The sequence below is a fragment of the Tiliqua scincoides genome, chromosome 8, assembly GCF_035046505.1.
Source record: "Tiliqua scincoides isolate rTilSci1 chromosome 8, rTilSci1.hap2, whole genome shotgun sequence".
Classification (NCBI taxonomy): Eukaryota; Metazoa; Chordata; class Lepidosauria; order Squamata; family Scincidae; genus Tiliqua; species Tiliqua scincoides.
Window position 1 is genome coordinate 4,287,407 of NC_089828.1, and position 430,486 is coordinate 4,717,892.

The 430,486-nt window shown below is 45.4% G+C and overlaps 4 protein-coding genes, 1 long non-coding RNA gene and 1 pseudogene across 7 annotated transcripts; 3 read left to right on the forward strand and 3 right to left on the reverse strand.

Annotated features, from left to right (window-relative positions):
• Positions 1-17,822: 17,822 nt before the first annotated feature.
• SYNM (synemin) lies at positions 17,823-38,303 on the reverse strand. Its single transcript, XM_066635801.1, has 4 exons — positions 37,507-38,303; positions 31,147-31,271; positions 27,632-27,705; positions 17,823-25,209 (listed from the first exon to the last, which is right to left on the reverse strand). Exons 1-4 carry the CDS (start codon positions 38,236-38,238, stop codon positions 21,248-21,250), a joined length of 4,893 nt encoding a protein of 1,630 aa, XP_066491898.1. The 5' UTR covers positions 38,239-38,303; the 3' UTR covers positions 17,823-21,247.
• Positions 38,304-86,404: 48,101 nt separating this feature from the next.
• On the forward strand, positions 86,405-258,208 carry IGF1R (insulin like growth factor 1 receptor). Its single transcript, XM_066635975.1, has 21 exons — positions 86,405-86,958; positions 114,951-115,496; positions 217,795-218,110; positions 222,102-222,244; positions 224,791-224,935; positions 228,564-228,778; positions 230,728-230,854; positions 233,074-233,312; positions 234,545-234,712; positions 236,000-236,204; positions 238,003-238,289; positions 239,977-240,113; positions 240,622-240,781; positions 242,238-242,343; positions 243,216-243,286; positions 243,880-244,109; positions 244,780-244,890; positions 247,411-247,570; positions 248,250-248,379; positions 248,863-248,997; positions 254,022-258,208. Exons 1-21 carry the CDS (start codon positions 86,868-86,870, stop codon positions 254,386-254,388), a joined length of 4,089 nt encoding a protein of 1,362 aa, XP_066492072.1. The 5' UTR covers positions 86,405-86,867; the 3' UTR covers positions 254,389-258,208.
• Positions 258,209-263,132: 4,924 nt separating this feature from the next.
• PGPEP1L (pyroglutamyl-peptidase I like) lies at positions 263,133-276,761 on the reverse strand. The gene is made up of 5 exons (XM_066635976.1): positions 276,571-276,761; positions 274,424-274,476; positions 269,193-269,309; positions 265,993-266,222; positions 263,133-264,399 (listed from the first exon to the last, which is right to left on the reverse strand). The coding sequence occupies exons 1-5, from the start codon at positions 276,602-276,604 to the stop codon at positions 264,234-264,236; spliced, it is 600 nt and encodes a 199-aa protein (XP_066492073.1). The 5' UTR covers positions 276,605-276,761; the 3' UTR covers positions 263,133-264,233.
• A 1,614-nt stretch (positions 276,762-278,375) lies between these two features.
• On the reverse strand, positions 278,376-279,831 carry LOC136658911 (uncharacterized). Its single transcript, XR_010794813.1, has 2 exons — positions 279,582-279,831; positions 278,376-278,518 (listed from the first exon to the last, which is right to left on the reverse strand). It is a non-coding gene; the product is annotated as an uncharacterized lncRNA (long non-coding RNA).
• LOC136658909 (protein FAM169B-like) lies at positions 279,622-326,685 on the forward strand. 3 transcript variants are annotated; one of them, XM_066635864.1, is made up of 10 exons: positions 279,622-279,768; positions 294,176-294,309; positions 298,400-298,499; positions 304,798-304,883; positions 309,428-309,602; positions 315,208-315,255; positions 316,484-316,666; positions 319,090-319,218; positions 322,687-322,763; positions 325,381-326,685. In XM_066635864.1, exons 1-10 carry the CDS (start codon positions 279,741-279,743, stop codon positions 325,594-325,596), a joined length of 1,176 nt encoding a protein of 391 aa, XP_066491961.1. In that variant the 5' UTR covers positions 279,622-279,740; the 3' UTR covers positions 325,597-326,685. The 3 variants fall into 3 exon arrangements, with proteins under 3 accessions (XP_066491961.1, XP_066491962.1, XP_066491963.1); XM_066635865.1 differs by having other exon boundaries at positions 309,434-309,602; XM_066635866.1 differs by lacking the exon at positions 315,208-315,255.
• LOC136659866 (5S ribosomal RNA) lies at positions 300,844-300,960 on the forward strand (annotated as a pseudogene).
• Positions 326,686-430,486: the final 103,801 nt, after the last annotated feature.

Below are 430,486 nucleotides of genomic sequence, written 5' to 3' on the forward strand. Positions count from 1 at the left end.
CAAGCCCAAGCCTAAGTGGGTCTACTCAAAAGTAAGCCCCATTATGTTCAATGGGGCTTGCTCCGAGGAAAGTGTGCATAGAATTGTAGCCTCAGAGTCTAACAAGACAAGGCATCATTGGTAGTTCTCTCTCTATACAATAAGGTTGACCAATTCAGTCTCAAAAGCCCAAAACATATGTAAAGTTATAGGAGCAAAAAATAGGCTGTGAATGTCTTTCAGGACCTAGGGCACATATAGACAAAATGTATAAGAATTACGCTTATGTGATACGAACAAATAGCTGTCTAGATACACAAATGACTAATTCAACATCATTTTGGAGTTTGATTTTCAAACTTTAAAATAGCAGTTGCATTGGGACAGCAGTGTCAAGTTAGGAGTGCTGAGCCCTTTCCAGGTGTGCTATCATCACCTGCCAAAAATCCCCCCACCAGTGGCTGTGGGGTCTGAATATGCCATTGTATCAAACAGTGCCTATGCAGGTCCACAGAGATTTTCAGTAGGAAAATGGTGTAAAGGACACAGCTTTAACACCCCCACCTCCATATTCTGATCTGAATTTGGCCCCTGCACTAGATTTAGGCAAAAAAAACACAACAGATTTATCAAAGTTGAAAGTTACTCTGTTCCACATTGTTCCTCAAGCAGTAATAAAAGAATATTGCAGGTCTAGCTGGTCTCATGGCAGTTCTTCTGAGCTTGCTTTAACTTCATAATCTGAATACTGTACTCTGATGCCAAGTATATGTTTGTTAAATACTTTTCCATCATTAATTTTCCATTACTAATTGCTGTTGTGGTTACCAAGCAAAGGAAGGAAGTGGAAGAGAACTACATTTTGGATCAAGGGAAAATTATAATTTCCGCTTAATCGAACTTCCTTACTTTTAAGATGCGGGGGGGGGGGTGTCTGATGACGACTCTTGAGAGCCTCTGCTGTACATTTTTTAAATTCTGTATTCAGGAAGCACCTGCATTTAGCAAGGGCTTACTTAAAAATCACACACATGCTTCCATATAGTGACTGATGTCAGCTCAATCCAAGCATTCAGGCTGCATATACAGCTTCAAGGCCAGTGCTTTCTGCTTACTTTGAGCTGTGGCTTGCTGGCTTACTCACTGTCAGTAAAACATTTTTGTTTCCTTTTGTTTTTGGGTGGTCTGCCTCTAAAGCAGTTCCTTGAGTTATTTTTGTCCTCCTCCACTTGATGTTTCCCTGCCCCCCTTGTATTTCCTTTATCTTTTGTTGTATTTTCTATTTTTTTCCTCCTCTGTATTTTTTTTTAATGTATAAATTGTTAGCCTCCTTGGGCATCTACTTTCAGCAGAGGAAACGTGGGGTAGAAATCTTTTAAATACATACATACATACATACATACATACATACATACATACATACATACATACATACAATGTGCAGGTGTTGGGAGAGAGGCTGGGAGGGGGTGGAACAGGACAAAGGGTGGGCGGAAGAGGGAGGCAATGGGGACAAAAAGGAGGGCAGCAGCAGCACCAGAACCTGCCAAATCCTCACCCCCTTCCCAGTTTCAATCCACCTTCACCAGTCAATGCAGACTTGTGCAAGCACAAGATCATTGTTTCAGGTCCGAGTTGACCCATGGCGGCAGCAGGGGCTTACCCCAAGGGAAAGGGGCTCAGAATGGGGACATTTTTATTTACCATGCTTTCTGCTGAATTTCTTTTTCCACATTTTCTTAAAAGCAATTTACACTGTTTTAAAAATGAAGAATTTTGCCATTCTTTTTAGCTCTCGCGCTCTCTCTCTCTCTCTCTCTCTCTCTCTCTCTCTCTCTCTCTCTCTCTCTCTCTCTGATACATAATAGGCCAAGAAAGCAGATCATTTATCATTTTGTACTGGTAATAGTGTCCTATTTCCCTTTTTCTGATCCTTTTTTGTAGCATAACACATTGTGCTATTATTGTACTTTTCAGGCACTTGGACACATTATGTAACTGAACAGCATTCTCTGTTTATCTTCCTGATGGTCGGATGATCTTATTAGTAAATTGTGTTGGCACAGCAATGCTTAACTGAGCCTTAATGGTGACCCATCAGTGTTGTTTACACTGACGACTCCCACTTTCAGCACTACACTGCACTGAAGAGCAGGTGGCGTACTTGCATACCTAATAGCCAGTGTTCAGTGCCTGGAAGTTCAGCAGGAAGGCATGGAACACTCTGGTATAATGCACCTTAGGGTGCGCAACTGGCCGTGACACAGGAGATCTCTGCTTAGAATTGCCTGTGGGATTTTGTTTTCAATTAAGCGTCCGGGGGGGGGGGGGTGCATGTGTGCTAAATCCAATTGCAACTGCAAAGCCAGGAGAAAGGAGAATTAGCTCTCCCATCCTGCACCATTCGCTCAATTAAAATTGCCTCCCCTAAGATGATTTGACCTGCAGGGTCAGTGTCGGCCTGTGACAACTGATTGGACCCTATTCTGACACGCATTCAATCCATATTGTAATGGTGTCTGCCCATAATGGCCTGGTAACTTCCAATTTAATTTTAAATGTAGCTGCCTATTTTTGATTTGTGTAGTTCAAAACACTGTAAAGGAGAAAGGAAGGGAAAATCCCAAAATGGTCAGAAACTTTCTTCCTTTGTCAATTAGCAACTCTCTCTCTCTCTCTCTCTCTCTCTCTCTCTCTCGGGGCACCTGCATTGGGACCATGGAGACAAAAAGTTAAAGCTCCCTTCCCCCCCCCACTGCAGTTTGTCTTGGGGCCCCATTATAATTCAAAAACTAAGGTAATGGAATGGGCCTGTGGGGGGTAAGGGGGGCTGCTTCAGTATTTGAATAGTGTCCCCTGTATCCATGGGGTGTGTGTAAGTAGTTAGCCTTGCATAGGGCACAGAACAGCTTGGCACCAGCCCTGAGTGTGCCTCAATGATGCCTGGAGGCTGGACAAATGGCAGATCTGCTTTTCCCAGGAGTCTGACTTGGGGGTTGGGCACTCCCACAATCCTTTGAAATGTTTCTTCTAGTATTCAATTTGAAGATGTGGTGGGTCCTGACTTCATGGCAAATCTTCTTTAGCCCAGCTCTAGGGGGTCCGGGAAGGTGCCTCAGACATCCAGCAGCATTTTCCGTTGGGGCATCAGGTGGTGGAGATGGTGGGCTTCCTGACAGGCTTGGGATTTCATCGCCTACCAAAAACTAAGTGCTGCTTAAAGAGCAGAGCGAGTCCAAGGATGTTTCTGACAAACAAAATTGTCACCTGGTGGACATAAAGATACACCAGGCATTAGAACTCCAACTCACTGATGAGCAGAAATGAAGCAGAGCTGAGTAGTGCAGAGAGGTGTCTTCCAGGCACAGAGGCACTCCCGAAGAACCCATAATCTATGCCATGAGATGTGAAATGGGGCTCATCCCTCCAGATATAGGAAGTGATGCCAGGGCTGATGTAGCCACAGAAGGACCCATTACATGGCAGGCATAATGCTTCTATGATGTCATATCACCCCACACCTACAACGAAAGCTGTGGGTTTAAGGTTGGTGTTGTGGAATAGTGGCTCTCTGTGAATGCAACAAAAGGGGACAACGGCTGCCACTTACTACTCTCTCACAGCTTCTTCCTCCTGCACTATATCTTGCAGAACATGTTGCTGTCGTTTATGATGGAGTAGATCAGTGGTATTCAGACTGGGGCGTTGTGACACCCCAGCCTAAGGGCCCTGGCCTCTGCCCCCTTAAGGGGTGGGGGCAGGTGGAAGGCAGCGATCCTCAGGATTGTGCCGCTCAGGGGGGCTGCAGGGACTGGTGAGTACATCCCAGTCCCTGCAGCCCCCCTGAGCAGCGCGATCCTTGGGATCGCGTCGCTGCCTTCCCCCGCCCCTGCTGCCTCCCCCGCAGAGACTTAGTGGCTCTCAAACTCTCCCAGATCAACAGCAGATCAAGAATGCTGCAAAGACGAAATGAAGGACCATGTGAACTGATGTAAGAAAGCAAAGAAGCCGGAGGACCCTCCACTTCCAGTGAGGTCTCTGACAAAGAGAGAGGCTGCTCACCAGTCCATATCTTTTAAAGCCCTTTACGGTTCGGGTCCAGGGTATTTGAGGGACCGCCTCCTTCCCTATAATCCTGCCCATGCTCTTAGATCATCTGGGGGGGGCCCTTTTGACTGTGCCGCCACTAAGAGATGTGAGAGGGGTGGCAGCCAGGAAGAGGGCCTTCTCGGTGGTGGCCCCCGAACTGTGGAATACCCTCCCCTTAGAACTGAGAACTGCTCCCTTGTTGCTAACGTTTCGGCATGGACTGAATACCTTTTTATTTCAAAAAGCTTTTAATTGTTGACAGGCTGGCTGGCATTCTTGCTTCTTGCTTTTTATATGAAAATCCACGGGGTTTGTTTGTTTTTAGATTTTTTAATTATTGTAAATTGTTTTTAATGATTGTTTTTAATGTTGTATTTTTAAATTGTTTGTAAGCCGCCTTGTATGCCTGTTGGGCAAAAAGGCGGGGTATAAATTTAAAAAAAAAATCTTATTTTTCGTTGAGCTCCTGGTTGTGGGGCCATGAGCCTGTTATAGAAATGAGAAAAGAATAAAACGTTGCGGATGTGTGGGGAGGCAGGATATCTGGTCTTCATTTCTTTTGAATTCATATGTTATTTATCAGTTACAGACTGCCACACACATTCCTCTGCTGCTCGATTCTTAGGGGATTCCCCAGATTTGGGGGCTACTTTTCATTTGGGGAGGTTTTCTCAAGGAGGCTTCTTCCATGTAGACTCTTTAACTTTGGGTAGTGGCAGTATATTTGTATTGGCAACCTTCAGTCTCGAAAGACTCTGGTATCGCGCTCTGAAAGGTGGTTCTGGCACAGCGTCTAGTGTGGCTGAAAAAGCCAATCCGGGAGTGACAATCCCTTCCACACTGGGAGCAAGTGCAGTCTGTCCCTGGTCTGTCTCCCTGGCTATGGGCCTTCCTTCTTTGCCTCTTTGCCTCAGTCTGTTGGCAAAGTGTCTCTTCAAACTGGGAAAGGCCATGCTGCACAGCCTGCCTCCAAGCGGGCCGCTCAGAGGCCAGGGTTTCCCACTTGTTGAGGTCCATTCCTAAGGCCTTCAGATCCCTCTTGCAGATGTCCTTGTATCACAGCTGTGGTCTACCTGTAGGGCGCTTTCCTTGCACAAGTTCTCCATAGAGGAGATCCTTCGGGATCCGGCCATCATCCATTCTCACAACATGACCGAGCCAACGCAGGCGTCTCTGTTTCAGCAGTGAATTCATGCTAGGGATTCCAGCACGTTCCAGGACTGTGTTGTTTGGAACTTTGTCCTGCCAGGTGATGCCGAAGATGCGTCGGAGGCAGCGCATGTGGAAAGCGCTCAGTTTCCTCTCCTGTGGTGAGCGAAGAGTCCATGACTCGCTGCAGTACAGAAGTGTACTCAGGACGCAAGCTCTGTAGACCTGGATCTTGGTATGAATCCAAGATCCAACAAGATCCAACAAGAAGCTGAAGTAGTGGCAGTATGAGCTACCTTTTCCCCTTTCACTCCTAATTAAAAGGGTGAAGCAGGGAGATAGGAGTTAGTCATTGACTTGCCTGCCAGGCCCTTCTCCATTCGCCTGCCAGGCCCTTCTCCATTCGCTTATGTGTGTGAACAGTCCTAGAGTCTGAACCTGAGGAGTTCTGACAACCCTCCTTCCTGGTCCTCAGGTCTAGGACACAAAGCTAGTTCTTACACTCAGAAGAGAACACCAGTGAACAGGTTCAGTTCCTTCTCCTTGGGTGAGGTATTGACAAACCCCTGCAGGTATTGACAAACCCCTAAGTCACACCAGGACTCATATTTCCACATTGAGGCTTCTCCCTTACCCAAGAGTGGCAAACCAACCTGAAACCCCAGATGATGAAGAGAAACAGAAGCAAGAGCTGCTCCAACCCTGCAATGAAGTCATGGTAGGGCATGTCCATCATGAGCACAAACATGGTGCTGCCTTGTGATGGACCAAAGAGCTGCTCAGGCAGCTTCTAGACCAGACCAAGACTGTTCTTGGCAAAAACCTCTAATATCACAGAGAGCCTAGCCCTAATTGGCTCAAGGGACCTTTGTGATGAAAACACAGCAGACTTCACAATTAGGCAGGAGCATCATATCATAGCTATCTCCTCCAGGTTTTCAATAATGATTCACAAGGACTTGTTTATTCCCCCCCCCCCCCACAGAACTCTGTTTCTCTGGAGCATAAAAAGAAAAAAAACAACAACTATGTTGATAAAAGAATGGGAACTGAAGGTTTAAAAATCATCCAAGATCAAACAACAGGATTTCAAATAAGAAGAAATTGATGTGAATTAAAAGTTTAAAGCACATTATCCAAGAATGAATCACATAACTTTAAATATAAAGTGAATGGAGTATGAAGTTTCTGTTTTATTGGCTGCAGTGCACTAGTCCATACCTTGACTGTCCTTTGCAAGCAGATCAGTTACACACCGAATGAAATGTGGGGCTGATAATGTTTCCAGAGAGAAATATGCTCGGCTCTCACTCTCTTCTGTGGTTATATACCTGGCTCTTTAATATCTGTTGCTTCTGGTGCTCTGTTTTCTCAATTCCATTTTTTAAAAAGGCAATTGAAAACTGGTGGAAGTTCCATCATTCCTTAGCTGACCATTTCTTACTTCCAATTCTACACAAGCAAATCTTCTTTATGCCAGCTCTTTGCACAGGGATAGCTATATGAATTCTGATGTCTGCATATATTATGTAGGTGCAAGTGTGCATTAAAAAAATTATCTTTATTGAACAAACTTTCTCATTCCAAAAACAAGAGAAGAGATGAAAAAGAGAAAAATGGACCATGAAAAAATAACTGAAATTTAGAAAAACAGCAATACAAAAATTACTTTGTATTATTGCATAATCAGAAAGTTTTTGAATTATCATCAGACAAGTCTGCAGGTTGGGGAATAAGGAAAGAGAGAAGTACATTCACTGCAACAGATTAAAAAGGTAAACATTCTGTATTGAGGAAGTACATGCTTACTTATGGGAAGAGCTCAATGCATAGAAGAGAACCAGATTGCCATTGTACTGGTATTCAGAGCTGGGTTCCTACATACCCTGCCCAAATAAAATGCAAAGGTGGCAATCCTATTCCCAGTACACTTCCCTGGGAGTAAGTCCCACTGAAGACAGTGGAACTTGCATTCGAGTAAGCAAGCCTAGGATGCAGCTGTGAGAGTCTCCCTCCTATTACTTTCAGTTCACTTGGTTGCTGTCTGAAAATAATCCGCACTTGGCAAGCCAGCAAGGACAACCAGTGTCCAACTTTATACTAACACTTCTCCTCAGCACAGAAAAAGCATCCAAGACATTTCTCCTTTGTTTACAGGTTTCACATAAATGATATTTGATGAAATATCTTGACGGGAGGCAAAGTGCACTTCAGTAGAAACCTTTAAAGGCCACATGTAAAATGGAGGTGGATATGGGCAGCCTTGTTAGGAATTGTTTTGCTCTCTGAGCCTCTCCCCGGTTGTGTGCTTTTAAAAGTATTCAGATGTGGACTTTACATGTCACACAGTAGGCATCAGAAAGACCTTTATTTAGCTCCTACCAGTCAGTGGTTACAACAAGAGAGCTTAGGGAAAGTAGTGGCTTCTAAGTGCGGTGAACCCACAATTATTTTCTAGGTAGAATCTATCCAACAACATTCTAGAACAGTAGTCATTTATTTTTCATTTTTCACATTTTTATACCACCCTTCCTCCAGGGTGGAGGTCCTTCTCTCCTTTTGTTCTCACAGCAACCCTGGAGGTAGGTGAAGCTGAGAGAGACTGGCCAAAGTCACCCAAGAAGCTTCATGGCTGAACAGGGATTTGAACTTGGATCTTGCAAGTTAAGTCCTAATCCCAAACCACTACACCATCCTGGCTTTCAACCAGTCTTCAAGCTTATCAGAACTTATTTGGTTGCAACCTGCTGCATGGGGCCCAGCCTAATTATTTTGTGCATATGGTCATCTTTCTCATCTTTCTCTTGGATGTACGAGTAGCTAGAGACTAAAGTTGATTCCACTGCTCACAAGCTTAATTCATAAACACTAAAGCTGATTTATAATTATTAGACATCAAATTGCATTTTGTCCTCACAAACACACTGCTTTCTTTATAACAGTGTTCACCTTATCCCAAACTGTGGGTTGGGGCCCACTAGGTGGGTTACGAGCCAATTTCAGGTAGGTCCCCATTCATTTCAATATGTATTTTATTTTTAATATATTAGATTTGATGCTATCATGGTATGTGCCTGCATTTGGGTAAATGTGAGAGATCTGTACTTTGAATAGGCTACTATTATATGCTTTAACAATGATAGTCAATGGGACTTACTCCCAGGTAAGTGTGGATAGGATTGCAGCCTTTTGGATATTTGGGGAATTAAAAAAACAAAAAACAGATTAGCAACTGCTTGGGAAGGTTAGGAGAGTTCTTTATTTTAATTAAACCTTTAAACTTATACTTATTGTAAACTTTTAATTTACTTAATTGATTTGAGTTTTGTTGTATGGGGTGTGTTAAAAATTTCCTGCTTGATTTTCTCACTTCTGGCTATTACATCTCTTCCAGGTTAATGACATCACTTCTGGTGAGTCCTGACAGATTGTCATTCTAAAAAGTGGGTCCTGGCGCTAAAAAGTTTGAGAACCACTGCTCTATACAATAACCTCAGAGTACAACCCATTGAGCAAAATGAGACTTACTTCTGAGTAGACATACGTAGGATTGCATTGGAAGTGACCAGGCTACTTTGTGAGCTTCCTTGATGACTGAAAATCTGAACCTGTGACTCCACAACAATGAACATCTAGCTGTGATATCATGCTGGTTCTCCATAATATTGCTTGCCTCTGATGGTCCTTGGGATAAATAAAGAGTGCCGGGGCAGGTCCTTGGATCTTGAGAGATATCACTGTGCAATATCAGGTTTGCCAGCAGAGGGTTCAATTTGGCCCCTGGCCGTTGTTGCAACAGGTATGATTACAGTGTACTACCCCCATACAATCCTATTTTGAGGGTGGTGCTTTCCATTGGACATTAAATGGGATACTCTGCATGTACTATATGAAATGTGTTAATTGACCTTGCCTGGATCTTCCTGATACTAAATTAACCTGTGACCTTTTCAGAAGCTCTGGGACAACAGATGCAAGCTTCTTAAATGAAACGCCCCAAGGACTGGGCCTAAATGTAGTACTTGCTTTGCACAAACCCACAAGCTAAAGATGATGACTCAGTGGACCAATTTTATCAGAATTGAGCTACAAAGGAACCAGGCAAGCTGCAGGTGCCACCTCTCTGTTTCTGTACATTGTGACAGCGTACTGGGAGCCAATATGGTTTAGTGCAGTAGTATGAGTACCACCAGTGGTACTTGAGGTAGTGTCTGGTGGCACACAGGGGACCTCTGGACGCCTACCGCCAGTGAGACCAGTGATGCAACATGACAGGCGGTGGTAGAAGCCTTGGCTTGGCAGGCAGAGCTGCAAAGTGTGCTTTCCACATTCACAAAAAAGCACTCCTATTTATCCTAAGCCTCTTACTGGTGATGTCACCTTACATCTGGCCTCCCAATCAGGAAGAAACTGGTGATGACATCATCACCAGTTACTTCCAGCGGTACTTCCAAAAGGTGGACCAAGCGAAGTGGTATGTTGACAAACATTGGTGAAGTGGTTAAAACAACAATTTTCAACCACTGCGCCATAGCACATTGGTGTGCTGAGGATGGTCCACAGGTATGCCACGGGAGTTTGAGGGATGGTCTTTTTTTAGTAGGGCCATTGGGAAATGTGAGCCCCGCACTGGCAGTACAGTGTGCTTTGTTAATTGTCAAAAATTTGATGGTGTGCCTTAAGAATTTTAGTGTCTTGTTAGTTTGCCATGATGTGGAAAGGTTGAAAATCACTGGGTTACAGTGTTGAACTTAGACCTGAAAAATCTCCACTCAGCCAAGAAGTTCAATGACCTTAGACTAGTCACTCTTTCTCAGCCTAATCTATCTCACAGTATCATTATGAGGATAAATGATCAGGTATGCCACCCTGAATTCTTTCAAGAAAGGGTGGAGTAAAATACTGTCAGTCTTACAGGTTCAATTCAGACTGCTGGGATCTGGCTTTTGAAGCTCTTACCTTGGATACCAAAAGGACAGTCTCCTCCTCCTCCTCCAGCACTGGGGACAATAGGTCTTCTTGTGTATTGCTCCACCAGCAAGGTATGAGGTATGGCCTGCTTGAATCCAGACCTTCTTGATTACAGCACCCGTACTGCACAATTCATGGCTCAAGAGATGAAGCTCACTCTCTCAGTGTATTCATATGGCAGGGGTGAAAATGAAAACACTGCTCTTTGAGCATTTTCATTGCTATGTTTTATGGGTGGAAAGCTGCTCAGCATGCCCTATTTGGGTGGAAGAGGCAAGGTAAACATAATTTAATACATAATTCCACCCTCAACCATCTCAAGGTCTCCTGCTCTGTACAGTCACTCTGTCTTTCTCCTTTGCTGCTCCACATGCCTAAAACTACCTGCCAGGTTGCTCCTAAGCTGCCACCTTTCATAGTTCTTTCAATTCCTTCCTTAACACCCATCTTTTCCATGAAAACTTTGGTCCAGTCCCTGAGCCCAGTGATTTTCAGCTGGTGTGTCTTGGCACATTGGTGTGCCACAAAAGGTCCACTGGTGAGCCACAGAAGTTTGGAGCACAGCAATTGAAAATTACTGAAAAACTCTTCTGGGTTCTATGGCTCTATTTCTAGGGCAACTATCTATAGTAACAGTACAAATTGTTTGTCCCTCTTCCTCTGCTGGTGGAAGAAGAGAGATTTACAATTTGTTGTTGCAGACAGTTGCCCTAAAAACAGAGCCCCTGGATGTGGAAGAGTCTCCTGGAAGCCAGAAGTGGCATCACAAGAGGTAAAGATCATAGAGGTCAGTGTGCCATAAAAAGGAAAATGTTGGAAATCACTACCTTAGGGCACAAGCCTAACCAGATCTACTCAGAAGTAAGTCCTATTATGTTCAAAGGGACTTGCTCCCAGGAAAGTGAGGTTAGGATTGCAGCCTTGGTCCCTTTACCATACTTTAACTAAGTCCAAGTACATGACAAATGGCATATTACCCCTTCCCTTTTTAGGTTGTGAGTTCTGTTGGGTTAACGACCTGTCCTTACATTCTTAGTAACACGATATGTGCAAAGGTGGCACCAACTAAAGACAATTCTATTCATATTTTCTCAGAAGTAAGTCCCATTTTGATCAACAGCACTTACTTCCAGGTAAGGTGTGCTCAGGCTTGCAGCCTAAATACATACATAAATATAATTGACAATAATAGTGTACCAAAATGGTTGAGGTTTGAACCAGGTAACTCTTGGGTCCTGTCTTGCTTCTGCCACAGATTTCAGCAGAGGCCTTGGGCAAGTCACTCCTTTTCTCCTTCACCCTGCTAATTCAGGCAAAACAAAGTGGACCTGCTTTAAAGCATTGTTCTAAAGATTTATGAGATGCAAAGCACTTTGAGCACCCAAAAGCGCAATACAAATTCTAGAGAGCAGAAGCAGTCGTAGCAATTGGTTTTTGGCTGCCCCTCTTTTCATATCTCATGACTAACTCCACTGGCTCCTTTCAGGATGAATACTGGCTGTTCCGGAGAGTGGAATCAATTACACTCTGCTGCTTAAAAACAAGCAGGGTCTATTGTGAATGGCTTAAACAGCTGGCACTTTCACGCCCTTGTTTTGGATACAAGATGCTTCGCAGAGAGCTGGCGAATGATGCCGGAATAATTGGCCGTGAAAACCTTAGTGCCAAGGAAACTTGGGCTCCACTGTGGCAGAGACATTTTGACTCCAGGATGGGAATGGCAGAACAGGCAGAGAAGTACATATTTTGGCATACAAGACATTTAGGAAGTTAAACTCTCTCTACTATGCCTAAGAACAGAGCTGGGGAGTTGATGTTGTTTGTACGTAAGTTACACTCAGGGAGAATTGGGCTTGCCAGGCTGGAATTTAACTTTGGTAATATGATAGAATGGATCATCAGAGCACTGATCTGCAGGAGAGCTACTGAACTGCCAAGGTGATACAAATGAGATGGTTAGCACTCCCTGAACCTGAAATTCCCCTGCTTTCCACTCCTGCCGCCACAGTGTGCCACTTGACCCAGATTCAAATGCTCTCTGCGCCAGCAGTTTTTCTCTTGTCGTTCCTGAACGTATATTACCAACAGTCTGTGCAGGCTGCCACATCTCATGGCAAGACCTCCTGATCCCAGTTTGGCATCTGCTTCCAGAATCTCTGTTTCTCCCCTTGATAATCAGTATTTGAAAAGATGCACTTTCTCGGCACCCCTCACAATTACTTGAACAAACAACAGTCAAAGCAGTTTGCCTTGTCATTCTCCACAGTGCTCAAATAATGGAGTAAAAGGGGGGGGCTTATTTAGCCACTTCCTGCCCTCAACTTCCCAAATTTTAGCTCAGCCATTTTCAACCACTGTGCTGTGGCACACTGGTGTGCCGTGAGTGGTCCACAGGATTTTGGGGGAAGGTCATTTATTAATAGGACCAATGGGAGATGTGAGTCCCCACTGGCAGCATGGTGTGCCTTGTCAATTGTCAAAAACCTGGTGGTGTGCCTTGACCATTTTAGTACCTTGTCAGTGTGCCGTGAGATGAAAAAGGTTGAAAATCACTGTTTTAGCCAAATAACCTCCATTTTGCCTCCTAAAAAGAGCAGCTAAGGGGAGGTGAGCCACCTCTATGAGTCGACCTTTAATATTATACCTTCAATTCCTTTAATACTATTTCTCCCCCACTAAAGCTGCAGCCTTCCCAAAGGCAGCACATTTTTGCACACTGACCTAGGAGTAAGCCCCATTGAGAACAGCAGAACTTACCTCTGAGCAAAACTGCGTCGGATTAGGGTTCCGATTTCTGAGCATAGACCCACCTTGGCAGAAATCTCCTGTGCTGTTTTTGTTTCTTTTTGGTTACTTGTCTCCTGTGTGTAATTCCAGTTTCTTCTTTCCAATTTACTTTACTTTTGTGTGCACGTACACACACATTCCTGCTGCACTCACAGCTTGGCAGGCTGCTCAACCTGGCTGTGCAGTTGTTCAGAGTTTAATTTTAATCCAGTAGCCCAACAGCAGTACATTCCTGGAATAAGGAAGCACCTAATTGTACCAGACACCTAAAGAGTAATATTAGTGTTTAAATGGAACCTCCAGAGCTGTACAATGATGACAACTACAACCAGCAGCCCCTCATCACTTGTTCTCTTATTTTATTTTGGTCCTCCCAACTTTTATTGTGCTATTCAAATGTCATCTGATCAAAGGAGCCCTACTTCCTCATTAATCTGGTGCCTTTTTTTTGGCATGTAACTAAATCTGCATATTACCAAAAACACCCTAAAACTTTTGAGATATTTTTGAGGCCGTGTGTGGCTTACTGAAACCCAGCAAGTCTTCTTAGGGCACAATCCTATGCATGACTACTCAGAAATAAGTCCCATTGTGTTCAGTAGGGCTTACTCCTAGGAAAGGGTGCACAGGATTTCAGTCTTAGAGTATTCTGCCGTCAGCAACTGCTCCATAAATCAAGAGATTCATTTGCTGCTTTGCTCTCCGAATTACTTCTCGTGATAAACAAGATCACGGCACTTTGCCCAAAGCAGGCAAACTCTCTTCCCCAGGAAGCCTTTTTAAGTATTACAGCTGTCCCCTGGACCGCCCTATCAGAGTCTGTTGTCCTACGATCAGTGTGTCTATTTTTACATTCCCCTCCTGGGCTCGTATCCTGCAAACTCTCTGCACAAATCTGGTCCATGGAGATGATTAGTGGCATTTTACACTTTCAGGGTTTTAATATGAAGACGAATACGCCAACTTGCAAAAAACCTGTTATGCAGCTTGATTATCATATCAGGATAAACCATCCTAGATGGCACTTTCTTTCCCTTTGACCATTGTGACCAGGCAATGGTGAGCTGGCTGATCTTTCCTGTTGTATGGAGGGTTGCTGCTTAATAGCCTAGAATGATTCCTTTCCATTTCCTGGAATTTCAGAATGTTAGAGAAGGGATCTTGGAGGTCATCTAGTCCAATCCCCAGCTCAGTAGAGGCAACTGCTACTGCAGGTAGTCCAGCCTCTGCTTGCAAAAGCCCGTGCAATCTGTTGGTTCACACCCCTGCAAGGTCGGCTGCTCTGAGAGAAGCTTTATTTCTTGTATCTGTGCCCCTTATTAGCTAGCACTGCCAAATGTTCTTGAAGGAATTTACAAGGACTCCTATTTTTAAAAGCCCCACTGCATTATCTTCCAAAGGCATGAAGCAGTGGCGACATTTTTCCAAGGCAGCTTTGATTGGGCGGGACATCTCAGAATTTCCAATGCTTCAGAGTTCTGACTCTGATACACCCAAAGCAATAGCAAAAAACCAAGCCGCATTCTTTCTGCATTACTGTTCTGTGTGGAAAGGTGATATGCTGAGAAGTACAAGATGTTTATTTTTACAATACACCTCCTCCTGATTAAATAACAGCTACCCAGGGCAAGGCCAAGCCCTCCTGGTGCCTGAGGCTGCATGCCAAATGCTGCCCCCTTACCCAATGATGTGCCAGCCTCCACTTCTCCCACTTGTCAGTATTCCAAGCTCTGCACTCACTTCCCTCCACATTCCTCTCCCTCTTCTAATCCAGGGAGGTGGAGAGGGAGGGGCAGTGGAAGCAGGTAGGTAGACAAGGATGGCCATCTACGATCAACCTGCTGTCTAAGGTTGGCCTCATGACCTAAGACTGGCCATCCTGCAATTAACAAAATGTCAATTTACAGGGACAGATGGAGGAAGTGAGTGGCTCCTGCATTACAGCACCCTCAGGGAAGAGGCACAACCCATGCATTGCACCACCCAACATGGTCCAATGTTTCACAGCTGACAATGAAGACCTGCTCACCACACACCTCTTTCCATACTAGGAATACAATCCTGTGCACATTTATGTCCCACAGAACCTGGTGGAATAATGCTGGCAGTACAGGAAGCTCTAAAATGTTGGTAACACCGTATGCTTTAGAGTCAATAATAGGGCCATTGCTGATCAGTAAGTGGGTGCTTGCTTTGCAAGACAGTCATAGTTGTATCCTTTACTGCAACCCCAGGTAGGGCTGCGGAAGACCCTTTCCTGAAACTCTTCAGAGCTACTGCCACTTCAGTGTAGACCAGTGTTCCTCAAACTGTGGGCAGGGACCCAGTAGGTGGGCCACAAACCAATTTCAGGTGGGTCCCTATTAATTTCAATGTGCATTTTATTTTCAATAAAATTAGATTTGATGCTATCATGTGATTGTATTTGGGGAAATCAATCAACAGTATTTATATACCGCTTTCCACTAAAAGTTCACAAAGCGGTTTACAGAGAAAAATCAAATAACTAAATGGCTCCCTGTCCCAAAAGGGCTCACAATCTAAAAAGATGCAAATGAATACCAGCAGACAGCCACTAGAACAGACAGTGCTGGGGTGAGGTGGGCCAGTTACTCTCCCCCTGCTAAAAAGAGGAGCACCCACTTGAAAAAGTGCCTCTTACCCAATTAGCAGGGGTTACATTTGTAGAAATGCTACAAATTTGTACTTTTAATAGCCTACTATGTATAGCTTTTAAAAATGCTAGTCAATGGGGCTTACTCCAGGCTAAGAGTGGATAGGATTGAACACTTGGGGAATTTGGGGGGGAATTTTTTTCAAACAGATGTTTGGGGAATTTTTTTTCAAACAGATCAGCAACAGCTTGGGAGGGTTAATAGGGTTGTTCTTTATTTTAAATAAACTTTTTAACATTGTAAACTTTTAATTACTTACTTAGGCTGCAATCCTATACACACTTACCTGGGAGTTAGTCCTTCTGAACTCTATAGGACTGACTTCTGAGTAGACATGTATGTGTGCACTATTAATTGGATTGTATGGGGGGGTGTTAAAAATTTTCCTGCTTGATGATGTCACGGCTATGACATCACTTCCAGATAAATGACATCACTTCTGGTGGGTTCCAACAAATTGTCATTCCAAAAAGTGGGTCCTGGTGCTAAAATGTCTTTTAATTATGTCTAAATTACGTCTTTTACTGCATGCTTTTAATCTGCTGCTATGTATTTTATCTTGTTTTAATTGTTTTTAAGTGTTTTGTATTTTTAATCTTTCCTTGTATTTTAACTTGATTATTAGCTGCCTTTGGTGCCCTTCGGGGAAAAAGGTGGAATAAAAATCTAATAAATAAATAAATAACTAAAAAGTTTGAGAACCACTGGTATAGAACGTACTCAGTAAAGCTGGCAGTTCTGTGCTGCACTAGACACAACACAAATGTCAGTTCATGTGGCTGTTAATGTGTTAGCCAAGTAAGTTTTCATCCAGAGCTCTTTGTACAGCTGCTTTGTTATTTTAAGATGCGTGTCTCCATAGCAAGGGTGGGCAATGCCTCTAGTCACCTTGTGCAAAGACCAATGAGTCATCATGTCAAAAAGCTCCCAAGGTCACTAGTTTATAGAGCAGCACACTAGTAACACAAGGGGAAAAAAAACACCTTTAGGCTTGTCCCTTTTTTTTGGAGAAGGACAACTCTTTGTGGGAGGCTGCTGGAGGCATTCTGGAGTGCACTGTCATTACCAAAAAAGGTGCCTGAAACCCTTGTGGATGCTCCTTTCCCTCCCATCTCACAGCAATGTGCCACACCATGGAAATGGAACAGAGTTTTGCAAAAATCCAGCTTCCTCCACAAGCCCTGAAGCTCCTTAAAAGGGAAAGGACGATAGGAGGCTGGCAGAATCAGGCCTCTCTTTTATCTGTTCTGCTGCTGCATTGCAATTTGCCGGCACAGACAATGACAAGTCACCATTCATTCCAGAGGAGTGAGGGACCTTTGCAAAAAGACAGGGTTGGAGCAGATGCTCTGCAGGCAGAAGGACCTTCAGGCTGAACCCCCAGTTGGAGGAGCCCAGCTAGCAAGGTAACAAAAGCACCTCTACCTGAAGTCCCTGACAGAGAGGGTGCCTCAATGTGGTCCCGGCCCAGGCAGACTTCAGGTTTTCCACTGGAACCCAGAGGTCCACTAGCTGGAGCTGGGGACAAAATAATGGCTCTGGGGACTGAACCAATTTCTTACTACCCCATTGAAGTGGGTGCATATGAGCTGCAAATACCAGTAAACATCTATGGCTGATTTGTGGCATTCCAATTTAAGCGGGGGGGGGGGGAGGTTTATTGTTCCTAATGGAAGTGCCAGCAACAGGCTGCTGAGGAGGCTGGGGCAAAGTCCTGCAGTGAGCCCCCACAGCACCCCAGGTGGTGTATTCAATCCTGCCAGCAGTACTGACGATACAGGAGTTGGCCTAGGTAGGTAGGACCTCTGACGGGACTGGGCCCTTGGCTAGTACCCACACTCTGAGACCAGCCTGCCTGAGAATCAGAAACCTTTGGTGATCTGTCACAAATCATTCACTGATCTACCAGTAGATCCTAATTACTTTTTGCCCATCCCTTATGTTGAGATCACTGCGCAAGGTGAGCCAATAGTCTGACTTGGTCTAAACCAACTTCCTTTTCCTGCTTCCCACTGTGGTCCTTTGTCTAATACTGAAAATGAAAGCTCACACTCATTGAGAAGGTGCATGTGCCTCAACTACAGGCAAAGCGCACACTGCCCCCACAGGTGGAGAAAGACGCCAACATTACAAATACCGCAAAACAGAAAGCCGAGGCTGTCACTCATGACCTTTGACTTGAAGATATTTTATAAAGAGAGAACCATGTTCATTTCCAATGTTTAATACTTCATGGAGGAAAAAGTGCAAAATCACAATTGCTTAAACCAGAGGTGTCAAATGTATGGCCTGTGGAAACTCTTTATCTGGCCCCCTGTGATAATTAGCCGATCCCTGCACCCCCGTTTCAGCAGTGCCACTTTGGCTGAAGCTCTGGGAGGGATAGACTGAAGGAGACCTCAGAAGGCAAGGAATGCTACAGGGGATGAGACAGACCCAGGAGAGTGAGAAAGGGAGATGCTGGGAGATCCCAATTACCAGACAGGCTGTACTTTCAGCAGTATTGCTTTGGCCAAGGTGAGCACCTCTCATCTACTGAGCTGCAAAGCGATGTCTCAGCAGAAGCAGTGCTGCTGAAAGGGCTCTCTCGTTTCTTGAAAATTTTCTATGAAACCCTATTTTCTCATCTGGCATTTGCAGCTAATGTGTTCCTATGTGAGGAGATGGTCATCAGCTGCTCGATGATGTCACTCCCTGCTTAATGATGTCATTTGCAGCCCTCAGCAGGCATTATGGATGCTTTCTGACCCACTGTATGAAATGAGTTCGACACCCCTGGCTTAAACCATCACAAGAAACACACACCGCATTATAAACTGACCAGAACAAAAACAGTCAATAAAATCCTACCTGACCTGAAATGCACTCTGTTTCAACTTATCTACAGCCTCTGAATATCACCTACGACGGCAATCTTTCGTTTATAAAGAGTTGCAGCTCTCACACTGGAACTCTCATTAATTCCCTAACTCTTTCACCCGCAGGGCTCCAAACCAGCTAAAGTTATCTGAGACCAACTCCTGCTGAAATCAACAGATAAAGTTGCAAGCAGCTCAAGTGCTATGGCTTTCAATGCAACAGTCTTGACTAACCTTAGCTACATTGGGGCAGTGTATTAAACAGCATTCCCTTGGAAGAAAGTTTCCTTTGAAATAGAAATAACTTCTACTGTGTGGTTAGAATTGCAGCATTAGAGAAGGGAAAAAGTGCCTTGTTTCGAGGTAAAATACCTCAAGCATATAAATATTCTACAGATAAAATACCCCCCTTCTGATTCTCCACTATTCATTACTAAATAAAGAAAAAAGCACTACCCATAAGTAGCACTGACTGAGACAATGTCATGAATCTTTCTAGCTCTCAGCAATTATCACACAACTTCTGAGTAGGCTATATTAGCATGTATAAGACAGACTACAGTTTTTTTCATTTTTTTTAAAGTCCCCCCCCCCCGCTTTAAAAACCCCTTAAGGGTTAAAAAAGCAATAGCTCATTTATACAAAAGCAGATTCAGTTGTAGGTGCAGGAAATCTATACTGAAATATGCCTAAACTCAGAAGTTTAAATCCTCAAGTAAATATCCAACTTTTAACACCCAAGTGTAAAATTCCCCAAGGAAGGCACATAGGTTGGTGATGGAACTTTGCAAACACAAGGTCCAAGATCTCAGGTATCTTCAGGTAGTAGTGAGGCTGGGAAAGACCCCACCAGAGAAGACAATATTGGGTAAGACATGCTGCTAGCCTGATTGGGTATAAGGCAGTTTGCTCAGTTTATATAACTGGCTCCTTCCTCAGGATGTTCAGTTAGAAAGTTTACCTGCTTGTTGACTTCAAAAGATTATAAACATATAAGATCATAAACATACAGAGTTATGGAGGCTAGATCTATCAATGGTTTTTAGCTGTGAGTTAATGGAACCCCCATGATCAGAGGCAGTACCCCACTGAATATCAGATGGGGGAGACAATGTGGAAGGGAGGGTATTGCCTTCATCTCCTGCTAGAGGCCTCCTGGAGACATTGCTCAGCCACTGATGGGAGCTGGATGCAGGACATGACGGATCCTTGCTCTGATATAGCAGGACTCTTTTGGGGGCCTTCCTTTACACTCAAACCACAGCCTTATGTTAGATTTTAATTTTGCCTCCAATTATAAGTGGCTGTGATCCTATGCACACTTACCTGGAAGTAAGTTGTATTGAACTCAGTAGGGCTTGCTTCTGAGTAGAAATGCATAGGACTGTAGTCAGCTACATCGCTTAGCAAAGCTGAAATTTTGTGAAGAGTACATCTCAATACTTCTTGCATATATTAATGCAACTGGAAAATATATATAAAAAACAAGAAAGCATTCACACTTGGGGAGCGCCTTCTCTAATTTGTTTGCTAGTACTAACTACAGCTGCTTTTGTGGATTTCTTCTTCTTTTTTTAAAGTGCCAAAACATGCTCTAAATTCTTACCATAATGGTGTGGTTTACTGGATACACAACACTCCAGCATCAATTACTGGCAAATCTGCTAAGTGGCTGCTACACCACAGCTCCACTGCAACAAATGGGAGTTGTGTGGACATAGAGTTCAACTGAAAAGTGTACTCCAATGTGTATCCATCTTTTTTTTTTTTTTTTTTACTGACCCTTTCCTGTCTAAACAGCAGCAGCCAGATACACTCGTTTAGCAGGTGAAGCTTTTCCAGCTCTTAAGTTTTTCTAGAACACTCCAATCCAATCTGTGTGTTAAAAGCACAGGAAAATGGGCCAGGATAAAGGTGACAAGCTGGATCTTAATAAAACTGCAGTCTCTGTGTTGATGGTGTGTGTGTGTGTGTGTTGCATGCACACATGCTTTTGTGTGTCACAAAATAAGGCATTTAATCTCTATCAAGTCACCAAATCTTCACCCCACCACTCTGGCACTGATTTGGACATTTCTTTCTGAAATGTATGTCTGACACAAGGCACAAGGGTGGCCCGGTTGCTTAGAAACACTAAACCACCTATTTTTGCTACCTATGTCTAATTTGGGCTTTGCGTTCATATTATCCCAAAATGGAGTATATTATCCATTGCTTAATCAACTTGTCTCCATGGCTCAGGCTGTAACACCTGACCCATTTTGCTTAGATCACTTCCAACCAAGCTAAAAACCGGACTACAGTAAATGGGTTTTGAACCACAGCTGTAGTATAAATAATTCCTAGCTTCCTCTAGCCACTGGAATTTTTCAGCTTAGCTTGGAATTTATGGTTTTTTCCTCAGACTCTCATTTCCAAAAATGGGAAGGGGGCGCACATTTTTTAAAGAAGGCCAATCTTTCAGACTCCATGGCATTTGCCAAGAGATCTAAAGCTAAAATCTGACGAGTGAACACACTTGCATTCAAGGGAACCTGCTAAAAAACTTCAAAACCCATCAGTTTTGGGTTTAACAAATGGCTAAATTATGGAGCAAACCCCTAAACCATTTTTGCCCAATGTTGCATATATGCAACAGGGATCAAATGTGTACACCTGTGGGCCGGGCGAAAATGGGTTTTAAAAATTAGTTAAATGGCAGACAAGCTCCCAGGTAAAAATTTGATAAAAATCTTCTTTTCAGAACCAAGGTCCATCCTCCTCCTCTTCCTCTTCTTCCTCATTCAGGTAGACAAGGGCAATTTTCTTCTCATCAGAAACCACTGATCTTTTGTCGACCAATCTTTGCAGTTGAACAGTTTGATCAAATGTCAACTCCTCTGATCTTGGTTCACTTTCTGTACCTTTCAGGCCACTGGTCACCTGGCCCTCAAGCTGATAAGCTTCTCCTTTCCTGTCTGGAACAACAATTGTAGCTTCTTGTCCACCCCCTGCCACACTGGTTACGTCCATCTGAAAGGTGAAGGATGTTTCCTTCGGCCCTATCTTTATATGCCCAACAGATTTGTTGCTTTCCGATGGCCCGTCGGTTGGAGAAAGATCTGCAACACCATGTCTCAATGTTTCGGAAACAGGGCCTTGGAATACAATCTGCTCAGCGTGAGTTTCAACAGGGCTCAGCCTGATGTGCCTGAAGGATCGACTGATCTCCACAGGTCCTTCTGTTTCTAGAATGTCTTCTCCTGCGGAACTGATGCCTGAGGATTCTGAACCTTGGTACACAACATGCTTACTGCTGAGAACTTCCTTCTGCCCTAATGTTATGCGCCTTACTGACCCTTCAGAAGAAAACATCGTTCCCGATTCCCCAAACTCCAGGTGTTCAGAAATGGGTCCCGCAAACACCACTTGCTCAGTTGTTGTCAGCGATTCCTTGGGACTTAACTTAATTTGTCTGACAGTCGTATTAGTGTCCAAAGTTCCCTCCTTGAAAAGTCTGTCTGGATCATGACGGGGTTGAGCTGTCCAGGAAGGGGATTCTTCATATATAATTTGGTCAGTTATTTGGGTGTCCTTTTGTCCTAGCCTAATATGTCTTACTGACTCTTTGGTCGCAATATGTTCTCCAGCACCGCTGACCTCCACAAACCCAGAAAGGGGGCCTTCAAATATGACTTGCTCAGTACGCACTTCCTGTGGATGTATTCGAATGTGCCTTATGGATCTGCTGGTTTCCACTGGCCCTTGCATCTGGGAAAGAGCCTCACTGCCATCTTTGGATGACTTATCTGAAGTTGACCCCTCAAAAGCAATTTCTTCAATGATCTGCTTTGGACCAAGTGTGATGTGCTTAGTGGATCTAATATCAGTTGAATACTGCACATGACTAGGGCCTTCAGGACCACTCACGTCCACAGTTTTACTAACAGGACCTCGATAAATTATTTCTTCAGTGGTCTCAGTTCCTTCAGGGCCAAGTTTGAATTCCTTCACAGATTGGCTGACATCTGCCGATGCTCCTGTCCTAAACTCCAGAGTTTCAGAAACGGGATGTTCATATAGGACCTGCTCAGTTCTGATGATTTCTGTGGGGCTGATTCTAATTTGTCGCACAGATCTATCAACTGACTCTTGCGAATGAAAGGCATCTGCTCTGCTATCAGGTCCCACACTTTGGAAAACTGGGCCTTGATGGATGACTTGTTCTTTGGTGTGATATTGCACACTATCACTGCCACTTAGTTTGGGTAACCAAGATGCATCTTCTGCAGTCCAAGATGTGGAAGCAACATCTTCTCCAACTTTATTTCTATGGTCACTGAATATTTCCGATTCCTGCTTTCTGTATTTGTCAAAACCATCTATATCTGGGGACTGGGTTGGTGATTTTATCTCATCTGTAACACCGCCACCAAAGTATCCTGTATCAAACTGGTCAGAATCCAGAGTCTGCGACAGGTTGACTTCAGCAACTATGGTAACCAACCCCTCTTTTTCAGTATGCTTCACTTTTTTAATATCCACTTCCAGGCTACTTGAATCAGCTTGGTCCTCTTTTGTTAATGCAGAGAGTTCCTGTTTTACACTTTCTGGAAAGGTGTCTTCCAGTTTTTCCAGTGCCTTTTTCAGTTGCTGTTTAGGGTCCTTTGTCTCCTCTGAAAAAATATCCTTTAGTGACTCCTGAAATTCATGTGGGATTTTAATCTCTCTCTCTATCACGATGGATTCAGCACGTGCCACCTGCTCTTTTGGCATTTCCCCCTTGGAAGTGAAGGCACCTCCTGCCTCTTCCCCCATCACATGGTAAGTCCATTCTGGTGAATCCATGCCTTCACTCATCCTTGCCTGAGAGCCTTGCAGAAATTCATCTTGCCAGGAATATTTAATTGTGGACTCTTCTTCTATGTGGATCTGACCATAAACGGAGCTTTCATCTTGCTCGTGCTTCAAGGGCTGTTCATCTGGAGTAGAAACAAAATACTTCTCTTCGTCCACTACATCATCGCCCTCAGATACTTCTTCCACGTGGGACACAACCACAGTGGGCTGTTTTTGCTTAAAGTCCTGGGCAGAGCTTGTGGTGGCCCTCTCTTCATCACCATAGTAAACATGAGTGGCCACCCCAGGCAATGTGTCTTCTGCTTCCTCTACTTCAAATGGTGTTGAAAACTCCACTTTTACATCAGCTGTACTACCTAGTGGTTCCTCCACTATCTCAACTTTAACACCCTTTTTTCTTTGGTCTGATCCTGCTTCCAAGCCAGCACCAATGATATCTTTAATGATACCTTCAGCCAGAGTTCCTTTACTATCTTCTAGTACCTTTTTCGCATCTTTCTTTAAGAAGCTTACTAGGTCAAACTCATCACAAGCATCCAGGTCTTCTTGGACTGTAGACTGTATGTTGACCTCAGTCTTCGTTTTTCCATCCTCAAAAACTTCTTTCTTTTCAAAGGTGATTTTGCTGTCAGGAAGAGGTCCTGCATCAGAAGATTTCTGCACAACACCCTTAAGAATGTCAGACACTATATTTTCTGCTATGCTCTCTGTAAGTAAGTTACTAATTTTTGATCTTCCTTCTTTACTCTCTTTAGTTTGATAAGATTCTCTAGAAAGTTTAGCTGGAAGTTCATCCTTTGTTTTCACCCCAGGTTTTGAGTCTTGTAACGTTATTTCTATGTTTCTGTTCTCCAGTGTTTGACCAAAGATGGGCACTTCAGAACGGATGGGAATCTCAAAAACTTCTTTGCTTTGTGTTGATGTACTCACATTTTGCTCCTTGTGGAATGAATGACTTTCTTCCATCTTTTTATCAGCTGAAAAATCTTTCTCGGATGTATCCACTCTAATCCGTTCTTCCCATCTTCCGTATTTTTCATCCTTTTTATCTCCCAGAAACCTGCCTTCCTTTCTATTATCTTTGATCATCGGCTCTTCCATTGTAGGTTTTCTCTCATCTGTTCCTCGCTTAATTTCAATCTTCTTTTCAAAGATAACACTGCTTTCCACTCCAGTAGGTTTCTTGGGTAGCTTCTCAAGACCAGAATTGGTTACGTCCTTGGCAAAACTGTCTTTTCTCTCTCTTTCGTCTATGAACGCAGATTTCTGCTCTTTCACTGGTTTACTGTCTTTGATTTCTTCATTTGCTCTGGTATGAGTTTCTTCTATGGTTCTCTCATAGTTAGTTTCTTTAGAACCAGAGTTTAGGCTGTGAGATGGAAATGAAGTAGGAACAGCTACTTTTGTTCTTAGGTTTCCAGAAATATTTGAAGTTGTCACAACTTTCTGGACAGATGCTGATTCTTTAACAAGTGATGCAGTACTTGTGGCTTCAATGCCTTTTCTTTCAGGTAACATTCTTCGTTGAACATTGCTTTCTTGGCTGGCAACATAAGGTCGAGTGAAGCTCTTGAACTCTTTCTGGTCTGTCACAGTTCTCCCAAGAGTCACATCCTTTTTGATAGCTGCCAAAGGACGGTATTCTGGCCCGGGGGCATCTTTTCTTACTGTTTTCCAAGGAGCAGCTACCTGCGTCCCATCAATTTTTGTTCGAGATGAATAAATTGAAGAGCTGCCAATGCTTGGTACAGGCTTTCTATATCTTATGTCAATATTCTGGATTGCTGGAACAGATTGCTTTCCTTTTTCTCGCTGATAAGCGGAGTGGTGGTTGCAGTACTCATAAAGCATGTTTCGGACACCTGCCAGGAACCAAAATAAACAAAAATCATGGTGCTTAACGCAATATGCTTAAGTACTGTGCAAACACAGTAAATCAAAGAATAGCATGAACACATCTGTGAAAAAAGAAAGGTATTATGTATCTTCACAAAACACGGATAACAAATATGAACAACTACATAATCTCTGATGATTGAATTTCCGTATGCTTTTATTACAAGGCCCTTTTCTCAGGCACTTGCCGATCAAACAGGAAATGATATTTGCAGGCATAGAGACTGAAACGACTCCATAATAATTAACAGCATATTCCTAGAAAGTCCTGGTATGGACTACCAATTGCTCAGCCCCCTCCACAGGATTGATTACATAGGCCTACAAACTTGAGGGTCAGAAAAGTTTTTCCCAAAATTTATGGTGGTTTGATATGAATTTGGGGTGCCAATTTCAAAAACAGCATCCGATTTGCCCTATGGTGTAGGCTTCCTAATGAGGAAGCTTCTTGAACCACTCACTAATGAAACTATGCCGTATCTCCTAAACCAGACGAGAAAGGGCAAAATGGGTGCCAGTTTTGGAAACAGCACCCCAAATATACCCAGGAATTGGTGTAATGTTTAAGGAAGCAAAATGTGTGTTGGCCTGTGTTATCTGTTCATCATCTGTAGCTCTGCTCTGTGTTTCCCCACTGTTGGTGGTTTGCTTGGGCATGGCAGAGGACAAGACAGGTTTGGTTCCAGTCCCAAAGCTACGGAACTCTCTATCCTTGGATGTCCATCTGACCTCTCACTATTAGTTTTTTGGCAACTGGCAAAGATGTTTATGTTGGTTAGGAGTCATGGTAACTATATAGTATGGGAGCAACAATGGCAAAAGATATTTGTTTGCATCTCCTGCTTATGAGTGCCTCGGAAACATTAGCCACTGCAGACACAGGGTGCCAGATTTTGTGAACTTTCTGTCTGTTCCAGCAGGACTGTTCTTATGTTCTAAAGTTCTGCGATAAGAAAAACTGGATTCTGCGAGCATGCGTGACATCTTTTATCCTGAATCATTGACGCTGGAATGCTGATTAGTTTTAAGTGTTTCCGGATGGATGGGCTTCTGCAAGGCACCTAGGCTGCCCCTTCAATTCCTCTGTGATCTCATGAACAGGGCTCTGCTGGTCCCACCAACCCCCCGCCCCAGTGCCTGACTGGCACGGGCCCAGCGACAGAGCTCCCTACTCTCCGGGTGCCATAAAAGTGCACCTGGTGCTAGGGCTCAGCACTAGGTACGTATAGGATTGGGCCCTTAAGGCTGCAGCCTATACACATTTTCCAGGGAGTAAGCCCCATTTAACTCAATGAGACATGCTTCTGAGTAGACATGCATAGGCGGAGGGAAGGCATGATGGGGGAGGGAGCGGAGCAGGAGGGGGGCATATATGATAACCCTCTCCTGGCCTGGGAGACCTCACACAGGTCTCCTTGAATCTGTACCTGCTCAATAGCTGTCGCAGGAGACCCATTAGGCCACCTGGGGTTTACATGGTGTAAGGGAGTATAAGCCCTGGTGCTGCTTCCCAGTGCAGCTGGATGCAGCGGTAGCTATTTCAGCACCACTGCAGCACTGGGCACTGGAAAGCATAGGAATGAGCTGCTAATCCCTCAAACGACTCAACGCTTTTTCCTTTGCTACCCCTTATACCTGAAGTTCTATACCAAAACAGTGATGTGGTATTACTGCTTATAAGAACATAAGAACATAAGGACATAAAAACAGCCCCACTGGATCAGGCCATAGGTCCATCTAGTCCAGCTTCCTGTATCTCACAGCGGTCCACCAAATGCCCCAGGGAGCACACCAGATAACAAGAGACCTCATTCTCCCTTGCATCTGGCATTCTGACATAGCCCATTTCTAAAGTCAGGAAGTTGCACATCATGGCTTGTAACCCGTAATGGATTTTTCCTCCAGAAACTTGTCCAATCCCCTTTTAAAGGCGTCCAGGCCAGACGCCATCACCACATCCTATGGCAAGGAGTTCCACAGACCAACCACACGCCGAGTAAAGAAATATTTTCTTTTGTCTGTTCTAACTCTCCCAACACTCAATTTTAGTGGATGTCCCCTAGTTCTGGTGTTATGTGAGAGTGTAAAGAGCATCTCTCTATCCACTCTGTCCATCCCCTGCATAATTTTGTATTTCTCAATCATGTCCCCCCTCAGGCGCCCCTTTTCTAGGCTGAAGAGGCCCAAATGCCGTAGCCTTTCCTCATAAGGAAGGTGCCCCAGCCCAGTAATCATCTTAGTTGCTCTCTTTTGCACCTTTTCCAGAAATCTGAAGCAAGAGCTTTCAAATTTATCAAAGAAAAAAGAAAAAGATTGAATGACATGCACAATGGTGGCGATTCAGACACACCGCTTTCTCCTCCAAATCCACCAAAGCATAATTTATACCTTGTGGCAATTTCCTTCCATGTTGTTCTTCCCACATAAGGATCCACTGACTGCTCTCTCCTTCCAATAAAGCTCTGCAATGCACAAAAACAGGTTTTATCAGGAAAAAAACAACAGTGAAACTATGGGCCCAGCACACATAAGATTTTTCTGATTCAGTTCTGCCTGAGAAGTGGGATTCTAAATGTGGGAATATTTATAAATATAGATATAATGGCAATCTCCCCCTTTTAAAAAAATCCCTAAATCAGTGTTTTTCAAACTGTGGGTCGGGACCCACTAGGTGGGTCACGAGCCAATTTCAGGTGGGTCCCCATTCATTTCAATATTTGATGTTTAATATTTTAGACTTGATGCTGCCATGGTATGAGAATGCATTTGGGGAAATGTTATAGATCTTTACTTTGAACAGGCTATTATGTATATGCTTTTAACAAAGAGAGTCAATGGGATTTACTGCTGGGTAAGTGTGGGTAGGATTACAACCTAGGATTGTTAAAAATTTCCCTGCCTGATGCCGCCACTTCTGGTCATGACATCACTTCCAGTGGGTCCTGACAGATTCTCATTCTAAAAAGTGGGTCCCAGTGCTTGAGAACCAGTGCCCAAATTCATTAAAAGTACAATATTTATAAGAAAGATTCACTTGTTAATACTTTAATACAATTAGCAATTTATTTGTCATTTTGCACTCGTGACTTTTGTACTGCTTTCTCCCAGTTTAGGAGTACAGAAACTACCGCACAAAACTACTTTGAACACCCTGACGGTGAACCAAAAAGGATAATTAAGAGGGTTTGGGGCAATAAATCTTCCCCAAAGTGATAGTGTGAACATCCTGACAAGTTGATCTCCCACAAGTGAAAGTGAAGAACTGTAGCAATGTGGAAATTCTTCATCAGTTTTATTTTAAATGCAGAGTTCATTAAAGGCAACTAGTGTTCTAAGTCTCTCCCTAACATTCTACTGAAACCACATTTTCAGTTTCATTATACCAGCTGTTTTGAAGAGATAACATAGGATGGCAGCTGTAAGTGATTAAGTTCTAAGAATCCGATAGCTGAAACTTCCAGCTCCTGGAAAGTATTTTGAAATTCTAACAATCTAAATTCTAAGGTTTTTCTTCAACTCCCCCAAAAAACAAACAGCTAATAATGATATTTCACAGCATCATCCTTAGATTTCAGATTAAACAGCCTACTGAGACAGGGGTAAGAATCTCACTGACAAAACACTGCAAGCACTGCCTAATGCAAATTCAGAATGATTTGTAAACCCATGAAGACTAAAAAGTTAGGGCCCAATCCTATCCAACTTTGCAGCACCAGTGCTGCTGTATTGCAGCCCCAAGGGAATAAATGTTTCCTTACCTTGTGGAGGCCTCTGTGACTGTTCCTCCACCACAGGATGCAGTGCATGCCCCATTGGCATAGCTGCACCACCACTGGAAAATTGGATAGGATTGGGCCCTTACTAGCTTTTTCAAATAAAAATAACTGCTGATTCAGCCAGTTATTGCAGAAGCAAGGGAGTATGTATCTGAGTTGCTTCATAATCTAGGAACTGACTTGGAACCCAATCTTATTCATTCCCCCCCCCTCCAATGCAACAGTGCCAAAATGGCTACTGCTGCATCCTGCAGGTTGCAGAGGTCACCCTTGGGACCTCTTGGGAACAATTGTTCTCTTACCCAGGGGAAGACTCTACAGTGTGTGTGTGGGGGGTCTATTTGGACTTGCGCTAAATAGTTGGCACAGCTTTGTGTGGACCTACACTGCAAGATCAGGTCCAGGGAGGGGTTTAAGATTCAGCAGTCAGGGCTGCCACCGAACTCTCCCCTTCCCAGATCCGATCCACCCATCCCAGGCCTCTGTTGCAGCCTGTTCTGTCCTCCCCTCCGTCACCGCATCATTTCATCCTACCACACCCGCCCCTCTCACCACCCTTGCCTTCTTGCTTCTGTCAGTGCCAGTTGCCAATGGGCTCCAACCTTCCTGCTGGCAATAAACTGGCAGTTTCAGGCACTGCTGGAGTGCCTTTTACGAGTGCCACTGACTGCTTTACGACAGTCAGTGCCAGATGGAAAAGGTGTGCCACCATCACCTGGCCAAGGTACTATTGGGCCATTTGAGTTGTTCCAAGCATGTGATACATCTTATTTGGTTAGCCTGTTCACCATTCAGGGTTTCAATTATTCACAAGGGCTTGTTTATTTTTCCAAAAACTCTGGTTCTCTAGAGTATAATTACTGGTTTGGCAGCTGAGGCTGATAGAGAATTAAGACCCCAGGTAGCCAACACCCACCAGGAAAGGACAGCTGGTACAGGTTCTTAGAAAAGTGTTACCCATACAAATCTGTGACTTCTTGATCTCCAAAAAAAGCCCGGCACTACAAGGCAGAGTCTCACTATTTCTGCCTATCTAAGCTGAAGACTTGTATGGGCTGCTCCAGAAAAATATTAAGTGGGATTCTTTAGAACACTCCAAGAGGATGTCCCCGAAAGTGTTAACTGTGATGATGGAAAGCAGGAATGCAGGAAGTTTGAGTAAGGATTTTTGGCGGCCGATTAAACAACAGTTTGCTCAGTTGCTGGAGCAACGAGTGAAGTCACTAAAAATAAGTTCCAAGCAAGGCACTCTATATGGCAAAGGGCAGCAGCACACAGCAGCAAGTTGGACCCCGAAGCATGACTGCCGAAAACAAGCTGCGCAGGAACTCAAGGCTGGCCACTACTTTAAAGACTTCCAAAAAGAAACCACTGAAGTGTGTGTACTTTTGGGCTGGCTTGCAAGGTCATTGAATGCCCTGGGTTCAGGAAAAAAATGCAGCCAGTCAGCTATACCTGGGCATGCTCTGAAGCCACTTCAGTGGTGGCAGTGCTTTCTGGACGCACTGAAACTGCTGCAAAATGAAACCTGCGTGCTGTCTGTTCACACAAATACATTACATGATAGCTCGGAGGATAAAAGCAAAAAGATGTGTGTGAATGGATCCTTGGATGTGAATAGATACATGGAGATGGGGCTGTAGCTCTGTGACAAAGCACCTGCTCTACATGCAGAAGGTCCCAGGTTCAGTTCCTAAAGAGCTGCTGCCAGTCAGTATGGATATTATGATTGTCTTCTACAGACCTGGGCAAACCATGTCCTGAGAGCTGAATCTGGTCCCCACGGGCCCCCACCCAAGTCCATCCATTTGCTATAGCGTTGCCCCCAAACCGACCCTCTGAATCAATCAGGGCAACAGAGCTGAGAGCCCCTATTCAGATAGTGTGTGTGTGTGTGTGTGTGTGTGTGTGTGTGTGTGTAGAGACTCCATTGCAGCCCCTCCCTTTCCCCTCAATGCACCATTTTTCTTTCCTCTAAATTCGTCAGATCTTTTGTCCAAGCACAAACCTCTAGAACTGTCATGAGCTTTTGCTTCATATGAAATGAGGCTGCAACTTTATTTACAACTCTCTGCCATTTAAGGCAAATTTCTTACTGCATCGATCTACTGCATTTACGATCCTTACCTATAAGTTGCAATTTCCAGACTGAGGCCTGCTTTCACCTGCAGGAGTTCATGGTAGTCCTTCAGAAACTCTGCAATGGACACGGTCAGAAATTCCTTTTCTTGTGTAAGGGCTTCGATGATCATCTAAACAAAAAAAATATGAAAACGACCATTTTCAAAATGACCAACTGTAATCTAAGAAATGCCTGCTCCCAGGTCAACGTAGGGGGCATTTTCCAGTGTTCTGTAATCGATGACTGGCCTTAGCCACCAAGCCAGTATTGTGTGACTCGTCCTTGTGCCTCGGTTAAACATGATCTCGAACCCCAACCTTTTCGTTTCTTGGTCTGAGGTACTTTGTGGTTAGCCACAGCTTGGCAACGCTGTTGTATGCCCCACAGTGGAGCAGAGGCCAAGGAAGAACCCCCATGCATCCCTTTCCTCTTCCAAAGAAGGGGAAACCAACAAACTGGGCTTGCTGCTTGAAGCCTTCATGCCAAAGTGTGTACTATGCCTACACAGCTTCCAGCGTCCCTTGCAATCCTGGAGGGCACAGGATTGAGGCCAACTGCTGAGGTGATCCCAGCTCCCCTCTCCAAGGAGCTCCAAGGAATTGGGGGAGTCTGGGCTTAATAACCATATTCACCAGAGGAATGCAGCCTGCTTGACAGTGAAGGCAGCCACAAAGATCTGCCATCTTCCAGGTGCCTCTGCCACTTGAGAAGGTGAGTGATGACTGAAGCATCCCATTTGTTGGGTAATTGGCCCATCCAGTGCTCTCTACACTGACATGCACCAGCTCTCCTAGTTTTCACATAGGGGTCTTCCCAGCTAATGGTGTTCTGGGGAATGGGGGTCAATGTAAGTGTGTGTGCTTTATTTCTTAGGCTGTGTTGGTGCTTGGAGACATCCTGGACATTTGAGCCCATTCGTTCATTCATTTCAGTCATTCATCTAAGTTCCATCTCTAATGTATTTAAATTTTATATTAATTTTTTTTTCCGGCCCTCGACACTGTGCCAGATATTCGATACAGCCCTTCGGCCAAAAAGTTTAGAGACCCCTGCGCTAAAGGATATGGGAAGGTGATGGATGGACCAGAGGGGAGACAACAGGAAGTAAGCAATGGAAAGCTGAAGAAGTTTTGCAAAAAGAACTGTGCTCAGTGTGTACACTCATCCACTTGCCCTCCCCTTATGCTATTCAAAAACCTGCAGCACCTATTTAGCAAGAAAGAGACACAGGACCAAAGTAGTGTGTGTAAACACCATGGGAAGCAAGACTATTTTCAGCACTTTCAGAAGATCTGGTTTCTTGCTGCATGCCCTGCGTTTGAAATGAAGGAACGTGAAGCAAGTCTTCCTTGCTGAGACTAAGCAGGCTTCATCCAGTGAGTGCCTGGACAGGATATCACCTTGTAACCATCTATACCTTGCCTTGAGTTCCATTGTAAAAGGCAGGTGCATTATAAATGTAAAAACATTAAAAAGATGCCCACCTGATATGTCTACAGCAGGGGTCTCCAAACCCCGGCCCAGGGGCCAGATGCGACCCGTGGTAAGCCTCTATCCGGCCCACAGCCAGCCTCTTGTCCCCTGAAAGCCTCTGGCTCACTTGGCCAAACATGACTGGAACTATGCTCTGGTTGCGTCTGGAGGGTGTTCAAGGGCCAAAGAGATTGAGTGAATGAGCCCATTCATTTATTCACTCATCTAAGTTCCATCTCTAATTTATTTAAATAAATTTTATATTTAAACTTTTTTTCGGGCCCTCAACACTGTGCCAGATGTTTGATGCGGCCCTCTGGTCAAAAAGTTTGGGGACCCCTGGTCTACAGCATCACAATCCTCTTTCATTCAACAGAAAAAATAAGTTCAATTCTGTAGGAAGAAATAAAGTTATTATTAAACTGGCCTACAGAATTACCATCACAGGTGAGGATCCTCAGGACAATGCACGGAAGAGAGAAAAACCCTGCAGTTCACACATATACACACAGCACTATAATTACTAAATATAATTCAAAGGAGAATGGCTCTGAAATAAACCTCAGACAAAACTGCTTTAATTTCCTCTCCTTCCCCCTAAAATCTGTATTTTTGGACTAAGCCACCACTGCAAAAAACAGCATTTACAGCCTGTTGTCCCCTTATGTGGGTGTTGCTGGTTCAGCAAGATTCAAAATAAACATAACCTCCTGGCCATTTAATAAAATTCCCTTTCCTCCCTTGTCTTTAGGACAATAAAGAGAGATTAAATTTCATGAAACTGCTGCTTCCGAAAATTTGGAAGAAAAAGAGAAGTGGTCACATCCTGGAAATTCTTAACCCCCCCCCTTCAAGCCACACTGATAGTGATGGTTATTTCAGCCAACAGCAGCGCAATCCTATGCATGTCTATCCATCAGTAAGCTATTAAATTTAATAGCGCTTACTCCCAAGGAAGGATGTACAGCAGGGGTGGGCAAACTTCCACCTTTAGGGATCTTGGACCTTTAACAATTGTATAGAAGAGGGAATTTCACCTGCTGAAATTCCAGATGAAATTCCCTCTTCTATACAATTGTTAAAGGTCCAGGATCCCTAAAGTTGACAGTTTGCCCACCCCGACGTACAGGATTGCAGCCGTTATCCCAATCCTAGCCCCGGTGGCAGCACCAAAATGGCTACCACTAAATCCAGTGGCATCGCCAGGGCTGCCAGGGGTCCCCTTGGGAGAAGGGGACTTTCATCCCCTTCCCCTGAGGAAAGCCCCACAATGGGGCTTCTCAAGTCTGCACCAGCTATTTTGCTGGCACAGACTCAAGAACCTCCATGTTGAGCTTTGAAGCCTGACACGCAGGATAGGATACGGCAGGGCAGGGCTCCGCCATAAACATGTGATTGTCTGGTTCCAACTATTTGCAGCCTCTGCAAACAAGTGGCATTTGGAAAATTCAGGCATACAAAATCCTGACCCTTTGAAATACGCAGAGTCCCTGTAATCTCCGATGGCCTTTTGCACACAATGCAGCTATTAACAAGATGAGCACAGACAATAAGAATCTATCAGGGTGTGAATAAAGGGGCTGATATATGGAAAAAAATGTTGTACACTGTAATCTGCAGGCTGGATTAATGAACTTTACTCTGATAAGTCCACCATGCCCACATATACTAATCTAATGATACATACACCATGGACTCAACACTTTTTACCATCCTAAGTAGGGTGGGTCACCTTGGTAAGTGTGTTTAGGAAATTTATATTTCCTAAAATAGAATCCATGCAGAAGTTCAAGGCAGCTGCCAACAAGGATTAAAAAGGAGGCTTTCTGAGGCCCGGGAGGTTGCATGCAGCCTCTCCAGACCTCAGAACACCTCCGGACACAACTGGAAGTAGCTTCTGGAGGTCCTATTGGACCCCACCTGAGGTTTCCATTATCAATGGGTTTCTGTATCCACGAGGCTCCAGGAATGAATCCCCTGCGGATACCAAGTTCCAACCTGTACAAAATGTAGAACAAAAATCAAGGTGAATAGCAGCAAAAACAATCTTAAGACAAAGAGCAGCAGACACAATGGAAAAGTAGCAAAAAAACCCTGATCTTCGGTGACCACTGAAAAATAGCTGGGTGGATCTCTCAGGCCACGGAGTTTCACAATTTGGCTGCTACCACAGACAAGGCCCTGCCACACATCACCACCACCTGAGCCTCAGAAGACGAGGGGACATATAAGAGGCTTTCCCTGCCTGATCCCAATGGGTGGGGAGGTTCATACGGAGGTAGATCCTTTAGATATCCTTGGCATTGCAAAACACACACCACAAAGGATCCTATGACACATTCTCAGTTCCTGCAGGGAGAAAGCTATGCTAAGAGCAGCACCAGAGTAGAGAATTGCATTCTGCATTCTGTTTTTTTTCTGCACAAAAAAAGATCAAACAAACCCTTTTACCAGTGCCACCCTGGGCTGAGCTGGTCTGCAGAGCATACCAGGGGTTTACCACCCCCCCCCCCAAAAAGGTGCATTTTTCTAAATATTTTAAGGAAAACAGAGGTAGCTTTTCCTTTGTGCTGTTGCAGAGATGTGGAAACAGGAGATCCCCCAGGGTTACATTCACACAACCGTGTTCTTCACTTATGACTGCAGTTCCACAGACTGTGTTTTTATCACATGTCAGTTGCAAGTCTGTCCACACACTCAGCTGACAGTGATCAAACACAGATCAGTTCAGTAATGGAAATGCAGGCGCGAGCCAATCCTCAGAAAGTAGCCTTTTGAAACAAGGCACCACACATTCATAGTGCAGGTTACTACCTACAAAGACCTTACCCTCTTGGAACCTGGTGAACTGAAAGCCCACCTTGTAGCAGTCGAGCCTGTCTAAACCCTGGGTTCATCAACAGAAGCATTTCCATCCTCCTCCTCCTCCTGGTTCTATACTTTCATCCTAGTCAAATGCCGCAAAGGAACAACATGGCAGGCTGCCCTTATGTGAAATCTAGACCTGGCAAAGTTATTTGGAGCATCCTCAGGGACAGGGCGTGAAAAGGAGTGGGGCTCAGCCCTGTCTTAGTTTCCCCTCTGGAAGGAACACTGTGTCCTGTGCTCAGCCTGCAGGAGCCAACTCTGAACTATTTTGTTCGATCCTTTGATCTTGCTTTGCTCTTCGGTTACCGGGACATCTTGAACAGTGAAGTAAAAAGGCAAGTTTCCTGCTTAAATCAGAAGCCTGTGACTGGCTTACATTGTCATGTTCCCCTCCCCCCCACCCGAAACAGCAAGGGAAGGGGGGGGAAGCACAGCTGCCTACAGGACTGCCCAAAATACAGAGTTCTAGAGTTGCAATTGTCATGGTTGCTCAAAAATTGGAGAGGTGGATGAGATTATTTAAAAGAAATGTCCAGCTCTTCTCTGCCTGCTCTGGGCCATGCTACACTGGGAGTATTTGAAACAGAAGCATCGCCAAACCTAAACAGGAATGGACCAGGACAACAATTCTAAATTGCCCCACCCCAGAGGCAAAAAAAGGGCCACTCCCCATCTCTTTATGGGCTTCTGTGAAAAAACCTAGACAAGTATGAGATGTTCATATTCTCTGACAAGCAAAAACTCCACATACTAACTGAATGGGTATCCAGGGGAAATTCTGTTCAAGAAAGAGGAACTGTCAGGTTTGCAGACTGTTCGTTACTGAGAAGTAAGTTCCACTATGTTCAGTGGGGCTTACTCCCAGGTAAGCGTGGATGGGATTGCCGCCGGCAGCTCCTGCATAAGTACATTTTAGAGTACAATCCCATGCACTGGACTGAGAAGTAAGTCTCATGGTATCATATGGGGCTTGCTCCCCAGATAACCGTGAACTGGTCTCAGCAGCCAATGATTAAGCATTCAGGAGTGTCTGTTGCCCACAGCCTGGAGCTGCATGCGACAGATTATGTTTCGCTCTTCAACGGGCTCTTATGCTGGGGGAAAACGCACCTGTTGAAGGTGGTGCAGCAGAGGGGCTTGGAATGATAAAGCACGAGCTGGGGAAGCGACTGATCAAAATGTCATCTTGGACAAAAATTCACTAGACGGTCTTTTGCAAGTTACTCTCCAAACCTCAAGCTCCCCTGCTTCAATTTGGGGATAACACTGCTAGCAGCCCAATCCTAAAGGTGACAATGGCGCTGGGTGCAGAGGTGCCAAACTAGCTACCCCTGCATCCTGTGGCCCTGCAGCAGCCACTAGAGGTCTCCTCAGGGAAAGGGGCTTCTCAAGTCTGCACTGGCTATTTTTTCCTGGCTCAACACGGAGTTCAGGATCTGGTGGAACACAGTTCCGCCACACCTCCCCCTCCTCCCCTAGTTCCTTCCCCTGCCCCACCCCACCCCACCCCACAATGCCTCCCTCCCACCCTGGAGGCCCTCACCACTGCTGCCTGAAGCTCTTACCTAGTTCTGGGCAGATGCTGGGCTCAGCGCCGGTACTGACTTGGCGCAGGCATGCCTTATGGCATGTTTGTGACACCCAGCGCCAGCAATACGCTCATAGGTGCTAAAGAGCCCAATCCTATGCATGTCTACTCAGAAGTTAGTCCCTTTATAGTCAATGGGGCTTACTCCCAGGAAAGTGTGGACCCATCCTATGCTTGTCTACACAGAAGTAAATCCCACTACAGTCAACAGGACTTACTCCCAGGAAAGTGTAAATAGCAATGTGGTCTTACAGCCCCATCCTATGCATGTCAGAAATCCCATTACAGTCAATGAGACTTCCTCCCAGGAAAGTGTGGATAGCACTGTGGTCCTAGAGCCCCATCCTATGCGTGCCTACTCAGAAGCAAGCCCCACTGGAGCGAGTGGGGCTCCTCCCAGGAGAGAGGGGCTGGGAGCGGCCTTCCGCGTGCGCACCTGGCAGCGGGCGAGCTGCGCGCCCTGACGCTCCCCCTGCGCGCGGCGCTCGGCTTCCAGGCGCTCGGCGACGGCGCTCAGCTCGCGGCAGCGGCGCTGCAGCTCGTGCAGGCGGCGGCGGCTGTGCTGGTTCTGCGCGCGCAGCTCCTGCAGGTCCTGCCGCCCGAGGCGCCCCTCCAGCTCCCGCAGCGCGCGCAGCTCCTGCTCGTAGCGCGCCAGGCTCTCGGCGCCGCCGCTCCAGCGCAGCTCCAGCGCCCAGCTCTGCTCCTGCGGCGGGGGCGCGGCGGCGCACGGCTTGGCCGGGGGGCGCCTCTCGCGCTGCTCCTGCAGGCGCCTCCGCTCGGCCTCCAGGCGCGCCCGCAGCGCCTCCAGCGCGGCGCAGTCCCCGCGCAGGCCCTCCAGGCGCGCGCGCTGCTCGTCCAGCGCGGGCCGCAGGCGGCGGCGCAGCTCCAGGCTCTCCGCGCCCAGCCGCTCCAGGCGCGCCAGCTCCGCGCGCAGCGCCTCCCGCTCCAGCTCCGCCGCGCCCGCCGCGCGCCGCAGCTCGGCCACGGCCAGGCGCAGCTCGGCCACCTCCTGCTCGCGGGGCTCCGGGCGCGCCCGCCCGCGCAGCGCCGCCAGCTCCGCCGCCAGCCGCCCGTTCTCGCGCTCCAGGCTGCGCACGCCGGACACGTACAGGCGCAGCCGCGCGTTCAGCTCCCGCAGCTCGGCCTCCTCGTCCCCGCAGCCCTCCATCGCGCCCGCCCGCCCGCCAGCCAAGCAGCGCCCGCTCTTGTGCTGCCTGCCTGCCGGCCGGGCCGGGCCGGGCTGGGCAGGGCTGCGCGGGGCGGGGGCGTGGAGGCGGCCGCACGGACGGCCCAAGCCGGCCACGCTGCGTCCCCTGCCGGCGCTAGCCCGGGCCGCACTTCCCTGGCGGGGAGGTTGGTGGCTGGGGAGGCAGCAGTCCTTTCTGGGAGCTGGAAAGCACCGCAACCCACCTGCACAGGAAGGCAGGTGAGGCAGAGCCTCCCCACCAGGGTCCTTTGAAAAGCCGTGGGAGGCCTGCAGGCACACACAAACCAGGCGCACAGTGCGTGGCTCGGGGAGGCGCACACAGTGCAGTGGTTGGGGAGGTAGGTGAGGCACAGCCTCCCTGCCAGAGTCCTTCGTGGGAGTTGCACAAGCACTCATACACACACAATGCAGTGGGTGGGGAGGCACAGCCTTCCCACCAGAGTCCTTCCACGCTTTCACAATCATCGAAAAGCATGCATTGCTGTGCATGGGGGCTGTGAGTACTTGCACACTTCCCATGGCCATGGCACTTTTTGAAGGACTGCCTCAGCAGCTTCCCCCACCACTACACATCCCTGTTGAACATAATGGACTTACTTCTGAGCAGACAAGCTCAGATTGTTCTGTGAGGCACTTCCAGGCCAGGTGTGGAATCTGGGATCACCCGCTTGGTTCACTGGACATCAGGGTCCATGACAGGGGAGCACAGGAGGTCATCTGTGCCTGGGCCCAGGGTCCAAAGGGGGGGCCCAGTAGCCAAAGGAGGGAGCCCAGAAATGTCCTGTGATCTAACATTTTCTGCTCTCACGCAGGCATTTTTGGTCCATAGAGGACACTTTCCATTCTAGTGGGAGCCTCAATTAGAGGGTGCTAATTTTCTGCAACAATTTTCTACAGGTAATTAAGCAGTGGTTCCCAAACTGTGGGTCGGGACCCACTGGTGGGTCATAACCTGATTTTTGGTGGGTCACCAAGGGTGATGGAAAGATCAGATAACTGATTGCCTCAAGCCCTAAGGCTATTCAAAAATCAGATACTGTATCTGCTAATTACCCTGCAAAGAACTCAGCTCCTGCAGTTTGCAAGTATGTGTAAATAAAGGGAGATAAATGGTCTTTTTATGGTTATTATTACTTATAAATAAATACATAAATAAAATATTTCTTTCTAGATCTCTTTTTTAAAAAATCTGGTAAACTTATCTGGGTCCCAATAGAGTCTCATTTTAAAAAGTGGGTCCTGGTGCTAAAATGTTTGGCAACCACCGTTTTAGAGAGGTTTAGGAGTACATTTGGTTTTCCGTATGACTGTATCTAACGCCCAGTTGCCACGCTGCAGGTAGATCTGGGCCTGCATTAGGAAGTCTTTGCAGCCTAGGTTTACCAGACTTTTCTGGCTGTCGCCACCCTCCCCCTGCCTTTTTTGCCCCCTCCCATCCCCCTTTGGGAAGGGGCCCAGAGGAAACTTTGTAGCCCCTGATAAAATTCACCTCAGAGACCCTGAAGTGTGTCAAATGCACCACTGAGCAGTTGGTAGATCTGGCCTTCCCTGGGGATCTCAAGGTGGAGGCAGGTCTACCCTTCACTTAGAGCAGTCATTAAACCTCGCCTCCAGAGGAATCTCGAGGCAGAGGCTAGATCTACTCGTGGCTTTGAGTGGCCTCACTGGGTGCCAAATACCCTAGGTATGCCACTGCACTTATGAGAGAATGTGGAAATATAAATTGAGCCAGTTGCTGGCTCTCTCTCTGTCTCTATCATCTAGAGAGGGAAGCCTAGGGAGGCCTCAGCAATCTTCACCATTCCAACTGTCATGATGATGGGCTGGTGCCACAAGAGTTGGAGCAGAGACAGCCACTGAATTCCTTTGCTCCGAGGGATTGCTTCTCCCAAAAGTCACAATTTGTACTTTTCCTTCTCTACTATGAAAATTTGCTTTGCTGACCTTTACTTTTGCCTGCCATCAAGTTTCAGTGTTTTTTTTAACAGTTCCCTGCAAATTCTCCAGTCAGCTCTAGATGGTGTGTGGTGCTCATTCTAGTTTCACAATAAGCGCATTTATTACATAACCTTCTGGAGGGTTAAGTGGCACCAGAAGCCCTCTGAGGGGGGAAGAACTGCCAGGGTTGAGTGCAACATATTTCTGGAAATGTTTCCTTTGGAATAAGGACAGACTTAGCAATAACACCATGCCAAAGAATTAAGAGTGATTCTTTTGTAGTTTTCTGTCTCAAGTGAGATTTTTAAGCATGGAACGTGAATTATTCTCTGTTCATTTCCAAGGATACCAGTTCAGGAGCCTGGATGAGAGAGTCGGGCCCAATCCTATCAGCTGCTGTGCTGTTGGAACTTGCATTCCGATAATTCAGTGGCCTTTCCAGTGGTGCAGATTGCAATGCATGATTGTATGCGATCAGACCACCATCCGAAAGAGTGAGTGGTGGTATCTGCATGATAGCAGAACCACAATGATGCCCCTGCTCCTGTTGGTGGGCACAAGTGGGTAAAATGGGTCAAAGAGGGGAAAGAACAGGGCAGGGACCAGGGCAGGGATAGGGGTGTGTCAGGCGTTGGAAGGGGGTAGTTATCAGCCACCAGCATCCTGTCCCACTTCCCGGCCTTGATCCACTTCCCTAGGTCCAATCAGAGTTGCACCTGCAAAAGACATGCCACAAATCCAGGTAGATCTATTGGGGAAGTAGAGGTTTACCTCGAGGAGGCCTCTGGGATTGCCTCCCTCCACAGGATACAGCACACACCCCAATCCACCTAATGCCTTTCACGGGCATTAAAATGTCACTTCTGATTTTCAGCCCAAAATGGCCTAGGTCACGGGCCGGACATCTGCAGCCTCTGGAGGCAAGGGGAGTGCGGGGGGGCACCCATATCTGCAGATTTGTAAATCCGTGGACATGGGAGGCCCCCTTGTATTGCCCCAGGGAAGGCCATTTCCAGCTTGCAGGATATCCTTTGCTTCTTAATAATTTGCAACAGGTGTGCCACAGAAGGTCTGCAGGTGTTCTGAGGGAATTTGGAGCACAGTGGTTGAAAATAGCTGAAAACTACTTCTGGGTTCTGCAGCTCTGTTTTGAGCAGCTGTCTGTAGTAACGAACTGTCTGTCCTACTTCTTTAGCCAACAGAGGAAAGAAAAAAAAATTAGGCTGCAATCCTATACACACCTGGGAATAAGTCCTATTGAACTCAATGAGACTTACTTCTGAGTAAACATGCATTGGATTGCACTGTATGAGCACAAAACTGACTGTCCAGTTGAGCTATGGTGGGGTTGAAATCAGTGGGGTTTAAAAAAACCTAATCCTTTTTGCTTCCATGATCCTGACGCACTAGGTAGCCCTTGTAACTCACACAGCAGCTCCAGAGAATTGTGGTGCAAGCAAAGTCTGTACAAAGGAGGTCAGTGGCCACTCAAAGCTGGGAACGGCAATGCTACATCTAAAGCCGGCAATCTTTAGGTCCCAGGTGCACGAAATGCTCCTAGCTATAAACAGCCTTGTTATGTGTACTGAAATATCTTGCTTGTTTGAACAGAGCAGCTGGACAGAAGAGTCAGGTGGGTGCCATGAGGGGCGCTTCACTGCCACGTGTGATATTTCACATCCCTGTCCTATGCACAGGACAGAAAGGCCGGCCCTGATGATTGGCCTTTCATGTGGCTTTCTCAGGCTGTTGGCAAAAGCTTTGATACTGCTTTCCAGTGTTTTCCCCCACACCCAAAACATCTAAAATGTAGGGATCCCTCAAGGTTGAGGTTCCTGTAAAGGCAACAAGAATGCTTTCAACTGCACATGGGGAAAGTCAGCTTTGTTAGAAAACACATTCACATCAAGCTCAGTTGAACCTGTGCTGTTGCCTTCTCTTGAGTCATCACTGGGTGCATGCCTACAGTAGCTTAGTCTTGAATATAGTAGCTGGCAGTGTCTCTCCAGCACTTAGGGCAGGCGTCTTTCCCTTTCCTAGGGGGAGATGCTGCCAGGAATTGAAGTTTGGACCATTTGCTTAAAAAGTAGGGGGCTCTATGTAAATCATTCCCGGAGAAGGAAGCCATTGTAATTACAGGTCACTGACCTTATTCTCAGCAGTCTTCGTACCACTGACACCCTCACCTCAACCCCACACCTTGACATGATTCTAAAAGTAGTGGTTCCCAAACTGAGAGTCAGGGCCCACTGGTGAGTCGCGACCTGATTTTTGGTGGGTCACCAAGGGGGAAAGATCAGATTGCCTCAAGCCTATTCAAAAATAGATACTATTTTTCTATAGTAAAGGGGCTATTAAAATAGCCCCTATAAATAAGGGGCTATTCAAAAATCAGATACTGTAGCTGCTCATTATCCTGTAAAGAGCTCAGCTCCTGCAGTTTGCAAGATAGCTGCTAACCGACCTGCAAGAAGCTGAGCTCCTGTAGTTTGTAAGCATTTGTAAATCTAGAGAGATAAAGCTTGAGGGGGTTTTTATTGATTGATTTATTTTTAAGTAATAACCCCTCAAATATTTGTTTGTTTGTTTGTTTGTTTCTAGAACTCCTTTTTTAAAGTCTGGTAAACCTAGGTGGATTCCAATAGAGTGTTCTTTTAAAAAGTGGGTCCTGGTGCTCAAAGGTTTGGGAACCACTGTACTAAAGGGAAGTGGTGGGGGCCACAGGGTCCTGAATTCTGCCTGTGTGGACAGTTTACTGCATTGTACAGTATGCATTTTGGAACTAACCTGTAACAAACAGCTGTGTCCATTTAGCAGGTATGCTGTTGTTCCGAAAGCTTCCATTTGCATCCTGGACACAGAATCTGTTGTCTGCCTTGACTGTGGAATGCCAGACATCAGATAGGAAGGTGGTCGGACACCTCTCTTGATGTATGTCTGTAAAGAAAAGGAAGTACATTTTGAATGTCAGGGGTGGAAGAACCCTCTTTTGCTCTCTTCCTCCCTGTGGTTACCCATATGCTCTATCACCAAATAACAGTCCCATCCGCTAACACAGAAAGGCATTGCTTCACCAGTCATATTACTGTCTGCTGTACTATTTCTCCTGCCATTTGGGTCCATGGTCTTTTGCCACCAGTCTGCACATGAAAGGCTGGCACTGTGATTGGTGTGAAAGTTGGGGAAATGACCACAAACCAGTACCTAAAAAGGAAGAAGCTAGGTTGTAATAAAATGGCAGTGATAGCAATGGGCTTCTATGTAATAATTTGGTAAAGAAATTATGTCAATTTCAGAGGAAAACAGTCAGTGCAGAAGCATTTAATTGTTCACCAGAAAAATGTGTATTTCTTAAGAATCTTCATATTGGAACAAATTCATCTTTTAACCAAGAGGTGGCGCTACCTGTTAAGAGCTCAGCAAACACTGAACCTCTTTCCTAATGCTCCAAGGGGAGGGGGAGAGAAGGAAGGACTCCAAATTTATTTTTAAATGCAAAAACACACCTCGATTCTTGCTAATCACGTAGTTGGCACCAGCTAGGATGTTTTCAAGCACGACAGTGAGAACACCTTAGAACTTCTCTCCAACTTGTCATGTCCTTGTGTGCATGTTGTTGATGCAGGATGCAAAGTGGGGGAGTGCCCCAGGGGTTGTGACTGTCCATCCACCCACTCACACCCCGAGTGCTTGAACACAGATTAATATACCCACAAAAGTTAGTAGTCCATGAAAAAAAAAAATTCTAGCTTCAGAGAAGGGACTGGAACTCAGTGGCAAGAGCACATATACTGCATTTAAGAAATCCCAGGTACCCGAAAGTCCTCAGAATCCTCATCTAAGAGGGTCTTGCAGTAGTGAGGTAAGGCAAGCAGGCCCTGTTTAAGAGACTCTGGGACTGTCTCACCCCTCCCCCCCACAGGACACAGTGCACACTTGGGTTGTGATCAGATAGGACTGTTAGTGCCATCTTGTGGCAGTGAGTTCCATAAACTGAAAACACATATGCCTCTTCACTTGATGTATTGTCAGTTGGTTGCATTCATACTTATCTGGTGTGCTCCCTGGGGCATTTGGTGGGCCGCTGTGAGATACAGGAAGCTGGACTAGATGGGCCTATGGCCTGATCCAGTGGGGCTGTTCTTATGTTCTTATGTTCTTAATGTATTGGTTGCATTCATACTTAATTTTTCTTTTTTTACATATGGCAAAGGGGCAAAGAAGGAAGGCCCTTAGCCAGGGAGACAGACCAGGGATAGACTGCACTTGCTCCTGGTGTGGAAGGGATTGTCACTCCCGAATTGGCCTTTTCAGCCACACTGGACTAGTCAATCCTTTAGTTTTCAACTTCTTTCCAAAGATCAGTGATTTAGTTCTTTGTGGCTGGAGAAAATTCTTTCATCCCAGAAACTCCAAGCAAACTATGCCCGAGGTGTGTCCCTGCCACATTCTTCAGTCTATACATCTTTGTTCTTCTCTTCAAATACGCCCCTTATCAGAGTTCCCACAATAATACCAGGTGCACGACCACTTCTGGAACTTCTTGGGCTAAGCAGTCAAAACAATGCTGAAGCCAGCTGGCCTCCCAGGCTGCAATACTCACAAGGTGCTTCTGCAAATTAGCCTGACCTCAAGCATTTCTTCCCTTTGGAATATAATTTTTGCAAAAATTTCCCTTTAAAATTAAGGAAATCCCAACACACATTTTCCCATTTGCGACTTCGGCTTATTCTCAAGGATAGGCTTAAAGATATCTCACAATGATTCTGTCAGCCCTTAAACAAGTTTAAAAAAAAAAAATTTCTGCATCCCATCAGTATAAATGGACCCCAATGGCCTTGTGCACCATTTGTAGTGGCAGAATGCAATCATTTTAAAAAACTGGTTCTATGGTGCACTAAATGTGTATTTCAAACAGGATCAAGAGGAAATAGGTCACAAAGATGGTACCTAGCTGTGACAGCTGAATGGAATCTCCATGTTTTGCCTTTATGCTCTGCCTATAAACTTCCTAGAATTATCTGCTGTCCCCTGTTGGAAACAGAATACTTGACTTGATGGGCCTCTGATCTGACAAAGCAGGGCTTTTCTTATACTGCATTGTTATGCAGACAAAGCTAGGAATGCTCAGCACCCTGCAACACAGCATAGAAGGCAAGGAAGGCAGCAGGTTGCTAGAGGCCCAGGGGTGAAGGCTTGCACTGCCCCCCCAAAGCTTACCAGTGGTGAGTGATGGCAGCTCCTTCCACCCTCTCCACTACTCTCCCTCCCCCATTAGAGGAATCTGTGGCATTTGACTGGTTTGGGGGTTGGTCCAGCTAGCTGGACCTTCTGATGTTCATGGGCCTTTGGCCAGTGCCCAGACTGGTTGACCTTTGATGCCACCCATCAGCTTGAGTCCCAGACCACCCTCTCTCCAGCTTTGTTGCTGCAACCTAAAAGTACAAGTAGGTGTGTGTTAAACAGATTACAGTCCAGTTTGGATTTTATTTTGGCTTTAAAATAGCAGCTTTGCAGGGCCCCAGCCTGGATCAGAACCAGATACAGAGGTTGGAGGGGAGGGGGGTCTTTAACTAGGTACAAAGTGCCTATACCTTTAATCATTATAGGAACAGGAATTTCAGCAGGAGCAGTTTTTTAAACCCTTCCATGTTGAGCTCCACCTTCCAAAGTTCCCTCTTCTATATAGTTGGCATCCTTCAGTCTCAGAAGACTATGGTATCGCGCTCTGAATAGTGGTTCTGGAACAGTGTCCTCTCCAGTGCATGAAGCCTGGGTAAGGTAGATTGAGATATAGGAAGCTGGACTAGATGGGCCTATGGCCTGATCCAGTGGGGCTGTTCTTATGTTCTTATGGAGGATAGACTGTTACCCATGCAGCAAATCCCCCCTCTCCACGTTGCTGAAATGGTCCAATGGAAAGGCAGAAGCCAATACCGTCGCAGGAGTTGCCAGAACGTGACTGTGTTCAGCCATGAACTGCCTCAGGGACTCCGGCTCCCGATTTTGCCTCGAGGTTGACTCCTGAAGCCTTTTCCATAACTGGATGTAGCCACAAGGCAGTGGAGGTTTGGGATCAGAGTTTTCCTTCTCTCAGATGAGCTGCCTTCCCAGGCTAAGGAGTCCCATCTACCCAGTGGCTGTTTAGTCGCCTCTTACGACAAGTACAGCCAAACTGAGGGCCTATTCTTATCCCCAGCCCCCAGGGGAATTGGCTCTAGGGGTCTCTAGGTAGTCTCCAGGGGATTGCAGAATCTAAGGCTGTTGAATGTGGCCTAAAATCCCACAGGAATTCTCACAGTGAACAACTGAAAAGCTAGATGTGCAAGTGCACATTGAGTTAAGCAAATCTAGATTCACTCAAGACTAAATTTTCTATGACTGCCATGACACAGGAGAGGCAGGAGAGGAAACTGAACGCTTTCCACATGCGCTGCCTCCGACGCATTCTCGGCATCACCTGGCAGGACAAAGTTCCAAACAACACAGTCCTGGAACGAGCTGGAATCCCTAGCAGGTATGCACTGCTGAAACAGAGACACCTGCGTTGGCTTGGTCGTGTCGTGAGAATGGATGATGGCCAGATCCCAAAGGATCTCCTCTATGGAGAACTCGTGCAAGGAAAGCGCCCTACAGGTAGACCACAGCTGCGATACAAGGACATCTGCAAGAGGGATCTTGAAGGCCTTAGGAGTGGACCTCAACAGGTGGGAAACCCTGGCCTCTGAGTGGCCCGCTTGGAGGCAGGCTGTGCAACATGGCCTTTCCCAGTTTGAAGAGACACTTGGCCAACAGACTGAGGCTAAGAAGGAAGGCCCATAGCCAGGGAGACAGACCAGAGACAGAATGCACTTGCTCCCAGTGTGGAAGGGATTGTTGCTCCCGAATCGGCCTTTTCAGCCACACTAGACGCTGTTCCAGAACCACCTTTCAGAGCGCGATACCAGAGTCTTTCGAGACTGAAGGTTGCCAACAACCATGACACAGGGCAGACTGTATGGGCAGGGGGGGAAGCGATGGCTCCCAAGGGGAGGGGGAGGAGCCGCTTGCCCGCTGCCGGCAGGCTCCCTGCGAAACGTAGTGCCCGCCCCCCCTCCAGCTACGCCAGTGGACCCTGGCAATGTGCTGTGCCTGGCCAGCACTCTCTACACCTGAGACCGGGCAGGGGACAACACTCGGAACGCTCCCTAAGTGGGTGTCCCGCCCAGCACTGTTGTGCGGTATATAAATACTGTTGTTGTTGTTGCTGTTGCCGGCTGGAGTTAGCTCGTGCAGTAAGCACCCTGGAGCATGTGGCCCGAGGGTGTGGCTCCCCCAGGAAGCGTGGTCGAGACCCAGCACGGTCGCCCGTTCCCCACGGAGGGGGAGGGGCCCTGGCAGCTTTGCAGTGGTCATACGGCTAGAGTAGCCCTCTCAGGTGTGATGGCGAAAAGCGGCCCGCGGGCCACCAGGTTTTTTGGCCCTGGTGCCTCTGCAGCCAGCCAGCCGCCACCTCCCTTCCCTTCCCAGCCCTCCAGCTTGTGCTGACTCCAAAGGGGGGGCATCCTGCTGTCGGTCTTCCAGGTCCGGTGGTTTGAAACCGCGCTGTGAGCCCCGCAGGGAGTGGAGCCTCCAGGAGCTGATGCAGGAGGTTGAGATGGTTCCTGGAGCGCCTTGGTGCTGCATTGGGAGGCGCCCTGTTCTTTGGACCACTGCGAATTGACATGTATAGAGTCCAGTGGCGTAGCTGGAGGGGGGCGGAGCACCCAAGCTCCCTCTTCTATATAACGGTTAAAGGTATTGGCACTCTGTCCCAGTTTGTATCTTGTAACCCTATCTTTAGCCTGAAGAAAACACAGGTCATGGTTCAGGATGTGGACTCACCTCCCTGCATTACAATCTCTGCGCATGAACTGGAGGTTGTCCATGACTTTGTGTACCTTGGCTCAACGATCTCCGACACTCTTTCTCTCGATACCGAGCTAAACAAGTGCATCGGTAAAGCAGCTACCACGTTTTCCAGACTCACAAAGAGAGTCTGGTCCAACAAGAAGCTGACGGAACATGCCAAGATCCAGGTCTACAGAGCTTGCGTCCTGAGTACACTTCTGTACTGCAGCGAGTCATGGACTCTCCGCTCACAACAGGAGAGGAAACTGAACGCTTTCCACGTGCGCTGTCTCCGACGCATCCTCGGCATCACCTGGCAGGACAAAGTTCCAAACAACACAGTCCTGGAACGTGCTGGAATCCCTAGCATGTATCCACTGCTGAAACAGAGACGCCTGCATTGGCTCAGTCATGTCGTGAGAATGGATGATGGCCGGATCCCAAAGGATCTCCTCTATGGAGAACTCGTGCAAGGAAAGCACCCTACAGGTAGACCACAGCTGCAATACAAGGACATCTGCAAGAGGGATCTGAAGGCCTTAGGAGTGGACCTCAACAGGTGGGAAACCCTGGCCTCTGAGTGGCCTGCTTGGAGGCAGGCTGTGCAGCATGGCCTTTCCCAGTTTGAAGAGACACTTGGCCAACAGTCTGAGGCAAAGAAAGAAGGCCCATCACCAGGGAGACAGACCAGGGACAGACTGCACTTGCTCCCGGTGTGGAAGGGATTGTCACTCCCGAATCGGCCTTTTCAGCCACACTAGACGCTATGCCAGAACCACCTTTCAGAGCGCGATACCATAGTCTTTCGAGACTGAAGGTTGCCAATGATGATTATCTTTAGCCCTTTATATCCATGAAATTTTACTACCAAAAATTCCTCCTGAACAGTGGACCCCCCCCCCCCCAAGTCACCTTTTGCTGAAGCTCTGAAGACCCAAACCAGCTTGGGGAGGAATTTTCAGCAGAAAAATGGTGCATAGATAAAGGTTAGGCACCCCTTTCCCCTGCACTATGTTATAAATTCAGATTGGAGCACCTGTATGGCTGCTCTATTAAAGTAAAAATAAGACATAATTATCTCCTAGGCTCCCCTAGATACACTACTGATCCTGTCACTGGGATGGAGGCCATGCATGAGTGAGCAGGAATCCTCTTTCAACCCCATCTCTAACTGGGCCATAGCTGGGAATTCTCTATCCTAGCATTTTTCAACTGGTGTGCTGTGGCACCTTAGTGAACTGTGAAGGGTCCACCAGTGTGTTGCGGGGGGGGGGGGGAGGTTTGGAGCACATCGGTTGAAAATAGCTGAAAAACCCGTCCTGGTTGTGTAGCTCTGTTTCTCCGGCTACTGTTTGTAGTAACAAATTGTTTGAACAGAGAGTTGTCTGGGGAGGGGAGTGGGGATGGTGGCACACTCTGTTGTCGAATCCTGTGCCCCCTCCCAAGCTGGAAAGCCTGACATGGCCATCTTTGGTTCTGTGCCCTCTAAATAGCAGGTGAAGATCTGAGGAGACCCATTGCTGGCTGCAGAGCTCAACACGGGGTAAGAGAATGTTTGTTCCCTTACTCCAAGGAGACTCCAGCGGCTGCCCTGGAACCACAGGATGCAGTGGTGGTCATTTTGGCAGCACTGCTCCTCGTGGTGGCTTTGAGGCTTAGGATTGGGCTGTGAGGGCTGGCAACCCTACACTTGAAGTCCTACAGTCCTCAGGTCATCTCATTGTAGGGGTGGTCCTGTGAATGTGTCTGTGTGAATCAGCTTGAAACCACTCACCTCTAGACCAGGGGTCTCCAAACTTTTTGGCCAGAGGGCCACATCAAATATCTGGTGTGGTGTGGAGGGCCAGAAAAAAAAATTAGAGATGGAACATAGATGAGTGAATAAATGAATGAATGGGCTCATTTATTCAACCACTCTGGCCCTCAGAAGACCCTCCAGACACAATCAGAGCACAGTTCTGGTCATGTTCAGTTGAGTGGGCCAGAGGCTTTCAGGGGACAAGAAGTTGGCAGCGGGCCGGAAAGAGGCTTGCTGTGGGCCGCATCTGGCCCCCGGGCTGGGGTTTGGCGACACATTGCCCTTTCCGGAAGCCCCAGATCAAGCAAGGCTACAAAACGGATTCCATGGAAAGCCATCAAAAGGTCAGCAGAAGCAAAAGAGGACCATCATAGTAGGAGGTTTGGCACCAGGCATCGATGGGAAATGCTGAACCATAAATAAGTTTTCTCTTCCCCCCCCCTCGAGTTCAGCAGTACACAAATTACTCGTCATTGTGGCAAAACAAATAAGGCTTCATTACCATTAACATTTGGACGGCTGTAAACAAGCCTGTTTATGCCTGAGCACTGCCGAAGAAACAAGTCCCTGAGAGAGAGGGGAGTTCATGGTAGGTGGTCCCGGTGCTTCTCTTGTGGAGTTGTGCTCTGTGTTTTGTTTTGTTCTTCACATGGTGGAATGGCTTTTACAAAATCACTCTGAACTCGGAGAGACAGCCTGCTATTCAAGCCGCTGGTCCTGGTTAATGGAAGTACGGGGTGTGCTTGTCAAAAGGAAGGACTTGGACACCAGCAGCTCATGGGTGGCCACATTTTTCTGTGATGATACACAGTGTATGCTCCTTCCAGCATTTTTGCTCTTAACCCTTTCCTTCCCAATAGCTCCCCCTCCCCAAACTGCAACTAATAACTCTCCTGTTCAGACACAGTGAAGTCTGGCACTCGGTTCAAGACCAACAACCAAACACACAGGGTCTAGTTGACACTGCAGACTCATAACTGCCAAACTCACACACTGTGCCCAGTTACAGGCTCAACTCTGGACACCATTTTGGGTCTCCCCTAAAGTGAAAATGACAGCTGCCCAGAGGAAATAATGGAGCAATCCCAGACTCCAATATCCAGTCCTACCTGGATGCCTGGAACCGAATCTGGGACATTCTACTGTAGGCAAAGCAACTGCTCTAACACTAAGCAGCAGCTCTCTTGAACAGCCTGTTCTTTCCCTTCCCACAGGGCTGGCCTGTCCATGAGGGTCCCTGATGACCCAATCCTATTGAGCTGGTGCACCAGTGGAGCATGCACAGTGCTGGTGCACACTGTTGTAAAAGTGTAAAAGAGTTTTGCAGCAGTGCTTCTAGCCTATGCAGCATTTGGAAAGCCAGAGCCTTCCTGAGGGCTTGCAGGGATGCCCACCGGAGCAAGTAAGTCTGGTACAGGGGTGGGGGAAAGGTAGAAGAAGGGCAGGGAGGTGGTAGAATGAGGAGGGGGCAGTGACAGGGGTGGGATGGGCGGATTGGGCCTGGGAGTGGGGCAGGATTGGCAGCAATAGCCTATCCCCCTTCCTGGGCATAGTCTGCTGACATGATCAGCTCAGATTTGCCCCAGCGATACGGCTGGTGCAGGTCTGAGTTGACCCATAGCAGTGGCTACTAGGGCTTACCCAGAGGCAAGGGGACAAAGGAGGTAAGGCTGCCTCCAGCAGCCGGAATGCCCTTGTGGGATGCAGTGGAGCCCACTGCCAGCGCTGCTGCATCACCGTGCAGGAATTCAGTTAGGATTGGGCTGCAAGGCAGTGGCAGCTTCTCAGGGGGCACCTCTCTATTTCTTCCTCCTGCTCTTCCTTCCTAGCTTTGAAAAGAAAGAGAGGAATGGAGTGGAAGAACAAGTGTGGGGGAAGGGAGAAGAGCTGAAGCCTCCCCTTCTTCTCTACCTGCTTTTTTGGCTCTGTTCCCCTCATTATTTTCAAAGCCAGGGAGCTGGAGGAAGAGGAGGAAGAAGAAGGGTGAGGGGGTGGCATCTGGTGTGCAGCCTCGGGCACCGAGAGAGCTTAGGCTGAGCTGCCTCGCCCTGCCCTGGCCTGGCCTGGCCTGGCCTCCCCTTTGAGGAAAGAGAGGAAGAAGTGTGTCTGTGCCAGAACCTCAGCGGAGGGAGGCCCCACTTTTCCTGTTCCGTGTGCCACCAGCAACAAAGAGGCCCTGCGTCAGCCTCTCCTCTCCAAACCATTGTTGTTCTTCCCCAGGCTCCAGCAATGTACAATAAGCACTCGACTGACAGACTTCTTGGCCTTTGCCTCGGCCCATTAGAGGCTCCAGCGAGGAAAAATGAGGTAAGCAAAAGGTATTATTCAGCTAAGCGGTGCTGTCACGCAGTCTGTGTGAATGAACTCCTGCAATGTTCCCATGCTTCGCAAGGAGGAAAGTTCTGACTAAGCCAAGCCGGAGATATTCATAACTGTGCCATAGTCACAACATTGGATAATTGCCTCCCTGCCTTCCAGCCCTGTGCCTGCCCCCCTCCGGCACAGATGGGTTGCATCTCACAGGCAGAGCACCTGCCTTGCATGAGGAAGACCCAGGTTTGGGCCCTGGCACCCCTGCCAGGTAGGGCTGGGGAAAAAACCTGCAGTCTAAAACTCTAGAGAGCTGCTGCTGGTCCCTGCAGATGAGATGGAGGTAGATGGACCAACAGACCGAGAGCCCAAGCCTATGCACATCTACTCAGAAGTAAGTCCCATTAGTCAATGGGGGTCACTCCCAGGAAAGTGTGGATAGGATTGGGCTGTGACTCAATAGAAGGCTGTTTGGAAGATACCTGCACTCACACACACTATGACTCCCCAGTGCATTTGCATGAAAATATTTAGTGGGAATTGGTTACCTGCATCAGGTACTATCAGAAGGTGGACTGGAATCTTTGAGAGAACTTGGATGATTTGGAGTAGACTAGCAAGCATTGGAAGCAAGGACAGGAAGCCTGGAATTCAGCCAAGCTTACAAGCCTGATGTCATGATTACAGCGCTGGACCACAAGGACAAGGGAAAACAGGCTCAACCTCCCATTAAGCACACTGGGCGACTTTGGGCCAGTCACCATCTCTCAGCCTAAACCTGAATGTTTGTGCAGGTAAAAGGGGGCGGGGCGAGAAACATATGCTATCCCAGAGTTCCATGGAGGAAGGGTGGGATAAAACTATAATAGGGCGGGAAGGAGTGTGCTTGTGATCACAAGACTGTTTGCAATCCAACAAAGTATTTAGTTGTCACAGTTTCACGGTACTTGATTCCTCCCTCCTCCCACAACATTAATTCCCACAACAACCCTGCAGGGTAGGTTAGGCTATGAGGTCACGCTAGGCCAGGGGTGTCAAACTCATGTCATACAGAGGGCCACAGAGCATTCATGATGCCTGCTGAGGGCCGGAAGTGATGTCATTAGGCAAGAAGTGATGCCATTAAACAGGTCATAACCAAAAATAAACACTTTTTTCTCACTTAGGAACTCATTAGCTGCAAATGACAAAAGAGAAATTATACAAATCCTGATCATATTTCAAGATATGGGAGAACCCAATTTTCACATGAGCTGCTCTTTCAGCAGTAACACCTCAGCACTACACAGCAACTGAAAGCCTGAGGGCTGTATAGAAAGCTTCCGTGGGCCGCATCTGGCCCCCGGGCCTTACGTTTGACACTCCTGGGCTAGGCTATAAGTGACCCAGCAATGTTCCGGGCCGAGTGGGGATTTCAACTAAAGAACATATGAAAAACCCTGCCGGATCAGGCCAAAGGCCCATGCAGTCCTGTTTCCCATAGTGTCCCACCAGTCGTCTCAAGCGAACCCACCAACAGGAGCGGAAAGCATATCCCCCTCCCACCATTGCTCCCTTGCATCTGGTATGTAGAAGCATACTGCTGCGGGACACAATAGACCTGTCCTCCGTGAATGTGTCCTCCATGAATTTGAAAGCCATCCAAGCTATTGTCCACCAACACATCTTGTGGCAAAGAACTACTTATGCCTAATGTGAAGAACTGCTTCCGTTTGCCCATCCTGAGTATCTTGCTGATTAGTTTCATTGGATGACCCCTGGTTCTGGTATTAATGGGGGAGGGACAAATACTTCTCTCTATCCACAATCTCTACTCCACCCATGAATGTCTTCCTTCCTGGTCCAGTTCCAACCACTACACAGTAGGGGGGGGGGTGTGATGCGGTAAGTATTGTAAGTGTCCCAATGCACCATGTAAGTGATCCCTACCACTCGCTGTTGGAGCCAGTTTGGGCAGCAATGGCAATGCACAGCTTCTCCCACTCACAGCTGGAGCACAGCATTGCCACAGCACAGCGTTGTCTGTGGACAACGCTGTGCTGTGGCAATGCTGTGTTTCTCAGACTGTGGGTCAGGACCCACTAGGTGAGTCACAAGCCAATTTCAGGTGCGTCCCCATTCATTTCAATATTTTATTTTTAATATATTAGACTGGTATGTGACTGCTTTTGGGGAAATGTTACAGACCTATACTTTTAACAAGCTACTATGTATATGCTTTTAACAATGATAGTCAATGGGACTTACTCCTGGGTAGGTGTGGGTAGGATTACAGCCTGGGATTGTTAAAAAAATTTTCCTGCTTGATGATGTTACTTCCGTTCATGACATCACTTCTGGTGGGTTCAGTCAGATTCTTCTTCTAAAAAGTGAGTCCTGGTGCTAAACATTTGAGAACCACTGCCACACACAGTGTTATCATCACTGCCCAGAATGGCTCTGATGGTGCGGGGCAAGGGCCACTTACATGGTGCATATTGGTGCCTGCAGTTGGCATTGGCAGCCTTCAGTCTCGAAAGACTCTGGTATCGCGCTCTGAAAGGTGGTTCTGGAACAGCGTCTAGTGTGGCTGAAAAGGCCGACTCGGGAGTGACAATCCCTTCCATACCGGGAGCAAGTGCAGTCTGTCCCTGGTCTGTCTCCCTGGCTGTGGGCCTTCCTTCTTTGTCTCTTTGCCTCAGACTGTTGGCCAAGTGTCTCTTCAAAGTGCCTGCAGTACTTACAAGTCAACCACCCCCCACCGTAACTACACTTCTGCCACTACACTACACTGGATCATCAGAACCTTATGAGTGGTATAAACCATGGAATGATCACAGGCACTCCTGTGGAAAGAAAAGTGCACACATGGTGCTTGGTGCATTCAGGATGCAGGCAAAAAGAGCAAGAAACATCTGTTCAATTGGCCTGGATACTGGAGGGTGGGCGTGAGAGAATGGCAGGATTCAAATATCTCACCTCTGCCACTCTTTCTTCACCAGCCTCTCTGCCCCGGGGCGAGTTTCTTCACCTCATTTTGTAGCTCTGACTTCTCCCCTCAGTAACAAAGAGATAAGAATAGCTGTGTGCAGGGGAGTGTTGCAAGGATTCATTCCTTCAAAGTTTTGTTCCATTGCCTTGGAGATGGAAAGTGCTGCTGGTCTTATTATTCTTCTCCAGTGCTGGCAAGCCGATCTGTCAAGAAGGCATCAATGAAATGAGTGTCTGTTGCTTTGGGGGATCACCAAAGCTCCTGCAAAGTGGTGGGATTTCATGATTTGCAAGAGATAATTCTGATGGCATCTCCTGTATCATCTCATGCTTTGCAGGGCAAAAGCACTTAAATTAGCTGTTCTTCATCCAGGCTTGGCCCACCTCTTCAGCATACCTGAACTGAAGCAATTCCTTGCTCAGAATGTGCATATATGCTTACAATTCCCAACATCACGGTGATGCATTGCTGGGTCCCTGTGAAGTACTTGTATTGTGTGCACTACAGGCCATTTCTGGATGTATGAAGATATTGACCAAGGAGGAACCTTTCCCCAGAACTTCTAAAGAATCTCCCTTTTGGATACCCCTTGGCACACAAAGGATGTCTCTCCCAAGGTGACACCACTTGATTGACACTTCCAATTCCCCTGACCCAGCAACAAGTGAAACCAAAGCTAGTCTCAAATGCCCCAGACATTTAACCATCATTTATGTATCCCTCCTTGTTATTACTAGCTCAGAAGCCTCTCAGATGTCACTTGGAGGTGACTAAAAGTCAAATCTGATTAAGATCACCTGACCTTATTGCCAAGTAAATGGTGTAAACTTTGTATGCCATCAAATGTCAAGTCATGTGAGTCAATTAAAAGACACACACACCTTGTATAATTCTGTTTGAAGGGCATCCCTCACATGACCATCACAGAAGTTCTCGTCAACAGAGAAGACACACTTTGGACCACAAAGGAAATACAAGATCATTGTTTCCAGAGTTTTTTTGAGGAAGCCTCCATGACCCCAGGATGCAGCACACACCCCATTGGCACAGCTGCATCAGTGCTAGAAAGTTGCATAGGATTGGACCCTATGTTTTCTAGGTAAACGAGATGCTTCTGGAATTCTGGCAAGCACTGAAATAAATATAAATCTGATATGACTTTCTATACCTGACTTTCTATACCTGCTCCCTTTTATAAAACTCATTTGTGCTCTACTATGGAGCTTTGTAAACCTCCTTGGGCATTTGCTTTGGTGTGGGGAAGGTGGAATATAAATCTCTCAAATAAAATGAATAAATCTTACTTGCTCTGGAGAGTGGTTTCTGTTCACCTCTCTCTCCAAGATATAGATGGGATACAGGCACTTTACTAGTCAGTTGGCATCAGGGTCAAGAGAGCATCCTTTGTTTTGTATGGGGGGGCCATGTTCTAGAAGAAATAATGTACTCACTGTTTATTGCAATCAAAACAAGCATATTTATTGCAGTACAGCACAGAAGGAAGCCAGGAACTAAAAGGAACAACAAAGAAAAGGGTGGGATCTAACTGTCCCATAATCTAAGGTTTAACTGTTTAGTGGCCATGTTGCTACACTTTCGAATAACCTTATATGCCTCTGTGTGATGGTGTCAGATGACCACAACATTGAAGTAGAATGTTGACACGTTGGATAGAATTGGGCCCTAAATCCCCTAAACCAGTGGTTCCCAAACTGTGGGTCGCGACCCATCAGTGAGTAGCAACCTGATTTTTGGGGGGGGGGTCCCAAAAAGTTTTCAGGTTCCAACTGGAGCCACATGCAAGGTGTGTGGGAGGGGAGGGAGGAACAGGGAAGAGGAGATCAAACCTGTCCCTAACCCCCTCCGCAAACCTCACAGCATCCACACAATAGCAATGTTAGGGGGGAAAAAACAGGAAAAATTTACATTCTAATTTCTCAAACATGTGAATTCAAAGTATTTGCTTTTGATACCCACCTCCCCTCTTTTTATTTAGACAAGCCTATTGGGGTCAATGTCATGATGAGCAAATGTATGACAAGATAACCTACACAAACCTTTAAATATCCAAGTTATATTGATGAAGTCGTAACATGGTTCTTAAGCAAAGACTCTTATGGCTGAAGGAGGTGGAGCATTACTGGCAGGGCTGGTTTTTGCGCATATGTGTTTCCATCTCAGTCAAAAAGACTGGAAGTTAGAGCCTAAACATGACTCTGAGAAAGTCAGCAGGGCTCAGAGGTCAGTGTTAATTGTGCAAGAAGGCCGTAACTGCATTGTTCTTGACCACAAGAGGTAGCTGAAAGGGATGCTCAGGGAGGGAGGGAACCACAGGAAGGAAGAAAAAATGAACCAGTGAGTGTAACTGCTTCTGTACCAGTGTTTCATCCTGAGTTCAAAAGTGCTTTTTAAGAACATAAGAAGAGCCCTGCTGGATCAGGCCAAAGGCTTCCTGGATCTAGTCCAGCTTCCTGTATCTCACAGTGGCCCACCAGATGCCTCAGAGCACACAAGACAACCAGAGACCTTTATCCTAGTGCTACTGCCTTAAAAGAAAAGAAGAAAAGCTCATATTGGCAGCCCAATCTGCTCCTGATCCTATCTCTGAAACTAGTGTGATTCAGGGTGCAATCCTAACCCCTTATGTCAGCGCTTTCCAGCACTGGCATAGCGGTGCCAAAGGGACGTGTGCTGCATCCTGCAGTTGGGTGTCACTCACGGAGGCCTCCTCAAAGCAAGGGAATGTTTGTTCCCTTTCCTCAGAGCTGCATTACCCTTATGTCAGTGCTGGAAAGCACTGACATAAGGGGTTAGGATTGCACCCTCATTTATTTATAAATCTTTATGTTGCCATTTCTCCAAGGAGCTCAGGGTGTTATACAAAAGTTCCTCCTTCAAATTTGTCCTCACTGTGCAGTAGTCTCAAAGATAGTGACTGGCCAAGTCCATCCAGTAAGCTTCACGCCTGAGCAGGGATTGGAACCTGGATCTTCCAGGTCTGAGTCCAGCTGTAGGATTCCAGTCATTCTGATGTTTTCTCAGAAGACATGGAATATAAAGCTCAGCTGGCCTCTCTCCTTCAGTTTTGAATGTATTCTTTTTACACTCATTATCTTTGCTGATGTTGAAACTTCCCTTAATAACTCCAGATAGTATTGATGTTTTCTTAGTGGACAGGTAATCACATGTTTCCTGAAGTCAAGGGCATTGAAGAACAACATATGAGTTTTTTGTGTTGCGGGTAAAATAATAATTTTCTTTCTCATCTGGGAGGAAAGATGTTTTGGTGACTGAAGAATGGCTTCATCACTTTAATTCCTCTTTTGGATTCATCCCCTTGTAGTGAAGCAAAGACTGTGTGTAGCCATAAGTGAACCCAGACTTGAAATGTATGTTCTTCAGCTCTGGGTCCCCAAGGTCAGTTGGGGCAGGGCTGCAGTTTACTGGTATAGCACCTGCTTTGCAGGCAGAAAATCCCAGATTCACTCCTGGCATCTGCAGCTAAGACAGGTCCTTGCTTGAAGCCCTGAAAACCTGCTCCTGCTACTATGAGTCACTGCTGACAATACTGGGCTAGATGCACCAATGTTCTGATTTCGTAACACGGCAGTTTCATAATGCCCAAGTACCAGTGTGAGACAGGAGGAATGGCAATGGAAATGGCCCTCTCCAGGGGATAAGAAGGCCTGGTCCATTACTGCCCCCATCTCCCCAAAATGGTCTTCTTGCAAAACCAGTTATAATCCTAGCTGCCATCAGTAGTGTAGCTAGAGGGGGTGCAAAGCACTAAGTTTTGCAGGGATCCTCACCACAGCGTGCAAATATCCCCTCCCCCCCTTCGGAGCCGTTCCAGACAGTGGGAGCAAAACGGAGACACAGGAGAGGGGCGGCTTGCATGCTGCGGTGAGGCTCCCTACAAAACTTAGTGCCTTGCACCCCCTCTAGCTAAGCCCCTGGCTGCCATTTCTGTGGTTTCAGAGGAATTCTGGGACATCTTTCAGGAACATGGAATGCAGAGCATATAGGGCAGACCAGCACAATCTTACTGCCAGGTTATGGGAATATCAGAATGATTATTTTTATGAAGGAAAAACAGATGACGAGTGGCTATTTCTTCCACATTCCTAATGATAACAATTTGCCAGCATCTTCCTATGTCCTACGTCATCTTCCTGTTTTTGCACTTCAGCAGAGTTTGCCCATTTGTTAGATGCTGAGGAGCAGGTCTAACTACACATTCCTTTACCAGTTTGGACGATTACACTTAGAAATGCTTAATGATCTTGTAACTCTCTGCTGATCACAGACTAAACATGTGAGAAAAAATTGTTTCAACTTCTACTGTCAGTTCTTTCTTGTATTCTTTATGTGCTCCCTCCCCCAAGTACCTAGAACTCTTAAAAGTCTCCATTCATGAACCGACCTGTTCCTTGATCCTTAACTATCTGTTCCCAAGGTTGAAAACTGACTATGAGAGAGCTGCAGCTCTGTATGTGGGGGCCTGTGGCTGAATGGAGCATGACATGCCCGGCAATAAATGTGCACTCCAATTAGACTGCTTCTTCAGCAACCACAATGAAGTTGATTGGAGCATTATTAAATGATCTTTTCATTAGCCGGAGTGCTGTGAAGGAAGCCATGTCCAACTCCTCTTCTGGATTAGTTAAGCGTCATTTGTGAGAAGTCTGGCAGAGGATAATCTGATGATTATCTGACCACCTTCAGTAGGTTGCTCCTAGGCCTGGCCACCCACTGTGTAGATGCCGCATAAACATCTCATTCACATAAGGATTAGGATTTGGAAGTCTTTGTATGCTGTATTATTTGTGCATTCAGGGCCATATTACTGTTCTGGGGGCAGCTCTGGGAAATAATAGTTGGGAGCAATGGCTTGGTATGACAGCATCCCCTCTTTTGAATACAGCACTATGGAACAAGTTCTCTGGTTAAAAGAGCTCTAATTTGGCTCCTCTCTCTCTCTCTCTCTCTCTCTCTGGACCCAATCCTCACTAATGCAGCCCCAAAGTAAGGGAACAAATGTTCCCTGACCTTGTGGAGGTCTCCATGACTGCTCTTCCACTGCAGACTGTAGCACAAACCCCATTGGCAGAGCTGCATCAATGCTAGAAAGTTGTGATCGGTTTGTCCACACACTCCCATACAGTGGTTTGCGCAACAGCCCATTAAGACTCCTCCAAAAAAAACACTTTTCTACCTTGCTCACAGCTCTTATTCCTTCATGGAAGATCAACAGAGTTAAGTGTTTATTTCATTCTAGCTGGAGAAAAGTTGCTTGACTTTGTTTCAATGCCCAGCCCACAATGAACACATTTGGTCCCTGTTGTACATATGCAACATTGGGCAGAAATGGCTTACAGAAGAGTCTGGTGAAAAAAGGGTGACAACCCTAGTGAGGCGTCCTAAAGTGAAATGGGCCAGGAGTGCTTTGTGGAGCAAGTGAATTTCTTATGCTGTACTAAGTCAGGCCATCGGTCCATTTGGCTCAGTATTGTCAGCTGGCACCAACTGGCCAGGATTTCGGGCAGAGGTCTTCCACTTCCCTACTTGGAGATAAAACCTGGGAACCTGCACATGCAAGCTGTGCACTTAAGCACCAAACTCCTCCACCATGGTGAGGTGTTCAAGAGTGCAGGGCTGTCTGGTTTGAGTTTCCTTTGCATGCAAGTATACATTAGAGCAGTGCTTTTCAAAGTGTACTCCTACTCGTTAGCCTGGGAAGGCAGCTCATCTGAGAGAAGGAAAACTCTGATCCCAAACCTCCACTGTCTTGTGGCTACATCCAGTTATGGAAAAGGCTTCAGGAGTCAACCTCGAGGCAAAATCCGGAGCCGGAGTCCCTGAGGCAGTTCGTGGCTGAACACAGTCACGTTCTGGCAACTCCTGCGACGCCACTGGAACCAACCGTATTGGCTTCTGCCTTTCCATTGGACCATTTCAGCGACGTGGAGAGAGGGGATTTGCTGCATGGGAAACAGTCTATCCTCCATATCTACTTTACCCAGGCTTCGCGCACTGGAGAGGACACTCTGTTCCAGAACCACTATTCAGAGCGCAATACAATAGTCTTAAGAGATTGAAGGGTGCCAACAAGCACTCCTAGGAGTTCTGGGCCCCTCCAGGCGCTCCACGAACGCACCACAAGTGGCCACCATCTGCTTGGTGCTGTGCCATTTCGTGCATAGGCCAATACTGTGGGGCTCCCCAAAACTCCATTTGGGAGATGAAAGGGCTCCAGAGACCAAAAAGTTTGAGTACCACTGCTGGTGATCAGGGCCAGCCAGACCCCTACTTTAAAGAGCAGGTAGCTTTCCAATCTAAATTTCAGCAGTGGGGAAAATGATAATGATAAAGGAGGTCTGGCTCAATTGGTAGAGCTGCTGCCTTGTATGCCTGAAGATCTGAGGCTGCCAGTTTGAAACAACCGGAAGTACCCGAGAACTGATGACACACTGATATACGGATGAGCTGACCCTTGGTGGCAGAGAGGAGTTGCCCTCAAGTGGAGCGTGGGAGGCGAAGGGCCAGAGAGAGGCCAGACCGGGAAGGAATCCAGCTGGAAGGAGGAGTTCTATGAAAGACAAGAACTATTCAATTGTAAAAAGCCCTATGGGGGTTTAGAACAGCCTGCCTATGTAAACCGCCTTGGATTAAAGTCTGAGGAGAAATCTGACCACCAAAGAAAGGCGGTATATAAATACCTGTATAAATAAATAAAATAAAATAAAAAGAGGGAAAAGCATGAATGAGCCTTGAAAGAGCGAACAACCACTCAATGCAATTTTCAAAATACTGGCTTTGCTAATTTGAATAACCCAGTCCTAATACTTGCAGCACTGCTAAGAATTAAGTTAGGGATCTACACCCACATCTGTATGAATCAGACATATGTTTTGCTATTTATCATCTAATTAGTCCACAAAGGGGGAAATATATGTGTTTATATAATAACTGTCTCTAGCAGACATCTTTTATTATAAGCTCTGCAACAGTAAAGGTTTAAAAGAAAACAAGTCAAAGCCAAGGAAAAATTGTATGTATGCACTCAAGAGAAAATGAGGAACCAATGACTAAGGGCCAAATCCAGCACTGATTTACCCGTGCCAATGGGGTGAGCACTGCATCCAGTGGTGAGGAGGACAGTCACCTTCTCAGTATAAAGGAATGTTTGTTCACTTACCTTGTTGCTGCATCGGCGCTGGAAAGTTGAATAGGATTGGGCCCTTAAACTGGGGAATTATGGTCCAAGGAAGGGAGCTAGGGAACTCCAGAAACTTTCTACACTATTGGCTCCTCATTTCAATATCTGGTGTCATTTGTATGAGCTCTTCCAAGCATTAAGATCTATTGAAGAAGCCTTGCTTCAGATATGATAAGTTGTGGGCACTAGCCTGTCCTTTGAAAGGAGAAGGAGTTTCTTCCGTGATAGCCCCAGGTCTTTGGAACTCCCTTCCACTGGAGGTCCAATAGTCACAGTCTCTCCTTTCCTTCTGAAGGGGAGTGAGAACTTATCTTTTCCCACTCTGCTTTCATAAGTTAGATTAAGCAAGTTATTTTTGCTGCACTCTATTTATTACTTCTTCTGACACATCTATTTTGATTGTCCTGCTACTGTCCTGCTACTGCTATTGTCCTTGCTACTGAGTCAGACATTTTTCCTGTTCGTGTCTGGATTGATTTTCAGACTTGAATTTTAACTGTGACTTTCAGAATTGTTGTTGTTGTTGTTGTTGTTGTTGTTATAAGCCACTGTGGGAGCTGTTATTTTTGTCTACCTATAAATACAGGGTTAGGGTTATCTATTAAGCCATAAGCTATCTATAAGCACAGTTGTGAGTAAATAAATAAAGCAGACAGTCCATGTAGGGTGGTCACTTGGGGCTGATTTATCGATTGGTTAAATTTATGTCACCTTTTTGCTGAAGCTCACAAAGAGGGTTACAGGTGAAAATAATGGCTTGTAGTCAAACATTCACAAACCTGCTCACCACAGGTGAGTGCTCCCAGCCCTCTTCTAAGCCAAACACTCACACCACACAGATCCCCTTCCCAGAGGTCTTGTTTCTGCAATTTTTAAGACGGAACACCAGGCATTCCTTCTGAGCAGCTGGAGATACAACATTTGTGGATTCCTGTTTGCAGTCTCAAAGGAAATGATAAAAAAGTAAAAAAAAAAAGGAACATAGAGGGAAGAGAACAACTTGAATTCAGCTATCCGCTCTTTCATACCATAGTAGAGTGAAACTGCACAATGATGAGGTAGAAGAGGTAGAATGGCGACTGGTGCAGTGACATAGCTAGAGGGGGTGCAAAGCACTAAGTTTTGCAGATGCCTGAACATGCTATGAAAGTTTTGCCTCCCCCTCCCCTTCGGAGCCAGGTATTCGCCTCTGTTTAGCTCCCACTGCCTGGAATGGCTCCAAAGTGGAGGTGGAGGGACTGCTTGCATAGTGCCTTCAGACACCTGCAAAACTTAGTGCTTTGCACCCCCTCTAGCTCCACCACTGCAATGGTGGAAGCAGTTCTGGGACAAAGGAGTCTTGTTGCTTCACCTCCCCCTGTTTTGCACATTCATGTTCATTGCTTGATGACTGCAACATCCAGCCATGGGCAGCATGTGTGAATGGGCCATCAGAGATCTAACACCCCTAGACTTATCAGGGTCATCCTGACACAGTGCTTGTTCAAAGGAGTCAGTTCGCACTTTCAGCTGCCAGTCATCATGTGAGGTGCAATTTAACTGCCAGAAATCAAGCCATGTACCTGCATGTGTGAATCCGTTCTTACTTTTCACAGGTACAATCTGCAGTGCTGACACAGATATTTTCTAGGACAGAGATGAGGAGGATCAAGGTTTTGATATCTTGACAGCAGGTGTTGGAGATGTTGGAAAAATACCAGTGAAATTTAACGGACCTGAATGAATCAAAGAGGGATTAGGGTTCGATGGCTTATTCTATTTTTCTCTTCCTTTCAGTGCTTGAGTGAGCACCTGCTTTTGTCTAATCTTGTTGTTCCCCATTCTAAGAAATAAAGTGGCACAGAGTTATGTTTAGTCATTTCGTTGTTTGTCACCAAGATATGGTGCAGAATCAGCCATTTGCTTATTTTGACAATGTATTTTCAGGTAAGTGTCCACCTCCATCAACTCTAGTGACCCCAATACACAGGCATGTCCAACAATAAACCTCATGCTGTAGCAGGTCAAAAGAGGACAAATGTTGAAGCTCCATCTCTCTGTTTTTACTGTCAGCCCAAAGATATTTTTGCTGGTCTAGGTATATTAAAATTGTCCTGGTGTCTTATCTAAATGCTGAAACAATAGCACATGAAATTGTCAAGGACGCTGTGATCTCAGTTTAATTGTTCATATTTCCCTTATCAGTTTCCACCCATGTACTATTTGTTCTGTGCCCTGGGCGGCTAGGAGGCCATCAGCTGGGTCACTGAAGATTCAGGAAACATCACCCAGCCCATGAGATGCAAAGTGTGAACTTTCTCTAAAAGTATAGGATGTAGCTCTTTCTATATATATTTACACAGCACAGGCCTGTGCCCCTAGACTTTTGGTACCCCAGACAGCAGCCAATTTTGCCTCTGTGGTTAGCCAGTCCTATTCTAACTAGTCTCTTTTCGGATGCCTTGAGTCTGCTGCCATTCATTGGGTGCCTCCAAGTTCTAATAAAATGAGACTACTATTAAATCTCCCTTGTTTGTTCTATTCTTCACTGGGGTGCATCAATTCTAAAATTGGGGACGAGGAAGAGCGATACTTATACGTCAAAGGAACAAGTGGGGAAACAAGAGGCTTGTGAAATACTCGAGCTGTGTCAGGCCTCTTTTGGGTTCAGAGACAAACAGCAAAGTCCAGGTCAGGTCCAAGAGTGGGCAGGCAGGGGTTAGAGAGGCTGGAGTCAGGTCAGATAGAAACCGAGGTTGTGCACTTCTGTGGCGAGGAGGCAGAGGCAACTACATAGTCAAGGTCCGGCAGGCAGTGAAGTTCCTAAAGGCGGCTGCTGAGGCAAAGTGTAGCAATGACTGAGAAGTCAAGCCTGAAGCAATGACTTGATATAACTCTTGCTTCAGACTTGGCTCCTCAGTGGACCTTCATGGTCTTTATCTGGATGACACTGCAGTGCAGCAAAGACCAGGCCAACAGCCAAAGAACCACGTTGGTGGTTACAGGGGAGTAACAGCCCAATCCTACTCACACTTTCCAGAGAGTAAGCCCCATTGAATCTAATGGGACTTACTTCTGAGTAGACACATATAGGATTGGGCTGTAAGCCACTTGGTCCTGGCCACTGAAGGCCCTGGTTCAAGACCCCCCTCCTATGCCACCCCACAAACCCTGACCATCACTCCTCCTCTTCCCAGTCAAACAAGTGCTTATCATTAATTCATGCATCAATTCATAATCAATCATGTGCTTTTAAATTTAGAAAATTTCACTTGCTATCAGCTGAAATGGTTACCCAGTCATTTAAAGAGCAACTTTTAAAATTTATAATAAATTCTTATTGTATTTGGTGCTTTTCCAATAAGTGGGAGAGGCTGCTGCAAAAACTGGAAGTCCTAAGGCAACTGGGAGGCTTCTGAGTAGCCCCCTTGGGTGCCCTTCGGGGAGAAAGGCGGAATACAAATCTAATAAATAAATAATTTCCTTCCCATATTGGCTTTTGTTCCCTGAAACACCAGCACCAACACACTAAGGGTCCAATCCTTTTGAACGTTTCTAGTGCTGATGCAGCGGCAATGTAGCCCCAAGGTAAGGGAACAAATGTTCCCTTACCTTGAGGTGGCCTCTGTGCTACCCCACCACCTCTGGTTGCAGCACGTGGCCAGTTGGTTGGCATGGCTGCATCAGTGCTGGAAAGTTGGATAGGATAGGGCCCTTTAAAATCTCGCTTCTCACTACAGGTCTGTTCTTTCTTTAGGAAATAAAAAGTGTTACCAATAAAATTTATATTGCACACAGGACATTTTCAAACTGTTGCACGCATCTGAAGAACTGTTTCAATATTATTTACTGGTAAAAAAAAATTGTTATCAAATCTCCTAGATCAAGGGATGACACCTGACAGAGCAAGTGGTGGTGGCACGTACTGGTGTCAGGCAAGGGTTTATACCCAGCAGCTCAGGGGGCAAGAGTCTTGCCTCTGCAGCAAGTCAGGTGTGGAGCACAACTCCCAAGAAGTCAGAGACAACAGCAAAAACTCAGGCCAAAGAAAGCCATCCACATGTATTCTCTCTCACATTTTTCATTGCATTGTGTGTTGTGCATCGTGTGTTTGTGTAAGAAAACAGGAGAAAGCACAGAGGTAAGGTCATGGGTGCATAACCTGCTCCCTTGTGCCTGAGTCTTCACTCACCTGAAACATCTCTCTTTTGCCTAGAGCAGGGGTGTCCAGAGTTTTTGGCAAGAGGGCCACATCATCTCTCTGACACTGTGTCAGGGGCCAGGGGAAAAAAGAATTAATTTACATTTAAAATTTGAATAAATTTACATAAGTTTACATAAATGAATATATTAAAGATGAACTTATATGAATGAATCAAGGTCTTGCGATTGTTCAAGGCCTATAAAAGGCCTTGCACAAAGCAAGGCTGGCCTTTCGTTTGCTGCTGCTACTGCATCACAGATGTGAAATAGCAAGCAGTGGAGGGAGCCCTCATCCCACAGCTCACACGAGAGGTCAAACAGTCGCCCTCACACTGAGATCAGTTGCGTTGGGCCAGAGCGGGCTCCAACAAATCTCCAGAGGGCCAGAGGTTCATTGGAGACTGGGGACTCCCTGAGGGCCGCATTGAGAGGCCTAAAAGGCCACAAGTGGCCCCAGGGCCGGGGTTTGGGCACCCCTGACCTAGAGAGCCAAAGGAGGAGATTAAAAACTGAAAATGATGGGTCAACTCAGATACTTTCATTCAACCTTCACTCAAAATTGTTCTGGGAAGTAGCCACCTATGGCTTTTAAATGAATACCTTTGCTCATGAGCAGCTTGTTTTTACAGTTTTTAATGCAGTTTCCATCTAGGCTGCCAGTGCTATGGTAACTATCCTACTTCCATTCTTCCTCCTTTGTAAAGGAGATACTCCCACGCATTCTCTTCTATACAACATCTATACAAGATGTTGTCTTGCCTTGCAAAGTGTGGCCATGGCATTTCACTGGGGTCAGGTGATTTCACTGACATGAACCTTTTAAGTTTCCAGCTCCAAACTCTGTCACTAGTTAGTCCTGGCTTCAGTACTTCCAAGGGAAGAAATCAGTGCTGCTTCACCACACACGGCTCTGAGCGACAGGACTGAAGAGCAGAATGGAGACAAGTGATGTGTGGCTTGTAATAACTCAGGGTTTGATCTTATCCAGCTTTCCAGCACTGGTGCAGCCACAATGGAGCTCTGAGGTGATGGAACAGATGTTTCCACACCTTGAGGAGGCCTCTGTGACTGCCTCTCCACCACAGGATACAGGGCATGCCCCTTTAGTACAGTTGCACCGGCACTGGAAACTTGGATAGGATTTAGCCCTCAGCATGCCCCTAAGTCAATACGGCCTGAAATGGGCCTTCCGGAAGCAGTTGGCAGTGATGTCATCATGTCACTGACAACTGTGCCTGAGTGCTGTGCTTTGTGTTCAGCACCATCAGCCCTGGGATGGTGGGATGCGGTTGCTCCACACCGCAGCTACTCGGTGAGGGGTGTGTGTGGGCCCCTTGCAAAAATGCTTCACATTCGGCCCTTCTGCTTCTTGGGTTGGCCCTACATACAATGTAAAGTCTGGCTGGCAACCTTCAGTCTCAAAAGACTATGGTATAAGCCTACAGCACCCAGTATTCCCAGGTGGTCTCCCATCCAAGTACCAACCAGGCCTGAGCCTGCTTAGCTTCTAAGATCAGACAGGTTCAGGCATGTGCAAGGCATGTGCAAGGTAATACTGGACTATACATAGCAACTGATTTAGCGGCTGTAGTCAAGAGTAGAACACCTCCTTTATATGGAGAAGCTTCCAGTTTTAATTCCTAACCTCTCCAGGTAGGGCTGAGAAAAGACTTCTGGCTGAAACCCTGGAGAGATGCTGTCTGCCAGTGTAGACAACACCAAGCTTGATGGATCGATGGTCTGACTCCACAGAGAACAGTTTCCAACATTCTCCTTGCCATGATCCTTCCTCCCATTCTAGAAAAGTAGATCTTCATGGGCATTAGACATGTGCACACATTGTCAAATGCCGAGGTTGTGTTAACATGAACAGAATTGCTTTCCTGGATCAGACCAAGAGTCCAGCCAGTCTAGCAACTTGCCTCCAATAACAGCCAGCTGGATGCTTCTTAAAAATTACAAGTAGTATAAAAAGGAGATAAGCTCAAGGTCAACAGAACAGCAGAAGGTGCACATGATTGTTGGATTTCTGACACTTGATTTACTTATCAGTATGGGCCAAATGTCTGTACTAATCAATTCCTGCCCACTCTTACCATTGACACTGTATTTTTTTTTTCATGTACATTAATTCCACCCATCCCCAATTCCCAGTGGCCTATAAATGGCAAGAGAGCATTTGGGCACTTAAAATATACACACACTTGCATAAACAACTGATGAGTAATATGAAAGTCAGTTTGCACACACACACACACACACACACAACAATCATTTCCACATTTCCTGGGCCCTCCATGCAATACATTGTTGAAAACCTCACTAGCTTTCCAATTTATTTCTTTCCAGAGTAAGAGGGGGAAAGAAATGTGATGTTTGCCAAGTGGTCACTTAAAAAAAAAAAATCACATTTTAAAAGGCAGTTAAAATGTTCTAATATGGTTACATTTGCCATTAATTGGCAGAAGAGCCAATTTTTGGGAAGCCTATCAGAGAAATTTACACTGGTTTTACTGGAAGTCACAGGAAGCCGGATTTCAGCAACCAAACATATGTCTAAAAAGCATGCAATAAATTTAGTGTGGAGGCACTTTTTTTTTCAAGTAATGACATTTTCAGGCCCCTTATCTAAGAGAAGATAGGTTTTTACAGGATGGGGGGGGGAACTCAAAAACTTCCAGATTAATTTTATGTACAAGATACTCCGCAAAATTGATGCCACGGCTCTCCCTTTCACTTCGCAATTGTGTTTATGTTGCTATTGGACTGCAGCCTTGGCTACTATGTTGGTTCTGAATGCATTAGTCAATGGTTGTATTTATCAAAGCAAAATAAATGGAGTCATGTGTATTAAACTATCATTAATTTAAGTGGAGGCAACGTCACAGCATATACAGTATACATATGATGGGGTGGGGGGGCAATCTGTTTCAAGACTTGCTGGCACAGCCCAGCGAAATTCATGTAGAATAAACAGTGCCTATTTATAGCCTAGCTCAGGTCGCCTGTAGGCTTTTGTGCGGCTGTTTTGTTCTGTTTGCTCTGGATGAATGGGGGTTTTCAATCAAATGCCAGGTTTGGATGGAAGGAGAATCTAGCCCGGGTTTTCTGCACAACCGAGAGAGTAGCTCATATGTCATGAGCAAAATATGTGACACCACGAAATATGGCGTGGAGTTTAACTTGGGCAGGATCAGGATCCCTGCTGCAGCTTGAAGAGCATTGGACTCAAGTGCATGTAGATTATTAAAGCAGATGTTTGGCAGAAGAGAAGACTGGAGCTGGCTCCCCAGTTCTTGCTGGGTTGTCATACAATAAATTAAAGTCAGTGAGGCAGTCAGGCAACTGACTGATCTTTTGTAATATCTCTGAGACGGTGAGAACTTGCAGGAGATATTCATGTCTGGAAGAACCCAGTCATTACAAGTACCTATCTTGCTATTTAAAATTCAGGCTGGAGCCTGCGAGATTAAAAGATTGTCCCTAAATTTAAGACAGAGACACATCTCTGCGCGTGCAGACATTACTTCAGGGGGCAAAACCCTCCAAAAACTTACATTGCCACCTTTTTTTCTGACCTGGAGCCTGTTCATTTTAAACATCTGAAAGTTTGAAAAAATATCATCCATTGTAGGTTTTCTCAGCATGAAGCTAATGAGACAGGGGAACTTTGGCTGTTGAATTTCTGTTCACTCTGCAGCTTTTAAAAGTATAGGAGCCTTATGAAGATAAATTGGTGGCAACTTACAAAGAACTTCTAACTTACTGGAGAGCCGTCTTTGTGCACGAGGCTCTACAAAGAGAAAGAAAAGACATCTCTGTTTTGAGCAGCTCACAAACCAAAAGAGAAACAGAGGAAGGAGTACAATAAATTGAGAATGTGATAATTTCATGTTCATGTTCTTAACTCAGTAGTAAGTTGCAATATTACTGAGTTCTTCTAGTAACCCAATGATTTTCAGTGTTGTTCTTCTCATGGCACACTGATGTCACTTGTGATGTCACTTCCAAGTTCCAGGAGACTCTTCCGGGTTCTGTGGCTCTGTTTCTAGGGCAGCTGTCTGTAGTAACAAATTGTCTGTCCCTCTTTATCCACTGGCAGAGCAGAGCGTCAGACAATTCATTACTATATGCAGTTGCCCTAGAAACAGAACTGCAGAACCTGGGAGAATATTTCAGCAATTTTCAGCCACTGTGCTCCAAACTCCCGCAGCATGCATCTGAGACCCTTTAGTGGCACATTCATGTACGGCAATGCACTGGTTGAAAATCTCTGTCCATATATTACTGGGAAATATCCTCAGATTTTATTTTATATTTGATTTGCAGAGAGAAAAAGAGAGAAATCAATGTGTAATTATTTTACCATGCTTTATAGTGAAGGATTCAGTCCAAAACATACTTTATAGAAAGCAAATCTAATTGAACTCCTCTGAGTAAAGAGGCTGAAAGTAAGCAATATAAATTATTTTGAGGACTCAGGGGCACAAGTGTTACTTAAAACTGTTCCAGGTGTTTACTAGTACTGAATCTAGTCTTTGGTCCATCTAATTCAGTATTGTCTACATCAGGGGTGCTCACACTTTTTTGGCTCGAGAGCTACTTTGAAACCCAGCAAGGCCCGGAGATCTACCAGAGTTTTTTTTACAATGTTCGCGCCATCATAACATATAACATTTATGTGTACAATGTATGTTGGTGTACCTTGAGCCCCACTGAGTATAACAGGACTTATTCCTGCGTAGACATGCCTAGGATTAGACTGTGAGGCTGCAATCCTAGCCACACTTACCTGTGAGTAAGCCCCATTGAGTACAATGGGCCTTACTCCTGGCATTTCCTCCCAGAGGCACCTGAAGGGGGGGGTCGGCACTCCGCGATCTACTCATTTTGCGATCGCGATCCACCTATTGAGCACCCCTGGTCTACATTAATTGACAGCAGTGCTCCAGGGTTTCAGATGGGGGTGTGTGTGTCTTTCCCTGCCCTACCTAGAGTTGGAAGGGACTGAAGATGGGAGCTTCTACATTCAAAGTACCACTAACCCTAACAAAGCCTTGTTACAACAGGCTTATTTCTGTGTGTCTCATTCATGCGTCTGCAACTTTCTGTATATGGTCAAACAAGTCCACTCTGGGTTGCTGATTCATTCCACAGAAACGTAGAAGTAATCCTCTGAGATTGAACAAACAATGAATGCTGGCATCTAAACAGCAACATAAATACAACCAAACCCAGGTCAGGAGTGTATGTTTTTATTTTGCTCTCAGGATTTCAATTAGTAATAATTCCAGTTGTCTTGCTATGTGTCTGTTTTCCTTAGGTAGTATCTAGAAACATACTTCTGTGAGATTTTTAGACAAAAAATGATATGCTGTTACTAGGGCTGAAATTCATTGTTCGATGAACCTGACGGTAGACTCAGAGAATTAATTACAGATTTAAAAGAGGTTTTTTTTTGTATTTTTAATGAAAGCTAAGCCTAGAAAAAAAATTAATTATTGACAGCATTTTAACAAACAAATTTGTGTACATTCTTTCATGGATGGACTTTTGAAAGGACAACTGATTTTCTGTATGCACTTCCCTTGCAAAACAATCATTATTGTTATTAAATATTTCTCCATTATCATCTATCTATCTACAAAGAGAGGAGAAAGAAAGGGATTGATATTTTAAGAGGAGTTAACTGGTGTAAAAATGTGCCATCACTACAGAATCCTAATTGTTGAAAATGAAGTTTATTCAGGAAAATTAGAAGATCTAGAAAAAAATTTGGTACTCATTTAATTTCAGTGTATTGATTTGGATTCTATATGACTATTGGAGGCTGCAAACTTTGGAGTGAGTCCCTTTGAACTTAGTAGGGCTTACTTCTGAGTAAACATTCATTGATCGGCCTACATAATTTTCACATTTGTGAATAGAGCCAATATTATTGTCTGACTAAAACCATTTTTAATAAAACTGCTCATAAGAGTTCGACAAGCATTTTAAATTAGCCTGCTAGTCTAATGGGTATATTTCTACTGGACCTGCATGGTTTTGGGTGGATGAATCAACTACTACTCTATAGCTTTATTTAATTAATTGGCAGAGCAAATTCTGAATCAATGGGAACACCTTTGAATTAATGGGAATGAAGGTGAAACACTTTTTAAAAAAGAAAAGCTATTTTACTCTGGTGTGTTGCTGTAAGAACAAACAAACAAAATCTCAGATATCGCCATCTTCTATCAGTCCCAGAAACAATTCTTTATTAAACTGCAACTGTCCTTGAAAAAGCATCTACACTGAGGTTTGGGAAATACAAAAATTAATTTAAAATTTAATTAATTAGTTAAAATGCAAAGGATTAATCAAGTAAAAATGCACTGATGTGTAACCTAATTTTTTGGGTTTAAAATTCTCACCTTTTCTTTAGAAGGAATCAATCCATGTTTAACAATCTTCTCTTCATCTCAATTTTTCCCCTTCTTCCTTCCTTCCTTCCATTTGTCACTCCTCTTTTATTCTCTACGTTGTCTCAGTTTATTGTTTCCTTAAAATCAAAATTGCTTATATCAAAGGTACATGGAGCAACTCACATATCAGAAGAAAAAGCAGAATACCATCTAGTGGGTACAAAATATAAGCATTAACTTGGTTACATTAGAAAGAAATGTTTGGTTTCAAAAATTGCTGAAAGGAGACAAATACAGAATTTGGACTTGCTTGAACTGCCTTGCTTGGAACTGGAAATTAGGCTTTTAAAGTATGTCGTTTTATATGTTTTAAATCAATGTAGTGAAAATTGAATTTATAATAAAGGATGTGGAGGAGTAGACAGCAATATGATGGGAAACATCCTCATATTGTTTTCATTACATAGCGTCCAATCATTTTCAAAAAGCTGATTCTCAGCTCCACACCCAACTTCTCTCTCTTCCTGTTTTTAAAATTTTTATATTTAAGACAGGTTCCAAATAACATTTGTCATTTTAATATTTTTCCTCCACTGTTAGCAGTTCAGAGCCTTGGAAACAGAGAATTAACAAAATAGGACTTGCGCAATCAAGGATGTTAACATGGTGCAGTCTGAAAATATTAATGTTTTGGTTTTAAGAAGAAAAATGTACAGTACAGTTCTACATTTCAACAGGCTTCTTTCCATTTGCACCACCTCCATTTCCCTTCCCTTCCTCCGTTGTCTCCCTTGAGTTGCTTTCTAGATTGTAAGCTCCTTGAGGCAGAGACCTGCATCGTTCTTTGCAAACTGCTACACACATGGATGGTACTACACCTTTCAAATAGAAGCATATGGGATCAGATGGGAATTAGGAGGATATCACTTCATTAATTTGTGGGTTCGAGAGCATGGAAGAAGATTGGGGAAGAAAAAAACTCAAAAATCTACAGTAACTGAACGTCCAACATGCAGGTGCCAACGTGTGAAAGAAAAGTTTGTAAGTTGTGTTCTTCCCAGAGGTGTTATTTCTGGGCTGTTCCACACACGCAAAATAATGGGTGGTGGTGGCAGAAAACTGATGATGAGGAAAACACATTTGTCAGTATTTCCCCTTGCACAAAACTTCTGTGTAAATTAAAAAAAAAAAAATCAGTGCATTAGGAGGAACTGTTTCAGCCCAACTCCCTCCCTGCTGTGCTAGTTTTCTACTTGCATGGAATGGATTTTTTTTCTAACATGGGGAAAGAACACACAGACACACAGACACACACACACGCATGCAACTGAAACAATATGTATTGGCATTTTCAAGTCTGTTGGAAAATACATTGCTGTTTCCTCCAGCTGAGTGTGCCACTACCAACTAAGCACTCTCACTGGGAAGGAGCTCTTGAGTGTGTGCTATAGTTTTATTTTTCACTTACAGCTTGGTTCCTCGAAAGGTGCCGGGTTCAGTCCTTGGCATCACCATTTAGGGCTGGGAAAGACCTCTGAAGAGTCATTGCCTGCCAGTCTGTGTAGACACTGCTGATCTAGACCAAGATGGCTGCATCATAGACATCTGCCAGGACTGTACTCTTAATTGCTGTAGTGAAAAAAGCACCAACAAAATCGATTTGTTATATACTCAGGGAAGTTATTGTTTCACTATTGTAGAGTTTTCTTCACTAAAAAAAATGCAGCAAGATATTAATAATTTATTGTGATGTTATTTTTCCTAAGACTTTTAAAATATCTTGGATGTCCTTGTTCAAGGCAGATGATATATAAATGTCATTGCATTATTGCGATTATTGTCAGAAAATATGTTCATTTATATAGAAACGTGCACACCCAACTTCTCCCATAATTTACAGCGCAAAGCGCCTTACAAGCATATTAAAAACAAAACATTTAAAATAAATACATTACCAGCTCCAAAGACACCTAAGTAGTTTGTAAAAGAGGTTCGTATTTCCATGTCATTTCATAGAAGGATTTGGAAGAATATATTAAGGATATAAGAAAACACCAAATTGTCAACGTAATTTTATATTGTGCATTTCACCTCCATTATTTTGGTAGTACTTACAACACCCTACAAGGTATTCAGTGGCACAGTCCTATGCACATTCACTTCGAAGTAAGCTCACTGAATTCAATGGTACTTACTCTCACATAAGTGTGTACAGTAGCATTTCCCAAAGGTGGGTTGGAACCTACGAGCAAGCCCCTTCCAGGTGGGTCACATAGCACGTAGCTCAGCCACAAAGCTGAAAATACAGGGAACAGAACAGCTGGGCAGGGCAGGCACTTGGTGGGAAAGAGGCATGGCTTTGCCCTGAATAGGTGGGAAGATGGGATGCTGGGAAGGGGGAAGAATTGTGTGGTTGGAGAAGGATCCAAGTCTGAGTTCTGCTTTAACTTCCAAGCTGAAATGTTTGAATTTGAAGCTATGCAAAATAACAGCCTGAGTGCTCTGTGTAATGGGACCTCTGCCTGAGCGCGGTTTAGGTTTGGATGGTGTCACATTCGGCCATGACATTACTCCCAGGTTAATGACATCTCATCTGGTGGGTCCTGACAGATTGTCATTCTAAAAAGTGGGTCCTGGTGCAAAAAGGTTTGAGAACCACTACTGTATAGAACTGTAGTCCAAGAGCCCAATCCCATGCATGCCTATTCAGAAGTAAGTCCCGTTAGAGTCAATGAAGCTTGCTCCCAGGTAAGTGGGGATAGGATTGGGCTGTGAGTCTTACTTTCCTAGTCACTGGATAGGAGACCCAGATTTTTCACTTTTCCCTGAAGTTTATAACAGAGTTTGCTTGCCTGAAGCCATGTGGGATGATCTCTTATGCAATGTGGAATCTTTGATCCATTGCCTATATCACCCATGTACTAGTGACAGCCAAATGAAAGAATTTTTCTTTAAAAAAAAGAAAGAAAAAGAATGGCACCTTTAATTAAAAATCTTGTTTGCAGTCATCCATGCATGTGTAACCATTGTGTTTGAGGAACCAGACTTCCTAGAGCAAACATTGATTGCATACACGCACCGTATTTTACATTTGCCCATGGACTGTAAAGTTTTGAGTACTGTGTAAACACAGATAATTGGTGACAAATATGAAATGAATTGTGCAGTATGTCTGCTTCTCAAGCAAAAGTATTGTCCATTCCTATAGCCAGGCCTCCTGTCAACAGTACATGGTCACATTTTCTCACTGTGCAGCTCTATGGCAGCATGTGAGGCTGGTGCAACACCTGTAGTAACCAAGATTGTACCGTTTTTCTTCCTGGTTGTTTCTTCCTTTTCCTAAACTAAGGAAGAGGGATCACACCCAATCAGCGATCGTGTAGAGGACAGGGTGATGTCATGAAGCCCACCTGATGTAGGGACATCACAAGATGTCAGTAAACATAAAATAATAACCAGATCACTTGGGTTGCATGTTGATAACACCGAGGGCAAATTAAGGCACCCGATAGACTGCTAGTTTTATTCTGCTTTTTACTACGTGTAAAAAAAGTGATCAGATATATGCATCTCTAATAGCAGAATTGCAAAGGAATTGTAGCATTCATTATCCACCACTAACAGTATAATTCGGAAACCGCTACTTCAGTATTATTTGGATTCGGATGTTATATAGCACCATAAGCTTGTAAGTACATAAAAACATAGTACCCATTAAGTTCTTGACTATCTCCATTTTATTGTCTCTTCCTGAGACAATTACACTGTGTAACACAAAAATTGTTTACGTTGCATTTTTAACGTTTCTTATACAATTCAGAGGTGCTGATTCCAACAGTAATCTTTTTTTTTGTATCGTCAAAACTTCTTTAGTTATCTTAGATTTTGTGTTTTTATCTATCCACATTGTCTAATGCAACCGTTCTCAGAGTGGTGGATTGCGACCCACCATATAAATGGAAGAGGGTCATTCCTCCTTAAGGCGAGTGGCCTAGAAATGGGTGCCCAAACAGTGGGACCCAGGGTCTTGTATTCCGATTTAGGGGTCATGCTGGGGAGGGTCTAGGAGGCCTGCAGCCCGGATGCTTGAAATGGCTCCAATTTGGAATCACTTCCAGTTTTCTATTGAAAGCCAAAAGCTGGGAAGCTGCTGGAGAATGAATGAGGGAGGAGGCAGTAGCCACATTGTGAAGCTGCCACTGTCCTCCTCCAAACCCAGAAGTGACACTTGGCTAGAATCCTTTTTCTTTGACATGCTAGTTTTCTACATGCAAGAATTTTTTTTTTTTTTTTTATGGAGGAACATTCTGTCTCCCACTTACTTTCTTAAGTGGTACACCCTGGACTGAAGTTTAGTCCTAAAGGTGGGTTTATCCATGTCGCAGAATGAGAAGCTAATGAGGTAATAACCATTGAGGTGATAAAGTGAACTGTACCTTTCTGGATTACAGGTTAGGGATATAAAATGTGAATAATGCCATATGTAAGAAAAAAAACTCCCTGCAAACAGAAAACTAGCACATCAGAGAGAAAAGTCATTGCCTACTTCTGTGCTGGTTTTCTACTAGCATGGAATTTTTAACCTGCCGGACTTCTGAAAAATCGAGTCTGTCATCTTTGATCTGAAGTAACGCAGTCCTGGTATGTGTCAACCAGGCCTGTCAGTCATACCAGAGCACGACAGGATGTTAGAAGGTGGCTTGAAGAGAGAAAGAGCAAGAGAAATACAGTAGAACCTCCAAAGCTGACCACCTCTCTATAATGACCACCTCCTTAAGTTGACCTAATTTTCTAGAGCCTTGGGTCTTTCTAGACCCAATTTTCTATAGTCTTTTCCCCCCCGTATGTTGACCACCCCCCTATGTTGACCAATTCCTCCAGTCCCTTGGGTGGTCAACTTAAAGAGGTTCTACTGTACTCTCTTGGTGGCCTGTATTCCATTACACAGTAGCAGAATGAGCTTTCCAGAACAGAGCTTTTGGCATATCTGCAAGAGAAGCCATTTGCAGGCTTTGTTTCCCCTCTCCCGCTATGGTTTCTCAGGAGGGAGGCAGGAGAATACCTTCCTTGGACACTACTCTGACGTTTACTAGGCTATAGTTCATTCATGGTATTCATCAGAGAGAATGGCTGGGAAGGCTGCCCAGATGTAGCGTAGATGGATTTCAGCTCCAGAGAAAACAAGAAGAGGAAGAGGGAATGCTTCCTGGGAAGCTGGTGGCAGTTACACCTGCTGATGTGTGGGTCAGAAAGAATACCCTGACACCAGGCTGCAGGGCTCTCCCTTTTGCCTTGTTTCAAGGCAGAATTCAAGGGAATTCAAAGGCTATGGCCGGGAAAGATGGAGTCCAGTGTCAGCCCTGGGTGAGGAGGGAGAATGCTCCTGTTTAGAATACATACTTTCTAACATGCATTACTTATGTGCTTTCTTTATACAGCACATTCACGCACACAGACAGACAGGCACACAGCCACAAATACACACACAGGACTTATGCAAGGAAAACTTATGTCGCCTTGGTGACTATGAAGCCTGAAGTGCCATTCACAGCAACCTTTCACAATGTGCTAGTATTTATCCAGTTCCCCCAGCAAATGGAAATTGGCTAAAATGGTATTATAAATACCACTAAAAGTATTATAAGCAGTCCTCCCCAGAGAATTAAAATGTATTGATTTTTTTTTTTAATGTACAAAATAAAGATAGCCTGGTCTGTTTGGAGAACTCAGAGACACCTCCCAGTTGTGCTGTTATTAAACCAGCAAAATTAGGTTGGAATGGTTAAATCAGATTGCCCTTTGCAATGTAGACCTGGCATGGCAGCGGAAGCAGACTCTGGGGGGGGGGTTCTGCCGCCCCCACACCACATGTCCGTGACAGAAAATGGACGGAGAGAAATAATTTCAGGCTAAAGTTGAGGAAACATGGGAAGAAGGAAATAAACAGCAATCAATGAGGATGGGAAGGGAATGGGGAGATTAGTGGTTAGGAGGCAGGCAATGTTGGTAAGTTGTGAAAGCCCCTGATTTTGTAGGAAGTGGTACCACAGAAAAGAAAGCAGGCTAAGTTCCACTCAGTCCAGTAGGGCTTTCCATAGAACTGAAACTTTGATGCCTTGAGTTTGATGTCCCGAGTTTGCCAAGTTGCTCTGCTATGGAGACAAAGGGAGACTGACTGTGAATACTCTCTCATGCCAAGAGCTGTCCATAGGTGCTCAGAAAATGCCCGTAACCATAAACTGCCTCCATCATTCTCCTGCTTGCATTTTTCTATCTATCCTGTCTATCAGCCTTTCTGACCAAAGATGTGGGTCACTGGTTGTGCTTAGCCTGGGAATACCGGGTGCTGTAGGCTTATACCAGGGGTGCCCAAACCCCGGCCCGGGGGCCACTTGTGGCCCTCGAGGCCTCTCAATGCGGCCCTCAGAGAGCCCCACTCTCCAATGAGCCTCTGGCCCTCTGCAGATTTGTTGAAGCACATACTGGCCCAACGCAACTTCTCTCAGCATGAGGGTGACTGTTTGACCTCTCACGTGAGCTGTGGGATGAGAGCTCCCTCCACTGCTTGCTTTTTCACATCTGTGATGCAGCAGCGGCAGCAAAGGAAAGGCCAGCCTTGCTTTGTGCAAGGCCTTTTATAGGCATTGAGCTATTGCAAGACCTTCATTCATTCATATAAGTTCATCTTTAATATATTCATTTATGTAAACTTATGTAAATTTATTCAAATTTTAAATGTAAATTAATTATTTTCCCCCCCTGGCCCCCAACACAGTGTCAGAGAGCTGATGTGGCCCTCCTGCCAAAAACTTTGGACACCCCTGGCTTATACCATGATCTCGGAAGCTAAGCAGGGTCAGGCCTGGTTAGTACTTGGATGGGAGACCGCCTGGGAATACCGGGTGCTGTAGGCTTATACCACAGTCTTTTGAGACTGAAAGTTGCCAACCAACCATGGTTGTGCTTACTAGTGAAGAGGCCCTTCCACTTGTGCCAGTCAACCAGAGTCCCTGGCTAAAGAACAAGTGGGGCACCAGGTCCCATCATCCCAGCCAGTTCCAGGGCCAAAGGCCCAGGAGCTGCAGAATATTTCTGCAGAATATTCCAGGTTGCTTGAATTCTTAGCTTTTTTTTTTTTTTTTTAAATAAATATTGTAAAAGAGAAAGGTTGTAATCTTGTGCATACTCACTTGGGAAAGAGCCTTTGAACTCAGAGGGACATATTCCTCAGTAAACTAGCCTCAGAGCAGGCTGTGCCTCTCTGGCCTTTGGAGTTAGAAAGATATAGTATAAGGAAAACCTGCAGGCATTATTCTCTGCAGTCTTTCATAGGATTGTTGGCTTCTTTTAGCTTTCAGATTGAAGAGTGCAAGGACTGTGGGATGATTGGGACTTGCCACATTTTTAACAGTGCAAACCTATGCATGTTTTGTAGAAGCAAGCCCCACTATGCACCCTTAACTGGATGTAAGGCCCGCTGAACTCATTTGGGACTTATTTCTAAGTGTGCATGCACAGATTTGTACTACTGTATTACTCCCCAGTAAATGTGCATGTGATTATAACCCAGATGTTATTTCTATTTATACTGTATGGTAAACATAGTGGAATAGACATGTATCTGTACTTAGGCTTTTGCTGTTATGAAATCACTTGTGCTCCCAACCTACTCTCACGGGACACAACATTTCTGGGTATGGATCTATGATTAGCCAAACTGGTTGGCCCATCCATGAGGACTACTGAGGCCAGTTGGCAGGACTGCTCACCTTCACTTGCTTCCACTGTTCCTCCTTCCACACTCTAGCCCATCACCCTTCTCTCCCTCCATGCTTCCTCTTCATCTCCATTCCCTTTCCCAAAAGGTTTTTTTTTTTGTAAACCTGTGTAATTACTTGGAAATAAGGCCTGCAGAGTTCCGTGGGGTTTACTCACAAGTAAGCGTGCATTAAACTTGCTGCCTCACAGCCCAATCCTATCCACACTTTCCTGTGAGTTAGCCCCATTGACTCTAATAGGACTTACTTCTGAGTAGACATGCATAGGATTGGGCTGTTAATTAGTGGAGAAGGAATGTTGGTGGGTGCAGAGCAGTCTGTAAATGCAGGATTCCTCCCCCAAATGCTTTTCTTCTATGCCCTGAGCCTGTGTTTTTAACTAAGGACTGCCTGACAACAAAAAACAGAGACAGTAACATTTTCCTCATCACTTGTGTCTGTGAGAAAAGCTGCACATTTCAGAATACTTCCTAGAAAACAACGGATACCACAACCCTTGTTTCCTGCTTTACATGTGATTATTATTTTGCCAATGCTTGCTTTGGTTTTCTTTGTGCAGTTTGATCCCACACATGTTTACTGTGGAGTAAGTCCCCTGTATTTAGTGAGATTTACTCCAAGTAAATGGACACAAGATTGCCACACGACAGCCTCAAAATATAAATGTTTATTTGAAAGTAAACCTCATGGAACTCAGTGGGAATTTGCTCCCGAGTCCATAGGCAGAATGGAGCTTTAGGATTCAAGTAAAGAGTATTTACTTGGAAGCAAGCCCCACTGCACAAAACTGCTTACTTCTGAGTAACTGTATCCAGGACAGGGTGCACAGCTATAGTTCTACACATGCTTACTCAAAAGTAAATGCTATTGTGTGTTTAATGAGGCTTATGCCCAGGTACATATGGGTAGGATTGCAGCCTTTGATATTCCACTGAACTAATATGGATTTATTTGCAAATAAATAAATAAGGATTTCATAAGGAGTGCATAAGGATTTCAGCCTTCATAGCCTAAAGTGGCAATCCTATACATAAGAACATAAGAACAGCCCCACTGGATCAGGCCATAGGCCCATCTAGTCCAGCTTCCTGTATCTCACAGCGGCCCACCAAATGCCCCAGGGAGCACACCAGATAACAAGAGACCTCATCCTGGTGCCCTCCCTTGCATCTGGCATTCTGATACATAGCCCATTTCTAAAATTAGGAGGTTGCGCATACACATCATGGCTTGTACCCCGTAATGGATTTTTCCTCCAGAAACTTGTCCAATCCCCTTTTAAAGGTGTCCAGGCTAGACGCCATCACCACATCCTGTGGCAAGGAGTTCCACGGACCAACCACACGCTGAGTAAAGAAATATTTTCTTTTCTCTGTTCTAACTCTCCCAACACTCAATTTTAGTGGATGTCCCTTGGTTCTGGTGTTATTTGAGTGTAAAGAGCATCTCCCTATCCACTCTGTCCATCCTCTGCATAATTTTGTATGTCTCAATCATGTCCCCCCTCAGGCGTCTCTTTTCTAGGCTGAAGAGGCCCAAATGCCTTTCCTCATAAGGAAGGTGCCCCAGCCCCGTAATCATCTTAGTCGCTCTCTTTTGCACCTTTTCCATTTCCACTATGTCTTTTTTGAGATGCGGTGACCAGAAATGGACACAATACTCCAGGTGTGGCCTTACCATAGATTTGTACAACGGCATTATAATATTAGCCGTTTTGTTCTCAATACCCTTCCTAATGATCCCAAGCATAGAATTGGCCTTCTTCACTGCCGCCACACATTGGGTCGACACTTTCATCGACCTGTCCACCACCACCCCAAGATCTCTCTCCCGATCTGTCACAGACAGCTCAGAACCCATCAGCCTATATCTAAAGTTTTGATTTTTTGCCCCAATGTGCATGACTTTACACTTACTGACATTGTAAGTGTACAGTACAGTATACAGTATACAGTACACACTTATGTGGGAATACATCACGCTGAACTCAATGGGGCTTACTTCAGATTAGACATGCCTAGGATTGTGCTGGAGCAGTGGCATAGCTAAGGGGTGCAGGGGGTAGCAACTGCACCAGGCAACAAGCTTTTGGAGGGCAAGAAGCTGAGCTTGACAGGAGTGGCCAAAATTGTGAAAACCTTGGTATGTACGAATGAAACCATCATGTTATATATCATTGGAAAGGTAATTTAATGCTGAATGCAATGAAACAAACTACACTGGAATATCTGTATTCTTCTTAAAGTAATAGCCAATTAACCCAAAAACTTTTTGTTTAGTTACTTAATATTTAATAAATTAAATTTGATATCACTGTGGAGGGGAGGCTACAAAATCTTCTTTGACCCCGAGTAGCAGATATCTCATCTATACCACTGCCCCATTTTTCACTTTTTAAAAAGTCTGGGTGTGACATTACTTGCCAGGCATCATTTTGCACTTGGCACTGGGTTATAATTTCATTAGCCACGTCACTGTGCTGGAAGTCTATTTGTGTTTATTCCCAACTTTGAGCCCAGTCCTATGCATGTTTATCCAGAACTAAGTCCTATTATAGTCAGTGGGGTTTACTCCCAGGTAAGTGTGGCTAGAATCAAGGCCACAAGTTCCTTCGAATGGGATCCCCTTGTGAGCCCACAAGATTGGTTCTGCACTTCCATACTGATGGTGTTCCTGGGCGTGGTAAGGCTGCAAGCCTCCTCTGCGCACTTGGCTGGGGATCAGCCCTCCTGAAAATCAAGGAAGTGGCTCTCTACTTCAAAGCAAACTTGCATTAGGGGGGGGGGAAGACGATGACCCACCAAATTGAACACAACATACATTTCGTGCCTTCCTACATGGACTGGGGTTTGCATTCCTACAGATCAGCACACCCTGATTTTGCAGCAGGCCTGGTCTTGCGGTGGGCATAGCCAGTGGCGTAGCTAGAGGGAGGTGAAGTACTTGGAAGGGAGGCTCCCTGCGGTGTACAATGGCTCCCCTTCGGAACCATTCCAGGTGGTCTTATGATAGACATAGCCAGTGGCGTAGCCAGAGGGGGGGCGAATCACTTGGAAGGGAACCTCCTCGTGGCGTGCAAGGGGCCCCTCCCCCTCAGAGCCATTCCAGGCGGTCTTGGGGTGGGCATAACCAGTGGCGTAGCCGGGGGGGCGAAGAGGCATTCGCCTCCGTTTTGCCCCCCCCGCCTGGAATGGCTCCGAAGGGGAGGGGCACCTTGCACGCCTCTTGCTTCGCCCTCCTTTGGCTACGCCACCGGGCATCTCCAGACAAGGCGGCGTGACCCGCATCAGCAGCGTCGGAGCTCCGAGAAGGAGCAGAACAACAGCCGCCGCCCCCACTTCACGCCTGCGCTCCGTTCCTCCTGGGCGGACTTATATGGCTACGTGGGCTGCTACTGGGGCGCCCTCCCGGCTGGGCGAGAAGCGCCCGACGCCGCTGCTCGCGCGTGCTCCCTTTCCCCCGGCAGCTCCGGGGCGCACTCCTGCCCGCCTGCAGGCTGGGCTGCCGCAGCTGCGGCGTCGCCCGCTACTCCCCTCCCCCGGCGCGCTCCGTGTCGGGCTGGCGCTCGGAGAGCTCGCGTGCGCCCTGCCTGCGCGCCGGGGCGCCTCGTCACGCGCGCCTTTCGGGCTCGCGCGGGGCGTTTGGAGAGGGCGCGCGTGCGCTGTGCTGTGCGCGCGCCACAGAAGCCACCCGGCTGCGGGTGCGCGTCCCAGAACCAGCGCCGCCGGCCACAGCAGCAGCGCCCGCTGCCCCCTCTCTGTCTCCAGGCTGGGCTGCTGCGGCTTCGCCCGCTCCTCTCCTCCCCCTCCCGCCGCGGGCCACCCCGGGAGCGCCTCCGTGTTGGGCTGGCGTGGCGCGTTTGGAGAGAGGGCCTGTGCGCGCCTCATTACGCGCGACTGCAGGTGCCCGCGCCAGAACCGCCACCCGCAGCAGCAGCAGCGCCGGCTGCCCCCTCTCCAGGCTGGGCTGCGGCTTCGCCCCTTCCTCCGCGTTGGGCTGGTGTGGTGCGCTTGGAGAGGGGCCTGTGCGCGCCTCGTAGCGCGCGCCAGAGAAGCCGCCCGACTGCGGGTGCCCGCGCCAGAACCACCACAGCCCGCGCCCCTCTCCGTCTCCAGGCTGGGCTACGGCTTCGCCCGCTCCTCTCGCCCTGACGCGCCTCCGTGCCGGGCTCCCGTGAGAGCTCGCGTGCGCCTGTTGTGCGCGCGGGGCGCCTCGTGACGCGCGCCTTTCGGGCTGTGTGTGGAGAAGGTGCCAGTGCGCGCGCCAGAGCAGCCGCCCGACTGCGGTGCCCGGGCCAGAGCCACCCCCAGCAGCCGCCGCCTCTCGCCTTCTCCTCTCCTCCTTGGAGAGCGGGCAGCGCCCGTGAAGAGGAGGCGCGGAAGGGAGAAGGCTCCCTCTTGGCAACTCCGCACCAGGAGGACCAGCAGGAGCAGGCGGCGCGCAGAGGCCGGGCTTGGCTGTGGCGAGGAGGAGGAGTGAGGGGCGGAGGAGGCGGCGGCTTCCTGCGGTGAAGGAGAGCGGAGGCGAGGCCCGCCCCCTCCCTCGCCAGCCCCAGGAAAGGCGCCTCGGAGGAGGAGGAGGCGAGCGGGCCGGCCGGCTGGCTTTGTTTGTGGTCTCGCGGGCTCCCCAGCGTTGACCTTCAGAGCCGCGGAGTGGCTGCTTCCCCCCTCCCCGCCTGGCGCATCCCGGGGCCGGCTCTGCTTTCCGCCGCCCCCTGCGCATCCCTGCGGCTGCCTGGCCTGGCCTGGGCTGGAAGGAGCGCAGCGGCTGCAGAAGACGCCGGCTGAGCCAGGCTTATTGGAGAGGAAGGGAGGAAAGGCCTGCAGCGGGGCCGGCGCTCCTCTGAGCATCCCTGCCGAAGCGCCCTCTCTCTCTTGCCGAAGCGCCCTCTCCACGCGGCTGGCAAGAAGTGGAGGCCGGCGCTGCTGAGGGTCTGCTGGGCTGGGCATCTGCGGTCTCCTGCTCGAGAGATCCGTCCATCTATCCATCCACACATATATCCCCCCCTCTCGGAAAGAGCCTGGGAAAAGGGGAGGAGAGGAGTGGAGGGGAAGCCTCTCTCTCTCCCTCCCTCCTCCTCCATTCATTCGGATTCCGCATTTTGTGACTCTCCAGCTCCCAGGCACCCAAAAGAGCCAGGGCTGGGGGATCTTGGGAGATCCCTTTAAGGCAGCCTCTGGTTTTTTCCTTGGCAAAAAGAAATCAGTGTGGATCTCTTAAACCTGCTTCTTTGGGAAACCTCATTTCCGCTGCCTGGCTTTGGGGAAAAAGAAGCCAGCAATTTTTTTTGGACGGGGGTCTTGCCATTTCTCTCCTCCTCCTCCTCCTGGATTTTGTTTCCAGCCTGTGGGTTTCTTGCAGAACAACCCTCCACGTCTCTGTCTTGCAAAAGAAATCAACGTTGATCTCTTAAACCTGCTTCTTTGGGAAGTCTCATTTCCTCTGCCTGGCTTTGGGGAAAGAGAAGACATCGATTGGGGGGGGGGGAGGTTGCAATTTTCCTACTTCCCCTCCTGGATTTTCCTTCCAGCCTGTGGATTTCTTGCTAAACAATCCTCCACGTCTCTGCCTCTGTTTTTGTTTTTGTTTTGGGGGGGGGGGGCAAAGAAAAGATGGAGGTCGAAGATGCGGACTGTCTGCTCCGACATATTACATGTTTGCTACTACTGGATGACTGCAGGCGACGCTGAGCGCAGAACCCTCGACCTTTCTCCAGCCTCTCCCGGCGTTGTAGTAGTTGAAGGAGGCGGAGGTGGCTCTGGAGACCGGGGTGGGGGGGAGAAGACGCGCTTGTTTTGCAAGCACCAGCACAGCTTGTGCTCCCCCCTCCCAGTTTTTTTTTGCTTCATCCACAAGGGGGGGTCAGGAAAAAAAATTGGCCTTCTCCAAAGGCAAAAGAAAAACAATTGCAACAATTTTCTACTGGAAAGAGCCCCCCCCACCCATTTTGTTTTGGTGAATTCTTGGAGAGGGGGTTAGGTTTTTCCCCCTCCCTCGCCAAAATATTTTTATTGAAGTGGGGAAAAGAATCGAGAGTGGACAGCTGGATATTTATATTGTGTATTTTTTATTTTTTTAAAAAGGCAGTTTTGTTCCATATTAAGAATCACCAAACAGAGGAATGAAGTCTGGCTCTGGAGGAGGGTCCCTGACCTTATTTTGGGGGCTCTGGATCTTGACCACCTTCTGCTTGTGGCCAGCAAATGGAAAAAGTGAGTATTGTTTTTTGGGTGGGTGGGTTTCCTTCAATCTAGTGGGAGTTTAGCGGGGCGGGGGAGGGTGCAGACCTGCGCCTTGCATTGTGGTGGCTGGAGGGGGGGCTTCAGAGGCTTGTTTTAAAGTGTGGTGTTGTTGCAAATAGTCCTTGAATAGATTTCGAACCCCCCTTTCTTAGCTCCTTTTTCCTCTTTTTTTGGGGGGTGGTGCTGGTGGGGGAAGGATGGAATTCCGATGTAATTCCATTTAGGAGCACTTTTCTCACCCTTTTGGGGAGGGGGAGGATTCCTCTCTGCGGGCACTCCAGCCCTGTTCGAGGCTTCTGCAAACTTTCCAGCTTTCTTGCCCCCTCTTTGGGTTCCCCCTTTTGGGTCTCCTGTCTTTCCCCCCTTTGGTTCCCCCCCTTTGGGTCTCCTGTGTCTCGTCCCCCTTTTGGGTCTCCTGTCTGTCTTCCCCCGCCTTTTGGCTCTCCCCTTTTGGGGCTCCTGTCTGTCTCCCCCCCCCCTTTGGGTCTCCTTCCGCCAGATCTGTAGGCAGCCGACCTTCCAGACTGCGTAGTAAACAGATCTTAGTAGTAAACAGATTTTTCCTGGCGAGGGGCAGACAGTGGAGTCGTGTGAACCCTCTCCAGCCATTTGGAGAGAGATGGGGGGGGGGGGGTTTCAAATGGAGGCGTGGACGGGGGAAGGCAGAATGATGCTTTCCAGAAAAAGGACTAGATCTAGAGGGGATCTTCCCATGATCAGGTGCCCCGCACAGGCATCCATCCTCATGAATGGTTCCAACCAAGGACGCGTTGCGCAAGCCAGAAGGCAGGTTTGGAGAGGAAAACAGCAATGCCTCTGTGCGTGGCTGGTTCCTCTGCAAGATCCGAGCCCTGGCGGAGATTGGGAGGCGCTTCTCCGGCTGCTCCCCCCCCCCCGCCTTGGCATTTGTTTTTCTTTTGTGTCTCAACGTGTGTAAGTTTCCCTGCGCTGCGAAAACGTGGCTCGGGGTATGTGCGCGCGCGCCTCTGTCGGTACGCATCGCTCTGCATAGGAGCGAACTACTGTGGTCTCTCCTGGGTGGACAAAGCTGCCTGGGGGAGCCTCCTTTTCTTGGCCCCGGGTTATGACTTCGGGGTTTCACAAGTATCCAGGGTCACCAGATGCCGTAACCCCAAAAGAAGACAAGGCACCCCAAAGTGTAGGATATCCAAGAAAAATGTAGGACATGACAAAATGAAAGCTAAAAACACTTATATGGATTTCATGTGGTTATTTTAAACACGATATTACTTATTAAATTTAAATTTTGTGCCTAATGAAGGTTTGTGGTTGTTGTTGTTAAATTTAAAATTACATTAAATATAATTTATTACATCTAATTTATTGATTACAAGAAGGCTATGCGGTGCTTGCTCACATGTAAAAGGAGGACATTTAAGTTCTTTTCCAGGACACAAGGCTAAAAAAAGAGAACATGTCCTGGAAAAAGAGGACACCTGGTCACCCTCCCCCCAGCTCAATCCTCCAATCCAGATTCCCCAGTCCTCTGCCCTTTCTGGAGAGATTAAATGGGGAGGCTCTTCCCAGATTGTGAGCATACATAGAAAGGCAACAACAATTTTGCCATTAAATGGATCCCTACCTTGTCTGTCTGGAGAGTTTAGACTGAGGGAAGGAGGCTCTTCCATCATCTCCCTAATCTGACCCAGCACCCCAGTCTACCTTATTCATGGGGACTATGGGGTTTGTGGTGTCCACAGTGCAACCATTTTAACTCAGCCTCTGTGTTTGTCTCCAAATGCCTGGGGTGCTGCGCTGTGTGTGTGTGTGTGTGTGTGTGTGTTCTGCTATTGTACAATCACAGTTTGCATGTCTGTGCAATGGAGAAGAAATGGAGAACGGACAGCCCCAAATCTCAGCTAACCAGAGGGTATTTACCCAAATAATTGTAGAAGCAAATGACCTTGTATGTAGGAGAAAGGAACTAACCCCCTTTGCCTTAAAATGTGTATTCTTCATTGTCAGGAACTATTCTTTTTTTTTTTTTTTTAAATTAAGGGTGAAGAAGGTATCTGCATTTGCCCATGTAGTTGCAAAAGTCTGGAGTCAAGGTTACTAGGTGCAGGGATCTGGTCTTTTAAGATGAGTAGATAAAAATTTTGGGAATGTAGTGATTAAAAAAAAATCATTCTGTTTGACACCCTCCAGAGTATATTGAGGTTTCGGGAAAGCCCTGAAATGTCTTATTCTAATATAAAACTTTAAACTTGCCAACATTTTGTTTGGGGATTGGTGGTAGAGCGAAAGCAATTCTCAATTTAAAAATGATCTCTATTTTGTTTACGCGGTTTCAAGTGGGATGGTAGTTGGAGTGTAGACAGTTGAATTCACTATTTTTAAAGATCCATTTTCTGCCAGGTATATTTTTATAATTTTGGTATAGAAGCATACATTTGATTTATCTTTGTTAGTCCTGCAGTTGTCTAACGCAGCCTGCAAAGAGGAAAATATCATTTTTTTTAGAAGTTTGGTTTCCTCTTTAAAATGGTGCCTTTTGGACTGTTGAACTAAAAAATGAATCATTTTTAGAGGGAGCACTCCTTAAGTGAAGTGTGTGAGATGTAAACATGATGAAAGCATAACTGTAGTCTGTCTGGGAAAAATTATAGTCTGCGGCTCAATTTTTTAAAAAAAAACCCTCTTCTCTTAGTTGCTTTTGTTCGCATTAAGAAAAATTGTTTTCTGGACATATATCTGTTTTTCCTGCTGCTTTGTGTTATTGCCCCTCCCTGTAGTGGTGGAAGGAACATTTACTCTTAATTTTTGTGAATTTTTTTTCACAATGTGTCATAGTCTAACGGGCTCTTCCATTTTCGGTCATAAAAAGCCTTGCATTCCTAAATAGGAATACACAAGCATTGGGAACTGAGATACAAGGGGAAGGGGGGAGATGTTGAGGAGACTTCATTGATATACTTAATTTTAAAGTTGCTAAAATGTGTAATTTAAGTATACAGTAGTTTGAAAAGGAAGGTCTAGTGTTTGAACATGGAAAGAAAAAGCCCTTGCTGCAGCATCTTGACTTGACAAGAAAATGTTTGTGTACAAGTCTGTTAGTACAAATGGCATATTATGTGGACCCTAAACTTGTGTTCTTATCTAGCCTTTGTGTATCTACTGTGGAGAGTCTTACTTGTCCCTTCCAATTTCCTATTGACAATATGAAACTAGTTTGAAATCAAAGGAAGTTTCACCAGTATCTCATTAATATGAATGACCAGGATGGGAAAACTATTACAACTGTGAATTATATTTGCTACACTAAAATTGGGTTGGTGGTTACAGCAAATTTCAGTTCTTTTAGATTTCTATCTTGGAATATGTAGTAAAAAAACTCTTAACTGTGTAATTACTTCTGTGTATAGTATCAACATCAATATCTCTTAATGTGCTTGCTGATAAAGAAAATAAGGCTAGCATGAGAGAGCAGGTTGAGTAATTCTCTGTGTAATTTCGATACTTGAGCATAAAATGCTTTCACTGCTAAAGAAATTAGTGTGCCTTTTTGGTACCCAGGCAGCTAGAGGTTGCATATTGCTTTGGAAACTAAGGGGTTGTGTCCAGGGTTGGTCGTTAATTAGGAATGCCATTCTTGAACTGTGAATTTGGTTCCAGCTGCTTGCATTATTCCTAAACTGGTTAAGCCATAAGTTTTGGTTTGAATTATGGATGCTGCAAAGTATGTTGCCTATAGCTTGGGAATTACTGGGGTAAACATCTTTGCCCTGTAACAGAACTGGTGTGGCAGCTAACTGGTCAATTTTCTGCCTTTGTGTATGGTACTGTATACACAGTCTTTGCTATTTAGAAAGTTGGATCTCTTGCAGTTCTTACATTTGCTTCTGATTGCATTCACAAGAGGGATGAAAATCTGCATGGTAGATTCAGGTGCAGTAAATGGGACTTGCTTCTACGTAAATGTCTGTCAGAATCAGAGGGATAGTGAACAGCTGGATTTAAGGGTGTTTGGGTATCCTGATGTTCAACCTGATAATTCTGTCCTAAGCAGGTTTTAGAAGCTTTATTGAGGTTTTAAGAAAAGGTACATGCCCCTTAGAAGATATTTGCTCTCATGTACTTATTTTATATTTTTGTGTCCTAGAAGGAGAAAGAGAGAACAGTATTTTGTACCTTGTTGTCTGGAGGCAATTAATTGTCCCAGGCTGTGAAGTGGGCATAGCTTGAAAACCTTGCCATGAATCTAGTTGAACATTTACTGAATGTGTTAGTTTGTGAATATGCGTCAATGGGCGATTTTCACAATGGAGAGAGGTGAAAAGCAGTGTGCCCCAAGGATCTGTCCTGGGACCTGCGCTCTTCAGCCTCTTCGTAAATGACCTGGCGACAGGGTTGAGCAGTGAGGTGGTTAAGTTTGCAGACGACACCAAACTTTTCCGAGTGGTGAAGACCAGAAGTGATTGTGAGGAGCTCCAGAAGGATCTCTCCAAACTGGCAGAATGGGCAGCAAAATGGCAGATGCGCTTCAATGTCAGTAAGTGTAAAGTCATGCACATTGGGGCAAAAAAAATCAAAACTTTAGATATAGGCTGATGGGTTCTGAGCTGTCTGAGAGATCAGGAGATCTTGGGGTGGTGGTGGTCGATGAAAGTGTTGACCCAATGTGCGGCGGCAGTAAAGAAGGCCAATTCTATGCTTGGGATCATTAGAAAAGGTATTGAGAACAAAATGGCTAATATTATAATGCCGGTGTACAAATAGATGGTAAGGCCACACCTGGAGTTTTGTGTCCAGTTCTGGTCGCCGCATCTCAAAAAGGATACAGTGGAAATGGAAAAGGTGCAAAAGAGGGCAACTAAGATGATTGCTGGGCTGGGGCACCTTCCTTATGAGGAAAGGCTATGGCGTTTGGGCCTCTTCAGCCTAGAAAAGAGACGCCTGAGGGGGGACATGATTGAGACATACAAAATGATGCAAGGGAAGGATAAAGTGGATAGAGAGATGCTCTTTACGCTCTCACATAACACCAGAACCAAGGGACATTCACTAAAATTGAGTGTTGGGAGAGTTAGGACAGACAAAAGAAAATATTTCTTTACTCAGCGTGTGGTTGGTCTGTGGAACTCCTTGCCGCAAGGTGTGGTCACGGTATCTTGCTTGGATGCCTTTAAAAGGGGATTGGACAAGTTTTTGGAGGCAAAATCCATTATGGGTTACAAGCCATGATGTGTATGTGCAACCTCCTGATTTTAGAAATGGGCTATGTCAGAATGCCAGATGCAAGGGAGGGCACCAGGATGCAGGGCTCTTGTTATCTGTTGTGCTCCCTGGGGCATTTGGTGGGCCGCTGTGAGATATAGGAAGCTGGACTAGATGGGCCTGTGGCCTGATCCAGTGGGGCTGTTCTTATGTGGGCTTAAGTTCCATTTCTTCTGATTTAGCTAGCTGTAGATAAGTTTAAAACAGCCTTTCACGCTTTAACACATGGTTGAACTTTCTGTACTGCACTAATTTAGATCACTTCTGTTGTGCGGAATGGCTCTTGCATTGATTTGAAATTGACATCATGAAGGAAGCCATAATTTATGTTCTGATTTAAGCCCTTGCGTTTATGCCACTCCCTGTTTTCACTCTCAGTGATCAAGGCACTGGGTTCTGGTTATAATGGTTGGAAAGAAACTAATCTTATTCTCAAGCTAGCAACTTTTTTTTTCTCAGGCACTTACAGATATGTTCTGGTTTTGGTTGAGTGTCTGGCAATTGCCTCACAATCTCCAGCTAAGCATATTATGTGAAGGTATGTACATGTAAAATCAGTGGACTGAGTTCACAGCAATATGCTTAATGCTCAAAGTGGGTGGGTGTTAGAAGCAGAGTTACTTCAAATCAATCAGTCTTGTCTCCATTCAGTCCTTTATGGAATAGTTCAGCTAATCTATAGGCAGGTTGGGCATCCCTTATCCAGAATTTGGAAATATGGAGTATTCTAAAATACTTTTTAACGTCCCAAAATGACTTTTTTTTTACTTTTTTGCCTGAAGAAATAAAATCACAAACTGTGTTTCCTGCACAAACCATGTTCCATGCACAAAATTATTAAAGGTATTGTATAAAAATATCTTTAGGGTATACATTTAAGGGATATATGAAACATAAATGAATTTTGAATGAATTTTGTGTTTAGACTTTGGCCCCATCCCCAAGATCCTTCATGTACATGTAAGTATTCTGAAATATGGAAAAATTTGGTATCCAAAATGATTTTGGTCCCAAACACTTTGGATAAGGGATGCCCAAATGTTGCAGGCACTGCAGTCTTTATTTTCCTCTTGAGCAGTCCTTCATCATCATTTTATGAACTGGAGAGAAAAACTTTTTCACGCTATATCTTATGTTTAGCTAATTATATCTGTGTTGATGGATTCTAAGAGAAGCATGTAAGGTCATTGTAAAGTTAACGCATGTTGTCCAAAACACTTGTAGTAGATTTGGTAAGTGGAGGAAAACACTGGTTTGCATTTACTTCCTTCATCTGTTACTCTTAAAAATGAATTACATCATCAAGATCTTAGATTGAAGCTTGTACGCCATTTCCTATTTCTCCTTATTAAGACACTTCCTTAAAATAACAGTAGTATTGCAGCCTGCTTAAAATATTCTTGTGGTTTTTGAGGTAATCTTAACTCAAACGTACTAAAACTTAATTTGGAAGCATTTTGCAGACTTATTCAGCAGCAGAGCTGTAGTCAACAGTAGGAAGTAAGTCCTGTCAACCTCAATGGGACTCACAACAGAGTTTGCACATGCCACTTAAACAGCTTGAAAATGCATGTGTGATTTTGACCTACACTGCTCTAAAGTTGCAGACCACATAGTACCTTAAACAAAAAAACATATATGCAGACTATGATTCAAGGTGCTCAGCTTCTAGTAAATGTACTCTATTGTGAAATAGATCATACCAGAACTTCCCAAGCACTTTGGGTGTATTTAAAGTTGTTGCATACTTTGAGTGGTCTGTAAAACTTTCATAAGTTGAAAGTTTCATCAGGTTTCCTATGGCTGAGTGATGGGAAGCTATTGCAGTAGTTTGTGTTTGAAAGAACTATCCCAGTTGCTCTTAAAGGCAGAAATAGTGTTCTGCACTTGTAATCTATACTTCTGCTTAACTAGTTTTTTCCCCCCCTAAGTCTGCGGTTTTCAAACTCTCTGGGAGTTTGAAACCCGCAGTAAGTCTTTGCGGGAGGGGGGAAGGCAGCAGGGGCAGGAGGAAGGCAGCGACGTGATCCCCAGGATGGCGTCGCTCGGGGCTGCAGGGACTGGGGTGCACCCTCCAGTCCCTGCAGCAGCCGTGGGGCGCTATCGCTCCGCTTTTGCTTTTCCTGATCTGGGGAGCCCTGATGAAGGTTACACAGGGCTCCCTGCACCCCAGGGAGGCTGCAGGAGGCTTGGACAAGTGCACCCAAGCCCCTGCAGCCCCCCTGAGCGGTGCGATCCACAGGATCGTGCTGCTGCCTTCCCCCTGTCTCCTGGCTGCTCCCGCCCCTTAAGGGGACAGAGGCCAGGACCCACAGGCTGGGGCGTCGCGACGCTCCAGTTTGAATACCACTGCCTTAGGTGAAGAGATTTTTGTGAATTCTTTCATGCTAGTTCTCTGTGTGTGGCTGATGCTTTGTCAATCTCTCTGTGTGTAGTCGGTAGTTTACCTCATTGGTGGTACTTCTTGAAGGCAGTTGTGTTTGGAACTAGAGCCTTAATTGCATAAGATTGCTCAACAGTAACTGGTCTACAGGTGACACAGTTTGTAAGTCTTGGTTAATTTCTGGAAAAGAACTGAGAATTTTTAGACTGTATGCTGCAGACTGACTTTGTTGGTAGCTCTATAGACACAGAAAAGGTAATTTATGTTTAAAAAGTGAGGACCAAATTTTCTAGGGCAAAATGAGCAAACACTTTTATCAAAATATGGAATGAAACAAAGCAGGTGTAAATTCAAATCCGCTGATTTTGAAATTTTGCAGTGTTTGCATGCTGAACAATAATGAATGGATTGTGAAAAAACATAATTCAGTCTTCCCCCTTTTTAGATTTTAGAAACTAGGAGCAGAGTGTTGGTTGCCTTAACAGCAAAGAGTACAGCAGACATATATACCTTGTGACCTATTGAGCCAGATATTGTCTGTCTGCATGTTTAGGGATGGTGAGGCCCATCCGTGTTGGATAAGTCTTCTGTTTTTTGCTGCCAGATTAGTGCTGACACACATGATGGGCCTTGGTAAATGGCTGGTAGGTTGCAGTTGGAATGGTGGGTCACTCACAACAACATAACAACTGCATCTCAAGTGTTTGGAGTGTAGTTAAATGGAGAAGGTACTCTAAGGTACTTTGCTGTAGTTCATTTAAGACTTCAGTTCATCTCCTTAATAGAGATCACTACATAATCTTAACGCTTGTAGTGTCTGTCTTTTAAAACACGGGTGTCCACTTGGCTGCTTTTCTTAATTGAGCAAAATCTTGGATAATGATGCAGTTTTGTATAAGAAAGCAAAACCTTCAAGGTCATGGTTGGTCTTATAAATGCCAGACTTAAGGATGGGATTGGTGGAGCTCAGTGACTTGTTGATTTTTTTTTTTTAAAGTTGGAAAACGACTGATAGCTTGCAGTGGACTGAAGGTTTTTAGATTCTTTATTTTTTTGTTGGAAGTACAGTATGGGTAGAATAAAACTAATGCTGGAAGCATGTAGCCTTGGGCTATCACAGGGTAGCTATATTTACCTGTTGTAGATAAATGGCAAGTCTTGTGGCAATTTAAAGACTGATAAACGTATTGTAACTTAAGCTGTTGAACCTTATAGTCAATTTCATCAGATGCATGAAGCATTACCCAAAGTACACACATAAAGAAGATGCAAATGATGGAGGAAAAATGTAAATGATGGAGGCAAAAGCTTAGACTAGAATTCTAGACACACTTGGGTTACTTGGAAGAAAGGTCCATCCAAGTCATTGAGGCCAAATTCCACATGTATGTTTTTAGTAGGGTGAGGCTGATAATATTTTTTCCTGGTGGTTGTAAGAGATGCTGCTGCTAATAGTGTTAAGTCATGAGTCTTGCTGAATCTGACTTGGGGCCCAATCCTATCCAGCTGTCCAACGTAGATGCAGCCATGCCAACGAGACGTGCACTGCATCCTGTAGTGGGGAGGCAGTCACAGGGGATCCTCAAGGTAAGGGAATACTTGTTCCCTTGCCTCAAGGCTACATTGGCTCTGGAAAGTTGGATAGGATTGGGCCCTTAATCTTCTCTATGATGCTGACAAATTAAGGCTGCTTCCTGAGAGTAAGCCCCATTGAACAAAATAGGACTTACTTCTGTGTAGACCTGGTTAGGATTGTGCCCTTAGTTTCAGAAAGTTAGGTTAACTGGTCAGGGAAGGTAGCGTCATGTGAAGTTCTACTATTGATGCCACCGCTCATCCTAAGTGATAGTCTCTTGTGTACGTAGGAGTATGCACAGTGTTTATGGCCCAAGCGGCTGGGCTCTTCTGTGCCATGTGAGAAAGCTTGCTTTTAAAAAACAAAATGCATTTTGAAAGGGGAGAGAGAGATACAGCAAGTACAGAATCTGTACGGTGGAATGCAGCGGTGTTGGTGTGAAATGTGGAAGGCCATGCTATGACTGCAGCTGCTGTTCAGCAAACAGAATTGTGACCTTCCTGACTCTTTCCTATCTTCACTGTTTGCATTGCGTTTTAATGGCAGGATTGTTCAATCTTGTTCTCTAAGCTTCCTAGATATGAGTTGCCTTACAGCAATGGAGGTTTGTGAAGCCCAGTAACATCTGCTATAATTGTCTGAGATCCTAGAGAGAGCTGAGTCTTTTCCCAGCTTTGCCACCTGAGCTCTGGAACAGGAGAAGCCAAGGAATGAACTGGGTCCTTAGGCACCAGGTGTGGTAGGCTGCTGAATTGCTGTAGTCCTTGACCCTTGATTGTGGTTAGGACAGGTGTGAGGAATGAGTTGTGTAGAGAACTGGATATTCCTGCTGTCCAAGTGGAGTGGGCAGTACAGTTTTCTCATTTCTTCCCGAGAGCTTGCCCTCTTTTCTTTTTTGAACAGTGGTTAAGGCAGTGGTGTTCAACTGGTGTGCCGCACGGGTTTGGAGCACAACAGTTAAAAATAGCTAAAAAAAAAAAAACTCTTCCAGGTTCTGTGACTCTGTTTCTAGGACAGTTGCCTGTCCTCTTTCCTCCACTGGCTCTGTCCGCTGTGCCGGCGGAGGAAGGAAGACAAGCAGTTTGTCACAGACAGTTGCCCTAGAATCAAAGCAGCAGAACCCAGAAGAGCCCTGGAAGCCAGAAATGACATTGCAAGAAGTGAAGAACGTGGAAGTCAGTGTGAGACCATGGAGGTCTCAGAGCGAGAAGAAAAACATTGTGAACCACTGGGTTAAGGGTTACATTGGCCCTAGCACCAAAAATGGTCCCTTGCTGGAGTAGGATTTGTAAACAGCTTGTCATGGTAGTGGGGTGTCCCTTAACTATAGTTAGGAGGAAACATGCAATTCCGCTGCCTAGTCCCATAACTGTTAAGAGATGGGATGGATTATAGGCCTGATTTGCCTCTGGACAAGGGAAGGTTTTGGGTGTTTCGGTAGTATTTGTGTGTGCATTTATTTATAGGCCAGCTATCACCTCGGTTTCTCATGGTTGGTTGTCAAAGTGTGGTCAGGGCACACACTGTCAGAACTTCAGTTCAGTTTGAAAGCCAGATATGTGAACGTTTTTAATTAAATATGCAATTTGTATTGGATGTAACAAATCGCTTTCAAATGGAAGGTATATATGAGAATATTCCTTGAGTGAGTTCTGGTATAATGCCTTTTTCTTCCTGTTTCTCTTTAGTTTCATAACTTCTTGATGGTTGGAAGGAATTCAGCTCAAATATATAATATTTGGGTGTACAGTTTGGAAGTACAGTACTGAGTCTGTTGGTTAACCAATGAGACTCTCAGGTTGCACAACCCCCTCATAGAAATTAAGTCTTCATAAAGTGGAAGTTTATCTCCAGTCTTCGCTTATGATGAACAGTAATGGTGGCAGTCAAACTGTGAAGGGAAGATCCTTCAGTGACAATACACATTTAAACGCATTATTTTAATATGGACCATGGTGACTCCCTACTTTTCTGTAGCATCAATATGCCATGAGTATAAGCACGCATACGTTTATCATATTGCCCAGCCATTTTGCATGAAAACATTCTGGGAAACACGTTTACTCAAATTTACCTATGGGAAACATGGAGGCTGAGTATTTCTTAAAGTTAAATCTTGACATTTTGTCTTGGGCTCTGAATATGCAGCCAAAAGTAGGATTAAAAACCCAGCTGGTGTGGTTTTTTTCTTGGGGGGGGGGGAGAGCATGCAGCTCAGAGCAAGGAAGGGGTGCAATTGTGCTTAGGAGGTTGTTTAAACACACACACACACACACACACACACACACACACAAATATCCTTCCTAAAGCATTTATACTTTAGCCTTTTTCTTAGTTGTAGGTAATTGTCTGGCAATTTGGGCTGCATCATAAGCACACTTGGGTGAAAACTGAGGGAGAGAGAAAGATAAATGGGGGTGAAAGCAATGGGAAAGATCTAAATTAGAGGAGACGGGAATTGAGAAAGCAAGCTCAGAAGCAGAGGACACGGACCGTTGGAGACAGTAGTCATCTTCAATGTACTTCGGAGTAAGCCTTGCTGAACAAGAGAACTTACTTCCAAGCAGCTGCATGAAGGAGAGAGAAGTGAAGATGAGACATAAAGCTAAGGGAGAAAGGAGAGGGGAAAGGGTGAAGAAGTAAATGTGTCTGCTTCTCTGGGTCAGTGAGAGAAGCTGTGGTGCTGTACTTTTAGTAGGCAGTTGGGAACACTGGGCTGGGCCCCTCCTTTTTTTTTCTCACTCATGTCAGATGCACCTCCCCATCTGCCCCATGTTCTTGCTCTGCCATGCTTCAGTTTCAGCAGTTCCCCAGCTTGTTCTCGGAGGGTGCACCGGAGCTCGCAGGCAAGCAGGGCTAGGGCCTCGGGTTACTGTGTTGGCTGCCGCTTTGCAGCCGTTGCCACCCACACAGAGAGAGGAGTTGGCTGCAGCCCAGAGCCAGAGACTCCTGTGCACTCGCGATTTGCTGTGCCTGCCTTGCCAGAGAGTAGGCAATAGAAAGCAGTGACGGTCTGTGGGCACAGACAGATTTTGCAGACCAAGGAAAAAAAATAGCTGCTGGACACACTTGTTTCATCTGCTCCCCCCTATGGCTTTGTCTGTTTCTTCTTAAGCTTTCTGGGGGTGCCTCTCCCCACCTTGGCCTACTCCAGCCCAGCCTTATAACAAGCCTGATTAGGGCCCAACAACTGTGAACGCTCTGGACTCAGGAGGTAGATTATGGTGGTGGCAGCTCACATTCCTCTCTTTTGGGCATCTCCTTTCCTGCGAAAGTTGGGCTAAGTGGCAGGGATGCCATTCTTGTGCTGATGATAGATTAACGTTGTTAGAGCAAAGATCACCAGGAACGGCAGATGCCACATGGAGCCAAAATGCCCAGCAGGGTGCGTGATTACTTGTCATTTTCATATTGTTTTAAAATAACAGAAGTTCACTCTTTGGCTGTTTTCTTGGCTTATTGACCGTGTTCTAAAGCTTCTTATGAATTGCTGAGATGAACTTTGTGTGTCTTCATGGTGGTGGCTACATTTGCAGGTTGACTCAGTTGAGAGCATGAGTGCATTGTCTTGTAGAGGTCCAGCCTCTAATAAGTGGCACACTTCACAGGTAGTAGCTTGCCAAGATCTGAACCAGGTCATGTGTGTTGCATTGATCAGAAGAGTTCGCTTCTATTTATTTATCTTTCACATTTTTATACTGTCTTTCCTCCAAGGAGCTCAGGCTGGTGTACCTAATTCCTCCCTTCCTTTTGTCTTTACAACAACCCTCTGAGGTAGGTGAGGCTGAGAGAGAGTGACTGGCCCAAGGTCACCCTGGAAGCTTCATGACTGAGCAGGGATTTTGAACCTGGATCTTCCAGGTCTTAACTCCTGGACCTCTGCAGCGTCCTGGCTCTCTATGGCAAAGTTCCACGCCAGCTTTGTCTGGAGTATGTTCTTTACCACAGGTGACTTGCAGCTTCATACTTTGAGTACTGTGAGCCAGGCATCACCTAGGTGGGTTTGGAACCCATGGAACATAATTATTAATTATTAACAGTATTTATATACCGCTTTTCAACTAAAAGTTCACAAAGCGGTTTACAGAGAAAAATGAAATAACTAAATGGCTCCCTGTCCCAAAAGGGCTCACAATCTAAAAAGATGCAAAAGAATGCCAGCAGACAGCCACTAGAACAGACACTGCTGGGGTGAGATGGCCCAGTTACTCTAGGTTTGTATTGGCATCCTTCAACATCACTGAATCTCTGTCAATCAATCTCTTTGATATTTTGCAATCACTGGAGGACCTGGATCTCGGTTTGTACGTACTATGTCGTCATACTTATTATGGCATCGCAAAACTGCTGGCCGTGGGGTAACCAGTGCAAACCAAACTGAGCGCATGTAGCTGTCTTCTACTGAATTGGTCAATCTAGCTCAGTACTGACTGCTCCCTGTGGTAGTGACTCTCAAGGGTTTCACACTAGGCCCTTCCCAGCCTTACTAGATATGCCAGGAGTTGAATCTGTGATCTTCAAGATGCAAAGGATCTGCTCTACTGCTGAGCTAGGTTCTTCCCCAGGAAATATGCTAGCTGGTCGCATGTTGAAACAGCTGTATGCTTGCTTGGTAATGAGTCATAGTCTTCACAGAGTTGCTTGCACAACCCAGTATGCGCATTTTGCTCATGTAGGCTTATTCTTGGAGAAGCCTATGTATAAGCTCTTGGCTTGAGGTATGTCGTAGTATGGATGGCCTCTTGATCTTTTAGTTTCATAACTCAGTGCATGATCCCTTCCATCTTTTCCAGGATGGTGGGCAGAGAGCGAGTCCCTTGAGGCATGCTGTCCCACAATAGAAGCCACTTATGAGAGCTTGAGCAGCTCTGCCTGCAGCCACTTCTGGTTCCTTGAAAGCATTTTGCAATGTGCGTGCATGAGTTAATTTCACAACTAGGGATTGGAAAGGGGAAGTGGAGGAGGGTAGTGAGGTGTGAATAAGATTAAAGCGCTTCTGACATTTTAGAACTTTTTCTTGTGCTGATTTGAGTGGAATTTCCCCATGTATGATTCTTAGAAATGCTTGCAAAACTGATAGCCAGGGTTGGTAATGGTTATGGTTGGTTGTTTATTTTATTACAGTACACCACTATCCTTTGTTTTTAGAAAGTCGAGGGTTACATCATTCAGATGCTCATCAGATGCGTGATAATGGCTAAGACTAGAACAGCGTCATGCCCCTCGATCAAAACATAACTTGCCCAAGAGCCACATTTGTATTGGCAACCTTCAGTCTCGAAAGACTATGGTATCGCGCTCTGAAAGGTGGTTCTGGCACAGCGTCTAGTGTGGCTGAAAAGGCCAATCCGGGAGTGACAATCCCTTCCACACCGGGAGCAAGTGCAGTCTGTCCCTGGTCTGTCTCCCTGGCTATGGGCCTTCCTTCTTTGCCTCTTAGCCTCAGACTGTTGGCAAAGTGTCTCTTCAAACTGGGAAAGGCCATGCTGCACAGCCTGCCTCCAAGCGGGCCGCTCAGAGGCCAGGGTTTCCCACTTGTTGAGGTCCATCCCTAAGGCCTTCAGATCCCTCTTGCAGATGTCCTTGTATCGCTGCTCACACTTTTTAAAAATACGAAGCCACTGAATTCCTGTTCTTTGTTTGAGGTGCGGTAGTGCAAAAGTCTTCAACAGGTTGCGTTCTGGAAGTGCTGTTGACATCATTTTATTTAGCAGTTCAGGTCTGCCCCATTTGAACAGTAGCCAGGGCCCGGGTGACCTAGGTGAAGTAGAAACTTTGGTGTTGGTGGAGGTGTTTTAACCAGATCGTCGGTTAAACAGCACTCCTCATTCTTCCATTCACCTACCCGCTCTTGCCAATGTGTCACTACTTCTTCTTTCTTTCTCCCCCACTTCCATTCAAAATTGAGTGCATGCCACCCTCTGTCTGGAAGGAACAGAGGGAAGAACAACACAGGATCAGTGCATTCTGATTGCCTGCCATTGGGCAGGAGAAGGAGCAACAGGAACCACAGCTGTGTGGCTGCCCACTCACCCACCCAGCCATCCTGCACACTTGCTCTAGGAGATTAGGAGATTTGAGGTGGGTTCCATCTCATTACAAGCTGAAGACCACTATGGTGGTATTGCGTCTAAAACAGCAGGCACCAAACCCCAACCTACAGGCAAGATCCGACGCATGTTGCAATCCTTCTCCCCAGGTTAACAGAGCTTGCTGTTCTGCCGCGGAGCTTCCTCTTTGTGCCACAGATCGCCCCCAAATTTCACACTGGCCAGCTTCTTCCAGGTCCCATTGCCTCAGCAGGCTTTGTGCCCAGATTTCCAGGCATATGTGTCTAGCTGATGCGAAGTTTGGTGTTGATTGGCAATGTGGAGAGTTTGTTCCCCAGCAGACCGGTAAGCTCCGTTCGCAGTGGGGAAGGATTTTCCGGTGTGCAGAAGTCTCCAGTTTGGAAACCACTGGTCTAAAGGATGGATCTGTACCTTTACAGTAAACTTGCTATCTGCTGGCTGAGAACTGGAGCTTTTTAGCTTCACTTGACTAGGGGTAGACTAATGTAGTCGGGATTCACAGGCTATCTTAGCGTAGGTACTGTACTTCGTTTAAACCAGTGATTCCTAACCTTTAGGGGCCCCCAAGCACCACTGAAGCAAAAATTGGAATCATCGTGGACCACACGCAACCCCCCACCCCGCCCTGCTGCACACAAAAATACAATTAAATTCATAATTGGAGAGGATTTATTAGGTTTATTATTTATAGAGAAGATTTGTGGGTTGCCATTTTGGTGGCTGCTGCAGCTGCAGAGGGTCTGCTCTCCACCCTCTCAGGTGGTCTGTGGGGGAGCCCTCTCTTGGAAAGATGCTGGAAGTGACAGAAGGCAATCTTTTTTTCCCCTCGAACCTCGTGGGACACTTAGGGTCTCGTGGGCCACCTGTGGTCTGTGGACCACAGATTGGGATCCAGTGGTTTAAAAACAGATAAGGAGTTTTAGGGTATGTTCAGCTGTGTCCTTTTGCACATCACTGCCTATGGCCTATTGACCTACCAGATATCCTTTCACTTCTTGAACAGGTTATATATTCCAGGCAAAAAGTGTTTTCATCATCAAAAGAGTTGTCTGTGGCTTATACTTTCTGTTTCTTAGTGCTGCAGACAAATGGAAATTGAAGTGAATTATCCTGGGATAGCCAGGTTACTGTATCATGAATGAGCTGGCACCTGCTTGGTACTGTTGGGTGGCTCAGATTAATGCATTCAAGGGAGTTGTCTCCATTCAGGTATGTGCTAGTTTTTAGTTTTGCCCTTGGGGGCTGGGGGATAAGAATAGGCCCTCAGTTTGGCTGTACTTGTAAGAGGCGACTAAACAGCCACCGGGTAGATGGGGCTCATCAGCCTGGGAAGGCAGCTCATCTGAGAGAAGAAAAACTCTGATCCCAAACCTCAACTGACTTGTGGCTACGTCCAGTTATGGAAAAGGCTTCAGGAGTCAAACTCGAGGCAAAATCCAAGAGCCGGAGTCCCTGAGGCAGTTCATGGCTGAACACAGTCACGTTCTGGCAACTCCTGCAATGCCGCTGGAACCAACCGTATTGGCTTCTGCCTTTCCATTGGCCAATTCAGCGACATGAAGAGGGGGAATTTGCTGCATGGGTAACAGTCTGTCCTCCATATCTACTTTACCCAGGCTTCACACACTGGAGAGGACAATGTTCCAGAACCACTATTCAGAGCGTGATCCCGTAGTCTTCCGAGACTGAAGGATGCCAACAACACACACACACGCAGTTTATTTATTATTTATCTGCAGAATTTATATCCCTCCTTTCCACTCCAGAAAAGAGCACTCAAGGTGGTTTCTTAGTTTAGCATTTCTCAGACTGTGGTTTGGGACCCACTAGGTGGGTCGCAAGCCAATTTCGGGTGGGTTATGGAGCTGAAAATGCAGGGTCGGCTTCTGGTGGGAGTGAGTCATGGTACTTTTCTCTGAATAGGTGGGAAGATTGCACACGGGAGAGGGGGAGGGTTGCGTTGTTGAAGGATCTAAGTCTGCATTCTGCTTTTATTCTGAGCCAAAATGTTTGAATTCCAAGCTATGCAAAATAACAGCATGAGCAAGCTACATAATGGGACCTTTGGCTGGTCGTGGCTTAGGTTTGAAGCCTAAATGGATGATGCCACTTCTGGCCATATCATCACTTCAAGGTTAATCGTATCACTTCTGGTGGGTCCTAACAGATTGCCATTCTAAAAATTTTGTTGCTAAGAGGTTTGAGAATCACTGTGCTAGTTCATAAGGAGTTGCATGGGAGGCGATGGTTCAGTTGCACCACTGCTCGAATCTTTGCCCCAGAAAGTTCTATGAGCTCCTTCCACAAGTGGGAGTTGTGGGTTTGTAGTGTCACCTTCATGCACCTTGGCTGTATGAAAGGGATACTGAGTGTGACCTGGTTTTCTTGTTCATGCTCCATCACTTGCTGACTTAGAGCTGAGTGTGTTCACTGCCTCATATTAACCAAAGAGTCTTCTGTTTGCCCCTGTGTCCTTTCCCCTCTTCCTGGCAACAATGGAATTTCAATAAGAAATAGACCTTTTAAAACATGCACATTTTAAAGTGCTCTTTGGTATGTAATATGGAAAGTCTGTGATGCATAATCTGGTTGGTCGTTGTTCCTGGTTAGATTGCTGGAGTAAAATGTACAGACAATTCCTTGAGGACTTTGTTTGTGCCTGCGAGTGTATATTCTTTGTAAGGTCATTGCAAGCCTCTTGCTAGAGAGAGAAATCTCCCTGTAGCAGAAGGATTAGCTAAGATTCCACCCTGCAGCTTGCTGGGGGGGGGGGAATGCAAAATGCTTTGAATTTCTGAAATTCCTGACCCTTGAGGCCCACTGAATGAAGGAGCTGGTTTATTCATGGGAGGCTCCCTCTTAGATCCTTCAGACCTCCCTTCCCTCAACTTCCTGATGTGCTGATTTTTGGGGGTTTTCTTTCCTTTCCTATTGAAAGGCGTCCTTCAGAAAGGGCAAAGCTGGGCTGCTTCCTGTTGCATGGCTGCCAAGGGAATAGATCTCTAGTTACTTGATTGTGCCTTTTGGGGAGGAATTCATATGGGAGCACGCCTGTCTATCCTTTTCAGAATGCCATTCTATGCATTGCACAGAATGAGGCTGTTAATGGTATAGTGTGGCAGTACACTTCTGAACTGTAGGTGGGGAGAGTTCTATTCCTGAATACAACATGCAGGCAGCTTATAATGTGGGGAAATGGAACCAAAACATCCAAGAAAGAACTAGGCGGTTTCTCCTGGTATTTTGTGCCCGGAGCTTGGCTAAAAGGGGAGAAGACAACCCTATGAAATGTTTAAGAAAGTGCAGGTTATTAATAGAAAAATAAAGGACTATCAACGCAAAAGCCTGAGAAATAAAAAAGACATGCAGTTGTAAATCATATGTGCAGTGCTGCTAGCGTGCAGTGTCTTGCATTATTACAAGACTGAGGGCCCAATCCTGTCCATATTTGCAGCCACAGTGTAACCTTGAGGACAAAGCCTCCATGGCTACTTCCCCATCTCAGGAAGGTAGCATGTGCCCTGTTGGCATGACTGCATTGACGCTGGAAAGTTAGATAGGATTGGACCTTTAAGATGTAAAATACAGTGGTGCCTCGCATAACAAAATTAATTCGTTCCGCGAGTCCTTTCGTTATGCGAGTTTTTCGTTTTGCGAAGCGCGTTTTCCCATAGGAATGCATTGAAATTTAATTAATGCGTTCCTATGGGCAAGAAAAGTCAGAACAAAGTCAAATTTGGTTTACAAAGTGTTTATTAAGTGCTCTTTAAAGGCTTACATACTTTATTGAGGATTTCAAAAACGGGGGGGGGGATGCTGAGTGGGGAGCTTGAAGGCTGTAATCCTGTGCACACTTTCCTGGGAGCAAGCACAATGGGACTTACTTACATAAACTGACATGAAGATCCGCCCCTTACTAGGATGAATGGGGTCATAAACTGACATGAAGATCTGCCCCTTACTAGAATGAACGGGGTCATAAACTGACATGAAGATCCCCCGCTCCCTAGGGTGAATGTGAGCATAAACCGACAAGAAGATCCCCTGCTCCCTAGGGTGAATGTGAGCATAAACCGACATGAAGATTCCCCGCTCCCTAGGGTGAATGTGAGCATAAACTGACATGAAGATCCCCTGCTCCCTAGGGTGGACGGGATCATAAACTGACATGAAGATCCGCCCCTTACCAGGATGAACGGGATCATAAACTGACATGAAGATCCTCCCCTTACTAGGGTGGACAGGATCATAAACTGACATGAAGATCTTCCCCTTAAAACAAACCAAAGCAAAACAAACAAAAAATTCGTCTTGCGAAGCATGGGTCATAAAAATTTGTTGTGCGAGTTACCAAACTTCGCAAAACGCTTTCGTTCTGCGAGTTTTCCGCTGTGCGGGGCATTCGTTATGCGAGGTACCACTGTATAAGGGTAATAAACTGCACAGACTTTGGAAGGAGTGAGAATTGAGCTTCAGTTTTACTTACCGTTGTGATACATGGTACAGCTATGGAGCTTTGTAAGCCATCTTCGGTATACATTTTTCAAATAAAATAAATAGAATAAAGAAGATCTGGAATAGGGAAAGACATTTGTTGTACTCTAGGCTATTTTCTTTCTTGCCTGGAGATTGAATGCATGAGATTGAATCTATGCATTGAGCGAGGGTGGTGACCATCTTTGGGGAACTTCTAGTATATGAGAGCGTAGTTGTGACTGTGTGTTTTGCAAGTGCAGGTTATCACTTAGTAGTACAGCTGAAGAATGGGAAACTTAAAAGTGTAAATGTAAAATAGTGCAGGTTGAGTGCAAAAAGCGCAAGTTCACAGACATGTGACTGGCCATGTACATGTTTTCTTTAAAAACCTCCTATGTCGATGTGGTGCTCTCACCATTCCTGAGCTGGGACCCCCACCTGTCTGCTGCCCCCAGGCCCTGTTCTCTGTGAAACCTTGAGGGAAGAGGGCTGCTTCTCTTTTGGGTTCTCAGCCCCTGTGTTCTGCTCACCCATCAGTAAAAGTGGAGGAAACTATGACAAGGAAATAAAAACACATAACGCCGCTTTCTGCACTTCTACCTTTTGGAAAACATGGAAATCCTGAGGATGGACAGGTGATCCAGGGGATGGACAGAGTGGGTAGGGAGATGCTCTTTACACTCTCACACAACACCAGAACCAGGGGACATCCACTAAAATTGAGTGTTGGGAGAGTTAGAACAGACAAAAGAAAATATTTCTTTACCCAGCGTGTGGTTGGTCTGTGGAACTCCTTGCCACAGGATGTGGTGATGGCGACTGGCCTGGATGCCTTTAAAAGGGGATTGGACAAGTTTCTGGAGGCAAAATCCATTATGGGTTACAAGCCATGAAGTGCATGTGCAACCTCCTAATTTTAGAAATGGGCTATGTCAGAATGCCAGATGCAAGGGAGGGCACCAGGATGAGGTCTCTTGTTATCTGGAGTGCTCCTGGTGGGCCGCTGTGAGATACAGGAAGCTGGACTAGATGGGCCTATGGCCTGATCCAGTGGGGCTGTTCTTATGTTCTTATGTTCTTAAATCTGCAAAAAAAAAACCTATTTTCTTTCACCTCTGCCCATAAGTATCACTGCGCTCTGTCGAAACGTAAGAATGAAAGCCAAATCAACACAACTCTTTGAACAAAGCTAGGTTTATTTACAAAGACAACTTTGATGGCAGAATTTTTTCTCTCTAGTAGTTCAACGATGTGATGTAACTCTTCTCTTCTGACTCCAGCTTCCCATATAGGAGTGGTTAGGAGCTGGCAACCCTTTAGGGCTGCTTAACTCCTCTCCCTTTCAGTTAATCCTTTGGGAGGGACTCACTTTGTCCTTCCAGTTTTTTTTCAGTGCTTGGCAAGGTGGTCAGTTGACCAGTTATCTGTCTCCCAAAGTCAAGAATACCATGGGGTAGGTGGTGGCTTCCGCTTTTGTGTTTCACAGTGGTGTGAATTTTTACCAGTGGTTGCTTGCTTATAACCGGGCCACAAAGCTTCCCTTACTGGCCACCTACTCTAACTGCAAGTGTCCTTAAACAAGAATGCAAGCAGTTGGGGGGCAAAGGTAGCTGTAGTTACCTTTCCTTAGAAGTTTAGTGACTGTAAGCTGGCTCTCACTGTCCAGGATGAAAGACTAAAAACCATCATTGGCATGTAAGGAGAAGTTGCCTAATGTCATCAAGTTAGCAGAATTCACATCACTGTTTTTAAAGTTATGGCCAAACTAAGTGTGATGATTATGGTGTTAGCTCTGGTGGATTTAGGTTGCAGTGCTACATGCACTTACCTGGGAGTAAGCCCCATTGAACTTATGGGACTTACTTCTGAGTAAACATGCACAGAATTTCATTGTTCAGTCAGTAGTAGCAGAATTGAGACCATAGCCGGTGTGTGTGTGTGTGGGGGGGGGAGGTTAGGTTAAACATACCCTACTGCTGATTCACAACCCTGATTCTCCCTGATTCTGCTGTTATTAACTTACTTTTTTTTTTAAGCCCATTAGGGCTAATAACATTTTAAATGTCATGTGTGTTTTGGCTCTTAACTGTTGTTGTGAAACAGGTTTTTAACAGGTTTTTGTAATTGGCTTAAGTATCCAACCTGCTGCTGCTGATTAGAACAGAGAAAAAGATATTTTTAAAAAGTTAGTTGCCTTAAAAGTGCTTGCCTGTTCTTTGACGGTCCTTCCCCAAGTTCATTGACCACATTTTTGTTGATGGGTCAAGTGACCAGCTCTAACCCCAGTAAATATTTTGCTAAATTCATTGATGGAAGCTCTTGCCTCCATGAAGGTTTGAGGTGAATAATACCTGAAGTTCAGTTTGTTCAAACATTACCATAGAAGGTCAAGGCGAGAATCAGTTTTTTTCTTGGGCAAGGGCTAAGTGGTGAAGCTCATGCAAGTGTCTTGAGTACTATTAGAAAAGTTTGCCTGGTGGTGAGATCCTTCTGTTTCTTGAGTGAGAAGTGGAAACACTGTCTTCTCTCCCTCTTGGACTCCTTTCCACTTCAATTCCCACCGCACTCCAGATCATATCAAGATCTTTGTTGTATGTAAGTTGCTGGCTCAGAAACCTTTTAATGAAGCAAGAATGATTATGTTACCTGGCTTGGATGTGGCTTTTGGATTAGGGGAATAGAATGCCGATTTATTTATTACACAGTTCAGAAAGTATAGATAGTGATCTCACATCTGTGAGTTTTTCTTTGTTCATGTTAAAATCGTCTGGTTCATGTTAAAAACGGTCTGCTTCAAACATAATGGAAAATCATGGTTTTGAGACTTGCTGTGCTCACATGCTTTTCCCCCCTCCTTCCCTGCCCCCTTTCTCTTCACTTGCACTCTGAAGTAAACCATAGTTACACAGCCAGACCTCATCATTCACTAGGTTTAGGTTCCTGGAAAACCTAGTGGATACCAAATTAGTGGATACTGAATCATTGAACCTATGGGGAAAATGGGGTTAGGTTCCAGGGGACCTTTTTCACCATGCACTCTATGAACTTTATGAAACTGAATTTTAATTTGAAGCCTTTGGGGCTGGGTGATAGCAAGATCTCATCAACATCTCCAGCCTCTGTTGCTTCTCCTCCATGCTGGATATTTGTCAGTGCACTGAAGGTTGTGCAATGGTGATTTATCCATGCTGGCTATCCCTCAACTCTTTGAAGGTTGCTGGCCCAACAGCGAGGCCTCAGAGTTCAGCTCTGAGGAGGGGTTCTTCATCCTTCTTCCTCCACAACCAGTCTCTTGCTTGCCCCAATCCCAGAGCAGCCCCAGGGACCTCTCATCATCACCTGGGTTGTGAAGGTTCAGCTGGTGTCCCCGAGATGGTACTCAAGATGGTGGGGCAAGTCTGGAAATGAACACAAATGGGGCAATACCAGTGCCTGTTTGGTGTGTAAAATTGACCAAAACTTTCTAAAAAATGAGTATAATTAGCTGAACGCGATTATCACAGCCCCCTACCCCATTGGCTTATACAGTATAGGCATCTCTTCCCCTTCCTCCCTGCCCACACAGCACCAGCAATGTCTTCTGTTTGCAAGGAGGCCACTGACTCTTCTCCTCCTCCTGCAACTTCTCTCACCCCACTTGCCCACCTGCTCATTGGTCACCAAACCCCCCCCCCAAAAGTGTACCAGCACAGTATTCACAGAGAACAAGAGGTAGGTAGTATTTTTGCCCCTTGCAGATAACCAATTTCACATATGAAGGCAACTAAATGTTTATTGCATCAGAACCTGGGAACTGTGGTTTGCATCAAACCAGGATCAAGCTGTGGTTTCAGAGAGAGGAAGGGTGGGGAGCCTGTCAGTCCTTGGCTTATTAATGTAGCAGGAATCATGGTTGCCTCTTGGATTTCATCTGAGTTTGTATCCTTTGGGTCCTCTAAACTGGAGAAAGGTGAGTATAAGTGGAAGAAGTCTCTTCCTGCCACCCCCAAAACACAGCTGAAAGGCAGTATTCTTGGAGGTGGCGTAGCTGCAAATCATGAAACTCTGCTTGGTCGGGAGCTTGTTCTGAATGTTTGTCCCAATTGCTATTTAGTTTCCTGGCAGGAGGTAGAAACTCTTAGAAGTGTTAACCTGTTAATTATAGCTAAAAGAAATGGAGAGAAATAATTATGTTCTGGGTTATATCCTTGCTCTTTCCAAGACGCTCAGGGCAGGTAGCAGTACGTTGTTTATGTTAGTTGATGTGTTGCAATTTCTGATTTCTTCTGGCCTTTGAATGCTTTTCCAAATGAAAAAATTATAAAGCTGCTACTGGAATGTGTTCACACCAAATGAAAAGTGATTTAAATATGGAGAAATAGAGCAAGACAACACTTTGGTATTTGAATAGGGAGGGCTTGAGCATATTTTGGGACTTGTAATGGGATTGTTGCAAAGCCACCTTCAGTACGATGTATTTACAATTGCACTGATATGTAATACATTTGAACTGTTCCCTTACCATGAGGGTTGAGGATTGTTTAGATATTGGTATCCCAGTGGTAGCCTGTGGTAGCCTGATCTCTTTGCACGTTTTAGCTTGTTGAGTAGGCCACTTTTGGACATATTTCAGCATTGCCCTGAGCAAGGAAAGAGTGTGTGTGTGTGGGGGGGGGGGGGGAATCAGAGCTTTGAAAGCATGTTTGGAGAGCTTTGGGAACTGGGTGTGGCAGCATTGCTTCAGCTGATATCAATGAGCCGGAAGAAAAGCTTGTGCTCCTGTTAAACAATTTAAGCATCATTATATAAATTTTCTGAATTATGTTGTGAGAATGGAAGGAAACAAACAATGCCCATGCTTGAAATGTTGAACGCAGGACATTGTAGTGTTTGGTTTTGTGCTTTGGGAAGATGTATTGTGGAACTTGCTGTTGTACTCTTATGTGTGTGTTTTGTGTAAACCTTTTATGGTGCAAAGAAAACACATGGCAGTCAAAAAAGTAATAGTAGTACTCTTTGAATTAGGACCAGTTTGTCTTTTCCATGTGTTAATTTTAGGGTGAAATTAAGAGAAGAACCTACATTTTAAGTTGTCATCAGTGGGAGTTAAACAGAAAAAATCCGCCATTTAAAAAAACAAAACACTAAGATGTAACAAAAAGCAAAGACCAGGTACAAAACAGAAGAAGGCAATGATAAAGTTGGAAGAGACCTCCAAGATCATTAACCTTCTGCCCTTGCCAATGCAGGCAGTCAGCCATGACAACACCCCCTGATATATGGCTATCCAACCTCCGCTTATCATCAGTGTGCCCTTTAAACTAGGGGTTTAATCATCCCAAAGGCTGCAATCCTATGCACGCTTACCCTGGAGTAAGCCCCATTGGCTATCATTGTTGAAAGCATATACATAGTAGCTCAGTGTTTATCAAACTGTGGGTCGGGACCCACTAGGTGGGTCGTGAGCCAATTTCAGGTGGGTCCCCATTCATTTCAATATTTTATTTTTAATATATTAACTTGATGCTACCGTGGTATGTGACTGCATTTGGGGAAATGTTACAGACCTGTACTTTTACCAGGCTACTCTTTATATGCTTTTAACAATTATAGTCAACGGGGCTTACTCTTGGGTAGGATTGCAGCCTAGGATAGTTAAAAATGTTTCTGCTTGATGACATCAGTTATGTTGGGTCCTGATAGATTCTCATTCTAAAAAGTGGGTCCCGGTGCTAAATGTGTGAGAACCACTGTAGTAGCCTGTTAAAAGTACAGATCTAACATTTCTCCAAATGCCGTTCCATACCATGGTAGCATGAAATTTAATATATTAAAAATAAAATATTAACATGAATGGGGACCCACCTGAAATTGTCTTGCGATCCACCCAGTGGGTCCTGTCCCACAGTTTGAGAAACACTGCCCTTGCTCAAAGCTCGCACTTAACACACTCTGCTGTACCCCACTAACATCTGTTAAAGCAAATTTCTTCCTATGTTGCTTTCCCTGAAGTTTGAGGGAGCTGCTTGGGTGGGATGGCATTTCCAATGCCCTGCAGATGCCTTTCTGGTATTGACACAGGCCTCATTTAGCACTGCAAATCCTGCTTCCCAGTGCTGGTTTGGGTAACATCTTTTGAAAACACCTGGTGGGTCCTTTTCACCCCACCCTCCTCCATATGCATGGTACACACCTCTCAACAAAATGTACAAAACCAATTCTATTGTAACCAGTCAGTTGCTGGGCCTTTTTCAGTCTTCGTTGATATTGGAGTTGCTAAGGTTTTTTAGTGTGTTTAAGTTCCAGAGCCCTTGTTAATCCAAGGGCTTAACTGCTGTGTGAGAGAGATGATGGGTGGCCCTGCAGAGGACATATTTACAGCTCTGCAAAGGGAAGCTGAGGTTGAGATTAAGTCTGTGGCTCAGTGTGTCTCTTGTCTTTGAAAAGACCCTTTAATACTGGAATCGGGAAAGAGAGAGTAGGTGGGCTGTGAGAATAGATGCTGTAGTACTGGGTGCTTTGTCTGTTGGAGTGAGTAGAAGGCAGCACAGCTCTGTGATAGCTCTTGGCTGTAACCCTGAAGCCTGTTTGGGTTGGTAAGAGGTTACATTGATTGATGGGTCAAAGTAGTCCCTGATGTCCAAAACTCCCAAATGTAGGAAGCAACTTGGCTTTAAAAATATTGTTGTTGTCCTTTGTAAGAAATGGCTAGTGTGTGTGTGTGTGTGTTTGTGTGTGCTTTTCTATCTAACTTTTTAGTGGTCAAGGACAATGGGAGCCCTTGTGGTGTAATGGTTAGTGCAGCTATTTTCAACCAGTGTGCTGTAGCACATTGGTGTACGCCTAAAGGTCCACAAATGTGCCACAGGACTTTGTTAAAATTGTCAAAAAACTTCAAGATTCTGTGGCTGTTTCTAGGGCAACTGTCTGTAGTAAGAGTTCACCTTACTCCTGCTGGTGGAAGTAAGAGGACAGACCATTCATTACTATAGGCAGTACAGCCCTACAGGCAACCCTAGAAACGGAGCTGCAGAATCTGGAAGAGTCTCCTAGAAGCTGGAAGTAACATCACAAGAGGGGCGAAGACCGCAGAAGTCAGGAAGCCTTTAGAAGAAAAATAACATTGAAAATCACTGGACTATATGTTGGAATAGTCCTGGAGAATCCTGGTTTCTTCATTCCCCATTCAACCTTGAGGTTCAGTATATGAACTTGAGTTCTTCTCAAGCCTGCCTCATAGGGTTGTTGTGAGGATAAAGTGTATGTGATGGAGGGAATTCTGCATGTTCCACTGAATTCTTTGGAGAAAGGGCAGGGTGGAAATGTAAGTAGTGTAAAGCAGATAAAGGTTGAAGTAGATGGTGCTTGAAGAATTGGTCTTTTGGCTACCTGGCACAATGGCCTTTCAGAAATTTTCTAATCTCCATTTTCAAATAAAGTCAACTTTCCTTATCTGTGGGTTTGGCACCCAGTTTTGACTCAACGCAGGTAGTAAGCCTGCGTCTGGAGGGTCTCGCAGGACCTCCCAGATGTGATTGGAAGTCACTTTTGGTTGCATCCGGGAGGTCCTGTGAGACCTTTCCAAAGATTTCATTATTTGCAGAAATTGTGGGGGGATCTGGAATGGGTCCATTGCGGATTCCAAGGCACTGTATGTCTTCTAAACATAACTCTAGATGGGTCCTGCTGTTTCAAGATAAAAACCAAAAAACTTTTCGGGATTGTTTACACATATAAGAATCTTGCACTATGTAGTTGCACTATTCATTACAATGGTTTAGAAAAGCCGGTGGCATTGTTTCACAATAGCGTCAGGTTACACTATTTCGGCAATTGACATAATCAAACCTATTGATCCTTCTGTTCTAGTGAAGATGAAGCTTTGGTGATATCTGACTGGGCGGTGTACTGATTGCCTGAATGCTCAGTCTTTTGGGAGGACGGTGATAGTGGCGTTTAGCTGGATGGGCAATGTGTTCTTGAGGCTCACGAGTCATGGCCCAGTGTTGAATTGAGCCAGGGTTGGTTGGCCTAAGGAAGGAAGGGATCTTGGAACATGGGGCGGAATGCAGCTCTTAATCAGTCTAGGAGAACGTACTGCATTTGGAAAAAAGTACCTTTTTTTACCTATCAATAATGTGTAGTATTGAACCCTTTCTTTAAACAAACAAAAAAACTAATTATATTTTTTGTTCTCTCCACCAAACCCCCTTTCCTTTCTTTCTGATTCTTTTTCCAGTTTGTGGGCCGAACCTCGACATTCGCAACAGTATAGAAGAACTGAAGCAGTTGGAGAATTGCACGGTGGTTGAGGGTTTTCTCCAGATATTGTTGATCCCTCAGGGCGGTGACTTTAGCAATTATCGCTTCCCATCACTCACGATGGTCACAGATTATTTGCTGCTGTTCCGTGTCGCAGGCCTGGAGACCCTCGGAGATCTCTTCCCCAACCTTACGGTGATTCGTGGCAGGAACCTTTTCTATAATTATGCGTTGGTCATCTTTGAGATGACCAACCTTAAAGAAATTGGGCTGTACAACTTGAGGAACATCACCCGGGGGGCCATCAGGATTGAGAAGAATTCAGACCTGTGTTACCTCTCCACTGTGGACTGGTCCCTTATCCTGGACGCTGTCTCCAACAACTACATTGTAGGGAATAAACCATCAAAGGAATGCGGAGACCTGTGTCCAGGGACAGCTGAGGAACAGCCAGTTTGTGAGAAGACAACCATCAACAAAGAGTACAGCTACCGCTGTTGGACTTCCAGCCACTGCCAGAAAAGTAAGAATGATCGATGGTTGAATTTAAAAATGCTCAAAAAATTCTCTCCTATCTTTAAGTTAGTAAACAAAAACATGTCACACTCTTTCAGTAGCTCTTAATGAATGAGATTGCAAATAGTTCATGGTGATTTGAGACTTGTGTGTCATAAAGCACAATTTAAGCTGTTCTAGTTGAAGAAATCTGCTTGGCTACAAATTAATCTGTGTTTTTACTGATTTTTCTTCTTAAATGGGCATTCTAAGAAAAAGGGATTTGGGTATTTTTATCCCAAATGTACTGAGTGGTAAAGCTTTTCATGAACTATGCTGTTGTAGGGTTCAGGTGGAAGACTCGGTGTTAGAATGCTTCACAAAAAATGAACAAATTTTGGGAAGAGCTAGACTGAGCTCTAGTGTACTAGTGTTTTTTAGTGACCTGGAAATGGTTTGCATCATGGGGAGGCATGCAAGAGTTGAACCAGCTCCTGGCAGCCTGAATTGATGTAGTCCAGGAAAACTGAACTGCTTCAGCAAGTTGAGTATATAAAGTAAGAGTGGTTTACTGCTTGTGAAGATGCTGTCTTTGAGCTTTGGCGGTTGTAGCTTGTACTAGGTGTGTGCTGGTTCAGAGAAAATTTCAGGTGTGCCCTCAACTAATACTGCAAGGTAGAGCAAATTCTCACAGAGTTCCTCGTTGTAGTGTTAATGTTTCGGCCTTTGGAGAACTTGATTTTGGAAGTCTAAAGTCCTATTGACTGACACCTCCACACCCCCATATTCTAGCTACCTAATCAGTGAGCAGTTCTCTACCTTTCTCTCTGTTTGGGTGTGGTTACACCCACTCAAACTGGAGGTAGGAGCAGGCAAGGCTGCTTATACCAGTGAGTTGGGAGAAGCTACTCCAGAGCAATAACCATCTGCCTGGTTACTGCAGAGTCCGGGGTGTGCTTCCATGTTCTCTCTAGTGCAGGTGGGTACAGAGTGTCACCTGAGTTCCTTTTTGTAGCTGCAAGTGTGCTTATTTTGTTTGATGAGTTGGGAGTTTTCACCACATGATGATGCAATAGAAAACATTGCTGGAGGAAGGCTTATGTGCATGTAGAACAGTAGTGGGAGCAAAGGGGTGTAAGCAAATGCACAGCTGTAAAAGCCTTAGCAAACATGAGGATTAAAATTTTGAAGATCCAAGTTTTATTATAAATCTCACTTGAATAGCAAAATTGCATTCTGGACACAAAATGGTTAAAAATGGTGATGGATCATGATGGGAAGTTGGGGTTAAGATACTGTAGTGCAGTGGACAAAAGAAAAGGAAATATTGCAACAGTGTGCACTTTATTGAAGTTAAAAAAGGGGAAATAATTCTTAGATCTGTGTTGGAAAGTAAAAAAGTGATTACTGTATTTTGGCGTTGGGAAGGACGACTTAGTCTTGGCTTGGGGGAGAACCTCTGTCCTCTGCAGGCAACACAAGGGAAGGATAACTATTGAATTGTTTAAAGGGGAACTTCCTGTTTACTCTGCTTGAGAACATTAGCAAAGAAGAATCACTGCGTGAGCACATCAGCAAGGGAACTTGGAGTGCAGGGTGGCAGGGAGGAAGAGTGCTTGGCATTCGGGTAGTAATTACTGTGGGTATTTGTGCCTGCTGCTCATAAACAATGTAAGTTCAGTCTTGCTGTGTGGTGAAGCCAGGATAATGCGTTTCTAGTGCTGGTGTGTTTGATGAGACCTGCTTAGTGGGATCAGTCTGTCAACTCTAGCTGTGTTGGAAAAGTACAATGCAATGTTTCTTTTGCCTCTACAGAATGCCCCATGATATCTAACTGGAGCCTCTGTGTTTTGAGGCAGGATATTGCTAAAAATCAGCTGCTCAGGACAAGCAACTTGGTGGGCAGACATTTGTTGGATTAGGTGGCTGACCAGCCTTTGCCCAGAGCAGTGCCTACCTGATGCCATTTTCCCCCTTGTTCCAACTGCATGGCTAACAACGTTTGCACTTTTCTGAATGTCAGTGTTGAAGTAGGTGTGATAATGGTGTTCAGGAAGCTTTTATGGGAGGCAGAATTTGAACCCGCATCTTCCAGGTTAAACGCATTTTCCATGAGGATAGTTGTGAGAGAGTAGCATTGATCAGTGGAAGGTTCGGTCCACATAGTAAAGTAACCTCTTGGTTGCAAAGTGCTTTTCTTCGGCCACCCTTGCTTCCAAATAACACCTGTGAGTGTTTAAACCAGTGATTTTCAACCTTCTTCATCACACGGCTCACTGACAAGGTACTAAAATTGTCAAGGCACATGGTCAGTTTTTTGACAATTGCCAAGGCACACCAAGCTGTTGGTGGGGGGGGGGTTAAAATCTCCCAATGGTCCTCCTAATAAATGACGCTGTCCCAAACTCCCATGGCACACCTGCAGACCATTCACGGCACATCAGTGTGCCATGGCACAGTGGTTGAAAATGGCTGGTTTAAACTGTTGAATTCTGCCACAATCTCCATTTCTGTCCTTGGAACGTCCACTGAAAACATCAGTCTGATGCCAGCTCTTCAGCATTGAGCTTTTCTGTACAACATTTGAACATAAGAAGACTTAAGAACATACTGGATCAGGCCAAAGGCCCATCTAGTCTGCCTTCCTTCCTGTATCCCAGTGGCCCACCAAGTGCTTCAGGAAACACACAAAACAAGACACATCCCTGGTGCCCTCCCTTACATTGGCTTCACTGCTTAGTCTGTGCCTCCAGGCTTCACATTGCCTAAGAATGTGAACCTGTCTTTGCTTTTCTTCATCTCCTGTTACTGTTGTCCCCCTTGCTTCCGCCGCCCCAATTTTCAAAACTGCACAAGCTCCATGGGGCAGGGACCTTGCCTTGCTAGTCTGTAAAACACCAGGTTCCTGCTGCATGCATGTAAATGCATGCATGTATGACTGGAACAGCTGCCTGGTGTTTGGACTGACTTGGTTTCAGGGGTGGGAAAAATAATATTATAATAATAAAACTTTATTTTTATCCCACCCTTCTCCCCAAAGGGACCCAGGGACCCAAAGGGACCCAGGGAAAAACCTTCACCTGGAACACTGAAGGGCTTCTGCCAGTCAGTGCAGACTAGAGATACTACTGCTAGGATTCAGTAAAGGCAGCTTCCTACGTTCACTGCTTGGTAGCAGGTTGCAAGCTTTCCTATTTATTGGCGTGGGTGGTGGTTCCTGCTTCTCTCCCCTCTCCTCTGTCCTCAAATCCCTTTCCTCTTCTTGAGACCTTCCACTAACTAAAAGATATCAAGTGGGTGGGTGAACGCTGTGTCGGAACATTTAGTTTTTTTGAGCAGGCTGGCTTGTTTAATTTTGTGGGGCAGACATTGGTTATTGCAAACAAAGGAGAAGGCTTTGCTTTCTATGAGAATAACTCTCTCATAGACACAATGTCCAGCAGCCATGAAAACTCCCTGACATTTTTTATAGCGATAAACTTGATGGGAAAATAGGCTTGGAAAAAAAGTGAAATTTCAATGTCTTCTTCCCCCCATGGCTTTTTAAACAGCCTCTTCCTTTAAAAAACTTTAAAACAATGGCATATGCACTTCAGTTCCCACGGGCATCTCCAGTGTTGATCCTGCAATATTTACTCTTTGCTTTCTTCTGGAGCTGTCGGGAGGATGCCAACTGGGCTCTGCTTACATCTTCTCTTGGCAGCAGAACTGGGGAATGATGTTGCCTTTCCGGAAAAGTGAAGTCTTTTGGGTTGTTGCCAGGAGCTCCTAGGATGAGTTCTTCATCTTTTTTTTTTTTTTAAAGGAAAACTAGGAATTGGAGGAAAGCTAAGGCTAGAGTAAATTCTCCTGGAGAAAAAATACTAAGTTTTTTTTTTGTTTGAATGGGAGAAAAAAAGCTTTGAATAGGAGGGAAAAATTGATGGAATCGTCTCACACACACAAAAAAACAAACTGAAGCTTTTTGTTATGTGATGGAGTTGTTTTTTCTAATCTACTTTTTTTTTAAACGGATGACGTTTGTACTTTTGTCAGTACAAAAGTACTGACAGGAGGTCAGGAGGTCTGGTCTAGAGGGTAGAGCCTCCGTCTGCCTGAAGATAATATCCACAAGGTCGCCAGTTTGAGGCCACCGGAACCGTGCGACCTTGGAGCAGCTGACAAGCTGAAGCCGAGCAATTCCATCTGCTCTGAGCGTGGGAGGATGGAGGCCAGAATGTGAAGCCAGATCGGAATGAAACACCTTGAATGTAGTGGTTCTTGAAAGAAAGAACCTTCTTTGAAATTGTAAAAATCCCTATTTAATAAGGGATTTAATAAAAGCCTGCCTATGTAAACCGCCTTGAATAAAGGCTTGAATAAAGACCAAGAAAGGCGGTATATAAATACCTGTTGTTGTTGTTGTTGTTTGTCTTTAATTACTTGGCCACTGGAAGGATGTTGGAATTCGGCAACTGATGTTGAGCTGGTCCCCTTAGGCAGTGGTTCGCAAACTTCTTAGCATCAGGACCCACGTTTTAAAACAACACTCTTTCGTCACACACCTAGGTTTACCAGACTTCAAAAAAGGAAATTTAAGAAAGAAATAATGTTTTACTTATTTTAAGTAGCAAGAACCAGGAAAAAAAACAACACTCTCAGACTTTATCTCTCTATATTTACCCATGGTTGGAAACTGCAGGAGCTCAACTCCTTGCTGGTCAGCTGGCCACTTTCTTGCAAATTGTATGAGCTGAATTCTTTGTAGGGTAATTAGCAGCTACGGTATCTGATTTTTCAGTAGCCTCAGGGCTTGAGGCAGTTACCTGACTTTTCCATCCCCCTTTGGCGACCCACCAAAATCAGGTTGCAGTCCACCAGTGGCTCCTGACCCACATTTTGGAAACCACTGCTCTGGAGATGGGTGACTAGTGCAACATAGGGGTGATTATTTGGGCCCTTCGAGTCTCTAGTGTTACTTCTGGCAACTGCCTGTATCGTGCCTCTTTGACCTTTGTGCCCCTCAGCAGGGGTCATAGAACCGCCCTGTAAGGAGAAGAAGGAAGTTAAATAACCTCTTGGCCTCTTCCATTTTTTTCTCCCTACCATCCTTCCCCTGTTCATTATGCATTGGTTCGTGTTTAGATTGTAAGCTTGCATGCTGGATATTTCTACTGTCGTATGCAAGTACCATATCTAGGGTGCCTTAGTGTGTGGGGAGCTCCTACTCTTGGTGGCAGGCAGGGTCACAAGCTCTGAAGAACTGCAAAGTGGGGGTCTCTGTCTCCTTCCCTAGACTGACCTAGCTATCGGGCAACAGGGTTCCTGCTCAGCTCTAGCCAAGCATTCGTATGTTAGTAATTAGCAGCAGTAGACCCAAGTGCGGAGTCGGGAGTGCTCTCAGCTTCCTTCATAAGTTTGGATAGACTTTGCAGTGGGAGAAGTCTCTTTGGAGCCAAGGCCAGAAGGGATGTGAAGCAATGCCTGAACCTTCCCCAGGGAATTTCCCAGGAAGGACAAAATGGATGGACCTTGCTCTGCCCACTTTGTGTGGTCCTTCCCCTCTCCCCTCTTGCAGATGGGAAGGCCACTGAGCTGTAAGGAGTGGGGCTACAAACCACACAGCCCTTGCACGGGCTCATTTTTCGTCCCTGTTGTGCCGGGGAAATAGCTGACTTGCTCTTCAAGTGAGGCAGAAGCAGCCCAAAGCCAGAGAGGAGATCGCAGCAGTATCTCAAACGGCCTGGCTCTCTTTGGCCCCCAACCAGTAGGTGTCATGTCTCTTTTCCAGGCTAAGATGTCCCAGCTCTGCTCCTCCAGCTCTAAGACCAGAGCGGGGTAGCCATCCCGTGCCATGGAGATGATGAGTGCCCCAGAAACTAAACCTGCTTGGGGTTGGCTTTGAGCAGCAGGAAGCATGTGGAGTATCCCCTTCCCTGTAAAGACGTTTTGCAGGATTTCCTGGCTGATGGCCCTGTGTGGAGGGGTTCCAGATGCTTGGTCCTGTCTGAGGAAGCAGACTTCCTCTTGGAAGATTTTGGATCATCTGATCCTGCATGCTGGCAAGAGGAGGAACAACCCACATGCGGAGCCTGAGGCACCGTGGAACCACTGACAAGGCTCAACAAGGTTAAGATCACACTTCTATTTCTTAGGAAAAATGAGTCTGTGTAAAGGGCAGGAGGTCTGGTCTAGAGGGTAGAGCCTCCGTTTGCCTGAAGATTAACATCCACAAGGTTGCCAGTTCGAGGCCACCGGCACCGTGCGACCTTGAAGCAGCTGGCAAGCTGCAGCTGAGCTGTTCCATGTGCTCGGAGCGGGGGAGGATGGAGGCCAGAATGTTAAACCAGATCGGAGTGTAACACCTTGAATGTAGTGGTTCTTGAAAGAAAGAACCTTCTTTCAATTTGTAAAAATCCCTGCGTGGATTTAATAAGCCTGCCTATGTAAACCGCCTTGAATAAAGTCTTGAATAAAGACCAAGAAAGTCGGTATATAAATACTGTATATATGTGTGTGTGTGTGTGTGTGTGTGTGTGTGTGTGTGTGTGTGTGTGTGTGTGTGTGTGTGTGTGTGTAAATCGGATGTCCAATATTAATTTAAGCATCGCATTAAAAAAAAACAACAAGCAAATTAAGACTGCGTTAATGGAGATTATCTTCTGCTCACCTGCCTCTCATAGCAAGGAAAATGTCTGGCTTGTGCTGTCAGTGCTGGAAAAAAAAAGTGCTTTATTCGCCGTTGCAATTTGCAACTTTACAAATGTTTAACTCAATGGATGGGCTGATGTCACATTCACTTTCCTAGTGAGGAGTTCTGGGTGTGGCCCCAAGTAATTGCTGGGTGGCTGTTTGACTTTCCTACCTGTTTACATTTGAGGATCTTGCCCTCGGGGTTAGCATCTGGTCCCTGAGTTTGCTGTCCTAGAACCTGTGGAGCAAACTGCTGTTGAGGCTTGCTGGAACGTGTCGTCAACTTCACCATACAGTTAAACGCTTACGTGGTATTGTTTTCCTAGAAGGGGATCATCAACTTATGATGCAGTCAGTTCTGGGCAGCGTTGGCCCCAGTTCAGCAGCTGACAAAATGGGCAGAGAAATGTTGATGACCCAACCTCTGCTGGCTGTTCCGCTGCATTGAATGGGCATTGTCTGAAGCTGGCTGTGTGGCAGTGCTCCTACGTCAGCCAGAGTCCTTGCGCTGTCTGCTTTGCAGGAACTGCAGTGCGCCCCTGGTCTGTTGTTTCCTTTGGCCATCAGACCCTGTTCTTTGTCCTTTAGAAAATATTGAATCTATGTGAAGTATGCAGGCATGACTCGAAAAGGGAGGGGAGCCTTGGGTCTTGAATTGGTTCCTTCTGTTTTATTTATAAGCTGTGTCTTGCACATGTCCTGTGCCCCCTGGAATGCAAGAGAGCTCGGAGCGGAAGCTTCATAGAGAATTGGTTCTTTTAAAAAATGTTGTATAAAAAGCAGCTTTTTTTTTGGACATTCTGTCGTACTTCAATGTGACCCGAAAACAGAAACAGGGCTGGGCCTTCCTACATAAGAGCAGGATTGATTTTCAGTGGCTGGGGGGAGAACCAGGCCAAGGTTGAGGATACCATTGACGTGAGAAGCTACTGTGTCCCTGCTTGCATTCTTTTAGAAAAATGAATGAATGAAGGTGATGGGGGGGGGGAGAGAAGAGAGGCAGTCATCCAGTGCTTTTGGCGCAAGTCATGCAGACCTGTGTTGCTCCTCAAACCTGCTTTGTTATCTACCTTGGATAGCCAGTGGTTACAATGGCCAGAAGTAGTTTTTCTGTTGCAGAGGAATTGCCCTCAGCACCACACTGGTTTGTATCGTGTCACCCTCTTGACTACTGTTAACATGTGGCTTCCTTGAAGATGAGTTGGAAGTTTACAGCTAGCACAAAATGTCTCTGTTGTCCTCTAGATCAGGGGTGCCCAAACCCCAGCCCTGGGGCCACTTGCAACCCTCGAGGCCTCTCAATGCGACCCTCAGAGAGCTCCCAATCTCCAATGAGCCTCTGGCCCTCCGGTGATTTGTTGGAGCCCACACTGGCCGGATGCAACCGCTCTCAGCGTGAGGGTGACTGTTTGACCTCTCGCGTGAGCTGTGGGATGAGGGCTCCCTCCACTGCTTGCTGTTTCACATCTGTGATACAGTAGTAGCAGCAAAGGAAAGGCCAGCCTTGCTTTGTGCAAGGCCTTTTATAGGCCTTGAGCTATTGCAAGACCTTCATTCATTCATATAAGTTCATCTTTCATATATTCATTTATGTAAATGTATGTAAATTTATTCAAATTTTAAATGTAAATTCTTTTTTCCCTCTGGCCCCCGACACAGTGTCAGAGAGGCGATGTGGCCCTCCTGCCAAAAACTTTGGATTCCGCTGCTCTAGATGGCTATTGAGAGGTGGGAGCATCTTGTCTGATTCTGTGGCCACTCCACTGATTGTGTGCTTCTGAAGATTAAGAATGCTGTGGCTTACATATCAGTCCATATTGGCCTGATTTTCATGATCCTGGAGACTTCCTTTCACCTAGACAAGTCCCTAACTGTGGTGGTGAGTAGGTCAGACTTGGCTCCAAGTACATTTTGCTGCAGAAGGTAGAGCATTATCTGTGAGGAGCAGCACATTTACCCATGGCATTTTCTGTTCTCCCAGTTGGGAGAGATGCTACTTTCCAGAAAGGGTGTGAAACATTTTTATTGAGTGGGGCATTTTGTGATGTGCAGAATGTGTTTTGCTGTTACAAATGGGTGGCTTGTTGATCCATGGATTTTTTTAATGTTGTAAACTACCTTGAGATGAACAAAGGCTATACAAAAATCTGACTTGAGTCTGGAGATGCTGATGCACAAATGGAGATGCTGGGATGGGAATGGGAAGGAGTTGATGATCTAGTGACCCATCCTGCAACCTTTGTGTCTTTCCACTGTCTGCAGAGGGACTGAAGAACTCTTAATGTGAATTTCTGAGACAGGGGTTAGGGACTGTAGATTTTGGGGGTGGTGTAAATTAGGAACTTCTGCCTTCTGTACAAGTATCCTTCTGTTAAAAGCAGAATCTCTTGATCCATGTCATTATTGCCATATGAAAATGAAGCTTGTGGCAAATGTGAGATCAAAACAAAAGCCTTCCTGACTTGAAGCTGTTTCTTAGCAACTGTCTGTCCTATACCAGCTCTTTCTGTTCTTTTCTTCCTTAACAGATTTCCCTTTCTGTGTGGGCATGCACTGTAGCAAAAGGTTTCCCGTAATGTTTATGCGCTTACATGCATATAGAGTCAGGATAGTATAGTGGTTTGGAAGTCGAACTTGAGCTTGGAAAATTCAGGTTAAAATATCCGCTCAGCCGTGAAGCTACCTGTGTCCAGTTCCAGACTTGCCCCAGTATCTTGGGCACTATCTCGGGGACTTGAGCTGAACCTTCGCAACCCTGGCAATGATGAGAGGTCTCTGGAAGGCTACTTGAGAGCTGCTTTGGGGCTGGGGCAAGCCCATAGACGAAACCAAGAAACAGGTGGAGGAGGAGGACAGGTGAAGCAAACCCCCCGCCCTACGAACTGAGGCCTTGTATTTGGGCTAGCAACCTTCAGTGAGTTGCGGACTAGCCAGCATGAAGAAATCTTTGTTGCTGCACCCTTCAGTGCTTTAAGGAACATCCAGTGCTGACGAGGAAGCATCAGATATTGGAGATGTAGATGAGCCCTTATCACCCAGCCCCATATACTTTAAATTAAGATCCAGGTTCAAAAATTATATGGTGAAAAGTGTCCCCTGGAATTTAACCCCATTTTTCCCATAGGTTCAATTATTCAGAATCTGCTCATTTGGTATCCACTAGGTTTTCCAGGAACTTAACCCTAGCGGATAATGAGAACCGACGGTAAATTCCTTTATTCAAGAGCAGAAGCACTTTTAAGGTCAGCAGGGAGGACCACTGTGTGTGCCATAACTATAGTATAAACCTTCTGCTATAGCAGCTGCATTGACTTTTCTGGTTAAATGGGTATGCCTATTAACCCAAAGCACTGACTTGCCAGGGAAAACCTCTCTCTGAAGCTTGGCAGAGTTGCTGCTAGTCAGCGTATAGATGATACTGAAATAGATGGAGCAGCAGTATGGCTCTGTAGAAGGCAGTTCTCTGTGTTTGCCTGTGAAGGAGCCAAGGGGTGGCATCACCGAGGCAGTCCCAAGCATAAAGGAGAAAGAGCAGAGAAAGTAGATCTTTGGGTGACTGTGGGTGATGGAACCGAAAGCTCAGAGAGATGGAAGGGGAGCGAGTTTGGTCATGAAGGGGCTTTGATCAGAGCTGGCCCTGTGTAGCTTGACAGATAGTCCACACATATATCTGGGCCCTTCATTACAAAGCGTTGTAGCTGATGGTTTTGTAAGTATCACTTAATATATGTGCAATGTGCGCAAAATTTTTGATTGGCATTGTTGTATGCCTCATAATGAAGGGGCTTGGAACAGGAGAAAACGAAGCTGAAACTTCTGCAGCTCTTACCTGCTAATTGACGTGCATCTGGAAAGGCAAAATGGGATTTTCCTTGCTTTTTGAGTTTAAGCATGTTGTGTGTGCGTATGTTGGAGAAGAAAAAGATGCTGTAATGGAAGGTTGGGCCTAGAACGCTTACTGTAATACAGCAGGAGCCTTCAGCTCAGTACTGGGTCTGTGCGTCATTATGGCAAGCCTTTGCTTCAGGAATTAAGAATAGAGAAATGATGCAACGCTTCGCTTCCTCTAAGCAATTTAGGGCGCAATCCTAACCACTTTCCAGCACCAACATTAGGGCTATGCAGCTCTGAGGTAAGGCAACAAACATTCCCTTTTTTTGAGGAGGCCTCTGTGAGTGCCACCCAACTGAAGGATGCAGCACATGGCCCACTGCAACAGCTATGCCAGTGCTGAAAAGTTGGTTAGGATTTGGGCCTTAGAAAAACAACTTGGAAAAATAACTCCTCAACTGTTTCTTTCTCTTTCAAGGAGACTCAGGCCCAAATCCTAACTAACTTTCCAGCACTGGCATAGCACTGCCGGTGGGGCATGTGTGCATCCTGCATGTGATGCATCTTGGTAAGGCCACACCTGGAATATTGTGTCCAGTTCTGGTCGCCACATCTCAAAAAGGATATAGTGGAAATGGAAAAGGTGCAAAAGAGGGCAACTAAGATGATTGCTGGGCTGGGGCACCTTCCTTAGGAGGAAAGGCTACGGCGTTTGGGCCTCTTCAGCCTCGAAAAGAGAGGCCTGAGGAGGGACATGATTGAGACATACAAAATGATGCATGGGAAGGACAAAGTGGATAGAGGGATGCTCTTTACACTCTCACATAACACCAGAACCAGGGGACATCCACTAAAATTGAGTGTTGGGAGGGTTAGGACAGACAAAATAAAATATTTCTTTACTCAGTGTGTGGTTGGTCTGTGGAACCCCTTGCCACAGGATGTGGTGATGTATCTTGCCTGGATTCCTTTAAAAGGGGATTGGACAAGTTTCTGGAGGAAAAATCCATTATGGGTTACAAGCCACGATGTGTATGTGCAACCTCCTGATTTTAGAAATGGGCTATGTCAAACGCAAGGGAGGGCACCAGGATGCAGGGCTCTTGTTATCTGGTGTGCTCCCTGGGGCATTTGGTGGGCCGCTGTGAGATACAGGAAGCTGGACTAGATGGGTCTATGGCCTGATTCAGTGGGGCTGTTCTTATGTTCTTATGCACTTGAGTGGCACTCATGGAGGCTACATCAAAGCAAGGGAATGTTTATTCCCATACCTCGGAGCTGCGTTGCCCTTATGTCTGTGCTGGAAAGTGGTTTAGGATTGCGCCCTAGGTTTGCTCTAAAGAAGGTCATGAGGTTAGATCCAACTTATACCAGGATTTCCAAACTGTGAGTTGGGACCCACCAGTGGGTTGGGACCTGTTTATTGGTGGGTTGTGAAACTGTAGCTGATAGCTGAAGAGGAAAGTGTATTGAGCCCTATGGAAGGTGTGTGAGTTTACTCATGAGTAGATGAACGTGTGTTGGTCCACTCCGAAGGACAGGCTGAGAGGAATGCAGCATCACCAGAATTGTCCCTATCTAGTGAGTGCGGGCCCCGAAAACACTCGAGAAGGTAGTCTTCTCCCCCCCCCCCCCCGATGACCAGGAGAATGTATTGAGCCTTATGGAAAGTAAAACTGAGCCACAAATGCATGCTTAATTGCAAATCGGCACACATACCTCAGCTCTTATCAAAGGTGAGGCAAAGGAGAATGCAAGGCCACCAGAATTGTCCTGATCCGATGAACATGGTGCTCAACAAATGCACCAGAAGTTGACTTGCCACCATAGTAAAAGATATAAACAGAAGCTTGAGCACCTGGTAAGGCAAAACTTATTTTTTAGTCTTTTAAAGCTATATGGGTCCCAACAGAGTGTTTTAAAAAGTGGGTCCCAGTGCTAAAACGTTTGGGAACCACTGAACTACGCAATTGTGGAACCATCCAGTAGAACTCAGATTTTGGGGGTGAGGACTGCATATCTGAAAGGCTTATTTAAAACAACTTCTTGAACATGGAATGTTCATGTGCAAGGAACTCTTAAAAATAATGGTGGAGCAATACCGCCTGGATTTGTACAGCCCAGCAATCGTTGCAGCCTGAAATTGTGATGGTCATATATCCCAATACCTGGAGACAGACCAGGGACAGACTGCACTTGCTCCCAGTGTGGAAGGGATTGTCACTCCCGGATTGGCCTTTTCAGCCACACTAGACGCTGTGCCAGAACCACCTTTCAGAGCGCGATACCATAGTCTTTCGAGACTGAAGGTTGCCAATACAATACAATGTAGTCTGTGGGGCAGATAAGTATCAGATGTAAGATTGAGTCAAATTCTTTCTCTTTCTCCCCCCCCCCCCATTGACCTAAGGTTCGCCTTGGAGAACTTGGAGCCCAAGGGTGCAATCCTATCCCCTTACGTCAGTAATAATAATAATAATAATAATAATAATAATAATAATAAATAACAACAGGTATTTATATACCGCCTTTCTTGGTCTTTATTCAAGACTTTATTCAAGGCGGTTTACGTAGGCAGGCTTTATCTAAATCCCTATTTAAATAGGGATTTTTACAATTTCAAAGAAGGTTCTTTCTTTCAAGAACGACTACATTCAAGGTGTTTCATTCCGATGTGGCTTCACATCCTGGCCTCCATCCTCCCACGCTCAGAGCAGATGGAATTGCTGGGCTTCAGCTTGTCAGCTGCTCCAAGGTCGCACGGTGCCGGTAGCCTCGAACTGGCGACCTTGTGGATGTTATCTTCAGGCAGACGGAGGCTCTACCCTCTAGACGAGACCTCCTGCCCAGCACTTTCCAGCACTGGCATAGCAGTGCCAATGGGTGTCACTCACGGAGGCCTCCTCAAAGTAAGGGAATGTTCCCTTACCTCAGAGCTGCATTGCCCTTATGTCAGTGCTCTCCAGCACTGACATAAGGGGTTAGGATTGCACCCCAACTCAGTGTAGGGCTGAGGAAGGAAAGAAAATGTGTACACCTTAATAAACTTAACAGTGCAGCTTCAGAAGCAAAAAGGAATGGTCTTTTTCCTCAGTTACTATTGTCTGGAATTAATGTTGACATGCCTACAATTGTGCATTGCCTTGAGTGATTGTCGTTCTGAGGTTTCTTGAACAGTTGACTTGATCCTGCACAATAGTAGTTTCACATGTATTTAAGGGACTGAGAAAGTTGGCTCACATTTGAGTAAACAGCTGACTTATTTATAATGGGGAGTGGGCTTGAGTCTGGCTCATTTGCCTATCCTAAATGACACAAGATGGAAATGCCAGAAATGGTTTGTTACAGGGTGTCTGTGGGCGAATGGGGAATAGAGGAAAAATGTCAAGTGTGAAACCAGATGAATTCTTGTCTTGCAAACGTGTGGGTGATAAAAACTTAGTTTAGGGTTGGCGTGTGTGTGTGTGTTGTGTGTGATTTTTTATTTTTTTTGCTATAACTGTTCCTTCTTGAATTAACAGAAAAGAAAAGCAAGACACTTCTAAATTCTGCTTTGGAATGAATCTACCCGCTCTGGAGTCTTGTTTTTGGCCAGCCTTTTGGTGGTGTTTCGGTTCAGGTTCACTCTCGTGGTTCACACAGGCTTTGTGACGATGTTCAGTTGCTTAAAACAGCAGCAAAACAACTGTTTGGCTTCGGTTAATAGTGAGACATCCTCTTTGTTGAAGCTTTTGTTTAACGGCTGTGGAATGAATCTTGTTAATGGGTACATTCTCCAGTAATAGACCATTAACTGATGTGACCGAATTTTTTTTCATCTTGGTTGGAAGTGCAGCTACAGATAGAGCCTGTTTTTAATATGGGGCCTCTTCCTGTGCGTTTGAATGTTGGGTTGTAGGTGGAACTGTACATGTTGTTCCAGAAGTTATTCACCCAACTGGGAGTTTGGAATGCAGCACCTTGTTTTTGCTCTTTTGAGAGTAGAGAACAATGTGTGTGGCGGAAGCCATGCTTTATTTCAAAACTCTGACATCATGTCTTGTTCTGTGGGAAAGCAACAGGGGTGACAAAAGGCATTGTAAAAATTGAAGTCAGATATGCTAACTTGGTTCCTTCTGTCCCTGTTTTTAAGCTAAGGGCAAGTTTAATGCTGTTCATCTTGGCCTTTCTCTTGGTAGAAGTTCACTTGGTGGAAGTTTTAAGAGATAAATCTGGGAAGGGCTGGCTTACACAATCAAGAGAACTGTGTGGGCGCAAACAGGTTGCCTTCCTGTTGTTGATCTTTGAGCAATCCCACAGTCTTGTCTGAAAGCATGTGAGGCAGTGACCGAACTGAAGCCAAGCAGACCTGGGTCTCCTGGTGTCTGGATCAAGGCTGCCCAGGGAATCTGCATGCACTGCTTTGAGTTTCAGCATGAAAGAGAGGAGCACTGTAAATGCCCTGTACAGTTAGAGGATACCCTCTCCATCCCTGCTGCTTACTCCATAGCAGTGTTCCATGCTGGTGGTAAGGAAGTGAGTGAGAAGGTGCTCACTCTGTTCTTTAGGGTACATGTATGCATATAACTTATCGCAGAGGTAGGAGTGAACACAAGTTCCCCTACTAAAGATTTAGAATTTTCCACTGCTAATTCTGTGCAACTGTGGATTATCATTAAGAATATCAGTTATGGAATTGTTCTGTTCTAGTTCAGGGTTTTTACCACTTCTGTCAGCAAGTGATCTTGCATGTAGGAAGCTAGCTTGTCAGGGAGATGACTGGAATTCTCCCATATGTTCAAGTTTTCTATAAGCAGAGTTTATTGTGGCAGAGCATTCACAATGGCACAGTCTAAAAGGAGACAGTACCATGTGGCTCTGTTTGTGTGTAGCAGACCCTGTAATAGTTTAGGTGTTTGTCTGAACAGGTCTCTCAGTGGGTTCTCCCTTTTCTCATAGCAGAATTCAATCAAAAGTGGGAGAAAATGTGCCTGGTTGTCCCAGGCTGGTTGCTGCCAGCCTGAAGACTCCAGTCTCCTAGTAAACATGCATTGTGCGCTCCCCCCCCCCCGTGAATTCTTGGTACCTTACAATCATCTTGTGTTTAAAGTTCAGTGTGTATTTCTCAGGTACCTTGTCCTTTTGCTAAAAGCTTGAGCAAACCGTTATTGAAGCAAAATGATCTCTTCGGTTTGAACCCTGCTTCTGCTCAGTGCAGAATATTTAATTTGCAAAAGGCTTTCAAGGAGAACCAGGCACATTTTCTCCTACTTTTGATTGAATTCTACTATGTTCAGGGTCTCTTCCCCCTCCCCCCAGTCTTAAATTACTGACATAAACAGAGATTAACAGTTTTTTATTTGCTGGTTTACTGTAAAATGACTAATCTCTCACCTTTCCTAGTTAAGCAAATTAGTGTGAATATTTTTTTTTAATTTAATTTAGATTTTGGAGAAACAATACATCATCAAAAGTGTTGGTAGTGTATGCAGAAAAGGCATTGTGTGTGTCTGCTGAGAGAGCAACACCTCAAATTGGTGGAGCTGGATTCCTCCCCCCCTTTGGCGGATAGACGCTTCCAATATAGGATGGTAAAGGATTGGTTGTGTGTGTTGGGGGGTGGGGTGGGGGGTTGCCTGTCTCTTTAAGTGGGTTTATAATTGGCTAGAAATTTTTGTCAGCTTAGTCACTCCAGTATTGGGCGGATGAAGGGGGGGAGGGAGAGAGAAGCCACAAGCCCCAACTGTTGGAGGCCCTTGGATAAGGATGTGTCATCCTAAAGGAATGCATGTGAACTAAACATGCTGTAATGGTTGGCCTGAACAGCATTGCATTCTTAGAGCAAGACTCTGAGTCGGATGGAGCAGATGGGTTGCTGAGCTAAAATGGAAGCTTGTTGTTTTTTTGTGGGGTGGTAATCCTGGCTCTGGGAAGATCGGCTGGATGTAGTTCAGATGGATTGGGGTATGGGTGTGTCTTACATACTGGGGACTAATGGTAATGGGTTGGGTGTTGAAGTAGTAGACCACAGGATGCTTCCTTCTACAGAGTTGTATCCTTGGTTCATCACTCTACATCAGGGGTGTCAAACTCATTTCATCCTGGGGGCCACATTGGATTTATGGCACCTGCTGAGGGCCGAACTCCAAATGTAGCACCCAGAAATGTAGCACTTGCAACATCACCTCCTGTTTCTTTTAAAAAGCTGAGGCTTCCCCCTTGCTCTGCGACCTACCCCCACCCCTTTCTACCACAAAGCACCCCCCACCTCCCCCCACCCCACACAGCATGCTGCCTCAAAACAGCCCCTGCCTACCCCCACCCCATGGTGCCTCCTGCTCTTGGCCCCCCACTGGCCGTGGCCAGAGCCCGGGTGAGCTCTGGCTGCGGCCGGAGCGCGTTGTAGGGCTGGGGGCGCTGCACACGGTGCCTCCTGCCCTCAGACCCCCTCTGGCCGCAGCAGGAGCCCGGGTGAGCTTCAGCCACAGCCAGGGGGAGTTGCAGGGCTAGGGACGCCGCACACAGCGCTACATCATTCTGAAGGTTGGGGATGCTGCGTGCGGCGTTCCCAGCCCTCAGAATTTTCTTCCGGCCGTGACCGGAGGTGGGGCAGCCCCAAAGCTCCCCCCAGATCACGGGGGCCGCCCCAAATGGCTCTGAGGGCTGGATTCAGCCCGCGGGCCGTATCTCTGACACCCCTGCTCTACATGGACTGTCAGCCTCTTTAGGGTTTCAGACAGAGATACTTCCCAGCCCTACCTGAAGATACTGTCTGAGGTTGAACCTGGGACCTTTTGTCGCTGAGCTTTGTCCCCTCTCACTGTTAATAAAAATCAATTTGCTGTCTAGAGCTGCAGTTTTAAGCCTTTTTTTATCTCGTGGCGTGCTGAAAAGGCATTGTCATGGCATATTGAAAAGACAATAAAATTGTCAAGCCACACCATCCGTTTTTTGACAATTGACAAGGTCCATGGCATTGCTGGGGGGGGGCTCACATCCCCCAATGGCCCTACTGATAAATGACCCTTGCCCAAACTTCTGCAGCACACCTGTGAATCATTCATGGCGTAATTCACTGGTTGACATTAGCTGGTCTAGAGGCTTAGACCTTTCCACACATGGCCTATTTGCATCCATAAACGCACAGCTGGAAAAAGAGGCATTGGAGTAAAAGCAGGCAAGTCGGACAGAATTTGTGTCTTTTGAAAACTATTGCTCAGCCACATGCTATGCTTGTTAAACCTTCGTTGGAGCACTCATCCCCTTCTTCCTCAGCTATCAGTCTTTCAAGTAGGTGAGTAGGCTATGAAGAAGGAAAATTGGCCTCATCAAGAGGATATCCGTTTCAAAGTTTCATGATCCAAGAGAAATAATGGAGATTTCTTAGCTCAGTGGTAGAGTACATGCCTTGTGTGAATAAATTACAATCCCTTGCATCTCAAGATAGGACTGGGAAGGCCCAAGTCTGAAAATTGAAGAGCCATTCCAGGTTAATGCAGAGCAGCATTTCTCCATGTTTGTCCCTGTCATGAATATGTGCAGTTCAGGTCTAGTAGCATTGCAAAGCCTGAACCAAAGTAACCCAGTAACACAGAAGGGGCTTGCAGTCCTAGCTGCTAGGAATTTACAACATTATCCATTAAGGTGATAATGTAGCACCTAGGCAGCCAGAAAGACGCCCATCAAGGATGGAATGCAGCTGTAGATCTCCAGGGGGGAGGGAAGAGCTGAGAGGGTGAGCTTCCAGCCCCACTTCCGGAGGACAGGGTCTTTTGGTCTTTGTCTCTTGGTGAGAGGGGAGGTGGGTGCACATCCTGCCCCGCCAGGACCATGTGGCCTTATAGGTAACTGGCCTGAGGATCTACAAAAGAAGCTGACCCAGGTGAGATTTAGAGAATAATAGAGTTAGCTAGTTAGCTTTGTTGTTTTATGTTGATATGTTTCCTAGAAGTTTTTATGCCTCTAGCATTTGCTGCCTTTTGTAACTTTTTGTGACCCTATGTACTTAATAAAGTAAAAATCCTTTTACCATGTTGGTTCATTGTCTGTTGGGGACAAAGGTTCAGAATCCTGACTAGCCGTTCAGCAAGCTACCAAAAATCCTCATTGTGGACTAGTAACTTGAGGACATCTGCGATACAAGGACATCTGCAAGAGGGATCTGAAGGCCTTAGGGATGGACCTCAACAAGTGGGAAACCCTGGCCTCTGAGCGGCCCGCTTGGAGGCAGGCTGTGCAGCATGGTCTTTCCCAGTTGAAGAGACACTTTGCCAACAGTCTGAGGCTAAGAGGCAAAGAAGGAAGGCCCATAGCCAGGGAGACAGACCAGGGACAGACTGCACTTGCTCCCAGTGTGGAAGGGATTGTCACTCCCGGATTGGCCTTTTTGGCCTTTTCAGCCACACTAGACGCTGTGCCAGAACCACCTTTCAGAGCGCGATACCATAGTCTTTCGAGACTGAAGGTTGCCAATACTAACTTGAGGACTGAGACTTTAAGTAAAGAAAGTGCTCAGTGCCTACAAGGGATATAGTTAAGCCTAGAGGGTCTCAGTTTCCCTGGACTGAGACACTGGCTCTTACAGGGTGGTGGCAGTACTACCGAACAGGGATCTTTGAGGGCTCTAGGGTTCAGAATCAACAACTCTGAGCACCCAAAACCCTGGGAGTATGAGACCAAGTTTACGACAGTCCCTCACTGTATGACTCCACATGGTTCAGCTATTGGAAGTACCACTGGCAATGAAATGTTATTGCCAATTACTTCTGGATTGGGAGGCCAGGTGCAACGTGACGAACACTTGTAAGAGGTGCAGGGCAGATGGGAAGGTATTTTTGAACATGCAAAAAGCATATGGAGCTCTGCCCACTGAGCCAAGCCGCTTAGTGATACTTATTGCATTGCACTGCTGTTTTTACTGCCAGGCTGTGGGGGTTGGGGGTCCTTCGAGTGCCACCAAATACCACCTCAAGTACTACTGGTGGTACAAGTACTTCTGATTGAGAAACACTGATGTAGAGACAATACCGTGCTAGGTGGATCAGTGGGTCTGATGGTATAAGGTAGTTTCAGGCATTCATAAATTCTTGGCATAAAACTAAAGTAACAAGACATTTTAAATCTGTCAGTGTTCCCGTGAGTCAGGAGGAAGAAAAAAGTGGAGCAAAGTTATTTCAAATTATGAAAACTGAAGATTGTACAAGCATTTTCAACAGTGGAGTCTGCAACAGGATTCTGCTTGGGGTATCCTTTTTGAGTCATCTCCAGATTGGGTTTTGCAAGCACTGGAGAGATTTAGGGGTTTAATTTGTAATGAAAATGCCCTTTCTATAGGACTAATTTAATTTTTTTTAAAAACGTATCTGTCCTAAGGCCTTGATTCTTTCAATATTGAAAGTAAGACACTTCATTAATAATGTGTTAGCATTGAGTCTAGGGAAATGACAGTTTGGGAGTGGAATATTAACTGAGGCAGGCAAAGGCAGGATTTCTACTTGGTTATATCCTGTTTTATTGGAAATGAGTCAAAATGAGGATAGCGGACTAAACAGTAGCATAGAGCACTTGGTAAAAGAGTTGATGGCTTTGTTTTGGCAAATAGGGGCATCCCTTCTCACCATCTATTCAGTTCAGTGTTGCACTGTATAAATGTGCTGTACGATATGTTTTGCAATGTAGCATCATTCCAAAATTTACTCATTGTAATAACTGGAAGACCAGTTGCAACTCCTGACTTCAGGCTCTGTGCAATGTGCAAAAGTTACCTGACCAGTCCCAGAGTCAAACAGGGAACCAGTTAGACGGGGATTTAGTACTCTGTTGCAGCTGACCGAATTGGATGCCACTGATGAAAATCTCATAACTCCACAGGATGGATACAAATGCTGGCAAACCTGTTGGTTTGGTAAGAAGCAACTCTTCTCTCCATGGCGTCAGAATTATCTGTCTTACTTATGCAGGAAAATGTCTGCTTCTGACAGGAGGTATAGACTGGTGTGTGTGTGTGTGTGTGTGTGTGTGTGTTATGTGCCAAGCTTGCCAAAGTGCTTCTCCAGTTCCCCTCTTCAGTATAATCTTGTCTTCGTTTGTTTCCCTACTTAGCTTCTTGTGTTCGACCTAATTGCATTTTCAGTCCTTGTAGGTAGCAACATGCAGGAGAACAGCCATCCTATAGAAAATACATATGAGTCACTCAGCCAGATGACCTTGTTGTACACTGTGTGTAGATGAACTTGATGTATTAAATCAGTCTGTTTTGGGTTGTTTACAGCTTTAGCATGGTTGAATTGAACCGTTTGGGGCTTGGCGGGCTGCTGTTTACAACAAATTCACATTACCTTCTGCAGAAACTGTAAATGGAGATCACCTGTTGGCTCTCATTTTCTGCAACCCATACTTTGTACCTGAATAGTTATACCTGAAGGCAGAAGCCAGGAACTAAAGAGCTTTACCTGTGGCCTAGCGGGCACCTGATGAGATTCTTGGTATGCTTTACTCAACCGCACATGACTGTTCATAGTGAAAACTGCTTTCAAAGATAATCGAATTTACTTGCCGAAATTTCAGAAGGTTTGCTTTGTGTTTCCCGGACAAGCCCTGTTTGTTTTTATCCCCTGGGAGCTGGGGATAAGAATAGGCCCTCAGTTTGGCTGTACTTGTCGTAAGAGGTGACTAAACAGCCATCGGGTGGATGGGACATGTTAGCCTGGGAAGGCAGCTCATCTGAGAGAAGGAAAACTCTGATCCCAAACCTCCACTGCCTTGTGGCTACATCCAGTTATGGAAAAGGCTTCAGGAGTCAACCTCGAGGCAAAATCCGGAGCCGGAGTCCCTGAGGCAGTTCATGGCTGAACACACTCACTTTCTGGCAGCTCGTGCGATGCCGCTGGAACCAACCATATTGGCCTCTGCCTTTCCATTGGACCATTTCAGCGACGTGGAGAGGGGGGATTTGCTGCATGGGTAACAGTCTATCCTCCATATCTACTTTACCCAGGCTTCGTGTACTGGAGAGGTCACTCTGTTCCAGAACCACTGTTCAGAGTGTGATACCATAGTCTTCCAAGACTGAAGGATGCCAAAATGCTTTGTGTTTAAAGAAGACTGCTATAGCAGCATTTCTCAAACAGTGGGTTGGGATCCAGTGGGTTGCAATCCAATTTGAGGTGGGTTCCCATTCATTTCAATGTGTCTTTTATTCTTAAGACAGTAGAACCTCTTTAAGCTGACCACCCAAGGGACTGGAAGAAATTGGTCAACATAGGGCGGTAGTCAACCTACAGGGAAAAAAGGCATTTAAATATTATCATGTTTAGCTCCCAGGACAACAAATGCAAGGCCAAGTTATTATTTAAATTGGATTTTTAAAAAGTTTTATTGCAAATATCAATGAGAATTGATCCTCTTGTGATGCTTACTATTTATATCATCTATATCTATATCAAGAGACAGAGAATAAACAGCCCACAATCAGTGTTTTAAAAAACCCCTGAAAATTCATGCTTAAAAAAATTGTAAGTTAAAAAAATACTTGGTTTCATAGCAGACAGGCAGACCAATGCTATCCCTTGCCAGCCTTTAGCATGAAGCTTGTAACATAGCCCCAACAGCTTAAAAATAACCCACTTTTTTACTTAGGCTGCCTGGCCTCCATTGGGTCTCCTCAGATTCACTAAATGCTAGAAGGTGTTTGATACGGTCCCTCACTAAAAGCTGTTGAGAACTCCACAGTCAGGGAATAAGAGGACAGGTCCTCTCATGAATTGGGAACTGGTTGAGGACCAGGAAACAGAGAGTGGATGTCAATGGGCAGTTGATAAAAAAAAGTGGAGAGAGTTGGAAAGTGGAGTGCCTCAAGGATCTGTCCTGGGACTGGTGCTTTTCAACATCTTCATAAATGACCTGGAAACAGGGATAAGCAGGGAGGAGGACAAGTTTGTGGATGACACTAAACTTTTCTGAGTGGTGAAGACCGGAAGAGATTGTGAAGTGCTCTAGAAGGATCTCTCCAAACTGGGAGAATAGGCAGCAAAATAGCAGTTGTGTTTCAATGTAAGTGTAAAATAATGCACCAGTGATGGGAACCAAGGTGAAAGGACAGTGGTTTCACTATGCACAAGCAGCCTCATGTCCCTCACAACTTGTTACATGTCCAGGTACATTCGGCAGTTGGTGCTGGTCTGTCGGCTATGTGCAGTGTGCCCACCTATAAAAACCCTTTCACACACGTGCTAGCAGGCGTAGGGGAGGGATCGCGTTCAGTGGGCAACTTACGGAGGGTAAATTAATACTCTGTGCAGTGGTCGAAGTGGTCAAGATACAACTTACGGAGGTGGTCAGTATAGTGAAGTTGGTCTCCCGTAGTGTGTATGCAGTGTCTGTCCATACTGTGAAAATTAGGTCAACTTAAGGAGATGGTCAATACAGAGAGGTGGTCAGCTTTGGAGGTTCTACTGTATATTGATGCTGCCGTGGTATGTGACTGAATTTGAGGAAATATGACAGATTTGTGCTTTGAACAGGCGTCTGTGCTTTTAACAATGATAGTCAATGGGGCTTACTCTCCGGTAAGTATGGATAACCTTTGGGATGTTTGGGGAATTTAAAAAAAAAGCACAGATCTGCAACTGCTTGGGAGGGTTAGAAGGGTCCTTTATTTTAAATTTAAAAGCTGTACTTATTGTAAATTTTCAATTTACTTAATTACATCTGATTTTGTGGTATAGGGAAGGTGTTAACATTTTTCCTGCTTGATGCTACTTCCAGCCATGACATCACTTCCATGACATCACTCCTGGTGGGTTCCAACAGATTTCTTTCTAAAAAGTTGACCCCAGTGCTAAAAAGTTTGAGACCCTGTGCTGTAGGGAAGAGGCCATATTTAATGGTTACAGCACATTTCTTGAATGCAGAAGTTTCCAGCTTTAGTGTCTGGCAATGGCTGCAGGTAGGATTTGGAGAGACAGTTACCTGAAATCCTAGGGAACAACTACCAGTATTAGTGAAGACAATACTTATCTAGATAGATCATGGATTTGACTCTTGTGTAGGATAGGCACAGTTGAATCCTGCCATCTTTGGGCTTTTGACTCTGTTCAGGATCATGTACGTGGGATTGGCTATGGTTATGAGATACTGTTGCTCGGTGGTAGGGCATGCAGAAGGTTTTGGGTTCTAAAACCCCCGATATCTCCAGGGAGGCGAAGAAATCAAACCTTGTCAAATATTAAAATCCTGGCCCCTCTCTGGCTTTAACGCTTGGATCATTGGCAGACTTATTGCGTGATCACATGCATTGCCATGTAGTTTTTGTTTTTTTGAAAGCAAACTCAAACTTGAACTTCACAGTGTGGCCATTTCCTTGTAGCATCAGCAGGAAAACACTAATTTCCACTCGCCCACAATTCCTTCTTGTAGTGGCTTATTAACTTTCTTTGAGTGAGTGAGAGTGATTTAGATGTTGTGTCATCTGTTTCAAGTGAAGCAGCAGCAGACATGCGAGAGCACTGCACACTGGTGGGTCTGTAGGAGATGTGCTGTATTTAGATGATATTCTGACTACATTAATCTGTATCCCGTTATTTATATATTTCTCAGTCACAACTGCTGGCTAAGTAATTAATTGCATTTGCTTTGGGAGACCAATTTTTCTTTTAATGCATTTTGTCAGGAGTAGTTAGTATTACCAACTTAACTGGGTGAGTGGAATTCTGCACATACAGTACCCAACTGTCCTCCATAACTGATAACAGTGAAACTTTCAGGGTTTTAAAATAGAAGAAAATAATTCAAATATCAGTTACGATAGTAAATTTTTTAACTTGGATGCTGCACTTCAGCGTCTGATAGCAGATTCTTAGAATTTTGTGCTTGAGGGACAAAAAGTATATGGTCCAACTCTAGTACCAGAACAGTGGTTTTCAAAGTTTTTTTGCACTGGGACCCACTTTTTAGAATGGCAGTTTGTCAGGACCTACAAGAAGTGGTGTCATGACCAGAAGTGTGGTCATCAAGCAGGAAAACTTTTAACACACCCCCATATGACAAATCAAATCAATCCAATCAATTAAGCAAATTAAAAGTTTCCAATAAGTATAAGTTTAAACATTTATTTAAAATAAAGAACCCTGCTAACCCCCAGCTGCTGAGTGTCTGTTTACACAAGAAAGAGGCAGTCTATCTCCAATAGCCTGTGCAACCAGCAGGTGTCCGGCAGGGAATGTCTATTTACACAACAAAGACACTAGAGTTGTCTGAATGTTTGCTTAATGACCTAATTGCATAACAACGGGGTTATGAGAAGGTATCCACATCTTTAAGTGAGACACACCTGTATGAGTTAATATTTGTAAGCGTTTATGATGGATTTTTAACACTGAAATACATTATCACAGTTCTTGATTTTGTATGTGCTTGCGAAGAAGAGGGAATCTCGAAGCTGCGCTACACATAAGAAGAGCTCCGCTGGATCAGGCCATAGGCCCGTCAAGTCTAGCTCACAGCGGCCCATCAAATGCCCCAAGGAGCACACCAGATAACAAGAGACCTACATCCTGGTGCTAGTGGACCACATTTTACTTCGCTAACTGATCACTTGTTTAGGTGTCACAGTTGAGCCATGTGCTGGGCCAACCTATTGGTGTTTCTCCTTGTTGGTGGATGACTGTGAGAATTTAAAATCATTGTTGAAATGAGGCTCTCGGGCAAGGTTCAGTTGGCACTGAGTGGCCCCTGGGATCTAGCACTTCCTCTTAGTTCATCCCTGATTACATAGTATGCTTGAGTGAACACTGTGTTCTGTCTGCTGGACCCGTGTGAATGGGTAGTTGTAAGTCCTTAGAGAAACTTGGACCAGTGTCACGGCTGGAATTGACACAGTTTGAACTGGGGTGCAGTAACTCACTCTGAGTCAAATGCCTAAATTTTAACTTGGTTATGAGAAGCAGTGTGCATATGGTATCCTTTGGTGACTATCTTTGGGGTGATTGGGAGTCTAATCTTCTGCAACCTGGATAGAACCAGCCGGTTATTGTCCCAGCATAGCTTGTATCTATTGTGCCTCACCATTTTGAATAACTTAATAGGTGGATCACAATTGCAGGGTAATCTGATGTGCTTGTATTCTAGGATTGTTCTGCTGGAAGGAAAGCAGCATTCTGAGAGCTCCTCAAGCAGAGGCTGGACAAGCACCTGTTGGAGATGCTCTTTGACGATTTCCTGCTACAGGCAGGGGGTTGGACTGGATGACCTATTAGGCCTGTTTCAACTACATGATTCTATGATTTCTTGGGCATCAACTTACAGAACAGCCATGTGGGCCTCTCCTGCTAGACAGGGAAGTGGGTTGGGTGAAGGTGAAGGTAATATCTTACTTTACTGTGTCCAGAGACTGAGATGCAAGCCACTACTCCAAAGAATTGCTGCACATGCCTGGTTACGATAGATTCTAATTTATGCAAAGTAGGATGGATTAGAATTGGCAGTGGTTTAGAAAAGTTGGCGAGATGTTGGTAAAGTCACAAACTTGAAATTACTTGCGTTGGCAGATGTCCTTCCCTTCCCTAGTCATGACCATCACAAAATAAGGTGTCTGAATTCCGTACAGTATTGCAGCATAATTGAAGCACAACATGCTAGAGTTTCTCTCCCTTCCTCATGACACACCTGTGCAAATCAGTAGTGGAGAGGGCTCCAATTAGAAAATTTCTGCCACCTGGAGAGAGCTTGTCAAAAGTTATGCAACAGGAACATGTTGCCACAGCTGTGTGTGTGCTCCCTTCCTTGTTTCCCCCTCATTTTCAAAATGTGAAACACGTGGGTGTGAGCTTCTGGATGGTGGGAGACAGTATTTAAAAAAGAGTTGTGTTTCTATATTAATTCTGAATTTGTCCTTCTAACTTGTAACTCAAAATCAATTGGTATACTGACTCTTAAAGCTAAATAATTGGTGTGATGTTCCTTAAAACTAACACTCTGCTTTTGACTCTGTTGCTACTTTCTTTGCAAAGGATAGGGAGTTGTTATTGTTATTGTTATTAACAGTATATACTGCTTTTCAACTAAAAGTTCACAAAGCGGTTTACAGAGAAAAGTCAAATAACTAATGGCTCCCTGTCCCAAAAGGGCTCACAATCTAAAAAGATGCAAATGAAGTTGCATCTTGAAGAAATGAGTTGAAGAATTACTTTAAGTCCGTAATTCCTAAAGAGCAATAGCAGTCCTGACACCAGCCTGAAAGCCATCTTTCTGGCTTGGCAGGTTTGGTCATAACTCCATGCCTGTAGTTCATGGTCTACGAAGACAGTTACTAGTGACTTCTGTGAACCTAATTCTGGTGGACACTCCTTCCCTGGATGCATGATGTTGGAATAGGCTCTCCAAAGTCTCTCTGGTTTGGAAATGGAATCTCAAAGCATTTGCATGCCCTCTGTGTACTCCATTGCTGAACTGTGAATCCCTCCCAGTCTTGATGCAAAGATATATTGTAAAGGTGGTTGCTTCAGTTTGGTTATTGCTACTACTTAGATCTTTCTAACATCCTCCAGAATGCCAGTGCATCATATAATCCTTTGTGTTGCGCAGGTTTTCCATACTCGTTTGGAACTCCAGCTGGCACACCAAACCACCTGCTTGGGCATGTAAGCTCTGAGTCACAGGTAGTTGTGATTCGTCTCTAAAGAATTGACACGTGTTCTAGGTGAGTGGTGAATTATCAGGGTGCCTGAACTCCTGCCCAGTTTCCTGGATCTCTTATGACCCAAGTTTTGGCATGGGCAGAGCTGAACATCTGGGGACCTACACCACTTCAGATCTTATTCTAGAGCTCAGGAATTGATTTGGATATATGTGCACGTATGAGATCTAATACACTTTCTTCATTTCAGGGGTAAAAAGTGGTTACATCTGTACCAGTCAGTCCCTATCCAGTCTTTTTCCTGTCCTAACTCAGTTCCCCAGGAGATTTGACTTCAGAGTTGGATTTAATCAGATGTGCTGATTGGAAGGGTCTTTTCCTTAACCTTCTGTTGTCATGGAGGTCAAGTCAGTTGATGGTCATTTGGTCTTACAGTGGAACTTCCATATTCAGAAGCAATATCTCTCTGTTTACCAAATGTTCCAAGGACAGGAGGTGTGAATGGCTTTGGCTTGTGAACTTCTACTGACATCTGTGACTAGCCATAGTTCAAGGCAGAATGCTGAACTCGGTGGAGTCTCTCAGTGCAAATAAATCCACCGATTACAAACCTATGCATGTGTATAGTATCCTATCTGGGTTTGGGTGTTCTGAAAAGACAAGAGCCAACTGTTTGCTAGAATTCCAGCCAAAGTTTGATCCTGGTTTGCAATCCTGATGCACCAGGGACATATGGTTTTCCAGTTGATAATCATTTATTTTTATAGTCTGATGGACCTTCACGCTCCACCACCAGTGGAATTGTGTTAATGATTGTGGTGTAGTGGTTGTGATCGAGATAGAGAACTACTGATAGTATCTCTACCATTCTAAGGAGAATGGGACAAGATACTCATAGTGGGGCTCTGCAGAGGTAAGTAGTTGGAGTAAAGTTGCATTACTAGGCAAGCTTCACATCATTTGTAGGGTACAAAGTGTGAACTGTGGGGTAGCACTTAAAGTAATCTGGGAGGGTTGGCATGCAGCCATGAAAACACTTTTACGATGCACTATTTACTGATGTCATAGAAGATGAGAGACTCCAACTTTCTAGCACGGATGGAGCTGCAATGCAGCCCCCAAGGTAAGGGAACAAATATTCCCTTACCTTGAGGGAAGCCTCCATGACTGCCTCCCCGCCCTCGCAGAATGCACCACACAACGCATTGGCACAGCTGCATCAGCATTGGGAAACTGAATAGAATTTGAACCTAAATTTTAATGGAACGATGGAGTTTCACAGGGCTTGAATTTGAAACACTTATTTCATAAGCCAAAAAACTTTGTTTCACCTCTTTCCTTTCCTCCCACTTTAACATTTTAATGTATTGTAATCTTGACAATACTCTTTACAACAGACTGTTCTCCGTCCAAGAAACATTCTAAAGTCTGAGAGCTCACAAGAGCAATGTTTAATAATGTTTGAAATATCTGCCTTTAGTTAAATCGTTTTTGTAAACAGTCTGAGTTTTAAGCACTTTTTAAAAAGACATAAGACTCAGAGTACAGTATTTTTTTGGTGGAGCATGAGCAAGAACCAACTGTATTCTGCAGGTTTGGTTCTCATCTTAATTCTTCAGCCTTTTAATTTGATTGTAGCTTGTGAACTTTTTCATCACCTTGCAGTTAGGCGCTTACAATTTGCTAAAGCATCTTCATCCAGTCTTGGTTACTAGAAATTTAGGGGTTTAGTATAATTTTTTTTTAAAAAAATCAAACATCTGAATTGCTCTTGTGTTGAGTAAATGTCTTTTGGCGACAATTTAGCCATTTTTGAAATATACACTAAAGGGCAAGAGCTGGATTAGCCAAATCTCCAAAATAGACAAAGGTTCGGTTCAGATGCCTCTTCCGTAGTCTGAGAACCATGCATGGTTTGCTTAAACTGGGAGTGTGCCATTAAGCCCCACTTGGGTCCTCTCCTTACATGATTCTAACTGAATTGAAAACATTTCTTTTGATGTTCCAGCCAGATATGGTGGTTGGAAAGCTCTCTTAAAGACTTGAGAATTTTTTTTTTTGCTTAAGACAGTGTGCCATTTTGGATGGCTCTAATAAAAGTAATTGAATCATGGCCTTTTGCTTTTTACTAATGGGTCAATGTGCCCACCAAAAATTTTATACTAGAGGCACTCATCTGATTCATAATCTCCCTATCTAAAGTCTTGACGTTAGTGTTTGGACAAGCCGTTTCAACAGACAGTTTAATCTCAGACTCCTAGTTGTCAACACCTACAGTCTCAGGGCCCATGTTGTGCGTTCCTTTCTGGCACACGATGGAACACTAGAAAAAGGCATGGTGTCTGTACGGGGAGCCTATTAGTCCCGAGTGGAATGCTGTACTATTTAGAGTTGCTGAAAGACTGAGGCTCTTAATAAGTTGCAGTCCACCTGCTAGTTGCTTGGCAGGGGGTCATTCCTTGACCAGTTAACCTATCTGATCTTCAGAGTTATTCGGTGGCCTTTTGGGCAGCTCTTTCTGCCCCTTCCTTCTCACAATGCTTTGTCTGCTATTGGCCAGGTATGCATCTAAATATTATGGGGAAAAAAGTAGCAATGCAACATTGCTAGTAGCATTCTTAAAGAAAACAGAATGTGTTGCTAGCTGGCAAGATGCATAGTGAACATGCAGTTCATCTCTCTGTCTTGTGCATATGCTCTTTCATGTTCAGTAGATAGGAAGGGAATTGCATGAAAAGAAGGGTTCGTGCTGGTGTGCTTTTGCTTCTTTTTAATCAGCAAACTCTTCCCAAAATATATTGGTGCAGGGTTTCCATTATCCTGGTTATTTTTAGCAGCTGCTCCTCTGCCTTCTTTCCTGTTGCTCAGGAATTAAGGTCTAATGTAGAGTGTGTGTTTGTACCTGGGCTGCTTGTGCTCTTGCAGTGCCAGTGTTTTGTCAACCATTTGCTCTTTGGTGTTCAACCTTCTAGTCTTTATCTTTGCCCCTCCCCACCCAACAAGGATGATCCTGGAAAGCATTTGGCTGGCAAAGTTGGCATAGTGTGTCCTAATCTTTGATAGCTGTTTTGTGCTGCCACATGAGCCAGTGTTTTGAGTGAGGTCCCCCGATTGTAGGGGCAGGTACCCAGCAGTCACTGCCTTCTGATGGCACACAGTTCTGATGCATTGGAAGCCACTGAATGACCCACTCATGCCTGATGCCAAAACATAAGAAGAGTCCTGCTGGATGAGGCCAAAGACCCACCTAGTACAGCTTCCTGCATCCTATAGTGGCCCACCAGATGCCTCAGGGAGCACCCAAGAGACCTGCATCCTGGTGCCACTCCCTTGCACCTGGCATATTTCTAAAACCAGGCGGTTACACATGCCCATGATGGTTTGTAACCTGTGATTACAAAACGTGGCAGAATTTTCTTCTTCCCAGTGGAAGGAGGCTAATTCAGGGCCATGAACCATGCAGGAAGGCAGCGGGCATACTCCAAAGTAGATAAATGCTCTAGGCTTATAGGAGACTTATTTAATTTATTTCTCTTGCATGCTTGCTGTTGCCTTGTGGCAGGTGAGTGTATCCTGAAACTTGGTTTGGGAATGACTGCATTACCAGCTCCCCATGGGAACAGGATATGTAGTATTGTGTTCTTGGGGGCTGAATGCATCAAGACAAGCAGGACCTTTTTAAAAATAAATCCTCTTTTTGTATGCTTTGCTTTGAATGCATTTTGTGTTCCAGGGTGCATGTGTGTTGTCATTTTGGTTGATGACTGCTGCGTGTATCTTGTTTTTTACCTCCCTGCGTTCAGATTTTGTTGCTTTTGTTGGATGCATGCTCGGTGAGCCATGTCTTTCTGCTTCTCTGCAGTGTGTGTGTGTGTGTGTGTGTGTGTGCCGTGTGTGAACGTGCTGGCTGCCTGACTGCGTGCATGCATACACACCAGTACAGCTGCAATGCCGCCGGCAGCCAGACACCCAAACAAAGATGTAGTGGTAGCTAGCCTGGAGGATGATGGTAAACATAAAAGGTGATGGTGCTGATGTGTTCTGAGCAAAGCTTACTGTAATTTCAGGTCCTTCTGTCATTTTATGTCAAGTAAATAAAGCACTCTCCATTGAGGAGTGTTCAGCAGCGTAACAGTAGGAGGGGTTTTTTGCCAGGTCCTTTCTCTCCTAATTGTGTATCAGTGAAAAGCTCTCCCAGCTGTTGATCTATTTGCGTTGGAAGCTATTGAGGCCACTTTATTCTAACAGGATGTGTTCTCATTAAAAATAAAGTGCATAAAAGCTCCAAATCTTCTGTTTTAATTGAGCCCCCAAGTGCTACTTTGCTCTAAGAATACAATGTATGCACCTGTTGATCTTTATTTCCTTCCTTCCCCTCCCAGCTCTTCAAGTCCAACCATCTCATGGTTAAGCACCAAAAACAGCCAGCTTTTGTATCCTGACAGGTTTTTTGTAACTCTGTCATATGCTGCCAACCCTCTCCATCTACAATGCTGCACCGAAAAAACTGCCCAGATTTCATCTGAGTTCTGCAGCTTGTATGCATTTTATTTACCTCCCAAAGTTCTGTATACATTGCTTTTAATGTATCTGTTTGAGAAGGGGAGTGTGGAATAGTGAAGATTCCCTTCCCCATTATTAGAAATCCAACTTCTGGGGTTTTTCTATGCCAGTATTTCTCACATTTTTAGGACCCACTTTTTAGAATTACATTCTGTTGGGACCCACTGGCAGTGATGTCATGGCTGGAAGTGACATCCTCACGCAGGGAAATTTTTAGCACCCCAATATGACAAAACCAAATCTAATTAATTAGTTAAGTAAACTAAAAGTTTACAATAAGTATAAATTTTAAAATGTATTTAAAATAAAGAACCCTCTTAATCCTCCCAAGCAGTTGCTGATCTGTTTTTTAAAAAAATTCTCCAAACCTCCCCAAGGCTGCAGCAACTGTCACCCTGCACATGCCTGATCTCGTCAGCTAAGCAGGGTCAGGCCTGGTTAGTACTTGGATGGGAGACCGCCTGGGATGGGAGACCACCTGGGAATGACCGCATGGGTGCTGTAGGCTTATACCATAGTCTTTCGAGACTGAAGGTTGCCAACCAACCCCAAGGCTGCAATCCCATCCATACTTACCAAGCCCCATTGGCTATTGTTGTTAAAAGCACAGACATAAGTAGCCTGTTCAAAGTACAGATCTGTCACATTTCCCCAAATGCAGTCACATACCATGGTAGCATCAAGTCGAATATAATAAAACAAAATACAGATTGAAATGAAATGAAATGGGGATCCACGTGAAATTGACATGACCCACCTAGTGGGTCCCAACCCACAGTTTGAGAAATGCTGTTCTGTGCAATAAACCTGTTGCATGTCTTGAGGGATGGAACTGCTATGTGTGTAATAATGAAAACTGAAAGCAACCATCTTCTAATCCAGGGGTGCCCAAACCCCGGCCCTGGGGCCACTTGCGGCCCTCGAGGCCTCTCAATGCGGCCCTCAGCGAGTCTCCAATGAGCTTCTGGCCCTCCGGAGATTTGTTGGAGCCCACACTGGCCCGACACAACTGCTGTCAGCGTGAGGGCAACTGTTCAACGTCTCACGTGAGCTGTGGATGAGGTTTCCCTCCACTGCTTGTTGTTTCACATCTATGCTGCAGTAGCAGCAAAGGAAAGGCCAGCCTTGCTTTGTGTAAGGCCTTTTATAGGCATTGAGCTATTGCAAGACCTTCATTCATTCACATAAGTTCCGTCTTTAATATATTCATTTATGTAAACTTATGTAAATTTTTAAATGTAAATTAGTTTTTTCCCCCAGCCATCCTGCCAAAAACTTTGGACGCCCCTGTTCTAATCCCTTCATTAGGACCAAACAAATAAATATGCAAAATATTTCTCAAGCTTTTGAGTTTACATCCAGTCTGATGAGGAACAAAGCAAAAAAAGGGGGGGCAGTGGGTGAGTAGCAGAACATGGCATTGAAGCCCTCAAAGTATGCTATTGCAACGGTCTTAAGGTGGAGTACAGATGGAATTAAGCAGACTGGATGTGGGCTGGCCTCACTAGGCACTGTATACACTATCAGTTTGCTCCAGGGCTTTTAGGAAGGCTGAAAGGAAATGGTGGCATGCAGTCACCCCCCAGAATATAAAGCCCCCTGGTTTCTCATTTCCGTTCTGGAAACTATGCACCCAGTGCATGGATAAGTATGGATAATGGGTAAGTATGCAATTGTGGAAATACACACATGAAAAATACCCCAGTTTGGGTGTGGGTTGAAGGGGCATGGTCCAGGGCAGTCCAGAGATGCTCCCTGTTTATCCTTTTGCTTTGAATGGCACAAATAAAGATACACTGTTGGTTGTGAGTCTTCTTGCATTTAAAACCTTATTTCTCCTGTTTTGTGTTCCTAGGAACCTCCTTCTTCAGTTGCCCCTCTAATCTATCAGCATCAAGCATTAAAAAAGGGGGGGGTGAGGCTTTGAAGGTGGGTGTTGGCTGTTCTCAGGCCTGCCTTGAAGTATGCCCTTGGCTTCCTTTCTCATTTAATGGGAGACAGGTCCATTGTGAAGGTACAGACCTCCCTCCCTCTTTCGAATAAGTTGGCAGATAAGACCACCTTGTCCACAGTTAATGTGTAACTTCACCTCCTTGTTACCCTGTAGGTGCCTTCTTGCCTCTAGAATCCAGGTTGACTGCAACTCCCCTCAAATTCTTTATCATGAAAAGGGCCTCTATTTTCAACTTGCTTACTTGTGTTAAGAGATCATTTTCTCAAAGACCAAGAATTCTGGCATTCAGTGATCTGGGCATCCTGTACAGGTATGGGTGTCTGTGGCATAGGTAGCCTGGGCGCCCCTGGGGTGCACTGTGTAGCAGCCCTGGGGAGTTGCAGAAGTGCCCATAAGCCTAGTTGCAATCTTAATCATATTATTAATAAATAATGGGCTGATATTTTGCGTTGCTAACCAGAGGAAACGGAAACCATTACAGATTTAGATACAATTCCAGTGAAGATCCTTTGAATTGCTTTAGGTGCATTTCATGCAGGCTAATATCCAAAACTTCTTATTGACAATCTGTTGGCAACCTTCAGTCTCGAAAGACTATGGTATCGCGCTCTGAATGGTGGTTCTGGAATAGCGTCTAGTGTGGCTGAAAAGGCCGATTCTGGAGTGACAATCCCTTCCACACTGGGAGCAAGTGCAGTCTGTCCTTGGTCTGTCTCCCTGGCTATGGGCCTTCCTTCTTTGCCTCAGACTGTTGGCCAAGTGTTTCTTCAAACTGGGAAAGGCCATGCTGCACAGCCTGCCTCCAAGCGGGCCGCTCAGAGGCCAGGGTTTCCCACCTGTTGAGGTCCACTCCTAAGGCCTTCAGATCCCTCTTGCAGATGTCCTTGTATCGCAGCTGTGGTCTACCTGTAGGGCGCTTTCCTTGCACGAATTCTCCATAGAGGAGATCCTTTGGGATTTGGCCATCATCTATTCTCATGACATGACCGAGCCAACGCAGGCGTCTCTGTTTCAGCAGTGCATTCATGCTAGGGATTCCAGCTCGTTCCAGGACTGTGTTGTTTGGAACTTTGTCCTGCCAGGTGATGCTGAGGATGCATCGGAGGCAGCGCATGTAGAAAGCATTCAGTTTCCTCTCCTGTTGTGAGCGAAGAGTCCATGACTCGCTGCAGTACAGAAGTGTACTCAGGACGCAAGCTCTGTAGACCTGGATCTTGGTATGTTCCGCTCAAAGAATGAATATTTCTTTGCAAGTTAAATGTTTATTTGCTTATGTTTATAAACTGCTTTAGAACAGTCATCTCCAAACCCTGGCCTGGGGGTCAGATGCGGCCCGCAGTGAGCCTATATCTGGCCCATGGCCAGCTTCTTGTCCCCTGAAAGCCTCTGACCCACTCGACTGAACATGACCAGAGCTGTGCTCTGATTGCTTCTGGAGGGTGTTCTGAGGGCCGGAGAGGCTGAGTGAATGAGCCCACTCATTCATTTATTCATTCATCTAAGTTCCATCTCTTATTTATTTAAGTTTTATATTTAATTTTTTTTCCGGCCCTCAGCACTACGCCAGATATTTCATGCGGCCCTCTGGCCAAAAAGTTTGGAGGCACCTGCTTTAGAACACTGGTTCTCAGCCCATGATCTGCGAGATCCTGAGAAGTAGTCCATGATACCTCAAGGAAAAAAATCACTTTTGATCATTTCCAGCATTTTGCTGAGTTGAGCGCTCCTCCACAGACCACCAGAGAGAACAGAGAATGGACTGCCCAAAGTTGCAACCAGTACTGAAGTGTTTCCTGCAGCTCTTGGTGGTCCATTCTCTGCCCTCTCTAGTAGTCTGTGGGGGACGGGGGCGGCGGCGCTTGCTTAGGGCATGGATGGAGAATGAACCATCTGTACCCAGCAACAAAATCAGCAACTCAAATCTTCTCTCTAATTATTACAAATTTATTCTCTAACTATTACAAATTTAATTGTACTTTTGTGTGTGCAAAGGAGTGGTAGTGGGAGGGTTGCATGTGGTCCACAATGATTCCAATTTTTGTCTCCACAAAGCTTGTGATCCGCAAGCTCCCAAGGTTGGAAACCACTGAATTAGAAGATCCTCAACAAGTGGGAAACCCTGGCCTCTGAGCGGCCCGCTTGGAGGCAGGCTGTGCAGCATGGCCTTTCCCAGTTTGAAGAGACACTTGGCCAACAGTCTGAGGCTAAGAGGCAAAGAAGGAAGGCCCATAGCCAGGGAGACAGACCAGGGACAGACTGCACTTGCTCCCAGTGTGGAAGGGATTGTCACTCCCGAATCGGCCTTTTCAGCCACACTAGATGCTGTTCCAGAACCACCTTTCAGAGTGCGATACCATAGTCTTTCGAGACTGAAGGTTGCCAACATCAGAAGATCCTTTAAGAAAAGAAAAATTATTAAAGAAGGAAAATAAAAATTTGAGTATGCAGTTGCAAGTGGAGTAACTGATTTCTGGACTGACTACTACTTATGTTTATGGGTTCAGTTCGCTCAAGGCAACCAAGCAACTGTCTGTTCAATTTCAGTTTACTGAAAATTTTGCTAAATTGGTTCTAGGTCCACATTTGGTTTGACACCGCTCCCTAGTCCTGCACTGTGCCTACTCCCTGGCTCAGTAGACTTTTCAACCAACCCAAGAACATGTGTTCCATCACTGTGTGGTACTGTCTGATAGTTTAGATGGGGCCTGGGACACACTTGCAAAAAAAAAAAAATTGACCACCAATAAACCACCTTAACACATTGCTTTGTGGTAACCAACAGAAGTAATGACTGTGCCTTGCCTTCCATCAATGTTTCTTTCCTGGTTTATGCAGGAGTCAAGGCTTTCAATGTTAGTTTCATGGTGGTAATTGTATTTCGAGATGGGCAGCTGGTTCTGTGTGTTTGGGTAGGGAATTGAGGTGACCAGAACTTGACTTTGGCTGGCCTCATTCATTTTTGATAAAGTGAATATAGTGGGGAAAAGGCCACCAGTATCTTTTTGTTATGGAATAATATAGGCTAGCATTGGCATCCTTCAGTCTTGGAAGACTATGGTATGGCTCTGAATGGTGGTTCTGGAACAGAGTGCCCTCTCCAGTGCGCAAAGCCTGGGTAAAGTAGATATGGAGGATAGACTGTTTCCCAAGCAGCAAATCCCCCCTCTCCACATCGCTGAAATGGTCCAATGGAAAGGCAGAGGCCAATACGGTTGGTTCCAGCAACGTCGCAGGAGTTGCCAGAACGTGGCTGTGTTCAGCCATGAACTGCCTCAGGGACTCTGGCTCTAGATTTTGCTTCGAGGTTGACTCCTGAAGCCTTTTCCATAACTGGATGTAGCCACAAGGCAGTGGAGGTTTGGGATCAGAGTTTTCCTTCTCTTAGATGAGCTGCCTTCCCAGGCTGACGAGTCCCATCTACCCGGTGGCTGTTTAGTCGCCTCTTGCAACAATTACAGCCAAACTGAGGGCCTATTCTTATCCCCAGCCCCCAGGGGAAAGGCTAGCATTAATATCCAAATTATAACCATGCTGGCCCAGTGGAAAAAAATCCCAAAGGCATAATAGGGCAGTATTTTGTTATAATCCACTAAAATGTCACAGTGCAAGTTTTTGAGGTTCTCAGAACTCTTCAGGCTGGATGTGAAGTAAGATATACAGGGAGGGAGGCATTATGCTGAAACCTTAATAAAACCTCCACTTTATGTTGGTTTGAAAATGGAATGCGTGAGGTGTTAGGAAAGATAAGGGTGTGTGTGTGTGGGTTGCAGGAGCAAAGTGACCATCTTGGCAAGTTGATGCTCAGGTGCTTGTGTGGCAAAGAGGCTTGTTGACTGTGGAGCAGAGCAGTGGAAGGGCTTTTGCTGGCAGTTTGATTTTCCTGGCTCTTAATAAAGCATTAAAGTTAGTTTACATAGTGATAAATATAATGGAGCCTGGCATTGTGCCCAGGTTGCCTCTGGAGGAAAAATTGGACATGAAATTTTACAAATGGCATCCTAAGGTTTAGAAATACTACAGATTTTTGGGGGTAATGTTATGTGCATTACCCTTGTGTTATGCATGTGTTATGTTCCCTTTGTTTTACAAGGGAACACCTGGTACACAGCTAGTGTACCTAACAAAAAAAATTCAAAATGAGTTAGCCTGTCTTCCTATGAAATTTAATGGGATTTATTCTCCGGCAGGTCCAGAATAAGAAAAGGTTTGGGAACTTTTTCATGCTGGAAGAAGTTTGTTAGAAGTTTTAGGATCTTGTAACACCAGCAGACTTTTACAGAGGAACTATTTGCTTAGTGAACTACTGGCATCCTCCATGGATCAAGAGAGTTTGCTACTTAGAGTCTGTGGGCCCAATCCTATTCAGCGTAGGAGCTGCAGCTCCTAAGGGCTACCACTGCATCCTATGCTGGATGCAAGCAGGCTGGAGGTCTCCTTGGAGGAAGGGGACGTTCATCCCCTCTCTCGCCAAATTCATCCGCTCTGTTTTGCTGGCTTGGTCTCGAGAAGTCCCATGTTGAATTTTCATGTCCAACATGGTGTAGGATTTCGCGAAGGAGGCCTCTGCCAGTCCCACCCCACTACCAGACACGTCCCACCCACCCCTGCTCCCTGTTGCCGCTTGGTGCTTACCTGTGCCCCACTGATGGCCAGGGCTCCCGTAGCAATGTCTATGGGGCGGTGCAGGCCTTACAATACGTTTGACACCTTGCCAAGGCTCTGAGGCCCCGTTGGATTGGGCTGTAAGAGTGGTCAACTTAGGCACCCTGCTATCTCTTATTGAAAGGAGGGGAAAAGGGTTTTGTGACCTTTTTACCAGTTGACTATATTTTTAAGGCAAGTGGTAGAACTAACCATATAAAAAGTTTTGGATTCAAGATATAAGAACAGATATAATGGATGATGAGTGGATACAAATACACAAGGATATTTCCATTTCTGTTGCTTTGGCTTATTTGAGGGAAGTGCCATTTAAAATGCTTTACAGATGGTACTAAATGCAGCAGATGCTAAATAGAATGTGGAAGGTTAATGCATTTAAATGTGGAGTTTGATGTAGGTACAGTGGTACCTCGCATAACGAATGCCCCGAGCAGCGAAAAACTCGCAGAACGAAAGCGTTTTGCGAAGTTTGCTAACTCGCACAATGAATTTTTATGACCCGTGCTTCGCAAGATGAATTTTTGTTTTGTTTTGTTTTGGTTAGACTTAAGGGGGGTGATCTTCATGCCAGTTTATGATCCTGTTCACCCTAGTAAGGGGCGGATCTTCATGTCAGTTTATGATCCCATTCACCCTAGTAAGGGGCGGATCTTCATGTCAGTTTATGATCCCGTCCACCCTAGTAAGGGGAGGATCTTTATGTAAGTAAGTCCCATTGTGCTTGCTCCCACGAAAGTTTGCACAGGATTACAGCCTTCAAACTCCCCACTCAGCATCCCCCCATCGCTCATTCACCCTCTCACTGCCCAATTTCCTTCACGTTTCCCCCCATGATCACGGCAAAAGCAAGCAATTGAGTGCAGCTGCTCTGTCCTCCCCAGCTTAGAGCACAATCCTGTGCGTGTCTCCTCAGAAGTAAGTCCCATTGTGCTTACTCCCAGGAAAGTGTGCACAGGATTACAGCCTTCAAGCTCCCCACTCAGCATACCCCCCGTTTTTGAAATCCTCTGTACAATATGTATGCCTTTAAAGAGCACTTAATAAACACTTTGTAAACCAAATTTGACTTTGTTCTGACTTTTCTTGCCCATAGGAACGCATTAATTAAATTTCAATGCATTCCTATGGGAAAATGCGCTTCGCAAAACGAAAAACTCGCATAATGAAAGGACTCGCAGAACGGATTAATTTCGTTATGCGAGGCACCACTGTACTTGACTTGTACAAAAACCCAACAATCCTGGAAAATAGTTAGACAGTCTGATCTTTGTATTACTGGACAGAATTTGAACCTTGATATATTCATATTTCTGTTTGGTTATATTCAGGGGAATTTGGATAGAGATAGTTAATGAGTCTTTTGACCACCTCAAGACTGGCATGGACCAGAAATTGAAAAACATCTGTATGCCTGAATAAAAACAATTGGTTGATTAGAAATTTGCCCTTATGTATACATTAATGCACTGTTTCTCAAGCTGTGGGTCATGACCCACTAGGTGGGTCCCCGTTCAGTTTAATGTGTATTTTATTTTTGACAGATTACTCGATGCTACCATGGTATGTGACTGCATTTGAGGAAATGTTACAGAGCTGTACTTTGAACAGGCTAATATGTACAGCCCCCCCATATTTGCATATCCCTTGTCTGCTGCTTCAGGTATCCGTGGATCAGGTCTGCCCTGCGCCCCCTCAGCACTCCTTTCTATGGTTCAGAAGCCTCGGGAGCAACAAGTGCTAACTGTAGTGAATCAATGCAGGCATTGCACAAACTTGCTTCCAACTAAGCTTTCTGAATCTGGTTTGGTAGCTGATTTTCAAGCAGAGTTTGTAGTTTCAGATGTTGCAAGCAAACCGTTCATCTTTTGCAGTGGTTTGCTGTGGTCTCTGAGGGTTGCTGTGTGTTGGGATTCACACTTTTCTTCCCTATTGCACCTCATGGGCAGCTGTGTGTGGGAACTGGGAAGGGAGAATGCACAGCATGATGAGGGAATCATGACAAGGTATTGCTGTTCTTGGCAATAACCCCGTGGTCTTTCTCTAACATGCAGTTCTGCCCTGACCGTTGCATGGAGCTCATGCTGAGTGTCTGCATATCAAATGAAACAACCAGGCTACTGTTCACATGATTTCTTAATGTTATCGTGAAAAGGAAGCAAATGCCAGAGTCTTTGATTTGGGCATGACTGCTCTGATTGATTTCATTAACTCGGAGGCTCTTGTGGTTCCAAGGCTGTTATCTATTTTAGGGTAACTGTATGGAAAGGTCAGAGGAGGAAAAACCAAAGTGTTCTTGAGCATGATGTTCTTTTGTTGAGAACTCGTAGCAAATCAGTTTAGTGAGAATATAGAGAAGCTGAAAACTATTGCAGCACTTCCTGGGAAATAGTCTTTAGAGCGGTAGTTGAAGCACATAGATCAAATTGCTTATGAAAGAACCTTTGCTGACCAAAATACCCTCCAAAAGTGGGTGGGGTGGGCTAAGGGGCTAAGATGTACCCCACCATCTTCCAAATGGTAGATCATATAAGAGTTTCTCATGCTTTGTAAACTACCTCTGGTAAAACTTCCTATGTAGAAGAATTAAGATTGACAAAAGACTGTGTATAGGACCTGTTTTAAAAGTAAGTTTGATCTTAGCCAGTCTCAGGGACGTCTGTTTTGTCTTTCTGCACAGTGTTTTTGAGTAGGATTTTTTTTTACTAGTCTTTATGGAAGCTCAGCTTAGTGCTAATGTCACAGCCAGCAGCATGATCTAGTTGGTGCTCTCCATGCTGATTCTGTAAATGCAGGTATCCTGTCTCTTTTTGAAATTCAGAAAACATGGATACAACCTCAGAAATATAACGTGGGAGAAAATGAGCAAGTGTTTCCTAGAGGCAAGATGGATTTTGTCAGCATGTGTCTCCAGCCAATTGCCAAAACCATCCCACTTTTGCTTGTTCCAGAATATCAGTGGTGAGCAAACCTTATTTGAAATTAATGGACAAGAAGGTGTGGTTTAATTGTCTTATTCTGGCTGCAGCATGTGCATCATTTTGTAACTGTATTATTCAGTGTCCTGCTGCAACAGGAATCCATGTAGGAATATAGTTCAGCCTAGGCTGTCTCTGATTGCCAGATGCAGGGGAGGACACCAGCACGCAGGTTGTGTCTGTTGTCTTGTGTGCTCCCTGAAGCATTTGTTGGGCCACTGTGAGATACAGGAAGCTGGACTAGATGGGCCTTTGGCTTGATCCAGCGGAGCTCTTCTATTTTCTTTACATTGTGGAAATATTTTAGCTGTGCTATAGAAATGTGTTCACACGTGTGCTGAAAACTACATGTATAGATCATTTCAGTGGGTGGGTTTTCATTTTGTAACTCAGCTTTTGCAATCATCATAGAAACTAGTACTTAATTTGAATAGCTGTTACCTTCTTCCTCCCTGCCATTCCCTTCTAGTTCTGCCCTCTTTGCCCCCCAAGAGATGATGCATTCAGCATAGCAGAAGATAAAATCAGCCAAATGTGGAATTTTGCCATTAAGGGCAATTATATTGATTAGAGGACCAGGAAGAAGAAAAACATGGCTCTAGTCTTTTTAATTTAACTTGGCTTAATTGAGCTTCTGGAGGTGGGAAGTGACAACTCAATCTGGCCCTTGGTCGGTGAACAGCAGCCGCCAAATGAACTGTATGACATTTCCAAAGTTTGTTTGGAACCTGAGCTGCCTTCTGCCAAATCAGATAATTAGTTCATCTAGTTGTCTGTGCTGATGGGAGGTGTCCTTCCCAGATTTCCCACAGGTGTTTTTCTAGCCTGGAGATGCCAGGAATTGAACCTGGTAGATTTGCACCTGAAGCAGCTCAGTGTTCCATCATTGAACCATGTAGAGCACCTCACTGAAAAAAGCATCATTCCTTGCTTGACCTCTTACTTAAAGATGGCAACCTTAAACCCTTATGCTACAGCTCCCCACCATCTTCAGTTTTCTCAATTCTTTAGTGGTCCTGGGATGGTTCAGTCCAGTAGCATAGCTCTGGGGGTAGGGACGCAGTAATTTTTGCAAGGGCCACAATGTGTCATGTAATGGCCCCTCCCACTTGTGCCATTGCTGTCCGAAATGACTCCAGTGGCAAGTGGGAGAAGCTAGTTACATGGTGCATTGTGGCCCCTGCAAAACTTACTGTGTTGCTGCCCCTGTAGCTGTGTTACTGGTTAAGTCTTTCCTTGCGGGTTGATCCTGCTTTTAGTAGCCAGGTAGGGTCACATGCTTTGATTGCCAAGGGGAGGGGCTCCCCCTTTATTGCCTGGCTAGTGGCCAACATGCTTGGCTTGGCTTGGCTCCTGCTGACCTTCAGTGTGGTGGCAGATTTTTAGTTCTCCTTTTTTTCTTGACTCCCCTCCCCCAAATCTTGGGTAGAGTTGAGGGGTGGGAGCAAGAAGTGCCAGCAGTTCACGACACACTTCCTTCTCCCCTTTTGGGTAGCAAACTCCTGCTGCCATCTTTCTGGCCACAAAGAATCTGCTTCAGAGCATTCTTGACATGCCCCTGCTCTGCCTCTCTGACTTTGAACCCACAGTGGGACAGGATTGTCCATTGCAGAGATAGTGTGTCGTTGTCCCCAGTTCGTGCTCTTTGCTCACTGTGTCACACCCAGGAGTAAGACAAAGGTGAGACATGGCATCCTGCTGTCCGTCAAACTTGGGTGCCATTGATCTAGAGGTGGATGTGCAGGGAAGGTATATCTTCCTTCCCTCCAAGGAGTTTTGATGACTCTGTGCCCTCTAGCAGGCTGGCCCCCCACTGTGAAACATACCTGGGGTCCAAGTCTTTTCTGATCATGCTGATGTGGACTTCTTCCTAGCCTGGGTCCAACAGCTAGTCACTGAGGAGGTACAGGAAACCCTGCTTAACCCATTAGGATGGACTTTTGAAATGAGGTGGTTTTTAGCTGTTTGTAGTGGTGAGGGATTAGTGGAGAAAAGCATCACAGATTTTTTTCCCTGTGAAGTTAGTACTGTACTTTAAATTCTTCTTTTTGTACTTATATTTGAGGGCTTTAGGAAGGATTAAGAATAGGAACAGAAATTGTGCCTTCTGGCTAGTTTGTTAGGAAGGTTGAAAATTAGCAACTATCTAAAAGCCCAAGATGGAAAAGCTAAGCAGACATTGTCTACCTTGAAACTGCGGTGCAGAAATCATCCCTTTTCCCAAGAAAAATGAGTTGGTTGCTTTTGCTGACGAGATTAAACAAAACAGAGAGTCAGAATCTGATTTGAAACTGATGTATACAGACCTGTTCTTTGTTCATATAGCGCGTTGTGGCATTTGGTACCTTTATAGGCAAAATAGGGTGTGTTCTTGTGTGTCACAATTTCCTAAGAATTTCAGAGAAGTGCAGAATTTGGGAGGGGGCAGATTCAGTTTAAGAGTTGCTTTTAAAAAAAAAAAGTTTCTAGATCTCATGCTTTCTCACATGCTATTGGTGCCTGAAATTTTTCTTGCCATAAGTATTGCTCAAGAGGACGATAACTGCTATGGAAACTGGTCTTCATTGGGTTTATGTTCTGCTATACCCAGTTCTCCGGGGTGCAGCGTGTGTTTGGGTGCACATTAATTATTTATGTATATTCATTGTTGTTTTCCTGAAGGCTCTTGGTGCTGGTTTGGGGATAATGAAGGGGGAAGAGGATTTGGAATTAAAATTAATTGCCGCTTGGTATGTACTATATATAGCCATGAAATAGCGCGGTTTGTTCAGGGACAGCTTTGCTACCTGAAAATAGAAAATAATCTGGGAGCAAAGCTGTCCTGCCATGCAAATGTTGTAAATAAAGGAGACTTGTCTGGAGATTGCAGGTGAATCGCTGAAGTATTAAGCAAGGCTGGAAAGAAAAGTGGGTAGGGGGAGTAACTCCTTTCCATGATACATTTCGAAGAGCCTTTTTAAAAAATCCATTTTTGCCCTGTCCCCAGAGGTGTACATTTGGTCCCTGTTGCATATATGCAGTGTTGGTCAGAAATGGCTCAAGAGACAAGAATTGCTGATTTCAGACCAGTATTTTACTACTGTGTGTGTTCTGATTTTAGCAGCTAGCAGTGAAAAATAAAATTACATTGGTAATGGAACGGTTGCAGTGACTTTTTCATGCCGTTTTGCATAGGCTTGTGTGTTGAAAAGTTACAACACAGTGTGTTTTTCTGCAGTACCTCAGGCATACCCTGTCTGTGTTAAGGAAGCAGAATGGGGCAGGTAGGTTATGCGGACTCTGGATCGGTGATTTCAATCACTGTGCCATGTCACTTAGGTGTGCCGTGAATGGTCCGCAGGTGTGTTGTGGGAGTTTGGGGCAGTGTCATTTATTAGTAGGGCCACTGGGGGATGCAAGCAACCCCCCACTGGCACTGCTCTGTGCGTTGTCAATTGTGTAAAAAAAAAAAAAAAAAAAAAAAGGATGGTGTGCCTTGACAATTTTAGCACCTTGTCAGTGTGCCATGAGATGAAAAAAGGTTGAAAAATCACTACTCTAGATCAGGGGTGTCTAAACATTTTGGCAGGTGGGCCACATCATCTCTCTGACACTGTATCGGGGGCCGCAGAAAAAATAATTAATTTACATTTAAAATTGGAATAAATTTACATAAATGAATATATTAGAGATGGAACTTATACGAATGAATGAAGGTCTTGCTGTAGCTCAAGGCCTATAAAAGGCCTTGCACAAAGCAAGGCCTGCCTGTCCTTCACTGCCACTACTGCATCACAGACGTGAAACAGCAAGTAGTGGAGGGAGCCCTCGTCCCACAGCTCAAGTGAGAGGTTGAACAGTCATACTCACACTGAGAGTAGTTGCATTGGGCCAGCATGGGCTCCAGAAAGTTTCTGGAGGGCCAGAGGCTCATTGGAGACTGGGGACTCCCAGTGAGCCAGATTGGGAGCCCCCGAGGGCCGCAAGTGGCCCCCGGGCCGGGGTTTGGGCACTCCTGCTCTAGATTAATGCACAAGCAACATGTTTGAAGATTCAAATCTGCCTCTAACTCCACTTCTCTGTGTATGCAAATCTCTTCTCCCTCAAACTTCTCCTCAAACTGGCTTTTCCTCAAACTGGTTTAGCAGAGTTTTGAAACAATACAAAAAGCTACTCAAACCTTCTTGACACTAGAAGTGTAGGGAGTGTTTGAAAACAAGGTGTGTCAATACTAAACGTCCTGTCACCTATTCTAGCATCGCCTTAGCCTGCAATTCATATCTGAATGTGTTCTGTTGACTTTCCATTTCTGCCACAAGAGTTAATACTTCCTAAATTACTGTTGTGGTGGCTGTAATTTTTTTTTTAAGACCCAGTCCTGACAAGAGTTAATAACACTGGGTATAAAATAAGTATCAGCTGCTATGGTCAAAATATGGTGGTATGAAGCTTTAAAGGGATGTATAAAAAGCTAATGGCATGCTTGGTCATCTGCAGTTAGGCTGAACACACCAGAATTAGAGACACTTTAGACTTTAAGTCATGGGCTTTTAAACATTTGTCAGAAATGAAGGAAGGCCAAATCAACCCTCAATTCTTTCAATTTTGGTACTTATTGACATCTCTGAGCCCTTTAACCTTCCAAGTAATTATGTTAAACATTTCAAAATAATAACATATTTTAGGAAGAACAATGAAATAGCTAGGAAGAAGTAATGCCCCATTCCATACATATAAACCAAATAAGTATAAAGCATATAGGAGTTTCCAAAGCTCATCATATCCAAAGATATGCACCCAAAATACAACCTGTGTATCCATACCTTATGAATTACTTACATTTTGTGAGTTTTCCAGACTCACAAAGAGAGTCTGGTCCAACAAGAAGCTGACGGAACATACCAAGATCCAGGTCTACAGAGCTTGCGTCCTGAGTACACTTCTGTACTGCAGCGAGTCATTGACTCTTCACTCACAACAGGAGAGGAAACTGAATGCTTTCTACATGCGCTGCCTCCGACGCATTCTCGGCATCACCTGGCAGGACAGAGTTCCAAACAACACAGTTCTGGAACGAGCTGGAATCTCTAGCATGTATGCACTGCTGAAACAGAGACGCCTGCGTTGGCTCGGTCATGTCGTGAGAATAGATGATGGCCGAATCCCAAAGGATCTCATCTATGGAGAACTTGTGCAAGGAAAGCACCCTACAGGTAGACCACAGCTGCGATACAAGGACATCTGCAAGAGGGATCTGAAGGCCTTAGGAGTGGACCTCAACAGGTGGGAAACCCTGGCCTCTGAGCAGCCCGCTTGGAGGCAGGCTGTGCAGCATGGCCTTTCCCAGTTTGAAGAGACACTTGGCCAACAGTCTGAGGCAAAGAGGCAAAGAAGGAAGGCCCATAGCCAGGGAGACAGAGCAGGGACAGACTGCACTTGCTCCCAGTGTGGAAGGGATTGTCACTCCCGAATTGGCCTTTTCAGCCACACTAGACGCTGTTCCAGAACCACCTTTCAGAGCGCGATACCAGAGTCTTTCGAGACTGAAGGTTGCCAACAGATTACATTTTGCTAATATGAGGGGTACAATTTATGGAAATGGCTGCCAAGGGGTATGCAAGTGAAAAAATGTTGGGAACCCCTGCTCTGTCTATACTCTCCCAGGAAGACATATGCAAAGTATTTTTTTTAAAAGATATGTTTTATTTTTGAAGTTAAGCAGTTGTATACAGTGGAAAGGGGAAAAACTTGAAGAAAAACAGGAGACTAAGAAAATCCCTTTGTGATTTAAATTCCAGTAGCTAAGACCCTGTTAACTGGCCAAATCCAATAATATATGCATCTTATATCACTTTCTGTCTGTCACATTCCCACAGTGAGCAGCAGTATACTTATTTACCATGAACCGCATGTGTCCATTCATCCAGTTTGGAAAGGTCCTTTTAGAGCTCCTTGTAATTCTGTTCTGGTTTTCAACGCCCAGAGTAGTTTGAATGATCTGCAAAGGCTGTGTGTTTCATTTTTTTCTTTTTGCACAACGTAGATGTTAAATCCTGTGGCCAGATCTTTTCCTTGTCCCTAGGTAAGCTGTTAGTCATACTTCCTGGGCCACTGAAGGTTTAATAGTGAGACTCTGCACTCGAAAGATGCTTGTGCACAGCAAGGCTGTGTTGCATGTTCAGGGCCAGACATTTGGTTGCCTATGTCGGAATTCTTTCAAAAGAAACCTAATATGTTGTTTACCAAAACAGCTTGGTTCCTGCCTGGGAGAACAGGTTTCTGTTACATCAGCCTTTAGCTTGCAAGCACCATATGTGGCTGCAAAGTGCCTTCAGCTTTTTTCTGTTTAAAAAATCTTGTTGAGATTTGGGGGTGAATTAGTTGCAGTAACTACTACTCAGGGTTTAACTGAGTAGGGTCCCTCCCCTTATTAACATGGGGATTCTTAAGCAGGGGTATTCATACCCCTTGAGGGAATGGGAACCAAATGATGGGGATATGGGACTGAACAGTTTTAAAACACGGTTGGATTAGATCAGCGATTCCCAAACATTTCAGTATCAGGGCTCACCTAAAAAAGTTTCTGCCACCCACTCAAGCCTCTGTGGCTATAATGGGCAGCAAAGCTCCCCCCCCCCAAGTAGCAGGTTGTTTAACCTTTGATGCACAAAGCCGCATCTGCCCCATCAGTTTTGCAAACCACTAAAAATTGAGTTGTGGCCCGCTGTTGGGTAATGGATCCACAGTTTGGAAACTGCTGGATTAGATTAACTATTGCTATTATCAATACTGTTTGAGGTGTTCTGTTTCTAGCTATCCATATGTAAACTAAAACCAAGCTACTGACATCTTTTGAAGTCAAAAGTGCCATCTAAAAGTGATCATTGATGATAAGGATCTAATGGTGAGCATTTTGATAGTGAAGGGGGTATTGGGACATAGCGGGCAATCAATTGGGGGTTCTGTAGTCATAAAAATGTTAAGAACCCCTGCCTTTACACTAAGGTGTGCTTATTTCAGCTCTAGTTAAAAGGCTGGAGTATCTTTAATACTTCCTATTAAATTTCTGTGTAGAAATATGTGTGTTTTGTAACACCCAGAGCGTGCCTTGAATGCATTGTTTTTAGCTGTGGGCACATGGACCTTCTGTGTCAGAGGAGAGTGGGGCTCAGTGGTGGAACACATGCTTTGCCTCCAGAAGGTCCCACATTTAATCCAAACCATCTCCTCAGGGGGTTCACTGAAACTCCAGTGAGCCCCTGCCTGTTAATATAGATCAGGAGTGCCCAAACCCCGGTCCTGGGACCACTTGTGGCCCTCGAGGACTCCTAATGCGGCCCTCAGGGAGCCCCCAGTCTCCAATGAGCCTCTGGCCCTCCAGAGATTTGCTGGAGCCCACACTGGCTGGACACAACTGCTCTCACCCTGAGGGTGACTGTTTGACCTCTTGCATGAGCTGTGGGATGAGGGCTTCCTCCACTGCTTGCTGTTTCACATCTGTGATGCAGTAGCAGCAGCAAAGGAAAGGCCGGCCTTGCTCTGTGCAAGGCCATTTGTAGACCTTGAGCTATTGCAAGGCCTTCATTCATTCATATAAGTCCATCTTTAATATATACATTTAAGTAAATGTATGTAAATTCAAATTTTAAATGTAAATTAATTCTCCCCCCCGGCCCCCAACACAGTGTCAGAGAGATGATGTGGCCCTCCTGCCAAAGAGTTTGGACACCCCTGATATAGATAATACAAAACTAGATGGACCAATGCCTTGACGTGTTGTATAAGCAACTTCATTTGTTCAGTGGCAGAAGCTGTGCCCACTGCAAAACATACTTGACTTATATTGCCAGTACATATGCTCAGGTTGGCCCTGGCATCCGCGGATCTAAGGATACCGAGGGGGGAGGGTTGCCCTTTAAAAAGCTAAATAAAGGGAAGGAAAAAAAAGGCCAAAATAACTTTTCTTATTGGTGTGCAATGAAATGGCTACATTTCACTTCCTAGCCACTCCAAGGATGCTCTCCTCTCCCAATGTAGTTCCAGATCGCAGCGCGACCAGGAAGACTTTTCTAGGACTACATTGGGGGACGGGAGCAACCTCTGCTTGTCCAGGAAGAGGGTGTAGCAGTTCGGAAGACCATCTGCGGCTTTGAAAATGCAGCAGTTTTGCTGCTCGCTGATAAGAGAGTCTATTTCTACCTTGTTTTCTTAACTTAATGGTCATCCCCAGGATCTGTGGATCCCTGGCATCCGCGCTGGTGTGGGTCCAGAACAGAACCCTCGTGGATACCGGGGTATGCCTGAATGTCTCGTCCTCTTTAATTGGTGGTTTGTGTTATGGAACGGGAAGTACGAAGGCTAGAGGGTCCATACCTTTTAGGTGTGGACTTTGCTCATTTGTCCCAGGTGTGTGGCTGCTGCATAGTAAGTGAAAGGCGCTCCGCCTGTACGCGGAGGTTTTTCTGTTTAGTAATTTCACTTCTTTCCAGAACCTTGAAAAACAGCTGCAGGAGCTGAGCCTAATTTGTGAACGTGAGCGACGGAGCGTTTGTGCAACTGTGGAATCATTCTTCTTTGTGTTACCGACTTTTAAATTGTTGAAGTTTTGCTCTTTTTTTTTTAGTGGTGTTAAGTGTCCAGAGGATGACAACTAGAAAAGAAAGGAAATGGGGCGTCCTGTGAACAAGAGAAGCAGTGGAGAAGGCTGAAGCGATGAGCTCTGAGTTGAGATCAGCGATGGTCAAACGAGTGCCTCTTTTCTCTCCCCCCCTTTCCCCTTCCACCCTTTCAGTGAGGCCCTGTGCTTGTTCAGGCCGCTCCAGGCACTGGATGGCTGAATCTCAGCGAGCGCGTCAGTGAGGCACCTCGAAAGGGGTGGTGGTGGAGACGAGGGTGGTCTGTTTTTCTGTCCTTTGTGTATGCAGGGAGGAGGCAAGGCTCTGGAGCACTGCTTTAAAACTACCCTGGAGAAGCTGGAATCTGCACCACTGTGAACATTCGGTTCCTCTTGTTTTCCAACCCTGGGCTAGCCATTTCAAAGCCTTCCTGATCATTCATCACGTGACTTTTATTTGGTACCAGCAGTTCCATTCATGCACTACATAACATGCTTTTTTGTGAAAGCAGACGGAGGGGGAGGCACTGCATATAGCTTCTATCCCAGCACATGCTCTTTGTTTTGCTCTAGGTATGGGACTGTAGTCCAGAAGGTTCAATCCCTGGCAGCATCTCCAGGTGTTCTGGGAAGGACCCTTCTCTGTCTGCAACTCTGGAGTGATGCTGCCAATCAGGGTGGACAAATGATCTAGGTGAACCCATAGTCTGAGTCGGGCAGTTTTTTTATGTTGGGAAAAAGTCCTTCTCTTGGTTGCACATAATGGAAGCTGTTACATGTGTGTATTCTTCAAATGAAAGTGATCTGTCTCTGTGTTAATGTGAATGGTAAGCTACTTCTGCGTAGCTTGTGTAACCAACTCTGGTGGTGAGAGAAAGTGCTTTATTTCTCTCCCGAGAGTAAAGTAGTTCTGCTTGGGAGAGCAAAGCCAGTAATTTTCATTATGATAGGAAGAGTCATTTCAGGAGGTGGTGAACAGTCCTTGGCTTTAAAGCCATCAGCACCATCCTTTCCCTCACTGAAACCTTTGTGGCCTTCCTTGTCCACTTGGACAGTCCCCCCAGGCCAGCAGGCACCGAACTCCGGCCCACAGGCTGAATCTGTCACCTGCAAGAACCCTTCCTTGTTGTGTGCGGTGCTTATCTTTCTGTGGGGCTGCTGCGGAAGTGGCTGGCTGGAGTGATTTTCTGTGATGGTTGGAGGGGACGATAAGCAGCAGCATTGCGGGATGGTAAATGTCACATGGAATGGGGAAGGGAATGGGGCAGTTTGGAGTCTGCTGCCCCAGGCTGATGTGGTGAACCATGATGGGCAATGGTCACATAGGCATGCATACAGCTGTACCCACCCCAGAATCCTGTGTGTGTCCTCAGTCTAAACAAGGTGAAAAGAATCCATAATGCTTGGAAAAATGGTTGCAAATGGGACCCTGATTGGACTTGGTAACTTGGTGTCCACATTGCAGGTTAAATGGCTCACATTTGTCACCAGGTGCCTAGCCAACTGGTCATCACAAGTAGTGATTGTGATAAAAAGATGAATGAGGGTGCTGTGGGCTGGCTTTTTCCCATCTCCTTTTGCATTCAGGTTCCTTCCTTTCTGTTTCGTTTTTCAGGGTGAGTCTTGAGTCTGAACCATCAGCTACAATTAGCTTCAAACCATGTATGTAGTGAATAGGCACACACTAACCCTGTTCATGCGTCATGGCTAAATGATAGTTTAATCTTTTGTGGATTGATTTTAGGACTGACGCCATTCTCTACCCTATACTTTCTGGACCACAGGTGAAAGCTAACCATAGTTAGTGTTGATGTTGATTGGAGATGCAGTTCTGCGCTATGGTCAGCTATGAAAGGTGAAGGAAAGGGTGATTTGAATTTTCATATATTAATGTTTTAGAAAATCTGTAATTTGCTCCCAGTCCTGTAATTAATTGGGAATACTGTATCTGTAGTAGACCAGAGCCATCCTATCTTTAGGTCTGAGCAAAAATGAATAGCAGCGATTGTGCTTCCATGTTCAGCCTTGCAGAGATCCAGTTATACCCCCCCCCCCAAAAAAAGCTCAGATCAGTAATTCAGTGTGGCTGTGCTTAATAAGTTGGAAGTCAATACAAACCATGGTCAGTGGCATTGCTAGGGGTGTGTGGGCTGCACTGAGTGACGCGAGTGCTGGGGGGGGGGTTGACACCACTACCGGCCAAAGCTTTTGAATGATACCATCATGTTATATATTTTGATGCGTATTTTCATGAAGAATGCAATTGAACAAACCACGCTGAAATAGCTCTATCAAAAGTTATAGCCGAAAAATCAGTGGGGGATGGAGTATCGCCACGCCCACTGCCCAGGGAATTGCCCCACCTACTACATGGGAGGAGGTCCATCATGCAGGGGGGGGGGACGCTGACCTCCTGCACAGGTGATAAAAACTGTAGTGATGCCAAAGAAAGTTTCTTTCTTTGGGCAGTGTTTCTTCTCAAGGACCTCAACTCTTGGAAAATTTGTTAAATGCTGAATTGAGACACAAAAAGAACATGCATGTATTTTTTTTTGGGGGGGGGGGGAGAAGTTCTCTGGGTAGTATTTTAAGGAAATGAAAGCTCCTGAGAAACACAAACCCAGATATGGAATTTGTCAGCCGCCCAGCCACTGCAGCTAGTGGAAATTTCCCCAACAAACATGTTGATTTATTTTGAAGAGAAAAAAAAAAATCCATGTCTCCGGTGAGTCTGGTTCATTGATAAGCTGCTGAATTTAGAGGCCTGGGTTTTCCATATTGGAGTGTTCCTTGGTGTGTTTGACACAGTTCTTATATTTATAAAAGAAGCTGCAAGATTTGGAGGTGCAGTCAAGAGAAGACTGAATCCTCCTGCCTAATCGAGACAAGTCGTGCTTTTCATTTCACTGTGCTCAAGATCTGATGGTTGCATAAGATTTTTTTTGGTAAAACGATATAAAATGCGCATCTCTTTTGTTCATTTAAGCAGCATGAAGTGCTCTTTCCAACTTGACAACGAGGGTACAGTAGTTAACGATCGTATACAGGTTGAGTATCCCTTATCCGAACTGCTTGGTATGGGAAGGTGTCTGAATTTCAGAATAATTGCATAAATATGAGAACTGCTTACTCTTTTCGCTGTTACCCATAAGGGTACCTGCTGGCTTCCTTGACATTTTTCAACATTGTTTGTGCAGGTACACAGCAGATAATAGAACTTAGGGCCTGCGCTGATAAGAGGGAATGAGCACAAGACACAAGACCCACTGGGAGCTTGCCCAGCAACTCTGCACCATGTATTTTCAGCTCTGTATTTTCAATGGCGGCTGAGCTAGGTGGTACGCACCCCACCTGAAATTGGCTTGTGACCCATCTAGTGGGCCCTGACCCACAGTTTGAGAAGTGCTGGTGCATCTTCTTGATAAGATGTACTCTTCTTCACCCTTAATAGGTTCTCTAAATGAAAAAAAGAACTTTAATGTTCTATAATCAAATCTCATGATTTCTCAAGCCCATTTCGGGCTTATGTGTGTTTTGAAAAACTGACCAGCCTGTTCACACTCCTTCTCTCTTGCTATATTCCTCTCCTATCTCACGTTGTGCATTTATGACTGTTTTTGAATGTTGAATGCTTTTCAGGAAGCTAGCCTTGGCTGAAAGGTAGGATATTAATAGCCCAAGTCATTTATGACCTAAACAGAATATGGCAAACAGCTTTTGTGAACTTCCTTTGCCTGGTTACTAGGAGGTGGTGGCTGCTTGCCAAGTCAACCCAAGGCAAGTGGGTATTTACAACTATTTCTTTGCTTATTACCCTGAGATGTGTGTTGTTTATGCACTTGAATCAACCTTGTCCTTGCGACAATCCTCCAGTACATGCAGACCACCAGGAGTGACACTGCTGCTAAGATAGATGGCTTGGGTGAGGTAGCCATTGTACTAAACTCTCTATAACTGGGAGGAACCTGGGAATGAGTGACAAGGAATAGGCAAGGACTAAAGAACCCAGAGGACAAGTGGGAAAGATCCTAGTGTTCTATTTAAAGAAGCAGAACAAGATAATATCCAGAAGACGCCATATAACATCAATTACCTGTTTCAACACCTGTCTCTGTCTCCGTTTCCCTTTATCTCTTCACTCCCAGCTGCCAACCTCCAACTGCGTTTCCCTCTCAGGTCCAACTACCAATTAACTCTTGCAACTCTGAAACCTTCTAAAACTTTTCCAGCAGTACTCAGTTATAAGCCATGTCCAGGCTCTCGGCAAAAAAAAAAAAGATTTTAACTGTTAACTTTATTTGAAATGCTTTGGAAGGAAAACTACAAAGTGGTTCAACTCAATGTACTTGCTTGAGGCCTGATATTTTCCCCCACTGTTTTAACGATGAGATGCTTTTTTTTGAAAACCAGGAGTGGGTGGACTTCAGGTTTGCAAAATCGACCTGTGGGAGTCGGGTACAAAAGGAATGGCTTAGATAATTGGCAGAGGCAATTACCTGCTGCACTTCATGAACCGTACATTGGGATTACCTGCAAGTACAAGTTCAAATCTACTTCTCAGTTAACTACAGATCAAGGATTCTGACAAAAAGCTCCAAACTGTCCAGCAGAGCAGCACCAAGACCTGGTCACAGAACCACTGGGTGCTCCTGTTTTGCAGGAGAGGAACACTGGGACAGAGTGAAGCAATTGGCACAAGGCCAATCATGAGAGAGAGGGGGGTGTTTTTACTTGCTGCTGCGACATGGTTGAAAATCAGAAACTTGTTGATCTACTGAAAAATCCCTGTAAGATCTACCAGTAGATCCACATCTAACTTTAGCCCACCCTTGCATTAAAACTGTCAGGTGAAGGAGACAGGATGGAAACCAGGTTTGTCCAGTGAGCCCAGTGGTGTTTCTGTGCTGCTGTTGAAGCCAAGTGATGACATCCTACAAAGCGGCAGGGTTTTCTGACCAGGCTTCATGCTGTGCCTGCTTATCTGATCCTTTCAAGGTGCAACTTTTCCCCTTTCCATATGCAATGGTGATCCTGATTTTTTGCAGTGTATATTGATTGGAAGGGGCCTGATGACACCTATGGCTTTTGTTGGAGTGAGGGTAGGTAGATTTACCCACAGGCGGCCTGCATTACCCATGGATTTGGAACCAGTGGATTTGAACATCAGTGGGTTCTGAACTCGTGGGTGGGTCCAACCTGTCCGTCCCCCTCAGAGGCGACGGGAGCTGCACTCATTCCCCACAGTTACCAAGGGCCTGGACTTCAGAATAATAATGTGGTGCTCTTTCTCTCTTCTTCCTTCTCTCCCATCCAACCACACTGTTAGTTGCAACCCCTCTCTCTTTAATTCTTGAGTAAATCAGTTGGAAGGCCTTTGGGCATCTCTCTTAAGATTGTGAAAACTTGATCTTCCCTACTCTCTGCTCACCCACTTTGACCTTTCGATCAGTTCTACTTAATAGTCTGTAGCCATGACTTTAGGAAATGGTCCAAGGATATTTTGTGTGTGTGTGTGTGTGTGTGTGTGTGTGTTAAAGCAGACTAGATGATGCTTTGTAAATCCCCCTCCCCAAAATTCCTCTTGAATGATGTACAGGTCCCTCCGGTTGCAGAGCTAGCCTTCCCACCCTCATTGTGGCCCCTTGTCTCCACCTCCCATAGGTCTCTCCATAACAATTCTCAGCTTTCTTGAAATTCCCAAGTCAAGCCATGCATGGTTCTCTCCCCCTGCCCCATTTGCTTTCTCTTATTAAACAAAACAGAACTCATAAAAACTGGACTGTACTCTTCAGTTTTCTTCCCCCTCCCCTTGCCCTCTAATGTCCGCCTCTTGGTTTCTACAGCTGAATCTCGAGAGCAGTCATTTATGAATGAGGCGCAATAAGAGGAGGAAGGGAATTTTCTGATACAATAACAGCCGGGCACTTGGTTTCATTTAGTGATCTGTAAACTGGAGAATAAACGTCTGACTGTGTGTGTGTGTGTGTGTGTGTGTGTGTGTGTGTGTGTGTGTTTAAAATACAACAACAGAATCGGGGTTGCTTTTTCTGCTGAGTTTTCTCCTGTACCCTTTTGCATTCAAAGTGACTTCCTTATGGTGGTGTTTTTTTAGGGCAAGAAAATTGTTGCACCTGCTGTTATTCTTGTCTCCCAGTTTAAAAAGCATAGCATCAACTTGCATTGCTCCCCTCCATGTACTCTGCCAGAGAGTAGGACCTTGATATCTCTCCTGCAGGTTTCTCCCAGTGGTCTCTCCATATCTGTGGATTCTGTATCCCTTGGACCCACGCTGAGTCAGGCTTGGCCGAACCAGAGCCCTCTGGAGGTGACTGGACCTGTGTTCCAATTGCCTCTGGAGGGCTTTCTGAAGCCTGCAGAGGCCACGCGTGTCTGTCCACAGTCTCTGTAAGCTTCAGAATGACTTTTGGGGGGGGGGGAGAGACAATGCACACAACTTCCAGAAACGTTGCTTCTGGTTTTCCTTGGGAAACTGGAAGTTGTGTTTTTTGGCTGAAATGGCCATTCTGAAGCCTGCAATGGTTGCAGGTCTACTCGTGCAGCCTCTGCCGGCTTTGGAAAGCCCTCTGGAGGTGACCGTGGCACATCTCTGGTTGCCTCTGGAGGAATTTAAAGGATCAGAAACGGTGAATTTCATTATCTGCAGTTTTCGATATCTGCGGGGGTCCAAGAATGGATCCCTCTGGGGATACCAGCACCCCACATGTTTATGTGTGTGCCACGATTCCATGAGAGTGCAAAGTAGGTGAAGTGATAAGGGTCACCGCTATCCAACTCTCTAATTGGAGTTTCAAAGTACGCTTCTGGCCCTTGATGTGACTGTGAAAGGTGTGGGTGGTGATTACCGAAATATCAGAAGCCGGAGGATGAATCATTTTTCCCCCTTGGGGGCTGAGGCTCTTCTCCCTCCCCTTTTCAAAACCAGAATAAATTTTGCAAAGCAGAAAAGCCAAAATAACTTATGCAGACTTCTTAGATTTGACGGTGTTTGCAGGTAGCCGTTTCTGGATTTGCTGTGTACAGGTTCTTTTACAGTGTTTGAGTGGATTATGCAAAGTCCCAGACATGGGCCTCTAAAGTTCAGGCTCCCTTTTGATGTTGAGAAAGGCCCAGGAGGGGAGGAATGCAGCGGCCCACTGGCAAAAACTCCTTCCCCAGCTCCTTTCCTGTCCTAATGAGATACAGAAAGCAGCCAGCATTTCTGTTACTTCAACCTCCTTTCCATTGTTTGTTGTTGAATTGAAGCTTCCTGACAATGGCACCCTCACTTCCTATTCAGCCACAGAATGAAGAGACCCGTCATTGTTTTCTGGGCATAATTGAGCCTCTATCAAAACAAAAAAACAAAGAGATGGACAACCCCGTTTAAAGCTGCTTGTTTGAGCCTTCTAACAGTGGTGACTGCATAGGGTGAGAAACCTAATTACCAACAATAAACTCTTTGAAGCTGGTTCTGCATCCCCTTTTCAGATAAGGACCTGCATGGCAATTGTTGAAAACACACACTCTCACTCCCTCTTGCTCTCACTTGGTTGCCTTTGTGCAAAGAGGCTTTTTTGGGGACTTCCTTGTTGTTGGAAAAAGGGGATTGGTTCTAGTAAGCAGACTAATCTGCAGAAAACCCCTTTTCCTATAGGGAATTTCCACCACCCAGCTAGTTTGCTGCTGTTATTTAACACACAGGAACCAAGGCAGTGAAGGTAAACTTTTGCTTACAACTGATTCTCAAACATGCACATCTTCTAACATATCAGGAGCTTGTATAACTTAACAGAGTTAACAGCATACAGAGAGCCAGGGTGGTGTAGAGGTTTGGGAGGTAGACTCAGACCTGGAAGATCCAGGTTCAAATCCCCCCCTCAGCCATGAGGCACCCTGGGTGACCTTGGGCCAGTCACTTTCTCTCAGCCTCACCTACCTTGCAGGGTTGTTGTGAGGAAAAAAGGGAGCAGCCCTGAGCTCTTTGGAGGAAGGGTGGTATAAAAATGTGATAAATAAAAATAAATCCTGTAGCTGTTCTCTTTGTGTGGAAGTAAAGGAGCTGGTGCTCTTCAGCTATGACTGCCTGCCATTGAGGACAGAGCTCAGCAGCCTAACTGCTTCTCATTGGGAGATCGAGAGGTAGGAACCTGTGAGAAGGAAGTTACTCAGTGGTTTCACCTCCTACACACAAAGGGGTGTGATGACAACCTTGTGAGGTAGAAGAAGTGGCACATCTTTTCTGGCTCTGACCATGGGATAGATGCCCATAGCATACCTGCTGCTCCATTGGAAATTAGGAGACTTTTCTAAATTATTGTATGGAGTGGTCTAGTGTCACCAGTGGTGTCAGCCGTGGCCTAAGTAGTCATTATTTCTGTTTTCCTACTTCTGCCATTGGATTCAAATTTGACTCCTTGGGGCAAAGCTTTGGATTTCTCCCTTTCTTGGTCACTGACCACTAGAGGCAGGGGTCCATTCAGTGATGGCACTGATTTTTCAGAACACGCTGCTAATGCTCTATGTTTCTCCTTGAATGTGTGTGGCACTTCCGGATGATTGCAGCTTGCTGGATTTGATATGTTTAGTTTGGTGGGTTTGGATTGTTTTAAAGGGCTGTTTGTGAACCATTCTGGGGTTCCACTTCGCATGAGAAATGGTACAAATACCTTTTATTATTTAAAAAATTGCCTTTTGAAGTTGTTGAGCTATACAGCTCAAGCACTAGTAAAATTTCACTTTAGCCTCAAACTTGCCAGCTGGTCTAAGGCAAACTGCTGGTACCTTGACCTCCCCATCTGCAATAGGGGGGCAGTACTGTTGCTGGTGGAGGCAGGTTGCTGTTGGAGGGAGGTTAGAGGCAGGTGAAGACCATAGAGCCATTCTGTTAGGCCGACCTTGCTACTTCCCCTTCAACATTCAGTGGGAAGATTGAACAACTTGCTCTTATCTCCTCCTTGTTGTCGTCCCTTTTAAGGCTTGTTTTTATATTTGGAGTGTAAGTAGAATTTATCTGATTTTTCTCTGTTGGTTGTCACTGTTTTTGTCTTGATGCAAAAGTCATCTGGCAATTGTCTTCACTTGCTGTTATCTCCCTGCTCCATTTTTATCTGACTCTTGTTGTCTAATGAAACTATAATGGCATCTGATAGCTTTGTTGGAGTTTTAGGTTGAGACTGAGCTGTTCTAACCAGTTTCTTCCTTTGCTGGGAACCAGTTTTCTCCTTTGCGAACAGCCCTCCTGTGCTGGGAAGCTGAGGATTTCCTCAAATACTGAAAAATTATTACATTTCATGTCCACGTCACTTCATTGGCTCAGGTGAAAATGTAACGGGGGTTGGCTGGCCTACACTGGCAACTTGGTCCTTATTAAGAAATGGGGGCATAACCTTGGGAATCAGAGATCCAGTTCTGAGCTGTACTCTGCTAATACAGGCCTTCAACTCTGTCTTGCTTTTCTATTTAAATGAGGTGCCTGCAATTTATTCACACCTTCAGGGAAGGTGCTAATTTTACATATTCCCACGTGTTTTGAGATTAACTTGTGTTTTTGTTAGTGTGTTACCATGATGGGGGCTGCCAGGACTTTACCTTAAAAAATGAAATAAAACAAAGGCAATTATGTTTTGATTACTTTTGATGTAGTTGTTTCTCTTCAACTTTGAACACTCAACTTTTTATATGTAAAGCTTCCCCTAACCTCATGGTTCTGTCATTTCAGAGAATAGCTGAGCACTTGTATGTAAAAGTGGCAAACACAGAAAGCCTAAAAGATGAAAGAGAAAGTGGATTGTATCTGTGGGCTAATTGGAAGTGTTGGACAAGGAGGAGTTGACCTATTTTGGTCTTGCACATTACCTAGTAGGATTGGATTGCAAAGATCTAGCTTCCATTGTAGCCACTGGGTGTTTTGGGACAGTTTGTCTCTTAGCCTTGGTATCAGTTCACCCATTACATTGCTAAGGGTATGGCCAACCATATCATGCAGTTATCAACATGAGAATGTTTCCTAGGTGCACTTGTTTGGGAAATTGATCAGCTGTAGGATGTACTTGGAGACGAACTCAGTTTCCTTTTCGCATGCTATGTGAAAGAACCTTTGCTGTTCTCATATAATCGCACTGGTAGTATCAGTTTGTGCAGCGTAATTGCTATGAATTGAGGACTCCACAATTAAACTTTTTTTAAAAGCAATTCATTGTAATCTTGTTCTTTGTAACTTGGGACAACACGCTGAAGGTTCTTTTGTGAAGAGAAGAGGGTCAAGCTGCCCCACTCAAAAGACATGGCCGTTTGCAGAAGAACCCAAGCGAATCCGTGGGCTCGCTTGTTTATAAATGGCTACTCTTCAGATGGCTCTGATAGAACCAAGAATAACTTGTATGAGGCTTTCTGCACCTCAGCTGTTTTGTTTCCAAGTCGATGTAAGTTCTAGGACAGCAGTCTCCAAACCGTGGACTGCTGCTTAAACAAAAAGCCATCCCTTTTGTAAGTGGAGCTTACTTTCCGCACTGCCCCGTCTTATCTTGCCAGCCACTCTTCTCACAGAGTTGCACTAGGCAGTTGATTCCACCTAGAAATCTGGGCACAGAACTTGCTGGGGCAGCGGAAGCGGCTGCCCGGCATGACTTTGTGAGAAGATTGACTGGCAAGATAAGATGGAGCAGTGTGGAATGGTAAGCTCTACTGGCAACTGGGAAGGTTTTCTGCAGGCACCCGATCCAGCCCATGTGCTGGAAATAATGAAACCATGAAAATGGAGTGGACGGTTGTAGGTGGAAGGGGGTTGAAGAACACCTTGAGGCACCAGTGTCTGGGGAAAAAGGGGCCATGAAGACAGAATGGCGTACAACTAGTTGGTGGTGGTGACTAAGTGTGGACAGCCTCTAGTTTTAGACAAGTGTAATTATTTTTCCATTGGTATGCATGTGTAGTCTTCCTCTAGCTGTCATCAGTTTCAGGGAAAACTATCATCTCTCTGACCCTGCACATCCTCGTAGATCTCATACACACCACAAGTAAACATCGGGGCAAAGAAAGAGCACTTGGGTTTATCTTCTAGTGTGTTCAGGAAAGTAAATAAGGTCAGAACTAGTCAAAGGTCAGAACTAGTCAAAACTGGGTCTACTTCATGCTTTTTAAAAATGCAGTTTTGTGCCATGGAAAGCTTTTAATTTTTTATTTTTGTGCAAATTAGATGACTGAATTCCAAGTGTCTTGATTGTTTGAAATCATAGTTTTTCCTGGCTTTGGAGAGTTTGCCACCCGTTCCCAACCCACTTCCAGGCCCGTGTTTGCAATCGAGACTAAAGGCCTGCTTAAAAGCAGATATCCCAATACCAAATTTTCCGCCAGAGAGAATTTTGTGTTCATGGAATTGTGGAACAAACACAGACCAAGTTATGATTGTAGTTGAGGCTCCCTCTTCAGTTGCTGTTGGTATTATCACAGTAATGATAAGGGCTTGAACTTGTTTGTTTTCCATACAGGAATGCAGCAAGTGCTGGAGATACCCTGAATGCCAGAAGCATTACTAGCAACACTTGCTGAGCAGATTGGCATAGCTACAGGGGGTGGCGTCACAGTAATGACTGCAGGCGCTTCGGTGGGCCATGTAAGCAATGCGCTGCCTGTGGGAGCCATTTCGAGCATTGATGGCAACACGCAGGCACTCACTAAACCAAGCAGCATCTTCTGTGCATTGCTGTTGCAGCCTGGAATGGCTCCGATGGCGCGTAGGAGGGGCCATTTACCCAGTGTGTTGTGGGCACCTGCAGTCCTTACTATGCCCCCCTCCAGTAGCCTGAGCAACTGAGATCTGCACCAGTAACGAGCTCACTGGCGCACCTTTGGAGTAAATTGGCTAAGAAATGTCTTATCGTTGTTTTTTCCAATAAAGAATTCATTTGCTGAAAAAATGTGGAATTGATACTACTGGGATACGTACAGTTATCTCCTACCCCTGTCAACTTGTGTGCATCTTTCCCCCTGTTTGTTGCTGTATTATATAGATCAGGGGTGTCCAAACCCCGGCCCGGGGGCCACTTGCGGCACTCGGGGGCTCCCAATCCGGCCCTCAGGGAGCCCCCAGTCTCCAATGAGCCTCTGGCCCTCCAGAGACTTGCTGGAGCCTCTGCTGGCCTGATGCAACTGCTCTCAGCATGAGGATGACTGTTCGAGCTCTCACCTGAGCTGTGGGACGAGGGCTCCCTCCACTACTTGCTGCTTCATGTCTGTGATGCAGCAGTGGCAGTGAAGGAAAGGTTGGCCTTGCTTTGTGCAAGGCCTTTTATAGGCCTTGAGCTACTGCAAGATCTTCATTCATTCATATAAGTTCCATCTCGAATAAATTCATTTATGTAAATTTATTCAGATTTTAAATGTAAATTAATTCTTTTTTTTTTCCCCCTGGCCCCTGACACAGTGTCAGAGAGATGATGTGGCCCTCCTGCTGTTTGGACACCCCTGATATAGATCTATTGACCCTGTCTTTCTCCTAATAGGCAACTCAGAGAAAGATAGTAAAGATCATAATGCAATATAACTGAGGATGGTTTGGTGCTACCTCTCGTGTGTCCTGTTTTTCTTGCAGCATCCTTGGGCAGTACTTGCTGCCCTTACTCAGATCCTGTGCCCTGGATCAGGATCAATCAATCGCTACCATTGATGCTGTGCTCCCATCTCTTGTTCTGTTGTGGTGTTGTGCTAGAGTTGTATGGCTTTACAATTCTGTACCGATTCCACATCAGGAGTGAATTGTAAAAAATGGGAAAATGTTTGGTAAGGTTTTGGAGAAGTGAGCCTGTGCAGGCACGAGGGAAGCCTAATTTGAACAGCCACATAAAGTAGCATAGAGAATTGCAAAGTTTAGACAAATATTTGTCTTGGAGGCTTACAGGGCATCAAGGAAGAGAGCAACAGATAAAGATCTGAACACTTGCGTTGCTTATCTAAAGCTTTTAAGTATAGAAACTTGGATTTTTTTGGGGGGGGGAGAGGCTTTTCTCATAAGAAGTTACTTGTAACTCTACATTTTACAAATCTGCTTTACTGCTTCTGGAGATTGAATGTAAAGCCGAAATGGTAGAGGAAACGAAAAAACACCCATGGATGGACTGCATTTATTTGCCGGCATTCAAGTCTTGCATGGAATTTGGAATGCGTTAGAAAGAGACTTTTCAAACTGTGTGCTGGGTAGCATTGAGGTTCGTCAATAACAGGTGGACCATCTCTCCTGCCTCTGCCAGTCTTCCTCTCTGTGTACAACTACCTGTGGAATATTGGTTGTATCATCTGTTCTCTCCCTGAATCATGTGTGCTTTAGGAGTCTTCAAGTTTTTCAGACCCAAGACCCACCTTTAGTCACCCATCTGCACCAGGGTAAACAGCTCTAATTTTCTGGATTTTACATGTCCGTCTTTCTCCAGTGGTTCTGGGGTGGCCCAGTCTTTGCATGTGGGAAGCTCGTCCTCTTGGTAACCAGGTTGGATGGCATAACCTGAAAGATGCCAGGGGAGGGGTTCATACCCCCAGATTTCTCTGGTCTGGCTAGCAAGCAATAGGATCTTTGCTCAGCTGCTGCCAGATTTCAGTGCAGCAGGTTCACTTACTTTCTCTTTATTCCACCCCCCCCCCCGCCTTTCCCATCTTAGATAGGGTTGTGGGGAGGGTGCTCCTTGGGTGGCACTTCGTGGCTGTCAGAGTGGATGTGGAAAGTGTTCTTTAAAGGCACACCATTTCTGAAAATTGTGTGTTAAAGGCGTGCAGTCCTCTGGATTTGTGACTGAGAAGGTTCCCCTGGTGTATGCTTTGATGTCCGGTGGTCATCCTTGAGAAATCAAGTCTTGCACTTGCTCTTTGTGGCTTAATGCAACTTTTGTTAATAAACTTCTTTCTGCCCCTGCATGCCTTTTTGTTGTTACCCACGTGGATGTGATCAAGGGCCTGCCAAGTTGGGCTCCGACTGAGGGGCCCAGCTGAGGGCCCCTGAAGCCCCCAGCTGCTTGCTTCCATCCTCCAGGTCTGCAATTGGGCTTTGACAGAGTGAGGGAGGCAACTCCTGCTCACAGACACTCTTCCTTCTGTGCTACGTGTCACATCAATTTGATCCACTTCCAGCTGATTACAGGAAAGCATTGCCTTGTCAGGAGCAATGAAAACTTCTGTGCCTTGCCCAAGACTGCGCATTGAGTGAGGCCAAGGTAGAACTTGAACCCATGGCACCTCTCTGTCCATTCAACCCACATTCACTTATTTCTCTGCTTTTGATTAAGCTGCATAGGGTTACATTTTGTTGGTGCAAGATTTTTTGGTGGTGTTTTTGCCAGGTTCTCACTCATACTGCAACAAAATGAGTGCTTTTTTCCGAGTGCCGAAAATTTATCAGGTTGCAAAACAGGACCATGGCGAGGTGGGTAGGTGTTGTGGTTTCAATATCAATTACGTCAGGGGTGCTCAATAGGTGGATCGCGATCTACTGGTAGATTGCGAGGCAAAATGAGTAGATCGCGGAGTGCCGACCCCCCCCCTTCAGGTGCCTCTGGGAGGAAACGCCGGGAGTAAGGCCCATTGTACTCAATGGGGCTTACTCCCAGGTAAGTGTGGCTAGGATTGCAGCCTCACAGCCTAATCCTAGGCATGTCTACTCAGGAGTAAGTCCTGTTATACTCAGTGGGGCTCAAGGTACACCAACATACGTTGTACACATAAATGTTATATGTTATGATGGCGCGAACATTGTAAAAAAAACTCTGGTAGATCTCCGGGCCTTGCTGGGTTTCATAGTAGCTCTCGAGCCAAAAAAGTGTGAGCACCCCTGAATTACGTAGTATTTAAAGCAAAGTCATCCATGGTTTGTTTTCCAAGGGAAAAAAGCCCTCTTCTGGTGAAACTTAATAAAAAAAGGCAACTGTAAGAAAAGATCTGAGATGTCTTCCTTTTAAAGTGTTTGTATGCAAACCTTCCCTTTGCTCCTTCTAAAACTGGGGGGGGGGAGTTACAGCTGGAGCTGGAGGTGGGGAGGGGGAGTAGACTCTTGAAGGGGGAAAAATTTCAGTAGTGAGAGAAGCAGAGTTCTGAAAGCCATCCTTTGTGTGTGTCCCCTTCCCTCTTCTCTTCTCCCCCCTTTGGCATTGCCCATGGCAAAACATCACACAATCAAACTATTGTTTGTTCCTGAAAAGCTGCAGCATCCTATTGCAATTATTTATGGAACAAAATATTTGATGTTTTTCTAGGGGGTGGGGAAGCTCAGTTTCCCTCTTGTCCTTTTTTCAAAACTTCTTAAAGAACCTTTTGTGGATCCTGAAGGAAACTTGGTTCACAAGTTCCGTAGTAAGAGTGCTGCTGTTGTGAGGCAGGACAACCTTACAGACAAGTCTTCTCAAAATTGAGTGGCCCTTTAAAAACATGTTCACCTGCCTGCTTGCCAACATACAGCTGAGCTAACCCACTTGTGGGGCACATCACTGGTCTGAAAGGGGTGCGGACAACCTTGAACTTCTCTACCTGGCCAATGACTTTTATAAGCCTCATTCAGTCTTGTATTGCAGAGTTTCATTTGTTCCTTCATTTTACTAATAGGGCATTTAAAGTAAGAATCTGTGAAGGGGGGGGAGGAGGGGTCTTGCAGTTTGGCATGCACTAGCTCAGCCCTATAAGGAACCCCAGTGATACCTCCTGGATGATCAGGCAGAGTGTGTCCTGCGGTACAGCTACCATATCATGCAAACACATGTGCAGTGTGTGTTTTTGATCTAGGCTCCTTGAGGAGTTTGCAAATGCAAAGAGGAACTTTGACTTTTTTTTTTTTCAAAAATTAGAAACTGGATGGAGAATCACAGAAGGCTTTTATTTAAAAATATTAATATCCTGCCATTCCCTTGTGTGACCAAAAGCCCAAGGCAGCTAACAATGCCAAGGTTTTGCAGGTGAAAGAGGAGGGTCAGACAATTTCTTGCTACGGACAGTTGCGCCTCGAAACAGAGCCACATAACTTGGAAGAGTTTTTCAGCCATTCTCAAACACTGTGATCTGAACAGTCTGTGGCACACCTATGGACTGTTTGCAACACCCCAATGTACCATGACACACTGGTTGCAAATTGCTGCCTTCGAAGCTCTTTTTGTGTGTGTGTTGCATTTCTCTTCTATGTGACTCAACTGTAGATTCCATGGGTTGGCAATGAGTTCATTTAAATAGACTTATGGAAGAAAACTTCTCACTACGATTGATCTCTGCCTCTTAAGGAGCCGGTTCAGTTGCTGCAGTTTGTCATTCCAGTACCGTCTTGTCTGATTTCCCTAAGGCTCTTTCTTTTTTATGTGTATGTCTCGTTTCTAGTCAAATGAGCTCTTAGGATACTTTGGCAAATGCATCTGGAGACTTTTCCAATGTAATTGTCACCTCTAATCGATCTAAATCAGTGTTTCTCAAACAGTGTGTTGGGACCCACAAGGTGGGTTGTGAGCCAATTTCAAATTATTATTAGTTATTATTAACATTATTTATATACCGCTTTTCAGCTAAAAGTTCACAAAGCGGTTTACAGAGAAAAATCAAATAACTAATGGCTCCCTGTCCCAAAGGGGCTTGCAATCTAAAAAGATGCAAAAGAACACCAGCAGACAGCCACTAGAAAAGACACTGCTGGGGTGAGGTGGGCTAGTTACTCTTCCCCTGCTAAAAAGAGGAGCACCCACTTGAAAGAGTGCCTCTTACACTTTGCATAGCACCAAATGGGTTGCATAGCACCAAGCTCAGCTGCCCTTCAAAATACAGAGCTGAAAATACAGAGTACAGAGTTGCTGGGCAGGGCAGGCTTCTGGTGGGAGAGAGGCTTTGTGCTTTGCCCTGGATAGGTGGGAAGATGGGTTGCTGGGAAGACGGGAGGGCTGTGTGGTTGGAGAAGGATCCAAGCCTGCATTCTGCTTTTGAGTTGTGCAAAACAGCATAGGCACACTAAGTAATGGAACGTTTGGCTGATTACAAATTAGGCTTGAAGTCTGAATGGATGATGTCACTTCTAGCCATGACGTCACTTCCAGTGGGTCCCAGTAGATTGTCACTCTAAAAAGTGGGTGCTGGTGCTAAAAGGTTTGAGAACTGTGCTAGTTGAAATAGGCTGTGTCAAGAAACTCATTACACTTTCCACATGCGCTGCCTCCAACGCATTCTCGGCATCACCTGGCAGGACAAAGTTCCAAACAACACAGTCCTGGAACGTGCTGGAATCCCTAGCATGTATGCACTGCTGAAACAGAGACGCCTGCGTTGGCTCGGTCATGTTGTGAGAATGGATGATGGCCGGATCCCAAAGGATCTCCTCTATGGAGAACTCGTGCAGGGAAAGTGCCCTACAGGTAGACCACAGCTGCGATACAAGGACATCTACAAGAGGGATCTGAAGGCCTTAGGAGTGGCCCTCAACAGGTGGGAAACCCTGGCCTCTGAGCAGCCTGCTTGGAGGCAGGCTGTGCAGCATGGCCTCTTCCAGTTTGAAGAGACACTTGGCCAACAGTCTGAGGCTAAGAGGCAAAGAAGGAAGGCCCATAGCCAGGGAGACAGACCAGGGACAGACTGCACTTGCTCCTGGTGTGGAAGGGATTGTCACTCCCGAGTCGGCCTTTTCAGCCACACTAGATGCTGTTCCAGAACCACCATTCAGAGCGCAATACCAGAATCTTTCGAGACTGAAGGTTGCCAACAACAATATTATCTTGCTGCACTATATTGTTCTGAAAGCATTCTCTGTCCATTGTTAGCAGTCTGTTTGCAAAGGTAAAATGGCAGGACAGATATCATTGTAGACATTCAACATGAATAGACGTTTAACATTATTGTCAATTTTCAATAGTAGCCTGTATCATTGCCCTACATGTTTAATAAACCGTTTGGGGAAATAAGGTGTGTTTATTCATTAGGGCATGTGGTGCTCTTCAGAGCTTCCTTAGATTCGCCTGCAGGGTAAGTCTTTCCTGCTTACTACCATTTTTCACAGTCCATGTTCTGGGAGCCACAGAACAGTTTAGTGGCCTTAGATGTGGGTGTAGCCAGTCTCCCAGAACATCAACATCTCTGAGCAGCAAGCTTCAAAATGCCTAATTCTTTACACCTAGTTCAGTGGACAAATGTATGACAACTTTAGCCCCCCTCTAAGGGCATATGCAGCATGTCTCAGCAAGAAAACCAATTCTGGCTTTCCCAATTGGCTGGCCATGATATCATTTATTATAAAGCCGTCTCTTGTTTTTATCTTCAGTCCCACCCTCCCCTCCCAGAACTTTGTCAAGACCTCACACAGCTTGCCTGCCCAAACCCATGCAGCTGAAAGGAGGACGAGGCAGGCATTTCTCAACTGAAAAGGCATCACCAGGTGTAGGGGGTTTCCCCAGTTTCCTGCGCTGGGATTCTTAAGGCGACATACAGCCTGCAGAAATTCTTGCTTCCACCCCAAACTGCCAAAATCCAAGAAGATGGTTGGAAAGTCACACTGCAAAACCCAAGACAACAAGGAGTGAAGAAAAACATCATTGCATGCAGACACGGAAGAGCCACTTAATTGATTTTTTGCGCTTGCAAAATCAAGTTCAGCACTGGATACTTTTTTTAGATCAACATGCGCACGCTTAATGTATACAAAGCAGCTCGCATTCTTTCAACCCATACATCATGCCAAATAGCCAAGAATAGTTGTGTTTTTGTTGGGGAAGCCGAAAATAGATTAAACATATGATCTTACAGTTTCTAGTTTTCTCCTCGAAGACTTTCCCTTGCTGTTCTAATACTGCCAGATGCTGTTCTGTCCTCTCCCAGCACCTCCAAGTCACATGCTAAGCTGTGTGTGTTCTTGGGCTTTTGCTTTCTTCTTTGGAAGCAGCCTGCACTTGTGCTTTTTGTGCTGAGTTCCACCAAAAAAAGTTTTCTACAGGGAATACCTTTTGCACACACACAAGGAAAATACCAACCTGAGTTCCAAGCCAAATATTTTACCTTCATTGTTTCTTTCGACAAGTGCTTAATGCCGATCAAAGACTTGGCAAGGCAAGTGAGGAAGCTAGGTGAGGCACTGGATGGCAAGGCTCAGTAACAAAGTCCTAAGAGGTTACCAGCACAGCATTTGGACCAGGCAAAGTGACTGTGCTGAGGGATTCCCACCCTTAAATTCTGAAAGGCCAAATTCCTGCAAAATCAAGGCAATCCTCATCCACAAATATCCCCCCCCCCTTTGAGATCACAATGTTTCTTGCAGAGCAAACTGGTTTTTAAAAGTTTCTGCAAAATGAAAACAAAATAAGACTGGTTGCTCTGAACTGTAATAAACTCATGCTAAAGAAGAAAACATAAGATGATCTCAGGAAGGTGGAAGGGCATTCATGAGGGTCTGCACTTAGCAGCAGTGACACACAAGACCAAGTGAAAAGAAGGAGGTTGCGGATACACTCACCAAGCTTAAATCGATAGGACTAGACACAGCAAGCCTGGGTATGATTGGTTTAAGTGACGCCTACAGGACTATCAAAGAAAGATTGCTTGATATTGAGCGTCAAGAGCTATTCTGTGCAGCTAACACCATTTGCTCCCCTCTCCATCTGCACATCCCAATCAGTTTTGGGAAGCCAGCTTCTTTCTTTTATCATCTGCAGTACCCGCAGGCTCGCAGAGCATTCTCCCTTGCGAGATGCAATGCCTTTCCATCAGCTCTGCTAGCGGGCAGGTTTTGTGGCATTCCCTACTCAGAAAGAAGATGGACTTGTGACAGGAATTGTGTGGAGACATTACATCATATATTATTGACCACTGCATGACACCCTTCGTAAGAACTATCTGGCTCCACTGCTGAACAAAATGCAGGGCTGGGAGGATTCATTTAAATTACAAACTCTTCTTTCTATAGAGGAAACTGACTCTCTTGACAAGGTTGCCAACTTTGTTTCTGGGATTCTGGCAGGACGGAATTCTGGGTCTTCTGCTATATTATGGTGAATGGGGGAAGGGGGCATTAGAATTTTTTTTTTTTTAAAGAAGGAGCTAAAGGCAATGTTTGCTTTTTTCCAGCAGGGGCCAAATTAGGACTAGAACAGTGTTTTCAAAACTTTTTACCACTGGGACCCACTTTTAAAAATGACCATCTATCGTGGCACACTAGACAAAAAAGGGATCTAGAAAGTCACCTAGATTTGAAACTTCATATCTGTTTCCTTGGCTGAGTGGGTTGGCCCTGTGAAGCAACTTGTGTGTGTGCAAATATATGTATGTGTCCAGATGCTGCTGCGACTCTGGTGACTTGGCAATGGAATCTTCTGGGTATAAGTACCATGTACAGACTACCACCATTCAGTTCTCTGTATTGATAAGGTACAACGTTTAATTTTGTATCCTACAGAGTGCCACTTCTTAGGTGGAAGAAGTAGCAAGAAGCACCAGTCACCAGTAAAAGTGTGTATTCTGTGGGCACAATCCTGACCAGAAGTAAGTCCTATTTTGTTCAATGGTGCTTACTCTGAGGAAAGTGTGGTTAGGATTGCAGCCCAAGTCAATTAGAGTTTTCAGCTGTATGTATCCTGATTTCATCTGCACAGAAATCTCATATTCCTTTGTTAGAATATATGAATGCCTTTGAATAAAGTATTTAAAAATTATTCTAGTTGACTGATGCTGAAAGATTTTTCTGTTTTTTATGCCGTGCTGTTTCGGAACATCTTGTGACTAAATTTTTTAACATGTACCAATTTTGACCTTGAAGGAACATCATGTTACTGCATTTATACACCTCCTCCTTCACAAATAATTATCTAAGTATATAGAATAGATGGTAAAATGGTCCCAGTTAGATACTGGTGATCGACAACTGTTCTCTTAAGAAATGCAGATGTGTTTTTTTTCCCCCCTGCTGTTTGGACTCTGTTCTCATTTTCTGGTTTTTAAAAAACTATTATTTAGCTTTTCATTAGTTTAAACAATAAAAAAATACAGGACCTGCATACCCCATGATCCACCCACTCCCTCCTATACCCCATGAATTTAATGTGTAATACATGCAATTTAACAAACTGTAGAGGCAGACTGCCCCTCCCATGTTTTCTTTTGCTCCCCCTCCCTCTGATCTTCATTGTGAAGTCCTCCATAGGTGTGGGTGCATAGTTCTGTGAGGATCTTACTGTGGACCATTGTGTTCTTGATATACATTTCCATTAGGAAGCTCATTGTTTTTCTGATACAAGAGTCATAGCAATAAGATGATGTTAGTAATGACAAGGTGGCTGGTGAGTGCCCCTCTGAAGAGGAGATGCATTGCCTCAAGGTAGAAAAGCCTTTTCCAGCAAGGGCAGGATTTCAAAGGTTGTGGTTGTGCAGCAAGGACTTTGTGCCAGAAAACATAACCTGTTTTTCATAAGCATAGTGGCCAGTGGCAGCCAAAACAAACAATTGGGGTCCTTAAGTGAACCTGAGTGAAGAATGGATTGCTGTGGTGGGTGGCTTGAAATTATAATGCCTGATCAGGGGTGGAAGGCAGGAGGGAAAAGAACATTCACTGAAGGCTGTGGAAGTGAGCAAGTGCTTCAGGAGTTCGGCCTCACATGGTATGCATTGTAGGGTGGTGCTGGGCTCAAGGTAGACATCAGGCCAGAGTCCAAAGGGGCGTTCTTGCCTCATATTTGGGGTCCAGGCAGTTCTTTGGGGCTTCCCTGCTTGCTAGCCTGAAGAACTTGGTCTCTGTGCTCAGAAGCAGTGCTTCCGGGTTCCGGGTGTAGGAAAGAAAAAACGAAAACGGGTAGTAATGTGCTAGTTTGCTCAACAGAAAGTGGAAAAAGCCAGGAGTTTGTCACTACAGCGCCAGTAGGACTCCCCCTCCACAGGACTTGTGAGCCAGCAAGAAAATTCATTCCACAGTGTCTTGTTTCTTGCTTGACTGGGAATGGTAGCTGTGAAATAGAAGCCTGTGCCTTCTCCCCCAGGTAGCCAGCACCTGAAAAGGCAGGGATGGTTTGGTTAAAATCTCTGGACTGCAACCCAGTCCCAGTGACCAACCCTATCCCTTCCTGCCCTTTGGAGGGGGGAGCTGTGGAGCTGTAGGTATTTTCTGAAGACTGATGGTGAGTCTCTTTTAGGCTGGCACATAATGAGCACACAGGAACTGGTTCAGGTCTGTCTTGGAGGTAAACTTGCTTGGAACAGCACTGGCTGTTTCCTTGGGACTGGGGACAGTGGTGGAGTGCACCACTACAATAGCTTGCATGATTCAACATGTAAGGGAAGTAGCTGAAAATTAGGGGATAGCTTAATATTGGGGGCAGGCATCTCTGAGAATAAAAGAGGTCTAAATCTTTGCCCAGGGCATATAGCCAGGCAAATACTGAACCATCTATACTTGTGAGCCAGAGTTCTGTTTACCTTTTTGCCAGTGGTACTCAAACCTTTCCGTCCAGTGGCTCCCTTGACCCCTGTGGCTGTTGGCCATGACTCCCCATCATGTTCCTGAGGCCTGGAAGTGACATCATTAACCAGGAAGTGGCCAGAAATATTAACTATATTAATATTTATATTAATCATATTAATTAAATGCAGATCTTAAAAATATATTAATACACAGCAATATACATGCTTTGTAAATGATCAGCTGCTGATCACTGTTGGAGACAGGATGCTGGAGTAGGTAGATTTTGTCTGGTCCAGGAAGATTCATTTTTTTAACTTTGTAAGCATACCAATAGAATTGTTTTATCAAATGAACTTTGTGAACACCCAGTCTGACCAACATTACACACACGTACCCCTGTGGACCCCAGTCCAACTAGTCATTTCTCCCATTCTCCTTGGATAGGATTGAACCCTTTATTAATTTAATTTAATTTAATTTTTCTAGCAGCTGGTGGGAAAACAAAAGTACGAGACCATGAAAATATATTGGAGCTGATAAGGGTTTGGTTAGGAAGCTGATTTGTCTCCTATACTAGGAGATGCACAGCTCAAGCCTATGCATGTCTACTCAGAAGTAAGTCCCATTAGAGTCAATGGGGCTTACTCCCAGGAAAGTGTGGATAGGATTGGGCTAGCAATCACTTAATCAATGGCTGTTAAGTATTCCCTTCAAATAGCAAGAATCATCACTTTAAAATAAAACCTTTCCTCTTCAGTCAAACAACAAGGTTAATAAATCACTTTAAAAACAGTACCCTTTTTCTGCTCTTGGCCAAGTAAAGTGTGTGCTTGTCTCTCCCCTCCCCCTTTGCCCACTGCATGGAAACAACTTTAAGGGGAGGGGGAGGAAAGCAGGAAGGTTTGGAGATCAAAAGGGGGGGAAGAGGGAGGGGGTTGAAAAGAGAGATTTCACTTTGATTAGAAGCGATCCCAGACTGGGAACTAGGAAACAACCAGACAAGGATCAAGGAGGGTTTCTTTCTGATGGTCAGCAAGGGCAAGGACTGCAAAATGAGCATATTTGGTACTTGCCAGAGGGGGGTTGCTTTGGAAACAAGCAGCGAGCACCGAAGGCGGAGTGGAGGGAGAAGAGGGCGGGGTGGCAGCAGCCACTCTCGCAGCTGAGCAACTCCCGTTTCTTCTGCTTTAAAAAAAAGTGCAGAGACGGGCAGAAGATGGGCTCAGGTATTCTGCCAGAGGTGTGACTGTATCGCTGCGAGAGGACATCCTGCGCCTCCCCTTTGAGTTCCTGGCACCTCCCTAAGGAGCTGCACCTCACAGTTTGAATAACACTGCTTTTTGCAATAGAAATTGGCTTATCTTAACCTTCACACGCTACAGACTTAGCCCCTCTGCTCATATCCAAGCAAGTTATCACTTTGTTTTGCACGCAGTAGGGTGATGCAAACACGGTCATCTGCAACCTCCAGAAAAAGGCACCAGCATGGTTAGCTGCCACATATAGAACATGCTGTTTAAAAATGACAGGTCATTTGGCAGTCAATGTCTGTGTGCATTTTTGAATCATGACGTTGGTGTCCATCCACAGAGCAAGGCTAGGAATGTTGCTCTTGGACAAGCAGGTCTTAGGAAAAGTGATTTTAAGCATGTGTGAAGGAACAAATATCGCCCTTCAGAGTATTTATGAGCTGTCGCAGATATTGGGCTCCCGCATGACGACTTAGCCTCATAAATGCCTCATCAAGGAAATAGAAATGGTTGACTTCTTTTGGAATCTGCCATGGTTGGGGTTCTTGCAGTTGCCTCCTGTTTATCTAACTTTACCGTGAAGCGTCTCTTTGGCAGCCAGAAGGGAGAATCTCTTTTTCTATTGCTCTGCTCTGGGAAGCGTTGTGAAGCCTCATCAGTTTGGCTGGGATGCTTGGTTGACTCAAGGAAAACAACGTAATATCCAAGCACATGAAGGATGAAATGCAACAAGTGCAGAGAAGAGGGCCGTCACTTTGATGGGGCACTTGTTTAGAACATGCAGGTATTCCTTAAGGTAGGCAGCCTCAGATTTCCTGTCATGTATCAATGACTTCTGGAATCACAAATTCCTGTTTGTTGTACTTATTAAAAAAAAAATCAGGCTTTTTGTCTCATTCCTGAAATTTTCCCCTAAAGATTAGGAATTTTTCTGCTTTATTTCTGAATTCTGAAGATTTGGATTCATAAAGAACAGGACAGTCCAGATATATCAAGACCATAATTACCCTAGTGATCCTGCATGGTTTTCCTCTAAATAGGCAGCTGTCTCTTCCCTCCCCACCATGGGGGTTATATGTAGTGTCATAGCTTTGTGGCAGAAAAAGGTCTGGCATTCAGAAGGTCTGCATTTCACCTTGGGCATCTCCAAGTAGGACTGGGGAAGACTGCTGTCTTAGAATCCGGCCATTGGCTAGTGGTTCTCAAGAGACCTACAAACAGATCCGTTTAACTATGTTCTGCTCTTTGAAGAGAGACAGAAAAAAGTCCTGGGCTCTGATGCAAGAAATTCTGCAACCTGCAATGAATAGTAAGATATATCTTAATGCTTTATTTACCACACTTAACACCGGCATCCACTTATTATAAAATGACTATTGGGAACCACCTAGGTTTACAAGACCTTTTTTAAAAAAAAGATCTAGAAAGAAATATTTTTATTTATTTACAAGTAGTAATAATCAGAAAAGAGGCGCTCAAAGATTTATTTCCCTGTATTTACACATACTTGCAAACTGTAGGAGCTGAGCTGTTTGCAGGGCTGTTAGCAGCTATTTTGCAAACTGCAGGAGCTGAACTCTTCGCAGGGCAGGCTCTGCTCAGAGCTACATGGTGGGTCCTAAAGTCTCCTTATTGCTGGAAATTTGGTCTACGTGCAGTTCTGGCTTCTGAGACATCACCAGATACCTTCATCTTCAGGTTGCTTCAAGGTCAGATTTGCTTTTTGAGAAAACTGAGCCAGGTATATGTTTGAGAAGCTGAATTCAGCATGAGTAGCAATTTCTGTGCAATTCTGCCTGCCAGCATCTAAGTTACCTTTTTGCTGTAAAAGCCTAGCAAGATGTTCCCTGCTTAAATACTTTCTTGCAGTGGTGTTAGTAAGAGTAATCTAGTAAATACTACTCTTTAACACAAGATAATAACTCCCAAGCAATCTAGCAAATGGGGCAGTCAATCCTTTCATTGATACACTGTTAGAAATTTTAGAGATCACAGCACGTCAATACAAAAAAATCTTTCTTTTTGGAAAAGAGTGTGGTATCCTTTCTGTCAGTGTATGCAATCCCCTCAGTTGAATGCTTGCTTTCTTAAATATGAACTGATGTTATGCTTAATGGGTTTCAATTAGTGGCTTCTTTCTCAGCATGGATAACTGTGTGCAAAGGCCATTTCAGGGCATGCATCAGGTTTATTCTCCGTGCTCCTACTGTTTGGTGGGGTAGGTGAGACTTCTTAAATAGGGAGCACCATAGTGCAGGCACTGAAATGCCTTTTGTGCCAGGGTGCATACCTTTGTGCTGAACTCTTCCTCAACGGGGGAGGGGCCGCGGGTGCGAGGAGTAGTTTTGAAAAACCGAAACACCAATCCTCCTAGGCAGAGGTTGCTCAAACTCGGGGGGGGGGCTTTTCTATGTTTCCTCCCTAATTGCAAGCAATGAAAACTGTTTTACTGTTTAATTTTAGTTTGGGTGGAAGGAAGGGAAAAAAGGAGATCATTGTATTCATAGGTGCCAAGTCCTTAGACAACAATTGAGCTATTGTAGGACTGTGTTTCCAGTTGCTAGAAAGTAACTAGATAGCAAAATATGCATGCCAGACTTCACCCAAAGAGAACAGTATTTCTTTACCTGCAAGACACTCTTTCCTAACAATGGCATGGAGTCTTGCAAATTCAGAGGGAAAAAGTTGCACACATTTTAAACATAGATGAAGTTGCTGGTTTCTGTTTTTTTTTAATCCTGCGCTACATGTTTGGCTTCTTCTTATGACTTAAACAAACGGTTGGGGTTCTTGCGATAAGAACCGAGAAGCCTTTGCTCCTCAAAGACCCAACTTCTGGAGTTAAAATTAATATAGTTATACTGTTGAAGAATGTCGTGGACAAAATGAGAGGAAAGAAGTGGCAGTTTAGACCACACCTATATAGGGTTGCTGCAGTAATGTCTCTCTCTTTGAATTATTTTGGGGAAGGGGGAGAGAAAGGAAACATTTGCTGTAGGGCTTTTCTCCTTGTCCCCACTCTTTCATTGGAAATGTGAAATCGTTGCCTTTTAACTTTCTTGAGGAATTGTTTGAGGAGATAAAACAAATTCATTAGTTATTTGATTTTCTCTGAAAACTGCTTTGTGAACTTTGTTGAAAAGTGGTATATAAGTACTGTTGATGATAATGATAAATTTCAAACCTGTGTTGAAGAGGCTCAATTGAGAACAGGGGTGTCAACATAAGGTCCACAGGGGCCGAATGCGGCTCCTGGAAGCAATTTATCCCCCTCCCCTGTTAATGGTGATTGGACTCTCTTATCTTGAAATTATGAATAAGATTTGCCCATTTTTTCTTCTATCATTTGCAGCTGAGGATTCTACAAGTATGTGAGAACAAAGTGCTTATTTCCAGCCATCATCTGCTTAATGATATCACTTCTGGCCCACACCGGACACCATGAATGCTCTCTGGTCCACTGTATGAAAAGGGTTTGACACCCCTGACGCTCAACCTCAATCGCTTTGGAGGTGATGACTTTGGGCTGAAAGATAGCCCAAGAATAAGTGAGCAGAACCAGTTTGGAAACAGTTTTGAAGGTTCTTCTCTCATTAGAGTAAATTTGTTTGGTATTTCTTGTCATTAAGCAGTATTTTTTAATTACCGCTTTGTCCCATAATAGCTTTCAAAATATTGTTTCATTTCAGTTTTCAGGTTGCAGTTCAAGATGGTGGTAAAATGAATTCTTAGTACTTGAAGCTCAGGTTGTGGGGAAGTGGTCGTCAGCACCCACTGAAGTGCTGTGAAAATGAACTACTGAAGCAGTAGAGGGCATTTGCTTTCATGCAGAAGACAATACTGTCTTTCAAAAGGGGCGAAAGTAGAGTTGACCCAGAAAAGTAGAAAAAGTTGTTTTCCATAATTTGGAATCTGCATAACTTTAAAGCAGGGGTGCCCAAACCCCGGCCCTGGGGCCACATGCGGCCCTCGAGGCTTCTCAATGCAGCCCTCAGGGAGCCCCCAGTCTCCAATGAGCCTCTGGCCCTCGGGAGATTTGCTGGAGCCCGCACTGGCCCGACACAACTGCTCTCAGCGTGAGGGCGACTGTTTGACATCTCGCGTGAGCTGTGGGATGAGGGCTCCCTCCACTGCTTGCTGTTTCACGTCTGTGATGCAGTAGCGGCAGCAAAGGAAAGGCCAGCCTTGTTTTGTGCAAAGCCTTTTATAGGCCTTGAGCTATTGCAAGACCTTCATTCATTCATATAAGTTCATCTTTAATACACTCATTTATGTAAACATATGCAAATTTATTCAAATTTTAAATGTAAATTAATTCTTTTTTTCCCCCGGCCCCCGACACAGTGTCAGAGACATGATGTGGCCCTCCAGCCAAAAACTTTGGACACCCCTGCTTTAAAGCAATCTCCTTTTTAAATCTGTGATTTCCTGGGAGAGCCAACTCTTGCTACCACTGAATGTTTGTCAACAGTGTTAAAGAATCATCATGGGCCGTGGGAAACAGGGGAGGAGACTCAATTATCTATAGCTAGTGAAATGCCTATGAACACTACTGCAAGTGGCTTTTTTTCCACAGGTGAGTTTGTTGGTTTGATTTTTGGTTAAACATTAAAGAAAACAATCTGTTTATGGCATGCATTAAGAAGATAGTCCGTCGTTCTCTCTCTCTGATCTGTCATAAATAAGCAACAATTCTCAGGTGCTAACATGCAGTTACCTTTGACCGTGAGGTTCATTTCGGAGTGAATATATTTTGGAGGCATGGTAGTATATATATGAAATTAAATATAGTATAACTTTTCAAAGCATACAGATTTTTGTGTTCCAGTGCAAGACGGAGAGTGTTAGGGAATGTGCTATGGTGTGATAATTGCCCAAGTTAGAAGCTCCTTAGGAATTCTAGAGGAATTGGGATTCTTTTTGCACACTTCTATTGTTGTACTCCTCTGTGAGAGAGGCAAGCAATGATGGACAAGTTCCCTGCAAGGCAGCTTGACTGTACACTACCACTCATCTCCTAAAATGCAGACATTGGGGTTGTGCTGTGATTGGTTCGGGCACGTCTATCAGGCCCTTGTGAATAATTATGCTCTAGGATAGGGATGGGCAGATCTCAGGCTTGTGGAACCTACTTTGTGTTTTATTGAAGCCCTGAGGCCTGCCACATTTAACATGGTAGCTTGGGGCAGAGCCAGTTACCTGCTGTACTCTTATGACCTGAATGCACAAGTACAAACATAGAGCTGAATTACTGCAGTTCAGGAATTCTAACACACAACTCTGCAACTGGCCTTCGAAGAGAATGAAGACTTGGCCAGAGGCAGCCGCTTAATACTCCTATTTCACAGATGAGGAGCACTGAGGCAATGATGAACAATGTGTATGTGGCCAGCTCTGGCATTTTTGACTAGCTATTTTACTTGCTCCTGTGAAACTATTTGAAGGCGTATACCCTTGCTTGAACCATACAAAGTACCCAGAGACGTGTCAGTAGGTCCTCATCTATTTTCTGCCCTGGGTTACTCTATAGAATCCTTTGACTTGCAGGGATATTGTGGTTGATGTTGTATTGTTTTCTCAGCAAGCAAATCGAAGAGGGTTCTTTAAGATAGACCATCTTCTTATGGTGCCGAGCTTTGGTTCAGTTGAAGGATTTGAACTGAAAAGATTTCATGTCTGCTACTATCACAGAATTTTGAACTTGGAGAGAGCCAAGATATGTGACATCATGGTCTTGGTTTTAATATTTTTTTTGAGATTGAGATGGAGTTAGCAAAACACTTTGGCTTGTCCTAGACACTTACTTTGGATGTATCGTGGCAGTGAAAAGGCTCTCAAGTGGATTGTGGCTTAATGCTCGGAGCAATGTGATAAAAGGCATTCAGCCATTGTGCGGAGACCAATCTGTGAAACTTCCAAGAATAGTAAGTGGGGAGTGTCAAGCGTAACTTTCACAAGCTTTTTCCAAATCATAGAGAGAGAAGCATGCTTGGTGTACATGAATTTCACTTGTTATGCTGGTTCACAAGAAAGGAAAAATGTTATTTTTCTTCTTTGGGATTTTGATACTAATTTTATTTTTGTCTGACTGGTGTCTGCAAAGTATAGCAGTACAGTATGGTGCAAGATGCAACTTCCTTCACCCACTTCAGCGTTTAAGGCAGTGGTCCCCAAACTACAGCCTGTGGGCTACATCTGACCCACCAACAGATTTTGATTGGTCAGTATAACTACATATACCCCCCCAGTCCTTTTTTCCCACCCACCACCATACCTTTGTCTCCCTCCTCCTGGATGAGGCATCCCAGTGGAGACAGACAGACACACACACACACAGCACACCAGCAGCCCCAGAGTTGCTTACACTACAAATGTTTTTGTTATTTTGTGAAAATTCTTAAGTGTGTACAAAAATGTTTCGATCTACAGTTGACCTCTTCTCACCCTCCATAAGAACAAGACTAAACGATGTGGCCCAGGAAGTTTGGGGACTCCTGGTTTAAGGATTGGTTAAACCATTTGCAAGTTTAAAGTGTGTGTGTGAGTGTGAGTGTGAGTGAGAGAGAGAGAGAGAGAGAGAGAGAGAGAGACTCTTGCTTGATGATATGATGGTGTCACTGCTGAAGAACAGTAAGTAGGAAGCATATGTAGAAGTGGTAGCAGGAATGGGAGGGTGAAGGTCCCAGAGTGATGAGGATGATGCAAAAATTGGTTTGTTGAGGATCCACGAGAACTGTTGCATATATATATGTATAGGAAGGAAGTGGTCCTTTTCTAAATCAGACCATTGATCCACCTGAGCTATTTAATCCACAGCGACTTGCAACAGTTTGGTTTGCTTTGTGTACAGAAATCTCTAGTTTATAACCCTGGCATCTTGAGTTAGCAGGACTGGGAGAGAATTGCTGCCAGGCAGAGTAGACAATACTGAACTAGACCAACTGGTGGTCTGACTCCATACAAGACTTTCAAAATGTCTGTAGTTTACAAAATACAGTTGCATTTTTCTTCTCTGTGGGATCCTATTGTATGTTTTAAGATGTGAGGAGAGTCTGTACTTTTACACTCAGATTGTGACTTGGGGGAAGACCCTCAAAGTGTTAATTTCTGTGCTGTATAATTTGCACAAATTATACTTTTGTTCTCTTATTGTGTCCTCAGTGTTGTTGTAGGTCCATTGTTTCCCTTGCTTTGGCCCAAGAATGTTCGTTTTACCCTCTATATCTGACATTTTGGATTGGGGTATGGGGGCGGGGAGAGAGAAAGAGGGAGTGTGTGTTTCATAGTGCGAGCTGTTAGGCAGCATGTTTGGCAGTATAATTTATACAGACCTACCTTACAGGGCTGTTGATAAGTTTGAGGCAGTACATGTGAGACACTTTGCAAGCTTGAAATGTGCTGAATAAATGTTTTTGATGGTGGTTCAGTGTGGAGGAGGTGCAGATTTCTGGAGCACAATAGCTTTTAATACTACAAGCATTTCTCTGTAATATAAATATATTTACTTTTTACCTATTTTTCACATTTTTATACTGCCTTTCCTCCAAGGAGCTCAGGGTGATGCATGTGGCTACTTTCCTCCTTTTGTCCTTCACAGCAACTCTGCGAGGTAGGCAATGCTGGTAGATGAGATGACAGTTTAAAGTATGCAAGACAGACTAGGTAGGAAACTTGGAAACTCTGTCGTAAGATAGGAGTTAGACACTAGTTGAACTCTAGGGTGTGAATGCAGTATATATTCTCTAGTATTTGAGGTTACACTTTGTTGCATCTTCCTGGAGTACAAGACATGGTGTCCTGAATTTTTCTTTAAATTCCAGTAAGTGCAGTTCCTACAGAAGGCAGAATACAGAATTTTAATCTGCGGATTTGTCTGAACGCGAATAGGGTGGGGGTACTGAAAGTCACACACACCTTTGCCTCCTTTGCCCTGCGCTGGCATCTGGTTCCGTTTCCAGGCTCCGTTTCCAGGCAGCCCAAAACACTGCAAAAAGGCTCCATCTCGCCCAGGCAGGGAAATAGCCCTGGAGCCCTGGAAGAGGTTCCCCTTGCAACGAACAGTAACATTTCTGGGGCCCCTGAGCCAGCAAAGAGGCTGAAGAGGGGAAGGGGGGGCGGAAAACCTCTGTAGCCAGAACACCTACAGCAAGGTGGAGCACTCTCTCTCTCTCTCTTGCTCTCTCTCTCACTCACACACAGGGGCAGGTGTGGTAGCAACAGAGGGGATTGCTTTAAAAAACCCAGGGAGTGTTTGCCGAATTCCCCCCCCCATGGTGCAGGCAATCACTGACACAAGCAAACCCCCCCCCCCACTGAGATGGTGCAGGCAATCACAGATACAAGCAAACCCCCCCCCCACTGAGATGGTGCAGGCAATCACAGATACAAGCAACCCCCCCCCCGCCCCACTGAGATGTTGCAGGCTATCACTGACACAAGCAAGCCTTCCCAGTAGGCAAAGCATGTGATTTAGCCTACATTTCTCTCCACACTTTCCTGGGAGTAAGCCCCATTGACTACAATGGGGCTTACTTCTGAGTAGAAACGCATAGGGCTGGACTCTTAAAAGCTCAGCGGGTCAGCTGGCAATGGGAGGGCTGAGTACGAAGGGGAGGGGATTGATAACAGCTGCCTTAGTTTCCTTCCATCCGGAAGTGTCAGGCTGCAGTGTATTTGCGTAACTCTGTGGAATTCCCCTGAGGGCTGGGGATAAGAATAGACCCTCAGTTTGGCTGTACTTGTCGTAAGAGGCGATTAAACAGCCACCGGGTAGATGGGACTCGTTAGCCTGGGAAGACAGCTCATCTGAGAGAAGGAAAACTCTGATCCCAAACTTCCACTGCCTTGTGTCTACATCCAGTTATGGAAAAGGCTTCAAGAGTCAACCTCGAGGCAAAATCCAGAGCCAGAGTCGGTGAGGCAGTTCATGGCTGAACACAGTCATGTTCTGGCAACTCCTGCGACGCCACTGGAACCAACCGCATTGGCCTCTGCCTTTCCATTGGACCATTTCAGCGACGTGGAGAGGGGGGATTTGCTGCAGGGGTAACAGTCTATCCTCCATGTCTACTTTACCCAGGCTTCGCGCACTGGAGAGGACACTCTGTTCCAGAACACTATTCAGAGCATGATACCATAGTCTTCCAAGACTGAAGGATGCCAACAAGAATGGAATTTAGCACAACACATTTTTTGCTAATCACGCCAAGTCACGGAACTGAACTAACACGGATAAATAGACTTCACCTTTATAAGCAAACTTATTTGCTTGGTTAATTTTAATCATCTGGGAACCCCATGGATACCATCTTGAGTTCCATCACATCTGGGATGATGTTGGGACCCACAGTCCAGATTGATCCTATTGGTCTTGCAGTGGTCCTGTTAGTCTTCCAGCTTATCATACCGTATAGTTCAGCACACATAGCGGGGAAGTTAGCATTTGCCCTTGGTGACTCACTGAGTGGCAAGTTAAAGAGGTGTTCTGACTCTTCCCCCACCTGCTTCCATAGTGCTTGCCTTGCTACCTCCACTTTGTTTCTGAAATCACACCAACAGTGTCCATTTTTATGTCCCTTTGTGGCATTTCATTCATGGGGGTGGAACAACGCTTCCTACTTTCCAATTTTGAGCAAGTCTCTGTTGCTGAGTGCAGGAGGATGAAAAGAGAAGTCATAAGTGGCTCCAGTGCCATAAGACTCTTTTTTTCTAATTCAGCCATTTTGTTGATAGTTGGCTGCTTTAATCTGTGAGCAACAGATGGCATGTATTTGCATGCATTTCCTCCTACCTTGCCATAACCATTTTGCATATAAAAATAATTTGGAAGACCATTTTTTCTAAAGTACGGAGTAATTACATGTGAACCTACATGCACATGCAACAGAAAATGAACTGAATGAGGGAGCTTGCTCCACCAAAGGGTCTTGCGGCACCTTAAATAGAGATCACATATATTCTAGCATCAGTTTTTGTCTTTAAGGAACCCTGAGACACTGTTGTTCTTGCCTACTGCAAGGATTAACACAGATACCCCCCATATGTGCTTGAAACCCAGTTAACTTGACCCAAAGGTTTTGTGTTACAGAAAATATTCAGTATGTAAAGAAGAAATATTTAAAGCAGCTTCTGGAAAGTCTCTGGGGGAGGAGGTTTTGCTCTGGAAAGGGTTCTTCCATTGACATGTGCCTGCCCTCCCTCATTTCTTGTGTCTTTAGCTGCACCTCGAAATGGCTCCCGCATCTCCTCTGTCTTGCAGCACACTACTCCGAGAGGCAGAGGTTAAAGGGGGAGTGTAGCAGGCAGTGTGTCTTGTGCCTACCTCCATCTCCAGCAGGGAGAGAAAGAGAGAGGTTGTTTACTGCTTTCTACTTGAAATAACATGCCAGTCATCTGGAACCGCCCTCCCTGCCATCCAATTGGTTCTTTAGTAAATTCCACCTTTGCGGCTGGGCTGTATGAAGCCGTCTGGCTGCTGGGACTCAGCAAAATGGTTCACTGGGGCAGTGTGTGTACGTGCTGATGCAGCCATGATAACAATAGGAGGACAGCCACTGGCTGGGCAGGTAGCAAAATAATTGTAAACAGGAGGATGTCAACGTGTGCAACACAATTAAAATGGTCTTCCAAGAGTGAGATGTAGTTTTTGCTTTTGCCTCCCAGAAAAAAAAATCCTCTGGAAAACAATTTTCAAAAGATATTACCACGGAACAGCTTCTAAAATACACATTGCAAATGAAAATTCTGTAAATTCTGTCTTGCATCCTTCGCCGGTTTAATTTTTCCTTATTGCACTTTATTTCTCAGGGTAGCACTCGGATTCTGAGCTGTTTATGACAGAGAAGCCACAGACTCACTTGCTCTTAAAGGCTTAAGATTTATTTTTGGGAGGGGGTGCCGGACTCAGAGGAAGGCATTTGGTCCCGATTGTGGTTCTGTCTTTCTAGCCTCTTATCTGTTCACCTTCAGTTTATTAATTAGAATAGGCTAGACGGTGAAACATGGTTATTAATAAAGCCAGTGAAAAGGGCATGGCAGCTAAAAATGTCCACGAAACCATTTTGGGTTGAAGGCGGCAGAAGAAAAACAAAGCCCTGAGCTCCTCGCTTTTCTCTTTCTCTGTCTGATGCGGTATTAGGTTTCACTGCTTTCCACTAAAGGTTTGCGTTTGCGGTTAGCAATAGGAAAGTCAGGTGGCATTATGTTCAAATCGTTGTTGGGTGTGTGTTGTGTTTAAAAAAACACACATGCAGCCTTTTCCTATGGCTTGAGTGAGGTTTCCGATTTCCAGCCTGCACAATGCCCCTGTGCTTAGCCTGACAGAGGAGTAGTAGACATGAATTATTTCTGACACGGCTGCCTGGAACATGTGGAATGGAGCCGGCGTGCAGAAAGATGATTACTCTGGTATTACGTGGCTGGCTTGGGTGTGTGTGTGTCTCACGGGAAGTGCAGCGTAAACTTGTACTTTGCTGTGTTGTTTTCACAGTTAGGTGCTGTAACTGGCTTGTTATGTAGACTAAATTTCCAAATGTGTCTTATCTGTATTGACTGTAGTAATACAGCAAAGAGGAACCCAAGTAAACTCCCAGCAGTATATTTATTACAACATAAACCAGGAAATTAATATAGTCTGTTTTGGAGGATCAATGAAGCTTGATTTTTTTTTTCTTTTTTTAAAAAGAAACAATCTCTTACACGGTGGGGTTTGTTTTCTGGACTTCAGTTTAAATACAAAAAGTGTTGTTTTTGTTGACATTTTCAATAACTTCACCACCATGATACCCCGTTACTTACTTCTTTCTAACCCCTCCTTGAAACCTGCCTTTTCTGTGAAGCTTCTGGCACTGCCTCTTAGTAACTTACTACAAGTCCAAATGCATGTAATAGTTGTGCTTCTTTTGCTGTTGTGATTCTTTTTCTATAGATTGGGTTGCCCAGCTACAGCCTGCAGGCTGCATCTGACCCACTGAACCCCAGTGGAATCATAACAACGTACAATGTCCTGTATTTCCTCTTGTCTCATCCACTCACCACTGTTGTCATCTTCCTCCTGGGCAGTTCTTCCTGAGAGCAAAAGGCAGAAAGGGGTCCACGTTTGTAACAGCCTGTTACCTTCTTCCTCTTCTCTCCTGACCACCCTGTCCACCACCATTGTCCAATTGCAAAAGTTCTTAGAGTGGTTTGCAAAATGTCTGTTTTCTAACACTGACCAACTCGAACCCATTATAAAGGGTGAGACTAAGGGATGTCCTAGCAGCTGGATGAAGCTGGGACCTGTTCTCTCATCCTTTAAGCACTTTGCACATGGATGGTGTTCTGTATAAATGTTGGGGTGAAACGAATGCGTGGCAATTCAGAGCAGTGACTGTGTGTCATAAGATTCAGATGTCTGAATTACCCCACAATTTATGGGTGCCCCTAAGGAAATGATGATTTTTTTTTAGCTGCTGTCCTTAAAACACTAGAGTTCTATCCCTGTTTACTCAGAAGTAAGTCCCACTTGTTCCGTGCGCCTTATTCCCAGGTTAAGCATTCATAGGATTTCAGCTTTAAATTGTCTGACACAACAGTGGCATTCTAAAGAAAGCATTGAGGAGGAGAGGGGAGAGGAACTCCTTAGGAGAAGGGGGCAGAGTGAAGAGGGAGGAAAATGTAGGGAGAAGGTGTATGCGCAGACTGGCTGGGCTTCCCAGGGGAGCCTGCAGGAAGGAAGGAAAGGCTTTGGGGTTCAGAAAGGAGGAATGAGGGGGAAGATCTGGGAACCAAGGTGGGCCCGCTCCCCTTGGAGCCAAAAGCTCCATGTGACCCTGTGAGGTGAACAAAAGGAGGAGCTTTCCAGAGGGACCCACACTGGAATCACAGAGAAGGGCATTCACAAGTATGCTCAAATTCCCCCATATTCTGCAGGACTTCCAACTCCCTTGTCGTAAAGAAATAAAGCATTTTTTTTTCCAAAATAAGTTAATCTTATGATCAAACAATTTAAAACAATATCAATTTCCTAAAAAAATAGCCATCATAAAGAAAACCCTGGTTAAGTAAGAACGATTGAAGTGTTGGGAGAAAGAAAAGTGTTTTAATGCTTAACCACAGGTGTTGGGTCCGCATGGAAATGCTTGGGGAAAGAGAGAGTTCAGCATCTGTGAGGCCACAACCAAAAAGGCCCTGCCCCTTTACTCATGAGCTGGATCTTAGTACCAGAGAGGACAACCTCGTATATGGATCTCTGAGACTGGGCAATTGGGTATGGGAGAAGATGACTGATCTCCGATAAAGGACTTTAAAGGCCAAGACTAGCACTCTGCATTTAGGTTGGACCCAAACTGTAGCCACTGTAGATGCCGCTAACCAGATTTTGGGTGCTTCCATCTCCTTGCTCCCATCTGTTGTATGTCAGTGGCATTCTGAACCACTTTTCTAAAATATTTGCAGAGGTAATCTTGCTTATCATTGATGAAATCAGTGCATGGGTAACTGAAGCTAGGTAAAAGTTTTCCAGGAACGGGGCCACGACTCAGACTAAAGTCGCAAAAACACACATTTTTCGCAACACATACAGCCTCAAGTCATGTGTCAAGCTTGGGCAATGACTTGGGGGTTTTATCCTAAAAACGAAAAAGACTCTAATAGACTCAAGACTTGCTTTTGTGTGTGCTTGTTTTTTTCCCCCCAAGTAAGACCAAAGCTGGTAAAAAACACTTCTGATGGTTGCCACTTGACCACCCGAGGACTGTTAAATTGCGATGTAATAGAATGGCAGGATAACAGTCTATAGATAAAACAGAATGAAACAGCTAACTTTGAAGACATAAACCTTTCAAAATTTTTGATGGCTGAAAACAATACCATCTAGGTTAAAAAAAAAAAAAAAACAACCCTCCTTCACTGCATTTTTTCATACTTCCCCCCAAAAGTTTGCCTTTGCCAGATATTACGATAGGGCTGTGAATGGCAATACGTAGTAGGCTAATGGAACTTTTTGTTCTGTCTAGACTTTTAAGAACAATGTTGACAATAAAAGAGGCAAGAAAATCTGCGGATTAAGGAAGCACTTCGATACCACATGTAACAATAGCAGTGAGTGAGAGAGGTGGGGAGGAAGACTGCAGTGATTTCTACTGTGGCTGCTTTGTGTGTTCCAGGCAGTTCAAGGTTGTTTATGGGGTCTGCTGCTGTGTTCTGCTTCTTGTCACCGAGAACTTTTATGAATATGGAACAAAAATTGGCTGGAAAATTAACCTTTTTGCAATCCGAATACAATATGCGTTTGAATGGATTATGAAAGCAAAAAAAAAAAAAAAAAAAAATCTGCAAGGATTTCCTTTTTAGAAAGCATTCATTTGGGTCTCTGAAATTCTTTAGGGTTTTTAAAAGAGAAACAAAAACATTGATTTAAAATAGAACCTGAAAACCACACAGTTAACCTGGCATTTAATATCTGTTAAACATTGCAATATGGTTTTCCTTGCGTGTGAATTAAAGGGGGAAAGGCAGAATCTCTGGATTAATAGTTCAAAAATAGAAATTCTTCATTCAGTGCATGGAAGTAGCACGCACTAGGAATGATTATATGTGGCAGAATTTTGTTACAGTAGAGCAGTGGTTCCCAAACTTGGTCAACGGATGGCTCCCTTGACCTACTGGACGTTGGCTGTGGCTCCCCATAGGGCTACAATCTTATACATTGTATAGGGCAGCAGGTTTCGGATTTGCGAAATGTTTGGTTTCCGTGGCTCCCCTGGCAACTACAGCTCACAGTTTGGGAACCTCTGCATTAGAGTCTTTGTTCCCTTACCTCATAACAAATAGCTTAACAAAGTTTAGCATATCTTCACATGCAAATTACTAAATTGTTACACATATAAATAGTTGTCCTGCCATAACTTTACCTACATGGGCCCATAAATTTTTGCTGTGCTTCATAGCTGACTATAGTTTCTAAGCTAATCTTATTTCCTGCACTGCAAAGGTGAGAAGTGTGGGGTTCTTGCATTCACAGCCTGGTGAAGAGGCTTTTTACAGGAAAGGAGACTATTGTGTGTGTTGGGGAGGGGGGGTGGATTGCTACCTCTCTTCTATCCAGCCCATGACAATGAATTTGCAATCCCTGCAGAAGGCTTGGTTTTGCTTCACTTAAAATAATTGAACTCTCCCCTTCTCCCCACGTGACAAATTGATTTCTAAAAACTTGTTGCTGCTCTGACTGTCTAGGCTAGAGACTTCCATACTGATTCCAAGAGTTAATGGATCTGTTTTTATCTGCGGCAAACCTATCTTTGTCTCAGTTGCAGGAACCCTGCAGCAAAGGTTGCTCCAGTGCCCGTTTCACAGATGTGCTGTCTGGTTCAGCCTGTAGAGGGGAGCCTCTTCCAATGATGCATCTTGCACCTGGACCCCCCTGACCACAACCCAAAGTCCAAAGCACTGGACTAACACCTGTTTTCTTTACCACCTACTTCTGTTTTTCTGATTTTATTGCCAAGAATCAGTTAGAAACCAGCACTGTGCTCCACCTGCCAACTTGCAGTTGGGGGTCTTTTGTCTATCCCCACTTGGAATAGGATGGGAATTACCACTGTCTTCTTTGTTTACATGTCATTCGCCACCCTCATTGTAAATTAGGTTGTGTTGTGCTTAACTTGCTCGCCCTCACCCCCATTGCTGATTACAGCTAGGAATGTATAAATGTTCCCAGCCAAAGGTAACAAACCTGTGAGGATTGACCTGGCCCTGTTAGATTTTTATGTCTCGAGGAATCATTTATATTCTGGAAAAAGTCCAACCACTGGAATAAGAATTTGCTTTATGGGATTACTTGTCTGCTGTCTGCAGATCTAAAGGTAGCCACCCCTTCTGTAGTCATGCTAATGACTAAAGCAGCATGTATGTCACAAAAAACCTCCCTTCACTATCTCGCATTCTCCTGTGCAGCATTTCTCAACCAGTGCTACTCGTATCACCTGTGGTACTTGAGTTGGTGTCTGGTGGTACACGCAGGACCCAGAGTCTCCCTATTGTCTGGCAGTGAGACCAGTAAAGCGGTGTGACAAACAGCAGTAGGAGGCTTGGCTTGGAGGGGCAGAGCTTCAGCGTGCACCTTTTGCATGCTTGAAAAGCCCCTCCCGTCCACCCTGAGCCCCTCTTACTCATTATGTTGCATCCGGCCTCCCAATCCAGAAGAAACTGGTGATGACATCATCACCAGTTACTTCCAGCGCTACTTCCAATTGATGGACCATGCAGAGTGGTACGGAAGGGGACAAGTGTTGAGAAATGATGCTCTAAAGTGTTTATCAAGATTCTTGTTTTGTTCCCTTTTCACTGTCTTACACAAAGTATTCCTTGTTCCCCCTCTTAAAGCCCTTTCCTCAAGCAGTTTGGAAATCCCCCCCCCCCTTTTGGCATCTTGTATGCAATAAACAGCTTTTGGAATCCAACAATTTAGCATATCTGGGTGGGAAGACCATCGTTGTGTCAAAGAATTAAAATCCATGTTGTTCAAAAGGTCCAATGTTTTGTTCTGTAACTTTTCCAGAACTTTGCCAGGGAGCGGGCCTCTACAGAACACATTGCTGGAGAGAAGGTCAGAAACAGCAGTTAAGAAGCAACACCCTCTAGGTGCCTAATGAGGAGTTAATTGCTTGGCTGTGGAGTTCCATTTTGCTGACTCTTAAAGCAAACTCAGTCTAATCACAGTATTCCGTCTCTGCTGGGAATCTCTTCCTTATAAGGTTTTTTAATATCTGTTCTTTTTAGGACTGGAAACCAGGTATTGCTAATATGTGGAGCCTTTTGTTTTCTGTTGATATTTTGGGAATTACAGCTTTTGGAATATGGCTAGACCCAGTTGAAATTTTTATTAAAAAAAACAACCTACAAGTATAGTATGTGCCTATAGCAGCAATTTTCAACTTTTTTCATCTGATGGCACACTGTCAAGGCATTAAAACTGTCAAGCCACACCATCAGGTTTTTGATAATTGCCAAGGCACACCATGCTGCCAGTTGGGGCTTCACATCCCTATTGGCCCTACTAATAAATGACCTTCTCTCAAATTCCTGTGGCACACCTGTGGACCACTCGCAGCACATCAGTGTGCCACGGCACAGTGGTTGAAAATGGCTGGCCTATAGGTTGGATAGCGGTGTGTGTGTGTGCGTGCAGGCATGGCACACGCACATGTAAAAAGCCATTGCATGTACTCGGCTTCTAGCGTTAAACTTTCCTTTGGAAAATGCTCTGATTCATGAAAACGTAAGGCGAGGCCGTGCAGGTTTGTCCTTTTTCTTTCTGCACCTTTTGAAGCTTGATGCAACCTGGTGTCAGAATTGGTTCAGAATTCTGTACATTGATAGGCAAATTTTTGGTGTGTGATCTGGTTGAGAAAAGAGAAAACACGAGCAAGTAGGTGAAAGGTCTTCATTCCTTTAACATTTTGGTGTCCTTGGCTTGCAGCGGAGTCTCCCTGCAGTGCGCTGCAAGGGCTGCGTTGAGACAGCGCTGTTGTCCCTAGATTTCCTCCGCATCTCTTTATATGCAGGTCATTGCTGTTTATGTTGGCAGAGCTTAAAGCCTTTTGTAGTGGAGGGGAGGAGGATGTGGCAGCAGTACAATCATGTGACTCTGCTGCAGATTCAAAACAAGTGTGTCATGTGGTTCATCCAGGCTCTCGGAGCTTCAGTGCAAAGGGATAAAGAGAAAAGCCAACTGCATCTTTAAACGTCTTTAAGAGAATGCTTAGTTTCACACCATGGGACCAATTTATGAACAGCAAACAGCTGTCTCCACTCCCTAGTTATGCTTATTTCCCCCCCTTGTTTTAGCCACGGAAGCCCTCACTGGATGCAAACTGGCAGATTATTTCCATCCTGCGTGTAGAGAAGAACCTTTTCGGTAATCCCCAAAATTGCACAGGATAGTAGGCACAAAATAGTCATCTACCCCCATTTTGTATCCTCTTCCGCCCCCCCCCCCCCGGTTTTTCCCACCACCAACTGGCTTTCAGCAAGGATGGAACCAAAACAGAGAAGCTGGTGCTTATGAGCATTTTGGTACCCATTTCAAACTGGCCTCTTTTTGGGTGATACCTGAGAAATGGGGGGTTTGGAAGGACAGTATTTCATTGCTTTAAAATTCTTTCCCTCAACTATTCCATGATACCAGTGCTAATCATTAAATTACGCCCTGTTGCATGTATCTTTCTCCTGGTCTTGTTCAGCAAGGGAACGGCGCATGTTCTTCGGTCTTGCCTTCCACCTTCCATTGCCTCCAGCGCAACCTCAGTCCCCCACCCTTCTTTCGGCCTGTTGCTGCCTGGTTGGTTGCCACCCAGCCCTCACATGAGTATCTCCACTACTCATCTCTAGTTGGAACAATTGCCTTAATCCAAGGATGAAAGGGAGGGTGCATGGGTGTGGTCAGCTCTGTCTGTAGAATGGCGAACTGAAGTTACAAGCAGAAAAGGACCGGTATGACTCTAGCGGTTATTATCCATCTGACTTCAGCCTGTGGGAGGTTTGCGTGTGTGTATTTTGTTTCAGGGGTTCATAATTGTTTTGCAGAACATGTTCTGAGGTTGCTGGTACTTGCTCTGAGTTGTGTTTCTCAAAACCCGCAGGAGTTCACGTTGCTTGGTAAGAGTTTGTATATGTGGGGTTTCCTCTTGGTTTGGAGAGAGAACTCCTGGTTTAGAGTGTGCATTAATTGCACGCTGTTTGGTTTCCTCTGAAGCAGAGCCTTCAAGAATCATACTGGGGCTCTCATAAGGTCCAGTGACAGAAGCAAATAACATAGGTGCATGAATGATTGCAGCAAATAACTGCATTCTGTAGGATCTGATAGACTTATTTTTGAAAGGAGACAGATCAGAATGAAGCAAGCATTGAAGAGGAATACCTCTTTGTCCTGCTTCCAAATAATGCAAGACATAGGAACATTGGAGAAACACCTCTTCTCCCACCCAGGCCCATCTGCTGACCATCTTTGTTCCTTGTCAGAAGTAATGCACTGTTCTTCCTTGTGATCAAAATTTTGGCTGGTGGGGGTATAGGGCAGGGTCTTAAGCTGTGGCACCCAGGTTGTATAACTCTCTGCCTTGTGACCTCTGTCTGATCTCATCACTGCCGAACTTCTGATACATGGTGAAGAACTTTTCATTTTGTTGGTTTGTACTTGCTCTAGAGCAGGGGTGTCCAAAGTTTTTGGCAGGAGGGCCACATCATCTCTCCGACACTGTGTCGGGGGCCGGGGGAAAAAATAATTAATTTACATTTAAAATTTGAATAAATTTACATAATTTTACATAAATGAATATATTAAAGATGAACTTATATGAATGAATGAAGGTCTTGCAATAGCTCAAGGCCTATAAGAGGCCTTGCACAAAGCAAGGCCGGCCTTTCCTTCGCTGCTGCTACTGCATCACAGACGTGAAACAGCAAGCAGTGGAGGGAGCCCTCATCCCACAGCTCATGCGAGAGCTGTGAAAGGTTAAACAGTCGCCCTCACTCTGAGAGCAGTTGCGGGCCACTGAGAGGGCCAGTGCAGGCTCCAACAAATCTCCAGAGGGCCAGAGACTCACTGGAGACTGGGAGCTCCCTGAGGGCCGCATTGACAGACCTCAAGGGCTGCAAGTGGCCTCAGGGCCGGGGTTTGGGCACCCTTGCTCTAGAGCAGCGGTTCTCAAAGCAGTCTGGGACCCACCAGCGTTATGACCCATCACTGCACATAGCCAAACCAGATTAGGCTATGTGTATCAAACCAGGGCAGATTAGGCTGTGTGCATCAAGTGTTAATCAAAGCTTGGAGAGAACACTGCTGCTCAATTGCCATTATAGCCACAATCCATGGGATTTATTATTATTAACATTATTAACAGTATTTATATACCGCTTTTCAACTAAAAGTTCACAAAGCGGTTTACAGAGAAAAATCAAATAACTAAATGGGTCCCTGTCCCAAAAGGGCTCACAATCTAAAAAGATGCAAAAGAATACCAGCAGACAGCCACTAGAACAGACACTGTTGGGGTGAGGTGGGCCAGTTACTCTCCCCCTGCTAAAAAAAGGAGCACCCACTTGAAAAAGTGCCTCTTGCCCAATTAGCAGGGGTTTATAGATCAGGCAGCAGCCTTTTAGGGCCTCTAAAAAGTTCGGGAACCACTGCTATAGAGCAACAGGCTCCGAACTGTGGCCTGCAGGCCGGATCTGGTGTCAGGAAAAAGCCACCCCGGTGGAGTACTTTCCATTCCAGTCTCTTATCTTTCTAGCCGATCTGCTCCAAAACTTGTGCCAGGCAGCCACTTCTGCCTAGAAATTGGGGCGCAGAGCCTGCTGGGGTGCGGGCAGCTGGGTGCCCAGTGCATGATTATGAGCAGATCAGCTGGAAAGATAAGAGATTGCAGGTGCAATCCTAATCAACTTTGCAGCATGGCATAGCTGTGCCAGTGGAGCATGTGCTGCATGCTGCCAGTGGGGGGGGGAAGTCATGGAGGCCTTCTCAAGGTTAAGGCAATATTTGTTCCCTTACCTTGGAGTTGCATTGCCCTTATGTCAGTGCTGGAAAGTGCGTTAGGATTGCGCCCAGCATCGCAGAACTGAAAGCACCACACGAGGATGATTTTTTTCTGAACACAACAGTTCGCAGTTTAGAGATAACTGCTCTAATGTGATGGATTTTTACTCTGTATTGGGCTACAGGGAGATGCCCTTCAAGGTCAGCCAAGGACCCAGTGAGAAAGTATGGTGGCAAGACTGAGTGTCTGAGTTGTTGGCTATATATTCCTCATGGCACAGGGGCATATTAAACGGACAATAGGTGGTGATGAACTTCTGCCGTCACCACCACCACTTCTGTGCCTTATTTAAGTCTCTGTAACAAGTTGCGCAAAAAATGTTTAAAAACACAATCCTGACCTGAAATATTGCACTTTAAATGATAAAAATGAGAGGAAAAGCTTAAGTAGGAAAATATGGAAAGCTGTAAAGGAATTATTTATTAGAGACATTGATGTGGAATTCTCTATGACGCATGCAGTTTGCACACAAATGGTCTCTGGGACCAGGTTTAAAAGCCACAGCCAAGAGTCGCTCTGTTTAAGTTCAGAGCTGCTGCCTCTGAATTTGTCTTCCGTGCAGACAAAACAGCCCCCAGTTTGTTCCTCTCAGGACACAAGCCTGCCTTCTTAGGAAATCAGCAAAGTTTGGGAGTCCACAATACCTCGCATAGCTCTGTGTACAGTAACAGAGTGGAAATGGGGCCCTGAGTGCAAACAACCAGATGAGCGATAAATATAGAATACTCTCTCAATTCCACTTTCGTTAGTCATGGGAGGACAGTGAGAGTTTATTAAACTTATAAGGAATATTCCGACAGCTCTCAATTTAAAATAACTCGAATCCTCTTTTAAAAACAAGTTTAAAATAAGCACATACCCTCCAAAAAGAATGTATGTACATGTATCACCACAAGAAACTAGAGTAAATTTGTCCATATGAAATAATTCTTTCCCCCACCCCAACCAAAAGCATTTATGTAGTTCAAATTAAGCATTTATGTACTTCAAATCAAGGCAAACTAAATGCAAAAGCTGTTTCAAATATGCATTTCTTTGCCTTCACACTGATACCTAATGTTGTCTTCTCCTCCCAACTGCTTTTGGTAAACACCAAATGGTGGTTTGTTTCCAAAGAAAATTAGTCATGATTAAATATCCTTGAAATCCGCTGAGACAAACTAGTTGTGACTCAGGTCCTGTTAATTTCACTGGAACATAGTCATGAGTGGTACTCTTTAGATACAACCTGATTTGTCTGTCAGCTCTGTGACAATATTCTATGTGCCATTTGGCAGAATAATCTTTGTTAGGCTTACTGCATGTAATCCACCACAGCTAATCTTAATGTTCATTTCCCTAAGTGAAGGCATCTCTATCTTGACTTGTTGACTAACGAGAGAAACTCCCTCCAGTGTAGGAGAGTATTTTAAGGTGCATAGTACAGTCACTTGCTCTGTAGTTGCTACTTGAATGTTTCTTGTGGAGGGCTTTTCAGTGCATGGGGAACTGGGGTGCTCTAGACCCCAGCCGTGTGGCACACCAACAGTTGTGGAATTTTGCTCTGAAGTGGGTCTGGTTGTTACCTTTTGCTCATCATATAGCCAAGGTCACTGGCTCTTCACACAATTAGTGTCTGTATGGGATTATTTTAATTGGAGGATGGCCATGTCACAAGTATATAGAGTTCGCCCCCACCCCTGTTCCCAATATATGAGTTTGGGAAATGGTAACCTATTTATGAATGAAATAATCAAAGGAACAGCTCCATGGTAGCTGCAACACATTGCCAAGAGAATTGTTTACTTTCTAATGATCAGTGGAGGACTGGTCTGTAACCAGATTATACCATCTTTTTGTGCCCGCTTCAGAAAAGGGGGGGGGGAAGGCACAATTATCATAGTACTTTGTGGTAGACTATTTCACTCTTTTCTGAAATGCCAGTCTGGGTACTCTGGGCATCCCAGCAAAATGTAGCCTGGAGGGCCCCCCCCCCCCGGCCCCAAACGAGCAAGCAAGCTTGATGCGGTTTGTGGCAAGGAAGCTTATAGAGTTGGCTTGGGCGAGTTAAACCAGACTGAGGCCCTCCTTACACTAATGCATGCTTCTGATATTTTTTATTGAGGAAAGGGGGGAAAAAAGCTAGCTTCTGGTTTGTGTGTGTGTGAGAGAGATTGAAAATGGCTTGCCCCTGTAACTTTAAGTAGCATCATAGATGCTGCCAACCCTCATTCATTCTCCTGCGTCCTTCTCCCCCACCCAAGCAGCTGCAAAGGCAAAAGATAGGTTTTGTTTTTAAAACTTTGATGGGTATCCATGCTAAGCAACATATGTGGGTCTGTGGCTTGTTCAAATCAGAATGAAAATTCTTAAACCAATGTGAGGAGGAATTCATCTGTGCAAATATCTGTGGTCATTTATGTTTTGAAAAACAGTCACCCAAAGTGTGTTGCTTTTGGGTTAGCTTTTCAGCTTGATGAGGTGTGGCTCTTTCTAAGTTTCTAAAATAAAAGCTGTGTGAAATTCTGAAATGGCACATCACGAAGACCTTTTGGTCCAGCGTAGTGATGGTGGTTTGTGTTGGGAGTTAAGGCTCCTGGGGCAACTCTTGGCCAGACTCGGCAAGCCTTTTTGTGATGTCCAATTACAAGACATTAGGTAGCTTTTGTGGGGCGGTAACCATGCAGTATTTTCAGTAGTGTTTAATCAGTCATGCTAATTGGGGAATTAATTGGGAAGCCTCCCTTAAAAGTATTATTCAGTTTAGGAATTTAGGACCTATATATGGTGTTATGATCTAAACATAGATCATATCGCTCGGTCATGTCGTGAGAATGGATGATGGCCGGATCCCAAAGGATCTCCTCTATGGAGGACTCGTGCAAGGAAAGCGCCCTACAGGTAGACCACAGCTGCGATACAAGGACATCTGCAAGAGGGATCTGAAGGCCTTAGGAGTGGACCTCAACAAGTGGGAAACCCTGGCCTCTGAGCGGCCCGCTTGGAGGCAGGCTGTGCAGCATGGCCTTTCCCAGTTTGAAGAGACACTTGGCCAACAGTCTGAGGCCAAGAGGCAAAGAAGGAAGGCCCACAGCCAGGGAGACAGACCAGGGACAGACTGCACTTGCTCCCAGTGTGGAAGGGATTGTCACTCCAGAATTGGCCTTTTTAGCCACACTAGACGCTGTTCCAGAACCACCATTCAGAGCGCGATACCATAGTCTTTCGAGACTGAAGGTTGCCAACAAGAACAAGAAGATCTAAACAGTAACCCCACCAAATAACACTGCCAGCAGAAGCTAACCAGATGTTAATTCTGGAAATGTAAGTAGTAGCAGGAGGGACCAGTAGCCTAACAGAGCCTCAGAATAGCCTGGCAATACCCATTGACTAGGAGAGGGTATGATAGTCAGTAAACGGGGAACATATGGTGGGTTCCTGAGATGAATTTGGGTCTGGTTGAACTCTGGGGCTATAGGTGTTTTGCCCTCTGCCACTTGGTGTTGCAAGTCTTCCAGAACCTGTCCCGATACTTCTCAAGTAGAGACCACTGTATGCAAGCCAAGGAACTTAAAAGCAAGGGAGAGAATGACTTGCAATTCTTACCACCGGAAAATGGCGGTGAAAAGAAAAAGCTTTAAATAAGGTGATTTCTCTCCCCCCTCCCTGCTTCTAATTTTGGTTTAATTATCAGAGAGAAAAAGAAGTAATTCAGCATCTTTCTGTTTGGTGTGATGACACTTCCCTTTCCTTGGGTTCTTCCGCACATAACGTGTGCTTGCTGTCGCTCCCCTCCCTTAATTGTTGCTCCCAGTGAAGCAGCAGAGAATTTTCTGGTGAGGTGTAGCAGTGAGAGAAGTAAGTTGGCAGAGCTGTTTGAAAACAGTCTCTGCTATGGATTTAAGAATGACAGGCTAGAACTGGAGGCACCTTACCACTAAAGTTAAATGGTGCAAGCTAGATTTACAGTCAAATGAATAAAACTTTTGCAAGACTTCAATAAATAAATGGCCATAAATTGTCGGGAAAATGAGGTCCAAGTTTTATGTTTTTGCTGAAAATGTGCCTCAGATTTACTCTTTGCTTTGGAGTGTTTTGACCAGCAAGTGAAGAGATTGGGCTAGGAATCAGAAAGTTCATGATTCAAATCCTATGTTAGTCTAGATGCTTGGTGGTTCACCAGACAGACTGCTGGGTTTTAACCTCAACACCCCATGCATAAGAGCAGGGGTGCCCAAACCCCGGCCCTGGGCCATTTGCGGCCCTCAAGGACTCTCAGTGCGGCCCTCAGGGAGCCCCCATTCTCCAATGAGCCTCTGGCCCTCTGGAGATTTGTTAGAGCCCACACTGGCACAACGCAACTGCTTTCAGCATTTTGACCTCTCGCGTGAGCTGTGGGATGAGGGCTCCCTCCCCTGCTTGCTGTTTCACGTCTGTGATGCAGTAGCGGCAGCAAAGGAAAGGCTGGCCTTGCATTGTGCAAGGCCTTTTATAGGTCTTGAGCTATTGCAAGACCTTCATTCATTCATTCATTCATATAAGTTCATCTTTAATAGATTCATTTATGTAAACTTATGCAAATTTATTCAAATTTTAAATGTAAATTAATTTTCCCCCCCCGGCCCCTGACACAGCATCAGAGAGATGATGTGGCCCTCCTGCCAAAAACTTTGGACACCCCTGCGTAAGAGCAAGCAGGGGGCTGACACTGACCTATTTTATTGGGTAGTTGTCAGCTTCACTGAGGTCATGTACATAAAGTACTGTGAAAGTTAGTGTGCTCTCTGAGGTATTTGCTTAAAAAGACAATTTCTGTAAAATGTGCCAGCACTGAGTTGTAAAAGACTTAAAAGATAAGGCACCCTCTTCCATAACTTGTAGGAGTTCCTGTGCCAAAACGTTTGCCTTGTTGTTCCTATTGAAGTCTTGCAAGTTTGTCTTCTCCCCCAGAGTCTTGCTTTCAGAACTAAATTTGTGTTGGGTATTTTGGAAGGGGGTGTGAGGAACTGGAAGGAAAAGAGGAAGGCTTGAATATCATTTTACAAGAAAGGAAAGGATCTTGGTAAAAATATTCACCCCACACTTGGCAACCCTCTTTCTGCCCGAGTGCAGCTGGCACATGGCCAGCCTTGGCAAAGGCTGTGGCCTCTGCTTGCCAGGAGTCTTACCCGTCTGGCTGTGTTCTCTCCCCCCCCTCCCTTTGCATTCTCTCCAGCTGACTGTTTGCTCACCTGATTGTTCCATTTCAACCTTGCTGAAGTCATGGCGTTTTTGGAAACGATGAAAACAATTAGTCTGTCCAAACTGTAAAGCAATCCAGCAAAGTGAGGCAAGCCTCAAAAAGGAGTGGAGAAGACCCGTGGAGCATTCTGGCAAACTGTTGCTATGCTCCCGTTGTTGTGTTTCAGTAAACAGTCTAATCTGCACCTTTCACGAGGCTGGCCTTTCTTTGGGGCCAGTTTCTTGGGTGGAATTCGATGCTGTTCTCTCTCTTCCCCCTCCCCCCCAACTGTAATGTACTTATGAAGTGGAACTTGTGGCCTGCCTTTGCATCAAGTGGTTTTACTATCAAATTCTGCCACAGGGGCCAGCCTGTACTTGCAAGAGAATACCAATGTGATTTAAATGCATCTCCTACCCCCCCACACACAGTTTGTTGGGGGGTTGTGGTCTAGCCTTCATCCTGACATTCCAATTTTCTAGATCAATGGTTCCCAAACTGTGTGTCAGGACCCACTGGTGAGTTGCCAAAGGGTGATGGAAAGATGAGATAATTAATTGCCTCAAGCCCTGAAGCTATTCAGAAACTGTGGCTGCTAACTTCCCTGCAAATAGCTGAGCTCCTGCAGTTTGCAAGCATGTGTAAATATAGGGAGATAAATGTTTGTGGGTCTTTCTGTCTGGTTATAGATAGAAAGAAAGAAAGAAAGAAAGAAAGATATTATTTTGTCCCTTAGATCTCCTTTTTTAAAAGTCTGGTAAATCTAGGTTGGTCTGGATAGAGTGTTTTAAAAATGGGTTCTGGTGCTAAAACGTTTGGGAACCACTGTTCTAAATGGAGGGGTTTTGAGTTGGGGGTGGGGATATGAATCGCAGGGTGCTATCTGAGGTGGTGTAGTTGAAACACAGGTTTACCATTGAGTTGAAAGAGAATTGAAGGGAGTAAGACATGGCAGCCAACATTCCCCCTCCCAAAAAAGTGTTTGCATTATCCAGCTGCATAGCCACAGATAGTATTTCATCTCTGCCCCTTTAAAATCTGCAGTTGGCAACTAATGTTCCAGGTGGAAATGAGTGCAGGAGTGTGTGAATTTGGCTGTTGGATGCCAACAGCCAAATTTGGAATTTGGATGTCAGTTGGTGACCTGTATGCTGGGGGCCAGTATTTGTACAGGTACAGAAAACAGGGGATGGAGATAACCAAGGCTCGTAACCCGATACTTGAGTATTGACTGTTGTGTGTAAAATGTAACTTGTACTGGAAACCACTGTTTTTCCATTTGATTGTAACACTAACTCTGTGAAACACAGGAGATGCTGAAGAATTCATGTGTGGTTAAAGGGCATGTGCTTGCTCTTCACTGGTACCTGAAGGTTTGGGGGTTGCTGGAGTAGATTGATGTGTGGCATTAATGCTGTGTTCTCTGTCTTGCGAAGCAGTTGTCCTCGTAAGTACCCATTGTGGCACATAATGCTCAAGGTATCATGAGCCGAGCACTTCAGAAGCATGGGATGAGTGTGTATCTACTGTGGCTTTGCTTGATATCCTTGTATAAACAGGAAATCTTGTTACCCTACTAAATCTTAAGTTTTGGCAGTCTTGGGGAGCGGCAGTCCATCTGCTCCCAAGAGTCGCTGTCTGGAGTTGCTAAAGAAATCCCTTAATAGCCTTGGAGATTTCTAATATTTATGTGCGTTGAGAATGAGGCAGGCTAACAAGTCTGGCATCTCGGCAGAAAGCTTTCGTGATGTCAAGTTCGTGTCCGTTCACTAGTCCGACCACTTGTTCAAGGCAGTACTGGGAATGGTCATTGGGTATATTGAAAAATAAAAACCAGTTGCCACCTGTGCTGCTGTGATGTCACACTGTGGTCACAGACATGCCAAATGCTTGAGGGCAGAGTGTCAGCCAAGGAAATGTTGACACGCTGTGCGATTCCTGAGAGAAAACGAGAGATTGAATGGTCATCTGCGTCACTACGGGCAGCGAATGCTGAGGAAGCCATCAACTGCTCTGTTTAGACCATGTACAGAAGACTGAGATGCCTGCTGAGTTTAAGACTGAAGTGCAATTTTTTTATACCTCCCTTCACACCTTACAGCGCATGCCACTTCTGATGCTATACTTGCTGCTTAAACATGAAATCCTGATAATCAGTTGCGAGTACTTATGATATTGAAGCAGAATTTTTGTGTACTGTTCAGAGACAGTATACAAAATCCTGGGGTTATACAGGATGGCAAGTGCCTTTGTCCCTGGCCTGTGAGCTTTATGTGGGCAGTTGGGTAGTTAGAGTGGCACTTCTCCACCCTAACTTCTCCACCCAGCGTTTTCAGGATTTGACTCCTGTTGTCTGCCAACTCAGCAAGAACTCCAGTTCATGCCCGGGTCCAGGAGTCCTTTGGCAAACTGCAACCCCTCCCTTGCCATGCTTCGGCTGGTTCATTTTGATCCCCTTACATGCACCCAATACTCTGCTAAGGTCATTCAGTCCTTTTTTGCTGCCATAACCATGTCACGCCCTTCACCAATATCTTTCCCTTGTTCCCTCTTCTCTCTTGTCCTTGCCTTCAGAACCCTCCATGGTTGTGTGTGCACACAGACACCCACCTATTGGCTTTCGCACTTCTTCCTGTGACCTTTACACTTCAAGCTTCAACCAGCTGAGAAACTTGGACCCCTTCACAAAACCTGCCCCGTCTCCCTGCTGCTCCTTATGCTTGACACTACATCCTTGGGCACCTGTGGAATATGTCCTCTGACTTTTTCTCCAAATCCCTTCTTAAAAAACTCCAGTGAAAACTTTGGCACCCAACCGTACACCCTCTTTACTGTAAATACAAATATGCATAGCCGAACCAGTTGTGCATGTTTCCTCTGTTCTCTCCAGCTTCTGTTCCCTTCCACCTCTATAATTTTCATTGTGTTGGTATCTACATAGTAAACTCCTTGGGACACAGAATGTACCTTCCAACTTGCTGTACAGTTCTGTGTATCTTGACGGCAATATAAAATAAGAGGAATAAGATTTAAAAAAAAAAAAATCTGTCTTTGTTTTTACAGCGTGTCCCAGCTCTTGTGGGAAAAATGCTTGCACCGATCAGAGCGAATGTTGCCACTCGGAGTGCTTGGGAAGCTGCATGGCACCAAACAATGCCTCTGCATGCGTAACTTGTCGCAACTACTACCACGATGGGACCTGCGTCCCCACTTGCCCGCCCAACACCTACAAGTTCGAGGGCTGGCGCTGCATCACGAAAGAGAACTGCTCCAAGACGCTTTCCACGGTGGATTTGACGGAGAACGAGACCTTTGTGATTCACAACGATGAATGCGTGCATGACTGCCCTCCGGGATTTGTCCGCAATGAGACTCAAAGGTAATAATTTGGATCGGAATGAATTGCAAGTGCTGCATGCTGTGTGCTACTGGTTGGAAGCAAATGCAGGCAGCCCTCAGTGTCCACAGATTTGAATATCTGTGGGTTCTGAGCCCACGGCGTGGGCTGTTGGACCTGTGCTCTGATAGGGTTTGGAGGGCTTGGGGGCCCCAAAATCCACAGTTTCGAGCATCTGCAGATTTTGGTATCTGTAGGGATTCTGGGAACAGATACCAAAGTCCACCCTGTCTGCAGTCGATTTGCTGAAGCGGAGCAGCAGCGCCTGGATGACACTGTGCTTGGGAACCCAGTGTATGCTATGTTTAGTTGTACTGTGGGAGAAAGGTGGGTATACATGCTAAATAAATAAATGGCAGGGTTCATACTCTTTTGCAGGATATTAAATTGCCTTCTATTGAGCCGGTCCATTGGTCCACGTAGCCCAAAGATGTCCACTCTGATGAGAACCCTCTCTCCAAGGTCTAGGGCAGCTCCTTACACCTGCTGAGTGAAATCCTAGAACTGAATATGTTGAGAATTGGACCTCCTGCTTGCAAAGTGTAGTGGTTGCTACCACTGAACTACAACTCCTCCCTTGACGCAAAATCATATGTGTAAATTGGAATCGGTCCACACAAACAGCGGCTCATGTGTTGATGCTGTTTGTGGTCTGTGCCACTTCATACTGATGGGATTGCTAGTTTGAATGCTTCTGTGTTTTAAAATCCTTACACATAGAAGATGGATATGTCCACCTGAAGGTTAGGCTGAAACGCTTGTCCTTGACATGTGCATGCAGAGGAGGCATTCTGTCATTATGTCATCTGTACTTGGACCGAAGCTGTACAGTCCAGGAGCAGCTTTCCCCACATAACCCTCTGTTTTAAGTAGATAGTGTTGTAGTCGCTGAGTAATGGAACACATTGCTTTGTGTGTGAATTTGCCCCCAAGTTGCTTTAGTATGGCAGCACTGGCTCGTATTTTCAGAAATGTCCCGTTGAATATATGGCCACCCAAACCTTGGACAGTAGGCTTAGCACACCGTTTCATCAGGCCAATAATTCCATGGTGAAGGTTACCCTTTATGGTAGCATCCTCTGTTAGCAAAGGTCAAAATGATGGCTGATTCAACAGTTGTAGGCAAAATGTTTCCTACTAGCTCCTTGCTAGAACAGCTTATTATCTACAAATAAATGCAAGCAGTTCTTGGTGATCAAGTTACTTGCATGGCGCGAGACTCTCATCTTGCTTGCTCCAAGGACTAGGGTATACCTGCTCCATGTGGTCTTGGCTGCCTGCCAGATCGCTGGAAGGGATTGGACCTCAGTCCAGAAACTTCTTAAAAATTGACTCCATTTGTTGCACAGTAATAGTTAACAAATTGGTAATTAGCATAAAGATAAATGTTGATGAATTAAGTTGCTCTATTTTCTATTAAAGTTAATGTTTTAAAAATACCTGACAATCGTTGATAGGTCAGTTGACCAAATCTTTTTATGGACAGATCAAATGGATGATGCATTCTAGTGGGATGGTCATTTTAGCCCATTGAAGTAAGAACAAGATTTTGCAGCACCTTAACTTCTAACCAGTTAATTGTGTCAGAAGCTTTGGCCTTCTCAAAAGTTAAAACTAGTGTGGTGGTGGAAGGACACAAATATAAACCCCCCCCCCCAACCTGTGCTTTTATTTGGACAAGTGCATTGCATTCCTGGCAACACCTGGCCTTTTGTGTGTGAAGCTCTCCAGGCCTTCCTTCCTTGAACATCTAGTTTGCATACAGGTGCAGAGTAGTGATCTCTGTTCCTCTCTGAAAGCCTAATGTTTACTGGGAAGTGTTTTCCCTTGCTGCTATCTGACCACTTGTGTGTTCAAGCGATTAAAAACATCATAAAAAGAAAGCATAGCATGCTTATCTCATCTGAGTTCTAGCATGTTAAGGGGAAGGATGGGCAGGAAGTGGTGAATCAAAAGCCAAAGCGCAATGCATGTCATTTTCCCTTTTGCTCCCACTGCTTGTCTGTGGTGAGTACCAAGAGCCGCAAGCACACGGTTGGAAATTCTTGATGTTCTGCGTTGAATGGTTCCTGGCTTGTGTCAACAATGCCTTGTGCTGAAACAGGAGCTTGTTAATTCATGCAATATCCCCATGTGGGCAGCTGACTTTCAGAATTGCCATGTGACTTGGCTGGCATAAAGGAGAAAGTGACAGTCCCCTGCCCCAAAGAGCTTGTGCTCTCAATGTTGAGAGTAGGGGAAGACTAAAGAGAAGAGAGGAAAGGGTTACACAGAACAAATAGGAAAACCCAGTTAGGTGCACTCCAGTCTTGTTTCAGTTGGTGTGGAGGTCTGACTGCCCAATCTTATGCAAAGTTTGGTGAGCCAGTAGGCTTGTGTGCCTTTGTCACTACATAGCCACACCAAGTATATATGGAGTGTCAGAGCAGTGGTTCTCGAAGTTTTGGCAGTGGGACCCACTTCTTAGAATGAAAATCTATTGGGACCCACTGGAAATGATGTTATGGCTGGAAGTTACATAATCAGACAGGAAAATTAATGCCCCCCATACGACCAAATCATATTAAGTAAATTAATAGTTTACAATCAGTATAAGTTTAAAAATGTATTTAAAATAAAGAAGAACCTTCCCAAGCAGATCCTGATCTGTTTAAAAAAAAATTCCCCAAACATCCCAAAGGCTGTAGTCCTGTCCACACTTATCTAGGAGTCAGCCCTATTGACTATCATTGTTAAAAGCATAGACATAGTAGCCTGTTCAAAGTACAGATCTGTAACATTTCCCCACATGCAACCACATACCATGGTAGCATCAGGACTAATATGTTAAAAATAAAATACACGTTGAAATGAATGAGGAGCCACCTGAACTTGTCTGGTAACCCACCGAGTAGGTCCTGACCCACAGTTTGAGAAACACAAGGGAGACCTTGATTCCTGTTCCCACACAATCCATAAACATCCCTGGACAGTGTTTGACTGTTTCTGCACTCTCAGGCCAACCTGCCTTCGTAAGGTGATGGTTGAGGATAAACTGGGATAGCCCGTATTCACTACCATGAGTTCCTTGGAAGAAAAAGCAGGATACTTTAATAAATGTGAGCATTAAGCTGCAAGTGACCAAACTAAACACTACATGGTAAAACTGTTTTAGTTTGGTTTTGAGAGGAACGACTTGAAAGACAAGGCAAAAATAGCACAAGGTAGGTGTTCTGGGGGAAGTTGGAAACAAAAGAAGCATCAATGGAGAATGGGTAAAACTATTTGGAAAAGGAACTTTGAGGTGACTGAGGACGTTATTTCTGAAGATGCAGAAGGTCATGAATTAGGTGAAGCCAAAAATAAAGGGAGAAAGGTAGTATGAGTTGAAGCTGCAGAGGGCATCAAGGAGTAAGAAGTTTGTGGAGGATGTAGAAGGGTGTGAGAAAGTGATGCAGCAATTGGAGAACTGGCATTGTGTTCCTGGAGGTAAGTCATTGGTGTGTTCTAATTTTTTGCAATTTTTTTTTGTTTTACAAGGAGAAAAGTACAGAAAGTGGTGTTACGTGTTTTCATTCCAAGGGTGCATTTTATTAACAATAATTAGAAATTATATTAGCTTTAAAGGTGTACTAGGTAGGTGAAATAGGTGGTATAGTGTCAGCAGATGCAGCCACAGTCATTACATAGTCAAAATGCAGAGAGCAGCGTTATGTGTTTTTATTTCGTTAACACTGAAAAATCACACCTCTAGTCATTCGTCTCATTGGAAATTCTGGGTATAAAATTAGGGGCCTCCGTATGTAAGTTGATCTTCTACCTGAGAACATAGTTCTGTTGTCTTCCCCTGCCACCAATTTAAAAAAGGCATGGGAAATTGTTGAGGGGCCTTACTGGATTTCATTTCTGTTTACTTGGCTTGGTAAGGATGGAGGTAAATTGCCATTTTTAAGAATGACAAAACTGAACATTGGTATTGTTTTCCTCTCGCCAGCATTTTCTGCAGTCCTTGTGAAGGGCCCTGCCCCAAGGTGTGCTCCGGGAAGACGATGACCATTGACTCTGTCACATCTGCACAGTATTTGCAAGGGTGCACTGAAATCAGAGGGAACCTGCTTATCAACATCCGTCGGGGGAGTAAGTAGACATAGGCTGCAATTCTAAACACGCTTTCCTAAGAGTAAGCCGCATTGAACAAAATAGGACTTACTTCTGAGTAGACCTGGTTAGGATTGTGCCCATAGTGTGGTAAGTTTTTTTTTTTTTTTTAGTAGACTGGCAGCCTGCTGCAGTGACTTGTTTTTTTCTGCTCTGTGCATTCAGGTCTGTACTGCTGTTTGGGAAATAACTTCCCCACTCTGGCTGTCTTACAAATTATGTTGACTTTTGTCTTCTAATAAGATGGGCCACTTTATGACCACTGATCTCATCATTCCCACTTACTACTTAGCCAGCCATTGGGAGGCAAGAAAAGGATGCACTTTCTGCCTCTGCTCAAAGAAGCTGAACTGCCCGCAATTCTAACCTCCTGCTCTCCCAGTTTGACATTCCCATTTGTCTATTCCCATTGACATTCCCACTTCCTGGCTCTCCAATAGTTATTGGGGTTTCCCATCTATGTCAGTGAGCAAATGGAGAAGATTCTTCTTGTCTGGAAAAACTTACCCAAAGGTCAGGGCCATGTGTCTTCCACAGTTCTATGAGGAATTATCGTGGGGGCTCAGAATCCATCTTGGGGTGTTTTGTATCAGGTTTCTAGCCTTCATGAGTGACAGAAAAGTTGCAAAAATATATCTCTCCTCACTTCTGTGGCTCTATTTGGGACATGGCGAAAGCCAAACAAAAATGCTAGAAAGTAAAATAGTTGAAACAGAATAAAACGTGAGTATTTGGGAGAAGCTGATATAGGCACATGACTTAATTTGCACAATGCTTACAGATGAATTTTGTGTTTACTTTTTGGAGGGGAAAATTAAAATATATACCATCATCACTATGAAGAGCTCTTCCTTAAGCAGCAGAGTAGAAAAAAGTATCTCTTTGTTCCAAGTAGCAATTATAGGCTCTTCTCAGATAAGAGAAACTAATTCCCAGCCCAACATTGGAGGCAGATCCTGAGATAAGGGCTTAAGATGCAAATTTTGGAAGAAGAGAGAGAAGCAGCTTTTGTTGTTTTTTTGCAAGACTGCATTTTGAATTTGGCACCTCTTATTAGACAGACATTTGGGTGGCACATCTGTTGATTAAGGTATTTGCCCATTGGCAAAGTTTTTCCTGCCACATACATGGTGCCCTCTTTAAATGCTGGCGCCAAACCTCCCATGCCTGCACTCCTTGGTGCCAGGCTGGCCTCGTCTAGAACATGTCTAAACAGAAAACAAGCATTTAGTTAACTATTTGTCAGGTTGTGATTCATCCCCTGAGAAGGTTCCAGTCAAAGCTAGTCTTTAAAAGTGGTGTTCCTTTTTCTCTCTTTCTATATTCTAGGGTAGGGGTTTTTGGAAATGCATGCCTCGCTTCTGTTTTAAAAAGAACCCAGGGTGGAGTGCTGCAAGTTCACATGTGTTGCAGTGAGTGGAATGGCTGAGTGGGAAACTGCTGTATCTGTGTCAGTGGCTGACTCAGTCCTAAACAGTTGTTTCACACATTCAAGCTGAGCGTGTCTTCAGTTGTCTTAAATTGGCTCATCCTTTGCCTTAACTGGTGCTGCTAGAACAAAATGTCTAAGATAAGGGACATTGTTAAAAGCTGTGATATACTTGGGAGCTGGGAAGACATTCTTTCTGGCATGAGTCATCTGACAATACACAATTCATTTCTCTTTAAGTTGTTCTATAGCAAAGCTTGTTAGAAACTTTTAAATCTGTTCTTCAAGGAACTGATCGCTCATCAGAAACTGCTGCAGAGAACTTTTGCTCCGGTCCAACCTTCCATTGCAAACATTCCCACTTGAACAGTCACTGTCCCCTCACATTTGTGCAACGCAGAAGGTAGTTACTAAGAATGACTACCTTGGTGAAATCTTATTTAATGGGTTGTGAATATATCTCTGCCTTATCCAAAGGGCTGATACAATGGGAAAAAGGATACTGGAATTCTGGGTCACCACAAAGCTGATGAGCAGTACTGGTAAAAAATCAGTGCTGTTTGATGTAATGTGTAACTAACCTTTAGAATTCACTGCTGCAAGATGTCGCTTGGATGGTCTTAAAAGGGAGTAAACTGATTCATGGAGGAGGATGGACCAGTTAATGATTAGTGGCCAGGATGGTGTAGTGGTTTGGAATATGGTCTTAGACCTGGAAGAGCCAGATTCAAGAACCATGAAGCTTTCTGGGTGACCTTGGGGCAGTTATTATCTCATAGCCTTACCTACCTCACAGGTTTGTTGTGAGCTAAAGGAGGGGAGGAACTATGTAACCCCCCTGAGCTCCTTGGAGAAAGTGTGGTATAAAAATGTGTTAAGGTGTACATTTGTAGTGCATCTAGTTTTGCATTCTGTCAGCCTCACTTTCATAGGTAAGTACCACCTGTTGGGTTGCTGAAAAAGAAGACACAGACTTTTCTTTCAGTAATAAGAGGAGACAATAAATGGAGAAAGTTTTTAAATTAATCCTGCATAAAGGAAGGTGTATTTGAGTGCATGTATTTGAGTTTTTCATTCGTTTATCTTTTTGTTCCAGACAACATAGCTTTGGAACTGGAGAACTTCATGGGCCTGATAGAAACCGTGACTGGCTATGTGAAGATCCGTCACTCACATGCATTGGTGTCCCTTTCCTTTTTAAAGAACCTGCGGTATATTAATGGAGAGGAACAGTTGGAAGGGTAAGGGTTAAGTTGCCATATATGATTATCTGTTTCTGCCGTTGTGAACATAGTGTCATTGAATGCAAGTCTTCTGGCAAATATTACGTTTTTAGGATGCATTATACAACAGGGGTCCTCCCGTTCTTTCAGAGCCTGATCTGGTAGTAGGATATCCTAAACTATGCAGACAAAGCCCAGATGAAGGGGCAGGACCAGGTTATCTGTCTCTTCACAAGGAGGCAAGCAAGCTGTTGTGCAGGAAGGCACATCCATTCCATCAGACTGGAACACATTCTACAAGAGATTAACACCATTGTATACTGGATCAGCATGGAAGTTTTTGATCAGTCTGAGTGGAATCTGAATTCAGCGGAATTCCAGATCGTCAGCTATTTCAGACTGATGCAGGTGGACCTATTTGTGTCACCCACCAACTATCTGGTTGGATGCTGCTTTTCGAAAAGCAGCGTGGTCCAGTACTTGAGCCTTGATGTGCTGCACCAACCATGGTTTCCAGGTTTGAAGATGTTGGTTTGTCTTCGTTTTGCCCCAACCTGGTTCACATCGTGAAATGAGAACAACATTCCCTAGATTAGCGGGCACCATGGGCCAGATCCAGCACCTGTGAAACAGTCCCCATTATGTTGAGAGCTTACCATTCTGCACCATCATATCGTCCCGATCTTGTCATGAAGTCGCTCAGGCCAGCTGCTTCCTCATTCCGTCACCCCAGCAGACTCTGCGCCTGGATTTCTGGGCGGGCCAGCCAGAGCAACTTCCTGACAACATCAGAAAGAAAGATATGACAGTGCTGTGTAGAACAGTAAGTTCTGGACATGACGGCGAAGGCTTTCCCCCTACACAGTGGTCTCATGGTTTGGAGACTGCTGCCCAAGATGTTTGCCAAGCCCTCAGCTTTTGCCTTTACTTTTACCACACTGAGAAGTTTAGGAAATCGGAGGTGGTGGTTGTTCTTCAGTCCAACCAAGATGAGTTTAAGAATCCTTCAGGTGTCATATTCTGCTTTCAGACATGTATACCCATAACCCCAATTTAGGGCCCAGTCCTGTCCAATTTTCTAGCCCCGGTGCAACCACAATGCAGCCCCATGGTAAGGAAACAAATGTTCCCATACCTGAAGGAGACCTCTGTGACTGCTGCCCCACTACAAGATGCAGTGCACGCTCCATTAGTACAGTTGCACCAGCACTGGAAAATTGGATAGGATTGGGCCCTTAGTCTGTCTGAAGGTAACAACCACCACTTGGGGGGGAGGGAATTCCACAGAGATGAAGCTTGTGCCCACAGCCTTTACTTTTTTCTGGGATTGTATCTGGCTGTGGCATTCACCGCCTTAGTCATTACTTTACATGTTAGGCATTGGGAGTAATGGAGCTTCAGAATATTTTTGTTTCTGAGCTTTCTTTATGTACTCCCAAGCTAGGGGGCTAAACTTCTTGCCGGAACAGACCACGAGATTATGATCTGCTTTCATACCTTATACGTGTATAAGTGATGTTGGTGATGGAGGGAAGGGCAGAGCTTGTCTGGATTAAGCAGGTTTGAACTGCGTACTTGGGGTGAAATGCGTACTTGTCTGGGAAATCGCTGCTGTTGAGGCCCCCAAGTGTAACCATTCCATTCAGATATAAGCTGTGACAGCAATTATAACAAGAATTTGGGAAAAAGCGCTTGTGGACAAGGTGGTAACAAGGTCATGGGAAAGGCGCTTGTGTGTGTCTGATTTATCTGGCCCGAAAGGATTATGTTACGGGCATGAGAGTTTCTTCCCAAACCTCCCTTTTTTCTCAGGCTATGCTTTGGCCAGCTTTAAATTCTTAAAATTCCACAATGTGATGGAACAAGCGGTAGAGGGTAGCTCTTGATTCCACAGTTAAAACACACACATCAAAAACCCAGTCTCTTTCAATAAAGACAGGACCATGTTTGTTGTACAGGTGAGGCTCTTATGGTAAACTGAAACAGAATAGCTTCTTTTTCCCCCTCCTCAGGCTTGCCCAGATGCAAATCCAGGTTTCAGTTGATTTGCTTATGACTTTGCATGTTAGATGCTAATAGGAGCACTCCGTGTGTGTTTGCATGTAAGTACATACGTGTGTACGTCAGTGGCAGGCAGAATACATCATGAATGGCCTCTGTGGCTATTTTTAGAACTTAAAGACCTACTTCTGGGTTGTGGGGTGGTTCCTTGTTTCTCCCAGCCTTGCTCTAGAACAGTGTTGTCCAAACTTTTTTGGCAGGAGAGCCGCATCACATCTCTCAGACACTTGAGTTGCGGGCCAGGAAAAAAAGAATTAATTTACATTTGAATTTTGAATAAATTTACATAAATGAATATATTGGAGATGGAACTTATATGAATGAGGGAAGGTCTTGCAATAACTCAAGGCCTATAAAAGGCTTTGCACAAAGCAAGGCCAGCATTTCCTTCACTGCTGCTGCAGCATCACAGATGTGAAACAGTCCCACAGCTCACGTGAGAGGTAGAACAGTTGTCCTCACGCTGAGAGCAGTTGTGTCGGGCCAGTGTGGGCTCCAGCAAGTCTCCTGAGGGCCAGAGGCTCATTGGAGACCGTGGGCTCCCTGCGAGCCAGATTGGGAGTCCCCGAGGGCCGCAAGTGGCCCCCGGGCTGGGGTTTGGGCACCCCTGCTCTAGAATGGCTCCCGATGCATTCTGAGGCAAAGCTGGGAGCTGCAAGGAATCTCTTCGCACCCCAAAAGTGAATCCTAAAAATAGCCACAGAGGCTTGGAAACGGCACAGCTTGACTGTGCAAAGTAGGAAATCTGATTTTGGCATGCTTTCCTTGTGTTTAAAGGGCTTTAAAATTGAACCTTGGCTCCGCAGACACTGATATTTGTAGGGGGTTCCAGAATGGAATCCTTGCAGGTACCAGGGTCTGACCTGTACTGACCTGACTTGGTAAAAGGCAACACCATATGTCTGTGTTACTGCCAACCTTTTGGCAGAGCCTTCCAGTGCACACATTCAGATCTGTGACATTAAGTATTTGCTCATCCGAAGGTGCCGTCTGCCCTGCCCAGACCACTCGTCCTTCTAGCTCAGCGCTGTTTTCATTGACTGGCAAGGGCCCTATAGGGTTTCATAGGGGGCCCCTGGGCCTGCTTCCTTGTGTCTTTTTTAACTGATGATGCCATTTAACTTGGAGCACTTTGCAAACTCTATAGGCCACTGTATGTGCTTGCAAGCGTCTTGCCAGTCTATTTCACATTACTTGAACGGTTGAGAATTTTCTGTTCTTGGTTCGTCAGAAGAGGCAGGCAAAAGCGCCAATAACTGATTGTCAAGAGGTGTCAGAATCCAGCGGTATGCGGCACTGCGGGCGGGGTGAGGAGGCTGGTGTAAAACCCAATCTTCCATTGCAACTTTTTGGGGAAAAATCCATTGTTCCCTTCAAGTATTTCACATAAACCTCTTTTTATACAAGCAAAAATTTCAATCCTTCTCCCCCCCCCCCCACTTCTGTATACGTGGCCATCCCTGTAAGTGACTCCATCCGCAGGAGTTTTTATTATTTTGCAGGGAAGCAGTGAATCTGCAAATAAGACACTGAAATGTGCAAATTTAACTCAACTTTGCTTCAACTCTACTCCCCTTCTTTGTAGGAATTATTCATTCTACGTGCTCGACAACCAAAATCTGCAGCAGCTTTGGGATTGGGACCATCATAACCTGACTATCAAAGAAGGGAAAATGTACTTCGCATTTAATCCCAGGCTCTGCATTTCTGAGATTTACCATATGGAGGAGGTCACCGGAACAAAAGATCGGCAGAGTAAAGGAGATGTAAATCCTAGGAACAACGGAGAAAGAGTCTCTTGTACGTAAGAAGTTTAGCAAACTGGCACAGTAGAGCTTTGAAATGAAAACCTGTTCTGCCGTTAGAAACCAGAGCAGATCTTGCATCACTGTGTTAATTTAATAAATGGGTTTTGCAATATTTGTGTGCTGTTCCTGTCATAGCGGTTCACAAAAGCTGTTTACATTAAATTAATGGGTGACTGGCATTGCTCATATAATGACAAAATATCAATTCTGTGGATGTTATTGTGAGGTTCCTTTCTGTTCTGCTCTGAAAAATACTAGCATTGGCAAAGAGGGATACTTTTGGTGGCGAAGGTGGGGAAATGTTGAAGGTTCTCTCTACAGTCCACCAGGTGTTCCTGTGGCTAATATTGCTGTCCTTTATTATCTCTGAATCTGTGACTGTGCAGGAAGTTGTATCCAAGTCCTTGGCAGGTATAACTGCCTCACTAGATCAGCAGCATTGTCCACAGAGGAGCCCACCCCCACAGTTATTCTCTCCTCCACCTGCCTGTGCACGATCTTGGTTGAAATATGCGAATTAAAGGCACCCCCCCTTTTTAAAAATAGTTTCCCTTTTCTGAATTTGATGTATACAGAACTAGGGGGCCCTCTTTGCACAGTGCATAACCATGGGTAGAGGTGTTCGTTCCCAGTGAGTAAGATGTGATCCTTGTAAGGGCCCAATCCTATCCAATTTTCCAGCACCGTGCAGCCACAAGGCAAGCCGAAGGTAAGGGAACAAATGTTCCCATACCTTGAGGAAGCCTCTGTGACTGCCTCCCCCACTACAGGATGCAGTGCACGCCCCATTGGCACAGCTGACCCGGCGCTGGAAAACTGGATAGGCTTGGGCCCTCAGGCTGTAATCCTAGGTCTTAGTGAACACAGTGGGCTTACTTCTGAGTGAAATAACATTGTTTTCAAACACCTCTAGCCATGAGCTATGGGGTCTGTGAATTCTGAAGAAGTGATGCCTGGGCATATTATTATTATTATTATATTATTATTCTTGCCACCAAGTCTGGTGCCAGACTATGCTTGTTTCTTTAAAACTCTTACAAAAAAGGTTTTCTGACTTCCCATTTCTTCCCTAGAAAAAGAACCTGTTCAGAACTGTTTAATGGGCTTTGCTGTGCCAGCAGAGTGCGTGCCAGCATACAGGATGCTCATTTATTTTCAAGGAGCCTGTGAACAAATTTGAAACAGAAAAGCAACCAGAACTCTTCTGTGTATGCTGGGTTCTCAGTTAAAGAATCTGCCGCTGTCACCAGCCTTTGTCTCTTGTAGGAATTGCTAATTCCGTGTTCTGGACGACCAAATTTCGAAGCGGCTGTGTGACTGCAGCTATCGTAACCATTATGGTTCTTTTTGTGAAAGAAGAAAGTCCCTTCTCTGCCATTCTGTTGCAAACTGGATGGCTCTCAGAAATTGTGAAACGAGGCTTGCCCACTCTGTGCTTTGAGGAACGCTCAGCCCTGCTGTGTGTCCAGTTGATATGGAATGGCTGTGAAATGCACTTGGTGAACTTGTTTGTGCACATGATACAGCTGTCGCACACAGCTTGTGTGGCTCACACTGGTAGAGGAAACAAACTTGTATGTGTTGTGTTGCAAGAGTGTCACCTGAAGCATCTACTTTGCCTTGCCTAATTGGCCTAATTATTATAGTTAAAGGCAAAGGCAGAAGCACTTCCCTCCCTGGCCCCCCCCCCATCTCTAGCAGTTTTGCAGAGACGAACATCCTTTCATTAAGGATGTTCATCCTTAACACCTTAAAAATATGAGCTGTCAGGCTCTCTGTAGCCAGCAGAATGTAGGCAAAGGTTTTCTCCATCACATTGTGAGATCTGAAAAAATAAAGCCATAGTGCATTTTGTGATGAAAATTAGAGCAGGTTTTGCACTGGGTGCACCTCATTTTTTTTTTGGTAGCGCTTTGGCTAACAGGCTGTCTGGTGTTGCAGGTGAAAGTGATGTTTTGAGGTTTGTTTCGAACACTACTATGAAGAATCGGATCAAGCTAACATGGGAGCAGTATCACCCCAAAGACTACAGAGATCTCATTAGCTTCACAGTATATTACAAAGAAGCGTGAGTATCCTGAGTTCTGACATTTCAGGCTGTGTGGGTTGGGGGAGAGGGTGCCAGGTGGTGGGAAGGATGGAGAATCTTCTTTTTTTTTTTTTTTTTGAGGTATAAACTGTTTTTATTCCATAAATGGTGCAAAATTTTCTGGTCCAAGATTTCTAGACTACAACAAAAAGGGCCGTCTTGATGAGGAATCAGTGAGTGTAACAGTCTACTTCTTTTGTGGAACTTCTTCATTTTGGCAGCTTTCTGTCAACGGGCCAACACAATTGTAGCTCCAACCAGGAACCCAGGAAGTTGCCTTATAGCGATTCAGACCCTTGGTCCATTTAGCCAGTTGGTCCATCTACACTAACTGGCAGGTGTTTGCCTGCATTTCAGATTTTTCCACCCTTACCTGCAGATAACTGGAGCCATGGTCACTATCCTAAGGAGATAACCTAGGGATGTTAATGGTTTAATTTTGCTTTTACAATGCTTTGTTATAAGTTCTGTATAGATATTACTGTTGTCACTTCCCAAACTTTTTAAAGATGATGTGTCCAAAATAGCAGTTAATGTTGGGCGAAAGCTGTCCTGACTTAGTGTGAACTAAAAGAAGCAAGAATGAATGAGGTTATGTAATTGAGCCCCTGTGTTGTCTAAACAAGCTTCTTTGCCCTCATGTCAGCAAGAACCTGCCACAGTATTGACAAACGTTGATGCATCTCCTCATTAAGCATTCACTAAATACAATTATTGCCTGTATATTTGTTTGCATTAATAATACAATGACCCTGAATCTGTAAGGGCTACAATGGGAGGTTACAGGCATGTCCTCAATTTGCTCCTTGATATCAGACGTGGTTTTGGCCTAACTGTTTCTTTCTCTTTCTTTCTCCCCAACCCCAGCAAAACTTGCTGGATTATGATGTGGTCAGCAAACTTCTTAAAGAAGCAAAGAAGAATAAAATTAGCACCTGTGATATAGGTAGAGGGATGGGAGGCAGGCAGGCAACTCTAGGAGGCAGAGCAGGTGGGAAGATAGGCAGATGCCTGCACAGCTTTGTCCTAGAGAACAGGAAAAAGGCCCCTCTGGAGCACTTTGATTTCTATGATTTTACATGCTGTCTTTCTGTGATTAAAAAGTACGTGCAAGGTAGTTTGTGCTGCATATGTTAAGCCAGTGTAAAAAGCTAAGAAAACACAACTATTACAAGACCAGCAGTTTAAACCAATTTAAATGGAAGGCTAAAGCTAATTAAAAACATGCTGAAATATCTTTGTTGTACTGCTAAGAGGCATGTGGTATTAGGGCCATGGATACTGCTCAGGGAGGGACCTTGTCATCTTGACAGGAAGGACACAGTGGGGCCTGCGTGCCACGGAGTTTAGAGGCCGTACTGTTGCTAGATTGAGAGCCTTGATTAGAGGTTCCCAGACTGGGGCATTGTGGCACCCCAGCCAGGGAAGCTCTGTTGCAGCCTCAGGAAGCAACAAGGAGCAAGAAATTATGTGAGGGGGGCCGAATTTCGTACACGGATTTGAGGGAGCCTATTTTCATACACTGATTTGAAGTAGCCGAATTTCATACACTGATTTGAACTAACAGGCCAGTTCCTTGACTGTGGGCTTTGAATGTGCACTGGTGTTGCCAAAGAGAGAGCGGAACTCCTCTCCTTGCTTTGTGTCTGTTTTCATGAAGCATGCAGTTTCCTTTGGGGTATGCACAGCAACCTGCAGTTTATACGAAAGAAAAGTAAGCATATGGGTTGCCTCTGTTGGAGATCCTTTGTGAGTTCAGTAACTGCAGAGGCTCTGTGTCCTGAATTATTTTGTGTATTATTTTAATTGAACTTCAGTAAAGCAAAAGCCTAAGAATCTGGATTGTCTGCTTTTTAAAAATATCTTCTATAACAGGGGTGCTCAAACTTTCAACTTTAGGGATGCTGGACCTTTAACAAGTGTACAGAAGAGAGAATTGCAGCAGGTGCAACTTGTCATCCCACAGATGACAAGCTGCACATGCTGAAATTCTCTCTTCTATACACTTGTTAAAGGTCCAGCATCCCTAAAGTTGAAAGTTTGAGCACCCCTGTTCTGTAAGTTCTGTTATTCAAAATTCTATTATTATTAGTTTCATTGGGCAAAAACCTGGCATAAAACTTCTGGCTTAAAAGTTTTAAGAGCAGTTTTCTAAGATGGAAGAAAAAGTCACAGCCTATTCATTTTGCCTGCTCCAGCCCCTTCAAGAACGTGACTGAGTACGATGGGCAAGATGCTTGTGGCTCTAACAGCTGGAACATGGTGGATGTTGACCTGCCTTCCAATAAAGACGATCATCCAGGGATTTTGCTGCAGGCTCTTAAGCCGTGGACTCAATACGCCATTTACGTCAAGGCCGTCATGCTGACCATGACGGAGAACCACCATTCCCATGGAGCAAAGAGTGAAATTGTCTACATCCGCACCAAAGCTGCAGGTAACAATGTGGGGATGACTTGATGGAGCGATGAGAGGAACAGTGTCAAGGTGGGTGTGGAATTGTGGTAGTCAGGGGAAGGTACACTTAGAATCAAGACACCTGATGCTTCTGAGCCAATTCTCAACCTAGGTCTTTGTTTTCAGTTTCAAAACAAAGACTTTCATCTTTTCACGCACGAATCTACTATTGGTCTCTTTCCTCCTTCCACCTCCACTTGTCGCCTTGCATTTCAGCAGCCTGATTTTTTGGGCAGAGCCCAAGTTGAGTCGAGTTAAGTTGTTGAGTCAAACTTTTACCCATGCACTGCAAATCATTCAGAGATCTACTTTGTGGTCTCCCTTGATAAGATTTTGATAAGATAAGATTATGATAAGATTTTGGTTCATATTGGAGCTGGCCCGGGGCTTCTTGATCTCATGGTTGCTCTTTGTGAGCTGAGAACACGTACTCTCTCTAGTGCCGTCTGCAGTAGTTCGGAGTGTTGGGCAAGTTATCTCTGTGAAGCCACCATGGCCCTTCTTTTCCTTGAGGAATGACTGTTGAGCTTCTGAGTAGCCTTGATCTTGGGAACAGCTTGAAAACCATAACCCTTCATATTGGAAATTTGTTTTCAGGTTTTAGATGGAGTATTTTGTTTTCAGTGTACCTTAACGGTGGTGAATGAGCAGGAGTCTCATTAGTGGAGAACAGAACCAGTGATTTTCTTTATAAAAGTGGTGTATTTGTTCCTGAGCTTCAGCACATCAGAGACTCTTTGAAGTCACATCAGAGACTCTAGCCTAGACGCCTTTAAAAGGGGATTGGACAAGTTTCTGGAGGAAAAATCCATTATGGGGTACAAGCCATGATGTGTATGCGCAACCTCCTGATTTTAGAAATGGGTTATGTCAGAATGCCAGATGCAAGGGAGGGCACCAGGATGAGGTCTCTTGTTATCTGGTGTGCTCCCTGGGGCATTTGGTGGGCCACTGTGAGGTACAGGAAGCTGGACTAGATGGGCCTGTGGCCTGATCCAGTGGGGCTCTTCTTATGTTCTTAATTACAATTCCCAGAATGCCTTGCAGGTCTCTTGTTGTCTTGTGTGCTCCCTGGGGCATTTGGTGGGCCGCTGTGAGATACAGGAAGCTGGACTAGATGGGCCTATGGCCTGATCCAGTGGGGCTCTTCTTATGTTCTTATGTTATGAAGAAGTGCGTTATGTTCCCTTTATTTACTTTTTCACATTTTAGTACCATCCACTCCTTTGGATGTCATCTCAGCCTCCAACTCCTCCTCTCAGCTGATTGTGAAGTGGAACCCTCCCACATCCCCCAACGGCAACCTGTTGTACTACATTGTACGGTGGCAGCAACAGCCCCAGGACAGCTACCTTTATAAGCACAACTACTGCTCCAAAGGTGAGACCCAGCTTGGAAGGCACCAGTATGCCCAGGGGGCTCCTTCTCAACTTAGTACTTACAATGCCCATGCTTTCATGGGGCAAGTGTGCTTTTCACATGTCCAGCTGCAAGCCTTCAAGACCTGGTCTGCATATGCAGCAGAAAGAAGGGCTAGAATACACTGGACCACCTCATTCTGCAAGTGGGGGGACACAACTCTCTGCAAGTAAAGCAAACAAAAAAACAGACTATAGCACCTTAGGAATTGTGTGAGTTTCTCTAGTTTTACATACATGAATTTCTACTAGTTTCTCTAGTTTTCTACATGCACAGAGTTTGCAAAAAAAAAAAGTTTTGCATTCAGATCTGTGGCTTCATTTTGCAAGACAAAATGACTTTCATTCAACTGCTCTTTCAAACCATCTCATTCTCCCTACTTGTCCTCATCCAGTGCTCCAGACACTGTGGTGTTCTCCCTCTCCGACTGGGAGGCAGAATGTTTTCCCTTGGTTGGGAGCTACACTAAGAAGCACCTCACACTTCTGCCCTAGGTCTAGGGTGGTGTGATGTCACTGCAGTCAGTGGGTGCAGCTTCATGGCTTAATCCTTCTCTCTTCAACCAGGCAAGGAAAAAAGGAGAAGGATTGGCTGGGATGTGGAGACCAGGCCTTAATCTTGAGTTGTGATGGCAACTGATGTGCTTGAACTAGTTATTGTAGTTGAAAAACTGGGTAATGTTGGAGGTTAGAGCATATAGCTATTTTATGGAGAGCATGGGGTGTGTCCATTGGATGTTTGATTTTCTCTGTAAACCGCTTTGTGAACTTTTTGTTGAAAAGCGGTATATAACTACTGTTGTTTGTTTGTTGTTGTATGTCATGCTCTCTCTCTTTTCTTGCTCTCTCTCCCCTTTATCCTGTGTCATGCTATCACATTGCTGTTCTAGTTTCATTGGTCAGCCCAGGCCATTAGAGCTAAGAGACTTGCGGGTGGGGGGGGCAGTCTGGATAATCCTGCACCATTTTTGGTATCTTGGGAAATAGCAGCACAAACTGAAGCATCTCATGAATTTGCTGCTCCTTCCTGGCTCTGAAAAGTGGCTTCCTGATTCCTGGCTTTCCTGCTCACTCATCCTCCATAGGTCCTTGTCAGAAAATAAGCTCTCTTGTCTGACTTTTCCTACCTTGGGAGAGAGAGAAGTGACAAAAGTTTTGTCTCTCTGGATTAAAATGGGATTTTGGTGTCATCGTTGTGCCTGCAGGTTTCTGATTTTGTTTTCTTGCCGATTCTGCCCCTCCCAAATAGATAAGGTTCCCATTCGGAGATATGCCGATGGAATAATTGATGCAGAAGAAGCCACAGAACCTACCAAACCTGAGGGTTCTGGAGGAGAAAAGGGTCCCTGCTGTGCATGCCCGAAGACAGAGGCAGAAAAGCAAGCCGAAAAGGAGGAGGCTGAGTACCGGAAAGTCTTTGAGAACTTCCTCCATAATGCAATCTTTTTGCCCAGGTGAGGTGGTTGCTTTTCAGCACGTTGTGTCGTAAGAAATGGGTTTTGGGGTTGCACTGTTTGTTTTCAGGGTTCAAAAGTATGCAGCCAGAGAGAGAGAGAGAGTCTCTGATTTTTTTTTTTTCCTATCGAGCGGTCATACTTTTTGCCATCTCTCCTCTTCCTCCACCAAAAGATCACCTGCTGGTTATTACCAGATACGTTCAGTGGCATTTTGGGCTATTGTACCTTCACAGAATTGCCAGGTTGAGGACAATTGAATCTCTTCATCTGCAAAAATTTTATAAAATGAGCGCCCGTGAGTGGAGTAGTCTGTCTAATGCTTAAATGACTCTCAGCCCAATCCTATCCACGCTTTCCTGGGAGTAAGCCCCATTGACTGCAATGGGACTTACTTCTGAGTAGACATGCATTGGATTGGGTTCTCAACTCATATTCTCTCTAGCATTCTGAAAATGCGATTTGCCCGATTAATATTACTGCTGAAGAAGAGGACTTCTTCACTGAATAGCAAGAAATTTTATACTGCAAGAATGACTTACCAAAAACGTGGAATCACATGAGAGCAAATAATAGTAGTTTGCTTTTCCTGATAGTTTGCAGTTTTACTTCTCCCACAGTTTTCCTTCCCTCTCAAGATCACTTGCTCTGCCTCTCCATTCCTATCCCTGCTCTTCTCTAGAAGCAGAAAAGAAGCCCAACGAACGGTGTTTAGAGAATTCTGCATTCTTTGCACTCTACTGACATCAGGGCAATGCAGCCAATCACTGCCAGCCGTGATTCGTGTCCACCACTAAAACCTTCCACTTATTAAAAAGTGGATTTCTTATTTCTTCAGGTTCTTCATTTAGAAACTGTATGTTACGAGCAAGGTTTCCTTTTTGAATTTTATTGGTGAGGAAAAGTAAGTGAGCTTGGTGATTATCTAGTCCTGAGGAGGTGGTAACAAATAATTAACTGTCTTCATGTTCTGTGGAATGCAGTTTGAGAAGAAATGTGAGTGGGAACTACTTGATAATGTGAGTCTTGGAAGCTTCAGCTTATGTCTACCTACCTCAGTTTACATTCAAAATTGGTCCATTTTTCTTTCATTGTTGTAAGCTACAGCAGCTGAGATTCAGGGCTTGCAACTTGCTGGGCAGTTAGGAACTTTTAAGAACTTTCAGTGTCAGGGAAATGTTAGATTATGATCTGGGTGAAATTTCTCTATGGTACGTATCGAAGCAAGGACTCTGTGACTTGCAGATTTGTGTGCCTCTTTTCCCTTAAGGGGCGGGGCAGCCAGGAGGCAGGGAGGAGGCGGAGCCAGAGCCTCCTGCAGCTTCCTGGGGGTGCAGGGATCCCTGGGCGACTGTCTGCAGAGCTCCCCGATGCTTTAGAAGTGAAAGTGGAGCAATTGCACCCTGCCTCCTTTAAACCAGAAGTGGAGCACAGTCAACTCCGCTTTCATTTCTGCTGACCTGGGGAGCCCTGCAGACAGTCGCGCAGGGCTTCCCGCACCCCAGGACGGCTGCTGCAGGATCTGGTGAACGCACCCCAATCCCTGAAGCCCCCCCTGAGCGGCGCGATCCTGGGGATCGCGTTGCTGCCTTGCCCCCCCCCCCCCCGGAATGACTTACTGCAGGTTTCAAACTCCGGGAGAGTTTGAAAACCGCAGTTCTAATGGCTCACTACTGTTTTCTCGTTGACTCTCAAGGGTTTGGCTGCAAGCTTCGGTTTCTGGGGCTTTGAAATAATTACCTTTAAAGCCATGTATGTGTTCCCAGTTTGCTGGACCTTGTGTTGTTTCCTTGTCTAGGCCTGACCGGAAGCGAAGGGACTTGTCCCAAACGGCAAACATGACTCTTGCAAGTAAGAATAGAACTGCAGCAGTACCAGAACACTTTGGCAATGTGTCGGACACAGAGGAGAGCGAGACTGAGTACCCATTCTTTGAAACCAAAGTGGAGGGCAGGGAACGGACTGTCATCTCCAATGTCTTGCCTTTTACGCTCTATCGTATTGACATCCACAGCTGTAATCATGAAGCTGCGTCACTCGGGTGCAGTGCCTCGAATTTTATCTTTGCGAGAACCATGCCTGCAGGTAAAATCCTGAAACTTTACTAGAAACTAAGTAGACAGCAACTTAAACACTCTGCTTTGCTGTTTTTATCTCTCTCCCTTTAAAACATCTTGCAAATAAAGTGTCATATAACAAATAATAAATCCCCCTAATATTAAATTGCAGAGTCAGTTAGGAAAAAGGAGTAACTGAAAAAGACTAGAAAAGATCATAAGGCAGGGGTAGAGCTGAGCATTGTCAGCAAATATCCGCAAATCTGGATTGCCTCAGTGTGTGCATTTTGCCTTCTTGCCAAAATAGTTTATCCCCATTCTTGGAGTTACAGAGGACAAAGAATTCATCCTTTCTTTTACATAGTGCTTTCAGTTACTTTAGAGCAGGGGTATCCAAAGTTTTTGGCAGGAGGGCCACATCATCTCTCTGATGCTGCGTGGGGGAGGGGGGAATTAATTTACATTTAAAATTTGAATAAATTTGCATAAGTTTACATAAATGAATCTATTAAAGATGAACTTATATGAATGAATGAAGGTCTTGCAATAGCTCAAGGCCTATAAAAGGCCTTGCACAATGCAAGGCCAGCCTTTCCTTTGCTGCTGCTACGGCATCACAGACGTGAAACAGCAAGCAGTGGAGGGAGCCCTCATCCCACAGCTCACGTGAGAGGTCAAACAGTCACCCTCATGCTGAAAGCAGTTGCGTTGTGCCAGTGTGGGCTCTAACAAATCTCCAGAGGGCCAGAGACTCATTGGAGACTGGGGGCTCCCTGAGGGCCGCATTGAGAGTCCTTGAGGGCCACAAGTGGCCCCAGGGCCGGGGTTTGGGCACCCCTGCTTTAGAGCAGTGCTGAAGCACAATGCAATGGAATCAAGCCTTGCTGACTTCCTAGGTTGGGGAGAATGTGAATGGGAGTTGTACTGTAATCTGCTGGTTCCCACACACCTACTCATCCCATTCTGGAATTGGTGTGGGCTTGTGTGGCCTGCTTCCTAGAGGGAGTATGGGAGTCTTACAGAAAATAATGAACCTCCTGTTTCCTACCATGCTTCTGAATCATGTACTGAAGTATCCATCATAGAGGCCAGACCATTCCACACTCCCAACCTCATAAATGTTCATAGATCTAATATTCTGATCTGGTTTTCGGCCTCTCAGCCAGGCCCTCGTGGCAGACTTTAGGTGAATTGAGAACCCTGATTCTTTTAAAGGAACCTATGTAAGATTGGGGTCCTTTTTTCATAAATGTGATTTTTTTTAACCTGATTTTTTTTTAACCTTACTTGGAGTCTGCAAAGTGAAACCATCTGGTTAGACTTGAATAGGGACAATGGCTTTTACTTCACTACCTGTGTTAATTAAGCATACTTCTTTACTGCTGTTGTGAATTTTCATTGTACTCATTTGACACAGAAATGGTCACACACTGCACCTTCTAATATCATAGTCGCTGGTTCATGATTTGCATTCTTTCCCCTCCTCCCTCTCTACCTCGTCTTTGTGTACGTGTGCATGGACACATCCCCACTCCACCTTCCTAGGATAACACTTCATATATCTGATGAAATGGACTGCCATCCATGAAAGCTTTGGCTGCAATCAGTCTGTTTAGTCTTTAAAGTGCAACAGGACTTTCTTGTCTTTGGCTAAAGCAGATTAACCCAGCTGCCCCTCTAGTGATTTGTGTCAACTCTTGCATGTGTGTCCACAGAAGGAGCAGACAACATTCCAGCATCAGTAACTTGGGAAGGAAAGGAAGAAAACACCATCTACCTGAAGTGGCCAGAACCTGATAACCCCAATGGGTTGATTCTGATGTATGAAATAAAGTACGGGCAAAATGGGGAGGTAAGGAGGACTTGGGTGTCTCTGCATTTTGCAAACTTTGTTACCTTTTTGTGTGTGGTCATGGCCATAATTTTACTGGCATAAGCAGATAGGCACCTGGGAATAGCACCTGTTTTTGAACAAAACAAGAATCAAGCTTTTTGCTCTCATGGTTAAAGACCAAGACTTTGATCATTTGCTCTCACATAGATGGAGTAAAGTTGTCCTTGATAACCTGATGCTGTCTTGGCCTTTACCTTTTTATAAATGACTTTGTGTACTGCAAGCATGTGTTTTCTTTTTCTCCTTATTGGCCTTTTTCTTTCTTGTAACTGCAAACATTTTGCCAGTTTTCCTAAACAGGATATTTTTTTAAACTGTTGATGCTAGTACAGCAAGAAAGAGAGACAAGCACAGGAATTTGGGTAGTGTCTGGAGAAGGTAGAACATGGGCTGCTTTGTTTTCAGTGCTCTGCAAGCACATGGTACTTGTCAATGTGAATATAAATCCATTTAACCCCTTTTGCAGGAGAAACGGGAATGTATTTCCCGACAGGAATACAAAAAACTGGGAGGAGCCAAACTGACACACCTCAATCCTGGAAATTACTCTGTTAGAGTCCAGGCCACTTCTCTGGCTGGGAATGGATCCTGGACAGAGCCAATCTCTTTCTATGTCCAACCCAAACGTAAGCATGTTCTACTTTTTGTCGGATGGGCAGAGATGAGATGGGAAGGGTGTTGCTTGTTCTTCCCTGAGTTCTTTGGACTTGAGGTTGTCAGGTGGTGAGGGTTCTGTGCAGCCCTGGAGGATGGGGTCAGTCATTGGAACTTTGGAGCTCGGAGTTCAAATCTGGTTACTAGATGCCGGAGATGGAGATGACTCTTGTCACCTTCTCCTACCTGCGAGCTTCTGTGGGGCATCTGACAAACCACTGTGTGGAAAAATAATGCTGTGAGAGATGGCGCTCTTTCCAAATCTGTGGTTGGCACAGTATTGCTTTTCTGTTTCCCCAGTTCTCTGTGTAGTCCCTTGTAGTGGAGTTGGGCACTTGTGCAGACTTCACCTTGGAGGTTTTCAGGGCCCTGTCAAGTATTTTACTCCAGCATCTGAGTGGGGAAATCCTGTGTACAACTGTGTGCTTCGTGCATGGGAAGAAAATCCAGTTCCTTGGTTCCTTCTGACTGCTTCTGAAGCAGCACTGGGAGGTTTAAAAAAAAAAAAAGATTTAAAAATTGTTAAGGAGGCCAGCTTGCTAACTCTGCTATGTCATATATTGAGCAAGTCACGTTTGAAAAGTGTCACTGCTATGGGGCAAGACCTCCCTCCCCTGACATGCAGGAAGCCTGTTTCCTCTGCCTGGGAGACTGCCACCTCATAGACACCTGTGGCCATTTCAAACAGTTCTCCAGGCAGATGAGGAAGAACAAGGGAGCTTCTCCTCAAGACCATACTTTGTGAGATTACCCGAAGGAGTGGCCAGCTTTGCTCTGAATCAGGGATGTCCAAAGTTTTTGGCAGGAGGACCACATTGTCTCTCTGACACTCTGTCGGGGGACGGCAAAAAAGAAATTAATTTAAGTTTCAAATTTGAATAAATTTACATAAATGAATATATTAAAGATGAACTTACATGAATGAATGAAGGTCTTGCAATAGCTCAAGGCCTATAAAAGGCCTTGCACAAAGCAAGGCTGGCCTTTCCTTTTCTGCTGCTACTCCCATCGCAGCCGTGGAACAGCAAGCAGTGGAGGGAGCCCTCATCCCACAGCTCACGCGAGAGGTCAAACAGTCACCCTCATGCTGAGAGCGGTTGCATCCGGCCAGTGTGGGCTCCAACAAATCACTGGAGGGCCAGAGGCTCATTGGAGACTGGGAGCTCCCTGAGGGCCGCATTGAGAGGCCTGGAGGGCCGCAAGTGGCTCCAGGGCCGGGGTTTGGGCGCCCCTACTCTGAATGATTGTGGTTCAACTGCGAGCAGGGGAAGGGGGGGGCAGGACCGCTGCGACTGGATCATCGCAGCGAGGGCAGCATTGCCGCCCAGGGTCCTGTGACACCCCCTGAGCTACGCAACTAGTCGGACTGCCAAATCCAAATGTTATCATCCTATTAATCACTATTTATTCTGTATTTGATTGTTGCAGCAGCAGAATATGGGAATTTTCTTCATTTGATCATCGTTCTCCCCATCGCAGTCTTGCTGGTTGTTGGAGGGCTCCTCATCATGCTGTATGTCTGTAACAAAAAGAGGTGAGACTACGGGTGGCCCTGCTTAGAGGCAGAACTGGTTTTGGTGGAAACTGACAATTTGGACTGGAGGCTGACTTGGTGTGTTGGGTCACATGAGAAAGGCTATGCTGCTTCTTACTGATTCAGAGCCCCATCCTAGGCATGTCTACTCAGAAGTAAGTCCCATTATAGTCAGTGGGGCTTACTCCCAGGAAAGTGTGGATAGGATTGCAGCCTCAGACCTTTGGTCTACCTAGCACAATATTGTATAACCTGCCTGGCAGCAGTTTTCCAGAGTTTCGAACAGGAATCTTTCCCAGCTGTACTTGCAGATGCCAGGATTTGGCTCTTGAACTTCTTGTTGACAGAGGAGGTGCTGACCCTGAGTTGCAGCCCACTTGAATCTGTTACTGCAGATTTTGTGTCTGGATGATGATTGGGGGGGGGGGCAAAACTTTAAACAACTTTACTACAAAATATGAGGGACAGATCTCCTGATGTAGGTTGTGGGGGTTTCCTTTCTCCCTTTCCCCCCTTGATTATCTTTTACCGAATTACTTGATGCCAGTTTCCCCCAAGTAAATAATGGGCAACCACCCTGATATTTTTGATTTTTATTGCACTAGTGCAGACTGACTCAGCACCTATTCTTGGATATAGTTCTAAGGGATGTGTCATTAAGCATAGATATGGTATGTTCTGGAAGTAACACAGCTGATTGTGAACATCTTCATGTGAACTGGCAAATGCTGCTGTTTGGGTTTTGCATTTTTTTTTAAGCATTTCACTGAACAGAGCTGAAAGTGAGAGAACCAAAATAGAGTGAAATGTGCTCTTCCCTTTCATGCAGCAGGTGTTGAAAGTGAGGAAATACCTTCTTGTGTTTTTAACAGGAACAGCGACAGGCTCGGAAACGGGGTGCTTTATGCTTCTGTGAATCCTGAATACTTCAGCGCCTCTGATGGTGAGTGGGTCTTTCAGTTTGTGACACCCTTAAGGCAGCCGTGTAGCTCATGTGTAGCTCGTATAGGAGCTGAGACAAAATGGGGCAAAACTTTGTGTGAACAGTTCATTGTGATCTCCCCCTACAACAGCGGAGCAGTGGAACAAGCAGCAAGATATACAGGCCCCCATGGCGTAAACAAGAAGGCAAGTCAGACCTTGTTCTCTGCTTCAGAGTGCTGTCTTTCCTGGTTCACCAAGTACTGGTTGATTTGAGTACATTTTGCTCTGTATTTCGCTTCAGAGCAGCTGTGTCTGACGCCATCTTGGTTTACTCACTTTCCATTCCCTATTGCCCATGGAGTGACCTTGGGCAGGTTGTTCTCTGGCTCAACTCCCAATTTGTAAACTGGGGAAACTTTACAATGTGAATTAACTACATAATCGCAGAGCATCATTGAGATTATTCTTTTAGGAGGCATCTTAGCATAGAATTATAGAACTTCATTGTACATTATTATGAAGAAGGAAAGTTCTTTGCCTCCCACATTGGTCTTGAGTCTTTGGTTCAAAGCTACTAGTGAATTTTTCTTGTCATTTTCTTCCCCCACCCAGTGTATGTACCAGATGAATGGGAAGTCCCCAGGGAGAAGATCACCATGTGTCGAGAGTTGGGGCAGGGCTCCTTCGGAATGGTGTATGAGGGGATAGCGAAGGGGGTGGTTAAGGATGAACCGGACACCAGGGTGGCCATCAAGACGGTGAATGAGTCCGCCAGCATGCGAGAACGGATCGAGTTTCTGAACGAGGCCTCAGTGATGAAGGAGTTCAATTGCCACCATGTTGTAAGTTGCTAAACTGTTGAAGGCCTGGCTAGCACTTTCTGTCATAGCATTCAGATTAGCCTTCTCAAGAGCCCAATCCTATTCATACTCAGAAGTATAGTCCATGGGGCTTACTCTCAGGTAAATATGGATAGGGTTGCAGCTTCATTTACCATGCCAGAGGTGGGTGGGTGTGTCTCCAACTTAAGAAAGAAGAAATTTTTACTCTGCATTTATTTTGTTCCAAGTCTTTTTTTAATGAGTCTCAACAGACTCTTTAATTTCTCCACACAAATACAGTGATGATAGTTAAGTGTCAAAATCGAAACATGTTGTAAGCAACCCAGAGATGAATTTTTATGTGTGTTTTGATGATCAGAGAACCCCAGTTGCAGATGTGGCTACAATCTTCTGGCTCAATATCCAATAGTGTTGGGACAGAGGGTGTGGTGGAGGTGATGTGTTCCATTCACACACCAGTGTGAACCAGTTATTGTATGCCTGTTTCAGTGGGATCTTAATGCAGATGAAATTTTGGTTTGCGTTCCTAAAGAGAGTAGTGTTTCACAGCTGAACAGCAAAACATTTATTGCTAGAAATGTACAGATTGTCTGAATCCAGAGCTGTTAAGCCTGGAAACTACAATGGTGCTTTTGGCATGAGTATATAATCCAAGCATTTTTCCTATAAGGTGCGGCTTCTTGGAGTTGTATCTCAGGGCCAGCCCACGTTGGTCATCATGGAACTTATGACACGCGGAGACCTGAAGAGTTATTTGCGATCTCTTCGACCAGACACAGAGGTGAGCTTTGCAGGTTTCTTTTCTTTTTTAAAAATGCCTCTTGTTTTAAGACAAAATGGTGGTTCAGACACCCTGCGTGTTAGTAGTGCTGACACTTCACTGTTCCACTTGGAGGGCTGCGAACGAGCTGTGCCATGTTTTGCTTTGGTGAACTCCAGCCCTGACTTCACTTATCTGTCACCTGTTAACAAAGCTGTGGCACATACTCCATACTGGTCCCTCATCTCTCCTGACAACATCTTGTCAAACTGCAGGCTTGAATGGAAAAGGACCACCTGCAGAAAACTAAGTTCAGGACAGGCTGTCTTGTTCCACTGCAGCAAATATTGTCCTTTGAAATTTTGCTTCCTCTTCCTTTATTTTGTGACTTTTTTTTATAAGTACCTGGACATTAACCAGCTTGATCTGGTCATAGCGAACCACTATTTTGTTCCCAGGCTGTATATGTGGCAGCAAGCCACAAAGTACCAATTCACCACTGGCCTTTTGAAAAAAATTAACTTCTTGTAGGATCTTGTGTAGTGACTGTGGTGACTGTGGTGCCCAGGTCAGGGTGGTGATGTAATGGAACTTTTATCCTGACCAGTGAGAAGGCAGGTTATGAAAAGAGGAAGAATCCGTTCTGAGGAAGAGGTCAGCATCTGAGGTCTGAACCAGAATGAGGGGGTGCAATGGGTCTGGACCCCTTCAGAATCAAGGCATCTGGCCTAGATGCCTTCAAAAGGGGATTGGACAAAAAGTCCATCACATGCTACAAATCATGATGTGCAACCCTTTTGATTTTAAAAGTAGGCTACCTCAGAATGCCAGATGCAAGGGAGGGCACCAGGATGCAGGTCTCTTGTTGTCTTGTGTGCTCCTGGAGACATCTGGTGAGCCACTGTGAGTTACAGGAAGCTGGACTAGATGGGCCTATGGCCTGATCCAGCAGTGCTCTTAGGTTCTTAGAATGCAGTTTGGGTTGGTGTGCACACGTCATTCTTATGTTCCCTGCAAGAATTTAGAAAAAGGAAAAAAAAACTAGCACACTGGGGGGAGAGGTTCTCACCCAGCCCACTCTTAGATATGCTAGTTTTCACTGGCAGGGAATTCCTTTAACACAAGGGAATGTTCAGGAATGCATTCCTCTCCCTTCAGTTGATACAGTCCACTCTGTCACCTCCTTCCCACATCATTCTGCCATGTGAATAGAGCAGGCTCAAGACTTTCGAAGAAGTGGGAGACGCAAGAAAGCGGAAGAAAAGTGCTAGACCAAGACAGTGGACAAGTTTAAGGTGGAGGTAAAGCAGTAGGGCTTGCCTGAAAGAGCAGGTCAGTGATCAGCTGACTGACCAGGACATCAGTGCTATGCTGACTTCTCTTGGGGCCTTTCAGACTCACAGTGGCCAGAATGGCCACCCCACACTGGCTCTAATTAGACTCTTGTGAAGAGAGGGGAGTTAGACCCTTGTGTCACTGAATAACCTATTTCAGGCAGTGGTTTCCAACCTTTTCCCGAAGTTAAGGGAACCACTTAAGTTTTTGTGGGCTGTGATGGGGGACGGCGACTCCTTGGATTGTGCCACTGCGGCAAAAAGAGGGTTCCAACTTACTGGGAGTTGCTATGGCCCTCTGGAGGGTATGGGTCTCCCCCGGCACCCTCTACAGGCCTTCTTGGGCCTCAGAATGGCTCCGTAACATGATCGTGGTTGCCTGTGGGGGGGGGGAGGGTTGCAACCCCCAGTTTGGGAACCACTGATAGGGTTTAGCATTCTTAATTCAGTTAGGAAATGTTATGGGTGTGTATTATTTACGAGTTACAGTGGTGTGGTTTAAAAGTAGCTTTTGAAGAAAGAGATGTGTGTTCCTGAATCATTTCTCCTGAAGCACCTTAAGTAAACCTGTGAGTATTACCCAAGTCCCTCCTGCTGTTCTTATGTTCTTATTATTTCTTCCCATGGCTGCTGTTGAAGAGCTTGAGCTATGAGCTGGCACATTCTCAGTTCAGACTTGCTACCTGGTTTTAAGCTAGCCATATGACTGACCCAGGATCTGGGGAATGAGTGAGAGAGTCACTCTTCTTGTCAGATGAACTTGGCAGATGAACTTTTTCAGATTTGGGGGGGGGGAGATATAGTTGGGCTGTATGTTTACATTCAGTGTTTCTGATGCAAGAAGGTCTTCATTTCTGGTGACTTTCTATTTTTTTCTCTTTAATTGGGTCGCAGTTTGACTTTCTAAGCCAGGCCTATTCGGGAGTGACAATCCCTTCCACACTGGGAGCAAGTGCAGTCTGGCCCTGGCCTGTCTCCCTGGCTATGGGCCTTCCTTCTTTGCCTCTTTGCCTCAGACTGTTGGCCAAGTGTCTCTTCAAACTGGGAAAGGCCATGCTGCACAGCCTGCCTCCAAGCGGGCCGCTCAGAGGCCAGGGTTTCTCACTTGTTGAGGTCCACTCGGTGAGCCAAATTTGAAGACACTCTCAAGAAAGAAAGTGGTTGCTGTCTCCACTCATATTATGCTGTCTTCTTCCTCCCTGTTCAGAATAACCCAGCACAGACAACTCCAGCCCTGAAGAAGATGATTCAGATGGCTGGCGAGATTGCAGATGGAATGGCCTATCTTAATGCCAACAAGTTTGTCCATCGAGATCTTGCTGCAAGAAACTGCATGGTGGCTGAGGACTTTACTGTGAAAATTGGAGGTGTGTTTCTTTCTTGCTTGTAATAAGCCCAGAACTTGGCTCAGAAATGGGCACTTGGCAGAAACAGGCCACCAAGAGGGTTTTATGCTCTTCTGTACTATCTTTTTTTAGGGTTGTGCCTTTTTCTCTTCAACATAAATGTGTACCACGCATTGGTACTTGAAGCAGAATTGTGTTTTTTTTTTGTTTTGTTTTTAAATTGTTTTTTCGCCACCTTTTGTGGCTAAAACTTTAACCACTTAAGTCTAATGGAGGGGAAAGTGCTGGAGTAATCATTCAAGCTCCTGAGAATTTTGGCATTAACATTAAAATAAAAAGCTATTTTCTAGTATTGTGGCTATGGAGTAAAAGCTGAGAAATGTCTGGGCCAGTCTTGGAGAAATGTCTAGCAGCCAGGGGTGGGTGGGTGGGGGAGGGGAACTTCCAGTCTTTGGTGATTGGCATTTGCTACTGGATTCTTGTCCCTCTCTACGACTTGAGTTTCAAAAGATGTTCACTGTGTGTGCCATGAAAGTGCAAACACTGCAACAAGCCTGTTTTAGGTGAGCCGTAACAAAATGTGGGTTTGGGGCAACCTGAGTTGTTTTGAGCTTCCTTTGTTGCGCTTCTCAGTAGGTTTCCAAGGGGCGTATTTTTCCTATAGTTCATTGAACACGCATGTCCCTTATGTACCATGTAGATTTTGGCATGACGAGGGATATCTATGAGACTGATTACTATCGAAAAGGTGGGAAGGGGCTGCTGCCTGTCCGCTGGATGTCCCCAGAATCACTGAAAGACGGCGTATTCACGACACACTCGGATGTCTGGTAATGCTGAAAGCGCTTTTAGCTACATTTAACTGCTTTTCTCTGTGCCCCTGTAACTCGATTATGGCTCAAAGAAATGACCATGGCAGGTCTCCGGTGGCTCTGGTTTTTCCTGTTTCCACTGTGTTTTGCAGAGACCTTGTTGCTGTGTAATGTTGCAAGCATTACAAATGTAATGTGCCCTCAGGATGCCCCATCTTCCTCTTTGGGACATCTGTCGTTCCCTGATCCCAAAAGCAAGTATAAACACATCTGGATGATTAACTGCTATTAGTAGGTATGATAGCCAAGTAGAACCTCCATGTTCACAGGCAGTGTACCTCTGAGTACCAGTAGGGTGTGTCATTTTCTCTCTGTGTTTGCCTACTTCACAATCCTATCAAGATGCCTCAGTGTACTGCAGAATACACAAGGTAGTCAACTCGGTTTAAAGATTACTTGGACTGGCTTGAATATTTTCTAACTTGTAGTTTTTTCTCGTAGGTCTTTTGGTGTTGTCTTGTGGGAGATAGCCACATTAGCAGAGCAGCCTTATCAAGGCATGTCTAATGAGCAAGTTCTTCGCTTTGTGATGGAGGGTGGCCTTCTGGAGAAACCAGACAACTGTCCTGACATGCTGTATGTATTGCAAACCTTTCAAGGCAGCTACCTTCTATTAGGACACATGCAGATGTTGAGTTTGATATTGATTAATGCCTGGCTTCTTACCACAGCAGTGTATTTCCTAATTGGACATGCTTGCTGTACTGATGGTGGGCATGTGGATTGCCCGATGCAGGCTTGGGACAAGTCCTGTTGTCCACAGCTGCCCAAAGAAGTTGCTCATGCCATTTAGTGTGTGAGAGACTGTTGGTGGCTTGGAAGTGTTCAGCGTAGGCATAAGTGAAGTTCTACTTTACCCAAAGGGCCAGTGTTTTTCATATTTTGAGTAGATCTAACATACCTGATCTTTTTGATAACTTTGGTTTCACTTAAAATATAGCTTACCTTTTCTGTATTGTAAACAGTTTTGAGTGCCTGTGGGTTCATCCAATAGACACAGCTGCTTACTCTAGAGAGAGAGTTTATGTGTAACTCTAGCTCAAAATGCATCCTTAACAGTAAAAGCAAACTAAAAACACGACTAACATACCTGACAAATGGCTAAAGAGAACAAGGATATGATTACCTCACTCCCACCACTACATGGTGGTTGTTGTTGGCAACCTTCAGTCTCGAAAGACTGTGGTATCACGCTCTGAATGGTGGTAGGACAAGCCTAAGGCCTTCCTTTAAAGAGAATTGCTCAGGCAAATGTCCCTGGGGAAATAGTTTGATATAGGATGCCATGACTGAGAGAGCTTTCTGTCCAAATGCCCTGAAGTGACAGGAAACCAAATAACCTTCCCAGCGGATTTTTGAGCATGAGGGAGCAGGGATGCTCCTTACCTAAGCTGAGGCTCAGTGGCAAAGCACATTCTTTAGATGCAGAAGTTCCCATGTTCAATTACACTCTGAAATGCCAGTCAATCAGTGCTAGTTGATCTATTGATCTAGATCAGGGGTGTCAAGCTCGTTTCATACAGAGGGCCGAAGTTAGCATTCAGGGCTGCAGCTGAGGGCTGGAAGTGATGTCGTTAAGCAGAAAGTGATATCATTAAGCAGCTAATGGCCAGAAATCAGGCCCTGTTCTCATATAGAAACTCATTAACTGCAAATGACAGAAGAGAAAGTATGCAAATCTTGATCATATTTCAAGATTTGGGAAAGCCCAATTTTCATGTGGGTTGCCATTTCAGCTGTAACACCTCAGCAGCTGAGAGCCTGAGGGTAAAAAGCTTCCGGGGGCCGCATCCAGCCCCTGAGCCTTATGTTTGACACCCCTGATCTAGATGGACCAATAATTGGTTCAGTATAAAGCAGCTTACTATTATCCTTAACTGCTGAGAACCAGAAGTTATGGACAAAGAGGGCTAGTCCAAAGAAAAGTATTTATCACTCCTGCATGTGCAAACATACTGTTCCTTATGGAATGCTTTTGAATGTACAAAGTGGGCCTCTGCTCCTGCTGCGCCCGTGCCTTCCTCCTCTGGCCACTCTGGCCTGGGTTCAGACCAATGTCTTAGGGACCATGCCGGTCTGTCCCACGCAGTTGCATTTTCCTCGTTGGAGGCGGTGCCAGTTCTTAAGCCCAGAAAGATTCTCACAATCTTCCCCACTCACTTTCTTTCACGTCAAGGTTTGCTGCCTCTTGGGAATCGGCAGTTCTCACCAACCGGCATGACACTGGTACAGGATTTTTCATGCAACCATGTTGATTTGGTTCCCTAGAAAGTAGTTTTCGGGCAGGAAATAGCATCTTGCTGTTTGAGGTCTCGTGGGAGGGATGCAATAGCTTAAGGGGACTCAGCTGTTTGGGATTCTCGGGAAAAGAATGGCCAGAGGACTGGTGCTGGTGTCAGGTGACAATTCATCTGGTGGTTTTGCTGCCAACTACGGTTGGGTAGGAGGAAGAGACAGTTGGAGGTTGCCATGGCACTGAATTCCCCACCTTGCATTCTTTCCTTTCCGGGATGGGAATCTCCAGCATGCTCATATGGCTTTGAAATTATGTTTGACATTGTGGGAATAATTCAGCAAGGCAGGCAGGGGGAGGGGGGGTACATGAAGACAAAAATATTTTTCCTTTAAAATGTCTTGTGGGGGGGGGTGGAATTGTTGGAAAATAGAAGGCCTGAAATACATGTCAAATTAAAAGTGAACTAGTAAGCTTTAGAGTGGTATTTAAAAACATTTTTTCTTGCTTTTTTTTGTCATTTGTAAGAATGTTATTAGTTAAGCCATTTCTGCCCAACATTGCATATATGCAACAGGGATCAAATGTGTACTCCTGTGGGCTGGGCAGAAATGGGTTAAAGTTGGAAGTCTTAATTAGGGCGACTTTTCACTCCAGTTTGCCTGATAGGCATAAATTACTACGGTCAGCAGTTATTTGTCTGTTCATTTCGCAGGTGTTCATTTCACAGGGATCTTAACAACTGGCCAAGTTTTATGTAGTTACAGTACGTTTTGTGATCCTTCATGAAGTAAATTTACAATTTGCTTTTGAAACCCTTACTTCTAGCAGGCATTTCATTCGTCTCTCTCTTCCCCCCCCCCCCCGCCCCAATAGTCCTGAACCTGTCCCCAGGTGCACTGATCCTAATCTTCTTTCCCCATCAGGTAATTCAAGCCAAAGAAAAAAGGGCTAGATGGGGTGAGGAGTGTTCAGTTCCATCATACAAAAGACAAAGAGTTAGTGCAAGTTACAGAGTATACCAATTTATTAAACACACTAAAAACCCAAGTCTAACCCTACAGAAAGATAATGAGATTATTAAGAGGGAAGCATATATTCACATACAATTCCGGAAAACTGGAGAGAAAGAAGAACACACAAAGAAACTTAACTCCTTGAGCTTACCTATACCTACAGCTGACAGTGAGGCTCTCCTCCAAACTCCGTTATAGCCCCAAGCCAAGTCAGCTGACCAGCATTTCTCTCTTTGTAATCACATTACTTCCTCCCCCCCCAAATCTGGTATAAGAATAACTACAACCTAAGCAAAACAGACCCAACTAAGACTTTAAAGGGGCCCGCACATTATATACCTCCCCAAAGTTATGAAGGCTCAATCCATATGTACTTGCAACTGTGTGGTTGCCATTCAAAATCATTTCAGCATAGTTGGAGTTCTATGCGGCTGCTAGAACATAATGCATTCACCATGTTACTCCGCTCTATTTTATGGATAGTTTCCACAACCAGCATAATATATACCTGGGTGCTGCTGACCTTGAGGATGAAGCATACCATAATAGGGCCAGAGAAGCATTGGAAACCAGCCATAGGTTACCAGCAACTGTGTGGAGACCCTGCTATACCAGTGAGGCTTTTGGCATCAGTCCTGCCCTTGTTAGATGCATGCAAGTTGAGTTTAAGACATGAATCTCTATTTGGAGCCCACAGTGGGAAAGAGAGTACTGCTCTTACTAGCAGTTGTTTCCTTTGCCTTTGATATTTGCAAAGAAGAGCATGGTTTCTTTCATCTCCTGGAGAGCATTGGGTTTTCAAGCAGTGTAAACAAGGCCTCCTACCCGTTGGGTAAAGAGAACTCTTTTATGAAAAGCTGCGGAGTTGCTTAAAGGAAGCGTCATGTCTGATTGTTGGCACTGATATCACATGTGTGCTTTTCCTTGGGTTGTGGTATCTAACGAGCAATACCCCTCAGGCCACAGGGCAGAAGGCCAGCTGATATATCCAGCATTCTTGGCTGCAGCTGGTGCTTTTATTCCGAGACACAGCAGTCAGCTGGGGAGAAGCAGTGATGAAGTAACGGAAATGGATCTTGTATATTTATGTCACGCCTTTCCCAATTTAGAGGGAATGGGGCAAACTGAAGTGATCATCTCTGTTGCTACAGGCTGGCTCTGTTCCAAGTACAGGAGGTTTGAAGAGCCTTGTCTTATTTTACTGATATGAAAGACACAGTTTGTCCCATTTTTTTATGCTACAGTTCAGACTGGTGTGTTTTTTTTTGTTAAAGAGAATCTACATCTCACAAAGTTACTATCTTTGTGTTTAATGAACAAGTTTGTAGCTCAGTCTGGAACATTTTTTAATAATATTAGTTGTACATTTAACATTTGTACATTGCTTTTCTATCATAATGGATTCTCAAAGCAACTTACAATAACAAAACCAAACTGAATCTTATGTAAATATTTGCTTGAAAAATCATTCCTCTGTAGAACTCCTGGTGGTGTCTAGCCACATAGCCTATGTACCCGATGAATCAGAGAGACATATTTGGAGCATCCAGTTCCTGCAGGCCTCTCTGTGGCAGATCCTGCCCCGAGTCCACACTGGCGATTGGAAGGGTCATTGCAAACTGTGTAGTCTTGCACAGCACAAATGCATGATATCAAGCCAGGCAATATGGTAACCCTTAATTGCTTCTGTGAATAGTCATATTCAACCCCTTCAGCCTCAAACAGCCATCATGCTTTTTGGGGGGGAAGAGATGTTGGTTAATAGTTGTATATGCTCTTTAAATATAATTCTGGAAATGGAATTGCACATCCTCTGGGACATGACAAGATACTTGTCATGTCCCAGAGGATGTGCGTAGTTTCATTCCAAGAATTATACTTGTCTTCTTACTGTGTGGTATTCCTGTGTTGTTTTTTTAAATATCCTCCTTAGGTGTTTAACTAAATACATAATTAAAAAACGGGAGAAAGAAAGTTACCTCCTTTTTCCAGTTCTTCCGCCCTCCCTTTGGTGTCAGGATTGCAGACCTCCAATGGATGCATACAAAAATCCTGTACTTGAGAAAGCTCGGAGGTTTGCCAGTTTGCAGGTGTTTTCCTCTGTCGTTCTGGCAAAGTGCTACATGGGATGTGTGATGCTTTGGGGACTTAATATGGCTCAGACTCCGCCTGATAAGGAATGATAATCAGATCAAACTTGTCTTAAGAGTGCATTTAGATTAGCAGTTTTCCCAGCAACTGAAATTCTTGGGCAGCTAACCTATTGGAGCAGATACGTTTGTTGTTGCAAAATCAGAGCTAATCAAATTAAGGCAATGTGCTTTTGTGTCCGTCTTCTCTTCCCATCCCAGTTTCGAACTCATGCGCATGTGTTGGCAGTACAACCCCAAGATGAGACCCTCCTTCTTGGAAATCATTGGAAGCATCAAGGATGAACTGGATCCAGCCTTCAAAGAGGTCTCCTTCTTCTACAGTGACGAGAACAAGCCACCAGACACCGAGGAGCTCGACCTGGAGACGGAGAATATGGAGAGCATTCCTTTAGACCCTTCCTCTACCCTCCAACCTTCTGATAAACACTCAGGACACAAAGCTGAGAACGGGCCTGGCGTAGTGGTCCTGCGGGCCAGCTTTGAAGAAAGGCAGCCGTATGCGCACATGAATGGGGGACGCAAGAATGAACGGGCCTTGCCTTTGCCCCAGTCTTCGGCCTGCTGACCTTTAGAACCAGGTTTTTGCAAACACATATAAGCGCGCGCATTGGGGGGAGGGCTGGGGAAGCAAGCAAGCAAGAGAAAGATAACAATGATATTCAAAAGCCTACTGTACCTCAGTGGATCTTCAGAACTGTCATAGCTGCACACAGGAGAATCCTCTCTTCGGTTAGAAGTTGAAATAACTTTTCTTTTTTCAATATGCAAGCAGAAGATTGTTTCAGCAAAAGAATTCTGTACGTGGGGTGCACAGTCAGCCTTCTAAAACTCTAATGTTAACACTTAATAGCAACAGAAAACTTGAGCATCTGATGTGTGTCTCCCCCTTTCTCTTCTCTTTCTTTCTGCTTCATAATGGGAAACATATCTGCGTGAAGTTCAACTGTATGGCACTTTTTATAATCACATCAAAGAAATATTGAAGGCCAGCGGCTCTCCGATACCCCCTACAAGCACCTGCTTTACACTGTAGGTTGTTTAAAAACAAAAAAACAGGATTTAGAGGAAAAAAAGACTGGATTTTTAATATTATTCCTTAACCTTTTTAGGATCACATAAAAGAATAAAGATGGGCCATTGTTTGTCCAAGGTTGTAACTGTTTTCAAAGCTGCCAAAATTTTGCCAAAAAGATAACTTTCTTTTGGAATTTTTTTTTGTAGGCATGGAAGGAGCGAAGTAATCACATGCGTTGTTTAAAGGAAGTACTGACCAATACACTCCATTCAATCATACACTGGTATTTTTTTTTTTTTAAGATTAAATTGTCTAGATTTTTTTTAACTGGACAGAAGCTGATTTTTTTTTAATGTGATTGAGAACATAAGGGGTTGAAATTAAATAAACGGCCCGCCCTTACATGAATTCTGGACAAAACTGGCATTGGTGAGCCAAATCAAGAGGGGGGAATGGTGTATCTTGTGCAGAAATTCAACAGCACTCCAAAAAGGAAATAAAGAGAGACAAAACTAGAAGGGATTTCCATGAGTTGTTCCTGCTGTCCTTGGCAGGCTTGCGGATTAAAAAAAAAACTTAGAGAAACACAGATTGGAGAAGAATACCCAATTAAATGGATTCAAGCATCCAACACTTTGTTGACCTTTTTTCTCTCTGTTATTAAGACTTCAAAGGGTCTTGCAGTTCTATGTTAGACCATGGGTCATTTGCATACACATTGTCTTTTTGTGTCACTTTTATAACTTTTTTACAGTTTCAGATACTCATCTATATGTCTGTACAGAAAAAAGCTGCTATTTTTTTGTTCTTTATCTTTGTGGATTTAATCTATGAGAAATCTTCAGGTCTACTCCCCCCTCTCCCCTCCATTCCCAACCAATTTCTTATGCTTTGTACTATAATGTGTAACTTCTATTCTTCTCCTATCACCACTTTCCCGAAACGTGATACCTGTAACATGATTTGCCATGAACTGTTTATTGCCTTTTATAAATACATTTCTGCTTCTCTCTTTCTCTCTCTGTCTCTTCCCCTCTTTCTGCTAGTTTTAACAATATCTAGGCTGTTGGGTTAAAGCGCTCTTCGTGGGAATGGGGAGGAGAAGAGGAATGCATTGCTGGTTGCATGCCTGTGTATCTTGCCCAGGTATGTTCCCTCTCTGTACCAGTTATGCCCTCCTTTTCCTTTCCTTTGCCCATACAGCACTCATGTCTGTTACAGTGCAAGTATGATGCAAACTCAGGTCGGGAAAAAGGTCAACTTTTTAGTACATTCTTATTCAGTGTTCATATTCATTGATGTATGATAGTCTTGCCCTGCCTACCCTTTACCTTTTTTTTTTTTTAGTTGTGTCTCAAACAACCACACACACAAACGTACATGCATACATATTTTAATTGTTGGGTGCAACAGTTGTTGAGCTGCAAATTACAGGCTTTTGGGTCATTCTTTTTTTTTTTTTTTTTTTTGAAAGGAGCATTTTAACCCTTCCATCCTATGAACACCATGTATCTCTGGTTCTCAGTTGATAATAATATTTACAAGGTCATCTCTGATTCTCGTAGGTTCCAGTCACTCTAGTTAGCAGATTAGAATAAAAGTTGGTTTGTAGTTTTGTTTTGCAGAAAATGGTAGATGGTTAAAAATGGAGGCAAGCTATGAAAAGCGCTGCCAGGCATCTGGGGCTGCTATACACATGAGACAACTGTTCCATCAGAGCAGCTACAGATCTTGGTACCAGCTGCCGCCCGCAGTCCGGGGTGAACTCCCAAATCAAGAGGAGCTTGTGAGTGGCACTGCACATACTTCTTTGAGGAATCACATACAAAGAGGAAGGGCCCAGTTTTTGAAATTCAGACACCTTATTCTTAATTTGCTTGCAAAGAGCGAATGGGAAGCTCTGTTTATTAACAATGATCCAGGCAAAATCTGGCTGCAAAAAGAATGGTTGTTCTGGGATGGAAATGTTGAATTTTTTTTTCTTTTTTCAGTGAGATCAAAGAATTATAGTTGCTAGATGTGACTGGAGATAGATATGTTTGTAGTGCTTTTTTTGCTTGTATAGCTTCAGTCCCACCATCTTCCTTTCACCTCTTTCCTGTAGTTATTTTTTCCCTTTTTTAAAAAAGAAAAAGAAAAAAAAAAGAATGTATTCTATGTAGGATTTTTTTTTTTAATTTATTTTGTGCTACCAGTTTAAATCACTGTAGAGACACCCATAATAAATTTTAAAATACTGAGATAAGGGTTTTCAAGTTATGACGGGGGGGGGACAGTTTTTTTTTTTTTGTAAGCATTTATCTACCTCACTCTTATTTTTTGTGTGTATATATAAAAATATACATCTCACATTTCTCAGCAGCTGACAATAGACTGTTGATACCGGTAACCTCATTCATTGTACAAACCACATCCTCCAGGTTTTGGAGAAGGGGGATCACTACCACATTAAAAAGGTCACTTGAAAAAGTTGTTAGTTGCTGCTTTAGAAAAATAAAAACACACATTCTTTTTCTCTGTATGAGAAACCCTACTGAGGGTTGAAAATGATTGCTGTGTGCCATTGAACTAAAATCAGTACCTACTCTTAAACTTTGGTTGAAAGGAATGGGGACATCTCAGTGGAATGGATCCATGACCTCTAGAAGAATGGCATAGTAAAAATACAGTAGGCCAAAGCCATTTGGAGTGTGAACTAATTGCTCTCTGGGGTTTAAAATGACATGTGTACTTGTGCATTTGATACGCAGTAGTTGTATACAATATTTAGACTATTACTCTACTCTGGCTAAAGTTATACGTCAGAGCTGATGTGTGTGCATCAGACGTGCCCCAGTACCAGTAAAGGGTGTTGTAACAAATAGATGCCATAGCCTTGGTTGATTTGGCCAGAAAAGATGAGGAAGTCAAATGCTCCCAAACCCTAAGAACCTACTCAATTGCACTTAAGGTAATTATTACGATGATTTTTGGTAGCTGTTTTTGTGGACCACAAGCACTGAAATATTTTCTTTAATGGATATTGACTTATTTGATTTTTTTGAAGTCCTCTCCCACATCTCTAAACCAGACTTGTAAACCTACTGTAAACCACATCTCTAAACCTAGTGATGTAGGTTCTGATCAGCCAGTTACCAAATTTAATTTTTTTTTTTTGCAATTTTATTGGTTCTCAAGTTAGAGTACTAGCAGAATGCACCTGCCATTAAGATGGGATATTCCGTTTCCCTGGTTCTGGCAGTCGTTCTAAGCATGTATTGTCTATCATAGTAATGCGCAATTTGGCTAGTTTGATATCTTAAAGGTCTCTTTAAAATATGTGGCCACAATTACACACTTTGTTTAGCACCTTGAGAGAGCTTAACTAGTTCCAAGCATTTGATGATAGGGTGGGGGGGGGGCTGGAAGAATTAAAAGTCTGGATATGTTGGACTTGTTCATGTTTGTGACTTTTTCCCCAGTGATCTTTTTGTCATGGTGGTGGCCTCCCCTCTCTTGCACATATTAATCTTCACAACTGTGGAGATCCTCAGATCTTTCCGCTTAAGAGGGTTTTGTTTAAAACTGTCCAAGTTATATTTTTTTTATTGTTTTGTAGGTGGTTTAAAAATATTAGGAAAGAACACTAACAATATAGTGCCCATCTAAATATCTCTTTCAGAAGCATTCAAGTATAAGGCAGTTGTGTTGCAAAACAAGTGGTTGTGTGTGTGATAAGTCAGCCCGTCTGGACCAAACCACCTCAGCTCTATCATTGTGTTCTGCACTCACAACATTTAAAATAATTCCATTCTGGTTTTCACAGCTCTCTTTTTATACTTATTTTTTTTAATGTGTGCTCCCTAAATCATGCTATCTTGGGTTTTCCCCCCCAGTGCAGCCGTTCCATTGTAGTAAATCATGTTTATGCATGTCACAATATTGGGCACAAGACCTTAGTCTGCAAGGATGTTATCTTGCATGGGTTGAGGAAATTATTTTAGATTTTTGGGTTAAGTTTGAATTAAAGCTGTAAGAATTCTACCTGTGTTAATTATAACTACCAACATACTTAATTGGCTCTCTCACAGGTCACTGAATGTGACTACCCAACATGCAAATATATTGGCATCATTTTGAGGGAAACAAAAGGTTGAATTACTTGGGCCATGTTGTCATCTTTAGTTAAAAACATAAGGACAGCCCTGCTGGATTTATACCAAGGGTCCATCTAGTCTAGCATCCAGTTTCCAAAAGAGGCCAGTCAGATTTTTGGGGCAGTTCACAAGCAGGGTATCTGGGCATTGCCTCTCCTCTTTTTTACAAGAGCAACTGGTGTTCAGAGGCACACTGAATCTGAATATGGGGTTCCAGTTAGTTATCATGACTAACAGCCATGATAAACAACCACATCTTGTGGCTGTGAGTTCCTTAAGTTTAACTTTGCATTGTGTGAAGATGTGCCTCCTTTTGTTTGATCCTGAATCTGCTACCAGCCAAATTCAATGAGTGATCCAGACAGCATTATGACCTGGGGGGGGGGTGACGACTTTGCTATATGCACTTTCTCTACACCATGCATAATGCTTGGAGTTTAATCATTTTCCCCTTCCAGCATATATATTTTTTTCTGAACTAAAGGGCTCCACCTGTTTTAGCCTTTCTTGATAGGAAAGATCCTCCAGCCCATTTAGCATTTGGGTTGCCCTGTTCTCTGTGTGTCCTAGCTCTGATATCCTTGTTAAGATGGATTGACCAGAACTGTGCATGGTGTTCTGAGTGTGGCCATGCCATAGATGTGTATGAAAACATCACAATACTATTTTTCAGTTCCTTTTCTGAAAATATCTGGCATGCAATTAGCTGTTCTCATTGCTATGACACATTAATATGATCATTTTTTCATTGAACTAGCTGCCATGACCCTAAGATGGTTCACATCCTGTCTATGTGATGTGTATATACATGAATTTGAGACTTTTAGCCCTGATATCCATAATTTTTATGCTGGATCTCATTTGCCATTTTGCTGTCAGTTTACCCAGTTTCTAGAGCTTTTTGGAGCTCTTCCAGTGGGCTTGGGTTTTTACCATCCTTAATTTGGTGTCATTCATAAACTTGACTACCTCGCTGCTCACCCTCACTCCAGATCATTTATGGCTAAATTTAAATAGTACCAATTCCAGGAGACCCTCCCCCCTCTGCATATGTTACCCCATTGTACAGTTACCCTTTATTTCTGTCTCCTGCTGATTGTTCTATAACCAGTTACAGATCCATAAAAGGTCATGTCCTCTTAACTCCCTGACCAGTAAGTTTACTCAGGAGCCTTTGAGGAAGGATTTGTCAAAAGCTTTTTGTGAGTCCATGTAGTTAATGCTTGGACTCCTCCTAGATGCGGATTTGCTGAAACTAACAAAAAATTCTAGGATATTGCTGAGCCCTTTCTAATTAGCCCTATTACATCCTGTCACTTCTGTTTGACTTTTTAGTTCTTCAGATGTGTTCCCAGGGAAGGGAAGCGATTCAGTCATAGGCATTGTTGCTGTGAGATTATTTTTCAGTGGTCTGCAAAAGGTGGTTTGGTTTCAGAGGAAGGAATGTTCTGTGCTTGGCATTCAACTATTGACAATAACTAAGCACAAAATAGAGATTATGAGACAAGGCTGGTTTCCAGCAAAACATCTCCCTCTGCTCAACTGTTACTACTGAGGTTAACATTTTGTCAGAGTTTGTTAGCTTGGGTACTTTTCTGGTACAAAAGAAAGAAGCCCAGTTTGCCCAGGACTGGTCCTCAGATGGAACTGCTGCTTGGATCCTCTGGAAACTGTTGAGGGTTGTTTCATACAATCCATAGCTGTTTGAATGACACTCCTGTTGTTCGTATAATTTTCTATATAATTATATTTTTTAAAAACCACCTTTCCATTCCAGTAGTCAGTAACACTTTCTTGTTGCTCTTTAATTGTGTCCACAGTGTAGCCAGTCACTGGACTACACGTCAATGGCAAAAAGCCACAGTTGATTCACTCCTGTTTAACCAGTGATGAACTCCAGATACTGTGACTCCACTCTTTAAAATGAAATAAAATAGTTGGCACAAACTAAAATGACAAAGAGAGCGTGTTCATATAAGGTTGAACACTTTTTGCCGGAGGTGCTGAAGATACAGAACCCATGGGGTATGTTCATGAAGGTGTTGGTTGGAATCTCATTTGGGAAGGCCCGTTGGCTCCAAGTTGTGGCACTTATTTTGAGAACCATGATGAAGTTCGTGTAAGTTGAAGGCAGAACCATTGCAAGTCTGTAAACGTTGTGGGACAGAAATACTGATATGCGGAGACATAGAGCTTGACTCGAAGGTTTAAAATAATTTGCATTGCATATTGGGCAGTGTCCATGCCTAGGATTCATAACCAGTTATCTGGAACTTGCAGCTTCAAGTCTCTTGGCTGGGAAATGAAGTACATTAACTAGAAAGTTGTAGAGACTGCTGTTCTGTTATAACCCCGTGCCCTTTATTCAGAGCCCCATGTGCACCTGAGCTCCTGCATAAGTGGGCATTTCTGTTGACCTTAATGAAAGGCAGCTCCATTGTTTGAGTTTCATTCTCCATTGAAGTATATGGGGAGGCTCTTGCTGGGGTGACGGAGCTTTTTGTGTACCCTTGCAAGTGATTACTGAACTGTGGTGCCTGACTAAGTGTAACCATTGCAGAAGTTCCAAATGGCTTTCATTAGGTGTTGTGCTTGTGGTATGCCTGTGTGGGTTGTCATTACTTTAGTTTTGTTCCTTTCTGTTGACTAGCGATCCATTAGCATTTTCAATAGGGCTCTTAAGTCCAGTAGATTACGGGTAGTCAGTTGACAAAATCTGGTTTACAAAAATTAAAGATTTCATTGCATTTTGTAAGTACATCGAATAATTTTTATAAAAATGTTTGTAGTTTATAAATGCCTAAAGATAATTAAAGGGCACTTTCAGTGGGTGTGTGTCTGATCAGGTTCTTTCTTAGGATACTGGTTTTACTAGTTAGCTGTACAGTATGCCAAAAAAAAAGAAAAAAAGGATCCTGTACCAACTCTTAAGTCATGGATCGCTTGTTGCAACACAAGCTTTGTGTCCCCAGTGAACCCAGAATACATTCTGTATCTTCAGTAACCTGGTCTTCCAGAGCCCTCTGGATGGGTGGGGTTATTTTGAACTGATCATTTCACTTTTACTATATGGGTGCAGTTAACAGGTTGGGGAAGAACCTCATTGGTTAAGGAAACAGAATAAACATTGCTGCTAGCAGTGTTTAACAGTCCTAAATGCATTGCCTTGGAAACAAAATCACACTGGAATTTACTTCCAAAGAAGCATGTTTGGGATTGGGAAGATGTTTGTGCGATTTAAGTTCTTGCTTCCTTGTTGTTGGCTAAGTGGATTGAAGGATTTGACTGCATAGTAAGTGGTATCAGACTTACACAGATAACTGTGTTTACAGACTCCTTATCACTTAACTAAAAAGGTGGTTTTATTTGAGGTCCATACAACTAAGGTAGGTATTTAGCAACATTTAAACTTTGTTTAAATGACCATCAAAGATCCCTATTTATTATTATTTAAACAGGAATATTGAAGACCCAAATTTCTCCAAATTAATCAGGTTCCTCCCCTTTTTAACTGAAGAATTAGGGATAATTTTGTTGACTTCCTGAGGATAATGTTTCTGTTTTCTAAACCAATGAGATTTGAGAAAAAAGAACTAGCCAGAGATCTTTTATCACTGGGATTTTTTAAAAAGCCCTCTAAAACAATTCCCAAATACACACATGTGTGCACACACAAACTAGAAAGTGCTATGGAACTGAATGCATTTGCAGACACAACATTTTCCAAGTTACCTTGTTTAAAAATATAAAGGTGTTTTTTTTTTAAATTAAAACACAATAATAACATGGCCAATTTATTACATAAAAACTTGCTGTGTATAAATTATTCCTAAAGAAATTCCTGTGTTTATATTAAAATGAATCAGTAGATGGAAAAAAAATTCAAAATGTTTTTGTATATTCTGTTGTAAGAATTTATTCCTGTTGCGATATACTCTGGATTCTTTCAATTATGAGAAAAAAAAACCTTTGTCTATTTTGAATGGCTGAAGCTAAGGCTCCTTTAGTTTCTCTTACTCTGCTTTTTTCTAGTAGTTACAGTACTACATGATTAAGTTAAATAAAAAAGGATTCTGTATGCATTTGTACCTAGTGTGTTGCCTTTTATTCATTATCACAAGGGTGCTAAAAAGGAACAGTACATTCAGAACATGAACATGTGCTTTTTCCAGGGTGCTTTATTGTCCATTTTGGATCATCTTTTAACAAAAGGATTTAAAGAAAGAAATTTTAAATTCAAGATTTTCTTCATCAAATCTGGTTAGATAAATCCATGCTTAAAAGTTGTATTTTGCTTTGCCCTATCCTCCTAGTTTCCGGTCCTAGTTTAACGTTTGTAGCCTTCGGTATATGGAAGAGTTTTTTTTTCCTTTTCAAATGTGATTTCAACCCTACTGTTGCCATCCAGATGTGACACTAGGGTTTGCCTCACCTAATGCGAGAACTCACTGTGTCACCCCCCTTGATGGACCTCTTCTCATACCATACTGACGATACAGAATAAATTATAATATCATGCACACAACCTAAATGCAGTGGCATCACTAGTGTTGGTGTAACCCTCATTCTTTATTTATTTTAATAGATAACAATACAGGTTACTTAACAAATCAGGCACCAACAAAAAACCAGTGGGCAACTGGATGACACTCACGCAACTGAATAATTAGCTCTAATACATGGAAATGTGAGCTGACACATACTAACACCTTATTGGTTCCCTGCTATGTCATAACACCTCACTGTCCCTTGGCACAATTGGTTTCATTGGTCAGTTTTGAGTCAAGAAAATCCACTTTTTGTCACATAAGGCAGTTGTGTTTTCCTTTTCTGGTTTTTTTTATATAACTTTTGATAGAATACAGATAGTTCAACATGGTTTATTTCATTGTATTCTACATTAAATTACCTATCAGATGATATGATGGTTGAAAATACTAAGATTTTACAACTTTTGCCACTAGTGGTGTCACTGGCTGAGTGTGTTGGCCTGTGCTGCCTGCACCCCCTAGTGACACCGCGGTTGCCATCCATTGTGATCACAATGCTCCAATGTGTAGAAGGTACTCTGCTACCCCAAAGTGGTTTTTCCTATTCCTTTGTGTGAGTATTCCCAGGGAAGGTGAAAGACGCAGGAGTTCTACATGCATGTTGTAGCAGGTAGAGGGTAACAGGCTGCAGTGATTTTATTTGTGGTTTTGCTGTAGCTGTGATAGCACTAATGGTTCAGAAAAGGTGACTGTTTCTTGCAAAACTGTTTTACACACAAATGTTGCTCTGCTTTAACATCTCTAAGATGACTGTTTGCAGAACTCTTCCTAGAAATTCTGCAGTTATGCGCGTGGATAGTGGCGGCACATGGATAAATGCTGCTCTTCCATTTCCGCAGTAGAGAGAAGTATAATATATATAGTCACAGACGTACCTGTCACATGGAAAAAGGTACACTTAAAGACAACGCAAAGTGTGGTTTCCTTGTATGTACCTAAACTGCTGGCTCCATCTCACATTACCAACTAGCTTTAGTGTTTTGCATCAAAAAGTCTAACGTCAACTGCTTAAAATCTCAACATATTGGATAATTTGCCAATATTTATGATAATTGCATTTTACCCAGGAAAACAATGTTGGCACAATAATAGCACAGTAACCTTAGTCTGAGTTCTTGTTAAGGTACAGGAGTTCATTCCCATTCATTTCAAAGGAGAATGCAAAAGATACATGTATTGCTTTTGTGTGTATGTGTGGCTATCAACACATACTATTAAAATGGATGGGCCACTTGCACTAACAGGTTCCTGGTGCTGGTTGTGCATGCATGGTTCAAGATGATGTCTTGAAGTGAGCTAAATGCAACAGATCAGCTTTGCAGATAACTGCTAGGACTCGAATAGCTCTTTACACATGCTCAACAGCTTGCACAAGCCTGTGAGATTTTTTACTGCTCTTCTTCTGAATATCTTGTCCTGGGGAATGCCTGTGCTGCAGCTTGGGGGGGGGGGCAGACTGTGCTTCCTGAGAGAGTCTTGGAAGTACAGAGTGAAGCATTCAGTTTCGGTCAACTGGGAATACCACTTTACTAATCATAAAAATGTTGCTGTTTGATAATGCAATACAATTGGGGGTAATAGGACAATAGTCTACAGCAGTAATTCTCAAACCTTTTAGCACTGGTACCCACTTTCTAACATGGCACTCAATTGACCCACCTAGCTTTAAAAAGGATGATCTGGAAAGAAATATTTGTATTTATTTGCAAGTAATTTTTTATTTATTTGCAAAAATCTCCATCAATTTCTTGTAATTGGGCGAACGTAATGAATAGCCTCAATGGCCTTTAGGGACTTAAATATATGACCCAAACTTCACTTGCCCCCACTACCTATCATTGATGAACGTGGGGAAAAAGCACCAGAAAAAAGACACTGAATCATTTATCTCCCTATATTTATAGAAGCTTGCAAAGTGCAGGAGCTCAGCTCCTTGCAGGGCAATTAGCAGTTATCTGTTTTGAATAGCCTTGTGGCTTGAGACAATTAATTATCTGATCTTTCCATTGCCCTTTTCACTGGAGGATCTAAAGGACCCACCAGTAATTAGGTCATGACCCACCAAGTGGGTCCCTACCCACACAGTTTGAGAAACTGGTCTACCGTATTTTCAGTTTTTGTGTAATTCTGGATGTGTCAGATGAATTGTGGAACTGGATATCCTCTGTCTAATGGCTGTTAGTTCTGTTCTACTTCTAACAGGACATTGACACAGATAGAAGCTCTTTCACTGACCTTACCTAAATATTCAGTACAACTTTTATTTAATCCATTGCGATCAGGGGCTTGATTATGTCATATAGGTTGTCTTTTGTTCCAGATCTGATCAGAAAATACTGCTTTTCCTGACATATTCAGCTTCTGAGAACATTTTGTTTTAGTGAGAGGGGCTTCCTTTAGAGAAAACGGTCCTGATTGAATTACATTTCCCACAATTTACGTGGCTCCTCAGTGCCCCAAATATTTACCTTCCTGCATCCCTGGAAAAAACGACATCGATTCCTTCAACCTGAATGTTTTTCCATATGGTCTTCATATTAATTGTAGACTCGATTCTTTCCATACCCTCTGAGATACAACAGCCATCTTCTGGATGAAACCCACAAACATCACTGTCTTTGTAGCCTTTGTTCTTCCCACACTGCTCCAGAATGATGATGGCTTTTGAGGTAGAAGTCAGACCAACGTGTACCATAAGCTGTACATCACCCCACATAATATAAAATAAAATACATCACACCACATAAAATAAAAGAGACAACATAAAGTACAGATACCGCTGCCCGAACGGCCCCTCCTGACCGAGGAGTTAAGTCAGATAGAGGTTAAAAGAGAAGATGTTTCAGACCTCATTGATAAATTAAAGATCAATAAGTCACCGGGCCCTGATGGCATACACCCAAGGGTTATTAAGGAATTGAAGAATGAAGTTGCAGATCTCTTGACTAAGGTATGCAACTTGTCCCTCAAAACAGCCACGGTACCAGAAGATTGGAGGATAGCAAATGTCACGCCTATTTTTAAAAAGGGAAAGAGGGGGGACCCGGGAAACTATAGGCCGGTCAGCCTAACATCCATACCGGGTAAGATGGTGGAATGCCTCATCAAAGATAGGATCTCAAAACACATAGACGAACAGGCCTTGCTGAGGGAGAGTCAGCATGGCTTCTGTAAGGGTAAGTCTTGCCTCACAAACCTTATAGAATTCTTTGAAAAGGTCAACAGGCATGTGGATGCGGGAGAACCCGTGGACATTATATATCTGGACTTTCAGAAGGCATTTGACACGGTCCCTCACCAAAGGCTACTGAAAAAACTCCACAGTCAGGGAATTAGAGGACAGGTCCTCTCGTGGATTGAGAACTGGATGGAGGCCAGGAAGCAGAGAGTGGGTGTCAATGGGCAATTTTCACAATGGAGAGAGGTGAAAAGCGGTGTGCCCCAAGGATCTGTCCTGGGACCGGTGCTTTTCAACCTCTTCATAAATGACCTGGAGACAGGGTTGAGCAGTGAAGTGGCTAAGTTTGCAGACGACACCAAACTTTTCCGAGTGGTAAAGACCAGAAGTGATTGTGAGGAGCTCCAGAAGGATCTCTCCAGACTGGCAGAATGGGCAGCAAAATGGCAGATGCGCTTCAATGTCAGTAAGTGTAAAGTCATGCACATTGGGGCAAAAAATCAAAACTTTAGATATAGGCTGATGGGTTCTGAGCTGTCTGTGACAGATCAGGAGAGAGATCTTGGGGTGGTGGTGGACAGGTCGATGAAAGTGTCGACCCAATGTGCGGCGGCAGTGAAGAAGGCCAATTCTATGCTTGGGATCATTAGGAAGGGTATTGAGAACAAAACGGCTAATATTATAATGCCGTTGTACAAATCGATGGTAAGGCCACACCTGGAGTATTGTGTCCAGTTCTGGTCGCCGCATCTCAAAAAAGACATAGTGGAAATGGAGAAGGTGCAAAAGAGAGCGACTAAGCTGATTACGGGGCTGGGGCACCTTCCTTATGAGGAAAGGCTACGGCGTTTGGGCCTCTTCAGCCTAGAAAAGAGACGCTTGAGGGGGGACATGATTGAGACATACAAAATTATGCAGGGGATGGACAGAGTGGATAGGGAGATGCTCTTTACACTCTCACATAATACCAGAACCAGGGGACATCCACTAAAATTGAGTGTTGGGCGGGTTAGGACAGACAAAAGAAAATATTTCTTTACTCAGCGCGTGGTCAGTCTGTGGAACTCCTTGCCACAGGATGTGGTGCTGGCGTCTAGCCTAGACGCCTTTAAAAGGGGATTGGACGAGTTTCTGGAGGAAAAATCCATTATGGGGTACAAGCCATGATGTGTATGCGCAACCTCCTGATTTTAGGAATGGGTTAAGTCAGAATGCCAGATGTAGGGGAGAGCACCAGGACGAGGTCTCTTGTTATCTGGTGTGCTCCCTGGGGCATTTGGTGGGCCGCTGTGAGATACAGGAAGCTGGACTAGATGGGCCTATGGCCTGATCCAGTGGGGCTGTTCTTATGTTCTTATGTTCTTATGTACAGTGGTGCCTCACAAGACGAATGTCTTGCGCAACGAAAAACTCGCAAGACGAAAGTGTTTTGTGATTTTTTTGGTGACTCGCAAGACGAATTTTTCTATGGCCGTGCTTCGCAAGATGAATTTTTTTTGCAAATTTTTGTTTGTTTGCAGTTTGCAGTGATGCCTCGCAAGACGAAATTTTTGCAATACGAAACGACTCACGGAACGAATTAATTTCGTCTTGCGAGGCACCACTACATTAGATTTATTTTTAAAAGCCTGGTATCTGTCCTCCAGTGCTATGTGGGATACGAGCTCTAAGGTGAAGAACTTCAGCTGTTACCCAAAAAAATTCCTCGTGTGGACACTTCACATCTTAATTGTATACCAAATCTTTTAAGAAAGTTATGGAAGCTCGACTTGTTTGTTCTTAGTACAGCATTATCACTTGTGGCTGCTTAATTTGCCTTTACACAAAGTAGCTCTTCTGAATGTGCAAATATTCAACCCATACATTTGCTTCTTCCTGTTGTTGATGAGTGCATAAGCGCCATAGATAATGTTTTATAGAACTGGGCTTCCCAGTGATCCTGCATCTTTTCTCTGCCACCTGCACTCCATCCACTAAACTGTTTGCTTCTCCAAATTACATTTTAATGAAGAGAAGTTTCTATTTTAAATGGCGCACAAGGGGGAGGTTACAATGGTTGTGCGATTGTTCTCCTTTCCTCACATGTGCAGAGCTATGGAAAGGCATCGGTGGGAAGAGAGGGGAGGGGGAGGGGGTGGGCCCCTATGCACTAATAATGCTTTGTCCTGGTTTGGGGTGCTCAACTTTAGTGGGGGAGTAACATGTGGACATTCTCTTAAAATGAGCAACGTCACATTTTTAGAACACAAAAAGCTCTCCCCGATCTGAATGCAGGTAAATCACCTTCATCTTCTCCCCTTTCTGACTTCCAGGAATGGTGACTGAGAAGCAAACTGCAGAATCAAGTGGGTAGAAACTGCCTAAGTTCACACCAAAACATGTGGTTAAACTTTAAAAAATATCCAAGTTACTTATCTTTTTCTTAATATCCCTAGTGCACAATTTCAAAGTCCCTTCCTCTTAAACGGTCTAGTTTGTAGCCCCACTTACTTGGGGCCGAAGGGTTGCCCATGTTTTACAGACAAGTTCTTTTGCTTTCTGGTAAGCCACAGGTAGCTCCATGATGTGTAGGGCCACATCATCACCAAGGCCAAGTTTGGACAGCTCCTGGAGTGCAAGGACAAAAATAGCTTGTAAGTGAAGGCAGCATATGAACTTGTAGCTCAACTTCTGCAAAGTGCTAATCCCTGGAAAACTTCTCCTTGAACACGTGTTTACAGAGGAAAGATGGTCAAGTAATCACTAAGGAATAGCAATGACTGCCCACACCGGTCTGTGTTCGAGGAGGGAGTGTGTATGTTGCGTACAGCTGGGGTGGGCAGACTTCAGGCACGCAGGATCTACCTTGCTTTTTACTGGAAGGCTACAATCCTCACCACACTTTCCTGAGAGTAAGCCCCATTGAACAAAAGAGAAGAACCTGGTTAGGATTGTGCCCCAAGTCTTCTAACAGGAGTCAGATACAAAAGAGTGGTTCAGGAGGCCGGGGGTTAAGGAACAGGGTGCTTCTGGCTTCGTGCTTAGCCCAGGGAGTGTTTTCACTTCCCACTATTTTACCAGCTGTAGTGAACTGAGTTCACTCAGTTCAGTGAGAAGTAGGCTACCTCTGACGGCCAGATATAAGGGAGGAGCAACAGGTTGCAGATGTCTTTTATGCTCTCCCGCACTGGCCACTGCAATTTAGGAAACTGAACTAGAGGGGCTTTTGGCCTGATCCAGTGAGGCTGTTCTTATGTTCACGGTCATTCATTCAAAAATGTTCACTTGGGTCACTTATTCCCTGCCCTGCCCACCTACCCAGCTTTCTTCCTTTCAGCAGCTTAATTTTGATTGCATGTTCCGGGAAGGGGACCCAGTGCTCCAGCTAAGACTGGGAAAGACCCCTTAGTTCAATACTCTGAAGAGTCACTGCCAGGCAGAATAGACGATAATTGAGCTAGATGGACCAATGGTGAGAACAAAGCAGCTTCAGATTTTGTTGTTACTGGGAAGCAGAAACTTTTGCCAATTAACCACAAGTGACCCAGTGACCCCCTGGTAGATCCCAATATACCTCATGTCCATGGTACCATGAGATGCTTATCTAGGTCACCTCCAGCTGATGCCATTTGTCCCTTATTCTTTTTGTCTGACCGAAGTTGTTTACGTAGATCAAATAAAAGCATGGTGTTTCTCCATGGTGATGATGGTCTTTGTACGTCATCTAACATCTCCAAGGTTGGCTTTTCCTTTTATGTGTCAGCTACTAAAGCTCTTGACCAGGCTGCCTGGGATCCTGGCTGCTGTGATTATTAAAATATTGTATGTTAGGAGGTGCTCTCAAAAACCAAACACTGTTTTGGAGGATATGCATCCAGTTTTGAGTGTGAGACGTTCCTCAGCCTTCATGGAAGAGGTGCTTACTGTGCTGGGTGGGGGCGGATATAGCAGGTGCTGCAATCACATGTCCCCATTACCAGTGCATGAATGGGAGGGGGCAAAATTGTTCTTGAAGGTTAGCTTCTTGAGTAAACAATTACAATTTCCTTGTCAGCGGAAACATTGATTAGCTGTGCTCAATAAACTGTTTTGCCCAAACAAGCAAACAATTCTTGTGGGTGAAGTAAACACATTCGGAGAACACAGCCAGCTGTGTGCTTCCTGTGGCCTGAATGGTCCTGGAGAGGGTATTGCATCAGCTAGCATAAGAATGCAGTGTTGTGTGTCCGTTTTTCAAAAGTGCAACCCATGCCAGCTGACTACTGACATTTTATTTTGTCTCACCCATTTTAATTTCTGTGATTTAAAAGACTCTCTTCTGTGACTGGCCAAGCCATGATCAGATGACTTGCTGAACCCCCCCCCCCCAAAAAAAATCCTTCCTTCCACACAGGAGGCCAAGAATAATGGGTAGCAAAGCAGCCACTGTTTGCTCTCCATGTTCTCTTAACAGAATTGAATGCACCAGTTGTATCAATGGGTCAAGTCATCTCACAGTGGGGGCAAGAGCTCTGATTAGAAGCAACAGGAATGGACATGGAGAAGCTGAAAGTTTGCTGCTAATTAGATGCATATCTAAATTCTTACACAGGGTTATCTCTTACACAGGTTGTATTATTATTATTATTATTAATTTATACCCCGCCTTTTTGCCCAAAGGGCACACAAGGCGGCTTACAAACAATTTAAAATACAACATTAAAAACAATCATTAAAACAATTTACAATAATTAAAAATCTAAAAAACAAACCAACCCCGTGGATTCTCATATAAAAAAGCGAGAATGCCAGCCAGCCTGTCAATAATTAAAAGCTTTTTGAAATAAAAAGGTCTTCAGTCCACGCCGAAATGTTAGCAACGAGGGAGCAGTTCTCAATTCTAAGGGGAGGGTATTCCACAGTTCGGGGGCCACCACCGAGAAGGCCCTCTTCCTGGCCGCCACCCCTCTCACATCTCTTAGTGGCGGCACAGTCAAAAGGGCCCCCCCAGATGATCTAAGAGCATGGGCAGGATTGTAGGGAAGGAGGTGGTCCCTCAAATACCCCAGACCCGAGCCGTAAAGGGCTTTAAAAGTCAAAACTAGCATCTTGAATTGGGCCCGGAACAGAACCAGCAGCCAGTGTAGCCGCTGAAGCAACGGCTCACAGAGTCAAACCAACGTGCCCCAGCAACCACGCGAGCAGCCGCATTCTGTACATACAATGATGCAAAATATTGACTTTTGTTTGGCAGAGATACTATATTGGTAGGAAGTGGCACCCAGTGCTGGCTCCTGGGACTGGACCTACTGAGATACACACCACGCAAAACAAATCGGTGGCTTATCAAACATTCTACCTCTCCTTGCAAAGAACAGTAGTGTCTCCCACTATAAGCAGAACGTTCACTTTTTAAAACCAGGGTGGCAAGTCAAAGAGGAAAGGGGCTTTGGCTTGACCCCAATACATCATTTGCTTCTAGTCTGTTTCTTCAATTATAGGTGGCTTCAGCTTATTGATCTATAACTGCCTGCAGAGTAGATCTGATTTAAATCAATTAATCTCTACAAAAGCCTATGGAACTCCATACAATCCCAAGAGGTTATAGTTGGAACCTCTTTGCAAAATGTCTAGAAAGATTATAGGAATGCATTTTTTCTAGTATAGAATTAAACTTGTAATCTATATTCCTTAATGAGATCCAAGACCTAGATCATACACGTAATTAACATCATGTGTGGCTTTTTTCCGAAGAAAGCATTTTAACAGTCAGCACTCTACTAAATCAAATTTAAATTTTAAAAATGTATTTTTATTGACCCTGATTTCCTGATTACAGCAGCAGCCTGATAAAATTGGGGGGGGGGGGGGCTTGGTTTGCTAATTCATTCTTGCCTCCGGCTGTTTTAACTTGCTGAGAAACGAGATATTTTATTTTCAACTAGCACAATACGGTAACTGATACAAAATTAGGCCAACAGAAATCAGGGGGTGATGAATTGAACTGTTAACTGAGATGTATCTGTGTGTCTAAACTGGAGTTAGGATAACTTGTTAGATTGCCTGGAGTATTGAAACTCTGGTTATGCTTCAGTCACTGGGGTTAGTGACTGTCCTGTGATTACACGTAGGGCCCAATCCTATCCAACAGCAGTGCAGCCCTAAGGTAAGGTAACAAATGTTTCCATAGCTTGAGGAGGCCTCTGTGTCTGCCTGCCTGCCCACCCACCACAGGATGCAGTGCACACCCCATTGGCACGGCTGCACCGGCACTGGAAAATTGGATAGGATTGGGTCCTGAGTCCATAACAGATGGAACACTGTGTTAGTGAACTACATCCCCTTCATACTGTGTCTCTGTCATCCCTGTTCTAATCTGCCATTTCATGAAAGAGAGAACATGTTCAGAGAAAATGTCCTGCCTGGTCCTTATGAAAACTGCAGTAATTAAGAACTTTTCCTATGTTGTTACCCTGAAGTCTTTAACTATTCAGTCACTTATGTATTGTCTGCAGTTGCCTATCGTCCTAATAGTTATGGAACTTTGTTCAACACTTTGTTTCACGCTTTCCTCAAGAACAGTGGTGCCCAACCTTGGGTACATGTATCCCCAGGGGTACCTGCTAGGATCTTTAAGAGATACTCAAAAAAAGAACTGAATAACGGTGGAAAAGGGCAGGTCTGTATTAGAACGCCTTGCAGGGCTGGCAAGGCAGGAAGGAAGGCGGTTAGCTCACCGTGAATAACCCACCAACTGCTACATCTTGGTCATCAATTCATATATTATCAGACATGGATCAGTGGTTGAAAACCAGCACAGTACAAAAACTGAAACATAAGGTGGAAAGCAATCAATCCCTAAGAATTTCTCAGAACACGCCTAACACTTTGGTGCGATACAGTGAAAAGCAGAGTCTTCAGGAGATGAGTGCCTAGTGTGTAAGGAAGTTTTATCCAATGGTAGCACGAAACCTTCTTTACTTTTGTGACATTTCCAAACAAAATATGCTGGCTCTACAAACAAGGATATGGAGCTGGTGGAAAGGGCTCTCTCTTCTCTTCTCCAGCCTTCATAAAAAAAAAATACCAAAGTAAGCTTGAATGCAGGTCCAGATTTAAGACTGAATCTTACATCAATTGAACGATTTTTAAAAACTACGTACCTCAACACAAGCTCAAGGATCACACTGAACATTTGCTGTGTATAAAATATTTGTAATGTGTTTTTATAAAAAAATTATTCAGTTCAGTTTAGTCCCATTATTGGGTAAGTGCGGGTAGGACTGCAGCCTAGGATTGTTAAAAATTGGCCTGCTTGATGATGTCACTTCCGGTCATGACATCACTTCTGGTGGGTCTTGACACATTTGCTGTGTATAAAATATTTGTAATGTGTTTTTATAAAAAAATTATTCAGTTCAGTTTAGTCCCATTATTGGGTAAGTGCGGGTAGGACTGCAGCCTAGGATTGTTAAAAATTGGCCTGCTTGATGATGTCACTTCCGGTCATGACATCACTTCTGGTGGGTCTTGACAGATTCTCATTCTAAAAAGTGGGTCCCAGTGCTAAAACCATTGCCCTACATGCCACAGGCAGTTCCTTAAATTAGGTGCATCTTTATTTATATTCTGATTATGAAGAATCAGCTTTAGTTCAGGAAATGAGAAGCATCTTACCTTCCAAACAGAAAAAAAGTATGCGATTTATAATATGAATTTTGCTCCTGCTCTGGACTTTGATAGAAAAGGCTTTAAATGCTTACCTTCACTGCTTCCCAGCTGGAATTAACAAGGTACTGTCGAAATGGACCAAAGCCTGAGATCAAACAGAAGCCCTGATTAAAATCATTTTAAGACTGTTGAGACCTTGGCCTGTAATTTCTCATGAGGACTTGCTTCATGGGCTGACTTGTGTTGAGATGGAGGGACAGGCCTTTCTTCTGTTTGAAAGAAGTTACATTAACACACAGGCCACTTCTTGCCTTCCCTATATCCTAAACCTCTTTTGAGATACCTCAAAGAGATATTGCAATAGAAATATAAATGGTTGGCAACCTTCAGTCTCGAAAGACTATGGTATAAGCCTACAGCACCCGGTATTCCCAGGCGGTCTCCCATCCAAGTACTAACCAGGCCTGACCCTGCTTAGCTTCCGAGATCGTGGTATAAGCCTACAGCACCCGGTATTCCCAGGCGGTCTCCCATCCAAGTACTAACTAGGACTGACCCTGCTTAGCTTCCAAAATTAGACAACATCAGTCATGTGCAGGGTCAATGCAGAGTTATATAAGGAGCTTCCAGTCATGTGTGTAGTTATCGCATTCCAGTCTCGTAGCAATGCTGTGAGGTGGGGTTATGGTGAATGACTGGCCAAGGGCCCATCCAGTGTTCTTCATGTCTGAGTGGGATTTGAACGCAGGTCTCCCTATTTAAGTCAAATAAGTATGTTTAAGAGAAGGATGCATCCAGGCAGTGTCATAGCTAGAGGGGGTGCAAAGCACTAAGTTGTGCAGGCACCTGAATGCTCCCGTTCAGAGCCATTCTGGGCAGTGGGAGCAAAACGGAGGCATACACCTGGCACTGAAGAGGAGGGAAAGAGGCCGCTTGCATGGCACGTTCGGGCTCCTGTAAAACTGAGTGCTTTCCACCCCCTCTAGCTATGCCACTGCATCCAGGCATGGGAGGCGTTACAATGATTTTTCAATCTGTTTCACTCATCTTTCAGTAAAATTGTGCGGGTAGGAATTGCCACCCTACAGTGGACAGTGTCAAACAAAACTGCTAGGAGTAAACTTCAGGACCTGAACCGGCAGTGTTAAATGCGTAAGCTGCAACTGTGGTCATAAGAAACCTCTGCTGAGAGTTAAGTTCTATGAAAAGAAGTGACTTCATCGTGAAATGTTTTTCATGTATTAGGGCATGCAAACCAAAGCAGAGATCAAATGGGCTGAATATTATTAGGCACTGTGTAATAAAACCAGGATCTATGCCAGCCACTTTGCTACAGGCAGGTGAAAATGTGACTGGGGCATTCAGTGATGACTCAACTAGCACCTGCCCATCTGATGTATATTGCTGGAGAATTAATTTAGACAAGTGCACAACCATATCCCTAAGATTCCATATCGTAATGGGAACTTTTGCTTAAATGTCAGTTTCGTAGAAATAAGTATCAGAACATAAAACAAGCAAGCTTTTTCTACCTTAAATGTCTGGAGGGGTTAGGAAAGATTGCAATACACAGGATTGCCAGTTGGTAATAGGATAAGTTGTGATATTCTGGAACTACTTATGGTAAAAGCAGCGTGTCAAGCCCTGTAATCCTGCACTGTCAGTAGTTAACCAAGGGCACAATCCTAACCAGGTCTACTCAGAAGTAAGTCCTATTTTGTTCAGTGGGGCTTACTCTCAGGAAAGTGTGGTTAGGACTGCAGCCTAAATGTTATATATTCTAATTTTGGTGTACTTGAACTTTCATATGGTTCTTAATTTCATTTCCTTGTCTTAAAACTGAGAAAAGTGAACTTTGGCATATATTTCATCTAATTTTGGATCCCGATGATGTGGAATTGGGAAGCAGTCTTTCTTTTGTGGCTATCTTCAGGTAATCCTTAACTAGTTTTATTTAGAGGTTACATGGCTTGATCAGGAAAGGATGTCAACAGATATTTTGGGAAACGACAAGAGCAGCCGATGGCGGACCTACTTGTATAATATGGTAGCATGCATTTTTTTAAACACCCCGCTAACATGTCATTTGACTTTTTTAGAAAGCTGCAGAAGTCGGTCCCCCTTTGGAAATGTTGGTTTGTCCAGTTGCTACACTCCCCCCCCCCAGCTGTTTATGACAAAGAGCAGGCTGGCATTTGTGCATTCCATGTCTGCCTAGAAGAGGTCTTTTAAACCTTACCCGTAACAACCACCGTGTTAGATTTGATGTCCATTTAAACACAGATCCTGAATGTGAAATTCAGCAACCTTTCAGTTCCTGGCACCGATCGATCCACTCTTTGTCAAAGAGTCTTTGATAACATGGTTGATGATCAGGACTGCCTGTGTTTATATTCTGTTTCCAGAAATCCGTCTTCCTATTGGTCAGTGCTAAAACACAGCACCAAACAGGGACTGTTCAGGTTTCACATGATGTGGGATAATTTTAATCACATGAGTCCCTGGAATAGAGATCATTACACTTCTCCTCCCAGTTATGCAAAATGACTAAGCTACTTATTTTGTAGTCCTAGCTACTTATTCTGATCGTTTTACAGATAAACAAACTGAAATGATCTATCAGTTTTATTTTTGCACATCTGCTGTATAAAAAGTCAGAATTACTAAAAAATGAATCTGCATCTGACTATGGTTTGGGATTTATTATTCTTGCCCAGTTCTATAGAGACTACTCTAGATTGTTTTCAAGAGTCTGTCCAGTGATTTTCAAGCAGTGTGCCGTGAAAGGTTTGCAGGTGTGTTGCAGGGGGCTTGGAGCACAGCCATTGAAAATTGCTGAAAAAACTCTTCTGGGTTCTGGGTCTCTGTTCTAGGGCAACTGTCTGTAGTCACAAATTGTCTGTCCCTCTTCCTCCGCCAGCTCTGTGGAGCAGGGCTCATCACAAGAGGTAAAGACCAGAGGTCAGTGATCCTCGAGAATAAAAGAGTTGAACATTGCTCATCTATAACCTTTGTGTACAGTGTCCCAGTTTATAATGACCCACAGTCTTTTTTACAGATGATAGTAGATCCTGCAATCCTTGCATGGGATACTTTCACCTGATGACTACATATGGAAGCAAAATCTTATACCTGGCATTTTTAAGGTTTTCCTGCCCATTAATAGTTCCCTACAATGCTGCCATTGGAGTCATCCTGTCTCTTTTGTGCTCGGCTTGTGCAGTTCAGGAGTTTGTCTTCCTTTTCTCTGTCAGTGTGTCATCTGGTATGTTACGTTTAGTGCATTGCTTGGGAGAAATTCTGAATTACCTGAAAGAACAGCAGACAACATCTGGTAGCTCTGGGGGAAACAGACACATACCTGTGACCCTCTCAAAAGATGGGTTTGTCACAGTAACATGGACCATCAAAGAATGTTTCCATGCGTGTCCAGAAGATTGCCCACTGATATCAGGGTGACCCAGATGCCCTCTTTTTCCAGGAAATGCCCTCTTATTTACATTCGTGTCTGGAAAAGAACTTAAATGCCCTCCTTTTCTCTGACAGTAGGCAGTGCAGAGCATTCTTGGAATTAATAGATTATGGGCACAATCTTCACCAACTCTGCAGTACTGGCATAGCTGTGTCACTGGGGCATGCGCTTCATCCTGCAGTTGCAGGGCAGTCATGGAGGCCTCCTCAAGGTAAGGCAATGTTTGTTTCCTTACCGTGGAGCTGCACTGCCCTTAAGTCAGTTCTGGAAAGTTGGTTAGGATTGCGGCCAATATGTAATAATTTATATGCAATACATAGTTTTAAATTTAATAAGTCATCTAGTGTTTACATCAGTGTTTTTCAACCTTTTTCGTCTCATGGTACACCATCAGCTTTTGGACCATTGACAAGGCACACCATGCTGTTGGTGGGGGCTTATATCCCCCAATGGTCCTATTAATAAATGACCCTCCACCAAACTCCTGGGGCGCACTTGGGGACCATTCACGGCACACCAGTGTGCCACGGCACAGTGGTTGAAAATGGCTGGTTTAGATTAACCACATGAAATTAATAGACAAGGGTTTTTATTTTGTCATGTCCCACATTTTCTTGAATGTCCTACAGTTTGAGGGGTCTTGTTCTCTTTTCCGGTTATGACAGCTGCTCACCCTGACTGATGCGCGCCAAACTTCTTGGGTTGGGGTGAATGTCTGCAAAAAGAACAGAGGAAAGTGTGCAATTCAGATATTTTGAGAAGCAGGGATGTGCGGTGGGTGGGGAGGAAGGTGAGACCAAGTCTCCCCATTAGAGTCCTTTGAAAAGCGCTGCCGCCATGTGAGGTGCCCAAGCACCCACCACCAATGTGCGGAGCAAAGCAGGGACAGCCTGGAGAGCGCAGTGGGTGGGTTTTGAGTGAGCTGCTTCGGCAGCTCACATGGCAGCACTGCTTTTTGAAGGACTCCAGGAGGGAGGCTCTGCCTCACCTCCCCCCCCCCCCGTGTGTCCCTGTAAAAGAGGGAGAATGGGGTGAAGTACAGTATGCAATCATAATGAGGGTGTATTTCCTAGTCCAGGGATCTCCAAACCCTGGCCTGGGGGCCAGACACGGCCACAGCAAGCCTCTTTCCGGCCCGCGGCCAACCTCTTGTCCCCTGAAAGCCTCTGGCCCACTTAACTGAACATGACCAGAACTGTACTCTGATTGTGTCTGGTGGGTGTTCTGAGGAATGAAGGAGCCCATTCACTCATTTGTTCACTCATAATAATAATTAATACAGGTATTTCTATACCGCCTTTCTTAGTCCTCAGATTTCTCCTTAGACTTTATTCAAGGCGGTTTACAGAGGCAGGCAATTTAAATCCCCGTAGGGATTTTTACAATTTGAAAGAAGGTTTCTATCTTTCAAGAAACCACAACATTCAGGTGTTTCTTTCTTGATCTGGTCGCACATTCTGGCCTCCATCCTCCCACGCTCAGAGCAGATGGAATAGCTCGGCTCAGCTTGTCAGCTGCTTCAAGGTCGCACGGTGCCGGTGGCCTCGAACGGGCGACCTTCGGATGCTATCTTCAGGCCAAAGAAGGCTCAACCCTCTCGACCATCTGAGTTCCATCTCTAATTTATTTTTAAATTTTTCCCCCAGCCCTCCCTTGAATGCAGCCCTCCGGCCAACAAGTTTGGAGCCCGTCCTCGTCTCTTTCATGCACACAGCAGTGACCCCCATCCTAGGCAGGCCTACTCCCGAGTACGCCCTATCAGAGCCAGTGGAGCTTACTCCCAGGGAAGTGGGGCTAGGAGTGCGGCCTGAGAGCCCCCTCCCGGGCGTGCCTGCTTCCAAGGGTCCGTGGGGCTTACTCCCAGGGAGGCGGGGCTGGGCTGGCAGCTGCGCCCGTGTCCGGCGCCTGGGCGAGGCCGGGGCGCGGCCGAGGCGGCGATGGCGGCGGCGCGGGGCCGGCCGGCGGGTAAGCAGCGCGGCGCGCCGTGCGTAAAAGCGCGTCCCTGCGGCGCCTCCGCCTGGGGAGGCCTCCCGGGCAGCCCGCGCCGCGTCCCAGGCGGGGCCGGGAGTCCGTGGCGGAGCTGGAGGGGGCGGAGCGCTCGGCTCGGCTGGGCAGGGAGCCTCCCCACGGCCTGCAGAGCACTCGCTCCCCGGACATCCAGCCACAGAAGCACCCCAGGGAACCGGGGAAAGTCCATCGCAGCTTCCCGCTGGCCTCTGCACCTCCACCCCGGAACTCGGGCTTCCTCCTCCTCCCCCCGCTGCACTTTGGACCCCCAAGAATAGGTGCTCACCGCAGAATTGGGGCCCACCCGCCCAGAAGCTTCAGCCCATTAAAATGGCCCCACAGAACTGCTCCCCCCCATGCCTGATCACACCCTTCTTGCTTCCGTACTTGCCCCTCTGAGCCATCCTGCCAACTGATCATTTGCCGAGTCAAGAGTGGATAGGGAGACGCTCTTTACACTCTCGCATAACACCAGAACCAGGGGACATCCACTCAAATTGAGTGTTGGGCGGGTTAGGGCAGACAAAAGAAAATATTTCTTTACTCAGCGCGTGGTCGGTCTGTGGAACTCCTTGCCACAGGATGTGGTGCTGGCGTCTAGCCTAGACGCCTTTAAAAAGGGATTGGACAAGTTTCTGGAGGAAAAATCCATTACGGGGTGCAAGCCATGATGTGTATGTGCAACCTCCTGATTTTAGAAATGGGCTATGTCAGATGCAAGGGAGGGCACCAGGATGCAGGTCTCTTGTTATCTGGTGTGCTCCCTGGGGCATTTGTGGGCCGCTGTGAGATACAGGAAGTTGGACTAGATGGGCCTATGGCCTGAGCCAGTGGGGCTGTTCTTATGTTCTTATGTTAATTTCTATCCTGCTCCCCCTCCGCACTGACTTGGCGCATCAGGTGGCCTAACACGGGCAGATAATTGTCGTATTATCAAACCACATCAAGCAATTTTTTAAAAATCAATGGCATGAAGCGAGGCCCCCCCCAGCACACATAAAACCACAATGAGATAGCAATACAAGGCGGCAAATTAAGAGCGGCAGCGAGCACCATCATAAAAGCAGAAGCAGAGGTATAAAAGCCAAACAGCGACATGCATTGAAAACAACTCAACAGTAGTAGCAGTTGCACTAGCAAACACAATCAGCAGTAGTAAAATGGCAATAAAGGGAGCAGTAAAACACAGCAACTTGAATAGCAAAACAGTAAGGCGTTCAGAACAAGTAGACATTAATAAGCAAGACCAGAATCCCATAATATCCCACCCTGAATCACAGCGAAAGTGTCGGACAAAACAAAAGAAGGCTTTAGCGCCTGCCAGAATGCTTCAGGCGAGGTTGCTGTTCTTAAGTCAAGTGGCCGGGAGTTCCATAATTTTGGGGCCATCACAAAGAAGTCCCTCCTTGCTGCTGCTGCTCCCCTACAATCTCTTCCGGGAGAAGCCCACATAATAGGGCCCCCTTGGAAGATTTCAAGGGATGTGTTGGTGATTTCCCCATAAGCATTTTTTTCTGGGGCTGTGATACCATTTTTTGGGGCCCGGAAACACAATCCACAAAGAAAATTCTCTTGTATGAAGTTCGGAGATGTTTGTTTGTTTGTCTGTTTGTCTGTCTGTCTGTTTGTTTGTTTATTTAATGGCTGTTTGCCCTACATTTAGTCCAACTTCCTGCATGTAGCAGGAAATCTTCCAAGAATATCTCCAGCAGCTGCTTGTCAAACCTCTGCTTGAAGACTTCCAGTGAGGGAGAATCTACCACCTCCTTTGGCAATCTGTTCCGCCCTGCCCATCAGGAATTTTTTCCTGATCTCTTCTCTTGCAGTTTGTACCCACTGGATCTAGATCTACATTCAGAGGTAGTTGAGAACTGCCCCTTCCATATGACAGCCCTTCAGGTGTTTGAAGGGTGCTTCAGGAAAATATAAAATAAGAGCTGACCTTTAGTGTCTGTAAGATCTTCTGCAGACCCAGGCACTGAATTTGGTGAAATTCAGTTCTTTCTCTCTCTCACACACACACACCCATCCCTCTGCAGTAAAGCAGGTGAATCCTGAAGCTTTGTGGCTGCTGGTATGACATTAATGGCCCAATCCTGTTGAAGCGCTGCGCCATGTGTTCCATCTGTGCTTTGTGACAGTATTGGTTACCAGTGGGAAGGCCAGAATTTTCCCATGCTAACTGATGGCTGGTGGGGCTGACCAGACAAGTCTAGAACAGGGGAGGGGGTGGAATGGGGAGGAGATGGAGTGAGGGTGGACAGAACCGGCCCAGGAGGGGGAGAATTGGAGGCAACATTGCATGCCGTATCCTAACTCCTTCCTGGGCCCAAACCACCTGCATGGATCGAATAAAGTCTCTAATGACTGCTGGGCCTTATCCTGGGGGAAGGGGACAAATGTCCTCATATCCCAAGAAGACCTCTAGCAACCCAAAATTCCCTGTGGGATATATTGTTAGTCGTACTGGTGCTGCTGCATCATAGTGCAGGGACTTGCAGCCCAATTCTAGGCATGTCTACTCAGAAGTAAGCTCCGTTAGTGTCAATGGGGCTTACTCCCAGGAAAGTGTGGATAGGATTGGGCTGTTAGATAGGATTGGGCTGTAATCCAGTGCATTTTGGGAGTTAGGTAAGAGCTGCAATTGACACCAGGTGTGCTTACACATTTGACACAACTTTTTTGTCTTTTCTATTTGAGCGAAAAGGCAACATTGACTTGACCAGTGTAAAAATCACATTCCTTACCTGTGACTTTGCACTTGATTTTTTTTGGGATGAATTTGCCAAGTGGCTTCCAGGTTTTTAGGTCATGTGCTTGCACACTCTGTGAAGACGGGGCCTTCTGCTTAATTAGCTGTTTAAAATGTTGCCTTTTTGAACCAATGGAATTATGGCCTGATGACCAGTCTTTGCAGTACAGTATCCCCGAGAACAGATGGCAAATAGCTCTGATGTAATTCTTATTTGTAATTCATTCCTGTGGAGCTTCACAAACATTTCCATAGAATTTGCAGTGAGCGGCTTTCGGCTTTTGTTGGGCTTTGCAACTCTGAGCCAAGTTAAATTAGAAACATTTTGTATTGTTGGGATTCCTCTGGGGTCATGTGATGTTTTCAGCAGAGATCGCCTTGCGGCATTTTTCAATAAGTGCACGTTTGGTAGCAATTAAAGGTCTGTGTCCTTTAAGTAATGCTTATTAGTTCATAACAGATGCTGTTTAGATGCATTATGCTTTTTAATAGGCTCTGCTTTTCAGATTGAACGTTCTTGTTTTCCAAGCCAGACTCTCAGTCAGAAGGCTTAAAGGTATGGGATTGTTTATGCAAAACCCAAGTCAATTTTCTGCTCCAAAATCAAACCATTAACTTCCCCCTGTTTTTCCCCCCATGGTGGTTGTAACTTTTTATTTCTGCACTTCTCTCCCTGCACAGATTTTGGAGGTAAGTCAAGCTGCTGCAAGCAAAACCATTGTTTAAACAATTGCAGGTAATCTATTTGTCCTTTTATAGATTACTCTGTGGAAAATTAGGTTTTAAACATGTCTGTAAATCATGTAGGGTGTCTAAAACTCAGCCAGCAGAAGCACCAGTTTGGTCCACTGGGCAAGATTCATTTAAAAGATTTTTGTGTGCTGCCTTTCTGCCAAATGGCATTTAAGCTGGTGTTGGACCTGAGTCTGGTCATGGACTCCCATGTTGCCTGAATCTGTATCTTTATGCCGATAAAGGTATTCTGAATCAAATCAATACTTTATAGCTTTAGGTCCCAGTCCTGTCCAGCAAAGGAGCAGCGGCTCCAAGCGGCTTCTGCTGAATCCTATGCAGAACCCAAGCGTGCTGGAGGTGTCTTCCTATCCCTTAACTCTAGTAGAGCCCATACGAACATAACAACAGCCCCACTGGATCAGGCCATAGGCCCATCTAGTCCAGCTTCCTGTATCTCACAGCGGCCCACCAAATGCCCCAGGGAGCACACCAGATAACAAGAGACCTGCAAGGCTTCCTGGGAATTGTAGTTAAGAACATAAGAACAGCCCCACTGGATCAGGCCATAGGCCCATCTAGTCCAGCTTCCTGTATCTCACAGCGGCCCACCAAATGCCCCAGGGAGCACACCAGATAACAAGAGACCTGCAAGGCCTCCTGGGAATTGTAGTTAAGAACATAAGAACAGCCCCACTGGATCAGGCCATAGGCCCATCTAGTCCAGCTTCCTGTATCTCACAGCTGCCCACCAAATGCCCCAGGGAGCACACCAGATAACAAGAAACCTCATTCTGGTGCCCTCCCTTGCATCTGGCATTCTGACCTAGCCCATTTCTAAAATCAGGAGGTTGAGCATACACATCATGGCTTGTACCCCATAATGGATTTTTCCTCCAGAAACTTGCCTAATCCCCTTTTAAAGGCATCCAGGCCAGACGTCATCACCACATCCTGTGGCAGGGAGTTCCACAGACTGACCACACACTGAGTAAAGAAATATTTTCTTTTGTCTGTTCTAACTCTCCCAACACTCAATTTTAGTTATTTTATTTTAGCCCCAGCCTGCTCAGTGGGGCTTCTCGAGTCTGTGCCAGGTATTTCACTGGTGCAGACTTGAGAAGCCCTGTGTCGTGCTTCTGGGCCCGATCTAGAGGATAGAATTCAGTGAAGACCTCCACTGGCTCCACCTCCTCACAGGCCTCTCACTCCACCTGTTCTGCCCCCCCTCTGCCCCAGAATGCCTCCCCACCCTCCTGCCACCTCCCCATGCCCCTGCGCTGCTGGGTGCTGACCTGAGCTCTGGGGCTCCCGCTGCAGCATCAATGGGGCAAGTAAATGGTGCCAAAACGGCTACCTCTGTATCCAGCACAGAAAACCAGGAGACCTCCCTGAACTAAAGGAAAAGCCCCAGCAGCTACTATGGGGCTACTTGGGCCTGCACCCGCAAAATGTCAAGCAGACCTGTGTTGGTGGATCAGGCCCAGGAGAGGGGATATGGTAGGAGCCTCTACCATCATCCCCACCCCTCTCCTGCTCCTGGTTCACCCCACCCCGTCACCACCCTCCTCCTGTCCTTTATTTCCCCGACCTGTTCCACCTCTGTTGCTTTGCTGCACTTACTGTCCTTGGTGCCTCTCCCATTGGTGTGAGAGGCCAATGCACGCCCACGCAGGCCTCTGCGCCAGCACCTCCTGCCACTCAGCCATTGCAGAGTACTTTCGTGATGGCCATCTCCATGGCTTTGTGCGCTAGGCTGGCACTGCAGCCCTGGAGGTTCGGACTGCTACTTTCCGAAAAGTGTGAATGGAACTGTGGGAAAAACCCATTCTGTGCAGAGCAAGACAAAACACTACAAGGAGTCAGTTACATGTTAATTAAGGTCCACGTGGAGCTGATGAAGCAGACCTATTTGTTGGTTCGTGTATCTGTTCTGTTTTGTGCAAAGAAGGAGGAGTGTGGTCTAATTTCTTCACTGAGGGATATTGGAATGAGAGGAGCTGAATTCTCCCCCCCTTACTTTGCCACAATCCATCACTTCAAACATGTTTTCTCCCAAGCCTGGCTCACTTCCCACGCTGAAGCAATGGGAAGCAAGGGAACCAATGTAGGGAGTTATGGTAGGGGGGTCAGCTCCCCTTAGCCCTGCATCCCTTTGCACAGAAAAATTAGTCCATCTCCTCTGTCACACTTTATATGTGAATGAAGCAGACATGTGAACAATACACATGGCATCCCTTGTCATGTCTAGTTTGATGCTAATAGAAGATACAAGTAAGAGGGCAGTGGAATTTCCTAGATTCCTCTCTCTACCTGTCATAGGCAGGTAACATTTTAAAAGTGACACTTTTGAGCTTGACACTTATATCGCAATTATAAATCAGACATCACTCAGCATACCACTGTATTGTTAGATTTGCCAAGACATTTTAATTTCATTTTAAAAAGCGTATCCTACTTTTAGCATAAAAGCTTTCAAGGCAGCGCATGGTCAAACAGTAGAAGCATAAACAGGAGGAATAAAAATAATCCTCTTGGAAACCAAACCAAAGATGGGATCAAATCGAATCAAAGCAGCGATGGGAACGGAACAGTCAAGGCAGCAAAATAAATGGTCTCAATGTTAGGGAAAGTTGTAACATCTTGAGCCGCATAAGGTTCACAGGTGTGCTGCAGGAGTTTGGAGCTCAGTGGTTGAAAATTGCTGAAAATCCCTTCCGGGTTTTTTGGCTCTATTTGTAGGGCAACTGTCTGTAGTAACGAATCCATTTTCCTCTGCCTGCCCTGCCAGTGAAGGAAAAGTAGACAATTCATAACTACAGACAGTGGCCCTACAAACAGGGCCGCAGAAGCCGGGAGAATCTCATGGAAGCCAGAAGTGACATCATAAGAGACAAAGACCTTAGAGAAGACCACTGAGGTCAGCTTGCTGTGAAAAGAAAAAAGCTGATTAGATAATAGCACCTTTCCTGTCCTCTTGACAAATGTGATCGGATTCAACATCATATGCCTTTCTCAGCCTTGGAAAGCAAATAATGCTGGGAGTCATCTTTTTGTGTGTGTTATAACTGCTTCTGGAATCTGTTCTGTAGCTCAGGGTGTGCCGGTGATTTTTTAATTCCAGTTTTCTAAGACTCAGCATTTGAATTCCGTCAGATTTGTAATTATTTACACAGCTTGTCAATCCAGATGTTTCATTCCATGGGATACAATATCCTGCCCCCAAATGGAATTATTTCCTTGCATGTGACAGTTCGGGCGTGTGGGCTTCAGTCTGTGGTTTGATTGATAAGAGGGGGGGGTGGGATAAGAGCAGGGGCACAGGGCTGTAATGTACTGGAATTCTTCTGATGAATCTACAGTGCTGGGTAAATTCCACGTTGGCTTTAAAACTCAATACCCCTTTGTCTGTGGCTTGTTTTACTATTTCCCCTTATTCCTGGAGATAGTGACTCACAATTTGTGTGCAATGCTCAACTTTCCTAACAGCAAACTATGCACAGCAGCGCCCCCTATAGTGCTGCTTTGGGATAACGCTCTTCGACTTGGGTGACATTATCCAGCACCCTCTTCCAAATGCACAGATTTTTTTTCTCTGCCTGTCTTTCCTCCATCATGTAGGGTCCGGTGGGGGGGGGAGGGGGGTGGACAGAGAGGAAGAAAGCCTGAACATGTCAGTGAGCCATTTGGAGATAGCAGGTGCACCTCGAATGCAGTGAAAGCTTCCTGTCTGTGCCGGCGCTGGTCAGAAAGTAAGCGGGAGGACCATCATTGTTTGTCCACTTCATAGTGGGTTGAAGGTTTTTCCTCATTTGGTTGGTAGGTACCGAAGATCGATTAGACCTCCCCCTGCTTAGAAGCCAGCCACTTAAATTGGAAGAGCATTAGAAGCCAAGCGAGTAATTAGTCTGTGGAACCCCTTTCCATGAGATGTGGTGATGGCATCTGGCCTAGTTGCCATTGAAAGGGGATTGGACAAATTTCTGGAGGAAAAATCCGTCATAGGTTACAAGCCATGATGGGTACGTGCAACCTCTGGGTTTTAGAAGTAGGCCACCTCAGCATGCCTGGTGCAAGGGAGGGCACCAGGATGCAGGTCTCTTATTGTCTTGTGTGCTCCCTGAGGCATCTGGTGGGCCACTGTGAGATACAAGAAGCTGGACTAGATGGGCCTTTGTCCTGATCCAGCAGGGCTCTTCTTATGGTCTGCCTTGGGAAGACTCATTTTAGCTGCTTGTTAAGGAAGAGCGTGGGAACTGACTGCTTCCATGGCATCTGTCAGTAAAGTCCAGGGGTAGTACCTTTTGCTGAAGTACCTCCTGAATCCCACCCCAATTCTGCTGCCCATTTAGTGCATAGACCCTCCCCCCAAGTGTGCACCATTAATAGTGCATACAGCTGGGATCTACTCACCTGCCTGCATGCTTTGTTTGTCTCTTCTTCATTGTCCAGCACTGCTGCTTCTATCACCACCTCCTCTGATTTCCATTGGGGTAATGCCCATTCTGGACTGATCAGCCTTGGTCCAGTCAGCCAGGGTGGCTTTCTGCCCTTTCCTGGGGCAGTGGTGGGAGAAGTGGCTGCCTTGTGCACATACTCCCCTTGTCTCTCTCTCTTACTCCTCCTTTGCCTGAATAGGATGGCCAGCTCTGGTAACTCCCCCCCTCCCCCAGGAGACTTCTCCCAGCCTACAACTCTTCTTGTTGCCATTGGGTGGGAATCTTGTTTTTGCAATATTCTTGTTAAACTATCCAAATCTTCCTAAAAAATGCCGGCTTCTACAAAAAAAGAGCTTTTTTTTCTGGAGAGGACAGGCAGAATCAGTACTTGAAAGACAGTAGGTTATCTTGTTGATATCCCCAGAGTGGAAATAGTTTGACTGTTGTCGCTTTCACAGCAGTGGTGTTAACTGCTTGTTGATATAATGACAGAACTAGCAGACATCAGGTGGGAGTTGACAGAGTTAGAAATCTCCTCTTGCCAGGAAGGATGAGCAAGGAACCTGCAATTTTTATTACAATCAGTCCTTGAAAAATCTGTATGAACTGCAAGGAAGGAAGAGTTGTAAGCTGGGGCAGCCCTAGCATTTGTTTGCACCCGCAGGTATGGAAGAAGCGGTTGTGGGGAGTTTCAGAGGTTGCACAAAGGCATTTTAGTTCCTGCCGTTCTTTCCATTGCTAAAATGCCACCAAAGAGCATTTTAAGGAAATAAATGTTAGTTTTGCAATAACCTACAGTCAGGTCCTGTAAGAGGTCTGACTTGCTTGGGGAGGAGGAGAAAAAGGAAGAGGGCTGAATGATCTAATAAATAAATAAGGCAGCTGAACAGCCTTTGAGATTTGATGTGTGGGGTTTCACATGAAAGCAGCACAGCATGTGTTTTCTGTTGTACTGAGGAGAATAAATTCTTTTGGCCCTGGAGTAAATATTTCCTCCTTTTTTCAGCCCAGACTGAATTGGTGATGAGGCAATCTGGGCCTGTGGGAATGAAGGATCGTAATTTTAGTTCAAGACTGCAAAGAACTGTTCCGCGGTTGATCAGAGCCATGGGCTTTGTAGTGGGTTTGCAGGATGCAGTGATTTAAGCCCAAGCAAAGTCAATTTGGTCGCCATGGATTTTAACTGCAGGGGTTATTAAATGCGTTCCCCACAACACCTTGCAATTTGATAGGCTGCATCTGGACTGATGGTTCGTCTTGTTGTCTGCTAACATGGGAACAAAGGCGTAGCTAATGAAAGTGTAGCCCGGTGCCAAGTGCAAAATGATGCCCCGGAAGTGATATCACTTCCAGAAGTGATATCACACCCAACTTGAAAAAAAATTAAAAATGGGGCAGTGGCATAGCTAAGGCATCTGCTATCCAGGGTCAAAGAAGATTTTGTAGCCCCCCATGACAAAATCAAGTTTAATTTATTAATAAATAAATAAAAGGTTTTCTGATTAATTGGCCCTAACTTTTGATAGATTACAAATATTCCAGCATGGTTTCTTTCATTGCATTCAGCATTAAATTATTGCTCCCATGATATATAACATGAAAGCGTTAGGAATGAACCTCAACAGGTGGGAAGCCCTGGCCTCTGAGCGGCCCGCTTGGAGGCAGGCTGTGCAGCATGGCCTCTCCCAGTTTAAAGAGGCACTTGCCCAACAGACTGAGGCAAAGAGGCAAAGAAGGAAGGCCCATAGCCAGGGAGACAGACCAGGGACAGACTACGTTTGCTCCCAGTGTGGAAGGGATTGGCCGAATTGGCCTCTTCAGCCACACTAGACGCTGTGCCAGAACCACCTTTCAGAGCGCGATACCAGAGTCTCCCGAGACTGAAGGATGCCAATGTTGTTGGTATTATTTGTACATACCAAGGTTTTCACAATGAAAACATTTTCTGGTTAATTGGCCGTAACTTTTGATAGAATACAGGTATTCCAGTGTAGTTTGTTTTGTTGCATTCAGCATTAAATTACCTTTCCAATGATATATAACATGATGGTATTATTCATACATACCAAGGTTTTCACAATTTTGACCACTCGTGTCAAGCTCAGCCTGTTGCCCCCCCTAAAGCTTGTTGCCTGGTGCATTTGCATTTGCACGCCCTTGTTGGGGGTTACACCACTGCATGGGAATGTTGGGAAGTGTAACTGGCATCACTGAACAGAGGAACCTGCCTTGTCCTGAGTCAGATCATTGGTTCATCTAGCTTGGGGGTATCAAACATAAACCTGCGGACTGGATGCGGCCCCTGGCAGCAATTTATCCAGCCCCCATTATAATTGTGCTCTCCCCGTGTGATAATTGGGATCTCTCATGTCTTGAAGATATGAACAAGGTTTGCACATTTTATCTTCTGTCGTTTGCAACTAAGGAGTCTCTAATGCAAGAACAAAGTGCTTATTTCTGACCATCATCTGCTTAATGACGTCACTTGCTGCTTAATGATGTCACTTCTGGTTCCCAGCAGGCACTGTGAATGCTGTTCGACCCACTGCGTGAAATGGGTTTGACCCCCCTGGTCTATCTCAGTATCATCAACACCGTGTCAGTGGCTCTCTCTAGCTGAAGTCATGATTGAAATATACTTGAAATATTCTTTACATTTACTGTTTGGAATGCAGCAAGTCCTCACTTAAAGTTGTTTTGTGTTACGTTAAAGTTGTTGAGAGGGAAGAAAAAATTGATTCCTGGCTGGGGCCACTGTCTGTATGGCGTTTGCGCGTTCTCACCATTTCTGTGTGGGTTTTCTCTGGCCCGGAAAGCTCACATTTATTGCATTGTTGTGGGTCTTTATTTAGAAGTTTGGTGATGGTTTTTGTGACAAGAAACAGCTGGTCAAAAAAAAAGCTGTCGGAACTTAATTCTTGTTTACGTGGATCAGTGCGCCTATGGTACAGTTGGTTTCGTTATGAACCATTTCACTTGAAGCTGCAGCTTCCAAGAATGTCTCGACAGCTTTCCGTGAGGACTTGCTGTATCTGTATGCCACTTTTCACCACCAAAACATTATGGTTCAGACCTTTGTTGACACTACTGCTGTAGAATCGATGTGTGTGATACCTTGGCCTTGTTTACCAGCCTGGGTGATCTAAGATGGCAGCCCCTTTCCCCTCTGCAAAAATGTGGCGACTGGAATGTCTGGAATCTGTCAGATGCAGGAGGCCTGTTGCACTAAGCTTGCTTTCCGAATGGCTACGTGGGACCTTTTCTGTGGTTGCGGAGAGCCCCTCTGTTTAGGACTCTCTTTTTTCCCCTTGGTTGATCACCCACGTCTACGTTTGTCCTTTTAGAATAAAACCAGTTTATGGGAGCTTTCTTGGCATGCATTCCCCTTTACCCGTAGCTTCGGAATTATAACTCTTTAAAATGCAATCCAGAAGCTGAAATGGGCTAAAGCAGCTCCTAGGAATTTTGGAATCTCCAGTTACTGAGCTGTTGACAGAAGCCCTCCATAAGTGCAGGAAGTGGGATCGGAATAGAAAAGAGAAGTTGGCCAGTTGTTAACAAAGCCTGCCTTGTTTGTTTGTTTGTTTTTAGTTGTTGGATTTGGGAGCCTTTATCTCTCATCCCTGTTAGGCAGCTGCAAGAGCATTGGTTTGTGATAATGGAACACCTATGTTCTCTGCTCAGGGTCAGCCCAAGACCTCCTGGCGCCCAGTGGTGTCACTAGGGTTTGCATTGCCTGGTATTACCCCATGTGGGTCTCCTCCCAAGCAGTTTTGTGTGGTGCTGTACCATCACTCGGTCCCAGTTGGTTTTTGGGCTATAACTTTTGTTAGAATACAGATATTTCAATATGGTTTTTTTCATTGTATTCTGCATGAAATTCTGCATCAATTGATATATAGCAGGATTATTATCTGATAATACCAAGGTTTTAAAAATCTTGCTTAGTAGTGGTCTCACCCCCCCCCCATACACATCACCCGGTGCAGCCCAGACCCCCTAGTGATGCCACTGCTGACCCCTGAGACAGTACCAAATACTGCCCCCCCCTTGGTGATGTGGACAGCCCAGTGGTTCCCATCAGTGCTGGTCCTAGCCACTGTGGCTCAGGGGCACACCTCTAGGAGTGCTTCCCCCACCTGGAGGGGCTATCCCTGCACACCTGCTTCCTCCCTCCCTGAAATCATAATTATTTAACAGCACCAAGGTGAGAAGTTGGATTTAGATGCTTTTCTCTTTGTTACTTTTATTTGAGGGATTTTAAAGTGGACCTTGGTATCAGTGGTGAGTCAAATCAGTGCATACCAAATGAGTGGATACCAAGGTTCCACCAGTATAGTGCACATGGAACCCATCATGGCTTGGGGTTCCCTCTAGTCTGCTGAACTGGCAACAGGCAGCGGTGAAGGGTTGTTCTTTCTTCCTGCACATGTGAAATGGCAGTAATGGATGCTCAATGGCTAATATGCTAGCTAAATACAATTTGCATTTTGGGCACATAGAAACATTTTAGCTAGAAAATGCTCGGAATCAGCGGAAAGACTTGGGAGATGGATTCTGCCCTTTCAGATATGCAAAATATTGTGACTGAGATAGGAAAGAACCCTACACTGAGTTCTAGTGTTACTGTCTGTGGTTTGTATTTGCTGCTGTGGATACGTTCTTTCATGTTTGGTGGCTTTCTATCTTGGCTGCAAGGATGAAGACTTCCAAACCTGATTGAACAAAAGGACATGATGTTTGACAGAAGTAGCTGTGAAGTTTGTTTTGCATTTTAGTCACACAAAATCTTCTGTCTTATGCAGAAACCTAAGAAGAGACCAGCCTGAGTGAGCTGTTATTGCTGTGGTCCTTTTTTAATGTGAAAAACTAGGTGGATGCTTTTGGCTAGCTCTGCTTTTGAAGCTTGATGGTTTCTCTGTCATTCTAGCTTCTGTGAAGGGACAAAAGTGATTCCCATGCTTTGGCTATCACTTTCCATACATTCAGTCCCATTTCTAGCCCTCCAACTGAATCGCAGAATGATCAGATATACAAAAACGGTGTACCGGTTCTGGGGTCAGGGTTTGTGTGTGGAGAGAAGCTGGCAGTTCATATAATAATAATAATAATAATAATAATAATAATAATAATAATAATAATAATAATAATAATAATACAGGTATTTATATACCGCCTTTCTTGGTCTTTATTCAAGACTTTATTCAAGGCAGTTTACATAGGCAGGCTAATTTAAATCCCCGGAGGGATTTTTACAATTGAAAGAAGGCTCTATCTTTTAAGAGCCACAACAATTCAGATGTTTCATTCTGATCTGGCTTCACATTCTGGCCTCCATCCTCCCACGCTCAGAGCAGATGGAATAGCTCGGCTCAGCTTGTCAGCTGCTTCAAGGTCGCACGGCGCCGGTGGCCTCGAACTGGCGACCTTGTGGATGTTATCTTCAGGCAAATGGAGGCTCAACCCTCTAGACCAGACCTCCTGCCCAATGTAAGAAGAACTCAGGCTTCCATCCAATTAAAGACAATTTAGTTAATGGCTTGATTGTTTAATCAATGGGCAGCCCAATCCAATTCAGTGCCAGTGCAACGGGGCTCCCAGTGCACTGAAATTGAGCAGGCTTGAAGTCACCTTGGAGCAAGGGAACTTTTGTTCCCTTACCCTGTGTAGAGCCCCAGTCTACTCAATGGGTCTACTTGGATCTTCATCAAATCACTGGTGCGGAACCGAGTAGCCACATGTAGAGCTTTCAGGTATGGGACAGGAGTTAGGATAGGGCAGAGGCCTCCTCTGTTGACCCTTTCCCCTTCCTGAGCCTGAACCGTGCGCTCCCCGCCCTCTCCCACCTTGAAACATCCCCTCTCCACCACCTTTTTGCCTTCCCCCTCTCTGCGCTGTCCAACACAGCACTTCCCTGCCTCAGCAACTGACGGGATGCAGCACCCACAAGACGTGCAGACCTTCTCACGGGCACTGATTATTCTCCGGGGGTTGAAAAGCACTTTATGGCACTTTTACAACACCCAGGGCCAGCACAGTGGCCTTCAGTGATCCTTCAGTGATCCTTGTCAGTAGGATTGGGCTCTAAGTGTGCTTTGGAAGAAAACAGTATATCTGAAGCCAAAAGTATGTGTCCTTTTGTTTTGGGATGATACACAAGAGTGTCATCCGGCACGTAATCCTAGGATAGGCATTTTGCCTGTAGGTGAGACAAGAGAGGATGCATCTATTATGATGGCACTTGCTGTCTGCAGTTTTTGCTGTTACTTATAGCTTATCTTTTAGAAAAGCTGGAATATAAATATTTTACGTAAATTAATAAATATTAAAAATGATACCCGACAGTGGGATTTTCTCTTTGTGTGGCATTTTATTGTGTAATAGCAGTAACTGCAGCAATATGGATAAACAAATCAGTCCTTAACACTCTCATTTGTCCTAGGTGATCTTTATCCTATGGATATTAAAGACATAAAACTAGAAGCTCTGGAAGCAGAATCTCGGGCGTACCATGCAAAGGTTTTAAAACAGCCATCATCTGCTGCCGAGTTCTTCTCTGTTCCGGGAAGAGAGAAAGTTAGTGCTGTTTGTTTTATTCTTTTCAGCTGTTGGCAAAATAAGAGTCACCACTAACCAGTTATGAATTTTGAAAGTTTGATTTTTCTAACACTGCAAAGTTTAAAAATGTACATGGTATTTTATACCAAAACAGTTTGCCTTTTAGACTCTTTGCAAAGATGTCTGTTGAACCGATGAAATGCAATCTGAAAATGTAAAACATATGGGCCCAAATGCAATGCTCGCCACGCCCACCATGTGGGTCAGGCCAGGACTGTGGGCAGCCGGAGAAAGCATTCTGTAGTTCAGGATCCCAGAGGTCAGTGACTGGTTCTGGGAGAGTGAGCCAGAGGCTGGGGCTGGAAATGTATCAGGTAAAAGGCACTGACCTATTGATCAAGAAAGGGTGGAAGGTGGGAGCCGAGGGTTCCCAGTTTGTGTGTGTGTGTGACTGTCTGTCTCTCTCTTTCTCTCTCACACACACACTCTGGAACATACACACACACCCCAGCAGTCTTGGCCATTCTAGCAGCATCAATTCTGCTAATTGCAGAAGACAATTTTGTCCATTCTTGTCCCTTTCTGTGCCCTCAGGTTTCACTGTAGCAGGTTCCACCTAGACTTCTGGCTGATGTTCCGTAATCACACAACTCATTCAGCCCCATGGGTGCACACTACTGGGACTTGCATTTAGGCAGGACTAACCCATCATCTGGAAGCCTCTTCTGAAACCGAAGGACTTTCAAAAGCAGTTTTTGACACAGCATGGGATGAAGGCATCTTCTGTTGAATGAAGAACATCAGCAGTCAGAGTGCACATGAGGTCTTGCACGTGACTGCAGTTGTCCTTTGGATGCTGGCTGTGACTTCCATATAGGTCTGAGCTTGGAGGATGTTCGCGTTTTCAGCAGAAAGTTGTTTTAGCTTGATCTGGGACGGCTTAGGTGCAACTGACTTCCCTTTCATTTCCAGAGGGCGTTTTTGGTTCCAGCAGTCCCATTTTCTAATGTGCATTGTGTTGTCATGGAAAGTGTGAACAAAAACGGTTGATGCGGACGAGACAGAAATGCTTGTAGAATAAGTGAACATAAGAACATAAGAACAGCCCCACTGGATCAGGCCATAGGCCCATCTAGTCCAGCTTCCTGTATCTCACAGCGGCCCACCAAATGCCCCAGGGAGCACACCAGATAACAAGAGACCTCATCCTGGTGCCCTCCCTTGCATCTGGCATTCTGACAAAACCCATTTCTAAAATCAGGAGGTTGCGCATACACATCATGGCTTGTACCCCATAATGGATTTTTCCTCCAGAAACTTGTCCAATCCCCTTTTAAAGTCTGCAGTACAGGCTTTTTTGCAGCTGGAGGCAGACTGGATGCGTGAGTCTTTCTCCCATCACTCATTCCTTTTGGCCACCCTTTCCAGTGCTTAACACCAGCTATTTTCAACCACTGTGCTGTGGAACACTGGTGTGCTGCAAATGGCCTGCAGGTGTGCTGCGGGAGTTTGAGGGAGGGTCATTTATTAGAAGGGCCATTGGGGGATGTGAGCCCCCCCACCGACAGCGTGGTGTGCTTTGTCAATTGCCAAAAAACCGATGATGTGTCTTGACAATTTTAGCACCTTGTCAGTGTGCCATGAGATGGAAAAGGTTGAAAATCACTGCTTTGCAGAATCATCCCTATTTTTTTTTTTGCCCCCAAGATGAGAAAAAGCCGCGATAAACACATTACACTGCAGCTCAATGCTTTGTGATGTTATGGAGAGAGTTTTGTAGTAATTTCCAGGGGAAACGTGCCAGTTTACAGGAGATGAATTTTACATAGCCTGAGAAGAAAGGATGCCAGGCGTAAGAGCCTTCTTCACGCCCTCTAGCGTTGCAAGAACATCACTGCTTCCAAAGTGAAAATCAGACCACTTTGATGGGGGAACACAAGCGGGATAAGGCTGTTGTTCTGTCCTTAGCTCAACCTGTCGTGCCAGGATGCAGTGTTAGCATCCCATCTGGTGCTCAGTTGGGGAGAGGGGGATGGGGCATTGAGGAGCTTAGCACGCTAAGTGATGCTACATCCTTACATTAGCTGGAGACAATAGGGTGAGCTGAGGATGCAGCTCTGGCCTTGGTTCAGTGCTAGTATATTGGTTTCTCTTGTTTGCAGCAGCCACTTTAAATATTATTTTAACTTCCTGCTGCTTTTTGGGGGGCAGAAAGTGGTGTCACTTGATGTATAGTTACACCAGCAGGGCATAACTATATCCAGAAGAAAAACAGCCACTAGAATCTCCACTCACAATCTAAAACAATGCAGAAGACACACAGCCACTAGAAGAGACACTGTGCTGGGGTGAAAAGGGACCCCCCCCCAGTGTCTCTTGCTCAGTTAGCAGGAGACACTTTTGGGGGGAGGGAATAACTGTCCCTTTTCACCCCGCACAGTGTCTCTTCTAGTGGCTGTGTGCCTTCTGCATTGTTTTAGATTGTGAGTCCTTTTGGTCAGGGAGCCATTTAATTAATTGACTTTGCCTGTAAACCGCTTTGTGAATTTTTGTTGTTGTTGTTGTAAAGTGATATATAAATACTGTTAATGACACAGGGTAGAGGTTTCCTTCCACAATAGTGACGTCAAATTCTTACATTTCTTTTCCTGACTTCCTTGTTTTAACCAGGTAGCTGTATTTCAGATATTTGCTAAACACGTTCTCCTAGTTTGAAAAATTAAAAAGAAAATAATCTGTAGTGCAAAGAAAATTAGGCACTGGGCTTAATGTGGCAAAGGATTACGCTGGGATGATGTGCACCCAAGACTTGAGCTGGGATGTTTGAAGCTGAAAATCTGCCCTCCCCCCCTCCATTAAAATGAAATTCTGTCATCTGCCACCTCCCCAATATTATCCTGATAGTTTACCTGACTGTTCGTGGTGGTGATCCTTATTTTTAAATCCAGTATCAGCATGCAAACAGATTCTAAACTTGCATGGATTTTAAATAATGTGAAATTTGTAAGAATAATACTGTTTAGATCATGGGGCTGTACTGACTGACCACTTGTTTAATCATTACTGTCAGCTGCTTTACTCAGGACGCATGCCAGTATCTAGTATGTTGTGACTGGCCACATTAAATTAAAGCAAAATGCTTCCTCACAATTTTAGATATTTAGGGTTGTATCTCAAGGTCCCTTCCTTCTGCAGAAGGAGCTCTTGGAAGATTCCTTCTGCAGGAGAAAGGTCTTTTTCCAAGGAAGAGAAAACCTAAGGATACAACCCTTGTACTTCTTTTTAAAACTCATTTGAGCAGCATGATCTTTCGTAAAAATATACTTAACATTTATACAGTACTTCGGAGGGCATCACAGAGATTATTTCAATGGTTTTTATAGAAACCCTGTATGTATGTATAAAATCATTTTAGGCCTGCACCTTCCACCCCAAATAGGATTCTCAAAGCAGCCAGTCAATCAGTTAATCAAACAAAATTCCCCACATGGCAGCAGCAAAGAAAGATAGGTCAAATAAGAGAGGCAGTGGAGAACGCAGAAATTTCATCCAGTCACATGACACGTGCATTCAAATAAAATAGTATTTCCTTTTGTCTAAAGTTGTTTTTCAGCGGGTGCGCCACTGCACATTGGTGTGTAGCAACAGATACACAACTGTGCTGCGGGAGTTTGGCACACAGTGGTTGAAAATCACTGAAAAACTCTTCTGGGTTCTGTGGCTCTTTTTCAAGGGCAACTGTTTGTAGTAATGAGTTGTCTGTCCCTCTTTCCTCCACCGCTGGAGACAGTTGCCCTTGAACTACACTACTCTACAGACAGTTGCCCTCGAAGCAGAGCCAGAGAACCCAGATGAGTCTCCCGGAAGCCAGAAGTGACATCACAAGAGGCGACAACCACAGAGAAGACCGTAGAGGACAGCTCTCAGCATCATTGTAAGGGCACTGGCAGACTGGTTCCCAGCACCAGTATGGGGCATCAATTTATCTGCCTATAATAGTGTCTGGAACTGACCTGCCAGATCCTATAGGCTGGTTCTAAGCTTGGGAAGCCATAAAACGTGTTGTTAATTTGAACTTTTCATGTTGCTGTTCTTATTAACCTTCTAGGTCAAGCTTGAGGCTTCCTTGATGCGATTCCTTCCTCTGTACAGAGAAGAGAGTAAATGTGCACTTCTGGTTTTAATTGATTCACAAGATAAGAATACAGGTTAGTGTGTGTATTTTTTTCTTTCACTTCTCAGTATACCGCAGAGAATGGCCTGAGGGCACATGATAGGGTTCTATTGCTCAGACTCCTTGCAGCTACAGGATGCCTAGTTCATTTTGCCACCTGACATCCACTCTCTACTCTGTCCCTGCTTTCTGAGACAGAGGGGGAATCGATTCTGCATCGAAGGGTGGATGCATCCAGCATGGAGACTTTCAGATACGTTTTGGCCACAGTTGTGGCTCAGTCAGGAGCCATGGAGAACTCTTGGGAATCATTCTTTTAAGCCAGCAGTCTTCAACCTGTGTGCTGCATACATTGATGTTCTGTGAAAGGTCCACAGGTTTTCTGTGGGAGTTTGGAGCACAGCGATTGAAAAATCACTTCTGGTTCTGCGGCTCTGTTTCGAGGGCAACTGTAGTAATGAATTGTCAGTCTCTCTTCCTCGGCTCTGCCTCTGCTCTGCTGTCAGAAAAAGAAGGACAGACAATTCGTTACTAGATACAGTTGCCCTCCAAACAGAGCCACAGAATCCAGATGAGTCTCCCAGAAGCCAGAAGTGACATCACAAGAGGTGAACTCCATAAAGACCACAGAGAAGACCGTAAAGGTCAGGGTGCAGTTGAAACATTGAAAATTGCTGCTTTAACCTATAAACCTCATTGAGTATACTTGCCAAACTCCAGCACCCCTTCTATAATTTCTTTCCCACTCAGCTGGCTCCTGTATTCCCCCCCCCCCAATGCACTCAGGTTATTCATTGTGAATCCCTGAGTCATAGATATTGGGGAAAAGATGTGGTGGAGTTTCCTTGCCTGGAGGTGCCCCTCCTGAAAATTTATATTTGCTGCTGGCTTTGAATTTTAGTGAGAACATAAGAACATAAGAACAGCCCCACTGGATCAGACCATAGGCCCATCTAGTCCAGCTTCCTGTATCTCACAGCAGCCCACCAAATGCCCCAGGGAGCACACCTGATAACAAGAGACCTCATCCTGGTGCCCTCCCTTGCATCTGGCCTTCTGACATAGCCCATTTCTAAAATCAGGAGGTTGCGCATACACATTGTGGCTTGTCACCTGTAATGGATTTTTCCTCCAGAAACTTGTCCAATCCCCTTTTAAAGGTGTCCAGGCCAGATGCCGTCACCACATCCTGTGGCAAGGAGTTCCACAGACCAACCACACGCTGAGTAAAGAAATATTTTCTCTTGTCTGTTCTAACTCTCCCAACACTCAATTTTAGTGTATGTCTCCTGGTTCTGGTGTTATGTGAGAGTGTAAAGAGCATCTCCCTAGCCACTCTGTCCATCCCCTGCATAATTTTGTATGGATTTTGTGAGGATTGCTCAGATGCCTTATCTCACCCTTAAAATTATTGTTCAATCTCAGACAGACCTTGAAAAGAGCATTTAAGCAAATTTTGATGGAATTTCTCTTAAGATTTTTACCTATATGGAAAATAGGCAACACAATAATATGAATTTTTTTTGAATATTTCCCATGTATACCAAAACTTGCCAAGTGGGGGAATATTGTCAGAAGTGTCCTTTGATAAATATTCATGAATGGTGAAATTTCTGTCCAGGCTCTTACTTACATGTAGAAATATTTAACTTTGAAAACTTCTTTCCCCCTCCCCCACAAGAGAACTTACTTTTATCTCCATAAGAAATTGATGTAAGAAGGCTGAGAGAACGCTATGCTCTCTGTGTCTTATCTTTTTATTTTATGCATACATTTGAATTTTAATCCATAACCCAGTTTAATTCCTCCTTTGTTACCGAACTCTTTAATAGTCCTCTCAGCTATGGAGTGATTTGACATTTTGTCAGTTTTGTTAGTTCAGGAACATTGAGAGCCAAATTCGCAGCCTCCCTTCATATATTTTATAATCACCATGCCTAAAAACCTTAAGATTGACATCTCCCTTAAGTCTGCTTTAATATGATTGGAGTGTGGTAATGGTTTGTGGTAAGAAGTAGAAGGGAACAAAAGAACAGAGTGTATCCTGACATCAACCTCAGTAGTAAGGAAGAGTCAACTTTTTAATGAGTTCTGAGTCATGCAAAGTTCCCCTTGTACTTCTATGGAGCACCTGGTGTCATAATGACTTTCCACTACTTTATAAAAAAGTGTAAAAGTTTGCCATGACTGTAATGGGTAATCAGTTTGTCTCTTTTGTGGCTGCTTTGTAAGCCATTGGGACTAAGCTTGCAGTAAAATAAAAGCTAGACAGACTTCTCGACCAGCGATTCTCCAAATGGAATCCACGCTCTCCTACCTTTTCTGAAGTCTATAGAAGGCTCAGCACCTGTGGAAGGATCCCATTGCACCCGTCCCCACCACGCAACTGTTACCCTGCGCATGCCTGATCTCGTCTGATCTCGGAAGCTAAGCAGGGTCAGGCCCGGTTAGTACTTGGATGGGAGACCACTTGGGAATACCGGGTGCTGTAGGCTTATACCATAGTCTTTCGAGACTGAAGGTTGCCAACCAAGCGTGTCTTGAGACCGGAACTAAGCAACATGGCAGCATGTTCCTGAGCCATACCGTAGGCCCCAAGATGCTTTACATCTCTTGGGAAAGGGCTGTGGTTCAGTGACAGAGCACCGACTTTGCATCCTGAAGGTCTCAGGTTCAGCCCTGACATTGCTAGGTGGAGCTGCCACCACTAGGCAGTGTATGTAATATTGAGAGCAGCAGCGCCAAATGGAGTTGACTATCCTGTGCTGGATCTGAGCAGGCTGGAGTTGTCTGGTTTTTGCTGTCCCTCACCCCATTCTGCCCTCCTTCACCCTGAAACACTTCTTCCCCACCTCCTCCACTCCCCCCCAATTCTGCACTACCTGCTGCTTACCTGGGTGGTTACCTGTGGCGTTGATGGGGTAGCGTAGGCCTCCCTGCTGGTGCTGCGTGCTCCCTGGGTGCTGAAAAAGTGCTTTAGGGCACGTTTGTGGCACCTGGAGCAGCAGCTGCATCACCAGTGCTCAAGCAGAATGAGCACAGAGTGTCTGATCAGAACCTATGTGCTTTAAGGTATATTTGCAAGGGAGGGCACCAGAATGAGGTCTCTTGTTATCTGGTGTGCTCCCTGGGGCATTTGGTGGGCCGCAGTGAGATACAGGAAGCTGGACTAGATGGGCCTATGGCCTGATCCAGTGGGGCTGTTCTTATGTTCTTAACTACAATTCCCAGGAAGCCTTGCAGGTCTCTTGTTATCTGGTGTGCTCCCTGGGGCATTGGGTGGGCTGCTGTGAGATACAGGAAGCTGGACTAGATGGGCCTATGGCCTGATCCAGTGGGGCTGTTCTTATGTTCTTAACTACAATTCCCAGGAGGCCTTGCAGGTCTCTTGTTATCTGGTGTGCTCCCTGGGGCATTTGGTGGGCCGCAGTGAGATACAGGAAGCTGGACTAGATGGGCCTATAGCCTGATCCAGTGGGGCTGTTCTTATGTTCTTAACTACAATTCCCAGGAAGCCTTGCAGGTCTCTTGTTATCTGGTGTGCTCCCTGGGGCATTGGGTGGGCAGCTGTGAGATACAGGAAGCTGGACTAGATGGGCCTATGGCCTGATCCAGTGGGGCTGTTCTTATGTTCTTAACTACAATTCCCAGGAGGCCTTGCAGGTCTCTTGTTATCTGGTGTGCTCCCTGGGGCATTTGGTGGGCCGCAGTGAGATACAGGAAGCTGGACTAGATGGGCCTATAGCCTGATCCAGTGGGGCTGTTCTTATGTTCTTAACTACAATTCCCAGGAAGCCTTGCAGGTCTCTTGTTATCTGGTGTGCTCCCTGGGGCATTTGGTGGGCCGCTGTGAGATACAGGAAGCTGGATTAGATGGGCCTATGGCCTGATCCAGCGGGGCTGTTCTTATGTTCTTAACTACAATTCCCAGGAAGCCTTGCAGGTCTCTTGTTGTCTGGTGTGCTCCCTGGGGCATTTGGTGGGCCGCTGTGAGATACAGGAAGCTGGACTAGATGGGCCTATGGCCTGATCCAGTGGGGCTGTTCTTATGTTCTTAACTACAATTCCCAGGAAGCCTTGCAGGTCTTTTGTTGTCTGGTGTGCTCCCTGGGGCATTTGGTGGGCTGCTGTGAGATACAGGAAGCTGGACGAGATGGGCCTGTGGCCTGATCCAGTGGGGCTGTTCTTATGTTCTTATGCGCATAGACCCCTGCGCAGACAGGAGGCGTTTTGCTCTAGCGGCCCAGAATGGCTCTGAAGGGGAGGGGGAGGGGCTGCTTGCACAGTCTGGTGAGGCTCCCTGCAAAACTTAGTTCTTTGCACCCCTTCTAGCTACGTCACTGAAGTGAATATATCTTATCCCAGAGGCCTTAAAGAAAGAAGAGATATGTAAAGTCTGAGTAATCCAAGTAATATACTGTGACAGTTGCTATGTCAGCTTTACCTAGTTCCATTCCCTCTGCCCCTTAAAACAGCTGAATGCTGGCGTAAATGCACTGTAAAAGTCAAGCTGTTCTGTGTATTTGACTTTGTGTTTCTTCAGACTTTTTTGATTTTCATGCAAAAATGCGCACGCGTGTTTTATACTAAACCTACCTGTCTATTAAATGGATATGACACTTGAAGAAAGTAGGATCTTTTTCTCCATGTATTTGTTTCTTTTCTCCTTTGTTGGTTTGCCAGTGCAACGAAGGGGCCCATAACTGCACTTGGGAGTGATGTCAGACGCTACCTTTTTCCCCAGGCTGCCCGTGCATCAAAAAGAGAGTGTACGAAACCCCCTCCCGCAAGGGAGCAAGGCATGCGCCATGAAGCCGCAGTCTTGCCTCTGCAGTTTGCTCCTTGCTGCTCTTTCACGATGCACGCGTGACACATTTTGGCATGCGCCTCAATAATTTATTTAAAATGCAGCTAAACGAAGCCGTCGCTCTTAAGCTCCAAGCTCACTTGGGAGCGACTGAAGAGAAACCAACCTTATCGAGAAACATTTGTACAGCCCTGAGGCTAAAATAGGTAATTGATGACAGTTGTATTAAAGCTTTTGTGGTTTTGAAAGGCACTACCTCTGGTACATAAATTCTTTCCTTTCTCCTCACATATTAAACGTTTTGATTGTTCCTTAATGGTTTTTTTTTTTCTCTTGGTAGCGTGCAGCTATTCTTTAGCTGAGGACAAGGAAGTTGTCTTTGTAGCATTAATCCCTGCACTGTCTTCCTATTGCCAGTCTCAGTTCAAGGTGCTAGTGATTATCTATGACAGCCAGAGGGCTGCACAAACCTGGTGTCACCCCCCCCCCACAAGCACAAACGTGGAAGTAATTGGTGGTGACGTGATGACATCACCACCAACTACTTCCAGGTTCTGAGCTGCTGAAATCTCTTGGCAGTCTCAGTGGGAAGGAGGAGGCAGTGGTGGGAGGTGCGGCTAGGCTTTTTGATCTCCCTGCCGCGCTGTTTTGGCTTCTCCTTCTTCAAAGGAGAAGCTGAAATCATGCAGTAGGGAGACAGGAAAGCTGTTGAATTGGGAGAAGGTGGGGGGCAGTGGTGGGACTTTCGGGGGCCACCAGAAAGGGCCTCACAGTCCATGAGTTGGACCACGCTAGTCCTAAATTGGTTCACCCCAGAATACATCCTCTACCCCTGTGTTCTGCCATAACCTTCAACATCAATTGGGACCATTAGTTTTGAGTGTGCTGCAGAGGGACCCATTTGGGCACATAAGGACGCTCACAGCGATTTTTTTCAATGGTTGTCCCTCAAATTTTGAATTATCTTCCCTTGAAGATAGCTCAAGCCCATTCATTTTCTGGAAGCATTATCTTATCAAAACTCTAGAAGACTTTTTTTTTTTCCTGAACTGACATTGGTAACCAGGTTGGAAGGGGTAAGGTAGAAAAATTAGCAAATTGTTACATGCCCCAAGTCACACAGGGGCATGGAGGGATGGGGCAAGCTACTAATCCATTTGAATAAATAAATAGAGAGAGAACTGGGAATGGGTGATGTCTTTGGCCCATGAGCAGAATTCCACAGATGCCTCTTTTTTGGCAACTCAGTTTTAATAAACTAGGTTTGCACAAGAGTCTGTCTGTGTGCATTGGGAGAAGTTATGATGGGATTGTGTCATGTGTCTGAACTCTTCTTAGAGGTTCCCTAACTTCACTGCCTGCTGACGAAACTGTGGGGAATGGAACAGGAAAAAGAAAACATGTATAATGAATGCATGGCGTGAGGGGAGCATGTGTGCATCCATGTGCCAGAAATTTAACTTTCTTTCTTTCTTTCTTTCTTTCTTTCTTTCTTTCTTTCTTTCTTTCTTTCTTTCTTTCTTAGTTTTAGCAATTTATTTGCACAGTTCGTGGTGGCTTATTGAAGATATAGTGAAGACGACGGATCCATCTCGAGAGGGGCTAATGCAGGTGTTGTTATTTTAAGTCATTTATCTCATCTGCGGGCACTAAGGTCTCAACAATCTTATGCTCTCTCTTCCTGGTGTTTTTTTAAGTAGATAACATGGTCTTGGGTCTCCAACCATTCCTACACACCCCTGTCTCACAAGTTCAACTACTGATGTATATCTTACTCATTTCTGGGGACCAACACAGTTCTGACATGGGAGATGTTTACTCCAACATGGGGTAATGGTTTTTCTGGGGGAAAGCATGAATAGCCGTGCTCTGCCTGTATTTTTTTTTTCTAGGTCTGGCCCTGGACAGTGTCTAAATGGGACTGAACAACATCTGAAGGCTGGGTTATAGATATAATTTTCTATGGGAAGAATGCTGTGGCCAGTGCAGTTATGATCTCCTGACCTGGGCATTGAGGTCATTCATTTATTCTGAAGATCTACATGTCAACTGAGACCCACCATAGCTGGCCCATTCATGAGGCCAACTGAGGTAGCCCCTCAGGCAGCAGATTGGTATAGGGTGACTAACGCCATCTGACCACTTGCTTCTACTTTCTCCTCTTGGTTTCTGGATTCAAGAAGGAAGAGGGAAGTGAAGTAGAAATGGAAATGCGGGAAAGAGAAGAATGGTGGACTAGAGCATCTTCTAGTGCACCATTGTCTTCTCCATATTTGCCGTTCTGCTCCATTCCCTTCTTCCTTCTTGCATCCAGGGAGTAGGAGGAGAGGCAGAAGAGGCAGCCAAGGAACGGGGGATGCATTTGTTGCATTACTTCAGATGCTAGGGGGTGCTGTTAATGCTGTTAATATGCTTTTATCTGTTTTTAAATTATGTTTTTTAATTTGTTTTAACCTTGTTGTAAGCCGCCTTGAGTCCCTCTGGGGAGAAAGGCGGGGTAGAAATAAAGTTAGTAGTAGTAGTAGTAGTAGTAGTAGTAGTAGTAGTAGTAATAATAATAATAATAATAATAATAATAATAATAATAATAATAATAATAACAACAGCAACAACAAGGTATTTATATACTGCCTTTCTGGTCATCGGATTACTCCTCTGACTTTATTTAAGGCGGTTTACATAGGCAGGCGTTTCTAAATCCCTCAAGGGGATTTTTACAATCGTGGAGGTTCTCTCTTTCAAGAACCAACCACATTTCAGAATGGATCTTCCTGGTTTGGTCTCACTTCTGGCCTCCAATTCTCCCACACAGGCTGGCAAGCGGCTCCATCTCTCACATGGAGGGCAGCCAAGACGCTTCTTGCCCACACCAAGAGCAGGTGGAATCACTCAGCTGGGCTTGTCAGCTGCTTCAAGGTCTCGCCATTCTCAGCCGTTCAGGGAGCTGCTGGTGACCTTGAACTGGCGACCTTGTGATGTTATCTTCGGGCTAATGGAGGCTCTACCCTCTAGACCAGACCCCATGAACACACCATACATTCAGTGTTCCAGGGATCATGCCCTGTCTTTTGGGAGGATACATACTTCCGCTTGGCTCTCTGCTCTCCATTCTCCTCTCCATCACCTTCTACTTCTCAAGAGATGATAAGAGCCAGTGATGCTTCTCAGTTCCCATTTCAAGTCATCTGCTGGTTTCTGCTGTTACGTCTCTGGCCATTTTGCCCCCTTTCTCAAGTCTCAAGGAAAAACAGTCAGAGAACAGATAGCCTAATAGCCTAGTGCAGTTAGTGCTGCTTGATTGGCCACCTGTTGGGAAGAACCTGACTTATTACCCTTTGGCACAGTGTCTTAACATACATCCATTTCCAAATACTTTGTGTCTTGAGTCATTCAAACATAATTGAGTTTATTTTATTGAATTCTTCACATTTAAAGGGATTTCTCTGATCTCAAAATCATTCCAACACTTTGTCTTCATTACAATGCAGATAAAGGGTAGATGGAACATAAGAAGAGCCTTGCTGGATCAGGCAAATATTGCAAATACTAATTACTAAATAATGCAAATACTAAAATATTCAACTTGTCCCTCAAAACAGCCACAGTGCCAGAGGATTGGATGATAGGAAATGTCATGCCGATCTTTAAAAAGGGAAAGAGGGGGAACCTGGGAAACAATAGGCAAGTCAGCCTAACATCTATACCGGGTAAGATGGTGGAATGCCTCACCAAAGATAGACTCTCAAAACACATAGATGAACAGGCCTTGCTGAGGGAGAATCAGCATGGCTTCTGTAAGGGTAAGTCTTGCCTCACGAACCTTTTAGAATTCTTTGAAAAGGTCAACAGACATGTGGATGTGGGAGAACCCGTGGACATTATATATCTGGACTTTCAGAAGGCGTTTGACATGGTCCCTCACCAAAGGCTACTGAAAAAACTCCACAGTCAGGGAATTAGAGGACAGGTCCTCTCATGGATTGAGAACTGGTTGAAGACCTGGAAACAGAGAGTGGGAGTCAATGGGCAATTTTCACAATGGAGAGAGGTGAAAAGCGGTGTGCCCCAAGGATCTGTCCTGGGACCGGTGCTTTTCAACCTCTTCATAAATGACCTGGAGATGGGTGAGCAGTGAGGTGGCAAAGTTTGCAGACGACACCAAACTTTTCTGAGTGGTGAAGACCAGAAGTGATTGTGAGGAACTCCAGAGGGATCTCTCCAGACTGGCAGAATGGGCAGCAAAATGGCAGATGCGTTTCAATGTAAGGAAGTGTAAAGTCATGCACATTGGGGCAAAAAATCAAAACTTAACATATAGGCTGATGGGTTGTGAGCTGTCTGTGACAGATCAGGAGAGAGATCTTGGGGTGGTAGTGGACAGGTCGATGAAAGTGTCGACCCAATGTGTGGCGGCAGTAAAGAAGGCCAATTCTATGCTTGGGATCATTAGAAAAGGTATTGAGAACAATATTATAATGCCATTGTACAAATCGATGGTAAGGCCACACTTAGAGTATTGTGTCCAGTTCTGGTCGCCACATCTCACAAAGGACATAGTGGAAATGGAAAAGGTGCAAAAGAGAGCGACTAAGATGATTACGGGGCTGGGGCACCTTCCTTATGAGGAAAGGCTACGGCATTTGGGCCTCTTCAGCCTAGAAAAGAGACGCTTGAGGGGGGACATGATTGAGACGTACAAAATGATGCATAGGAAAGATAAAGTGATGCTCTTTACACTCTCACATAACACCAGAACCAGGGGACATCCATGAAAATTGAGTGTTGGGAGAGTTAGGACAAACAAAAGAAAATATTTCTTTACTCAGCGTGTGGTTGGTCTGTGGAACTCCTTGCCACAGGATGTGGTGATGGCGTCTGGCCTGGACGCCTTTAAAAGGGGATTGGACAAGTTTCTAGAGGAAAAATCCATTACGGGTTACAAGCCATGATGTGTATGTGCAACCTCCTGATTTTAGAAATGGGCTATGTCAGAATGCCAGATGCAAGGGAGGGCACCAGGATGAGGTCTCTTGTTATCTGGTGTGCTCCCTGGGGCATTTGGTGGGCTGCTGTGAGATACAGGAAGTTGGACTAGATGGGCCTATGGCCTGATCCAGTGGGGCTGTTCTTATGTTCTTAACTACAATTCCCAGGAAGCCTTGCAGGTCTCTTGTTATCTGGTGTGCTCCCTGGGGCATTTGGTGGGCCGCTGTGAGATACAGGAAGCTGAACTAGATGGGCCTATGGCCTGATCCAGTGGGGCTGTTCTTATGTTCTTAACTACAATTCCCAGGAAGCCTTGCAGGTCTCTTGTTATCTGGTGTGCTCCCTGGGGCATTTGGTGGGCCGCTGTGAGATACAGGAAGCTGGACTAGATGGGCCTGTGGCCTGATCCAGTGGGGCTGTTCTTAGGTTCTTAACTACAATTCCCAGGAGGCCTTGTCGGTCTTCTTGTTGTCTGGTGTGCTCCCTGGGGCATTTGGTGGGCCGCTGTGAGATACAGGAAGCTGGACTAGATGGGCCTATGGCCTGATCCAGTGGGGCTGTTCTTATGTTCTTAACTACAATTCCCAGGAAGCCTTGCAGGTCTCTTGTTATCTGGTGTGCTCCCTGGGGCATTTGGTGGGCCGCTGTGAGATACAGGAAGCTGGACTAGATGGGCCTATGGCCTGATCCAGTGGGGCTGTTCTTATGTTCTAGGCCAAAGGCCCATCCTAATCCAGCTTCCTGTATCTCACAGTGGTCTACCAGATTATCTATCTCAAGGCAACAAGTGGCCTTTTCCTTTGAGTATCCTGTTGCCTGTTAAGTATCTTGTTGTCACTCCCTTGCACCTGGCATTCAGATAACAGAGAGATGTGCTTGTCTTTTGGTTGTGTATATCCTCAACTGAGCATACATTGTAAATCTTTTCTCTGTAGGAGTCCGATATAACTATGGACTTTGCATGGTCTTCTGGGAACATCTCCGGCACAAGTTCCGCATATCTGAATCAAATTTATATTCCCTTTATAGTCTTAGTGACCTTTGCAACCTCGGATAAGTTTATTTCACATGAACCAGTTACAGCAAACATTGAAAAACGCTTTGTCGACAATCAGAATTAGTCCCTTCTCTCCTTTTCTTCATTTCTCCTCCCTTATTTGCTTTGTAAGGTTCAGACGTCTGCAGAAAGAATTCTCCTCTTTGTGCTCAACTGCATTATCTTTGGAATGCTAGAGAGGGGTTCAACTTGCGATGTGCTCTTTATGCCTCACTCTGAGAAGGAATGCGCCAAAATATTCTGGAGGAGTGGCGAGGCAGCTGCCTTCTACACCACCAAAGCAAAAGGTAGGCTTCTCCTGGACACTCTTTTCCATCAGTAGGTGTATTGACAAAAACTAGGGACAGTTTTTCAGAAGTGGGGGGTGGGCAGGTAGTAAGAGATTCTCAGTTGTTTTGAAAGACCGACTTTTGGATACAATCAAGACTAAGGCTGCGATCCTAACCACACTTTCCTGAGAGTAAGCCCCATTGAACAAAATAGGGCTTACTGCTTAGGATTGTGCCCTAAATTGCAAAAGAACTTGCATTTCAAAAACATTTGCTGTTTCTTTTTATGTATCTCATAACTATAGCAATGTTGTCAGCTGTAGCACTGTTTAGGCAAATGTTTGTTCCTTTAGTGCAGGGGTCAGGGAACTTTTTTACCTCTTACCCCCCAAAAAATTTATAAACGCAGACGTTACCCCCTTGATTTGAAAGTAAGGAAATAAAATAAATAAACAATAAAAATAAATAAACAATACTCACCTTACCTCGATCCCACGTCGGTCGGCGCGGCTTTTCTTCTTCCTCCCGCTCTGTCCGCTCGGCGGGAGACACTGACGGCCCGGCGCTGTGTGATGACATCATCACTACAGCGCCGGGCAGCTCCAGTCTCCCGCACAGAGCGGAGAGAGCGGGCGGCTGCGATACAGCCTGAGTGTATCGCCTGCTCCCTTCCGCTCACCGCATCTGAAGGTGAGCGGAAGGGAGCAGGGCAGCGGGCGGTGTGCACACAGCACACCAGCCCGCTGCCGGCCCCCTGGAGCGGGTGGAGAGCGGGTGCGCTGACTCCCTCTGCTACCTCCCCGCCCGGCGCCCGCACACAGTTAGGTAAGGCAACCTTATTACCCCCAGATTTTCACTTTTACCCCATTTGGGGTAATTTACCCCTGTTCCCCGACCACTGCTTTAGTGTTCATACCTAGCATACAGGGTTGTTTAATGGTTTGTAATCAGAGTTGCTCACAGTATAAGCCAATGAGTAGACCAGTAGAGGGTATATTTCTTTATGGAAAATAAAGAAAATGCATGAGGTCTGAAACATGAATGTGAGGGTGGCACAATGACCCCCCTTTTAAATGGCACTGCTCCCTAAAGTTTAAGATTGATGAAGTTCAAATATTGAGATTTTTTTCAAGGTCTGCCTGGAGTCTTCACATTTTGACGGAATTCCACAGGTTGGGCATTTCTTATCCAGAATTCTGAAATCCAGAGTATCAACTTTTTTCAATGTTGGCATGACAACGCAAGTGGAAAATTCCACTTCTGGCCTCATGTGACGGGTTGCACAAGATGCACAAAACTATTAAAAATATTGTATAGAATTCCCTTCATGCTATGTGTATAAAGCAGGGGTGCTCACATTTTTTGGCTCGAGAGCTACTTTGAAACCCAGCAAGGCCTGGAGATCTACCAGAGTTTTTTTTTACAATGTTCGCACCATCATAACATAACATTTATGTGTACAATGTATGTTGGTGTACCTTGAGCCCCACTGAGTATAACAGGACTTACTCCTGTGTAGTTAGTTAGTTGGCAACCTTCAGTCTCGAAAGACTATGGTATCGCGCTCTGAAAGGTGGTTCTGGAACAGCGTCTAGTGTGGCTGAAAAGGCCGATTTGGGAGTGACAATCCCTTCCACACTGGGAGCAAGTGCAGTCTGTCCCTGGCCTGTCTCCCTGGCTATGGGCCTTCCTTCTTTGCCTCTTAGCCTCAGACTGTTGGCCAAGTGTCTCTTCAAACTGGGAAAGGCCATGCTGCACAGCCTGCCTCCAAGCGGGCCGCTCAGAGGCCAGGGTTTCCCACTTGTTGAGGTCCACTCCTAAGGCCTTCAGATCCCTCTTGCAGATGTCCTTGTATCGCAGCTGTGGTCTACCTGTAGGGCGCTTTCCTTGCACGAGTTCTCCATAGAGGAGATCCTTTGGGATCCGGCCATCATCCATTCTCACGACATGACCGAGCCAATGCAGGCGTCTCTGTTTCAGTAGCGCATACATGCTAGGGATTCCAGCACGTTCCAGGACTGTGTTGTTTGGAACTTTGTCCTGCCAGGTGATGCCGAGAATACGTCGGAGGCAGCGCATGTGTAAAGCATTCAGTTTCCTCTCCTGTTGTGAGTGAAGAGTCCATGACTCGCTGCAGTACAGAAGTATACTCAGGACGCAAGCTCTGTAGACCTGGATCTTGGTATGTTCCGTCAGCTTCTTGTTGGACCAGACTCTCTTTGTGAGTCTGGAAAACGTGGTAGCTGCTTTACCGATGCGTTTGTTTAGCTCGGTATCGAGAGAAAGAGTGTCGGAGATCGTTGAGCCAAGGTACACAAAGTCATGGACAACCTCCAGTTCATGCGCAGAGATTGTAATGCAGGGAGGTGAGTCCACATCCTGAACCATGACCTGTGTTTTCTTCAGGCTGATTGTCAGTCCAAAATCATGGCAGGCCTTGCTAAAACGATCCATGAGCTGCTGGAGATCTTTGGCAGAGTGGGTAGTGATAGCTGCATCGTCGGCAAAGAGGAAGTCACGCAGACATTTCAGCTGGACTTTGGACTTTGCTCTCAGTCTGGAGAGGTTGAAGAGCTTTCCATCTGATCTGGTCTGGAGATAGATGCCTTCTGTTGTGGTTCCAAAGGCCTGCTTCAGCAGGACAGCCAAGAAGATCCCAAACAAGGTTGGTGCAAGAACACAGCCCTGCTTCACGCCGCTTCGGATGTCAAAGGGGTCTGATGTGGAGCCATCAAAGACAACAGTGCCCTTCATGTCCTTGTGGAAGGATCTGATGATGCTGAGGAGCCTGGGTGGACATCCAATCTTGGGGAGAATCTTGAAGAGGCCATCCCTGCTGACCAGGTCGAAAGCCTTCGTGAGATCTATGAAGGCTATAAAGAGTGGCTGTCGTTGTTCCCTGCATTTCTCCTGCAGTTGTCTAAGGGAGAATACCATATCAGTGGTGGACCTGTTGGCTCGGAATCCACACTGTGATTCTGGATAAACGCTCTCTGCAAGTACCTGGAGCCTCTTTAGTGCAACTCGGGCAAACAACTTTCCTACAACGCTAAGGAGAGAGATGCCACGGTAGTTGTTGCAGTCACCCCTGTCGCCTTTGTTCTTGTACAGCGTGATGATGTTTGCATCCCTCATGTCTTGAGGTACTCCACCTTCTCTCCAGCAGAGACAAAGGATTTCATGCAGCTCAGTGATGATGATCTCTTTGCAGCACTTTAGGACTTCAGCAGGGATGCTGTCTTTTCCAGGTGACTTGCCAAAGGCAAGGGAGTCCAGGGCCACGTGAAGTTCTTCTAGGGTTGGTTCACTGTCAAGCTCCTCCAGCACAGGCAGGCACTCAATGTTGTTCAGCGCTTCTTCGGTGACTACATTTTCTCTGGAATATAGCTCAGAGTAGTGCTGCACCCAACGTTCCATCTGCTGCGCCCGATCCTGGATGACCTCACCTGTTGCAGACTTCAGAGGGGCAATTTTCTTCTGTGTTGGACCTAGGGCCTGCTTGATACCATCATACATCCCCTTGATGTTGCCCGTGTCAGCTGCTATCTGTATCTCGGAACAGAGCTGGAGCCAGTAGTCGTTAGCACATCTCCTGGCAGTCTGCTGGACTTTGCTGCGAGCACCTCCTGTGGACTTTGCTGCGAGTCTACCTCCTGTGTAGACATGCCTAGGATTAGGCTGTGAGGCTGCAATCCTAGCCACACTTACCTGGGAGTAAGCCCCATTGAGTACAATGGGCCTTACTCCCGGCGTTTCCTCCCAGAGGCACCTGAAGGGGGGGGGTCGGCACTCCGCGATCTACTCATTTTGCTTCGCGATCTACCGGTAGATCGCGATCCACCTATTGAGCACCCCTGGTATAAAGTGTGTATGAAACATAAACGAATTCATGTGTTTAGACTTGGGCCCCATCCCTATGATCTCTCATTAGGTATATGCAAATATTCCAAAATGTGGAAAAATCCAAAATGCTCCTGGTCCCAAGCACTTCGGATAAGGGATGCCCAACCTGCAATACAATATTCGCATTGTTACATTGAAGAAGGTGTTTCCTTCTTTGGGTGGGGTTATAGCTCAGTAAATTATAAATTATGCATGGGAAGGATAAAGTGGATAGAGAGATGCTCTTTACACTCTCACATAACACCAGAACCAGGGGACAGCCACTAAAATTGAGTGTTGGGAGAGTTAAGACAGACAAAAGAAAATATTTCTTTACTCAGTGTGTGGTTGGTCTGTGGAACTCCTTGCCACAGGATGTGGTGACGGCATCTGGCCTAGATGCCTTTAAAAGAGGATTGGACAAGTTTCTGGAGGAAAAATCCATTATGGGTTACAAGCCGTGATGCGTATGTGCAACCTCCTGATTTTAGAAATGGGCTACATCAGATGCAAGGGAGGGCACCAGGATGCAGGTCTCTTGTTATCAGGTGTGCTCCCTGGGGCATTTGCTGGTCCGCTGTGAGATACAGGAAGCTGGACTAGATGGGCCTATGGCCTGATTCAGTGGGGCTGTTCTTATGTTCTTAATAGCCAAGTGCATTATGTGCACACAGAAGCTCCCTGGCATCTTCCAGGTAGCAGAGCTGGGAAAGGGCTCTGCTGGAGATTCTGAAGAGCTGCTGTAAGTCACAGCAAACAGGACTGGGCAGCTCTACCAATGGTCTGACTCCGTGTGAAGCAGTGTTCACATGGGTGATCTAGTTATGATCAGTGATCTTTTTTAGATACTTAACTGTTTCAAATTAGTTTTTAGAGAGATATAGTGAGGAATTAGGGGGAAACCTCTTGACCATAAGAAACATTCAGCAATGGGACTGAATTCTCCAAATCTCTCAGTTTATTTATTTATTTTTTGTTTTTGTTTTTTCAAGAAAAAGACTGGGTGGGAGGTATGTTGTCAAGTATGTGTGACATACTCTGCCTTAGGACAGCAGGGGAAATGGACTAGGTGATTTCTGGGATCCCATCAAACTCTGATTCCGAACATTCTCTTTCCTGTCTAGCCCTGATCTTCTAATGCATGCATTCTTTTTTGTTTTGGGGTGTGATTTTTTTTTTGCACCAGATGTAAGACTTGGAATATAATAGAGACAGCACAAACTCCAGGCCAAGCCATGCCTTCATTTAATTTTATTTGAAGCCAGGGAGTTTTGGTCTCTTTCTTGGGTTTTGTGTAGGCGTGTGTAATGTGTACACAAATCGCACAATGGGTTGACTTTGGGCACAATTCAGCAGCAACATTCTCTCCCTTTACACAAGGGCTCTGTCTGCAGAAGGTCTCTCTGGACACAGGCCTGCCAAGCCAGCTTGTTAATCAGGGAACGAGTTGGAATGTGCAATTTTGTTTGGTTTGGGTCTCTTAGATGTGGGGAGGGATGGGCTCGGGCTTTTCCTGGGCTTTTTGGATGTTTGAGAGCGTTAATGGCTGTCTGCTTTCTCTGGCCCTTGTAATTGCTGTTTACCATACTGCTGGCTCACAGGTTAGTCATTTAGCATGCATGACCTAACCAAACAGATTAAAGGCTTGGGAGGAGCAGGCAGCATAAAGGTCTCCTTTTCTGATGCATTCCTTGTACTTCCCTTGTCTTTGCTCTCATGGATGACACTGTTTGTATGAAAGGAACAATGGTTCGAGACATGATTGCAAGGAAAGAACTGTCACTGCCTGGTAAGAGTGCATGTGGGTGAGCAGTGCTAGTTGTTAACTCACCCCCTTTCTATACATGGCGGCCCTTGTCGCTTTCATTAGTAAGAGGTGTGCTGGTGGCCAGCAGAGAGGGACTCTACCACTTCTCTGTGACTAACAATGGCTTTGGTTTGGAAACAAGTCAAACTCCTCCCCCCTTCCCAAACCAGGAAGAAGTTCAGTTTATTTCTGAGCCAGAGTCAAATTTGCTCCTCTGGTCCTAAGCCCACAGCTGCCACTGGCTGAACCAAAGCGACACATCTGGCCATCATATTTTCATTGGTCCCTTTGGTTTGGTGAGTTCTCTGTTCACAGATTCCATGCCTGTTTTGCAGTATTTTCTAACCAGTGGTCATGCATGGACAGAGCTAAGAAAAGCACGAGGTCCCCACATGAACCAAGAAACCCTTGTCTCTTTCCTAACTAAGAGGTGTGCTGGTGGCCAGCAGAGAGGGACCCTACCACTTGTCTGTGACTCACAATGGCTTTGGTTTGGAAACAAGTCAAACTCAGTGCAATCCCTTTTTATGGCTCTTGTAGACCTTGCAGCAAAAAGGTCTGTCCCAAAACGAATGGTTTCATATCACCAGCATCTGTCGTCTCTGTTGGGCTACCAGCCAGGCCAGGATGTGCTGGGTTTCTTGGTACTGTTCAACCAGCTTCAACCTCACTGGAAGTAGAGGCAACTGAAGAGAGAACCCAGAACTTGCCCTTTGAGATACAGAGTTGTAGAGAGACCAGGAGGAAGCAATATCTGGAGAAATCTCTCCTTTGCTGCAGGAATGAGAGATTTCCTCATGTGTTATCATGTGTTCCTCATGTGTGTTTCCACTGTGTTAGTGGTTCCCAAACTGTGTGCCACAGGGCACTGTACCAGAGGCACAGTGGGTTATCTTTCTGGAAGTGCCAGCTGCATCTTGAAGACTGTAGGCCCTACAGTGATGGAACTGTGCAGGTGCCATGAAAGAATTACTCCAACACGAAGGGCACCATGAGCAGAGCAAATTTGGGAACCTCTGTGGTGAGCTGTCCAGGCCCACCCAGAGCAGACATCCCTGGAGGCAGCGATACTTGTAAAAAAATTGGTACGTGCAAAAGGAAAGATGGACACATCTTGTTCTGTCTGCTCCTCCACGGATTTGACCAAATTCATTCATGAGCTGTGTAAGAATTTCATATATTTACAGGCAATTTTGTTTTCTGTTTCTAGGAAGCTTGTGTGACAGTCACACCAGCCTGTGTTACCTGCTCCCCGTTCTGGACACAATGTTTGTTCGGAGAAAGTTTAGACGACGCGGACTTGGGCTGGAAATGCTTCATGATTTCTGTGAGGTATTTACAGCTGAAGATGCCTTAGGAATCAGCTGCCCTGTCTCTGTTGGCATGTATCAAGGTAAAGGAGTTGGCTTAGAAATGTTCAGGAGTCAGTGATCCTACTGATGTACATTTCTTAAAGTCCCTGGTGGAGGCAGTGGTGTTGCAAGGGGTGTGCGCGCTGCACTGGGTGAAGTGCACGGGAGGAGGGTGACACCACTACAGACCCCAATTTTCAAAATCTTGGTATTTTCAAATAACACCCTCATGTTATGTATCAATCGATGCGTAGTTTCATGCAGAATGCATTGAAACAAACCACACTTAAATATCCCTATTGCATCAAAAGTTATAGCCAAAAAACCAGTGGTGGTAGGGCAATGGAACATCACCATGCCCACAGCATGGGAGAAGGTACATCATGGAAGTGACACGCTGGCTTTCGGTACTGGGTAATGGGACACCTCGTGACACCACTGGCTGGAGGGTTCTTTGGTTGTGAATTGAGTCCGGATTAAGGGCCAAACTGCACGTAGCACATGATGTCTCTTTCTTTACAAAGAGCAGCAGCAGGAGAATCCCGTTTAACCCTTTTGTGCCGTCTTCCCAGCCACCCTCCCTCCTCACTGCTCTTTTCCTGGGCGCAGTGGAAGAGAGGTCACTTTTCACTGGGATAGCAGTGCTGGGGTGAGGTTTTCTTTTTTTGTTTTAAACTCTCTTCCTGCCCTGCTGTCCCAATTGGGGTTACTTCCCACTCCTTAATCTGCTATTTGCAAAGATAAAAACATAAGGCAAATTGATTTGTTTAATGTAACGTGCAGCTAGGCCCTTAGCGTTGGCGTTTTTCGGCTGGCTATGAATCAAGTTCTCAAAGTGTGCCAATTAACACAAACTGGAAGTGAGTGTAATCCCGCCACACTTGTGCTGTAATAATATGATTGGGTAACTCAGACGGTTTTGTGACTATTTCTAATCTGGAGGCATTACTCAAAGGCCTCTCCTTTGAGCAATCTGTGAGCAACTTTTAGAAAGCAGCACAGTTTTTGGTGACCCTTTTTTTCCTCTTTCCCTGTGGTTTGTTGAATTGGCAGTCGGTCCAGCCTGTCTGAGCAATACTGCATAAAATAATGGCTGGTTGAAAGCCTGCCTTTTAAATCCCCGTCAACATCACTTTTATATGCTTTCCCCTTTTGGTACGGCCAGCGTTCCATCAACAGATGAGCTCATTCATGTACTTTATCAAGTGGGCGTACTTTCTGAGATGCTGTAGGCACCCCATTCACCCCACAGGCTGCAGTCTAGATGAGTGGCCAACTTTTTTCCCCCGGAAGGTCTTGGGGGCTTGGTAGCACAGGCAACTGGAAGGAGGTCCTCCCTTGGAAGGTTTGCTCTGCTGGGCTGAGGCAGGCTTGATTCACCATGGCCTTTGCTGAGCTTTTGCATTTGCACAGCAGAAGCTCCAGCAGCACCTAGAATGTTTTAAATTCTCTTCTCATGTGGGCAGGTTGGATCCTGTGGGAAGCAATCATCTCAGCGGAATGGTAGCTTCCATGTGATCCAGTAGACTCACAGGGGGTTACTAATCAAAACGTTCTTGAAGACATGTGGCTCTCCCACAAGACTGATATAATTCAGTGAAGCGACACCACCGATGGAACATGTGAGTGGGCCAGGCGACAAAAGATTGGTGGTGTTGGAAGAAGCAGGAAACTCTGCATATTTTGTCATAACTTCTGTGGTTTCATTTTGCAGGCAGAAAGGCCTTTTTATGACTATTCACATGCCCTACTCTAAAAATACTAGGATAGGGTCCGTTTTTCATCTGCTACGTTCTATGTTGACTCATGTAATATCTCATAATTGCTTCGTGGAGGACCAGGGATAGTTTGGTTTTTGATAATATGTTCATTTCAGGATGTGATGAGAACTTGGAGGAAGGCCCTTAGGGTATGTTTTAAATGTGAACTGAATAAGGTGGTTTTGAGCTTTGATCTTCATCCCATCTTCTTGAATCATCCCAGCACACATGTGAACAATGTCCCCAGGTCACTTAGTTAACCATGTCTGCGGTTGGGGAACCAATGGGGAACATTTCGAGCATTTGATCTAATTCATTAACTAATTGAACTAATGGGCAGCCCTATCCTAACTAGCGCTAGTACAGCCAGGCCACCTGGCCTGTGCTGTATCCAGCTTTAGTTGGGAGCCAGCTGGAGGGGTAAGAGGATATTTTACTCCTTATCCCGACTAATGTCCTAGCCAGCACTATGGGGCTACTCAGATCACTGCCAGCTCTTTAGCTGGTGGAAGTCCAAGTGGCCCTGTGTAGGGCTGCCTAGCTTGGGAAGGGTGTTAGGTTACGCTGGAGGCCTCTGCTGATCCTGACTTATGGCACATTTGTGAGACCTTCAGCCAGCACAAATGTGGTTAGTAGTACCCGTTTTTGATATACTGTATTTTCTCTATATGTCTCACCTTGCATTGCTTGTCTTTTCTGTTCAGTTTGTCAGAGATTCTTGGAGATCCATCCAGAGGAGCAGTCTCGGCTGTGGGAAGTGGAGTCACCAGGGGACTGGAGCCAACGTATTAATATCTGGCTAAAGATTCAGCTGGAACAAAACTTCCCGAAACGTGGGTTAATGGGCAGCAAGGATTACACAGCATCACGGCTGTTCACTTTAATCCATTTCTGTCCAATGTTGCATATATGCAACAGGGATCAAATGTATGCACCTGTGGCCTGAGCAGAAAGGGTTAAGTTGACCAAGGAGAACTAAAAAGAGCCTTCTGAACAACACTTGTATACCTGGGAGGTGGTCAGCAGGGGCAAGTGACCTTGGGTGGTGCACTTACAGGTGTGGTGCCGTCATCCACTGGCTCCCCCTATAGCAACTTGGAGTGACCACCCACTTCTTTCAAAGCAAGAAAAAGCGGGTAGCCCAGCCCCTCAGAGCAACCCCAGCTGCTCAGACATCATCATGTCACCACTGTTACTTCTGGGCCAGGGGGCAGCACTTTGAGCACTTTGCCAGGGGGCAGCACTTTGAGGGATGGCCCCAGGAAGTCATAAGCCCCAGGAATTGCTGTAACTCTTCCAGGTTCTGCAGCTCTGATTCTAGCAAAAGAGGGTGGTCTTCTACCTCTTCTTTGCCAACGTTGTTTCTGATTTAATGGCAAATTGTACAAACCAGCACTCTGGGCAGTGCAAATTAATCATACAGATTAATTTCCCCCTTTTATTCAGTCTCAGGAGACAGTGCTGTACTGTCTATCCCATTTACAGTCCAGCCCATTTGCCTTGTATTGCTGAAGCTGGTGGCCCATGTTGTATCTTACTCCCCACCAGGCTTCATGTGGTTTATTAAGTGATTTTAGAGCTGGATGTGGGACATACCACACAGATCGTGCCAGGAAGACAAGTGAAGGGCTCATGGTGCTTAATGCTTAAAAGTGGAATATGCATATTCTCAGTGATAATACCTGTGTTTTGTGTTGCTGCGTCCATCTTATGAGACTGGGTCAACTTTCGGAATATGGATATTTTTTTAACCACTGCTGAGACCAAAGCTGTGTGTATGATTAAACGCCCACACCTTGACAATGTATCCTTGGATATGCTTTATGTAAAGTTGCAGGGATTCTAGCACAAAGCATGTTTCTTCCCAAAAGCCACCTCTTCCCCTGTTAAGTGTGGTCTTATGTGTTGTTGCGCTAGCTGCATCTAGTGGCATTTTGGTAAAATTGCATGCTAGAAATCTGATGAACCATTGTACATATCTATGCACAGGAGTGGGCTAATTTGGATCATGATCAACTAATTATATGATCAGGCACAGTTAATAGTCTGGCTTTAAAAAAAAAAGTGCTAAGAGGGGAAAAAAACAAGGGTTGCGCACAATTATTCGGTGAGTCTAGCCTACTTGGAACTAAGTGGGAAAGTGGGTCACAATGACATTTTACAGCCCCATCCCATCTGTCATCTAGTTAACATGCAGTGCACAGCACCCCGCAGCTTCAAAACAACAGGATACTTTATCCTGACAACAGATTTATCATTAAATGGTGAGGGAGAATTGCTAGGAGTTGGGGAGATGAAGTGGGGAAGGGGCTACTGCAGATCTTAATGCTGCATCTTAAGGTCTGTGGAAGTGACCCCTTTTCTCCAGTGCAGTGAGGGGCCACAGGCCACGGCTCAGCGGCGGAGCACATGTTTTGCATGTCAGAGGTGTCAGGCTGCATCCCTGGAATCTCCAGTTAAAAGGATCACAGGCAGCAGGTATGGGGAGAGACCACTTGCAGCCAGAGTTCATAGCCCTGGGCTAGACTGCCCAGTGAACTGACTCACAATCAGGCAGCTTCGTATCGTCACATTTATTTTGAAAAGTGTTTGGGGATGAACTGAGCTTTTCTGTCTCTTCTCACTTGATGTTTAGTAGATATTTTCACTTGATATCAATTGCATGTTGGCAACCTTCAGTCTCAAAAGACTATGGTATCGCGCTCTGAAAGGTGGTTCTGGAACAGCGTCTAGTGTGGCTGAAAAGGCCAATTCGGGAGTGACAATCGCTTCCACACTGGGAGCAAGTGCAGTCTGTCCCTGGTCTGTCTCCCTGGCTATGGGCCTTCCTTCTTTGCCTCTTAGCCTCAGACTGTTGGCCAAGTGTCTCTTCAAACTGGGAAAGGCCATGCTGCACAGCCTGCCTCCAAGCGGGCCACTCAGAGGCCAGGGTTTCCCACCTGTTGAGGTCCACTCCTAAGGCCTTCAGATCTCTCTTGCAGATGTCCTTGTAACGCAGCTCTGGTCTACCTGTAGGGCGCTTTCCTTGCACGAGTTCTCCATAGATATCAATATTCTCAATAATAATATGCTTTGGTGTGACTGTATTCAGTTTATGAGATGGGGCAGCTTTCAGAATACAGTGGGGTTCCTCTATCTGTGGATTCAGAACCTGTGTTTGGAGGACCCACAGATAGTGGCGTCACTAGAGGGGTGCAGAAGGGGTGGTCCGCACCAGGTGAAGTGCACAGAGGGGGTGAACCCACTGCTGGCCAAAACTGTTAAAATTTTGGTATTTTTGAATGATCCCATCATGTCATTCATATCGTTCAGTGCGTAATTTCATGCAGAATGCAATGAAATAATCCACATTGAAATATCTCTAATCTATCAAACATTATAGCAAAAAAACCAGAGGGGGGCAATAGTGCATCACCGTACTCACCACCAAGGGTGTTGCCCCACCTTTGCATGGGAGAAAGTCCATCATGGAGCCTCCTGCACTGGACGACAAAAACCGTAGTGACGCCACTGCCCACAAAGGACCTCCTGGACACGACTGGAAGTGCCTTAGATTGCTTCTGGGAGGTTTTCTAAAGCCCTGGGAGGCCACATACAGCTTCTCCGGACCTTAGAACACCTTCTGGAGTGTGTCGGAAAGGCAATACTGGTGTTCTCAAAAACCAGAAGTGCCTTTCTGACAACTGGGGGGGGGGGCCTTTCTGAGTCCCGGAGAGGTCACACACAACCTCTCCAGGCCTCAGAATACCTATGGGCACAATTAGAAGGCACTTCCAGTTGCATCTGGAGGTCCTGTTGGACCCCACAAATTATCCATTATCCATGGACTTCAGTACCCACAAGGGGTCCAGGAACAGATCCCCACGGATATCCAACCTGTATAGATATTATTGAACAACAAGCCTATAAAGACTTATTATTTTCCCCACATTGCAGATTGGAAAGACTGGGAGGGGGAGCGGTTTGCCTAAGGCCACCTGTTGAGAATTCATGGCAGAGGCAAGACTGGAACTGGGGAAGTTCTGGTTTGTAGGGCAGGCTCTTAGTGGCTACACTACACCAGCGCTTGTTTTCTGGTCACTTTAAAATTTGCTTGGTAGATAACATTGAGAATGTTGTAGGTAGTTTTCTACCTCATTCATGAAATGGCCATGTCAGCAAAGTTGGGAGATGGGATGCAAATTACTGTATGTCAGCAACTGGGAGTGTGCGAAATAAGGCAATAAAAGATCTGGTGCGATGAAACAAGCTGCTAACATTCTTCCATGTTTCTTCTTGGGAAATGGATCACTCCGCTTCAGAGATGGATGTGAGCTGCAACATGGAGCGGTTTCCAGATGATGAACCTGGACCATCAGCCAAAGGCTGGACGAATGAGGTACACGGTCAGACCTGGCCACAGTGACCCAGGCCCTAACGACATCTAAGTTGGATTACTGCAGCACAGAATAGGTGGGGCTGCCTCTGAAGATGGACTGCATTTAGTGCAGAATGCAGCTGCCTGTGTGGTTGTTGGGGCTTGTTGATTAGTTTCAGTTGAGCCCCTGCTTTGGCAACTACACTGGCTGCCGGTTCATTTCTCGGCACAATTCAAAGAGCTAGTGCTGATTTTTATAGCCCTATACAGTTTGGGACCAGGGTATTTGAGGGACTACGCCCTCCCATACAATCCTACCCTGACTCTTAGGTCATCTGAGAGTACCCTTCTGACTGTGCCACCACCAGCAGAGATGAGGGGGATGGCAGCCAGAAATAGAGCCTACTTGGGGGTGACTCCTCGCTTGTGGAATTTGCTCCCTTGGGGATTAAGAATGGTTCCCTCTCTGGAGACATTTCGGTAGGGCCTTAAGATGTTCAAGGAAGCCTTTAATTGCTTACCGGAGAAGCGTGCACTTTTCAAAATTTTAATTTTAGCATGATTCATTGGGTCTGTTCTATCTTATTGCTTTAATTTGTTTTAATGGTCTTATGTTTTAATGTTTTATCTTTTTCCTTGTATTTTGTTGTTGTAAACTGCCTTGGGTGCCCCAATGTCTGGTAGAAAGGTGGGGTAAAAATTATTTAAGTAAGTAAATAAATAATACTGATTTAGTCACTTCTATAATCTGGTTTTCCATATCCTGATTCACTGAGCAGGAGAGTTGAGTAGGGGAAGTTGATGCCAGCTGTCAGGGCTGCTGAGATTATGTATTTAAATGACTACTAATTGGTAAAGATCTGGGTGAGGAAGAAATGTTTAAAATACTAACACTTTAAAAAGTGAGTTTCATGTGTCTCAAACGGCTGGCTTCAGGGCTTCACTGGTAAAGAAAATGTTTCTTTACCCAGCGTGTAATTAATCTGTGGAACTCCTTGCCGCAGAATGTGGTGATGGCGTCTGGCCTAGATGCCTTTAAAAAGGGGATTAGAGAGATTTAAGGAGGAAAAGTCCATTATGGGTTACAAGCCGGCTACGGCGTTTGGGCCTCTTCGGCCTAGAAAAGAGACGTCTGAGGGGGGACATGATTGAGACATACAAAATTATGCGGGGGATGGACATGGTGGATAGGGAGATGCTCTTTACACTCTCACATAACACCAGAATCAGGGGACATCCACTAAAATTGAGTGTTGGGAGAGTTAGAACAGACAAGAGAAAATATTTCTTTACACAGCGTGGGGTTGGTCTGTGGAACTCCTTGCCACAGGATGTGGTGACGGCTTCTGGCCTGGACGCCTTTAAAAGGGGATTGGACAAGTTTCTGGAGGAAAAATCCATTACGGGGTACAAGCCATGATGTGTATGTGCAACCTCCTGATTTTAGAAATGGGCTATGTCAGATGCAAGGGAGGGCACCAGGATGAGGTCTCTTGTTATCTGGTGTGCTCCCTGGGGCATTTGGTGGGCCGCTGTGAGATACAGGAAGCTGGACTAGATGGGCCTATGGCCTGATCCAGTGGGGCTGCCCTTATGTTCTTATGTTCTTACGTGTAACCTCCTGGTTTTAGAAGTAGGTTGTCCCAAAATGCCAGATGCAAGGGAATGGTAATGGGATACAGGTGTCTTGTTTATGGGTTCCCAGAGACATCTGGTGAGCAACTGTGAGAAACAGGAAGCTGGACTAGATGGGCCTTTTGCCTGATCCAGCAAGGCTCTTTTATGTTCTAATTGGTTAGTGTTGGTGGACGGAGAAGTGAGAGAAGACCTTTGTTTAGCTTCCTGGCCTTGAAAGGTAACAACCAGCTGTGGTCCTGGAAACGGAGGGGGCAAAACTGAAGCTGTGATGCTTCCTTGAAGAGGCAGCTTTAGCAAATGGTTCTCAGGCACCTCAGCAGTGACAACTGGGAAGGCAGTTTGCTGTTGAGAAAATGCCTGCTGCTATTGCAGGTTAAGGGGACAAGATGCCTGTACTGGTTGTTGTCAGGGAGCACATTTGCAAATGACACTAGGAATTCTGTTTGTGGGGCTCTAATGCCATGTGTCATTTAGCCCCGAGTGCAGGTTTCTGAGACTTGGACTGGGAAGTGGCCACCTCAGTGGCATAGCTAGAGGGGTAGAGTCGTTTCAGGGGGTGGGAACAAAAACAGAGGCATACACCTGGCTCCAAAGGGGAGGGGCCCTTTCGCACTCTGATGAGGCTCTCTGCCAAACGTAGTGCTTTGCACCCCCTCTAGCTACACCACTGGACCACCTCGTGTCTATTAGTCCACTACTGTTCAAAATGCATATGATTATAACTGGGAAATTCTACATCAGGAATATTGGCGACATGGGCATTTTATTTGTTTGTTTATATCCTGCCTTTCCAGAACTCAGGGCAGCTAACAAATTCATAAACGAATTTGTTGCACAATCACAATCATCACGAAACAAGCATAAAATACAGCACAATGAAGTGCAACATGTAATCAATAAAATTTCGTAGCATCACCACATCCCTCACACTTCACCATAGCAGCTCAGGGCAGAATGTAAACTAATAACAATAGAAATGCTTGTCTTTGTGTGCTTCCAGAAAGGTGAACATGTTCCTCAGCTTGGAACATCAACATGTGAGGAAAAGCTGCACAAAAGTGATCAGGAAAAGGCATCCAGCCTGCAGCCTCATGGTGGAGAACATGCCATTCAACAGGACACGGATGTGCAGCAGCGTCGGGAATCAAAGAAAAGAGCAAGCAGAGGAAGACCGGCTGAAGACCGCGCTCCAAAGCAGTGTAGAGCAATGCCCTAACCTGAGCGCGTGACAAAAAGAAAGCAAGAGGTGGCATGGCACTGTATCATTCCACACTGATTCTCATGCTGAGCCTTGACTTTCCTGGTTAAAGCCGTGGACTGACCTGGACAGCTCTGAGCAAGTCGCTGTTCTCTCAGTCTCTCGTCTGCACTATGGAATTCTACGGGACTAGCACCAGACTATCTTGCAGGGTAGTTGTAAGAATTGCCAAGGTGATGATAAAATCAGTGGTGCCCAGCATTGGCTTTAAGCCAATTGAACCAATCCCAGTTGGGCCCTGCATCTAGGGCCCCATTGTGCTAGGCTAGGGGTGTCCAAACTTTTTGGAAGGAGGGCCACATCATCTCTCTGACACTGTGTCGGGGGCCGGGAAAAAAATTTACATTTCAAATTTGAATAAATTTACATAAATAAATATATTAGTGATGGAACTTATATGAATGAATGAAGGTCTTGCAATAGCTCAAAGCCTATAAAAGGCTTTGCACAAAGCAGGGCTGGCCTTTCCTTTGCTGCCACTGCTGCATCACAGATGTGAAACAGCAAGCAGTGGAGGGAGCCCTCGTCCCACAGCTCACGCAAAAGGTCGAACAGTTGGCCGTCATGCGGAGAGCGGTTGCATCAGGCCAGCATGGGCTCCAGCAAGTCTCTGGAGGCCAGAGGCTCATTGGAGATGGGGGACTCCCTGAGGGCCGGATTGAGAGTCCTCGAGAGCTGCAAGTGGCTCCAGGGTCGGGGTTTGGGCACCCCTACGCTAGGGTAATCTCTAGTCTTGTATACAATTTTATATTAAAATGTGCCTTAGATCCATTTGGTCCATTAACTTACATGCACTTTTGAATTGCACATTTTGATTGCTTTCCATTCTACCATATATCAAGTCATCATAAATTTTATTCTTATCTCTAAGATTCTACAGTCCTTGGCTGTGAACCTGCTTCCACTTGGGCCCTGCTCTTAAGACTGGCCCTGGTGGTACTTTTATTAAAGATGGTGTGACAGAAGTTATCTCTCTTTCTGTTCTGGTGAGATTCCACAAGACTGTCAGCTTCTGCAACATTTTGAATAAATATCTTATTTTGCTAATTGTCCACTATTGACTCTTTCCAAGGTATTTAGTATCTATCAAACACTTAGATAAATATGATGGTCTTGATTCCTTTCAGAAACAGTGAAATATATTTTTGTTCTTCCATTTGTGTGGTTTTTATTTTTATGGTTTTCGCTTATAAGGTTCTCTCTCTCTCTCTCTCTCTCTCTCTCTCTCTCTGTGTGTGTGTGTGTGTGTGTGTGTGTTTGCAGCCATTCTTTATCATCTCTGTGATTTTTTATTGCTGTTTTATTATGTAAATAGACTTGAAAACTTTTGGTAAAAGGCAGTAGATAATGCTGTCAAAAAAACATAAAGTAACTTTCCTCTTCTTGAACTTAAGGAGACTCCTAGTCAATGATGATGGTGACATTTTGAAACATCTTGTTTTGGCATGGAAGAGGCACTCCCAAGGTTTCACTCACCTGTCTGCCTGTAGACAAAATCTATATATGAAACTCCTGCGACACGTAATGGAGGAGCACAGATCAATCTGCTACTTCTTCATCTGTAACTTGGGTTGTTTTGTGTGTCTGCAAGGTTATTGCTTCCTGCTACCACAAGATGGCACTCCTACACAGCTGAATAACTGTAGTAGTTGCACCCTGGTGATCTTGATGCCAAAGGTACAAGCGTGCAGTGTTGTTTTTTGTTGTTGTTTTTTTTGTAACTTTTTGGCTGTGGTACAAGCAAGGAGGCAAGGAAAGGTTGTCTTTGATATTTACTAACAGATTCTGTTTACTCTGTGAGACTCTGACTGCCAAGGGGTTGTGCTTTGGGAACTTAGGGTGAAATTACAAATGTGTTCTGCAGTCAAAGCACACACCAGTGACATCTTACAGAAAAAAACAACACACACAGGCTGGGAAGTTTCTGTGCCAGGTTTCTGCAGTCCCCCAATGCAACCAGTCACAACTCTGAAATGCACTGTGGATTGTTTGCAGTGAGTGAGTCTTCAGCCAGAGATTAATTTGGGGTCCCCTCTCTGGCCAGATCTATTTTCAATGAGCATATGAAACTGCTTTCCATTGAGTCAGTTCATTGGTCCATGTAGTACAGTATTGTCTACTCCAACTATCAATGGCTGTCCACGGTTACTGACGGGTCTTTCCCAGATCTACCTGGAGTTGCCAAAATATGAACCCAAAAGCAGAGGCTGTATCTGATGAGTGATGGCCCCCTTTTACTTCCCTCTTTCTATTTGTCTGATGTGTTGCAAAGCCAACTTGTGTCAGCTGTGCAGAGAAAGACAGGCTAGCACCAAAACCAAAAAAGAACTGGCAAACTTCCCAAGGGGCAGAATTCCACAATTGCAGGGCCACAACAAAGGAAGGGCAGCACTGCTTGGAAGAGAGCCAGGCTCCTGTTTCAGATGGACCTGGATAATTAACTTGTAGAATGATCATGACACGTCTGAGCGGCCCGCTTGGAGGCAGGCTGTGCAGCATGGCCTCTCCCAGTTTGAAGAGACACTTGGCCAACAGTCTGAGGCAAAGAGGCAAAGGAAGGAAGGCCCATAGCCAGGGAGACAGACCAGGGACAGACTGTACTTGTGTGGAAGGGATTGTCACTCCCGGATTGGCCTTTTCAGCCACACTAGATGCTGTGCCAGAACCACCTTTCAGAGCGCGATACCAGAGTCTTTCAAGACTGAAGGTTGCCAATACAAATACTGAATATGTACAGATCAGAGAACAAGTTCCAGGAAGGCCCTCTATTGCCACAGATTGGGGCACCACTGAAAATTGTGTTTCTCTCCTGCCTCTTGCTCAGGTGAGAGTAACCCAGCAAAATGGCTGGAGACTATGGACCAAATTCTATCCAAGTTTCCAGTGCCACTGTGCCAGCGGGGCATGCCCTGCATCCTGTGGTGGCAAGACAGTCACAGAGGCCTCCTCAAGGTGTGGGATCATTTGTTCCCTTACCTCAGGGCTGCATTGCAGCTGCATGGGTGCTGGGAAGTTGGATGGGATTGGGCCCTATATTTACTAATTGTGCAGCTGCAAAATTATTTCTCTTACTTCAACAGCATTAAATACACACACATTTGGCATTTGGTAAATCAATGGCTCCATCTTGTCAGATCAGTCAGTGTTAAAGGTTTCTGACCTGCAGGAAGCCAGAGGTATTCCTCTTGTCAGCATCCCTGCCCTCTGTTTAGACAGACTGACCTGCTGTTAACAGCATTAGTTCCACGCTGCCTTTGGAAAATAAGGATGCATGACATGTCCATAAACCTCCCTGAATGGAGACAGTAATCCCCTGCCCAGCTTTAAGCTGCCTCTGTACAAAAAATGGGGGGAGAGGGGAAAATTCTAAAATATAAAGTCTACTCCTAACAGGATTATTTAGACTGGCTAATTTACCATTTAGAAATTCTGCAAGGCGTATCCATTTGCTTTTAAAACTTTTCGGTTCAATTGCTTAACCAAGATGGAATTCGAGGCCGTCATTCCTCCACCCCAAATTGCACAGTATGAAGAAGGGTCTTCAGGACTCTGAAACCCCCTCCAGATTCTGGGGCTGGTTCAATCTCTTCCCCCTGCCCCCAAACCGAAGCTCTTTATTTTCTTGTGCTGCCTTCCAAGCCCATCTGCCGCGAGACCGTTTTGAAACGCTTCTTTTATTCTAGCTACGCCAAGATCGCTGGGTGGGTGGGTGGGGGAAATCAGTGGGACTGAAAGCTGTATATTGTCTCTGTGTGCCCTGTGTCACAAGCGCAAATATCTTTATTTTAACGCTTTGCTTGGAGACAGCTGGGGCCCTTTGGCACAAGATACCTCTGCAAGTTCAACCTCCTGCATGCTTACAAAATAGTGAGGTGGGGCTGTCAGAAACACAGAACAAAATACAGCCCCCCAAAAAGAGAAAAGGTCAGCAACAGATCCCTTTCCCTTTAGACATCAGAAGAGTCTTTAAGATGGTATTTAGCAAGGCCAGGCTTTTGTGGTTCACTCAGACATCAAGGGCACTAGCAGCACCTACCGGAAGGTCAGGGTTTTCCTGGATGACCAAATGAAGGCTGAAGTCTGATAGAGAGGCCTTAGCTTTCTTTGCTCTTTGCAGAAGGGTGAGAGGTTGAGGCTCAGAGGTTTGCAAGCTTCCACAAAAAAGCAAGGTGCAGTTTCGTAGTCTGGGGTCAACTTTAAACTTTTAACGGGAATTACTGCTCTTATCATGGAGAGGATTCGGGCATTTGTCAAATGCAAAGTTCTCAAAGTGTAACTGTCTCCATTGTTTGCCAATTTTCCAGAGACCCAGGACTAGTAAAGCACCTATTGTTTGCAGAATACTACTCTTGTCAATTGCTCGGAGCACCCAAGAAGCAGTGTCAGTGTGAGAGGATTCTTGGGTTGCATTCCCCACCTTTACAAGTTAAATGGGTTCACTGCTTCTAACACCCTCACACCAGCCTGCCTGGCCCTTTAGATCAGCCGCTAACACAGATGCGATTGGCAGATATTGAAAACGGGACATTTTTGGTGGTGGACCCACAGCTGAGAAACTCCCTTCCTAGAAAAATAAAAATGACAATTTGTTACATACAGCCAGTTGCTTTAGAAACAGAACTGCAGAACCCAGAAGAGTTTTTTTCAGTGATTTGCAACTGTTTGAAAATTAAAACGGCCCCCTACCTCATGATTTTTAAGAAAAAAAGAAAACATTTTTATTTTATACAGCTTTCTCCTTTTGAATGCTGTTCTTAATAGTTGTCTTTGTTCTAAATTTCTGCCATCTTTTGCCTATTTATATTTGTTTATAACAGGGGTAACCAAACCCTGGCCCTGGGGCCACTTGTGGCCCTTGGGGGTCTCCCAATCTGGCCCACAGGGAGCACCCAGTCTCCAATGAACCTCTGGCTCTCCAGAGACTTGCTGGAGCCCATGCTGGCCCAACGCAACTGCTCTTATAAGAACGTAAGAACAGCCCCACTGGATCAGGCCATAGGCCCATCCAGTCCAGCTTCCTGTATCTCACAGCGGCCCACCAAATGCCCCAGGGAGCACACCAGATAACAAGAGACCTGCATCCCGGTGCCCTCCCTTGCATCTGATATAGCCCATTTCTAAAATCAGGAGTTGCACATACACATCATGGCTTGTAACCCGTAATGGATTTTTCCTCCAGAAACTTGTCCAATCCCCTTTTAAAGGCATCCAGGCCAGATGCCGTCACCATATCCTGTAGCAAGGAGTTCCACAGACCAACCACATGCTGAGTAAAGAAATATTTTCTTTTGTCTGTCCTAACTCTCCCAACACTCAATTTTAGTGGATGTCCCCTTGTTCTGGTGTTATGTGAGAGTGTAAAGAGTGTGAGGAAGACTGTTTGACCTCTCACCGGAGCTGTGGGATGAGGGCTCCCTCCACTACTTGCTGTTTCACGTCTGTGATGCAGCAGTGGCAGTGAAGGAAAGGCTGGCCTTGCTGTGTGCAAGGCCTTTTATAGGCTTTGAGGCAAGACCTTCATTCATTCATTCATTCATTCATATAAGTTCCATCTCTAATATATTCATTGATGTAAATTTATTCAATTTGAAATGTAAATTAATTCCTTTTTTTTTCCTGACCCTCGAAACAATGTCAGAGAGATGATGTGGCCCTCCTGCCAAAATGTTTGGACACCCCTGGTTTATAATATGGTTTATATTTTGCTGACAGCTATAATTTTGATTTCTTTAACTCTCTTTTTTATGATTTGCCAGCCATTTCAGGTTTTTGGAAAAGTGGAATATGAATCCAATAAAGAGCATGACGATGTCATGCTGAAACCATGGCGATGATGTGCTGAAGTCAGGATGCTGCTCCATGGATAAAGGGCTGTGTTGGTGCTTCTGTGGGGATGCTGGGGTGAGGGGTTTTATTGGGAAGGGCTGCACCAGCACTCCTTTGACAGGACAGGCATCTAGTCCTTGTTGCACCGGTGTCAGTGTGCCATTGATGTGGTATCGCCAAGCCAGGTTTAGGATATGGCAGTCATCGTGCCGACATCTGTATGCCATTGCTATGGCATTCAGATAGGATTGAGCTATCTGCAGAAAGCCATTTATGAACGTAAGGTGTGAGCAGACTTGTGTGGTCCAAGGTGATCTTTCAGATATGAAGCTGCTCTTGACTATGTGGGTTGGTTGCATTTTAAAGGGCATCAGAGAACCAGCATCAACTTATTCCTTTCTTCTGTCCATCTCTTATGATTTTGTGAGATGTTCCGCTTCGGTAACCGTGAGCCACTTTTTATTTGATACCATGTATTTATTAATTTATTATTATTTATTAACAGTATTTATACACCGCTTTTCAATGAAAAGTTCACAAAGCGGTTTACAGAGAAAATCAGATAACTAAACTGATATGATGTAGGCATTTTAGTGCTAAATTTAGGCAATTTATCTGGCTCCATGCTTTTCAGTTTCAAAATTCCCAAGGCCTCTTCCAAATTAAGTACAAAATATTAAAGAGCAGCATTTTAAAGTGCAAAAAAATGAAATAGAATCGAAAGCAGGCAGGTGGCACTGGATTGGTTAAGATATAGCAATCACTGTGCTAAACAAAACAAAACAGTTTGGTTGCAAGCATGGGCAAATATTTTGTTTGCATTTTTTAAAAGACCTATTGTCTAAGGACATCTGCAAGAGGGATCTGAAGGCCTTAGGAGTGGACCTCAACAGGTGGGAAACCCTGGCCTCTGAGCAGCCCACTTGGAGGCAGGCTGTGCAGCATGGCCTTTCCCAGTTTGAAGAGACACTTGGCCAACAGTCTGAGGCTAAGAGGCAAAGAAGGAAGGCCCATAGCCAGGGAGACAGACCAGGGACAGACTGCACTTGCTCCCGGTGTGGAAGGGATTGTCACTCCCGAGTCGGCCTTTTCAGCCACACTAGACGCTGTGCCAGAACCACCATTCAGAGCGCGATACCAGAGTCTTTCGAGACTGAAGGTTGCCAAGACACTATTGTCTAAAATTTAAAAAAGTTGATTCCATAGAGGAGTTCCTATCAGAGGTGATCACATCTTTGGTTTGCAGGACCCCCCCCCCCAACCTCCGAAGGAAGGAAGAAGAGCCTTGGCCAAGCTAGCAGGGCCATCGGGGAGGAGCTGAATCAGAGGTGTAGCTACAGGAAGGTTGCACAGTAAGTACTGCAGGTGCAGCAATGTGCAGTGTAAGTCACACCTCTTACTTGCTATTGGAGCCATTCTGGGCAGCGCTGGCAATACGCAGGAGATGTCTGCACATCTCCTGCACATTGCTGTCTCTATCTGGAATGGCTCCAATGGCGAGTGTGAGTGTCTAATTACATGGGGCAATGTGGCACCTGCAGTACTTATTGTGGCACCCCCCCCCCCGTAGCTGTGCCATGAGCAGGCCAGTCCTCACCTGTGTTGCAATAGGCAGGCCAACTGGCCTGCACCCTATCCAGCACGGGTTTGAGGGTGGCAGGAGTGCAACTCAGAGTAAGGGGATTTATGTCCCCTTACCCTGAGTAATGCCCCAACCACCGCAATTGGGCCACTCGGGTCTGTGCCAGCTAAATAGCTGGTGCAGATCTGAGCAGCCCAGTGCAACGCTGGGCTGCTAGGAGGGGGTGGGGGCTAGGAGGGGGTGGGGATCTAGTTAAAGTGCCAGAGGCTGGTCCCACCCCCCCTTCCTGGGCCCAGTCTGCCCACTGGCTTACCCACTGCCATTGCTCCCCTTCATCCTGAAACACCCATGTTTTGCCCTCCCCCGAACCTCCTGTGCTGGCTACTCTTGACCAGTGCATCCTTCCCTGTTGCAGGCAGCGTGGAGACTGGATGCAGCCTCTGTGGGCGAGGGCACATCCTTGCGCCAGTCCAAGGAAGCACAAACATGCTTTATGGCACATTTGTGACACTCCCAGGCTTGTGCTGGCCGAAGTGAGCTTTTGGATTGCACTCTAAGCTGAACTTTCCATTATCCCAACTTTGTTTGATCAAGGCGGGGAGTTAGCAGGATTCTCTGTGAATTCTCCTTGGGGTACTCTTAATGCCGCACTCCTGTTTAAACAACACACCTGTTTTAATCATAAGTCATTTGGACGCTCTTAAGATGCCCGGATTATGCAGGCTACCCTGCATTGATCATAGGTGGGCAACAGGCCTCGCGGATCAAGTCACCAAATATTTGGCCTCATTTTTTTTAAAAACAGATGCAATTGTCTGAAGCCAGTGGACTTTGAAAGGCCAGCCATGTCCGATCTGAAACACCAACTTTCTCCCCAATTAAGGAATGTAATTTAGGATCAATGGATGGGTCACTTGTGCTGAAAGAATTAGATAATCGTAGACAGAAGCAAGTTGAGAACTACTGAAAGACTTTATTAGGCTTTTAAGCCTTCCTGATTGTTTGCACAGATCCCATCGACCTTTAAGTAGCTCGTAGGTGAAGGGAAGAATAAATGCCTGAGATTTGGGAGCTTTGGGGGTAGTGGATTAGTAGCTTTCATGCTCCCATAACCTTTTGTGTATCTCTAAAAATGAATGCAAGTGTCCCCGCAGTTAGTTGTAGCAGGACTTTCCTAATTAATGATTTTATTTTCTCTTTACTAAAGTATAAGCTGGACCTGCCCTGACTTACCAGTTCAGCAGGGCCTGTTAATCAGCAGAGAAGCAATAGACTCAATGTGTTTATCCAAAGACTGATTAAAGCTGAAAAAGTGGGGGCGGGGAGGTAGGAGTACCTACCTAAGATTTTGGGATTAGGGATTGCAAAAATCCAGAGGGCAGGATTGGGGGGCAGGAAAGGAAAAAAAAAAGATCAGTTTTGCTTTGAGGTTATTTTTAAATGCATAACTAAACTGGTCAAGGCCCTTCAGTTTGTTTTTTTTTTTTGGTCATTACTGCTTTTAATGGTATGGCAGCAAATCGTTAATTATATTATTACAAAAGCTTTGAAGACTGCATTAATTTAATGTGACCTTGGATCAGCCAGGATCACACACATTCATTATCTTGAAAAGATTCCTTGTCCTGAAACATTGATCTCGGGTGCCATTAAACGTGTCGGGCAAGGAGGCAATGATTCTTCCATGTAAACACAAGGTGGGGGTGTTGCTCTTCAGTTGGATACTCAGGCTCTGGTTTTTTTTTTTAATCTTCACCTTAAACAGAGGTCATGAACTTTTCCCCTTCTGGTCCAAGGGTGTGTGTGTGTGTGTGTGTTTTTTAAATACACATGCTACATATTAAAAATTCCATCAGCGTATTGAGTTAAAACTGCATTCTCGACTCGGAGCTTCATTTTTGTAACTGCTGCAAGACTCCTGGTGTTCAAACGTGGTTATCACAACCAGGAGCAGTTATGTGTTCAAGACTGATATTTGGATCTATCTTAGGGCACAATCCTAACCCCTTCTGTCAGTGCTTTCCAGCAGTGACGTAAGGGCAATGCAGCTCCGAGGTAAGGGAACAAACATTCCCTGACTTTGAGGAGGCCTCCGTGAATGACACCCAACTGCAGATTGAGGCACATGTCCCATTGGCACCGCTATGCCAGTGCTGGAAAGTGCTGACATAAAGGGTTAGGATTTTGCTCTTAGTGAGGATGATGAATTGTTGTCCCCTACGTGCAAAAAGTGTTGTGGCCTGCAAGGTGCTTGATCCCTCTCCCCCTGCATGTTTTAGCAATCCTGTTGGCAACCTTCAGTCTCGAAAGACTATGGTATCGCGCTCTGAATGGTGGTTCTGGCACAGCGTCTAGTGTGGCTGAAAAGGCCAATTCGGGAGTGACAATCCCTTCCACACTGGGAGCAAGTGCAGTCTGTCCCTGGTCTGTCTCCCTGGCTGTGGGCCTTCCTTCTTTGCCTCTTGGCCTCAGACTGTTGGCCAAGTGTCTCTTCAAACAGGGAGAGGCCATGCTGCACAGCCTGCCTCCAAGCGGGCCGCTCAGAGGCCAGGGTTTCCCACCTGTTGAGGTCCACTCCTAAGGCCTTCAGATCCCTCTTGCAGATGTCCTTGTATCGCAGCTGTGGTCTACCTGTAGGGCGCTTTCCTTGCACGAGTTCTCCATAGAGGAGATACTTTGGGATCCTTTGAGATCTTTTGCAATCCTAGAGCGGCAGCAAAAGCAGGACATAGACAGAGCCCATAGTGGACAGCTGACTCTGTTGTGTGTGCCGCACTCAATTTGTGTGGTGGGTTAGCCCTGATGGGAGTTGTGTCTCCTCCACAAGTTCCTTTCCTCCTGAGACCCTTTGAAGTCTCTAAGGGCCAAAATACGAGATGTGACATAGATGTGACATTAGCAAATATTCATGTTTACATAACAGGAATCTGTCTCAATCTTGCAGAAAAGTGTGTGTGTGCTTCAAAAGGGTTGCTGTCCCCTCACTCACAGGGGTCATCTCACTGTCTTTCTTTGCAAATTCTCTTCCCCCAGCTGAGTGCACATCCAGTATTGGTGTTTTGTCTGAGTACATAAGTATGTACTCCTCTTTTGCTTTGAAAACTTGACCATCCCTCCTTTTCTACTAGACTGGAACTGATCCATGTTTGCAGCCATGGATCTGCCGCAGTCAGTGGTGTACGATTGGGGTGGCCAGGGGCCCCCGGGCGCCAGGCTATGGGGGGGGTGTCAGAGAGGTCACCCCAAAACGGTGGCAGTGGTGGGGATGACCTTGTCTCCAGCCACAATTTGGCAAGTGCTGGCTATAGCTGCCCACAAGAGAAGCATGTTTATTGATATAATTATATATACAAAGTTATATATCAATATATTTTATATAGACAAAGTTCACTAAAAGAAAATGTCCACTGTCTGCACTTCTGGGGAGGGTGCCGAAAATTTATGGGCCTTGGGTTCCAAATGATCTTGGTATGCCACTGGCTGCAGTCACATTCAGGGCTGACCTGACAATAAGTCTCATGAGCAGATAGATGCAGATGACACCTTGAGCCCACCTCCTGCTTCTGCCCACAGTGGGACTCTGCCCCTTGCACTGTTACCTAGTGGCAGGGGTGATTGCCACTGCCAGGCATCTGCTTCTCCATGTCCAGGAAAAAGGAAGCAGGGAAGGCTGTGGGGGTGTGGCAATGCTCTTGGGGCAAGAGAGTCTGGGGCAATGGGTGGTGCCTGTTCCCCATTTTTGCCTTGTTTCCCTGTTGAAATCATGGGGACACCATAATCTCAGTTGGTTTCAATGGGGAGATTTAATCCAAGCCAAGGAACAGTCTGCAAGTTTCTAGTGCAAGTATTGGAGAACCTCAACATTCATTTCTGTGTCAGAGCCCGATACACTTTACTGCCATCCCTAGTTGCATCTGATCTGGCTGTCCACGTACAATTCCTAGAGAGGACAGAATACATCAAGAAAGCTTTTCGACCGTCAAGAGGGAACCTTTTACCACACGTGGTGGACATGTTCAAAAGTAAAAAAATATTGGTTACAAATTCATGCACAGATACAGTTGATCTTAAAAACAAATATACAGTTGAAGCCAGAAGTATTTTTATTAGGTATGACAGATGAATATGTGGAAATAAAAAATGAAGTTTTATTTTTGTATATGATAAGTGCTGGCAGAATACTCTATGCTCAAAACTGGAAGACTATAAACATACCCTCGATAGAAGAATGGTGGACAAAACTTATGAACTTTGCAGAGATGGACAAACTCACAACTTTACTTAAGGAGAACTCAACAAAAAACTTCTTGAAAAATTGGAAACCAATTATTGATTTTTTGAAACAGAGAGAAGACAATGATTTGATGTATTATGGATTTGAAGATTGGTTTTGAAGGATTAGATAGTGGTATAGACTACCATTTGTTAATGTTTGGACTTTATGTATCTAAAATATAACTAGTAGGAATTTTTTGGCTTCGCTCTTGCTACACCGTTAGAATATTGTTTATGCATTTGTTTATGTATTTTATGTTTATTATAGTTAAATAAATAAATAAAGCTTTTCAACTGTGATAGTTGTGGTCTGTGTACTCCCTGATCACGTGAGTGGTCAGACGTGGAAATGACCAGACCCGTTGGTACCAGTCTGTGAAAATAGCTTCACTTAGAAACCTGCATGGAAAGCGTCAAGCCTAGCTGCCATTGGTTCTTGTTTTGAGAGCTCATACAGACCATGGCACAAATCGTGTGGGTCACGAGGCCTATTGATTATGTGTCAGGTCCTTCAGTGTCAGTAATCAATAATACTAACCTGTAGAAAAATAGACAGGATTTGCTAAATCACCTTAAGGACCACATATTTCACTGTCTTCTTAGGGAATTTGCTTTGCTCCTCTTGCAAGCAGCTTAAAGCAACCGGACATCAGCATATACATAAGCCAATATTTTAAAGAAGGGGACATGCATGCCCAGTCAATCTGCAAGGCTACTGCCAAAGATCCAGAGCTCAAAATGGGAGGAAACAGAACATGCAAAGCTGCTTTATACGGAGTCAGACCATTCGTCCATCTAGTTCAGTATTGCCTCAGCGGACTGGCAGGAACTCTCCAGGATTTCAGCCACTGCTCTTTTTTCAACGCTACCTGGAGAAGTCAGGGATGGAACCTGGGGCCTTTTGCATGCAAAGCAAGCTAGTTGTTCCTCATTTTCCTCTATGGTTCCCACCCCCATATTAATGGATCTGGTATCAGCTGTTTCAATTATCCACAAATCCACTGATTCCCCCCTTCACACCCTCACGTGCCTATTAATGTTCTTTAAAGGCTTACTGGGAAGTATTTCTTGCTTTAATAGATGGTTATAAGCATTCAAGCTTATACCATGACAAGAGCAGGCTGCTGGCAGCCTGACTGCCTGACTAAACAAGAACTAATGTTAAACAGGAAGCAGTTAACTTCTGCTTAACTTTAACTTCTAAGAATGTTAATGGGTGTGTGGGGAGGAGGGCCCTAACAACACAGGTGTCCCCTGTATCTGTGGTTCTTGTATCCACAGGGATTCCCTGGAACAGATCCCCCCATGAATATGGGGCCACACCTTGTATATTCAAAATGGAACTTCAAAAACTGTTTCAGTTTCCAAAGAGTCAAAGACAATAGTCTTTATATAAAAGCAGTCTGTCCAAGTGTTGGTTGATCCTGGATAGTCTGTGAGACATCCACTCATACTGAGTGTCGGGAGAGCTGGAACAGACAAAAGAAAATATTTCCTTACCCAGCATGAAATTAGTCTGTGAAACTCCTCGCCACAGGATGTGGTGATGGCCTAGGTGCCTTTAAAAGGGGATTGGACAGATTGATGAAGGAAAAGTCCATCACAGGTTACAAGCCGTGATGGGTATGTGCAAAATCCTGGTTTTAGAAGTAGGTTGTCCCAGAATGCCAGGTTCAAGGTTCACGATGCAGGGATCTTGTCTTTTTGTGTTCCCTGAAGCATCTGATGGGCCACTGTGAGATACAGGAAGCTGGACTAGGTGGTCCCTTGGCCTGATCCAGCGGGGCTCTTCTTAGGTTCTTCATTTTGTGTCACCCACAAAGTGAATTTTGGTTTGCACCTGGGGAGTCAACAGGCAAAACTGTCACTTCTCAGTTCCCGCCTTTCAGGGCAACGCGGACTGATTTTTTCCCCCTTGCTTTTGTGGTGTTCTTTGAAACGTTTGCAAGAGCTGCCTCAGCTCTGTGGATGATGATGATGATGGTGGTGATTTATAACCCTCTTCTCACTAGGCCAGTGTTTAGCTCGTGGCAAAAGGGAGCCAAGAGAAGCACGGGACTGCTTTGCTCGCTTTCAGGAAACGGGGAACACTTTTAATTATTCATGCGCATCCTTTTCATGTTGTCTCTGGTTTTGGAAGAGGTATCATTAGAGTTGAGAAGGCTGTGGGCTTTGCGTAGATCACTGAATAAATAATAAATAAATCATATCACTAAGTAATGAGTCAGTATACATTATTTTTAAAAGAGTGTGGATGGGACGGTACTTCTATAAATGGCCACGGAGCTTGTCACACTGACAGACCTCAGTAATGAAGTTGTTGTCTCAGGGCGTTTTGACATGTGAGGCTTCTGTGTGCCTGTTGAGTGTTGCCCCCTCCACTATACCAGTCATGTGTGAAAGTTGTAAATGTGGAAGAGAAATTGCATGCACTCTGGATCCAGGAAAAAGCAACACAGACTCTCTCTCTCTCTCTCTCTCTCTCTCTCTCTCTCTCTCTCTCTCTGTATGTGTGTATATGAAAGAGAGAAAGATGCTTCTTGTCTTAATGCGCCTACTGAGATATGAAAACTTTTCTAAAGCACTCTGGGAAGACAGAGTATGTGGCCTTGTTTGGAATAACGCAGATTATGTAGCCTTGTTTGGAATAGCGCTGACTGCTGTATCCCAGCCCAAGTCTATCTGGTGTCTAAGGCATCTGGCACTTGGGGGCACAAAACTTTTAACACCCACCTGTGACACACCTCCAAATTTTTTAAACACCCTCGTTAACACCCCCTCCAAACATTTTTTTACACCTCCATATGACATCTTAAAGGCCTCCAAAGGGCACTTCCAAAAGGAACTGGGTACCATCAGAAGCCCTGGGTACTGAAAACCGGAAGTGCCTTTTGGAGGCTAATAAGACACACCCTCAAGGGGGTACAATGTACCCCCTGCTCCTTCTCAACTACGCCACTGTGTGCCAGGGCCTTCTCCTCCCGCTGTTTTCATTGGAAGAGGAAGACAGAGACAGAGCAGAAGAGAAGGAGAGGAGAATGGTAGGCTAGAGTGTCTCCAACATGCTCCACCATGTTGACTGACCTTAGGCCTGTCGCTCTCTGCAGTCTAACCAACCTCCCAGCATGGTTGTGAACTTGGCCAGTCCATCCATGCGGCCACCCAATGCGGGTTGCATCAGCAGCGGATTGAGAGGGTCCAAGGGAACAGTGGAAGTGTTATAGCTGGGGGCGGGGGCGGTGGCAGAGTAAGTACTGCGTGTGTTGCTACATGCTGTGTAAGTCTCCCCCCCACTTGCTGCTGGAGTCATTCTGGGCAGTGACAGAGATGCAGTGTGTTGATATCGCTGTCCTAATGATTCCGAAAGTGAGTGGGAAGCAGTGGGATCACTGGGGGGGGGGGTGCAGGCCACTCTGGGTGAACATGCACGGGGGGAGGGGAAGCGACACCAATACTGGCCAAAATTTTTAAGATCTTGGTATTTTCCAGTAATACCATCGTGTCATGTCAATCGATGGGTAGTTTCATGCAGAATGCAATGAAACAAACAGCATGGAAACATCTCTGTTCTATCAAAAGTTATAGCCTCCTTGGTCTGTGCCTCTTCTGTTGGAATTTAACAGACACAGCGGATGTGGGAAGCCGGAACTAAGCACCACGTAGGCCAGGAGAGGTGATTTGGAGCCCAGGTAGCTTCTTTTTCCAACAGTTGCTCTGGAGGGAGAAGGAGGTTGCTGGTGTTGTGATCTTCCTCCAGCTTGCTCCCAGGAAGCGAGTGGTGGGCTGGAGAGGGAAGCAGGCAGGTGAGTGGGGGCTAATCCAGTCACTGCCCTCCCAAGGTTTCTGCTCTAGTTGGCCACTTCAAGTAGCCTCATGGTTGGGCCGCCCTTGGTTTTTACCCTTTAAAAACACAGGCCTGCAAAACCGAGGCTCAGAATAACTTTCCCCCCAAAAAAATTTATGATGGTTTTATATTAATTTGGGGTGCTGGTTCCAAAAATTGCATCAGCTTTTCCCTATCACATCTAGTTACGGAGCTATGGCATGGCCATGTTAGTGAATGATACAAGCAGCTTCCTTGTGAGGAAGCTATGGTGTATCCTCATGAGAAAGCTGCTTGAACCATTCACCAATGAGGCTATTCTGTACCTCTGAAACTAGACATGATAGAGCAAAACCAATGCCATTTTTTAGAATCTGCAACCCAGTTGAAGACCAGGAAACAGGGTGTCAATGGGCAATTTTCACAATGGAGGGAGGTGAAAAGTGGTATGCCTCAAGGATCTGTCCTGGGACCGGTGCTTTTCAACCTGTTCATAAATGACCTGGAGACTGGGGTGAGCAGTGAGGTGGCTAAGTTTGCAGACGACACCAAACTTTTCCAAGTGGTAAAGACCAGAAGTGATTGTGAGGAGCTCCAGAAGAATCTCTCCAGACTGGCAGAATGGGCAACAAAATGGCAGATGCGCTTCAATGTCAGTAAGTGTAAAGTCATGCACATTGGGGCAAAAAATCAAAACTTCACATATAGGCTGATGGGTTGTGAGCTGTCTGTGACAGATCAGGAGAGAGATCTTGGGGTGGTGGTGGCCAGGTCGATGAAAGTGTCGACCCAATGTGCGGCGGCAGTGAAGAAGGCCAATTCTATGCTTGGGATCATTAGAAAAGGTATTGAGAACAAAATGGCTAATATTATAATGCCGTTGTACAAATCGATGGTAAGGCCACACCTGGAGTATTGTGTCCAGTTCTAGTCGCTGCATCTCAAAAAAGACATAGTGGAAATGGAAAAGGTGCAAAAGAGAGCAACTAAGATGATTGCTGGGCTGGGGCACCTTCCTTATAAGGAAAGGCTACGGCGTTTGGGCCTCTTCAGCCTAGAAAAGAGATGCCTGAGGGGGGACATGGTTGAGACATACAAAATTATGCAGGGGATGGACAGAGTGGATAGAGAGATGCTCTTTACACTCTCACATAACACCAGAACCAGGGGACATCCACGAAAATTGAGTGTTGGAAGAGTTAGAACAGACAAAAGAAAATATTTCTTTACTCAGCGTGTGGTTGGTTTGTGGAACTCCTTGCCACAGGATGTGGTGATGGCGTCTGGCCTGGACACTTTTAAAAGGGGATTGGACAAGTTTCTGGAGGAAAAATCCATTATGGGGTACAAGCCATGATGTGTATGTGCAACCTCCTGATGTTAGAAATGGGCTATGTCAGAATGCCAGATGCAAGGGAGGGCACCAGGATGCAGGTCTCTTGTTATCAGGTGAGCTCCCTGGGTCATTTGGTGGGGCAGCTGTGAGATACAGGAAGCTGGACTAGATGGGCCTATGGCCTGATCCAGTGGGGCTGTTCTTATGTTCTTAACTACAATTCCCAGGAGGCCTTGCAGGTCTCTTGTTATCTGGTCTGCTCCCTGGGGCATTTGGTGGGGCAGCTGTGAGATACAGGAAGCTGGACTAGATGGGCCTATGGCCTGATCCAGTGGGGCTGTTCTTATGTTCTTAAATATACCCTGGAATAGGTCTAAGGCAGCAAAATGTGTGTCGGTTTATATAACTGCTGTGGGAAGGGGAGGGAAGTAACTTCCTGAATGTTTTAAGCTCCAAAAGAGAGAAGGGCTCCCTGGCTGTCCTCACACCCACCCTATGAGACAGGCTAGGCTGCAAGATAGTGGCTGACCCAAGGTGACCCAGTGAGCTTCATGTCCGGGTCAGGACTTGAACCCAAGTCTACCTGTCCAACATTTCAAGCCAGTTTACCACCCTGGCTCTGTCAGCAAGACTCAGGTTCAAGAAGGTTGGGTGCAAACAGGAGAATCTGAGCTTAAATCTCTGCTCAGCCATGAACCTCAGCGGGTGGCCCTGGGCTGTCACTGTTTCTCGACCTAACCCACTTCAGAGGGTGGCCATGAGGATAAGATGGAAGTAACCCTCACTTCTGCTACCTGGGGCCCTTTGGAGGAAGGGGGAAACATAATTATGCTATAGTCCTGGCAGGCAGATGACATTTCCTTTCTTGCACAAATACGTGATCCACGCATTATTTCCAGCCTTGTATTTTTCCTTGCCTTCTCTTCGGCTTGTCCTTTGCCCACTTCAGAGCCAGCCTAGCGAACCTGGCTCTGCCGATGTGGAAGAACTTAGCAGTGACTTCCCCCCCAGGGCGTCAGCCACCCGCCGGTCCGTCTCATGGCTTACAAGAAGCACCGTAGAATCAAGTGCAACTGCAAGTTGGTAAGTTACTGCTACATTTACTCTCTGGGCAAAGTTCCCCAGATGGAGTACTCCTTGCTCACTGCGCTCCTACATGCGGAGAGAGGTCACTGCGCTAAAGCATTTAGTGCATTTAGCCAGTGTGCTCCGTACGTCTTTCCAGCTGTCCTAATGTTCTCCCCCGTGCCCTCGACCTGCAAATGCAGCTTGTTCTTGCTTAATCTAAGCAGGGTGGTAAACTCCCACTTGCAAAAAACATGATACCAAGTTAGACTCTCAGGCTTGGAAATGGCTAATTTGTAGAGCCATCACACGATTAAACTCAATTAACTTCAACTAACCCTGGAAAATTTGCTTAATGCCAGCCCTTGGCCCTATTTGAACTGATAAGTATTGCTTGCCTTGAGGCAGGCACGTGCCAAGGAGCTGCTTTTGGGAACTGTGGGGAGGCTTTGGCAGCAGATGATTGGACCAGGAGGGTCCTGTTGAGCCAGGGGTCACCCCAGAAACCTGTTTTGCAAAGCCATATATGCCACCTCCTTATCTAGTTTTGTGAATGCAGAAAAATGCTCCCTCCTGTTACAAGCTGTTTTCCACACTCTTGGTGTGAACTCATTCAGAGAAACTTAAGATCCAGGATCAGACCAAGAGTCTGTCTAGTCCAGAATCCTGTTGTATGCTGTCGCAAACTAGAATGGCTTACAAGTATGCAGTAGCATAGTTATGGGGGGTGAGGAGCGCCTTCCATTCATTCTGGGCAGCCCTGAACTTACAGGTTCAACTTAACAGGTTACTAGCTGTGGATGGAACTATCCTGCATGCATTTTCGTCAGGTAGTGAATTGGCTGGGGTGCTTCACCTCAGTGGTTGACCTCCCCAGCCCTGTGCCTGGGGCAAAAGCCAGTGATGGCACCCCCCCGTGGGCTGTTGCTGCCCTCTGTGTGAAAATCTGCCCCCCCCCATTCATTTGAGGCTCATGGAGCCTTACGCGACCTTAGCCCATGTCGGGGAAGCCTCTCTGAGGTTCCCGACGCTATAAACCTTGCTTCTGGAAAATTGGAAGCGCAGTTTCCAACTCCGTCAGGAGCCTCAGAGAGGCTTCCACGGGGTCCTAGAGGCTCGTGCCTGGGGCATTTACCCCATCGGACTTAATAGTAGGTCAGCAACTGGTTCACCTCCAGCCTGTCTACCTGCATCCAGTGCGCTCTTCTTCCCACTTTCTGGATTCAATAAGGAAGAGGTGAATGGAGCAGGAAAAGAGGAATGGAGGAGGAGACCACTAGCTCACCACAGCTCTGCCCATCCTTTTCTTCTTTGTTGCTTTCTTCTAGTTTGTTTCCAAGGAGTGTGAGGAAGAGCAAAAGTGATGGCCATTTCAGGCACCAGGACGTCTTGTGTATCAGTAGACTGGTGAAGTGGCAATGTCCTGTAGTGGTTAGCATCTTGGACCAGGACTGGGACGCCATGCGTTCAAATCTGGACACTGCCACACTGGCAATCCTGGCCCCTGTGCTGCCCAATGCCATGACCAAGTATGCTGTCCCCCCATTGAGGAAAATGCCACCTCCCACAATCAGGGGCCTTCTAAGGGCTGGAAGAGTCTATGGGCAACCTCTTCTGGCCCTCTGAAAGCCTTTTGAGGCCCCTAAACATCACTTCCGGGTTTCTCTGACACCCAGAAGTAAGGTTCAAAGGCTCTCTGGAGGCCTTAGGAGGAGGCTGTTTGCAGGCTCTTTGGCCCTCCAAACAGGGCGAAGAAGGCAGCACGGGGGAGGAAGATGTCGCCACCCCATAGACATAGCATCCTGTGCGAATTTGCCCCCTAACCACCCCTAGGTATGCCAGTGCTCTGCCATGAAGCTCACTGGGGTGAGTTGGGTCAGACATCCAACCTACCTCATGGGGTACAGGGGTGGATAAAAGAGTGTGTACCAATCTGAGCACTTTAATTACTCCATAATAGAAATGGGAGAAAATGGTGAAATCAAACACATATTTGCTTTTATTTATTATTTAATGGGGGGGGGGGGTTGCATGGATAATGACTGTGGCTTCATCTGCTGACACTATACCACCTATATAACCTGCCTAGTACACTTTTAAAGTGACTGTAATTTATAATTATAATGCAGATTTGAATAAAAACACACGGCACCCCTTTCTGAACTTCTAACTTTGGAAAACACCAAAATCTGGGAAAAAATAAAGCTGTTTTCTCCCATATCTACTCCTTAAATATTAGTAATCATCATCATCATCATCATCATCATATAATCAACCCCAATAACTCAAGAGAGCATGAAACCCTGCTAAGGGTTAGCTCTCCTCATTTTCTAGTCCTTCTATTTGTAGTTCTTTTCGGCAAGATTGGTTTTGTGCACCCATTTCTTTTCCCTGTCCATTGGGATGTGCGCTTGATGACACGGAGGTCCCGTTTGCCATCCTTTCAGCTTGTAGTTGCTTCTTCCTCAATGCCACAACTTCAAGAGCACAGAGCCCACTATTAAATAAATAAATGCGTGCATAACATCACATACATACAAGGGCTTCCCCTTGATGGCATTTAGCTCAATAAACATAGTTTGTCAGAGATGTCTTTATCTCCTTGCGTTTAAGCGACTAAATGTTGGTAAAAATAGCTTCAGAAGTAAAACATGAAGAGAGCTTCTGGCAAAGTCCTGTCCAGTTTAATTCACACATTAAATATTTGCTAGTAGGGTCAAAAGCTTGAATGCATAGATATTTTGCCCTTTGAATGAACCTCGGTGGATGGGAGAGGTAAGGAAATAAATCTCTGTTCTGGAAAATGTCTCTGAAGAACAACCTGGCAATTGGTTTCGTACATCAAAGTTTTTGATAGGTTGTATGTACCAAGTGCCAGATTATTGCAGGCAATTAATGCTCATAGATGTGTGTTCCCTGGTTCCCCCCCCTTTCCAGTCTTGTGCAGGGGAAGATGCGATTAAAATTTTAGCATTTTAATTATGTAAAAAGCCATCCTTGATCTTTAGCTGCTGAAAAATAGATCACTTTATTTTGTATTAATGAATGTAGAACTCGCTCTTCCCTGAGCCTTGCCCCTGTTCTTCTAAAACCCCTCTGCATCTTTTTCTTTCTAGATTTGCATTTTTAGTTCTAAAGGTAATTTTTAGACAGTTCGATAAATAAATCATAGAGTGGTAACCTCTCCAGATGCATAGTGGAAAAAGCTCACGCAGGGTATGTTGTGTGGGAAGGTTACATAACAGCTTCTTGTAGATCTTTTGGACATGCGAAAAAGAGAAGCACTCAAGTGATGGATTTGCTCTGAACCTTAACCCTTCTTGGAAACTCATCCATGATGCTATGATTAGTTAGCGAGCCCAGAGGATTAAACATAGATTTGAGATGCTTTTTGCACCCCCATGTGATCATTTTCTGAATCACAAGGAAGTGTCGGTTGTATGAATTTGAGGAATAATTTCTTGCTGACCTGTTTTTCCTTCCTTGAAGGAGCTCAGGATAGTGCATGTGGTCCTCTCCCATTTATCCTCACAACAGCCCTTTGAAGTTGGGGACGGGGCAGAGAGAGAGAGAGAGAGAGAGAGAGAGAGAGAGAGAGAGAACTAGCCCAGCAATCTTCAATGTTCTTCTCATGTCACACTAACCTCTATGGTCTTCTCCAAGGTCTTCACTTCTTGTGATGTCACTTCCAACTTCTAGGAGACTCATATGGGTTCTGGGGCTCTACTTCTAGTGCAACTACCTATAGGCAAAGGAAGAGGGACAGACAATTCATTACTACAGACAATTGCCCTAGAAACAAAGCCCCAGAACCCAGAAGAGTTGTTCTGTAATTTTCAATGCTGTGCTCTAAACTTCCATGGCACACTGGCAGACCTTTCACAGCACGCCAGTTGAAAATCGCTGGACTTGCCCAAGGTCACCTAGTGACCCAGTGAACTTTATGGCTGAGTGGGGACTTGACCCTGTGTTTTCCCCATACTTGTTCAACACTCTTATTGCTGAACTACTGGTTCTCTAAAGACAGGCCTTGTTAAAAAGCTCTTTGACCCCCAAATGATTGCCCACAATCTTACCTAGTGTGTGGTTATATTGGCTGCTGCATTTGCAGGCATTGAAAACTTGGACGTGTGTGGATGGGTGCATGGGGGAATTTTCAGCAAGCTTCAGCTTCACGGGTAGGCCAGCCCCAAACCTGTTATCATGTCATTGTGTTTTATTTGCTCCTGCCCCATGACATTGGCTGCCACTTGGACAGTGAGGGCATGTACATCACTGTGACATCGCTGTGATACCAACCAGAACTTATCTGGTAAGTTCTCTGAGACATAAGTTGTCTGAGACATTTATTTTCACATTGTTATACCACCCTGCCTCCAAGGAGCTCAGACCTGTGTACATGGTTCCTTTTCTCCTTGTGACCTCACAAGAACCCTGTGGGGAAGGGTGAGACTGAGAGAGAGTGCCTAACCCAAGGTCACCCAGGAAGCCTTATAGCTGAGCGGGGATTTGAATCTGGATCTTCCAGATCTAAGTTCAACACCATGTACATGGGGTGATGGTGGAGGGAATTGAACATTACATGAGGTTTTTTAGCAACTGTGCTCCAGTGGTGTGTTTAATTAACACCTTCGCCCAGGCTGAAAGGATACCAAAAGCTATCCATAGTGCAAACTGGAGTTTATATGTACTGCAGTAGGCAGGGGAAAAAAAAAAAACCTCACAAATTCAGGCAAAAAATAAAAAAATAGGAAACCCTCAGAAAATAGCTCAAATGTAAGGTTAATTGGAGCCAGAAATGTCAAACTAATGTAGCAATTTACCCTGGGAGAGCGCCCTGGCCTTTGCGTATAGCACTAGTATACACTACAGAGTAGAATTGTGAAGAAATATAATAGGGTTTTATGTACTTGCCTGTCATATTAACCATTCTTAGCAATTAATTTCTTCTTGCAATGGTATTTTGGTTGCCATATATATATATATGTGTATATATACATACTGTTCACCTCATATGGTCTTTACAGATACTGGCACAGGTCACACCAGGGAATTCAATCAGAAAGAAGTTAAAACATACATACATATATGTGTAAGCAATTTTTTGAGTGGATACTTTAAAAAAAAAAATTGGATCTTTTTTGGACAATGGCTGCAATCCATCAGAGCTCTGGGGGTTGTCCAACCTGCTACTGTTTTGGGTCAGTCTCTGGTTGGTGGATCTCAGAGCTTTAGTATGACTGTGGAGAGGTCAATGACTCCGTGGGAGATCACCTGCCTTCCATGCAGAAAATCCTAAGGTCAATACCTGGTACATCGAGGTAGGGCTGGGAAAGATCCCTTCAAGGAACTCTAGAGAATTGCTGACAGCCAGGGTAGACAATATGAATCTCGTTGGACCAAGGGTCTTATGGGCAACTTCTTATGTTCAGAAGACAATTCTGCACAGTGTAAGTCTGCCCACTCCTGATCTGTAGGGTGGACAAGGAACTTGATAGCATCCTGCTTGCCCTGAGATGTCAAATGGTGCCGGTACAACCCAGAATGCCAGCTGATGCCATCTCAGATCCACCACCTCTGTGCTATTCCCCCAAACCAAATCCCTTACTATGCTCTTTGTGTGCTGCTGTGAAACCCAGAAGGGGACCTGGAAGCAAGAAGATTAGTAAGGAGGGGAAAGATGGTTTGCATTGGTGGCAGGCTGGTGGTGGCAGCAGTAGCTGAATTGGAGTGAAAGGCACCCTGAATCTGCTCCCCCCCCCATCCCTTGTGATTTGCAGCTGATGCAGTCCACATCTGGTGGTTGCGTGGAAGAGCCAGCAGGGACGCCAAGGACTGATTTTCAGTGTTCTGAGCAACCACCCTGCCCCAGAGACACGCAGTCCTCCTAGATGAACAGGTGGCAACACTGTTGTGCAGCTGCAGTAATTCCACTTTGCAGATGAGCAGAAATGCCTTTTTCGATTGCACCCACCATCCTTAAGACTCTGCCTGTAATTGGTGGTGTGATGCGTGACATTGTAGCTGGGGCCTTTGGGCATGTGTGTGTGTGTTTTGAAATGATTATATGGGCCACATGTTGTACACCCTCATTTAATGGATCCCAAAGCACAGGTTATGGCATAAATGTGCATTCTTGGGGTCAGCTAACTTGCCCCCGAAACACAGCTGCCTTTTAGGCGGAACGCGTTGGCACTTTGGCCTCGGTAACACATTCTGGTTGTTAGGAGAGGAAGTGAAGAATGTACACTCTCCGGTCGAAACGGCAGGGGGAATTTTTTAGTGAGGCAGAAGGCAATTACCCTGACTGGCATAGAGCCAGGCTCCCGGGGTTCATAATACCCACTCTTCTTGCAAATAAATAAATTTAAAACGCTGTGAGAAATTTAACAGGGGTCAAGACCCAAGTTTGACATCGTATCCAAAAGTAGCACATTAGTCAGATCAGAAGAACTTACCTTCGTTTCATTCACTCACATTTGTGCTCTTTAGAAGCATAAAACTGGAAGCGATCATTGAACTATATGTGGCATACAATGGCATCGTCTCCTGAACCATAACCATAAGGCTTACAGAGAAGGTGACCAGGCAACTTGCTTTGCATGCAGAAGGTCGTAGGTTCAATCCCTGGCATCTCCAGTTAGTTAGGAAACTGCCTGAAACTGAGTCAGAACTTTCATTGGTCCATTTAGCCCAGCATAGTCTAAAGTGGCTAGGGGCGGATCTCCAGGGTTTCAGACAGAGGTCTTTCCCAGACCTACCTGGAAGTGCTGGGCATTGGATCCAGAATCCTTCTGAATCCAAGGCAGATTTTGACCACTGAACTGCAGCTCAGATACAGTGGGCCCTTGTTATCTGTGGGGACCCATGCCAGGCAGTGGTTTTCCTGGCCCCAGTACTGCCCGGGGCTACGTCCACAAGCTGCTGCCCCCTCACTGGCTGGGCTGCCACCCCGCCACAGGTCCCGCCCTCTGCCTCCCTTCCAGAGGCCTTTGGAGAGTTGGAGAGGCCATGTGGCCTCCTCAATCCTCCAAAGCTTGTAAGACCCTCGGAGGGTCAATAAACATCCCTTCTGGTTTCAAGGAGAAATCAGAAATGATGTTGTTATGCCCTAAGAAGGCCTTCTGAGGGCTGACCAGTGGTCTGACTCTGACTCCCTGTGTGCTCAAAAACTTGGCACTTGGCTTGAGAGAGCAGGACCGGGGAGAGGACCAGGGACAAATCAGCTCCTGAGTGGAGTTTCAGCAGGTGGATGAGACCAGTGGCTGCTTGTTGAAAGGTGACGGGAACGGCTTGCACATACTGGCTGTGAGGTGTTTGGCAATGTAACCACCTGAAACTCTTTCAAGTACCGACTCCATCTTCTGAGTCAAATATATTACCCCTTGCTTGAGATTAATTGGTGACAAAATGTCATATTAACACAGCTCAGCATCCCGGGGGACAAATATGGCCTTTTGTTGCGCTATCATGGTGGAGCTCTATATGGGACTGCAGAGAGTTATGGGGAAGGCTTCCTTTTCAGCAAATGTCATGCTACCCAAAGAACAGGGCGCTTTACTGGGGAGTACAGAGCAAGGCATTATGGTGATGAGTGAGGGGTTGTGACATTTTCCTTTTCCTCCCCTTAACTCCATATCTCATCCCTAATTACGCTGGCGCCTTTGGGTGACATCTGATTAAGAAAGCAATGGGAAACTGACAGGTATCTATAAATCTGATTCATTTACTAACAGTTGTCCGTGCTTTGAGGAGCAAAGCTTGCTTTCATTTCAAAGAACAAACAGATATGTGTTGTAGTGTCAGCGCAAGAATAGACCACTGGGAGCCAGAGGGCCACTCAGTCTGGTCCTTATGGTCTCTACCTTATGCCTGGCCCTTAGAATAAGGTAACATTCACCTCCTTGTTATGTGCCCTTGTTATGGTGAAAGTGGAAAATGGGCCAAATCTTGAATATTTGCCAATATTAGTTTCAACTGCATTGAGATCCTCCTGACACTCTGACTATAGGAGTGACTGATAGGAGATAGCTATGAATGGAAACCATTAACATTGTTGGCCAAACTCATTGCTGAGGTCCTGTCTAAAAGATCAAGATGAAAATAATTCCAGAGTGTAAAGTAAATGGGTCCAGTTGGCTTAAATTAAGCCCTGGTCCAGAATTCAATGCTCAGTGCATTACTGAAGTATCCAAAAAGGCAGTGCTCCTTAATGTTGACCTTGTACATGCTGCATCAGAGGTTCATCATCATCATCATCATCATCACCCCCACCCCTACACACCTGCTGAGATTCATTGGTGCTATGGGACCTTCTGCCAGCTTTTTCACCAGTCCAAGTCCTGCTGCTTCTCCTCTTTGTCACTACCTATTCACTGGTTTTCTCTAGTAAGCAAGCAGTGCTAAGGATGAGTAGAAGGTGCAGTAGCATCTAATAATCTCTCTCGATCTCTGGGCTACCTTGTGGATTGGATTCAGAGGAAGGTGGCCAATAAATGGGTAGTGAGAATGCAACAAGATGGGCCCACTGAGGGCATCTTGCTCAAAGCCCCTTCTCCCCCAGTGCTAGAGTCAACACTCATTGCATTTGCTTTCCATCTTTTAGAAGACAACTTTGAGGCTCCAATTCAAAGTAAGTTTATTAGAGAGTCCATCCCACTGAACTTAGGTCCATGGGAATACACTTAGGATTACCCAGCTAGTCCAGTCCCCAGATACAATCAGATGTACCAAGTGTGTAAAAATGGACAAATGAGCTGGTAAAAAGTTAAATGGCTGGTGGCGGGGTGTAGGGAGGTGTGTGTGTGTATGTGTGTAATTAAAAAAAATTTAAACAAAAGTTTCTTAATGCAGGGGAAAGATTATACTGGCTTACTCATCAGGTTCCTGCTGGGCTTGGCTGTAATTGGAATGTAGCCTTTGTAAAGTTTATAGGGTCCTGGGGCACCTTGTTACCAAACTGGTCAATTAATCTATTTTTTTTTTAATGAGTTGAGGGATTTCCTTTTGCAGCAAATCTCCAGGAAATCTGACCAAATGCCCGAAGCTTGAGAATGAATAGGCGGCCAGAAAGTGTGGGGGAATCTTTGTTCCACAATTAAGGGAGGGAACCTCCACCTCCAGCCACAGGTGGTAGCAAAACCAGTGAAGAGATGGACATCGTAGATAGGATCTCCCGACTGACTCCAGGGGTCATCGCGGAAGATCGCCATGAAAACAGATTATTGCACGATGGCTTTTGGGGCGGGGATTTGGAATAAAACCGTAAAGCCCCCCCTGCTGAGAGACAAATTATTTCTGTTTAAAAACCTGTTTGTTCCATGCTGAAACTCCCAATGCGAGGCCATAATTAATGATATTGCAAGGTTAAGAAAGAGGTTGTCTTGCGCTTGGCTCCATTTCTGGGTGTGAAATTGGATTACTGTGCAGGTTTGAAACCTGAGGAGGAAATCAGCAATTATGTCAAAAATTCACTAACGTTAAGCTGTTTATGAAGTGAAGTTGGGTCAATGCTTATCTATCTGAGGAGGTTTTAACCTCCTTTCCTCTTGACAGTGGTCCATAGAAAAGCCACTTGCCTGAAATGCCTTTGGTTTCTCAGTGAATGTGTAGGAAGAAGGCACACTTCAGAATCGGTATGGTTTAGCTCTTGTTGATATTTGTTACATGAATGTAGGGCCGCAATTTTCAGTGTTTCTCTTTTCACAGCGCACTGATCTCTATGGTCTTTGCCTCTTGTAATGTCACTTCTGGCTTTCAGGAGCACTGTCCAGGTTCTGCAGCTCTGTTTCTAGGGCAACTGTTTGTAGTAACAAATTCACTTTGATGGCAAAGGAAGAATGACAGACAATTTGTTACTACAGACAGTTGCCCTAGAAACAGAGCCACAGAACCTGGATGAGTTTTTCAGCGATTGTCAACATTGTGTTCCAAACTCTTGTGGCACACCTGTGGACCTTTTGCAGCACACCAATGTGTCATGGCACACCAACTGAAAATCACTGCTGTAGGGAGATAAAAGAGGAATGAGTGGTGGGATCTGTTGCAGCCATCTTGAGGTCAGTGGAGGATAATATGGTCCTCCAGCATCTCCTAAATGTAGCCCTCCACTCTGATTCTTCCTCTTTGTCTTATATTCCTTCTTAAATCACTGCTCTTATTTTTGCTTTTTGCTGTACTGTCTTGCGAAGTTGGAGTGATCATTTTCAGGGTTCAGCTTCTTCCTCAGAATCTCCTAAACGCTACATTTCTGAGCAGGGTTTTAGTGCATCTTATAGATCATTATTTATTTACTGTAAACAGTTATAGCCTATCTTTCCACCCAGCCATGCCCAAGGCAGCAAGCAACATACAAAATCAACAATCAAATCACCATTAAAATCATAACCATTCAGATAATATATAGCAACAGAAAAATGCACTCTCAGAACAGCTTTAAGGAAACTGAGGACAACATGTTAGTTCAGATTAAATGCTGAATGGAAAGGAATGTTTTGGTTCCACAACAGGGCTCTTAAAGAAGGAGGGATTACCCTCATTGCCTCCAGAACACATGTATTAATGCAGGGGTGTCAAACATAAGGCCCGGGGGTGGATGCGACCCATGGAAGCTTTTTATCCAGCCCTCAGGCTCTCAGCTACTGAGCAGTGCTGAGGTGTTACTACTGAAAGGGCAGCCCGCACAAAAATTGGGTTCTCCCATATCTTGAAATATGATAAAGATTTATATATTTTCTCTTCTGTCATTTGCAGCTAATGAATTCCTAAGTGAGAAAAAAGTGCTTATTTTTGGTCATGACCTGTTTAATGACATCACTTCCTGCCTAATGACATCACTTCCGGCCCTCAGCAGGCATCATGAATGCCATTCGGCCCTCAGTATGAAAGGAGTTTGACACCCCTGTATTAATGCATGCACATGAATGCTAAAGTCACTTCCATGCAGCACACAGCCTGCTTTTGCATGCATTGCAGCTGCTGAGATATGTTTTTGAGCTGTGATAAAATATTGCCAGACAACCCCATTTTCTAATCGTAACTGAAAGAACAAACAGTGACTTGGCTTTTAAATCAGTGGAGGACAGGCCTTTGCTGAGTAGGTGAATACAACGTGCTACAACCAACACAGAAGATGCTTCAGAGACACATGATGACCTGGTGAGTGGGCTCATGTCCCAAAGTGTGTCATTGGCAGCTTGCTTTCTGAACTACATTTTGCCGCTGACTCTGCACCTATGATCCCCCCCTCCACCATAAGAACAACCCCACTGGATCAGGCCAAAGGCCCATCTAGTCCAGCTTCCTGTATCTCACAGCGGCCCACCAAATGCTCCAGGAAGCACAACAGAAACAGGAGACCTGCATCCTGGTGCCCTCCCTTGCATCTGGCATTCTGACATAGCCCATTACTAAAATCAGGAGGTTGCACATACACATCATGGCTTGTAACCCGTAATGGATTTTTCCTCCAGAAACTTGTCCAATCCCTTTTTAAAGGCATCCAGGCCAGATGCCGTCACCACATTCTGTGGCAAGGAGTTCCGCAGACCAACCACACACTGAGTAAAGAAATATTTTCTTTTGTCTGTCCTAACCCTCCCAACACTCAATTTTAGCGGATGTCCCCTGGTTCTGGTGTTATGTGAGAATGTAAAGAGCACCTCCCTATCCACACTGTCCATCCCCTGCATAATTTTGTATGTCTCAATCATGTCCCCCCTCAGGCGCCACTTTTCTAGGCTGAAGAGGCCCAAATACCATTTTGCTCCTAGCTTTGCATGGTTGACCTGAGGGTTCCAGTGAAAACCTGAAAGTGTTTTTTTTAAATAAGATTGCTACCTTGTGCATGCCTGATCTTGGAAGCTAAGCAGGTTCAGGCCTGGTTAGTACTTGGATGGGAGACCTCCTGGGAATACCAGGTGCTGTAGGCTTATACCATAGTCTTTCGAGATTGAAGGTTGCCAACCAGTTCCTGATCAGTGAATAATGACAAAAATAAAAATAATAACAAACAACCCATGTTCCACCTTTCCTTGCCCACCTAGCTTCTTTTCTTAGCATCCAGGTGCTTGGGGAGAGCAAGGAAGTGATGCTGGCTGCTTTTAGTCCTTCCTCCAGCAGCGCGACACTCTTCTTGCGCACTCCAAATTTGCAGGACGAGGATCAGACAGACAACTGAAGAGGTTCAGGGGTGGTGGACCAGATAGGGCATGGGCACATGCAGGGTGTGGGGCACTCCTCAGTGTGCTGCTGCTCCCAACTTGCTGCTTGATGTGAACTTTTCAGTCAAAGCCATGGGTGGGTCAGCTGGTTGGGCTAACAATACAAGTGCAAGCTGCAGCCTTCCTGCACTTGGGATTTTGCTACCACTTCAGACATGGGAATTCCATGATTTATTGTCCCTTCCTGTAGGGCGCTTTCCTTGCATGAGTTCTCCATAGAGGAGATCCTTTGGCCGGATCCCAAAGGATCTCCTCTATGGAGAACTCGTGCAAGGAAAGCGCCCTACAGGTAGACCACAGCTGCGATACAAGGACATCTGCAAGAGGGATCTGAAGGCCTTAGGAGTGGACCTCAACAAGTGGGAAACCCTGGCCTCTGAGCGTCCCGCTTGGAGGCAGGCTGTGCAGCATGGCCTTTCCCAGTTTGAAGAGACACTTGGCCAACAGTCTGAGGCAAAGAGGCAAAGAAGGAAGGCCCATAGCCAGGGAGACACACCAGGGACAGACTGCACTTGCTCCCGGTGTGGAAGGGATTGTCACTCCCGAATTGGCCTTTTCAGCCACACTAGACATTGTTCCAGAACCACCTTTCAGAGCGCGATACCATAGACTTTCGAGACTGAAGGTTGCCAACAACTTGTCCCTTCCTCCCCAACAAAGAAAAAAAAACTGCATATAGAAAATTTGTATGTCAGGACAAAGGTAGGACCTTTCTCCCCTGTAAGCTAGATTTCCAAAGGCAGGTTTGGTGGGGCAGGGGAAGCATTTAAGCACGTGCACTTAAGCATGTGCTACATTCCGTGTGCTTTGTGTGGCATTGTGTGGCTAATGAGCTTGTCCCATGCAAAAGTGTTGCATGGTGGGGTTCCTGCAAGCCCTCTAAATCACTTCTGCTTTTGCTGAAGCCAGTTGGTGGCTGCAAAATTTGCAAGGCCAACATCTATTGACTGCAGTATTTATTTTCCCCCATGCTGAGCAAACACCTCTCCACCCCCTGATTTCCTTCTGTGCATCCTGGGTAAGATTGTTTGGCTGTCTCTTGCAGAAAACAATTTTAATCCATTCTGGCAGCTCAAGTTTTTGCACTATATATTTGTAGAATTTTGATGCTCTGGACAAAGTGACCCCAAAAAGCCTACTCCTTGTTTTAGGAACAATATAGTGGGAAGCACAGCTCTAAGGTCTGCTTTTAATTCCCCCAGTTAACTGGCATACTGAAAGCCATGCCAGCTGGTGTCAGCCTTGGGGTAAAACCTTCGGCTCACTGGTGCAGCAACTCGCACAGCAGTGTAGTGTGGGGCTTTTTGCCAAGCCCTTGTTTTGGAGTTGAAAAATCAGGAGTAAGGAAATTGTCTCTCTTACTTTGGGTTTCCAGGTCAGGATGCTTGTGGCTAGAAACCCCAGGAGCAAGACAATTCTGTTGCATTGCAGTCTTTGTTATTTTGTGGCAGTGTTACTTCTTCTGAAATGGGGGTTAAGACTCTCAATTGTTGAGTACACAATCTCTGTACCAATGCATAGATTTAAACTCATAGGTTTTGGATTGATAACAGAGGAGCAGAAAAGTCACACAAAACCAGAGCAAAATGGACAACACAATCCTATGCATGCCTATTTGGAATTTAACCTGAATTTAATGGGACTTGGTAAGTGTTTATAGGACTGCAGCTGAATCAAGTTAAAAATCTCCAGTCTTAACCCTGAAAGCTAGCTGAAAGAGTGCATCCCAAGGTGTTTGTGGTGGCTTTCAGTATCTCAAATTAAAGGATCATGGGGGATCAGGTTAGGAACAGCCTCTGCTAGAGTAGCCAAATTCAGAGCCTAAAAGTGCCCCTGTAACTTCTAAGGGTTGTATAGATGGCTCCAGTAGCTACAGTTGGTGGGCAAGAGTTTGTTTTGCTGCCTGTGCTCTGTGACATCAGAGCAGCTAAGCCAATAGGAGTCAAAGGGACTGTGATAGTTGTGCATGTCAAGCCCCTCTGTGACATCAGAGCAGCTAAGCCAATAGGAGTCAAAGGGACTGTGACAGTTGTGCGTGTCAAGGCCCTCTGTGACATCAGAGCAGCTAAGCCAATAGGAGTCAAAGGGACTGTGACAGTTGTGCATGTCAAGGCCCTCTGTGACATCAGAGCAGCTAAGCCAATAGGAGTCAAAGGGACTGTGACAGTTGTGCATGTCAAGGCCCTCTGTGACATCAGAGCAGATTAGCCCATCTCAACAAAAGTCAAGCAGCATAAGTCAAGCAGAACTGTATGACAGCACAGAGATCAAAGGGGTGTTATATATTGGCAACCTTCAGTCTCGAAAGACTATGGTATCGCGCTCTGAAAGGTGGTTCTGGCACAGTGTCTAGTGTGGCTGAAAAGGCCAATCCGGGAGTGACAATCCCTTCCACACCAGGAGCAAGTGCAGTCTGTCCCTGGTCTGTCTCCCCGGCTATGGGCCTTCCTTCTTTGCCTCTTTGCCTCAGACTGTTGGCCAAGTGTCTCTTCAAACTGGGAAAGGCCATGCTGCACAGCCTGCCTCCAAGCAGGCCGCTCAGAGGCCAGGGTTTCCCACTTGTTGAGGTCCATTCCTAAGGCCTTCAGATCCCTCTTGCAGATGTCCTTGTATCGCAGCTGTGGTCTACCTGTAGGACGCTTTCCTTGCACGAGTTCTCCATAGAGGAGATCCTTTGGGATCCGGCCATCATCCATTCTCATGACATGACCGAGCCAACGCAGGCATCTCTGTTTCAGCAGTGCATACATGCTAGGGATTCCAGCACGTTCCAGGACTGTGTTGTTAGGAACTTTGTCCTGCCAGGTGATGCCGAGAATGCGTCGGAGGCAGTGCATGTGGAAAGCATTCAGTTTCCTCTCCTGTTGTGAGCGAAGAGTCCATGACTTGCTGCAGTACAGAAGTGTACTCAGGACGCAAGCTCTGTAGACCTGGATCTTGGTATGTTCCGTCAGCTTCTTGTTGGACCAGACTCTCTTTGTGAGTCTGGAAAACGTGGTAGCTGCTTTACCGATGCGTTTGTTTAGCTCGGTATCGAGAAAAAGAGTGTTGGAGATCGTTGAGCCAAGGTACACAAAGTCATGGACAATCTCCAGTTCATGCGCAGAGATTGTAATGCTGGGAGGTGAGTCCACATCCTGAACCATGACCTGTGTTTTCTTTAAGCTGATCGTCAGTCCAAAATCTTGGCAGGCCTTGCTAAAACGATCCATGAGCTGCTGGAGATCTTTGGCAGAGTGGGTAGTGACAGCTGCATCGTCGGCAAAGAGGAAGTCATGCAGACATTTCAGCTGGACTTTGGACTTTGCTCTCAGTCTGGAGAGGTTGAAGAGCTTTCCGTCAGATCTGGTCCGGAGATAGATGCCTTCTGTTGCAGTTCCAAAGGCCTGCTTCAGCATGTCAGCGAAGAAAATCCCAAACAAGGTTGGTGCAAGAACACAGCGCTGCTTCACGCCACTTCGGATGTCAAAGGGGTCTGATGTGGAGCCATCAAAGACAACAGTGCCCTTCATGTCCTTGTGGAAGGATCTGATGATGCTGAGGAGCCTGGGTGGACATCGATCTTGGGGAGAATCTTGAAGAGGCCGTCCCTGCTGACCAGGTCGAATGTGAGATCTATGAAGGCTATAAAGAGTGGCCTTTATACACACACACACACACACACACACACACACACACACACAAAGGGGTGTGGTAGAACATCAATGCCCTCAGATGTGTCTTTCAGTAGCACATGGGACAAGGATGACCACTGAGGATCTCAGTGTATTGCTGACAATATGTACATATTATTTCACTTTTCAAAGCCATATCAGTGAATACTGGCAATTGTATTTCAGCAACTGTCAACATTCACCCACATATTTGTGGTTGTTTTTTTTTACAAAATTTGTCTAGAATGGTCAGTATTTCACATGTAAATATTTGACATTCATTCTGCCACATTACATACATTAGGGAATGATCAGGGTTAAAACCAGGAGCAGACAATCTGGGATCTTTGACAGGTAGTGTGCCCCTCATAACATTTATTCTCTAGATAGGTTTGTAGGTCAAAATATGGGTTTTGGCCTCCAGTGCTCGCTCTCTCTCTCTCTCTCTCTCTCTCTCACACACACACACACACACACACACACACACACAAACACTGCAATGCAAGCTTCCTGCTCCAGATTCAATATCAATTTTTAATAATAAAATGTAAGATGAGAACCAAACAGAGCTTTTAAAAAAACATTTAAACTTGACTCTCCAGGGAGGAGGTGGCTAGCTGGGAATTTCTGGCCAGCCATCAAGCTTCCCAGCTGTGGTGGAGAACTGACAATACCTGTTATTGACTTTTGGAGACCCAAATGTGCTCTCAATAGGCAAGTCAGTTTCTTGTACATGCTCAAGACTGCTTTGTTAAGGGGAGGCTTGTGAGATAGAGTTGCCCCCCTCTTGTCAGGGGTGATGCCCCCCTGAGCTACCATTTAGGGACCGGCTCCAGTTGTCAAATCTCAAGTTTAGTAAAAACGACGACAATGATGACAGCAAACACACAGCAAAGTAGAACCTGCAGATCTCTATGGAATTGGTTGCGTTGAGAGCTGTGATTTGCTTGCCATGCCTTTTCCTGCTGGTTTGTATCCGTCATTGCTATTGACAATACATGTATATCTCTTTTCAACAACAACAACAACAACAACAACAAATCGTTAGTCTTTACAAGTTCCTTTGTTGCTTTTGCAACAACAAAAAGTTCACAAAACAGTTTTCATAGCAAAGGAATGAGTTGGAGGTTTCCTGGTCCCAAAGCATTCACAATTACCATCATCTGCCATTCATCAATTACCATCTTCACCATCATCATCACCACCTGCCATTCATAGACCTACTTGTATATATTACACCTGTGTGTGTGCCTGATATATGTCTATCAAATCTGCTGCTCAGTTAATTAGGAACACTTTTTTTATGTTGAGCAAAATATTTTTTAATCGATTAATCTGCTGCAGTTCTAGTTGAAAAGAGATTTTAGGATGACACAAGGTTCTATAGGTCTTGGTTGAAATCAGTTGTATTCAGCAGTTTTGGGTAGGAACTGAGCGTTGCCTGGTCCATCTTTCCGGCCCAATTAATTTGTGTTATCTTTCCTCCCCTCTTGGTTCTGAAAACCGTTCGTTAAATCCCAGTTATTCCGTGCAAGGCTTGGTACTTTGCTTAGAGATGATTTAACTCCTTGGTGAAGAAGAAAAAGGTATAAAAATATTATTTGGGTGTTGTTGTTTTTTGCCCCCAGCCAACAAGAACAGATTCCACTAAGAGAACTCCCAGCAGTGCATTAGCTCTCTGGGGGATGTGATACATGCCTGCAATTAACCTATGTTTAACTGGCCATTGGATGCTGATTCTCCTCTACAGGATACACAGATGGCTGGCGGTTTTTGACAATGGATTTGTGTCTAGCACACTGGCAAAGCTCAAGGCAGAATAAAAGGAATTTCCACATGGAATCAACTCTCCCATGTTCCAAACTCAGACCCCCTCCTTCTCCAAATGTCAACTGCTGCTTTATTTTATCAGCTGACACAATGTGTTAGCTGGTGGTCTAAATGACAAGGGTCCCTCCCCCATGCAAGAACCATGTTGTGGGTCAACCTTTCTCTGGCACAAGCACTGTTGTTTCTCATCCACTGGCATTCATTGACCCAGGCAGTTGCCTGCAATTCTTGGGTCTTTCCCACACACTTCTCTATTGCTAAAGTCTTCTCCAGCACACTGGACAGTTTCTTCCCAGCACAACCAGAATCCAACAGATTCCTCAAGCTGGAATGGTGGTTCCTTCCTTCTTCCTTTTTCTATGAGGCAGGAGCAGCCAATGTGATCAGAGTTCCAAGGAGTTTCAAGGATCTTCTGCAAGGACCAAGATGGACATAGTTGCTGTGCTGGGAAATGACACATTTCCAACCAGAGCCTGAATCACAATGGTGCACACTTCCAACCAGAGCCTGGTGCCCCAATAATTGGGGTAGGAGCCAGGTGCAAAATAGTGACTGGCATGGTCATATGTTTAGAATTATGGAGCAGGAAGCCTTTGAGCTCACATTCCGCTCAAGAATTTGGTGTCAGTCCTAGAAGTGGGTCCTTTTGCACAAAAATCTATTCCTGGTCGTGTCCCCCTCCCCCCCCCCATATTTTCTTAACTCAGCAGTGTAATTTAGGTTGGAAAACAAAAGCCTTTTAGGAGTCACAGTGGTTGAAAACTCCTAGAGCAGAGCTTCCCAAGCTTACCTCCATCCGACACCCTCTGTGCTGCAGTTGCAGCACCCAGAAGAAAGGCAAAGATGATGCGTGATATCATTGCTAATTACTTCTGGGATGGAGACCATGGGGTGACCTTGAACTGGCAGTGAGAGGCTCAGGGTGGGCGAGTTTTTCAGCAGCAAAACTCTTACACTTGAAGCCCCCTGGTTGAGCCACTGCTCTGTGGACTTTGGCAATGTCAAAAGTCCTCTTGCTGCTGGGTGGAAAGCGTCCGACAATACCCCTGGGTGCTCAGCGTGATGCCCAAGGGCATCGCAATGCACACTTTGGAAACCCCTGACCTAGAATCAGGAAACCTTGCTTGTCCCAGCAAACCAGTGAGAGATCTACCAGTAGAGACCCCATTCAGTCTTCAGGTATGTGGCATTATATCCACAACACTTGCACCCAGGCTCTTGATCCACCACAAGAAGTCACTTATGCAGTTGCTGGATTTGAATTAAACAGGTTTGGGTGAGGCCCAGGGGGGAGGGGGGACGACCCTGGAAATGGAAGTCACTTATAAGAAAGATCAAGGGGGTGTTGGTGGATTAAAATAAATAAATAAAGCCAGAAGGCAGTTACGTTTAAAGAAATTGAGCTAAGCATGGAGGGGGTGGAGGAGAAAGAAAGTATCTGCTACCCGGGTCAAACTGGATGCCATGTGTATATATATATTTTTTCATTAAAGGAGTGCAGATTTAGAGGCCTGAGCTATTATTTCCGGTGACTTGAGGCCCTCGGGGGCAGCAGTGAAATGGAAAAGAGCACGGCAGCCCTGCTCCCGGAGCTGATGCTCACTGATTCTGAAAGGTCATGTCATGTTTTCTGGCAATTGACTCGATGGGTTTGGAGTCTACAACATAAGGTCGGGCTGTTTTCACTCAGCACATGTTTACTGGGGAATGTGCCTTCCAGTTGTTTTCACATTGACCTTATTACCCTGCCACACTGATGAGGCTGGCACAAAACCTACTTTTTGTAATGTGGTGCATGCACACTCGGGCTGGCTGCGCCAGTTCCTTCCCCCTTCGAGTGGTGTCTGAGTGCTGCTAACGCGGGGTTGTCTCCCAGGGCTTTCTTTTTCCTGTTGAAGGCCTCCTTGCAAAGTCCTCATGCAGAGAGCAGAACAACTTCGGATACAACCCATTGTGCACATTGGGTTGTTGTTGTTTCTGGTTTTTGCGATCCAGAATATTGCACAACCCATATTTTTCTCTCCTTTCGTTCAAGGAAATTTGCACCAGGGCAGGGGAGTGATTAGACTTATGTGGTCCTTTGCCCTCTTCACTTAGAGATTGGTTAGCCTCCCTTAGAGTGGACAGAAGTTGACCTTAGACATTCTTCTCCAAGACACAACCAGCTTCCCTGTTTTATATCACTCTCCATATATTCTAGGAGTCAAATTCCTTGTCACTTGTTTTGTTGTGTAAATTAGAAGTCAGATCAGGACCTAGCAGGGTCATTGGTTTTGAACCCCCCCATGCCCCTCTAGCCCTGCCCTGTATTCTACGCCCCCCCCCAAATTGCTGCTATTAGCACCAGGAGAAAGAGCTCCCATTTTGAGGAGAGGCAGAAGAATGAAAATGCATTCCTGATTTGAAAGTGCAAAGGATATTTGTTAAGAACATAAGAACAGCCCCACTGGATCAGGCCATAGGCCCATCTAGTCCAGCTTCCTGTATCTCACAGCGGCCCACCAAATGCCCCAGGGAGCACACCAGATAACAAGAGACCTCATCCTGGTGCCCTCCCCTGCATCTGGCATTCTGACATAACCCATTTCTAAAATCAGGAGGTTGCGCATACACATCATGGCTTGTACCCATAATGGATTTTTCCTCCAGAAACTTGTCCAATCCCCTTTTAAAAGTGTCCAGGCCAGACGCCATCACCACATCCTGTGGCAAGGAGTTCCACAGACCAACCACACGCTGAGTAAAGAAATATTTTCTTTTGTCTATTCTAACTCTCCCAACACTCAATTTTGTTGAGTTGGATCAGGCCAGGGGGGCCTTGGCAAATAGGTTCCAGGGAAAGTTCTCTTGGATTTTGCACTCAGCAGGGCTTCTGAGGACTTTAAAGTTTTTCTTTTTTTGGCCGTATGATCAAAACTACCAGTGCCATCTGGAGACTTCAGCCAAACTGTGCCTTAGAGCTTCTGCTTGTTTCATATCACTGAAGGCTACATAATACTTTCAGCTGACATCTCATTGTGTCTGGGGACAGAGACAATTTGACAACTAATGACTGAGGCTGCCTTTGCCCAGACAATGAGCTCATCTTTGAATTTACTGAACATGTTAATTTGGGGCAGGGATGGATGGGTGAAGGGAATCCAAGATTTGCTTCTCCTTTTGTCCTTAATCAAGGTCCCAGTCAAGGTTCCAAAGGTGAAGGGTGGACACTGACATTTTAACAGTTGTCACACTGGATCCTTCATTTGTGTGGTATGGTTCTGTCTTGGGAACTTGCCTTGTGCACATACATATATTTTTTGTGCACATGCATATATTACATACATATATGCACATACATATATATTTTTAATACAGCATAGATACAGTGGTTCCCAAACTTTTCAGACCTGGGACCCACTTTTTAAAATGACACTCTATCAGGACCCATCTAGGTTTACCAGATTTTTAAAAAAAAGGAGATCTAGAAATATTTATAAGTAATAATAATCAGAAAATATATTGAAATATTATTTCTGAAAATAATCAGAAAATATATCAATACAATATATTGATTTTTCTCTGTAAACCGCTTTGTGAACTTTTAGTTGAAAAGCGGTATATACTGTTAATAAAAAAGACCCCCAAACATTAATCTCTCTATATTTACCCAAGCTTGCAAACTGCAGGAGCTGAGCTTTTTGCAGGGTAATGAGCAGCTACAGTATCTCATTTTTGAGGGCTTGAGGCAATTAATTTGATCTTTCCATCGCCTTTTGGCGACCCACCAAAAATCAGGTCCCGACCCACCAGTGGGTCTCGACCCACAGTTAGACAAATAGGAACCACTCAGGAACCCCTGAGTTAGACTTTTATCTTTACATGATGTTAAAAAGCAAACACACCTAGCAACAGCAGTTGCAGAGCTGCTACAGGGAGAGAGATGTAATTTCTGTTTATGTTGACATGGGTGCTAGCCCCTTGGTGCCTTCTGTGGTTGTCTTCAAACTGCACCACACTAAGAACATGCAGAACTGATTTTCTCAAGTGCACCCCAAACCAGAAAAAAGACCATACTTTTTCTATTGAATGAGGTAAAGATGCTGTCAAAATACCACTGCAAGTCTTAACATTTGTGATGCCACCAACGTTGTTTCTGGCTTAGAAATACAACTCTCTATCACTTGGGATTGGCGTTTCCTTTGAATATGGCTGCAGTTTTTATTGTCTGCCTGTCATAACATAAATGCACTTTGTGTGTCTATCAGGACCATCAGTTGGATTCGTTTCAGAAAGATGTTTGGTAAACATCAGCCAACAAGGGTGTTTGTATCATCCATGCTTGCAAAAATGAAGTTTGGGAGTTAAGATTCTCTGAATTAGATTTGACCACTGCAGGGGGCAATTGTGTGCAAACTATTTGGTGCAAACCAAAGTCACAGCCTAGGAATGTCAAGACCCCTATCCTGAGTATAGAGGACAACACGGGGGACGATGACAATCAACTACCAGAATAACCAGTCCCAACTGCTTTCCTGGGTCTGGGCCAGAGTCCAAGCCCACCAGTCAGGAACTCTCCAAACCACAAAAGAGACACAGGAGCTAAAGTTCCTTGTGGGACCACCCCCCAGACCCTTGTGCTCCCCTGAGACTGCAAGAGGCCAGGAAGAGTGCAAGAGAGGAATGTGAACTCTTGGTCAGAGGGCTGACCCTTTTAAGATCTCTCCACCTTCTTGATGGAGCCAGTGAGGGATGCTCATCTGAGCCTGGAAGTGTTTAAAATCTCATGCCTCCTCTGGCCCTTGTTGGACCAGGTTGCTCACCTGGAGCACTCTGGTTTTCTGACCCACTTTGCCTTGTAGGCATACGCAGTTGGGGGCAGGTCAAGAAGAGCAAATGGAACAGAGGCTTCATTCAAGAGGAGATTAGGCTGGTGACTGACCGGTGCCACGGTCCATGTGCTAACAAGGTTAATGGCCCATGTGCTCCTTGGCTTGAGAGGCAAAAGGAAGAGGAGAGAAGTGGCAAATGGCAGGCAAGCAGGCAGGAGGTGTAAAGGGAGCAACAACAAAGGCAAGTCTGGAAAAAAAAAAAACAAGTCTTTACCAAACATCAAAAGCTGCAATCTTTTGGTGTTTGAATAGGGTAGAAGCCATCAACCTTCCCAGGAGATGGAGTTCTATGGTTTTGGTGCTAGAAAAGAAGACCTTGTCTCGGGTACCTATAGACCATTCCACAGATGGTGCTAGGCTGTGAACTGTCAAAGGCCTCAGTAGGCATGCAGGCACTTGTGAAAAGAGGCGGGCCTTTAAGTGGTGTGTTCTTTGCAATGTTGGTAGCCTTGGTAGGTGAATGAACCTCCATATTCAACAGCACCAGGCCACTGAATGCTGGTTGCTCAGCTTGGGCGCTTTCTCTGGAGTGGTCCTTGTAGGACACAGGATGCTGGACAAGATGAACTCTTTTGATTGGATTCAGCAGGGTGTTTCTTTGTTCTTGAAACTCTCTTGTTTGCACCAGGATGGTTGAGTTAGAATCTACAGGATTCAGTTTGCTGCAGAACTTGGTTTTTGCCATAACTCCCCAGTAGACTCACGGTGCCCGTTGGCCCTAAATATGCGGTATAAGTTCCGAATGTCCCAGTCACCTTTCTGCTCTGCATCATCTCCCCCCATTACCTACCAACAAAAGGATAAGCTGATCCTTAATCTTTCAACCTCTGCTGTCATGTTTAGCGAGAGCAGCAAGCAGATGTACAAGACGAGATTGCAGCTGGGCATCTGCAGGGCAAATGTAACACCTTGCGCTCCCTTCCCCGTTAAAGAACTCAGAAAATCTTCGATCAAGGCAGAGAATGGGTGAGCTTGGATTCACTTCTTTTAAGCATGTGTAAGGAAGAGAACAGAAATGGGATGGGGGCATCCAGCCCCTTGCCCATTCACCACAATTCATCATCATATAAATAGCTTATTGCGATGCATTTTTACTTCAACCTAGCCCATGTCATCCAAAAGGATCAATGCAGGTAGCACAAGCACTTTCCCATGCTGTGTGTGGAGATGGGTAGCCACCGGGTAGATGGGACTCATCAGCCTAGGAAGGCAGCTCATCTGAGAGAAGGAAAACTCTGATCCCAAACCTCCACTGCCTTGTGGTTACATCCAGTTATGGAAAAGGCTTCAGGAGTCAACCTCGAGGCAAAATCAGGAGCCGGAGTCCCTGAGGCAGTTCATGGCTGAACACAGTCACGTTCTGGCAACTCCTGCGACGCCGCTGGAACCAACCGTATTGGCCTCTGCCTTTCCATTGGACCATTCCAGCGACGTGGAGAGGGGGGATTTGCTGCATGGGTAACAGCCTATCCTCCATACCTACTTTACCCAGGCTTCGCGCACTGGAGAGGACACTGTTCCGGAACCACTATTCAGAGCGCGATACCCTAGTCTTCCGAGACCGAAGGATGCCAACTAGGTGTGGAGATATGCCTTGACAGTCAGTTCTCTCTACACACGGATTTGCTACCCACGGATTTGCGTATCTGCGGGGAGCAGGATTGCCACCTATCTCTCTGGATTTGCAAGATGTTCTCGGCTGTCCATAGTCTCCATGCCATCTCTGGTCATCCTAAAGTGATCTGTGGCATCAAGAAGCCAGTGGAGACTCTCAGCAAGGCAGCGGAGACCTTCAAAATAGTGCCCACGACTAGCGTGGAGCCCTTTAACCATTTTTGCCTGAGCCGCAGGTGTACACATTTGATCCCTATTGTGCATGTGCAATGTTGGGCAAAAATGGGTTAAAAACGGCCATGGGAAGCTTTAGAACGCCAGCAGATAGCTCCTGGCAGGTAAGTTACCCCTCCCCCTAACCCCTTTGATTCCATAGGATCAATGATTCCCTATCTGTGGATTTGATATCCACTGGAGTTTCTGTGAATCCAACCCCCATAGATACTGACCAGGGCCTCTTAGAGAATTTTATCAGGGGGTACAAGGTTTCTTTTGGACCCCTTTGCAAAGGGGGAGGGGTGAAACAGAGCGGAGTAGGGTGGTGATTGGTGAGCAGAACAGGGGCAGGGAGGGGCGAAGCAGGGTGAGGGGAGGGTAGAGACAGCTGGAATAGTCTTTGGAGCCCAGGTCTACCCACCCATATGGCATCGGTAGTGTCCCCAGTATCCCCAGTCATGGTAGTGTCCCCAACATGTCTGAGTAGATAGGAAAATGTCAGATCCCAGGAAATTTCTGGGCCCCCTCCTTTGGCTCCTGGGCCCCCCTTTAGACCCTGGGCCCAGGTACAAATTACCCCCTTTACCCCCCGCTTCTCCTAGGCCCTGATACTGACCGTATTCCCAAACATGGAACATGGGACACAACATTTTAGCACATTGAATGAACATTATTTGTCCCTCCTAAAATAAGCTCACACATGACATGAACACTGTGCCTCATTTTTAGGGGTATGGGTCCATTCTTTGATTCAGTTCCATTGTAAGTTAATTTTATTCCAGGAAAGAGTGTATAGGTTTAAAAGGAGTAAATTAACAGCACCATTAACATGACTCATCCAAAGCTACTGTAGAGTCATTTTTGACTCAAGTTCAAGTCAGTGTGAGAAATGAGTTGCAGCATGGGACAGGCGCAGCAAAAGAAAAAAGAAAAAAGCAAGCGCACACACACAAAGCAGAGTCAGGCACCCACAAAAGTGTGTCAGGACTCAGGCCTATTTGAGTCATGACTCTTTTTCACTGTCCCGGAGTTGTGAGTTGGGTCTGAGTCAGCTTTGCTTGACATTGCATTGACATCTCAAGGAGCCAGGGCGTCCATGATTCAAGTTAACATGAGTCAAAAACATAAGAACATAAGAACAGCCCCACTGGATCAGGCCATAGGCCCATCTAGTCCAGCTTCCTGTATCTCACAGCGGCCCACCAAATGCCCCAGGGAGCACACCAGATAACAAGAGACCTGCAAGGCCTCCTGGGAATTGTAGTTAAGAACATAAGAACAGCCCCACTGGATCAGGCCATAGGCCCATCTAGTCCAGCTTCCTGTATCTCACAGCGGCCCACCAAATGCCCCAGGGAGCACACCAGATAACAAGAGACCTCATCCTGGTGCCCTCCCTTGCATCTGGCATTCTGACATGATGAAAAGGTGAAAAGGTGAAAAGGTGTCTTTTGACACCTTTTCAAAAGGTGAAAAGGTGTCATAATGAAAAGGTGACTTTTCGTGACTCAAGTCGAGTCTTTACGAGCTGAGTTCCCATCCCTGGGGAAAGCTTATGGAGAAGATAGAATCTGGGGAGAATCTGTATGGAAGGACCTTTCTAGGACACTGAAACAGGATGCTGAAACATCCCTTGTTTGACTCACAGCTTTGGTTGCTAGCTTATCCTTGTGCCTCATGGCTGCCAGGTTGTGGTGCCAAAATTGTATGAATTGTATAATCACAGTGCATACTGAGGCTTGGCTGTAAAAAAAGTTATTTCCTTTATTATACCAGCAGCATAAAATATGTTCGGTGCGACCTTTGTTATGTCATGCACGCTCTGCCGATTTCCTGTGGACCCTTGCCAAATCCAGACCGAGCTCCAGGAAATGGAACATTTGATAAAGAGCCATCATTCCAAGGAGGTGACTCCAAAGGGATCATGCCACACATGCTGGAAGGCTTCTAGAGCCACACCAGCAATTACAAGCCGTGGCTTGGGTGTGTAAATCAGGAAGACAGGCTCCCCTTTGGAATAGTTTTATCAGTGTATGCAATATCCTTGCCCCAGCCCTATTTGGGTCGCTGGATAACAAGGAGCAGCAAAACAGCCTTGTGTCCATGAACATCTGTCATCATAAGTCTCTGGGCAAGTTTTGCACTAAGGATTGCCAGTGACAAAGTGTAGATGTCTGTGCTAGTTGCATTTAGGGTGTGTGAACTCCCCCGTCCCCAAGCAATGCTATCCTTGGTTCTGTTTCCTTGGAATGGTTTTTGAGGAAACCACAGGCCAATTGGAAGTTCGCCTGGTTTTATGTATGCACCCAGTGCTTACTGCTTTCTCATTAGGTTTGGGCCCTGAATGGTGATGCATCATTGGTTTTGTAGTTTTTGAGCTACATGAGTGCAAGGACCCATTACTCAATGGGAAAGCCCCTGCTTCACATGCAGAAGATTCCAGGTTCAATCTCTGACAGCATCTCCAGGGATTTGGAGAAGCCTATTGTCTGAAACCCTAGAAAGTTGTTACTAGGCAGTATAGACAGTCCTTAGCTAGATGAGCCAGTACAGAGGGCTCTCGGTATCTGCGTGGGATCTGTTCCAGGACCCCCGCAGATACCAAAATCCACGGACGATGAAATTCATGGAGAGTCCAGGGTGGTGCTGCAAAAACTTACCAGAAGGCCATGCCCGGCCCTCTAGAGGTTGTGTGTGGCCTCCCGGTGTTCTCAGAAACCTCCCGGACACAAGTGGAAGTCACAAGTGAGAACTGAAAGTGCCTACCAGTCGTGTCAAGGAGGCCTTCCAAGGTGTGGGGAGGGTGTGTGCAGCCTCTCTATGCTTCAGAACACCTCCTGGATGCGATTGGAAGCCGCTGGCTTGAGCCAGCCCTCTCTGGCATGGACTCAGCAACCACAGATTTCAAAACCACAAACCAGCTCCGAGCTCACAGATAAGGAGGAGCCACTGTAGTCTGACTCAGGGAAAGGCAGACTGATTCATATATCTATGCCGTTGTTCCATGTGCCTGCTTTGCTTGACTTTGCATTGACATCTCAAGGAGCCAGGAACAGGCTGTGTGACCTGAACTGATCTCTCCTCCAGGTTCTGGTGAAGCAGAGATGTACACCATTTTCCCCTTCTGGGCCTCCACTCTTGCACCCAAAGCCTCCTGAGCTGTGAAGAAGTCTGGTTTGGAGGTTCTCCACCATGGCCTTGTCTCTAAGTCTGCTTCTGAACACAGTGGTCTGGGAACATGAGGAAAGCTCCCCTCCCACAACTCAGAAGACAGCACAGCACAGTTGGCTTAGCCTGTTCCAGTTTTGTTTCCCCATTGGCTTTGTTCTGAAACATCAGCCATCGTTGCTTGCCAAGTCCACAGTCCAAAAATTATGTGCCCCCAGAGGTTAGAACCAGAATGGTCAATCCTGTGTCCAGACTTCCATATCCTTCCTTTACAGCACGCAGTGCTCTTGCCACCTTAAATAAAATAGGATTTTAGATCCATTTAAAAGGCTCTGCCGCCAACTGTGGAACTGCAAGCGAAAACCTGTCTCTGTTCCCTAGGAAGCATTGTGCACTGGAGTGTGTGCAGCTTGGAGGGGGGTGCGTTTGTAAAAGAGGACAGAGGCACACATGTCTCTTGCTCCTGCAATTAACAAGGGCCATGTGAACTGTAAGCTCATTGCCCTCGTTAACGCTGCTCTCCCCAAAAGTGTTCTTCAGCGTGCCTACTACAATGCAATGCAAACATTTGGAATATTAAAAATCTCCTTGGAGAACAGATCATATAAAACCTCCAAACACTGGAATTATTTCGCACATCCCGGTGTCCAATGTGATTTCCCCCCCAAGTTTGCTAAACTATCGTGATTGACTATAAGTTATCCTTCCGTGACCTCGAGATTCTTTTGCCCCGAGCTCAGCATGGTCTTTGTTGTTTAGTAAATTGCAGGGAGTCTCAGTTAACCTAACATGACTCCCCGAGTGATGTACAGTACGGTGCCTTCCTCGTTTAATCATGAGCAAAGTATTTCTTCCATAAGAATTGCAGAGCACGTCTGCTTAGCCTGCGCGCATATAGCCAGAGACCTACGGATGCTATGGTGAGAAAACGCCAGGCTTTCTACAGATGAGTCTACTCGCTACTAACGATTGTAATTGGATTTTAATTGCAGGATATGGAGAGCTAAACTGTAGCTAAAATGCTTGTGCAATGAGAGAGTAAGAGATGGAGAACAGTGGGAACTTCACTGATCAGTATACCCTAGATTGGTCATTTTCAACCACTGTGCCATGGCACACTGGTGTGCCGCAAGTGGTTCACACGTGTGCCACAGGAATTTGGGGGATGGTCATTTATTAGTAGGGCCAATGGGAGATGTGAGCCCCCCCCCCCCCGGCATGGTGTGCCTTGTCAATGGTCAAAAACCTGATGGTGTGCCTTGACCATTTTAGTGCCTTGTCGGTGTGCCCTGAGATGGAAAAGGTTGAAAATGACTGCCCTAGATGCTGAAATGAAATCTAATCCTTACATGGGACAAAAGAAAAAATTAGCAAAAGGGTCAGCTATTAAACTATTTATTTTTCACATTTTTATACTGCCCTTCCATGGCGCTCAGTGTGATGTGCATGGTTCCTCTTCTTACAACAACCCTTTGAGGTAGGTGAGGCTGAGAGATAGTGACTGACCCATGGTCATCTAGGAAGCTTCATAGCTGAGTGGAGGTTTGAACCTGGAACTTCCAGGTGTATGTCCAACACCAGAACAAGGTCAGTACTTACCAGAACAGCACTTGGCACATTTCTGGCTTGTGGGACTATGGGCGTAATCCTAACCAACCTTCCAGCACTGGCATAGCTATGCCAGTGGAGCATGCGCTGCATCCTGCAGTTGGGGGGCAGTCATGGAGGCCTCCTGAAGGTAAGGCAATGTTTGTTCCCTTACCTCAGAGTTGCATTGCCCTTATGTCAGTGCCGGAAAGTAGGATTGCGGCCTGTGTTCATTTACTAGAACCCTAAAGTCCACAGCTGGACCCAGGGACAAAACAGCATCTCTGCAAGAACAGACATAGCATTGAAGGCCAGGGTGTCTCTGAGCATATACTCAGCTGAGGAATTTGTTTCCAGTACTGGAACAGAGCTCATGGTCCTTGAAGTAAAAATCCACTCAAGCTTCCTCCCCCCCCCCAAGCTTTCTCTGTTTTTCAGTAGCCTAGTTTAGAAAAAGTCCTCTTGATGCAATTATTGTTAAACAATTGGGAGTCAGAAACCTTACTTGGAGATCTACCAGCAGACCCAGTTCCACCTTCTGCCTGCCTTTGTATTATGCAATGCAAACTCTTTAATCAGAATGAGGATGTGGGGAATCCTAAATCTCAAACACTGAGGAAGTATCCATTTGTCCATCAGGCACATAACATAGTAACCTTGCAAAAGCTTAGCAAATTTGGTCCAGCTCAATGTCTAGACCCCATGTAGACTATCTTGAATTCCATCATGGGAAGAAGGTGGAATGCAAATGTAATAAGAGCGCTCTCTCTCTCTCTCTCTCAAATGACTTGTCTCTTGTTCCTCTAAGTGCTTTACATATAGTTCCAAGTTGTGCTATATAGCTTCAGATCCTTCTCAGAACATTATTGTATCCTACCCTTCCCTCAAGGAGTTCAGGGTGGCTTTAATCGTTCTTCCCTCATCTTTATCTTTACAACAATCCTGTGAGGTAGGATAGGTTGGGAGTGAGAGTGACTGGTCCAAGTTCAACCACTGAACCTCATGGCTTAAACCTTGGTTCCCCTAGTCTTCATGCGACACAGTAATCACTGCACCACACTGGCTTGTCACATTTCACACAGCTGTGAGAGTCTACTTGGTGAGGGAACAGATCTTCCCTCTGAATTGGGTGGGAAAGGGTCCAGTCCTATCCAACTTTCCAGCAATGATGCAGCCATGCCAGTGGGTTGTGTGCTGCATCCTGAGAGGGGAGAGCAAGTCATGGAGCCTCCGCAAGGTAACTTGGGGCTACACTGGTGCTGGACCGTTGGATTTGGCCCAAAGTGCAGTAAAATCCTCACGATGAAGCAGGGTAACAAAGAAGCCTGGTCAGGATTTCCTTATTTTACAGCCAGATCTTTCAGTGTTACTGTGGGCCAAACAACCAATGGGGAGAGGCTCTGGTCCCCTCGCCTGAATTTGCCCCTATATTTTATATGGCATTGAAAACAAAATTGTGCGGTTTTAGCTTGACCCAATTTGCTTGAAGTATCCCCCCTAAAAGGGGGAATCTCCATTTTCTTACAACCACTTTCTTGTGAGAACCACTTTAGAATATAATATCTTTTGACAACAATTATAATGAATATCCTTTGCTCTCGTTCTGCATGTATGTCACCCCATAGCTTAAACACACATGCAGAATGAGAGCGAAGGCTATTCAACCCATAGGTTGAGACCCAGTGGCAACACCTCCAGTGTCGGTGCTACCTTCCAAGGGCCTCCTACAAGAAGATCCAGGTGCCCAGTTCTGGTTGGGCACCTGGAAGAAAAAAATACCTGGCAATTAAACTGGGGAAGCCAGTCTCAAGGAATCCCAAATTAGTTTGTTTATAGGGAAGGCACAGACAGTTAGTGAGTTCATACAAGTGGTCAAAGGACTTTCTCAGCTCAAAGGAGGTATCTCAATTCAGAGTGGTTTGATTGTTGGTAGCAAGCTGCTGTGTGGAAACGACGAAAATGAATTTACTACAAAGGGACGGCTGTGTGGTCAAACAGTCATCTCTGTCTCCCAATGAGCTAACCAAGTAGTTTGATGCCCACCTTGGGAAGATACAACTTGGTAAATGGTCATCTGTTTGCATTATGTTGCCTCAATTTCACTGCATACTTCTTTATAGTGTATTAGCAGCATTTCACAATGCTTGTCCCATTTGCTTGTCTACTTGCTTGTCCCAATGCTTGTCCACTATACCACTTTGCATGGTCCACCTCTTGGAAGTACCACTGGAAGTAACTGGTGATGATCATCAACTGGTCATCACCAGTTACTTCTGGACGGGGAGGCCAGATACAATGCAACAAACACAGGTAAGGGTCTCTGGGCCGATGGGAGAACTTTTTCAAGTGTGCAGAAAGTGTACACTGGAGCTTTGCTTGCTGAGCCAAGCCTCCTACCACTGCCTGTCAAGTTGCATTGCTGGTCTTGCTGCCAGGTGGTGGGGGTCTGGGGCTCTGTGCGTACCACTGGACACTACCTCAAGTACCACAAGTGATACGTGTACCACTGGTTGAGAAACACTGCATTAGGGGAAGGCTTCAAAATGTTTGTGCCTTTCTGTCATCTTGACACCCTTATGAATTTCCTCTCTTTTCAAACAGAGGAAAATGTAGTTTGGGAGGTAGGGAGGAGGGAAGGAGAGCTTTTAGGGTCATTCAGTCACTGACAGAAAGCGCTGATGCCACAATGAATTTGTTAGTTTCATCGGATGCCACAAGACTCTCTGTTGTTTTCGATGCAACAGACTCAGGCGGGCCACGTTCCCTGAAATTGACAAGAAGGGATGATTGAGAGCACGATGCTTTGTACAGGGCAGGCTAGAGCTGGGAACGTCAGGCATTTGACGCTCCTGTAACGTTGATCTTTGATCCTGTGGAGTCCCTCGTGGCTGGGAAACAGGCCCTTCGAGACCACAGGGGCATTTCACACCTGACACGATGCCTTCGGAAGACACAGGGCCCTTCGTAGTTCAGCAGTGAGTTGAATGTTTTCTGAAATGGCCTTGGTTAACGGGGAGAACAGGAGAGGGTGGAACCTGAGGCTCTTTCTCGAAAGGTTGCTAGCTTGGAGGAAGCCGATGCTAATTAGGGCAGTTGTGAATTGTATACAGACAGAGGCACTCCTGTCCCCATCGTCTCCTTTTGTCTAATGTACCGTGGCTGAACCATCGTATTCCCAGCAAAGGAAACAAACACAAACAAATCAGATGAACCCCTTTTTCATGCAATTGTTCACAGCTGTCAACCTGTGAAGATAAAATGAAGTCCGGTGCATCTGGAGTGGTTTGAGGCCTTTACCTCCAGGCCCGGCTTGTTATCTCCATGAAGGCTCCCAAGCAGAGAGTAGAGTCACACCATTTGCAATAATAATCATGCAAGGTTTTCCCTTGTAAAGCCGAAGTGACAAAAGGAAAAATTTCTTTTCTTTATTTGAGCAAGGCCTTCCATTGGGAGCCTGAACTGCTTCCAAATCCTGCACTACAAGGTCTCCGCAATTTCAGGTAAGGCAGCCAGGAAATGGTGCATACTACAATGTCCCACCTGCGTTCATTTGTCTTGGGTGCTGTGGCCGATGGCGGAACGAGAGCCTACAAGACATATGGGGTTGCTGTAGAAAATGGCAGCCTCATTTCTCCTCCATCTCCTGCGTTGTTTGGAAAATGAAAATAAATTCTAACGTTTGATGTCCTCTTGGTTTCAGTTTCCCACCTCCACAGCAGCAGCCAAAGAAGTGGAGCAGAAGATGGGTAAGCTCCAGAGAACCTCAGTCATGACAACCTGGCAAGGTACATCAGCGTTTTTATCTGTTTGCACCTGTCTGCAATTCTGGAGCCAAGGCAGAGAGACTTGACAAAGGCCACATAGCAAACTTGTGGCAGAATTGAGGTATGAACCAGGGTCTTTCTCATTCTATCTTAGCTCTTGCCCATCAGGTGGTTGGCAAGCATGGGGCAGTAGCTGGAGCTTTGGACTAGGGAAAACAAGGTTCAAAGCCACGAAGACTTCCCGCCCTCCCATGTCAGTTATCTTTTAGCCCAACCTACCTCACAGGTTTGCTATGAGGATAAAATAGGGGGAGGGCAGTGAGGAATCATGAAGTCTTCTCCAAACCCACTGAAATGAGGGCAGAAAATAAATAATTGCCTGACATCTTGGCAATTGCCTGATTGGCATCTCTGATTTTCTCATCTTGGCATCTCTGATTTTTCTTCCCGTTGCTTTGAAAACTTGATTTGCAGAAGCTGCCTTGAGCATTTTGGAAAGGCAGAATAAAACTGCTGCAAATTATTATATGTATTTAAGACGTAGCCTTAGGCCAGATCTCAAAATGTGAGTTGTAAATAGCTGTGTCAATAATTAGTTAACTTCTGATGTGGTTTTTCCCATGTCATAGCTCATAGTATGACGAGAACCTGTTTCATTGGAGCCTAATAATGTTTTCCCTGGAAACATGCCTTAGTTCAGAATTCATCTGCATCAGCCAGATGAATTCTGAGCTAAGGCATGTTTGCAGTCCAGGGATACCCAAACTTCCTTTACCATGTGAGAAAACATTGCCAGCGACAGCGATGTCCCCCTTAACTTTTGGAAAGCACTAAGGAATCTATAATTGCCCCCTAGAGAGTCAGGGTGGACACAGATCCTGCCCTGATTTAATTTTTCCTTCTGTGTGAAAAAGGCCACTTTTTGACCCCCAAAGTCCTGGCACTGGGCCTGATTCTGTATCCTACTGTGGGGCTGGATCTAGGTGATGCTTCAGACCCAAAAGTGAGATATTCAATTAATGGTAATGGCAAGGGATTGAAAGCCAGTTTTATTGTTTCCTTATAAGACTTGGTCCAATTTTCTTTACTAGACATAGAACAGTTTTTTTCCCCCTCTCCCAGTCAATAAAAATGGAAGGCAGGTGTTTTTAGAGTGTGTAGGAATATGAATGAGCTGCCCTTGGAGAAACCTTTCCCTCATGCCATCTGTGAAAAATCACTGGCATGGATGGGCTTCCTGATTCGAAGAAGGCATGCCCCTCCAGAGCAGTCATCTGCACACGGGCAGCTCCCTAAGGAGGGCGATAGCCGGTGACAACCTTAGGGCAATTTGACCAATTGGGCCAAATTGGGCCCCATGCTTGGAGGGTCCTGTGATGGCGCAGAGAGCAGAACACCCACAGAGGCAGCTGGCAGCTGATACTCTGGCATGGGATCTTCCATGCAAAAGTGTCACTTTTGGGTACATGGTGGACGAAGCATTGCTGCTTGGACGGTTCTCCCTCCCGCGTGCCCCATGGCCTGCTTGGCTTGAAATCCCCCCTGTAAGCAGTTGGCGGTAATGCCGCTGCTGTTCATCCTGGTGAATAGGGGAGGCCATGGAGTGCCCCTGCAAAAATATTTTGCATTGGGCCCTACTGCTTCTAAGGCTGGCCCTGGTGATAATTCTGTGTTAATTCTGGTGGTAATTCTGCTGGGTCTCTCTCTGAAGTGATGCATTGTTCCTACTGCATTATGGTGCAGAAATTTTAAATACTGACTTCCAGGTTTCCTGCTCTTCCACTGTCGCCCCAGCATACATTGGTATAGATGCTATACTGTATTCAGTCACTAGATGGGGTGAATAGTGGAATCTAATGGAGTTATTCAGCCTACCTAGTGACTGAATGCAGTATAGCACCTATAGCTTGTTGCAAGGCATTTAAAGTTGGACCCTGGTACCCATTGATTTCGGTATGCACTGATTTCAATATCTGCTGTGAGTTCCAGAATGGAACCGAGATCCCACCTGTATTCCCATTGAAAGAGCCTCCCATTCAGGCCATACAGCAGCTGTGGGGGAAGGGAGAGCCATCCAGATCAGGACTGTGGCAGAGACAGAGGATCAAGCCCCCTTCCCCTGTGCTGCATGTCTGTTTATCAATGAGGAGCAAATACTTGGAGAGGCTTTCTGTCCACCATGTTGACATAGCTCCTTAATTGTTTGCCACTGTTGGGTTCTCCAGGTGGATGAATCCGATGTAGATAAGTAGAGAGATGGGCAGGATTGGGAGGGAAAAAGAAATCGAAACACCACAACATACAAAGTGATCAGATGATGTATATGCAGCCTGGAGAAGACCAACAGTTTGGTTCCTCCAGGCTTTGGGGAAACACTTTGAGTACACTTACACTCCATAATTAAAGTTATTTTCCTCCTCTCCCTCCCCAGTAAAGAGCAAATGAACGAGGTCTCTGCTCACGATGACTGCTAGTGTTGTCAGTAGCATGTTCATCATGCTGTTATAAACCTCCTTGTGTGCTCCGGCTGCGGAAAGAAAAGGTGGCAGGGGGCCAGAATCACTTAGATCATTTTCCCAGAAGCACACCAGGGAACAGAGCACCCTCTGAAGAAGGCCCTCTTTCCAGTCCACAGCACCCAATGCAGTGACATTTCTCTCGCAGTTGTCCCCACGCGTTACGGACGACAATGTAAGAAATGATTGTTGTCTCTGGATATCACAATCAGTTTAGCGAACGCAAGGGTCAAACTGCTGTCAGGGAATTCAGTTGCAAGTTTCAGCTTAGTCTCGTCGCTCTGCACGGACAGGGGAAGAGAAAGAAATTTCAGCCCTGGGTCAGGTGAGATCCGGGGCACAAACTTTTCTTTGTGAGCAAGGAAACACGCTTGGATTTGCTTAGAGACAGGTGGTTTGGGTGGGTTTCTATAGGATTCTTATTATTCTTAATTCATGCAGTTGTGAATAAGTGAAGAACATGACTGCCCACAGGATCTATTTTGTAGACAATAACTATCTGGACCCATTTTTGACTGACCTTTCTGCAACTTTCTCAGTGGACTCACCAGTCTTCAACAGGTGCCTGGAGCTGGTTTCTTGGCTCAAACTCTGTATTCCAAAGCAATTTCATCAATGTTAATTAAGCCCGTGACTTGCAATGCTAGCAAAGAGGCATTTATAATAGGGCAGAGTGACATTGAGGCAGATGTCTGGGGTTGTGGGGCTCAGAGGTAAGACACTGGATGGGCTAACCAAGGACTCAGGTACAGGCCCTGATATCTCCAGTTCCAGGATCTTCGATAGGAACTGGAAAAGATTCTGTGCCAGAGACCTCAGACTCTGCTGCCAATCAGGGGAGATGGTTCCCGGCTATGTAGACCCACTGGTATGATAAAGTGTTGTTGGCAACCTTCAGTCTTGAAAGACTATGGTATCGCGCTCTGAAAGGTGGTTCTGGCACAGCGTCTAGTGGGGCTGAAAAGGCCAATCCGGGAGTGACAATCCCTTCCACACTGGGAGCAAGTACAGTCTGTCCCTGGTCTGTCTCCCTGGCTATGGGCCTTCCTTCTTTGCCTCTTAGCCTCAGTCTGTTGGGCAAGTGTGTCTTCAAACTGGGAGAGGCCATGCTGCACAGCCTGCCTCCAAGCGGGCCGCTCAGAGGCCAGGGTTTCCCACTTGTTGAGGTCCACTCCGAAGGCCTTCAGATCCCTCTTGCAGATGTCCTTGTATCGCAGCTGTGGTCTACCTGTAGGGCACTTTCCTTGCACGAGTTCTCCATAGAGGAGATCCTTTGGGATCCGGCCATCATCCATTCTCACAACATGACCGAGCCAATGCAGGCGTCTCTGTTTCAGTAGTGCATACATGCTAGGGATTCCAGCACGTTCCAGGACTGATAAAGTATAAGCCAACATTTATAGCCAGCAACTAGATATGATTTTATATGCTGGTCACAATGCCTGTTGTGTTGAGGTCCTGTTCCAACCAAGTCCACCATGCCTCTAGCAATTCGGTGGTTTGGCCAGTTCCTGGGGTACCATCAGAAGGATGCCAGGAATTGCTGCTGTTAGCAGATCCATAGTTTTTGCTCAGGGCACTGAAATGGAACAAATAGCTTCACTTATGAGAGTGAAACAGTGATGGGGCAAACAGTCATGTTTGGCAAACTGGTTTTCATCCTCTTGATGAGGCCAGTTTTGCTTTCCAAAGTAGTTTTTGCCAGTCTTGAAATTGTCATCTGGTTTCTTAGTCTTTCCTATTGTCACTATGCTTATCTTGTGTCCTTAAGCTTGTCTCTAGGAGACGACATTTTCATTTTCTACTATCTGACAGTGCTGTATTCAGTTTTCCTTCCTGGATTCTCTCTCTCTCTCTCTCTCTCTCTCTCTCTCTGTGTGTGTGTGTGTGTGTGTGTGTGTGAGAGAGAGAGAGAGAGAGAGGACATGGTAAATTCTGAAATGCATGAACTTGTTATGATGCCCCATAACTGTGCCCTACTGAGACTATTCAACAAAATCATCAACTTTTCATCAGCAAAATCCAAAGTCCAGCTGAAATGTCTGCGTGACTTCCTCTTTGCTGACAATGCAGCTGTCACTACCCACTCTGCCAAAGATCTCCAGCAGCTCATGGATCGTTTTAGCAAGGCCTGCCAAGATTTTGGACTGACGATCAGCCTGAAGAAAATACAGGTCATGGTTCAGGATGTGGACTCACCTCCCTGCATTACAATCTCTGCGCATGAACTGGAGGTTGTCCATGACTTTGTGTACCTTGGCTCAACGATCTCCGACACTCTTTCTCTCGATACCGAGCTAAACAAGCGCATCGGTAAAGCAGCTACCACGTTTTCCAGACTCACAAAGAGAGTCTGGTCCAACAAGAAGCTGACGGAATATACCAAGATTCAGGTCTACAGAGCTTGCGTCCTGAGTACACTTCTGTACTGCAGCGAGTCATGGACTTTTCGCTCACAACAGGAGAGGAAACTGAGCGCTTTCCACATGTGCTGCCTCCGACACATCCTCGGCATCACCTGGCAGGACAAAGTTCCAAACAACACAGTCCTGGAACGTGCTGGAATCCCTAGCATGTATTCACTGCTGAAACAGAGATGCCTGCGTTGGCTCGGTCATGTCGTGAGAATGGATGATGGCCGGATCCCAAAGGATCTCCTCTATGGAGAACTCATGCAAGGAAAGCGCCCTACAGGTAGACCACAGCTGCGATACAAGGACATCTGCAAGAGGGATCTGAAGGCCTTAGGAGTGGACCTCAACAAGTGGGAAACCCTGGCCTCTGAGCGTCCCGCTTGGAGGCAGGCTGTGCAGCATGGCCTTTCCCAGTTTGAAGAGACACTTGGCCAACAGTCTGAGGCTAAGAGGCAAAGAAGGAAGGCCCATAGCCAGGGAGACAGACCAGGGACAGACTGCACTTGCTCCCAGTGTGGAAGGGATTGTCACTCCCGGATTGGCCTTTTCAGCCACACTAGACGCTGTGCCAGAACCACCTTTCAGAGCGCGATACCAGAGTCTTTCGAGACTGAAGGTTGCCAATACATCAACTTTAAATTTCTTCATTAGCTTTTATTCTCCTGTCAGTTATTCCTATTTCAAAACTTATCATACTTCATTTAAAGATCTAGGTCCATTTCATCCCAGACCTTTGGAGTGTGTTGCAATATTTCAAAACCAATGCATAAAAATAAAAAAAAAATTTAAAAATATCCCAGATAAAGGTATATATTTCCAAGCTAAAACCCTCCCCTTGATCTTATACCCCCCCTTCTCCCCCCTCCCTCTTCCCTCATTTGTTTCCTGTGTGACTGTCCCTTTTGGTAACATAGCCATTGTGTTGGCTATTGTTATTGTTATTTTCTGTTTTAATGCCAATGAAGGTCTATGTATATATGTAAAATGAAGGTATATTAAAATACTAGCCTAGACATGTCTACTCAGAAGTAAGCTGTCCGTGTACTCTTCACCTCTGGACATAGGCTCATGTGGGACAATAGGGTGGCCTTTTGCCATCAGTTCTGTTACTGGCCTGTCCTTTTGTTTACAAGGCTGGCAGTCAGCAACGAGTGCATGTATTTGGATGCGTGCCGCTTACATGCCTTAAATGAAATGAACAGAAATAGAACATTGATATGTAACATAATGTTTGAAAAATTTATCCTTTCTTCCAGTTATTGAAAAAGAAACTACATACGTACAAATGCCATTCCTTATACCTTGTTTCTTTGTCTTCTTGCTTTTGGCCAGACGGGAGGTGCAACCAGAGGTGTCCCCAGAGCCTGCATCACCTGGGGTGATGATGTCATGACATGACACGTTGTGGTTCTTCCACTTCCGGGTTCTTCCGGGTTCTTCCAGAGGAGGGGGGCAACCTCCATGTTCAGTGAGTCCCTATCAGAAGGAGGGTGGAAGGGGTCCGTGAGCCAAGCTAAGTGGAGCAGGTAACCAGGCAGCCATGTGGTGGAATCTGCCAAAGCACCTGACTTTTTCCTTTTAAACATTTTTCAAGTGGGTCCACAGGAAAAAAAAAAATTATGTCCCCATTGGCATAGTACAGGGGTGCCCAAACCCTGGCCCGGGGGCCACTTGCGGCTCTCGGAGGCTCCCAATCTGGCCCGCGGGGAGCCCCCAGTCTCCAATGAGCCTCTGGCCCTCCAGAGACTTGCTGGAGCCCATGCTGGCCCGATCCAACTACTCTCAGCGTGAGGATGACTGTTCAACCTCTCACCTGAGCTGTGGGACGAGGGCTCGCTCCACTATTTGCTGTTTCACGTCTGTGATGCAGCAGTGGCAGTGAAGGAAAGGCTGGCCTTGCTTTGTGCAAGGCCTTTTATAAGGCCTTGAGCTACTGCAAGACCTTCATTCATTTGTATAAGTTCCATCTCTAATATATTCATTTATGTAAATTCAAATTTTAAATGTAAATTAATTGTTTTTTCCCCGGCCCCCGACACAGTGTCAGAGAGATGATGTGGCCCTCCTGCCAAAATGTTTGGACACCCCTGGCATAGTATCCTAAGCAGGTGCCCCTCAGGCTCCACCCTTGTTACACCTCTGGATGCAACTGTTTGTGTGAGGAATTCTTTTTGCCAACTCTAATCTCTCTCACTCTCTGCAGCTCCTGGTCTTTTTCATCAATTTGAGAGCTTTGATTGGGGTCTCTAGGTTGGAAAGATTTTAGACTTGAACAGGAACCAACAATAGCAGTCATGTTTTGCAAAAAAATTGCAGCCTGCAGGATTATAAGGGATCAGAGTGGATTCAGCCCCCCCCTTCTTTCTGGGACACTGTAATGGACTGCAAAGTGCACCGGTTCCATCCTTTTTGTAACACCAGAGGTCACCCTCTGATCACACACGGGAAGCTGCCACAGGGTTCCTGGCAGTTCAGCAGCGGTTAATCCTTATTAACAGTCAAAAACTAGCAGCCAAATTTGTCCTTCATAATTTGTATGTGATACTGATTCAAACTTGGCTTTCCAACCATCTCCCGTCCTCCCACCTCAAGTGAAATTAATACCGTACATTAGTTGTTCTCACACATTTAGCACCGGGACCCACTTTTTAGAATGAGAATCTGTCTGGACCCACCAGAAGTGATGTCACACCGGAAGTGACATCATCAGAAGGGAAATTTTTTTCACAATCCTAGGCTTCAATCCTACCCACACTTATCCAGGAGTAAGTTCCGTTTACTATAATTGTTAAAAGCATACACATAATAGGTTGTTAAAAGTACAGGTCTGTAACATTTCCCCAAATGCAGTCACATACCATGGCAGCATCAAATATATTAAAAATAAATACATTTTTATTTAATATGTTAAAACTAAAATATTGAAAGGAATGGGGACCCACTTGAAATTGGCTTGTGACCCACTTAGTGGGTCCTGACCCACAGTTTGAGAAACACTGCCATACATAAAGAGAAACAGAAGGAGAAACCCTGTTATCTGTGGCAGCAAAAAGGCAACCTTCCTGTTATCCTTGAATCACCAATTCGCACATTATGCAGGGGCACACCCAGGTTTACCACCACATGTGTGCTCCACAGGAAGCAACAGCTGAACATGATTCAATGATAAATGTACTTGTGTGGTGTGTATGTTCATGAACACACATATGTATTTGATTTAGGTGTACGCTTAAAACTTTCCCCTGGGGGCTGGGGATAAGAATAGGCCCTCAGTTTGCCTGTACTTGTCGTAAGAGGCGACTGAACAGCCACTAGGTAGATGAGACTCATCAGCCTTGGAAGGCAGCTCATCTGAGAGAAGGAAAACTCTGATCCCAAACCTCCACTGCCTTGTGGCTACATCCAGTTATGGAAAAGGCTTCAAGAGTCAACCTCGAGGCAAAATCCAGAGCCGGAGTCCCTGAGGCAGTTCATGGCTGAACACAGTCATGTTCTGGCAAATCCTACGACGCCGCTGGAACCAATCGTATTGGCTTCTGCCTTTCCATTGGACCATTTCAGCGACATGGAGAGGGGGGATTTGCTGCATGGGTAACAGTCTATCCTCCATATCTACTTTACCCAGGCTTCGTGCACTGGAGAGGACACTCTGTTCCGGAACACTATTCAGAGCGCGATACCATAGTCTTCCAAGACTGAAGGATGCCAACAAGACGCCTAAAACTATAAAAGCCGATTCGGGCCGTATTGGCTGAACTGTTTGTTTACTGCATTTCTTGAAATATACAGGAAAGGGAGACAGTGGTGAATGCACCACTGGACTTTTCCATCCAGGTGTGGGGTCCCATTGCCTTGAATTTCTCACCTTGTTAATGTGATCCAAGCCTTAGGGCCCAATCCAGCTTTCCAGCACTGATGCAGCTGTGCCAACGGGGCAGGTGTTGATCCTGTGGTGGGGCAGCAGTCATGGAGGCCTCCTCAAGGTAAGGGAATCAACATTGCCTTACCTTGGAGGCTGCGTTGTGGCTGCACTGGCTCTGGAAAGTTGGATAGAATTGGGCCCTTAGTTGCTGATTGACAGCCTACTCCTATGCATGTCTACTCAGAAGTGTCCCGTTAGAATCAATGTGGCTTCCTCCCAGGAAAGTGTGGATAGGATTGGGTTGTGAACCCACACCCACAGAGAAAGAGCCCCCAAACAGGTATGATAGATATATAGAGCAGTGTTTCTCAACCAGTGGTATGGGTACAGCCAGTGGTACTTGAGGAGGTATCTGGTGGTATTCGTGGAACCCCTGGACACCTGCCACCCTGAAGCAAGATGAGGAATGCGATACAACAAACATGCTTTTCCACATTCGATAAAGTCCTGTCCACCCTGAGCCTCTTACTGGAGTTTGTTGCCTTGCATCTGGCCTCCCAACCCAGAAGTTATTGGCAATGATGCCGTTGCCATTTACTTCCAGTGGTACTTCAGATAGGTGGACCATGTGACGTGCTACAGCGGAGGACAGAGAAACACTTATAGAAGTTTATAACAGAGGTCAGACAGCAAGGCACCCTCCATAGGTTTGGCTGGGATATGCCTGCTCCTTCTCAACACCCTCACCCTCGGTGGCCCTTCTACATGGCCGTTATAACAATGATGTAACATTACGTCAGAATCAGCCCTGAATTTGCCATGTTTTCTTCTTGCTCTCCACTCATTTCCTAGAGGGTGTATTAGATCGTACACCATGATTTTATCCTATATCTTGTAAGGGAAATAGCAAAGAAAGAATTATAATCCTTCTACAGCCAATTCTCCGTAGCCAACCCACAGCCACCGATTTCCAATCTCTCGCTTAAAAGTGTGTCATGAGGCAAATCAGTTTAACAGCGCTGCTTTGAATTAAGCACTCCTCATAATTTGAATGATCAACAGCCCGTTTCCTGGTATCCTGATCTGACCGGGTCATGACTTCCTCTGGCTCGCCGAGATGAGCCGGCTGTTGCTAACATGGGCTGAAGGGTTTTTAAATAGTTGCCAATAGGATTCCTCTCTAACTTACCAGGGCAGGGCTTACATCTACCCTGGCTCTCAGGAGTAAACGGTTCCCCTCTAGCTGCTCTTGTGCAGTGACTGCATTTCCCTTTGTTTGGATAGAAATAATAATAATAATAATAATAATAATAATAATAATAATAATAATAATAATAATAATAATAATAATAAATAATTTTATACCCTGCCTTTTTGCCCAACGGGCACACAAGGCGGCTTACAAACACATTAAAAATACAACATCAAAAACAATCATTAAAAACAATTTACAATAATTAAAAAAATCTAAAAACAAACAAACCCCGTGGATTTTCATATAAAAAGCAAGAAGCAAGACGCCAGCCAGCCTGTCAACAATTAAAAGATTTTTGAAATAAAAAGGTCTTCAGTCCACGCCGAAACGTTAGCAATGAGGGAGCAGTTCTCAGTTCTAAGGGGAGGGTATTCCACAGTTCGGGGGCCACCACCGAGAAGGCCCTCTTCCTGGCCGCTGCCCCTCTCACATCTCTTAGTGGCAGCACAGTCAAAAGGGCCCCCCCCAGATGATCTAAGAGCACGGGCAGGATTGCAGGGAAGGAGGCAGTCCCTCAAATACCCTGGACCTGAGCCGTAGAGGGCTTTAAAAGTCAAAACTAGCACCTTGAATTGGGCCCGGAACAGAACTGGCAGCCAGTGTAGCCGCCGGAGCAACGGCTCGACAGAGTCAAACCGACGTGCCCCAGCAACCACACATTATAAACTGGAAATGGCGTCCCTCTTCACAGCCCCCTCCTCTTCCCTGTATTGAGTTGCAGGAGGAAAGCACCGTGCATGTGTACATATGACATTGGGCGAGGGGTTGCATTTAGGAGAGCACTGTTTGGAAAGCTGGCTTTTATTAATAAAAGATCAGTCAAATTGATTGGCATTCCAGTGGGCTCTATGCTATGGGCCACTCCTCAAACTGCAGTTCATATGTGCTTAAGGATAATAACCAGCTGTTCTCCTTTCCCATTCCATGAGGAATGCAGCAAAGGTGAATTGTATTCAGTACACTGGTATTCAGTACAAGTCCAGGACCCCAATCGTTTCAGGTTTTCCTCTTTTAGTCCCCGGGGTGTTTAGGCATCCTGTAGCTGCAGTGACCATTGAAAACTGTGCGCTGACCCCTTTCTGAAACACTTTGTGGCGCTTGTTCACTTGTCATCTCATTTGACAAGCAATTAGGTTCGCTTAAGATCTGGGTAGTTAGATCTTCCCTTTTCCACCTTTACACCAAGCAACGTGGTTTGTCCCATCGCAGAAGCTAGACCCAGACCACCAGCATCAGACTGATTCCTCTGTTGCGGTCACACAGTGGTGTAGCTAGAGGGGGTGCAAAATACTAAGTTTTGCAGGGAGCCTCACCGTAGCATGCAAGCGTCCCCTCCCTCTCCCCTTGGGAGCCATTCTGGGCGTTGTGAGCAAAATGGAGGTGAAATGCCTTTGTTTTGCTCCCACCGCCCAGAATGGCTCCCAGGGGGAGAGGGAGGGGGTGCTTGCACACTGTGGTAAGGCTCCCTGCAAAACTTAGTGCTTTGCAGCCTCATCTAGCTCGGTTGGCATCCTTCAGTCTCAGAAGACTATGGTATTGCACTCTGAATAGTGGTTCCGGAACAGTGTCCTCTCCAGTGCGCGAAGCCTGGGTAAGGTAGATATGGAGGATAGACTGTTACCCATGCAGCAAATCCCCCCTCTCCACGTCGCTGAAATGGTCCAACGGAAAGGCAGAGGCCAATACGGTTGGTTCCAGCGGCGTCGCAGGAGTTGCCAGAACATGACTGTGTTCAGCCATGAACTGCCTCAGGGACTCCGGCTCCGGATTTTGCCTCGAGGTTGACTCCTGAAGCCTTTTCCATAACTGGATGTAGCCACAAGGCAGTGGAGGTTTGGGATCAGAGTTTTCCTTCTCTCAGATGAGCTGCCTTCCCAGGCTGACGAGTCCCATCTACCCGGTGGGACTCATCAAGCTATGCCACTGTATATGCCATCTAGCTATACTCATCTAGCTATGCCACTGTGATCATGTATGGAGAGTCATCCAAGGATGGTTATCACAGGGGCTTCTTTTCTTTTTTAACCTTTGATCAACAACAAGTTGACCTTTTGTGGGAGTTTATGCTTTACATTTGGGGCAGCCCAGCCCTATCCCCCACCTGCCCCCCCAGTTCATAGCATGCAGTGCTACTGAGTAGCATGAGTTGCTTGCTGTGGTGGTGGGGACCAGATTGCCCGAATGATAATAAAGTATTTCAGGTAGGCTAGGTGCCAATGGGTAGCCTAGGTGCCAATGGGTCTCCTTGGACCCATACCAGCTCTACTGCTGGCATACATCTGAGGAGAGTCAGAGGGTGGGTCCTGTTATGTATCTATTGCCCTGTGTTTTTACTGTACCTCTTATTACCTTCCTCCCCAGCTTGTTGTGACTGGAGAGCAGGAATCCGGCCAGCTGACTTCAACTGGAAAAATATTTGTGAATATTCGGTGACTTCACAGTAGTTCAAACAGCAGTGATAATAGAGTGTTGCTCTTGGGCGACAGATGGGTAAGGGCAGTTGACAAATAATTGATCAGTTGTTTGACTGGCTCCCAAACCCTAAAAGCATTCTTGAGCATTCTCGAGGTTGGGTCTATCTGCTAACAGACATGCTTAGTTTTTCCCCATTGCAGAGCTGCACAGAAGAAGAACGGACTGCTAAGTTCTTTTGGGTGAGTGGGGTGCGGGGAACCTCTCTGTGAACTGTAATTTAATTTCAATCACATATCTGACTGCCTGTGCACTCTTTGCCACCTTCGCTTACCTGTGTCAGCCATAGAGTGGGAAGAGTTATTCCATAATAAAAAGGAAAACTCTCCCCAAGATTCATTTTGTATGCTGTTGCTCTCCTAATTGCCTATAAATGTAATTACGGGAAAGACAAACGGCGGTTTTGGCTCTGTGCTTTCAAGGCAAGAGTTAATTTCAATCATGGTCCAACGCTATGTTAATCAGCCACTGTTTGCTCTCTTTGCATGGAAATACATCACCCTGGATTTAGGATAGCTGGCCTCTGCTGTTATCTTTGAGTAATGAAAGGACACAGTGTGCCAGCTAACTCAAGGGCTGAGATATTAACAAGGCCACTCTTTCTGTCAATTTATCATCTATTAAAGGGACACTGGTTTGCAAAGGAACAGCACCTTGTGCTCTGAAGAGCTATGAACGGGCCCCTCATTTATTTCTGCATGGCTTAAGTCGGAGTTAAGCTCACCTGCAGCACTGAAGGTGACAGGCAGTAAAGAAAAAGGTATACTAATTGAGACGTCTCTGGGGAGGGAAGAGAAGGAAACTGGAGAAAAAAAAGGTAATTAGATGGCGAGTGTTTCCAGCAGGGCACATAAAATCAAATGGAGGAGCGTATTAGGCACTGTTACTGAGGGGAAAAAAAAGAAAAAAATGCATATTAGAGCACAGAGTACCCTCTTCACACTTGAGGAACAGAGAAGATTATTTTAAAAGGGGGGAGGGAAGCGCCCACCTGCTCTGGAGGAAAGAGGGAGAGACAAAGGACGCGTGTAACGGAAAGTAACGGAGAAAACGGAGTAGGTTTCTGGGCCATAGGCTAGCTTTTCTCTCTCGGCCGTCCCCTCCTGCCTCTGCAAAATGGGGACAATCGTACTGAGCTACCTTGCAGGGTTGTTGTGAGGACTGCTGCAGTGATGATGGTGGTGGTGGTGGTGGTGTTTCTGTAGCCCCATCTATCTGCATGATGTTTTACATGGGATGAATGAGAAGACCCTTTCCTGTCCCAGAGGGACTTACAATCTGAGGAAACAGCAGGGAAAGTGGAAGCAGCAGAAGACAGGGGAATAATATTCAACTATTTGATGATGATGATGATGATGAAGTATTTCTATACCACCTTTCTCACTGACTCTTACAATGAGTGAGGGCCTTACATACCCAAGGCTGTTCACATAGGTAGGCTATCTCAAGCTCCATTTTTTACAAATGGAGTTTCCCATAAGAACATAAGAAGAGCCCCGCTAGATCAGGCCAAAGGCCCATCTAGTCCAGCTTCCTGTGTCTCAATAGGCCCACCAAATGCCCCAGGGAGCAGAAGAACATCCCTACTGGATCATGCCAAAGGCCCATCTATTCCAGTTTCCTGTATCTCAAATTGGCCCACCAAATGCCCCAGGGAGCACACAGACAACAGACACAACCTGCGTCCTGGTGCCCTCCCCTGCATCTGGCATTCAGAGGCAGCCTGCCTCTAAAACCAAGAGCTTGCGCATACCTACTATGACTTGTAACCCGTGATGAACTTTTCCTCCAGAAATTTGTCCAATCCTCTCTTAAAGGCATTCAGGCAAGATGCCATCACTACTTCCTGTGGCAAACAGTTCCACAGACAAGCTGGGTAAAGTAATATTTTCTTCTGCCTGTCCTAACTCAACTTTCGTGGATGTCCCCAATACACTTCCAATAGATATGACATGTCCAATTAATGTTCTATGAGAAACTCATAGAACTCTTCATTTCCAGATGACTTCCTTCACTGTGTGGTCATCATGCTCAGCTGTCATGCCCTTCCAGGGCGGGGGGGGGGCAGCCACAAATCAGTCAAGTGTTATTCATTCTGCACAGCTGACCTCCACATGCCTCTATCTCATGGCAGCATATTACAGTGACACCTTCACCCTCTCACGGCCTGGTGAACAACAGCAGCAGTGACTCCTTGTGGCTCCGATCTCTCACAACAGCTTATCAGTTGTGTCGGTCTCTCTTCCAAATCATTGCCAGGATTACTCCCACTTAGCTTCTTCGACAAGGGGAACAGCTTAACTGCCAGACCACACCTTGATATGCTCAAGGTGTGACATATGCTCAAGGGCTTTGGTGCAGCATCAGACTGGTCCCTGCAAGTCCAATGGAGGGGGGCTTGGTGTCTCCAAATATGCACTTGGACTAAGGTAAGGTATGATCCATATGATTGTGTCTTACTGATCCCCCCCCCCCCAAAAAAAGAACCCTTCCTGGGATAAATGATAATATATTTGTGGTGCAGTAGTTAGGACAATGGTCCAGGAAGGGGGAGATCTGGATTCAAATCTCCACCTGAGCATGAATCTCACAGGGTGACTATAGGCCAGGTGCTAACTTAGCTTAACTGATCTCACAGGGTTGTTGTGAGGATAAAATGAAACAGGATGGAGGGTTATGTGCCAGCCTGAGCTTTCTGGAGGGGATGTGGCATGCTAATGTAACTAGCATGGGTATAGATTGAAAAATCCCGGTCAGACATTGTTACGGCTCGAGATGAGCCCTTCATCAACTACCCTCATTTTGCCCTTCTGTTTTCTCAGAGGTAGGTTCCATCATTGGGTTTAACAGGTCTTACTTCCAGGTAAAAATGCAGACAACAGCAGCCTTACAGTGCAACTGTAGGCATGTTTACTTGAAAGTGAGCCTCCCCTGATTTCAGTGGGGCTTACTGGCTAATAAGTATGATTAGGATTTCAACCTAAGTGTATATGGTACCCCCTAGCTTTTCAAGATGTTATATTGCACAGATATTGCTGCAGTTAATTCACAGTGATGTTAAGCCATGAATGTTAGCTTTGCTATTCTTGGCCCACCTGTGAAAAGACTTTTTTTTCCCCCCAAAGCAGTCGAGGAAAAATACTTTAATAATTCAGTGAGAACCTTTTACTTTATGGAAATTATAATCAACTAGCAAAGGGTGAGAGATCTGATTTCTTTCTTCTTTTTCTTTCCATAGGACTTTAACTGGGGTGTTACAAGCATTTCATGATTAATGGCAAAAGGAGGGAGATGTAACTGGGTCTTCATTCTGTGAAGCAAGCCCAACCGGAGTAGATGACTCGGTTGTGCCGGTCCTCCGACGGCTTCTTCCGAAGCTGTCGCATTTTTCCCAGGTTGCCAAGCCGTTCTGGAGTCTGTGCCTTGAGGACTGCAAACTTGGAGAAGCCCTTTATATTTGGTGGCCTGCAACCCTTGCTGCTGTTGAATAATTGAAAACCATTAATCGTTTTAAGAGAAAGACTTAGCGGCATTTGACTTGGTGCCTGCTGAATGAATGGAGGAGTGCTCACAGTGCCTTTCCAACCCTGCTTAAATAAAGGGGTCTTCAGAGAATGGCTGATGGCAAAAAGTCCTAAAGACACCTATGCTCTCCTCCTTAAGCAGTTTGACTTTTCTTTCTGCCTTGGCTACTTTAAGCAAACAAGCACAGCAGGGCCGTGTGAGTAGCCGTCTTGCGATATTAGCTGTTTATTTCACTGACGTCCTATTTTGAAGAGTCTACAGAGGGCTGTTTCAAGAGTCAGGACCCCAATGTAATATACAAGCTAAGATTCCTGATATTTCCCATGATAACTATGCTCTACCTTATTGGGGTCGGAAGTCAGGCGAGGTTCAGTGGCGGTTATAATGCTCACTGTCACCAGTAATAAGTACAAAGGACTTGCTCTAAAAGCTGGTTTATAAAACTTTAAGGAAACTTGGATAGCTTAAGTGAACTTCCGAGGCTCTTGGGGAGGGGGGCAAGTACTTGCCTTGTCTACTTATATTAATTTCACAAAGTTTAAAGGGTCAAGCAATGCATTTGGTGATGCTGATTAATTGATGAAGCTTGGAGTTACCCTATCTACCTACAGACATTTTGTTGTTGTTCTTTGTCTTTTAAATAAAAAAGATAAAGGTGGGTAGATCAGAATTCTATTCACAGCCTTGGCCACCCTGAAAATGAAGCCAGGAATTTAAGATGCTGGGCAAAGGTTGAAAGAATTCCCATCTACCTTCTCTACCCCCAGCCATTCTGACATGATCCCATGTGATGTTCACACAATCAAAATCAAATTGTGGATTTGGGAACTCTGGAGGAAACAGTAATTAGAGGAAGACAAAGTGGCAGATGAGGAGTCCTCCACCTCAAAAATGGTTAGTGGAACCTTTCTTTTGAATGGGGCAGGGCATGTTAGATCAGATCATCCTTCTGGGTCAATTCTTAGCTAAGCTGTCAGTTCCTGCAGTTTGCAGGTGTTTATGTATACAGCAGTGATACAGTGTCTTCTTTCAGAATGGTTGGTTGGCAACCTTCAGTCTTCAAAAGACTATGGTATAAACCTACAGCACCCGGTATTCCCAGGCGGTCTCCCATCCAAGTACTAACCGGACCTGACTCTGCTTAGCTTCCAAGATCAGACAAGATCAGGCATGTGCAGGGTAACAGTTGAAAGTAGTAATAGCAGTAGCAATGGCTGTGAGCGCATATTTATGTTTCCAACAATACATCACCTACACAGATCAAGACATGTCTCTGATTCTGATTCATCTTTAGTTGCACACAGTAGCTAGAGTCCAGAATGGAGGGTCATGTGACTCTTATGATGTGAATGCAATCCTCACCTGCATCCGTGTCTACATCAGCTGTGCACATGGAAGCCTGCCTCCATCCACACACCTTTCTTGCCAGATTGTGCCATAATTTGTATCATTCCACTTCTAACAAAAAGGGGAAAAAACATAATGTTGGCAGGCGCAATGGACATACTCAATTGTTTCAGACTGAATCAGGTCACTGTTCCATCTAAGCTCACAATTGTCTGGCAACAGCTCTGCAGGCTTCAGAGAAGGGTCTTTCCCTGCCCTAGCTGGAAATGCTGCCAGAGATTAAACCAGGAACCTTCTGTGTGCAAAGCAAGGGCTCTGCCACTGAGCTTTGTAAGCACAATTGAGTTACAAATGAACTGAGATTCATTGCTATGCCAAAAGGCCAAAACAATGTGCTGACACAAATGGGACAGCATCGTGATGCTTATGTAGCCAGTCGGGTTTGGGGAAGGGCCATAGCTTGGTGGTGCAACATCTGATGGTCCCAGGTTCAATTCTTGGCATCTCCAGGTGAGGTAGAGAAAATATTCCTAACTGAAACCTTGGAGAATTGCTCAGTACTGAGTTAGACTGGTCAATGATCCGGTTCAATATAAGGACCATGTATCCTGTGTACATGTTGATGTAAGTAAGAGTGTGCAAAGTCAGGGAGGCTAATGGTTCAGTCACACAGGTGGTCCAAAGGGAACCAGATAGCAAGGGGATGAGCTTATCACATTGGGTAACCTGCTGTTGTCACTGAGGTCAAATGAAGTCAATGGACAGAGACAGCAAGAGAGAGCCAGGATGGTGTAGTGGTTTGGGAGGCAGACTCAGCCCTGGATGATCCAGGTTCAAATCTCCCCTCAGCCACAAAGCTTCCTGGGTGACCTTGGGCCAGTCACTTTCTCTCAGCCTCACCTACCTCACAGGGTTGTTGTGAGGACAAGAAAGAGGGGAGGAGCAGCTGTGTAAACCGCCCTGAGCTCTTTGGAGGAAGGGCGGTATAAAAATGTGAATAAATAAATAAATAAATAAATAAATAAATCTAACTGGTCAGTGGTGTAGCTTCAGGGGGTGGCGGGCAAGTACTGCAGGTACTGCAATGTGTAGTGTAAGTGACTCCCTCCCACTTGCCATTGGAGCCATTCCAGGCAGCGACAGCAACGCGCACGAGATGCTATTTTCATCAAGCACCTGCGCGTTGCAGTCACTGCCCAGTATGGCTCTGATGGTAAGCTTGAGGGGATGCTTACACAGCACTTTGCGGCTCCTGCAGTACTTACCGCATTGCCCCCTGTAGCTATGCCACTGTAACAGGCAAACATTCTTGCAGGCAGTGCTAAATAATAATTGACAGCGGCGCCCCTTTTTGATGCTGTCCCAAAAGTTCTGGGAATACAGTGAGTTCTTTTGGCTCAGCTCTATCTGGATGCAGGAACGCCAATTCTTGGTGCCAGTTTAGGAGAATTTGGCCTGCCTGATTTTGTAATCATCTGTGATTTGGCTTGTTGAGCCATGATTATGGCAGTCAAATAATAAGTACAGACGTCAACATATTTTGCTGCCTGATGCAACATCAGTCCAGCTCTGCAAACCCTGGAACTAGGGCACTTGCTTTGGCCTATAGTCTGAGCTACAAATTCCATCCTGTCCTACCTCCTTCGGTAAGTTGGATTCTAAGTATGTCTGCCAGGGCCAGCAACAATGGTTGGTATCATTGGCTGAGTTCCCGAGAGCACAGGATCTCCAGAAGGGTGCACTGGTGATCCATGAGACCATCTTAGTGGCCATAACCTTCATGTGTTTATGAGACTCACCCAGGTAGGAGAGGGTTCATGGAGACTATTTGCTGAGGACCCCCTGAAATCTGGAGCCAAGCTTGCTGACCAGTCTCCAGAAACAAGCACCTCCCATCAGGATAAGCCATGACTGTGGCAAATGTGTTCACTTTCCAGTGAGCTTGTGCCAAGTCTGTGGCATTTAGTATCTCTCATTTAAATGACTCTAATGGACACGGGTGGAATATTTTTAGCTTGCTGGCAAAGTCCTTTTAATCAAAATTAATTGCACCCTCTTCTCTGCAGCTATAAACTCAGAGCGTCCCTTGTTAGCACAGATGAAACCCCACTCGCAGTGACCCCTCGAAGGCGAACCCATGGAAGGCCCCTTGAAAGCTCCAGCATCAATCCTGTACCACAGAGCGGTGCGAAGCTTCCTCTCCATGTGACTTCCCTATAGGAGGACCTTAGGATCCCGACACCGAAGGGTTAAGGAGCACTACACAGTTGAATGCCAGCCATTAAGTTGTAGCCTGTGGATATGTCGATGCAAAATATTCTTTTGGTATTTCAAAATCTTTTGAACAGAGCGCTCTTGTCTTTGAGTGGCTGAGGGGTGTGGAAAGTCCTGCCGAGGACATACAACACAGCGAGGATTTGAAAGGAAAGGTGAGGAGTTTGAGATACAAAGGCTCTTGTGTGAAAGACAAAATGGCACAGGAATTGTCTGACTTTTGTGAAGAGGGCCAAACCAGAGATGATACACTTTTGCTGAGAGTGGCAGAGAGACAGACCCTGTCCCTTTTTGTCCCAGCACCAATGGCTAGTGTTTGCTTTGTGCTTCTTATTAGGTTGCAATGATGTGCCAGAGCTACAGCGCAGAGTCTTGAGTCAAGTCCTGAGTCTCCACCCCCTCGACTTGAGTCACCCGCAAGTCAATAATGGTGACTGTTGCGACTTGTCCAGAGCCATTTTTCGAATCAATTTGAATTAACCTGAATCTTTTTGAAAAGCAAATCAAGTGGCAAAAAAAGGCAAACAACTAAGGACACACACAAAACAGAGTCACAAGCACACAAAGCAAGCCTCGAATCGAGTCTATTAAGAGTTCTATTCATTTTTAGAGTAAAACCCCCAAGTCCCATGTCAGTGTCCAAGTTTTTGGCATGTGTGACTCGAGTCTCTACAAGTTATGAAAAACGTGTTTTTGTGACTCTAGTCTGAGTCATCTGAGTCACGGCCCATCCCTGTTAGATTGTGGACCTTTTTTGGACAAGGAACTCTCTTCTTACTTCTTCTAGGTTATTAACCACTTTGATAACGTTGTTGTTTTGGTTGAAAAGTGTCACTGAAGCATTCTAAATATCAACCTTTGGATCAACCCTGCTTGAAGCACAAGCAAATATACGACTTTTCCCCAACCTTCTGGACTGATCAAGAATATTTCAAGCAGCTGGTTGTCCATCATGGACAGAACAAAGGGAATAACTGAGAATATCTAAGACCAAGGGCTGTTGCTATAACCTGAGAGCAAGGTCATGCCAACAGCCAACAGCAGATTATGTCCTAAAACTATCCTGGGATTGTCCCACTTCAAATGCAAATCACATATTAAAAAAAAAAAAATCTAGAGCACTATATGTTCAGGAAAAGAGTTCTAGTCTAGGAGTCACCGTGATGGGCTATGTTTCTATGCACGGGGATTTTACTGCTGCTGCTGTTATGTGGAGCATCAAACATGTGACATCTAGCCCCTGGAGTCTACCAGGTCATGGACAAGTGTTTGGAGTGTCCCCATTTGGACTGCAGCTCATCATTGCCTGGGTATCCCCACAGATGAAAGGCATCAAGGAGGTGATGACATGGAATTCACATGGTCAAAAGAGCATTATTATCCCCACTCCCAACATTTCCAAGTGTTTGACATAAACAAGAATGCATAAAAGCAGACCTTGACTTCAGGAGCTGTTGTCGACTACAGCTGTGCTGAATATTCTTCAGGTTCAAATCTGATACACTTTCATGGCTTATACAAAATCATACCACTGGTATATCTATCTCAACATTGTCTACATCAGTGGTTCCCAAACTGGTGGGTTGCGACCTGTCATGAATATGTACAGTTCAGGCCTAGTAGCATTGCAAGGCCTGAACCAAGCTAAAACAGTAACACAGAAGTGGCTTGCAGTCCTAGCTGCTAGGATTTACAACTCAATGGAAGGTGATAATGTAGCATCTAGGCAGCCAGAAAGACGCCCATCAAGGATGGAATGCAGCTGTAGATCTCCAGGGGGGAGGGAAGAGCTGAGAGGGCGGGCTTCCAGCCCCACTTCTGGAGGACAGGGTCTTTGTTCCTTGTCTCTTGGTGAGAGAGGTGGTGGGTGGACATCCTGCTCCACCAGGACCATGTGGCCATAGGGAACTAGCCTGAGGATCTACAAAAGAAGCTGACCCAGGTGAGGGTTAGAGAATAATAGAGTTAGCTAGTTAGCTTTGTTGTTTTATGCTGATATGTTCCTAGAAGTTTTTATGCCTCTAGCATTTGCTGCCTTTTGTAACCTTTTGTAACCCTATGTATTTAATAAAGTAGAAAAATCTTTTTACCATGTTGGTTCATTGTCTATTGGGGACAAAGTTTCAGAATCCTGACTAGCCGTTCAGCAAGCTACCAAAATTCCTCATTGTGGACTAGAAACTTGAGGACTGAGACTTTAAGTAAAAAAAAAAAAGTGCTCAGTGCCTACAAGGGATATAGTTAAGCCTAGAGGGTCTCAGTTTCCCTGGACTGAGGCACTGGCTCTTACAGGGTGGTGGCAGTACTACCGAACAGGGATCTTTGAGGGCTCTAGGGTTCAGAACCAACAACTCTGAGCACCCAAAACCCTGGGAGTGTGAGACCAAGGGTACGACACGATCCACCAGTCAGAGAAGCACTCATCTCTGGCCCCTTAAGGGGTGGGGTGGGGGGATGGTAGTTGCATCCCCAGGATCATGCCACTGCCAGGAACAGAGCGGTTCTTTATTTTTTTAAACTGCTAAGCCAGTGTCAGCCTCTGAGGGGTGCAGGAGCCCCACAGATGCCTCTGCAGGGCTCCCCAGGCCTCAGAATGACTAAAAATAGCAATCAGAAGTCACTTCCAGTTTTGTGATTAAAAATGGGAAGTGGGTCCCAGTCACTGTTTTTAGTCATTCTGAGGCTTCGGGAGTCCCGAGGAGGCATCCACAGGGTTCCCCGCAAGCCCCATAGGCTGGTGCTGACTTAGGTAATTAAACCCCTCTTCTGTCCGTGGCAATGGTGCGATCTCGGGGATTGCGTTGCTACCATCCCCCTGCCCCTGAAAAGATTTAAGTGATTCCTGACTTTCAAGGTGAAGTTTGGGAACCTTTGGTCTACAGTATCTGAGAGTGGCCCTCTGAGGTTTCAGGCAGGGGTCATTCCCAGCCCTATGTAGAGGTGCTGCCAGAAATTGAAACAGGGACCTTCTCTGTGCAAAGCAGGGGCTCTGCCATTGCGATTCAGCCCCATCCCCAAATTTTATTTGGGGTAAAAATGAACCATTTCAATAGGGTGGATACCCTGCCTTCCCCCATGCTTAGATTGTGAGAATATGCATTTTTCCCCCACCCCATCCCATTTGATCCCAGTATGTCCCCTAACTGTTCCACCTTCCTCTTCTCATTGAATGGACAATCCCATCCATTCAGGGATCACACTGCGAAGAGGGTGACATCACAGCATTAGGTAGTCCGTCTGATTTAGCTTAATGATGACATCACTGGGGAACTATGAGGAACATTTTTGCAAGGTAGCTGGAAAGTCACTGACAAATGGGGGCAGTTTCTGGCACCGACCGAAGTGCTTATGGAAACCTGAGACCTTTTCACTCTGCTCTAATGCAAATGCTAAGTAAATAATGCCACGGGTTCAAAAGAACTCTTCAGTTTTCCTCACAGGAATAGTGGGGAGTGCGGGGCTGCCAATTTTGAACCAAGAAGTGGGGCCAAAGCGCCGGCCATTCATTCTGAAGTTCTGCCGTTCCTCCACACACTTGCATTTTCTCGGCTCTCCAATCAGTCTTGGGCCTCCCCCAGGAATTTGGCTGTGTCATCACATCCTTCAGCATTCTAATATATCATACTAAGCTGTGAGCCAATTAGGAATGACTACTCACCATGCTGAATCATAGGAAGAGGGAAGGATAATGCGTCCTTCAGATAATGAATCCCCCCATCTCCACCCCGCCCCTGGTTTACTTCAGCAAGACAGATATATATATAGAGAGAGATTTTGGCTTCACTCTGTTATTTTCACTGTATCCAATTAGGATACAGCCTGCTTTCAACATGCATCCATTTCTACATGAGCTGCCTTATGGACAGGGGCACTCACGGAAACGCCTGACCTGATATGAATATACTCGGTCATCACTTAGCACCTCTGGGCCTTTGACATGTGGCGGCTTTGCCGAGGTGGATAATGTTCTCACTTTCTGATGGGTGGAGAAAGTGATGTGCTGAGGAAAAAGGTTGTTTCTCCCGACAGTGTGGCTGCTGGTATCTGACGGTTTGGCAAAGGTTGCGTGTTCTGTTCGCACACAAGACACTGAGAGTTGGTGGAAGAAGTTTGTTCTGCTGAATTTATAACATCCATCTGGGCAGGTTAGGGAGTCAGTGAGGCCCTCCCAAGGTTCAGGTTCCGATCTTTTGTACCCCTAGAAAGGGATATATAATGTCCCCCCCATTTGAGAAATCTGCTTCTCCCAATGAGGGAGAGCAAGTTATCCTTATTTATTATTTTTAGAGAATGTATTTATACTACCCATCAGCCATAGGACTGAACTTCAGTGTATTGGTCATCCAAACTATTACTGGCTCAGACACCAACTAATCACCAACTAAGTTACTCCTGTATGAATGGGATCCATGAATGGGGTCCAGGTGCTAGAATTTTACTTTCTTCTCTTCCTCATTTCATTTCTGTTATTAATAGAATAATTCAATTTGGTAATCATTCATTATTCTTGTTCCATTTTGTTATCTATTGATTTTTGTTTCTTCATCATTTCTTAAAATTGTTTCAGGGTACAGTGGATGGATGATGAAAGTAGGCACAGTCTTCTGTGTTACTGCCATTTTATTTTCCCACAATGCCCCAGATGCATGGTTGGAATGGGACATTGTGGGGAGGAAGAGTCAGTGGTCACTGAGGGCTTTGCATTCTTGTAGCGACCACCATTCTATTTTCTCACAATACTCTGGACTGAAGTTACAGCTGGAACACTGAGAAAATAAAATGGTGGGTATCAGGAGTTGGCTGCATGGGCAATGAACATAGTTCTGAAAATGGATTCCATTCATGCACACTCCTTGCACATCATGCTCATTTTGGAATGAATGGAATAGGAACCGAATATACTCTACTCCAGTGGTTTCTCACACATTTAGCACTGGGACCCACTTTTTAGAATGAGAATCTGTCAGGACCCACCAGAAGTGATGACATGACCAGAAGTGACATCATCAAGCAAGAAAATTTTTTAGCAATCCTACCCACACTTACCCAGGAGGAAGTCCCATTTACTATCATTGTTAAAAGCATATATGTACATAGCAGCTTGTTAAAAGTACAGGTCTTTCCCCCCAGAGCAGTCACATACCATGGTAGCATCATCTAATATATTAAAAGTAAAATATGAGAATGAATGGGGACCCACCTGAAATTGGCTTGCGACCCACCTAGTGGGTCCCGACCCACAGTTTGAGAAACACTGCTCTACTCAGTTTGTTTTCCTTTCATCTAGAAAACTCATTAGCTAGATCAGTGGTTCCCAAATTTCTTCTTGGAAGTTGGGAACCACGTAAATCTCTTGGGGGGGGCGGGGGGATGACAGTGATGAGATCCCCAGGATCATGCCACTGCCAGGGCCAGAAGGGGGGGCTTACTTACCTAAGGCCAGTGCCAACCTCTGGGAGTGTGGAGAGCGTTGCAGATACTTCCTTGCAGATACCTCCACAGTGCTACCCAATTCTCAGAATGTCTACAAATAATGATCAGAAGCAACTTCCAGTTTTGCAATTGTAAACCGGAAGCTGGATTCAGATCATTACATTTAGACATTATGGGGTTTTGGGGAGCACTGTAGAGGCATTTGCCAGGCTCCCTGCACCCCTGGAGGCCAGTGCTGGCTTGGTAAGTTAAAAAAACAAAACCCTTTGGTGACTTGGTTCTCCCCAACTCATCCCTTAAAGGGCCAGAGACTAATGCTTCCCTAGCTGGTGGGTCACAACCCACCAGTTTAGGAACCACTGAGCTATTGCAGAAGCATATATTCTTCATGCATGTGAAGCATGTTTAGTACACCTGGTACCTCAGTGATGTTTTAAGTTGCTAGCTTGTTAACAGTCCTGTGATATACTCTCCAAAGCCATTTTGGAAGAACTGAGCATAAAAAAATAATGTCCGCTCACATTTCAAATGCTACCGTTTGGAAGAAAACTATCAGTGGCCTTCAGTAGAATAGAATTGTGGCAGATTCATGTTGCAGAGGGTTTAGCATTGATTGCTTTTACTGTATTTTTTTCCAGAAAGTCCATAATTTTCCACAGTAAAAGAAGTGAAGATTTTTGAGAAGAGACTGACTGAAATAGATAGGGCCACTCTCTTGATTTTGAAGGGTTTCAGATCACAGACTTCTCCTAGCACACTGCTAGTTCAGATCATCACTGACACCATTTGAGGACTCAGGAGAGCTGGTGTGAGACTCCTTGGAAAACACAATATATAAGGTATGGAGCCAGAAACCTGGGTGGACCTTGGGGAAGACTGTTCTGGAATAGAAGAGAATGGAGAGGGGATCCTGGAACTGGTATTTTGGGGTGGGGGGGAGGGTGGGCGATGAGTGTTCCCAGGGCAGGCAGGCAGGCAGGGACTGCTGGTGGCTATACAAGATCCTGACCCCATTCCCACATGGTCCTGGCTGCTCGGATTTGCGCCACCTCCAGAGGTGGCGTGGATCCAAGTAGCCCCATTGGGACTGCAGTGGTTGTTCCTGGGGTAAGGGGGAAAAGTTTCCCCTTGCCTCTTCCTGAGCCTCTGGTTGCCTGATATTTGCACTGGATACAGTGCAGGCACACTGGCTTGCCTGTTTCCAGCACAAGTTAGGATTACACTCTAAGTATTATATATCTTAAACAATTTCTTACTTACTTCTAAAATACTTTCGAAAAAAATGGAGTAGGACTACTCTTGACTGTGACCCATCCGGTAGAAGAGAGATGGGTTAGTAGGCACAGATTCCAGGTGGTAGGGGGAACCTTTACAGAACCTTGGAGAGCTCCTAGGGAAGGCCATTGTTTATGTCAGGGGTGTCAAACATAAGGCCCAGGGGGGGGGGGTCGGATGCGGCCCCTGGAAGCTTTTTATCCGACTCTCAGGCTCTCAGCTGCTGAGCAGTGCTGAGGTGTTACTGCTATAAGGACGGCCCACATGAAAATTGGGCTCTCCCATAACTTGAAATATGATCAAGATTTGTGTATTTTCTCTTCTGTCATTTGCAGCTAATGAGTTCCTACATTCCTGAGTTCCTCGGCATCACCTGGCAGGACAAAGTTCCAAACAACACAGTCCTGGAACGAGCTGGAATCCCTAGCATGTATGCACTGCTGAAACAGAGACGCCTGCGTTGGCTCAGTCATGTCGTGAGAATGGATGATGGACGGATCCCAAAGGATCTCCTCTATGGAGAACTCGTGTAAGGAAAGCGCCCTACAGGTAGACCTCAGCTGCGATACAAGGACATCTGCAAGAGGGATCTGAAGGCCTTAGGAGTGGACCTCAACAGGTGGGAAACCCTGGCCTCTGAGCGGCCCGCTTGGAGGCAGGCTGTGCAGCATGGCCTCTCCCAGTTTGAAGACACACTTGCCCAACAGACTGAGGCAAAGAGGCAAAGAAGGAAGGCCCATAGCCAGGGAGACAGGCCAGGGACAGACTGCACTTGCTCCCAGTGTGGAAGGGATTGTCACTCCCGAATTGGCCTTTTCAGCCACACTAGACGCTGTTCGAGAACCATCTTTCAGAGCGTGATACCGTAGTCTTTCGAGACTGAAGGTTGTCAACAACTGTCCCAGTTCCTATGTGAGAAAAAGTGCTTATTTTTGGTTATTGTCTGTTTAATGACATCATTTCCTGCCTAATGACATCACTTTTGGCCCTTAGCAGGCACCATGAATGATGTCCGGCCCTTGGTATGAGTTTGACACCCCTGGTTTATGCTATGGTTTGAGCACCTACATAGGCAATTAGCCTTGTTGCTTAAGTCCCATCTTTTAGGTGAGAGCTAGCAGGAATTTAAAATGGAAAGGTCTTGTTATGCATTCCTATGAACTCCAGCATGGGAGGCTGTTCATTGCACCTTCTGTCTCTTCTCCTGGCCCTTCAAACAAAGCATGGTCTAGGGAAGGACAGCAAAGGCCCAACTTTGGGGGCACCCACTGTGGTTGCAGGCCCAGATCTTAAGTATAGCTCCTATGAAAACCCGTCCTGCACAATTTGCAGTAGGTCAGTGTCACACTTTAAACCTCTGGCAACAGCTCTGCTTCCTAACATACTCCTTACTCTGGCAAAGGTAGTAGAACTGGTGTGTCATCAATCAAATCTCAGCAGTAAAAAAAGGTTAATAAGTTTACGCGACGTAATTGAAAGCTGTCTTGATGGCTAAAAAGGATTTTATGTATCAGCTTTCAAGGTCACTCACTAATTATTTCCAATGGCTGAGCCATAAAAGAGCTGGTTCCTGGCTGGTAGAAGCCACCTATGCAGTGGCAAAACAACATTTCTCAAAAGATAATAGTTTTTCACATTTTGAAAGTCTATGAATTTGATGTTAAAAGTAGACCTTGGAAATCAGCACTTGACTTTCTGAAGAAAAAGCCTGCCTGTTTTGATTGGCTAACTGAATGAATGACTTTTGAGTAAATAATGTTCTTTTCTATTTTGTTTTGATACATCCATTGCACGTTATGAACATTGTGAGTTGCATTGAGGACCTTGTTTGAAAAGTGGGAATCAGGTTTACTTAATGAATAATAATGTTGCCATCTAACTAAGAGATACCTCCAGGCAATCAGATTCAGGGATGCAGGGGCAGTTAACTGATGATGATCCAAGGGAGCTAAAAGCAGGTTTGGGTGAATGGTTATTTGGGTGAACTGGTGAATGGTTATTGACCTTTGGAGGTCAGCTGAACATGAAACAGGAAGGCTGGTATGGCACCTAGATGGTGCCTCAAATCAGAGAACTCAATGAATCAAGCTTGCAGAAAAAACAGCATTAATGGCACAGGAGGTAAAGTATTGGATCCTGGGTGACCAGAGGCCAAGGTCAACACATACACACACAGATACTGTTACCAAAAAGGCTGTTTTGTTTAGGGGAATTAGTATATTAACCTTTTGGAAACTTTTGGGACCATAGGCTGGATAACAGGACAGCGTAAAGCAAAGAGATCCCTTGTCTAGCTTAATGAGGAGACTGGGAGAAAGGTAACTTTCAATCAAAGGATTATATTTTATTGCAAAAACACACAAAGGTAAACATAATACACATTGTTGTTGTTGGCAACCTTCAGTCTCGAGAGACTATGGTATCGCGCTCTGAAAGGTGGTTTTGGAACATTGTCTAGTGTGGCTGAAAAGGCCAATTCGGGAGTGACAATCTCTTCCACAATGGGAGCAAGTGCAGTCTGTCCCTGGTCTGTCTCCCTGGCTATGGGCCTTCCTTCTTTGCCTCTTAGCCTCAGACTGTTGGCCAAGTGTCTCTTCAAACTGGGGAAAGGCCATGCTGCACAGCCTGCCTCCAAGCGGGCCACTCAGAGGCCAGGGTTTCCCACTTGTTGAGGTCCACTCCTAAGGCCTTCAGATCCCTCTTGCAGATGTCCTTGTATCGCAGCTGTGGTCTACCTGTAGGGCACTTTCCTTGCACGAGTTCTCCATAGAGGAGATCCTTTGGGATCCGGCCATCATCCATTCTCACAACATGACTGAGCCAATGCAGGTGTCTCTGTTTCAGCAGCGCATACATGCTAGGGATTCCAGCTCGTTCCAGGACTGTGTTGTTAGGAACTTTGTCCTGCCAGGTGATGCCGAGAATGCGTCGGAGGCAGCGCATGTGGAAAGCGTTCAGTTTCCTCTCCTGTTGTGAGCGAAGAGTCCATGACTCGCTGCAGTACAGAAGTGTACTCAGGATGCAAGCTCTGTAGACCTGGATCTTGGTATGTTCCGTCAGCTTCTTGTTGGACCAGACTCTCTTTGTGAGTCTGGAAAACGTGGTAGCTGCTTTATCGATGCATTTGTTTAGTTCGGTATCGAGAGAAAGAGTGTCAGAGATCGTTGAGCCAAGGTACACAAAGTCATGGACAACCTCCAGTTCATGCGCAGAGATTGTAATGCAGGGAGGTGAGTCCACATCCTGAACCATGACCTGTGTTTTCTTCAGGCTGATTGTCAGTCCAAAATCTTGGCAGGCCTTGCTAAAACGATCCATGAGCTGCTGGAGATCTTTGGCAGAGTGGGTAGTGACAGCTGCATCGTCGGCAAAGAGGAAGTCACGCAGACATTTCAGCTGGACTTTGGACTTTGCTCTCAGTCTGGAGAGGTTGAAGAGCTTTCCGTCAGATCTGGTCCGGAGATAGATGCCTTCTGTTGCGGGTGCCAAAGGCATGCTTCAGCAGGACAGCGAAGAAAATCCCAAACAAGGTTGGTGCAAGAACACAGCCCTGCTTCACGCCGCTTCGGATGTCAAAGGGGTCTGATGTGGAGGTCTGATGTGGAGGTCTGATGTCAAAGGGGTCTGATGTGGAGGTCTGATGTGGAGGTCTGATGTGGAGGTCAAAGGGGTCTGATGTGGAGCCAGCAGAAGCCAAAGACAAATTCTATGATGACCTGGCCGCCACTATCAAGAAGATAACCGTAAAAGAGCCATTGTTCATCCTCGGCGATTTCAGTGCTAGAGTTGGTGCTGATAACAGTTTGTGGCCCACTTGCTTAGGTCAGTTCGGCACTGGGAAGATGAACGAAAATAGCCAACGCATGCTAGAGTTTTTGCTGTCTTCACGGTCTCTGTGTCAGCAACACATTCTTCAACACGAAGCCCCAACATAGAGTCTCCTGGAGACACCCAAGATCAAAGCACTGGCACCAGCTCAACCTGATTCTCACCAGACGCTCCAGCCTTCCCAGCATCAAGATCACGCGCAGCTATCAGGGTGCTGCTTGCGACACCGACCATTCCCTGGTGTGCAGCAGAGTGAAACTGCAAACAAAGCGACTATACCACACGAAAAAGGAAGGAAGACCTCGCATTGATACCAGCAAGACCCGGGGATCAGAGTAAAGTGGAGGAGTTTGCATGAGCACTTGAGGAATCTCTTCCAGGCCCGGTCGATGCAAACGCATCCAACAGATGGGAACATTTCAAGAATGCCGTTTACAACACCGCCTTGTCCATATTTGGCAAGAAGACCAACAAGACGGCAGACTGGTTTGAAGCCCACTCTGAGGAGTTGACACCAGTCCATTGAGGAAAAGAGGAGAGCTCAAGCAGCATACAAGGCCTGTCCCAGGGAGCGCAACCTGCAGGTCCTCCGAGCTGCTCGAAGCAACGTCCAGCAGACTGCCAGGAGATGTGCTAATGACTACTGGCTCCAGCTCTGTTCCCAGATACAGATAGCAGCTGACACGGGCAACATCAAGGGGATGTATGATGGTATCAAGCAGGCCCTAGGTCCAACACAGAAGAAAATAATACACATGGAGAATTGATAAGTATAGATTTTTAGTACTTGTGTCTAGTGTACCTAGCTAGTGGTGGCTGCATGTGCTATGTATTTGGGTGCATCCGAAAAGGAATCAGAAACAGATAGGGTGCAGGGAGGTATCTTAGGGGTTCCTTAATCTGCTAAACCCAGTTTGCTAACTAAAGATGGGGGAGAAGGGAGGAATAGATAGGGAAGAAGGGAAAGAGTTTTAAACGCAAGATATATTTACCTGTCCGGGGAGCAGTTGGGTGAAGAGTTCCGTGTAGGACCACTCCCGCAGGAGGGCAGTCAGAGAGAGAGGGCATGTGCTCCGAGCTTACTCTTAAGGGGTTGTTTTGACCTGGAAGCTGCTCTAGAATGACCGGAAGTATCCCAGAGCTGTGCACATGCTCAGTATACACACAATGGTACACGTGGAGTATGTGATGAACCGGAAGGAAGTCAGCTTACCAGCCAGGCTGACCTTCTGGGGGGAGGGAGGCAATCTGCATAAGGTGCTTAAGAGTACAACAAAAGAACAATAGACCTTTTCCTAGGTGCAGGCTTGTTTTGCATAACCAGGAGACATTCCTAGACTGGAGGAGGGGATGCAATCGCAACTTGTGACCTTTACCAGGTTTTTGGAAATTGGGCTTGTTTGCTTGGCCTGTACAAAATCACAACTTGGAAGGGAAAAAGGGGATTTTCACGTAACAATACCCCCTGTCTCACAGTTTAGCAAGAAAAGTGTGTGAGTGTGTGTGTGTGGGGGGGAACATGTATGTAGCTATAACAATAGGTGTTTGAAAACAGTGTTATCTACCTTACTCAGAAGTAAGCCCACTGTGTTCAGTAAAATTAGGTTGCAATTCTATCTTACTCACTGGAAACAAACACCTCCAGCTATAATGAATTGCTCAATCTGGGGGGGGGGGGAGCTATCTAACAGCCAATTCAAGGAGCCATAAAGGCTCTTGGGGGCCATAAAGACTACCTCATACCTTGGTGTTCACATAGTAAAATAAACTTGTGACACCTGACTTGGTTTCAGTTGGATCCTTCAGAAGATCTTTTTTGTCTCATCTTCACCCTTGTCTCTTCTTCACCCGTGGCCAGTAACCACTTGATATGTTGCCGCATAGGGGCTGCTTCTCAAGAACAGAGGATCATGTGAATTTCATTTTGTCTCCCTAAGTAGGCTTGGCAGCAAAGACACACAGAACAACATGTGCTAAACTACTGACCATGTGTATTTATTTTAAATCAGGGCCAATTTGGGAGTTGAACACTCTAAATATTCTGTTCAGCTCTGGTAAAGTGATTGGATAGGGGTTTTTCCTTGATCTCTCTCTATTTCTCTCTCTACCCTATGCCCAGGGGAGTCAACCTGTCTCCCATGATGGAAAGGTTCTGTCAAGGGATTGGGGATCGGATTGCTGGTATAATTCATTTTAATGCATTCTCCCCATACTAATCATTTGCAAAGGTAAGGTCTTCTCTAATAGGAACATGACTGGGGAGAGACGTAAGTAATTGATCATCTTTTGCATTAGAAAGGGTGATTAAAACCCAAATCCCTCATCCATTCCGGAGGGACGGGCGCTGTGTGTGTTGATTCAGAGGCGGATAGGTTAGGTTATAGATCTATGTCCCCATCTTTGAGCTTTGTAGTGGAGGCTGAGTGCGATTGTGAACTTGGCTTTGCATGCTCAATCAGGGCAAGCCAAAAGTGGGAATGGAATTCTGGAATGAATCACCCTTATCATGTTGCATTTGAAGTAATTGCTGCATACCAACATTTTCATGGAAAGGGAATAACTTGGCATGGAGATTTTTTTCTTTCCTTTTTTGACTGTTTGAACAGGTTTGCCAACCATGCATATCTCTACACTTCAGTTCTGTATCTGATGCATGGGCCAACTTCACTGAAAATGTTGCATTTGGCATGGAAGTGTTCTGCCCAATGGCTCAGTGGCGTAGCTGGAGGGGGGGGTGGAGCGCTCAGGATGGCAGGAAGCCATATGGCTCTGTTTTGCTCCCCCTGCCGGGAGTGGCTCCAAAGGGAGGGGCCGCTTGCCCGCCTCACTGAGGCTTCCTGCCAGCCTGAGTGCTCCGCACCCCCTCCAGCCACACCACCATGATGGCTTCCTCATACATGGAAGGCATTCCTCAATATTGCAATTGTCCAAAGATGAGCAGGCACGGGTGAGCCAGCCCACAACCCAGTGTACAACCAAACAGACCAAACAACTGAAAAAGCACACCCCATGGCAAAGGACAATCTAGCAATATGCACACTGGAACACATGCATCAGTGTTAAAAAGGTAGGTATTTCTCTCTGTATTGGGCTTATTACCCAAGTAAAGAATCACCATCAATTAATTGTACAAGATCAGTTAACCAATTGAAGGTCCAATCCTAACTTGCGCTGGAACAGGCAGGCCAACTGGCCTGTGCTGAATACAGGGCGAGGTAGGTGCAGGCTGGGGTGTAACTTGGGGTAAGGGGGTTTCATTTCCCTTACCCCATATCACGCACCAACCAGACCTGTGAGCTACTGGGATCTGTAGGCGCAAATCTGGGCAGCTCATGTAAGGTTGCTCAGTCTGGGGATGGGGGTGAGGATTTGTCCTGTGCTACCATGACCAGTCCGACCCCCTCCCAGCCCCCCCCACCTCAGCCCCCTTTCCCCCTTCGTTCCTCCTTCCTACTGCCCTCTTCTACCCTCGTGCTAGCCTGCCTGGACCACACAAACCTATCCTTTCTGAGTGCAGGCCTGGCTCCATGCTTTACGGCTCCATGCTTTCACAACTCTTGAAATCCCTTGCAAGGGACTTGTGCCCTGCCCATCTCCATACATCCGCATATGAATACAGCAATAGTTCTAGAAAAAAAAAGATTATTTTTAGCTGATGTGCACAATTGTCACCGCAGCTACCCCCTTAGGAGAGGCATCCCCTTGGGCATGACAGAGAAGGGAGAATGAATCTTATAAAACAATGCCAAATGCACACTGTTTTTGTCACTGCTTTTGTTAAGAATTTTAACGGTTAAGAAAATATCTGCCCAATTAATCAGGGACCCCATTTTAACTGATCAAATGATTTTGAATGGATTAATCTAACCAAAGAATGGCGCGCTCCTAATCTACACCTATCTATTTGAAAACACATTCAAATGGAAAATAATGAAACAAGGCTCAAAATATATTTTTAAAGTAAGCAAAGCTATTTCACTCCACTGCTCCATTAAATGTGTCAAGCAGAGCCCTTTAGAAACAGGATGGTAATTACAGAGGGGGGAAAAAACAGGGGGAAAAAGCATCACTGGGCCATGCAGTCAATCCATCACAACTTGCGGGGCCTAAATGTTACCAGCAATTAAACAAGTTAGTGGAAGAAAAAGTTGACAAGCGAGTTTCATCACAGGCTCATCTTGCCAGCCACATAGAATGTGGGTCAATCCTATTAAGGCTTCCCCCCCCCCCACCAAGCCTGTGCTTAACAGAACAGAAGAAAATTCCCCCCCCCCCCAATGCCAACTTTAATGTCCAGGTGTGGACAAGGGGCTGCCTTTGAGTGGGCGCAGAAAAAGGAAGGGATTAAAAAGAGAGAGATAAAATGGAACAACCTTTTCCTTCCCCGTCCGTCGTTCCAAAGTCAAAGCTCCTCTGGCTCCATTAAATTCAGGGAACACACCAAAAAAAAAAAAAAGTTATAAATTGAACATATGGAGTGCAGTGTCTTGTCTTAAAGTGATGTTTCCCCCTCTTAATGGATTTGGCTATAGCCAGGAATCAGGCAGAAGCTGTCTTAACTAAATCTTTGACTGATTATGCATTTTTCTGTCCTCCCTCCCACTATTCATACCAGATAGATTCATCATTCCAATTTGTCAAGCTGGCGAGGTTCCAATTAATTACGCCCAGGAAAGCTCAGCCTGCATTAGACCACTGTCAAGCCTAATCTAGTGCCTCATTCACTGCAGCCCCAAATGAAGAGATATCAGAGGTGTTGTTCCTCCTGGTACTTAATTTGATGAATGCCCTGGCAGGACGACTGGCGGCGGAGGTGTGTGCGAGCCTGTCTTTTTTATCAGCCGCAACTGGTGAAGTTGTCTTCCTTCCTACAACTAATTTGAGGTCTCATCTGTACAGGAGATTGTTTCCCTCTTCTTTGCAGGTGGGGAGAACGGGGTGGGAGAAGGATCGGGGTGTGTGTGTATGCTAAAACCTGGTTTCTACGAGGTATCCCACAGGATTTCCCATGTGCAGCTGTGCACATGGGCAGTAAATGGATGGGGCCTAGTTTGGACATGGGTGGATCACATGTTCAAAAGAAGAAGAGACGAGAGGAGGGAAGGTCTTATCTCCTTTTTTAGTGGCTTGTGAGTTGAACATTCTTGGGGCCATGAGCAGAAGAGTCTTGAGATGTTACCAACAGAAGGCCGCAATCCTAACCAACTTTCCAGCACTGACATAAGGGCAATGCAACTCCGAGGTAAGGGAACAAACATTGCCTTACCTTGAGGAGGCTTCCGTGACCGCCCCCAACTGCAGGATGCAGCACATACCCACTGGCACAGCTATGCCAGTGCTGGAAAGTTGGTTAGGATTGCACCCATTTTCCCACAAGCCAGAAGTGTGCCTAGTGCTGTTCTGGTGAGTACTGACCTTGTTCTGGTGTTGGGCATACACCTGGAAGAACCAGGTTCAAACCTCTGCTCAGCCATGGAGCTTATCTTTTAAGTATTGTAGCGTTGATGTTGTATAGGGCCAGACTAAATGGGAAGGTGGGTGATCCATAATTGAATCTCCTGCAGGATATATAAAGGGCAAGTACAGCCATACTCTCTCTCTCTCTCTCTGTGGGTGGAGAGATTGAGAGAGAGATTAGAATCACTGCAGTGCTGGGGGAGAGTTTTTAACTTTCCCACCAGACCACTCTGAAACTTTCCCTACAGTGCTGTTGTTTTACTGTATAAAATCCATACCTTTTGCTGTGCATGGCACAGTGCAGCTGTGGGGGAGAGGGGTTTGCAGTAGGAAAATTGTGCAAGGGAAAGGGTTAAACCCTCCCCCCCCCACTGCCATAACCCCGATCTGAATTAGCTTCTTATCTCAGTGGCTTCAAAGCCACAGAAGATCCAATCACATATTTCGTGCCACCTTTTCTCGTTGTTTCCATAGTGGTTCTACGGCTTCATCTACGCATCTTGGAATTTATGTCTTGTGCTGAAGTTTTCAACTGAGGAAAAATCCACCCACTCTCATTTACTTCAAATTGCACTCAAAACATGCCCTCGACATTTGAACAGGGCAGTAGAGAGGGCCTCATTTTGTCACGGACTGTGAGTTAAAATCAAAGCAGTTGTGTAACTTTTTGGGAGTTCCTGACAGAAAATACACAGCAGATAAATTTGAGGGGAAATTGTAATTGGCTCTTGGATGATGTGTGAAGAGAGGTGTCCAATTATGAATTTTTCTACCAGCTCTAATAATAAAACAGCCATAATAATAAACCAAAGGAATACACACACACACACACACACACACACACACACACACACACACACACCCCTACGACTTTTTGCCTGTGTAGACAGCACTAACTTTATCTCTTTTGAGAATGGAAACTTAGAGGAGACAGGAAGAATGGGTTCTTTGCCCCATATCCATCTTTTTACTTTAATGTTCACTAATGGAGCTGGTGGATTAATGAACACCCCGTGGCCCATGTGGCTGAAAAAACGCAGAGTCTGGCAGTTGGTTTTTGCAAAAGCTGTTAGAGCAGTGACTCTCAAACTTCTTAGCACCAGGACCCACTTTTTAGAATGAAAATCTGTCAGGACCCGCCAGAAGTGGTGTCATTAACCTGGAAGGGATGTCACGGCCAGAAGTGACACCATCAATTCAGGCTTCAAGCCTCAGCTGGGATCAGCCAAAGGTTCCATTACACAATGTGCTTGTGCTATTATTTTGTATAGCTTGGAATTTAAACATTCCAGCTCGAAAGTCAAAGCTGACCACGGACTTGGATCCTTCTCCAACTACACAGCCCTCCCTCTTTTCCAGTGCCCCATCTCCCCACCTATTCGGGGCAAGACACCAGGACTCTCTCCCACCAGAAGCCTGCCCTACCCAGCAGATCTGTACCCTGTGTTTTCAGCTCTGTATTTTCAATGGTGGTTGAACTCAACCTGCACCTGAACTGCACGTGACCCACTTGAAATTGGCTCACAACCCACCTCGCGGGTCCCAACCCTCGGTTTGAGAAACGCTGTATTAGAGAACCTTTTGGTCCCTTGACCCAAGGGTAAAAAATTGTCCATCTTTGAGGAACTAGCTTATTATTATGGGTCAAAGATTTGGCCACTTATTTCAGATTAGTGTGTGAAGTTCAACCTTTCCTTCTTTCTTGGCTTCCTGCCCTCTGCAGAGGGAAGTGCCCCAAATCCTAAAGCCTGTTTCCCCCAGCTTCCTTGCACCCCTTCCTCCCTTTGCTCCACAGCTGTCAGCGCACTGCTCTACAAATGACAATGGCCTCTTGCCTTGACCATTGACTTTCCTTGAGTCTCTGACTCACCTGAGTAATGGGCTTTCCTCACCACAGCTGTACTGACTGTATTCATTTTGTGCCTGACCAACATTCTCTGGAGTATTTAACATGTTCATGAACATTCTGCAATAACCTGTGTGATGCCATGAAACCAGTTTTCCTGGATGTTATCATTTGGATGGGATGCAACATCTCTGCATGAAAAAGGCAACAGGACACCTACTACGGTGGCTAGTTTGTCCAAAGTTGGCCCGGTTTCTTTTTTTCTTTTTCTCAGGTGATTATCCAAACCACAATTAGTAAACTAGCTAAGAATATTGGAAATGGGAAACAGCACAGACTGCATTATGTAAGTTTCTTACAGACCAGAAATGGAAGCTTCCAATGGCCTTCCTATGTATGAAAAGAAGAAGGGAAGGGGAGAGGGGCATAGGAGTTTGAGGTTGGTGCCTGTTCATTTACTTTGCTGCAAACCATGGTTTGTTCTGATGTCCAAACCAGGCGAGTAATGTCATTTTTGTTCAAATAAAGAGTGTGTGTGTAGATGTAAGTGTGTATGCATGGATGGATTGCATGCACAGATTTTTACCATTGTAGTTTGCTCAGGATGCACAAATGCCTACTTACAAACCTTGCTGGCAGGTGCATTAATTAGAGGGGTTGAGTCAATCCTAACCCCTTATGTCAGTGCTTTCCAGTACTGGCAATGCAGCTCCAAGGTAAGAGAACAAACATTCCCTTACTTTGAGGAGGACTTCGTGAGTGACACCCAACTGCAGGATGCAGCATACGTCCCATTGGCACTGCTATGCCAGTGCTGGAAAGTACTGACATAAGGGGTTAGGATTGCGCCCTAAGTCCCTTAAAAAAAATAAAAACAACCCCAAACACCCACAGTATAATCATTTTCAGAAACGCAATCATTATGCCTGTGTCTGTGTGTGTGTGAGAGAGAGAGAGATAGAAAGAGAGAATTTTTTCCCTTTTGCGGAGCCGAACTCCAGCATATTAAAAACTTGCCAAGGGCAATCTTCTAGAGATGGGTTTCCTTTCTTCATCAATTATTTAAAAACCTACCCAAGTCTCCCCTGGCGAGCTCAGAGTAAAAGCTGAAGGCACAATGATTCTCAATTAGTTAGGTACTAAGCCTCCCTGTTGATTCACTCAAGAGCAAGGTTGATTATGGAAACTCAGACTTTAAATTCTCACATCTCTCCCTGTGAAGCAAACCCTAACCAGGGATATTTAAAGTCACTAACACCCAACTTTTGTTAATGCAGCTCCAATGCAGGTTAGAGAGGCCAAAGCACATGCCACATGGATGTTCCATCAGAGGCATCTTGTCTTTGGTACGGAATGAAAAGGGATGATATCACCGCTGAAATAGCTTGTGCCAGTCCAGCGGCCAAAGCAGGCAGGATATGGTCAGAACTGTGCATGTGTTATGATTGTGCAGGTGCAGATTAAAAGAGAACGTGGGAGTGGATGCTAGAGGGGGTGCTAACACTAAGCTTTGCAGGAAGCCTCACTGCGGCATGCAAACAGCCACTATTCCTCCCCCTCCCCTTCAGAGCCATTCCAGGTCACCTCAATTTTGCACCCAGAATGGCTCTGAAGGGGAGGGGGAGGAATAGTGGCTGTTTGCATGCCACAGTGAGGCTCCCTGCAAAACTCAGTGCTTTGCACTCCCTCTAGCTACGCCACTGGCTGGATCCAGCATGCCGAAACTCTCCACGGTCATTTAATGACAATTGCGTGTTTCTAGTTCTTATGACTCTGAAGCGATGCTTCGATGTGTGCGGGCACAGCCTTGTGGAACCTCTGAAACCAATGGGGTTGAAGGAGGGCCCATCGAGTCATGACCCGAAAGACATCAATATTGAAACTGGGCCTTATTTCCATACAGCTGTTGCTTGGGGTTCAGATAGCACTCAGGGACAAGAGGCAGAGGGCATTTGACCCTTTAATTCTGCCCTGCATTTCTGCTGAACATTGTACGCCACGCCCCCCCAACTGCTATGGAAACTGAAGGTTTTTTGCAATGACCGCTGCTGCTCTGTCTCTTCTTGTTACTGCCTGGAAAGGCCATTGGGGGAGGGGGGCACTAATGCCAGAGGAACTTCTGCTTTGCCTTGGGCCCTCAAACCTGATGTCATCCTGCTGAGCAACTATGGATAGCAAAACTGCCCAGGCCTGCCTCCTCCCCAAACATCATTGGGAATCCAACAGTCTTCCTGAGCGGAATGTGCACCTGTCTCTGCCCCTATTCCCAGAATTTGGTCTGCCTGCTCTGGACCAGCTTGAACTCTGCTGCTTGCCTCTCCACCTAGCTGGGGCCTGATAGTCTTATTCAGTCACCTGTTTGGCTTCTGCTACCCAACATCCCAAATGAAGCTTGCTTGAAAGAAACTGAAATTTAAAAATAATGAAAGCTGAGATTCTTAGGAAGTTGAAGTGTGTTGAAGGAAGTTGAAGGAAGTTCTGTGCTTAGTTGCCATATCCTGTGCCTTTCCTGGCTTCTTCCAAGTCTATGGTCCCCACGATGAGTAACTACAGTAGTGAGATGAGGAAAAGAGGACAGCCGTTCTGGAAAGTGGGTAAGTCCATCCCATCAGTTTTAAGTTTTTTGCTGACTGAGCTAACAGAAACAAAAAATCTGGCAGAGAAATTCCATCTCTTTCCAAGAATCATTGGAGGCTGCCGTCTTTTATGAGGATAACAAGGTGGTTGGAGGGATAACAAGGATGGGGAACGCTTATTAGTTATGGGGAAAGTGAAAGATTCAGAAAACTGCTTAGCGTAGCAGTGAGGCTGGAGGGAGATGAAAGCTTGCTAGCATAATTGTTAATTGGGTGCTTACTTACCTACTAATTTGAGCTGGGATGTCAGCAGCTCCACTCTTCATCCCAAACCAGAGGTCAGGCTTCAGTGTTATGATGTAAATTACATTTAAAAAAAAATAGAAGCAGAACACTAACAATTAGGTCATTATGGAACCCCCATGTTGTTGCAACTTGACTGGGCAAGTCGGGGGTCAGTCCCAGGAGGAGCATGTTAACTCTGGATCTTTCCATTCCCCACAACAGCCAAATCATAGCTAACCAGCAGCTGACTGGCTAAAAAGAAAAAATGCTCTCTAATTTTAAATGTAGTATTATTGATAATTGCATTGGATTTTATTACACTTGTCTTTCAGTTGACTAGCTGGTACTTTTTGTACTTTTGTTTTATGTTTAAAAATATTTCATTTTTTGAGTAAAATCATTTATGCCTTGCCATCTCTTACCAAAGCACAAGGTTTCTCAAGAATCCTCAAGGTGGCTTCTGCAGCTCTAAGAAGGGTGATGGGGCAGTGCAATCTAACTTGCTCTGGAACAGGCCTGGCTGGCTGGCTGGCCTGCACTGTATTCACCATGAGTTTTGGGCTGGCTGTGGCCCACCCCGAGGCAATGGGAATTAATTCCCTTTACCCCAGATAGAGCCGCAGCAGCCCCAATGGGGCTACTTTAATCTGTGCCATCTAAAGAGGTGGTGCAGATCCGAGCAGCCGGGGACTCCCCGGGCACCTTAAGTCCAAGAAAGAAACTAGGGTTCAATCCTATCCAAACTTTCTAGTGCTGATGCAGCCATGCCAACAGGGGTGTGCGCTGCATCCTGTGGTGGGGGGAACAGTCTTCCATGGAAGCCTCCTCAAAGCAGGGGAACATTTGTTCCCTTACCTCAGGGATATACATTAGGGCTGCCTCAGCCCTGGAAAGTTGGTTAGGTCTGGGCTCAAAGTTACCAAGGGCAGGCATAAGACAAGGACTTTGCCTTTGCATGAGACCTTAGAGTGCTTCCTTCAGGTGGAGTACGAGAACTGGCTCGTAGATAGAACTGGGTTTGGTGTACTGAATAAGAGCCTGGCTGGATCAAGCTGGGTGTGTGTGTGTGTCTCTCTCTCTAGTCTAGTAACCAGTTTCCAACAGTGGACAGCCAAATGCTTCTGTAAAGCTCACAAGCAGGCCAAGGCAAAGCAGGATGAAGTAAAGAAGTTCAGGTTCCTGAACTGCAGAGATGAATCAAGAGATCGGTAAGGGAGACAGAGAAAGCAGCAGACCAGATGGCTCAGGTGAGGGAGGAGAAGGAAGAGAGAAATAGGAGGGGGGCTGCTGATAAGGGGTGTGCAAAGAATGAAGAAAGAAGCAGTTGAGAGAGGAGCTGTGGGTGCCAATTCACACAACGCCTCATTTGTTTATGGAACTCATTGCCATGCGGTATGATGGCCACTAACTCAGAGGGCTTTAAGATGGAATTGGAGCCCAATCCTATACATATCTACTCAAATGTAAGTCCCATTGTGTCAAATGGGGCTTACTCCCAGGTACGCGTATGTAAGTGTCTATGTAAGGGAATAAGGGTGGCCCACTGTCTTTCTGACACTGCCTGGCACTATCCCTGACTCTCTACTGCTGCTGCCACAGTGCAACTGAACACATGCATGCAACTCCTCTCCCCCCAAAAAACTGGGTGGAAGAACCTTGTTCAGAACTCCTGGCTTCTTTTACTTAGTACTGGACTTCCTGTTTTATTTAAAGGACCATGCAAAGAAAGAACAGGTAAGGAAGTGGATGATTCGCTTCCTGCCTTCAGTTTCGTCCATGGCGGGCTGGTGGGAGGTGGCGGAAGGCTAGGGGTGAAGGCTACTCCTCTCACCTGCCACATTGCTTGCTTCATGGCTGGACCAGTACTACTTAGAGACGAAAAATGTCTGGACTTCTGGAGTTGCTCTTGGACATAATGTGTTTGCAGTTTATGGTTTGGCAGGCTGATACTTCCTAACAAGATGAGGAGGGTAGAGGGAAACTGTTAGTCCATGTTAAAGCAAATTTAATCCAAGGGGAATCAAAGTTATAGAGCAAGGTTGAAACAAAAACCGAGCTTCTCTGGCCACCAGCTCACCAAAGCCAGGCCAATTCCAAACGAAGTTTTCCCTGATTACCCCTATGGGCTCATTCTGCCTGGATGTTGTCAGGCATGAGCATTTTTATGGGACTGGCTTCAAACATTGGATTATAATTCGCACGTAAGCAGATATTTGCTTTCTCAGCTTCAGATGTGGCTATGTAACCAGATTGGGCACTGCAGCTTCAGTTCAGCTCTGTAGCCAAGGGCTAAGTATGAGCTGGGCAGCCCAGTTCTAACCTGTGCTGGAACAAGCAGGTCAGCTGACCTGTGCCATGTCCCAGTGCAGGACTGGAGGTGGTTGGAGCACAACTCGGAGTAAGGGGGACATTTATTCCCTTAACTGAGTAATGTCCTAGCCACCCCAATGGGGCTACTCAGATCTGTGCCATCTAAATTGCTGGCTCAGATCCAAGCAGCCTGGTGTAATGTGGGGCTGCACAGGAAGGGGGGAGGGTTAGGACCTGGCCTAAGTGCCAGAGGGTGGTCCCACTCCTCTCCCAGGCCTTCTCTGCCCACTGGTACACCCTCCACCATTCTCCCCCCACCTTGAAATGTCCCTGTTCTGCCCTCCCACCACCCTCTCCAACCCCTTGCACCAGCTGCCCTTGGCCGGTGCAAACTTACCAGCCTAGGGCCTGGATCTGGTGTGGGGGAGGCTGACCTGCATCCTTGTGCCGGCCTCCCTGACTCCAAAGTAGTCACAAATGTGCTTTACAGCATGTTTGTGGCACTCCCAGGTCACTTGCGCCAGCCGAGGGCAGAGTTTGGTTTGCACTCTAAGGTTCTTTATGTGCAGCGTGCGGCTTCTTGCACAGTGATAACAGTGCACAGAATCCTCTGTCTTCTAGGGCAACTTCAGGGCAGGTTTCAGCCAGCAACCAAATTCAGCCAACCACCATCTTCAGGGCCCAACCCACAAAACTTCTCCGAAACCTATCAATGTGCATGTGTGCCAACTAAAAGATACGCCCCTTTGGATGAATTCATTTGGATGAATTCATTTGGATGAATGAAGCTCTGTGGCTAGTGATGCAAGACAGATGTGCTGGTGCAGGTGACTAAGGGCAGAATCCTAACCAGGTCTACTCAGAAGTAAGTCCTATTTTATTCAATGGGACTTACTCTTAGGAAAGTCTGGTTAGGATTGCAGCCTAAAAAGTGTTTGTTGTTCCTTTACTGCCCCTACAAATATTTAAGTGTGGTGAGTGGCTGCTAAAGGATAAAGGATGAGTGTGAGATGGAGGAAGCACTATCTATCTATCTATCTATCTATCTATCTATCTATCTATCTATCTATCTATCTATCTATCTATCTATCTATCCATGCATGCATGCATGCATGCATGCATGCATGCATGCCAGGCATTTTCAACCATTGTGGCGTGGCACAACATAAATTTGGGAGAAGGTCTTGTATTAGTAGGGCCAATGGGAGATGTGAGCCCCCCCACTGGCAGCCTGGTGTGCCTTGTCAATTGTCAAAACCTGATGGTGTGCCTTGACAATTTTAGTGCCTTGTCTGTGTGCCCTGAGATGAAAAAAGACTGAAAATCTCTGATCTATGCAATCGCATATATATCACTTCTCATTATATGCAATATATAAACACACACACACACACACACACACACACAACACACACACACACACAAATATTCTGAAATCCAGACATATCTTCCTGTCCCAAGCAGTCTGGATAATGATATTCAACCTGTACTTTGTTCTGTTGACCCTGGAAAGGAGGGAAAATAACAGGTTTCTTTCCACTGGTGACCTGGAAGACTCGTACTGTCTGTGGGCCCAATCCTATCCAATTTTCCAGTGCGGGTGCTGCTGTGTCTATGGGGTAAGCACTGCTTCCTGTGTTGGGGATGCAGTCACAGAAAACCTCCTCAAGGTATGGGAACATTTGTTCCCTTACCTTGGGGCTGCATTGGTGCTGGAAAATTGGATCGGATAGGGCCCTCTGTGAATACACATATACAGACACATTGACCTGAAGATCTTAGAGGGAGGGGAGTTTTAAAGCTACAGTTGATTATCATATTCTAACTTTCCTTGGCTTGAAACAGTGCCTAGTATACTGAGGCAACTCAGATGGGAATCTTCTGTGAAGTAGCTGTGTTGTAACAGTAGATGGTGGTAGAGCTACATGGAACAGCTATTGCAGCATCCTTAAAGCTTGCCCTAAAATGTGAAGTTCTTGTGCTCCTAGGAATGAGGATGGAAAAATGAAACAGAGGGCGTGGATATGCAAAGATTTCTCAGTCAGATTTCTCGGTCAACTTACTGTGGGTGAACCTGGTTTTGTTTTTCAGAAGAAATCTTGATCGTGTTGTCTTGTGTGCTCCCTGGGGCATTTGGTGGGCCACTGTGAGATACAGGAAGCTGGACTAGGTGGGCCTTTGGCCTGATCCAGTGGGGCTGGTTCTTATGTCCTTAGGGGTGAAAATTTATAAATGTCCAAATTTACCGTGTTCCTTCTTGACAGCCCCATAGCAACCCCCCATTTATCTATTATCCATATATTACCTGGTTTTACAAAAAGAGTCTTAGCTTTCTTTCCTTGGCCATTCTTTGTTACTTTCCTGTTTTGTTTTTTTAAGAACCTTCCAAAATAGTTTGTGAACATTCTAACCTGGTCATTGCACAATCGTTGCACAATGACAAACTGCATAAAGGGCTTGGTTGCACATGAGGATATATGGCACAATGGCTGCATCAAGACGCAACAACTTATGTGGATGACAGTTAAGATTGTTCACATCGCCTTGCACCTTTGCAAACGCAAAGCTTTCGAATGGAGTCCGTGGCATCAATTAATTAATTAATTTTTCACATTTTTATACCACCCTTGCTCCAAAGATCTCAGGGTGGTGTACATAGCTGCTCCCCTCCTACTTGTCCTCACAACAACAACCCTGTGAGGTAGGTAAGGCTGAGAGAAAATGCCTGGCCCAAGGTCACCCAGGAAGCTTCGTTGCTGAGGGGGGATTTGAACCTGGTTCGTCCAGGTCTAAGTCCACCTCCCCAACCACTACACCACCCTGGCTCTCTGTTTAGTGAGAAACAAAGGGATATAATGCACACTTGTGAACGGATTCTCAAGTATTCTGAAGCTGTTTCATAACAGCACACCACCCCAAGCTTAGCTGTGGAGAAAAGTCTCGTTTTTTTATGGCACCAACAACCAGACAATCACAGTTCCCTTCTGGTATAAGCTCATTAGGTGGTCTTAAGTAAGTCCCCCCCATGGTAGTCCATCTCTCTCTCTCTCTCTTTCTCTCTCTCTCGTTTTCCCTGTTTGCAATATGTGAATAGTGCCTTACACGATGGTTGCTAAAATTATTGAGATACTGTAATGTAGTGTAGTCTAAAATGCAGTATAAAAGTGAAGGATTGCTATTGGCTTGCCTTTTTCCTCAATGGCATAAGCCTGTGGTTCCCAAACTGTGAGCTGTGGCTACTTGGGGGGGAGGGGGGGCGTGGAAACCAGCCAGGGAACCTGTGAAATTCTCGTGAAAGACCCTCCACTCTTTACAAAGTATAAGATTGGAGCCCTAACAGGGAGCTGAGGCCGATAGCCCAGTAGGTCAAGGGAGCTGCCAGTCAAAAAAGTTTGGGAACCACTGGCATAAGTCTTGCTCATGATGGTTTCCGATGAATTTGCCCCTCTTTTAACCTTTCCAACGTGATCGGTTTATGCAAAGAGTCTTTTTCAACCTATAGGAAGGACACAGCATTGGAAGCCAGACCCATGGGGTGGCAGGGGTCGTTTTCTGGGAAGCAGGGCATCTGACTCTGGCTGTAATCCTAACCAAACTTTCCTGAGAGTAAGCCCCACTGAACAAAATAGGATTTACATCTGAGTAGACGTGGTTAGGATTGTTGTCAGAGGGCAAAAAGAAAATCTGCCATGTAGTGAGTCAGACCATTGGCCCAGGGAAGGCTGTGCTCCAGCAGAGGCCCTCCAAGGTCCTCAAACAGAGACTTTGGTCTGTGGAACTCCTTGCCACAGGATGTGGTGATGGCGACTGGCCTGGATGCCTTTAAAAGGGGATTGGACAAGTATCTGGAGGAAAAAATATATTACGGGGTCCAAGCCATGATGTGCATGTGCAGCCTCCTGATTTTAGAAATGGGCTATGTCAGAATGCCAGATGCAAGGGAGGGCACCAGGATGAGGTCTCGTTACCTGGTGTGCTCCCTGGGGCATTTGGTGGGCCGCTGTGAGATACAGGAAGCTGGACTAGATGGGCCTATGGCCTGATCCAGTGGGGCAGTTCTTATGTTCTTAACTACAATTCCCAGGAAGCCTTGCAGGTCTCTTGTTATCTGGTGTGCTCCCTGGGGCATTTGGTGGGCCGCTGTGAGATACAGGAAGCTGGACTAGATGGGCCTATGGCCTGATCCAGTGGGGCTGTTCTTATGTTCGTAACTACAATTCCCAGGAGGCCTTGCAGGTCTCTTGTTATCTGGTGTGCTCCCTGGGCCATTTGGTGGGCCGCTGTGAGATACAGGAAGCTGGACTAGATGGGCCTGTGGCCTGATCCAGTGGGGCTGTTCTTATGTTCTTAACTACAATTGCCAGAAAGCCTTGCAGGTCTCTTGTTGTCTGGTGTGCTCCCTGGGGCATTTGGTGGGCCGCTGTGAGATACAGGAAGCTGGACTAGATGGGCCTATGGCCTGATCCAGTGGGGCTGTTCTTATGTTCTTAACTACAATTCCCAGGAAGCCTTGCAGGTCTCTTGTTACCTGGTGTGCTCCCTGGGGCATTTGGTGGGCTGCTGTGAGATACAGGAAGCTGGACTAGATAGGCCTATGGCCTGATCCAGTGGGGCTGTTCTTATGTTCTTAACTACAATTCCCAGGAAGCCTTGCAGGTCTCTTGTTATCTGGTGTGCTCCCTGGGGCATTTGGTGGGCCGCTGTGAGATACAGGAAGCTGGACTAGATGGGCCTATGGCCTGATCCAGTGGGGCTGTTCTTATGTTCGTAACTACAATTCCCAGGAAGCCTTGCAGGTCTCTTGTTATCAGGTGTGCTCCCTGGGCCATTTGGTGGGCCGCTGTGAGATACAGGAAGCTGGACTAGATGGGCCTATGGCCTGATCCAGTGGGGCTGTTCTTATGTTCTTAACTACAATTCCCAGAAAGCTTTGCAGGTCTCTTGTTGTCTGGTGTGCTCCCTGGGGCATTTGGTGGGCCGCTGTGAGATACAGGAAGCTGGACTAGATGGGCCTATGGCCTGATCCAGTGGGGCTGTTCTTATGTTCTTATGTACTTTGCTTCTCATTACCTGACACCTGATCTGGCTTTTATCTGGCAATATAGTGGGGATTGAATTTAGGAGTTTCTGCAGCACTTGTGAGCTGTGACTCCTTCTCAAGTGTGACCCTGCTATGCTTAGGAAACCTGGATTCTGGGAACCAGGGATGTTTCTGTTTTGGCATCACAAATGCCCCTGCTGGTCACTATGCCTGGATAGTACGCATAAGGCCTGGTCTTCCAGGATCAATCTGACATCTGTACACAGATAGGGTTGATCCCAGCAGTCTCTGGGCCCATGACTATCCAAGAACACCTTCCCCCATCCGAAGGTCCTTATTTGCAGAGCACAAACGGGATGGACCTTGCAGATATTTTGGCGGGCTGAGGGGCAGCATGACATCCTGGTGCTCCTCTCTTCCTGGCAATTGCCACCTGCAACAGTGCCACTTCCTGGTGGGGCATCCCTCCAGGAGCCTTTAGGATGAAATGAACAGCACTTATTGGCTGTAGGAGAAGAGCATCTAAAGAGGCAAGGGTGGCAGAGAGAAAGCAACGAAAATGGTATCAAGACTTGCTGCTGCCACTGGTAAGCCTCCCCCCAGCAAATTCTTCATTCCGTTTCCCTCCTTCCAAGTGCCTGTTATGGACAAGGCTTGCCTTTTCCCCCATGGCATAAATCTCGTTCATGCTGGTTTCTGATGAACGCGCCCCTCCTTTAGGCTTTCCAATGCGATTGGTTTGCGCAAGGAGCTCGCCTAGTGCTTGATTTGGGGCTCCCCTGTCACCCTGGCCCCTGAACGTCAAGCTGGAATGCTTGCCCCAGAGGCTCTTGGTTTGGCTCTGTTCCACCCATTGCGTTGTGCCAGCAATAGTGCATTCTTAGCTCTTGTACAAATTAGCCAGAGCATGTTTCTGGAACGCACTCAGGCCATAATTCTCTGCTGCTTATCACAGGAATGAATCTTTTTCTACCTGGCCTGGATTGACTTTGCTTCTGCTTCCGTTCCAGTATGTTTGCTGCTGTGCTTTCATCTCCCCTTTGTATGTCCCCCCCTCCCAGTTCCTGCTCTGGTCTTTTCATGGCTGCTATGGGGCTCTTAGCTGCCAGCCACATCTCACAGATACCACAGTCATGTGTGGCAAGGCAGGCCTCTGCTGCCAGCAGCCTTTTTTCCATTCAGCATCCAAGTGATTCACGCCTGTGATTCATTTACCATTTGCTGGCCTGGGGTCCAAACTCTTCCCTGTCTCAGTTCACAGTGCGGCGCCTTTGGTGCCCCCCAGCCTCTGCCTGTGTATCCATTTATCGATCCAGAACATCACCCAGTAAAGAGCATGGCAAACTTTGCGATGGAGTAAACTTAGCACTGTGGGCTGCACATGACAAAGTGGATTAATACTCAGATGTGTTCAGAAGCAAGTGGAAAGGGGCAGCAGTGGAGACAGGCAAAGGCATTAAAAGTCATGGCTAAACACATGGAATATTCTCCAGGCTTTCAATGCCTATGAGTGACATGTCTAGCATGGTGGTTTTCAAGCTTTTAGCACTGGGACCCACTTTTTAGAATGAGAATCTGTCAGGACCCACCGGAAATGATGTCATGATTTCAGGAGGAAGTGGGTAGGACACATGAAGGGAAGGATATGAAGGTGTAGAGCCAACCTCTGATATACAGCTGTGTGTGGAACTCCCCTGTGAAATTTCTGTAGACTGGCTGAAACTTCGGTTACTTTCTTTATCATTGCTCGGATGCAGGCCAGCCTTAGGAGCCGTGGGGCCCATTGGAAACATGTTTTGCGGGGCACCAAGTTCTTAGCCAAAGTTCAAGGGTCTGTGGTTCATGGGTTCATGAACCAAGTTCATGGGTCTGTAGAATTTTAGAGATATTAATACAATTCATATCTTTATATCTCTTTGACTTTATCTCGATAGTAGAATGGAAAGTAATTCAAATGTGCAGGTGAGATTAACAGACCAAATGGATCTAAGCGCATTTTAATATAAAATTGCATACAAGACTAGGATAGGTTACCCTAGTATGGGGCTCCCATTGGCACTGGACCCTACTGAGAGCAATTGACCCAATTAGCTTAAAGCCGACCCTGCTCAAATGGCCTTCTCAGTGGTGGCACCCCAGTTACAACATTCCCTCTCTGCAGAGTGTCACTGAACCCCCACGCTCTCTGCTTCAAAACAAGACTTGCAAAAGTAATGATTATTTCCATGCTGCTGGTTTTCATGATCTTCCTACTTTTTTGCCTAGTTTGTTTTATTGTGATACATTTTATTACTACTCCATTAAAAGTCTTCTGTAGGTTATTTCCAATTGTCTTGTACATTTCAAAGATGAGATATTAAGTAAGCAAGTAAATAGAGAAATTTTAGGCCAAACCTGATGACGGTTCTGTAGGATGTCTGATTCTGAGTCATTTGTCTCTCACTATTCTTATGATAAGAGAATGGAACAGATCAGTGTATGAGTTGTAATACTGCTTACAGGATATCAAGGGTCGGACCCAGACCTTCCTTTGTATCCAAAGATGTGCTTGGGCACAGAGCCGTAACTAGGGCAATGCCTGAGAAGCAACTGCCCCGCCTGCTATGCAAAGCAGGGGTGCATGACTGCCCCAGGCTCCATAAGACGCTGGGGGGTTCACACACCCCGTTCCGACTACTGTGGAATCTGGGAGCTTCCACAAGAGAAGGAATGGGGTGTGTGAATGTGGTCCCCCCCTTTTTTTTGGTGCCAGAGAACTTCCCCTTACAAGACTTTCTGTGTCATGGTTCCATGTCTGTCACAGTATTGTCTCCTCAGCATCATGGGATCACCACAGGTGTCATCAGATTTTTAGCTGGTGTCATACATTTTGATTAATATAGGCTGGGGTTGACAACCTACAACCCATGGACTGGAACTTGGCTTGGGAGATGAAACCTCCTGCACAATTGCTACACAATGGACAGGGAATGGCAGAGTGTTCTGCCAGGCTTGTGTAGTCCCTGTGTCACAGGTGGCTAGGCCATTCCCTGTGAGAAGTGTGGCAAATCGGGCGGGAGGCTTTGTCTCCTAAGCTGATCTCTACACAGCTGCTTCCAGGAGGTCAGCAACCCAGACATTTGGTGACAACATGATGAAACCTTTGCTGAAAAGGTTGCTGGCCCTTGTCATAGGCATCTCAAGACTAAGTCATGGTGTTTTAAAAGTGATAATCAGCACTTGCAACCACTACTTTTTTTTTTTTTTTTTTATAAAAGGCAAGGAATAGGAGAGTCTTTCTGTGTGTGTGTGTGTGTGTGTGTGTGTGTGTGTGTGTGTGTGTGTCTGTAGAAGGTCCCAGATTTAGTCCTGCTTTCATTGGCTGTCATTGTAGCAAGCCCAGAAAGAATCTCTCTTTGCTTGATATCTTGGAAAGATGATTCTTGTTGGAGTAGGTCATGACTTGTCTTGACATAAGAGAGTTGCAGATGTTCACCAAAAACATCCACCACACAGGAGTATGTACACATGCATTGCAAGCATAAAGTCCAAATTTCAGTCTCCTGTAACTCCCGTGAAAGTTCTCAGGCCAGAAGGTGCTGGCCTATCTGAGACCAGCTGTCAACTAATGTGGCTTCAGTCCAGGGCAGCTGAGGATGCTGAAGTCCCTAGGAGCGCTGGACAGAATCCATTTTCCCCATCCTATTCCCTCTTGGGTTGGCTGTGAGTCTGCCTTGCTCTGATAGAACCAATGACCTGTGGAGGGAAGGCGAGACCCAGGCAGCATCCAAACAAGGCTGTACCTTGGCACTTGGCACGAGGCACTTGCTGGGCTGTTGCAGGCCTCCTGCTGCCCCAGCAAGGGGTCTACAGTGTGAGCCTCCAAACAGAGGCAGGAGGTTCAGTGTGGCAGCTGTAAAACCAGCATGCTGGGGAAAGCCCTTCTGCTCGCCCGCCCTAACCCTCTTACTGCTGTCCGAAGGCTTGTGATGACCTCCAAACCAGAAGCGAGTGGCGGGTGACATCACTGTGTGATATGTGACATCATTTGTGATGTCATTTGCGTGACATCGTTTGTGTCTCCGCTACTTACTTCCGGGTTCTAAGGGTGTCACAGCAGCGGCAAATTCGCTAATCTACACTGACTGACAGCAGGGCTTAGCCCTACCTGGAGATGTTCCTAGGAGCTGAATGCAGAGAGGTGTCCTGCCAGCTCCATCCATGATGGTACCATTGATGGGTACAGCCCTGTGCCCACGTATGGCACAAAACTGCCAAAGCTCCTGTGTTGATCCAAATTGATGGGGGGATTTATACTGGAGGCCATTCAACCGTTCCATGGGGGGAAAAAGGTATGCCATGGAATGTGCATCCCTATAAAATAATGATGGGCAGAATAAACTGTCTGCGAGAGGCTCTCCGACTCCCTACCGTTTAATCAAAGAGCAGCCAGAGGAACAGGCCTAACATTTACAAAGGCAGAACTGACACAATGCATATTTGAACACCATGAGAAATAGCATCATCGGGGATGGAGAGTGAGTTTGGTTAATAATGAATGGCACATCCTATAAAATACCATTACGCAGCGTTCAGGGCCCAAGAATGATGACATAATTATTAGGAGGCTGGGAGATTAAGATATAATTTAAAAAAACATGACAGGGGAGGGTGTAATTGGGGAGACAAAATACACAGGAAGTTTGTAATTTACATGTCAAAATACCTTTTTCATGTTTTGATTGGATCGGACGCTGCCTTTCCACTTCATTTATCTTGGCTTCAATTAGAGGCAGCAGAAGTGACACTGCGTGCTCATATTCTTGACACCCACGGCTCACCGACGCGTCCTAATGTTAACAGACAGTGAGGGGAAAAGGGAAGCTCGCTCCCGCCTCTGTTGTGGACTTCTTCGTTAACCCCTAATTTGTTTCTAAATGAGGCTGTCAGGGCGGTTCAAATGAATATGCGCTCAGGAATCAGGGTTGCCAGGTGTGGCAGCGCCACGTTCAAGGAAGGCTGGCGGCCTTTGGGGTCTGTTTCCTCAGCGCCCGCCTTGTCCCGTGCGTGGCAACACAGACGAAGAAGACCTGCGGCTGGAAGGAGCTGTCCCACCGTGCGATGTTCCTTTGAACCCGTTAGTGTTATCACTGTGATTAAGATTAAACGTGGTGACGCACAGAAGGGCGTGAACAGAAGGGGCCATCTGGAGCACTGATAGGCCCACGTTGGCATTCCTAGAGGCCTCAGGAAACTAAGAAAACCTTTTTGAACTTATAATGCTGACTTTATAAGACTACCTGTCCCTTTGGCTCAGTACTGTGTACACTGACTGCAGTGCTGACCCAAGGCCTCCCAGAACCCAATGCGCTGTGGCAAATGCTATCCCCCTGTCCTGGTGGTGCGTCAGTCACTGCTCATTGCACTTCCTGGAAACTTTCGAGTCCATCACACTCTTCTCCTCAACACTTCCTCTTCCACTCTGTCCACTTCCCAATTAAGGGAGTGGAGGAGGGTAAGTACCCAGGGCCCATGAGAGGGAGGTACAGGGGGTAAATTGTACTTGGGCCTGGGATCAAAAGAGGGACCCAGGAGGCAAAGGAGGGGGGCCTGAAAATTTCCTGGGATCTAACATTTTCCCAATCTTACCTGAACACATGGTAGTGGTGGTGGTGGGTGTTTGAAGGGGGTTATATCATTCCTGGACCCAGGATCAAAATGGGTGCCCAGGAGCCAAAGGAAGGGAGCCAGAAATTTCCTGGGATCTCAGAGTTTGCATACATTGTGTGAAGACATTTTGTGTAAGATGGCATAGTTTTATATATCATAATTTGTTTAAGTTATGACCCAACGGTCATATGAAATTTTTCTGGTTTCGATGATCTCTTAAGCCCATTTTACCTGGAGATGAAGTTCCACCAATTTCAAAGGAATTTTGCTTCCAAGTGCAGTATGTTTAGGTTTGTAGTCTTAGGAGAGAAAAAAACAAAGGGAAAACTTCTATATTGCTTTGTGAAAATATTCATTGGGAACGATGACAGAAGCCAAAGGAGATTCCAGGTCAAGGTTCTCATGAAGGGAGGAGGCGATACCCCAAAGACTTGGCCAGCGGACGGAGAGCACATAGAGCATGAATGCCCTGGCACGAGCCCCGTGGAAGCCCTGCCCAGATTCCAATTCTTACACTTCACGTCGCCTCTGCGCTCGCCATTAATAATTAATGCGCAAGAGCGCACTGTAATATTCCCAGCTGAGCAATCCCATATTAACAGCTATTTCAAAAACCAACAAGATCTATTCAATTGGTGGCTACTTAAAACTA

Bases quoted from the DNA above. Each gene is read 5' to 3' on its own strand.
- SYNM (XM_066635801.1), bottom strand. From the start codon at position 38,238: ATGGAGGGCTGCGGGGACGAGGAGGCCGAGCTGCGGGAGCTGAACGCG. The intron at 31,272-37,506 runs GTGCGCACGCGG...TTTTTTGTTTAG, and splicing joins CGCAGCTCGCCCGCTGCCAG to ATGATCATCGAAGCCCTTAC. The intron at 25,210-27,631 runs GTATAAATTATG...GGTTCCTGGCAG, and splicing joins TGGAAGGAAATTGCCACAAG to GTGTCCGAAACATGCTTTAT.
- PGPEP1L (XM_066635976.1), bottom strand. From the start codon at position 276,604: ATGGACATCAAATCTAACACGGTGGTTGTTACGG. The intron at 274,477-276,570 runs GTAAGGTTTAAA...GTTTGATCTCAG, and splicing joins TAACACGGTGGTTGTTACGG to GCTTTGGTCCATTTCGACAG. The intron at 269,310-274,423 runs GTAAGCATTTAA...CTTGCACTCCAG, and splicing joins CCAGCTGGGAAGCAGTGAAG to GAGCTGTCCAAACTTGGCCT.
- LOC136658909 (XM_066635864.1), top strand. From the start codon at position 279,741: ATGGCGGCGGCGCGGGGCCGGCCGGCGG. The intron at 298,500-304,797 runs GTTAGTGTGTGT...TTTCTTTCTTAG, and splicing joins TTCACAAGATAAGAATACAG to TTTTAGCAATTTATTTGCAC. The intron at 309,603-315,207 runs GTAGGCTTCTCC...TTTGTATGAAAG, and splicing joins CTACACCACCAAAGCAAAAG to GAACAATGGTTCGAGACATG.
- IGF1R (XM_066635975.1), top strand. From the start codon at position 86,868: ATGAAGTCTGGCTCTGGAGGAGGGTCCCTGACCTTATTTTGGGGGCTC. The intron at 230,855-233,073 runs GTGAGTATCCTG...TGCCTGCTCCAG, and splicing joins ACAGTATATTACAAAGAAGC to CCCCTTCAAGAACGTGACTG. The intron at 240,114-240,621 runs GTAAGGAGGACT...CCCCTTTTGCAG, and splicing joins AGTACGGGCAAAATGGGGAG to GAGAAACGGGAATGTATTTC.